We start from the raw sequence: 494,086 nt of genomic DNA on the forward strand, positions 1-494,086 counted from the left end.
ATGGTACCTTTCCACGGTTGTACCCTGCCTCATGCCATATCTGGCATAGGCTCCAGGCTACCCGTTACCCTGTACAGAATAAGAGGAATAAAAAAAAGGAATTAATGAATACGATTTAATGCCAGCACTATTGTCAAGTAAAAAAAAAAAACGTAACAGCATTGTGATATAAAACTACTATGATTTACAGTATGTTTTTAAGGAAGCCTTGGATGTTGTAATTATTGTACTGTGAAGTTTGGAGTGCCCATATGATTTAAGAGTTTAATCTGATGCAGTTCGACATGGAGTGGCCAGAGGAAGCAGAGGAGAAGGAAGTTTAAAGGAGTCATGTAACGCTTCTTATCAGGCATCAGTGCTTCATAAAGGCACCGTATGGGAATGAGAACATCCGGTGGAAGGGAAAAGAGTTGCAATTTGACTTTTCTATCGATGACCCTCCATCAGTGGAGGTGGGGGTGAACAGGATGCAGAGATGTTGGAGAAATCACACAGCACATACACACACCAATTGTAAATAACAACACATGATGAGTTCCATCTGAAAATAATCACTCGTCCAGGGTACGAAGAACTAAATCAACGCACGGCCACTTTCCCACCTAGCGAAAAGAAATCATTGTAACGTCGATATGAACATGTGTTTCAGGTTACTTCAGTCCTTTTCAGGCAAACTGTTATCATGAAGATATGAATTATGTTAAGATATAAAAAACTAGATTTTCTTTTTAGATTCAATGTGGAGTTTAAGACTATTGTTGAAAAGAAAATACAAAACATGTCAAACTAAATGTTCTAAGTATTTCTGTATTCAGGATAGAAAACACAAGTTATAAATTAGTAGCAGACAAAATAACATCTGTTTATAATTACTTATCTGTTCTGTGAAATGGGGGAGTGGGGGGGGGAGTTTGGACGTAGCATTTTTTTTTTCTTTAGCATCTGATTAGACACAACAAACAATAAAAGTCAAGCACTGGAGACTTAACATAAGACTTTCCAAAACTGTAATTTGTGTTGTTAAAATGTGTAGATGTAGGGGGAAATAATACAAATAATATGATTATTAAGAATTTGATTGAATGAAGCATTTTCAGAAAGATACTCCTTATGATGGAAGATTACTGTGACAAACATGATCTGATAAGATGTGCATAAGGTTTATATAAGCCAGTACAGACATTGCTAGGTACTGTAGTGTAATCATGGCTGGCTGTTATAAGAAAATAATCAATGATGGGATGGTGTAATTTTGTTTGATCACCTGCATGTCGGCTGATCCCGTTGAGGGGTCGTCACAGTGGGCCAACTGATCCGCACAACGACTTGGCACAGGTTTTTAAACCGGGTACCCTTCCTTCCTGATGCAATCCTTCCATTTTATCCAGCCTAGGGACTGGCACTGCATCTGCAGTGACTGGGGTTTGGGCACTGGCTGGGAATCGAACCCGGCTCTTCCGCATGGGCAAGAAACCTACCCCTAAGTTCCCAATGCCTCAGTTACTGTTATCACCATAATGTTGATTATTTTACAATAACGACTCATACCAAAATGATTTATTCCTGTTATACCATAACAGTTTGTCAACACTTACAAATGTTAATGTAAAAAGGTCTATTAACATCTGTCATGAAGACTTTCCTGTGCTGGCATTGACACTGGTGTACTTTCTGCAGAATTGAGTTTGTGTAAAAAAAAAATAAAAAAGAATAATAAAAAAGAAATCACAGTTATTATTGATCCTAGATTTTTTTATGTTGAATACAAAGGGGTATCAAAAAGTTGAGATTTGCGCGCCACAGATCCAGTCGCCTTAGCTGTATATCCTCCCTCAGACCCCTTAAAATCTTGCATTAGAATTTGCTATTGACAGTCTGGGCGCTGGGGACGAAATCTCAATGCCAATGCCTCGAATGCGAAAATGATGATGCGATTGGTTGAGCCACGGACCTATTTCGCCTTTTTCGGTCGTGGAGATGCGAGGTTTGCCTGGCTGTTCCATATGACACATGGACAACGGCAGCAGTGTTGTGGATTGTTCTCCAAAGATCATCATGGTTTCAACATTTTCGATGGTTGAGCTCGTTGAAGGTCTTCCTGATCTATTATCATCTTCTAGTGATGTTCTTCCCTTCTTAAAGAGTGCATGCCACTCAAAACACCTTGCATGACTCATTGCATCATCAATATAAACTTGCTAAATCATCTTAAACATCTCTGTGGCAGATTTGCCCTGTTTCAGACAGAATTTTACGTTCTGTTCATGATACACAGGACATGTCTTTTGGCACACTGACTTGCTCCCTGTAACTGTGCGTGCAGCCCTGTGCTGCCATCTGCTGGCGCATTACAAAAACTAGTCTCGAAACTTTTTGATACCACCTCATACCAACAATACTCTTATTGCAGAGCAAGCATATTAATATAAACAAATGACATAAATCACAGCTGGCATTACTGTACATGCTGTGCTGTTATAGGAAGCAAAATAGCAGATTAGTATAAATTAATCTAAACATACTTCTACTGATAAAATGAAATCCTGACTTCACCTTTAGGTGTTCAGATGAAACCCTAGCCAGCTGTTTTAAACATGTGTGGATGATAGCACATTCCAGTTCTCAAATCGTTTACTTTCACTATAATCAGCTTACTATTATTCTATGATTAAAGGGAACAACTTTCAAACATATCCATCTGACAGCTGTGAATGTTAGGAAATGAGTACACAGAGCCATCAGTTCTGCTCTATTTGTAGAATAAAAAAAATCACGTTAGTATATTTATGATTAACGAAGAACAAGAAGACAGTTAATTAATCATAGTAAGGAGGCAGTAATAACAGGGTAGATTCAGTGAAAGAATTGATGTGCCACTGTGCCAAACAACTGCCACAATAGTTTTCATGTGTTCCATGTCTTATGTGTTCGGAGAATTTGGGTTGAAGTCGATGTTGATTTTCTCCCCTGGCCTCTTATCACATCGGTTTAGTTATTGGCTATTTGCTCTGTACAGCAGATCTTAACTGATTTTACACTGGGTTGAATAGAATTATTGTTATTTCTGGGGGGATGGTGGTGGCTAAAATCTGTGCCACTCCTGATTATGATTTATGGTTTCCTCTGCAACATTCATCAGTCTTTCTGCAAAGCATAGCTTACAAATGAGACATTTATGACTATTAGAAACTGAATCTTGGTATCTGCAAAAAGAAAGTTGATTGGCTTAAACTTAAGGACATGGGAAACTATTGGGCAGCATCCCCTTTTCAAGCATTTCTTTAAATACTACAGTATACTACTACAACTACATTTACATTTATGCAATTTTGCTCTTATCCAAAGCGATTTACATTTGTATTTCATTATACATGTAAGCAGTGTAGGGGTAAGGGCCTTGCTCAAGGGCCCAACGGGGACAACTTGTCAGTCATGGGATTTTAACCTGCGACCTTCCGAACCATAGTCCAATATGGCTAAATGCCTTAGCTATTCCGGACACTATTACTACAACTACTACTACTACTACTTCTAATAATAATAATAATAATAATATAGTTGCAAGCAACGATAAGCAGGCCCAAGCATCCTGCGCCATCGCCACCCGCGCGCACCTCACAACCTGTGTGTCTTATGAGCGTGTTAAGACTTACAAAAAGCCATCGCCACCCGGGTGCATTGCACAACTTGCACACAATATAGCGTAATATGGCTGGGGCCCTAAATATTTGTCATGTCAACTGTGCGTGTGCGTGTGCTGGGTTTTATCCATGCTCTTCCTTTTGGATCTTTTCTTTTATTATATCTTGAGTACATTGTGATTCTTTATAGTCACGAGTCTTTATAAATTAATAAGACATTCATCAATTTTCAGTAAACACCTTATCCTGGTTAGGGTCACAGTGTATCTGAAGCTTATATCAGTATATTGGGCAATCCCAAAACCTAGTCGCATATTTTTTTTGTAGGTTGTAGGAAACTATTACTCACTCTCTTATCGTCTGTACTGCTTTATCCAGTTTTCAGGGTCGTGGGGGGCCTGGAGCCTATACCAGGAGACTTAGGGCACGAGGCGTGGTACACCATGAACAGGGTGCCAGTCCATCACAGGGCAATAAAACTAGTAAAATAACACTATTTCCTTTTAATTCATATTCATCTGTCTTGTTTATAGACAAAGGGGTAGTAGTTTAGAAAATTCCTTAGAAACAACATCTGTTCCTTCTGTGAAAATGAAAACAAAAAAACATTTAAAAAAAAAAAAAAAAAAAAGGTTGTACATGCACCAATGGGTCATGTGCAGGTCTGGGGATCTTGTCACGCTTTCACTAATTCTCTAACATCTGCTTTTCCTTGTTTCTCTTTGTACGCACGCACACAAACAAACACAAACACAATTCACACACACCCAGCTTTATTAAAGTTCCTAAGTGACAAAAAATCAATATAGGATCACTGGCTCACTATATCACTAAGGTGGTAAGGTATTCAATATATTCATCTCTACAGACACACAAGCCATCACATACTGTAATAGTACGAGAAGATTTTTTAAAAATATTTTTGTGCAATAATTTTAAAAATCAGGGAAAGAAGTGAAAAGTCCTGGCAGATTTTCATTGCAAAGTTTTGGGGCCATGGCATTTTAAACGATCTGCTCCAAACAGTGGTGATCTGATGGCATGGGACATAAAAAATAAATTGTACAAGTTTATATTTGATATTTTGCGTATTAGGTCACTTGTGTTACTGTTTGAGTACAGGTGTAATGTGTGCAACTGGAATGTTTAGATTTTACCAGATGAATTTTGTTGAAAGCTGTTTAAGGATTTTTACCGTAAATTTAAATGAAGTTGAAATTGCAATGAACTACCTCAGCATGAACCAGGGTTTCATTAGCTTTTAAACTGCATAAGGGGGTAAAATCCAAACAATGATGTGAAGCTAATAAAGCATATATTGGTATATTTTGTTACTTGTTATGTTATGTTTAATTAATAAATGCAAGCACTGTCGCCTTGCACCTTCCAAGTCTGGGTTTGATTCCCACCTTGGGTATGTGCATAGAGTTTGTATAGTTTTCTCCATGCTTAGTACGATTCCTCCATGTACTCTGGTTTCCTCCCACAGTCCAAAGAATTACAGATTCGGCTAGTTAGCATTCCCAGATTGCCTGTAGTGTGTGAATGAGTGTGTGTGCCCTGCGATGGATTGGCACCCCGTCACAGGGTGTACCCCTATGTCCCCTGGGATAGGCTCCAGGCCCCCACGTGACTCTGTACACAGGCTAAAGCAGGGTAGAGGATGAGTGAGTGTGTGAGTGATGAACTGCAAAGTCTGTCTGGCAGGATTTTCTCTCTCTCCTTTTTTAAAACATTTTTTTTTACTTAAGTGTGTCTCTTTATTTTAGGCATCACACCCAAACAATATCATCAAAAGATATCAATAAATATAGTACAGTTCATCAAAATAGCTCGGAAGTAGCCTGCAGGATTCACGACGCATGACGACGACAGTAACAGTACGTACAATACAAGTGGACATTCATTAGCCAGAGGATACACCCAAGTGCGCATGCGCGTCAGTGCAATCTGTGCACGCGGTCGCTGGGACGGAGCCGTATTCGTGCGCGCGCGCGTAAACAAACACGGTGCGGCGGCGCTCCGAGCTCGTTGTGTGTGTGGAGGCGTAACGGCTTTTCCGAACGGGTACTGTAGCGCTCCTTTAAAAGAACAATGAGGAAAACAAGGAGAGGGGAGAAGTAATATTTTTTTCGTATTGTTGTCTGCTTTTCCTTTGTTTGTTATTTATTTGTTTTTTGTATTGAGACATGATAAGGGAGCTGGTGTGCGGCGCTGTGGCTCTGTTACTGTACGTGAACACGCTCGACGCTGATTTCTGCTACGATGACAGGTGAGCTCGCGCGCTCTCTCTCTTACTCTTTCTCTGTCCCTCTCTCTCTCTTCCTTTGGTTTTCTTCTTGTTGTTTGTGCATTTGATACAGTTTTCTCTATATCTCTTCTGCATCTCTCCACACTGTTTCACTTTGTTGATATGTAATCCACAACAGTTGAGGTTTTCATATAAACGTTACTTTGGTTACAAGCGCGCGCCGTGTGGAAACCGTTGATACAGGATAGTTTAAAAGCAGATCAAAGCGAATTTGATATTTTAACCTTTTAAAAACGCTGCCTATTTGCGGTTATTTGGCACGAGCTCGATATGCGGAGCATACCAATCCCAGAGAGTCTACACACACCATATGGACAAAAGTATTTTGCCAAACCTGTAAAGACATTGTGTCCGAATACATATACCTCAATAAGGACTTTGGTCTCCCTTTTGCAGCTATAACAGCTTCGACTCTTGTTGGAAGGCTGTCCACATTTTGGGATGTTTCTGTTGGAGCTTCTGGAAGTGTTCTCATTAATTCTGTAGTGTTTATGAGGTCATTCACTGAGGTTAGATGAGACGCCCTGGCTCTTGCAATCTTCATTCCAGTTCATCCCAGATGTGCTCGATGGGGTTGAGGTCAGGGCTCTGTGTTAGGGCCAAACAGCTTCTTTCACACCAAACTCATCAAACCATGTCTTTGTGCACTGGGGCACAGTCATGTTGGAATAGAAAACGGCTGTCCCCAAATTGTTGCCACAGAGTTTTAAGGGTAGCATTGTCCAAGTCTTGGTATGTTGAAGCATTAAGATTGTCCTTAAATGGGGCTAAGGGGCCTGATTGATTAAAACACCCAAATTGGCTAATTAACAATTTGGTTGGGCCAAATACTTTTGTCTATGTACTGTAGTATATGTGACCTACACAGTATATAAAATTAAGGATTTACCGCTTCTTAAATGTGTCAAAAAACTTAATGGTTGGTATCCCTCCAGGATTAAGGGTTTGATTCCCATCTTGTGGTTTTTGTGGATGGACTTTACATGTTCTTCCTGTGCTTTCTTCCTCCCGCACGCCAACAACATTTAGATTTAGCTAGTTGGTGTTCCTATTTGCAGCTGCCTGCAACCTGAAAAGTGACAATTAATGTATTAATTTAATTATAGCATCATTCTTTAGCAATTACAAAATGATTATCTTTTTAGGAAAGAAAATGATCAATATTTTGGGTCAGCTGCATAACAACACCCATCCAATAACAGCACATCATGAAGTGTTTTATTCCTGTAATGCACCATGGCTTTTAAACTAGGTATAATTCCCAGTTAAAAAAATAAATAAATAAAAGAAATGTTGTGGAAGTGTGATTTGTGAGAATTTGTGGCCCTTAAAATGGGGTCATCAGCCAAAAAAACATTATGTCAAAGTTGATTGGATTTAAATAAGCAATTGCTTAAGAGCAGTTAATTGGATAATTACTACAGGGATTAATATGTTTCAGCTGGCAGCAGTTCTTTAAACCCTAATTATTACAGCAAGTAACTTCTCATTTCTTAAAACATGGAAGATGAATCCTGTGGTCATTGAAAAAGATGTTACTGTTTTCAGAAGGGTCAGATTATTGGCCATCGAGCAAAGAAAACAGCTAAGGAGATTGCTGAAATTACTGGAACTGGAGTCAAGTGGCTTTATGATTCCAGTATCAATTTCTTAGGCTCTTGTCCATAATAATTTATGGGCATTATTTATTTTTAATAAATGAGAGTGTAAACCTACAGTATGTATAGCCATTTGGGTGCATGGCTTTAAAATACATTCAGAGGATTTTTTGAGGATATTTGCTCTGGAAGGTACAGGCTGTATTTTGTGAAATAAAAGGTAATGTTAGATATGGAAAATGGGATTTCAAATAAGGCAGTCGATGGTAAGTAATAAGAGCTCTACACACCACACACACATTTTAAATGTACACAGTTGGGCACTACACATGATCTGGCAGTGTAAATAACTCTGGCATCAGAATCACATTGCAATGCCTACATATGTCCAGCTGTTTGAAAAAATACTATGAAAGGTACTTAAATGCAGGCCCTGTACAATTTTTGTTTTTAGGAATATTTTTGGCTGCTTGGCATTTTTGTGTCTTTGTTTAGAAACAATAGTCTCTCATCCAACACCCTGACTGAACCGAGTCAGCAATTCTTTTAACCCTAAGTATTACTGTGAGTAGCTTCTCATTTATTAAAATATGTGGAAGATGTGTTGAATCCTGTGGTCATGGTAAAAGAAGTTCTCAAAAGGGGCAGGCTATTCACAATCATGAAAAGAAAACAACTAAAGACTGTGCTGAAATTACTGGGGTTAAGAACTGTCCAAGGCTTTATTAAAACCTGGAAGGATAGTGCTGAACCATCAGCTTCGCAAAAATAATTTAGTAAAAAAAATCACTTAAATGTAAAACTGCATAATAAAAAAACAGAAGCAATAGAAATCACAGCGGTGTTTAATGGTAAAAGTAAGAGTATTTTCACATACACAATGTAACAAGAACTTGCAGGATTCTAAACAGCTGTGTGCCAAAAGAAAACCACTTATTAGTGAGTCTAAATGCTCCCATCAAGGACTAACCAGAAAAACGACTCCAATTTGCTAGGGAGCGCAAAGATTGGAAAGGTCATGTGTCCCGATGAGTCCAGATTGACTCTATTTTAGAGTGATGGCTAAGAAGGAATGCACATAAAGCGGTGCACCCATCATGCATAGTGGCCACTGTATAAGCCTCTGGAGACAGGATTATGATCTAGGGTTGCTTCAGTTGGACAGGTCTAGTCTCAGCAACTTTATGTGCTTATAAAGGCTGCTTCTTTTGAAACAATGCCACATGAAGGTAGTCCAATGAAATCAGTGTGTGGGACTTAAAGAACGTTTAAGAAATAAAAGTAAGGTTATAGCTGTTGGTATTGTGCTAAAAAAAACCCACACAAATCACATCCATCAAGAATCATTCATCTTTTATAACCACTGGTCAGGGTCATGATGGATCCATAGCGGCTATCTCGAGAACTTTTACAACCAAGAGTTACCCTTCACTTAAGCAAGTAACTTCTCATTTAAGGTAAATTCACCCTATTCACATACTCATTTAGGCCAAATTAAAAGGCCAATCTGCCTACTGTACTTGTTTTTGGGAAGTAGGAGGAAACTGGAGAGCCCAGTGGAAACATATGCAAACCTTGAGCAAAGTCTTGAAACACTGCACAGATTGTAACCTGAGTTTAAGGTCAATCCCTGGACTGTGGAGCTGTGAGTTGGTAATGAAAATAATCCTGTAGCCACTGAATCTCTCAGTAATCCCACTAAACTCCTGTGACACATCCCGAGTCATTAAGTAGCAAAACCTCATCCCACCAGTCAAATAAGGATTATTAAGAATAAAAGCTTGGATCATACTAGTAATGCACATGCTGGAAATTGTCGATACTGAATATAATACTGATGCAGACAGACAGACAATTCAACATTTTTATTTACCGTCCATGTGTCTGTGATCTACTGTATAACTGACTTTTACTCTTTGAGAAAAAAAGACCCAGCTTTCAAACTGATCCTGTGATTGCCAACAATATATTATTGATTGTACACAGCATGCAGTATGTCAGACATGTATGTGTTCATTGAATAGTATAAGAGTCAAGCTCAGTCATGTACTGCACTTAGACTTGAACTTTTGCTCACATACTAAAGCGGCTCATTTTGACTATGGTGTAGTTAAAATTTGAGTGGAGTGGCTTTATGATTCCAATATTAATTTCTAAATCTTTTGTCAGTTTAGGTTTAATAAATGGGTGTGTAGACATTTGTAATGTCTTACTTCCCATTTGGGTAAATGTCTTTAAAATACTTTCAGGATTTTAGGGGGATATTTGCTCTGGAAGGTATAAGTCTATATTTGTTCAAATTAAAGGTAATGTTAGATATGATGAATAGTGTTTCACATAAGACAGACAGACAGTTATAAGAGCCACACACACACACATTTTAATGTGCATGGCACTACACATGACCTGGCAGTGTAAATAACTCTGGTACCAAATGTGTCAACAAAAGTGTACATGACAATGCCTACTGTATATGTTCATTTGTTTGACAAAATACCATAAAAGCTACTTAAATGGATTCCCTGTACAAATTTTGTATTTAGAATTATTTTTGGCTGTTTGGCATTTTTGTGTCGTTGTTAAGAAATGATAATCTCTCATCCAGCACCCTGATTAAACCAAGACCATGACTTTATGGTTTGAAGCTCCTTAAGAACTTCTAAGGGAGTTTTTGAGTTGCTAAGTTTTCGAATCCCAAATAAATCCCTTTACTGTCAACAGTCCTGTCATCACAGCAAAATAGCCTGCTGCTGTATTTATGAGCTAATTCAACGTACGGAAAGAGAAAAGGAGCAGTCAGTTAAGCTCATTCATTAAAAGATGAAGCTGTAAATACAGGATGAGGAAAACATGTTTAATCAAAATATCAGCCACTTTTCTGGAAGAGTGAAGCAGGAAGACGAAGCTGCATTGTTCAGTTCACTGATGAAAGCTCAGATGCATGTGCTTTAGCTGAGATAATCTGAGGTGATGTGTAGGTGTGATGTTTCACAACTTGAAGTGTACATTTCAGATATAAATACTTTTTAATTATGATATTTAATATCTGATAAACTTTTAGGATTTTCATTCCTGTTGAATTGTTTTAGTGATATTTTGGTTATGGATTTAGTAAAGATATGACAGAACTATAAGTAAAATGTGTAACCTTGCATACATTTTATTTTGCTGAAAAGCAAGAACCATAATTCAATTCTCCTGTCTGCTTCTGGTCTAGTACAAGAGAACCATCACACCATTTTACTTTTCAATATATTATCAGGCTCCATCTAAAAGCATGGAAGCATACTATTAAGTGTACATCTGGTCTCCTCCATTCAGACACTAATGCAGTAAAAGAAGGACAAGCCTAATTTTCTCAGACTGTGCTCTGCCTTAACAGCTGAACTCGTATGTCCGGTCTGGGTATTCATCTCCTGGGTATTTATCTACATTTTCCACTGATCTCTCATTTAACTAGTTATCAGTCCGTTTCCATTACTGGCTGAAAAAAAAAAAACTCTGCTAAGTAATTATGGAAAAATATGTAGTATATCAAAAGAAAGAATGTTCTCAAAAGGGTCAATGAGTCACAGAACTGCACAAATTTGCATAATGTATTATCATTCAAGGAGAAAGTCAATAGAGTTATAAGATGTTAATATTTTTCTCAGTTATGTTTTACCATTAACTCTTTTTGGGGGGGGGGGGGGGGGGGGGGTTCAAGCATAATATTAGTGAAATTATGCCATGATAGTTATAACTGCTCATTTACACTCTACAGTTAAGGTGATAAATGATCAGACTATTGACTAAATGACTATTTGAAATGTTATAATAGCTTTATAAGCCCTAGTGGACATTGAATAAAATTTTTTGATTAGATTTTAATAGTCAATTGATCGAGTCAGACTTTTTAAATTAACATACATTAAATGGCCTGGAACATTCCAAAATATATATATAAATCGGCTTTTGCTAAAAATAAATAAATAAAATATAATAATAGACCACTTCCATTCTCTGCAAATTTTTCTGTTTTGCAAAATGATCATGGGCAGTTGTTGCAATACCACCACCTACTGGACTGGAGCAGAAGACTGTCATGGAGGAAAAAAACTTTGTATGAGTCATGATGTTTAAACATTACTGTTTATTTAAGAGGTTACTTTTAGTTTTTAATACTTCATAGCATGTAAGACATCAAGCTGCCTGAGACAGATTAAACAAACATTAGTGCTGAATTCGACTGAAAAAAACACAATGCTCAAAATTTAATCAAACTCAATTGGAAGGCTATGTATGTATTAGGCTCAGTTATGTTTTACCATTAACTCTTTTTGGGGGGGGGGGGGGGGGGGGGGGTTCAAGCATAATATTAGTGAAATTATGCCATGATAGTTATAACTGCTCATTTACACTCTACAGTTAAGGTGATAAATGATCAGACTATTGACTAAATGACTATTTGAAATGTTATAATAGCTTTATAAGCCCTAGTGGACATTGAATAAAATTTTTTGATTAGATTTTAATAGTCAATTGATCGAGTCAGACTTTTTAAATTAACATACATTAAATGGCCTGGAACATTCCAAAATATATATATAAATCGGCTTTTGCTAAAAATAAATAAATAAAATATAATAATAGACCACTTCCATTCTCTGCAAATTTTTCTGTTTTGCAAAATGATCATGGGCAGTTGTTGCAATACCACCACCTACTGGACTGGAGCAGAAGACTGTCATGGAGGAAAAAAACTTTGTATGAGTCATGATGTTTAAACATTACTGTTTATTTAAGAGGTTACTTTTAGTTTTTAATACTTCATAGCATGTAAGACATCAAGCTGCCTGAGACAGATTAAACAAACATTAGTGCTGAATTCGACTGAAAAAAACACAATGCTCAAAATTTAATCAAACTCAATTGGAAGGCTATCTATAATCCACAGCACTGATCATAACTCATGAGGTGACAATAATTCTAAAGCATGATTTTGTTAGAAAGCAGTTGACAGATTTGTCAAAATAAAGACTAAAAATATAAATGATATAACACAGTGACATGCCTCACCATTTTTCAGAGTTTTCTAGTCCATGTTTTAGGTGCTTGTGTAACTTGTGTGTTGAAGTGTATGAAAGTAACCTCTTGGCATCGGGCACTGCCCTTTTTAGAATTATTTTGCATTCCAGCCTAAAGCCAATAATGATGGTACCATGTGTTTTTGTTTTCTTTTCTGCAGACACGCCAAATACTCTTTCTAGTACTACTGTAATATGAGTGTATAAAAATTTTACTCGTTTTATTCTTTGCTTTGGTATTTAATGTCACAGTCTTTTTCCTCTCCTATCCACAGCCCCTGCAGATGCACTTATCATGGCTCTTAAACCAGGCTTACAACATTATTTGCCTTGTAAGCACATATTGATTCGGGTATCAGTTTTCAGAAAAGGTAGCCCTGAGACAAGCATTTGTATTGAAAGGGAAGATAAGTTTTGTGATTAGTCAGTAGTAAACTTACCTGCCCTGTTTCCTTTGTTCACTGATGTCACAGCTTTCCAAGTCAATATTGTGTAGAAAATTGATGGGCTGATACTATTGAACATACAGTACTAGAGTGTTGGGCTCGGCCATGCTGACACACAAAAAAAAGGCAGTGGCCGGTAGTGTTTTTAATCAGCTCATGAACTGCTTTTGCAATTCAGTATTTCAGACAGCTTTGTAGAATAAAGTGGAGCTGATGAAGTTCTGCTTTATTGTCATGTCTCATATTCTCTGTCTGTCATTGAAAGCTCAGGATACTCTTCACGACATTCTCATATATACATACAGTATATAACGATCAACTATAACAGAACGAGCATCGACAGGTGACATGAATAACAATATAATATAATTAATATTTGAAGAGAATTTTAGTTTTCTGCTATTGGGTCAAATTATTGGGCTGCATCAAGCAGAGAAAACAACGACGATTTAAAATGACTGGAACTGGGTTAAGAGCCAAATCAACACATTATCAACATCTGTAAGGATAGTGCTTAACTTTGTGGAAGTAATGTGAAGAACAGTCATGAAGAACGGATATCACTTTAACAATTGGTGAATTTGCATGGTAAAAAATAAAAACCAGAGGTATAAACAGTAAATTGGGACTAAACAGCCGTGTGGCCATAAGAAAACAACATGTTAGTTAGACTAATCAGAAAAAAAGACTTCAATTTGCTAGAGAGCATAAATATTGGACTTTGGAGCAACAGGAAAAAAGGTCATGTGGTCTGACTAGAGCGAGTAAGAAGGGAAGCACATAAAGCGATGCACCCATCATGCATAGTGCCCACTCTGGAGGCAGTGTAATGACCTGGTGTCGCTTCAGTTGGTCAGGTCTAGGTTTAGCAACATTATGTGGAAATAAAATGAAGTCAGCTCTTGATATGAATGTACTGAATGACCACAGTATCACATCTAAGGAGTTTTTCTTCCTTGATGTCATATGGATATTCCAGGGCCACATTGTGTACTATAATTAAAGCCAAAATTGACTGAATTAAATGTTATTGTATGTGACTTTGTTTGGCAATACAGTGTACATTTAATTAAAGTCAACCTATGACATTATAATCCTAACTATCCAGCTCGGTGGATGCCTATGTTATGACTGCGCTCAACTTACCAGAGTTCATTCCTGAAATAAAGGGGTTATATATTTGCTGAAATATTAGGCTCCAGTCTGTCCCTGTTAGTTTTCTTATTCTGAGTAAGCAACCTTCGTAAACACTTGCAAAGTTTATAAATATTTTAGCTGTGATGAGAAGCACTTGGGTGAATGATGCACTCTCACGTATGGAGATCTTTTTAATGTCATGACATTTTTAGCTTCTTTTTTTTCTACCTTTACCTCTTTTAGATTAAGGACAAAAGTTGAAACATCAGGAAAGTAAATGAATGGAGTAGTCATGGAAACATGCCTAACTGAATTTGATTACTGCAGTGTCGATGTGTCAATGTATATTTTTGTCTAGTGTGGGAGGTTACTATTACATTTATATATTACACTTTAGTGCCAAATGTTACTGACACTTGAGATTTGAACATCCTGTTCCAAAACCATGGCATTAATGATGCTTTTTCTGTGTGATACAAGGGCAAAACAACACATCTTGCACTTAAAACACTGACCCGTGATTCCTGTTAGGAATGCAAAAATCTTCTTTCATCTGTATTAACGGCCCTAACCTCAGTTAGGTCTCTTGAAATTGGAATTTTTGGTTACATTTAATAGTCACAATCAATTGATAATAATCAATACAATACAATTAAAGCTATATAATTAATAATTGTTTAAAAAAATTGAATTAATATGTAGGGAGAGATCATGAAGGTTGTACAACAGTGATAATGTATAACTAAATTATAAATGCACAGAAAAACTGTAGAGTTATTCTCTCTCTGTGTCTGGCATGTAAAAACCCTAAATCTCACAAACACCCCGTGTTTTAGGTCTGCTGTAAAAGCAGCCAGCAGTCCAGATTTCCTCATCCTCAGCATTTCTTGGCCGGACACGTATCTCGTACGTTCATTAATATTGTTCTGGGACCAAATAATCTTTTATCATTCCACACTCCCACATTAGGAAAAACAAACAAACGAAAGCAAGCTGTTCAGAAAGAAAAGAATAACACTACTCAATGCCCTTATGTTTCACATAAACTAAAAGAAATGACTGAGGAAAATAAAACATCAATCTATCAGAGCCGTGCAGTTTTCATGAGCTGGGAGAATGTGCATAGTATTTACAGTGGTGGTGTTTAATGCAGGAAGCCATATTTTCATCACTGTTTCACAACACTTTTGTTTTCTACTGTTTGTGGGTTATGCATGAAGAGTGATGACTGTTTCAGTCTGCTCTTATGAAAGAGGGAAATATTTTGGAAAATGTCTCTACGAATTTTAATATCCAGCCAGGTACCAATGACATTTAAAATACACAAGATGTGGGCAGAGTACACAAATTCTGTACATAAGTAAAAAGTAGACTCCTCAGGGCAAATATTACTCAAGTAAAAGTACTCACCTTAAAAAAATTCAAGAGTATCAAAAGTACAGGGCTTGTATTAACCCACAGTAGCCTTTTTGATAGTAAATGTCTCTCTCTCACTCTTTGTGAATCATGATTTTTCTCCATGGGCACTGAGATCTTAATTCTCTTAAAAAAAGTTTCTATATAGAGTATAACTTTGGATTGCGAGCATAAATTGTTCTGATTGTATATCAAAGCACTCGTATATCAAAGCAAACTTTCCCCATATGAAATAATGAAAACCCAGATGATTCGTTCCACCAACCAAGAATATTTAAATAAAAATAATTGATACAAAATAAAACATATTAACCTGCACTTTACCTTTAATAAGAATCGTGGCTGAAGTTGTGATCATGTGACACTCGGCCTCACTCGTTTAAATAAAGTTAAAATTTATTTTTAAAAATTAGCTCATCTTGCAAAATGCTTGCAGACCAAGTTACTTGCAATCCAAGGTTCCACATATGTGTATATATGTGGTGTCTATTAATAATATTTTGTCAGAATAAGGTTAATGTCAAGGTTTCTTAGGTAGTTTGTAATTAAATACATAGATTACAGTGTAGAATTTATTGTTGCCAAACATTGTATAGCTCAATGTTTAAATTACAGTTTGAGAACAATGCGAATTTGAATCTGGCGGTCAAGATGTAAAAAAAAAAAAGGAAGTTAATAGCCGTAATATTGAAATAAGATCACATGTATGTGTGAATCGAAAAAAGTACATGTTCTCTAATAAAACTACTCAAGTAAAGAATAGACAGGTGGAATATGTACTTAATTACCGTAATTAAGTAAATGTACTGTTACCTCCTACCTCTGCAATACATTGAGGAAGGCAAAATGTGACATCATTTATCGCAACATTAGTATTGTACTCCAACAGCATGCTTCCCAGCCTCGGTTTGTATAATCTGAAACTGGATGAATATTTTCATATTGAAAGTTAAATAGATATGAGAGAATTGCAAGACATACAATACTGGAGAAAAGCATTGCTTACCAAATATATATATAAACTGACTGTGAGTTTTAATATCTAGCCTGCCTATTCAAACGATGCAAAACGTGAAAAAGTAAAAAAAAAAAAAAAGAAATATATTTTTTCATGTTTTTTTGTTTGTTCTTACACACTGGAGACCCATCTGAATTTTTAAAAAATGACAAAACTTGTTGCTTTTGCATAAAGATGCCCTTTAAGCAGTAAACTAAAGGACAGGAAATAGAAGTGGAAGTTGAACATTATAATGAAAAGGTCATCAGTAATTTTAACAACAAGCAACAAGCATTTCATTACTCTAAAATGCTTTTTTACACTAAACCTATAAAAGTCTAAAATGACTGCACTGAAAAAAACTAAATTTTCCATCTTTCTATCTTTTTCCATGTTAAGTAATGTTATTTCTGTAGAAGTTTTATAAGCCAGCACTAAAAGATGCATTATATATGGATTAAACAGCATTGTAAACACAGAAAATAACACGAGGTCCACTAAAGGTTTACAATCCATATTCTGCCAAGTGTTTCCCCTCTTGTATGTCACATTAAACTTGAGACTGTTTATTCAAAACAGCATTAGTTTATAGGGATAAATATCGCAGTGTGTGGCATGACATGTTAAGCAGGAACGTCAAGTCAATGTAAAAAAGTTTAGTATTTTGAAAAGACTCAAGTGCTGGGTGTCACAACAGGATGTTGATTAATGCTCCAGCTTCCAAGTTGTTCTCTGGGTCACTTGAGGAGGACACATGGTCACTACTAGGAATTTACGAAGAACAACATGCAGAGTCTCTGAAAGCGTCTGCATGTATTTGCCCTTTATTAAGCAACATAAGTAACAATAGCTACAAGTACATGAACCAATTTTTTTTAGTCATTGTGAGATTTAAACTCTTTACTTGCATGCTGAGCTGTGAAGATGTGCGTCTCATGGTCAAAGCATTTAATACGAATTTAACATGAAGTGTTTAATCTGCTGGAAACATAACAGTTTTGAGCTTAGATTAGGCTTCCTATCTTTTCCAATAAATCCCACCTTTTGTGTTACGATTGAATACAAGGATATACAGTCTTATTTATTATTATTGGTTACATGCTTTATTTCATAGCAAATCACAAGCCAGTCCCTTCTTCTGGGCTGAAGAACCAGTGGATGAAAGAGAATACTGATGGTGGCAGAGATTTGTTCTCCCAGACTTTTTGATCAGGAACTGAAGCAAAATTTCCCTACGGGAAATTTGTCACATCCACTAATGTTTCCTTCACTTGGAGCCAATGTGCAGAGAGAATATATTTATTTTGCCAGTAGAAAGGACTGGATCAAAATATCAGATTATCGAGGGTTTACACCGTCACCCTTATTCCAAGTGAAGACTCTTCAGATTGAGATTATGATGCATTTATAATTATAATAAGCTCATGGGCAAAATAGGGTTATTTCATATTCTTCCAAGAATGATTAAATTTTTATACTTGCACACTTGTTTCTCCCACAAAATAGTATTGTAAAGGTTCAATATATGCGAAAGAACCTCTGTGTGTGTCTGAGTAATATCTGTTCTGTGTATTATGGGCTGGTACACTGATGTGGGACCGTAGTGTGAGGGCAAGTACAGGCCTCTTGCTTTCCCAGCATTGTGTTTCAAGCCTTTTAAAAACAAAACATGCCATTCTCCGGCTGAGTGTCTACTCTCCTGAGATATGTAAGCGAGATTGAGTGTGTCAGGCAAAACTACTCCACTTCTGTGCCATGCCACTCCCTTAGAAGTACATAAGGTTAAATACACTGTACTGGGTCTGTTCCTTCGCTGGCACAATGTCATGTTAAGCAATTTTGAATTTTTATGCTATGCAGAGATTTTGCCAGCTTTAAACCGCTGTCCTGAATTTTTTTCTTGGCCTAGTTCATTCCGTGACTACATTTCTTAGCTGTATTAAACTGCATTAGTGCTTGTTTCATCCCCTTTTATTCTGTCTATTTCTGATGAGGTCTGTAGACCAACGCACAAGTCGTTTATTAATATTTGATCAGATTGAATGCTCTGAGGAAATGACGTCATCCTTTGAGTTGCATGTCGGCCACAACAGCTGTTAGAGTGCAGTGTTAGGAGTACATTGTGTTACATCGAACATACTGTATGTTGTTTCTTACCCAAATATTAACACAAGCATACAGTAGGTTGAAACAAGAAATGTGTCAAAGCTTGGCTTTGGCCAGGGCAAAGTAGTACAAGTCAAAAATATAGTGCATGTGTGTATTCTGAGTCTAGATTGTACAATACAGAATACATTGCTGTGTCAAAGTTCCAAAGCAAAACAGTCTTTTCCATAAAATATCTGACTGACTGTGTGAGCCTGGTAAACGAGGTTTTTTTCTCTTTTCCTTTTTTTCATTTTTTTACATTACTCTTTTTATACCTAATTGCATGCCTTCCTAACAAAAATAGGCTACTTGATTCAGGGTATAAGGCCCTCTATTCCTTTATTATTATGCTAGACCATGCATTATCATGTAATGAGGGACATTATCAGTACTTCAGTGGGAAGATGCCTCTATATATGATCTCTTCTTTTTTTTTTTTTGGCTTAATGTGCAGCGCTAAAGTTTTTCCCCTCTCTTTTTGTGATTTAATTTTTGTTCCTGTCTGCATTAGCCGCGCTATCAAAACCAACCCAGACCTCCTGCCAGAGACACCTTGGACCAACATACTATACGACGACTTCTGGGGCACTCTGCTCACTCACAGTGGCAGCCACAAGTCCTTCCGGCCACTCTGCACTCTCTCCTTCCGCCTCAACTATGCTCTGGGTGGCCTGGAACCACGTGGCTACCACTTATTCAATGTGGGCCTGCACTGCTGCGTCACCGTCCTCTTCACTGCACTTTGTGGCCTCCTGCTAGCCGGAGGACCCTGGAGTCTGCTGGCTGGACTCCTCTTCGCCTCGCACCCGGTGCATACGGAGGCCGTAGCAGGACTAGTAGGACGTGCAGATATGGGCGCTGCCCTGTGCTTTCTGCTTTCTCTGCTCTGCTACAGGTGCCACTGCAGGCTCCGGCCAAATGCCGGAAATTCATGGTGCACGAGGTGGAGAGTGCAGGCATGGCTGGCCGGTAGCCTGGTTGCTGCAGCAGCGGCCATGTTTTGGAAAGAGCAGGGGGTGACCGTCCTGGCCGTGTCAGCTGTCTATGACATCTTTGTGGTCCACCGCATGCACTTGCATAATGTTCTAGCAGTCCTTCTTAAGGTGAGTATAAATATTATGCACTTTTTTAATGAATCATGGCCCTGCAAAAGAAGATTGATGGCAAAGGAAGGCAAAACAGACAGTGTGTGTGTGTCAGTATGAAGTATTCATATTGTAAATATGAATATACAATATATCCTTACTACTTTATTAAACAGAATAACACTTTAATTCCCCAAGCAATATATATATATATATATATATATATATATATATATATATATATATATATATTTTTTTTTTTTATTTTTTATTTTTTTTTGCAGTAAAATAGAAATTTAAAGTTTAATCCATTTTAGTTAATGAAAAGTTCTTGTTGTCTCATAGTAATAATCAATATCCAGTTAAAGACAAGAGCTGCTGTAGCATTGCTGTAGCCATGCTATTGTCTTGCATAGTCTTCTTGGACTTTGTGAAAAAGTGGTATCATTGTATGTTTATCTTGTATTTACTTTAAATCACTATCCAAGATTTGATCCCACTTTTTTGTTTAGGTTTATTTCTGCTTGGCTTTGGCCACCCTAGTCAGAATATCCAAGTGAGAAGTTAAAAATATAGTGCATGTGTGTATTCTGAGTCTAGATTGTACAATACAGAATACATTACTGCGTTTTTTTTTTTTTGTTTTCTTTTTACACACATTGCACATGGCTACCACACCTTAGTCTGGACATGCCAGCCATGTGTCGGGTGCCACTGCATCTGGAGTTTTTATCATGTCTACTGTACCAGTCTGTCTGGATACATGTACTTTTAAGGTCCACCTCATAGATAATAACCCAGGCTATTGTGAGATTACAGCCAGGAGAGTATGGGAACACAAACACATTGTGAAAGCGAGAGAGAGAAAGAGTGAGAGAGGTGATGTGAGGGTATACTGTAAGTGGGAAAAGAAAGTCTTCCTTTACTTCCTTTCTACCCTTATCTCATTTTATTCCCTAGCTCGTCTGGTTTCTTAGAGGTTCTAGGATCCTGTTTGCAAAGTAAATATTTTTTTTTCTAAATATTTCTGTTCAGTTTCCCAGCTTTTTTCAATAATGGTTCAACATAGTTTGTATGTTGCATGCAGTTTATCTCCATCACACCCTCACGAAAGCTATAAGGCACCCAAAGACAAGACACTTTCACCAAATCAAAATTTGAAAAAACAGACTTGCACTTCAACATTGTCAGGTTTGATTTCATTCACCTAGGTTGATGTCAAAGGATAAGACATGGATGCAGATTTGACTGATTTTCAAAAGGTGTAGTGGTGGCTTATGTGGTTAAGACTCTGGGTAACTGACAGAATGGGTTCATCATAGCTGACACTGTGATCTAAACCAAACTTCCGAACAAGCTGAGACATGTAAAGAAAAAAAATATACATGAAAAAAAGCTCCTTCTCTTCCATATTTTGCAGAGGAAAAATGCACCTCTGCTGGTAAGCCTGGCTTGGTTGGCTGGCTGGGGTGCAGTTCTACTGGCAGCTCGACTGTACTGGATGGGCTGCAAACCGCCACACTTCTCCAACTCAGACAATCCGGCAGCTGATTCAGCTCAACTCCTCACCAGAACACTTACCTTTCTCTACCTGCCGCCTGCCAATGCCTGGCTCCTTCTTTGTCCACACACCCTTAGCTTTGATTGGTCTATGGATGCCATACCCTTACTTACAAACATTTTTGATTGTAGGAACTTGTGTTCACTGACATTTTACTTAGGCTTTGTGGTGCTTGCTTGGTTCGGCTTAAGAAGCAACAATTCTGCAACTTCCCAAACAACCAACGGAAAATCCCATGTGATAAATGGAAAAGCTCTGGCTAATGGACACAGCATGCATTTTCCTGATACCAGTGATACACACGACATCATCTACCACCACAATGGCTTAAACACATCAGATTTTGTTGCCAGCACCCAGAATGGATATGCAGAACACCTTCATGCAGCTACTCAAACATCTCATTCATCTAAAGAGAACATGGTGGTCTTCTCACTTGGTCTGCTCGCTCTGCCTTTTCTCCCTGCCACCAATCTGTTTTTCTACGTGGGCTTTGTGATGGCAGAGAGGGTTCTCTACATTCCTAGCATGGGCTTCTGTCTACTCGTGACACTTGGCATAAGGGCCATGTTTGTAAAAATGAGGCGAAGAAGCACCAGAGCAATGCTTTTTGCCTGTGCTGCTGGACTTGTGCTGCTTTACAGCCTCAGAACAGTGTGCAGGAACCAAGACTGGCAGAATGAAGAGATGCTCTACAGGTCCGGTATAACTGTTAACCCTGCCAAAGGTAAGACTGAAAATTATGCTCCATCTACTACTTTAATCTCTTGAAAGTCATGAAGAATTTCAAATTCTAATGGTATTAATTAAAAAGCTTGTTTACATAAAAGAACTGTTTGAGATAAGCACTCAAGCAATTAATAACTTATATTTTGTCTCTTAGCTTGGGGTAACCTTGGCAATGTCTTAAAGAACCAGGGTAAGATGACCGAAGCAGAGGAGGCATACAGAAATGCTCTATACTACCGTGGCAACATGGCTGACATGCTCTACAACCTGTGAGTCGTCTGTCTGCCATGGAAACTCATTACCTTTGACCTTCACTACAAGATGTGATGAGCAAGCTGAATGAAAGGATACATTTATAGTTTAGTTAATTATCCAATGTTTAGTTAATTTTTTGTGTAAATGCTATTTGTAAGCAATATTATAGGCTAAAAATGGAAGCTTAAATGTTAATTTACACTCAGTGTCTGATTGGAGTTAAAAAAAAAAGGGCAGAACTTTTAAATTCCTTCAAATTCTGAAATTGTTGCCACGTCTCATCTTAGCATAATGTTTTAGCTTGGACTCTGCTGACATCGTAATTTTTTTAAATTTTTTTTGGGCTTGAACCACTGGCAAAGAGAGGAGAAAAAAAAACCACAGAGAATAATAAGGGTTGAATTCTTACTAATTGATCATAGATATATCGTCAGCTATTGATACCTGATACATTTTTAAACTTTGGTAACATAAATCATTAACCACTGATAAATGTTTAACCATTGATCAAAATGATTTATCTATAACCACTCATAAGTCCTTCAGCTCTTTAACCATTGAGCCACTACTGCCTCATTCATGCCTGATGTTATAATGCCAAATATATATTTGAGCAAAAAAATATAAAAAAATACCCAAGACATTTGATTCATCTTGATTAGCAGCTTACTTGCTTTCCATTGCATAAAAAGGTGCCAAGACACACTGTTCAAAGTAGGAAAATTAATAAAAAAAAATACAGTTATATACAACATACAGGGTTTTTTTTCAATAGGCATGTCCTTCTTGAAAACTCGCCATCATTTATGAATAGTTAAACTGCAGATAATAAACGTCCTAACATTTAAATGTTTGCACTTTCTTTTTGCTAGGGTCTAAATGTTGCCCTTATTTCTTTTTCTTTTTGTCTTCTTTCACTCAGAGGTTTGTTGCTACAAGAAAGTGAACGTTTCTCTGAGGCTCTGCATTATTATAAACTGGCTATCCAAAGCAGACCGACTCTGGCATGTAAGCTCAATCTTTTCCTGTTATCATATAAAAAGAGACATTTTGTTAAAAAAAAAAAAAATCGTAATAGGCAAGTATCATTCGCTATCTACATCTTAAGTACATAAATCAAAACGAGCGATAACTTTTTATGTCCGTCAGTAATTTTACAAACTCTGGACTGCGTTTAATTCTAGTTGTCTGTATGATTGCCAATTTGCAATGATGTTTATGTGTTATGTGTCCTCAACAGCTGCTTATTTGAACACTGGGATTATAATGGAGTCTGAGGGAAACATTGAGGAGGCCAAGCGCACATTTCAGAAGTGTGCCAGCATCCCAGATGAAAACCTGAAGGACCCCCACGCTCACAGAAGTGCAGTCACTAGCTGCTTATACAATCTTGGAAAGCTGCTGCATGAACAGGGTCAGCAAGAGGTAGCCACAGCACATTGCTTTGGATACAGCAAAAATTAAGTAATAAAATTTAAAGTAATCTTTAAAGCAAAGCACTCAAAAGTCATTAAAATTTTAGCTGTCGGTTTGGAAGTGGTAAAGATGAAGGTCTCACTCTGAAAAGTAAAAAAATATACTGTATATATATTAGTAAATATTACTCTCACCTCTAAACTGCTTACCTCTAAAGCAGCATTTATGAGGGGACGGTCATAAAATTGTTATTATTGCTAAGAAAAAAAATTACGTAATGAAAACAAACGGTCGTGAGCGTAGTCCTTCTCCATCTAAGGTGACACACGTCTCCAAATGATGGATGAGCTGGAGGAGATCACCTTTAAAGAACCTTTCTTTTTGGCTCTTGAGGAAAAGTTTCACCTCGATAATCAACTTGTTGTCATCTTTGAAACACCAAGTGGTGGAAGAGGAAGCAGTCAGTGGGGGGGAGTTCGGGGGAATAGGGGGGGATGAGGCAAAATTTTGTACCCCAGTTTGTTGCAATCTTCTTTGCACTGATTTCCTTCAAATGCAAGAACTAAATAAAAGCACATTCTTAATTTTTTTCTCAACCAGGTGCGTCATTTTGGTTTAGACCCTCTAGCGGCATTGTGTGGAACTATAGCGCAGGTTTTTTAAACGAGGAGAAATGTTCATGAAGAACTCATTTCCCAGAGACATAATTTGGGCAAATATTATGTTTTTCATACCATAATACATATTTTATGACCACCCTCGTATAAATGTAGTTTAGTATTTATTACGCACCCTACTGTTTTCAACCTTTCTTTTCGCTTTACTATGTGCCCATGTTCTGGATTCCACAGGAAGCCCTGTCTGTTTATAAAGAGGCTGTGAAGAAGATGCCTCATCAGTTTGCACCTCAGAGTCTTTACAATATGATGGGTGAGTAGAGAGTAGGATTGTTTTTCCACTAAATTTTCTCACTACCACATTGCTGGGGTACTAATATTTTAAAAGAAATATTCTATTGGGAAACTAAGCTGGATTTTCATTGGTGCTGTTTCTCATACCTGTACCTGGTAGTCTTGATTCAGGTAGTGGGAAGAATGGTCAAGTCCTGCCTATTACTGTGTGTTCATTCCATTACAAAGAAAGCAGAACAGAATTTAATAAATAATGATTGTTTAGTCAATGTATTATTTGAATAAGATTAAAATTACTGCACTTTTTTAAAATTATATAGTCCTAGATCTACATAGTTAATTTTTTGAATGTAAGAATGGATTACAAGAGCCTTACACTGCCTGCATCAAGAAAGAAAACAACAAGGGGATTTAACATTACTCGAACTGGGTTAAGAACTGTCCAAAACATTATTAAAACGTGAAAGGATAGTGCTGAACCATCAACTTTGTGGCAGAAATATGGTTGGAAAAAAAATAACGAGCGGAGATCACTTAAACACTTGAAGCTGCATCATACAAAAATCAACAAAAGAAACCACTGCTATGTTTAATAGTGAAAGTAGGAGTATTTCATATTTTCAAATACAATGCAATAAGAACTTACAGGACTGAGATTTAAACAGCTGTGTGATGATAAGAAAACCATTTGTTAGTGAGGCTGTGGAATATAAAGGCAACATGAAGATTGGACTTGGATAATGGACAAGGGTCATGTGGTCTGACAAGTCCAGATTGACCCTTTTTTTTTTGCAGATCGGCTGGCCATGTCAGTGTAAAAAGGAAAGTACATGAAGTGATGACCAATCATACATAGTGCCCACCGTACAAGCCTCTGGAGGCCGTGTTATGATCTGGGGTTACTTCAGTTGATCAGGTCCAGACTCATCAATGTTAGGTGGCAATAAAATAAAAAGTCAGCTGATGATCTGAATGTACTGAATAAACAGACCTTTTTTTTTCTTCTCTTATGGCTTGGGCACATTTAAATTGCTAATGTTTATAGGAGCATGAGGAACGATTTTTACACAGAAATTGGCCACCACTTGGGCACAATAATCCAAGCTAAAAGGCTTTAAACTGTTTTTTTTTTTTTTTTTGACCTAGTACTGGTGGACAAAAAACGAATTCACCAAGATAGTTTCCTATTTTAACATTAGTGGTTTTGAGTTCCCCCCCCCCCGATGTGCCTGTTAGTATTTTTTTTTCCTATTACTGTTCACTGGTGCCTTGAACATAATAGAGTACATGTTCGCTATTCTTTGCCATTTCAAATCTATTTGGGCTACGAAGGTCTGACTTTCTTTGTTGTCCTGACAGCAAAGCATATTTTGCTACCCATAGATCTACGGCTTTAAAAAAAAAAAAAAGTGATCTCAAAATTGTTTTAATTAATATGTGAATACTATCTTTTATTGATTTTAAGTAGTTTAAATTAAACTCAGTATTTTGATCTTAAAATTGTAATAGTTAATTGTAGATGATTGACACTTAGAGTACAACTCTAATATATATTATGTTTGTTGGTTTGTCTTTAACGTTTCTTTATAACTTCCCTCAGGTGAGGCCTATATGAAACTAAATAAGCTTGAGGATGCAAAGCACTGGTACAGAGAGTCACTTAAGGCCAAACCAGACCATGTTCCTGCCCACCTGACGTATGGCAAGTTGCTATCTATTATGGTAAGTCATCATGGCAATCTTTTAGTGCTCATTTTGAAGATGTACTTCTCAATGTCAACTAACCACAAATATTTTCCTGAGGAGATTTATTTTATGGAACAAATGTAAATAAATTTACTGTGTTGTTAATGTATCATCCTAATAGGGGAAATCAGAAAGTTACCTTCTGTTTATAATGAGTTTAGAATTTTACAATGATTTATAGTAATAAAAAGAAGATCTAGCATCTGACACTGGCAAAACAATCAGCATTTTTATTTGGCTTTGGTCTTGTTTTTACAATGTGTATTTTATACATGTGTGAATGTTTTGATTTGATCTCATTTCCAGGGCCATAAAAATGAAGCAGAGCATTACTTCCAGAAGGCAACAGAGTTGGAGCCCATGAAGGGGACGTGTTATATGCACTATGGTAGGAGTGTAGTTAGGGAGCTCTGCTTTAAATTTATAACATACGTTCATTCCAAGATTCACCCTTCACCTTTTTTAACGGACCACTGATATGTTTCATCATCATAGGGACTGTGTCATGGTAATTGCTTTTAAAGCACAACACTAATTTGGATGTAATTAGGATTATATGTCATAAATATTTCAGTTCCATGTGTTTAACTGCATAAGTGGAAAGGTTCACGGGGAGGTGAATATTATGCAATGTACTCCATGTGGTTTGAATGTTATTTTGAGATTTGCTTCTTCGAACTCAGTTATTCATTCTTGTCATATCTGTACTTGGTCCCATAAATCTATTCTCAGGATATCTTTTTCTCTCTGTCTCAGGTCAGTTTTTGGTGGAACAGTCCCGATTAGGAGAAGCTGCTGTGATGGCTGAGAGAGCTGCTGAACTTGACAGCACAGATTTCGATGTAGTTTTCAGTGCTGCTCATATACTCAGGTGTGTGCATGTGAGAGATGATGCTCAGTTGTTTGCCACTGGAGGCTGTGAGATGCAATGGTTCGGTGTTATTGGTCACTTTGTTCTATGCATATTTGCACACACAGCACAGTATATTTCAATTTGTACAGTAGATTTCTATTTTTGCACATCATATTTCTATTTTTATTTTTAGTTCTATTTTTTTCCTAGCACATTTCTATTTTTATTTTTAGTTCTATGTTTCCTAGTTTAATTTAATTTTTTATTTAATTTCTATCGTATTTCTTTTATTCATATTTATTTCTTATTTGTAAACTTTAATTCTCTTCTAGGGTCAATGGCAGCCGTATAATGCATTTCACTACATTTCGTACTGTGTATGTTTGTGTATGTGACAAATAAAATTTGAATTTGAATTAATGAAAAACTGGGTCAAAATCCCATCAGCATATACAATCAGGCTAAAGGATTCCTAAAGTAACCAGATCTTTATGGCCTTATAAGGTCTGCTTTGTATTTGTCAGTGGTTTTATTGTAAGGTTTTTTTTTTTTTTTTTTTCATATCTTTCTGGATCCAATTGCCTAACCTTGTATTTGAGCAATAGGCTTAAATACTGTATTCCTTTTGGAACATAGGCACTAATTGATCATGGTTTTTTGTCTGTCTTTGCTTTTACTCTCCAGACAGGCGAGTCTAAACGAGGCAGCTGAAAGGTATTATGGGAAGGCTGCAGACATAAGACCAGATGTAAGCATGCTTACAATTCATCATATGAAGGATTTCAGAGTCTACAACCAGTCTAGATATTGCATTATTTATTCTAGTAATTTAAAGCAAAATATCTGTTTTGTTTTATCACGCTTCACACACACTACATTATAAAAAAAGAATGTATCAACTGTAAGAAATAATTCTATACAAAATATTTGTTATTTAGATGCAAAAAAATGTAAAAGCTCTTTCTCTCTTTCTTAGTATGCTGCTGCTCTGATGAACCTCGGAGCCATCCTCCATCTCAATGGAAAGCTTGTGGAGGCAGAGGCCAACTACTTGCGTGCGCTGCAGCTCAAACCCGATGATCTAATCACGCAGTCCAATTTGCGCAAACTCTGGAACGTCATGCATAAAAGAGGCCTGAAGATCACGGGGTCATGACCGTACTTTAGCACAAGCTTTGTAAAACTGATACATCTTACAGTGAGGATTTGATGCTCCGAGCCTTCCGTGTTTAGTGATCTGATTCAGCATCACAGCTCTGGTTAAGAGCAGAAGGAGCTTGCATGGACTCCTGTGGGAGCACTGATGAGGCACTGGGAACAACTTGGTCCATGATCAGAGAACATCCTTGCCTTTATGAATGGGCAGAACGAGTGACTACCATAAAGAAAATCTACCAGAATGAAAGAGAAATTACTTGGAAGTGTCTTATTTTATAAAGCAAATTGTAAAAAGTTAATTTATTAAAGCATTCTGATTACTTTTCAGTTGTTCACAAAATCTGTGTGACTTATTTAAGAATCTATTTATTATTTATTTAATAATTTCTATTATTAGGTATTATTTATTTATTATGCTGCTTAATCTTATACATTTTGTAATTCTTATTTTATTATTGTTAGTGTGGTACAGTAAGTGTGGCTTATATGGCCTCTTGCTAATTTTGGAACATGGCTCTGAGGATTTGTCTAGTACGTATTTCTGAAAATGTAGCCATACAGTAAGAAATTATTCATTAACGTTCATTAGTGAGGTTATTACTGATGCTAGGCAATAAGGCTTGAATCAAAGCCACTCTTTTACTTTACTTTACAGGGTTTGTAGTTTGTCTAATACTTTTATATGTGCATATCACTTGGTGCACATCTCCAGGGTCCGGGTTCGATTCACGGCCAGGTTTGATTCCTATCTCAGTGTGCATGAAGTTTTTATGTTCTACCCATGCTTGGTGGGTTTCTCTGAGTGTTCTGGTTTCCTCCCACAGTCCAAAGACCTGCAGATTTTAATGGCCATTCCCAATTTGCCTGTATTGTGTGAATAAGTGTGGGTATGTGTGTGTCCATTGCGATAGATTGGAACCCCGTCCAGGGTGTACCCTGCTTCGTGCCTCAAGTCTCTTGGGATAGGCTCCAGGCCCCCCGCGACTCTGAATACAGGATAAAGCGATAAAGACGATGAGATTTTTGACTTAGTGCATAGTGGAAATTGTCATTCTGGAATTGGAAAAGGACTTTTCTAAACTGCTGCTAGAAAGATGGAAGTGCATAGTTCTCTAGAATATATAATATTCAGTAACTAGGATTTTTTATTCTAGTTAAGGGTCCTGTTCAAGCTCAAGCACAAGCTGACTAATTTTACAGCTTGTGCTTTACATTTAAACATTCACTCGTTTGCATTGGTATTGGTTGCTGATATATCTGAACACACTACTTAAGAGTATTTTATACTTGATTCTTTAGACTTTTGGCCATAGTAAAAGTAGTAGTTTGAACCAAAAGGCAATAAAGTACATTGATTTGTTTACACTTCTCTCTTTTTTTTTCTTTTTTTTTTTTTTGCTCACACACATTCCTCTAAACAACTAATGTGAGATTTGTCATTAGTAATAATCAAAAAACATTGTGCTTTTGAACCATTTGTAGTTACATTTAGTGTTGTTGAATGCGTGCAAGACAAGTTCCTATTATCACTCATGTTATGACAGGCTACAGTCATCAAAACATGAAACTCATCACAATACTGGATTTTCAATGGTTTGTTTGAAATGGTCTTTTCCTGGGACAGAACTGCTGTACAGAATAACACTTTTTATAACCCAGTAATTTGGATCACAAGGGGTAATTTAATTGGGGTTTCAACAAAGGTTTAAAATGATATGTACAGGATCAAAAATATACATCACACCTAATACAGTATGTATCCTTTGCAGTTTTTAATAAACATATTGTAGCGTTTTTACCGCTAAGCAGGAACTTGGAGAGACAAGTGAGCTTCCTGGCTGCCCAATGCAATGGCTGGGAGTATTTTTAATTGGTTCAGAATGCAACCACGGGGGGGCGCAAATGCAACCACGGGGGGGCGCAATCCAGTGTCTTCTTGTGCCAGTCCCAAGTCTGGATAAATGCAGAGGGTTGTGTCAGGAAGGGCATCCGACGTAAAACATTTGCCAAATCAATGATGCGAGTCAAGAATATAATTCCCATACCGGATCGGTCGTGGCCCGGGTTAACAACGACCGCCACTGGTGCTGTTGACCTACAGGGTGCTGGTGGAAATTGGGCTACTGTTGGTCGAAGAAGGAGAGGAGGAAGGCGTGTTCGTAAGCAGAGAGAGAAGAGGAAAGGCAAGAGTTTAGGAGTGATAGTAGGGACTTTGAATGTTGGGACCATGACAGGGAAGGGAAGAGAGTTAGTTGATATGATGCAGAGAAGAAAGGTGGATATACTGTGTGTACAGGAGACCAGGTGGAAAGGTAGCAAGGCTAGAAGCTTAGGATCAGGGTTCAAATTGTTTTACCATGGTGTGGATAGGAAAAGAAATGGAGTAGGAGTTATCCTAAAAGAGGAGTTTGTAAGGAATGTTCTAGAGGTGAAGAGAGTATCAGATAGGGTGATGAGTCTGAAGCTGGAAATTGAAGGGATAATGTTCAATGTTGTTAGTGGTTATGCCCCACAGGTAGGATGTGAGTTAAAAGAGAAGGAGAAATTCTGGAGTGAGGTAGATGAAGTGATGCAGAGCATCCCCAGAGGTGAAAGAGTGGTGATTGGTGCAGACTTCAATGGACATGTTGGGGAAGGGAACAGAGGTGATGAAAATGTGATGGGCAGGTTTGGTCTTCAGGACAGGAATGTAGAAGGACAGATGGTGGTGGACTTTGCAAAGAGGATGGAAATGGCAGTAGTAAATACTTTCTTCCAGAAGAGGCAGGAACATAGGGTGACATATAAGAGTGGAGGCAGAAGCACTCAGGTCGACTACATCTTGTGTCGACGTTGTAACCTGAAAGAGATCAGGGACTGCAAAGTGTTGGTAGGGGAGAGTGTAGCCAGACAACACAGAATGGTTGTGTGTAAAATAACCCTGGTGGTGAGGAAGGCAAAGAGGACAAAGGCAGAGCAGAGGACAAAGTGGTGGAAGCTGAGAAAGGAAGAATGTTGTGAAGTCTTTAGGGAGGAGTTGAGACAGGCTATGGGTGGTCAGGAGGTGCTTTCAGTTGACTGGACAACTACAGCCAATGTGATCAGGGAGACAGGTAGGAGGGTACTTGGTGTATCATCAGGTAAGGGGAAAGTGGACAAGGAGACTTGGTGGTGGAATGAGGAAGTCCAGGAGTGTATACAGGGAAAGAGGCTAGCTAAGAAGAAGTGGGACAATGAGAGGACTGAAGAGAGTAGACAGGAGTACAGGGAGATGCAGAGTAAGGTGAAGGTAGAGGTGGCAAAGGCCAAACAAAGAGCATATGAGGACTTGTATGCTAGGCTAGACAGTAAGGAGGGAGAGGGGGATCTGTACAGGTTGGCAAGGCAGAGAGATAGAGATGGGAAGGATGTGCAGCAGGTTAGAGTGATTAAAGATAGAGATGGAAATGTACTAACAGATGCCAGGAGGGTGATGGGAAGATGGAAGGAGTACTTTAAGGAGTTGATGAATGAGGAAAATGAAAGAGAACAAAGAGTAGAAGAGGTGACTGTTGTGGAACAGGAAGTAGCAAATATTGGTAGAAGTGAGGTGAGAAGGGCGTTGAAGAGGATGAAGAGTGGAAAGGCTGTTGGTCCTGATGACATACCTGTGGAGGTATGGAAGTGCTTAGGAGAGGTGGCAGTAGAGTTTCTGACAAGTTTGTTTAACAAGATCTTGGAGAGTGAGAAGATTCCAGAGGAATGGAGGAGAAGTGTATTGGTGCCAATTTTTAAGAACAAGGGAGATGTGCAAAGCTGTGGCAATTATAGAGGTATAAAGCTTATGAGCCAGACAATGAAGCTGTGGGAAAGAGTAGTGGAAGCTAGGTTAAGGGCAGAGGTGAGCATTTGTGAGCAGCAATATGGTTTTATGCCTAGAAAGAGTACATCAGATGCAGTATTTGCTTTGAGGATGCTGGCGGAGAAGTACAGAGAAGGTAACAGGGAGTTGCATTGTGTCTTTTTAGATTTAGAGAAAGCGTATGACAGGGTGCCAAGAGAGGAGCTGTGGTATTGTATGAGGAAGTCTGGAGTGGCAGAGAAGTATGTTAGAGTGGTGCAGGACATGTATGAGAGCTGTAAGACAGTGGTAAGATGTGCTGTAGGTGTGACAGAAGAGTTTAAGGTGGAGGTGGGTCTGCATCAAGGATCGGCTCTAAGCCCCTTTTTGTTTGCTCTGGTGATGGACAGGATGACAGATAAGGTAAGACAGGAGTCCCCATGGACGATGATGTTTGCAGATGACATTGTGCTCTGTAGCGAGAGCAGGGAACAGGTGGAGGAAAATTTGGAGAGGTGGAGGTATGCTCTGGAAAGCAGAGGAATGAAGGTTAGCCGCAGCAAGACGGAATACATGTGTGTAAATGAGAGGGACCCAGGAGGATTGGTGAGGCTACAGGGAGCAGAGGTAAAGAAGGTGCAGGATTTTAAGTACTTGGGGTCAACGGTCCAGAGCAACGGAGAGTGTGGAAAGGAGGTGAAGAGGCGGGTACAGGCAGGTTGGAATGGGTGGAGAAAAGTGTCAGGTGTGTTGTGCGATAAAAGAGTATCAGCGAGAATGAAAGGAAAGGTGTACAGGACAGTGGTGAGACCAGCGATGCTTTACGGCTTAGAGACAGTGGCGCTGAAGAAAAGACAGGAAGCAGAGTTGGAGGTAGCAGAGCTGAAGATGTTGAGGTTCTCCTTGGGAGTGACAAGGATGGATAGGATTAAGAATGAGTTTATCAGAGGGACAACCCACGTTAGATGTTTTGGAAATAAAGTCAGAGAGGCCAGATTGAGGTGGTTTGGACATGTTCAGAGGAGAGATTGTGAATATATTGGTAGAAGGATGCTAAGGTTGGAACTGCCAGGCAGGAGGTCTAGAGGAAGACCAAAGAGGAGATTTATGGATGCAGTGAGAGAGGACATGAAGTTAGTTGGTGTGAGAGAAGAGGATGCAGAGGATAGGGTTAGATGGAGGCAGATGATTCGCTGTGGCGACCCCTGAAAGGGAACAGCCGAAAGACAAAGAAGAGAACACAACGGCACATTCACAATAACAGTCACAAACATAAGACACACTTCTAGCCCTCACACACACAACCTGGCCGAACCCACTAACCCAAACACCTTTCCCCAACAGGGTGACAACATAACAACCCCTCCCGCAAAGCATGATGGTTCCCAACCGAAACTCCGCCCACGCCACATTGCCCCCACCCGAGCTGTAACCGTCCCCGGTCACCATGGCGAACTCAGTCCAGCAGGCGTGAAGGTGGTCGGCGCTGGCGTTGGGAACGCCGGAGTCTTTTTGCGGGGGAAGGAGGGGCGCAGCCCTCCTCCTGAGGCGGACCGGCCTCCCCAGAGTTCGAGGTTCCGCTGGCGTGGGGCTGGTAGGGAGCGAGCCGGTCCCGGTGGAGCACAACCAATCGCGACCGCCCCGTCAACCGCACCCGGTAAACTACGTCGGAGAGCTGAGCAACGACCGTGCAGGGGCCCACCCAGTGCGACATCAGCTTAGGCGAGAGGCCCCTTTTTCTTCCGGGGGAATACACCCAAACCTGCTCCCCAGCAGCAAAGTCTCGCCCCCGGCTGTGAGTATCATACAAGCGACCCTGCTTTACCCCGGCGTTCGCCGAATGCCTACGCGCCAGCTCGTGGACACGGAACAGTTTGTCTTTTAAGGAACAAAAGTAATCCATCCCCGGCTTCGCGGGTAAATCCACTTGTGGGGGAGGCCCGAACACAAGGTCCACGGGTGTGCGCAACTCGCGACCGAACATCAACGCAGCTGGCGTCAGCTGTGAGGACTCCTGTACCGCTGTGCGATAAACCCAAAGCACGAGAGGCAAATGTTCGTCCCAATCCCTTTGCCGGTCGCTGGTAAGCACGGCGAGTTGGGTGGTGAGTGTCTGATTAAAGCGTTCCACGAGGCCGTCACTTTGCGGATGAGGGGGCGTAGTACGAGTCTTTTTCACCCCGAGGCGCTCGCACACCGCCGCGAATACCTCCGCCTCGAAGTTACGCCCCTGATCGCTGTGCAACTGCTCCGGGGCGCCGAATCGACTGAATACCTCATCCACCAACACTTGAGCTGTGGTGGAAGCGCTCTGGTCAGGAACAGCAAACGCCTCCGGCCACTTAGTGAAATAATCCATGGCTACCAGCACATACCGGTTCCCGCGATCGGAGATGGGAAAAGGCCCAAGAATGTCCACGCCCATACGCTCCATGGGTGCCCCCACCCGGAAGTCCTGCAAAGGCGCTCACGAGCGCTGGGCAGGGCCCTTCTTTGCCGTGCAGACGTCGCATCTGTGAACAAGGAGTGCACTATCAGTGTGACAGCCCGGCCAGTAGAAGCGGGCGCGCAACCGCTGTAGCGTTTTAGTGACCCCGAAGTGCCCCGCACCCGCATGCCCGTGAACCATTCCCAACACTCGTGCCCGCAGAGTCCGCGGCACCAGCAGCTGAAACGACTTGCCAGCGCCACACGGCCGTTCCCAGTGGCGATAGAGTAAACCCTCCCGCAACGCTAGTCGATCAAACTGCGAGTGGAGAGCTTTTTCCTCTTGTCCCAGGTGAGCAACCGCGGCATAATCCGGTCTCTGGCCCGCGTTAACCCAACCCAGTACCCGCTGCAGCGCCGGATCCCTCTCCTGCTCAGCAATGAGCTGATCCCGGTCCATCTGTGGCACAGGTGGAACGACTACAGGCGAGGCTTTAGGCGACGCAGTAACTCGGCTGCACGCCGCCTCGGACGGCGGATTACTGACGAAGACTCCGGAGGACTGCGCAGGGAGGATGTTCTCAACTGTTCGCTAACTGCCCCTTGGGCTCTTTAAAACTGAGCAGCCACACCAGCAATTTTGGCCGGATCGGTGGCAATCCCTCTAGCACTAATTACATGTCCTAGGAAACCGGTCTCTCGCCGCAACAGCTGACACTTTTTGGGGTTGAGTCGCAGATTCGCCCGCCGGATAGCCAAAAATACCTCCCGTAGGTTAGCTAGAGCGACCTCAAACTCCCTGCCGTGCACCAGTAAATCGTCCAGGTAGATGACACAACGGTTGCGAGGAATATCGGCTAACACCTTCTCCATCAGCCGTTCGAACGTAGGCCGAACGGCATGCGCCGGAATTGCCATAGCCCTTGCCCGATCGAGAACGCGGTTTTAGGTCGCGCTTCCGGGGCGAGCTCTACTTGCCAGTACCCGCTTCGCAGATCTAGCGAGCTAAACCACGCCGAGCCCGCAATGTGTTCCAGCGCGTCATCTATTCGCGGCAAAGGATAGGAATCTTTGCGCGTCACCTCGTTTAGCCGCCGGTAATCGACACAAAACCGCCACGATTCGTCCTTTTTGCTCACCAACACAACCGGTGAAGACCACAGTCCGGACGCTGGCTCTATGACGCCCGCGTCGGCCATCTCATGTAGCTTTTGTTCAGCGATAGCTCGTTTAGCTAAGGGCAGACGTCTCGGATGTAGCCGAACTGGAGCTGCGTTACCCGTATTAATCGTGTGCTGCACCAAATCGGTATGTGTGCACTCGCGCTCATCAACCGCGAAAATGTCCGTGAATTTGTATAACAGGGATTTCAAGGTGTCGGCCTGTGTCTGACTTAGCCCTACGCTGCTACGCTGCAAAAGCTCGGCCATGATTCTCGTTCAGTCTGCTACCGGATGTTTACATGGTGCGCCTACCGGAAGTTCCGCCCCCCTGGTGCGCTCCACTAACATGTCCGGCCAAAATATCCAACCCCAAGATACAATCATCCTCAATGTCGGCCACAAAGAATGGATGAAAAAGAATGATTGCACCTACTTGTATTCGCACTGTGCGACAGGCCCGTATCTCCAGATAGCTCCCCGAAACGGTGCGAATGTTCACGGCTGGAGCCGGCAGCATACGACCGCGATCACCTTGTGCTAGCACTCCCCAGCGCAGCAGCAAAACGGTAGAGCCGGTGTCCACGAGCGCTCGTAGCGAAACGTTGTCCAGGCCACAGTTAACGTAGACCCCCGCGCGATTTCCTACACGTCCTGACCGGAGGTTGAGACCGGCATTTGGGGAAACAAGGAAAGCTGTGGGAGGCGGCTTCCCCTCGGCCCCCGAAGCTAGTTTAACGGCTGGTTCACCTACCGAGCGGCCCCGAGCAACGGGAGGTCGCTCAGCTCTTTCGCCGTAGCGTTCTGCCAAGATGGGCTTGGCGCGCTCAGCCTCGCGCAGCGCCTCAGCCAGGGAAGCCGGTGCCGCTAACCGGATGTGCTTACGAAGCCGCCACGGCCGGATTCCCCGCAGGAACGCACGGCGCGCTAGCTCCTCCTGCTGGGCGGGCCCAAACTCCGGGTTACGGTCCCCTGCGCCGAAGCGGAAGCAGAGCGACTGCTGCAGCTTCAACCAATCCTCCCGCTCATCATCCCGGAGATCTTGCAACGCCCGCAGCGCGTCACCCTCCAACGAGAGGGCCACCCGGACGGCTGTTTCTGCCGGGGACCAGCCCGCGAATTTGGCGGCTAGCTCTACTTGGGCGATGAACGCGTGGGGATTGCCGGCGCCGTTGTAGGCCGGCAGGCGCAGCTGCAGGTCGCTTCGCTGGCGGACGGGGCACGGAGCTGTAGCTTGCTCCGGTGCCGGCGCCGCGTCACTGGAGGAATCCTCTCCGAGGTCCAATGCCGGAACCTGAAACGCGCCGCTCCGCTCCGGTCGCCGCTCTTTGCCCGCGCTGGCCCCATCAGGGAGGGTCTTCTTCCTCCTCAGCTGCTCTGCTACTCGGCGGCCTATTTGGATCCTCCGGATTTCCTCCGGGGTGCGCTCTAACTCGCGACTCTCCATCCCACTTCTGACACCAATTGTAGCGTTTTTACCGCTAAGCAGGAACTTGGAGAGACAAGTGAGCTTCCTGGCTGCCCAATGCAATGGCTAGGAGTATTTTTAATTGGTTCAGAACACAACGGCACATTCACAATAACAGTCACAAACATAAGACACACTTCTAGCCCTCACACACACAAACCTGGCCGAACCAACTAACCCAAACACCTTTCCCCAACAGGGTGACAACATAACAACCCCTCCCGCAAAGCATGATGGTTCCCAACCGAAACCCCGCCCACGCCACAATATATAGGTCTCAGAATTGCTCATTTTTTAAGCACAACCTAAACAAAATGATGAACTATACAACAACTATGAGCAAAATATAATTTAAAAATGGGTCACATAGGCAAAACAATATCACAGATACACAAGACTACATGTTTTTATGGGTGCTTTTGTTTTTTTATACGACCCAAATAAACAATATCCACTTTTTTAAATTCTTATTCCCATATTTCTTAAGTGGCTAAATTTGCAAGTGAAAGTAATGATAACTCGTGCAAGAATCGTGTAAGTCCAAGGAGCTCAGTGCAGATTCGAGAAAGGATGGTAGATTTACACAAGTCACACGTCTTTTGTAGGCAACTAAACAACTACAGATTCCGAGATCAGTTCAAACTGTGGAATGCAGGTTTGGAAGAAGACCCAAACTATCATGTCCAGGTGAGAGGAAACTTGGATCCAATGGATAAGAACCACCAAGCTACAGGCATGCCATGAACTGGAAGCTGCTGGGACACCAGTAATAACAATCTAGCATGGCTCAGTCTCAAATATTCTTCCTGCGATCACATTTGTGTCTCACTTGATTGGATTATAATAGTGCATCGTTATGTGTGTGTGTGTGTGTGTGTGTGTGTGTGATGGAGAGAGAGGGCAATTTCTATTTGAGGATTTTTGTGATGGTGCGTGTGTGTGTGTGTGAGAGAGAGAGAAAAAGATTATGCATGTCCTTGACAATTTGACACTAACCAGTCACAGACAGAATAGTGATCACCTTCATTAAACATAATCTGCATGTCTCTGCTAGACTCGGTATGTGTGGGTGTGTGTGAGAGAGAAAGAAAGAGAGATGTGCAAAGTGTGTATATACTGCAGAGAATTTTACTCTCACAGTAATCACATGCACATCCACTTCAATCAGGGTTGTAATGTCCTTTTATTTTATGTGAAAGCTACCGATCAGGTAAATAATGATTGTTTATACATACATGCATCGACTTTGCTGGAAATTTTCAACCTTCCCATCATTATGCAGCCTGACATACACATAGCCATCTAAATCTCTCTTTCCCACCCACTTCCAGGCACCATTATAATGAGATATTGTAACTGTAGCTACTGTGACAAGAGGCAAATTGTACCTTGCAAATTGAAAACCGTTCAACCGGTGACAGTGTCATGGGTGGCTACAGCTCACTTATGTACAGTATGTGGAGAGTGGAGGCTGGCTGTGGTGCTCAAACTGCTGAAAAGGTCAATGCTGGTTCACATAGGAAAGTGTCAGACCAGATAGTGCACGGCTGTTTTGATGGTAAAAGGCGGGACTTACTCAAAGTGCTTATAAACGTTCTGGCTGATCGGTTTATGCTTCACTTTTTACTTTTGATTGGTTAAAAATGTTTTAATCAACTTACTGTAAAGCACGGTAATATTACACATCTAATATCATGATGTTTAGAAGAATTTTCCAAGAATAACTTCATTTACTGTACCCTTTATGGAAGTCACCAGTGGCAGCATTAACTGTAATGGTAGGGTTTTCCACTGGACCTTTTATAGGACAAAAGCTTTCCAGGTTACTGTGTAACATAAATTCTGCCATTTGGATTATTATTTTTATTTTCATGAAAGTGACAAAAAGGCAGGCTGGTAAGGAAAGAATTGTTTATAGGTCATAAAACCTAAGCAGTAACTTGTTTCTCGAACCTTTCACAATGTTGAAGGTAAAAATACATAGATAAAAAAGTATGACATTGTTCATTAACAAAAACTCTGTGAAACTCTTCTGATTATTTTCTCATACATTAATTCCCCCAAGTATTTACAAAATCACAATCACATATTTTAGTATAAACTACCAGTCAAAAGTTAAGCCACGACTTCTAATTCCATGCTTTTTCCAAGAATCCATTTGGATTTTTTTCTACAGAATATATATATATCATATACATTTACATATACACACACACACAGGTCCTTCTCAAAAAATTAGCATATTGTAATAAAGTTCATTATTTTCTGTAATGTACTGATAAACATTAGACTTTCATATATTTTAGATTCATTACACACAACTGAAGTAGTTCAAGCCTTTTATTGTTTTAATATTGATGATTTTGGCATATACCACATGAAAACCCAAAATTCCTATCTCAAAAAATTAGCATATCATGAAAAGGTTCTCTAAACGAGCTATTAACCTAATCATCTAAATCAACTAATTAACTCTAAACACCTGCAAAAGATTCCTGAGGCTTTTAAAAAACTCCCAGCCTGGTTCATTACTCAAAACCGCCATCATGGGTAAGACTGCCGACCTGACTGCTGTCCAGAAGGCCATCATTGACACCCTCAAGCAAGAGGGTAAGACACAGAAAGAAATTTCTGAACGAATAGGCTGTTCCCAGAGTGCTGTATCAAGGCACCTCAGTCGGAAGTCTGTGGGAAGAAAAAATGTGGCAGAAAACGCTGCACAACGAGAAGAGGTGACCGGACCCTGAGGAAGACTGTGGAGAAGACTGTGCAGATCTTTATTGTAAAGGGTTTAAACAATGTTTTCCATGCATGTTCAATTAACCATAATCAATTAATTAACATGCACCTGTGGAATGGTCGTTAAGACCTTAACTGCTTACAGAAAGTAGGCATTTAAGGTCACAGTTCTAAAAACACAGGACACTAAAGAGACTTGTCTACCGACTGTGAAAAACACCCAAAGGAAGATGCCCAGGGTCCCTGCTCATCTGCGTGAACGTGGATTAGGCATGCTGCAGGGAGGCATGAGGACTGCTGATGTGGCTAGGGCAATAAATCGCCATGTCCACACCGTGAGACGCCTAAGACAGCGCTACAGGGAGACAGGAAGGACAGCTGATCATCCTCGCAGTGGAAGACCACGTGTAACAACACCTGCACAGGATCGGTACATCCGAATATCACACCTGCGTGACGGGTACAGGATGGCCACAACAACTGCCCCAGTCACACCAGGAACACACAATCCCTCCATCAGTGCTCAGACTGTCCGCAATAGGCAGTCCATGAGGAGGAGATGCACTGCAGTACTTCAAGCAGCTGGTGGCCACACCAGATACTGACTGGTACTTTTGATTTTGAGCCTCCCTTCATTCAGGGACACATTGTGAAACATTTTTAGTTTATGTCTTATGGTGTTGACTCTTTTAGTGTTCATACAAATATTTACACATTAAGTTTACAGAAAGTAAAAACAGTTGGTCAGAGGACGTTTCTTTTTTGCTGAATATATATATATATATGAGTATATATATATATATATATATATATATATATATATATATATATATATATATATATATATATATATATATATATATATATAGAGAGAGAGAGAGAGAGAGAGAAATTAAAAATGGCTCTTCTGAACATTCCCTGTTATTTTTCTAAAAAGTAACAGTAAATATGATTGGCGTCTCTCTCTCCTAGGTAACAGAGTGAAGAAGGCATGTCAAGCGCTGAGCAAGATGGATATTTGTCTGACTCTTTTATTTTTCTGTCATCTATGATCATACTCATGGAAACTGGCAAGTAAACACTATCGAAAGTGTACATAATAACTGATAAGTGTCTGCTTTAAAATTGGCAGAAATTATGCATAATAACTTATTACGTTTATTTTGGAAAAGAACGAGAGTTGATTTTTTCTCCTTAAAATGTTTATCATCATCATCATCATCATCATCATCATCATCATCATTTAAATATTTACTAATATTATTACAATATTATTTTTATTGTTAATATAATATTATTTTAATGATCTTTACTTCTCTCTCTCTTTCTGCTGTACATGATAATGAGGAAAAAGAGTTTCCATCTTTTCCCCCATGCTTGGTAAGTTTCCTCCAGGTTCTCCGGTTTTCTCCACAGTACAGAGACATGCAGAGTAGGCCAACTGGTGTTCGTAAATTGCACATAGTGTCTACAGTACGTGTGTGCGTGTGCCCTGTGATGGATTGGCACCCCATTGAGAGTGTACCCGGCCTGGGATAGGCTTCACACTTCCTATAATCCTGTACAGAATAAGCACTATAGAGGATTAAATTAGTGAGTGAATTCTAGAGTCTTAATTTTTATTTCCTTATTTTGGCCCCTACTTTTTGTAATTTCTGAATTTCTCAAACACAACTTTTTTTTCAACCAAAAGCGATGTGGCTCTGGTGTGTGCTGGTAAATACATTAACTTATGTATTTTATCATAAATATCTTAGTTATCATATTTATCAGGCAATATTATTTTTATAACTTCTCTTATATGATTATTTTTGCATGATATGTCTGACCATTATTCATTCCTGCTTATGTACGTATATCTACTTCCTGCACAGACAGGGTGAGGCTGGTGAATGGTAGCACTCGTTGTGCTGGTAGAGTCGAAGTTCTTCACAGAGGCCAGTGAGGAACAGTGTGTGATGATAACTGGAATATTAAAGCTGTTGCGGTTGTGTGTAGAGAGCTTGGTTGTGGAGAAGCCATAGATGCGCTGCATCATTCTTACGTTGGATCAGGATCAGAACTAATCTGGATGGATGATGCAAGATGTAAGAGATCAGAGTTTACCCTGAAGAACTGTGGATCAGCAGGGTTTGTTGTACATGATTGTGATCATAAGAAAGATGCTGGAATCATCTGCTCAGGTATGTGAACATTAATCTTAAACTCAAATGTTGAAAGTGCACTGATTCATTTAAATTCTATATTCATCCAGTTCATCAAGTTAGTAAAAAGTGATTCATGGTCTCATTCCTCGCATGTTAATATCTTAGAAGTCAGGTTGATTGGTGGTTCTTGCTGCTCTGGGAGAGTAGAGGTGCTTTATGGGATGACTTCGGTTAGAGTGTGTGATGCGGACTTTACCCAGCAGGATACACAGGTTGTGTGTCGGGATCTGGGCTGTGGGCTTCCTGTGAAGCTGCTGAAAGCTGATACCATTAGCAAAGACGAGAAGCAGGAGTGGACAAAAGAATTTCAGTGCGGAGGCAGTGAATCTCAGATCCATTTTTGTTCATCATCCGCCCTCACACCAAACTGCTCCCTTTCTAATTATGTGGCACTGGTGTGTACTGGTAAGAGCATAACATTATATTATTTAAGACTATAATATCAAGTCAGGTATTAAGTCACACTTAAATTCACACTTCATTAATTAAAAAAATTATTTTGCGCTATGGCCAATGCGTTAGGTGATATTTTGAAGATTTTGGCAATGATCAGTTGATAAATACTTTGCCTTTTTGATTCTTCAACTTTTAATCATGAACATTGTTTTAACATACTTCAATGGACACTACCCAAGCTTGTTACTCCTGTTGTAATAAAAAAAAAACATGAAGTGTTTTCTTTTAAAAATATTTTTTAGGGGTAGCAGGGAAATTCTGATGTCAAAATGAGGCTTCCCTCTCTTTTACTATGTCACAGAATCCCCATTAAAATATTCTAAAAATAGGATTTCAATGCTTTTTACTGTATGCATAACTCAAAATCATCCAAAATCCAACTTAATACACATTTATATTTTGGTTAATTGACAGTATTGCTAGAAGTTATGCTGATGTTTAACCGTCATTTAAGGATTTCCACTTTAATCACTAACTAATGGGCTCAAGAATGTTTCAGCAAGATAATGCCCCTAAGCACATAAAGTGCATTAAGTTATTTTTCAAGGCTGGTGTGGAAGAACTTACGTGGTCTGCAGAAAGCTGTGACCTCAACCCACTTAACAAATAAAAACTGACTCCACACCAGACCTCCTTACGCAACAGTGCCTGACCTCAATATACCTCTTGTAACTGAATGAATTATTACTGATAACTGACTTTTGGTGGACAGCTGCCTCTTCTGTGTGGAGAAAAAAGGGAACTGACTGCAACACTGTTACTTTATATTTCATTTGAAAAAATATTTATTTAAAATTAATATCGATGATAATCAGGCAAAAAAACTTCACTACATACAGTATATTTGCAACAAACAGCAATAAAAACAATTATGGTATTATTTATATACTGTATATATAATGAATACAATTTTTCTCCATCCTATCCAGAGGGTGTGAAACTGGTGCAAGGTGGAAGTCAGTGTGCTGGTAGAGTAGAGGTTTTTTATAGAGAACAGTGGGGAACAGTGTGTGATGATAACTGGAATAAGAAAGCTGCTACAGTGGTGTGTAAGGAGCTGGGCTTTAATGAGGCCATAGATGCACTAGGGGGATGCACACTTTGGACCAGCATCTGGACCAGTCTGGAGTGTTGTTGAAGACTGTAGTGAGGCTACACTAAAGAATTGTCTATCAGCAAAATAGAGTGATGAATACTGTAGGCACAGTGAAGATGCTGGGGTGGTCTGCTCAGGTAAACTCTGCTTTATTAAACCTTTAATAATTTAATGACTTTAGACATTAAACAAACACTAACCCCTAATTTCATCACTGTTATTGTATAATTTAAAATTCAATTATGCTGTCTTTTCATCCACTGTCTAATTTCTCCCATGGTTAAATTTCAGGAGTCAGACTTATGGTTAATTCTCGTTGCTCTGGGATAGTAGAAGTGCTTTATGAGACAATCTGGGCCACAGTGTGTGGTGCTGATTTTGGCCAGCATGAAGCAGAGGTTGTGAACTGGGAGCTTGCCTGTAGGTCTCCAGTAGAGGTGCTGGGAGCAAATGCTTTAGGTAGCAGTGAGGGCCAGGTGTGGGAAAAGACGCTTCAATGCAAAAGCACAGAGTTGCAGAATCATTTTGTCCAACATCTTCTCAGTCAGACTGGTGGGTGCTGGTATGTGCTGCATCACAAATTATTTTGACTTGTATATTCATTAGGTAGGGAACAGTATGCATCACTATGCATCTTCATTGTTCTTTGTCTATTTGTCTTTCTGGAACAGGTGGATGGTGGCAAATCGGTGTGCAGGAAGAATGGAAGTCAGGTACAAAGGAATCTGGGGAACAGTGTGTAATGATAACTGGAATGTAATAGCTGCTACAGTAGTATGTAAAGAATAAGGCTGTGGAGACGCTGTAGACACAATTGTTGATGGCCAATTTGGCCCAGGTTTAGGACCAATCTGGATGAATGTATTGCACAGGATCAAGCTTGAAGGAGTCTAGCCTGAAGGATTGTTCGTCAAGTACTGCAGGTGGGGAAGGAATACATCTGTTCAGGTGAGCAACATCACAATATCATATAATATAATAGTTTTATTTTAATTTTCTATGGAGTGCTTCATGAAAACACGTGGGCAACAGTGTGTGATACTGAATTTGACTATCAGGATGCAGAGGTTGTATGTCGGGAATTAGGCTGTGGAATTCCTGTGAAGGTGTTGGGGACATACTGTATGTTTTCGGCAAAGGGAACAACCAGGTGTGGACAAAGGAGCTTCAGTGCAAAGGCAATGAATCACAGATTTATTTCTGTCGAGGACCATGGTGTTAGTTGGGCAGGTGTTAATATTTCAGGAACTGCTGACCTCATGGGATTTTCATCCACATTTACAAATTAAAAAGAAAAAACACCCAGTCTTTTCCCAATCTTCATCTGTCTGGTTCCAGTGATCCGGTGCCCACTTGTAGAATTATATTCCTGTTTTTAACTGTCAGGGTGGAACCCGACATGGTCTTCTGCTGTTTTAAACTACCTGCAATTAGGATTGGCATACTGTGTATCCTAAGATGCTTCTTTGCTTACCACAGTGGTAAAGAGAAGTTATTTAGGTTCCTGTAGACATCCTGTCAAGCAAATGCCAGTCTGGCTATTTTCCCTTAATCTAACTCAGCAACACTGCATAAATTTGCTCAATGTTTTAGTAGGTTTTTGTACACCACTTCATGCAGAAGCATAAGCTTTGGGTGTGAAAGTTTCTGAAATACTTAAACCAGCACAAAACCGCCAACACATTTCAGTGTTTGATATAAACTGGAACAGGGAGACCCTTCTAATAAATAGAATTGGCTAGAGAAGCCAAATAAAACACCAGGACATATCCATGGAATTTGTTAGAAACTGCTGCTTAAAAGCTGCAAACCAAGTTGTCTTAAGCCCAGACACGGAGTGAATGCCAAACAATCCTTAAATAACCTCTGGTACAGGTGCAGCTGATTGCCACTGATCACGTTTAAGACCTTCTTCTCTACTGATGGCGCATGGCCAAGCTATACCCTCATGGTAAACATTAATTACTGTAAAACTTTTATCTTGTGTCTGTGTGGTTTTAGGCATTTCACTTCAGCAATATAACTATCTGACTAGATAATTACCGTACATTAATTAACAACAATATTGTGTTTCTAATACAGTGTTTGGACAGTGCTAATCATGTTCAAGTTTTCACTGTCAATTATATAGATACATTATAAGGTAACTTGCTTTCTCATCAAAAACACATGGCTAATACTAAGTGCTTCCACAGGATTTAAGAGGATAAGTTCTAATCATCAGCTTTTGCCTAATTAACCATAAGCAGATGTTCAGACCTCTATAAAAGCAGAGGTTTTGCAAGTTTGTTGGTCTGGAGGATTCAGATGTGTGTTAACAAATGCCAAGAGATAAGCAATGGTTAAAGAGAAGAAATTGTTGCTGCACATCAATCTGCAAAGTTTTATAACACCATGTCCATACAACTTGAAGTTCAAAATTTTACAGCATGAAAGATTATTCATCACAAGTAAAAAAAAACATTCATAACAGCTGCCTAGAAGTGAACGTTCCAGCACATTCACCCCACAGTCAGACAGTGCAATGCTCAGAGAAATGCAGTGAAACCTCAGATTTCGAGTAACGGTGTTTGTGAGTGCTCCGGAGGACAAGCAAAGATTTTTAATAAATATTGACTTGGAAAACAAACAAGTCTTGGTTTACGAGTACCGAGTAATGCACATGTATCACGTGTGCATTTCTTGTTTTGACGCTGAGCGTCACATGATCCAATAGTTTTTCCCTCTCTTACGCTGCGGAATTGTGGGTCATCGTCTCCCCTGCACACACAGACCCCTCCTACTGTACTTTCGACATCACAGACACACTTTCACTCTGCCTTACACAGAAACACTACTTTGTCGTGATTCTTTTCAAAGGTGAAGTGCAGGTTATTTTGTTTTACTTCTACTTGACAGAAGTGAGTTCGTTAGTGTGTCACTCAATCGAGTGTCAGTAGAGAGATTTCTTGAATGGTAAAGTACATGACTGAACAATTAGAAGAAGACTGAACATGTGGAGTTTGCTTGAGAAAGAAAGCCTCTTCTGTCTATATTGCAGATATATTTTCTATATATCCTTCATCTATATACCAGAATATTTTAGAGGCAAATGTGAGGCCATCTGTCCGACAGCTAAAACATGTGTCATGCAAAAGACAATGATTTGGTGCACAGCAGTAAATCTACATCAAAATGGCTAAAGGTTTTGGAATGGCCTAGCCAAAGTCCAGACCACAACTTAATTGAATTGCTGTAGCAGGACCCCAAGAGAGCTGTGCATTAGCCAATCCCCCAAATTCTCACTGAACTGCAGCAATGTTGTAAAGAAGAATGGGCCAACTTTCTCCAGAATGATGTGAAAGACTGCTAAAAGTGAATCATGAGAGTTAGCTATTATTGCCCACATTTTTTTCTTAGCTTCATTGTTTATAAATAAATAATGTTGTGGTGAAGAAAGTTATATGTTGTTGTTTGTCTGAGGTTGTATTTGCCACCTTATAACTGAGATCTACCACAATCAGATGATTTTTTTGCACAAAAATGCATAGAATTAAATGGGTAGTAACTTTTGCACATAACTTTAAATCTTGTAAATGTTTATTTATTTTCATTTAGGTGATTTTAACTAAGTTCACAACTATCAGACTGGTTTGAAGGCTCATGGGGGACAGTGCAAAACGACTTTTGGGATATTAAGGATTCGCAGGTGGTGTGCAGACAGCTGCAGTGTGGCATAAAACTAAGTGATCACGCCCTGTCCTGGTTCGGTCCTGGAACTGAACCCATATGGCTAAATCAGGTTGTGTGCTCAGGGACAGTGTTACTAACTGTTAATTTTTTTCCCTCATGCTTATTTATATTTAGTCTGGACACTTGTTAAATTTATATGGAGAGAACATAATGTAAAACATCATGAAGAATTGACTGATAATCTAAGTTGTGACCATGGAAATATGCATATTGTACACCAGTTCAAGATGTTAACCTTCTCTTATCAGAGTTCAAAGAGATCAGACTCACAGAAGGCTCTAAGGGGAATCTGAAGTTTTTCTTTTTTTGTTTTGTTTTTTTATAATGAAACCTGGGGTAATGTTTGTGAAAATGCAATTGATAAAGAAAAAGCAAGTTTAATCTGCCAAGAGCTAAACCGTGGAGAAACCGGCATAGAGTACTTGTCCAAAGCCAGACTGAAATCTGCTCCAAACTGGCTGGATGATATAAAATGTAAAAAGCATGATGCCACTTTGTGGCACTGTCCATCTTCTCCATGGGAAGATTACAAGTGTGATCACGTGGCTCATACATGCACAGGTTAGGATTTTCTTTTCATTCTTCTCTTCAGTTTGCTTGGTTAAAATAAATAAAAAAACAGCTATGATGTATGTTAAAAAATGTGGAATAGCTGACCTTAAAATAATAATAATAATACTACTAATAATACTAATAATAATACTAATAATAATAAAAGACATTTTTTTTTTTTTTATTTGTTATAAGGCCTTTTCCAAAAGCAGATTAACTGAGTCACGGCTAAGAAAAGATAGAACTCACCCCTCAAAGTATAAATCAGGCAGTGTATAACAATAACATGTACAATTTACCTTGTTAGCAAAGCATTACCAAAAAACACCTGGTCAATCAGATTCTTAATTATGGAGAAATATGCATACACAGAATCCAGAGCAATCTTTTTTTTTTTTTTTTTTTTTTTAAATATCTGTGTTTGACAGTCATCTGCTGTGGGTCTCTTACAAAAACAAGAGACTCAGAGTATTGACAGGACCACTTAAGAACGCTTTGGTCTATAAACTGGGACAAATTTGTTGTTTATATTCAAAACAACAGTAAAAAAAAGTGGTATAATTCTATGCGTTTTTATGCTAAAACATAATAAAAATCATCTGATTGTGGTAGATCTCAGTTATAAGGTGGCAAATACAACCTCAGACAAACAACAACATATAACTTTGTTCACCACGACATTATTTATTTATCAACAATAAGCCTAAGAAAAAATGTGAGCAATAATATCTAACTCCCATGATACACTTTTAGCAGTCTTTCACATTATTCTGGAGAAAGTTGGCCCATTCTTCTTTACAACATTGCTGTAGTTCAGTGAGAATTTTGGGCAAGGTGTGCTTATATGTTTTGATGAGAGGGGTATTTAGGGAAGATGGACATATCAAGAAGTAACAGTTACTGTTCCATGCACACAGATGTAGAAAAACACCATCCTCGTCAACACCATCTGAGAAGCATTTCCTCTGCCATTGCTCAAGTAAAAACTCTTTTAATCATATACAATTAAGGTTTGTGTTTAACAACTGTATCAATCAAGTAAGTTAAAAGTTTCACTCTTTTCTGTCAAAATGGTCACAGCAGCTGTGTCTAATCATGCAGCATGTGTGTAATTTGTGCAGGGAATCTGCCTCTCAGATTGCAGGGAGGAGAGGGAGGCTGCTCTGGAAGGCTCGAGCTGTATTATAATGCTACACTTTGACACAAATATACTGTACAATGTAAAGCATACCAATCCACTGGACTAAATCTCCTTACCCAACAGTGCCATCATGTGGCCAAAAACTGTAACCGCACCTAAGGAAATGAATCTCACAGTGAAATGTTGTCTCTGCGCCTTTAAATCACGAGGGGAATTCCGGACGCCATTTTGTCTCAGAATGAATTTCCCCATAGAAAATAACGAAAACTTCAACGATATGTTCCGCAACCCAAAAATGTTTAAATAAAAATAATTAATATATAATATAAAAAAAAACTAATGCACTTTACCTTTGAAAAGAATCAACCCTGACAGGAGGGGTATTGTGTAGGGTGACTTCCACACACACACACACACACACACGTGCATGGTTGTTGACTTTACTTAGACTGCAAACTAAGAGGGCAAAGGGGAATCCTGGACACCATTCTGTCAAAGTTTTCCACTTTTTTGGTCTGTGAACTGTTTTGTTGAGGACAGCCATTATCTATCATCTGCTCCCGGACTAATCCAGTGAAACCAGTGTGGCCAACTCATTTCCCCAAACGCACAATATACCAGACTTTTAGACATTCACATTCACACACTGAAAATATTGTGTATATAATTGTAAATATTGATATCTGGATCACTGCAGGGTCTATTTCTGTACAATACACGTGATGCAGTGCCGGTCCCAAGCCAGGTAAAATGGGAGGGTTGCAGGGAATGGAAGGACATCCGGCATAAAACCTGTGACGACCCTTTAACGCGAGCGGCTGAAAGACTAACATGACTACGGCACGTGAGCTACTTCAACGATTTGTTTTACATCTACGAATGTTGGATGCGAACCGTGGTCTGTTCGTATCTGCGGAAAATCTTAACTCGAATGTTTGTTAGTTGTATGTCCGTATGTAATATCTTCTGAGTGGTCTAAATATGTTCTAATGTGTTTTTTCTGTAGTATGGCTAGAGATTCTAGTTTTAATAATAATAATTTTTAAAAAAAACGTCCCTTTTTCAGGACTGTATTTTAACAATAATGTTGTAAAAATCCAAATAACTTTACAGATCTTCATTCTAAAGGGTTTAAACAATGTTTTCCATGCATGTTCGATTAACCATAATCAATTAATTAACATGCACCTGTGGAATGGTCGTTAAGACCTTAACAGCTTACAGAAAGTAGGCATTTAAGGTCACAGTTCTAAAAACGCAGGACACTAAAGAGACTTGTCTACCGACTGTGAAAAACACCCAAAGAAAGATGCCCAGAGTCCCTGCTCATCTGCGTGAACGTGCATTAGGCATGCTGCAGGGAGGCATGAGGACTGCTGATGTGGCTAGGGCGATAAATTGCCATGTCCACACTCTGAGACGCCTAAGACAGCGCTACAGAGAGACAGGAAGGACAGCTTATCATCCTCGCAGTGGAAGACCACGTGTAACAACACCTGCACAGGATCGGTACATCCGAATATCACACCTGCGTGACAGGTACAGGATGGCCACAACAACTGCCCGAGTCACACCAAGAACACACAATCCCTCCATCAGTGCTCAGACTGTCCGCAATAGGCAGTCCATGAGGAGGAGATGCACTGCAGTACTTCAAGCAGCTGGTGGCCACACCAGATACTGACTGGTACTTTTGATTTTGAGCCTCCCTTCATTCAGGGACACATTGTGAAACATTTTTAGTTTATGTCTTATGGTGTTGACTATTTTAGTGTTCATACAAATATTTACATATTACCTTTACTGAAAGTAAAAACAGTTGAAAGTCAGAGGACGTTTCTTTTTTTGCTGAGTGTATATATATATATATATATGTATATCTCCTTGGAAGGAATGAAATGCTTCTGGCAATAAAATGCTATTACAGAAAAGCAATCTGCTTCAAGTCTGTAACAATAACTCAGCTTTACAGCGGGGCACATCACCACCTGGTGGTTGATCATATTCCAATTACATCATGTTCCATTCTTTTTAAATCCTTAAATAAGTAAGATAAACAGAAATATAAATGTATTCCCAGGATTGGACCATACCATCTGCATGCCCCAATATCTGTCCAGCAGGCGTCATAGTATCATCATACTGTACATAATCGCCCCTTGCTTCATGATCTAAATACAGTACAACACAAACAGTATGTCTATACAAACTGAAAATCAGAATTTTTACATTTTAATGTAAAATAATGGCAATAAAATAATGTGAACACACAGTGGTGAACCAAAGATGCAAATTCCCCCACTTTTGAAATGCTGCATTTTCTGCATGCAACTTTTTTTCCCTCCAAAATATTATTTATAAATTATTCATTTCAATTTACATTATAAATATTTTTGCCCTTTTACCTGAGTGCAGTTCTTCATATACATGCTCATACCCAGAATGCTCTGCTTCAGTAATGTGACTTCCTGATAATGCAAAGCAGAAAATGAGATGTTCAGGTCATGAACAGTACAGTAACTAGGCAGCAATGTGTGTGTTACAGACCCACGTGATGTCACCATCCGCATCTTTTTACGAACTGCTTGCTCACGCACCATTGGGGAAAGCGTGACACTCAGAGTACAGCGCTATCCGCTCATTCTGCTTGCGTGAGCTCACAGACTGGCTTTAGAGCCGTTATTAATGTAGAGCCTGAAGTACCTCTCATCCCTCCCCTGCAAGAGAGCGCGGCCAATGTGCTCTCTCTAGGCCTCTGGCTGTGAGAGGTTATAGCATCACCTGGGGATCGAACTCGCGATCCCCGGATGATAGGGCGAGCACTTTACCACTGCACCACTCGGAGGCCGTACAAGAGTTACTTTTAACAAAGGAATATGATTGGACGAGAGGCGACAATAGATGGGAATAGCACTGGGACACCATGTAACAGGTATTTCACAGATGTTAAGTACACTAACTGTCAGTCTCCATTATGGGTGAAAGCAGGTCGGTACGGTCTGCAGTACTGAGAGGAGAATAGCTACCCACCAAAACCCACATTTAAAACCAGTCACCATAGCACTTTCAGCAAGAAACCACATCTGATAGTTATGCCAGCTTAAACGATACTTCCTTCCCATAGTAACTACTTTGAAGTCATTCTGAATTGCCTCTGAACTGTAATGAGAATTACCATTATTCGCCTCACCTTTTGGCTACATAGTACTGGTAAGAATCATTCAAACTTCAAAAAGTCAAAAATTATCTCCAAACAAAATCCGGACCAATGGTCTAAACAAGGTGAAAGTTTCTTGAAGAGGATCATTACTGATGACGAGACATGGTTTCATCATTATGAGCCAGAGAGTGGAACGGAAACATCCTCAATCACTGACCAAGTAAAAGGTGAAGTCAACCATCAGCTGGAAGATCGATGCTTACAGTTTTCTGGGATTCCCAAGGGCCAGTACTGGAACAGTATCAGAATAAAGGTTAAACAATCAACAGTGCTCCACAGTCTATTTTCCAAAAAAAAAGCTTTTTTGTCCCTGATTAGCCTCACTGATGAGTGGTTTTCTTAAGGCTAAACAACTGTTTATCCAAAATCCCTCGAGTTCCCTTGTATTAGTGTATGTGTGTGGTTGTGCGTGCGTGCGTGTGTGTGTGTGTGTGTGTGTGGAAATGCTCTTACTTTCACTATTAATCACTGCTGTGAGTTCTACTGTTGTTTTTTTAGATTTGATTTCACAAAGCCTTTAAGTAATCTCCCATCACGCTCATTCAGGACATCTTTCCAACCACATTTCTTCCTCATCGATGATGGTTCAACACTATCCTTCAGTGTTTCATCTTCAGTGTTTCGTCTATCCTTCATTTTTTTTCTTGATGCAGGACAATGATTTGACCCTTCTAAAACAGAAGAACCTCTTTTCCACGATATTTTGCACACACAAGGTTTTGACAATGTTATTTCAGAACTGTGGAGTTACTCAATGCACCAGTTAGGGTAGGTTAGGGTGCCGCATGCAGCTAGAAGCATGATTTTAGATCACACTAGTACAACAGTGAAAGACCTCGGTGTGGTTATAGATTCCAGCCTTTCATTTGAAGCTCATGTAGATAATATTACCAGGATAGCATTCTTTAACCTCAGAAATATTGCCAAGATAAGAAATATATTGTCACTAAATTATGCAGAAAAACTAGTTCATGCTTTAACAGTATCACATAGGTTGGACTATTGTAATGCCTTACTGTCTGGCTGTTCAACTAGGTGCATCAACAAGCTTCAGTTAGTCCAGAATGCAGCAGCAAGAGTCCTCACTAGAACCAGAAGATACGAGCACATCACTCCTATCTTATCCACACTTCCTGTGAAATTTTGCATCAATTTTAAAATACTACTATTGACGTATAAAGCATTAAATGGTCTCGCGCCGCAGTGCTAGTGTCTTACGATCCGCCGCGTCTACTTCGATCAAAGGATGCAGGCTGCTTGTCAGTACCGCGTATTACAAAAACTACAGCTGGGGCAGAGCTTTTTCTTACAAAGTTATGGAATAGTCTTCACAGTTTTAGTAGTTAAGTCCAGGATAAAAATCTATTTGTTTAATCAAGCATTTTTGTAAATAGATTTGCCTTAGGTAAAGGAGCAGATCTGGGGGATTTATGAATGTGGAGTATTATGGTGAACTGGTATGTTTGGATGCTGTCTTCCTCACTCTCATTGATCACTCAGGTTTGCTGACGGTGAGGTGATTGGTTTCTTTACATGTCAGGAAGCCCTCATGTCTGTGTTTCCTTTTGGCTCTCCCCTTTTAGTTATGCTGTTATATTTAGTCCTGCCGGAGCCTCTGCTTGCACTCTACACTAAATATACATTCACCCTATACATTATGTGACTGTGACCATACCTAACTGTTATCTCTCCTCTCTTGTTCTTTCTCCCCCTCTTTCTCTCTTCCATCTCTCTCTCTCCCTCTCTCTCTTTCCCTCTCTCCGTCGAGCTGCCAGTGATCCAGACTCCCACTGCCCTCTGAACCTGTCCAACTCATCCTGGTGCCCCGCTTCTGGTTGGAGATCTTGCCACATGGATGTGTCTCTTTGGGATGCGTCTGGTGTCTGGAACGGTTTCACTCTACCATGAAGACGGTTCTGGCCTTGACTTATGTTGACAGCTGTTTCTATGAGGACTTGACTTGGCTGCAGTTGTTCGATAGTTCAGGACTGGAATTTCCTACAAGTCTACCTGACCCTCCAATAACTAACTGGACTCCATATTAACATCAATTAACATTAACTGTTATAGCTGAACTGCCTGCCGCCTAACACACAGTATGAATGCAGATCAATTTTTGCTCTCTGTTTCACCCAGATGAGGATGGGTTCCCTGTTGAGTCTGGTTCCTCTCAAGGTTTCTTCCTATTACCATCTCAGGGAGTTTTTCCTTGCTACTGTCGTCCTCGGCTGCTCACCAGGGACAAACTGACCATTTTGATTTATATACATTCAAATTCCATACAAACTTAAATAATTCCTTTGATTGTGTAAAGCTGCTTTGCGACAATGACAATTGGTAAAAGCGCTATACAAATAAAATTGAACTGAATTGAATTAGGGTAAAAGAACTTGCCAGCTGAACCATATTAAATCACTGCAGTAATTATCCATTGGAAGGCTCTTAACTATTTGATTTATTAAATCCAGATGGTGACTTTTTTGGCCAGGCTGTGTTTCTCCTTCTACTTCAGTGGAACGTTTAAAATATTAAAAAAAAATTTTTAAATAAATAAATAAATAAATAGTTTTTTTTTATTATATTAAATAGTTTTGCTAATTTTTAAAACAGTGTCAATAATTATAAAGTTGCAAACACAGAAAAGACACTGTAAAATACATATACAAGACATTTACAAAACAAAAGTTTGGTTGTGACAGTGGTTTCTGTTTTAAAAGTATCAGAAGAAGGCATGGATATGTTCATTCTTATAAAAAGTAGCTTAATAACAACTGCAGTCTATAAAAATGCAGTCATTGTGCATCATTAATAATCTTTTAAACTGGGTATAAATTCTTTTAAATGGCTTCTTGAGAATGGCAAAGCATTCTCGATAGTTTAAAAAAAACAAACTTTCCATAACATTGATTTTCTTTGTGCACACATGCATATGTTAACCACCAGGGTACTGTAACCTAAAGAGCCACAAATTAAAAAGAAAAACGCTGACTGCACAGTGAAAGAGTACCTGCTGTGGGTGGTGTGTGCTAAATCTTTTAGAAGTGGACCTCACCACTGCAGCATGAGAACTATAAAGACACATTAATTTCTTTTTTCTGTCATTTCTGTCATAAGGTGTCAATACTTTTGTCCTAATAAAATGGCCTTTTTTGAAATTCATATAAATTTATGAATTTCCTTATGATTGCAACCTTTTGCAAAAGATTCAGAAATATAGGTAGTCCCCAAGCAACAACAAAAAAGTAAATTATGTGATTGTAATGAGTTCCACACAATGTGTAATTAGATTTGTTTATACATTTAAACAGATAAGGCAGAGGACTATGATGATGCTATTCCCAATAGAGTAATCCAAAATACTAAAATAGGTAGCTTGGTCTTAAAGTATGGTATGAAATTTAAACTACATAGCACGGCAATGTCAGTTTTTAATTTTGTTGCTTATTTATATAATGTCTCTTTTTCAATGTCACTTAAGTAGACTGAAAATGTCATTGAAACAGGACAAGAAGTAGAAGATGCAGAAGGTTAGTGACTTATTATGTACACTGCAAGAAGAAGAAAAAGACTTAGGACTAAAATAAGACTAAAATATATTTTTTTAATAAAACATAATAAAATGGTATACCTACTGTAAGATTTATGTAAATGGATAAATTTAAAACAATATTCATCATCATGAAAGATAATGTTTTCTTATTTAAAGATACAGTGGCATAATGATCACATATGAGAAAAATACAAAAGATTTTTTGTATAGGAGTGTTCAAGTCAAACTGGGACTTTTGATTGTGCACAATAACAGAACACAGTTATGAGAGGGGGGAAAAAAAAACTACTTTTATTTTTGGCCCAACCATGTGGAAATGACTCCCAGCTGAGTTACTGTAATATGCAAGTCGTATTTGTGACCGATTATTTACGATTCTCACAGACGGATGCATTTCTTCTGCAAGTTGGCATTAGGATATGTGATGGTTTTCAAGGATCAGGTGTTCTTCTCCTTAAAGGGTTAAATAACTTTTATGCCAGCTGGACCATATTAATCACTGCAGGAAAAGTTGGACACTTAACTGCAGTGGGCTCTGATCCACCCTAGTCAGGATCAGCATTCACATATGATCGACCCTTTTTTAAATTTAAATTTAGGCATTTGGCCAACGTCCTTACCCAGAGTGACTTCTTTAAGGGCTTCTTTAAGAGTTAAGGGCTTAAGGGCCCAACAGTGGCAACTTGGTGGTTGTGGGGTTGGAACCTGGGACCTTTCGAAACGTTGTACTTTTCACATGTTTTAATGCAATGTCTCATAACCATACTGTGCTTAACGTAATTTGTAATTGACAATTAGTTTTGTCTTCATTCAAGAGAAATTTCTTCACAACTCCCAGTTTGATCTGAACATCCCTCATATATAAAAGGGCAGGTGCATATATTATATAAATATATATTTAAATATTCACATGTTTGACTACACTAACCATTACAAAAATAGAATTAAATTAATCATTAAAAACTAAAATCATTTAGTTTGTACACAAATTTGAAATGGCAAATTTGTTCATTTTTCCAGATTATGATGACATAGAGGAGCTTCAGAAAGACTGAGAAACACCATCAAATATATTTGCTTAGGAAATTATCTTGAAAAATATTGAACTTAATTTTTTTCTGCCTTTGCTATCTTGGAATATGCCCGTGCCATCAGGGAAGATGAAAAAAAAAACATTGATGGGAAAAATCTTGGTATTGGATATATATTCAAATGATTTTATATATATTCAAGCCTTCCCCTACAGGCTTGTACTGTAGCCTTCGCCTCTCTTCTTACTCTGACGAACCCATTACTCTTTTCCATAGTACGTACATTGTTCATGCTTGCTAGCAAACTGAAGCCTTTTCCCCTCAGAGATAAAGAGTTTCTCAAGTCTACACAGCTGTTTATTCTAAATCCCTCGTTCTTTTCGCATCGTGTGTGTGGAAATGCTCTTACTTTCACTACTAATCATTGCTGTTAGCAACTAATCATTGCTGTATAATTTTTTTCTTTATTTTTAACAATTTGATTTCACAACATTTCTTTCTCGAAGGTGATGGTTCAGCACTATCCTTTCAGGTTTTACTAATGTGTTTTTTTTTTTATTCCTAACTTAATCTCAGTAGTTTCAGCAATTTCCTTAGTTGTTTTCTTTGCTTGATGCGGTAATTTGACCTTCTGAACCAAAGTAACATCTTTGCCATGACCACAGGATGTGACATGGTTCTTTAAGAAATGAGAAGCTACTCAGTGCATTAGTTAAGGGTTAAATAACTTTTATGCCAGCTGGACCATATTAATCACTGCAGTAATTATCCAAAGTAGGACAATTTAAATCCAGATGGTGACTTTTTATAATGTACTGTATATGGCAAATCTGCATAAAATGTCTTTTAATGTTTATTGAAATGTGACTGACTTTAATTATTATATTTTTAATAAAACTTTAGGTTTATTAAATTCACTTGTTAGAAATCTTAATGTGAATGCATTAAATAATTGTATTTATTGGTATTAATAGGAAAAATGTATACAGAAAGCTTATTGCAACCTGCCTTTGTGTTTTAATAATGGTTGCTCTAGATAGATCACACCTAAATCTTTCATGGGTGTTTGTTTCTGTTAAGTGTGAGGGCCATAATATATAATTTGCATCATTTACAAATAAAAAGTCTGCATCATGTTCCTTTTTATCTGTAACACAATCACATTTTAACACTAGATGGAGCTGTACAACCTCTTATGTGTAGCTCTATTTATCTGATCAAGTTTTTTTTTTTTATGTACCTGTTACAGGTCTGATATTGACTAGATGTATTTTCTTCTATCTAAGTTCTAGATGTATGTCTGTGGTCAGCATCACAACATCAATTAGCATGTGTAAAAAGTGTGTTTTACTGTATTGTACAACCCTAAAGTATCCCCATAGGTTTTAATTGATATGGCTGACAAGGCTTTCTTTAAATAAACAGTTTGGCCAAAAGTGATATATATATATATATATGAGAGAGAGAGAGAGAGAGAGAGAGAGAGAGAGAGTTATAGAACTTGGATTTAATTTATGGATTTAAAATTTACTATTAATCTGAAAATAATTCTGCCATTAAGAAATGCAGTTATGAAAAAAAAAAATATTTTTACCAACACTGATGTAAAAGCAGACATATCTTTGTTGATAAACTACATTTGCGATTTGGAGGGTAAAACATTTTTGACTGACCTGTTTCTTTACAAAAAGCCTTTGTATAATAGATATGCTCTGCTTTTGCTTGACCACCAGTTGGTCTATGTACTGACCCTGATTTCAGCCTTTCACTCAGTTGCCCATAACACTGATAACTATCACACATTTAACATTTTCTTTCTTTTTAAATTAAATCTCAGACTGCTGAGAATGCCCAAGCATATTAAGATCAGGAACCCTAGCCAAGCTTATTATCTGTAGTGTTGCTTCAGTCTGCTGTTGCAATCAAGGAATCACAGCGGTGATTGATGCTGGTGTTTTCCTGCCGTCTGGTCGCTGTGGGAACGAACATGCACCTATTATATGTTTTCAGAGACGGCTGCTGCTGATGGGTGTTTCCATAGAGACTGCAGGAGTCCAAGGACACCATAAGCAACCACCGTAACTCTTCACATTACCACAAGTGTTTTTTTTTTTTCTCTTCTTTTTCTATTTTTTATTGTTTTGTCTTATGGTTCAAGTTAAAGAATTTTCTAATTATTAGAATATTATAATATAAAATATATATTAGAATATTAATGTAAACCATATGCATATCCATGTCATCAGAATGACATAATTAGGCTGGTTCTGTATTGACTTTTGAAGATTTATTTTAAATTGTCTTCATAAATGGTGTTCTTTACTTCTATATGATTCTCTTATAGCATCCATACTTTCTGTTATAATAAAGCTCTGTTTAATTCTCCAATCTGACTGGTCAGTAGGTGGTAAATAACTTTCAACAGTAGCAGCCTTGACAGTTGTTTAGACAGCATGGCAGATTTGCGTTAATGCTCTCTTTCTAATGTGTTATAGTTTTTATTAAAACAACTTACTTTACATGATCTAAGTGTAAAGATAAACAAGTTTTAAAAAATGTTTTATCTAAACAATATAAAAAAATTTATAATTGGTAATAACATTATGACCACGCACCTAGTATTAAGGAGGTCCCCCGTTTTGCCACCTTTCTATGGGATCCAGCATTAACCTTTTTCCTCAATTTGAGCTACAGTACACTAGCTCTTCTACAGGCCCAAACTACACGGGCCAGCCTTCACTTCCTACATGCATCAGAGAGTCTTGGCCGCTCATGAACCTGTTGCCAGTTCACTGATTTTCCTTTTTTGGATATAAATTCTTTACTTTTTACACTGTTAAAATGGCAAATTTGTTCATTTTTCCAGATGATGATGACATAGAGGAGTTTAAAAAAGACTGAAAAACACCAACAAATGTATTTGTTTAGAAAATTACCATGAGAAATTAAACTTATTTTTTCCAGCTATGTCATCTTTTGGAATATATTCGTGCCATCAGGACTACAAAAAAAGACTACAAAAACCTGGTCATTCAATATATTCAGGTTGTCAACTTACCTCATTTTTTTGAGAACACATAACATTGCTGAAACTACAATAGACATGGCCAACTGAAGCAACCCAAGATCATAACACTGCTCCTGCAAGCTTGTACTGTTAGCCTTTTTTTCTCCCACCTTATTCAGGTGGCATAGTGGTTAGCACTGTGGCCTCACACCTCAAGGATCGATGCAGTACTGCCTTTGGGTCTGTGTGTGGAGTTTCCCTGTGCAAACACATGCATTGCAGACTAATTGGCATTTCCAAATTGTCCAAAGTGTGTAAGTGTGTGCTTGTGTGCCCTGTGATGGATTGGTACCCCATCCAGGGTGTACCCTGCTTATTGTCCTAGGTCTCCCTCACCCTCTACAGGATAAGTGACATAGAAAATAAGAGAATGAGTGAGAAAATCATACATGCTAGCCTTTATACAGGACCTCTTTTTGAGATTTGTACACACTCACAGAGCGTATCAACGGTCCAAATTCCCTCCACTCCAAGATGAATTGGTTGGCTCTGACCACAGCGCTAGTGGGCTTAACTCCACTGCTTACCAAATTGAGCAGGGACCTTCACAAAAACAAGGGTATAAAGAAACGTAAGCCTCAACAATAGGGCATCAATCTAGCAAAATCCACCATCATGCTCCAATTCCGACTTTTCTAGCCATAGGCTGACCTCAAATACAGTGCAAAATCACCATGTTCAGTAGGGGGCATCTACAGGTGTATGTTGCTACAGTAGACACTACTAAGACATAAGCTAGTAGGGAGTACCACTATTTGATATTTCGTCGGTTAAATATTGGAATACGTGTGTATGTTTGTCTGGACATGAGTCGCTTTTTTCCGATGTAAATGAAAACTGCACTGAGATTATATAGCGTGACATAAACACACATTACTTTGCAACAGTCGGTTCCTGGCTGCAGTCTCCTGCTGACTTGGAGCACACACATCTTCAGTCAGTGACTCACTCGTGGAGAGTGGGCGTTCAACAGTCCATTCATAGAAACACTCTTTCAGTCTGTAAGAACTCTGATTAATAGGGAAACTAAGGACTGTCACATACAAATCTATTAAGTTGCACTTAGTAAAATCAACAACTGCAGTTCATCTGCTTTTATTATTATTATTACAACTAGTACTACTACACTTCACCGACAAAAAAGAAAGTCAGACACTTAACTGTAACTTTGATTAAAGCATTTAGTGGCCAATTCATGTTTGCAAATGATTCCTCATCTTCCAAAAACCACTTTACCCTTTACAATTTGAGTTTGGGAATATTGTATGCCCATGTCACCATGAAAGGAAAAGAAGTCCTTTTGATAAACAGCTGAAGTAAGTGACCAACTGAAGCAACCCTCGATCATAACACTGTCTCCAGCGGCTTGAACAGTTGGCACTATGCATGATGGGTTCACCTACCTTCTTACCCTGTGCAAGCCAATCTCAACTCATAAGACCACATGACCTTTTTTTATTGCTCTAAAGTCCAATCTTTATGCTCCTTATTTAAATGAAGCCTTTTACTTTAACCACCTTTTACTTTAACTGTGGCGACACAGCCGTTTTATTTTCAATCCTCTCCAGCAGATTACTGTATGTGCTTTGCATAAGTATTGGAATACTTGGTTGTAAAAATTATAGCTACATCTCATCTGGGATATGTCTCCATCAGCTTCACACACCACTGTCCGCGTAGTTTGTCGAGTCAAATTGTATAAAGCCCTATGGTGATCAGTGATGTTTCTTGCCATTGATTTTAGTGTTTAAAAGGAGGTGGTTAGGTTATTCACTTACCCAAAGTAAAGATATCAAGCTACAAGGCAGACAAGACAGGTTCACAGTATTTAGTGAGTGCTGTGGCTATTTCCTGTGCAATACCAAGGTTAGTCTCACTTTCAAAACTCTGATCAAAGGGGCAATAAGATCAAAGCTCAGCATCTCGGTCACTGCCAGATTTTACAGTCTAAATCTTGTTTCATCGCATGCCATGTGCAGAATTTAGTGATTTTTATTCCCAGTAGCGTGCAATATCAGCTTCTTGAGCAAGTCTTATTCTCAGCTGAGGACAGTGTTATATTTTTGAATGATGTTCATCATGTCAGTATGTGTACAGTATATGTGAGTGTTGTCATTTAGTGTTTTTGCTCAGGTGCTATTGGCACATGTTACAAATATTTTTGATATGCTGTCTCCATTAATCTCTGTTATTATAGATTGTATAGAGGTACTGTACAAGCTTCTATGGCATCTGTAGTATTAGAAGTAAAACAAAAGATTTTCAGACACCATAGGCATTATGGCTGATAAGAATGACAAAAGTGAACCACAGTGAGAGCTAATATCAACAAATGGAGAAATCTTGGAATAGTGGTGAACCTTCCAAGGAGTGGCTCGCGTACCAAAATTACTCCAAGAGCACAACGACGACTCATCCAGGAACAACATCTAAAGAACTTTAGGCCTCACTTGCCTTAGTTCAGGTCAGAGTTCAACAATAAGAAAGCAACTGGGCAAAATGGCATTCCAAGGCAAAAGTCACTGCTGACCAAAAAGAACACCAAAGGCTCGTTTCACTTTCGCCAAAAATATTGTGATTATCTCCAAGACTTCTGGGCAATTAGCCAGGTGTGTGACCTGTTACATCTGGCAGAAAAATTAACATTTTTTTTTTTTTTTTTAAAAAGATCACACCAACCATAGCGTGATGGTCCTTGGCTGCTTCAAAACCTGAATGACTTGCCACAATTGATGGAACCATGACATTCTACGATCTACTAGAAAATCCTGAAGGAGAATGTCAGGGCTTCAAGTCCACTTGGGTTATGCAGCAGGACAAAGATCCGAAACACATCAACAACTGTATGGCCCCAAAAAAAAAAATTAAGGTTTTGGACTGGCATAGTCAAAGTCCGGACCTAAATTTTCCTAATATTGCACATTCAAACTAATTGCAATTTGTTTTTATAAATATATTCCGTATACACTGGTTATTTTTGTGTGATATGAAAATTGGATTAATGTTCTGAATAATTAATTGTGACAAATATGTAAAAAAAAAAAAAAAAAACATACAAGAACAAAGTTACTCCAAAAAAAAGTACAGAGACATGGTGACAGTTTATAGATTTTGGTTTCACTTTAAACAGCTATTAAATACCAGGTGTGTCAGCTAACTGCTCAGGCAGTTCAATTAGGCTGATGAGGCATGAACCTTCACAGACTTCAACAACACAAACTCAGACATTGCTCACAGTGTTATCCAAACGACTTCACTGGCCATATGAATGAAAAAAATAATAATAATTATAAAATATATAAATTCAATCAATCTATCTATCTATCTATCTATCTATCTATCTATCTATCTATCATTTTAAAAAAGTTTATCCCAGTTTAAATAAGCATTATTCATGAAGCATTTAAACTGTAAAAGAACACCTATGGTGAAAAACTGTTAGGGGTAATGACTTTTAAGAGGCAGTTTCTTAAGCAGAGAAGAAAATGGCAGCGAGATGAAGACGGATTACTGTTTCCATGTTTGCTACATACACTTAAATGGACCCTCCAGGAATCACAGTCATTGAAAAGAGCAGAAACATTTTTCTCCTGTAACGTTTAAATAGATTAAGTACCAAAATCAGTATGGTTAATAAACTGAAAAAAATGCAAATACATGTATCTGTGTTTTAGGGTAAAATAAGAAAAAAAACCTGTAATTTAAAAGTGAAGGCCTATAATGTATCATAATTAAGAGTTCTTTGTAATAATAAGCAGGTCAGGCATTTTTCATCCCGCAGTCGCACCTGATAATTTCCCCATTATAGAGTTTCCCAAGTGGCACATTAGTAAATAATGACGCAACATCATAGTATACAAATCTGGATCATTCCTCATAAAGCTGCATGGGCGTTTCCTCTATGCAATTAAATGTCCTGTAAAGTATATTCATTTATTGATAGAAAGAATGAAAAATTTTTTGACACAGTGTAATGAGCTGTTCTAGTAGTGTCTATACTGCTTGCTCATCAGGGGCAATCTTATCATTTTGATTCGTGCACATTCAAATAAAAAAAAAAATAATTCTTTTAATTGCGTAAAGCTGCTTTGCGACAATGTTTTTTGTTAAAAGCACTATACAAATTACAGTAGAACCTTAAATTGCGAGCACAATTCGTTCCATAAGCGGGTTCGAATTTCGAAACACTCGTAAATCAAAGCAAATTTCCCCATAAGATATAATTGAAACTCAAATTATTTGTTTTACAGCCCCCAAAAAGATAAATACATAAAAATAATGAATACAAAATATAAAGTTACAAGTAAAAAAGTAAAAATATATCCCAACAGGTAATTGTTTCCCTTTATGCGTGCAGACGCTGTGTGTGTGTGTGTGTGTGTGTGTGTGTGTGTGTGTGTGCGCGCGCGCGTGTGTGTGTGTGTGTGTTAATACACATTAACGGAAAGACTGTTTATCGGAAAAATTTGCAAGGAACATCATTACTAACTCTCGCGTGAGCGCACGCTAATGGTATCACTGCTGTAAGTAGAAGTAAAAAACTATTTAACCTGCACTCTACCATTGAAAAGAATTGCGACAGAGCGCTGTTTCTGGTTAGAGCGGAGTTTGTGTGTTAGTGTAAGAAGGCGCGAGGAGGAGGGGGTAAGGATATTTGTGAAGGCGAGAGGTGTGTGTATGTGTGTGAAGGCGAGAGGGTGTGTGTGTGTGTGTGTGTGTGTGTGTGAAGGCGTGAGGAGGGGTGTGTGTGTGAAGGGGCACAGTGTCAAATTACACGGGTGCACACATAACAGCATGCTGACCCAGGAAGAGAAAGAAAATGGATCTTTAACCTCTCTAATGAGACTTTTTTTTCCTTTACACGTGCACGTGCACACGTGTGTTATAATAAACAGTACATGCGCGCTGTGAGAGACGTGCACTAAGACCCAGCAGAGGGGACAAAGATTACCCACAATTCCGCAGCACAAGAGAAAGAAAAACCGTTGTGATTACGTGACGCTAGGTGTCAAGACAAGAAGTGCATGCGTGATACATTATACTTGGTACTCAGAAACCAAGACTTTTTCAAGTCAAAATAAAAAAAAAATCTTTGCTTTTTTTTTTTGAAACATTCGCAAACCGCGGTACTCGCAAACAAACTAATTGCAGTGGGATTCACATTTTTGTAACATTATATGATTTTCATTCTGAAAGCACGTTCATGAATCAGATTTGTTCGTAAGTCAGACCAAATAAGTTAGATACGTTTGACACAAATATACAATGTAAAACATAAAACACACACACACACAGATTAGGTGTTTTGATTCCACATTATATTCTCACGAAACTATACCTCTAAACCTTGAGAGGAATTCTAGAGATGCAGTGGGGACAGCTAAACTTGGTTAAAGAGAACATTGGGAGGGGGAGGATGACGCTACATGGTGGGTTACGAAGCGCTTGACTGACACTATTTTGACTCATTGGCCAGCAAACTTTGCCAACACAAACCCCGTAGAGAATCTCTATGTGTCTAACCTTTAAGGTCGAGGGTTTGAGTACTGACTTTGGGTCTGTGTGAGGGTTTGCTTGTTGTTTCTGGGCTTGGGGAGTTTTCTGAAGGTACCCTGGTTTCCTCCAACAGTTCAAAGACATGCGGATTAGCCTAAGGAGTGTCACTCCGTCCAGGGTGTGCCATACCTAGTGCCCTGACAGAATGAGTGAGTGAGGGAGAGGGAGTGTATAACATGAACAGTTCAACAACAGTTTGACATGAAATATGAAAATGTTTCAGACACTGTAAACGGCCTTGTATACAGGAATAATTACACTTTCAAAGTCTACACAGGTTACAATTTACACTTCCACAACTCCACCGAGAGTTCTAACAGACGGCACTGGTATGAGAAACATTATTTACTTTTTTGTGTCAAGATGCCTCATGTTCCCTAGTCTGTTCTGTTCTGCGAATATCACCACTGCAATTTCACTATCACGCTCCACTGTTTGCTCTGATGATTCACTGCGTATGTCAGTCCACCTTTCTTGGTCTCATGTACAATAATATCACAGCAAGGACTTACCACTCAGATCTCTGCTGGAATAAAACTGAGTTGTACTTTGTGTCTATGAGCTCATATTATATGTAAAGTAAATGTTTCAATGTATCTATATAGCTGTTGTTGGTTATACTTTGCATTGACGCTTGGCAAATTATGCACTTACTGTATTTATGACCAATATCTACTGTAACACTCTGTGTGATTTGAGGCTATGTGTAGTTGTGATTATTTCTCCAGCATTTTTACTCTAATGTTATCATCAGAACATAATTCCTACTCCAATCATGACAACCTTGCTGTTCTTTCTGTCATTATTTAAAGGACATATTATTGTGATCTGTGTGTGTGTAAAAGAGAGAAATTGTAAGTGATTGGCAGAAAGTGAGAAAGCATGTGTCATATGCAATCAGCCAAGAGAGCCCTAATGATGTTTTTTTTGTTTTTAGTCTAATCCGAGGGGCAAAATGCCTATTCCTGGCCACTCATATCAATATGTTTTAACCAGCGGCACTTCTGTTGGACGCTTTGGTGAACACACACTGTGACCTTTCATCTTTGAAAGACTTTTTAACATCCGAATCAAAATCTATGCTTTCTTTGACGAGATGCAGAAAAATCAAATAAAGCTTTTGTGCTTTAAGGCTTTCCAGGAAGGTTAATGCAGAGGATGTGACTATAGAGTGATGATAATTGGAATCAACATGTATAGTTAAGGGATAGAATACTTTCCGAAGTCCACCTCTACCCCAAAATGGCTCAAACCAGGAAGTTCTTAAAGTTAATTGCAAACTACTATGGCAAATTTGTACATAATCATCAGGAAGCAATCAAACATGATCTCCAGGAAGCAATCAAGTCCACCAAATGATCAAGTGCCACCAGAGTACTGCAGACATCTTTTTTTTACTCTATGTCCAGCTGGATCCTGCAGGTTTGGAAGAATGAAGAACTTTATACTAAATAATGATTGTTGGAATCATTGGAAAAAATCACCAATTATTCTTATTATCTTGGTTGTTGTTATTTTAGATATTTGCTAATCTAATAAAAAGAGCAATACATTTTACTTTTGGTCATCACTGTATATTAATGCATTTATTCTAACATCTTATTATTATGGCAGTTAAAGGTTCCTGTGAGGAGGCAGAAGCTTTTAAAAAAGGAGTCTCCAGCGTCAATCCTTTTGAAACATTTGAAGGTAAAGCTTATATTTCTTTTCACAGTAGTGCATACAAACGACCCGCCCTGACTGGACTCCCACTCACAATTGCTACCTTTTTTACCTGGTAATTTTCACCTCCTATGGCTTGCTGTTAAGACATGAACGGCCAATCATTTTCTGAAATTAAATGTTATTTTCTGAGGTGCCTTGTCAAGAAAAGCTTTCATATGTTTGTCAATTCTGTCTTAAAGCAAGCCTGTTAAATTCTGCTATCCAATGTGTTTTTACAGAGGGCAGTAAAGCTTTGATGATGGAAATATGGGGAGTCTGGATACAGTATGTGGCCTATAACATCTTCAAACACCTGGCAAAATCCCCTATTTGTGTCTTTGTTTGTTTCAATTGTGTATTCCTCTTGCAATCATGACTCTCTATTCTTTTCGTAATGATAAAGAAAATTCACCTTGAACTCATTCATTCTTGACGAGCACTTATATGAGCACTTTTTAAAAAAAATCTCAAAATCATACTTTGCTCTAAACTCCATTATTAGATCCATTATGGCATAGATCCATTATATATCTCCTCTAAAACATGCTTTTAGCCTGCTTGAATCCTGACCTACTTGTGCTTACCATGAGGATATATTTTTTATAACCCTTTGGGGGGAAAATGTCTCCCAGATGCTTTAAATCCGAATGTTATCCTGACATGTTGACTCTGAGCCTACACATTAGTTAAAATTCAGCGTGAGTAACCACAGGAAAATGCTCAGGCTATAAGATCCTTGCTTTTTTTGTTCTGAGTGACAGTTTTGCAATTATAGTGACATGATGAACACAATGACATGTCTTGGCATTGCAGGCGCCACCCCTCAGGATATCAAAAGCCCACCAACAACTGGTGTAGCCCCTCCAGTTTTAATTAGCAAGGCCAGATGCAGACTTAGATGCTATTTATTTTTTTTTAAATGATATTAATGCATTCTAACAGTCTTTTTTTTTTCTATGGGAATTGCTCTTTCAAAGGGATGGGTATGGCAGGTAAACAAATAAAACGGATTATTAGTGATTGTTGTTGTTACTACAAGGCAAGTGACAAAAAAGCTGTAGTTATAAGTAGCTAAAATGTTTAAATTTTTTATAAATTCAAAATTCTCATATTGCTGTGGGAATAAGGAATTTGGCAATTTTGCTCTCTTCATGCTCTCTTATTACCTTACTTATAATTAAACCACTGCTTTATCCTGGTCAAGGTCACTGTAGGTCTGAATCCTATCCTGAAAACATTGGACATGACGTGGGAATACTTCCTGCATGGATTACTAGTCAATTACAGGTTTCCATATACACTAATTATACACCTTTGGGTAATTTATCCTAGTCAACCTAAATTCAGTTTGGCACAGTTTTGGCAGTAGGAGGAAACTTGAGGACCTATGGAAACCACACGATCCTTAATATTTATTCCGTAAAATAACACACTTACAGGTAAATTTCCTGCGTTCTGAGTTTAGCCTGTTCTTATTGTTGATGTTTTTTTTCTTTTCTTGTTTTCTTTTTTTTTTTTGAAGATGACTTGCTGCATTTGTGTAAATTATCACAACCCACTAGTATCCTGTTGCCTGCCAGCTGTTAATTTTTGTATACATGAGCTCACAGATGCCTAAGAGCTATTGTTGCTTTTAATCTACATGAGAGAGACTGCATAGTGTCTGTAACTGTTAAAGTTACCCTGATATGCACATAATTAACTATGAAGAATGGTGCATAAATGAACCTTTATGGGACAATCACAGTTCACGTTCAGATGTTTGAGTAATATCAGATCTCTCTCACCACCACACACAAATTAGAGGCTTAGTGGTTAGCACTGTCGCCCTGCTTCTCTAGGGTCCGGGGGTTTGTGCCCTGTGATGGATTGGCCTTAAGCCTTTAGTCTCCTGGGATATGCTCCAGGCCCCCCACGACCCTGAATACAGGATAAATCAATAAAGATGATGAGTGTGTGAGTGTGTTATAACAATAATAATTAGCGATGAATTTACCATGCTATGTACATATATTTAATCTGAAAAATTGAACTACTGTACATGCCATATATGTAAAACAAATAGTTTTTATGTAAAATTACTATCTCACTTATTCTCACTCGTCGTCTATACTGCTTTATCCTGTATTCAGGGTCGCGGGGGACCTGGAGCCTATCCTAAGAGACTAATGGCATGAGGCGGGGTACACCCTAGACAGAGTGCCAATCCATTTCAGGGCACACACATACACGCACTCATTCACACACACTACGGGCAATTTGGGAAGACCAATTAACTGAATCTGCATGTCTTTGGAAAATCTAAAACTACACAGTAATTAATAAAGTTGCGAAAAAGAGTGCACTGCTTAGGTGAGTGTTGATGCTATAGAGCTGAGCCATTTCCAGTTATTTTGGCTGTAAACCAAAATTTTTAAAGGTTACGATGAACTGTTGTATATAGAAAAGTGAAATATATTGACTTTTTATTTCGCCTGCTATTTAATATTTTGTTAGATAATCAACAGGGCAATAGCGAGCAATTGTACAACGGGAAGATGTGGGCTGGTCCTGGGCATGAAAATCCATCCCACTCCGGCCATGTTGGTGTGTTTCCTCCAGGCTCTCTGGTTTTTCCAAAGTCGTACAGAGTAGTCTAACTGCTTTTTCCAATTGCCCATAGTACCCATAGTGTGTGTGCAGCAGACTGCCACTCCATGCAGAGTGTACCTATTTGGTGTATAACTGTAATCCACAGCACCTCTAATAAGTCATTTCTGGGACACCAGGCCATCAGAGCTGCAGATCATAGCCTTTTGACTGCTATGAATGAAGCTGTCAGTCCTATGTCTCAGCCTCAGAAGGTTATTTTGATATCCTCCTACAAAGACAACCTGATCAAGGCCATCCCATGGGCACAGTATCTTTTAAAGCCTTCCTTTGTAGTCTTTAACACAATTCTTTCAGTAGACCTTTTTCTTCATAAACTAACACGTCTTGAGGAAAATGCATGAATTTCAATGAATATCTGTGGTACCACCTTCTCTTTGGGGTGGCAAAAGCTCTAGAAACAGTACACACTACTAAATTAACAAGACTATGGCTTCAGGCAGAGTAAAAAAAGAAATAAATAAAATGGGCTTGGGGGAAAATGTCTGAAATTGTCTCCTACCGCTTGTATGATTACTCTGTCTGGAGTTAATTCGCCAGAGAATTATATTCTCCAGTAGCAGTTTACAATCGTTAGAAAACAAATTAGCTATTACAAGCATTTTGGAGCTTTTGGGCAATTAACCTGAGTAATGCAGGCTACATGGTTTTTATAAGCTAATGTACCATAAGTCAATAGGCATCTGTAGACAATGTAAGAAATATGCAACATCATCCACCATATGAGTTTATGTTGCTTCTTTTTTTTTTTTTTTATCTCCAGCCTGGGTGCAGACCAAGCGGATTTAATTTTTTTAAATTCATGGTTGACAATCAGGCAGGTAGTACGTACTGTATGTTTTAAACATTTTCCCTTCCACATCATGCAATACACCTGAATGTTGTTAAGCACCTGCTTTACAAAGTTGGTCAGGTTTTCTGGGTGGGGGGATTGCATTACTGGCTCTTTACTGGATCTACTGTCCATGACAATAGCAATATCCATTTGCAGACGTGTAAATTTGTCTAAAAAAATAGAGGATGCCTTTGCGTGTTTGGGAGGAAGCACTTGATAGCACCACCCACCCTGATTGATAGTTGTTATCAATGGGCTAGCTAATGGGTGGTAACTGGCTAGAAAATATTGGGTGTGTATTTTGGGGTTAACAAAAAAAAGGAAATAAAGACTTGGGTACAGTAATATATTTACTTGTAATATGAGGAGTGAGCACTGCACTTTATAGCTAAACCATTCAGCAATGAGTTTGTAACTGTTTTGAGAATATACAACACAAGATGCTACATCAGCAACTTTATCAGGGGAAGACATGGAGTGCACACTAATATCCATATAGTTATAGGCCACTTTTGTTAAAAAAGTGTCCACTTGCCTGTATCGCTGCATAATGACTTAATACTTCCATCAAGGAAAAGGCATGACTTGCAGTTTGACAAACAGCATTTATTTAGTTAAAGTACATAAGAAACAGATACGGTAAATTACAATATTCAGTATTAACTGAATAGTTACAAAAGTTCTCACAAAACTGTACATTTCATGACAACAGGTAGTGAACACTTCTTCATTACCAGAAACAAGTAAGACAAAAAGCACTGCATTGTAACAAGTAACTATTCAATGGTTTAAAGAATAGCACTTTTAGCATGTTTAACTTTTCACAATAGATTTAAATCATATAAAGTTAAATAAGATCATATAGGGTAAAGTTATAAGTATAAGTTTATATTTATATAAGATAAAATTATGTAACCTTATCATATAAATTATCACCAAACAATCCATATAAATGCACTTTTACATAATCAAGAAACTCAAGTATTTATGCTCAAGTATTTATGCACGTTGGCACTGAAACGGTGGATATGTGCAAATACAAAGACAACTCCAAAATTCAGGAATCCATATGTAAAGGTTCTAGTATCATCAAGGAGATAGAGAGACAGGTGTCAACATGCTACAAGAATCTATCACTTATGATTTACTGGGGCAAAAACATAGTCTTTCTGTGCAAAGTAAAGATAACAGTACACAGCCTTTAGATATTTGCCATGTTCATAGGATTACTTCTTCAAAGCACTTTCAGTAGCCAATTGCGCGAGATGATTTCAAAGTCTACACGTCATTAATTGACACTACTAATGTTACATTGCTATGGTAACATTATATCACTCGTAAAATGGGAACAGAAAATTATAATATAAATTCTGCATTACACCTTTGGTCCAAGGCTGTGCATATAAATTTAATTAATGAGACTAATTTGCATAATCACAAGGTGTTCTAGTTTTAATGATGCATCAGCTGTTTTTGAGCAACCCACTGGGAAAAACTAAATTTCTAAGCATCTGATTTTTTCCATATGCCTGTTTTGTTATTCAATTAAAAACAAGTTATAAAATAAAAATTATAATAAAAAAAAAAACTTAAGTCAATCTGAGCTACATTTTGCTATTAACTCCATATACCATAATTTATGGAGCTCAATTTACCTTTTTTAAATACATATGAATGTTTTTTTTACTACTTTATTTTAAATAAAATAATTCCCTGGGATGCACCACTTCATCGTATGTAAACATCTTAAAATGAGCTCATTATCAAGAATGTTGATTTTATTATTTCACTATTAAAATGGAACATATTTATTTTTTGTGTTTAAAAATACATTATTGCTGATACAAATTTGTGTATGAAACTTAACCGTTTGTCACTGCTGACAAAACTGTTTTTAATTCTACCACATTTTGATTTGATTAGTTAAAAATCATGTAATAACTAAGAACACACCTTAGTAATGGGCCTTTAAACACTTCTATGGATGCAAAAAGCATTCTCTGCATTATGCTTATGTGCATCAATGCATATTCATTGATATACAGGAGACTGAATGAAAAAGATTGTTAAAAAGGAATTTCTTTTTTTTTTTTGGTAAATAGAACTTTTTGATAATTTACTATGTTGTGCATTTGATGACTTACCAAAATAAATCCTTAAGCTACATTATCTGCTACTGTGAATTCCACATTTGCAAAATCTGTACTGCAATGAATACATCATGAGGTTGACAGATCACCATTCCTCCATGCTGCAAACTGTTTCCTAAAATGCTCGTTAATTTCCCTAAACTAAAGAAAGATCTCTCTTCTCACATTTTTTTGCAGGTTCTAATCGGACATATGGCTTGCTGGGTTCTCTGATTCTTGTCAGATTGTAGAAGCACCACTACCCTGAATTGCTTTCGTAAGCCTGAGGTCTTTCCCAAATTCAAGAAATTGCTGATCAAAATTAATTATTTATATATTTTTCTATATTTGTTGGATAAAATGGTCTGTGCATCTTCAAAATTTAAGACAAACTTCAGAATTGAAGAATGCAATGTTTCTAAAGCACTAAAATGACCAATTTTTTTGTTAATTATATGCTATACAGTATTTTGAAAACAAGCATTAATATCCAGTGTAATTTCAACATGTGATTACTAATTATACTAAATGGAAAGTTGAAAAACATAACTAAAATTATTATTCACTTTACAAGAGTAATAAATACTGTGTATATGTTACAATAAAGCCAGAGTATTAAACATTTGCATACATTTTTACCATATGTGTTGACATCTACATCAGTCGGGTGACTATTCAGGGCTCAACACTGCTGCTCACAACTTCCAATCACACACAGAATAAGGTTAGATTTAAAATGTGCATGGTACCACTATGGGTCATTTAAAAAAATAAATATTTAAAACATCAAATATTTTTATCAGTTTTTTATATTATGCAAAAGACAAAATTTTAAAAGCTTTTAAATGATATGTCACTAATGTACTATCATTATGTACTGTCAATCATCACATTCCATCTCTTAAGCAATCAACAAACTTGTTGCATTACCCATTGCTTTTAACCCGCATGCTTTCAGCACAAGTTCTGGAGGTAATAGAGTCACATTAGTTGTGTGTACATGGACTATTTGCACTGCATTTTATCGTTAGGGAAAATAAAGTCATTTTACAAGCTACAACAAAAGAGAGAAAAAAAAAAGAAGAGATAACTGGCAAACCAAAAACATGGCCACTAAGTAGAAACAATTTTGGACATTCGGGATCTCGTTGACGTCGAGGTTATGGAGTCTGTGGAGCTTTTGGGGACGGGCAAGAACCCTGGCTTTCAAAACTGGATCCTCTTCCTGGCCACTGTAGAAAATATGAAGATACCAGATCAGACTTTTCTGTAGGAAGATTATATTTAAAATCAACTCGAACGAAAATGATGGGAAGAGAAGAATAGTGAAAAAGAATGAAAGGGCTCATGAACCAAAGCACACCACATCATCTAACATGGTGCCAATGGAACCTGGTCACTGGTGGTTATTGATGAGGTGGATGCTGACTGAAGTAGCAAAATGAATTATTAAGTGTATAGACATATACTGGACAAAAGTGATGGGTAATGAGCCGACCATGAGACCAAATGAGTTGAGGTCAGCTAAATCAGTAATTTAACCTTAATTACTGAAGATAAAAATGAAATCAGAAAGACCTACAAACAAACAAAAAAACAGCAGCTAAAGGAGGCTAAAGTAAAGGCAAGACAATGCAACTCAAGGGAGGATAGAACCACAATTTAAGCCTGCTAAAACTTGCCATTTCAATCCTTGAACATGTCTGTGCCATCAGGGAGGAAAAGTCCATAGATGTGATAAACCTGGTCACTCAGTACATTCAGGTCACCAGTTGACTTTATTTCATTGCCACATTCCTAAGCCTAGACCTGAGCAACTGAAGCTCATACAACTGCCTCCAGAGGCTCAAACAGTGGGCATTATGCATGATGGGTGCATCGTTTCATGCGCTTTCCTTCTTACCCTGGTATTTAAAATACATCTAATCTTCTCCAGATCCGGTATATGTGAAAATGCACATTTCTGTTGTCATTTTATGGTTCACTAGTAACCTTCAAGGTTTTAATAATGTGTTGTACAGTTGTGTTGTAACCCAAGTCCCAACAAAATGACTTTTACTCACTCACTCATCTTTTATACCGCTTTATCCTGTATTCAGGGTTGCGGGGAAGGCTTAGGGGACCAGGCAGGGTACACCCTGGACAGGGTGCCAATTCATCACAAGGCACACACACATACACACACACTACGGGAAATTTGAGAACGCCAATTAGCCTAACCTGCATGTCTTTGGACTCTGGGGAGAAACCAGAGTACCGAGAGGAAACCCACCAAACACGGGGAGAACATGCAAACTCCATGCACACAGAGACGGGAATCGAGCCTGGCTGGGAATTAAAACCAGACCCTTGAGGTGCAAGGCGACAGTGCTAACCACTACACCACCATGCCGCCAAATTGACTTTTAATGACATATAATTAGATTTTTCTCCATTTTTGGTATGGTAGCCCTGTCAGACCCTGAAAAGATGGTACAGTACAAGTAAGTTGATGAAAAGATGCTATCCTCTCCCTACCTCACACAGGGCATGCCAGTGGGTGATGGGCTTGCGTGGGTAGGCCAACATCTCGTTCCAGTGGTCTCGACCCAGACCCTCAGCATCAGGGCCTGTCCGACACACCCCGATCACCTCATTGTGTCCAACTCTGGTGAGAAAAATAGCACTGCTGACTTACTATTGATACTTGATGCAGAGTATACAGCTTCACAGCTACACTCTATCAATAATTTTGATAAAGGTTGGCAATAAATCTGTCATAGATCACTTCCAATTATTCTCACTAGCTATGGCATTGCAACTTGTTGAAAACTGATACATGGTTGAAATGATTCATAAGAAGACACCACTTACCGGTCATAATCCATCACCATAATCGACAGGCTGACCTGCTCCACGTTCTCCGGAGGGATGTCAAAGATGATGGCCTCATTGTACACAGGGTTGAGTGTGCTCTTTTTAGTGGTGGTTTTCCGTTTCTTTAGCCTTCTACCATCACAGATCAGTGACACTTTAACATACGGGTCTGAGGAAGCAAATACTCGGGTCAGAATTCAAACTTTACACAACATTTTAGCAGACAACATCTAGGTTTTGTTCACCCTAACTTGTATGTATGTAAAAATGTTATTTATTCCAGGTGTGCATAAATCTGCACTCACCAGAGGAGCCAGTGATGTCCATGGCTTTCAAATTTCGGCACTTGATGACGGTCAGAGTCATGCGGCCAGCCGTGGGAAGGTAGCAGAGGGAGTACATAATTTCCCCTAAATCCACACTCTCCTACAGAAAAGCATACACATTACACATTACTGAGGTTCACAATAGGCTTTATAGTTCATAAACACACAACTAAATTAAAAAAAAAAGCTAATTTCTAAACATTTACTTTGCATATTATCACATATTAAATATACAATGAATATAAACCACTGATTGACACTTCAAATAATTGCATTTATTTAATCAATAAAGACAGACTAACGAAAAATAATAATCATTTAGAGAGTCTATTTAGGTCCTCTTTTGAGAAAATTGCTATTTCTAAAGTACTTACTAGAGTATATTTCTTGTATCTGTATTACAAAAAATCACATCTTGATTCTTTAATAAATGTACTGTATATTTACTTTAAATTATTTTAAACTTAAGCACTGCCGTGATAGATCATTACCTACACATGATTAAAATTATGCTCAAACATTTTGTTAACATTGTGTCATTAGGTCACGTTCCATTAATGAGAACATTAAATGCTGGTGTATGTTTAATAAGCAATAAAACCATAGTAAGTACGTAACATTTTCCTTGAACCATTTTGATAGCATATTTAAGGTTTACTTAATTAGTTTTTAATTATCTCAACGAAAGAATAGGGAATTAAGAAAACATTACCATGTTCAGCCTGAATACTTATCCACTCTGATAGTAAAAATATAATGACTTGAAACACTTGAGCTACTGTATCAGTCTATTTTCTTTTTGTGTTTGTTGCACTAATTTAAATGACAGAATTAACTGAAACTGCGCCATTATTGATTGTGTTGTATGAATAATCAATGTGTTTACTCATAATCCAACAGTAATACAGAAACAGTGGTCACTGCTTGCTGATTGTATGTACTGTACTCTCTGAATCTCTGACTCATCCTCATGGAAAGTCTTTCCTGTTTGGGTTATTTCCAGTACCCATGTGGTACATGTTTAATACTCAAATCAATACTGAAGTTTTTAAATGTTTGATCGATTTTTTTTGGAAATATTTTGAATGCTGTGCTGCCACTGTTTCAGATGGATGGTTTTAAATGATCTACTGTAGAAACACTAAAAATGCTGAAACTACGCAGTTGTCCTGCTCCAACATGACATTTTGTAAATGGTCATTGACTACAGCGCTCTACATAATCCTTGCCAAGATTGTCAAACTGTCCTTGTTACAGGTAAGGGTATTACAGAATGACAGGAGTGGCGCAAAATGTCCTTGCATGTAATTGTTTACATGGTCCAATAGGTTCTTAGAAACTACAGTCCACTGTGTTCCACTTGTACACTGAGTATTACTTGACCTGAATGCTCCATTAAACCATACTATTATTAGAATTGCAGCAGCATTACGGTTATTAAACTTGCAGTCAGTCTGAATTATTATTTGAAATTATGTTTTTAAATCTTTTTTGTGCTATTTATCAGAAATCTTTTTTATTTTAAATGCCTATATAATAATTCATGTTTCACATCTGCTCATGATGATCACTTATCTTCATAATCAATGTTTATTATAACAAGGAGTAACTCTTGACTTCTTCAATTCTTTACCCTAATTAACTATGGGCCTGCTAATTGCTGCTGTAATCCAAGGTTTATCCCACGATCCATTCACTTACACTTGAAAGGACATCCTTTCAATGCAATTAGCATCGTTGGCCTTTCTAGTATAGTATTCTAGATAAATAATGATTTATTATTCCATTATCTGGTGTCAAATAGAAGAGCATGGGTTGTTTTTGAATCTGATTTCTTAAGATTTCATCATGTTAGGTTTTTATTAGTGTCTCCTTACTTTTTCCCTAGACCTTCCTTAAATGTCCCAGGCTTCTCTTTAAAAGGTTCTTTTGTTCTTTGATGTACTGTCTGAGATACATGTTTGTTCAGGGCATTTGGCTCCACACTTAAAATACCTTACACACATTTTTTTATATATACTACACTCAGTCAGCATCATGTGCTTGCGTACACAGCATGTGTACTGTATATCTCCCCCAGTCGGCTATTGTGTGACAAATCAAATGCTTCTTCCCCTCATTTTTAGGAGTTATACTTTTTGTCTGAAGGAAATGTTTTTTCTTGCCAGAAATAATCCTAGCTTGTTCATTATGGGTATAAAATCTGACTTTGTGGCAGTGTCTATTGTTAAAAGCATTATACAAATAAAACTGACTTTACTGAAGGACTATTACTGTAAGCCGTTACCCCTTTTATGTAATGTTAGCCATCATTCTACTGTCTGATGCGTGTGCAGCGACATGCGGTACCCGAATTAAACCAATGGCGTCAACCAGGGATGAAATGAAGGGTTAGAATGTGATGTGGAAGTGTGACTGCTCAAGGGTGCAATCAATGGCAGGGTCTATTCTGGGGGATCCAAGTAACCAGAATGTCTCCACAAGCTCTGAGAGCATTAGCATTGTCTCTGGAGCATCACAAAAGCTTTCTTTTTTTACAAAACTGGATACTGACTTATATTACAGTAAAGATGATAGTTGATGTATTACAATGTTCAGATCTTGCATGAGCTATACCTTATAATAGACAATAAAAAAGATCCAAATTGCAATCTTACACTTGAGTTTTTGCTTGTACTGATGCAATATGTAACCATAATGAAAAATACAATATAAAGTCTACAATATAAGATTGAGCTGTCCTAGAGACCTTCACCACCACATCACAGCCTGGAAAGACTTTATCATTCTTTTAAATTATTTGGGATATTAATGCTTTTTATGACTAGAGTTTAAAAAAAAAAACTGGCAAAAAATGTAATAGAGAAATTCACAGAAATAACACATCAACCCATCAAAACATGACAATAATTCACAGCAATGTCAAGAAAATTATACACAGACTGACATACTGGAAGGCATTTAAGCAACACTGAGGAGATGAAATGAAATGTGCGGACACAACAATCAGCATTTATCAATCCTGCGGCGACTGATGTGTCAAACTTTCCAGAGTGGAGATTATGGCTCAGTGTGTGTGTGTGTGTGTGTGTGTGTGTGAGTCACCACAGAGAGTCAGATCTTTCAGCAGGAAAGCAAAAAAAAGCCAAAAAAAAAAAGGAAGCAAGATGATTTGATACACACACACACACACACACACACACATGATATATATATATATATATATATATATATATATATATATATATATATATATATATATATATATATCAATATTTTTTTGATTTTTTGCTGAAAGATGTGACACACACTGAGCCATAATCTCCACTATATCTATATCTATCTATCTATGTCTTTATTAACTCCTAAGGAAATTAATCTGACACAGATGTAACAGTGTTTTTTGTATGCAACAGACGCTGCTTTGTCTCGGAGCTGTTTTCCATTGTACAGGACTTTGAACTCCATTTTTTTACCATCATTCCATTTTATATCATCATGCTCCCGGACTGATTCATTGAGTCTGTTGAGGCCGACTCATTTCTCCCACACCCTCACACGCGCCCACACACATACATACAATATACCAGACTCTTACACACTGAAAATATTGTATAACAATGTAAATATCGGTATCTGGTCCATTGCAGTGTCTATTCTTGTACAATACATGTGAGCTACTTCCATGATTAAACCTGAAGTGAAACCACGGTCTGTTCATATCTGAAGAAATTCGTTACTTGAATGTTTGTAGGTTGGGGTCTACCTGTACTGTATATCCCTTTATATCCACTTGAGCTTTGCAGCAGCGTGAATGGACACACTCAAGACATTTGTTTCCCATAGCATTAATTGTGACAGGATCCTGTCACCCTTATATTAGTTGCATTTGTGTTGATATTTTATGAATATTTTATAATGTGCATTTTTTTTCTAGTTCAGTTTATTTTATTATTCTATAACATGCGTCTTCTTTTTGATTTCAGTACCAGACTGTAAACAAGCACACTGTTGTTGACAGACAGGGGTATAAAGATCTTTTTGAGATCACTTGCATTCAAAAGCCTATTCAGGAAAACAAAAGAATAAGCTATTCACTGGCTAATGCCTTTGTTGACAAGCATATTCCCTCTTATTTGTATAGAAGTAAGGATACAAGTAAAGGATGCAGGTTTTATTTCTGAAAGTCTCAGGGTAGTGTAATGTATGGATCAAGAAGATGATTCTGCAATATCAGGCCAATCCTGAATGCTATTTTGTATTTACTTGGGGAAAAAAAGACACCTCATACTTTTAAACTTTGACAGCTACATTTTATTACTAATTACTAATGTTTTTAAATTCTATTTATACATCACATTACCCAGTGTCTACTGACTATATGTAAAATATACAATGTGCATTTACATCTACAAATCTGTTCTTGTGTTAATATCTCCATTGCTGCTGGATATCAGGAACTAATAATGTAGATCTATCCATCTATCCATCCATTTATCTATATTTTAACGAATCGATCGTTGTGGACCATACATAAATTTCCTTACAGAAATCTTAACCTCATCAATTATTAGATACTTTTTAAATCTATTTATTATAAGCCTTATTCCTTAATGATTACTTTAGAAAATATTATTTTTGTATTATATTATTATTGTAAATCCCTGAACTGAAGTACATCTGGTACTATTGTCAGTGCTGAAAATAAATCAACACTTTCTGACCAATCAGATTTGAGATTTCAGCAAAGCTGTGGCCAAATTCTGGAAAAGGAGTCACTCCAAGATGAGAACACTTCACAGCATGGAAGACTTCAGTGTGAAAAAAAGAACTACATTTGTCAAGGAAACTTGTCTGTGACTCTGCATGACTGAAGTTGTTATATAAACTGAGAGATCTGCTGAAACGTCATTTTGAGTGGGATGAAGAAGCCAAACAGACAATAGAACAAATCCAAAGGCTGACATGGAAGGAAAACAAGTCATGGCTGCCTTCTACTTTTCTTGAAGCATGTCTCGAGTGCTGTGGGATGCTAGGACATGGCCAATTCAAAAATCAGCAGCGTTAGTCATGTATGATGTCTGTAGTTTCCCAGGGCATAGCAGGGAGCTAATTTCATCTCTCTTTGGATTAAGTGTGTGGGTGTCCGGAAAGGTGAGTCAGTTTTGAGCTGAGCCCTCTTTCTCACCTGGCTTTGCATAACAGACCAATTCACTTAAATGAAATACCCTGTTCTCCTCTTCCTGCTGTACATTGGTGCATGTGAAATGACCGTAGCTTTCCAGGAAATTGAATGATCTGAATCATGGATTAAATTCATCATTCTTTAGTCTTAATTTAAAAATACAATCAGGATTGATTTTGGTTTAAACTTATACTCACTGTGGTGGATGCGAGAATGTCCTTCCAGACCACAGCCTCACGTGACAGGTCTGAGAGCTCAAACAAGTTGTCCACAACTACCTCGCCAATCATGTCATGACTTGTGAAACGGTCAAAATCGTAGACGCTGAAGTGCAACTTGCGGTTACACAGCTGATCGTACTCCACCGGGAAACAGAACACCTCGTCAAAGGTGGGGTTCAGTGTCTTTCGATGAACCCGTGTCTGGAACTTCTTTTTACGCTCAGGGAGCAAGTAGATCTTTACGTAGGGGTCAGAGGTACCGGTGAAGTCTTTGGCCGGCAGGTCCAGGGCTTTAAGGATACGCACAACTAAAGCCTGCTCCTCGTAGTTGTATTTCAGTGCAAAGCTAAGCTTGCCACATGTCTCCACCGGCTCCTTGTTCCCTTCCTCTGAGTCCACCGACTTCTGCTTGTAGAGTTCTGGCTTTATGCGCCCAATGCTTACTGCTGAGGACTGTCTCACTGGTAGAGTGTCCATGGGGAAGTCCACACTGGTGACATTCATCTGCCGTCGGAGATGGCGACGGAAGGAATTGTGTCTAGCGAAAAAGGAGATGTATTATTGCAGAGAAAATAAAGAACTCACATGTCAAAGCAAATGAAAGCTGAAACATTTTCAGAACTAGACCATTTAGATTATGGCAAACTCTCCATTAGGGGTTCTGAAATTTTTCCTGCAGTGGGTGGTGGTTATTTTCCTCTGCATTTTAAATACCAATTTCATGCACAATTATTTAATTCCCAGCCCCCCCAAAAATTGCCACTTTAATTCAATAATAGGAGAAAATTTAAGAGCCTTAAATTGGGTAATTACTGCAGTGATTAATATGTTTGAGCTGGCAACAATTCCTTTAACCCCAACTGATGCAGTAAGTAGCTTTTAACTTCTTAAACAACAATGTCAGAAGACAACCCCATGGTTGTGGAAAAAGAATGATGGTCAGATTATTGCCCAGCATAAAGCATTAAACAACTAAAGCAAAGAAAACAACTTATGCTATTGTTTAAATGAGATTGTTAATAAAAACTGGGTTAAGAACTGTCCAATGCATTATAGAAACCTGCTAGGATAAAGCTGAAACATCAACTTCACAAAAGAAATGTGATTGAAAAAAACGTATGACCGATAATAACCATGATCAGAGAGCACTTTAATGTTTGGTGAAGTTGCATTATAAAAACTCAACACTAGAAATAACAGTTCTGTTTAATAAAAAAAAGTAAGGACGTTTCCACACACACACACACACACACACACACACACACACACACACACACACACATATGCACAGAGAAGTTTGACTAAACAGCTGTGTGGTCATTAGAAAACAACTTGTTAGCAAGGATGATGTGGTGAAAAAAAAAACTCAGATATTCTAGGGAGCATGAAGATTGGATTTTGGAGCAATGGAAACATCTATGAGCACTTTAGGGTACAAATGGATGCCTATGAAGTGATGCTCCCATTGTGCATGAGGCCCACTGTAGTATAATCCCCTTTGGTGTTATAATCTGGGCAAAAAAAAGGCAGCTGACTTTTTTTTCTTCACTGAAGGCATATTCCAGGACAACAATGAGGAATCATTTTAACACTTGAACTGTCCACCACACGTCATGTCCTTAACTTGAATGATACAGTAGTCTTTGGGATGTATCAGAGATTTTATGAAGTGGTTCGTCTCCCCTATCATGAAAGCAAGATCTATGCCATAGACTAATGCAACCCTAGATAAAATTAACGTTGTGACATTGCTTAAGGTTGCTGAAACACTGTGATGTTGAATGTAGTTTACTACATACTGTAATCAAAGCTGAAAAATGTCCAAAGAAATATGAGTGTGCAACATTTTTTGGCAGGATGTGTAGAAACAAACATGCACAGGCAGAGTGGGAGAAAAGAAAAGAAAAACGAAAGAAAAGCTGTGCTAGTAAACAACAAATAATCAATCAACTTTTTTATTTATAAATTGGTTGCTGCTGATTGTGATGATAGGAAGAGCACGAATGAAAAGCAGTGCTCAATTACATGGCTCAGAAAGCAAACTAAGGCCTACTAGCTTGTTTATCATTTGTAGAATTCCACTGCTTTTGTCTTTTTATCGATCATAAAATGCACAAACCTACTGCCTGGTGAGGGATGACTAGCTAAAGGTTATGAATTAGTGCCTGAAGTGATGGTCTTTTTGTACTGCAGTGAAAACCGAATATTATCTGCCTAGTTTATATTTCTAAGTGTTGAAACTTTGACATAGTGGCACATATACTGCAGAGAGCGAGAGCATATTGTGCTGATATATAACACTTAAGTGTCTGCTTTACAATGTTTCAATGTTTAGTCTTCTAGCATTTTTCAATGAAAGAGCTAGGGTACAGAAATGATTACCACACAATTCAGTCAATGCTTAATTGTATATGCACTGCTGTACAAAAGTCTTGAGCCACGCCTTATTTCCTCAAATTACTGTAGGTTAAATAAAATGATGCAGAATAAATGAACAAATTAGGAACAGATGTTTTACTATGACAGGCTGCAAAGTGTCTAAAAATAATATTTAAAAATTTGTCGTTTATGTACGTTGTTTAAACTCATTTCCCCTCTCTTCTGTTTGGACCACTTAGCATTCGGCATCACCAAATCACCAGCCTGATCATCTCAAAACTTGCCAAAAAAGAGCCAAAAAGATAACTATTTCTTGTAAAAAAATTTTAATAATAATAATAAAAAATACAAGAAAGTTAAGTTTATTGAAATCGAAATATGAAGAAATGAGGGGTGGCTTCAGAGATTTTGCACTATACTATATTTAAGTGTACATAAATGGCCTTCATCTTTTAACATAACGATCATTTGATTGCTTCTGTAAAACCATTTGATACCTACATTAATACAGATGAATCAAATAGAGATGTACTACAGGCTCCAGCAGGGGGAAAACTATGCAATAGTGTCACCATCAGGTCGTAAAAATTGATAAGGCATTTTTGCATTTTCTTTTGGACAAAAGATGTATAAGGCCATGGGAACAAATTCTGGGGCTATTGTTTTGGTCCCATCCACTCCCTTCTCATTTATCTAAATAATTTCACAAAATGCCAGATACTTGCTTCATCTCAATCTTAGCTTTTGTTGCAAGAAGAGGTTGCAGATTTGACAACCACTCAGATTTTTAAGTGTTTAACTGGTAAACTATCAAACAATCCCATTTCAATAATGGATCTTCCGGCCATTTCCTCACAGCTTTTTACTTCGTCCTTGTGTCGCCTAGCAACTGGTACATTACAAAATAGAAATTTTTCATCTAACTATTTATCATCTAACTTTTGCACTCAGTTGCAGCTGCATGTGATTGCGTCCCACAATAGATATGCCTGAAAGTGCTTAAAAGTTCCATGTACACTTAGTCAGTTACCATATATACTGTATATGCGCTTTTACTACTCATCTGTAAAAATAATAATAATAATAATAATTTTAATATTAGCAAATGAGTAAGTTTACAAAATATATAACTCTAAGGATTAATTTAAGTATTTGAATAGTTGATGTTTCCTCCAATTAGTCATTTGAGTAGAAACGTGAGAGTCTATAATCTACAAACAATCCATGTGAATTCAGGAGGTAATTTGAAAAAGTGTGACATAATCCATTATAGGGGTTTTCAGCTCTGTCCAATAACACTCACATAACCAGAGGGGAATAAAAATATCCCCTCCATGCCATCTGACGCATGACTCTTCCTAATAAGAAATCCAATATGTCATATTTTTTTCATTCTCTTTTGTTTTTTTTTCTGGTTTCTTCAAATCTCATGTGCACGGTCTTCTGTTAGAGGCATAAAAACAAGATGATTCCAGCCAGTTTAACTGTTCCATAAGGGATAATGCTAATATAATTTGTCTAGGTTTACTATTTTATATCTTTCCTCAAGATGAATAAAAGAAAATCGTTACATTAACCCTCTCAGCTCTTTATTCAGCTCTCCTTGGCTGGTGATTAGCTGCCCAACATGCCCAGACCCAGCTGAGCCTGACTCAAGAATAATGTGTTCAGGGTAGCGACCAGATGGCCAGAAAGTGGCAATTTCTAAGCCATTATCTTCTCAAAGACTGAACTCATATTATAAACTTAGCTTTCATGTTACAAATTAACCTTTTAACTTAACATTTTCATTCTAAGTGGTGCTCTAAAGTATTTATGCAAACCACTGTTTGTTTCTCTGTCATTTGTTTTCTCTAAAATGCAGTTAGAGGAGATTGTAGTAGATCTCTGTTGTTGCATGGAGGAGAAAAAGCTACCACAGAGGACAAAAGCTACACACTTCACACATTAAGCAGCTTGCTTAATTTTTTTTTTTTTTTTTCAGGCTGTCAAGCACACAGCCCTCTTGGCATGTGTGTACTTTAACATAGCTGCTCCACTGTGCCATGTGACTATGCAGACGTGCCTACAGGGGCAAACTGGGGAAAAACAGCTCAGTGTCCTATATGCTATAGGGTGATTATAACTAGCAAGAATTTGTACAGAATTAATTATTGTAGCTTATTGTCCTTCACGTGGAAAAATAACAACTGACGGTATACAATAACAGTATGCGACACAGTGTTTAATGTTTAATAAGGTGTGACCACAAATGAATACATTAAAGCCTACAGTCGAGTTGCTGTAGGTTGTGAAACATTATACCTACTGTAACCCATGTTCTCTACTTAATTATTTATGTGGCTATGTCAGTGACTCCGGTATGCTTTTATTCATCATTTTAATAAAAGCTACATAAAGTTTAATTGTTAGTCATCTCAGTGCTTATGCTCCTGTGATGAGAATAGTCTAATTCAGTTAATATTTCTGTACTTCCAATATTTGAAAATGCACCAGTTGCTACTGTATGTATTAGCAACTATATTGGCCTCGGTATTATAGTATAACCTCAATGTTACAAGTCACAGTCACATCTTTTTAAATAATAACCACCTCAGCAGCTCTAAATGAATGTGACTGGATAAAATATTACAATAGCAGAAATAAAACAAACAACAGGTCACACAGTAAAAAGTAATGTAGGCGACACGACATTATTAAACAGACAGTGTCTAAATGAATGAACCAGGAGACAAAAGATCCCTGTCCCATTTTTTACAACTGACCTTTAAGCTCCCTCATTTGCCCTTTCTCGGTATCCTATCAACATGTAATTTGGGCGATACATAGTTTATTAGGCTGCATCAGGGTTTTAATGGCAGCTCTGTGGGAACTCAATAATGGCCACCATCAGTAAAGGAGTGCAGCTGTTCGCTACATCCCCAGCAGCACAAGCTCTTACAGTATGTCGGTTCTATTGCATGGCAATACTAATTACAACCCCTTTCACTTTAAATGTAGTGTCAAGAACCAAACAAAGAGGAGAACAGCTGATTGTTTAATTGCCGTTGTCATGGCAGCATGACTCGGGTGCTCAGGCTGGAAGGCTGTAGTGATTACAGGGCTAGTGAAGGAAGGTAGGGGCCTCGTTGCAGCCCTGTCAGTTGTGGAGTGAGAATAGCAAATGCAGCCTTCACAAGCTTTTAAATTTGATATAAACATTATTAATTAGTTCTAATGCTAAAAACTATTCTCTGTGCACTGATTTCTTTCTTAATTGCAATAACCTTAATAACTAATGAGGCAGCAAAGACTGAAAGTCTGCTGTTCTTTTTAAATGGAGTTTTTTATTTGACATTTGCAAATACAAAATTACTCAGATCAATGCTTTATTCATTTTGTTATATAAATCTGGGATAAATTTGGTTAATGGATAAACTGCTTACATTTTTATACACAGTATTACAATTCTGCATTTTAAGCACCAAATGTGTGCACATTTTTCACACTTTTTGGACTCTACTGTGCTTGACTCCTTTTATTCTTTACCACACATAGTGGTAATATAGAGTATAATGAACTCTGTATTTCAATCTGTATTTAATTTACCGATTTAAAAAAGTCCACTTTATAATATGGTTAATATTTGATTATGTAAATGTGGTCAGCTTATAATGATGCTGTGGGTTACTGTACTAGATTTAATGAATGAAGTAATGTTTATCCTTACCCATCCTGCACTGGACAATACTGTTCTTGCAAGAACTGTTCCAGAACAGCTGACCTTAATGTCTTAAAATAACAACTGACTGTCGGTGTTGTTGATGATCTTGTTACTTAATTAACTAAAGCCATATCTGTTATTTCATAGTTTTTAAAAGAAAAATCCAGTATTGTTCTAGAATTGTTGTGTTAAACCGTTTGACTGTGACCAGTATGTATATGCACAGGTGTTCAAAAAAGATAGAGGGAATGCCACAGAGATAGAACTTATCTTCTTTATACTGTATAAATAATTCATGCCTGCTTTTTTCTTCAGTAAGGGCACTATCATCCTCAGGTAAATTAGATTTGTCACCTACAGTACTATTTGCCCACCCTCTGCCATGATGTTGGACAGTATAATTTTTTTTTTTTTAATCACATAGACCTGACAGGAAACCCCACAGTAACCCAAACTCAAGATTTTATTAATGACCCTGAACTGGGAAGTGGTACAGCATCCTATGCCACAATCGTCGTAATAATAATAATAATAATAATAATAATAATAAACCTTTCATGACCATTTTAGAGTTTCATGAAAATTAAATGCATTATTACAGACCTGCTGTGTCCATCAGCCATTAAATAAAGAGGGGCAAAAGTGCTACTTAAGGTGGGAGGAGCTGAGAGAAACTGGTCAGAGATTTAAATGGTTGGAAGAATTAAGACAATTAAGACAAAAGTCCTGAAATAAAAAAAAATCTCATATGAGTTTACCTTATTTAGCGAAGTAGTTTCAAGATGTCTATTAGACCTGCAAAGTTATATAGAATAAATAAAACCTCATGAAAGAGGCTGGAAGGAGCTGAATACCTGGAGAAGGAGGTGGGTTCAGTACTCTGCTTCTGAATCTTGGCCTTCTTACTGAGACGATCGCGAATTGTCTGTTGCACCTCAGCTGGGATGTCTGGAGATGTCTGACTGATCTTCATGGCTGCTTCTAGTGACCTCACTGAACTATGACCGTTTACCTTCACCTCAGGCACCTTTCTTCTCTGCTCCTCCTCCTCCACTTTCTTCTCCTGCTTCTCAACCTGTGAGACCTGCCGCTCCGGAAGAGATGGTCGGACATGATGTGCAGGTGCTGGTGCCTCGGGCAACACCCCTTGGGAAACTGTCTCGCTGTGTGAGGAGAGCGCCTTGCTTCTCCAGATGGGCCAGCACAGCTTCCAAAACACAAAGAGAGAGACTACCAACAAGGCGAGTCCACAGAAACCCACGAGCACAGCTAGGAGACTTACAGAGATGTCTACAGGCAATGAGACATGGTTTAGAGGAGGAAAGTTTAGAGAGTAGAGTGAGAGATTGGAAGTAAATAGAGGAGAGGTTAAGAAATAAGCAAAGAAGTAAGAGATGATGGGGCAAAGTGATGGATTAAAAGGACAGACGAGACAAACAGAAACGGCCAACAGCAATGGACGTGTAGGACACACAAGAAAGAGAGTAATAAAGAGGAAAAAAGAAGGAAATGCATAAGAAAGGGAAGAAGACTTAAAGTCCTGCATTTTAAAGAAAGGAAAAATTATATGCAATCAAACTTTTAACAGAAAAAGCCACGGTTGTCATTCATGTTTAACAAGTTTGACATGGGTTTTTATTAGAGAGTTCCTAAGCCATATCTGCATGTCCTTCTCCTAGTTTTAAAGGTCTACAACCAATAAAGAAAGAACACATTCTTAAAATCAACATTATACACTCGAAACAAACAAGTAAAACATTTATTTTATACAAACTACAGGAGGGAGTTGTGTACATGTGGGAATGTGTGCTCATGTCTCTTTGCATATATGTGTGTGTGTGTGTGTCTGAGAGAGAGTGTGTGTATGTGTGTGTGAGTGGGGTCCTGCGTTGTATCTAGAGGTAATGCAATGTGAAATACACGTTTCTAAGACACAGGTGTCACCATAGCAGCAGACTGGTCTTCATGGTCCTGGTACTCAAAGGAATAATTCATGCTTCAAAAAACATTTGCCTTTTTTGTCAGGAACATGTCTTTCAACATTTAGAATCCTGCAAATATATACATTTTGTTTGAATTAGCACATGTGCATGCATGTCACCTGTAACTGCACAAACATATATGATTATATAATGAATGAAATTAATGTAAAGAATCAATGTGTTTGAAAATATGCTTTGTTTCTTCGTTTTATTAAAGGTTGGCTGCTAATTAAAAATAAGGTAAATATGTTAAACTTGCACATATGGCATAGAATGCCACGAAAGTTTATTTTGTGTCAAATAAGCAGTGTATTGGGTATAGTATATTTCCACAGTGCTGACACATAGTACAAAATCTATGCAATATTTTTCATGCAAGGTCGCTCCTCGTTTTTTTTTTTTGTTTTTTTTTAATCTGTCCTAACAATCAGCATTCAAACAAACCGAATAGATTGCATGAACAACTTTGGATTTCCTCAAAATAATGCGTCAGGCGTCTCCGGAAAGGAGATGCGGCTACCTGTTGCGCACCAGCTGCAGGTCTGGTAAGGACATTGCAATACATTTCAGGGAAATAAAAATTATGATAAAAAAATAAGTGTTTGAAAGCATCTCTTTAGTATTCCTGTAGTATTTTGGAAACTTAATATGACGAGAGGAACTTTTCGACGCAATTAAATTATAACGACAAGTCAGAAAAGGTCGACTTTAGTCACATTTACCTGAACTCCTTTTACCTGGTATGTTGCTCTCGGTCGGAAAGATGTCGGCGCATTTCTCCCGGTCGACGTGGCCGGCGAGGCACAGCTCGGTGATGATCTGAAGCGCCCGCTGGCACAGGCTCACCCCGTCCTCCGTGCGCGCGCTCATGTCTTTCCTGTTAATCCATTGTACGTTGGAGGAGCCGCGCGCGCGAGGGTTCATTGGGACGCCGCGTGCGCTGCTGACCGCGAGGAAGAAGGGAAGCGCGCGAGCGTCCACGTGCGTTTCATTCATTGGCACCCGCAGCTCGCGGCGCTCGTGGACGCTTTGGAGAGAGCGGACGCGCTGCAGCCTGCATCGTCACGAGCCAATAGGAAAAGAGGGCACAGAGTGTTCTTACACGCCACGCTGTCTGCTGAACACAGACAAGCCATCCAAGTCATATTTACATAAATAGTTACACTACGTAAATATGCATACGTAAAAAAAAAAAATTAACATCTGTTGCATTAAAATAATAAAGTCATATCAATTAAAAGTTTGAATCTTCTTTTCACAAATTGATCCAAAAGCTGGCATAACTACAATACTGTATATGCATTTTCCTACGCATGTGCTTCATGATTTAAGAAACAGTAAGCATTATATTCTCAGTAATATGAAAGTAAAATGACTGTCATAAATGATTCCTCAGACCAGTTCCATGGCTTGCATGGTCCATCGTTCATTCTTTACCATTTGTAATTAATCACACATGTAAACTTGTAACTGGTTTTATATACACTAATCTACCATTAAACACTTCACATTGAAACATTAACAATTGTGATGATGTAATTGTTAATGAAACATTTACATTTAGGCATTTGGCAGACGCTCTTATCCAGAGCGACTTACATTTTTATCTCATTACACATCTGAGCAGTTGAGGGTTAAGGGCCTTGCTCAAGGGCCCAACAGTGGCGACTTAGTGGTTGTGGGGTTTGAACCTGGGATCTTCCGAACCGTAGTCCAATGCCTTAACCACTGAGCTACCCCTGGCCCCATGTGATGGATAAAAATCCTTGGTCTAATGGTGAGAGAGAGAGTCATGGGGGTCAAAGGCTCATTAACGCAGACGGAAAGTAGCAGCTAGCATGCTTGGGCCAGTCCCACAGAAAAGCTACTGTGGCACAATTTTCTGAAAAAGTTACTTCCGTCTATGATAAGAAGGTGTCAGAACTCATAGTGCATCACGGCTTGCTGTGTGGATGCGTAGCCAGAGGCTGGTGATGGTGCCCATGCTGACCCCTGTCCACTGCTGAAAGTGTCTACAATCGGCACATGAACATCAGACCCAGACAATGCATTAGTGGACAAAGGTGGCTTGATTTGATGCATCACATTTTCTTTTGCATCATGTGGTTGTCTGGGTGCATGTGTGTTGTTTACCTGGGCAATAAATGGCTCCAGGATGCACTATGGGAAGAAGGCCAGCTGGCAAAAAAAAAACAATGTGATGCTCTGGGTAATGTTCTGCTGAAACACCATGGGTCCTGGCATTCAGGTGGATGTTTGACACATAACACCTCCCAAAATTGCTGCAGACCAAGTATTCCCTGATGGCAGTGGCCTCTTTCAGAAAGATATTATACACTGAAAAACCATTTAGGAATGCTTTGAGGAGCATGACAAAGAGTTCAAGGTGTTGGCTTGGCCTTGAAATTCCCCAGAACTTAGTGATCTGTGGAATGTGCTGGACTAAAGTCTGATCAATGCCCCACCTTGTCACTTACAGGACGTGTAAATGATCTACTGTTACACCTTGGTGTCAGATACTATAGTACAGGATTTTTTATTCCCTGTAATGACTTAATACCTTACAAACTTTAACTAAAAGAAAAATCTTACAGATGTAGAGTACCAGCTGTCCTGTTTGTACCTTACGCTAGGCTTCATATACCTTATCTGTCTTCAAACTTGTTTGTATGAGTCATTTGCACTCAGAGCCACCATTTTCCCCAACTTATTTGTTGAAGCGCTAGGCCTAGATTCTGTTATTCCTAGATGTAATCTCACACACACACACACACACACACACACACACACTATCACATCAGGTTTGGAGTCGTAGAGGTTTATGACAAAACTTCACTTTTTTATGTGTTTAAGTCTTGTCGCAGCTACTCCCAGATTTAATTTTTTATCTTCATAGAAGTCTGTTGTTGTTGTTTTTTTTGTATGTGTATGTGTGAACGATATGAACTACTGCACCCACTCTCATACACATGACTTTAAAATATTCTTAATACATTGGAAAGAGCACCATGGACTAGATTAATTAATGGACAAAAGTCTAGCAAACTTTGCATCTTCAGTAGCCATTTTTTCCTGGTTAGTTTCAGATTAAGTTACCCATCGTACTAATATGTGGGTCTTCAACAAACTGTTGCTTAAATCCTAAGCTTTACTTTAAGTGGCTGTATGGGTCCAGCATGACCGTGTGCATGTGCACAAAGTGAGGGTCATGAAGACATGGTTTGCCAAGGTTGGTGCAGAAGAACTAGACTTTAGGAATGAAATGAAACACCAATGTGCCAAATCCTGAAAGCTATACTCAAAAAATCTAGCAGAAAGTCTTTTCAGAACAGCACAAAGGAACTAAATCTGAAATTAGATGTTTAGAAAGCAAACATGGGTGTGATGCCCAGGTGTCCACATATTTTTGGCTATACAGCCTCTATTCTGCCAGAGAGCAGGACTGGAGAGCATGTGAAAGTGCATGCCAACCAGTATAATGTTATACTATTTACATTATACTATTTCTACTCTACAATATCCTCTGTGGGCTCTGCATAATGAGACAGAGCGATTCCATTACCAAACCATAAAACAGGCTGCTCAGGATGCCGTCTATGAGCCCTGTACCAATCTCAGCAGTACTCCGCTCAAAAAACACATCAGATCCGGAGTAAAAGCACATGCAGACTTTTTATTTGTGCCTGTCTCTTTTGAAAGATAGTAAGACAGTAATGTAAAACCTTTTTGCAAGATAAATAATAAAAATTTTGTTTTAATTAAATAATAACACTATTATCTGTTTTATTTTATTTTTTTGAATGTACCTTGTTATGTGGCACAGAAACCATCTCCTTAACACTCACTCTGACTTGTTTTTATGAACAAGCTAAAAAGGACATCAATAAATGATAATTAAAATTTATCAGGCCTGTAACCAGAAATCAGACGGCTAAAACAAAATTTTAGTGGACACCACGCCACCCTGTAAAAAACAGGAAATTGGTTTGACCCAATGACAGATACTATAGAAACATTAACAGTCGTGTTGCTCCCAATCACAATCCTTTCACCTAAATAAAAGAATACAAGGAGAGATGTGAATTTCTGTCAAGTCTGACAATGTGGAGCCCTACAGCTGACTCCTGCGTGATGTTTCTGCCATCATCTCTCAGCACGCCTGCCATGTCTTTCATTAGGTCCTGCTGAAATTTGTCCCTGTTTGCGGTTTCCTGGAACCAACTGGAGCTACTGATGGTATACCATCTCAAGGCAACCATGGCACAGTCTTTAAAGCATCATATGAGGTGGGCTTCAGACATGCTTTCCACTGGACAGCTTATCAAATATCAATTCTGGATATCATTCTGGAATATCTCCAGCCTGTGGGATGTGAATATAAATCATCACTCACTGCCATGTGGTGCTGTAGATGGGTAAGATCTAGCATCCAGAACAATTCCATCATCCAAAGGTCAGTAATTTATACGCTGCAACAGCACAAGAGATCCTTGTGCTGATTTGAGCAATCGTCCGTCACTATGTTACCCAGAGAGGTGAACTTGAACACAAGGGGTTTGATGCAGTTTTTCAGCTGATGCTGAATCCCAAATTATTGTACGCATGTTTTAGAGATGAAATAGCATTCTGTAGCTGGTCTGCCTTAATATCTACACAGGCATAATGAAGGCGTCCAATAAAGCCAGCCTGCATTGACTTGCTCTTGACGTCTGCTGTCATAGTGATTATAGCATATCTTTCCTCTAAAGTAAGGCATGTCCTTGAAGGCATGATGGTGACGAACAACTTAAATACTGTGGGCAATTGAATGCTACACTGTTGTAGTCCAACTGCCGTTAAATAAGATCTGTGTTTATACGCCATTATGGAAACTAAAAATGATGTCCACAACTTGTTCAAATTTTGAGCAGGATACCCCAATCCAGCAAATAGGACGTGGAGATCTTGTTGATGTTCTCCGCTCTTCTTAAGGAGTTGCCAGAAGGCAAACGTCATGTTGTTTGTTTAGCGGCCATCTTGGCAAGCAACCATCTGCGTAGTCATGAGGTCTGCTTTATTTCTTCCCAGATGGCAATTTAGAGGTTATGAAGCTCCCTCAAGAGAGGTTCACCATGAGGATGCAGTCAGGCTCAGGTGCATTGTCTGTGCCAAGCTGATTTAAGACCATTAACAGTTCTATGAACGCTGTAATGTACTGCAAAGCAGTGACAATGTCTTTCTGAGGAACATTATCCAGGCTTCACTGGCTTGGTTTTGCAAGAAGCTAAAGTGCTTTAAAGTGTCACAATTTATTGTCCATGCTGCAGGACTCTAGCTGGTATATGTTTCTTGCTTGTTGATTTTCTCTGACAGGCCTGTGGAGTCTCTTCCCTTAGATGCATTTTAAAAGTGATGCATTTTTCTTCAAGTAGGGATTGGATGGGCACTCTTTTTTTTTTTTTTTTTTTTTTATTAAAACACTCTTGATGCTGTCTTCACTTTTGGGTGGCAAGGGTGTTATTTGCAGTCATATAAATGGCTTTTGAGAAACTTCTTTGACCATATCCAGGTAGGATGATTGGTCTTGATAGAACAGGAAAGCAGTCATGTGTTAGATATATTGTGCTTCCATTTGTCCTTATGTACTATACAGTATACTGCCAAGACAAAACAAAGTCAAGAGCCCTCCACTGGATGAATACTGATTAAAATCACTGCATATGTTTCAGCTAGGGGAAAAAAAAATTGTTCAACCCTAAGGGCCGCAGTGAGTAGCCTCTCATATCTTAAACAACCATGGCGGAAGACATATCCTGTGATTGTGGCAGAGATATTACTCTGTTTCAGAAGGATTAAATTATTAGCTTGCATCAAGCAAAAGACAACTACCAGATTGATAAAACTACTAAAACTGGGTTAAAAGTAACAGCATTTTCACACACACAATGTAAAGAGAACTCAAGGGATAGGGACTAAACAAAGGTGTAGCCTTAGGAAAACCACTTGTTAGTAAGGCTAATCAGAAAGAAGCCTTTAATTTGCTAGGAAGCATAAAGATTAGACTTTGGATCAATAGATAAAGATCATGTGGTCTGATGAGTCTAGATTTACCCTGTTCCAGAGTAATGGGCACATCAGGGTAAGAAGAAAGAAATGGATAAAGTGATGCACCCATCATGCCTAGTGCCTACCAGACAAGCCTGAGGGGTCAGTGTTATGATCTGCTATGATATTTTGTTGGTCACGACTAGATTCATCAACTTTGTGTCAACTTATGTCAGACTTCCCCATCATCATCAATACAAGATCTTGGTGAGGAATTAATCTGATTCTGGACTGAAATAAATAGGCCAAAAAATGTATATGTAATGTATAATGACACAGGGTGGCATTGACACCTGAATGCCACAAAATTTCACAACAGTTCCTCATGCTTCCAGAACCACTATTTCCAAATTTTATTCCTGAAATTTGTCTAATCTACTGTAAGTCTAATCTTTATGCTGCCATGCAAACTGCATTTTTCAAGGCTCACTAAAAAGTGGTTTTCTTATAGCAACACATTTGTGTTTAGTCCCAAACCTGTGACTTCTCCTAATATCGTGCATTTTGTAGAGTCTGGCCTATCATGCTAAAAGGAGGCTAAACATTTGAACTAGCTGCTTAATGTTTACTTAAAAAGGTTAGCTAGATAAACCTACAGTATGCTTATCAGAAATAAACAGAACATGTTGAGATGTTTTCTTCATGCAAAATACAGCAACTGTTCCCCTTCCATTCATCTCCTCAGATCACATTAAAGAATCTTTTAAAATGACAGTGTTATTCCACATAATATATTTCTTTATATCATATATTAGGTAAAAGGGTGAATTATTTAGACAAGTACAGAAACATGATTTGTCCACTTTAAATTTCAAACTTTGGCCAGTGCATAGTTATTGTTATAGTCACATTTTCCTGTATCTATTGTTCTATTCCTTGTTTTTATTCCATATCAAAGCTTTGTTCCTGCCTATATTTTCCTCTGCTTAATTATGTTTCTGACCGACATCATCTTGTTTAAAAGTCACAAGAATCAAACAAGGACAAGTAATTTCATTAAATGTCATGGTAATTTATGCATAAGCCATTCCTAATAATTTCCTAGAAATTATAAACATTAAATCCATGTTGTATGCATTCCCTAGCTGCATACAATACTATTTAAAAGTTTCCTAAGTAAGTAAGTTCGGACACACCTTCAAATTCATTATTTTTTCTTTCAGTGATTTATTTTCTATATCCCAGAAGAATACTGGAGATTTAAAAACTAGGATATAGCACATATGGTAATATAAGTAATTAGGTAACAACTACAACGACGATAGTCGGTAGTAGTCAAAAGGTCAGCTGTTTTGGAATAGTCCTTGCAAGAACAGTTCTGCAAGTGCATTTGCAAAACCCATCAAGCACCAGGATGAAACTGTCTCTCGTGAAGACTATCCCAGGAAAGCAAGACCAAAACTTATCTCTGCTGCAGAGGAGAAGTTTATCTTTAGCTACCACCCTCAGAAATCACTAATTAACAACCAGCACCTCAGATTAGAGCCGTTATGAAGGATTTACAGAATACATATGTGTTAGATGCATCTCATTATTATTATTAACTGTTTATATATATATATATATATATATATATATATATATATATATATATATATATATATATATAAATATAATAGGCCTGTATAAACAGTAATACCTGTATACCTGTAAATCAGAACATACTTAGAATCTGCTACGGTTAAACTCACTTACTGTAGCAAATAGATTTAAGGCACTAAATTTTTTAGTGCATATACATTTGTATCTAGAAAAAAAAACCAAACCATTATCAATTTAAAAGTAGTTGTAGAGATTTTCTTCTCCTCCAGACAAGCAACAGAGGCCATGAGACTAATGGCACAACTCTGAGAAGTGACCTTCACTCCAAGCAAACCCTTTTAGAGCTTTTCAATTAATGTGTTTATAAAAAAAAAAGGCTGCAGTACTGCAGTGTGCCTATAAGTTCAATAGCAAGGTTGCCTTGTTTTTTGTTAAACAGCATAATTACATTTTAACTCCCAAGATGCACCACTGCTAAAAGCCCCAAAGGCAGATTGAAGGTTCTCTTTACAGAGGGTTCCAAATGGCTCTTGTATGAAATATTTCTATATTTACAGAGAGAATGTGGTTTTCCAGCAGAGACACAACAAGGCATTATTGCTTGATTTGTGCAGTCCGATTATTTTAAAAGCCTACACATCACGATGGGGATTGCACTGGCAAGTCTTTACAATGCTGTGCCTCATATAATGGGAATTATTATGCTGAGAAACACATTTGCAAATGTACAACAGAATAATTTTTCTCACTTATTTTTCTGTGTTCCTGTTATTCTTTATCATAAACACATGTTATGTGGGTGCTAATGTTTTAGAGCAGGAAAAGCAAACAAATACTAAAAATAAAAGGGTACATAATAGTCGATATATTACTAGAAATAAAGTTTGAAGTAGTGGTGGACATTCAAGAGAAATAATTATGCATAAATAAAAGAAAGAGAAAGCAAGTGTCATTTTTCAAAGCTAAAAAGTTTAATGCCTTCCTTGGAATATTTATCATATTTCCAAACTAACCTTATTATTATTATTATTATTATTATTATTACTATATGGGCACCATAGTGGTGTAGCAGTTAGAATTAAAAGGCAAGTGTTCTCAGGTTCTCTGGACATACAGTGGAACCTTGGATTACGTTCCGGAAGTGGGCTCGTATTTCAAAACACTCGTAAAACAAACCGAATTTCTCCATAAGAAATGATGGAAACTCAACTTATTTGCTCCACAGCCCCAAAAAAAATAAATACAGTGAAACCTCGGATTGTGAGTAACGCGGTTTTCGAGTGTTCCGCAAGACGAGCAAAGATTTCAAATAAATTTCGACTTGGAAAACGAACAAGTCTTGGTTTACGAGTACAGAGTATCATGTATCACGCAGCGCTTCTTGTTTTGACGCCGAGCGTCACATGAGCACAACTGAGCCAACGGTTTTTCTCTCTCTTGTACTGCAGAATGTGGATAACCGTCTTCCCTGCTGGGTCTTAGTGCGCGTCTCTTACTGGTATAATCAACATCCGTGCACGCGTGTTGATTTACAAGTGTTTTGAAATATGAGTCCGCTTCCGGGAACAAATTATGTTCGTAATCCAAGATTCCACTGTATATATTTTTTCCAATAATAACTGATTCACTAGGTGATTGTATTATTTTCTTTTTCTTTTTTGTTAAACAGTTTTAAACTGTTAAATTTACATGTTCTTCTTTAAAGTTCCTTACTTAATTTTTCTTTAGTGTAAACTATTTAAAGATATCAGTGTAAACAACTTTACATGTACATTTACTTGTAAATGTAAAAAAAAATGCTGTCATTTACAAAAAAATAAGTTGAAAGCAGCCTTTTTCTATTGACTTATTATGTATATGTTGCTTTTAATATTTGTCTTCTGTGTGATTGGTTTATTATACCACAGGAAAAAAAACATCCTATGCCATGTCTTTGTAGCACCTCAAGGTGTAACTAGAGACTCAGAACAACTCAGGTGATAATCACTGCTTGTATAAAAGGGAAAAACGCAGCACACGCGATGTAACAATAGCACTGCTTATTTAGTTTTTATTAAGTCACCAGTTTCTACTGTAGGTAGATAATTATTCATCACCAATCGCACTGCTCTACCACTTTCAGAGATGCATTACTGATCAAATTATTACCAGTGTGGAAGTGGCTTTCAACACTGTGTCTGCATATGAGCAAGGGACATGGCACTGTTTAGACTTGTGGTCTGTAGACCCATTGTCACAAGAGTAGGTAATGATTTCACAGTAAACATATTTTTATAATCAGTTACTGGACATGCCACAGGTCTACCTTTTAGTCCGTGTTTTTTCTTTTCACGGTGTGAAATTGGGCTAAAGTATAATGTTTGCACTTAGCCCATAGTTTAATGTTGGCACTCATCCATGTGCCATGCATTTCATCATCTAGGCTCCAGCATGATAGTAAAGTAGTCTAGGGAAAGAACAGAACTCCACTGGTCAGTGGACAGGACTCATCTGGTCTGAAGTTTAAACAGGTGGTTATTTTTGTGAGCAGATAACATTTATAATAAAAAATTATTACTTTTTTTATTATCTTTTTTATGATAAGTATATTATCAAATTTAATACAATAACATATAACATTCATATAAAAGTATAAATTTGAGAAATGTAATAAGGTTTCTTGTACTGAAAAAAAATCTGACCAAATACAGTAACATTATTTCAATACAGATATGTATTTTTTTAAGTATTTAAACAACATATGGCATGTTCTTCCGATGCACAAAACAGGTGATTTTACAAATTAGTTTTAATCTATTTGAATGAAGAGTTGTGCTAATTAACTGAAAACGTAGTAAAAAACTGTCTGTGTGTCAAAAGGTATTTAACTTCTGGAGGCACGGCCGGGGTCATCTCATCTCTAGACCCAAACCCAGTTAAAAAACTGATGGATGATGGTGAAAAAGGCAGTAGCTGTCAAAAATTCATCTTCTGTGCATAATCTTTAAGAAACAATTAAACAGGCATGGATTGAGCAAGTGACACCGGAGTACTGCAGATGTCTTTTTGATTCCATGCCCAGCCAGATCAAGGACACTTTGAGACATAAACTGCATACCAAATGTCCATTGTTGTATAACGAATTTATTGCACTGGGCACTGTGGCCTCGTACCTCCTGGATCGAGGGTTCGATCCCCACCTCAAATTGCTCGTAATGTTTAAACGAGTGTGCGCATGTGCCCTATCATGGATTGGCACCCAAGTCTCCTGGGATTGGCTACAGGTTTCCAGCAACTCTTTAACTGTTTAGGATAAGCCTTATAGAAAAATGAATGAATAAATGAATAAATGTATAACAAATTACTCTTATTATCTAGATTTTTTTTTATTTTAGTCAATTTGAGAATGTCATTAAAACATTGAATCTCAATTTTGTCTTAATACTTTTGGTCATCACTATACTGTATTGTTTTTGTATTACATAATTTGTAAATTACGCAAAGAAATAAGATTTTTTTCTCTAACATTAACAGTTGTGTTTAGGTTAATATGTTACAATATGATAAAATAGTTTTCTTTTTACTGCCTTAACCTTCACTATCTCTTCAAATTCCTTTCAGTTTTCCTCTTTCCTCATATGGCAATATTCCCTGTGATTTACCACGGCGCGTACAGTATGTAGACCATGCGAATGGCCCATGCTTGATGACGTAGGGGTGCATGCACACTTCATGCACCCCACATGTAGCTTGAATGATGGTCAGTGATAGAACTCCTATTTACTTTGTGTTTACTTAGGAAATTGGCTTATGACCTAGATTTTTTTTTTTTTTTTATCTGAAAAAAGCGGAGCGGTTTTGACACCCTTACTCTGTCTGTGTGTGTGTGTATGTGTGTGTGTGTGTGTGTGTGTGTGTCTCTCTCTTCTGATATCAGCATGTGTGTCGAACCACAGTGGACAGGTCTAATGATTTATTAATCAGGTTTTAAACTTAACAATAAATAAATCAATTATTGTTGTAAATTGAACATGCCTTTATTGTTTTACCATGTATAACTTATTGATACATCATGATATATTCTACAGCACTTTCCTGCTATTTAGCAGTGACAATAAATACATGTAAAAATACAGTTTTTATATTACTTGTCCTTTATATGCATAGTATAATAATATTAATAATAGAACATTTAATGGTTGCATAATGTATAATAGCTTTTCACAGTTTTTTTTTTTTACAGTGTTCTTAGTGTACATTATTGTTTATGGACTAAACATTGTAACAGTTACAATTGCAGTAGTATAAGAGAAGTATTGCATGCCAGGATGTTGTTTATTAGCTAACACACAGCAAATTACTATTTTTTTTTATCTAGTCAAAATTATTTCTAATTTTTTAATGTAAGATTACAATAAAGCAACCATATGATTATTGAATACATTTTAATACATAGTAGACAAAGCCTGAATAGATACAAATGGGTTTTTCACATTGCACACCCTGTCATGTTTTATTCCTTACACGGTTTATCATATCAAAAATGGCTTTCAACTGTGTCAGGTTCGCACAAAAAAAGTGGAACTTTGGCAAAGATATATTATATGCAGACTGCTTCCCAATGCACCAGTTTGTGGGTGACCCAACCTAAACAGACGTTAGATATATACAGCAAATGGAAACAACAATCAACTACACAGAAAAAAAATGGAATGAGTGCAGCATGGATAAAAAAATAAAGGACACCCAAGAGAGGGTTTAAAATATGCCGGTGGTCGTGTGTAGTAACTCAGCAGCATAGACTGCATGAAAGAAGATGGATAAGACAGGATATGGCTTTAGCATAACAATTGAAGTGAATTATTCCCTGTGCACAGAACGAGCGGTGAAAGAGCAAACAGAAGGGTAGATGATGAAGTGAGGCACAAATCAGCATGAACTGAAAATAGCACATGTTACGGGTCTAGTTTAAACCTTGTCATTGAATTATAGAAAATGTTGAGTGAAGAGATTGAATGAGGTGGATGCAGTGTTCAAGGTTTTTGTTGTTTTTTTTCAAATGATTTCAAATCATCACAACTTCTGTTAATAGGTGGCATTGTGTTATCCCTTGCAGGTAACGCGGCTGCCTACCAGCTTAATAATCCATCGTTAAATCTTGCACACCTGTCAGTGTGGGTTTCCCCCATGTTCTCCAGTGTTCTACCACTGCCCCTACACACACACACGAAAATGCAGCTACGTAGGTAGGTGGATTGACTGCTTAATTGCCCCTAGGTGTGAATGAATGTGTTACTGTGCTACTTGATGGACTGTCATTCCTCAACCATGCCAAGGCTCACAAATTGAACCCACAGCTCCATCTCAGATGCTGCTTCCTCCATCTCGAAGCCTACAAATTTCCGTTTCCATTCAGAACATTTTCAGTGATGCTTGGCTTGTCTCCTTTATTTCTAGTATACCGATTTCAAAAAGAACTAGTATATTGTTGGTTATTTATAACCCCTTTATTATGTTTCGTAAAAAACATAGAGTTCCAGACTGTCGGCTAAAAATAAAAATAACTTCTGATTTGAAGTGGGTGGCATGAAGGCACAGCAGGTATAGTTATTACTGTCAACACTATCCACAGGTACTGTTTGTGCTGAGTCTCCTGTTTTCTCAGTGTTCACTTGGGTTTCCTCTGGGTTCTCTGTTTTTTTTCCCCATCTCCCAAAACTCCCATGTTAATGAAGTTAATGTACAGTATAAATGAATTAAAAACAAATCAATGGGGTGTCTATTTTCAATTCTACATAATGTTAATAAACATCCAAAAAGACATACAGAAGTACCGCAAACGTGGCATTGAAAACAACCTATCAATGTGCTGCACTGTATAATTCGGTCACATGATCACACATTTTTAAGCAGACTGATTGAGTGAACATTTTCTTTTATTTATTCCACTTTGTGTAACAGATCTCTTTGTGAGGTTAATGTGACCACCATTACAGGGCTAAACATAGTAAATGTAGACTCCATGCACAAACTCGAACTGCTTTGATCAAATCAGAGTTACTCTAAACACATAATCCTTAATGCTAATGTGCGTTTCTATATTTCACACCATCGCTCCATGTGTCAGTTAAATACCTGCAAATATTGACTACTGAAAAATACAAAAAGGTCAATAAACGGGTCGACCGATTTATTTTTATGTGTTTGTACACAATGTGTGTGTGTGTGTGTGTGTTTGTGTGTGTGTGTGTGTGTGTGTGTGTGTGTGTGTGTGTGTGTGTGTGTGACAGTGATAAGCACTCACCATTCATCAACCATGCTGCTTGATTGCCCTGTTACCACAGCAACCCTGTTACTAGTCGATAGTGGTGGGTTGCGGGGGGAGGGGTGGGGAGTTTAAGGGTGTTGGTTGTATTCCTTCCACTTCACACAGATGTAATTAAACCCCAATTAGAGCTGGTGTCCATCACAGACCTCCGTTACAACCACCGGTGAGATGAGTGAGTAGCAGTCATGCGGAAAGACGAATAGCTTCGCAGGAAATACATTTGAGAGGATAATGGATGGTGATGTACTACAGGGTACTGTTGCAGATGTTTTAAAGATGAAGAACAATATGCACTTGAATTTCTTTATTGAATTTCTGGTACTCACACCATATAACACACAAACACACAACATATTACCAGTATTTCATTATATATATATGACTTAGATTAGCTGTGATAACAGACTATTAAAATTTTAAAACCAGATCTCAATATATTGTGTAATATTGCCAAATATTTTTGTTTTAAGGAAAAAAAAATATTTAGAAATATTGTCTGTTTGGTTGACTGGAACATTTGAATCACTGTGCCTAAGGTTTATTTTATACATTTACCCGAATGACTGCAGCTCTGTCTAAAACCCACTAAATGGCCTTTTTTTCACATGCTTGGAATCCATTTAAAGTGCATTTCCAGCCTAGTTACCATAGCCCCTGTCTTGTTTTCTTTAATATTCGGTCCCTTGAATTTCTCCTGCTCTTATTATTGCTTTCTTTTGATGTTACCATCTCTCTGCATTTACATTTCTGTCACCAGTGCTGTCTGCATATCTATCATAAGTGTGATTGGTTGGTCTCCGGGGCTTTTTTTTTTTTGCACCTTCTAGCTGCACCTTTGTTCTTGATTGATGTAATACACCCCTTATTTCACTAATTTTGTGCTAAATGCTTGTACTTTTTATTCCATTTTTCTACCTCTGTTATTTGTCAGGGTGTATTCCACAGAAAGGCTTAACCTGCTGCAGTTCTATCTTGTTCCATATTATCCACACACCAGATGATTCGAGGCACTTCCTGAGTATCTCACCTCTGGGTACAATTTTTGATTGTACTGGTGGATGTTATCTCTGATCCAAGACATTGAATTTGACACCCTCCCTTTTCAGTCTGGGTTCTGCGAAAAGTGGTACATGACAAGTTTCTGGGTCTTGATAGCGGCAGCTAATGGTTCCTTAGGTGTCCAACATATTCTGTATCTGATAGCTGACAGGGTATACACAATAATTTACCTTATATTTCTTCTTCCTTTGATTGTGTAACTCTAAAGACTCCATTACATTTTCTATATGTATTTCACTGTCTCTGTCTTTTTATACTGTATATGTACTGCATTGTCTGTTTTTTCTGTCTTGTGGTTCCCATGTGATTAAAGAATCCCTATAATTGAATATTGATAGTAAGTAATCTGGATCTAGACAATATATATTTCAGTGTCATTCATGGAAGTGACTGATGGGTTCCCTATCTGTATTCATACTCTCTATTATTAGTGAATTGGTTAATGCCGGTGTTAAACAACAGTGTGAATTGGACATTTCCTTGGTATGTTCCATGCATTATGGTAACACAAGCAGCTGTGTTTTAATGGTATCTTGTGTTGCCCTCTAGTGTGTGCAAGCAAAGCTCAGGTTGGTCTATCTGATCCTGGTGAAAGAATGGCTATGGCTGATAATGCTGATGGTGCTTTAAATCTTCAGGGTTATTTGTAACGTGGCTTTACATGTGGCTTTATGTGAGAGTTTCTCTCGCAGATTACCAAATGGCTACAAGACAGATGAAGCATTCCCAAGCTGCTATTGTTAGGTCTTTGATCAAGGCTATTAATCTTAAATTCCTCGAATGTAACTCATTGTAAAAGTTGGACAGTTCTAGTCTCTTGTTAAGGGTTCTTATGACGTGTACTACCCATTCCAGTCAGACTGAGAGCCTATCAGTTTGGTTTTAAAGTGCAAGGTGGTCACAGAGAGTTTATAATTACTTTGTCCTTACGTACTGCATCAACTCAGTTCCAGGTGCTGCTTAGTACTTTGGGTTTTTGATATGTTAATAGATTTCCACTATTGTGATGCTAATTGACCATGGGAGATAGTGGTGTTCTCTTTTTATATCTGAGGACTGCTGTTATGTAATATATTTTTTTCCTTTCAAGTGCTGTTTTAGTGCTGTTCAGTTTCAGGTCATTTGGGGGAAATATCACCATATTGGGCAAACATACAGTAATACAAACAGCCCTTATTTAACTGCTCACCCATTTTTCTTTTTTATACTTTGTTTAGCAAGACCCTGCTTGAACCATCCATTATGTTTCACTGATGGATTCATGCTAGTCTCCCATCTCCTCCTGCCTTTTAAATATCTATACAGAGGACAGGATCAATAAAGGCACATTATCGTGAGGACTAAATATTTTTCCTAGACTGCAATCTTATCCACCCGGCAAGTATAGTCTACTGGCACAGGTTTTCTTGCCAGGGTCTGAGGTCAGAACCCCAATCATCTCCCTTTAAAATTGCCTTGTGGAAAATGGTAAGGGTCTATTAAGTTAATGTACAAGTGTCATAGTGATGCTGAGTAAAATAACAATGCTCCATCCTTTCCTCAATGATTGTTATGCAACCAGGTACATCATGTTATATAGTAGGAGAATCCTTATGTAAGATTTCCGAGATAAAGCAAGGCAAATAAAGATTTACAGATATACTGTGCCACTGGATAAAAGTGCATACTGTAAGTTGCAATCTTTCTGCTTTTTTGACATGATCCACCATGAGTATTAAATCTCTCCAACTATCTCTCTCTCTTTCTCCCTCTTTGAGGCCGTATTGATCAGATTTCGCCATTTGCCAGCTGATGGAAGCAGGAATCAGATGCAATTGCACATCATCTTCATCGACTTTAAATCCGTGTTCGACTGTGTTCTCTGGCCTGCTTTATGGAAGGCTTCAGAAACTGAGCATGTCCCACATAAGATCATTTAACTGCTCCAAGATTTCTACAAAGGATCAAGTCTCTCCCTTATATTTAAACACTGACACCATCATGAGGAAAGCATTTGACCACAAGCATAGAGTTCAATATGACAAGAACAGCTCTATAACAGACTGATGTTTGCAGATGATAATGCTGTCTGCCAACCCTGGAGGTGTAGCTACCCATATCCTTTACAAGATCTCCCACACAGGGAATAATTCACCTCGATGAAATCGAGACTAAGCAGGTTGAAGAAGTTAAGTACTTGGGTCCATGGTGCTGGAGAGGAAGATAGCTTGCAGCACTAAAATCAACAGCGGCATTAGCGGCATTTGCTTTGCTCAAATGGTGCCTCTGGAAAAAGGCCAACATAAGCATCGAGACAAAAATTCACCTCTTGCAGTCATTGATCCTGTCAATACTGCTGTATGGCTCAGAAGCGAGGATTGTGCTGAAACCTAACCTGGACAAACAAGATACAATGTTCCAAATTAAATGCCGGCCCCAGATCCAGGGCATCTCCATCCATGATCACCTTTGGAATTAAATAATGTATACATCTACAGAATGAACACCACCAGATGCCACACAAACTCCCTTGGCAGGTCCAATCATCTGACTCGAAGATTGAAAGAGCCCCACACAAGAAAAACCTTTGACAAGCTTTTAGTGTGTGGTAAGAATTTAATAATGAAATTACATGATTTCTTCGTCTTCATCACAAAATAAGAGACATTCTGTACAAGCCCAAATAAACCCAATAGGATCCTAAATGTGCTACAGGATTTTATTTCTGATTTATTATGAGGGACATTCAAGTCAAACCAGGACTTTTGATTGTGCAGAATAACAGAACAAAGTTATGAGAGTAAAGAAAATACCTTTATTTCTCTGTTTAATCCTCTGCTACACTAATGAACTTATCCAGTGTTTCACTAGTGCTTGATGGTAGAAAGTCTTCTCAGTATGCCAGAGCCATGATCAAGCTGTCTGCTTTATGCCTGAAACGCTACTCCTCAAGTAGCGTTCCAAATGGTTTGGAGTGAGGTGTGAGGTCAGGATTGTATGGGGGATGTGGCAGTAACTCGCAGTTAAGTTCCTGTAATGTGCAAGTGGTGTTGGTGAATGTGTGTACAGTTCCCACAGACAGATGCTTATTTCCACAAGTTCTCTGTTGATTTTCAAGTACCAGGCGTTCCACTCACTTTAAACTGTGCCTAAAGTCTTCTGTAAATGTGAACCGGAGCCTGGGATAGCACAGTGGTGAAGGCATTGGACTACAGTTTGGAAGGTCCCAGGTTCAGACCCCACCAAGTTGCCACTGTTGGGCCCTTGAGCAAGGCCCTTAACCCCTTAACTGCTCAGATTCATAACGAAATAAAAATGTAAGTTGTAAGGCGTCTGCTAAATGTCAATTGGTTTTACTCCTTCATCCACATTTTATCAGTGTTATCATCTCATCTCTTCCACCTGCGGCACTGCACTTAACAATGAGTAACAGTCGAAGGCATGGTGTTTTAGCACTGCGGTTAAAAGATGCAGCAATTTGGGAGTTTAACTTTATCTGATTTCTCACTCTCAAACTGAGATGGGTTTTTTTAGAAAACAGCAATGAGCAAGGCAGTTTCTGACTGCTTTAAAGCTCTCATTTACTTCCTGCTAATTTTTGTGAATATAAAACACTATCTAGACCTAAAAAATTTAAAACCTATTTACTCTTGCGTATACTGTACGTGGTACTGTACATATAAAAGTAGACAGGTAGATTGGAAATTGCAAAAATGCATCTATGATATTATGCTTTATGACATTGTGCTTTGTAGCAAGAGCAGGGAACAGGTGGAGAAAATCTAGAGAGGTCGAGGTATGCTTTGGAAAGAAGATAAATGAAGGTTAGGACAGTGGCGAGACAAGCGATGCTCTACGGCTTAGAGACAGTGGCACTGAAGAAAAGACAGGAGACAGAGCTACTGGGAGCAGAGATGCAGATGTTGAGGTTCCCTTTGGGAGTGACAAGGATGGATGGGATCACAAATGAGTCCATCAGAGGGACAACTCATGTAAGATGTTTTGGAGCCAAAGTCAGAGAGGCCAGATTGAGGTGGTGTGGACATGTTCAGAGGAGAGATTGTGAGCATATCGGTAGAAGGATGCTGAGGTTGGAACTGCCAGGCAGGAGGTCTAGAGGAAGACTAAAGAGGAGATTTATGGATGCAGTGAGAGAGGACATGAAGTTAGTTGGGGTGAGAGGACAGGTTAGATGGGCGCAGATGATTCGCTTTGGTGAGCCCTAAAAGGGAATAGCAGAAAGACAAAGAAGAAGATAGAACATAGATTTATATTTGTTGTTCAAGTAAACATAGAAGAATGGATCGTTGCAGCTGATTTGCATGTGGCAATTCATAGAGCAGCTCAGTGTCTTCTCAGTACACATGTAGGCAGGATGTGATAGAATGCACCACAAATCAGATATTGATCTTACAGCCTGTCCCTGTATTTCAAAGCAAAGGGACATTCTGTGCACATCTTAGACATACATTCACACAGAGCTGAAGACCTACAGCAGCTGGAGATAAATGAATTAGGTTCTCACTGACAGCAGTAAGGACAAAGCATGTGGGACAGCCTGAGCTTCTTTGCACCTTTCTCTTTTTGTCACCATTCATGTGGAATTGAGCAGCATGGCTGCCGAATGTCACCCCCGCGGTGTATCAGGTTCATTATCAGCTGAAACAGCATGCCGGTAGCTAAAGGCTGAGATTCAAACCACAGAAGGAGCAGACAGAGAGGGGACCTTCATTTTTCTTAAGCCTCCAGTTTCCTGGCAAGCTCTTATGTATGTAAAAGTCAATTTGAAGCCTGTTATAATGGTATTCAATTCTACTCTGGTACAAAAATAAATCTGTTGTAGTGATCTATGGGGAAGAAAGAAAATAGGGTGTAAAAAAGTTTGGGTTGCACTAGCATTGTGGGTTCTAATGAGCAAGGGATTGAAAGGAAGTAAGAGGGGTGTAAAGCAATCCTGTCCTGCGGAATATTGGTTGTGTTGTTGGAAGATTGGCATGGCTTTGGCCGATTGTAGCTTGGTTCAATAAACTATTTATGTGAGAAAGTTTCTTCCGTATCACTGTGTGGAAGAACACTACACTATTTTGAAAACATATCAAATGCCACTGTGGTTAAAATGTAGCTATTAAAAAACACTAAAACATCATAGACAAACATGATACTGTAGTTGCCATGATTGCATATTAAATTAAATAAACAAAATTGCAACTAAATAGCAGTTGCTTTTAGGCAATGAATGTGTTTCTGCTTACGATGCCTTAATTTAAGTGATAACCTTTATACTGTGAAAAAAGTCACCATATAAAAGGTCTACCATATAAAGCGTCCATATGGATCCAATCATATATCTATGCAAACATTACCAGGTCACAATGTCATGGTCAAAAAATCATAGTTATTTATCTGATACAACAATTACACTAATACAGTCACTCGCTTACTCACTCATTCATCGTACAGTATATACCACTTTATCCTGTATACAGGTTCACGAGGGCCCTGAAGCCTATTACAGGAAACTTAGGGCACAAGTGGGGGGGGGGGACCCTGGATAGGGTGCCAATACATCGCTGGGCGCACACACACACAGTTATTTTCACACTATGGACAATTTGTGAACTTTATTTAGCCTAATCTGCATGTCTTTGAAATGTGGGGGGAAACCAGAGTACCCGAAGGAAACTCTCCAAGCACAGGGGGAACAACTCCAATGCACATAGACCCGAGGCTCGAATCAAACTTGGACGCTATGGAGGTGCAAGGCGACAATTGTGAGCACTAAGCCACCGTGCTGTCCACACACAGTTAACAATCAAGTTAAAGCAAGTTTAAGTTAATCGCCTGTTTTGTGTTACAGTTTTGTGGTAAGGACAGTTTTCATAATCTTACAGTATATGACACCAAAGTGAGTTCTTCCTGCCAAATGTATAAAACTATATAAACCTTTCAAAGCCGATTCTAACAGTTTTTTCAGTTAATAATGTCAGGTTGACACAGCTCCTGATTCATGTTTCATTATCATAACTATATTTACAAAATAGAAAAAAGAATTCATTAATTAATTGATAGTAGAAAATATGAATTATGTATTACCGTATCATTATAATACAATACTGATTAAGAGCGACTATTTAATAATGTAATAAAGCAGATTTCCATTTCGATATTGGGAATTAGTTTAAATCGATAGATCTTTATAAATATGTGTCTTCGGCATACTCTACCATAGGCTGTGATTCTTTATTCATGTTGAGCAACTGCTTCATACACTAGACCATAAACAATTTAGAACCTACGTAGAAGTCACTATTGTACCACTTCTCTGAAAAATATAAAAATTAATTATTTCACACAGCTCAGAAAAGTGCAGCACTAAATAATAGGTTTTCATGACCAAATCAGCATGTGCTTGGCACATTCCCCTGCTGTGTAGATCCTAGCATGAATAAATTAAATAGTTTTCAGGAAAAGAAGGGTTTCTTGAATTTGGATTTTCCAACATGAAAGAACAGAAAAGGTGTTCGGGTATCCTAACGAGGTTTAAGTGGCTCCTTCATTATGGAGGAGGAGGATTCAAGTGCCGAACCATTCTCCGCAGATACAAAAACTGATTATGAGCCCTCTGAGTATGGAAATTAATGATAATTAATAGACAAATTATATTGATAAGTGAAAACAGCTGTCTGAATAGATTTGCTCTTAGGCATTGTGAATAGCGGGGAGTACCCACATTGGATTTCATCTTCCTGTTGGGAGATGTTATTTATAATTCACTCTAGTTGAATTGATGTTGATATCATTTCATAAGAGCTGTTTAAAGCAGCATCGATTGTGAGTCATGCAGTATTGAGTGGTGCTCTGAGTCAGTGTATCATTAAACATCCTCCCTTACAGAGCCTGATCTTCTTTTTTGAGCATGGTGCAGGAATATTCACAGTATTGCTCATATGAGAAGAGCTCAGGTGGGTTCATGATGGAACGCTTTGTTACAGGAACATGATAGATGAAGTTATATTTAGGCGTATCGTTGTCTCTTGCTTCAAGGATATCTCTCAATTAATATATCACATGTAATATGTATCAATGCATGCTTATATCAATGCATGTAAAATGTCAATGCATGCTTATGGGAAATAAAAAATCCTAAAATCTCAGTTTGAGGAACTCTCTCTGTGTGGTGAGTCTACCTTACCTTCCCATATGTGAATAGTTTGATTAGCAAAACATGATATCCACTGTACCTTTGCGGACATGACTCAGGACACGATGCTCCCATCACGTCTTCCAACTAATTATACCAGTGCGCAAGTTAAGGCATAGGCAGTAATTTAAATAATAATCCGAGGAATAAAATTAAAAACAGATGTTCTATAATGAGTTGATAAGAGCTGACTAATGTTAAGTTTTCCACTACTTATATTTAAATATCAAAGTTTTTCAGGGTTTTTAACTGATGATAGAGCTTTATAACTCTGCCAGAGGGGGGTGGTTGATCATTATCTGCAGATGGAGAGGAGGCAGGTTGAACCGACTGATAACACAAGATTTTTTACCTGTGTGTGTGTGTGTGTGTGTGTGTGTGTGTTTTATTTTACAAGTGATTTGTTTGTCCTTTCAATGAATATCATAAATCAGAGAAAAAAGAGGGGGAGAATACAAAACACACTAATGGAGCATGAACTTGGAAACTTTAACAAAGTGAAAATCTTGACATATCAAGGTTTTTTTTTTTTTTTTGCATATTCAGTTAATCTGTTAAATGCATGCTTGTGGGAAATAAAAAATCCTTAAATTTCTCAGTTTGAGAAACTCTCTCTGTGTGGTGAGTCTATCTTACCTTCCCATACTGTATGTGAACAGTTTAATTAGCAAAACATGATATACACTATTTAAAAAAAAAAAAAAATTATATATTATATATGCTTAATTTAGAAGCCTTGATCATCCATGTTTTAGGCAAACCAAGATATGTAGGGGCTCTTTACACAGCAAAAAACTAAATGTATCACTTTTTCTGTCTCCTGATCAATAAAGCAAAAGTACTTGTTAAGCAAAAAAGCAGCTCCCATGAGTGAACTTAATGTGTTCAGAGGATTTTTGGAGAACGATGAAGCCAAGGATGTTCTGTTGCTTCCATTGTAGTCACCCCAGCATTAATATATTACAGGTATGTATCACTTAATGTCCATGGTACATTCTGTGAAAAAGGACATTATACGATTTGCATGTTGTCTGAACAACATATACACTAAGTAGAGCTATGTGTGATGGTGAATAGTGAATTGTAATAGAAATGCAGGACAGGTGTTGTGTCTGGGATGCTGGTTCTATTTTCCTTTTCCTTGTTCTCCAATGTTCTCCAATTTTCCCCCAATTATAACCATATGGAACTACTTTGGACAGCATGGAAAACTTCATTTCAGTCTACCATGTATCTATGAATTAAGTCATTGTGTGCTAAAAGATCAATGGAGTGTTTTGCAGAGGGGACTGTTATAAGTTTAGGAAGATAAGATTAGAGTTAGACTGTTTTTGTACACCAAATGTGGCGTTAATTGGGCAAAAAGAATAAATTAAATGCTAATGCTACATTTAATCTGTTGATCTTAAAACATTACATTTTAAAATAAATGTACTTAAAATTGAGCCTAAATTGATGCTGCAGGCGTGTGGACAAGTGCCAGATGTAAATGGGAAAAGGAATGGCAGCGAATAAGCAGGTAATAAATGAAAGCAGACACAATGTCCATTAACAATTGTTTATTTAAAACACACACTATATTGTGTGTCTCCCACTGAGCAGCTGAAAAGCTGGAAAGAGAGAGCCGGTGCTAAGCTGCTGACAGCTTTCTCTGACAATGTCCTACTGAGCCTGTATGTGTGTGTGTGTGTGTGTCTGTGTGCTATTAAGTTGCTGGTGGTTTCTCTTTATCATGTGAGTGCTGTGCTAAAAAGCATGCAGAGAAAAACCTGAATAAAGACAGTACCTCACTTTGTCACATCCCCTCCAGGGTGCCATTTCCCTCACACCCATCAGGGGATCACCTACATTTTTTAGCAAATTACAGTAATTTTTTTTTCACAACAGCAGTTTTTTTTTTCAATAGACTAATAGACTGCAACATAATAGCATACAATGTAATAATTACAGTTATTTAATGGTTATCGGATTGGTAGGGTGTACAGGGTATACCCCGCCTTGTACTTTAAGTCCCCTGGAAAAGGCTTCAGGCTCCGGTGACACACAGGATAAAGTGATATGAAAGATTTCAATTTGGGAATGGCAATTAGCCTAATCTGCATATTTTTGGACTGTGGGAGGAAACTGGAGATCCCGGAGGAAACCCACCAAATACAGGGAGGACATGCACACTCCATGCACACAAACCCAGAACGTAGTCCAGGCGTGACAGTGCTAACCACTAAGATATTTTACTGTGTGTGTGTGTGTATGTATATATATATAATATATTTACATACTCTTACAATATTATAGAAATTAAACTTGTATATTCCGTATTTTAGTGTAGTCAATGTGCAGCTTGTATAACAGTATGGATTTGCTGTCCTGTGAAAATAACTCAACATTCAGCCAGTATTGGCAAGAAAAGTAAGTACACCCTAAGTGATAACAGCTGTACAACTTTAAGTCACGTGACCTATTCATCATGTTCATGTGTTTGTCAGTGGCCAATAACTGTATGTCTCCCGCTTCTGCGAGGACAGGCAAAAAAAAAAAAGAAACGTTAAATTTTTCATGTGGAAAGATGGGAACGTACTTACAGCGCCAAAACTCGAGGTGAATCATGATGAATCATACCTACGGTCAGTGCGCGAAACCGCGTAGCTGCACATTGACTACTCCTGACTACTAGTATTGTCCTTTAAGAACATATAATAAATTGGTTGCTGAAATGTGAGGGTAATCTCTAATCTGACCCTATGTGTTATATAGTATATTAGTGACACTAATTTGCTGTAATTAACGCTGAATTTTTCATCCATGTTTGTGTGAATTTTTACAGTTTACAGCGAATTTTACATTATGCCTCTTAAAGCGCTTAGAGCATTGATGTCCAGACATTAAACATTATGAACATGTGAAGGGGGGGGGATTAGGTAGAGAGAGAGGGAGAGAGATCGAGAGAGAGAGAGAGAGCGATGGGACACAGGGCTAACCTTTTCATTCACGTCTACTGCACACTATTTGCTGTTGCCTATATCTCCCAGTCTAAAGGTTAATTAATTTCTCCCTTCACTGGCAGAATACACTGGATCACTGGTATGAATAATGCAAAGGGAGCTGGAATGTGTTCAGGTACAAGCTGCAGGGTGTTCACGGAGACTCGACAGCACACAGCTTGTTTCAAACACCCTCCTCCACTCATGTGTATAAAATGGTTTTTGATATTCACAAACACACACACACACACACACGCACACACTTGATTTTCTGACCCGTTAAAGACATTCAATCTAGTAGACTGATTTAGAAAAATGTATTAGCTAATGTTTAATTTTATTCTTTTCATGACACTTTTATTACTTTTTACTCTTAGAACAAGGCAAACTTATGAACTCAAAAATAAGCATGTTGAAAGTAGGGCAACAGCGGATGCAATCACTGTCACTTTTAAAAGATGAAAATCGTGCCCTTTGTGCCATGATTAAAAGGTCAGCACAGCCAGTACTACTCCTGTAGCAGGGTGGGAAAATGTCACAAACAAGAGTTACAAACACTGGACTCATGGTGTTATAGTCCTGTGCCTGATTCCTGACTTTGAGCTATTAATCCAGAATCGAGAATCGAGCTGCAGGTGATCCAGCTAAATCAATTGCCACCATTTTTTGCTAATGGTACCCAGTTTCAAACTGAATAGAAAATATTCAGCTTTTACATTTGACTGCAAAGGCTGCAAAGACAGATGCAGTGCCCCAAAAGAAAAGGCAGGGTACAGATAAAAAGATGTGTGAAAAGCATTGAGCCTTGACCAGACAGAGAAAAGCTGAGAATAAAGAAAGCAGAGTGACAAACACCAAGCAAATTGATTTCCTGACTCACAACACCTGCAGAATGATGGCGCATCGTGGGTCACATAAATATCTCAATGCCAAGAACTACAACAGTGGGGGGAAAAATGCTCTCGTAAGTGGCTTCCATTAAGCTAACTAAACATAGTATACCGAAATTTAGAAAAATGACAGCAGACCAAGGGAAAAGGTAACCATCTGGAAAATGTCTGGAGCAATAATGTGGAATAATGTTTAAATTTGAAATAATAAAATTTAAAAAACAGTGGTTTAGTGGTTATCACTGTTATCTTGCACCTCCATGGGTTCGTGTTTAATTCCTACCCTGGTTCAATTACTGACTCTGTGTGCATGGAGTCTCCATGTTCTCCCTATGCTTGGTGGGTTTCCTTCGGGGACTCTGGTTTCCGCCCACAGTCCAAAGACGTGCAGATTAGGGCTAATTGGCGTTCCCAAATTACCCGTAGTGTGTGAATACGTATGTGAGTGTGTGTGTGTGCGCGCTGCGATGGATTGGCACCCTGCCCAAGGTGTACACCACCTTGTGCCCTAAGTCTCCTGGGATAGGCTCCAGGCCCCCTGAGATCCTGTATCCAGGATTAAGTGGGACTGACGATGAGTAAGTAAGTAAAATTAAAACACATGTTAATTAGTGTAAAACCAAGCATCTATTTTTATGTACAGTACAGTAATACCAGCCAAGAAAAACAGTTGCTCAACTGCTTACAGAATATATGCGTAACATCCTGGTCATGCACTGTATAAGCTCATAGTTTGCTTTGGTACATCCTTTTAATCTCCTGTTGTATATAATCGTGACTCATGTGTACCCTGAATGCCTTATTTCTGTGAATCTTTCATTATTCTTAGTACACTCAGTTCTCCTAGACTATTTTGAAGACGTATGCCTGACTATGATTGACCTTTTGCCTCCCTTTTGAGATTTAGACTCACACTTTTGGAAATATATACATACTGTATACAGATTTGGGGTAAAAAAAAATATCTGGAGGACTGCAAATTATTCTTAAATCAGCATCTGTATACAGGTATGGCAGCCATTCCATTCTGCTTTATAAGCTACCGATTAGGTGATAACGTCAATCAAATCCTATTTAATAAGGAAAGGTATAAAAATAAAAAACACCTGTGTGGTCATCACTCTCCTTCCGCACTGTGACCAGCTGGATGGCAAGAATAGTGATAGTAATACCTCAAAGGTAATTGGATTTTTAAAAATAACCATCGATCATACCCCAAGAGTTAAAAAGAACAAGGAAAAAAAGGGTTCAGTCCTGACTTTACTGACACAGGTATACAGCATCCATCAGTTTGCTTCTATTCTAAAAATTTCAAAGACAATTGTACTCTACATAAGAACAAGGTCAAGTAGCAGACACTCGAGGACAACAAAGCTACAGACTGGCAATTTGCAACTGAGAGGGATGACCGGAAACTTATTCTAATGTCCCTCAACAACCAAATGAGGTCATCAAGTGACTTTCAAATACTGAATCTGGGATGAGTAAACAGGAAGAACAGTTCTAACAGGGTTCTACAGGCGGGGCGTTAGTCATGCAAAAAAAGTTGTGCATCAACGAATAGCAAATATGAGCCGAGCTGAGTTTGCAAAAGACTACAGGAATTAGGCCATAGAGAACTGGAAGGAAGGTCTTATTTTGTGATGAATTTTCAGCTTTGGCCCAACACCTCATTCAGAGAGCTGGAGAGACCTACAAGCCCCAGTGTCTCACACCAACTGTAAAATGTGAAAGAAGATTGTGATGGTGATGATCTAAAGTTGGAATCAGGTATATTTGTCTTTGTGAAGGACGAATGAATCAAGCCGCAGGATCATTGTGGAAGAACATTCGCTTTGCCCTGCTCTGGCTATGTTCCCCAACTCTTTTCTCTACATAAATGCCCTAAATAACAATAATTTATGTTTATATGTGTATGCCTGTGATGGATTGGCACCCTGTAAAGGGTGTACCCCGCCCCGTGCCCTAAGTCTCCTGGGATAGGCTCCAGGCCCCCTGAATACAGATAAAGTGGTATAGACAATAAGTGAGAGTGTTCATTTTACCAAAAAACACACCTATAAAAAGGAAAACATCATTTTGGATGTTTTTTGGAGTGGTCTATACCTATATAGAATAGGGTTTAAAATAATTAATAGGATTTTCATTTTAAAATAGAAATAAACAGAATGCTTTAGAATTTTGGTAAGTCTACAAAATAGTAAAAGGTGCAACATCTTGATTATTCAGTATTTAAGGTGCATAATTTCTAGCTCATTAAAAAAAATTAACTTAAGCAAATGTGTGGTATTGACAAGTATGTTAACTCCTTTGTACAAGAGGTTGGACTTTTATCGTGTCTAATCTATTCTATTTCACAAGTACTCTCAGACTGTCAGACATAATTCTGTATTTAAAAATATATTTTTAATAGGTACAATGATTCAGTTATAAAAGATCCAACCACTTAAATTCTGTTCACAGAGTTCAGTACAATTCATTTAGATTTTCTTTTATTTTTTCTACTTTTCGCAGCCCAAATTAGGGGTCACTAAATTATGGGGTCATCTGCATAATTGATAGCGAACAGGTTTCATGCCAGATGCCCTTCCTGATGCAACCCTCACCTTATTTTATCAAGGCTTAGTAGCGCAGTGAGAATGCACTGACTTTTTATTTGGCGAAGTATTTCGGGAAATGGCATTTGCGATACAGAAGGACCTAACGTGGCACAGAATACATCTTTTAAATGAATGTTCATGCTGTTTATTAATAATCAGACTAAAAGTGCAGTATGACCCTAAGAAATCCACCGCTTTACTGTCAAATATAAAATGTCAGCACTGTTCCAATTCCAACCTTACCAGGACCTCTGGATGGTGGTAAACCCCAGAGAAATTGAAAGCAAACTGCCAGACATTAGCAGAGGGAAAATAAGCTATCTTTTAATGACAGGCATGACATGGAAGGCTGAGCCCGTGTTCCCGGCATCCGTGGGCTGTTTGGGTGAAAAGCCTCTGGACGATGGCAATCAGATTTTGACGTTCAGCTTGACAGACACCTGGCAAAGAAGAATGTCAGGATCTCTCAATGGCTATCTATCTGTCTAATGTGGAGTGGCACTAAAATACAGCTTTCTGTAAGTGCGGGCCACACTCTGAGTTAAGAAGGATTCAATCTGTGCTCCTACTCACAACATATTTACTAAAACCCTGGAGGTATATTACTTAAGGTTTCATTTTGCCAATTATCGTAACCTGCATGGCTGCATGAAATGTGGGAGGAAACCGGAGGACCCTAAGAAAACCCACTAAGCCTTGGGAGAACATGCAAACTCTGCAGGAATGAAATCCTGGCCCTGGAGGTGCAAGGCGACAGTGCAAACCATTAAGTCTGGGTGCCGCCGATTCCACAGTTGGTCCACAGCAAAGAAATTAGTAGCATGAAAACATTTTGAAGGACTAAAAATATGACTAAGGATAATATACAAGCTGGAGTAGGAGGTTAAAAAATCTAAGCCATTTTTACAGAGCAACAGTGTAAATGTAATTTGGCTACTATCTTTATTATGCATACAGTAACATGATAATATTTCATAATAATAGTAATTTAATAGCATAAGTAAAGAATAGGAAATTACATGAAGTAAAGTAGCAAAAGTAAAGATAATGCAATTTGACAAACCATCTCTTTACCATATCAATGATTTCACTCTATCTTATAGCATTGCACATTTACCATGATACTATGGTGACCAGCCTGTATGATAGAAATGCTACTGTATGACAATACATACATTAATGTAACCTGTCATAATATTATCTATTGTTTCTAAATCAGATAAACTAGTGATCCTGACACACATGCTAGACATTTTTTTTTCAATAAAGTAATATTCTTCAAGTAATCATTAATGCATGTACTGTTATTTATTGTCCTGTACAAACATAACTAATGAACATAGACACCAAATCACATACCCTAACTATTCAACAGGTTAACACCATCTAACAGGAGAGGTGATATCTCAGGCCATCATTGACTGTTAGGAAAGATGCAAACTGCATAAGCATTGTAGACAATCATAGATCATGTAATGTAAACATTTACCTTTGCTGCCATTATGTTGAGAAGAACATCAGCACAATTACAGAACACACACAGACATGAACAAAGAGCGCTGTGGAACTTCACATGCTTTCACTCTCTGTTAATTAACCGTCCATCTCCCCTGAAATCTATCCATCCTCCAGGGGAAAAAAAATCTATGGATAACCTGTCGATGCAGCAAGTGGTCACATGATTGACTGCCTCACGCTTTCTTGGTGATAGATGCCTCTGCAAACACTAATGAAGGCAGCTATCATGGCAGCACTGCTACTTCGCACTGATGGGATAATGGAGCATGTTTTCAGTATAATGGAGCAAAAGCTTTGAAAGACTTTTGACCGCACTACCATAAACTATCCTCACAAGAATCCTCTAGGTGCTATAATGAGATGCCATAAACTTTCAGGATTAGAGTCCTAAAATTTACCTAATGTGAATCCATTTTACCTTCTATTGTCCATTTACTGTAGCTGTTCTGTAGCACTCCTGAGTAGATTGGGATCAGAGTTTAATTATAGGGTAGCTGTCAAAAGCCTGGGGACTGCCACCGATTCCCATTATTCCAGCTATAATCTAGATTAAACCAGGACATAATGAGGATAAACTTCAACACAGAAAAGAAATCATGCTTACAGACGCTAAGCCTACTGACTATGTCACAACCGGGGGCGGCCGCCACTAATGCTGTCACATTGGGTGAGAGATGCTATTGCCCTAGCCTACAAGGCGCGTGGTCACACTTCGCCTCTAGGAATCAGGGCTCATTCGACCAGGGGGATTGCCTCATCAATTGCTCTGGCAAGAGGTGTCCCCTTGTGATGCGGCTAGTTGGTCTTCTCCACACACCTGAGCCAGATTTTATAGTTTGGATGTCCATGCTACTTCGGGCTTGTGGGTCCTTGGGTCAGCAGTCAGCAGCAGCTTCTTTGGCTATTGTGTGCACATGCAACACAACTCTGGGGGTGCAGACACTTGCAGTGTGGTGGCGTTGGTATTCTCGTTCCCATAGCATTTTCATGCAGCATCGAGTGTAGCTTTTGAAAGGGAACGTCTTGGGTTACTTTGCTGTAACCCTGTTACCCGAAAAAGTGGGGAACAAGATGCTGCACTGCTGGCGTGACTGGACGTCCTTTAAGGCAAAAAATTGACCTGAGGATGTTCCCAGTTCACACCTATTTATAACCTGCAGGTGCACCTCATCAGATGATGTCACCTGACCAAGGTTATATAAGCTAAAATTTGGCGCGTTTGATACATAAATGCTTCACAACCGTTTGAACAAAGAGATGTTCCCATAGCGCTTTCACGCAGGATATTGTTCCCGCTTTTTCAGGGAACAGGGTTACAGCAAAGTAACCCGAAACGTTCCCATGCAAAGGCTTTTGGTGAACTCCTTTATTTACAACCTCCTTTACTAGCATCCCTTTGAAAAACTCAGGATAACAAGAGTTGTGCAAGATTTAAATTTTGTTTAAAATGGTAAGCTAAACCCAAACCAGGTTGCATTTAAAAACAGTCATTATATAAACATATAGGCTGTTAAAGAAAGTAGCACAGGGCAAGAGACTATAAGAAGGCAGGTCTTGTTGTCTTAGGTTTGGGAAGTTGTTTGCGTGAAATATAGTTGGTGCGTGGAAAATTTAGCAATTAAGGAGAATGCATCCATCTAGGAACCTCTGCTGTCCAGCTAAGGTCTTAGCTAGAGCTAGAGGTTAATGGTGACCATTGGATTTATTCCTATTGTTTTGGACTGTGTAAGGACATCTGGTCAACATTCACACACACTTATTCACACACTATGGGCAATTTGGAAACCCAATTGCATGTTTTTGGACTGTGGGAGGAAACCAGAGTACCTGGAGAAAATGCACGGGGAGAACATGCAAATTCGATGCACACAGACCAGAGGTGGGAATCGACCTGGACCCTGGAGCTGCAAGGCGACAGTATTAATCCACTAAGCCACCAATTAAGGAGATTAAATGGGGATAATCCCAAACAATCTATGCGACTAGTGAAAAGTAGTCAATGAGCAGATGTTTTAAAATGTGGTGGTTGGCTTCATGTGTTATGTGCTAACCTTCACTTTCATCAGTTAGTAGGTTCACAGATTTAAAATTCATCAGAATAAACCAGCCTTCAGAATTTCTTTTTCAACTGAGAAATGCTGAGAAAGCATGAGGGTTTGCATGAGCCAAAGTACAATTTCCATGCATGCAAGGTTGAGACAGAGTTTAAGTGAGCGAAAATAATATTTTGTGTGCCTGAAAAGCTTTTTAGACAAAAATGATAGACAAATTTAAGGATATACTTGGCAGAGCTTGTGAGCGTGCATGCATATGCCCCCCCACACACACACTGATATTAAAGCATTTAACTTATGCTATATTCTCCTTCAATTGTCTTCCCTTTTAATATTCAAAGCCAGATAATTTAGATCTTATAGACATGATTATGATGATGCATTGCTTACTTAATCTAATGTTGGTATCACTTACCTAGACAATCACCGGCTCATGAGAGCTGGGGGCAGGAGCCTGAAGTAGGAGACGGCTGCAGGTGCAGCATGATTGGCATATTCACCAGAAAATTATTGTGTTTACAAAATTAAGAGTCTAATGTTTTTGGTTAAACTGTGATGTTTTCATTTCAGTGCCACCCTAGGCAGTTCCCCTATATGGACGCGCTGATGCTGGGTATTACCCCCACTGCCCATGCTTACAACCGGCCTCGAGACAAGAATGGAAAACATGACGATTATATTTAAGACTCAGAACAACAAGGCTTTATTGCAACTCTAACTCCAATTCCCTGGGCATCAAGTCAGCTACCATGTTACAGTACATGCCTGAAAATCACATCAGCAAGCAAACAATAATCATAGATCTAGACTTTTGATTACTCATCTATTTCTAACAAACATAAATCCTTAAATAATCCAGTCTCTCATTTGTCTTTGCACTAACTGGTTTATATTATCCTTTATTTATTTGCCCTGTTTTGTTAGCACAAATGAACAAAATAGTATATTGGAATAGGACCTTTTTTGTAGAGTAATAATCTAATACTAACTCTTGAGATTAGTAGGTAGACATTGTAGTAAGTTGCTAATGGTAGTGGTAAGTGTAGGGAGTTAAATAGATTCTAATATGATAAAGAATGAACATGGAATTGATTATATTATGTAATAAGTTGGATTGTTATTTATAGGAAAATAAAACCTCCAGTTGGGACATAAGTCCACTACATGTCAACATGCAAACATAAAGTAATTTATATGCAAGCACAATGTAGCATAAACAAATTGCCTATGCAAATCAAATTGTTTAGAATATTGTTAATTGGAACTTTGCTGCCAATTGACTTGGTTCGGAAAAAAATCAATGTTGCTTTATGTGTGCTTATATTAGAGGGCTATAAAAAATGTAAGAAAAAGGAAAAACAACTATTTACATGACTTGCTAGAAAAAGATAAAAGTTCATTGATGGGAATAAATTACATGTTTCAAGAGAAAATAAAATGTCTGTTGTAAGCTAAAATTACATTATATTAACTATGCTGAGTGATTTCATGACTGTAGTTTTATAAGGTCAAATTTAGGTAGAGTTTTATGGTCAGTACATTTATATAGTATGAGATAAAAAAAAAGTTTCTCCTGGACTCACGTTGCAAATATTTATATGGCATGCACAATGCTGGCAGGAAATAAGTTTGACAGGAATAAGATACATGCAGTAGGAAAGTATTTGAAATGGTGGGGTGTATACGAAGACAGGTAGAAGAGCATAAAGAGCCTATTTTAATCTTAAAACATAACATTTAGCATTCATGGTTTTCGGATTTTATAATACTAGGGTCATAATTTAATACTAAAAAAAAAAAGTCTCATATTTTTGTAGATCACTTAACTACACTGCCTGTCCAAAAGAAATAAATAACATCATACACACTTAGATTTCATTCAACTATGAAATTCCATTTAGTTATAACATTTTTAGCTTTGCCAACAACACACAATGTGGTGGCCAGTTCATGTAAGAAAATGACTCCTCTTTCTCCCAGAACCACTGTTTCGCAGTTTGAGTCCCTAACTAATTTAAGTAAACAAAATAATTTATTGTATTTTCTAAAGAAAGCAATAAGATTAAATTTTACCCTAGTAAAGAAGAATACAGGTTGGAATTTTGTCGTCGACAGAACCTACACATACAGTACTGTGCAAAAGTCTTGAGTCACCCCTCATTTCTTAATTCCATACATATACTGTAATAAAACTGTAGAGTTGGCATGTCTGTACATTGAAGATATTTGTGGGGGATATAAGATAAGTAATAGATTTTTTTGGTCTGTCTGTCTTTTTGTGCACCCATCATAAAAACACTACTGAACAAATTTATATGGAGTGTATTTGGCCAAGCTTGTGGTAACAAAGACCTTGTTTCACCGCAATCGGCCAACAAGAAGAGAAAATATGATAATTTAAAATTTACATGAAAAAATCTCCTTATATTGTAAACAAATATAAATTATTTTATAAAGTCATTTTTTTATTTAATAATTTAACAGATTTAAAAATATCCCTAAAATTCGTAAGAAAGAGGGTTTATAAGTTTAATTAGACAAATGCCAAAACATGTAATTTGTTGATTTTCAAAAAAAATAAAAAATTACAATAAGTCACTGTTTTTAAGTTTTTTGTCTAGCAGGAGAACAAGAGTATGCCATTATTTTTTCTTACAAAGAATAATAACAGTCATGTGTAAAAGTTGGTGCCCCCTCTTAATTTTATGTTTGTGTGTGTGTGTCTAAAAAATATTTTAAAATCATCTGATCATAGTGAGTCTATTGGGTCTATTGCCCAAATACAACCCGAGACAAACATCATAACTTTTTTACCGTTCCAATATTTATTTTGAAAAGAAAGAAAATAATTCAGGCAATACAAACTACCCCTAATTTAAAAGCTTTAAAAAGCTTGTCAATCACCTTATACTGTAGCAGCAATAACTTGAAAGTGTATAACAATATTAGTGACTTACATCATTTTGGCCCATTCCTCTTTATAAAATCGCATTAGTTCATTGGCATTTTTTCTGGAAATTTGCTAATGCACAGCTTCTGTAACGTCCCAGCAGTTCACAATGGGCGACTTTACAAGGCCATTACAAAACCTTCATTCTTTTATTTTTCAGCCACTCTGCTGAGGATTGCATGATCGCATTTCGAGGAAAATTTAACTGTCAAACAGATGGCCTCACAATTGCTTCACATTGGTATACAGAGGAGTTTGTGGTCAACTCAATGACTGCAAAAACAAGCCCTCAACCCCCCACCTCCATGCTTGACAGTGGGTATGAGACGTTTATGCTAAAATGCTGTTTGTTTTTTACCAAAGGTGGCACTAGGCGTTTAGGGCAATCGACTCCACTTTGGTCTCACCTGTCTATAGAACATTGTTCCAGAAGATTTGTGGTTTGTTCAGATGCAGTTTTGCAAACCTTAGTCATGTTTTCGTGTTCTTTTTAGACAGAAGTAGTTTCTTCTGACATCTTTTCCGAACAAACCAAACTTGTTTAGTATTCTTTCAATTGTGCACAGCCTGATGCTGGGGTGAATGTGCTGGGAGGTCCACTCCTGAGAATATTGGCAATGGTCTTGACTGCATTTAACTTGTGAATAATCTTACTTCTTGCAAATTGTTGAACTTTAAATTTTTGAAAATTGGTTTAGAACCCTCTCCAGATTGATGCATAGCCACAACTGCCTCTCTTAGACCATAGTTTGTCAATCCCTCGTGGCATTGTGGAATGACAAACTATGGTCTAAGAGAGGCAGTTGTTGAACTTTGGCTTTTATAGATGTTTGCACACATGCTGATGATCAATTAATCAAAGGCTAATGATTAGCAGCATCTGGCTGCATCTTACCCTCTTAAGTCCTGTGGGAGCAGTAAGGGGTACTTAGTAAGGGCTTAATTTTTGTTAAATAACTGATGGCACTGTAAAAAATGTTACATGTTGTTGTTCGTCTGAGGTTGTATTTTCCTAATACTAAGACCATGATTATAATAAATAATATTCTTTCTGTCCGATTATTTACTCATAACATAATTTGCATACATTTTCTCATTATTGAGATGTAGGAAATATTATTTGATCTTTAACTGGTAAAAACTGGCTTTTCCTAAATGTTATAATTGCTCTTTGAATGAATTTATCAGGAAACTCCACTAAACATGCATTGCAATCCAAAAATAAACCAGATTGCAAGTTGTCTTGGAAAAAAAATATATGGCTAGGTGTGTTGTTCAAGTTGATAGTTCTGCAAGCCAAACTCATAATTTAACAAGTTTACACTTTGCAGCAATCAGGTCAACATATGAGTCGATTGTATTTATTGCAGAACTATTTACTTTGACACCCTGTTGACTCATTGAGCTCATAGATGTTTGCAAGCCAAACTTTTAAAAAGGGAAAGTTGCACTGGCTCCTCATGTTCAGGTTTCCTGATTCCCAGGTCTCAATCTAGAGAACGTGTCCTACAGTAATTTGGCTCAGTCTGCTGTTCCATCAAGAGTCTATAGTGTCTAAATTCCCTGCATATAAGTGCACTTTTTCTAAACTAAATGAATATTGCAACATCCCACAATGCTGTTACAAGCTTCTCCCCCAGATGAAAAATACAAACTGATGGTCCCGGTGATGCCACAGCATTTGGCAAGTGCTACCTTCCTGCCTCGGGCTCTATTCAACCAAATCTACCTTGAAACATGCTCAAGTTTTCACCTTCCCCAGACAGCTGTGATAGCTTTTTAAATAGTTTTTCCCCAAAGAAATTATCTGGTGCTCAAATCAGATGAGGCAAATATCCTACCAAATCAGTCCTTAATCCTAGAGATGCTGGTAGAACAACCGCTGAACAAGAGGGATTTGTTCAGCTTCAGATCAACAAAACAATCATCTAGCAGAGCTGCGAGCTAAAGTCACAAAGCTGATAGTCACCATGACATGGTCAGAATGCACACAACTCTAAATGTTTCAGTCTGACAAATGAATTTAAATTTTAGTCTGACAATTAAATTAAAAAGAAGAGAATGTTTATTGTTTAAGCACGAGTTTGGCACTAAATTGGCTTTTTTACTTTGAGACGTACATCGCTATTCAGATTACTATTGGATGCCTAACGGGCATAAGAAGTGTAGTACATGGGGCAGATTAAAAACTTTTTTTAAGTCGCTCTGGATAAGAGCGTCTGCCAAATGCCTAAATGTAAATGTAAATGTAAAAAAAAACTTAATTTTTCATATCTGTCAGACTCCATTTTCTGACATTTAGCTTAAGGTTACAAATTTCTCAAGCTCACAAGGTCATCTTTAATAAAAACCTGTAAAAAATCATGACATATCCTTTCTTTGACAAGCTTTGATCGTACACATTTTTGGACAAACGAACCAATAAATGACCACATTTATTTGCTATTTTTTATAAAAGTAATCATTGCTTCTTTCTGTCAAATAAATGAAGCATGCTTACCACCTTGGCAAAAGGCATGTAATACCCGCCAACAGCCCACAAATATAATAAACCACAAACATAATACAAATCTGCAGCTTTTAATGTAATTCATAAATTCCCCCCAAAAATCTATAGGAAAATCTGCAGATTCATATTGCATTTTAAGTTTATTATGTTTGTAGGCTGTTATTACTTTGGTGTAACAGCGGTTGCCATGAATATACTAAATACATTTAATCGAATGTTTAAGAATGTTAAACAGTCTTTATAATTTAGAATTTGTGTGTTCAGTAAAAATTTATTTTTTTTCCTTGTTCTAGTTTTGTACCAGTGGCTCACTAGAAAAACAGAAAGCATTAGTTTGCTATATTTTTATCAAAACTACACCAACATAATATCAATACCAAATTGCATTTACTTGGCTGGTTATTTATTTTGTGTGTGTGTGTGTGTGTGTGTGTGTAAGTATATTTAAGTTAGATTTGGAATATGGAATATTTGGTGCTATGGCAATTTACTTCACAACATGAAATGCTGACCTTTCCTATAAACAGGTTTTTGATATCGTCCATTTTTAATCTTTAACACATAGCACCCAACAGCCCCTGCTTTACCACACCAATGTGCAGAAATGTATCCCTAATGGATAGAATACACACCCCCTAACAAGGCTTTATGTGCTTTGACAAATAACAACAAGCTCCTTGCAAGTCCAAGAATAGACACCTGCTGAATTATAGATGCCCTCATGCCTCGCTTACAAATCCACTCAATTACAATCCACCAGCTTCCCCTCCAGGCAGGGTCAATGATCATTCTGCCAGGAGCACATCTTCCACCTGGGTCCAACATGTCTCTAAATGTGTTGTTTTACCAGCTCTTCCTTTTCCTACATATTAACTAAATGTAGCACTCAATTGTCCTAGTGTTGGATCTTCCTCTTTCTCCAGAACCATATTTCCTCACTTGAAATATTAACCCTCATGCTGTGTTTCAGTCAAATTTACATGTTTCCAGTAAATTTTTAGTAAAGTCCTCATTTTTCATGAGGTTTAATAACTTTGTTCACACATGCCATTTAAACACATAAAATAAATTATTAATATTTTTATAAAAATGTCTGTTTTTTATGGAACGCCTATACACTCATGTTCCTGGTCAAAAATCACCAGCCATTGGAAATTAATAGGTAAGACTACAATTTGTGTAAAAAACAGAGTTCTAGCACATTTCTACACTCCTCTTACACACATAAACATACGAACACACACACATACGAACACACCCTTCATATGTCCCTTTTGGGCTTTCATGGCAACCTGCACGAGAACCTTTTGACACCATACTTTTTACTTGTTAAAAAGCAAAACTGCAACATTGTTTCAATCATCTAACTTTTCTGCAGTTTGGTATATACAGCTTTTTGAGGCCTTACTCACAGTTCAGTCTTTAGCAGCAAGCTGGCCAAGAGATTGGAAGCTGTGAAATTATATTTGACACTGACTGTGATCAGGAGCAGAGAAGCCAGGTTGACAGTGAGGAGAGTTTAGAGGAAGAAGAGTCAGAGGTTGACGATGACAGAGTCCAACCATTGGGGGAAGACTCTGACACTGATGAGGGAGAAGTTGTGAAGCTGAAGATGTGGTCTCCTTTCGGTCCAAAAATGAAACCACTAACCCTAAATGGAAACTCTTACCCTAACCCAATATGCCATATGCCGAGGGGATGATATGAACATGACAAACCTGGAGGGGAGAAGGGTTTATGAAAACACCTAGAAAAGAGTAGACCCAGTGAATATTGAAGCCTATTTGGGTGTGAAGTTTTGGTGTGGTGTCTACAGATCCTGCAACAAATCTATGTCCAGCTTATGGGATGCAATTGTAAATATGGTTAAACAGTGTATAGGTCAAGCATTATATTTGTAATATAGTTTTCCCTGTGTATATTTTGACTTTTGTTTTCAATATAGCATACCAGTCAGTTTTGACCTGGAACACAAAAGTTGTTATTTAGTGCCACAATTAAACAAATTCAAATTCAAGCAAACTCCATGCACGCAGAGACGGGAATTGAACATGGCCGGGAATCGAACCCGGACCATGGAGGTGCAAGGGGACAGTGCTAACCATAGCATAAAATAGAATAGAATACACATAGAGAAACTTGTGCTTAAAAGTTTTCAAAATTTTTAAAGAACAGCACAGACTTTGGTAACCAAAAACATTAACAACTGTTCCAAAAAAATAACTATATGAGAACTAAATAACAACATTACAGAAAATATTGTTTGTAGAGAAATCTTGCATACACATGCAAATTGTAAGAACTTGCAATGCAGTAAAAGACTGTTGAAAAATCATTTATTGCTGTCACCCATTATGTTTGTTTCCCCTGTTCCTTAAAATCTGTCTGTGTCCTTCATGGCTCCTTGGCCAAATTCACCTCTTTATTTGTGGCTACTTTGGCAAAGAATCTTGGATGGCAAACATATCCAGCTCATGTACTGCTCATTTCTTCTGACCTTGTATCCGTCTATCCAGTTTTAAAGCCCTTGCCATGAATAATAAAACAATAGTCAAAATGCAGCTGTGTTTAATCACATCTTTATGTATGGCCTTCCTAGTCATTAATCTTGACTTGTTTATTTCCAATTATTCTGTTACAGCTTCATCTGGCACACATCAAATCAATCCTAAATGGACTATATCAGTAAAAACCATTGATCTCAGTCGATCCTATAAGCAATCAGACAATTTCGTCCATGACAGAAATACGACATTAAATAGCAAGACAGGTATTTATTTATTTGGGAGAATAACTAAGCTTGATTTTATGTTTACTTGAATTAGATAGAATTTGCATAGTTTACACAATATATTTTCATGTGACCTTTACTCGGAGCAATGATATTGCAAAGCTCATGCATCTATTTGGATGCATGAGTTTTATAACATTTTAATATTCAAAGCAATTTCCAATACCGCTTTGCATTACAATCCATTTGCACATTTACATCTGCCCACTCGGAGCAGCTTCCTTATACTGTACTTTACAGTGCTTCTAGGCTTTGAATAAAATAAAGCTATTCCAAATTCATAGAATTCAGCCATTCATGTTTTTTTTTTTATTGATCCAAATGGACCAGTATTTCAGCATCACATGCTAAATAACCTGTAAAAAGATAGTTAAAAGGAAGGTACTTCTCAGGGTGGCCATTTGTGAAGATGATGGAGAACGTTAATGTGCTGCTGCCCTTTTTTGTGGCACAGGTGATTATTCCCAAATGAGTGTACTTGTTCCCAGAAATGTGAGAGATCTGACCTCATTGACCAAAATCACTTTCGCTCATTAACATTCTTTTCATCTTGTCAAATGTTGACATTTCAAGGGTCTAAAAAGCCAAAGCTTTTTAAAGTATAATAAAATGTTCCATAACCCAGTGAAAATATATAATACAAATTGTCATATATGAGCCGCAAGCAAGATCCTGTTAGGAAGAGTGAGTGACCACCACAGACGTTGATCTCTGAATGTATGGTCATTAATGTTTAATTGAAGTTCCAGGCAGGTATAGCAGGCAGCATTCAATTTTCTTAAAGTTCAGTGGGGAAATATAAGAAATGGACTAGAGGTCCAAAAGGCTTTGGTGTCAACTGATATTTCATTTGAAGAGCGATTGCACATACTGGACTTTCACTCTGTCATCAAAGCAAAATCTTCCACCAAACATTAAGATGAGAGGTTTTATGTGGGCAGTTTTACAGATTAAAACTAAAAGATGAAAGGATTTTACACTGTGGCGTTTAATATCACCACATCTGGGCATGTTTTATACCCTTAATGCAACATCAAATTGGCAATTTATATAAATGTATGACATACAGTATGTTAAATGTAGTTGTTTTCTTTTCGGCATTTACTTTTCCCTTGTGTTCTGGTAAAGAGACAAAAATACATTTTAAAATGTTACAGAGAACCTGAGAAGCAAACTTCTCTGCCCTGAGGTCTCCATGCTGAGACTGGAGACTTATTTAATAAATGTTAAATAAATGGCTCCATACAGAAAACTTCACCAGATCAATGAATTATGTCTACACTGATTTTGACAAACCTCAATTACAACACAAACACAGTCACAGAGGACTAGAACTTACAGCTATTACTGTTTTGCTCATGTTCGTATTTACCTGATTTACCATCACAGGCACCTGCACTAAATCACACAGCTACAGTATTGAAGGACTCTCTGCAAAGTACACTTGTGTTAGTAATTACCAAGTTTTTTAATTACCGATGGACTTGCATGCCCTACTTCACATTATTTGACAATAACCTGATCCTTGCCTGCACCTTGACATTGAGTCACATACAGTATTTGGCCTGTTTGCTAGCGTGAAATAAAACCTTATATAGCCTTATATAGCTGCAAAAATTACACTGCTTTAAAAAAAAAAGTTTCCATTTCAGAAGGAACAAATTATTCATTCAAAAGGACATAAAGGAGCTGTGAAATTAATGGAACTAGATTGAGAAGCCTTTAACACATTATTAAAGCCTGGTAGGATAGTGCTGAGCCATCAACGTTGTGTAAGAAATGTGGTCAGAAAATTTTTTTAAATAAAAAGATCACTTAGGAACTTGCATCACCAGAGCTGTGTTTAGTAGTAAAAGTAAAAGCATTTCCTTACACACAATGTGATGACAACTCAAAGGATTGAGACTAAACAATTGCGTGGCCATAGGAAAACCAATTGTTAGTGCGACTATTCAGAAAAAAAGGCTTCAATTGGCTTCAATGCATAAATATTGGACTTTGAAACTATGGAAAGAGGTTACGTAGTCTGATGAGTCCAGGTTGATGCTATACCAAATTTTGTGCTGCAATCACATCTAAAAGTCATTGAATGAAAGCTTTTGACTATTCAGATCTCAGACTTCAGTAATACTGTGTCAGACTGTTATACAGTAGCATAGTTAGTGTACAGCATAGGTGATTTGTAGTATACATGTATAGGAAATAAACGGCATATTATTAATAAATATTAATGGCCTGGTTTAAGGGCTCAACAGTGGTTTAAGCAATGTGTTTGTTTAGTGTAATTAAGTCTTTCTGCTAAGGTACAAAACTTAATCTGACTTGATTCAGGCCTCCGAGCATCTGTCACACAGGCTTTAGACAAAAAAGATGCAGTTTTTTTTTTTTTTAAGTGCCTTGAATAATGACTACCCAGCTGTGGAGTAAGCCTTTCAGTTATTCTTTAGGACTGAATCAGTTAGAATGTTTTGGTCGTGACTGAAAACCTCTTTGTTTAATCAGGCATTGTGCAAAAAGACAGATCTCACAGAGACAGGGGATGTCCCTGACACTCACATACAGTACAAATCACTTATGTTTGTTGATGGTGCCCCATCTGATCCCCGCGTCACCCTTCAGCTCTGCATTTCAGTTATGCTCTCATACCTTCCAGAGTCCCTGTTTGCACCATAATCTTAGTATTCACCCTTTTAAGACATTGTGGAGTAAAAGTACACCTAATAATTTGTTTTCGCTCTCTCTCTCTCTCTCTCTCTCTCTCTCTCACACACACACACACACACACTGTCAAGCTGTAAGTGCCACCTGCTGCCTGATGTGCAGATTGTGCCAAATCCTTGCCTGTACTGCTGTGTCTTCTTTTGCCCTCCAAACATGCCTGATTCATCCTGATGCTCAACGTCAACTCACAGCTTCTGCATGCTGGATAGACCCAAGTTTTAACCTTGCTGTAGTTGATAATCTTACCTGAATACAGCAGTTTGTGGCGTAGGTACTGCTAATAAAATGATCGAGTCATCCCAGGTCTCTTATTCAGAATGCATTCATAATGAACATCCTTCAGTGGTGCGCTGTGTTGACTGTAAAGATCAGATTCATTTATTCAGTAACTCCTTCTAATGTTATGTCTCTGTATTTGAATTTGCTTTTGATAATATTACAGTAGCATGAGCCATGGCTCCCAAACACAACAACAAAAGCAGTGTGATTTAACACTTTCTGAGATCATTTCTGTCCGATTAGACGTATAAAGACACTGTAGGATGTTAATTCAAAACTGGAGATTTTGTTGCCAAGTAAATTAAAGGTCCAGATATAATCATATACTGATTATAATGAAAAAGTATTATAAAGAATATGCTTTCCTATTAAAGAAGTACGAAATCTCAATGATTGAAATGAATGAATCATAGCAGTTAAAATAGCCTTTCAGTCTTGATGACCAATATGTTGAAGCTTGGACAAAAAATTTTGTCACTGAGAAACAGATGGACTAATTTTGACACACAATTCACGAATGCTATCATTCAAACCCATAGGAATTCTTTCATAAAATGTCTTAAAGTTAGCCAAAAAACATCCTAATTGGAATTATTCATAACTCCCTATAATGTTAAATCACCCACTTACTCACTCACTCATCATCCCTACCGCTTTATCCTGTATACAGGATCACGGGGGCGGGGGGGGGGGGATGGGGTTGGGGGTTAAATAAAATAAGCATTTAATTCTCAGGCCGTTTAAGTGAATGCCAGACAGAGTTATATCAACTATGATGACATGAATTGTAACATAAAAGACTATTTAAGGCACAATCTTCATCTTACCTAAACCATTAGGCAGGTTCTGCTTCTCTGGCAGATTCTTTAAGTATTATGTCAGTTATGTTTTTATATCATAACATTGTTTGTGATCTCGGTGTCAAAGTCAAATATTCAGTGACAACCTTAGCTTTTATATCTTTTCCCCTTTGAATTATTGCGTCTGATGTCTCTGCAAAATTACTTTGTGATGTGGTAAAAATCATTAGCGCTGGCAAGAAACAGAATCTGAGCAGGTGGTCTAATCTGCACTTGAAACAAACATGATTATATTTATAATGTGCTCACATAAGCTTGAATACCTGCTGCTGGATGATAATGTAATCTAGGTTACTGTGCCCTGTTCAGACTTAATGAAGTTACAGTGGTGGACAAAAGTATTGAGACAAAATATGTCTTGTATTGTAGTTCTCCCGATGCACAAAACAGATGATTTCACAAATTAGTTTGTGCTGATTAACTGAAAAACTGTCTGTGTCAAAGATATTCAGGTTCTGAAGCCACGGCCGGGATCGTCTCATCTCCAGGAGTAAACTCAGTTAAAAACTAATGGAGAATAGTGAGAAAGGCAGTAGCAGTCAGGAAATCATTTTCTGTGCATGATCTTCAGGAAGCGATAAAGGAAGAGGTGCATAAGAAGCAGAGGTGTATAAAAAAACAGAGGTGTATAAAGAAACAGGGGTGTATAAGAAACATAATCCCAGGCTTGAGAGGATTGTGAAATAAAGCTCATTCAAGAATTTGGGGAAGATTTACAATGAGTGGACTGCAGCTGGAGTCAGTGGCGTGTCTAGGTGTGTGTGTACAGTATATATATATATTGTGTTTGTTGTTTGTAAGCGTGTGTGTACTGTGCGCGTGTACTGTTTCTCATAACACACATGTGTAAAATAAAAAAGCAAGTCTCGTTAGAGACGTTAAAAATCCATTTTCTCTCTCTGTGTCAGCATGGCATTATTTGTGTGTGCGTCATTGGACACCGTGCCCCTTCACACACACCCCTCTTCCTCTCACCTTTACACACACACACACACACACCTACACACCCATCCCCTCCTCCTCTTGCCTTCACACACACATACACAATTTCTTTCTGCTCTACACAAAAACACTGCTCTGTCGCGATTCTTTTCAAAAGTAAAGTTTTTACTTTACAGCAGTGATTCTGTTAGTATGCTAGTATGTTAGAGAGTAAATAGCAATGTCCCTTGCTATTTTTTTCAAAAAAACAGTCTTTCCATTAGTGTGTGTGTGTTTGTGTGTGAGAGAGAGAAACTCAAATACGAAAGGAGGAATGTTTACTGTGTAAGATGAGAACAGGGGAGGCTCTGATTCCTCCTTTCTCCTTACTCTAGCTTCACACATATACACAAACACCCACATACACATGCCAATGCACATAACTAAAAACACTTATCTGTCAGGATTTATTTTTACTTTTTTTAAAGGTTAATTTGTTTTATTTTTACTTTATTTTTGTATTAATTATTTTTATGTAGTTATTTTTTCCGGCTGTGAAACGAATAATTTGAGTTTCCATTATTACTCTTTGTTATATTGCAGCCATTTGCTAAAATCATTCTGTCTCTGAGCTCTTCAGGCAGTTCCTTTAACCTCATGATTCTCATTTGCTCTAACATGCATTGTGAGCTGTAAGGTCTTATATAGACAGGTGTGTGGCTTTCCTAATCAAGTCCAATCAGTATAATCAAACACAGCTGGACTCAAATGAAGGTGTAGAACCATCTCAAAGATGATCAGAAGAAATGAATAACACCTTTAAAATATATGTGGGTTAAATATATATATATATATATATATATATATATATATATATATATATTTTTTTTTTTTTTTTTTTTTTAATTTTTTTTTTTTAACCCACATATATTTTAAAGGTGTTATATATATATGTGTGTGTGTGTGTGTAGGCTCTTAGAATACTTATGTAATATAAATTTTTCTTTTTTTTAATAAATCTGCAAAAATGTTAAAAATTCTGTGTTTTTCTGTCAATATGAGGTGCTGTGTGTACATTAATGAGGAAAAAAAATGAACTTATATGTTTTAGCAAACGGCTGCAATATAACAAAGAGTAAAAAATTTAAGGGGGTCTGAATACTTTCCGTACCCACTATATATATATATATATATATATATATATATATATATATATATATATATATATATATATATATACACACACACACAATTATAAGAATAAAGGATTGCATACCAATTGTCAATTGTTGTATAGCAATTTTATTGCATTAAATAAATTAGGTAGGGCATTAGTTTGCCCTATTTGTGGTGAGACCAGCGATGCTCTATGGCTTAGAGACAGTGGCACTGAAGAAAAGACAGGAGGCAGAGTTGGAGGTAGCAGAGCTGAAGATGTTGAGGTTCTCTTTGGGAGTGACAAGGATGGATAGGATTGAGAATAGGTTTATCAGAGGGACAACCCATGTTAGATGTTTTGGAGATAAAGTCAGAGAGGCCAGATTGAGGTGGTTTGGACATGTTCAGAGGAGAGATTGTAGAAGAATGCTAAGGTTTGAACTGCTAGTCAGGAGGTCTAGAGGAATGAAGTTAGTTGAGGTGAGAGAAGAGGATGCAGAGGATAGGGTTAGATGGAGGCAGATGATTCGCTGTGGCGACCCCTGAAAGGGAACAGCCGAAAGACAAAGAAAAAGATTAGTTAGTTTAATTTGGTAATTTACGAAGGAAAAATAAAAATATTTCTTCACAACTATATGGACCTTACTGTATTATGGTGTAAGCAGTGCAGGGTGTATCAGTGCTGAGAGAAGTGTGGCAGAGAGCCCAATACAGTGAAACCTTGGATTATGAGCATAATGGTCGTAAACCAAATAGAATTTTCCTTTAAGAAATAATAGAAACTTAAATTATTCATTCCACAAGCCTAAAAATAAATACATAAAAAATAATTAACACAAAATATAAAGTAAAAATAAAACAAATTAACCTGCGCTTTACCTTTTAAAAAAAAGTAAAAATAAATCCAGACAGATAAGTGTTCCCATTTGTGCGCTGTCTGTGTGTGTGTGTGTGTGTGTGTGTGTGTGTGTGTGTGTGTGTGTGTGAATCTACAGTAAGCTTCCCTTTCCCTCTTCTTGTCTTACACAGTTACCCTTCCTTCACTCTTTTCACAACAGAGACACTGTTTTATCAGAAAAATAAACAAGAAATCTCTCTATTGACACTCGATTGAGAGACACACTAACAGAATCACTGCTGTAAAGTAAAAATATAACATATTAACCTGCATTTACCTTTGAAGAGAATCACGACAGAGCAGTGTTTCTGTGTAGAGCAGAGAGAAAGAGTGTGTGTGTGTGTGTGTGAAGGCAAAAGCTGAGCAGAGAGAGAAAATGGATTTTTAACATCTCTAATGAGACTTGCTTTTGCTTTACTTGTGTGTTGTACACACAGATACACGCACACACGAAATAAAATATGTTTTTATCACGCTTACACACGTGGTAGCAATGTTATGGTAAACAATACACGTGTGCACAGATGATGATTATACCAGTAAGGGACGCGCACTAAGACCCAGCAGGGGAGACGATTACCCACAATTCTGCAGCACAAGAGAGAGAAAAAGCATTGTCTCTATTGTGATCATGTGACGCTCGGCATCAAAACAAGAAGCGCACGCGTGCTACGTGATACTTGGTACTCGTAAACCAAGATTTTTTATTAAAAAATCTTTGTTCGTCCTGAGGAACACTCGCAAACCGTGTTACGCGCATTTCGAGGTTTCACTGTACAGGGAACCTGTGAGGGTTTAATGCTGTTTGCGGGAGCATAATAGAACATGAACTTACAACATCAGTCAAAAAAATTCCAAACATATAGTAAACAGTGGGCTGTAAATTAGCCTTGTGCTATATGCCCCATGTACACGGCATCAGTTGCCTGTGTGCAACAATGATTAGTGTGTGGTCCCTAATTGAATAAACAAACAAGTATATAAATAAATACAAACATTAAATATAAGCTGTTCCATCTTTTTTACACAACTCTTTGTTTTTCATCTTCCTTTCTTTAACACATATTTTCTCTTTTTTTCAACACTTTTTTTTTTACTTTTTTCCACTTTTCTACACTTTTCCCTCTTTCTTTTTTTTTTTTTCTTCTTCTACACTGGAGCAACATGGACCTGGTCTCATACCAGGTGTCAAACTAATGTCCGCATGCCAAATGCAGTGCCTGAAAGACTTAAGTACTGTAGAGGTGTGCCCAGGTGCTACGTGTTTTGCCTGATTGCTTCTAAGATGGCGTTGCCAGAGTTGCCTGCAGATCTGCCTGCCTGGATATCTGTGGACAGTAAATGCATGTAACAATTACATATGATGGTTTCCCTGAAAAATGCACAATTTTCAGACTTCAGACAATATGGCAAATTATTTTATAACAATAAACCAAAAAAATCACTCAAACACATTTCTGTCACTTCATCAGTGAAGCAAAACTACCAGCTGTACAAAACAGTGGCTGCCATGAGTGAACAAAATGCATTTAGTAGACTTTTTGAAGTGAAGTGAAAATTAAACTGTTAGAGGCTGATGGTGCACTGTAAACCTTTTTTTGTATTGTTTTAATATTTCTTGTAATTTTCAACAAATTTTGTAATTAATAACATTTTGTGAGCAACAAAATACTAAACTTGTCATCTTGTTATATTTTGCTGACAGTATGCCAAAATCAAAGCATGGGAGTGCCAGTATATTTTTTTGCCACAAATACAAACACAGGCTATATTATTTTGTAAAATGACCCAAATATCACACTGATAGGAACAAACAATTTTTGATATAGAATATTGGTATTTGTGACTTTTTACACCCGTGTGAATCCACATAAAGGTTTTTTTTTTATCTTTGTCAAAACCTCATTTTTCTCAAAACTTAAAAAATGAATTTATCTAGCTTTGCAGTGGAACCCAGATGTGCATTTGTACAATTTGCAAAATTTATACAAATTTTCTGTTCTGCCATTGACACGTGAGGGCATACTGTAATTGTTATGCAGCAACTCAATTGCAGATTCAAATAAAAAACTTTCAAAGATCCTTCATCAACATTTTATTTGAAAGTCACCTGCATAGTACACTTAGAACACACATAAAATATTCCTAAATACTACTTCTTTAATTTTGGGGCATAATAATAAATAAAAGATTTCTAGGATGCTCTCGAAGGCAATTTTTATGAAGTATTACTAATTTATGTTACTGTGAAAATGAAAGATTAGCACAATTTATGGTTCATTGTGTTTAAAAAAATCAGAGGGTATTATAGCAGCAATGCGACTATGCGATCTGTCCCCACTTCTCTCAAAGACACCCAAGTCCATCTTAGTGCTGCACTCATTATCCAGTGCATCTAAGTGTATCTCCTTACTATTCTATCCTGCCATGCTTGGGCTTCCTCTTTACCCACTGCCAGTTACTAGACATAATTAAAAGATGTCCTGTGGCCATGCGTGACATGAACCTTTTTTGTGGTGCCTGCAATGTTTCCACTGAAGTGGCTTTCAGAAGCTCCACTTTTCTTAGAAGCATTATGGAGAAATTGTTCCCAGAATTTAAAAAAAGACCTAGCCATTAAGAATTTCACCTCCTCCCTTCAATCCGACAAAATAAAGACTCAGGAAATGTAGTTACCATTTAAGTTCTTGTTTTGCTTCCTAAGGCATACTAGCTGCTAACAAACAGCAAAGATAAAATTCATTCTCATATACTGTGCTTACTACAACTTTTTTTTAATAATATCATATTGCTAGTTACCTAGTCAGTAAAATACAAAAAAAAAATCTATTTGTTAAAATTACAGCACACATTCTCTGTGGCATCATGTGCAATGCCAACATTTTTTTTTCTTGTATTGATGACAGGATTGTCGAACAACTGTATAAAGTATTCCCCCAAAGATTCTCAATAAGGTTAACGTCTGGACTGCGTGGTGGCCAATCCATGTGTGAAAATGATAACTCATGCTCCCTGAACCCCTTTTTTATAGTTTCTGGCATTATCATCTTGGAATACGCCTGTGTCTTTTATTTAATTTTATTAGCATCACTGATAATCAAATGTTTAGTCCAAATCCCTTGATGTTTCCCAGTATGTTAAAATGCTCTGACGTTCACTATTAAATATAGCCGTGAGGTTGTTTTATATGATTCGATTTGACCAAACAACCTTTCATCTATTTATAATGCGTTGGAGAGTTCTTAACTCTTTTCATTTTTTTTATACTATCAGCCATCTCCTTAGATGTTTTCTTTACTTGATGCAGGACAATGATTTGACAGAGTAGCATGTTTGCCACAACCATAGTCTAGGCATTCTGATTTAAAAAATATAATCATACTACTACAACTACTACTACTACTACTACTAATAATAATAATAAAGATTTTTTTTCCCTGGAAAATTAAATTCAGATCTGAAGTCAGTAGTATAGACTGTTTGCTAAATCAAACATTTATGGACATTTATGCATTTAATTGATTAACATTCATTACCATTACTTGTGAGCTAATCTGAAATCTAGCCTGTAAACGTTGTATCCTATACAGTAGGTAAATATGCGGATAGACAGGAAATAGTTATTATTTAGAAATGTATGCATTCTTTCAGTGATAAGTTGTTAAGTTTTTATCCTTTTATAACGAGTTCATAATTTACAAATAAAACCTCCATTGACGGGCTAGTAAATGTTCATTACAGTGAACCTAGTGTTTTGTTGGTATTCAATGCAGCCAATTATTAAAATTTTATATTTCTTTGATAATTCTCTCTTTCTCTCCCTCTGATCATCTCTTGCGGCCTTCTACAATGTTTCTGCTTGTAATGTTCAAATTAGTTCGTCCCTCATTTCTCTTTTCATATTAGAATACTTCTTATACACCAGCTGCACATGACTCACTTCTGCATTGAAAAGTGATCAATACCACGCTTGTTTTTTGTTTGGTTTTCCCTCTTAGCTCTATTCAGACTAACCTAGACTTTTGTTGTAGATCTACAATTATAAATCATCTCAGTTACAATGTCAAGCATTCTCAGTATTCTTAAACAACATCAAAATGACTAAAATTAAATAACTAATTGCATAAAAGACTTTTTTGCCAAAGAATTTGTAAGAATTAAGAAATGAATTCAAAAACTTTGAACTCACCCAAATATACTCACCACTAAATACTACTAACATTCAACTGTTAGTTGTATTAAACAAAGTAAAGATGATTGGCAATGTCATGTTAAGTTAAAGTAACAATAAATCAGTAATACATATTATAACTTTGAGATGCATAGTGCACAGAGATCACCAATTTTCTGCAGAGTTAATAGCTACAGAACTCCAAACTTCACGCGGCCTTTAGATTAGCTCAAGAACAGTCCATAGAGAGCTTTATGGAATAGGTTTTCATAGTCGAGCAGCTGCATTCAAGCCTGCATACTGCCATTCAAGTTCAATGCAAAGCATCAGATGCAGTGGTGAAAAGCACGCCACCACTGGACTCTAGAGCACATGTTCTCTGGAGTGACAAATCACGGTTCTTTGTCTGGCAATCCGATAGACAAGTCTGTGTTTAGTGGTTGCCAGGAGAATGATACTTGACTCTGACTTCATTGTGCCAAGTGAAAAGTTTGGTGGAGGAGGGATTATGATGTAGGTTTTTTTTTTTTTAGGAGTTGGCTCGCTCCCTTTGTTCCAGTGAAAGGAACTCGTAATGCTTCACCATACCAAGATATTTTTTGGGAACAGTTTGGGAATGGCCCCTTTCTGTTCCATCATGACTGTGCACCAGTGCACAAAGCAAGGTCCATAAAGGTCCATGGTTTGGTGTGGATGAACTTGACTGGCCTGCACAGAGTCCTGACCTCAACCCGATAGAGTCATGCATGTGAAGGCAGGCGAGCACTACTTTTGGCAATATTGATTGATTGATTGATTGATTGATTGATTAATTGATTGATTGATTGTCTTATACTTTACTTAGTATTTATTTATACCTTATACTTAGATTCCTGTTTACATCCATGTTTTCTTAAGTTGGGGCCATTTTAACGGTAAAATTGATTTCACAGATCACTTTTATACATGTGTACATAACTGAAACGTGTACACCAATACTATGACTTTATTTAACATTCTATGACTTTTTGTTCCCAATCTTTCTAGGAACTGAATATATTATATTATAAAGCATGCTGATAATAATGAGAGGTTAACCTCGTTCAATTCACTGAACAATGAATTTGGTTAACAAGTAATACAAGTAATAATAGATCAGTAATACATATTATAACTTTGAGAATAGTCCATTATGGTTTCTACCTCTGCAATTATTCTTTTATTCAAGGGCCCTACTTGGAGAACAGCTGGTTTAATGAATGAGGGACCATGTCTCTTTGCGCCTCAGACTTTTAGATTTATATACACGTTGCTTCCTTTGACTCATTCATAAGCTATTCTTGCTTAGGCTGTCTGTGTATATGCCACGTAATTGACACACAGCGAGAACAACCTCATTACGGAGCATGTTCTTGATCAGTCTATACTGCCAGACCCAGCTGAAATAAATACTCAGACCTTATTATTGCATGTCATTCCAAAGATCATAATTCTTTCGGGATTCTCAGCCATAAAACACATCTCATCACGGCCCAAATCCATAGCCTTATTTTGTTTCTCAAATGCTGGCTCAGACGGTTGTTTATTAACCTGCTCTTAGCTTTAAATAGTAACAGAAACTGTTAGAAACAGAGATCTGTAGAACAGATGTACCAGAAGAGAAAATAATGACTTGAAAAGTATGTGGTCTAAACCAAGGAGAGCTTGGTCTAATGATGGGTTCAGTGCCGTCTCGAAATTAGATGCAGTGAGTCACGATATCAGTCACCTGGTGTGGGGTAAAAAATATAATAAACTTTGCACACCAACTTCTCAAACCCATATAAGTTGGAGTCGTATTTAGTAAGAACATTTAAACAGTATTTCTAGTTCCATTTAATACCTGGGTAGGACGAAAGGGAAGGAAGGTCAATTGTTTCTGAAAATCGAATGGTTAAAGCCACACTCTAACTCCACTTCTCTGATGTATCTGCTCAGAACATTTACCTTTGAGCTACTTCTTCAATACCAGTTGACCACTGAAGGCTGGTCAATGCCATTTAATATATAATGAGCACTTTCCAGATGTGACATCTCACCAGCTCCTGCTGTGTGCAGCTCAACTATTTCCACCTCTCACTCTCTCAGTTAGATGTTCTGATCCAGCCAGGTCACAATTTCTGATTGTTTTACAATAAAAAAGGTAGTGTATGTCCCAGGTTTCCAGGTAGTCTCTTTTCATTTTGAGAGCTGTACAGATCTCAGACATGGTGACATTTTAATCCATAATTACAATCTGGTATTATTTAGGGTTACAGATAATGGCATGAGAACAGTATTGACATTACAAAGGCAGACCAAAATGTCATCTGTACAAGTCAAGTCTGCGTGCGTCAAAGCAAACAGCTATTCTGATATGTTTAAAAAAAAAATTAAACCAATCCATCTTTATATGACTCAAGCAGACACATGAGTATTTGCTTGTCCTACTTGAAAGATGAAGATGAGAAGAAATAGAAGGAGGAGAAGAAGAAAAAAGGAAGGAAGCAGACAAGAAATAAGAGGGAAAATATTTGCTTTAAATGACTTTGTACCTTTAGTGACATTTAATGACAGGACAACAGTTCCACAAGGATGGTTGTTCCTCTTGGGCTTGATTGCAAAACAGAAATTGTGTTTGTCTTCCATCTAGTGCATAAATGTGATAGCACACCTTAGCTAGAAGTCTGCCAGAAGGGGTAAATTTCCTGTTTGATGAACTATACACCCGAAAGTATGCATATCACACCCATGTGTGCTTGTTGACATCTTATTCAAAAACCATGAGCATTAATGTAATTAATCAGTTTCATCACTGACCTATTCTGACCTAACATTATTTTTGTTGTTCAAGTGTTCAGGGAATCACAGTTTAAAATGTGATTTTTCATAAATCAGAAAAGTACCTAGTATTTTTGATTATCTGATCACCTGAAAACTGTGGTGGCCAGGGGTGAGTTTTAAATTCAAATTAGTTTTAAATTCATGCCAGCACGACTACAACCTTCACCACCTTCATGATGTTCATGCTTTATGCATCCTTGAAAAGAATTTCAATATTGTAATACCTTTATGCTGGAATGGTGATCAGCACTGTGGCCTTGCACCTCCAGGGTCAGGGTTGGAGTCCCGCCTGAGGTTTGTGTGTTCGCCATGTTCTTGGTGGGAACAGTCAAAAGACATGCTGATCACATGCCCAAATCACAAGATTAAGTGAGTGAGGATGTGAGTGTTTTAATGGTTAAGGCAGCACATTGGTGTAGTAGTTAGTACTGTGGCCTTACACCTCCAGTCGAGGTTTGACGTGTGTGATCTAGATGGTTTTCCTCCAGGCACTCTGTTTTTATCCGACAGTCCAAACATATTCAGGGTAGGCTAATTGGCATTTTCAAATTGCCCAGTCCGTGTGAGTGTGTGCATGCTTGTGCCCTGACTGGCACCTCATAAAAAGGTGATGTATCACATGATGTATGTGCGAGAGTGAGTTTAGTTCCAACCTTTAACAGGCTTATGTAAAACTCACTTCTGAACAAATTAACAAGTGTCTGTCTTTGGACTTTCAGACATTCTGTACATAAGTATCATATGCAGAAATAGATGATAATGAGTAAAATATTGCAAATTGTTTCATGTAATGTCTTTTTTTTATACCCTCTGCCCACTGCTTGGATGACATAAGCAGAGTCAGTGACGGGACACTTGCCAATTCTAAACTGTTCTCCCTTAAATTCCATCACTTCCTCTGCTCAGCTTTTTTCAACTCCATGTTGTCCTCACCATGTACTAAGGTTTTTGATGCCCTGGACATACAATGTCATGATTTGATGAGCCTTTAGGAGTGTGATCTTTCTGTTTTAAATATTTTCTGTGCAAGAAACTTCAGGAAAGTAACAGGCACAACTTGACAGCAAATTTGGCCCTCCCTATGCTGTCCCTTGTTTCATCCTCTTATGCCTCTCGGAAATGTTGTGTAAAGGATATATAAGAATGCCAAATTTCAGTGACTGCATGATGAAGTAAAAATTCACTTCTACTTCAGCACTGTATAATCCCAATAAAAATATTCAGTTGCGCTTTTCTAATTAATATCTATTGGTGCATGTGTTTGTTTACATTGAGCAAGTAGCTTATTAGAAAGTAGATTATTAAATATGGCACATAACTGTTCATAATGTCACTTTTACTTAACATTTTGATTTCACTTATGGTTAAGGTTAAACTAAAGGCGAATATCTAAGAACTGCAAACGCTTCATTAAATTCTGTCCAGCCAGTTTTGCGTGATAAAATTATATTGTAATAGATATTTTTATAGTGGATATGTAGGCATGTAGGCGGGTGGGGGGCAATCTCATAGTGGGGCTTCCCATTACTGCTTGTTATTAGCACCATTGTTTTAAATTATATAAGACAAACTGGTTTTGAACTTTCCTTGTGAATATTTATACAATATAATATTGTATAAATATTGTATATAAATACAATATTTATGTATTAATTTATTTATGCGCAGTGTTAAAAGCTGGACATGCCTTGAGTTACCACATCTTTCTGGTTAGCAATATTGATGCCACAGAATGCCATGTGACCAAGATCCTTCACATTTTACTACCAAAAGTATTGTAAGTAAGTAGCAAAATATTTGTTTGTAATAATTTGAAATAAATCTAGCTACAAGGTGTGCATTCCAGATTGGAGTATACTTTACTTGTGGCGTGTACGTGTGGATCTCCTACACGACCACAAGAGGGCGCCATTTGCTTGGAAATATCCTATTAAAAGAGAAATTAAGTAGACGCCCTGTGTCGCTAAGCTGTATATCTGGACAAAAGCATTTTATTCAGACCATGACCAAAAAAATAAAACAGTAAAGAGTCCACTTTCGCGAAAGTCAAACTCCGCTTGACAAATATGCGCATGCGCAGTTGTCAATTAAGAACTTTGGGAAAGTTTTCCCGATTTGCTGCTTTGGCGCATGCGCGGAACGGTGCTCAGAAACTCTCAAAGGTCGGCTGCTTTTTCCAAGTTGCGAAAAGAAATAAATGACTATGAAGGAACTAGAGGGCGACTGGAGGAGAGCTGAAGAGACAAACGGATAAAACGTGGGAAGACATTTATACCATATGTATATATAAATCTCAGACGAGTTGCGTGTGCCGGTTCAAAAGGAAAAGGTGGGTCATTTCCTATGATTAAAGTTGTAAAGTTTTAATTGACTTTTGTTCTGTTTAGGACTTTTAATCAGCCTTATTAATATATATTTTTTTGTTATATTGGTGTAAATATTCCAATGTGTTTTATAGTTAGACACACACACACACACCGGTCAGGTTATATCTTATTTAGAGAAGCACGAGACATTTGTTTGATTTAATCGCGCGCGCGACGTAGTTCTGGTGTAACTATAGACAGCTGTGTTCCATCCAATAATAATCAGATAATCACCAGGCTTTATAAAGCGTTGCATAGTTTTTCTCCACAACTTTAACATGTAGAGTGGGCAAGCCATCGTTGGTTTAAGAGTAAAACTTGTATAGAGTCAGTGTGTAACGGTACAGTTACCTGTAAGTGCTCTGATGTTTTGTGTGAATGAAACACAGGATTAAATAACGCTAACGCAGCAACTAACGTCCTGACTTGTGTTTCCTCACTATCTCTCCTTAGAGTTTGTCTTTAAACAATACTCCAGGTTGAACGCGTTCCTGTGAGCGACAGTCAGCACCTTACAGACTGAACAATGCACATTGTTATTGCCCTTTTCCCCTCCAGATTATTTATAAACCAAAGAGCATCTTGTCTCATCTCATTTGTCCTGGAGGTGTTTTAAATTCAGTTCTATTTTAAATAGCACTTTAAACAATGCAGGAAGTAGTTTTGTGAATAATATAGGACCCAGTTACAAATGTCTTCCTTAATCCACAGGCAGTGGTGGCAAATAAAAACCTCCTTAGACAACTTACTCATCGTCTATACCGCTTTTATACTGTATACAGGGTTGTTGGGGGGCTTGCAGCCTATCCCAGGAGATGGGGTACACCCTGGACGGGGTGCCAATCCATTACAGGACACTCATTCTTACACCACAGGCAATAAGCCCGTCTTTGTGGGAGTAAACCCACCAACTACAGGGAGAACATGCAAACTTCATGCACATAGATCCCGGGGCGGGAATCGAACCCGTACCCTGGAAGTGCAAGGAGATAGTGCCAACTACTACGCCTCTTCCAACATGAGGAAGAAAGTTTTTACATGCACATGCTTCAGGCACAACAATACAGATTTGCATTAAATAAACCAGGTTTGGGTGTAATGATTGTAATGTTAATAGCCTAATACCCACGCCTGAGCATACTACAATATTAATCAGCTATTTAAAGAGCACAAAATAAATGACTGTTAAAAAAAAAAAAAAGATCCCTTTGCACATCTTTGTACAGCAGATGAAATCAAATACATCATATTCAGAAAAATGTGTGGCAATTCATGTTTAACGACACTGACTCCAAAGTTTTTAAATACTTTTTCAATTTATACATGTTTGCATTTTAGGTGCTAAAATATTGCTGTTCCACTATAATACTACTGGTGGTCCACTCTAAACTATTCACACTATTGACCATCAGCACAGAATCTTGTGTGGTAGGAGCGCATTATGTGCTATGTCTGTTTGGAATTGTGACAAAATATTATCAAATTAAATCTGGATGTTTAACAGAATCACAATACAGATGCAGAGGAACGAAATCAGAGGCAACAGAAAGTATTTACAACGTAGCAGATTTACAGCCAAAAGACTTAAATACAGTCTGCATCCCTTGGAGGAGAAAAGGAGGTTGCTGTAATATGATTTAGGATAAATCTACAGGGATAGGAAAGGATTTTTTTTTAATTCAGGCTAAATTTTTTGGGGGACATGAAAGTGATGTAAACCACTGTATTTGATGGAAATAGCTGGAACTTGTTTATTTTGAAACAAAGTGTTGAGGTAAATATCTAGTCATACACAATAACCAGCGAAATCGCGGTTAAGGAAGAGCCGGATAAACAATGCCACGTGATCAAGGTAAGGCAGACCATGACATACTGGAGGGGGAAAAAAAGGTTGAAGTTAATTGTTAAATAACAGCATGAAAGAAATAAACATGTTCAAGTCCATAAAATTTATTAATCACAGTTAAGAGTATTAAATAGTGAAAGATGGTATGAAATTTTAATATCAACCATCATTCAAAGAACTGAATGATCTATTATGCATTACAGTGAGGAAAATATTTTAAATATTTTAGAAACTGTGGAATGCATCACAACCTGGCAGGGCCTATGATTATATAAATGGATATTTTAAAACATTCCTTTTTCTTTTTTTCACAATTTGTGTTCAAGGTCTTTTGCCGGAATTGGCAGGACGAGGCTTGCCATTTAACTGATTGACTGGCGAACACGATGAATAATGTGATTGAGCGATCTGATTAAACAACACAGTAGAGAAGACTCTGCAGTCTGATCTGATTGTGTAAAGAATGTTTACATGGATTTAACCATAACTCCATCCCTGACAGTAACGTATGTATGTTTGTACTGTATGTCACTGACACTTGCAACAGCACTAATACAGGCCAGTATTTAACCATTTTATCAGAATATGTTTGGATTGAGGGTTATTTTTTACTTGGATTGTCTCCCTAATTTGGTTGTATTTAGTTCTTAGTACCCCACTCCCAGCTAGCAACCAGGGTGAGCATAAGGCTAATGTGTGTGAATCCGCTGACCACATCTTTTCGAACTGCTGCTCACACTGAAAGAAAAGAGTTATCATCTTATGTGAGCCACTTGGGAGCTATGTGCTTTTTCATAAAAGTGTTTTCCTGCTGGTTTGAACTAAACTTCAAGAACATGTGAGGTGTTGTGCAGGGATATGCCAGGCGTGGTTCAGGAGGTTTGGAGTCTTTCTGAGGGATGTAGAAAAACACAACAGGATGCGGTGTTGGAGGAAAATAATCAGTAATGGCAGGTTGTGATGTGGCCTGACCACCCCAAAAGCATTTTTTTGTTGTTATTTATTTATGTATTTTTTGTTTGTTTGTTTTTTTGGTCCCCTCCCCCTCTCTCCTGGTAGGATGTCCAGTGTTTTACAGCACCTCCAAATATTTTTTCTTTCTCCAAAGAGTGTCCTTCTTTTCTCTCTTGCATAACTTAGAGTATGTTTGCAGGGTATAATCTTGCTCAAATCGTATAGTAAGCATGCTTCTTTTAAAGTTTGTTAACACATCATTGTTTTGTCGTAACCTGATCGCAGAAGTGTACAGGGATTCTGCGTAGTATTTGACAGGCAATTTATTAACTATTGAATATCTATCTGTAAAAAAAAAAAAAAAAAAGAGAACCGAGTTCTAGGTTAAATCACAAACCAACAAACCTCCAAATTATAGGTTCCAAATGTATTTCAATCTCCAGCCTCTGCACAGACCTTACATGAGTCTGAGAAGGAGAAGACCAGCATGGTGCTGGTCCACATGTTGACTAATAAGTACAAAAGTTATTTTGTATATCTAAATGTCCAAGGATTTATATTATTTCTATGTACAACAGGTAATTTCTAAGCACCACATTTAAACCTCTTAATATTTTAACTTTTCAAATTATAATCTGGACCAGATCTGCTCCATTTCATCCCACTGCTCTGTGGATTTTTTTTTTTCTCTCTCTCTCTCTCCCAGCTAGTGCCACTTGAGCTGAGACAGCAATATTCATGTCACGATCACTTCCTTTTCCTGGTATATTTAGGGCTCAGTGAATATTTTAGATGCTTATGCTGCAAATTGCAAAGTCCCACATACTTTCATGTTTTTTTTATTTTTATTCTACGATCAACAGCAGCTTGTTGCACTTGCCACATATTGCTTTGAGCTGAGCTCTACAGCGCCATTACACGAGGGCGGAGGATTAGATTATAAGGTTCATACACACCTACATGAATTACACACTGGGTTTCTCAGTACCAACTAAAGTCTATAATAAAAATATTTAGTTTTTTAGGAAACAGTTTACTTAAAATTCGGATGTTTTGCTTTGTTTTAATTCCATCAGCAAGAGTTTGTGTGTCTGGCTTTTTTTTTTTTTTTTTTTTTACATTTACGTTGGAGATGTGAATCGGCTTGTACATCTCCGGCCTTACTAGACTAATGGAAGACCGCTTGTTAGATAATTTTACATTAGCTGCTCTCGGTCCACTTTAGAACTAAAAAACAAATCACTATCTGTGCGTTTAGGTGTAGCAGTAGTGCTTTATCCATGTTGGATATACGCTAGATTTATGGTGCATTATTGGGTACCAATATATTAGAATATTCAGGGAGTGTGGAAAATTGTTAAATCATTTACTAGATGGGAAATGTGCAACAGAATCAGACACAAGGTTAGTTGATTGCTGTGTTACTGTGCACCACAGCATAGCCATAATAGGCAATACAGACACGCAGACAGAGAATAAATGCGTCATTTGGCCAGGCTCTTCCTGTTTGACCTCAGCTTCTGTTTGGGATTGTGTGTTATGATGTTCCTTTGTTCTTTTCTTTTGTTCTGTTTAATGGCATTTACACTTTTCTTAAACAAGAATTGGCTTTATCTTGGAACAGCAAAATTATCACAGAGCAAAGCATTTTAACTAGCCATTTAAATAAATTGTTCTTGATTGATTTACCTTTTAACTGCATTTCTGTTTAAAGGATCTTCCACTATAATGTGCAGTGAGCGTGTTTAGGGGTTTTCCTGTGGTCTTGAACTTTTTTCCCCTAACGAGCCAATTTGTCGCTAATTCTTAACAGTTCCTGGTTGCTCGGCTCTGTGGCATCAAAAGCCTTAATCATTCATGGATTGGCTACACATTAGCAATAAAAGGGTATGATATACTTATGATTATGATGTATTTACCTACGATTCTTCTACAAACTGTGCCTGGCATACAGTTATACCCTGAATACACTACTTTACGGAACTAGCACTATTTACCTGCGAAGTACCACATGCAACTTACTGTCATGTGAATTGTCCAGACTTGTCCAGAACTGTTACGATTTCTTGCCTCGTAACAGCGACTGTGTTTTGTAGATCTATGACTGCAGGAGCTATACACCCGTCACTCAATTTCATATTGACATTAAATGTCACCATATGCAGTGAGTCATCAGAGCGAATATTTAGTACGTAAGTGTACAGGGATGGTTTTTGGCCATTTTATTGGAATTTAGGCTGTTTAGGTCAAGACTAAACACGAGATTCAGCATTTGTGGCTTCACGAATTATTCTGTAGGGGAGTAAACTGCTTACAAAGTCTGTGATGCACCATTTAAATGATGTAAAAATTGCTGTAATGGTGTTTTTAGTCAGTGGGTACATTAAGCATGGTTGACAGTAGGGCTGCACAATTTGGTGAAAAATAACCGCGTTATTATTTTGATATGTGATTTAAACTGATATTTAACTACTAAGTGCACCAAATGTATTTATTCATCCAGGCTAACAGCAAATAATTGGATAAATTATAAGAACTCATTAGAAGGGTGTTTAATATACATTTAGTGACTTATAAAAAAAAAAATAATAATAAAAAGTAAATACTTTAAAATTTAAATACAGTGGAGCATAATTTGTTCCGGAACTGTTTTTCAAAACGCTCGTTAATTAAAGCAAATTTTTCCTCAAGAAATAATGGAAACTCAAAATATTAGTTCCATAGTCAAAAAAAAAAAAAAAAAAAAAAAAATTAATACAGAACATAAAAGGTAAAAAAAATAAATAACCTGCACTAAAATTATTTTTTTAAAGTAAAAATAAATCCCAACAGATAAAAATACCCCCACAGCATGTTCAAATGTCTCATCTGTAACACTGTATCTCCAAAAACAACTACATTTATTTCCCATCCATACTCCAGACAACAAAAATTAAGACCTGACGTAACCTTTTACTTGATGCATTATGATGTGTATTCTATAACACATGGTTAGCTAAAATGCAAGGCTCAAGTATAAGCCTTTTTTATGCTTCAGGTCACATCTGTACCACATCTGCAGTTTTTGTTTAACATATAGCTCAGCATGTACGTGTGGATGTCTGTGACATGGAGCAGCTTAGAAATGGCAGAGCGAGTGGAGTGTTTTTCTTTTAAACTATCCTCTTTTTTTTTTGCCTATCAACACATCTGGCCAATGTCAAACTATGTAAATAAACCAGCAGTAGATCTACCTTTGTACTGTTTGGTCACCACATGTTCTGAGCCAAATAGGGGTGTCTGATTATATTTTAAGTCAGATGATTTCTTAGAGAAGAAAAGGACTACCATTATTCTGCTTCTGTTGCATTAAAAATGCTGCATATCTGTAAGGGTTGTGCACTATCTGTGTTTACATTTGAGGTGGGGGGGGCATTATGTGGAGTGTGTGATTTGTTAGGTATGTGAGCAAGAGCACATCTGGAGGAGTTTTTCAGGAATCCTGATGGGAGAGGGGGGAGGTCTCAGTCTTAGGACTGCAGGTCGTATGAGTCCTGGAGAAACAGGAGCATGGTACTGAGCTCAGTCATTCCCTAATCTGTGAGAGACTCCAGATTCAGCTTCTTCGAAGTGGGAAGGCTGCAGCGTTCTTTTAAATTTGGGGGAAAAGATGCTTGTATTATGTTCCTTAATAATATCAAAGTTATTACTGGAAAGTGCTGTTTCAATCCAGAGCTCGCTCGGCATACTTGAGATGGCTTTCTTTCATTTGAATAATTTTTCCATTGCACACTTTCTCTGAGAGCCAAAAGTTTTTTATTTATTTATTTTATTTTATTTTATGGCATGTGCTCACCGTTTAGCAAACCTTCCAGCGTGAGTGACTTTCTTAGTTCCACTTTAGTTTAAGGCAAACCAGTCTTTCCCAGAAGTATGCAAGTCTCTGGTTCCTTTTTAATTTAATTTGACATTATCAAAACAGCCAAAAGCTATTCTATTTAAAAAAAAATGTCTATGTAGTTGTTGGGGAGGGGTGTGTGGGGGAGGTGCAGTACCAAGTTTAAAAGTTTCCTGCAGTACAAGGGTTTCATTGTGAAAGCTAACCCAAAAAAGTGAAATGAAGTATGAAAATTGACAAAACACCTTGAATGAAATGGCTGAAGGAAGCCACAGTGCTTGGGTGAGGCAGAGCTGACCTCCAACCAAAAGTCCAGTCTGGATATTGAATGTTTGAGATCATATGTTGTTCATTAATAGCAGCCCTTAAGCTCCTAACTTTTACCTGTTTTGAAGCTTATTTTCATGTTTTCAGCTTGTCCTGCATCTAAAGATCATGTTACATAGTATGTGTACTAAATGTGCATTGACTTGTGAGAAAAAATATGCTTTTACTTGTTTCATGGCTGAGCTAAGGAGTTTATCATTCATCCACTTGTTTGAGTTATCTACTCTTGTAATCTGGGCAATATGATATTGTGACATCATTATGTTTTAACTTCCCCATATCATTATACTCATGTGTCAGAGCTTTTGTCCTTTAGTCATTCGATGTTAAATGTAATCACTTTTTAAATCAATTTTGATTTATTTTTTTTCTGTTTTTCTTTGCGAACTACTTACTTTTATTTGTTCAGGTTTGAGAATTGCTGCAAAGAAATATCTAAACTTTGGGTTCACCAAACTGATGTAATTACTTCACATCTGTTGAAGATGTAACCCAGCCGCAGGAACCTGTTTGTGTGTTTTAATAATTTGCTTTGAACCAAAGTTAAAGGCCAATATGTGTGTTATTTTATTCTAGACTACATTGATTGATTTGCTTTGCATGTTTTGGTCTACACGCTGTATTTTTCATCTTGCGTCATAAAACTGGTGTAGCCGATTTTCAAATAATAATTACAGGATGTTTGGATATGTGATCCACCAGGATAAGATGGGAAGTAACCACACTTCCGTGAACTATTAATCCCAGGGCGTCAGGAAGCCAGGAACTCCACCACCATGATAAATTTTAAAGAATGGAATTCTGATGGTGATTATTACAGTAGAGCAAACAGAGGGGTTGGGTGTTGGGAGGAACTTACAGTATCATCCAAGTCCATTTTTTTTCGGATTCAGGATAAAGCAGCTGAAAAAAGCCAACAGGTTCTGCCCATTTATTCAGATATATAAAGATAAATAAAGGTCACACACGGGAATTTGTTTTTCAATTTTATACATTTCAGTTTCCAAAAGTTCTTCTACTGTAATGTACTTAAATTTTTTTTTTCCTAATGGCTTTAGCATTTGCTGTGCAGATTTTCAAAATGATGTCAGACGCCAGTGAGATGTTGGCAGCAGCCTTGGAGCAGATGGATGGAATCATTGCAGGTATTCTATTGTAAAGTTGCAGCAATTAAGTGTGCAAAAATTATTTTAACAGCATGCAGTCTTGATTAGTATTTACCCCCTCGAATCTTTTATCCTTTTGTATTATTACAAATTGGAACTGAGATCGACAGATCGTATGTCATAAATCTACGTATACAAAATGGGCTTATAATTTAAATGGGAGATAATCATTGTACTGTATTTGTCAAAGTTTGTGTGACAGATGTGATTGTACAAGATCATACCAACGGTATCAGAATTCACATAATTATCAGATAATAGTTATCAAAAGTCACATATTTAGTTAGAACTTGAGTTGTCCTGTTCATAGACGATATTGCATGTAAACAAACAATGTCATAAAGACCAAGCAGATCTGGGACAAAGGTTTGGAAATCAGTCAGTGTTTGATTTTTAAAAGAAGATTCGAACATCCCAGGGAACACTATTAAATCTGTTGTTAAAAAATGGAAAGAATATGACAGCTTTGACCTTTTTTAGAGGACTGGTTGTCTACATTCACTATAAATCAACCACGTCTGTTTCAGTTCCATGTTGAGACGTATACAGATATAATATGGGGTAAATACTTGTGCAAAGCGCTGTAGATTCATGCATCAATGACCTCAGTATTACCTCCAATGATGTGCACAATTTTGAGTTAATGACCCATTAGTTATTAAGCCACCGAGGCAACGCAGTTGCACTTTTAGTGGTCTGGCGCTAAAACCTCCTGTCCAAGGGTTTAATGGCTGACTCTGGGACACGATGTAGGTTTTTCCACTGGCTGAGCACTGAGGAAATATATTAGTTATTCTCTTTCTGTCTGCGCAGTATAGTCCATCCCTGGAAACAGCAAGGCAGCAGCAAGAATTAACATCTTTACTGTTTTTAAATTAGAGCTTTGCTGTGCCTCTGCTCTCCTAAAGCTGCAGAGTGTAAAGTTTAAATCATTTTGGTTTAATGGCCAGAGTTTGGTTTGCCCTATTTACCTGGTCAGACTTGTCTTATTTTACCATGTTTGGTTTAAAATAATATGCCTTGCTCTAAAGCAAATTTTACCTGTATAATCTTGTACCTGCAAGACTACCAATGCTTTTGAATTGTATGAAGAAAATTCTCTCTCAGAATAAAGTTATTGTGATAGTTATTTTGACTTTGATGATGATCTTTCTTGGCCTTCTCAGGCTCCAAGGCCATGAACTTTACCAACGGTATGTTCGACTGCCAGTCTCCCAGCTCGCCCATGATAGGCAGCCTTCGTGCAGTGCACCTCCTTGAGGACCTGCGGGGGGTGCTGGAGCTGATGGATGCAGACGAAAGGGAGAATCTGCGTAGCCAAGTGCCCGATAACACTGCTGAGGGCCTGGTGGAGTGGTTGCAGGCCCGAATGGTGAGTAAGAGTGGGATCGTCTTGTCACAGCCTCTTGCAGGATTCTGAAAGAGGGTTTAATGAAAGGTCTCGGATCACTTAGGATATTTCGTTTTGGGTTTTTTTTGTTTTTTTAAATGGCTTTTCCATTGGAAAAATAATACAGCATGCATACTGTCCCTGCGTTCCTTTCTCAAGCAACTGCCAAAATAGACAGCAGTTTTGCAGATTTATTTGGTATTTTGGCCACATTTCAAAGCTTTGCATTAATCATTTTTGGACAAATGCAATTTTAAATATTTATATGTAAACCCACCCACATTGCTATAACAAAAAGCAATGTCATTAATACAAAAGGGCCAGTTTGAAGAAGCATCAGTGTCGTGGCTGTGGCATGTTTTATAATTGTAAAATTTATAACACATTTTGCTTTATATCAATTGATCCTGTAATGACTAAATATGTCCCGGTCACTATTTTAGATAAGTTACAATCTCCATTTTGACTTTTTAATCATAAATTTATTACACTTTAGTAGCTGCTTAACTAGGTTGGGATCTAAATTTAGTGTACATGGTTTTAGAAAGTGGAACTAAACATGAAAACCCAAAGGAGAGAGATTTTATTTTATTTTATTTATTTTGTTGTTGTTTTTTATTAAAGCTGTCAACTTAAGCACTTTACTGAGCTCGTCTGTCTCCTAATTCAGGTTTGTTTTGTTTATTTCTTTATAACTAGTAATATAATAAAACTATAAAATTTTACAACATAAAAAAATTAGATGAGAATACCCCTTTGGAAAGCTGTGTTATGGTCCAGAATGCAGTACATGGCTGTCCTATCAGCTGTATTACAGACAAAATTCAAACTAATTCTGTAGCTTATCATTCATATAAGCTCCAAATTAAAAATAAAAAGAACAAACTGTCCACTGTAACTATTTAAAATACTTCGTTATAATGTGTTTGAAGGTAACATCATCATAATACTTGGTAAGCTTGGCTCTAGTTAGTATTCTAACGTTTTCGGTGTTGATGGCGGGGAAAGTGTAGATGGGCTCAATCTTTTTCTGTACTGCTTGAGTCCTAACCTTGACAATTTTGTAAAATCCTATCTCATATACATTACCGCTTAAATGTTTGGGATCACTTGCAAATTTCTTTGTTTTAGTTTAGTGATTTTTTTTTTTTTTTTTTCTACATTCTACAACAATACAGGGGATTTCCAAAATAAGAAATAACACACATGGAATTAGGTAACTATTTAACAACAACAGTCAGTTGTTATTTTAAGACACAGAGGTCAGCCTTTTCTGGAATAATTCTTGCAAGAACAGTATTGTCAAATGCATCTGCAAAACCCATCGAGAACCATGATGAAACTGGCTCTTATGAAGACCTTTCCTGGAAAGCATGATTAGAGCCATTTATATATATATATATTTATTTATTATTATTATTATTATTATTATTATTATTATTTTTTTTTTATATATATATATCTATATTAGAATTTTTAAGTTTTTTTTTTTATCACTGTAGTATGTCACTGCTGTCTAATGCTCTGCTTGGACCTGTGAAATCTCTTGTATTTGCTCGGAGAACAGTTTTAGCACTGGAGTCAGAAATACTTTACAGCTGTCTGACCTGCACATGACCTGCTTGTGACCAATGCTAATGCAGATTAACCATTTTAAATGCTTTCGAGTAGATCTTTACTGGTTTAGGGCTGGTATTATACCTTTTAATGGTATAATTCGATAGTTGCTGTTTGTCTTAATGGTGTGGGAAATGACATGACATGTAGAAGTCTTGAATGGAAAAATCATCCGAAGTCTCACATGTTGCTCATATTGCACTTTTCAACACCATGAATGCCTGTAATTCTGCACAAATAAAGACGATTTTAAACCTTCTCTTGTGAAGAAAGCAGGGGGAAGTATGTAGTGTTCATAATAGTGGAAATTTGGCAGATTTGTATATTTTTCATATACATGTATTAATATTTTTCATCATGCATTAATCACACTGCAATACAAATTGTTAATAATATAATCATCTTGTGTTGCTATTTAAGGTATCTGTGGTTTAATTTGTGCTTGTGTTCGTAGACTAATGGTCATGGATCTACAGCAAGGGATTTGGCATATCAAGAGCGACTGTCGCGGCTGGAGAGTGACAAGGAATGTCTGGTGCTGCAGGTATGTAAAATTTAAAAGAAAAACATATAAATACTGTACATTTTAAGTTATGCAATCATTTATTGGATTTAGTTTATTTGTTTTGAAATGTCTCTTGTCAGGTGAGTGTTTTGACCGACCAGGTGGAGGTGCAGGGAGAAAAAATAAGGGACCTAGAGATGTGCCTTGAGGAACATCAGATGAAACTCACTGCCACAGAAGAATTACTACAGCAGGTGTGTTGAGCGCCTTTTACCAAACACAGCAGAACTATTCTGCCTGGAGGAAAAAAAATTGCAATTGCTCACATTCTTTTGACCACCTTTAGCTTTGATCATGGCATGCAGTGGGGTTGCTGATTTGTGTGTGAAAATGATTCCTCATGCTTCCAGAAACACAATTACAATTCATGTCATTATGGAATTAAACCATCGATAGGATAGCCTGGTCAATCAATACATTCAGGTCATCAGCTGACTTTTATTGCCACATAACTTTGCTGAGCCTAGACCTGACCGCCTGAAGCAACCCAAGATAATAACACTGCCTTCACAGGCTTGTAAAGTGGGCAGTATGCATGATGGGTTGATTGCTCCCTTTCTTACTCTGATTCACTGGGATAGGGCCAGTCTGAGCTTCTCAGACCGCGTGACCTATGACCGTGACTATGTATTGCTCCAAAATCCAATCTTTGTGATCCCTTGCAAACTGAAGCCTTTTACTGTTAAGTCTCACTATGGCCACACAGCTGTTTAGTCAAAGTCCTGTGAGTTCTCCTCATATTTTGTATTTGTGTAAATGCTCTTGCTATCATTATTAAACATATGTGATTTTTACCGCTTTTTTTGTTTGTTTGTTTGTTTGTTTGCTAACTAATGCAGCTTTACCAAGTGTTTTAAATATTCTCCAATCAATCTAATTTGTATTTCTGACCACATTTATTTTGTGAAGTTGACAGTTTAGCACTATGCTTCCACGTTTTATAATGTGTTAGTGTTTGTAACCCAGTTCCAGGTATTTTAATGTTTTCTTGGCTTAAGTCAACAATTTGCCCTTTTTAAATGCTGCTTTTTGTTTTTAGTTTTTTTGGCCAGGAAGGAATTTCAAGAGCGTACAATACTTTTTAGTGTCCATTATGAATTGAACAACCAACACTGTTTTCCTTTATTAAAAAGTCCCTTTTTAAAGTCCATTGTAGTCGTTTTCCATGACCTTTCCAATCACTTTACCCCTCTTACTAAATTTTTACCCATACCTAAATGTCATGTTGTACTTTATCCTTAACTAATTTTTCTAACTTAGTATCTTCTATCTAGACTGTAAGTAAGTCCATTTGGATTTATTTAAACCCATCCCCTTCTCAGTGACTCTTTCTGATTTCATTACAGTTAACTCTGTCTTGTCAATTTGAGGTTAATGACTGTTTGGTGCTTGAAACGTAAGAGTAAAGTCAGCACTGTGGTTTGAAGTCTAAATAAGGTTAAACTGATTTTAAGAAGGTGCACACATTTGATCAACATATTAACTGCTTTATTAATTCATCCTGCATTGTGGTGTTTAGGAATTGCTGAGCAGGAGCATGTTAGAGACCCAGAAACTGGAGCTGTTGACTGAGGTCTCCAGCCTGAAATTGAAGCTTTCAACTGCAGATCATGAGAACAGTGAATGTGAGGTAACAGACGTGCAGTCGCCACATCATTAGAAATGCTTAAAAAAAATGATCATTAGCCATAAGGTTTTTTTGTTTTTCTGCATTAAGACTAAATTTGATAAACAATGATTTGTACTGTATGTCACACACTTTTTTTACTAATGTCACCATTTGGTCTTTTTATTCAGAATACAACTAAATTAGAGATTAAAATTTAATGATGCTGTTAAGTAGTCATTTAACAAGCAACATTAACTAAAGTTTACGACTAAACTTTAATGCTTCATTAAAAGCTTACCATGCTCACATTTCACCAAAACCTTAAGGCTAAATACAGTATTAGATCTGGCTATTATGCTGCTGTTTCTATACAGCCATGTGTAACCACTTAAACTCTGTCCAGCCATTTAGCTCTTGAGCCATTTCCTGCCATAAAGCTCAAATCTCTGGCCACACTACGTCTATTCAACTGGTTTGAGACGTACAGGAGTTAAAATCAAATTGTGTACATAAATTGTAAACTAGAGACAGGACTGGTGGTCTAAATACTAGACACAGGAAATGTTTTTTAAAGAGGTGTAATTTATAATTTTTAACGGCAGATTTAAATCTTATTAGACAGGAATATGGTTTAATTAAAGGTCCTTCATTCTGGATGTCCCCTTTCCTCTCAAATAGCTTTCATTGTTGTACATTTTCATCCCACAACTCTGATTGTGTGCATTCTTGACCTTTTACCTCCCTGATAAACTTCTCTTCCTCCAGGGCCTTTATCAGGAGCTGAGACAAATGCAGCTCAGAGCAGCTACTGCAGAGACGGAAAAAGCGCAGCAGGAAAGAAGCCTGAAATCAACCAGAGTACGGCCATGACGTGGTTCATTTCTTTTTCCTAATTGTGAAAATGATATATATACACACATTATTTTGCTCCCCATTTTTATTTTTTTATATTTGTAATTGTTCTGGTTTATGTTCAATATGTCTTTAAACGTACACTCTTGTCAGTTGTTTAATACAGAGCATTGATATTTCTACACCATCAGGACTTATTTACACTGCCTGGCCACAAAAAAAAAAAAGAAGTTGCACATTCTAAGATTTCAGTCAGTCACCTTTACCTATGATTGCAACGCACAAACACAATTTTTTAACCATGCACCTTCTACAAAGGTTTAAGTAATCTCTCTAATTTTTTTCAGTCGCTTTTCTTCCATTGAGTTGATGGTTCAGCACTATCCTTCCAGGTTTTGATAATGTGTTAAAGGCTACTTCACCTATTTGGAGTAATTTTAAATATTCTTTGTTGATTTCTTTGCTTATTTCAGCCCAATAATTTGACCCTTTTGTGTGGTGCTGTGACTTTTTCTTTTTTCTTCTTCCAGGCAGTGTGTATGACTATTATTGCTCTTCTCCTGATTATAGCTCTTTTTTATATCTTATTTTGGAAGGTTAACGTTTCAGGAAGCCTCAATCAACAGTCAGGACAAAATTAGCCAAAAGTCCATGTGCATGACTGGCAGTAATTTGTGTTGGTTACAGTTGGGCATTGTGTTACATGTGGTTCTTATTTGTCAGGACGAATTGGTGGCACTGCAGAAGCAGCTTGAGGAGCGGGAGCAGGAGCTGCGGAGACTTAAGGAGCAAGGCGGAGCTGAGGTCTTGACCTTGGAGGGAAGCCAGAGCAGAGAGAGAGGTCTGTGCTACAGCAATTTATTAGACCAAAATAGTCTCATCTGCGGGAAAATTCTCCACATATTATGCACTTTTTTTTTTTTTTTTTTTTTTTTTTACTACTTTGGATAATTAAGGGTTCTTATTTTCCCAGGGGTGAATACGGAAGCACTCAGGGTTTCATATAGTAGAAAAACTTAAAGGAAATATTCATCCTGAATGAGTCATAGAGTAATGTTAAGCATTAACAATCATTTTTAAAGCTGTGCAAGATTTCTCTTATAAAGAAATCATGAGGATTTCTTTTTGACCACCTTCTGCTAACAATGCAGTCAGATTAAGCCCTCACTGTATCTCTGGATTACTATCAGAGGTTATGGTAATTATTTAGTCATGATCATTGTAACCCTAGGAAACTGGTCACTTGTAATTAAACAATGTATAATATCTAACGTGACTACTAAACAAAAAGTTTAAACCATGCTGTTTTATTACACTGAGACAGTGCTTATATACTAGCTGGCTTCGGAGTGGCACAATGAAATTGTTCTAATCATCTGAACTTAAATTCGAAATCCCAGTGGTTTCATGTCCATGCCTATTTAGGAGGGTGGGCAAGGGAACCAAATCAGCCATGCTCTCTGGGTGAAGGTTATCCAAACCTTCTCTTCCCCATCAATAGCAGCCGCAGTAGATAACATTAGGCAAATCTGATCTCACTTATGTGCGTTATCCTCTGACCGTGTTGTCATAAGAGTGTGGTCGGCTGCCATCTCAAAAGATTGGAATGTTCAGAAATTAAATTTACCTTGTTGTTCTTGGTATTGAATCTGTTCTGTGAACATTAGGGGGTCTGTGGGAATTAGTTTACTCTGGAAGAGGCTCCTGCACACAAACATATTGTGTGACTCCCTGCTTTCGATGTGCTGTATAAAATCATACAACAGAGGTTTCCCAGTTAAGAGGGTTTTAAAAACCTTTAGAAAGCTTGAAGTGCCAACCTTCTACACATTCTTTGATAAACTCTCCTTTCTGAAGCATTTATCAGTGGGTTCATCCCCTACATGTCCAGACAAGACTACAAAACTGGAGAGAGTGTTGCACCACTGACAAAAACATCCTGCATTCTTAAGTAATGTAGTAAGCATGTTTATATAGCACGTATTTATGGTTGGGTACATATGTAAATATGCAGATTATGTAAGACCTGAATCAACTTGCTAGATTTTGATCTTACTCAATCACACTATAATTCCACACTGAGCCATAAAGTGCTTGGGGTTATTCTCTTAGTAGAATGTCTATAGGATATTCTTTCTGATTATCATATTTTGGCTCACAGTCATTTTTTTTTTTTTTTTTTTTTTTTTTAATAGATATGGAAGTGCAGCGAATGAAGCAGGCTGTCGAGACCCTAATGGCATCTAACGATGAAAAGGTAAATTCTAACTATCAACTTGTATTGCATTTGCTCTAAGTTTGTTGTAATTATGATTAAGCGCTATGGTAAAATTTATTACAAATCCTGATAAAGGAAAATATATATTTATATGATATTTTAGAATGAGCTTTTATCTGAGAGTCAAAAGAAAAGAATAAGAAAGAAAATGAATGAATGAATAAATGGAAAAAGTATTTAATTTAAATAAGGTCAACATATTGACTAAAATAGTTTTTAAGAAATAAAATAAGATTGAAACATCTGCCTTGAAGGTTGACACAATGGATGAATATTCAATTAACTTGGTGTTGGCTAGAACCATGTAGAAAAATGATGGGAGAAACGTAACCTTCATGTACAACTTATAAAAAGTGAATGTATTTAATGAGGGGGAATTCATTGGTACAGAGATGTCCAGTTGTTATGGTCAGTAACAGCTGCTGATAGCTTTCATTTCTTTATTTCTTCATTATACATTTTTTTTTACAAATCTTTCAGCTAAAATACAGTAGAAAAATAAAAGTTACCTTTTCAACTATTTTCCAGTTTGCAGACATCAAACATTCCCTCACTTTCTCATGGCAGAAAACTTTCTGATTTATTACACAGCAAAACAACTCCAAAAAGGTTCCAAAAATGTTGAACAACTTACAACAAACTTCATTATAATATTGAAATATTACCCAGCCTACTACCTTCTCTTCCTGGTTGATCAGGGCAGAACTCATGTATTTGGTATTTTCCACAGGATCGTAGGATTGAAGAGTTGCAACAGTCCCTGATGCGCTGTAGGGAAGTCAAGGATTTGGCCGTGTCAGTACAGGAAAGTAAAGGTAAGAGATTATAGTCTAGAGATAATCCTTGATAATAGACTGCAGATTAAAAACTATTTTTTATTTTTATTATTATTATTTTTTTTAAATTTAGGTTTAAATGCTTTTCAAGTCACAATTTCCAGTAACTTTGTTGTGACTTGTTCCTGCATATCTGTGATTTAAGATGTAACTTGGATTTAATTTTTAACTAAAACATCCTAAATATCACCACATAAAGGGCTTTATGCCCAAAAGTCAGTTGGTCTGTCAAAGTTTGAAAGTCCATCTTATTTTAAAATGAAAAAGAATAAAGAGAGAACCTAAACAGTATCTTTTAGCCAGTTCTTCTTCTATGCTGAATATTGATTTAGCATTTCTATAATGAGAGTGCCTTTGTGTATCATGTTGTTTTTTTCTAAAATAGCTGCTTAAATAGAAGATATACAGCCTTACTTTTATCTCTAATGTTCATTCAAAGCCTTTGACATGAAGCTTTTCTTTATATGCGCATACCAGCACAAGCCTCTTTGTAGATTATCCTCTCTAAATGTTGAACAGACTCCCTCATTTTCAGGATTGTCACATTTTGTGGTTCAGTGGAACAGATAAATATTTAAATAAAAGCACATAAATTTGTGCTTAAAAGGAAACCTAGGAAATGAAAGCTTCAGAACCAGTTACCCGTCTGTTCAGGCAACATGACTGAAGTCTGCTTATGTAATCACAAAACTAAATGTACTACATCTGTAACGTGTTTAAAAACCAGACTGTGCGCTCTCAGACAGAGTTGATGAAGAGGACACCGGGATGGGACAGTGTGAGGGTTCAGACAAATCCCCAACCACTACAGCTACTGAGCCTACAGGCACAGAGGAGACCGATGAGGTAGGGCTTGTAATATCTCAAATCCACACACACACTCGCACTGCTGTGTACACAGGATGTCCCCCAGGCTTCCTCTATAACATTTATGTCCAAGCCCTTTGTCTTCCTGGGAGTTTTTCTCCTCACTGTGAACCAGCATGGAGGTTATGTGAGGTTGTTTTTTTCCCCCTCAGTCCCAATACACATCACTAAGACTTGTATAGATATTGTGTTTGGAATATTTCATGATTTTTTTTTTTTTTTATTATTTTGCAGACTGTATATTTATCTTTCTTTCTGTCTGCCCCACAGCCTCAAGTGATTCCATGCACCGAGTTTCTCACGGAGTCTGAACCCAAATCAGCACCTGGTGCCGATCCGTGCCTTCTTAAAAACAGGTGTTGATCTCTTCCTAAAGCTCCTCATCTGAATTCCACTAGAGAGACATCACATAGATCAGGCAGAAGTCATTTTAATGGTGGATTTACAGTGTGCAACAATGCAATCAGAATCATTATATACAGATCTGTGTGTGTGTGTGTGTGTGTATGATTACTGTAGCATTTCTGAGTCCTAATCAATACATCATCGACATTTGGCTGCATCTTTTGGTTAAATCGTGTAAACTCTGACATTTTATTTATTTTATTTTTAAAGCAAATTATATTTGGCTAAATGCCTTTGGGATGAAGTAGGTTATTTCTATTTTACCTCATGCATCTGTGTAATGTGTTTTTGTTTGTGTTCTTACTTTATTTTTTGGCAATCACAGTTCCCCTCAAGGGCTTGGATCTGAAAATTCATCTAGCAGAGAAGAGGTAATGTTTCCTTTTAATGTGTCTGTGTGTATCTATGTGTCTCTACTTCTATTTGTGTGTGATACTGAAAGATGATGCACACCAATAGAGTTTCACAGTATTTTCTGATCATGGGGAATTTTAAGTCTTCAGCGCCCCCTGCTGTTGAAGTAGCTACAAGCAAAAGCTTGACTGTATGTCACTCAAGAATAGCTGCACTGCAAAACAATATTTGTGTATGAATGATTGGCAGCTGTGTAAATAAGTTGGATTTGAGTGTGCCAAGTTAAACAAATGAGTTTTTAATCTCAAGCTCTTGACTTGCATTACATGCCAGAGTCCTCAATGTTAACTATATGAAAAAAAAAGAATACTAATAATTTTTACATAACTCTAATCCTGACAGCAATCTCTTATCTTTAAGGCTGAGCCTGGTGAAAAAGCAGATAAAAAAAGCAGCTCACCCGTAGTGTCCCCCACTCACTCAAGCCCAGGCGGAAATGAAAGTTTTGGTACCAAAAAAATACGCTCTTCATTCGGACGAGGTTTCTTCAAGATTCGAGGAGGAAAGAGAACAGCTAGTTCTCCTGATCTAGGTATGCTCTGAGTTGTAGTTGAAAACGGTCATGGCTCATTAAATAGGGTGCAAATGTTTGTCCCTGTCTCCACTTTTCTTCGTGATATGATGGGAACACTATAACGCAAATACCATCCACAACCTGCCTGCCGAATAGTCGTCCTAAAGTAACCACTGTTTTGCTGTCAGTAACCTGTAGTTTGCACTGGAGGACTGGAAGCACTTCCTCCTGTCTTCCACTACTACCTGTCAAGTAATTGTTTTTAATTAAGAGAGTATGAGGTATCTTCAGAACGAGCACCCATTCCATACAAGAAATAGTTCTGACTGTATTTGGGACTCATTTGCTTTGCATACACAGTTATAGAAGCTGTGGTCCTGTTTGTGGTTTTGTCTCAGTGAAAAGATAATCTTTTAATCCCATGTTGCTTATCGGGTATGTCTCAGCAGTTGAGGCAGAGAGGAAGAGGACTGAGCACTTGGATCTCGCAGGAGCTCCATCTCCCAGACCGAAAGAGCATGTGGTCTCACCTGACGGCAAAAAGAAGGCCAAGGGAATCCGAAAGTTCTTTGGAATGTGAGTTGAATTAACATATTCTGCAAAATCATGCAAATATACTGTAAGTGCATCAATATTTATATTTTAGGATGAGGAGGAGCCAGTCCACTTCCTTTAACCTAGACGATGCGCCTGAACCCGAGTTCAGGAGAGGTGGCCTAAGAGCCACAGCCGGCCCAAGACTTGGTTGGTCACGTGACTCACAACGCAGCAATAACAAGTAAGTTTCCATTTCAAATAATAGCACATGTTAAGGTTATTGTACACTGAGCTCCAGAATTATTAACCCCTTAATAAACAGAAAAATAGTTTTGGCAGCTTTGTTTTTGTTTGTTTATTTTATTTAAAGTGTTATCATTTATTATATTTATATTGGTATTTATTATATCAATATTCTGCCATCAGTAGGCCGTATCTTCTAACCATCATTACAGACAATGATTATGCTATTGAAGGTCCCATATTTTACTGTTTATTTAACAAGTTAACATGGGTCTCTGAGCTCCACAAAAAATGTCTCCTTAAACATTCCAGATGTTCATAACTCCAGCCTCCTTTTACCGAATGTCAATCCTTTACTGAATGTACTGTTTCAGTCTTTATGCAAATGGGTTAGTGCTGTGCCATAACCCGCCAGAGAACTGCAGAGTTGAGCAACAAGCTGGGGTTTTTCTCATATGAGATCACAATAGGGGAAATTGCCTGAAACATGGGGAAAAAACACAAAGTATGGTTGTTTTTCTCATATTTGTTTGTGCATATACACTCAATGTCAAAAAGTTCAGTTTTGCGCAATGGGTTTCACTGAATAGATTTAGTCGTGATTTTCAGTAGGAGAAATATTTTGTCTAGGGGAAGAGATAAACATTTTTTTCTTTTTTTTTTAGCCATGATGGTTACAGTCTTTTTTGTGGATGGTGCCAACAATTTTGGATAAGAGTACATATTTTTCTAATTTTTCTCTCTTTATGTCTTTCTTTTAAGTGAGCTAGAGACTCCATTTGCATCATGGGGAACAGAGCAGGTGTGCGAGTGGCTGCACGAGAAGGGTTTAGGCTTGTATGCGACTCAGGGAGAGCAGTGGATCCGTTCGGGGCAAACGCTACTAAATGCCTCACAAAATGATCTTGAAAAGGTCCGAAAATTTAAGAGTTTTTTTTTCAATCTATAAGTAAAATGATGGAGGTAGTGTAATTAATTCTTGTTTATTGTGCATGTTGTAGGAGTTGGGCATCAGGCATCCTCTCCACAGAAAGAAACTTCAGCTGGCGCTTCAGGCTATGGGCTCAGAGGAGGAGGACGCTAAAAGCAAACTGGACTTTAACTGGGTTACTCGTAAGTCAGCGCAATGTAAAGCAACGATCACTATGAGACAGTAATCCCTACTAATGCTAGACGCAGTTCAAAATTGCGCAAAGCTAAAAGAGCAAAAGGTTTTTTTGGTGATAATTACTGATGGCTGATTGTTTCTGTCTGGTTAAGGATGGCTGGATGACATCGGCTTGCCTCAATACAAAGCCCAGTTTGACGAGGGCCGGGTGGATGCACGCATGCTTCACTACATGACTGTGGTATGTAACGTAGCCTTGATTTACAAAAATTTGGCTTGGATGCCAAACACAAGTAAACAAATAAATAATATGATTGCCAAAATAATTGAAGTCTGTAATAAGTTGTACTGCATGCTTTTAATGAATGAATCAAATATTTTGGTTAAAACCTTCTTCTGTGTGTTTTATGGCTTTCATGTAACTCTTGATTTCGTAAGTCTGCTTATTGGTGCAATTTTGTGTTTTTTTTTTTTTTGGGTGGTAAAGAACAATTTCATAAACATAGCATCAGATATTAATATATAAATAGTTATACTAATTACAACAAACTACTAATTGAATTTCAAATCATATTAGCATGCATATTTTGTGAGACCTCTTGGTCTTATTTTCTCCCTTATTAAGTAGAATTTTTTTACACAGGTGATACTGTTTATTAAAACAAGTTTTACCTCTTGGGGAATTTTCATGGCCTGTACTAAATATGATTTAAAATAGCACATATACTCAGCAAAAAAAGAAACGTCCTCTGACTTTCAACTGTTTTTACTTTAACTTTACTGAATATGTAAATATTTGTATGAACACTAAAAGAGTCAACACCATAAGACATAAACTAAAAATGTTTCACAATGTGTCCCTGAATGAAGGGAGGCTCAAAATCAAAAGTACCAGTCAGTATCTGGTGTGGCCACCAGCTGCTTGAAGTACTGCAGTGCATCTCCTCCTCATGGACTGCCTATTGCGGACAGTCTGAGCACTGATGAAGGGATTGTGTGTTCCTGGTGTGACTCGGGCAGTTGTTGTGGCCATCCTGTACATGTCACGCAGGTGTGATATTCGGATGTACCGATCCTGTGCAGGTGTTGTTACACGTGGTCTTCCACTGCGAGGATGATCAGCAGTCCTTCCTGTCTCCCTGTAGCGCCGTCTTAGGCGTCTCACGGTGTGGACATGGCAATTTATTGCCCTAGCCACATCAGCAGTCCTCATGCCTCCCTGCAGCATGCCTAATGCACGTTCACGCAGATAAGCAGGGACCCTGGGCATCTTTCTTTGGGTGTTTTTCACAGTCGGTAGACAAGTCTCTTTAGTGTCCTGCGTTTTTAGAACTGTGACCTTAAATGCCTACTTTCTGTAAGCTGTTAAGGTCTTAACGACCATTCCACAGGTGCATGTTAATTAATTGATTATTGTTAATTGAACATGCATGGAAAACATTTTTATCTGTAAAGTTATTTGGATTTTTACATTATTGTTGAAATACACAGTCCTAAAAAAGGGACTTTTCTTTTTTTGCTGAGTATATATACTCATAATGGCTTTGACTCTATATATGTATACTTGAGGGTTTTTTTCTTCCTTTATTTACTCTGTGTTAGGATGATTTGCTGGGCCTGAAGGTGGGCAGCGTGCTCCACCATCTCAGTATCAAGAGGGCAATCCAGGTGCTGCGCATCAACAACTATGAGTCCAACTGCCTCAGACGGAGACCATCTGACGAGGTTCTAATCATCCCTCCAAATCTGTAGCTCCGTTTAGGTAGCAAAATGTTTCAGGATGTGTCTCTAAATACTGACGTTCTGTGCTTAGAATAACATTACACCAGCAGAGGTGTGCCAGTGGACCAATCACAGGGTGATGGAATGGCTGCGCTCGGTAGACCTGGCAGAGTACGCACCCAACCTCAGAGGGAGCGGCGTGCATGGAGGACTGATGGTATAGAAAGAAGACGACGGAGCCGAAATGAGCTTTACATGGAAAAGATGTATAGCAGAAATGTAATTTTTTTTGTGTGTGTTACGTCATCTCAGGTTCTGGAGCCTCGGTTCAACGTTGAGACAATGGCCATCCTCCTGAACATCCCGCCTAATAAGACTCTCCTGAGGCGTCACCTGGCCACTCACTTTCACCTCCTGATTGGTGCAGAAGCAGAGAGACTCAAGCAGGAGTGTCTAGAGCACCCTGACTACACGCTGCTCACCGCCACAGCCAAAGTGAAGGTGAACAAAAGCTTCATAAGCTTAAGCGATCACACCATTTTTTATTTATTTTTATTTTTTGTGTGTGCATTGCCTTAACTTTTAGCCCTTTTTGACAAATTGATACTGCTCAAACATTGGTATGTGTGTTCAGATCCCATGTGGTCTCTAACCTGTCTCTTTATTATTGTGGGTTTTCATCCTTCTTTTCCCCCAAACCCTCATTGAAATGAATACTTAAACATTTGCCAGTTGTGACATTACTTGTACTTGACTGCTGTACAGCATCTCTTCAGCTGCAATCACGTCTTTGTAAAACTCCATCTCTAGTTATATTTATATATTAAATATTCACCACCATACACGCTGTTCTTTTAAGGATACAAATAACTCAAACAAAGTTGCTTGTATTCATATTATTCAAGACTAGCTGTGCCTGTGACTTCGTTCACATGGTATTTTGCAATTGTATATTTTAACCGTCCAGTACATTTTAAAACACGATTGCACACTCAAAAGTGAATATTGAAAATTAGGGGGACTGTCATTAACAAAAGTAAAAATTGACCTGATGTAATCTCTCGTCTGTCCTGTCCAGCCGAGACGCCTGTCCTTTGGCGGTTTTGGAACATTAAGGCGGAAGCGACACGAGGAGAATGAAGAGTTTCTGTGCCCACTGGACATACAGATGCCCCAGAATAACAGCTTGCAAAGGGAAGAGCAGATCAGCGAGGACAACCTGGACCAGCTAGAGCAGGTGCTCAATCATATGTATTTATATGTTGTACAGTTTGGTGATTGTTTTAGTGTACCTTATTTGTAAAAATGTTTTTGTGCTGTAGATGGAGGACTCAGAAGGCACCGTGAAACAGATCGGAGCCTTTTCACAGGGGATCAACAACCTTACTGTAAGATTTCCAGTTCAGACACGCATTAACAGGCTAGAGTGCTGATAATAAATGATCAGGGTGGTTGAGTCCAAAAGTTTGCATACCCTTTGCATAAACGACTGACAAAGAAATTCATGAAAGAATTCAAGTAGTCATTTTGCACCTTTATTATCAAAAGTATAGCAAAAATATAGTGTTAATAGAATATATTAGTTAAATTTTGTTTTGCAATTTAACTATCTTGCAAATACTTTCATATTTTTTAACAGTGTCTGCTTTAAATACAGCACATGTTGGTTTTACGGTTTTGTCCTGTGAATATCACGCAAACCCGCACATTCCACTTTTAAGTTTGTAAAATTCTTTCGTCTGTAGATAAATTGTCGATTAGACATATGTTTTAGGTCGCATATAAGAATCATCTAATAATTTCCGCGGGATTTCTTTCCTGTGTTGTGTATCTAGAGCATGCTGAAAGAAGACGAGCTCTTCAGGGAGATACCGTCTCACTCTCCTGATGCCGTGTTCACTGACTCCAGCACATGAGACACAAGCCTGTGTTAGCAGAGAACCCTGGAGAACCAAACGGCTCTTAACTATACTGTGATTTTTACCACGAAATGGCTTCCCACAGCACCACCTGTGACGATTATTTACACATTTCTAGCTTCGGAGGATGGTATAACTAATGAGGTTATTGTGTTTGAGTCAGGCAATCCACCACAGGGGAATGTTTTATTTATTCTTTTTACTGTCTGAAAGATTAATAGTGTTTCAGTGTTGATGAGAGAGCACACCAAAGACTGCAATTGACCAAAAAAAAATGTTGGTTTAGGTAGATTACATCCTTATACTTACCCGCATATAATCGTATTGAATCTAGACTTCGTGCCAGACAGGTACATTGGGAGTATTGAATAGGAAATATAATTATTTAAAGCATTTAGTCTGCACGTCACTGGATAGAAATTCCTTAAGCAATAAAGTCCATGTGTTGTGTGTATTTTTTTTTTTTTTTTTTTTGAAAGTCAATAAAATTCTCAATCCTTTTAATGTTATATACACTAATTCTGTATTTTTTAAGACCCATAGATACCTGATGCATGTATTTATGCTTATTTCAGTGGCATTATTTTTTAGCAAAATAAACATCGTCTCAAAATGTTAATCAAGACATTTTGTATTTCTATGGTTTAACAAGTAGATTAACTTTTGGAACTTCAGCTTAAACCCTTATTATTGACCAGCAATTGAAGCATTTCAATATCGGCAGCTTCTTAATCTCTAATAGAAAATCATTTATAAAAAAAAGGATTAAGTGTTAAGAACTGAAAACACATGGTTTTACTATTAATATTTTCCTATACATAAGCTGAACGTGTTTTTAAAGTAATGGTTAGCACTATGGCCTGGAGTCAAGGGTTTGATTCCTGCCTCGGGTCTGTGTACGTAGTTTGTAGTTCTTGGTGGGTTTTCTCCAGGTATTTCAGTTTTCTCACACAGTCCAAAGGCTAATTAGCAATTCCAAATTCCCTGTAGTATGTGTGATGAATTAGCACTCCGTCCAGTGTGTACCTTGAATCGTGCCCTGTATGGGATAGGCTCCAAGCCTCCCGCAATCCTGTATATACTGTAGGAGAAGTGGTATGAAGAACAGGTGAAGAGATTAGCATAGTTCCTCTGTTGCTGCTATATGCAAACCCTTGTACTGATCCTGAAGAATCTAAAATAAAAAATGTTTTGTAGAGTCAGTCTAATGTAAAGCACTTTGCAGATAAACGTTGCTACTTCATCCTTTCACGTAGACTCTCAAACAGATCCAGAAAGACAAAAAGAAAACTCCTGAGTTAATGCAATCATTTATTTGTCCAGCTCAAGGCAGTGTAATATGATATATAATGTATAGAACATGAGCTTGCTTACTATAGGTGACGTCTAAACATTTTTGCGCCAAGCTGGATTAATGTGTAGATTGCTGCAAAGTACTCAAATTACTGATGGTTGAAAGCTTAAACGATACAGGTGCAGCGTTTGTGAAAGTGTGCTACTGAATATTGACTTGGTTAAAGCTAGTAATACTTTCTTTTATCTTGACATTCCAAGCCCCTTTAAGCATTTTAATATCCCACCATTGAACACATTAAAGCCAATTTACTGTATAGTTTTCCAAAGTAAGGTGATTGGTACTAAGGCACTTTACCAAAAAAAAGAATCCGAATATCACACATTAAATGACAAAGTAAAAAACTTTCTCCTAAAATGCTGCATTTTGATTGCCATATTTAACAAATATGTTCTCATTCAACAAATATGTTTTTACATAATATCTTTCAAAATAACTCAAAAATCCCTCAACATTTAAGAATATATTAAAAGTGACATACCAGCACATGACTCAAAGTCTACTTAAGTGCAAATAACAAAATGAGCACAATTGCAAGGGCTAATACGTTGCATATCAAAACAAACGTGTACTTTGAGACACTGATGACGATGGACTTTGTTTCAGCACCGGAGCCGTTTGGCTAGGTGTCGGGATTAGTGTGTTTATTAGAAGACGAAACGCCTGCTATTAGAATGGCCAACTTTGTCCAGGTTGGGATTGCAGGCAAACTGGATCATGGGTGGAGGACCGCACATGAGGATAAGTGTGTCATCGCCAGGGGGAGGAAGCTGGTTGCGCACCATCTGCTCGCTGATGAAGCCCTGGCTGTACTCCCAGCCTGTCACATGAACAAAAAAAATTAAGTGGTTGATGATTCATCCAGTCGAATTACCTGTTTATTCCACAGCGCTGTTGTATTCTTGATTCTGATTAGTTACTTAAAAAGGGTTTTTTTTTTTAATTAACATCCTCTTTTTTACAATTTTATCATTCAATAGTATCAGTCACTCATGGATTTACAAAACAGATATTCCACAAAGAAAACCTTAACATACTCCGAGAGCCTCAGAACAAAAGACTATGAGTTCTGGTTTCTTGGTAACATAACAGGCTGAATGTTTGGAATTGTTTAGTCTTATTGACTAAAGCATGTGTCCTGGAATACAACCTGTCCTGCACATTGTAGTGTTTCCCCTGCTCTAACAATTCCACTTCAAATCAGGCAGGGCTGGTAATTAAGTAAACAGAGCAGGGAAAACATTTACCATATGTAGGACAGGTTGTGTAAAGGGGGGAGGGGGGGTATCCTGGTGAAGTACAATGCGGTGCAAAAGTCTTGAGCCACCATTCATTTCTTTAAATTAAATTTTGTAGATTAAAGAAATGGGAACAATTGTTTTATTTGTGACAGGCTGCAAAGTGCATACATCAACAACCGATTTTTTGGTTTTAATAACCTCGGCAGCAACCTCATTTCCCCTCTCATCTGTTACAACCTCTCAGCATTCAGCATCACCATCATCAGTGGTGGGCTAAGTACACAAATCCTTTAATCAAATTAAAGTAGAGATGACTCAGGTAAAATATTCCTCAGGTACAAGCAGAAGTCCTATATTTACATTTCTATTTGAGGAAAAAATAGTAGAAAATATTTACCTTTAAATATACTTAAGTTTCAAAAGTACTGAAACAAACACCTGCTTCATGATTAAGCGTTTCACAGTGGGAAGACAACTCATGCAGCAGTGAACAGGTGGGGATATTACCGCTTCAAATGCTAAACACCCCTCTAGTAATTTATTGCGATGAATGTAGTAAAGTAAAAAAAACATTTTGTAGGATATAGTGGACTAAAAGATAAAGTAAGTACATATAAGTGAAAACTGTACTTATGTACAGTAAGAAAGTAAATGTAATTAGTTCTATTCCACCTCTGACATGTATACTAATCACTGGCCTGAACATGTGTTATCTTCTGCACCTGTTTCTCACTGATTCATGCCTTAAGTTGGATGTTTTTTAATGCTTCAATGATTCACATGTCACAGTGTGGCTTAAAAAACAAAAAAACATTCTCCTGAAACTGCTCGGGACAGGGACTGGACAAAAAAATGAGAGTCAAAAAATGTTCTTCAGGAAGCCTGGAGAGCTACTCCTCAAGGGAGGCATAAAAAAATAAAAGCTAGTCTGACCTTTTGGAAGCAAAATATGAAGAAATAAGAAATGACTCATGACTTGCCTAATACTGCATCTGAGAGCTGAAACCAACTTGTGAACATTCCGCAGCAATAAAAGAAACTTTAAAATGGATTTTTTAAAAAGTGACATGGCGTTCTTTAAAATAGTAAAAATAAAAGATCAATAAAACACTTTGGATGTGTTACAAGAGAGTAATCTTCGAGGGGGTAAACGCATCCCCACACCTCCCCGTTGCTGACTTTCTCCCTGTAGCAGCCTCAACAGCATCTGTCACTTTTTACTCCCTTTTATAAATATCTAACTAATGAGTCACAAAACATTCCAACAACATTCTATTCTATGCTGGTATGTGCAGTTTTATAACCACATACGCTAAGCAAACCAGGGTCTCCTTACCGTCTGGGACTTTGTCAAGGGTGTACCAGAGGTTGAAGCGGTCGGGGTAATTGGCCTGGATTTCCTCCAGGTCTGTACGCAGTAAGATGTCTTTTTCTGTCTGTTTGACCAGGAAACAAATTGTTTAGGCATCAATTACAGTCTGTTGATTAATAGGAAATTGTAATTTGTAATTGTTCTGTCAAAAACTGGCAGAGTTTTACCTGATTAGCAAATAGCAAAGAGCAAACGGTCTTGTCTTTTGGATCCTTCATTATTGCCCGAATGATCTGCAGCATGGGAGTGATACCTGTATAGATACAAGCATAATCCAATTACAAAACCAATCATGAATGTAAAATTTGCATAAGAAATTCTTCATTCGTTCATTTTATATTGTATATACGTTTTTATTAAATGTATTCATTTCTAACATGTTATTTGTATGCTGAACGCTGCACATAATCTAGGACAGATGAATAGATTTTAAAAATGTCATAATAATATATAGTGAAGCTTTCAGTAAAGAGATATTTATATAAAATGTACAGAGGAGTCCACAGGACAAATAAGTTTGCACGCCAAGCTGTGCATTTCTATAACTGTCCATGAAACTTTTCAGGGAGCTACCTGTTGACTTTAATTAACTTGTTTCACAGGCACTTAATATAACTACAAATGGGTTAAAAGATTTTGACAGCCTATTCTGTATTAATAAAAATTTGAATGAAAAGCGTACCTGTTCCTCCAGCGATCATTCCCAGGTTTTTCACGGTCAGGGTGTCTGCAGGTGCTTTCTTCTCAGGTTTGATTTCAAACACTCCTAAAGTGTGAATCATTTAGTAATCATTTACCAGCGGATACACACCTGGTAAAATTGTATATTTAACAACGATCTAATCCTTATTCTATAATACACATCGTACTAGTTTAGAGCTAGGACTGCGCTGCTGAGATTAACTGCACACCTTGGCCTTTGTAAATCAGCAGACCGCTCGGCCCCCTGAAGTCGATCACATCACCGATGCGAAGGCTGTCCAGGTACTGAGACATCTTTCCACCTTCAGGAAACTTTGGATTAGTATTTTTGTAGTATATCTAAAAAATAAATAAAAAAAAGTCTTTATTTCAACTGCAAATGTGACTGCGTCTTCGTGGCCATATGAAAGGACCTCCTATTTGCACAACTTTTTAGTTGCTTATTTCTGTATTGTCCACAAGATTCCAAACGTGATATACTTCTGTAGTCTCACCAGATGCTCTTTTAGGCATGCTTTTTTTTCTTCTTTTTCTTTTAAATAAACCATCATCATATACACTGATCAGTGATAACATTAACACTGATTATGATTATATACTAGGAAACTGGTAACAAGATCATGTGTACAAACACACAAGGCTCATTTATGCCAGTGGGGACCAAAGACCAACCTGCCAGGTCTGATACCACAGAAAAGCCAATGTAGCACAAAATACTGAAAAAAAGTTAATGCTGTTAGCTGCGATAGAAAGGCTTGCTGGCACAAGCTTGCTGGCAAAGAGTTCAAGGTTTTTGATCTGGCCTTTAAATTGCTAGATCTCAATTTGATCAAGAATCCATTGGATGTGTTGGACTAACAAGTCTGATCCCCACCTTACAACTTGCAGCAATTAAAGAATCCGATGCTAATGTCTTGGTGCCAGACACTACAGCACACCTTCAGTGGTTTTGCAGAGTCATGCCTCGAGGGGTAAGGGCTGTTTTGGTGGCACAAAGGAAACCTTCACAATATTGGGATTAATGTGTTTTAATGTTATGGCTGATCAGTGTAAAAATCATATATTACTATACAGTCAGCCCTTGAAATTCACAGGGGTTACGTTCTTAAAGCACACATGAAATGTGAAAAAACATGAATTTTGGATGTGGTCAAAAATGCCTATAACTGCCTATTTTTATAGTTTAAACTATATAAATAAGATTTTATTAAATTTAATTAAATACACTCCCAAAACACTTTAACTTCATTTTAAACTTAGCTTAATACCTTACCCTTAAAATAAATAAATAAATAGAATGTAAACAGATGTTACCCCTAAATTTACAGTAATTTATACAAGCGCGTTTTCTTTGGTAAGTGCTGTCGTCTTTTTTGGTACAACTACTGTTGGATAAATACAGTAATAATTCACCATCTCAAGCCATATTTTCCTCTGCAGTTGCTTTGTGTTCTCTCTTCAGTACTAAAAACAATTATACAGCATTATATTTTATATGGACATTCAGCTGAATTTACATTACGATATATGTTACAATATTTGTAAATTATATTGTTTTAGTAATATTTTAGTGTTAAAATATATGAAAAATTATATATCGCCATGAAAAAAAGCTATAAAACAGTACAGAGGATATCTGCGGTTCCTACAAACAATTATTAGTTAGGTTCTATGGAAAAATCGGGGGAATATAAATAGGGGGAGCCTATATAAAAATAAAAAAAAATCACATTTTAGTCAAACACACCTTGACCACTAGGTCCACAAAACCTTTATCGTCATCACTTGACACCGGAGTGTAGGGTCTCACCACCAGGTTGCCATCTATTCTAGCAGACAGGTATATGTGTTGACCTGCAAATATAAAAGGAGTCAAACAGTATTAGATAAGGATTACTTCTCTCATATGATCACTTGAGGTATTTAATCCCATGAATTAGTTATTCAGACTGAAACTAGACAGATCTTGGATCACCCAGGTATGGACACCTTAAAAGATTGTATTTCTCGAACATGGCCAGGAAATCTCATTCATTGGGTAGATATTTAAACCTGGACACGTAAATCTACATCTGGATTAATGCAAGGTAATATTGTGATAATATCTAGCCTTAAAAGTGTTATTATTAAAAGTATTAAACAGAAGTTTACCAAGTTAGCTTCGTTACTAAGATACGAACACGTTGAGATCACTCATTTATCGTCTATATCGCTTTATCCTGTATACAGGGTCATGGGGTGGGGGGGAGACTTGGGGCATGAGGGTGGGTACAACCTGTATGTGGTGCCAATCCATTGTGGGGCACACAAACACTCACATGCTCATTGATGTATGACGGGCAATTTGGGAATGCCAAACAGTCGCATGTTTTTAGAGAGTGGGAGGAAACCAGAGTACCCAGGGGAAACCAACCACGCATGTGGGAAACCGTGCACACAGACTCGAAGTGGGAATCGAACCCAGACTCTAAAGGTGCTGCGACCGTGCTAATTTCATAAATAATATTAATGAAATATATTAAACTTACCAACAGGAAGTCCCAAAACATGATCTGGAGTCTTCAGGGCAAAACGAAACTTTCTGGTGTCATGACTTATAATCTAAAAATAAAACAAGAGTCAGTTGTTCTTACAGATATCCCACACTGCTTAACAACAGGACTTAATACTGACCTCTTTATCTATGAGGCGCAAGGGATATTTCTCATTGGGGTCCTCCAGGGTTATGGCAGGTCTTCTCTTGAAACCCAGCATTCTCATGATCAGTTCAAAGAGGCTATCAAAGCCGCCACGGATGAGCTGTGGATATGAATTTAGGCAGAGTTAAGTGCTGCAAAACAGCTGCACTAAGGCCTGCAATCCTAATCCAGCTGTCTGCATGATCCCAGAGCAATGCGCGCGAGAGCAAGGCTGCAAACAGCAAACTCATCAACATGGCCCCCAACTTTCTGCACATCACACTGCTTACAGTCTACATAAACTTTACACACTGTGCGGTAAACAATCCATCCAATCCATGTCTGTTGTTTAATTACATAGTGAAAAAGGTCATTTTACCAGAAATAACATAATTTACATAAGCGCATGCATAATGTTTACAACAAGCGAAGTAAAAAAAAAAAAAGGCTAACAAGCTATCCAAGCTAACAAACGTTAAATCAAGTAAGATAATACATACACCAATAATGTAAGACAGCATCTTGTCTTCTTGTCGATATGTAGGATACTGATATTAACGTTAAAATAACACTTCAGACTGACTAATGAACTATTACAATGCAACTAGCAAGTCAGACAGCCGTCTCCTACTCCACCCTCAACTGTATTTCCGGCTTCCTCTGATAAGCCACGCCTACCACGGCTTGGTCGAGATTTAGAGCCAATCATGTATTACCAACGCCTTACATGGGCGGGCATATCTTATTTTCTTAACTGCGATTGGGCATTTTGTACAGTCGATTAAAAGTTATGCATAGGGGGAGGGGAGAATAGAAAACTGCAGTTTAAACATATGCATAATATAAATACAGTTGAATACTAATAAAAACAGTTATATAATGGTAAAGGTATGATAATGTATACATATTATTATTATTATTATTATTATTATTATTATACAACTGTTACATATAATAATAATAAGAAGAAGAAGAAGATTTAGAATATAAAAAACTATGCAGTATTTACTGTTTTTTAAGTAATTTTTACTTTATTTTATTTACACCTCCCCTCTTAATAATTTATTACTCTTTTAAAACAAGGGTAAGCAACTGTAACCGAGTCAAAGTACTTTCCCTCTGGGATTAATAAAGTTTTTGAATTATTATTAGTAGTAGTAGTAGTATTATTTAACATTTTTGTTAAGAAGTGGAGTCTTTGAAGTGGAACTAAAATGTCTTTATGCAGTAAAAAATAAGAAATTTAGAAATGCAGCATGACAAGCTACAACATGACATTTTGTTCTCATTGATTTAGGCACTGCAACTTGAGTCCCACCATCAGGTCTGCATGGCTGCAATAGTTTGCATGTTCTCCCGGTGCTTGGTGGGTTTTCTCCAGGTACAGTACTCTGGTTTTCTTCCACAGTACAAAGACATGCTGAGGTTAATGAGATTTTCCAAAATTTCTACCCTGTCACCCTGTCCAGGGTCAAGGCTCCAGGCCTCCCATGACTCTGTACAGAGTATGAGTGAGTGATTAGGGCAAGTTAAAAAAGGGGAGCTTGGAGAGGGGAAAATGTTAAAGATGTAAAATTGCAAGTTAAAACATGAACATGTTTTGCAGGCATTTCCCGGAATTACCTTCAGCTGGAAATAAACAGAACATACATGTAATCCTTTATCACATGAAATTATTAGGGCTGGCAAATTACTGCCAGGATATACTTTTATTAGTATAGTCACAAGTATTCACAAGGAAATCAATAAACCACAAATCCTATATCAAGAGTTTAAAAACACCATTTGCTTAACAAAAAGTATGCTCCTATAGAGTATTTTATATACATAATTAAAATTCATTCATGTTGTATATCAGGAGCTTTCAGCCATCCTAAAGGAGTTGTAAAAGCTGGATGTTACCTGCATGAAGCCAGTAAAAGACTACACTATCAATCTGCAGGTGCGAGTTAGGTTAAAAACAGTATGGAATATCTAGATGTGTAAACCTCCTCATACTACCACCTCATGTACACTTAATTGCTAAAGGTAGCACCTTTTATGTATTTTCTAATTATAATTTGCTTAGAAATGATTACAAAATATTTCAATTATATTCAAAAAGGGTTTACAAGCTTTTTAAATATATTTTTTACTACTATGACCTTACCGTACACTTGACCTTTTCACTACTTGTACTAATTAACTCAACCATATTAAATGTTTGCTGAGTTTATTGAGAAATGTGTTATTCTGTATTTTCTCATGGTGAGGCTGATTTTGTGGCATGTGGTTGAAACATTGGCAAAAACAAAGTCAATTCTCCTCTATTCCTTTATGTCAATGAAGATAAATTCAGGGGTAGCTCAGAGGTTAAGGCACTCAAGTCGCCACTGTGGGACCCTTGAGCAAGGCCTCTATCCCTTAACTGCTCTGATGTGTACAGAGATAAAAAAAAAAAAGTAAGTCACTTTAGATAAGTCTGCCAAGTGCTGTAAATGTAAAAGCATTGCGACTTATGCTAGTAAGTACTGCAGCACTATTGCTTACATAATTGCTGTGTTGAACATTACACGGTGTTTTAAATGTTTTAATTTATCATTATTGGTGCTTTTATAAGGCAGTTGATTCTATTTAACAGAACTGAGAGCTGACGACCACCGTATTAACTAGTAATAATAAATATTTAGTGATGGAGCTCAGTAGTGTTGCAGAAAAACCCAACTGTTCAACTATGTGTCAAATTTCTGATAGGATTCCGTATGTTGTAGGAGTATGTCTTTAAGAATTGTTTAAAAGCAGTTCCTAAGTTTAGAATGCCAGAAACATCTTTTTAATTACTTTTATATATTTATTTTGAGATCCTATCTGGGCAAACAAGGTTTTGTTACATTAGCTGTGTAACATGTATCTGTATCTTCATCAATGTATGTTTTCTGTCATTAATTTCTGGACAGGGTGACAATCCATTGCTGGACACACACCCCCTATGCGCAATTTGTGAATGCCTATGTATTTGGACTGTGGGAGGAAATTAACCAAGCACAGGGAGAACACATAACCTTCAGGAACAGGGACACAAGGCAGGACTTGAACCCCGTCCTTGGAGGTGCAAGGCGACCATGCTGCCTCGACAATGTATCTGTTGGTATAAAGTTTTTTTTATTGCTCTCATTAAAATGCAAACAAAACAGAGAGGTCTGATCTTTTGTAGGTTTAATACTGATGCCATTGCTTCAACAACAATTTCTGGCGCCTGTGTTTGCACGATTTCACTCTAGAAATAAAAATCACAAAACATAAAATAAAAATGTTTTAAAGTATGTCTTTCGGTATTGTGATATCAGTGCAATGTTACTCGTTATTCCTAGTGAACACTGCTGAGGACTGTAGACGCTCGTGCAGCGCGCGCGCGCTCTGCACCTGCATGCTGCGCTTTTCACCGGCCTGTCGAGAAATTAATAACATAACACAATATCATGCCTCCTACTCGCCGTCGTTGATATCAGTATTAACATCGGGTTAAATTCTCGAAACTATAATGTTTCGAACTGCATTCTCGTCTATTTTTTCGGGTTGGTTGGATAAGCCACACCTATTACATCGTTCTTTTTTTTTTTAGACTCACAGCCAATCGTGTGTTACCAACGGCAAATATGGGCGGGAAAGTCTTTTTTTATTTATTTCCTATTGGCCAGATTTTGTAGTTAGTAAAATTGATGGACAGGTCGACTAACTTCCTGAATAAAGTCAGTGTGGTGGGGAAAAAATAACGCACCCGTCGACAATAATGGCCAAACGGTAAGATTGATAATAAATTTATTTGTTTAAATAAATTATTATATAACACTTTCATGTGGTAGGTTGAAACACATAACAGATAGGCATATCAATTCTAATAGTTTTGTTTGTTTTATTTAAAAAGTATAATTAAATGTAATTAAAGTAAATCCATACCAGGTGCAAATACAAGCTGTATTTTCATGAAAAAAAAAATTAAATCAATAAACGGGTGCTTTTATATGAAATACAACAGTGTGTATTTAGTTCGACTGTGCTTTTTGTTTAAAATTAAGTTTAACAAAGTTAAAATCGCGGTAGAAAACATGTCGGAACAGGTGATTTAAGGGAATAAAACATTTAGCTAAAGCTATCAAAAGATGTATTAACTGATTTAATGCTTAATGGTGAATCAGTGGGTTTTATTTACGTTATTGTAAGAGTTTTGGAACGAACATCCGGGAGATGAGCTTGCAGGGTTGTTTGTATTTTTGTCTTGAAACTGTGGGTTGTCGCGTGACAAGCACTGAGCGAGTAAAAAAAGTCCTAAAGCTACGTTTATTTTAACTTTAAATTATTATTTTTTTTTTTAGAAAAGTATGACGAATAACTGTTCTGTGTATTTGGAAATATTTTGACACACACTTGTTAGACTAGTTTCAAAAGTAGACAGACTGACTAATTGTGCCTCAAGGTAATATTTAGCAGGTGCCTGAAATGAAAGCGAAGTGTCGCAAAATTGGGGCTGGGCACAAACATGTCTATCGAATGAGGGGAAACCTTAAAGCACTTTCTGTAAGGCGCTCTGGATAACAGCATCATTCACCAAATGCCTTAAAGTAAATGTCTTTGGGGAAAAGGTATTTGGCCAAACCTGTAATGACCTTGTATCCAAATACATATACCTTAGTATGGAGTTGGAGTTGGTCACTCTTTTGTAGCTACTGTATAACAGCTTTCACTATTCTTGGAAGGCTGTCCACAAGATATTGGAGTGTTTCTGTGGGAATTCTTGCCCATTAATTTTGTAGAGCATTTATGTGGTCCGTCAGTGATGTTGGACGATAAGGCATGGCCCACAATCTCTGTTCCAGTTCATCCCAAAGGTGCTCTATGGGGTTGAGGTCAGGGATCTGTGTTAGGGCCAGTCAAGTTCTTTCACACAGAACTTATTAAACAATCAACAGTGATAACCACTGAGCCACTGTGCTAGGCCAGTATCTAGACCTATTTGTATTTTTGTTCTGGTGGTGGTGGTGATGGATATGAAGGGGGAATAGCAAAAAAAAGTAAATCAATTCTATTTCAAATGGTCATATTTGACCCGAACAGAGCATATATAGACATACACATCACAAACTGTTTTAAATAATAAGCTGATGCTCAGTCACCATGGTACTGTACGATATTATGAGCTGATTCAATTTGTACTGCTATTCTCTTAGTATTAGAATTTTATAAATATCAGATCTGATACAGGTTTGGTTACAATATCAAACAAATTTGGCAAATAATTCACTCCTACCACATGTGTGAATACCAATTAGTGAATGAGTTGGAATGTGCATCCTGTAGGATTATAGAATAACAGCAACATTTTACCAACTCAAATGCAAACATAAATGAAAAAATTAATGTTGACATTACATGAATCGTCACATTTTTAGGCTGCTAAGATTAGGGTTTTTGTATTCAGCCAATACAGAGACCCGATCACTAATCTTGAGTGTGTGTTGGTTATTGGGATCTGCTGTTTGAAATGTTTTATTTATTGTGTAGCATTGTGTATTTATTTACAATTTATAGCATTAGAAATAACTATACTAAGCAGTGTACAGCAGTGCACAAATTTAATTAATATCTGAGAATGTGTCATAAATTTAAAACTTTTATTTACTGGAAGGCAAAATATGCCACAAATCCCATTGCCTTATTATTTCATGTAGGTTATAAAGGTACAAAACCAATAGAATAGCTTATATTCTACTAAAGAGCAAAAATTTTCCATTCCTTGACTAGTATCAGGGGGGTCTCACAAATGAAGAGGTGATGAATGCTTATGTAAAAGGTTTTTAAATGAACGCAGACATCAGTAACTTTATATTTGGTGAGCCAATTATGGCTATCAGACTTGTAGACCTAAATGCCTTGTTATATTTTAAAAGTTGTATTTAAAAGATTTTTTTTAGTAGCAGCCTACACAATGGTGTAATCTACAAATGCTAAAGATGTGTTGGGAAACACTTAAACTGTTATTCAAAGAGCAACTAGGGTGGAGTCTATGTACACTTTGAGAACCACCCCAGAAACTACTGTACTAGCATAAAACATCAAGATTACTTAACTACATTAAAATGTAGCTTAGACAATATTAGTGCTGTTATTAGAAAAATATTATCATTGGGTTGGTAATATCTTTGCATGACAATCCCCATTGTTGGTTGTTTTCCCAGAACACACCATGTTTTGCATGTGTAAGAACACTGGACAAACTGGAAAAGCAGCACTTTATGGTCATGTTTTCTAGAATGTAAATCCTGATACAGGAATTGTGCTATTCAGTTACTGTTCTGGTGAAGTGCTGTGTTCATTTATCTTTTATTCTTCAGTTAATTAAAGAGAGACCATGAAACTGTAAAAGATTACACACCCTAGGTCAGGGCTCTTCAAACCCAGTCATGGAGAGGTCATGTCCAACAGAATTTGGTAATTCTTCTGCTCAAACACAGCTAATTCAACTAATCTGTTAATTACTAGATTCACTTGGTGTGTTTGTGTTGGTGAATGACAAACTGTGGAAGACACTAGCCCTTCCGGATTGGATTTAAAGAGCCCTGCCTGGAACAGTGCCTGTGATGAATAACATTACTTGTTTAAATATTCAGTAGAGTAGATGCATAGGTAAAATACTAGTTCAGGTTTGTATCTTTTTGATTGGTTGCAGTCCTGCTGTAGATGAAGAACTTTCAGCCATCCTGAATGAGTTGTGGAAGTTAGATGTGAACCGCATGAAGCCTGGGAAAGACTACACCATCAATCTGCAGGTGAATCTTGGGTTTAAAACAGTATGATCTTGATGAGGGAAACCTCCTCCTCTTACTACTGCTACTACCAAAAATCTTGACTAAGTGTCCTTTACATGCAATAGTCGCACAAGAAACACATCTGTTTTATAGTTCAGTTAAAGCATAATCGTGACAGAATACCTTAAACATTTGATTTATTTTTTATATCTATAATTACAATCTTAGCATATACTATTTGGCCAGTTTAGTAATTTGTACTTATGAAAGCTTAACACAAGCTATAAATAAAATTTTAACATTTTTTACTTACTGTAGCTGTATGTAAACACATATTTACATTTTTAAATAAATCAGTTTGCACACGTTTCCGATTATGAATTTGAATGTAAAGTTAATTGTTTACTGAGACCTGTTTTTCTTTTCCTTGTTTTTTTTTTTTTTTTAGGGAAAGGCTGATTACGTGGCTCAGGGCAGTAACAATGCTAGAGACAAAGCCAGCGCTCATCTGTTCACATATGTCAACGAGGATAAACTCAACAGCATCGCCACATATGCTAGTAAGTATGGCATTAGTAGTTTATAACTGTAGTGTTACACAGTCCTTTCCATTGGTGTTTCCATACCTTACATTTACTTACGCAGATGCTTTTATCAGGGCAGTAAACTAAAATAGCTCCATGCTCAATATATATGCTCATTACATTTTATATATAAAAATGTATTAGATCAGATAATTGGGATTAAGCCTTATAAAAGCTTGTCTTGAACAATATCAGTTACGCATACAAAACGTGTGTTGTTTATTATATGTAAATATTTCTCCATACAAAAGTTATGAAACCACATCGCTAAGTTGTTTGTCATAATGGAAGAATTTTAAAATAGATCAAAAGATAGAGCACAATTGTTTAAAGTGGTGATTTTGATGAGTGGTGAGAAAAGAATAGTTTTAAACAACTGTCTAATTTTTTCTCTTCAGGTTTCATAAAACTCCTGGACAACTATGAGATGTCCACAGGTGTGGCAGAGAAGGTGACTAGCGAGGAGTTGAAGGAGAACGATGTCTTCCTCAATGCCATCCTACAGACCCAGGTCATGAAGGTACATATCCAGCAGTTTAAACACAATTTATTGACATGAGCTACTTTTGTACTCTGAAGAAGCCTGTTTTTGTCATAGTGACTGATTTGAGCTGTTTATCTTTCAGCATGCACATAAATATTTAGTCAGTAAAGGACAGGCCCCATCTGACATAGCTCAGTTTAAAAAGCAGCTCTTCGACATCTGGTTCAAGCTCTATAACAGAGACAAAAGTGGAGGGTGAGTACAAAAAAAAACAGTTCTATTATACAAAGTATTCGCATTATCAATGTAGCCCCAATTTATTTGCCTTATACCACTTATTTGCAACATCTATGACCATTAGGAGTCCCTTAAGTTATTGAGTTGAGCATCCACTAGATGGCAGAATATACTACAAGTCACAGCCACGAGCGAGCATGTCATGCATACAAATAATTTTGCAAATAAATTTATAACAGTTGTGAAAACACAGGTTTACTACTGTAAACTACTATGTTTATGTGATGTGGAAATTGCTAGAACTTTATTTATAAATCTCCTTATTGGACCCTCTCTAACTAAACTTAATACAGCGTTTAACTTCTCTGCCACTAGGTGGTGGCAGCATTGTGTGTTTTTTTTTTTAAGATTTTCCTATACAATATTTCCATTAAAGCAATAATCAAAGATTGAGAGGTTAAATATTTTTAGGATTTATATAAAATCTTATAAAACCAATAGATTAACTAATTTGATTTTGAAAATGTTCCAAACAAGGTCAATGTCACAGCAAGACCAATGTTTCAATTCCTTTGAAATGCAGGCCAGGTTCTAGTTCATGGCTTAAGGCTAAAACTTTCACTACTTTAATAAATATGTAACTCTGTTTAAAATTTGTTATATGTCAAGGAGGTCAAAAGTGTCTTTGTCCCCAATACAGTGCAGACTCGTGTGGATTTGAACACGTGTTTGTGGGTGAGACCAAGTATGGAAAAGAGATCATGGGCCTCCATAACTGGGTTCAGTTTTACCTGCAGGAGAAGCTGAACTTTGTAGACTACAAGGGATATAAAGCCAGGGATAAAGACATGGTATGTTGGACACTAACATAGTCTTCTAATTGTGCAATCACACATAGCAGTTTTGGTTTAAAGCAGCAGTGACAAACCTGACAAACTACTAAATGGATTTAAGATCCGTTCTCTACAATCTTGACTGTAACTGATTTGGAAAAATTAAAACACTAAGCTAGTCTTTGTAAGGCTACTGAGGGAACAAATAGGGCAATAAATTAAAAACCCATAAACTTGGTTCTAATGTTATTATTTATTAGCAAGCTGGTCAAGCCATTTTCAGACTTTTTAAGATTTTAGATGTTAATGCTTGTTAGTACATTGAAATTTTATTCTGGCCAACTTGACTTTGAACTAAATGTCAGGTAACTGTATACCTAAAATGAAATTTAGACTGCATACAAGTTCTTTTTAGGTAATGATTTAAAAAATATATAATATAAATAATATATGCATTTCATGGGTAAAAATCATGTTTTTAAGACAGTTTATAGATTAAAATGATCAAGAATTTTAATTGTAATGTACCTGTAAAATGTAGCAGTATGTGACTATGCAACTATTCAAGTTAGACACCTCATTAAAGCTATCCATAATATTCAGTTTTATTCAGTGTCTCATCTGTTTAGGTCTCACATGTTTTATTCTCGCAGCCGGATGCCAACGATCACGTCGTTAACCTGCAGTTCAGCTGGAAAGGCCTGGTGAAGCCAATGGGCAGCTCATTTATTGGCGCCAGCCCTGAATTTGAAGTGGCGCTCTTCACCATTGTGTTCCTGAAGAGTAACGAACGTGTCACTAACGCTGTGGTCAAAGTGGATGAGTATGTGTTGGAGGTTGTGGTTTGTCGACACGGACGTGCTATCGGAACGTCCTACCCCAAACTACTGAGCAGCAACAACAGGGATCTGTAGTTTTTCTACTGATCATGCTGTAAGGATTTTAGTTTCTTTCTTACAGTATGGCCTCATAATCGGCACCAATATAATTAGCAATAGGTCCTATATTCAGAAATAACATTGAGTCCTTACATTACAGCTGGAATTGTTTACACAATAAACTGTTACTGACATGTACTTTTTACAAGCTCAAGTGCCTTTACCGACATTTCTTGCATCTGAAGAACAAAAACTCTCATTTGTATGTGACACTGCATATTACACACAAATCTTAATGTCAACTGCAGTCCAGTGTTGCTACAGTTGGCTAATTTGGTTTAAAGTTTTATTAATATTAAACTTAATTTAGATTATGACCTCTTGTGTTTATTGCAGCTACTTTTTCTGTTTTGTTTTTTTTAAGACAGAGAAATATATTAAGTTAAAGTCATGAATATTAATGATCTATTAGCATGGTACTTGGTATTTTGAGAATGTCTTGAGGTCCAGAAGTAATTGTCGCTGGATCAACACATTATTTTAGTAGGAAGTTAAATATGTTTGTTTTCACAATCCATATTTTAAAATAAATAAACTGAATGTGCGTCAATTAAAGCATTTGTTTCATTTGTTTGTTTTGGGAGGGTCCAACAATCTCAAGAAAGGGTCCACAAAATCACATCAGTTAAAATTAAAACTAATGTAAAATCTAAATATTTAAACTTTTTTTTTCAGATGTAGTCTGAAGAAAAGTAATGGTAATGGAAAATGTCTGTTAATCATAAAATATAAGGAGAAATGGGAAAAATTCAGTATTTTTGATACCTCACCCTGTTTAAAGTTAATGATAATAACATGAAATGGTATGCAATGTTTAACTAATCAAACTGTGAAATGAGTACATAATTAGATGACAATTTTAAACGTTTCTCAATAATTTTGACTAACATTATTGCAAAGATCTTCAAGGAGCAATCTCAACACCCGTCTTACTGCTGAAGCACATATACAGAGGGTAAATTGTCATGTGTCAAGTTAAATGTTATTTAATTTTATAATAAACCTTACTCTATAAGGTTTATAAGGTATTTTTATGTGCCTTGTTTCTGTTTTATTAACTTTTAACGGTATGTATATATCTGGGAGGTATCATGGTTTTTTTTAAGGGCTTTTTTTTCCTCCAGGATATAGAAGAGGGTGTCTGACCTAAAAAGAAAAAAAAGTTAGCAGTGCATTGCGATGTGGGTAATTGTGTAATTTGTAGTGACGTCAGTAAAGACAAAGGATATACTGTATTTACTGCCAGATGCCAAAAGTAGGTTAAATATTTTGTTTAGTTGACAAGGAAGTTTGTTTAATTGTTTATTTGGTCCAGGAGTGAAAGAATACTGACTTTTAGTCTTACTCATCTTATTTCTAGATTATAAAATTGTAACTTACTAAAATTATAATTGCCTAGAAACACATTATACAGTTTTACGGTTATGGTTATGTTTCTTTTTTTGAACTCCCAACCTGACTGGATCTCATTAGAAGAAGGGCAGAAGTTTAAAAGACTGGATTTCTCTCCCACTACTTTGTTAGTGTAGTGCTGCTGTCATATCTTGTCATCTTTTGTCGCACTTTACTAAAGGTTATGCATTTGTTTTAGCTTTTTATGAAAGTAAATAAGAAATATAAGATTTAAAAAAAAAAATTTACATAGCAAGTTTAACAATGGTCAAAGCAGTTGTTTAAAAATAATGGAAACATATATAAATTATAATTAACAGTTTGTCCCTGAATTAAAAGTCAGTCCTAGCTAACTTACCATAGATTCCAATTCTAAAGAAAAAAAACATTATTCATTTAAAGTTATAGGAGAATCATTCACGTGTTCTGAATAAAAAGGCAAACATTTGAATTAAAAGTGAATAAAATGTTTATTAAATGTTGCTAAAATCATATCTGATAGTGGTCCTCGATTGTCTGTTTTAACATTCAGTTTGATATGTGCTGTCGAGTTTGAGATAACACCACGTCCACGCAGGCCCATACCTTCCATTTCACCATGAGATAAAGAAAACAGTCGATGATAACATAAAAATAGCACCTTACAATGGTTACTTACTTTTAAAATAAACAAACCAAAACAGAATTTTTTTTTCCCCTCAAAAAAAAAAACAGCCTTTTATATGGTGGAATGCAAAGGTTTGTATACCCTTAGGACAAATGAATAAGACAGGAGAAAAATGTCATTTATTGCAATAAGACACTAGGTGTGTCTGACTTATCAAATTCCTTGTTACATGTAAGAACTTTTCACCAAGAAAAAGATGCAATTATTGAACTATTTGTGTCTACTTTTGTTATATATGATTTTATTTTTCTCTAATAATGTCTCAGCTCATGCTTTATAAGCCTCTTCCAACTTTATACATTTCCTTTGAACAGCTCTTCCCCCGACAGCCCACCCACACATTCTTCTAGAGACATCTGTTTTGGGTCAGTCAGACGTTTGTCAAATCTTCACCCATTCTTCTTGATAAAATTATTTTCTTGTTGGTTGTAACGTGATATACCCACATTTCACATATGTTAATTAGATGTATTAATTAATTAATTAATCTATTGATTGATTGATTTATTAGAGATACATTTCCTAATAGTTCAGCATTTTCCTTCTGTTCCTCAAATACACCACAGCTGAATACAAACCTTTGCCCTCTGTTGTATAAGTGGTACAGAGTAAAACTGTAAGACAGAACTGTAATCTTTAAGTCTGGATTGAGCATGGTGTGGCAACCAACATGACCTTGACTGATCTTTTTTTTTTTTTAAACCCAAATAATGCACTGTAAATCAGAGATAAAATAAAGTTAAATCAATAAAAGTAAGCTGTGATGTGACCAAGAGTCTATTCCACCTCATCATATGTTCCCTAATCCACATTATCTACTTCCAGGACTTCCTGGATGTCTTGGTTGTCTTGCTGTACCTCTGATGGTCATTGACGCGGTTGCGCAGCACATTGATGTCATACTTTTGCCTCTTCAGCTGCTCACCCAGGTCAAACTTCTCAGCGTGGAGCTGCTGCAGCCACTGCCAGAGCTCTCGGGCCTTGTCAGCCAGTTTCTCCTGGTTAAGGTGGTCGATGTTGAGTGGCTTACGGCGCTCCATGAGCACCTTTGTCTTCTTCTCACGTTCTGTCAATTTCTTGCCCCTCTTCTGTTCCACCTTTTGAAGGTAGCCACCATAGCCCTTATTGGCGAGGAGTTTCTTCTTCTTGGCGTCCTCCTCAGCCCGGAGTTTAGCTGCCTCCTCCTCGCGCCGTGCCCTCTCCTCAGCCAAACGAGCCTGTCTCTCACGCTCCTTCTCAGTTCGAATGCGCTGCTGCTCTGCACGATCCGCACGTCTCCGCTCGATGCGGGTCTTCAGGGCTACCAGTTCATCTTCCTCTTTTTGCCTGTTGCTAAAGTGTGCCTCGATAAGGCTCTGAAGTTCATTGAAGTCCTTCTCGACACGTTTACGATGGAGGTCATCAAAGTCTACCTTCTCACCATCAGGAAGCTTGGGAGGGACAATGGCAGGGACAAACAACTTAGGTTTAGGCTTGGAGTCTTCTTCCTCTTCTTCTTCCTCCTCTTCCTCTACCTCATTTTCCTTCTCTGCTTCATTTTCCTCATCTATTTGAGGGGCCACCTCTTCATTCTCCTCTTCCTCAACCTCTTCCTCTGCTTCCTCCTCCTCCTCCACTTCTTCTTCCTCCTCCTCGTACTCCTCCACAATCTCTTCAGTGTCAGACATTGTAGCTATGCTGTACCCTGACTTTAGGAGAACAGAAGGTTGAGGAACAGCCTTAGCTCGCCAGTTGCACCAGCTGGAGACAAGAAGACTGAAGGGAGTGAGCATTTGTGCATGGACAACATGCTCATTTATAGAGTCCTCTTGGATCATGTGACCTCTACTGAGTGAAACCCCTCAAGCCTTGGATTGTGAAGGGAGTTTTTTAGACAGATGTACCAAGAGCTATTTTCTTCTCTAGACCTTTTTCAGTGTCTCTAGGACCCATACCCAGACCCTGACCTCTGGTATGCGCTTCCTATCAAGTCTTTTTTCAGTCACAAAGCATTTAGACATTTGTGTCTCATAATGGGTTCTCTTGAGAAGTTGCAAGTTTATCTCTGGCCATAAGTAGTTCTTCAAGTATTAATAGGATTTGCCACAACAAATTAAAAAACATACAAATCAGATTAATAGTCGTCTCATGAGAACCTTTACTGTGAAAATGTTAATGGAAAAAATAGTAACAGTAGAACCTAAAGACATTGTCATTTACTAATATGCCATTTTGAATTCATTAAAACTTCTAGCAACTTCAAAGAACAAGACATTCCTCGCTTAATAATAACGCCATAGACTTTCTTTCAGTTTCATGATGCATATTGTTTACTTACATAACACCTTACACAACATGGAATATGCAACATTCCTGCCAGCTGAGACAGCAGTCTAAAAAAGGACAGACTACAAGAATAATTGCATACCTTAAGGATTTTTTGTACTTCAGTCAATGACATCAGGAGCACATAGATTTTCCATTTGTTCATTTATTCAACCCCAGGATATTCTCGGGTAGTTGAAGGTTGGATGCCTTGTTTAAGGGGTAAATTTTAAGCAATCCAAAAACGTGGGCAGGAAAAACTCAAGAACCAAAAGGAGCTAATGACTGGGATGGGGACAAACAGGTCTGTTACTGTAATTGGGAGCTGGTTTTCTACTAAAGTTTCTCTCAGACGTGGTCTTCTTTATAATCAGATTACCATGCCCCCGTGGAAATACAACCTTGACATATATAAAATAAAAATAAAAAACGGTAAATTTCCCCCAGTTTGTTCTAAGATAATGGCTTCATGACGTGCAAAATAGTTGTGTATGGAGTGCGAAGAGTTCGAAAGTTGCCGTAGAAATGCGTTTGTGTCATGTTGGCTCTTGTTTAATGAACTGTATCACAGTTATATGGTCTTGATATTTGGTCAATGATGTTTATATTCTTATACAGTTGACCATTTCATTCATAGAGACACTTTATAGGTGTACATTTGCTGACTATAGACCATCTGTTGTTATTCACAAATTCTTAGCCTGACCTTTGTCACGTCAATCAATGGATCGGGACCACCCTAGGATCAAATATTACTGGTGTATCATTCTCAGCCGAGCAGTAATACTGACATGGCAGTGGCTTAGTAGCGAGTATCCAGAGAAGCAGCAGCTTTGTTACAATAAAATGGCCACTGCGACTATACAATAGCTTTATAGCGCTCCACAAATAGCTTCCTGTTATCATGAGAAATCCCATCAGACTCACGCCATGCCTGTGTGTCATTTCCAAGTAGCAGGTGGTAGGTGCTTTTAAATCCAGCCTCTGTTAGGGCACAAGCACTGAGGGACAGCTGTGGCTATCAATAGAAGCACTTGTGATAACAGATAAGCGCCAAAATTAGCCAGTCCCCAGTTCCAGTGTTCCTACTTGACACTTCATTATCATGTACCTTAACTAAAAGGCATTTCCAAAGAACAGTGTAACGGAATAATACGCCAGCATTTACAGGTGGGGGTTTTAATACTAATAAATGATCTATTAATAGGACAGACATGGCTTTCTTCTGCTACATCATGCTTTGTGGTGTTAAAGTAAAAATTTTTTTAAAGTTCTTTATTTGTATGTTAGTGTAATTCACAATGTGAATTGCGCATGAGTATTCTGATAGATAATTTTATTACAAGAAGACTAAAGTTGGACTGTGAAAAAACTGACATGAAATTGTTCAGCAACGTAATTATAAACTTAACTTGTGATGTCATAATTTTAATATAATAAAGTACCAAACCCCTCTAGAATTAAAAGAATAAAATACTGTTACAAGAAAATAATTGGCTTTTAACAGATCACTCCACTTCGTTATTGATACTTGTCATAATGCTGAGCACTCGGTCAATTTTATTCCTTGTATACTACATTTTTGTAAAGGAAAGGTGACTAAAAGGAATCCCGAAACCCAGACTTGTGTTCTGAACAAAAGGAGACCACTGGTTTTTACATTGTGTTTATTAAACAAGAGCACAGGTAAAGAATTAGCACAACGTGATGAATAACAACCTGTTTGAATTACAATAATGACAGCTACATGAGAAGACGCAGCTTACAAAGGTTTATTGAGAGAAGGAAAAGAGGAAAGACGAGATGTAAGCCAACAGCAGTAATGTGAAACAGGTCAAGGAGAACGTGGAAGAGAGAGAGACCGAGAGGTACCTCATCGTGTACAGTAAATGCAATCTACAAAAGTTTTTTTAAACAGTTATACTTTAAAAAAAAAAAAAAAAAAGGAATACAGCTGATCCACAATGATAATTTATATCAAAAATATTTTAGGGTCTAAGACTGAATGAAAGAAAAAGCACATACAATAACAAATATACAGTCTGTATTAAACAAAATTTTTATGTACAGCAAAGCTTTGTGCCAAGAGAAGTCCTAACACTCGGTAAGATTAGAACATTGTCAGGGAGAATAGTTTCCCCTCCCCTCCTAAAGTTGGCTGGAGCGCCAGCGTCAGTTTGGATGAAGTCCAAGTGATAATATGAGGGAGTGCTTAATTAAAAGGGTTACACACTCCTGACAAAAAAAAACAAACAACAACAACAAAAAAAAAACACCATGATCCCCATTAATTAGATTTATACATGTGTGTGTGTGTGTATATATATATATATATATATATATATATATATATATATATTTATTTATTTATTTATACATGTACATATGATATAAATGTGTAATTACTTATTTTAACACACACTAATCAGTGTGTGTGTGTGTGCAGTTTTTTTTTTTTCCAGGACATGATGGTCACATGTGAGAACCTGTTAAAACACACAGATATATAATTACTTTATGAAACATTTTTTTGTTTGTGAAGAGTTGCAGGAATTGAGACATGCATATAATAGTAATTATAACTATAATAATAATAATAATAATAACCATCATCATCACCATCCAAATAAGTGCTTTTCATTTGTTTAATGACAAAATGGAAGGGGGAAAAATCACTGGTAATAATCTTAAGAACAACAAAGTCTTAACCTTTAAGGAGGTGTTAAGATTTTAACTATTAACCTATTAAGACCTTTACAAACAAACTTATGAAAGTCAAATTTAACACCTGATCCAGGATCAGCTTGAACCTATTCACTTAAATCTACTTAAAGTCTTGTATTTTGAACTCATGTGGTCTGCTGAGTTCAGGTAATAAGAGATGTGGGGGGGTGCTTTAGTTGGTCAGGTCTAGGCTCAGCAACTAAATGACCTGGCTGTATTAAATGACCATTGTACCACATCTATGGAGTTTTTCTTCCCGGACAGAGACATATTCCAGAGGGACCATGAGAAATCACTTTTTTCACATGAACTGACCACCACATTGTGTGCTGTAATCAAAGCTAAAGGTGACAATGAACTCTCAGTGTGTGTTTTTGGTTTGTGTGTGTGTCACGTTTTTCAGTCAGGCAGTGAAGATAATAATAATAAAAAAAATCCAACCTATTTGAGGACTGTGCTGTCTCTGGACCTTTGTGCCTGCGGTATGACCGGAGTCCTCACTGTGACGTTTCCCAGAGGTCTGTACACTGCTAGAGTGATGTCCCCGACCTGAGGACGACACACAGACATTTTGGTTGCGTCCTCAGATAACAAGCGATCCAGGCTACAGCTTTTATGTAAACAAAACTAGTATACAATATAGTAACTAAATTCTTTACTTCACATAACAAATAGTAGAAAGATAAATTAAAACAGCTAAACTAAAAGTACTGGCTGGAAGTCATTACCTTGCTGTAGCACAGGACCAGGAGTCTGTTTCGCTTCCTCTCTGTAGCACGCCATCCCATTACTGCTGCCTGAATAACCTACAGATATTAAGCATCCGAATTTTAAAAATGCTGCACAGTGTGGTGACCTCCAAACTCCCACACTGACCAAGTTTGTTAGAGCCAGTGTTGGGGGATGTTACTTTTTAAAGTAACTAATTACATTACAAACTTACTGTGATTAAATAGTAATCAGTTACATTACAGCGTTAAGTTAAAAGATAAAAGTAACTAGTTAGAATATTTTTCCATTGCAGAAAATGAAAACTCCTTTGTGATTTATGATGCATGTTGTTTTTGTCAAGACCTTTAATATTAGTCTACCATCATCACTCAGCGAAGTTTGGCCCATAATTTGTTAACCATGAGTTTTGCCCCTGTGATTAGGTTTCCATCTTTCCGCGCGTCAGTCCTCACATAGTCAACCCGCATTGGTGAGATAGGAGTAACAGCAGGAATAACAGAGGGGACGGGTTATTGGGGGCGGGGCTTGTTGGACGACTTTCACTCACACACACACACACAATAAGGTATTGGGAATGACTGCTGTCTGGCTCACCGATTGCATAAATTGTCTGAATAAAGGATTATATTTTTAAAAAAGTAACGAAATAACTGAGTACTTAAATGGCCGACCTAACGTGTTAGATTACTCGTTAAATCAAAAAAGTAATCCAAGTACTTTAACGCGGTACTTTGTAACGTGTTATACCCAACACTGGTTAGAGCTGGTAAAAAATGTCATTGCCAGAATTACAAAATTTTCCACCTAATTTAAATTACAACAATATTGTCTATACCTTATTAACAGCTTTGTCATGTTTGCAATAGGTCTAGCCCGACTGACTTTCAGACATTTATCCTGGCAGCCATGTCACACTTCACAGCAGCACAATGCATGAAAACATGCAGATACAGGTCAACATCTTTTCAAAACAATGATTGTTTCATTTTTTGTTAGTGAGACATGAGCTGGTTTGAATATTTCAGAACTGGCTGATCTCTTCGCATTCTCACACACAACAGTCTAATGAGTTTAGATAAAAAAGACAACCATCCAGTGAGTAGCAGTTCTGTCTTATTAATAAGAGAACACACAGAAGAATGAGTAGTAAAAGACCACAACAGGAGGCCAAAAACAGGAATCTAAGGCTACACTGGGCATCGGCTCACTCAGACCTACAGTTATTGCTCTGTCATTTTCCTTCAAGTATGCTTGCATTAAGGTGGAAAGTTTTCTCAGTGTGCCGGAGCCATTATTAGACTGCCTGCTTCAGCTAAGAAACACTGGCCTCCTGAGGCTTCAATGGCCACAACAAGTGCAAATGGCTTGGAGTGTGGATGTGCCAATAACTCCCAGGCATGTTCCTGTAACGTGCATGTGGTGTTTGTGAATGATTGTGTGTAGAGTTCCCACAGATGGATGCATAACTTGGCGACAAGTTATCTGTCGATTTTAAGGATTAGGCATTTTACTCGCTGAATGTTCATATGTGCGCTCTGAGCCACCTCACCCGGGATCGTCGTTCACGGAGGTCAGGCCTTCTTTAAAACGTTTGCCCAATTCAAATGTTCAGAATCTCATCACCGTACCGTGCTTGAAGTCTTATGTAAATGTCAGGCTGTTTTACGCTGGTGTCACGAGCGTTTATCACAAGTCCCAGTTTGACTTAAACCTGAACAGTGCAGGATAAAAGGAGCCAGCAGTGGCACCTTAGTGTGTGGGGTATGAATGCCTGACCTCCCGGTCAGATTATCTTAACCAATGAGCTACGACTGTACGTGTCTGTGAATACGTGTGAATGTCTGTACCTTGTTGTTGTGCGTCTCCTTGAGAATACACCATCATGCCACTGGGCCACTCGCCCTGAGAGTTGGCATGCATTTGATAACCTAAAATAAAGGAAAGCCAAGAACTGGTTTGAGACACAGATACGTGTGTATTGAAAATAAAAAGTTCCAATCATTTTTGAATTTTTTTTTTTTTTTTACCAAAAAAAATTTATCAAAAACAGATAATTTGCTGAGATCACTTCTTCCGACATTATCATTTCTATAGTAAGAGCTCACTATATTGAGGGCACTTTGTAATGTAAGACTAATAATATACAGTTAAAAGTATTGTTAACTTTAAGTAAACATTTATTGTTCCTTAAAAATCAGTGCACTTTTTTAAGAAATGCTACATAAGCGGGAGAAGCAACAGCAGCTTTACGAGTACTGAAGGCATTAATTAAGATCACACTGCAAGGAAGGAAATTCTGTTAAAGTAAAAATACGTGATGGACATCACTAAATAATATCCATGTACAATATTAAGATTAAAAAGTAATCATGGCTTTAGGTCTTGTATAATGGCAATGTGCAGAAGGACTGTAAATAAGCCTCAGATTATAAACTCTACCAGAGGATGCAGCAGTGTCCTGGGCAGCATCAGCACCGGGAATTCCCATCATGCTTGTGGAGTTTTCCCCGTTCCCGTTAGGGTTGGACGGCACCATCGCCAGCAGTCCTAAAACAGTCAGGACTTGATTAGGTCATAGTCTAGCAATGTTGCATCATCTCTTCTTGAAAATATCTTACTGTAAAATGGGTCAAGCAGAACTCAAAGCTTATACAAGAAAGAAACCTATGCAGTTTAACAAATTTTATCCCTCTGCCTAAAAAAAACATTTTTTATTAATTTGTTACAACATGCAGAATAAATATAAGAATAATTCAGAGTTAGCAAAGTATGTCAGCAGCTTTATTAGCTAGCATGGAAGTTTGCATCCCTGTTGACAATCTGTACATAATTAAGGTATCCAAGTAACTTAAAAAAAAAGAAAAAGGGTTAAATTCTTAAAGCAGCTCATTTTTTTGTAAGCAGTCACACTGAAAGTCAACAGAAAAAGGGGAACTGTGATTTCATAACCAGCAACAGTAGATATAAAAAATTTCAGAAAGAAACATATATACCAGACTTACATTTTACTTTATTCACTTACACACTGAAGATATTGTTTATAATTGTAAATATTGATATTTGGTGCACTGCAGTGTCTATTTCTTGTACAATACACATGGGCTAGTTTGTATCTAACTCGAACGTTCGGAATTCTGGAACTACCTCTATACACACTTCAGGAAATGAAAAACTTTTATATTTTAATGCTAAACTTATTGCTATACATTACATATTAATGGAATATTAATAAATATGATAATATTATGATGATTATAATAATAATAATAATAATCATCATATGACTAATAATATGACAATATTGTTAATATTATATTAATATGATATACATCTTTCTATTTTTCTTTTCCCAAAGCATGTACATTTTTTGTCTGACTCTGTATATAACTGCATGCAAAGCTGCACAGGCTACACAGGTGAGACTTACCCAGGCCGCGGTAACAGGACAGCTGCTGGTAGATCTGTTTCATGCGCTCTATGTTGAGACGACTGGCTTCTGCATGGTGCACCATGGGCTTCGGGTAGTGCACACCGATCACACACTTAGCCGACTTTTGCACACTTTCTGGGGCGTTCCAAGGGTCATAGATGTACTTGGCAGGAAATCCTCTCAGGACTGGTAAATATCGTCTATATGACAAAATGATTATATGAGCCCTATTGTCAATACATAAAATATACTTAAAAATATATCTTAATGGAGGCTACAACATTATGAACATACATATTTTATCCAACCCACCGTATGTAGTCCCCGTTGGGATCGGTGCGGCGGCCGAAACCCACTGGGCAGTAGCAGTGGAAGAACTGCTGGAAGAAGGAGCTGCAGGAAAGCCACATCCAGCTGCCCGCGTTCACACTCCAGTCTGCATCCAGCAACAGCTCCTCAAACACCTGCCGACATACAAGTGTTGTATTGCAGCAATGCAGAGACATCTACTGTGTAGAGCATGCAACTGCACTGCAGAATTTTGCATATGCCTAGTCATTTATGTTTGGTATTTTTCTTTCTTTTTTTTTTTTCAAATCAATGATAGATTCAATGTTTTTCTTTCTAATCTAAGAAAATAAAGCTTGAAGTGGACTACAATTGTGTTTTTGAATTGTTTGGCTCCGACTCTCAAAAATGAGCACAAGATGCAAGGTTTTCTCATTTACTGCTCAAATATGTCAGCTTAAGACAATGGAAATGAAAATAAAAGGAGAAAGTGGTAAAGTAATAAGCATTGACTGAGATTTCCCATTAGGAAGCTGTATATACTATTTATTATTTAATATTTCAATATTAATTCTAATTTGGGAAAATATCCATTTAAGTTTGTTTATTATAATTGTTATTATTATTGCTATTATCATTATTTTTATTATGTATTTACATACATAGCAACTGGCTAATCCTAACATATACATTTTGATAGGCTTCATATCGTATAATTAGCGCCTCAATTCATGGATTACATTGTAAGGTTTAAAACAAGTATTTATTTCACAACAGACTAGAAAATCCTAAATTTTCTAAAACTCTAAAAAGTTGTTTGATATTAATTACCTAAAATATATAAAAAACACAGATGATACGTGTGTTAAAGTTAGCTAAATGTACTGGTGAGTGTGTGGTTGTGTGTGTGTGTTACAATTTTAATTCATTGCTTCGTTGAACTACAGTACAACAGAGGTTCTAATCAAGCGTCTCAAGTGTAATACGATACACAGAGTGACTAATTTTTACTATTTTTAATTACTATATATTTTTTATGGCTGTTTAATTAAGCTGTAAATAGATGTCAAATAATAAACTGCCAGAAGAGCAACATCCTTAATCAGCTTTTGCTTTAAATATCTAATCTGGCTACAGAAGGGCAAGTCTAAAATCTGAATGTCGTAACAAATAGTTTGTTCAATATCTAACCATATAATTTATATATAATAATAATAATAATAATAATAAGATAGACAGTGGTAAATTCATACAGCGTTGGAGATCATCGTCTATCATTTTAAATAGTGGAAGTGAAGTTTAGTCCAAACAGCTCTGACAGCATAGGGGAAATATTGATGCCTAAATAAGTAATGTGACTGGAGCATAAAGTGATTGATGGTGTATGAGCTGTCACATCCCAGCTGTTTGAGTGTGATGGAAGAATAGAAAACTTATTCCAGTTGACTGAGTATTCGGAAATATTAGAGAATGAGATAATTGTTTCTTGTAATGAGGATGAAAGGGTCTTGTAGATACAGTAATATATCATGTGCGTAAAGGCTGAGTTTATGTTGTGTTTGAATTCATTTAATGTTGGCGAATGTATGGTGCTAACGGTTCGAAGAAAATAGTGAATAGTGAGAGGGGGAGGTGGGCATCCTCGCCTAGTGCCCCATTGTCGTATGAAGTTACATGATGTTAGTCTGTTGGTGATGACGGTTGTTAAAGGGAATATAATGAGAAATAAAAGCAGTTAAATAGTTTTATTGATCTAACTGGATTAAAAGACTGTGAAAAGCTAGTCTAAATTATTCCACTAAAAAGCAAAATGTAGCGATATACTCGGCTAACTAAAAAACTGATTATGTAGTTCTTTACTAAAAACTAAAAGGTTTTTGTAGACGTTGTAACTACGGCTCTTTACAAAAGAGCTATTACTTACAATAATCATAATTAATAAAAGTTATGAATGCATTATTATTATTAATAAAAACAGTAGTTTAGTTTACATTCATGACATATAATCAGATTTGTGTCTCAGTGAGACATCCACAGAGAGACAGTACGCAGAAGATAAGTGTTAAGGGCACAGTACCTTCATGCCTTCCTCCCAGCTGACCCACAAGTCTCCACGTGTGAGAAAGCAGGCCACAGCGTGGCGCGCCAGGTGGTGGATCCAGCCCTCCTGCCTCAGTTGGGTCATGATGGCGTCGATCCAGGGAAAGCCTGTCCTGCCCTCGGCCCACTTGGCCAGTGCTTCTGGATTGCGGTCCCATGGGATCTGTACACATATGGGGTTGCCCTCCATTTTGTCAAAGCGTGGGTTGTTGGTGGCGGCGGTGTAGAAGAACTCGCGCCACAGCAGCTGTCCGTAGAGTGAGAGGGGTGGCGAGCTATTTTTCTTTACCTGAGGGATGCAGGCAGGAGGTGAAGAGCACCAGGATTAGTGTGACTTCAGAAATGACTTGAGACTCAAGTGTCAAATTCGGTTTTATCGCTGAGCGGTGTAAATACAAGTTTTTACCTTTCTGTACAAGTCAGTGAGTTTGAAGTAGAAGAGTCGACATGAGAGGCAGCCGAACCTCAAGTAAGGACTGAGACCAGTGGGACTAGCCAAGAGTGAGTTGGCGTTCATTCTGGGACGCTCAAAATTGGCCACCCATGCCTGAAAGCATAGTTTTGGATTAAAGACAGTTAGTAAAATTATGCCAGAATGCGTAATTGACATTGTTTTCTATTCTATATTGCATGTGCCTGGATATGGAAATGTACTGTATGTGTATAGCACTTAAAGCTCAGAGCATTTAAATAGGGCTCAAGATTGTGCTGTATAGAGTGTGCCTTTTTAAGCACAAAACATGCAATGATTACCTGAATTTTTGTTAATTTTAACCAACTTACCAAACACGTAGGCAAAAAAATAGAAACTATGTCACATATTCAAAGAAATGGCACAATACAGTACATACACATGATAATGGGTTTTTATGGTTGTTTTAATTTGTTTCTATGACAGAAAAGTAAAAATAATAGGCTTATTTTTAGTTCCACATTTTTGCAATGTCATTCTCATATTCTGATAATGGTACAATTTACCCTTTATATGGGTAATGATAACTTTTGTTCCAAAAAACCCTCCCTGTTAACACACACCAGCAAGATTTCTATATAAACATTTTTTTATTTATTTTTTTAATGCATCTGTGCCATCCTGTGTATTTTAAGGGTTAACTTTAAAGGTCTGACCTTTCTCTCCAGATGCCTCTCAAGTCGTGTAAGGGCCTCAGTCTCTCCTCCGGGCCACACAGCTGAGGATAACCCCTCTGTGTCGAAACCTGTACACACCAATCAATCCGAGCCATTGACATTTACATTTTTTTGTCATGATATATAGCATAGGACCCCAGTTTAGAACTCCCTGACCGATTCAGTAAAACTAATGCATCAAAAAATCTGTCCTTTTTCTGCCACCCTTAAAAATATATTGCTCCTACTAGAAATCTCCATTAATAATTATTTTTTTATTATTGCTTTGGCAAGGTTTTGCAAATTCTTGTATGCCAGACATAGAGCTACCCAAAAAATACACTTCTGCTGCTCTAACCTGGGAGCGACTCAAACACAAACGGCAGGTGATTTATCATTGAACGCACTCACCAAGCTCCTCCAGGGAAGGAACCCCAAACTTTTCATCGTGATCATCAGAAAGAGGAGTGCTGCAGGAGCCCATGACTTCTGCTGTAATGGCCTCGGCCGGAGTCTCCACTGCCTCCATCCTGCTGATGAGGGTTTGGAAGCGCTTGTAGGTGAGTGGAGACTGGCCCCCATTGAGCTCTATGATCCTGAGAGCGTGAAAAAGAGAAAGAAGGAAAAAAGAATGAAAGAAAAAAAAAGATGGAACGCAGGAAAATCATCAATCGCTTTCTTTTAATACAGCAGAGTGAGAACAGTTGGTTAGCGGATTGTACAGACCTGTCTAGATCATAGAGCGTGTGGGAGATCCGTACCGTCACCTCCACTCCGGCCTCGCTGGCCAGCTTTTTAATGGCTGCATCTCGCTCCTTCCCGAACGGCTCTGAGTCATACTCATAAGACAGCCGGGTGATGTTCCACTCCTAAGCGTGAATCATGAAGAACATTGTAAGCATTAACAAGACAAACAATGCTATACGTGTAGAGAACAGACAGCAAATGTTCAGTAAAACTATATTTGCTACTTGTAATAAAACTGGCAGATTATGTTAAACTTCATGTGAGTTTTAAAATAAACTTATATAACTTTTACACTAAAATATAATATCTATAGATCATCTATTGGTATAGTTTCAACAGTTAAAAGGAAATGCACTGTACTGGACATCTAGTTAGTCTAGGTTGTTCAGCCGAAAGCACTACAGACTGAATGGACTAATCATTAGATACAGTGGTGTGCAAAACATGAGAACATCAGAATAACAAAAATAGTCAAACAATCTAAGTCGATATAGTAGGAATAGTTTAAAATCTTTGGCAATTCTTGGCATCAAGGTTATCTTTGCCAATACAAAACTGCAAATATGTTAACCGAGATGTTGTTTGAAGTGAATCATTATCTGGTTTATTAGATTATAATCGATTATATTTGTAAGAGGCTGGTTCCTTTTGAGATTTTCTTACTCATGTCGTCTCAGGGAGCTTTTCCTTGCCATCTGGCTTGTATGTTAGGGAAAAATAATTAAGTTAAAAAAAGAAAATTTACCCACCAGTTTTTAAATATCAAAATTTTTTATTCATGTAAAGCTGCCTTGTGACAATGTTCATTGTTCAAAGCTCTATATAAATAAAATAAAATTAAACGAAGGTTACATGACGTATTTATACTGAAAGTCAGTTTCTTCACGTTAATTAACACAATAAGGAAATCACACTTCATGACCATGAAGACGGTCTTGGACTTGGCTTACTTTTTTTTCCGTGACAGTATTTCCGAGATGGCTTATGACTGCTGTTACTCAATAGTTTAGGTCTGAAATTGCCACGAACAGTTTTGCACCGGAGCATCTATCAGTGAATGTAGACTTTATATTAACATTGTTAATATATATTGTTAATATATATTATATATTGTTATATATTGTTAATTGTTATGTTGAACTATTTCAGCGACTGATTTATGGTCGGACTATCTGATATCACCCAAATGAGGATGGGCTCTCTGAATGTTTCTTTCTTTTGTCATCTCATGGTTTTTTAATTGCCACTGTTGCCCTGCTTGCTCATGCTTGGGTCGAATGGATCTTTTCTTGCTTATAACCGTTTTGGATTTTTATAAAGATGCTTTGTGATAATGTCCTTTTCTAAAAGCGCTATACAAATAAAATATATCTTAAATTAAATTGAATTCAAGCATTACTACCGTACTTATTTAAAAACAATTTGCATTAAAACCTTGCTTTTTATTTTTTTTTTGAACTGTTTGAGCAGTGTATGGATTTCAGAGTTATAACTGCATATTCATTCTGATGTATCAGTTTCAGCCCTGCCAGATTGCTTGACCAGTCTTGGCAGATTCGACTTACTACATCCGTCATAAATCAAGACTGAAAAACGAATATTAAATAAAATACTTTTAAAATAATTTTTGATATGAATATTATAAGTATTTATTTATTTATGTATGTGGTATTTAGGCTGTTCCTTTTGGACTGCTGTTGTGTTGCAGTAGCATGGCTAATACATTGTTCAAAAAGCATGAGGAATGCTAAATTTTGCATTCACTTGCACACTAACCCTGGCATAATTTAAAGATAGATGCGCATTGTTGTGGTACCTTAAAGAGCCTTGGGAAGACATCAGTGGGCTGGCCCCGGATTACAAACAATCGGGAATTGAGTTTGCGGAGGCTGGCGTCCAAGTCTTCCAGACACTGTAGTAAAAATCTGCAAAATTGAAAAAAAAAAAATATATATATTTATATCGTAGTTATATGATGAAACATTGAAACTAACAAGTTTAAGAGACTGATTCAAGATATTACAGTGAGAAATCCTACATCTGTCTGGTGTCTGTAACATCATTACTCTTAATCACGCAACCATCTTGAACTGCAGAGATGCAAGAAAACTGTTATGTAAAAACATCACTCTTATATAAGGTCAGTGGCGTTTGCTAGAAATGAGTCCTCCTGCTTACACTGGCTCAGACATTAATAAAAAGAGTACTGCATCAGGAGTACATATTAAATGAGGAAAGGTGTTTCCTTTTGTCAGTACATTAAATGATATTTATTTAAATTGCCCTAATTTACTTAGATTTTCTTTCCTTTTTTTTTAAATAAAAGAACTGCTGGACCTGTGCAGCATTTTGCGCACTTATTTGTTTGGCGTGACACAGCACGCTTCTACATGCAAGCCGCCAGTAAACACAGATAAAGAAGAAGCGCTTACGTCACCCACAAAGCGGAAGGAGACGCGAACAGTTAGCTGTGTATGGATTTGAGGGAGCGTTCTGTTGTGGGCTGCAAAATAGAAGGAAGCGATAAAATTATAATAAAATTTATCTTCAATGTGTGCCTTAGTTTTTTTTTTAAACTTAGTCATTTAAAATACCTTTTTTTCAGTTTCTGCATCTAAGAAAAGGCTTTAAAATGAGAATGTATGGCACTGTAATGCACTTAATTCATCTCAGTAAACTTTAAGCTATTCCTTGTATTGTAAATAATTACAATGTTTATTTTTGATAAAATACTGTATGCATTTAAAAAATTTGTTGCTTTTTCTAAAAAGAAAATCAATTAATCTTTGTTTCTCTTACATATTTTACATTGCTGTTTAATTAAGCAAAAGTACATTTTATCCAATTACTCAATTCTTTTTTAAAATATAATATTTATATATATATAATATATATATATAATAAAATATATTTTTTATAAAATATTTGATAGCTACAGCCCTGGTTTGTACCATTTTCCTGAGTCTTTATTAGCATTTATAAAACACACTATTCATTAAGTAGCTTTCATATAGTAGGCTTGTTAAAGCTGTACCAATTACATACACACAACATTTAAATTCCCCACGTTTCCCTATCATTTTAAGCTAGCTTTAGCCTTAAATCTACAATTATTTAAAATATTGACATATTATTCTACAGTAATCTTATACTGAGAAAAAAAAATACTGAAAAAGAATCTTTTACAATATTGCAATGACAATCCTACATAAAGTAAAATGATTTCCTCATAATAAGCCACACAGACAGACAATTAAACTGTTGGCTATACAAGCACTTAGAAGCAGCAGGCTAGACAGTTTAAGAAACGTTTTCTCATCACCAAGCTCCGTAACATTAACCTTAACCAAAGCTAAGGTTAGTTGCTGCAGGTCATGTCCCATAATGGCTTCTGACCAACTGTTGATTAATCTAACATAATAATCAGCTGATTACCCTCACATAATCAGCAGTGGTTCAAAAGCCATGAAGTCAACATTTAATTATATTAGTTGCTGCAAGATTGCACTTTGGTATCATAATTGTAGTGATCATCTTACAGGAAACAACCTTCCTGTGTTACGTTGTTCAAATTAATCCATACTACAGATAAAGAGACGTTTTTAGAGGGAGTCTCCAGTGTCAGTGCTTTGTAATGGACAGAGGTAAAGCTGCACATTCAAAAGTAAAAAACAAAAAAAAAGAAAAACAGAAGAAAAGAGGGCTTTATGGTTTCTTATTAACATTGCCTGATGATTTTATTTTACGTCCTCATTTATTATTATTATTATTGTTATGCCGTATTAACTTATGAACATTCTGAATATGTCATAAGTAAGTTATTTAACAGGATTATAAATGCCATTTGCATTTAAAAAAAACATCTGTTTTGTCAAAACAAACATTTTAATATACTTAATATTAGTGAAAGCTAAATGACCCTCGGCATACAAATTGTTGAAAATGATTGTCTTGTTTTAAAGTATAATCAAAATCACTATATCAATGACACTTTACAATCCGTATAGCATTCCTTTCTTGTAAAAAGAAACCAGCCGGGACTTTCGTGGGCGTGGCTTTTACATGTATGTTTAGCATTAACAACACCAAAAGCAGAGACGAGCATCCTCAAGCCTTTTCATGTGCTTACCTTTGTGGGTAAATCTCAACATGGCAATTAACAAACTATACTAATTTTGTAAAAGTAACACAAGAGTAACGCGTTACTTCAGGCAGGCACTAGTAACAGTAATATATTACTATTATTAGAAAGTAACACAATACTTGTCAGTACTGTCTTTGTTTCAGGCTCATATTTACATTTTTTCCCAGTCTTAAATTTAACTCTGTTCCCAGTCAGCAATTAGACCTTTCCCTTTTTAATTCAGGTAGGCAGTTAAAGACTCAACTGCTCATTTCATAATAAACATTTTGTAACTTGGGCTAGAATTGTGGCCAAAAAAAGCGCTATTTAGTATAATGTACTGTAGTGTGGGCTATGTAATTTGACATTTTTTAAATTTCTTTTTTGACTTCAATTATGCTCAAATTACATAATTTTATACCATGATGTCTGTTCTATATCAAATCTGATTGGTCAGAAAATAACAGAGCTCAGACATGAGATTGGCTTATGAAATAAATTCTCGGTTTATATCAAGGTACTGGTTATACTTGTTATACTGTCTTTGTCTTCATCAACAGCTTATTTAAAGGTACAATACTTCGCCCAGAGAACTGCTGCTAGATATTTTCTCGTTTTTTAGACCATTCTCTGTAAACCCTAGAAATCGGTTGTATGTGAAAATCCCAGTAGATCAGCAGTTGCAGAAATACTCACACCAGCCCGTCTGGAACCAACAACAATGGCATGTTTAACATCAATTAGGGCGCTTTTACACTAGGCATAATCTTACACTAGGCATGATTGCCTGGAAACGATTGCTCCACTCCCCTGGTGGCTAACATTATTATTATTTTTATTATTTATTATTCGTACTCAGGTACCACATATTGTCACTCTCTGATACAACATGTGGCAGTAAACACCTAGTTGGTTTGCGATCAGACCTTACACACAAAGAGGAGAATAAGGAGTCAATCTTAGCGCTATATCAAATATTTTTGATATTTCTGAATGGAATTTCTGATGAAGGAATTTTAATGCTGCTTTATGGTTTTGGTTTAATAAAATCATGCATAGGCAAACATATACATACACACACACATATCCAATATACATACAAGGACTAGGGCTGATCATTGTGTTAGAACTCTTGTTGCCCACATTAACCAGAGAGTATTTTCTAACCGCGTGACACCCACAGACACAAGTCAGAGACATGTATTATGGCTGTTGCCAGGTAACAAGCTCAGTAGTGGCCTGTATTATCCTGGTAATAACTGGGCACACCGGCAGTTTGAAAACATGGTGGGTGTGCATAAACCAGAGAACAGGAAAAGGACTTATTTGAACATATACCTTGCTTTTTCTATCCAATTTTGAAGCACAGCAGTAAAATGTCAATGTTAAGAATGTGCCACAACTTTTTGCCATTCATTAACTCGAAGGCACAACATTCCCTAGCTGGTTGGTAGCTGTTGTAAGAGAGGTCAGACCTGCCTGAATTTCTCTCCTTCACATAACGGCTACCATCTGAAGAGAGTGAAGGCTAACAAGTGCTTCCTCTGACAAAGGTGAGGTAAGCACACTAGATCTTCTCAACCCGTTGGATCACAAAGTGGACACACACTGAGGCAACGCGATCTGTCCATTTCACAAATGGATGTGACATTGTCAGGTCTTTCACCTGAGCAGAGGCAACCAAGTGTACTGTGCTCAATAAGCTGGTATGCCTTTTTCTGAGAGAAATGTCAACTTTTCTGTTTTTTATTACAGTTTTAATAGAGTGTTAATGGACATTTGTGTCCACAATTAGTCCAAAAGCCAAAAGAATTTCCTATTCATAGAAAGATTTGTGTTGATTTTTGAGGGTGGGAAATTGGTGCGATTAGTTTCATATACACTACCAGTCAAAAGTTTGGACACACCTTCTAATTCCATGCTCTTTCCTGATTTTTATTTTCTTTTACTTTATAAAACAATGCTGACAGCGTTCAAAACATGCAATAATCCCCTTCGAACAGTTGATATTGTGATGTGTCTGCTACTTACACTCTGTAAAGACTTCATAATGGCTTAAATCTGAGGTGCTGTTTGTTAATTAGTAATTTGTTACTGAGCCTGGTGACTCTAAATGAACTCCCCCTCTGCAGCAGAAGTAAGTTTTGGTTTTGCTTTCTGGGATGGCCTTCATGAGAGACTGTTTCATCATTGGTTTTGCAAACACATTTGACAATACTGTTCATGCAAGAACTGTTTTAGAACAGCTGGCCTTCAATTCTTATAATAATGACTGGCTGTTAATTAATTATATACATGCATGCATGTGATAATTCATAGTTGTGTAAAGAATCCAGTATTGTCTTAACAGAAGCAGCAGAAAGAAGTTGTTGTTGTTATAGAATGTAGAAAGTAAATCCAAACCTCTGTCCAAACTTTTGACTGGCACTGTGAGTGTGTATATTTTATATTGTGGCGTTAATTCTGCTTGCCTGCTGAGAAATTTGACTCAATTGCACACATACACATTATGTTTAATATCAGATAAAGTGACAATAAGAGAGTCATGAAAGAATACAGTGTTACCTAGTCTAACACTTACGAATGCGCATACACACTTGTGACTTAATGCAAAACAGTCGAGCAAGTCTGATCTTATGATCATTGTGGATTCAGAGCTCATACATGTTTTGCCTTATTATGATGAAGATTAGGAAGAGATCACTAACTCATACTACTACTACCACCACTACTAACAAGAAAAATAATTCCTAGTACTAATTTTAGGACCGAAAAGGTATGAATAAAACTGTTATGTGAGGTACTCCTCCCTATGGATACAATGTTACAATCCTGCTCCCTGTCTTGTTCAAAAAGGTAGGATTGGTCAGAGAATGCTAAAGAAGAAAAAGGTCAACAGGGGATTTAATCACTGGAAAGCCATGCCCAGCTGATATTACCCCATCATGTCACACTGACCCACTTCTGCATCTTTTACAACAGACACACACAAGGGCACAAGGTGACACGTAGCCACCAAACATGACGTTATATCATCAGGATACATAACAAGAGTCACGAACCACACCCACGCTCACATGTGACCAAACAAATTCTCTGGAAGATTCTGGATAAAGCCAGCTTTAAAACACAGACAACTGATTTCTTTTAGACAGTGGTAACTGAAACAAATGAAGCACTGTTAAAAAAAATTTATTTTAATCTTTATGTGGCTCCTAATGTGATTTTGCTGAAACATCATTTCAAAAAAATTCTCAATTATCACACTATAAAATTCAGCCAGATGTTTTACTGCCGTTTTAGTGACTTTGTTCTCAGACTTTTCTTTGAGAATGTATTTTAATAACATGGCTAAACACAAACAACAACTTTCTGAGCGTCCCGCAGTCGATATGATTCTGCAGGTTACGGCACAGCTACTACGAGTTAAGTGATCACGTTCTGTGACTCAATACCAGTTGTGTAAAACCTGACCAAGGTGTGCTTGTGGGAGCTGCTGTTTCAATACCCAACCAATGATCACAAATGCTTGCCAATAACCAATAAATGATCACCATAGCGTAGCAACTAACTGCTGATTCGCATTTCTGTCTGCAACTAATCACTGATTGCTACAGTTTTCTAACAACCATCACTGATCTCCATTGTTCCCAATGACTGATAACTGATCATTGTTTGTTCATCCTTTTCACTTTAAGCAATTTAAAGACTTATTTAATTTTATTTTATTCTTAAGGAATTAAATAGTTTGCTTGCTGTCCCTTCCTTTCTCAGTGGATTAAAGATTTATTACTATTTCTTAAGTTTAAATACATAGCTTAGATTAAATAAACCCCAAGAGGTTCGACCGGAATGTTCATTTACAAATGGCAACTGGTTATTTATTTATTATTATTATTTTTATTTTATTTTTTTACAAATTTACAGGTATTGCTTGATTGAATATTCGAACTTGCTCATGTGTCGGAATGTATGTACGAACTGTTAGATACACACACATCTGTCTGAGCTGGAGTGTGTAATATGTGTGTTTTTGGTTGCGTCATTGGGCTGTTTCATTTTTTTCTGCTGTTGTATGACAATATTATCCTTCCTTTATTTTCCTGATATTTGCATACACAATGATTATTTTTATTGAACAATTTACAAAAATAATAATAATATTTGCAGTGTCATGACTAAAAAAATCCTTGTTTTATAAGACAAAATAGTAGATTATAATACTATAGTTTTATCCAATTTTATTGTTGTTGGTCTTATTGTTATTAGAGTTAGTCTTTCGACTGCTCCTGTCGAGGGGTCGCCACATCACAACTTTGGCACAGGTTTTACATGGGACGCTCTTCCTGACACAACCCTCCTATTTTATCCAGACTTGGGACCGGCACTGCATCCAGTGGCTGGGGTTTGGGCACTGGCTGGGAACTGAACCCGGGCCTTCCTCATGGCAGACGAGAACCCTACCACTGAGCCCAAGAATTTATTCTATATTAGGTCTGGAAAATCTACATTTCACATGTTTTGATACATAAATGATCATGGTGATTCAACAAATATGCAACTTAATTTTATGATATCTGATGACATGAGAAACTTTTGAGCATACCTTAACCCTTAAAAAAAGTTAAAAAATAAATAAAAAATCAAGGCTGAAGACAGCTACATCTCATACACTTATCTTGCACACTGAGAAACTTCCTAAATCCCCAGAAGTCGGAGGGTATCTCTCTCATACCTCCACCTGTTGATTCCAACGTTGGACGATCCGGCAAACCAGGGGTCGAGGATGTAGACACAGCGCACAGTATCCGCTCCCAGGATCGACTCTTGAAGGGAAGGATTGTCGTGCAGCCGCAAGCCCTTCCTGAACCAGTGGATTGTATTTACCACCATTACTTCACCTGGCAAACCCTTTTAAATTCAGACTTCTCACTAATCTCCTTCCAGAAATTTGTGTAGTCCCAATAAAAATGCAATGCAATTTTTTTTTTAAGTTTCTTGAGTTAAAGTTCATCCAATTTAAAATTAGTTTAACTGAATGAAATTATCCTTGCTCTAACAAAACGCTTTCCATAGTGTCAGAGAATGTTTACACGTCCCACAGCTGAAACATTTGGCTTTAAGTGCGAACGAGGCGCGCAGATCTGGTCCTATACAGGGCGGGCTTTAGGACCGCGCTGTGCACTGTACCCCCTGTTGTATAACTTGTTTTTTTTCTGAATCACAAAAAACACGAAAATGTCAATAAATGCGATAACAAATGATCAAATAATCCCACTTTCTTAATAATCTATTCTAAACAAAATAATGTAATGTATATTTAGTTAAACGAAATACTCGTGTTCTCTCTTCGGTGGCACGCGCTACAAAACGGTAACGGTTATGTAAAGATAAAAATTCGCGGAAAAAACTCAGTACTGACGGTCAAATGCGACACACACACGTTAATCAGATCTCTAACACACCCCACACAAAATACACATCCATCTGACTAATTTCAGCGTTTATTCCTATATCGAGTCCGGTAATAAAGCGTTTATTTCTCTCCGTCTCTCGTAGAAGCTCGAGCGCACTTTTGCCCGAGTAACTCCCTCACTCCGCCCAGACTACTACGCACGTGGCCTCAATCGCTTGTGATTGGTTACTACCGGGTCTGACGTCTTTCATCCCAAAGTCACGTTCTTCTAGTGTGATTGTCTGGGCTGTTGTATTTATCCCTGTTAAATAATGAATAAACACTTATACAAGCAACTAATCAAATATATATATTCATTTATATATAAATTAATGCACATTACTGAAAATATTACAATATATACAAAAAGTGTCTATATTTTTATACTCTGTTAACAACTGCGACGTAAATAATGGCGCTCGCACTCGCGCCGCTGATAGGCTGTAGCCAAAGTTCCCGGATGAGCACATGACATTGGGCATGAACGAAGACGGAACCAGGATGGTGCGCGTGCACTCGGGCACCGTTTACGGTTTCCGATGCGCAGCTAAAGTTAGAGTGTATTTAACACCTTTGCTAAAATAAGCACCGTTTTACCTTTCGTGAGGTGAAAGTCCTGTCATACTGACATCGAGTTAAAGTTGACGACTTTGTGTAACTTTTCTGAGTATCCTGTTTCATCACAGAGCATAATTATATCCTCCTGTTGTCATGAAACACTGTAATTCAATACACAGCACCATACTTGCCCTAAAACAAGCAACAAAACCACAAAATCACTGACACTCTCAATCATTCACTCATTCTCTACAGCTTTATCCCGTATTCAGGGTCACAGGTGACCCGGAGCCTATCCCAGGAGACATAGGGCACAAGGCGGGGTACACCCTGTACTGTAGGAGGAAACTGGAGTACCCGGAAAAACCCCACCAAGAATAGGAGAGAGCATACAAACTCCTTGCACACATAGACAGAAATCGAACCCAGACCACCCGATAATAGACCAACGTGCCACCCTGAATATGTACAATTATAATGTAAGACGCAACTGTAATTGTATATACTGTGCCAATAAATGTAACTAAAATCTGATGTCAGTTCTAGTTTAATGAATAGATAGATAGATAGATAGATAGATAGATAGATAGATAGATAGATAGATAGATAGGTTATTAGGTTATATAAGTGGAATGTTCTAAAATTAAACACTCTTGATTCAATAAATAGAGAAAATATTAATGTACACTTAGATTTGTTCATGAGTTTGATTAGTTTGTGTAGAAGAGTAAAGAGTAAAGTAGTAACAAGCCTAAGGGTGCCAGTTATATTTTGTAAGAAGTTGAAGGGGTTCATGACTATAAAACAGTGAGAGAAATCCTGCACTAGGATTTAGTTTGTGGTCAGTAAATTAGGCCTATGTATTTGATGGATTGTGCGTGTGTGTGTGTGTGTGTGTGTGTGTGTGTGTGTGTGTGTGTGTGTGTGTGTGTGTGTGTGTTGAAGGTATTGTTTGATTATGGAAAAAGTCATGACTGAATAACTTTTTTGATTAATTTCTTGTATATATGATGGATGAAAGGAATGTGATACAGTGCCTATAAAGTTCCAAAGCTGTGATTTTTTTATCTTCTTATTATCTTAAGTTATTATTTTATGTGAACACAGCTCTTTATTATTATGACTCTTCATAACTATAACTATTCAAATATACTTCAGTAATCAACAACAAAATGTTAATATAATTTACTCTTGCAGTTTTTGTGGGAAAGAAAAATTACTTTTTACAGAAGATGATACATCGTGCACTTAATATAAATAAAATCTTAATAAAAAAATGACATTACAATATAGGCTGTGTAATATAATGTAGTTGATGTTTTGGAAAGTATTTGGGTTTGGGTGAACACATTGCATGCACTACTGCTGTTGGCCGCTAGTGGGAAGCAAATGTATATTAAATGTGTATTACTTCCTGACTCCATATACAGTACTGTACTGGATGCAGTAGCAGAGTTTAATGGTATGCTTCCTGGACATTATCCATCCTCAGTCCAGAGATAAAAATGTTTAGAATAGGACAGGATTTGTGTTGAAACTTGAGATCTGGATTGGATTAGTCAACAGCCCAAAAACAACTTAGAAATATCTAGACTATTTCAGACATAAGCAAATCTGGGTCAGTATATGTAGATTTTCTGTACGTGCATAGGTAAGGAATAATATTGAACATAATAGGAGTGCAGTTAGAGGAAAATAATTAGTATCACTGATTTACACCTTAACAAGTGAGTTACTGCTACCACGCAAAAGTGGAACATTTTCCTTTAACAGTAGGTAGAAAACATTTTAAAACTTAAAAAAAGGATATTTATAATTGAATGTTACATTGTGGAATGTTTATGAAACAAGAAAGTTTATGTTGTTACATATGGCAGCTATATACTGAAATATTTTTTTTTGTAAATAAATACTGAAATTAAAATTATTATTATTATTATTATTATTATTATTATTATTAAATAATAATTCTGTATTTTCTTTGCTTATTACCGACAGAAAATTCTAAAATAAATAGTTTTAAAATATAGCAGTTAAACATCATGCAATGAGCAAGTGTTCAATCTAATTATGTGCTGACATTTCTATATTTGACCGACAAATTCATCATCTACAGTAAGATGAGACACAGTCCAAACATACAGGTGGGCAGTTAAGGGTTAAGCGCCTTGCAAGATCCCCATGACTGCTCACCCAGACGTTCCCTCTCATTGCATCATTATGCAACCCTCTTGAAATGTTCTCTTTTTTTACTTCATAATGAGTGGAATGTTAATTAGAAGTCTAGGTGTACCATTGCATTAGCATAATAATACTTTGTAATTTGTGTAATTTAAGGGTTAAAACAAACAAACAAACAAAAAAAAAAACAGTATGTGTCTCACATCCTTGACTACATGCCATAAGACATTTTAATGTTTCCAGGCAACCAGAAGTCATGGAAAAACATGCAGCAGTAACTCAATTAAAAGGCAGGATGTCTGGAGCTCAGCTAGATACTGCTTTCTGCAGACATTACACGTACTCCGTAAATCACACATTAAATGGTAGGCAATTGAGCACTCAATTGAAATATTTACTCAGTGGAGCCAGCATGGTGTTTGCTAATTAGCACATTCAGTCAACTCAAGAAATTGGCTATAAGACCAATATACCGTATGTCACACCTGCAAATATCGATAACAACAACAACGAAAAAACACACACACATTGCTAACAAATTGGCAATATTATTAAGGAGACAAACATATATGAAGTAATTGAATGAAATTAATGACATAAAGAGTAACAATATTGACTCATTTCCTGACTCCCTTTAATATTAGAGTGATACCAAAAAGACGTTAACTAAAAACTAATTTAAGCTTAATTACGAAAGATATCAGGTACATTTATTAACTAAAACAGCATCATACATCATTATAATATGGAAATTTGTATGGAATGTCTGTGTTTTTATAAAAAGAAATTGTACTTATTAAAAAATTTAATTTAAAGTACAGTATCTTATTCAATGAGAGGTAACATGTAAGATCTACCATGTGTAAGAAAATGGTCAGTGGCATCATAAGTACATAAGGCAGGTGTTCTTTCATTATGCACATGAAAAGTCTCTCTTACCCATGTGACTCTCCCTCTCAGCTGGATGTATATACATGCACATGCAAAATGCACTTGCTATGCATCTGACATTTACTAAAGCTCATCTCGTTGAATACACTATTGTTTAAAAGCCAGTGTGAAGTGGTGTAAATGGTCACTCATTGACATGTCGAAAAGCTTGAGAATATTATTAATATGAATTAATATGATGAATATTATTATATATACTGTATATCAAATAAATATTTAAGTGTTGAAAAAACATAAATGTTAGGGAGGTGTATTAACAATTTTAGTAGTAATTGGGTTTCATTAAAAGACGTCTTTGTACAGAATAAGCAATGTACAGTACAATATAAACGGGTAAATTAAAACTGATGTGAGGGATGTGATGTTTATAGATGTGAAGGAAACTGATGTATGTGTTCCTGAATAATCCACTGTGAAGAAAGTCGCTGCATGTATAAGATAGTTCTTCAGTCATTCTTTCACCAAGGTAAAATGGCTTTGTATTATTTTCAAAAATGAAGAGGAATTTGCGCAGTCAGTTCAAAAGCAGCTCGATTATGTCAGAAACTATGCACGCTGCCAATTAAGCACAGAGCAACATGCAAGGACAAGGGAGTTTTGATCATACTAAATATGTTGGTGGTTGCACTTTCCAAATTTTTTTCCACAGTCAGCACACTTCTTGCAAGGTTGTGTTTAATGTATGCTAGTAAAAGTCACAGGTCCACATGAATTAAAAGGTTTGTGGGGCCTAAATAATGTTAAATTTGTACTTAATATACAGTGACTTTTAAAGATACCAACTTGATTTAACTCAGTGGGACTGCAGAAGCATCATATGAGTCTCAGCTGAACTTTGAAGTACTTATGAAGTGCCCCGATTACTTACTTACTTCCGTGAATGTGCCTATATTCTATTACTGAGGGAAGACTTTTAGACACTTAGTCCTATTCAACCAGGGTAACCAAAAACTCAAGAACCCACCAATGAATGTGGTATTCCAGTCTAATGTTTTCCGATGAACTGGTAGCTGAGTGAACCTGTTTCTGTTATGTTATGAATATACAACAATGAATATACAGTACAAACGCAAAAAAAAAACAATCCTATATACCACTGGCTAGTACTGTATAATAGTTTGCTTCAAATTATCTATGCTAATAAGTTACTGTAGCTTATGACAAAAACAAAAATACACATATAATCACATTTTACACACATTTATTACAAATGCACTATGGCTTATCGCTTTGATCAATATACTGGAATAGGAATGCTTTTTAATATTTGGTGTTTTTCAGCTACCTGGAACTTGAAAAAGTTTACGTATATAATTTGGTACCCTCTGGAGGTCTTATAATACGTTTAATTTATTAAATTAATTAAATTAAATCTAATAACATTCAGGAACTATTTTAAATATGAAAGAGATTATGAAATAAACAATCTTATAATGATATCGTTACCTTCTTTGTTTGTCTTTAGAACAACATTAGAGTTGTTCATCATTAACACCTGCTTTGTTCCAGGCACTGGCATAAAAAGGTATTCCAGAAATCCCTGGATGATACACAAGTCCATTATAGGGCCTCATTATCACACATATGAGTACTCGTTCACACTTAAGGGCACTTTAGCATAGCCAGTCCACCTACCAGCATATTTTTTGGGAGTTTTGTGAAAACCAGAGAATCTGCAGGAAACCCAAACAGACATGGGGAGAATATTAAAAACTGTAGACAGACAGTAACCTGAGCTCAGGACTGAGAGAGGAATTTTGGAGCTGTGAGGAAGGAACACACCTACTGAGCTACCATGCTGCCTATTTACAACCTTGCACTTATAAATGTAGGTGTAGTAAAAGTGCAGCTGATGCACCATGGCACTATTAGAGTATTATGCTTATGTACATTTATGCCTGATCTCTCATTTACCATCATTACAGCCTCTAAACATCCTCGCAGGGAGGCACAGAAAAAGTGAACGTATTCATTTAGCACCCTGGAAGCTTAGTGAACTTAATTAAGACTCCAATCCCCAGTCCACGGCTGCCACTTGATGAGGTCTTGAAAATGAAATTGGACCGGGCCATTTATGAGACAATTACAAATTATATTATATTAATCAGGCAAATCTTTAATTACTTGATTACTGTATACCAAACAGCTTTCCCTTAATGCTCTGCGTGGTGTCATAACATTTGCTGATTACATAAACAGTTAGGGCTCTTTTTTAAATAGTATTTTATATAATTAGTATACAGTAGTATTTGTTTGTACACACAATCCCTGATGGTAAACTGATGTTGGGACTAATGACAGACCCTCCTCTCATTTGTCAACAAAAAAATATGAGAATGGTGCACACCTGGGTAGTGAATAATTAATATCCAATGATTACTAAGATGCTGTGAGGATGATTAAGCAGTGACAGTGATAAGAGTATTTACTTACCTATGGCATTATTATTATTTACAAGGGATGCCAAACAATGTTTATTCATCAAAGTCTGTAATTTAAAGGGGTTTAGAAAAGAATAAAAAAAAAGCAAAACATAAAATAATAATAATAATTCATTTATTTATTCATTTATTCTCTACCATTTGTCCTGTATACAGAGTCATGGGGGGCCTGGAGTCTATAATTCTCCTCCTTCTTCTTTATTATTATTGTTATTATACATAAAACATCTAAGATTGACGATCCTGTGCATGTTCTCACTGTATGGGTTCCCTCAGCGTTTCAAGGTTTCCTCCAACTTTCCCCAAACTGACCATAACCGGATCAAACAGTAAACTTGAATTGAATGAATGAGTGAACAATGATCAGCTGTATTTAGGCTAATTTCCCATGGGGAATAATAGATTTTAATAGTATACACTTTTGATTTTATACTACAGTATAAACACAGGTATATACATTACGCACTTTCAACATTTATTCATTCAGTTTTAATTATTAACATGGTTCCCTATATGTATCCTGGGATTGTTCTTACATAATGATGATGATGATGACGATGATGATGATGATGATGTAGTGATGTAGTAGTCCCCAGGTATGTCAAGCCATTTCCTGTTATGTGATCCATATACTAACAGTTGTACGTTTGTAATAATAGAGTTAATTGTTAATATTTTATATGTGTATGGATGATGCAGATTGTGTGGGTGTGTTACAGAAGTATCTTTTTCCACAGCATCTTCAGCGTGAACAGCCTCTGCAGGCAGTGTGTGTGTGTGTGTGTGTGTGATGATGAGCCATGATGAGTGCAGGATGATGCAGAACGGATCAGCTGTTATACCGCAGTAAGTGACAGTTCTGCCTGGAACATGTTGCTTAAAAACTATTACATTTTCTTGCCTCATTAGCCGTTTTTCAACAACTGTGCACAATCCAGCACGTCTTCAGACCCCACGGCTGATTTTTATTCTCCTACACGGATTTTTTTTTTTGTTCCCTCTTACCGATTTCTTCACCATCGACACCTCACCGGATAAGCGCAGTGATCGGAATCTCGGGTTAATTCCGAACCGGGCTGTCAGTCCATCCTGCGCGAGGATGCTGATTGGGCAAATCTGAAGACATATTTGCATGTCCCCGCCCACCGAGCGGCTCTGCAGTGGTTGGAGAAGGTTTCAGGGAGCGAGCTCTCAAATTGCGCGCACTAACTTGGAGAGGCTGAGAGTGTGGAGGAGGATTCGCCTGTTGACTGTCGACGGAGTGGAAGGGAACTGCTGCATTACACCTGTGCGCAAAACCCTTTCTCTTTAAAAACAAACAAACAAACAAACAAACAATCTGCGGGACTTTCTTCGACTGCGTGAATGTAGCCAGATTTTGGTTTATTCCCTTTAAACGCAAGGCACAGCCCACAATTATGAAGTGCAGCCATGGCAGGCAAGGGTAAGGCAGCCGCGAGGACGCTGGAGGATTTGACGCTCGATTCCGGTTATGGTGGAGCGGCGGACTCGTTTAGGTCGTCCAGCGTGTCGCTCTGCTGTTCCGACACGCACCCGTCGTTCCCGCATGGGGGAAACTGCTGGCATCTGACCGAATCCATGCACAGCAGGCACAACAGTCTGGACACGGTGAACACCGTGTTGGCGGAGGACACGGAGATCCTCGAATGCTCGGGCCAATGTGCCAAGCTTCCCGAGCTCGAGGAGGTGCCGTGGAGCGTGGCCGAGGTGGAGGGCGCGCTGCGGAAGGACGACGATGTGGCGCGCGCGGCCGGCGCGTCCCGCGACATCGTGGCCAAGCTGTCGGCGCTGCTGAGCCGCGCGCTCGTCCGGGTCGCCCGCGAGGCGCAGCGCCTGAGCCTGCGCTACGCCAAGTGCACCAAGCACGAGGTGCAGAGCGCCATCAAGGTGGTGCTGTCGTGGACCATCTCCGCCAACTGCGTGACTGCGGCGCTCGGCGCGCTCTCGCTCTACAACATGAGCACGGCCGATCGGTTCAGCCGCGGCAAGTCCGCGCGCTGCGGTCTCGTCTTCTCCGTAGGGAAGTTTTTCCGGTGGATGGTGGACAGTCGCGTGGCTTTGAGGATTCACGAGCACGCCGCCATCTACCTGACCGCCTGCATGGAGACCCTGTTTCGCGAGGTGTTCGCGCGCGTCCTGCGGAGCGCGCTCGTGGAGAAGGAAAACGGAGTTCCCAAGCTCACGGTCGAGTCCCTGGAGCAAGCGATCAACAACGACTCAGAGCTTTGGGGTCTGCTGCAACCCTACCAGCATCTCATCTGTGGCAAGAACGCGAGCGGTAAGCACCTGATCGTGAACTTTATACTCTCATTCTGATCACCTGCGCATTCAGGTCATTAACGCACGCGTCACCACAGTTATTTAGCTTGGGTGTCAGTAGTTTTGAGTGGCACATGACAGCTTTGCTACTCCATTACCCAAATGCTTCTGTTGGTTGCCCACTCTTCAGTGGGAAGTTGGATACACGGTGAAAAGGTGGTGATTCATTGCTAGTAAAGGCTGTCATAACCGCACTGCTGCACAGCTGGTGTTCAGGAACTCTGTGGAATGTGATGCATAAAGCTTTCTCCACTAACACAAGTTACCAAGGTGATCCTCATCGGGAAACCCTGCTTTATTCATAGTCTGAGTATTAGCTGGTACTTGATGAAGTCTCTGATGTGAACCCTCACGACTGATTAATTTGTGCCCTCTGTTCAGTACATGCCATCAAAGTCAGATGTATGTTAGTCTTCGTAAATGAATCAGCAGCTCAGATCTGATCCAGTGTTCCTAATACCAATGGGCAGTTTTGAATTAGTCTCTTACATAACACAGATTGTGGTTATAGTTTTAAAAAAATCTGGCACTTTACATTTACATCTAAGCACTAAAGCCTCAACCACCCCTATAAGAAGTGCCTAGTTTCTCTTATAATACAGCAGTCTGCCAGTGACGCATCATACTTTTTATCTCTTTTTTGTTGCATGCAAAGTTATTGGCTGTTAACACTTATGTAATAATAAACTATACATTCCTGCACCTCACCAGCATTACTTTTTCTCTGTGTTAAAGTTATTAAGAAACCTTTTTTTTTTTTTTTTTTTTTAAATGCAGTTTTCCTGTTACAGAGAAACTGAAGAGCTGTCATTTTTTATGACATTCATCTGTAGTTGGAGCTTTTTAACTGTTAAAAAAACACAATGGAAGTCTGTTTATTTTGATTGCCTCTCATACAAGTCCATATGTAAGATGTTACCGTAGAAACAAGGACGTTTGAGGACGAGGGTGCTAATATAAACCTCATCGCTGGAACTATTGTTGAGCTGTTACAAGCAATCTTTCAACAGCTTTGTGCCAATCAGAGTCGAGCATACAGAGGTATAAAGGTATAAGAGCATTTATTAATGTATCCATATTGAATCCTGCTTATGCAGAGTACAGAGTTGTAAGGGCCCTGGAGCCTACCCCAGGAGACTTGGGGCACAAGGCCGGGTACAACCTGAACAATCCATTTCAGACACACACACACGATTTTTTTGAGACTGGCAATCAACCTAATCCTTTGGACTGTGGGAGGAAACCGGAGCACCTGGAGAAAACTCCTCACACACAGAACCAAGGCAGGAATCGAACCCTTGACCTCGGAGATCCACGCCCACAGTGCTAACCACTACATCACAATGCTACCCGATCTATGATATTTAGTCTCTAACAGTAGTTAAAAGATGATCACTTGGACCAGATCTTAACCATCTTTCACCTGCTTGTATCTAAAGCTTTATCTCAGATCAACATTATTTTACTGGATTTTAATAAAACAAGAGCTTACTCTTAAGAGTTATTTTGGTGCTATGTAACGCTGCAGGTTCTTATCAAGCATGATGAATATAAATTCTACATTGCAGCAGTTATTTCATAGTATAAAACTAGAGAGCCTTTCAATGTAAGCCATACAGATTTATGTGCTCCCCTTAGCTGGTAGCATCACTATAACTTTTTCTTGAAGGACATAAAGTATTGCTTTGTTGGAGCGAGAAACATTCTCAGCAGGCCTTTTGTTTCCAGGCTTGTTATTTATTTGGACAGTAGAACAGGTGCAAGCTTGCTACTTGTTCTGCTGCATGGAGTGCTGCACAACTGCTTCCTACACCTGTTGGACCAGCCGTGTTTCTAGTTCATGCAATGATGGGAATGTGTTTTCGACATCACGCGTTATGGTGTTGGAAGTCGCTGTATAGTTCTTGCATTGTTCATGCTTAGTGTTACGTCAGTGATTGCAAAAATGTGACAAGGATTGAGAAGACTCTTACTCTACCAAGAAGTAAAATTTCATCATTTCAGATACTAATTTATAAAGTGAGCACAAAATAAACCAAACCAAAAAAACAAACATTAAATATTACTGAATCTCGCATCTCTCTCTCTTTTTTTTTTTTTAGCAGGGATGAATTTCAATTATTCAGTAATTCAGTAGTTCAGTAGGGACTGGTACTTGGACATGTTTCAAATAAACAACCAGCTGCGTAGGCATTGCCTACATCAGTGATTTCTGCTAACCTTCTGATAGTGATTCAATTACATGTATAAACAGTAGTAATATCTGCTTCACTGGGTAGACAAAAGATAGCAGTAGCAACACCAAAAGTATTTTATGTAAAGTATCTCAAGTCACCTATCATAAACTGCATTTATGTAATAAGTATTTGGTCAAATCTGTTAATTATTGAATTCAAGTGTTTAGATCAGGCCCCTTATCCCCTTATCCTTCAGAATACCAAGACATCTTGGACAATGCTATGCTTCCAACTTTGTGGCAAATGTTTGGGGAAGGCCCTTTTAGTCATTCCACCATGACTGAGCCCCTGTGCACAAAGCAAGGACTATAAAGACATGGTTTAATGAGTTCAGTGTGGAAGAACTTGATTGGCCCTAACACAGAGCCCTGACTTTACCCCATAGAACCCCTTCTCGTCCAACATCAGTATAAACGACCTTTTAAACGCTCTACAAAAGAATGGGCAAGAATTCCGCAAAAACACTCCAAAATCTTGCGGACAGCCTTTTAAGAACCGTGGAAGCTGTTATAGCTGCAAAAAGAGGGACAAACTCCATATTGAAGTACTGTATATGTATTTGGATACAATGTCAGTGCAGGGTATAGGGGCCACTCTAAATACTTTTATCCCATATAGTATATTAACTAAAGTTACAAAAAAAAAAGGAAAAAAAAAAAACTCAAAAAAAAACGAGAAATTTTAAGATAAAAAAAAACTTTTATAATTTTTTTTTTTACAATGAATGACTTTTGTATACAAAATAACAAAAACACAATCATGAATGATGAATCATAATGCTGAGAGCTTGATATATTTTAAATTTGCACAGTTCGTGATTTTGGAGAATGTTTGTTGATGTACGCCTTTTGTCAAATTCAGTCAATTTCTCCTCATGTTTTGCCAGCTGTCCGTCTGTGTGTGGGTTGAAAAAAAAAAAAAACCACGCTTGTACATGGCCTCTGGCTCAGTAAAAGTGAAATAAATAAAGTGGCACGGACCGGGCCATGCGACATTGTTCCAGCCTATCAGCAACAGCCAATTTTCCTATCTTTATCTCTTAAGATATATTTTTCTTGCCTTAACCACTAGGAACATTCAGCAGCACAGGACACTCAGGGCTGACATTTAGGGTTATCTTTCATGTTCAGTGTCTCCTTTAAAAGCCACTGGTTTAATGCTGTCGAAGTGTGTTCTGTGCCACAGGCTTACTCATCAATTTTGAAATTGAAAAACAGATAACTCTGCCTTAAACGGACATTTTAGTCAGGTTTTAGGGGAACTTTTCCCCTAGATCATTAATAACTTCTTTAGCTGCTAACAGGGAAAGTATGCAGTGCAGCTTTAATATTACATCCAGGCCAGTGGCGTGATATTATTAAGTAAAAATGCAGCTGTATGGTTACAAACTGTCTCTTCCACATACTGTGAGCTTCAGCAATATTTAGGAAGAAAAAAAAAATGATGTGTATGAAATAAATTGTATTACAGCAACGGTAAGGATTCTGAGTAATTGACTTCAGCACCTCTTGAGTGGGCGGGAAGACAGTATCGCTCCCACTCTGGAGACCTTGCACCTGTAAATCCACCTGCTTTCTTTATCCTGTGTGTTATCTAAGAGAGGGGATTTATAGATGGATCGTTCTGGAACTTTCTTGCCGTTATTTCCTTTGCCGCTCTTGCCCCCTGAAGAACTCACAGATGACTCGACAGATTGCCATCTTTACAGAGTTAAGATGCAAAGCACTCTTTTTTCTTTTTTCTTTTTCTGCTGCCAAGCTGGATTTGATGCATTTTTTATTGCACTGTGACTTTGGTGCGAACGAGGTGAACATTCTGAAGCCATTTCGTGTGAAGAAAAAAAAAACACAGCAGAATGTCCCTGTTCGGTGATGAGTAATTCTTACTCTTCGCAGGTGTAGAGCGCATCTTTCCCTCATTTCTAAAACGTGTAAAAGTGTTGAAGGTCCCTCCCATGTGGTTTGGGTGCTTGTATAAGGCATAGTGAAGCTTCTTTTCCTTTTTAGCCCCTGTGTGATCTGACTCTTCCTTTTTTATGTCCCTACACAAGAAATGCCTCATTACTGTCTGGAATAATTTAGGTGTGTGTGTGTGTGCGCGCATGTATGTGTGTAAAAACAAAGATAAAGGACAGAATGTCGAAGAGTTGGATGAAGTGAGATAATTATTTGGCTCAGATAAAGCCAGAGGAGCTTAAGAGGTAGGAAAATGGAGAACAGACGGAGTAGGACATTAAAAGAAGCTTAAGATTGCGAAACAAAGCTGGTTCCCTCCTTCAGTCCTAATTGGCTGTGTTTTACAGGCTATATCTGAATTTATGATGCCTGCTTAAAACAGTTTAAATTCAGTACATGGTTAGTGTTTGACTGCTCCCGTCGAGGGGTCGCCACGGCGGACCATACGACCTCCACACACAACTTGGCACAGGTTTTTACGCCGGATGCCCTTTCTTACACAACCATCCTGGGCTTGGGACCTGCACTGCATCCAGTGGGTGTGGTTTGGGCTTTGGTTGGGAATCGAACCCAAGCCTTACGCATGGAAGGTGAGAAACATACAGTGAAGCATAATTTTGATGTTTTTTCACTTAATAATAACTCACTCACTCACAGACTCATCGTTTATACCTCTTGATCCTGTATTAAGTGTCGCGGGGACACATACTGTATCAGAGACAAATACTGGCATGTATCCCAGGAGACTTAGGGCATGAGGCAGGGTACACCCTGGGCAGGGTGCCAATCCAGCGCAGGGCACACACACATACACACTCATTCATTCACTTAATACATCTTTAAATGTAATTATCTAATAGTGAATATCTATTAACAGGTATAGTCCTGAGCTCTTTATGCGGTGCCATGTTCTCCCTGAGTTTCCTTTGGGTCCTCTGTGCAAATACATGACAGTATTTGTCTTTGAGATGTGTCTGCAAGTGTGTATTGTTCGACGTGATGGTCTCCCGTCCTTTGTGGGGTGAGTTCTCCCACCTTGCACCCAGTGATTTTGGAACAGCCCTTATATCCACCGTACCCACAGTGAGGTTAATTAAGATGAATAAAATAATGAATCATTTACTATTCTGAGGATTACTAAATATTTACTTACATAGAGACTTCATGGTGAATCTGCTGACACCTCTCAGAGCTTGCTGTGTGCTGTGTGATAGAGCTAGGGAAGGGTGTGTTGAAAATAAAATGCGTCTTACCTTGTTTTGACATCTACTTGATTAAAATGTGATCTTATGAGCTATTGTTTCAGACAAAGATGTGATCAATATAGAGCATCTGGAGAAAAAGAAAATCCACCCACATATCCATAAACTGATTCTTACATTCCAGTTTGCATAATAACTAAAGAGCAGACACGTCATTCTATACTGTCTAAATTAATCTCCACCTAAGCATTAAGTGCTTTAATCCCAGTGTCACCCATTTTGATATATCCCTATATATAATGCTGTCTCTATGATATATCCCATCAAATATAAATCTATTATTATTATTTTTTGTGTATGTGTGTGTGGTATAGCGGTTTGCACAGTAGTCAGAGTTGACCTCTCACAGCTCCACGGTCCCAGATTCAATCCTGAGCTCTATGTACTGTGTGTGTAGAGTGTGTAATGGGACATTTCCTGGTGTTCCTGGTGTTTGTGTGGGTTTCCTCAAGATTTCCTCTCAGCGACAGATAGATTGGCTCCATCAAATTCCCCCTAGGTGTGAGTGAGTGGGTGAATGTGTGTGTTTCTCCCTAGCGTTCAATCCAGGGTGTTTTCCCACCTCATGTTCCTGGAATTGGGTCGAGATCAACTGCAGACCTGCTGTGTAAGTCTCTCTCTGAGGGGAAAAAAAAAGTGTTTCTTGGCTACATTTATTGACATAGTGTCGTGGACTCTGTAGTAAATGATAGCTGGCTTCTGACGACTGCTTTAATTCAAAATGATACTTAAGATAATGTTCTTTCTCCCTGATTGTCTATTTGCAGGAATGAAGTCTAATCGATACTGTTACGTGATTGGCTGTTCGGTTTGATTCTGCTTTAGAGTTTTCTCCTAATGGAACGAATTTTTTTATAACAAAGTGGATGATTGTTGATTAAATGATGATGCATGTATTTTTTTTCATCAAACAGTTATCTTAAATCTTTAGTAATTGTATGGATTGTATAATACTTCATTTTCATCTGGATTTTGTTCCTTTCTGCCAAAGAACTGTGACTGTAATCATAAAGACATCCTTGTGCTTATCTCAGGATTGTCATATACAATTTGCTCATCCTTTTGCTGCACTTACTATTGTTTAACATCGTAATATATGACAACGACAGTGTACACAGATCAGGATTTGGGTTCTCCTTGTGGCACCTGGATGGCTCTGGCATCTCATGGTGTGGCTCCACAGGTCCTCTGTGGTGTGCTGTGGGGTCTAGCACCAGGAATTTGGCAGTGGATCCTTTGGGTGCTATGGATTGCGAGGTGGGGCTTCTATGGATTGGACTATTTTGTCCACTACATCCCATGGATGTGGGATCAGATTGAGATCTGGGGAGTTTAAAGGACGGTCAGCGAGCTGTTGTGCACTAGGTTTTTTTGGTGCCTTTCTACTGTGGTATTGAGCATTGCATAACTTTTTTTTTTTTGTGCTGCATTGGCTTTTTGTGGGATTGGACTATACAGGCTGGCTCCTTACGAACATAAATGAGCCTTGGGTGCTTATGATCCTGTCACCAGTTAACATGATGTCATACTGTGTTAATATTATGGCTGATTGGTATATATAATAATCCCACTATTCTCATAACAGGATGGGTTCCCCTTTGAGTTACAATTCCCCGACATCATCACTGTCATCACTGCTGACTTGCTCATATTCTTACTCATATTGTTGACCTTACAATTTGTCAGATAAGTGTTCCACTCACTGTTGCATTATATAAGTGCTGAATGAGTGACTGAGAGTACACCCTCAGACAGAGCAGGAACCCAAACCATCTTATATTTATAGTATAGATATAGTAATTCGAGGGAGTTTTTAGTATACCTGTATCTTTATCCTACAGGAGTTCCTACATGTGAGCATGCCATAGTGTTGATGCAAGACCAAGATGAAGCTAGCACTACATATAGATGAGTCCATGTCAAGACTGAGACCAGTGTTCATAACTAGGTTTTTTTTTTTTAAATTGTGCAGAATAACAGAACACTGTCGAGTGTAAAAACTCCCTTTATTTCTCTATATAATCCCCTGCTACACTAACACACTTCTCCCAGCGCTTCATTAGTGCTCGAATATCATTAAGATAAGGCCATGTCCACACGTAGCTGGGTATTTTTAAAAACTGAGATTTTTCTCTGCGGTTTTGGCCTTTCGTCCACATGCAAACGCAGTTCTGGTATTTTAAACTGAGCTTTTAGAAAACTTCGTCCTAAGTGAAGATTTTCCAAAACTCAGGTTTCAGTGGTGTTGTGTGGACGGGGGAAACAGAGATTTTGGCTTGTTGTAGCGTCACCTGTGCCGGTGATGTCTGAAACACTGGCCTCAACATGTGGCAATACTGTAGCTCATGTTTGTGTCCTCTGTTTCTACATTGACAACTTAGCTATTGATTTTTCAAAGGGTCAGGCGTTCCACTTGCTGAATGTTCACAGGAAGACTGTCATCATAGACTGGCATCTTTCACTCTTTAAAAAGTAACTGTCAATCAGTTTCACATCCTGATTCAGGAAAAATGCCAACAAAAGTCCCGGTTTGACTCGAACGCCCCTCTTTTTATTATTTTGTACAGTTACATAAGGCAGACTACGATATGCTAAGTATAGCCTGTTTTTCTACCAAGTGCTGCAGTCTAATCCTTTTTATGTCATTGCAGTGCGGGCTAGGATAAATAAATGACACAGAGTTTGATAACTGTGGAAAAGATACTTTTCTTTTAAAGAAATGCAAGAGTACAATAAATGTGAGGCTTAGCGAATCAGAGGACATTAACTTTGATTTAAACACACAGGTGGTTAATAAAATCCATTAAAGGCTAGAATTTTCTTTTGGGGTTGTACTACTTCGTATGATCAAATAAAGCGACAGTATACATTGCGAGTACTTGTGATATTATTTAGAACAAAAGAAGGTGAAGCATTTCGAAGCAGAGACTGACATTTGCATTTTGTTTTGTAATGAGAACATTACTAAGTACTTGTGTATGGAAATGATGTTATGGTTGGCGTCAACACTATTTCAAGTATTTTTTAGGCCGAGTAAAATTTCACTGGACATCCTGGCAAGACCATTGAGTTGCAGTCTTATAATCTACAATCTACTGTAGAGTCTCAGGTATCACATCACTATGCAGTAGGTAAAACAATTGTTTGCGTTCATCAAAGTATCGGTGGAATTACCAGAAGCCAAAACCTGTAAAGGGAAAATCCTCTGAGGCATCTTTTGGTCCAGATTCAAGGATGTTTGTTAATAAGTATGGTCCTACATGGTCCTCCATTGTAGTGCTTTTTCTGCTCTATCACACTCCCGTCAATTAATGAAAGGCTGTTAATTAGCTGATTAGTAACATCGGGTGTCCTGGGAAAACACTAAAATGTCCAAGGCAGGTAGTCGCCCATGACTGAGCCGAGTTGGGACACTTACAGTATCCTGCAATCCTGCATAGTCCCAGGGACCTCATGGTACAAAGCAGGGGACACCCTTGCATGTCATCGCAGGGCACAAGCACACACAGTCACACACCCAATTTGAGCAATTCGGAAACACCGTACAGTGCATGTACAGTATTTGGGATAAAAAACTAAGTGTAATGATGCAGTGTTTAAATCGAACTAATTCAAGGCTTACTGTTAAGCAGCAACATCAGATCAATCCATTAATCCGTTACCATGGACATATGACTGACGTCTGAACTCCATATGCTATACCGCTTGTAAGCTCAGTGGTGTAACGTAGTTCTTCAGGCAGTGAAACCTATTGGATGGAGCTCAGGAAAGGCAGAAACGGAAAGTATTTTCCAACTGAGATTAGCCAGAACATGTAAAATAACTGACAGAATTTTGCAACCTCAACAAGCAAGAATGTCTAGTTAACTAGTAGTGATTAACTAGTAACTAAAATGACCATCTGATATAATATTATTACGATTCTTACAGTAGGTGCAGATTTTATTTGTATTGTGATTATAATTCTTAACAAACCTAGCAGATAGTTTGCTTCTACCATGTAGGACGCTGTGTTGCCTGCCAGGGTGTGAACAGTGAACAGTAGGAGGAATTGCCTTGGCACAGTGGCGTAGTGGTTAGCACTGGGGCCTTACACCTCCATGGTCAAGTTCAATTCTCGCCTCGGGTCTGTGTGTGTAGAGTTGGTGTGTTCTCCATGTGCGTGGTAGGTTTTCATCTCCCCGGTCCAAAGACATGCAGATTAGGTTCATTGGCGTTCCCAAATTTCCCGTAGTGTGTGTGTGTGTATGTGTGTATGCCCTGCGATGGATTGCCACTTTGTCCAGGGTGTACCCCGCCACACGCCCAAGGTCTCCTGGGATATAAGCACCCGCAACCCTTATCAGTTTTTTGGTGTTAAAATGATTTGCTTTGAAAAGGTCAAATAACAGACTGGCTTTAATAACCTTATAAATAGCATTGACTTGGTCTGAGACAGTAGACTATGTTTTAATTCTGTGCCAATTTTTGGCCCATTTTTTGTGTGTCATTGATCCAAGCACCATATTGTGGCAGCTAAAACCAATATCAGATGATGGAAGGTAATATATTTATGCCAAAAGTCCACCTATAACCCGTCAGTCCTCCCTTTCACTAAGAGAAACAGCTTTGGTGTCCGCAGCATGAGTGATTGTGCTCTGTGGAAAGGGATGCAGCAATGTAAAATGCGTCTCCAGAAGGCGCCTGATGACTGTGCAGCGAGCCCACGCTGGGCCCCTGGTGAGCACTGAGCTCAAGGCCCACGGCACGCACAAACACGCACACACACACACACACAGGTCCCAGGCATGACGCAGCTCTTCATAGCACTCGGCTGCACGTGGATCCATAGAGAGGACAGCTCACTGCTCTAACATGCCAACATCTAGCTCCCACTCCTCTCATCTTTGCTCTGTGAAGCTGCTCAAATGCTAATTCAAAGTAGGTTAACACTGTAAATCATTTATAGACCCACAGCTTGCTAATTTATAATTTAATGTTCTGAATTATACAAAGATCAACCGTTTTAGGCACGTATCCCTATGATCATGATATAAAATTCGACAATCATAGTGATGTTTTGGCTTTTTTTTTTTCTCTGTGTACTTTTTGTTGTAAAGCATTTTGAACGTGTGTCTGCCTTTTATTTATTTTGATGGTTCTATGAAGATTACATTTTTTATATTGGCTTTAATGTTCGTGCCATGTTTCAGAGGCTGTTTGCAGCACTGCAGTGCAGTTACTGATTATAAATCATTGCCACAAGATCATTTCCCCACACTCTATCTAAGACAGTAGATCCCCACATATTCACATCTGTAGGCTTCGTATGTTCTTGTTATGTAATTCAGTAGGTGAGAATAAACATCTTTTTTCATTTTATTAATTCTCATTACAATATGCTTTCAGGTGTCTGTTTTTCAACCTTATGTTGTGACTCATATTGGAGTCGGGTGAACCATCTTTTTTTTTTTTAATCTGATGCCAATATGAGTCACGGATAAGGTTGAAGGACAGCCACCTGAATACATAGTGGAAAATATTAAACATAGCCTTTGTGCGACAGTATATTCCACTCCTGTCAAAAAGACTGTGTGTAATTTACCTTGATATTCAGTGACAAGTGTCACTGCTGTAGTATCTCTGTCTGAAAATTATTTTACTCACTCACTATACTGCTTTATCCTCTGTATAAAGTCGCAGGGGGTTTGGAGCCTATCCCATCAGACTTGGGGCACACCCTGGACATCAGTCCTTCGCAGCGCACACACACGAAGGGCAGTTTGGAAACGCCAATTAGCATGGACATATGACTGTAGGATGAAACTCGCCAAGCACAGGGAAAACATGCAAACTTTGCATCATTCACACAAACCCCGATGCGGGAATCGAACCCAGACCCTTGAGGTGCAAGGCGACAGTGCTAACCACTAAGCCACTAATCGTGCCACCAATTGCCGTTAGAGCAACTAGAGCAACTCTTGCTTTTTTTTTTCTATTTTTCCCAGATTTTCTCCTTAATTTAGTCGTGTCCAATTCCTTCCCGCCACTAGGGGGCTCCCACATTAAGGCTACTACTACCACTTAGTTGGGAGGACCGAAGACCATCACGTGTTTCCTCCGGACCATGTGACACCAGTCGACCGCATCTTTTTTGAACTGCTCGCTCACCCACCGTTAGGGGCGGAGTAACACACTCGGAGGACAGCGCTATCCGCTCCCCCGCCCGTGTGAGCTCACAGACGCCCCTGATTGGCTGTAGAGCTGTGATTAATGTGGGAGCGCTAAATACCTCTCATCCCTCCCCTCTGAGAGAGCTCGTCCAATCAGCTCTCTCCAGGGCTCCGGCTGCGAGAGGTTACAGCATTAGTAGCACTAATCATTGGCCAAGCTGATAGTCTGGTAAATGTGAACATTCTGATAGCACCATGGTGCTTTTAGTTTTAATTTATTTTTAAATGAAACCCAGGTTTAAATGGGTGAGAGTAATACAGCATGGCATTCTGGCACCTTCAATTAGATTTGAATTTCTATATTGACTTGCCTATCTTCTAATTAATTTCCACTGGCAGCCTTTCTAGTCCAATTTCATGCTAAATCCCCACTGTAGAGAGCTACAGGCTTGCAAGAGTTTCCAAGGTCACCTTTACTGCTTAATGACACTGATCAGGTTCAGTAGTTATCAGGTGCAAAGGGAAAAGGAGTCCCACGGCACACAGTGTTAGCGTTTGTTATCTCAGGAGGTTAACACAGGTGAAGGAAGGAAAAGGTAGGTATAGTTAGCGAATGAAATGCTTACCACTGATTGGACGAGACATCTGTTACTCAAGATATACAGGAAGTAGGAACTTGTTTTTTCATCTTTGTTTCTTGTGTGTTCTGCTTCACTTTAAACTATGATGACCGTGAAGTGCAAAAAAAGTAACAAAACTGACTTCAGGGCCACCGTAAGTTCGCCATATTTGAAACCACAATAATGTTTGCACATTCATACACACGCAAATCTACCGCTACTACAGTACTTCCTGTATATCTTGAGTGACAGATGTCTCGTCCAATCAGCATTTCATTCGCAATCTATACTGTACCTACCTTTTCCGGTTTGTATCGGACTAACTAAATTAACAAATTAACTAAACGGAAAACAAATTAACAAATTCAAAACCAGCCTCCGAGTGGCGCAGTGGTAAAGTGCTCGCCCTATCATCCGGAGATCGCTGGTTCGAACCCCGGGTGATGCTGTTTTCCTCTCACAGCCGGAGGCACAGAGAGAGCTGATTGGCCAAGCTCTCTCAGGGGGGAGGGATGAGAGGTACTTGTGCTCCCAAATTAACCACGGCTCTACAGCCAATCAGGGGCGTCTGTGAGCTCGCGCACACGAAAGGAGCGGCTAGCGCTTTCCTCCGAGTGTGTTACTCCGCCCCTAACGGTGCGCGAGCGAGCAGTTCGAAAAGATGCGGTCGGCTCGCGTCACGTTGTTCGGAGGAAACACGGGATAGCTTTCGTCCTCCGGACTGAGTGGTGGTAGTAGCCTTAATGTGGGAGCCTCCTAGTGACAGGGAGTAATTGGCCACGACTAGATTGGGGAGAAAAATCGGGGGAAAAAAAACAAATTCAAAACCAAATTAACAAATCTGAAAACAAAATAACAAAACCAAAAACAAAACAACAAAACTCCCCCCCTCCAAAAAAATAGTTTGGGATTTGTTATTTGGTTTTTCCGGTTTGTTAGTTTGTATTGCACTTCTCGGCCAGTCAAATATTAGTTATTTTGTTTTCCGTTTTGTTAATTTGGTTTTGAATTTGTTATTTTGTTTTGGGTTTTGTTAATTTGTTTTGCACTTCAGGGCCACCGTACATTCCACTATGTTAAAAGTACTCAGAAATTGATAAATTCTTTAATACTAAAAAAATAAATTTTGATTTTTTTTTTTTGTCAAGGAAAATACTGTTACGTTTGGTTATTTTGAATGGATGAGAAAATTCTTTTTTTTTTCATGTCACATCAAGGACACATTACGTCTTTTACAGTGTCGCCTTGTCATGTAACACCAGAAAAAACCCTGATGAAATAAAAGGCTTAAAAATAATATACCACAGTGACACACTCAGAATAGATATGTAATTTGAATTTAAAACGAGGGACAGAGAGCGGGTCTAGATGACCGATGTGTATATATATAAAAAATAAATGCCTCTCTTCTGGGATCCACAATGGTGCAACTACTAACATCTTTAAAGGAAGCATTATACTACACATTGCTGCCATAAATCAGTTTGTGGTTTGACAAAGGGCATAGATAACAACTGCTCAGGTGTGTATACTTTTTTTGGCTGACCCTGTAAATATATAGTAGGGTTGTTTAATCAGTCATAGTGATTAATCATGATATTAAAATACTCAGATTTATTGTAAAATAAAAAATTGAAATTGAAAAAGAATATATGCAATAATGCAAAAAAAAAAAAAAGTGTTTGTTTGTGTGTAATTATGTTGTGTTTTTTAATTTCAGAGTCCATACAGCTTATCACAGCATGGATTTAATTGCAGTTGAGTTCCAGAATTTTTCTGTCTGATTGACATGAGAGTTAAAATAAACTCTCTTTATATTAAGAGTTTTAAAGATTTTTCCACTGCACTGGCCTTAACATCAGAATGACACTGATTACTAGAAAGCATTTCCATCACACAGTTCTGCTGGAAAACCAATTTGCTTGGAAACATTATTTTTTAAAGGAGTGCTTCTGTCCTGTCAGTGAAAACAGCATAAATATTTATTTTGTTATGTTTTGTCTTTTGAGTTTTCTAACATAACACAGGATGGAAATGATAAAGATTATATCAGGTTTAATACGCCTTGAAACACACAACACACAAAAAAATAGAATGCTATATAATGCTTTCTGTATATATCTCTTTATTATATTTTATATACAATAAAATTACAACACATTATACAGTAAATGAATAAAAAGGTTTTTTATGAGAATCAATTGCAATGTTCAAAACCAGTCAATTTTAACTTACAAAATCACATACTCATGGTCAGGAATTCAAGTAGAGTTTGCTAAAAATGTAAGTGTATATAATTTTGAGGTGATAAATAAATATTGCCAATCATCCTCTTAATGAAATAATTTGTCAGTTTATTTGCTGTTAGCCCAGATAAATATTATTCAATACAAAATGGTACATTTAATCCTATGATCAAATAAATTTTACCATGATTCAATATGTTTTAGAAAAATAGCAATGTGATTTATTTATTTATTGATTTATTGATTGATTTATTATTACTTTTTAATCAAATGATGCAACTCTACAACCATCTCACTAGAACCCTTCACATGCATGGTATTATATGTGCCCTGTGGTTTCAATGCATTATATTACATTATGACCAGACTGCAAGCAATTCAGGTATCAAACAATACATCATCTAAAGGTTTACACAAATGACAAATAAGCTACTTGGTAAACAGATGCAAGTAGGAAAAGGCAAATCAATCATTTGATTCACTTCATCAGATTAAAAGCACTTGCCGTCCCTCTTACAAAGAGTAAGAGCTGGGCAATTAAAAAGAATTAGTGAAGCTTGTTGCAGTTCTACCGGCCATCTACTGCATTAATTCTAGCAAGATGACCGGACGATTCATCTCTATCCACGTTTCCATCATCTGCATAGAGCTGAATTATGCATTGCTTCAGCGGGCAATTTAATTTTTGCCATAATGCAGTGCAGCACAGGCTGAAAGCAATATCCACTATTCCAGCAAGACGTTTCTTCCATGCTTATTTACACATATAGACTATTACATTCTCTGTTCCCTATTTTCAGTTATATTTCTGTTGCACTTTTAAGACTATAAAGCATCTTTGAAATTTTGATCTCTAATGAGCAGGCCACAGGCGAGAGAGGCAATTATGAGAACAAAACCTGAAGAGGAACCAGGCTCAAAAGGCAACCCATTGTAGAGCTTACAGGTGTAAAGTCAAAATGTGTGAAGTGTGCTGAATAGATGAGCAGTTCACATGAGCAGAATGTCAATAATACGAGCACAGGACAGTCCTTAAGATTATAGTAGCATTTCTTTTTTTTTTTTTTTTACAGTGTGCAGTGTTCACACTCTTGAATTATTCATGGACGAGACGTTAGATGGAGAATAAGGAATAAGGCATTGATGTGCTTTGGGAATAAAAAGTTTTTTATCTTTCACTCAGACATTTTCATCTTCATGTGATCGCACAAGCAAACACACTACTGTTCTAAGTTTTATCTTTATCTATATTTTCATTCCACCTGTTTTTGCACCACTTCAGCTTGTAGCGCTTTTGACATGTAGTCACTGCTCCATCTCTGGTTTGTTCGTTTGGATCCTGCGGCGTGCTGTTGAACAAAAAAAAAAAAAAAAAGATTGCAGTGCCTACTGTCATTTATATGTTTTTTTTGTTGTTGTTTTTTTTTTTGCCTTTTTGATCCCGTTTTTTTCCCATTGAAAAGAATGGGCGAGTGTTTGCCAATTGTGATGTTACTAGCTCTGACAGCTGTATAACGTCCTGTGCTGCTGTGGAGAAATGTTTCTATATATTTTCTTACAGAAATGCACCTCTTGTTTTATTTGGGAGCCTCAGAAACTCTACATCTGGTTCATAGTAGACCCGTGGTAGCCCGCTCTTCAAGTGGTAATTAGCAGTTTTCAAAAGGCCCTGCTATGCTATTCTGGGAGCGCTGATAATTACTGTTTTGCTACCAACCTCGAGAGAGAGAGGTGTAGGGCCTAAAGCAAGCAACAAATTGAAATATGTTTTTTTTTTCACTTGACAGGTGCTGGAGAGAAGTGGGAATAGTGTTTTTAGTAACATAGGTTATAGAGATTAAGGTTTACTTAGAGGTTATGATTAGCTAGATGAGAAATTTACCTGGAAGAATCAGGGCTTTTTAAACAGGGGTTTTTTGATGATTCCATCGCACTGACTGTACATAAGGGTTGTGGCCATTAGCCTACATGACACCTGTATAAGCCATCATGTCAACTGACATATTGTGGACATAATGACATTTTTATCCATTATTATTTTCCCCGGTACTGGCATTGTGGTGTAGTGGGTAGCACTGTCTCCTTGCACCTCCAGGGTCCGGGTTCGATTTCTCAGGTCTGTGTGTATGGAGTTAACATGTTCTCCCCATGCTTGATTGGTTTCCTCCTGGCACTCCAGTTTCCTCCCACAGTCCGAAGACATGCAGATTAGGCTGATTGGCATTCCCAAATTTCCTGTAGTGTGTGAGTTAGTGTGTGTGCCCTGCGATGGATTGGCATCCTGCCCAGAGTGTACCCCGTCTCATTAGTGTTAGGATCACGGCTGGATCACATCATCACAATAACTCAACTCTGAAGTACACTCAGATACAAATTAATTTGTCATGACAGTTATCATTAATTTCCCCTCTCAACCCTGCTTTTTGCTTGTTTAGGTTCACATACTATTCTTTGGATTTTTCCACATGCCTGAGCCTTGGTTTTGCTTATGTCTCAATACTGTACCTGGTCTTTAAACAAATGTATCTCCCTGTTCTGTGTTAGTCTGGACGTTCATGTCAACTGGACTTCCTTCTTGTTAGGTAGATACATCTAAGTACAATTGAGTTAAGTTCCTCATATTTGAGTCCTTCAAGGTCAAAGGATCCTCCGCTGTCTAAAAAGCCTTGTTATGTGAACTCAAATATGAGGAACTTACCAACTTTCCTCAGACTGAAGAAGCTACTTGGGTGTGTAGTGAAACGTTTCTACCCAAAAAGAAAGAGGTCACGTTGACATGACTCAACTTATATACAGATAACCTCACCTGGATGACTGACATATTGTTCTGTGTTTAGTTTGTCTTTTGGATCCTCTGTGTGATTTTGTTCTTAGTGAAGTTTTATTGCGTTTCTGAGCATTGTGTTTTCTATTTTTCCGTTTCATGATCTGAGTCATGACTGTGTTACTTGGTATTTTTAGTTTGTTACTGCACGCCTGTCTCCCGATCCCAACTTTATTTTTTTTATGACGATTTCTGTATCTTTATCACTTTCCCTGCTTTTTGTTGTATTGCCCTAGGGCTTAAACAAGGCAATTTGATTTTCACCCCTAATGTGACATCATAAAAAAAGATACCGTTCTCTGGCTTGTCGTTCAGCTTTGCAGTTCTCTGGAGGTGCATTGATGATGTACATGAAATGGTGCATTCAGAGAATGAGTTAAATAAAGGGGGTTTGAATGAACAAGGGCATTTTGTGAGGGGCATTTCTGCTAGAGCATTACCAGACACTCTGATACCTGTGTTAACTTGTTAAAGGATTTTAAAAATATGGGATCTATATCTATCTTTATAATAAAAAACTCTAATTCGTGCATGTTGCATTCTAGGTTCTAAGAACATTTCATAACACAATATTATGGCCATGGTCTGTCACTAAATTTAACTCAACATGAAAATGCATACATGCTTTATTAACTAATGTGTGCTGGAATAATATTTTGAATGTTTATTTATGGTACCTGTGCATGAATTTTTCAGTATCTTGTACTCCCATGAAAACTAAGCAACCCTGAATTTTTCAAGCCTAACATACTTGAACACCTGTATTTTAATGTATGATTAAACAGTAATCTCTTAATTTAATATCTCCTGTAAATTTTATGCAACCTGTATCATATTCCTATCTACTAAATAGGTTTAGATAGATCGACTTAAACTTGATTGTGGATAACAATTGTCATGAAGTGGCAACCAACACTCATATTGCCCTTTGGGTATTGGTTCTAGACTTGTATTGATGTCTGATTTGAGTAACTGGAAGTACATAGGAATTTATTCCAAGTCACTAAACTAAACTCATATCATGTGACTGGACTCATGACAATCTCCTGTTTTTTGTGCTGAGTGTTATGTCGTTCTATTTGGTCGCCGCAAAAAAGGCTTGATCATCACTCCTTTATTAATAACGGCCATGCTTTTACTCCTTGGGGTAAGTCTTACACCCTCACAGTAACCTAAAGCTCCCTGGTCCTTTTAATTTCCTCCTTCTTAATTTCCCGGAGGCTAGGCGGAGTGACCTACAAAAGCCTTCATTTCTCAGAGCGCTCATAAATGTGTTATCAGTAGGGAATTGTCAAGGGCATGTTTTCAATCCATTGCTTTGGCTGACCGTTAGTTTGAGAGGATTGTTAAAATCGAATTACGTCTACCACAGACATGTACCTGCCTTCAATTTGTAGGAATGGGTATGAATGGTTGCTCACAAAACTAACGTATGAGGAATTTATATGCAAACACTTAGATATACGTTTGTGGCATTACATCCAGTCTCTCCAGGAGTCCAGTTCTATCGATTCTTTCCTCTCCACTGCAAACGTTTCTATTCATATGATAGTGTACCTCTTTTTCTATTACTTAATTTATTTGTGTTATTTGCAGTACTTTTGAAAGCTGTAATAATGTTACTAATTCAGAAAAAGGTTAGGATTAAAACATAATGTGATGGTATGATGCCATAATAATAATAATAATAATAATAATAATAAAAGAATGACTTGGAGTAAGTTTTATTCCTTTGAGTTGGATTTATTGTGGCACATCCAGGAGACATGTTATTTGTATAGATTAATGTTTAATTGCACTGTGCTTCTTTATATTCATTTTATATTTTATTTATGTTATATGTAACTTTATCGTATGATTTATATTTTGGCAGCTTTAAACATTTATTTCTTGAACAGTAATGTAACAGAGAATCTGCAAAACACACCATACAGAAGGTTCTCATGTGTCTTTTCAAATTCAAAGATCAAAGAGAGAGGAAAGTGACAAAAGAGCATCCCCTAACTTGGGTGTGAGAGAAATTTTACAATAATGCAGCTGAACCAGTCCATAAATCCTGTACTTGAAAAGTAAAAGTAAAGATACCCTAGGTAAAATATTATTTAAGTAAAAGCAAAATTTCCATTTCTACTTAATAAAAAGTCCAAAAGTTATCTTCAAATTTGCTTAGGTATCACCTTACAGTACATACTTTCAAATGCACTTAAGTATCAACACTACAGGTAGTCCACGACGTACGAACATTTGAGTTACTGATTTCCGCAGATACGAATGAACGGCAATTCTACGAACATTCGTAGATGTGAACAGATCACTGCGTGTGTATGTGTGTGTGTGTGTGTGTGCGTGTTTTTGTGTCTGCTCCTTCTGAAAGAGGTAAAGTGCAGGTTCATTTGTTTTATTTTTATACTTTATATTTTCTATTAATCATTTTTATCTGAATATTTTTGGGTTGTGGAACTAATGATCTGAGTTTCCATTATTTCTTATGAGGAAATTCGCTCTGAAACAAAATGTCGTCCGGGATGTTGGCCACATGATGGCAATATGGGGAAATGGGACAGATTTAGTTAAGCGGATTGGTGGATGCTTCATATTATATATCTGTGTCAAAGGCGTGTAAGACTTACTTTGTTGGACTTGGGGACAAATCCGACTTACGGACAAATCTGACTTACGAATGTGCTCTCGGAAGAGAACTTGTTTGGAAGTAGGGGACTACCTGTACTGAGTGCTCTCTCTCTCTCATCTGATTTTAACCACCTGCTACATGACTGGTGTTTTATAAAGGGAAAGTAAATCACATAGTATTATACATAATAGGTGATATTACAGCTTTAAATACTACACATACACGTGTGGTTATGCAACACAATGTGCTGTGCAGCTGTAGTGCAGTGGAAAGATATGCAGATATTAGTTGTAGGATGTAGTAAAGAAAAAGTAAAACTATATATTATACAGATAGATAGATAGATAGATTGTGTGTGTGTGTGTGGAAACTGTACAGTAACAAAGTAAATGTACTTAGTTACCGCCCACATCTGCCAACATCTCACTACTAAGGCTGGACACACTGGATCCAACTTCTGTAGATGCTAAGTAAATGTCTCTTTAAAGAAAACTTCACCATAGCCACCATGTATTGATGAAAACTTTGCACTTAAAATTAATCAGCACCTTCTGACCAGACAGAATGAAGAATTTAACATCTCTAGGCTCTGTGAATTGAACAACTCTTGCTCATGTTGTTGCATCCTCTTGCCATTCTTGCCTAAAGTTAGGAAACATACCTAGGTATATTTCAGCATTGTTTGGCCGAGTCAGTGCTGAAAACGACAGCACAAAAGATCTGGATTTACTGCCAACTGCAGCATGAGGTGACGGACAGCATCTCTCTCTCTCTCTCTCTCTCTCTCTGCCTCTCTCTCTCTCGTCTTGGCTTCACTTATATACCCAGTCACTAGGATTTTAATGACTCTCCACATAAAAATACCCTTCACTTCACACTCTCTTCACAAACAAGAAATAAAATCACAACCGTGTACATTTATTTTTATTAGTTCAAAGATTTACTCAGATTGTACAGTGACACTAAAGAGGAATAAAGCCTTGAGGAGGAGTGGGTGAGCTCCAAAAGAGACTGTCAAAAGGGAGCATCAGATGACAGTACTGCAGAAACGTTCATCGTGCCTCACGCTTCCTCGCTCTCCCACTTTCCCTCGGTGTGGGAAAGGCGGTCCAGCTGTTCAGCCCCCTCATTTTCTCTAATTCCTTATGTGAATAACTAAAGAGTTTTAAAGACCCCACAGCTAATATTATTATTATTAGCAAAATATAATTTTTTTGTCCCATAAATAGTCACACTTTTCTAAATCTTCTAATAATGTAGTTCAGGCACTTTATTGGCTACCATAAAAGCATATACTTTTCCTTTTCCTTTATTTTTTTAAATATAGTATCTTTTTTTTTTATATCCCAATTAAGTGAAGAGATTTGTTTGGCTTTATCAAGGGATTTTAATTGCGTTCTTGGGTGACACGGTGACTTACTTGTTAGCACTGTCGAGTCGCCCCTCCAGGATTGGGGGTTGAATCTCGCCTCGGGTTTTTGTGGCTTTTCTCCAGGTACTCTGGTCTCCTCCCACAGTTCAAAGACATGCGGTCTGGGTTGACTCGGGATTCTAAATTGGCTGTATTGTGTGACTGGATGTGAAAATGTGTGTGTGTGTGTGTGTGCTTCGCACTCCCTTTTAGGGTATACCTCGCCTTTTGACCTGAGTAGTACAGATAATAGATGGATTGTTCCTTTTCATGTCATTAATGTACATTTGTTTAAATGCATGTATGTAATTAAGATAACTAAGTTATGTTGATTTGTTTGTATATTAGATTGTGGTAACTCGTATGAAACTGGATATCTGAAACTGATCAGTTACAATAAACAGTAATTGGTTTTAGGGGGAAATAGCTACAAGTATGTTTAACCCTTTGCTTGATGTCTATACTGTATATAGATAGATAGATAGATAATATCGATAGTGTATCTATCTGGCTGTTCATGCCTGTCTATCCATGTAGAGGGAATTTAAAGACTGAAGGCTCTGGAATTTATACGCATGACCTTCTCAAAACAAGACAGGGCAAGCCTAATTGTACCGGACTGCCTTTGACCGCACAGCAGTTATCATGTCCAGGGTACAAGATCCCAGACAGGATGTCAGGATTAGATTGTTAATTTGTATCTTACTGCTGGGAAAAATGTCTAAAAGACTAGATGTGCAAGACACTGTGTTTTATTTTTAAAGGTCTCGTCTGCCAAGCGCTTTTCACAAAGTATTTGTGTATTTCACAAAGCCTAATAATTGTTTTTTTAATTAATTTTTTATTTATTTCATTGAAATATGTCCGCCACGTTGCTTAAAAGATTGGTATTAATTACTAATTAGATCACATAAAGGCACTCATTTTGATATGCAGGTTTAGAACCAACGTTGGTAGGGGCACTAAACTACACAGTGAAGCGAAATAAAGATGGCGTGTGGTTTACAGTATAATACTTTAATGGGAATAAAGCAGTATATTTGTATTGAAGCATTGTTCACTAAAGAATTAGTGTAATACTTTTGTGTAATATTTGTGTGGCAATTCATATATTCATATAAGTTAAAATTAATTTTATTTACAAAAAATTGTCTTTTTTATACACAAAATATTTTTTTTATATATAATGTATATATAAACAATAGCACAGTATAAATTAAATTGCCACCTAGGCATCGTGATAAAATTGTATCAGGTGGTTTCCCCATCCCTACTGTGCCCTCAGAGCTTATAGACATATGACTAAGACAAAACACATGACTGAAATGGACCCTATAACTGGCTATACCTCACATTTTCACCACTTACGTTGACACTGCAATTACCATCCAGTTGAATATGGTCTTTTTTCTTAACCCGACCTCCTTCTGATAAATCACATTCATCATAAACCAAATCTTTTGTTTCTATGCCACTACATAAACTAGATAGATGGATGTTATATTAACAATTTGAGCCGATGTATTAGCAACCAAATTAGCCTGTCCCAGCTGAGACCTTCATTCCTCTTTCCTCTCCTCTTCTCTCTGTGGCCCTGAGGATGTTTTATGTACAGGGTGAGAAATGTTCCTCACTTAACAACTTCTGCTCATTTGGCAGCAGCAGGTGCTGCTCTGTGGGTCGCATCCGAGTGTCAGCTCAAAAATATGGCATGTTGCTTCAAGGTTGTTTAGTGGAGCTCTGAATCAGCACTCGTGTTGACATGGTGAATTGTATCACACTCGCATATATTTTGCAAAACTTTGCATTTCTTCAGTTCACTTCTTCTTGTGCCTCCTTCCTTCCCACTCCAGCTGCTTATAATTCACTTCAGACCCATGCAGCCTTTTTTAATCTCGCCATCCAGACATGATGAAATATGCAATTTTCTTTGTAGCACATCTTCAGAGCATTAAATGATACAAGGTTGAATTGTTTGCAGAGTCTTTGTTGAGGGTGATTTACAGAAAGTCAAATGATGAAGTGTTATATTTTTGCTTAACAATTGAAACAGGCATATTCATACCTTTTATAGACATACAGATTAATACCGAGCTTAACGTACTCTCTGTGTGGAGTTTCACCTCATTTAATGTTCAGTGTCCATGTGCGATTTCCCTATTGTCCCTATTTTCCCTATTTTCTCTTTTCTAAGAACTATAATTGACAAAGTGCACAGACAGTTTTGCAATTTTTTGGACTATTAAATAAAGATGGCAGAAATTGATTCAGTTACTCATCATGATTCTTTGATCATTTACATGATTTCTGTATCATTTACATTTCAGCATTCGAGAGAAGCCCTTATGCAGAGCAACTTACATTTTTATCTCATTATGCAATCGGAGCAGTTGCAGGTTAAGGGCCTTGCTCAAGGGACAACAGGGACAAGTTGGTGGTTGTGGGATTTGCAATTTGCAAACTTCATGCACACAGACAGGAGGCGGGAATTAAAGCCGGACTCTGGAGCTGCAAGGCGACAGTGCTAACCCACTCTGATTACAAAATCGATTTTTAAAACATTTTTAACTAATGTAGGTTTGTATTTAAGTAGTGAAAGATTGCTGTTCCTTTATAATCCTATAGGTGGTGCGCCCTAAACTATTTACACATTGGGAGGCAGCATAGCATCCTGTCTAGTAGGAAAAAAAAAAAAAAAAATAAATATATATATATGTATATATATATATATATATATATATTCTACATTTTTATAGAATTGTTACAAAATCTAAAAAAAACATTTGGGTAGGGATATTTATAAAATCGTGACGCTAACAGAATTACAACTGAGTCGGCACAGAGGGATCATGATAATATTGTAAAACCCTTACATTTTCTCCAAAACTGTACAAGATCACAGGGCTTTCTCAAGATTGCTTGTCAGAGTTTTTTTTTTTTTTTTTGTACAAATAAAATCCAACAAAAAAGAAATTTCAACAGGTAGGGTGAAGCTGTCACATGCGTTCTTTATGGCACAAGTTTCTTTAACTGCATACGTGCACCGTTCGGGGGTGGGAATAAAGCACGGACGCACACCACTAGTGCCACTATGATTGCTGTCAAAGTGCACCTCTACTCTAAGAGCACCTGGCTACAAATGACTGGAACGGGATTCAAACTTACAATGGCTGGATGACGGGGCAAATGCATTTCTGCTGTGCTCTGGGACATGTGTGTGTGATTGGCACAGAATCGCTTATATCCCTTACTGTATATCCCGCTTATAATATATACATTGCAACTGAAAAATTTGTAATTAGAAGTCACTCCAATCACACAGCATTACTGTACAGTACATTCCTGTGTATCTGACCATGATGGAAATATGCATACAGTATGCGTTTTGGGTACTTTCTTTAGTTTCCAATTCAGGCTTTAAGAATAACCAGGAAAGCATGACTACAAAGGTTTATGTCCAACTCAACAACAAAAAGAAAAAATGTCCAACCTGATTAAATAACATGTAATTAATAACACGTAATTATGTTTACTTGGAGGTGTTTCTACGTTGAGAAAATACAGGGTGCTGCAAAACGTATTCCAGGAATGAGGATTACACGCACAATTAAACATTTAAATTTGTGGAAACTTTTTTTACCATAAAAAAAGCAAAATTTAGTTCCTTTATTTAGGAGGACGTTTCTCTAATTATGAAAACCTAAATAGAAATAGCTAATATCACAAATATATATTTTTTTGGAGATTTCGGATATTCAGAATTCATTGATTGATAAAACTTTGATTATGGTGAGGTATGATTTCCATCACTGTAACTAAAAACAAACCCCTTGGCTGTGACTCGCTGACCCGCCACTTTAATGGTGTGTTCAAATTTAAAATGTTTGGTTTGATTCAAATGATGCTGTTATTCCGTTAGTGTGGTTCACTTGAACTGTGTGAACATGAAATGGGAACGCTGCCATCCGAACCTCGGTGTGCATCAAGTAAAACCTGAGACCTTAGCATTTGATAGCATTATCTGATGATGGTAACTAAACCTGAGAACTTTCACTGTTCGACTGTGACATCCAATGTCGAGGCAGCTTTAGGACAGACAGGGACAAGTTTCAAAAGATTAAAAAAGGAAAACAAATGAAATATCTAACTACGTGAATGAATTTAACACTGCCAGGTTAAATGTCAAATTTAACGAGCATCCATGGACATTCACTATGGAAAGTGAAGGAAATTGCAGGAGTGCATGTAATATCACAGCAGGGCTGCATTCAGTAACAATAGCGCCTGTGAAACGTTCACAAACCTATGACAGTTGAACCGTCTAATGAAATGTCATGTGTTTTTGAGAGTTCTTGTTATTGAACGCTGTACTATCATGCTTTATCCTTTGCTCTCATACCAGGCAGGCAGACACAGAGTGGAGAGAGTCAAACAAAGGATTAAAGATCGATGCTTACTTTTTATTTCAATTTTTTAATTTTTTTATTTTTACATTTTTAGTGAGGGACGTTCCCATCTGGAAACTGTCTGGATGAAAGCTAGTCACAAAATAAAAACATGAGGAGCACTAGCGACCATTTTATTCTCTATCTGGAGCCATGCTTCTGTTGTTCTCAATGTGTAATGTTCAGCTTTATAAATTCTTAATGAGCTTTCGGCTGGTAAAGATACCACCACATATAAAATCCACATGCCATCTGTTGTTTCCTTTGGTCTGATTTTGAAAATGCCAGTGTGAACACTAAGCAAACCAAGACTTTACACTAGTGAACCAAAACAAATATTTATGCTTTGCTCTGAGCCAAGATATATACGAACTACAGTTAGTCCCCTACATACGAACATTCGAGTTATGAACTTTTAAAGATATAAACATGCATTCGCACATTTTTAATTGTGGAAGTTAGATCACATATCCGGTGTTAATCGTCGCATGCACGCAGCATGCATCCCAGGAGGTCTGGAAGCAGGCGTAAAAGCAGTGGTGATAAAGCTGGCTCTGCTAAGAAGTGACAAGCAATAACAATGGAGACAAAAGTGAAAATAATTAAGAGAATGAAGCGAGGTGAAATGATGGCAGACATTGCTCGTTCTTTTAACATGGATAGTTCAACCATCTGTAACACTGTAATATTATATAATGTGTTAGTATCTTAGTACCTAGACAATATTCGTTGGACTTATAAACAAATCAGACTGGAACTCGTTCGTATGTAGAAGACTTATTGTACAAGTGTGAACACACCATTTTATCCACTGTTATATCTTTTCAATCGCGTGTACATCTTGGGCATATTCTGTTATCTTGTGCTCATACTATTTTGTGACCATGTCCTGGCTATTGAGAACAAATAGTAATTTACTGTCATTTGATACAATCGACACATTTTTGTATTATCGGAAACACTCGCGCTAACTGCACAAGGCAATTGAGCACATTATAAAAGCACATTTGGGACCTTTTATTTGAGGTCTCATTAAATCAGATCACATTTGGACCAAAGAAATGTGGCAAATCTTAGAAATAATAAACCAAATCAGCAAGAAGAGTTCGGAATACAATAGGTGTGAATCAGTGATGGCTGATTGCGATATTTGTGTGATATTAGGTATCGGTTGATGGCTTTACATAAAACTATTTCAGTTGAGCACTGTCAGACTGATGGCATAATAAGTATGTTGGAGGGAAATTACCCATGTGCTTCTTTAAAAAGATACACTTTTTCTAAGTGCCTGTGGTAAACGTTTTAACCATTTCATTTTAATTAAAAAAAAAAAATACTTACTGTTTAGTTTTGTTTCCCGGTGTGTAATTTGTACTTAAATTGTGTTCTCCCTCTATCGACTTTTGCTTTGTTATTTTATGGCACTTAAAAAATAGACAATTCCCCTTGTTCATTCCGATCACACCTATTACACATGTTCCTTTATAGTCAAAGCAGTGGTTGTGTTTTACAAATGTAAGCATTGCTTGTTCCGCTCGCTGTGTGTATCACCTGACATGACTGTCACTGAGTGAGTATATGAATTAATTGTTTAGGATTGATAAAAATCAGTCTCAGCTTCAGTTCTTCATAATGGTCTCTGTATACTGTATGTCCTAGGTTCAAATCCCACGACTGCCAAGTTGTCCCTGTTGGGCCTCTGAGCAAGGCCCTTAACTGTCAACTGCTTACATATACAGTATAATGAAATACAAATGTAAATCACTCTGGATAAGGCTGTCTGCCAAATACATAAATGTAAATATGTTTTAGGACTCGTAATAAATTATCGTGAACGAAGGCGTAAAAACTGAAGAAGATTTAAGCACAGTAAGGTGATGAGACTCTTACTTGCAGTAAAATGTTTTGAAAAAGTCTATATGTCTGTGAAAGGTGATCCCAGCTTTCCCACTGCAGACTTTCTCGTAAAAATCTCCGAAGTAATCTGCCTGATCCTTGAAAATTGATGGATAACTTGTTACCAGCTTGCAGAAGAGACACATCTGTCTGTAAAAACTGATCATTCATACAATCATTCACAAACACCTCTTCCATATTACAGGAATTTGGCTTGAAGTGATCCCGCTCATGATCATGATCCAAGCCATTTGTACATGTTTGGGCCATTATAGGAGTTCCTGGAAGGGCAGTGTAGTCCTTGCAGTCTGATCATCGTTCTGGCGTACTGAGAAAACTTTCTACCTCTAAGGTATCCAAGCACTAGCGAAACACCGGGATAAGTGCATTAGTGCAGCAGGGGATTATATAGAGAGACATAAAGGTAGTACATAGTCTAACGTGTACAGACTGCTTAAAATGAAACCTTATATTGATGCTTTATTATTCCCTAAAATAAATTTGGCATCTATTAGCATATTTAGACCAGTCCGCCTCCACTGGAACAAATGTAGAATTTTACCCCTAAATAGAAACCCAATTCCTGGTTGACTTACCCAAATTTAAGGTTTAAACAGCTCCCAGCAACTGAGCATGCACAGTTGGGTTGTGTCATTGATGGATGTAGCTTGCTCCTGGTCTTATTCTGTTGGGTTGCCAGTCCTACTTTAGCCATTTGTTTTGCCATTGGGGTTGAAAGTAGGCCAGACTGCGTCTGAAACCAGACATGCCAAATGATTCAGCAAGTTTACATCTTACAGCGGATCCTCCAGGGTTTCTCACAACTGGACCTCCGTTAAAGAGGTTCTCTTTATTACCCTCTTTAAGTATCTCTTTACTCCTCCACTGTATGTCTATGTGGAAGGTGAGATTCTGCATGTAACAGAGTTGTTGCTAGCTTGTTATTTTTAGGTGGTATGATGTAAATCTGATGGTTGCAAGATCACATCCCAAAGTAGGTCTTGCAGACTCATACAGTACCTACATACTCATACACAAGCTTTAGTTAAAAACACGCATGCTATCTTAAATTTCCTCAACAATAAGTTTTAAAGGTGCTTTGTGTGTGTGTGTGGGGGGGGATACACAGATGCACTGTTGAGGAAGAGGAGTCAGAGAAGAAGAGAGCACTGAACCAGGCTAATCAGAGCGGGGAAATGAGGCGAGTCCCGTGCGGCACAGCTCCGCCTGTAGGCCAACATGTCCTTGACAGCTCTGATGGATAGAGCTATCGTATCTCCAGGAAAAAAAGACAAAAATGCAGAGAAAGTGGCAGACACACTGCAGGTGTGTCTCTGTGGGGTTCATCCTCTGCATTATTTGCTGGATTGCACCACCCGAGATGGAAGATGTGAAGAAGACACCTGGAGGAAAAGAAGATGGAAGACGTCTCACTTGCCCCTTCTTCTTATGACCCTTAGAAAGACTTTTCATCCTTCAGTTTGTAAACTCCCAGGGCTTTACATTTCTCACTCTTATAACTACAAACCGTTGTTATTTGTTTCACTGTGCTCACTAAATAATTCATAGTGGATGTTAGAAATTTAGAAACTTAGTTGGGAAAGTTAAGGTGTTCGAAGTTTGCTACATTGTAAATCCAGTGCACCACATAAACCTAATGGCACCCGTAACCGTAGCACAGTTTCCCGGCTGTATGAGATAATGGCACGTTTAACGCAGATTATAAGACGACTGAGAAGACTCGAGCAGCCTTCAAGGGGAACCATTTTTACAGGTATACGTTACCTGTAAGATGTGGGAGTGGTGGCTCAGGCAGCTGAAGGTCTAGATTGTTAATTTTTGGATCTGAGGATTCAGGTTCAAGCACTACAGTTCCGGTCTCATTTGAGAGATTTTGAATTGAACATTTGTTAAATGTTAGGGTTTGAGATATTATAAAACTGCATACTCTGTTTCCTGTAACCAGTTTGTTTCTTTATTCCAACATTGCACATTTATAATACAACCAAATCTGGGTATTTAAAATTTTTTGATTAATCGCTATAGACTATAACTGTATTCTATATTCAAAGTCTTAAACTGAAGAAAGTGATTAAGTAAACTGATCAGATTTTACTTCATGTTTGTTATATAAAACTTTGAGCAGTGGAAATATCCACAAAGGATTTTTAACAAAACTCCAGATACAGATTTATATTTATACCCCTAATTAACAAGCCTTATGCAAGTGTAACAAGAAGAAACTCACTGAGACGACATGAGAAAAAACTTTAAGAGAAATCAGTTTCAAAAAGAGAAGCCACTTCCTCTACTGACTGTGTGATTTTTTTTTTCTGTGTGACGCTTATACAGTAGTCTATTACAAAGTGAAATAAATTGAGATGCTCAGCTTGTCATCAATCATAGTTTTTATTTACGGAAGAAGTCTACACCATCCAGAGGAGATAATCCCCTGGTTTTGTAAAGTGTAACTCTTTAGGGTATCCATATGGGACCATCCACAGAGACCGAATATCACAAGTTCACAAGTTCAGAAAGCTCCAAGCAGAAATACTATAGAGCGTCAGAAGAAGTCTGGAAGATCGGAGAAAGGGAGAAGACCCAGCCCGTAGATGTGTGAGGATCAGACAATGACATCATAGTAGCAGCAGGGGGACACAGGAGCACCGCTAGACAGAGAATGTGAGCGGATTATTGGGTATGGTTTTATCCTACAGTGGATATAGAAATCAATAGAACCCTTATAGCTAAATCCTTTTTTATCTAAGATAGCAAAGTAGCACCAACACCAATTGATTCTTCAGCAATTCTTAACATCTCTTATCTGTGCTACGTCGTAATCATTTGAATCGGGAAAATCCTAGAGATGCAATGAGGTGAAATCCTCTGGCATGAGCTTATTCTTTTTCTGTCACATGCAACAAATCAGATTTGCTTTACTCAATTTCACTCTAAGATCTGAATGTTTTTTGGAGCTTCTCTATGGCTGAAGTCAATATTAAGGAAAGTTTTAAGTTTACTGCATCACCATATAAGAGACTTTAGATACAGCTACAAACTCTGTGGGTAGAAAACAATGTGCTTAGGTTATACATGATAGAAGGGGAATATATATACTACTGTATAATAAATTGAAAACACATGAGGCAGCATGGTGGCTTAGTGGTTAGCACTGTCGCCTTGCACCTCCGGGGTCCGGGATCGATTTCCGTCTGTGTGCTCATTTAGGTTGCATGCATGCATCTATATTAGGCTAATTGGCGTTCCCAATACCCCCCCCCCCCCCTCCCACACATATTTTACTATTTGTTTAACAGGTTAACACGGGTCTCAGGCTCTCCCAGGGTGTGTCTATAAATTCTTCAGCTGAAATAACCTTCAGATAATGCATTTTTTTATTCTTCCCTTTATGTCACTCCTCCTCACAACGAGCTGTTTCAGTGTCTAAAAACAGCCGGGAATTTTTTTTTTATTCAGGTTTTTTATTTTTTATTTTGTATTTTTTATACATGCAAACTGGAGAACCATCTGAATATTTAAAAGGACTAAAAGATGTTGACGGGATGATCATCAATTATAGTCGATTATCAGTCTAATTTTTGTACATTTCACCTGATTGAAATGTAAAAAATGCAATCAATTTTAATCAGAAAGAAAAAAACAACAACAAAAACCCACCATGTTACATTGTACAACTGTGCATGCTCATGCTTACAGTTGTGTCTTACTACCCAGAACCTGCCATAACGGGGAAAGAAAATGTATACTAAATGCATAGTAACTGATTTAGCTGGACTGTAGAAGCTTCATATGAGTCTCAGTTTAACTTTGCAATGTATTTTTGCATGTAACGAAGGTTTTGGATTTGGACTCCAGAAAATTTATAATCACCAAGATTTATGGTATTAATCTATACCTTATTATGTATTAATATGCATCTCCGTTTTAAATGGGTTTTGATGAATAGACTTAAAAAGACACGAACTGTCAAAGAAGCATTGTACTGTACACTTAAACTAATTTCTAATTGATTCATTTGTTTTACTCAAACTGATGATCGAATATGAAAAGATTACTGTCTCCTGTCACTACTAAAAAGGAAACAATGGACACCCTTTAAAGAACAATGCCGCATACTTGTATCAATTTATTAGTTCATGTATTGTTTATGCTACAATATGATCAGTCATTGTTGCATATCCTCCACCTGGGGAAAGTCTTCAGAAGAAATGACTTCCTGCTTTGCAGTACGGTGAGTAAATTATCTGTCCTGAAGTCCTCCCTGTGAGGGAAAACCTAAGGTCATAGCCTTAGCTCTGACTGACACTAGAGACTCCTTTCAAAAAATGGTAAATGTTAAAGCCTTCTCACAAAAACCTACACTATATTAACTATTATATTTCTTTAAAATAAAAAAACACACATTTGGCAATCCATTTCATATTCGACTTGGATTATGAATGAGTCCAGTACAGAGCGTTTGCAAGTGGTTACCATAGAAACAACAAGGAAGAGCATTTAATATAAACATACCTAAACAGATCTAACATTGCTGTGGTATATAATATTCATGTATAGTACAGTATATACACTGTAGTACTGTACTGTACTTACTTTGGAACAAATTAGGACAAATATGTATCACATGTTCACAAGTTCCACTATGAGTCATTAACAGCCTATATTCCAAAATGAAACCTCAAGTTTGTACCATTATACTCATAAATAAAAATTTGGGTAATATCAGTGTACTAGAAGTGGGGTTAGTGAACAGTCTAGCTGAATCATTCTAGGTCGAGGTTTTTTCCAGCACAGCTAGAAGTTTGCCCTTCACCAACCCATTGTCGTGTTCAGTGTCAATAGTTTAATACTCTAATGATGGCCATAGCTGAAAAGAGATTCACACCGAGTGTGACATTTTCCTGCTGTAGGATTGGCCTCGGTCCTCGTCCCTCACCTCCGTCTCACCCGCTGAGTACACGGGCAGGAAGGAATCAGCTCAGTATGAAGACTTTTCATCTCGATGTCCTTTTATTCTGCACAGACCTTTTTGTATCTATGAACTGGAGCAGCCTGCAGGATGTGGTTGCTATTAAGCAAATGACAGACACTTCTATGGTTTGTTGCCAAGAGAAACAAACGTGCCCATAAACATGCACTAGAGGATTCATAGAAGTTGTTACAGTATTGCTGTGTTTGCATAGTTGTGGGGGAAAATATTTAGCTACATGTAATCAGAGCATCTTAGTGTTGGGAGCAAATTACTGTCATGGGTGTCTCATCAGACAGAGAGGGAGGCGAGTTTGAGTTTGCGTATATATGCAGGCATGTGTGGGGGAGAATCAAGTTAATCAGCTTATTAAAGGGAAGCAAACAGGATTGTGTGGCTTTGAAGATGGAACAATTGTCAGTTTCACTGGAGCATTAAAGGAAGTATTTTTCTTTCTTTTTCTTTACATAAGGTTTTACTAGATTTAATAAAGCACCCAAGGTCGCGCTGTTGTGCTGAATATTAGCACAGCTGTGATAAAGTGGTAGGCATGAGGCCGCAGTATTCAGTACAACAGCGCAACCTGATACTGCTTTTATACACCAGTGTAACATTTATTCTACTTGATTGTCAACAGAATGTTTTTTCAAAACTAGTTTCGAGCTGACAGTTAGCGCCCAACAGGTAGGTAATTAACTTTCAAATCTAACCAGTATTACGTAGCCAAAAGATTAGAAGAATAAACCATGGAAGTGGCTGACAGCCCTGAGAAACTTACAAGATTTACTTTACATTTCCACTTATTCCACTTCCAAATCAGCTACATATTTGGGTTCCAGGGTTAAATTCCAAATAACATAAAATAGAAAACTAGTCCACATATATAGGATGTGCAGTGCTTTGTTCCACATACTAAGTAGTCTCTTTAATCAGCAGTTAAGCTACATTTACACTGTCAGTTAAATGTGACCCAGTTTTGTTTTTTTGCTCATATGTGACACATCGGATATGTTTTATGTCCATGTAAACAGGAATAAAACGTATGCATTCCGATATTTCGATATCGGTTTCAGGCCTCCTTCATATGTGGAAATAAATCAGATATAAATCAGATATGTGCTAATGTGATTGTCGTGTAAACAGACAGATCGGATTTCTTGAGTCATTGTGTATTTAATATATCATATATATTAATATATATATTTAATATAAATATATCATTATGTTATTCTCCGGTGGAAGCGCATGGGGAATTAAAACATCGCAGGTGACATGAAAGAGGAAAAAGCCTGCCGCCTCCTGTTAATGCTTATTTAGGCTAAATAACATTAAGAAATCAGTACTTGGTAAATGAAGCATGTGCACAGGTTGCAATTATAGCTTCCGTTTCAAAACGATGGTGATGTTTCGCGAATTTTGCATATACCGCAGAGCTAGCATCAAGCATATTTCACCTTTGTCCATCTTGGCTAGTGTGTAGCGCAGGAACCTCCCTTTAAGTATGCGTCATGTTTCAGAGGCTACGTTTACACTGCAGGTCTCGATGCCCAACGGCATAATTGCAGCCTGTGCATATGCTTTATTCACCAAATACTGAATTCTTAATTTAGTTTAGCCCTAACAAGCATTAAGAAAAGGGGGGTGGGGGGCTGGGTGCTTTTCCTTTTCCATGTTACCTGCGATGTTTTAATTCCACACACGCTTTCACCGGAGAATAACATTACGTCATTAAACCGCGAAGAAGTCGCAGTTTTAATGACGTACAAAACACAATGACTCAGGAAATCCGATCTGTCTGTTTACACGACAATCACATTAGCACATATCTGATTTATATCTGATTTATTTCCACATATGAAGGAGGCCTGAAACCGATATCGAAATATCGGAATGCATACGTTTTATTCCTGTTTACATGGACATAAAACATATCCGATGTGTCACATATGAGTGAAAAATCGGAATTGGGTCACATTTACCTGACAGTGTAAACGTAGCCAGATAGTATGGCAAGTGTAAACACTTGAATCGGATATGGGTCATAGTTGAAAGAACGTGTAAACAGACGGTCAAAAAAATCTAATATAGGCAACAAATCAGAATTGGGCAGCGAGACCTGCAGTGTAAACAGGGCTTTAGAGAGCAATTTGGGATTCAACCTTGTTTCAGAAGCTAGTTAGCTTTGAAGCTTGCGCTAACTGTAAACAAAACAACACAGACAGTCTAGAGGCAATTCAGAGTGACTTAGAAGCAACTACTAATGAAACAAAGTGTTATTTAAGATGACTTCCTGCTTATTGGATGTGGATTTTGGCAGGTAGCTGCTCTCCCCTCTTTCCAGTACCACAAAATAGGCAAACTGACCTTTTTTTGTCACATACAAGCACCCGACAATAACTGTAATAAACTATTGTTAACACCTGTGACGCAGATAATTAAACATCTAACATTATGCTCATTATCAGCCCTTGTGTTACCCCTCCTATTCAAATAAATTACTCGGCGTGACGTTTGCCAGAGAGAGCCCGGTCAAGGTGAACTTTGTAAAAGGAAAAAAAACAGGGACAGCTTTCAAATAAAATTTTTATGTTTTTGTCGGTACCACATACATACAGAGAAGGCACATGCAAGGGAACACATACTCCCTCCGGCAGCGGCACTAATACAAAACGAAATGACATGAAGAGAAAAATGAGAAGGACATCTCTCTACATGCACACTTTCCCACGCACATGTGTTTGCTCCACACACACACACACACACACACAAACACACACACACACAGGGTGCAATGCATTAGGTTGCACCACGTATGAGATCGAGTTGCTCTGGTAATAGGGCAAAGACAAAGATCAAGATTCAGATCAAGGAAAGACAAACTTCAAGAAAAAGGAAAGACAAAGTCCACGAAAGTGAAATGAGTATTAAAAAGTAAAAGTGAAGACGGCAATGCTGAAGATAAAGCGTGTCCAAACAGAAAAGTGAAAAGATAAAGAAAAGCGAAAACTGAAAGAGATAAGAAAAGTGAAAAGTTAAATAAAAGAGAAAACTGACAAACCGGATAACCTTGTCTAGAGCAGACGGGGGAGTTTTGTATTTAATTATGTTGCAAAGATACTGGGTCCCCAGTAAACTCACGTTATCTCAGATCGGGAAGGGCTTTCCCGCAAGCTCACAGTACACTCTTCCCCTCTGAAGCCCTGCAAAGGCGCTCTTATATTCACAACATCTTGCAGCGCGACTGTTAAGCATGCACCATGTAACAGATAGTCAACGGAAGATGGTCAGAGGTTTGTGGCACTAGGTGAGCTTGCAGAATATCTCTTTTCTACACCATTGGCAAAAATACGGATCCCCCATTGTAGCTTTAATAACCTCCACTGGATTTTGGATTGGGGCTGGGCAAGACGCTTAGGTTACAAAGTCAGTAAACTATAAAGGTAACTGATTATTCTACAATTCTTCAGGTCCACACATAGGAGCGATGTTCAGGTGTCCGTGCTATATATGGCCAGAAGTATGTGGACACCTGAACATGGGTATCACTACCAGTTTATGATAAACTGTGATATAAACACAAAAGAGAGAAAAGCTAGGAATACACATACAGTGAAACCACAGTGTCCGTTCACACAAGCTACGTTTACACTGTCAGTTAAATGTGACCCAATTCCAAGAAATCAGTATTTGCTGAATGAAGCTGATGTTTCAGATGGTATGTAAACACTTGAATCGGATATGGGTCATAGTTGAAAGAACGTGTAAACAGACAGTCACAAAAATCAGATATACAGTAGGCAACAAATCAGAATTGGGCCAGAATTGTGTGTGTGTATGTTTGTGAACCAGCACAGTGTCAAATTACGCACGCGCACACATAAACGGAAACACTTATCTGTCAGGATCTATTTGTACTTTTTTTCATTACAAGGTGAAAAATCCATTTTCTCCCTCAGCCTGTCGTTATGTGTGTGCGCAGGCCTTTAGTGTGTGTGTGTGTGTGTTTGTGAACCGGCAAGGTGTCAAATTACGCGCGCGCATACACATAACGACGGACCCAAACATACACACACACACAGCGCCTGCAAGCAAAACGGAATCACTTATCTGTCGGGATTTATTTTTCCTTTTTTTAAGTGCAGGTTAATTTGTTTTATTTGTACTTTATATTTTGTATAAATAATTTTCATGTATTTATTTTTTCAGGCTATGGAACGAATAATTTAAGTTTTCATTATTTCTTATGGGAAAATTAAATTTGGTTTCTGAGTGTTTTGGAATACGAGTCCACTTCCCGAATGAATTATGCTCGTAATCCAAGGTTGCACTGTACATAAATTAAGAGATATAAAGTTTCTTATTTAAACACTGTTGGTATAAGAGAAACATACAAAAATGTAAATCTTACATATAAATACATTCAGGATATTAAGGAAGGCTTTTTATTTACGTTTAGTAATTTCCTTATTATTATTATTGTAGAAAAATATTTAGTACCTGCTCTTTATTTTCAAAGCAAAAACAAAAGCTTACATGTAGTAAACAGTGCAGGTGATGAGTTAGGGTGCATCTAACACAGAGATTTTTTAGTAATTTATGTTCTATTACTTAGGCGCAACATCTAATTATATACAAAAGAAAAATGTGTGACATCAAAAAGTGCCACATACTGAATAATGGAGGAAGAGACACGGAATCTGATGTGACTGTTCAATCTGAATCACACATTTAAGGCTACATTCAAATTACCAGCCTGGTGTGACAAATCTGATGTTTTTTTTTTGTTGGATTTAAGTGACTTTAGTGTGATGTCCTAGATCGAATGTACTGTAAATCCGGATATTTACGCGGCTACGCGACTTGAATGAGAAGGGTAAAATTGGAAATCATGCCAGCGCACGCTTTTTGCCTCTGTGTATGAATAGGGCACATCATCAGTCAGCATCGGCAGCATGGGTATTTCATAGCAGTGCTAGCAATAGCTGCTAAAACAGATTAAGTGAGGCACCTGGCTTCCTTTCTTCTTCTGGACTTCAACAAATACAGTAAGTCGCTCTGGATACAAATGTAAGTCATCTGCCAAATGCTGTAAAAGATCCAGCTGAGTAACTGCTTGCCATCTTCCACAGCAAAATTCCAAGCAGTAGCTTTTTCCTACAATCACATCCATTGTTTGAAATGAATGAGTGGCACGAATATGATGCATTTTAACCCAGATGGCACAAGCAAAGTGGTATCGATGTGCACATTGTATACCGTTGCAGAGAACAGAGGCGTCCACAGGTTCACTTCATTATGAACGTGAACGGTCATAACATGCAAATCTGATCTGACCAAATAAATGGAATTGAACAATGTGGTTTAAATTGTAAAAGTACTCTTAATGTTTAGAAAAGTTGCATTTCGGGCAGACAATACAGCATCAATTCATCTTGGGAATGACAGATACAAGTCCTGCACAGTGGCCAGAGGGATTTTAAGCCATTCTTCTTGCATCACTTTGTGATGCTGGTGGAGAAAAACGTTTCCTGACTCGCTCCTCCAAAACACCCCAAAGTGGTTTAATAATACAGTATATAGATCTAGTGACTGTGCAGGCCATGGGAGATGTTCAACTTCACTTTCATGCCTGTGAGCTCGCGCTCCTCCGAGTGGTGTCTGAGTGAGCAGTTCGAAAAGATGCAGTCGGCTGGCGTCACGTGGTCTGGTAGTAGTAGCTTAATGTGGGAGCCCCCTAGTGACGGGGAGGAATTGGACACGACTGACTTAGGGAGAAAACCCGGGAAAAAGCCCCCAAAAAAGTTGCATTTTGGTTTATTATAAGATTTCATTAAAGAATTTCAATATGATTCAAAAGTATCCTTAGGTGAATATAATTAAAGAAACTCTAAAGTTCTCGTAGCTTAAGGTTTTATAGAAAACATTCTTTTGGATATTTGAGAATTATTGGTGCTGCAATGTCCAGGGTGTCCAGGATTATACCCCGCCTTTTGTCCTAAGTCTCCTGGGATAGGCTCCAGGCCCCAGGCACACCGTATACAGCATATATGAGTATAGACGATGAGTGAAAAAAGGGAGATAATTATAGGTGTAGACAAAGATTTGTTCTTCTCCTGTCTATGCTAATCTATGGAGCATCCTCTCATTGCCAGCAGGACCGAGTGGGTAATGAGCATGTGTTGAATCACTTTATTCTTATCACAACACAGAATAAAAGGCATGCAGGAAACAGAGTTTTGTGTGAAAACCCTGTCCACGACCCAACCTACTGCTGTTGAGTGATTTGTGTAAAGCACTGAAGGAGAAAGTACTTTTTTTTTTTTTTTTGCATTTATAAATACAGTTTCTTTCCTGAGGCAATCAAGCTCCTCAACACCCTGCTGAACTCTAGAATACTGAGCTGAACAGAACCAAACTAATTCCCACCTCCACCATCAACAATGTACGCATTTACTTTAAGAAATCATAAATATGTTTCACCAAAACAACACAGACTCCATGTATACCTTCCTGCCAGATTAATAATTGCAGTGGGAAAAACAGTCAGTCTGTGTGGAGATGTCTGAAACCTCGCTAGCTATGTGCGAGTTTCTCACATAATGAATGTTAAGCTTTGACCAAGTTGCTAAGTAGCTATGTGCCATAGTGGAATGGACATGAGGCTAATCATTTCAATTTATAATCAGATCCTGGCTTTTAAAAAACATCGGTTTTGCTCCCGGGCGAGTGCCATACTGGAAATGTTTTTGAATGCACTTTTCTTATTTTTTGGCTAACCAGGAATAAATGAAAGAATTTGTGGTTGCGATACATACAGCTGAGACTTATATTTCAATGTTGGAAACTGTATTTAGTAGCTAATGTCAAAATTGTTTATATGTCCTGTCCCTATTGTATATATAGTGAACTAGTGTGTAATTCATTAGTTCTATCTATTTCTTTATTTTGTAAGAGAATACTAACCACAGATTATGATTATTATAACTGATGTCTTTGTAAACAGCATAAACTTACCCTGATGTTTTAATGCCTAATTATTTAATGGCTAATTATTTATTTTTCCACATTTTGCACTTTAGTTGCCATCTTTTGGTGGACTGTGTATATATACAGGGGGTTGGACAATGAAACTGAAATGCCCGGTTTTGGACCACAATAATTCATTAGTATGGTGTAGGGCTTTCTTTTGCAGCCAATACAGCATCAATTTATCTTGGGAATGACAGATACAAGTCCTGCACAGTGGCCAGAGGGATTTTGAGCCATTCTTCTTGCATCACTACGTGATGCTGGTGGAGAAAAACGTTTCCTGACTCTCTCCTCCAAAACCCACCAAAGTGGTTTAATAATATATAGATCTGGTGACTGTGCAGGCCATGGCAAACTTCACTTTCATGTTTACCACTCTGTCACCAGTCTTGCTGTGTGTATTGGAGCATTATCATCCTGATGCAGTACACGGCACCGCCTCCAGGATACAATGTTTGTACCCTTGGGTGCACATGGTCCTCCAGAAAGGTTCGGTAGTCCTTGGCAGTGACATGCGAGCCCATCTACACAACTACATAAGTAACACAAGTATTAGGCCTAGGGAATGCCATGATATTGCAGTCCAAATCATCACTGATCCACCCCCATGCCTCACTCTGGGCATGCAACAGTCTGCTAGTACGCTTCTATGGGGCTTCTCCACACCGTAACTCTCCCGGATGTGGGAAAGACAGTGAAGGTGGACTCATCAGAGAACAAGACATGCCTCACATTATCCACAGCCCAAGATTTTCGCTGCTGGCACCCATGAAACCGACGTTTGGCATTGGCACGAGTGACCAAAGGTTTGGTTATAGTAGCCCGACCATGTACTGTACATTGACCCTGTGGAGCTCCCGACGAACAGTTTTGGTGGAAACATGAGAGTTAACGTGCACATATAATTTTGCAGTGACTTGGGCAGCTGTGGTTATGTTTTTTAGGTACAATCCGGGTCAGCACTCGGACATCTCTTTCACACAGCTTTATCTTAACGTCCAAAATTACTCCTGTTGGTTATGGTTCATCCCTCTTGATACATCACAAAGACTTGCTGTCTTGGTCACAGATGTGCCAGCGAGACGCACACCAACCAATTTGTCCTCTTTTGAATAAAAAATTGAAAGTGGGATCTAATCAAAGCAGACAAGTAAAAAAATAATAATAATCTTGGTGGATGAAGTGGCTTGATGCTTGATGTACAGATGATGTAATCCCCTGCTACACTAATGCACTTATCTCAGCGTTTCTTGGATACCACCAAGATAGTATGTTCTCTCAGGATGTCAGAGCCATGATTGGACTAAAACACTGGCCTCCCAGGAGCTCCTTTAACAGCCCAAACATGTAGAAATGGCTTGGAGCAAGGTCAGGACTGTACAGTGGATATGGCGAATAACTCTCAGCCGAGTTTTTGTACTGTAATGTGCAAGTGGTACAGTGGACAGTATGATCATGCATATCGCTGTATATTTTATACACCATGTACTGTACGGAAAGGGCCGTAACGAGTATTTGTGAAGTGTCTCCCGTGTTACAGTAAGGGTTCAAAATTGTCGATGACGATATGAATGACTAAACCCATAATTGTTGCCACCTTTGGGGCAGTTTATCATATAGTGAGCTGCGTTCAACAGATGGGATAGAGTCACTCACACTCAACTCAGTTTCTATTAGGAAGTTGATGAGAAAGCCCAGCTGCACTCTAAAATGTAATTAGCTAACTTGATTCGAAACACACAGAAAGTCATTGCTTTGGAAAAATTGAAGTGAGGGAAGCAGGATCAAGATGTTGTGCCAGATAATGAGTTCGAAAGTGGTTTGAACTGGTTTTCTCTATTCACTTTAGAAAAAAAGCAGCATGGTATCTAATTTCATTCCATTTTATCTGCGGGAGATAAGCAGAAATCTTTAAAGTCTGTACCATACCAACAGTCTTGTGTTGTAAAACACAGAGAACCTCCGTACAAAACTACGGAATACTTCACAGTGCCAAGAGCTGATAAGGATAGAGGGAAAATGCTAGAATGGTTACATGGGCACTGGCTAGCAGCTCGCTGGAGAGGTTATCTAAAGTTTGTGCAGTTTCCCTGCCATTGCCTGAAGGTTTATTTTAATTCAGGTGAACACACAAAGAGGAATACTTGAGGCTTGTGTTTGGTGTCCAGCCCTGATGTACACAAAGCAGCAACTACTTAAGGATGATTCCATGATTACTGGTGGCTCTTATCAACATGCTCTTAAAAATTAAACGTTGAAATATTTAGCTCATCTCTTCTCAACAATGATTCTAAGAAAACCGGGCTTAAACATGGGTTAACCTAGTGGTTCCCAACTATTTCTCCTTGTTGCTATTCCATTGTTTCCTTGTTCTACCCCAGCCCAGCCCTGACAACCTGATGTACACATACCAAAAGCATAACTCGGTGGCTTAGTGGTTAGCACTGTTGCCTTGCACCTCCAAGGTCAGGGATTCAAGTCCCCCCTTGGGTCTGTGTGCATGGAGTTTGCATGTTCTCCTCGTGCTTGGTGGGTTTCTTTTGGATACAGTCCAAAGACATGCAGATTAGGCTAATTGGCATTCCTAAATTGCCCATAGTGTGTAAATGAGCTTGTGTGTGTGCCCTGCAATAGATTGGCACCCAAACAGGTTGTACCCCGCCTCATGTCCTGTCTCCTGGAATAGACTCCAGGCCCCCTGCGATGTTGTATACAGGATAAAGGGGTACAGACGATGAGTGAGTGAGGCTTCATTGGTTGATTGGTCACAGAGGTGTCTCCTGCTAAGCATCTTAACTATCTCCAAGTGAGAACCAAAAAAACCTTTTAAAATAGATTTTCTATGCAGACTTTTATTTATATTGTAAGTTATACCATAATTATGATCTTATTTAACATGTGCAAATTTAATTCCAACAGCCTCAGAACAGGCCAAGTCTCAAGCACCCCCTTTAATCTTGACCCAGGTTGGGAACCATGGGCTAAACCCTTCCCAGGCTAAACAGTGACCAGGTTGTTAAAAGTCAAAGGGTTGAGCATGGAATTAGCAAATATGCAATGTGGGATTAACCAGCACCCCTTTTAATGTCACATGGACATCAGTCTGTTTTTTTTTTTTTTATAAAAGCAGTGAGTGTGTTCAGGTATACAGTTAAGATTTATTTATACTGTGTGTGTGTGTGTGTGTGTGTGTGTTAAATTTCTATAAAGAACAGAACGAGGTCATAAATATTGAAAGAAATAAGTGTGTATAAAAACAATGACATTCTTAGTGCAGGAATGTGAAAGCGCTCATTTCCAGACCTAACAGAATATGAAAATTCAAATGAAATTGGATTTGTGGTTTGAGATTAGAAAAAGGAGCACCATCATTCATCATCTCAGTTTAAGTGGTGAATTGAGGACGCTTCCCTGTAAATACGGGCCCGCGCTGAACATTGACGCTAGCTGATAACTGGAGATATCACGTTAGCTCTCTAGCACATACTGTAGCCGCTGTAGCTCAAAGCAGAGAAATAACTAGGAGATCACCCTGTACACCGGTACACACTCTCCCATTAGCAGAATTTAAATAACATTATCCTGAGTGTTTACATGCCTGGAATAGTAGATTATGCTTGAAAAGATCTGAAGTAGACCTCACCTCTTGAAAAAAAAAAAGTTACAATTTTTTTAAAACTGTAAAATACCTGAGCAGCGTTGGACCTCGCAAATAGTTTGTGAACCGTAAAAGAAACAGAAGCATAAGACATGGCCCCATGTTATCCTTATTATGTTGCCTTGTACAGTACTCTGTTGATTCTGTGGGGGCGTTCAAGTCATACTGGGACTTTTGATTGTGCAGAATGACAGAACACAGTTATTAGAGTAAATTCAATTTATTTCTCTATATAATCCCCTGCTACACTAATGCATGTATCTACTAGAGCTTGGATCCCAGTGTTTCACTAGGGCTTTTAAAGACATGTCAATGTCAATTGGATATTTTGCCTTTATTCCCAAGTCCCGGTTTGACTCGAACGCCCCTCATAATTTGTAAACCACAAAAACAGGGAGTGTATATGATATATGATTTGATATGATATATGATATAATACAATATAATACAATATATTATTATATTAAATGCATCATTCACCCTATTGGTTTGTTTTTATAGGATAGGAAGTTTGACCTCATCACGCAGGGCCTCAATATAGCAGCTTGCCAAGTTATGTTAGCTATCAAATGTCGTAATGAACAAATGACACTGTAAAACTCACCTCAACATGTCTTTTTATCCTTTAAACCCACCATGGGCAACAGGAAAATCTGTTGCAAACAGTATAGCTGGAAATTTGACCATTATTTATATATCCTCTGCTATTACAGGGAGGTGAACACTTTACTGTACTCAGGTGCGTTTTGTATTTTTCCTTCTTTCTTTGACAACTGATAGAGAGAGATGAATGTAAATCCCTGACCGCTAAGACGATGGGTTGGCTCAGCACAAAGAGAGACGAATCAGTATGCATGGGCTCTCTCTCACATGCTTGCTCTCAAAGAAATCGATTTCCAGGGTATTGTATATAATTTGTGGCCATCAGAGAATTGCTATGAATATGCGGGAAGCTCCCAGAACTTCCAGGAGAGTGGGATGCTGGGATACATACTGTACCAATGTAAAGGTAGATGGAAGTGAAAACATGGAAAGGAGATGATGTAATCAATTTATTTTTCCCGGGTACAGGTAATTTATTAAGAAAGGTAAAAATGGATAGACATACATAATTACCATCAAACATTTTTTAATAGATTTTTCATGGTTACTCTAAACATGAGACAAACACAAAAAGAAGTGACTAGAGGAACATTAAACATGACTTAAGTTAGTACTTGTGGGCTCAAAATCAGTTAAAACCAGCACATAATTGTAAAAAAAAAAAAAAAAAAAAAAGTGTTTAAGGTATTGAAAAGGCCTCTAATCAATCTTTCCTCAAAGCTCCATAATCCTGCACCAGGTACGATCCATGAGCAGGTCAGGATTGGAAAAAAAAATTCAAAGACTCTGAAATGGAAAGGGTGCTAAAATTAATGAAAGTGCTGGAAAGGAGGAGAGTTACCATTAAAGGAAAGGGATTAGGGTTGATTGATTTTATTGAGTGGCCCTGCAGCAGGCAGCACATTTGTTGAGGTCATTCAAATGATAATGCATGGAGTGCACACACAAAGCTAGAAATTGATAAAATGCTATATTTATTCTTCTAATCTTTTATCAATGCCTTGTCACGATCGCGAGTTATGGAGGAATGTGTCATAATTAGTACATCATGATAATATCTCGCAGTATTTCAGTGTCTCATACATCGGGAGACTATACTGTAATATACACCAACCAGACAGCCCGTTACCTTTCATCTCTGCAAACTTAAAATCATGGATGCTGTAAAGGTGATGAAACATCTGTGTGTATCTATACTAGGATTGAACCTGAAGTGGCTGTGGCACGGACCCAAGCATTCTTCTTCTTCTTCTTCTAATTATAATAATAATAATAATAATATGAACCCTATCACTATACTCCAGTATAGTGATATAATTTGGCCTTTTGTTTGTGTCACAACAAAAAATTTTGCCTGTTTACTCAAATCCGAATAAAGAAACAAAACTTGTAGTCACTTTGTTATATACCACAGATTCCCAGCCCTAGTGCACACCTCTAGTTTTGTGATGTTTTAAAGCTTTCTTTAAAAAAAATTTTTTTTAATTAATTTTACATTTGAAAACAATTTGGTTGAAATATAAACTGTGTTATTATTTTTTTTCTTGATTTTATTTTTAATTGCAACTCATTAAACGAGATATTATTTTGGGAGCAGTTATACTATTTAAAAATATTTTTTCTTCCTAATTTAATCGCAGTCAATTCCTACCCAGCTCTCTGTTAGGACACTCTCCCATCAGTGTGACAACTACCAACAGGGAGGGCGAAGACTATCACATGCTTCCCCGAGACACCAGATGACTGCATCTTTTCAAACTGCTACTCATTGCAACTTGTGTGCGGCATAACACGCTGCGGGGAAAGCGCTATCCGCCCCTTCCGTTTGCGTGACACTTCTGTGATTGGCTGGTGTCACTATGATGGATGTGAGAGTCTGGGTATGCCACCCCTGCTCCCTGAGCGAGCACGGCCAATCTGATCTCTAGATTCTCGGCTGCAGATGGCTGCAGCATCACCTGGTCGAATTTGCGATCTCTGGGTGATAATGGTGAACGAATACTTTTTCTGCTGGGCTGCTCGAGAGCCAACAAATGTATTTAAACGTACAGGGTAAACATTAATGTTTTCTTAGCTGAAATGAAGGTGCAGGCAGAAGGTGTGTGTGTGTGTGTGAGAGAGAGAGAGAGAGAGATGCTGAGCATGGCTAACCGCCTGTGGCGGAACCCTGCAGTTTCGCATAAACGATCCTGTCATGGAAAACCGTTTGACTTCTTAATAAACCAATGAAGAGGATAGTCTAATAGACCATAGTGTGATTTATTTGCATTTGTCTGTTCCAATCTTTCTTTAATTAAAACATTAATATCATTGTTGGATATCGTCTAAAAAAAAATTAGAGCATTTTGTTTCAGTCTTTCAATAGAAATTAATGGGAAGATGGTACATTATTTATGTACGATTGTTAATTACAATAGTTGCTGTCTAAAAATTAATGTAGTTACTTAAATGGTGTCAACTGGAAATGAATTCCTTCATTTTGTCCTTCATTTCTTAACAATCCTTTAAATGCTGGATGACCACTGTGATGTGAAATATTTAAGTTTTGGTGAATATAAGCAGAAAAAGCCTTTAACCGTCACCTACTGTATGCTTTACAGCACAGGGAAATTCTTTACCTCAAATATCCCTGCTTGGAGTCAGAGTACAGGGTCAGTCATGATAGATCGCCCCTGGAGCAGAGAGGGTTAAGGGCCTTGCTCAAAGGCCCAACAGTGGCAGCATGTCAGTGCAGAGAATCGAAACCCTGACCTTTGGATAAGTTGGTATCCCAAAGCCTTAACCTAAACTTTGAGCCAACACTGCCCTTACTGAGGCACCTCACAGTTCCAGGTCTCCTGGTTCGATCCTGATCCCAGTATCTCTGTGGACGTTCTCGCCCCTGTCCATGTGGCTTCTCTGCAGGTTTTCAACTTTTCTCACATCTTGCAAAATCATGTCAGTATGTGAACCTGCTACGGTAAAATTGCCCATACATGTGAATAAATGTGTGAATGTGCAGCCGCATGGTGCCCTGCAAGGAACTGGAATCCCATCTAATGCTCCGTGTACTTGGTATGGGCTACAGGTCCATGACTAAAGATAAAGCAATTACTGAAGATAGACAAATAAGGGAATAATAACATTTTACTTTGTTAAATTACCTTTCAGGGTGCACAAAAATACAGAAACATCACAAATAATAAAAAGCATGAAATAATAACAGCTGCAAAATTTTACTAAAAGAATAAAAATGATATTGAGATACTTACAGTAAAGTTAATGGAAACTAAGTGTTAATGAAAATGTTACGATGTCATTGCAAATACGACATGGAAACGATTTTAACTGTTCATTGTTCACATAATATAGAGAGTCTGTTAAAAATAACTGTTTTTAAAAGTATGGATGTACATTAGCAAGTTTCCTGTTTAAACTGTATACACTGCATAAACTGCCCATAAAGCTTGCTGGATGTCTCCGTGGCTGTGGGGCTCACCGACACCTGCCTTCATTTTTTTCCCACCAAGCTCTGATGACTTTTATCTCCGCTCCACGAGTGACTCCATCCATCAAAGCAGATTTTTATCTCCCATAACGATCCCTCGTCTCTAAGCCTGTCTGGGATCTAATGGGGGGGAACGCAGATGGATTGGAGGTGGGAGACTGACGACAGCTCTGGGGCAAAACCATTCACAATCTTCCGTCTTGTTTGTGAAAATTGGTAGCTGCTTGGCCACAGTTAAACTTACTTGATGTTGTTATCGTTTGGTCTTTTGTCAGTGATCACTGTCGCATGTGTCAGTTTTTTGTGCAAATTTGGTCTATTATCTTCCGTGATTATGTCAAAGTATCTCATTTACCTACCGTAGGTAAGTTGTGCCGTTTGACTTGCTTTTGTTTTGTTTTTTTCAGACTCCTGGAAATTATCGCTGTGATATTCCAGTTTTATTGTTGGTCAAATTGTATGATGCGACAGTTGGTTTTTACAAAGTTCGCATCTACAGACCATTTTTAAAATCTATTCATTTTTTTACAAGCAAATTTGATTTGTATGAAAATGAAATAATTGTATAATCATGTATGTTGTTAATGTTTTCAGAAAAAGTTAACCCCACTAATTAGGGAAATTACATCCTCCTGAAATTGTTTCATATTGTTGTGGGTGTATTTTGGGTGTTCGAAACATGTGAATGTGAATATATCCTCATGCTAGCACAAATAGGTCAGGGTCTTGGAATACTATTGATCTCTTTGAGTGCTCATTTATGGACTTGGTGGAACGGTGGTAGGGCTTCAGTCTTTATTCTTTAGACAGCCAGTGACTTAACCCTTCCAGATTCAGTGTGTTCCATGGATCTTGATGAATGGTGGGATGATTCGAGCCCTGCTAGAGACCAGACACATGGATGCGTTAGGACTAAAATGATGCTGTGATAGAGACAGATTACTATACAGTGAAGTAAATGTTCTGTTTTCATGTTCTTGTCTTTAAAAGTTTTCACAATTAATGACACAAGTGCAGAGAATAGTGCACAGCAATCATCGTCTGCAAAAATTAAACATAGAATCTGTGAGAGATATCTACTGAAGCACATTCTAAAAAAAAATTATGGAACATCCCCACTTGCACAATAAAAATGATTATTATTGGGTTCATGAAAGCAAGAATGGCCATGACATCATCCAGTTGTGAGCATCTTTGAGGCAAGTCATTTAGATTTTGCGCTTTTCAGCAGATGCTCCTATTAAGAGGAGCTTATAGAAGTACTTTTTAGTCTCTATTAAAAACATATCCTCGTGCTACTTTCCTAGGTCTAGACCTTATAATACCATGAAGTACCACCCTGTTTAATAGGGTTCGTCAGAAAAAAATAAAGGAGTAAAAAATTTATTAAAAGAATTCTAATCAACGTAAGTGTTTGGTCATGTATTCAGCTGCTCTTTGATGTAGCATAAGAAGAGATGGTGACTTCCTGGATCTCAGAGCTAGCCTTCACTAATAAAAATTGGCTGTTGTCATATTATAGGACAAACCAGGTAGTGAGTGTGTATTTTTTTTTAAATGTTCATGTGTGCGATTTGGTTTAGTCTGCAGTAAATAGATGCTGCAATAAATATAGGAATTCATAAAAAGTTCATGCCTGTAGACACAAATTAGTTATAAATACTGCAACAGTGTTGCTGATATAATGTTATATCCGCCTGCCTGTGTATGAAGATCAAACACCTTTGCTTGTTTTGATCTTCCTTACATCTCAGTCCTGATTATCTTCCGATGTTAAAAGCGTGAGGAAATTTCAGACTTTAAATCTGTCTTTAAAACACCACCTAGTGAATGCTTTGCTTAGAGGAACAGTAGGAGGCTATCCTTCATCACACACACTGTGCTGGACTGATTAGCTGAGATTTTGGGGTGACCTTGAATAAACAAATTATTGTATAGATGTATAAGAAGACTTAGCAAGATGTTTCAAAGTTTTTTAAAAGGCAGTGTTCAGGGTCTTCTGGATGTTTGGGCACACCAATGGGTATTGCATTGTAAATGCATTTTTTTTATTACTTTTTTGCTGGAAACTAAGGCGTTAAATATGAGATGATAGTTTAGTATTTCAGGTTTCATTTATATTTACATTTAGATATGTTAAACAACTTAAGGGCCTTTAATAGGTGAACGAAAATGTAGATTAAAATACTCTTGGTTTAGGCATGCGTTTGTATATTGTTACGCCCCAGTTAGGTAGTGATACTCTAATATGCAGTCACCTTCACCCACCTGCTGACATGCAAAAAAAAAAAATTCTGTAACTGTGACGTCTAAAAGGCAAACCTTCCCGAATCTCTCCAACACCTTACTTTTCTGGCTAATTTTCTTGTAACATTCGCCTTGCTGCTTTTAAACTTTCATTCTAATATATGTTCTCTACTGCATATAACGTAATGTAAACCAGACCTATGGATACCATTTAGGGGAAAGAGTGAGCCTCTAATAATAATAATAATCTGCCTGTGTGTGTGTGTGTGTGTGTGTGTGTGTGTGTGTGTGTGATTCCAGAGAGAGTGACGAAAGAGGGAAAAGAAAGTGGAAAGTGATTATTTTTTTCTGTACGTTGATCAATAATTAAGGCCGAATACTCCGTCAGTCATGTTGCTGCCACCGGCAAGCCGCAATATTTTCTTCAAAGGTCGCGTGACTCGATGGGTTGACTCGCACATTATTACAGTCTAAGGCTGAGACACATAGCTCGAGTAAAGCATCGGGGTTATGCATGAGATGGTGGAGAATGTGTGTTTGGTGCCGTAGGTGTAATAGGAATGAGACGCAGACAGAAGATTCAAGCCCGAAAAAATGTGATATTGAGTAAACAAAATCTATACACAAGTGAATCTTGTTTCTAAAAAAAAAACACCAGGAGATGATTTCAGGGTGGGTCCAGGCCAAAACAACAAGCAGAACACAGGTTTAAGAAACTAAATTACCTACTGAAGAAAAAACAAATGGAAACACGTGTATCGTACATATCTTTCTAGCCAAAACAGAGGTCAAACCCACACGCAAAGAAAATGGCAAAGTTATATTTACAAAAAATAATACATTAAAACAATAGAATTGTTCTTGCCATGCCAGTGCTTTTTGAAGGAGACTGTATATTCTGCTCACGTCTCTCTTCTAATCAGACCCAGATTGTTTCCGAAATAAATTTATTAGTTGCATTTCTAAATCCATATCTCCTAACACGTGAACAAGAACAGCAAATCTGTTCTAAGCCTTTCACTTTGCTCGCTGTACACAGCCTAATTGACCTGGCTGCATTGATATATCCCTCAAACGTATAAAGCTGCCCAGCTCGCCAATTGTGCCACAGCAAGTAATCAATGATGGCTTGGCTGGATATTAACATCCCCTCACAGGACATTAAAATGGATTTCTAATTAACCAAAGCTTTTATTCTGGAAAGCCATTAAACATGTGGCACAAAAGCACGGGGAAATTCTTACAGTAGCAATTTCCCCAGTAGATAAAAGATCATCAGGCAGCCCTGGTGACTGAACTAATTACGAGGTTTCCTGCAGCTGAAAGCAGGAGCACATTAAGAGGAGCCATGAAGAGTCTTTTCTGTTTTTTCGTGATTTAATCATTCTCGTTTAATAAATCACATTTTACAATGAAGCTATGACTGATTTAGATTTATGAAAAAAATTTGGTTTGCTTTAGTTGCTAAATATTAATTCACTTAGTATCATTTTGGTTCGATGAATTTGATGAGACTCGAGACAGGGAGCCATTATTTCTTCCATCTGTGATTTTTTTTATTTTTTTTTTACTGCCCTTATTTTTTTCCCCTACCAGCTTCTGCACAACCACTGCTGGTTTTATTATTTTTTTAATAGGCTTTTAACTGAAATGCAGGCTGGTGATATAGCTGCGACTGTGGAGAAGGCCACTGTCCTGTAGGTTTGTGGAATGTGTACTGTATGACGGCAAGCCTCATGTCTCTGAGCTCTGAGGATAGCCAGAGGTCAGCGCCACTGCAAAAACATGTCAAAAAAAAAAAAAAAACAGCCTGCCCGAACAGGACTAATTTAAGCTTTTATTTTTACTTCCTTACACATGCCAAAATATTTGCAGTGCCAGATGTAATTATTCAATATAGCTGTTTGTTATTATAAGACTGTACACTGGCTCTGTGCACATTTCCTCACTCATCATCTATACCGCTTTATCACAGGGGGTCTGGAGCCCATCCCAGGAGACTTGGTGGGGTACACCCTGGAAGGGGTGCCAATCCATTGCAGTGCACATTTTCTATTTCTAATGTTGGTCAGCATACAGTTTTAAAGTATATTTTTCTTACATATACTTTAAATCTGTATGCTGTAATTTAGTTTTTTGCCCAAAAAAGAAAAGAAAAGCATGAGAGCAAATAGAAGGATTTCTATGATACCGATGTAGCTTCAAATTCTGTTTGTAACTGTGGATTTTAGATTTTCCAGTGTGTTTACCACCTCAGGGTGGCCTACAGTGTGTGATGCAACACTCAGACTGTTTCATTAGAGTTTAACAGAAATATTTATCTCATAGGGTTATTTAAAAAACTCATTTTACTCTACCCGTAGGATCTTATTTTATCTTATTATTATTATTATTATTATTATTATTTTTGATAAAATGGCAATTTAAGGTACAGCTACAGTATAATCTATCCCACCTGGCCAAAAATAGTAAGTCGCAATTTAGTGGACCGCTTTTAGCGTTAATCGGGCGATCATTTCCCATGGTGTCGTTTCAACCATAAAACATCCATTTCTGGCTGAGATCTTGTATTGACGATGAGAGAGACGAACCACTTCATGTAGTCTTCTTCAGGACACCCCAAAGTCTTTCAGTGTTGATTAATTCATGTTTTAAATGATTCCCATAATGACTCTTTTGCAGTTTGAGTTCTAGAATATGCCTGTGCCATCAGAGACAAAAACAATTGATGTGTTAACCTGATCAGTCACTACATTCGGGTCGTCAGCTGACTTCATTTTATTGCCACATAATGTTGTTAAGCCTAGACCTGACCAACTGAAGCAACCCCAGATCATAACACTTCCTCCAGAGGCTTGTACAGTGGCCACTATGACTGAGGGGTGCATCGCTTTATGTGCTTCCTCTCTTATCCTGCTGTGCCCATTGCTCTGAAATAGGGTCATCGCATGTTAAGTGGTATCAGATTACAGATTATAATATATTATTATTATTATTATTATATAGTATATTATTATTATGTAGTATATATATATATATATATATATATATATATATATATTTTTTTTTTTTCCCCAAACAAGCTGATGGTTCAGCACTATCCTTTGAGGTATCAGTACTAAGTTGTACAGTTCTTAAAACAATTCCAGAGTAAAATTCTCAGCCATCTCCTTAGTCTTTTTCTTGGCTTAATTCAGGCCAATAATTTGACACCTCTAAAACACAGTAATGTCTTTTCCATAAGCACAGGATTTGTCCTCCAGCATGGTTGTTTAGGAAGCTAGGCAACATCAGTTTAGGTTAAAAAGATTTCAAGTTCAAGTTCAAGTAGGCTTTATTGTCACTTTAACCATATACAGTTAGTACACAGTGAAACGAAACAACGTTCCTCCAGGACCAAGGTGCTACATGTAACATAAACTTACAACATAAATTAACAGAGAAGCTAAACTAGCTAGCTAGGAGGCCTAGTTAGCTGGCTAGCAGAGACAAGACAGATATTCCTAACATAAATTACAACATAAATTAACAAAAAAACTAACTAAAGACTAACTAACTAAAAGACTATCTACAGGTTTTTTTTCACACTGAAACACATCAATCGCTGGAGTAATTTTCCAATTAAAGTCTCTTTAGTAATTGCTAATTTAAACCCAAATGGTGACTTTTATTCGCCCGAGTAGTGTATTTAAAAAGCCTGTGGCTTTAAGAGAATTTAGCCTCTGTGTATATTTGTGTTGACAGTCTTATACTGCGAAGCATGAGAAAATGATAGGACACATGGGACCAAGTCGTTCTCAGAAATATATCTGATAAACATGAACAAGAATCACAAAATTCCCAGGAAACGGTTAATATTTCAGTATGACGCATCATAAGTCATTTGTCTATACATGGACTGAGTCACGTAATGCTTTTGGGAATCAAGCTTTCCAGTATTAAATGATTCAGTATGTAAAAGAGTTAGTATAAAAGTATAAAAATGAATAATTCATTTTAATAACTTGGCATTTACTTTTGAACATACTGTGAAACTGTAAAAGTTACAGCCATTGGCCTAGGTCTTGAAATAAATTTATCACATGGCAACTCCGCACCAATTGGCCTTTCTATAAAATGATGAAAGAAAATTACGCAATATCATATTTATACATGTGCTTATGTTTGTCAATTTTTGGGCCACAATAGCTTAAATAATCCCGTTGAACATATTCAGTTTTGTAAGCAGCTCCCTTCAGCTATTAGGGAGAAATCTGCATTTATCAGAGTTAGCATGTGTATATTCTCTAACATACTCAGGTTAGCTCCTGTTCCCCTCTGTGCCCACTCTCAGTGCCGTTTGCATGCCCACACGCTGGCTGTCGATGCCTGTCCACCCACAGTCAATATAACACCAGAGTGATATTGTAAAGCTGGGTAGAGAAACACGTGTCAGTAATAGCAGGACTTTCCAAATGCACTGTCAACACAGATGTGCATGCTTTAAGCCAATAAGACTTGGCACATTGTCAAAATGACCCCTGGCTGTCCCGTTTTAGCTCTGCGGTCAATTGATGGTGTGGGGGAAATTGCATCACCGTGACCTGTGGCAGCTGTGTGCCATTTGGCAAATGTTTACTTCATTAGGTGCAGGTAAATCAATGGGAAACTAGACTGTAATAAAATGTCTATTGATTTTCTTTGCTGCCCACTGAAGAGCTGTTTGTATTAGGAAAGCAGATTTAAATTTATCTCTGTCTCCATAAAATATAACTACAGAACTGGCAGTGGAAGCAGTGGAAGTGCAGAAGGGGCAACTCATACTGCATGGAGTCTAACTCAGCTGTGTGGATACAACTTTTTTTTATCTAAAAGGTTGTCAGTAGTGTTTGGAAAGCCTCATGGGTTGTGAGCAAGGTTAAAGGGTTTAGTGGTCACTTAAGGCAAAACATACTGGCAGAAAAGATTTTGTCGTGTTCAGTCTTCCATAAATCTCGATGGTTTTCTGATGAAACGAAACTATTTTTTTGTTTGTTTGTTTTTTAATTTTTAGAATTTGGTTTGGTTTTATATTTTAGAACAGGGGTGGACAAAACACAGATTTCATGCCTGTGGTGTCAAGTCCATCCTTCATACTGGGCTACCAATAGGAAAAGATACGTTCCCTATAGTAATTAATATAGTGTACTGTAGTAAACTGTGAAATTTATTATAATAATTGTTACGTGCTGTAGGAAACTGTAGTACTCACTGTACTAAAACTTGCTATAGTAAATTAATACTTGCTGAAGTAAACTGTAGTATTTATTTAGTATTGACTACATGCTGTAATAAACTGTAATATTTTTTAGAGTATTTTACTACATGTAATGTAACTGCATAGAATCCATTCTAGCCACCCCAAATAATGTGGCCAATATGACCAATTTTCAACACTATAATTATATTTTTGCATAAAAAGACAATCAAAACATTTATTTAATGTAAATTAAGAAACATATTAATAAGTAAAATAAAATAATGTAAATTACATATAATATAAAATAAATGGACATTACACCTCACTTAACCTTATTTTATGATTCCTCTTGGCATCGTCTGCATTAAAAACAAAACTGTATGTGGTTCCCTTTTCTTCTTGTTACCGTGCTTGATAACATTCTTGGGACCCATAGTGCTATGTCTTCACTAAATCTTGTACAAAATGCAAAAAAAAAATAAAAAATGCCCCCAAGTTTTGATCGGCTACCAGATGACCACACAACTAAAAGTACATGAGACCAGCTCGATCTTGATCATATGCCAGAAATGCTTCGCATACGAAGTTCTTAAGGCAAAAACTTGCAAGGTAGGGTGTTTGTATGTCGAGGTACCACTGTAGTTTACTACTGTATAGTCATTTTATAACAGTAGGGTTCAAAACTTTATAGTATTTACCATGGTATATTTCTTACTGGTAAACACTTTAGTTGAGTCACAATCTGCCTCTAAGTTGAACCGTTTTTAACGAGGCAGTTACTCAAGTACTTGTTACTCAAGTACTGCATAAATGGCAGACGATAATATCAGAATCATGAACATGTGCAGGGCCATCATATAACATTCTTGCTAGCACAACAGGTGGACATATTTAGATAAAATTAAAAACACAAGTCAGTCTCAAAGCTCATAGTCTGAGTACAGAAGCATGATGCACTACATTACTGCATTATACTGTATACTGTATTTATCTGTTTTCCTCAGATGCTAACTATCTTGCTGGCTTTTTATATCACATTAGTTAGCATTTTGATTTTTTTGTCCCACCCTTAGTGTACTTCCCTAGAATCCTTCAGCAGATTCTTCTTTACAATCCTGCTCCTTTCACTACTTTCCTCCTTTGAAGTTCGTAGGGAACCAGAGGTGAAAGGCATTAACTCTCTTGGCTTGGACTGAATTTATAGACCAAGAGCGAGAGCAGAGACATGTGGGCTAACATATTGTACCTCAGGAATTCGGGAAATACAGTGCAGCTCGATCGTAGCCACATGACATGACAGGAACAAATCTTATTTTCTGACTATTTTCCGCTCACAGCTGTAGGCTAAATATAGCAACATGGATTCCTGTGCTGTTTTTTTCCTTCTGCCTAGTTAAGCTGCAGTATGTCCCAGATGGCTCTGTTCACGAAAAGTTATATGATGTGTTTTTGGCATTCCATTTTTTTTTGACAAGGCATTGGCATATTTCACTCACGATATTTGCACCTTTTTTCTTATGTTCAATGCATACTGTATTTTTGTGCTCTGTAAGCATATGAACTCCCAAATTCCCAGAACCTTTCAAAATCTGTTTGTAATTAGCTAGTCCCATCTGTAAAGCAGGTGTTAAAAGCACTTTAACTCAATTTGAGCAAGCGTGTGATGTAGTGGGATTTTGTTCAAGTCTATGCAAATTTACCAAGTCACAAGAAAAGTTACCGTTCCTCTAACCCCTTTATAGTCCCCTATGTGTCAGGTTTTAACTGTGTGAAACAAATTCCTATATGATCTAATTATATTAGATTTTTAAAATAATGGTAAGCACCCAAACAGAACAAATTACACTGAAATTTCCAGCCAGGTTCTGTGTCTTAAAGACCTTTTGTTCCTAAAAAACTCTGTCTACTGTAGCTCTTTGTTTGTTCTGAAAATCGTTAAAGTTTGTAAAAGTTTCTACAGACTCATTTTTAGCTACAGGAACTTTAATTGCACTAAACTAGAAATTGCATTTAACATTTATGATTTTGTCATCATTTTAATAACTCTGTATTGTTTCAGCAAGTGCCTTTTTTTAATTATCATGGCAGACACATTATTTCTGAATTATAGCACTGCACTGTTGAATTCTCGATTTTGATTGAAGGCATTTTAAAACAATATGACGAATCACAGATTTGTTCTGTACATTGCACGGGCAAAAAAAGTTTGACTTTGATAAAAAACTATGATTGAATAATTACAGTCATGATTAATATGATTAAACCGCCAACAATTTCTTTAACTCTAATTGTTTCAGTAGCTTTTCATTTCTCAAACAACTAAGATGCATCCTGTGTCTCCTGTGGCCGTATCACCCGGAGATTGCAAGTCGATTCCCGTGTGATGCTGTAGCCTCCTGCAGCCTGCGAGCCTCGGGAGCGCTGATTGGCCGAGCTCTCGGGGGAAGGGATGGGTGACACCATAGGGCTCTCGCATCAATCGTGATGCTAGGCAATCATGGGTGTCTGTGAGTTCACGCCAGCAGTAGGAGCGGGTGGCACTTTCCCCAGAGTGTGTTATGCTGCTCCCTACGGTGCGTGAGCAAGCAGTTCAAAAAGATGAGGTTGGTTGGTGTCACATGTTTGGAAGAAAGGCTTCCATTCCTCTTTGATGGTTGTAGCTTTGATAATGGGTGCCCTAATAATGGGTGGGATACACCTAAATACAGGGGGAAAAAATCTGGAAAAAAACAATTCTGAAAAAGGAAAGTCTAATTATTGGCCAACAACTAAGGAAACTTTTTTTGTCTTATTTTAATTTTGTCTTATTACCTTGGGACATGGACAACCACACACTGCTGACACACACATCATTCCATACTACATGTTTTAATCATACTGCTGCTGTCATACCAAAACACCATACTTTTACACTTCTATACTATATTTTTACTGTACTGTATAATTCACAGTTAATTTATATCTCTATCTTAATTCTATTTTAATTTTGAACCTAATGTTTTGTTTATTGCAAAGTCTGTCTTCAGGATATTTTCACTAAATATCATACTGTGTATGAACTATAAATTGATACAATATATGCCGTAAGAAGGTATTCTTTAATAAATAAAAAAAATTAATTGGTAAATTGTTGTGCTACAAGAAAAACAAAACACCTCCTTAAAATCATCTTTTTAAAATTATTTTCACAAAGCACATTTGTATACATTGTAACACGTTAATCATGTGACATAACTGATAAATAATAATCACCTCTATTTGTACAGTAGTTATCCTAGTGGCCTGAGTGCATGTACGCATACCCACTGTTGCCATATCAGCTTTCTGTTTACACACATATTCATTACAGCCCTGTTTGAAATAATTGATCTGAGTAATCCACCCATTCGTACATTCAGATCTCTTCACATCCATCAGCTAGCCTGTGTGACTAATGACATAAAGTATAAGATGCTAAAATGCCCTTCACTCACCCGAGTAAATAATAAAAAGACAGTGATAGAGCTTGTATCCGCACAGTACATGGAGGAGTAAATGTTTGTGTACTGTACTTCCTGTTCTCCTAAGTTCTGTCTGTTTTGTGACTTCCTTCTTAGGCAGAAGTATCTCGAGTTTTACTTTTTTACCCCTGTCTAAAAGTTTGTCTCAGCAGATTATAACCTGGAGTTTACGATTGAAGATTGTATAGTTTGCCCTCCTTTGACACCTCAAGGTTGCTAAGAGGAGATTTGGCTTGAGGATGAGGACGTTTCGCATGACAGCTGCTTGCTCTGTCACATTATATCAGGGCTGAAATGCTGACAGTGGTTCTGCCACAAAGTGTCCTAACCTTATAAAATAAACTGTATTTTATTTATCTTTACTGTGCGTTTAAGTGCATTTCACATTTATCTTTGGTACAGTAAGTATTGTTCCTGAAAGTGTGTAACTTACACTGCGACCCAGCTTTTGGCCATGTAAAATTGCAGTATTTTATATAAATCAGAGTTTAAATTATGCATTATATCATGATGACCGAGTAACCATTGGTGGCGCCAATGGAGGAAAGTCAGTCATATCAATTAACAAATTGTTCAGGTCTGATATTATATATTAAAACACACATTTAATGATTTACTTACTTATAGTATAGGTGTGAACAACCCACAGTTAATCTTGGGCATGCATTGTGATTTGTGATTTAAAAGTGCAGGAAGGGCCCATCCCCAAACTGTTCCCACAAAGTTGCTGAAGCGTTAAGAGTTCCTTTCACTGGAAGTATGGGGCCGAGGCCGACTCCTGAGCAATCACACACCAGTTTCAATATGACTGCGCACCAGAGCACAATGCAAGGTCCATAAAGACATGGATGAGCGAGTTTGGTTTTGAATTCACACCTTTGGTATGAATTAGAGCGGAGACTGTGAGCCAGGCCTTCTCGTCCAACATCTGTGTCTGACCTCACGAATGCGCTTTCTGAAAGAATGATCACAAATTCCAATAATGCACTCCTCACCAAGGTTAAGCCAACATCATATTAAACTCTATGGATTAAGAATTGGCTTGAAGCATTGGACTCTATGGATTAAGAATTGAATATTACTGAAGTTCATATGCATGAAGGAAGGCGAGCAAATATATATATATATATATATATATATATATATATATATATTACCAAAGTATTCGCTCGGTTGCCTTCACATGCATATGAACTTAATCCATGGGGTTTACTATATATATTGTCAAAAAATATTCGCTTGCCTGCCTCCACATGCATATGAACTTCAGTAATATCCAATTCTTAATCCATAGGGTTTAATATATATACATATATATATATATATATATATATATATATATATATATATATATATATATTATATTATATATATATATATATATATATATATATATTGCCAGAAGTAAATTATTCGCTCGTCTGGCTTCACATGCATATGAACTTATTCCATAGGGTTTAATATCAAAAGTATTCGCTTGCTTGAACTTTAGTAATATCCAATTCTTAATCCATAGGGTATAGACTGTAAACACGCTCACTGGCCACTTTAATAGAACCTCCTGTATACATGGTCATTCATGTACTCATTTAATTAGCCAATCATGAGGTGACAGCAGCACATTGCATAAAATTTTGCAGATGCCAGTCAAGCGTCTCAGTTAGTGTTCACATGAAACATCACAATAACTTAATTTAAAAACGTTTTGAGCAGACAGGAATCTCATCAAACTTTGATAAACTACAACAAAAGATGCTCATAGCAAATTCTACCCCTGTCGGGCAACAGGAATCTGAGGCTAGACCAGACTTATTAACCATAGCCTTCCTGTCAGCTCTAACAAATTCGACATTTCTCCTCTGCCCTCCCTTATCTGCTGCTGACTGGGTGTTTTTCACACCATTCTGTCTGAACTCCATATATTGCTCTATATGAAAATCCCAGGAGATCAGCAGCTCTTGAAACACTTCAACAACTCGTCTTTCACCAACCACCGTACGTAGCAGTTAGTCACTGATATCACTCTTTTTTTTTGCCATTCTGGCGTTGATATAAACATTAACTGATGCTCTTAACCTGATGCATGATTTTATGCAAAACTTACAAAAATAACATGGCACAATGGTTAATGTTCTTGGGCGTTAAATATATTTAGAAACCAAATTTAACATAATTGGTTAATTAATACGAAAAACAGGAAAAGTTTTACAGGGTCTCATTACTGTACGCACCCAACACAAAAATAAAGTAGGACAACAGTAGAAAGGTATTAAATCTTAATAAAGTGGAGTAACTGTTACGGTAAAGGTCAACTGTTTTTGCTCAACTGGACAGCAGTTTTTTTTTTTTTAAATATGACCATTAGCCATGTAATCAAGACACATGCATGCACTCTTGTAACTCGATTTCTGTCTCCCTTGCTCGTTGTGATAAAATCAACTAGGATGCATCTAAGTGAATAGGGTGTATTCTGTTGGATTGACTTATCCTGATTTACAATTTATTAAAAAATTTTAAAGTTTAAAAGTCTTAAATGTGACATTTTGTATGTATATATGTGCACTTTTAGACATGCTCAATAAAACTGATGATTTTTCGTATGAAATGCAATCATAATAGTAAGTTATTTTGATTTGTGAGGGTTTAAAATGTTAATGAGGTTCAGTCATGAGTTCAACCACAAATAATAACAGAGATAAAACTTGCGTATGTAAAAAAAGTGCTTATGTAGAGTTGTGTATGTCATTAAAGTGTTTGAAGATAAATAAACAGGTTGTTCCTCATGAAAATATTTCTACCCAGTGTTTGGACATCACCGTACCAACACCTGTTTGAAACGAATTATAGTGAGATGGTCTTATTGTGGTGTGTTTTCTGCATACTAGTTGTATTTCTGATATTTATTTGAACCTGACCCAATAAGTGCAAAAATGTACAGTAACTAACTAATAATATTTCATCTCTCTTTTCCATGACTTGACATGTTTGCTGTTCCCGTGGTACTCTCTTCCAGGTAAGCTTGTCAAGTTTTTTATTAAGACATGTTGCCTCTTGTGCTTAAATAAGAGGCAGTTTAAGGAATTTTACATGGTTAAGGCATAAAAAGCATTTTTAAAAAGCCAAATAATATTGAATGTTTATGGGCTACTTTGATCTGGTGAAAAGTATTTTAAAACATCAAATGGTTCATGACCCGTAGTTACATACATCTTTACTGTTCTGCGTCTTTTATGGAGGGTTTTTACATTTACTACTTGACTTTCTAGGCCAATGTGGCCAACGTGGGTCACATTAGAAGCAGGGAACGGGATTCTTGTTACCCTGCAGTGATTGGTGCAGAGTCGTGTAGTAAATATCAGTGAAACACAGGTGATAGTTAGAGCCGGGATCAAAGCTGACCTGTGACCGAGTCATGATTACTGAAACGCAAAGCAGCTGGCAGCTGTTCGTCACTCTGCCGAGTTTTCCCTCAACATCTGCATCAGGAAGGAACCTCTTGACTTGACTAGAGCGAACAGTTGGGGAAGAGTTTTATCAGTCTATCAGCTTTGGCGAGAGAACAGACGTGAGAGAAAGTAGAAAGCCGCATTTAGCAGTGTACAGTCAGCTATTCTGTAGAGCTAAAACTCTTTTTAAACTCTGCATTTCTTTCTCTACCCGAGACAGTGCTGATGTATCAATTAGCCTGTACATTACATTAAAATGCTGAGGCACTGCATGATAAGAAATGATGGTTTTATAATTAAATCCTTCTTTAGGGCTACAATCACATTATAGGTCACATTGTTTAATTTAGATTTTTTGGTCAGATCAGATTTGCATGTCATGATAGTTCATGAGACATTCACAATTACAATTGATTCTATCTAGCACTAACAGAGATGTCAGTCCTCTGAAACGTACATCAATTTGTCTTTGGCTTGCTCTACCGGCATTAAAATACATACATATATGTGCTACCTCTCATTTATTTCAAACAATGGATGCGATTTTAGCAAAAACATGCTTGAGATTTGGTTTTGGAGGACAGCAAGCAGTTAATCAGCTGTAATTAAAGTGCTAAAGAAGGAAGAAAGCACTTTCATTTCACTTATGGTGCAGGATAAACTTCAAGCAGATATCCAAGTACTGCAAAAGTGTCATAAAATTTTGTCCAGACAGTTTTGCGTGATGCTGTGACAAAATCTGTCCTGACAGACATACAGGACAGAGACATACAGGACAGAGACATACAGATGAAAAATTTTCTCAGAGTGGTTTTCGATCCTCTAATATACAAAACGTAAAGATATAATTGAAAGAGTGAGTTCTGACCAATGTACAGTACAGCTAATAAATCAGTGCCTTCTGATATTTACAGATGTTAGGCTTGTTGTCATTTCCATCCGTTTATACCTACATCTAATGCTGTAGAATGGCTGCACAAGTTATTTGCTGCTGGCTTTCTCTCTTTTTAGTTTTAAGAGAAATAGTACTGTATATTAGTTTAAAAGATGAATAAATAAGGCATCACGGTGGTGTAGTGGTTAGAATTGTCGCCTTGCACCTCCAGGGTCAGGGTTCGATTTCCATCTCGGGGTTTGTGTGCATGGGGTTTGCATGTCCTCCCTGTGCTTGGTGGGTTTACTCCAGGTACTCCGGTTTCCTCCCTTTCCAAAGACATGCAGATTAGGCTAATTCTTAAATTGCCCATATTGTGTGAATAAGTGTGTGAGTGTATGTACATTATGTGTGTGCCTTGCAATGGATTGGCACCCTGTCCAGGGTGTACCCTGCCTCGTGTCTTAAATCTTTTGGGATAGGCTCCAGGCTTCCGGCGACCCTAAATACAGGATAAGGTGGTACAGACACAGAGTGAATGAGAAATAAATAAATAATCTGCTTTTATATTAAATAACTATAGCAAATTTGTAATTTTATCATTAAGCTATTTTACAGAGTTTACCGTACAAGTCCCTCTAAATGAGTTATACACAATAATAGTGAATGAGCTTTAATCTAAACTAATGATTTTATTACAGCGATCAGAGCTGCTCTTATAGACAATTAATCACGTTCTGGTCAGTCAGTATTGAGTTTTCAACAGAGCTCTGGTAAATGTCTGAAATAATAGAATTTGAAAGTCTTAGCATGGTAGTCTTGTTAAGGGGCTATAGGGACATTATTATATTAGAGTGTGTACAGCCATATATTTTCTTTAAAGTGTGTATCGGAATTATGAGTTCATCAAAGCTTTGATGAAAATAATCTCTGGTAAATTATATTAAACAGATACAAGTACAAATATTATTAGGAAATACAGATATTAAATTAATATTTAAACCTGGCCTGCAATGTCCACATGGCATCTACAGTAGTTTAGACCAGGGATTGGAACCTTAAGGGACATAACAAGAACGTTGTGTGAACAGGAGTTTTGCAGGTCATGAACAACAAGAACAAACAAAGGCCAAGTTGCGGCAATGAGTTTTTAGCATTTCTGGCATTTCTACCTCTGAGTTTTTCTCTGTGCTTTCCGGGGGCACTGTGCAAACAAACATACATATTGTACATACATAGAAAATCAGCTTTAGGTCACACTCAGGGTTTAAATCTGAACACAAACCCAGATATGGATATTTGCAGCACTACATAGATATGGATCTCAAAATAGAAATAGATCTCGCCTTCAGTCTCTGTGCATGGATCTTGCATGTTCTTCCCCTGCCCTGTAGGCTGATTGGTGTTTCCAAATAGCCTGCAGTGTGTGAGTGGGTGTGCGCCTGTGCCCTGCCATCCGAGGTGATCTCAGCCTTGTGCCTGAGTTCCCTGGGTTAGACTTAAGGGGTATACACAGGATAAGTGGGACAGAAAATCAATTAATAAATCAAGATTTGAAAATAACTCGGAACTAAGTGCATCCAAAGAACCCAGACTGTTTTGCACTTTTTAATGTTGTTTTTAGGGACAGTTCTCCAGGCTTTTTGGAGGACTTTTTGTCTTTCATTCCCAGTCCAGTCCCTGTGCATGACTGGTTTCTGACGAATGTTCTTTGTTTGTCAAGCCAAACAGTCACCTATGAACCATTCAGGCATAGAAAGCCATCTAACTTAAGGCATGGATCGGTGAGAAACAGGTGCAGATAATCAGGTCGGTGATTAGTATACCGGTGATGCTGAATGCTGAGTGGTTGGAACAGACAAGAGGGGAAATGAGGTTGTCACTGAGGTTGTTACATAAACAACCAATTTTTTTGTTTGTTTCTTTAGGCGCTTTGCAGGCTGTCACGGTAAAGCATTTGTTCCCATTTTTTTAAATTTAATCCACATCATTTAAAATTATGATGGCTTAAGACTTTTGCACAGTACTATATACAGTATGTATACAGCAGCAACTCCCATGAAATGATCAAAGGCCATCCATAAAAAGTTGGTATTTTTATATTTTTCCATCACAGAAATAAATATGTTCAAGCTGACATTCTTTGTTTGTTTAAATCATCTTTTCGTTTCATCTTCAGTATACCGCGGTTCACACACAGCGCACCTTTTACTATACTGTAGATATACAGTAGTAATGAATGAGTGTACAGCTCCACCTCTGGGTTTTCTACCAGCTTTAATGTAATCAGTGATATTATTATTTCAGGTTAAAGCCCATGTACATGTCTGTCTGTCTCTCTGTCTTTCTGTACGGCAGAACTCTCTGCATAACTTATTAATACGAAGAAATGCTCGGTTGTACTTCTTTTGTTGCCAGCCAAACACCATTCATTTAACTGTAATCTTTGTCTTAATCATCTTTTAATGGCATGCAAATTGCTTTTCATGGATTCTGGGTTTTCTGAAGAGAGCATTTCTTTCTCCCTAAATGTCATACGAAACCTACCGATGCAATCTTTTCATTAGCTATAATGTTCATGTGACCTGCTTCTCAAAGGACAAGCAGTCCTGGAAAAAGGGATCGAGCAGCGAATTGGGTAATAGACAGAGGTACGTTAGATTTGTATGGGATTTTCTTACATGTTGGGTTCCGAATAACATGTTAATGGATAATTACCCCCTTCCTAATTTTATAGCTGTTTACGGTGTCATAGCTCGGATATACGTAGGCAGGCGGATAAGATGGACATGTACAGTGTGAGTCATGAGGGAACTACAAATGTATAAGTGTTCTCTTATTGAATAAATTAAAAGAAGAGGAGCAGGAATTACTATGGAGAGAAAACGCCTGTCTGTTTGCTACAGCATTTGATTTCGAAAGTTTTTCCTTTATACAGTCTATTACTTCACACAGCTCTGCAGGGAATTGGGAACTCACACACTGACAGGATGTTTTGTGGATCAGAAATAATCTACCATTCACGGAAAGAGCTATTTAGACACTTTGATGCAATCGTTTTCTATATAATGAAAATGACCCATTGCAGTTACTGCAGACTGAGCCGCACAGACAACCATTCTTGTTTTTAGTCAACGTGTTTAGAGTTGAGAGGATACTGTACACACGTCTCGTAAAGTTGCTACGGAGTCATCCCTTTCAATAGGAGCTGGTGTAAGACTTTTTTTCTTAGGCACTTGGAGGCCACAACAAAACCATTTTCATACAGATGATCCTCGGCTGGGCTCTGTAAACGCTGCGGGAATGTAGTTCTGCACTACATCCCTTTCTCCCCCCAACTGTGGCCCGAATGTGGTTCCTTACCCAAGCAGCCGCAACCAGAAACTTGCTAATGACTTATTCATAAAGTTCCATCTGCCCACTGCTAAAGAAATGCAATTCCTCCCAAGTTTAGAGGAATTACTCCTGACTCCACTGACTCTGCAAACACTGTTATATAACCAATACCTTACTTGCTCTGGACACCAGGGAGTTGTTGTTTTTTTTCTTTCTTAGAGTGATTCCTGAACTATATGGTTTCTCTGACCGCACATGTTTAATAATTTAATGCAAAACTCTACAGAGGGAGGTATGAACTTTTCTATACTTGCAGTTGTTCTTTTATTTTGTTTTGTTTGTTTGATAGTCTTCAAATGGTGTACTCGATACTTGAAAAAAGTCTGCCAGTAATAGTAATAGTGTTTTATTCGTGCTATACAACAGCAATTGATGATTAAATTATTTAATTTCTGATAATAATGAATAATAATGACAACCAGCCTTTTTCCCCCCTCTTTCAACCTTAACTAAAATAATCCACGCTGTACTTTCTAGGAAATTAACACACAAAAAATCTGTAGAATTTTTTAGATCGCATAAAGTAGATCGCATAAAGATTACGTTTGTCATAAAGATTGTTTTGTTTAAAAATGACTCCAACATGGTAACAATCAGGACTGTTATTACAGCCATGAAAATATTGATATATAATATATAATATTAACGATAATATATATATATATAGTAAAACCTTCAGATTTTCTTATTAATATCTATTGGTGCAGGCAAGTAGTTTATTAGTGGCTCATTTTAAAGTAGATTATTAAATCCGGCACATAACTGTTCATAACATTGCTTTTCCTCATTTTAATTTCACTTACTGTATGGTGCAGGTTAAACTCTAAGCAGATTTTAGCACATAACACTGGGCTTTCAGTTTCTGTATTTTATACAACCTTACCCCACAGACTACTGCAGATATGTTTGCCTAAACAACCCGTGTTTTATCACATAGTGGCGTTTCACATTACTGCTTGATGTTCGTGCCATGGTTTCAGAACATATAACAAACCGGTTTTAAACATCCCGGAGAAAGAATAAACATACATATTTGCATCTGTCTATTCATCTTTAAAGGTTCAGTTTTCATAGTCTACTTTCTTTTTTTTTTTAGGTAAGCCACGCTTTCGTTTCAGTTTTTTGAGGATTTTGGCAGCTTTTAGGTTGTCTTTTCTGTGTATTCCGCATACTCTATCTATACAGACATTGATTGGGTGAAGGGTATAGCACTAAAAGAAAGAAAGAAAAAAAGAGTTTTCTGAGACTGGTTTCTGGTCCTCCAGTGTACGAAGAATAAAGATATCACTGAAAGACCAAGTTCTGACCAATTTACAGAAAAATCTTTTATTTATACAGATGAAAACACACACACACACACACACACACACACACACGAGTCCCTTAGGGATGGTGTCAGAAGAATTCTTGAAACTCTCATTGTGAATTTAAGCTTTTCAAAGTGACACATGGGCTTTTATCTGTCTGTGATCAAGTCCTTGAGATTCTCTGAAGTGATCCCCCTTTGAAAATAATACTAATAATATTCCTTTACTGAGAACAATTAGCCTTTCTTAGTTTATTTCTTCCAGGTTTAGGAATTTTTGTGAAAATCCAATGTAATAAAGGGATAAAATAGAATAAGAGATAAATAATAATATATTACACATTGTATATACACTGTATATATTGTATATATACAAATCACAGGGATCTCCACATTCTACACACATACAGTACCTCGTACTTCATTTTTATACAACATTTTACCTTATAGCTGCATGTCAGTGTTGTGAAGTTACTTCAATGCCCATAACATGCATACAGTATGCACTTTACCTTTGCTAGGAATTCAATACATTGATTTAGTTTTGATTTTGGCAAGAAACAACAGGAAACAGCATTTCCTGGAGTGTGAAAAGCCAGCACAAATCCCTTGTTCCCCCAGGATATGATGGAATCTTGTCTGAAACATGTCACTTCACATAGAATACAGTGTATTTTGCCTGAGGTTATTTATACTGGTCAGTTTATGCTGCAAACTGCTGTATAATCTTTCCTGCCATGTGTGGTCAAAGTTTTTAAAACATGACCGACTTGATAATAGTTGCATTATCAGACCTACGCATGTAAAACTAATTCAGTCTAAAAAGGGCTTTAGATGGCTATTTTAGAGAATAACATTTAAACAATCCCTAACACTGTCAGCGTTTATTATGATGGCATTATACGATTCAAAAGAAAGTGACTGAAAGGAAAGGATGTGAGGAGAACAGACCTCAAATACAATGCATACTGATTATACCTGTATTCAATTCAATTCAATTTTATTTGTATAGCGCTTTTAACAATTGTCATTGTCGCAAAGCAGCTTTACACAATCAAAAGAATTATTTAAGTTTGTACGGAATGTGAGTGTGTATGAATCAAAATGGTCAGTTTGTCCCTGATGAGCAAGCCGAGGGCGACAGTGGCAAGGAAAAACTCCCTGAGATGGTAATAGGAAGAAACCTTGAGAGGAACCAGACTCAACAGGAAACCCATCCTCATTTGGGTGAAACAGAGAGCAGAAATTGATCTGCATTCATACTGTGTGTTAGGTGGCAGCCAGTTCAGCTATAACAGTTGATGTTAACTAATCTTAATATGAAGTCCAGGTTATTGAAAACTCAGGTAGACTTGTAGGAAATTCCAGTCCTGAACTATTGAGCAACTGCAGTCAAGTCCTCATAGAAACAGCTGTCAACATCAGTCGAGGCCAGAACTGTCTTCATGGTAGAGTGAAACCATCCCCAGACACCAGACGCATCCCAAAGAGACACACGGGGCATCCATGTGACGAGTTCTCCAACTAGAAGCGGGGCACCAGGATGGGTCAGACAGGTCCGAAAGGCAGTGGGAGTCTGGATCACTGGCAGCTCAGGAACGACATGTGGAGCTCGAATGTCCTATACTCATATACTCAGTATCATATACTTTGTCTAATTTTGAAAGCGAGACACTGTAACAACCCTGCTGTCCTTAAAGGACAGAATATGTCTTGACCACTACTTACGCAGGTTCATAATTGACTGGAACACGTACAGTGTAGTATGTTAATCTCTGGATCTACAGTAATACTGCATTGTGGGACATGTGGGTAAAATCAGGTTCAGATGCAAGTAGTTTACATTGGAACTTTGTAGAGAACACTACGGCACTATAAAATAGCTGGAAATGGTAATATTGCTTTGCTAAGTTTTCTGGAATGCTGTGAATAAGGGATTAGAGCTTTTCATGGAGATATGAAGTTTTGCTTGTTTTGTATCACATATTGTACACTGCTCAGCCACAACCTTAAAACCATTAACATTAAAACCACCTAGGTATTGGGTTCTCGGCTTGGGGTGTGGCTCCGTAGGTCTGTCCGTATGCTGTGGTGTCTGGCACTAGGACATTGGCAGCCGATCCTGTAGGTCTGTGGGTTGTGAGATGTGGCCTCTATGGATCTGACTTGTTTTTCCAGCACATCCCAATGTTGCTCAATCAGATTGAGATCTTGGGAGTTTGAAGCCCTTGGGCTCTTTGCATGCAAGACAGACTGTGGTACACTGGGTGTTCCGATGATGGTCATTGACTTTTGTTGACTTTTCTGTGTGATCGGACCAGACGGGCTGGCCTTTGGGTCCTGCGGTCATGGGTGAGCCTTGGGTGCGCATGATGGTGTTAACTGTTCAGTGGTATGAAGTTGATAATCAGTGTCATTCAGTTTACTTGGAGGTGATGTTAATGTTATGGCATGGCAGAGAACTTTCCTTTAAAATCATCAGGATAGTTTGGCTCTATTACTTCATCACAGTGTCCGATGTTGAAAGATGAGAAATTAAAGCTTTCGTTGCTTCATGCAGATTGATCCGCAGAATCGTTGCAGTCAATACCACTCTGCCGGAGTGCTCTTTGACAATAGACCCTTCAGTCAGACTTTTAAACTCTTGAAATTGTTTTTCCTCTGCAATCTCTTCATCACCCTCTATTGTTAAACCTTATCTTTTTTTTCCTTCTTTTTTCTCCCAGACAAGCGATGGACTATATAAGCACACACATTGTGGTTCCGATCAATCTCATCGCCTCAGTGCCCCAGGCTAGCCTCTTAAATCATGCCCGAGGTTTACTTATTGCACCTATTGCCTGTAATGGAGATAGAGTGTAAAGACGGCTGTCTGTTTTTATTACATTGAATAAAATCTTTCCTTGTGCGTGTGAAAAGTTCTCATTTGAGCAAGAGGAGATGAGAATAGAAAAACCAATGAAAAGTCGATGCCATTATAGCAACCCATATCAGATGGAGACCTATCCAACACTATGCATGCCTTATAATTAGATTTGTTTTCACATCCTTAAGAAGCAAGAACTCCTGGTGAAATTAAAGGAACTATGCTGTATAACTTGATAGAGTACAGTGTAGCATGGTGTACTTATGTCATGCAGAAAATCACTTTAAAGCTTTTGGACACCACAAGAGCACTCTCCAGATCAAAAAGGTATGTCAGCCCACATGATCTCTTACATTTACTGCAAGATATAAAGCAAGGATAAACTGCTTGTGGATACTCAGCTGTAACTCGCATCAGGACCTTGCTGTTAGGGTTTAACCTTATTGCACAGAGGCAAAACTGTTATGCGTGCACACACACACTTACTGATAAGATACAGTACATAGGCAATTTTCAGTTTACAGTTTAAGGTTAGTAGTTGTTTATGTCATTTTTCATATTAAGTGCATGATGTAGGTCCTGTAGAAGTATTTTGAAAAAAAAATTATAATAAAAACAAATAAAAAATATTTAGAAAGGGTTTCCAGTCAGGCAGCACAGTAGCTTAGTTGTTAGCACCATCGCCTTGTACCTCCAGGGTCCGGGTTCGATTCCCACCTCATCTGTGTGCATGGAGTTTGCATGTTCTCCCAGTGTCTGGTGGGTTCTCTGGGTGCTCTTGTGACCTCCAACAGTCCAAAATACATGCAGATTAGGTTAATTGGTGTTCCCACATTGGACCTGGGTGTATCCTACCTCGTGCATTAAGTGTCCTGTTATTGCCCCCCCCCGCGACCCTGTATACAGGATAAAGAGATATAGACGATGAGTGAGTGAAAGTGAGTTGTTCCAGTCTAAACTGAATCTAGGACGCATTTTGGCAAGTGAAAATTGCTTGAACGAAGACCAAAAAAATCCTGTTATAAAATGAATACATCAAATATGAAATTAAACATCAAATTTAATTTTATACTTGACTATATTCCAGGCATTTTCACTTTCAGCTTGGGCATAGTCCCATGTACTTTGTCTGGCCAAAAAAAAAAAAAAAAAGTTGCTGTTTCAGAAGATTGAAATGATTGGCCTGCGTCAAGCAAATAAAACATTAAAATGACTGCAATTCGGGTAAGAACTAGCCAACACTTTATAAAACGTGGAAGTATACTGCTGAGCAGTGAATTTTTGCAAAAAAAGTGTAGTCAAAAATCAAGAATGACTGTGATCAGGGATCATTTAAACTCTTGGGGAAGTTGCATTGTAGAAAAACTAAGAGCATAAATCACAGCTATGTTTAATGATGAAAGAAAGGCCCCTTCTACTCAGATTTGGGACTAAACAGCTGTGTCCATATAAAAATCGCTTATTATCGAGGCTATTCAGAAAGAAACGCTTTGGTTTGCTAGAGAGCATAAAGATTGGACTTTGGAGCAATAGAAAAAGGTCATGTGATCTGATGAGTTCAGCTTAACCCTATTCCAGAGCGCTGGGTGCATCAGGGTAAATGCATGGTGCCCACTGTACAAGGGGCAGCATTATGATCAGGGTTCGCTTCAGTTGGTCAGGTGTACACTCACCAAGGTTATACAGCAAAGAAATGAAGTCAGCTGATGACCTGAATGTACTTAATGCCCAAGCTATCACATCAATCGAGTTTTTTTCCCCTCATGGCAAAGGGATTTTCCGGGAGCATAATTTTCACACATGAACTGTCCACGTCTCGTGGCGTAATCAAAGCTGAAGGCTGGCAAACTAAATATTAGAGTGTGCAAGTCTTTTGTTCGGCCAGGTACTGTATACTATCTGACCCTTATAGATGCACGAGAAAGAAAAAGGTAATATAACACAGTGAAAGTGTTTATTCTTTATTCTAGAATGAAAATTATAACTAAATAAATTATAGAGCGTGATCACTGCCAGTTCTGCCCTTGAACTCATGGCGCAGCATTTTGTACTTGAGTCGAATTTCAGCCACAGGGTTGATTTCGTGAACCCAGGCATCAGCTTGACCTTTACAGTAAAGAGGCAGTTGTTCATAAAAAGGATCGGATGTGACGGCTGATGGGTTTATCACAGCCTTTCTCCAGTTCGAAGCAGTCAAGTGTGATATGTAGTGTGACAGGCTGATCCTCACTTTCTTTTTGTGAAAGTTGAGACCATAGACAGTATACAGGACTTAAGGTGGCACGCACCAACTGGAATGTAATTAGACTCAAAATGTTGTGTTTTAACACTGAATTTTATCCACCTTTCAGACAAACTACCTGAGTATTATTGGGTAGGTCTCACTTGAGGCATAGTGTTTATAAGACCTATGAAGATGTGCTGCGGTATCTGACACCATGACAATAGCAGCAGATCATTTAAGTGTTGATGTAAATAAACCTTATTACTAATTAGATCATATTAATTAGACCTTGTCTATGAAGAAAATTGAAAATGAATCACCGAATGTATCATAGAATTAGTGTGGATTTAAAAAAAAAAGGAATATGCCACTAACCAGTGCCTTTTACCTCCATGGACATAAACCAGTACACTGATTGTTCATGTGATTTTTCCAATTAAATATAAACAAATGTTTGAGGATTGGTCAGGACCGTGTTGGGTTTCTTTGTGTAGACTATAGCGACTCTGAGTTTAGCTGCTGCTGAGCAGGCTGATGGGAAATGGGATGGTAAGTGGTTCCCTGCTTGGTAACCAATTCACAGCTAACACTGGTACAGACATAAAACTAACAGCCCAACTAAAGATATTTTTTGGTATACACCTGTCACAATCCAATCAAAATTAAAACCTTAGGCTGAGTAAAAAAAGAAATACTAAGTGCCTACATTTATCTAAGATATGAACCACTATTGTGGAGAATGGCATCATGGATAAATTCAATACTGAACATGGGCATTTCCAAAACTGTTGAAATTAGTTTTTTTTTTTAAATCTTTGGTGAAATGAGTTACTTTACTGTATTAAATTTTTTGCATCTGAGTAGTTGTGGGTTAAGGGCCTTACTCAGGGGCCCAACATTGGTAATTTGGTGGTGCTTGGATTTGAACCCAGGACCTTCTGATCAGTAGTCCAATGCTTTACCCACTGAGCTCCCCCTGCCCTGTGCTTGGAGTTTATGAGAATTGTTTGTGCAGTATAGTAAATCCTAGGACTTTTTTTCCTAGGGAGAAATTGGACAAAGCTACAAAATGGTGCACTACGTGTTGAATATGGAAAGAAGTCAGACACGGCACGAGCTCAGGAGACTGCTAGCAGATCAATAAACTCGGATGGATGGGGAGCAAGGGCTTTGCTGCAAGAGCACCTCGATTAAGTCCAACAGAGACTGAGCTGGCTTTCCACCTGTCAGAAAAATGCAGCCTTTTCTAGAAGAGCTTAGTGGCTCTGATACTCTCCTGGGACACAACAGCATTATAACCCATCAATATAAATTATAGCAAAGTCTAGGTGAGCCTCCACCAGGTCTTTCAGTCTTCCCTTACAACAGTATGCAGGGTGTGATATGGTGAATACGTCATTTACAATGACTAAATCCTTTCAATGTCTTGGGAACTGTAGCGTGATCATCTCAACGCACCAGACTGGAAGACATTGCAGTAATATTTCACATTTATGGAATCCAAAAATCGATTTTTTAATTGATTTTTTACAGAATTATCCCACACACGTTAGGTTCAGAAAAGGCCATAATTTTAACGCTTAATTTAACCTTCATTCTTTAAGAACAAAAATATATCACATATTTCGGCATATACAGTATTCTCCAAGACATAGTTATAAAAACTAAAGACTTTGTTTAACAGAGAAATTTCTTCTTTGAACATAAAGTTCTAGCAATTTGAAATTCACTCAAAAATTATGAAAACAAAACTTTAGAGACTTACATTTAAAGATTACATCACTATTTGACAGTCTCTATCTGATTATAAACTGAACTGATCGTGCTCATGTCCATTTGTCTATCAAACCCTGACATTCACTGTCTACATCCTACATTCCTACATCATTTTGATGAAATATACTTTTGCTATATGTTATAGGCAGAAATTAATACGGTTTAACTTTTAGCAAACATGTAGAATATGATATTTTGACTTGAACACTATAATTGGAAAAATGTATGTATCATGTCTACAGAAAATTAGATTAACACTGACAGTATTAGGAAGATGCCCTTATCTAGAGCAATTTACAAATGAACATTTTACATTTATTTAATTTATACAGTTGAGGATGAAGTGCCTTGTTCAAGCACCCAGCAGTAAAGCTGGACAGTGATGAACTTTGCCATTTTAGCTGTAATTATTTTTTCAATAAAAGCTTAATTGCCCAAGCTGACAAATTCTATTATAAAACTTACCACAAATGATGACCAGTTGTAAAGTCTAATATTATAATAAATCAGGATAAAATCTATTTCTTTGACCTTTCACAATTCGAATGAAAATAAAGTGAAAATTTCATAACTAACAGTTTTAAATTTATCAGAGCACGATTATACTCAGTCTAAGTTAAGAATTATTATTATTTTTATTTACTTCACGTTGAGATGAAATTTAACATAATTTTACAACAGTAATGTTGTTGGAACTGTAAAAACAAGGGGCGTTCAAGTCAAATCAGGACTTTTAATTGTACAGAACACAGTTGAGAGGGTAAAAAAATCCCTTTATCACTCTTGAATTATGGATGTTTGATTATATCAAGCTAGAAAGTTTTCTTTGTACTCTGAGGACAGGCATCATGTCTGAAACGCTGACCTCCCAGAAACTCATGACATATATTGAAATGGCTTGGTGTGAGGTACAGGGGATGTGACAATAACTTCCAACCAACTTCCAGTAATATGCAAGTGGTGTTTGTAAATGATTGTGTGTGCAGTTCCCACAGACAGATGCGTCTCTTTGTCAAGTTGGTGACAAGTTATCCATTGGTTTTTCATATCGCTTAATGTCGCTCCTGAGCTGCCAGTGATGCAGACCCCCTCTGCCCTCTGGACTTATCTGACTCATCCTGGTGTCCCGGTTCTGGTTGGAGATCTGGCATGGATGCCCCATGTTGTCTGCTTGGGATGCGTGTAGTGACTGGGGACGCTTCCACTTTTCCACGTAGATGGGCCTAACCTCAGCTGATGCTGACAGCTGTTCTCTGAGGACTTATGACTGCACAATTTACATTTCATACAAACGTAAATAATTCTTTAATGGTGTAAAGCTGCGACAATGGCAATTGTTAAAAGGTCTTTTCAAATAAAATTGAATTGAATTGTTTTTCAAGGATCAGGTGTTCCGCAGGAACGTCTGCAGTGGGATCTAAGCCACCTCTTGGATCATAACTTTTTTTTAATGTTCTGTAAACATTTTTATATACTATTATAAACATCACTGCATCACTGAAGTGCGGGCATTTCTTGTTTAACTGGACATTTCTACAGCAGATGATTAAAACATTTTAGGAATGTTTTCTTTCTAAGAACATTTCAGCCCAACCGTAAAACATTTCTTTTACCCCTTCTTCTACTGCTTAAAGTCAGAGTTTAGATATATCTGAGGTGCTCTTGGATGGAATGAACGTACATCCAGACTCTACAAAGCAAAGCTGCTCTCAGAGTGGTGTGCTGGCTTCCTGTCTCTTTCTGTCAGCTCAGCTGCTGAGATTTTGTCCTGTGGGATGCAGCCACAGTGGCTCAGAGAAATGCTCTAATCTCACTGGTTTATGAGAAGCTGAGGGCAGCGTGGGCAAGGCAGAGGTGTAGAAATGTTCTGTAAAGAAACAATATATGGGCTTAGTGCCCCTTGGATGATACCAAATCTTTTTTAATGGGGTATTTTGAAGGAGCAGTTTGATGTCATTACACCACAATGGCACTGTTATGCTGTAGCTCCTGGTATAGAAGCTGCTTCATGGTGTTATGCAGGATTTTCTAAATAGAGCAGGGTAATACTAGTGAGATCTAGGAATGTAAGCAGTTGGTGGATTTCAAAAGTATTTTTTCTACTAAAAATTGATGAATTATTAGTATTCACAGAAGGGGAGAACATGTATGGAGATAATTAGCCAAGGGAGGGTTAATTAGACTTGGTAAATTAAGTATGGTCTAGTTAAGCCTGTAATTATTTTTCCAATGAAAGTTTAATTGCCCAAGCTGACAAATTCTATTAAGAAACTTGGCACAAAATAATTACTAGTTGGACTAGAGTCTCGTCTCAAAATAAATCTTTTTTTTTTTTTGATCATTGGAATTATAATCTAAAAATTCGGGTTATCCTGAGGTCATTATAGGTGCTCATTGCTATATTACAGCCAGTCATGGGTTCTGACTCCTTGTGGTTAAAATTTTCAGCAGTTGAAGGTCAAAACTCTTAATGCCAAGCTTGAAAATGTCAAAACAATTACTGACTGAATAATAGACTATGCATCTGAATTTTGAAGGTTGTGTGTGTGTGTGTGTGTGTGTGTGTGTGTGTGTGTGTATTTCGTAAAAAATTTCTATTTCAGCATAAAACATTAGTTAGGTAGAAATTGATACTGTCACTCATTAGCAAATTAGGTTGTCATTATTCAAATATATTTTGAACTTCGACTACCCAAAACTGGTACAGTATGCATAACGGGAACAAGTAAGTGACTCTTTGTGGATGTGTTTTGACAGGACCATTTCTCATAAGCTCAATAGCGGTATGGCTCTAAAAATAAAAGACCATAAATTATATTTATTCAAAAATGTATCTGACCCATACCTTTCATTGTCACAGCACTGGCACTCTCAAGGGTACATCTTATATACATTTTAACCTGGAAATAGGGACATAATGTAGCTTTAAAATGATTTAAAGTACATAATTAGACCTTAAGGTACAGTCCTGTGGCACTAGCTTTGGAGATAAATTACATTCCTCTACTCTGGTAAAAATGCTTGCTTAAGGTACTTTTGATGCGACGAGCAGAGTTTATTGCCTTTTTCTCTTTTGGTACCATACTGTATAGTACCCTGAGTAAAGGGTAAATCTTACTTTGCTGAAATTTATCTAAATTTATCTCTATTGAAGAGGTTTATTGCACTTGGCAGCTTAGTTAGCATTATATAAAGCATCCTTAAACTTCCAGAGTAAGCATATAACCCAGCATCCCAGAGCCTCTTGGCAATTGAACCAAATACAGTCCAGTAAAAGCAAATATAGCAAAAATCATTACCGCACAGCTGAACAGTTGAATTAATGACATATTTAAACATCTCTCATCATCCCTGCAAAGCTGTTCAAACCTCATGGCATGCCCAAAACAAGAGGATGAAAAAGAGATGATGACACATTGTCAGTTCATGAATAAAATCCTCCATGCTAAAATTGCCACCATCATGGTACAGGTCAGGGGTTCTCAAACTTTTTACAGACAGAGATGTATTTGGATGGGGAAAATTAGTAAATAAATAAAAAAAATTTTAGTGGAAAATTAAGAAATAAATTTAATTTAAAATTCACTTTTTGTTTATTTGAACACATATTGCGTTTTAAACTATACTATCATTTACACGATAGATAGATAGATAGATAGATAGATAGATACTGTAGATAGATAGATAGATAGACGTACTTTATTGATTCCGTGAAAGGAAATTATTGTTATAGCAGCAGCAAACAGTGGTAAGGTGGGGGGAATAAAGCCATCTATAAATTAATACACTATTGAAACTATTTCAATTAACCATTTAGTATCCAAATTTATTAATATTGACTAAAAGCTAATAATGACAATAGAAGTAGTAACTTATAATTCCTGTCTCATGTTTTTTAGGTTCTAAAATCGCCACTGTGTCCTTTGCTAAATAACATAAGTCATTCTTCTGTCTCTATTCTTCGTCATAATGCCTGCAAGTGCTTCATATTAGTTACAGTAAAACCTCGGATTGTGAGTAACGCAGTTTGCGAGTGTTCTACAAGAAGAGCAAAAATTTGTCATAAATTTTGACTTGGAAAACGAACAAGTCTTGGTTTACGAGTACCAAGTATCATGTATCACGCATGCGCTTCTTGTTTTGACGCTGAGCGTCAATTCAATTTAGTTCAATTTTATTTATATAGCGCTTTTAACAATGGTCATTATCTCAAAGCAGCTTCACAAAAAAGAAAGAAATTCATAAAAATATTATAATAATAAAAGATAAATAATAATAATAATAATAATAATAATAAATTGTGTATGTGTGAAAAAAATGTGTCTAGAAAATAATGAGATGAATGCAGTAGGTGCAGAGGGCAGATGGGGTCTGGATCGCTGGAAGCACAGGAGCAACATGTGTAGGTCCAACCATCATAAAGCAGAATCCAGCTGGAGCTGGTCCTTTTCTGGATGCCTCAGGATCCTTGCAGGGTTGGCCTTTGTCTACTGAAGCTACAATCTGTCTACAATCTCCAGATGCCTCGGGATGGGTAGAAAAATACAGAACAGATGGAAAGAATTAGCGTAGTTGCCATTCAGGATAGATGTACTGAAGTATGAAGTTATGGGATGAGTTACGCGTATGCCAGATAAAAGAGATGCTTCTTGAGTCTACTTTTAAACTGGGAAATTGTGTCTGAGCCCCGAACACTGTCTGGAAGGCTATTCCAAAGCTTTGGAGCTAAATATGAAAATGCCCTACCCCCTTTTGTAGATTTTGAAGATTTTGTAGAGTTTTATGATCTTAAGGAGCGTGGTGGATTATAGCGTATCAGAAGACTGGTTGGGTATGTGGGAGCTAAACCATTTAAAGCCTTGTATGTAAGTAATACTATTTTGTATTTAATTCTAAACTGAACAGGTAGCCAGTGCGGGGATGATAATATTGGGGTTATATGATCATATTTTCTGGATCTAGTGAGAACCCTGGCGGCTGCATTTTGGACTAACTAATGCTTGTTTATTGAGGATGCAGAACAACCACCTAGTAATGCATTACAATAGTCCAGTCTGGAGGTCATGAATGCATGAACTAGCTTCTCTGCATCAGATACGGATAAGATGCTTCTAAGTTTGGCAATATTTCTAAGATGGAAAAAGGCTGTTTTTGTGATATTGAAAATATGATTTTCAAAGGGCAAGTTACTGTTTAATATTACGCCCAGGTCTTTTACTGTTGAGCTAGTAGTAACAGTGCATCCTTCTTAACACAGGCTGAATTGTGAAAGCTGTTGTGTGCTCGTTTTTGGGCCGATGAGTAATATGTCTTGTCTGAGTTTAGTAAAAGAAAGTTATTGGTCATCCAATCTTTTATGTCCTGGACACACTTGGTTAATCTTGACAACTTAAGTATTTCGTCTGGTTTTGTTAAGATATATAATTGGGTATCATCAGCATAACAATGGAAACTAATCCCATGTCTTCTAATGATGTTACCCAAGGTAAGCATTTATATTGAGAACAGCAGAGGTCCTAAAACTGACCCTTGTGGGACCCCATATTTCACTGGCATTACACCAGACAGATCTCCATTTAGATCTACAAAATGGTATCGATCAGACAGGTATGATCTAAACCATTTTAATGCCTGTCCCTAAATACCTATGTGATTTTGTAAGTGATCTATGAGAATATTATGATCTATAGTTCTCGAATGCAGCACTAAGATCAAGCAAGACTAATATTGCGTCACATGATCACAACTGAGCCAATGGTTTTTCTCTCTCTTGCGCTGTGGAATTCTCGGTAATCGTCTCCTATGCTGGGTCTCAGTCCGCGTCTCTTACTGGTCTAATCAACATCCATGCGAGTGTGTACAGTTTACTATAACACACGTGTGTGCGCGCGTGTAAAGCAAAAGAAAGTCCATTTAAAAAAAAGTCCAAATTAAAAATCCATTTTCTCCCTCTCTGTAATGTGTGTGCGCACCGTGCCGGTTGGCTCTCTCTCTCTCTCTCTCTCTCTCTCTCTATCTCTATCTCTCGCCTTTAGTGTTTACACACACATACACACACACACACACACTAAAGGCGAGAGAAAGAGAGAGTGTGGGTGTAAACCGGCATGATGTCGAATTATGCGTGCGCACACACACACACACACACACACACGGCGCCTGCGCGAATAAATGGAAACACTTACCTGTCGAATTAATTTTTACATTTTCTTAAAGGTAAAGTGTAGACTAATTTGTTTTATTTTTACTTTATATTTTGTGTTCATTATTTTTTTATGTATTTATTTTTTGGGCTGTGGAACAAATAATTTTAATTTCCATTATTTCCTATGGGAAAATTTGCTTTGGTTACAAGTGTTTTGGAATACGAGCCTGCTTCCGGAACAAATTATGCTTGTAATCCAAGGTTCTACTGTATTTAGATTAATATTTAAAACCCATCAAATTAGCCTTGCCTTAAAACCAAAACCAGATGCACAAAATACTACAGTAGTTTAAAACAAGCACTGCACTGATGAATGAGTCTATTGATAATAGAGTTTGAGTCCAGAGGACATGTTCAGAAGACTTCAGTCAAAACTCCACTATGCACCAGGAAATTCAAGTGACGAGTCAAACAAGTTAATATCTACAGTACATGAATTCTGTAATAAATACTGTTTTGGCAATTCTGGGTTTTCAGTGACCACCATTTACATTTTTTTTTGTAATGTTCCAAAGACCCCTGAGGGTCTTGAGATGCCACTTTGAGACCTTATGCTTTGTTGTGTCATCATTCACCATGACCTTTACTAATATGCGATATCTTTTATATTTTGGTCCCGTGTTGTGGCTGTGCCTTAAATGCTGATTTGTGTCAGCTCAGTTGAGGTGGCCTGAGTGATGGCATGCTTGAGTATGAGTGACAGCTCATTGAGGGGTATGTCAGGCTCCATCATGTCAGAAAGCATTAGCAAGCGGGTAGTGGGCAGCTCAAGGGTAATTTCATTAAACACAAACACCAGACTGAGGATGGAGGATTATTTAAGCCTGATTATTGTACCTGGATCGACCAGGTGCTTTGTCTGGAGAGAGCATACAAAAAATAGGTATATCATTAATTCTGTGGCACAGGGTTTTTTTTCAAACATGTTTTAAAATACTAGAAATTACTCTCAAGGGAAGGGTTTTCTGTAGCTGAACGTTATGAGATAGTGGTGTAAAGGAACCTAACCCGTTCAGGCCATGTTTATGTAAGCAATTCATAACTCACTCTGCAGGCTCCAGTTGGCCTGTAGGGGCCCACACCTTTGTTATTAGACACAGTATGTAATGTGCCACACTCACACACACACACACACACACACACACACAGATCTGTTTACTACTAGAGGCTTAAAGTCATCCAAAAAAGCATGGAGCACTGCAGTTATCATCCATATAGTTCAATATCTTTAAAGTCCCCTTAATTTGATTGAGAGCCTCGATTCGATTCTGTATGTCAGTGTATATTGAGTGACGGCATGTTGAAGTGCTTGACTGATTTACACAACAGCTAGTCGCAATCAAGATGCCCCACACCCGCCGAGTCTAAACCAACTTGACAATAACTGTAGGTGCATGTTATTCACAAGTTCTGACGCGTGTCTTTAGTTACACAGTGTCACTGACGACATCAGACGTTTCGTTGATTTCTTTGTCTCTTGTTTATTTTCAACATCAAAAACAACGGTTGTTACAGTTTCTTGCATAGATCCACTGTAGTCACGACAAGTCGCTTGCTGTGTTCTGTAGCTTCGATAGATTACAGTTACAACAACTTATTTTACTGTATTCCTTTTAGCTTACTGTCTCACGGTCAAAAGCTTGTGTGCTCCACACCTTTCTGTATCCTTCCGTGTCTTAACAACAACTACAACTAACGTACGTGATAGACATGGAATTGCATAACTGTGGGATGATGTCACAGAACAACCCATGAAATGATGTCACAATACAAATTATATGTATGATACTTAATGCTTAATGCTTAACTAATAAACTGAAATAAGATAAACATAACAACAAATCACAAGAATGAAATATGGCCCTTACATTTCCAGCCCCTAATTGACAGGCAGGAAGACTGACAATTACACACTTTTTGTTTTGTTGTTTTTTTTCCTTTTTTTTTACAATTGGGCCACAACATTTACTATTGGATTAAAATTTGAATTAACTTTCTTAACACTTTAGAATTAACTTTCTTAACACTTTAGAATTTTTTAACGGTTTAACTTAAGGTATTCATATTGCTGCGTACCAAACGAAAGGAACATGACTACTTTATAAGGTAATTAACAGTCCATTTCACATATCAGGCACAGCTTGTCGATGGGTCTTTCCAGGGTACTGGTTTTAGTTTTGACCAGTACACGCCTCACAAGTCCTTTTTTATCAGGGAACACTTTCGTGATCCGTCCGACGACCCATGAATTTCTTGGAGAAGACTCATCAATTATTAGAACTACGTCTCCAATCGAGAGGTTTTTTCTCACCTGAGACCATTTTTGGCGCTCCTGAAGCAAGGGCAAGTATTCACGCACCCATCGCTTCCAGAATAGGTCGGCAAGGTACTGAATTTGCTTCCACTTGCGACGTGCGTAAATGTCCTCTTTTTTAAAAAGTCCAGGAGGCACGTTTGGCTGTTTTTTCATCAGCAGCAGGTGGTTAGGTGTCAGGGGCTCCAGGTCTGTGGGATCGTCTGTAGCGGTGGTAAGGGGACGGTCATTCATTATAGCTTCCACCTCACACAGGAATGTGTGCAAGCTCTCATCGTTTATTGTTTGTTCTTTTAGTACAGACCTCAAGATTTTTTTAACTGACCTTATCTGCCTTTCCCATATTCCACCGAAGTGAGACCCAGCAGGAGGATTAAATATCCATTGTATCCCCTTTTGCATGAGGACGCCTTCAATTTTTGACTGATTCCACTGTTGGATAGCTTTACGCAATTCAGTCTCAGCGCCTATGAAGTTTGTTCCATTATCACTTCTCATAACTGACACCTGGCCTCTTCTGCACATGAAGCGTCGAATAGCATTTAAGCAGGAGTCTGTATCTAATGACTGCGCGACTTCAATGTGCACGGCTCTTGTTGTCAGACAAGTAAACAATACGCCATATCTTTTAACATTACTTCTACCCCGTTTGACCTCGAAGGGTCCAAAATAGTCTACCCCTACGTTAGTGAACGGTGGGTGATCCGGTGTTATTCTATCGGGTGGCAGTTCTGACATTTTTTGTTCACTATTTTTCGCTCTGATCTTTCTGCATGTCACACAACTGGACAGAAACTTTCTCACAAGGGAATTTGCTGTCGGAATCCAGTATTTCTGCCGCAATTTTGAAAGCATATAATTCCTTCCACAATGTCCGACCTGTTCGTGAGTGTTTCTTAAGATTAGGGTTGTAATGTGTGAGTCTTTGGGTATAATGACAGGGTGTTTTGCATGCTCAGGCATCGCAGACCTACCAAGACGTCCTCCTACTCTTAGCACTCCATCCTGCAGTACTGGATCTAGTTTGGAGAGACAACTGTTTCTTTTTACGGAAGCATTACCCTTTTGTAACATGGAAATTTCGTCTTTGAATTTTTGGTTTTGAACGAACTTGATGACTTCGTTTTCTGCCCTTGTTAAGTCCTTAATTGTTAGAGACTTATGGTTTTCTATTATTGAGTTGTTTGCCTGTCCCTTAATCCTTTTCGTTCTCTGTTTAAGCATGTCTTTAACGCAAAGAATCCAGGCAACAGATCTTTTCAACTTATACCAGTCGGAGTGATAGTTAATCAGTTTACTCACGGCATCTGTGCTCTCTGTAGTTTTTACGAGGTTCGCTGAGGCTGAGTGTTTAATCTCAATGTCATCCTCTTTCGTCGACAGATCGTGAATGTTTTCAGGCCATTTACTCTCTGGTGTTTTAAGAAAGGGCGGACCATGGATCCAATTGTTGTTTTTCATGAATTTTTCACAGGAAACTCCTCTGGAAGCAGCGTCGGCTGGGTTTTTTAAAGTGTTGACGTACCTCCACTGCTGTGGCTTGGTTGACTCTCGTATGATGGAGATTCTGTTAGCGACAAAGGTTTTAAAGCGAAGTTTTTCATTAACAATGTATCTCAAAACAGTTGTGCTGTCGGTCCAAAACACAGAGTCCAGCAGTTCTATTTCCAGTTGACCTTTCAGCATTTTGTCGTTGTTTACGGCGACCACTGCCGCTGTCAATTCCATTCGGGGGATAGTAGTTTGTTTCAAGGGCGCTACGCGAGAATTCCCCATCATGAATGCACAGTGTGTAAGTCCATCAGCATTTACTAACCTAATATATGAGACGACTCCATATCCCATTTCACTTGCATCTGAGAAGTGGTGAAGTTGTGCCGTATTTGTGACTCCAAAGTCAACTGGTTTTACGCATCTTGCTACACTAAACTCAGACAATTGATGCAACTCGTGTAGCCAGGCCCTCCATCTTTTTATAAATTGTTCGGGAATGTCATCGTCCCAAGCGAGTCTCTCTTTACATAACTGCTGCATTAAGATCTTAGCTGGCAGTATGACTGGTGCAAGGAAGCCTAAGGGGTCGTAAATTGAACTAGTGACTGACAAGATTCCTCTTCTAGTCACAGGCCGCTCTTTTAAGCTAATCTTGAACTTGAGCGTGTCTGAATTAATACACCACAGCACCCCTAGAGCCCTCTCAACAGGGAGTACGTCTTTACTCAAATCTAAGTCCCTCATGTCTTTAATTCTCTCACCCTCAGGGATGGAAGCTAGCAATGTACGACTATTACTTGCCCACTTGGTGAGGTGAAACCCTCCACTTGCGCACAGTTTGGTGAGATTACTATATAGCGCAACTGCTTGGCTATGACTAGAGACAGACTTCAAGCAGTCGTCTACATAAAAGTTTTTAAGTACTGTGTTGACTGCCTCGGCAGATGCATTGCTGCGGTTTTCTTCTGCTGTTTTCCTAAGGGCGAAGTTAGCTACACTTGGAGATGATTTTGCACCAAACAAATGAACAACCATTTTATACTCAACCAAGTCCTGACTCACGTCTCCGTTCGGCCACCACAGGAAACGCAACAAGTCTGTGTCCTTTTCCGGAACTCTGACCTGATAGTACATGGCTTCCACATCTGCCATCATGGCAACTTCTTCTTGTCTAAAGCGTGCGAGCACCCCAATGAGTGAGTTTGTCAGGTCGGGTCCCTGCAGAAGCTCGCTATTTAATGATATTCCCTGATAGCTAGCAGCACAGTCAAAGACTACCCTTAGCTTTTTCTTTTGAGGATGGTGCACACCATGGTGAGGTATGTACCACACCTGCCCGTCTTGTCGACTTAGGTGGGGTGTGGGGACCTTGACTGCATGACCCTTCTCAAACATGTCATTCATGAAGTTTAAATACTCTTTGTGAAAGGAGCGGTTATGCTTAAACTTCCGTTTGAGGTTCAGAGCGCGCTGCATGGCTGCGCTTCGGTTATTGGGCATTTGAATAGCTGCTTTCTTAAATGGGAGACCGATGTAGAAGTGATTATCGGTAAATTGCAGGGAGTTAGTTACAGAGTCTAAAAACTGATAGTCCTCTTGTGACAACTCAGCTTTGTCATCACAGTTCCGTTCAGGAAAATCATGGTTGTACTGTTGTATCAGCATTTGTTCTACACTTTCGATGGAGACTCTGTTGACTGCAACGCTCACTTGCTCATTGTCACATGTGCCTTCCTCGACCGACTCTCGAAGAGGTCCATTTATGGTCCATCCGAGAGCAGTCTTTACTGCATATGGCCCATTGTGCCTGCTGTTAATCACTCGCCATGGTTCTAGGAGCCTGTGCTCTTTGTTACCTATGAGAATTTCAACGCCAGCATTAATGTAAGGCAGTTTTACTTCGCTGAGGTATGGCCACTTATCGATGTCGTGCTGTTGTGGAATATTTTCCACTGAGACTGGGATACTCTTTTGTGTGAACACTTTGGGGAGTTCAACAAAGGTGTTTTCTTCCAGACTGCTAACCTCTAGATCAGTAAGCACGTAGCTTTTTACTTGTTTCTTCGCGTTCAGGGTGCTTAACATGATGTCAATTTTTTTACCTTGTACGTTTAATCGCCTTGCTAGTGACTCTGTACAAAATGTAGCAGAGCTACCTGGGTCCATAAAGGCGTATACTTTTACTGTCTTGTTGCCTTTTTTGGACTTTATTTTAACAGGTACTATGGAGAGAATACAGTCATCTCCAGCCCCGATACACGCACTCGTTTCGTGACTCGCTGCAACAGGCAATGTTTGAACTGGTTCGGTTTCGTCAGCCTTTGCGATCGCTTGAGCTGTGTCTTTTGCTGCAATGTGTAGCATGCGAGGATGTTTCTTTGAGCACAACTGGCAGGTAATTTTCTTCGTGCAGTCTTTGCTTAAATGTCCTTTTACTAAACAGCCAAAGCAGAATCCATTCTTTTTTAGAAAGTCCAATTTGACCTTATATGTCTCATTGTTAAACTGGTGGCATTCATCTAGGGTATGATCTTTCGCACAGGATGCACAAGGTTTAGTGAAGGCACTAATAACTAATGCACCACTACTCCTTACTGTAATTGAGTCTTTATGATTTTTACCAACCTGTTTCACGCCGCTCGCAAAGCTGCTACCTCTCTTTTCTTCCATTTTTTGCTTGAATCCTGGAGGGGATTTGTTGCTGTGTTTTTTACCACTAGTCGAAACGTTCAGGTCTCCAAAAAGTGGGTTGGACATTACCTTTGCTTCTCGTTCTACGAATTTCATCAGCTGCACGAACTTAGCTCTTTCCTGATTGCACTCCTCGTACTCGTATACGTGGCTTCTCCATTTTTCACGCAATTTGTAGGGCAGTTTTGAGGCAACACTCCTCAAGTTGGTAGCATTGTCCAGCTCATTCATGTAATCGATGCTTGACATGGTATTGTAACATTGTACTAGGAACAGGGAGAAAGTTGTTAGCGACTTTCCGTCCTCTGACTTTATTTCCGGCCAGTTGAGTGCCTTTTGCATCAGCGTTGTAGCGATTATTTGTCTATTTCCGAAATTGTCATGTAACAGTTTCATAGCCTCTGCGTAGCCACGATGTTCTGGCATGAGCAGGCAGCTTCTCACTAGGTTCTTAGGCTGTCCTTCAGTATACTGCTCGAGAAAGAACAGCCTATCATGATTGCTATCAGTGTTGGTTTCGATGGCGTGTTTAAAGGCTCTTACGAAGGACGTGAACTCAAGAGGGTCACCATAGAATGGAGGGACGTTGCGCGAGGGTAAGGAATGTTGCCTCTGACTCTTTGCAAACATTTCTGTAAGATCTGCCTGAAGTGGCATCCTACCCTGAGGCTCCACTATGTCAGTGTTGTAAAGTGAGTGTTCGTTACCTTGGGTGGGCCGTTCCATTAAGGTGCTTGACATTATGGGTTTGGCACTCACTGGGATGCTTAAGTGGGTTGCTCGGAGGCGTGATGGCAGCTCGAGGTATTCCGTTGCCGAACTGTGGTCGCAGTGGTCGTTTTGCTCTGGTTCCGAGGGGCGTGCACCACTCGTTTCGACGACCACGCTCCGTCTGGCAGGATGTTGTTTTTTGCGGTTCTGGTAGGAATTTAGTTCAGCATCGGCCATTGCAAGCGCCGTTTCCATTTCCAGCCTTTCCTTTTGTGCCTTTAATCGTGCTTCCTCCAGCTCCAGCGCCTGCCGATCTCTTAAAGTTGCTGCTTTAGCCAGCAAAGCTGCTCTGTTGGCTTCTGCCTTTTTTAGTCGAGCTTCGGATGCTGCTGACGTTAAGGACCTCTTGGATGCCGATGACGTTACGCTTCCTTGCCTTTGGGGGGCGGGCGTCTTACGCTCCGCCATTGACACACTGTCGTTTGGCGAAACTCCATCGTCAACTGTTTGAGACGGCTTAAAGCGGTTACTAGTGTCCGCGATCCACGACTCCACTCTTATCATGAATTCCGTGCAGCGCGTTAATCTAGGGTGATACCAGTGGTGCTGATCGGTTTCACGCTCTTCATCCTTTACGCACGATCGCACTGTTACATTACTTTCAATAAAGTCTTTTAGCAGCGCTTTGTATTGGCGGCTCTTGGCCTTAACGTCATGCAAATTACAAGCATTGTCCATAAGCGCCTCTAGTTCATTGTATAATACAGTCAACTGACTCCACTTGCCTTCTCTGGCGCTCTTCAGTTCGTCGAGCACTGTCACCTGCTCAGATTCGGCGATAGCGGCGTTGTCCTCGCCGTGTGACATGGTGAAGTTTAAGGCAGGCAAGTCCTCTTCTCGCTTTCGGTTTCGGTTGATGCGCGTTTTTGAAGTCGCACGCGCGCTCTTCACAATCTTAAGTCACTTATCTTCATTTCTGCGGCGGAGCAAAGCTTTTGACTTTAAATTGTAGGTGCATGTTATTCACAAGTTCTGACGCGTGTCTTTAGTTACACAGTGTCACTGACGACATCAGACGTTTCGTTGATTTCTTTGTCTCTTGTTTATTTTCAACATCAAAAACAACGGTTGTTACAGTTTCTTGCATAGATCCACTGTAGTCACGACAAGTCGCTTGCTGTGTTCTGTAGCTTCGATAGATTACAGTTACAACAACTTATTTTACTGTATTCCTTTTAGCTTACTGTCTCACGGTCAAAAGCTTGTGTGCTCCACACCTTTCTGTATCCTTCCGTGTCTTAACAACAACTACAACTAACGTACGTGATAGACATGGAATTGCATAACTGTGGGATGATGTCACAGAACAACCCATGAAATGATGTCACAATACAAATTATATGTATGATACTTAATGCTTAATGCTTAACTAATAAACTGAAATAAGATAAACATAACAACAAATCACAAGAATGAAATATGGCCCTTACAATAACTTAGCAAAATAGTTCAATGTGAAGAACAGCAAAGGGTTTAACAAGAGAGTGTTTCTTCAGCTGTGGAGGATTTCTCGCAGCCTACTCCTCCTACGCCTGTCGATTTTAACAAGGACAGTATTCTAGACGACAAGGTGCCATGTGTTTTTGGTTTCGTGCCATACTTGCTTAAACCAGGGCTGACTGTCAGTGGTGCTGATGGTGACAGCGAGCCACTGGGTCATCACCGGGGGGGATCTGATTCTGTATGTTTAAATGGCACAATAGAAAGAATAACACTACTTTCACATAATCAGCCTAAAGTAATTTTTTTTTTTACATAGATTAGATTTTTTTTTTTAATGGCTGCCTATACATATGTGGTCCTAAATCGGATACATATCCGATACACGGTCATGTGACCTGAATAAGAATGGCCAGATTGAAATTCATGGGACTTTTTGTCTATGCACAGGCGAAGGGTGCTCGCTGACATCTGTCAGCACCGGCAGTGCGGGGATTTCATTTCAGTGCTAAAACAGCTAAAGTGAGGCGCCTGGCTTTCTTTCTTCTTCTGGACTTCAGTAAAGACAGCCAGCTAACTGCTTGCCATCCTCCAGAACAAAATCTAAAACAGATTTGTTTTGCTAAAATCATATCTATTGTTTAAAAGAAACTAATGGTCGCACAAACTCATGACGCGTTTTGGCAGCAAGACATTTCTGCACTGAACAGTCCTCTGAAAAGTGGTTGTCACCAAACCACAAATTTCAACTTCCCTGAAAAAGAATAAATTTCACCATTTTCTCCACCAAAAATTCATGGAAATGGAAATAATATGTGGAACGACTCATGGAAACACATACACCATTAAACCATGTTTAGTGGTAAAGAAAAAAAAATGCTACTGTAAAGTAAGATAAGATTTGCCCTGCAAGGGGCAGGACATATATACTGTATGTTCATGTTAAAAGAAAGAGCAATGTCTGTCATCTTTTTACCTCGTTCCATTTTATCAATTATTTTCACTCTTGTCTCCACCGTTGTTGCTTGGCGCTTTTCAGCAGAACCAGCTTCATCGCTGCTGCTTTTACGGCTGCTTGTAACGGGCTTGTACTGTACTTGCAGAGGACGCACACTGTACGCATAATGTACACCGGACGTGTGATCTAACTTCCACGATTGAATGTGCACAAATGCATGTTTATATCTTCGAAAGTTTGTAACTTGAATGTTTGTATGTAGGGGACTTATCGTATATTGCTTTACCTTGCCCTATTCCTTATCGAACAGCATGTTTTCACACAGGTCAGTAGGACTTCAAACAAATCGCTAGCATTAAATAATGAATCAGCACATTTCTTTTCAGCAACAGGTAAAATAAAACGTTCCCATGTATGAATCTGCAAAAGGTTTTCCTTTATTGAGAAAGCTGTTAAAATCAGTGATTGGTTTTATGAATAGTAGAGACAAGTGGGGTGTGTTAGTAAAGTTGGACAGGCAGAAATAGGCACTCTACAAGAATGTATTCTAAATCTCTTGAGGTGTTTTAGACGTTCAAGAAATAATAGAAAGTAAAAATAAAAGACCTGTAAAGATGTGTGCTTTATTGATGTATGGCGAGTGATGATAATATACTGCAATAATTAAGCAATATCTTACAAGTGGGTGTGAGATATGAAGATATTACAGCTGTGCTAATATTTAGTACAACAGCATCACGTCGTGTGTGATACCGCAGTATATTATCATCAGTAGCCGTATATCAATAGGATATTTGGCTAATCAGCTACCTTCCATGTTTTAAATCCCAAATAGTTTTTAATGGAAGGCCAGTATGCTATGTAGGGCGTAGAATCACATTAAGTGGCGCTCTTGATGAGGGGTTGAATAGGAATTTGGGAACATAGAATGTTCTGAGGCGATTTGGAATGACTTACAAGCAATTACTAAGAAACTAAGTGTTTTTAAGATGACAAAATTCTTAGATGTGTTTTCTTGCTAAAAGTGCTTCCGCTTCTGTGATTGGTTTTGAATGTGGGTTTTGGCAGGCAGTTGCTCTCCAGCTGTTCTGGAATAGTTTCTGCAAGAACAGTATTGTCAAGGGCATTTGCAAAACCCATCAAGCTCCATGATGAAACTGGCTCTCATGAAAAGCATCTTCATGAGGTGCAGTGTTTTGATTTTAAAAAATGAGAATCATTAGAGAGGAATTTCAAATCACGTTTTAGCAAAAATTGTGCATTCCCAGTCCAAGTACAGATTTGATGTAGTAAATGAACATATCATGTCAATTAGATCTTGATTTTGAGATACTATATTCTGCATGTTCTGAAATCTAAAGGTGGTGTAGTGGTTAGCACTGTCGCCTTGTACCACCAGGGTCCGGGTTCGATTCCTGGCCAGGCTCGATTCCCGTCTGTGTGCATTGAGTTTGCATGTTCTACCTGTGGTATACTGTATTAGTGTAATTAAGTTTTCAATTCTGATTGTTTGATTGATAAACTAGAGTAGACCAAGCAAGGAGAGAACAGCTCTACACACAGCCTAGAGGTGAGATTCAAGCCCCCAACTTCAAAGGTTCAAGACAACTGTGCTAAATATAAATAATGCAAGTTCCTAATGGTAGTTTTGGCTTTCAGAAGCTTTTGGAATATGTATCTACTTAGTATGGTGTGGCTTTGTGTACTAAGATGTTTTAATATCTGACTCAATACTGATATTTATCAGTAATTACAGTATCATTGGTGGCACAGTGGCGCTGATATCTTGCACCTCCAGGGTCTGGGTTTAATTCCCACCTTGGGGTCTGTGTGCATGGAATGGGAATGTTTTCCCAATGCTTGGTGGGTATTCCGATTTTCCCAATGCTTTCCTTTGGGTATTTCGATTTTCTCCCACAGACATGCAGATTAGGCTAACTGACGTTCCCAAATAGCCCGTAGTGTGTGAATGCGTGTGGAATTGTTGACTGGAGGTCCTACCACAATCATTTGCCTCCACATTTTCTAGCTGGACCACAGAAGTTCTTTGATGGATAGAGGTTTATTTTTACAGGATGTGGAATATTTACAGGTAGCTCCTATTGTTGAAGTTTTCATATCGTTCAGACAGATTAATTCAAGTTGAAGTTTTTATATCATTCACTTACTCACTCATCATTTATACCACTTTATCCTGTATACAAGGTTATGGGAGGGCTGGAGCCTATCTCAGGAAACGTACGGCATGAGACGGGGTACACCCTGAACAGTGCCAATCCATCGCAGGGCACATACACACACACACTCACAATTTGGGAACACCAATAAGCCTCATCTGTGTGTATTTGGACTGTGGGAGGAAACCGGAGCACCCAGATAAAACCCACCAAGCACAGGGAAAACATGCAAACTTCATGCACACAGACCTGAGGCGGAAATCGAACCTGGTAGGGAATCGAACCTGGACCCTAGAGGTGCAAGGCGTCAAAGCCATCTTAGCTGCCTTCATAACATACTAATTCGAAACAATTATTATCTTTTAATACTTTATGATATTACTTTTTTTCCTTTGGTGTGTCAATTTAATTGCCTTTTTCTCTGGCTGCACTTTTTTATTTACCTTTTAACTCATCTACTTTTATGATTATTACTTGCAATAATGCTGAACTTGGTAAAATCATTTTGAGAAAATGCACTAACTGTAGATGAGATCTCTAAGTCATATGTAACCCTACAATATTTTGAATGATAAATATTTAAGGTATATCTAGTTGAAATTTTCAAAATTTTTGTTTTATAAAGTTGAGGCGCATTTTAGTGATACCCTGTAGATTATCTAAAGAGTAAAGCTGAAGTCTGCCACTGGAGACTGCATTATACAAACTTGTGATTTGCCTTGCAGCCAGGAATTATTGTCAGAAGTGCTGATATAAATGAATCAACCAGACATAATCAACAATTCAGCTACACTAATATTAAATAGCTAATCTATGTTTCTGGGTTTACAATATGGATAATATTATATCTCATGTACAAAATATCTAAGCAAGCATTTGCTGTGTGACTTTAAAAATCTAGGCATGCAGGGTTTTGATGCAAACTGTGTAAAAAGAATGCATTATTAAAGCTTCAGAAGAAAGGCATGTAGAAATGACACTGAGTATACTGTGCAGAGCCTCTCTCTTTGAGAGACGTGATATTTCTGTGATACGTGAATATCAAACAGCGCCTTTGTGTGTTCCCCCCCCAAAGCCAGTGCTTGTGCTATAGAAAGAACAGTAATGGAGTGGCTTTTGGAGGAAAGACTTATTTAACTTCCAGCGAAGATGAGGACGAACCTTGATGTGCGTAACGGGAAACTGGAAGGGTTTGATTTTTTATTTTATTTTATTTTTTGCCGCTTCACTGCATTGACCTAGCATACTGTGAGCCACTGTTTAAAAAAAAATCAAACATCGTGGTTCGAAATCTAGCAGAAAAGTGCACAGCTACAGACCAAGGCTCAGGAGAATAAGTGTTCTCTTAGGACAGTGAGGAAGCCCTATAAACCCTGTAGCTGTCCTGTCATTGTCGCAGTTTCAATGAAAACCACCACTAATGACTGGATTTAATAGTGTGCTCATTAGCTGCAAAAACCACCTGACTGAATGTGGGTGATTCAGGGAGCATGTTTTAAGAGACTCTTTTATGAAAATGTTGGTCATTTATTTGATGTCAAAATTTGAAGTATGCTACTGTAGTCATAATCAAGCAGCAATGAATCATACCCTGAGTGCGAGTAGTGACAGTGCTGAAACTCTGCTGGTCCAAATAGAAATAAACCCTTTGATTAATCATTTGAATAAGAGTGTCACTAAATAAAAATATGCAATTTAAGAGAACATTTACACATTAGGTTGCATTTCATAAAACCTTTCTTGCTTTATATTCCGATACGCCAGTTTTGTACTAGTCGCAAGTGGTTACTATTGGTGAATTCAAATTTTTGAACTATTGGTGGTGTCGCAATAAAGGCTTTTGTTTAAAATTGCACATTTTGCACAGATTTTTTACTTTTCTACTTTTATGCACAAAGTAAGAAAGAAGTAGTGGGTGTAAGGTTTTTTCTTTTTCTTTTAAAATTCAGAGACTAGAAAACTAACAGAATTTCAGAAGACTGAAAGTGTTTGATGCTGAAGAATACTCGAGTTGCATGAGATTCTGGTGCAGGCTGAGGCACAAGAAAAAAAGAAGAGGGCTGACTGAGAGGAGAATGGGCTCATAGTTCTGAATGTGACACATTTGCTGAGCTTGACTGCTGGAAAACTTTTTCGAGATTATCTGAGCCGTACTTGCTATCGAGGGACAGCCATCAGAATCCGAGACTCGGACAGATGCAGAGACAAAGCAGGAAGATTAACAGCATCAGAGGTCAAGGTTTAGCCAGTTAAACAGTAGGACAAAAGTTGTTGGTTGAACTACAGTAGGCTCGGTTAACTAGCATACAGTATGATGAGCTTGCAGTGATAAGTATCAAAAGGAAGGCTGTGGTTGGAAGGCTTATACAAAGAATACAGAATCAACAAGGCAAGGGTTAAAACAGAAATAGCAATAACAGAATATAGGGCTTAGAACGTTAATGTTGGCAATATTTCACGCTGACTGAATGTTTCAATTGATTTTATATGGTTGGCAAAAAGAAATGCGTGCTGGGTAATGCAGGAGGAGGGGAGAGAGATCTCCTCTGGCACGGAGAATGTGGTAGAACAAAGAAGTAGCCAAAGGTAGCAAGATGCAAATTTTTTTATATTATTTATTTATTACAGTATTTTATTCTGAATTACTTTTTTTTGTTTGCATTGCAGGTTAATTCTATGGTTGTGTTAGAAAACCTGTATTTAGAAATAAATAATCTCCTCTTTCTTTTTTCTATTTAATTAGTGTTCATGATGTCCAGTTTATCTCTCCACCACCATAGAACACCATTACCATTAAATTCGTCCCTTTTTCTTTTTTCAGAACTGAAATTCACAGCCTAAAATTTGATCCCAAGTAAAATGCACAAATGTGAATGTAAAAGCTTCTAAAATAGTGTAACGTACAGTACTGGTTTATCACTGGGGCTGAGACACTGCAGCACTGTTTAGCGACTGCATTAATTGGGCACAGCCATTACAGATTAATTCCTTTTCTTGCTCAGAAATGATTTGCCTTCCTTTTTTGTACATCTGGTGCTCTTACTGCACCTCCGCAGCATTTGGATATTCATGCGGCTATATTGTCTATCTGTATTATAGGCCTGTGGTTAGGCCCGGGTAATAGAATGATAGCAATACTGTGATGGACCCTTCCTCAATAACTATTCAATGGGATGGATGGGTAAATGCAATGCATTAGGAAACCATCAGTGTGTCTCAATTTGGGGGCCGCATCCTTCGAAGGACCCCATTGAAGGCTGATTACATCATAGTGTCACGACTAAGGCCGTCACATTTTGAAACCTTCTTAAAATGCGGCTTTCTTTCCCCTGAAAACGAAGGGTTCAACAGTGTGTTTGCTTCACAGGCCCTACCTATGACAAGATTCCTGCAAACAGAGACTGAAAAAGACTATTATACTGTATATGTATATCATAAAAATAGGATATATAATATATAAATAAAAATAAAACATTTTATAGTATGAAAATAATTAAAAACCAAGAAGATTTAGGTGAAATCCGCTTCATGCGAGTTTGGGTGTTCCAGTAGGTTAACCAATAGCATCTCAGCTCAATAAACCAGTGCGTCACACAACAAGAGAAGCAGTGTGGAACGTGAGGAAGAGGATAAGTGCAGAAAGTGAGGAAGAAATTATCAATAAAAAAGAACAGGTTAGCTCTACAGTATGACAGTTTTTTTTTTTCAGAGCGCAGTTGAGTGTAAATTGTGTGAAAGAACACAACCTGGAATGCAACTAAAAAATTCTACACTTCACTCATAATACCGTATTTACTAAATTACTGAGATATCTGATATTTAAGGCATCTTATTGCCGTTAGGTCAAAATACAGTACCAGTTGATTTTACTTTCTTTTTTTATTTAACATGACTCAAGGTTATCCTTATTTATTTTTATCAAGGATATGTACATGTGTACCTTGATAAAATATAGTCTGGCTTAATTATACTGTCGTTTTTTTAAATATTTAGCCTTGTAATAACTCATAAAAATTATCATTATTCATCTATTTTAATTGATATATTATTATTTTATAAATTATAAATAATTTATAAATTTCATATATTATCACAATAAATTTTTTTACCATACTGCCCAGACTTAACTGTGGATATGTGGGGACATTGTGTGCTTTAGTTAGTGTTTAATGGAACAAGACGAGTACTGTACCAAACATTTAATTGTATTTAGTGCTTTGTACTTATCAGAGAAACAAAAAATCATTTGCATTTGTAGCAGTTGTCTTTTTTATGTTTAACTTTTCTTTTTTTCTTTTTTTATCCTCACGGTTATCCAGTAGACTATAATCTCGGATGAGTATTTTTAGATCTGCTTAGATTTTGTTGTTGAAATACTGTATCTGCACAATCTCTGTTCTTGCACATCTACCTGATCCCTTTTTAAAAAGGTTGTTATCATTAAATCTTTTAATCACAAGCATGAACAATCGAGGTGGACTGGTGGGGCAATATTGCTTTATATTTTTACATTTCCTCCCTTAAATTTATCACAGATCTACAAATTTATTACACTTTTCTTCTACCACGTTCTAGAAATGTATGAAAAGCTTGCTATTTATCTTTTTTTTTTTCATGGACTTTACTTGGATTGGCTTCTGTTGTCTCTATTGCATGTTTATTTAGGATATACTCATTTTAACATTAGACATGTTAAATGCAAAAGGAACAAAAGAAAGAAAGAACAATGTAAATTCTATAAAGGACAAGCTGAACTTATTTTCTTCCACAAATGTCAGATAGGATAAGGCCAAAATTTTTCAATTTGCCTTTTTCTGTGTTAGTGCTGATGATTTACAGACCTAGAGATTGAGCTGACAGTCTCGGATCAAATGACAAAAGTTGTATTCATATAAGAATATAAGCTTTCATGAACTTATGAATTAAACATCAGTTGTAGCCTCTGCAAGCGGTTTAATAATACTTCCAAAATACCACCATAACCTTTTTACTGTCAGCATAACATGCTCATAAACAGGCCACTACATTCATTAGTAGTACTGAGTCCCTGCTCACAATCAAACCTGAGGAGTGGGTGACAGCGAAGAACAAGACACCTCTCGCCCTCCATTTAATCACTATCATCTGTCTTGTGAGTTTACCCCCTCTTCCTCTACTCTCAATCCTTTTCTCTCTGTCCACGGCTTGAGTGCCTTCTGACCTTAATCGATCAGCTCCCCTCAGCTATCAAGGACTTTTGCTCCATCCAGATTCGTCTGGTTCGACTCGTTTGATGATAATTTACAGCATTTCTGGATGCAGCATTTTTAACGTCAGTCAATGTAAAGGTGAAAATGTGACTTAGATGTGGTGAAACAAAGCAGAATATTTAAACAAGGTCGGTGTGAGAGCTCAGTCGTAAATGGGAGAGCAGGCTGAAGGTTGGGACCTTGTGGCGTTCTGGTCATTCTTTTTCAGTCTTGACTGGAAAATAAATGTGTCGGGCTTGTCCCTGGTGCGAATGGCCTTGCATGATAATACTGACAGGTGATGCAGTGCATCTGTACTACATGTGCAAAACTCGAACAGCTTTTATTATTCTTTGGATAATGAATTTGGACAACCTTGAAGAAACAAGGCTGATGCCGACAACAAATTTAAAACAGGCAGAAAGGCTAAAGTCTGCTCTAAACACAGACATACATTCTGTCCTGTCAGTTGTTCCAAATTAGGAGGATTCCCTTCACGGCACTAAACCTGTTCCAGCGTGCCAGTGGATGAGACAGTTTGTGGGTAAATGCGGACATTCCTACACCCGTGCCCCAAAATCTAGTGGAGTGCCTTTCCAGAAGAGTGGAGGTTATAATAACTGCAAAGGGAGAGGGGGGTTAATTCTAGAAAGGGATGTTCAATGAGCACATGGGTCAGGTGTCCACAACCATTTGGCCATATAGTGTATGCATCTATAAATATACGTATGATTTCTACTGCCATGCTATTATTACAGTATTATTAGTAGTAGTATTAATTATAATAATAATATTTGTAAAATTAGTTTGACCTTTTGATGTATTAGCATAAATGTCACCATTATGTTCTGTCTGAATGGCTATAGCCAGTTTTAACTAATACAGCTTAAACTTAACTATGAAATTGCCAAATTGGGTATTCCACATGATTTACAACTTTAACCATACCATTATAACATACTGAGCTTCTTCAATAAAACATTATGCAATATGTAGTATGAGGAGAACCTCAAACTGTTTCATTTTAAAGCAGAAGCCCCTCAGCTTTTCGGCGTAAATGTGGATCCCGATGTGCTACAGTATAGTACACGAACGCCATCTTTTCAGCTTCACATAGTGTTTCCACATGCTTGTAATCTTTCATTGGGAAAACTCCCACGGTTAGGACATTTTATGTGCTTCCTTCTTTGATTGCTCTCTTATTGCTACCATCATTCAAAGTACGATCTGCACAATATGCAATTTCTACTTTGGTTCAAGAGGTCTGCATCGGGACTGGCATCCTAATTATTATATAACTCCATATCTCTAGTCCCTAATGCTCGCCTAATCATCTTATATTCAGTAAATATGCCAAATCTCCTTATTACTGAATTAAATTTCAGCTGTCTAGACTTTTTGAGAGATGTTTCATCTTGTTGTTGTGTTTGGGTTGGTTTAATAGATGTGAGATGGGTAACACATGCCCACAGGACTGGAATTACCCTCATGGCTCCATGCAGTGCTTCATTAGCACAATCAATCACATAACAGCTCCAATCCTGTTCAGTTCACTTTAAACTACCGATATGCTGGGTATATAAAACTGCTCTTGTAAAATCACAGCTTTGTCGGCACTGCAAGCTATGTTCAAGGTTAAGCTGAAGAGAATGTACTCTCATAATTGAATTTATTATTACAGTAATTTTAAAAATCAGAAAGAATAATCCTCCTGATTACTCCAGAGCACTTTGGTCTTACACAGTAAAAGCTAAAGATAATAAAGATAATCGTAAGAGGTACTGTAATAGCAGTTCAACATCTGTACTGTGTCATGTGTGTTCATACGGAGTTGGCTGGAAATGTATGCATTACATACAGTAGAATACTATATAAAAAAAAACAGAGGTGTTTTTTTTTTTCTATTTGACTCAGAAGCTGCTGCATGATTTTCTTGACTGTCACACAGGTTGATATCCAGGTAGGTCATGTTTTGTCCTCTGTGTAGAACAGCTTTCCCAATTCTCCACCTGTATCACCGCCACCAGCTTTTCACATTGTGGACGTTTGCGTGTTGGCAGTGTGTGGCTGCGTGAAATGACCACATGGCCACATCCATACTTGTAACAGCCATGCTCTCATTCAAAAGCTCACATGGTATGCTAGTCAAGTCTCATGATAATGAGCTGAACAATCTGTGAAAGAGTTGGCTAGCTTTTTTCTGGTTGACATTTCGTGCTTCCACATGTAAAATTAGGAGCTTTGTCTAGATGGTCAGCTGCTGTCTGTACACCAGTCAATCCCACAGATGTGTGCGCATACACAGACCTTGGTGCTACAAGACACTCTAGACACACTTGGTGTGAACATCTTGGCCATTATGGAATGGTACTACTGTATATCACTCCATAGATCTGAAAGCCGATCTTCCATTGCACTTGTAATGTGGAGATATTTGTCTTTGCATGCAAAGGCATTTGTTTTAGGTTTGTTTAGACGTTTAGGTTTCTTAGATCCAGAAAAGGGGCACTTTGTGCATTCATTTTCTCAGGAAATGCCTTGAAGAGAAACCAGCCAACTGTTCTGAGCCATATATAGTGGTTATATAAAGTCTACACGCCCCTGACAAAATTACAGGTTTTTCTGATGTAAAAAAAAAAAATACATTTAAATAAATCATGCCAGATATACTCCATTGTAAATATAATGTACTGTAGCATTCAACAAGCTTTTATAGCTCTGATGCTGTTGGTGTGGGCCTCACAACTATTTGAGGCAAACCCCTGTGCTAGTTCTGTTTCAGAGTGAAACTATAAATGACACAGCACCAATGTGGCCTATATTGTTTGGGTCTATCGAGTGTCGAGTGTTTTTACCAGTCTCTGACAGTGCTGTTAGAGCCGGCCACACGTTCCTACAATAACTACACTGCCTGGCCAAAAAAACACCGCTTCAGAAGGGTCGAATTATTGGCTGACATCAAGCAAAGAAAGCAAGTAAGGAGATTGCTGGGATAAAAATGCTCCGGCACAGTGTTAACCTGAAAGGATAACGCTGAACCAGCAACTTCATGCAGGAAATGTTGGTGGGGAAAAAAATCATGAATGGAGATCACTTAAACGCCTGGTAAAGCATCCTAAAATTACACAGTAGAAATCACAGCTATACTTAATAGTGTAAGCAAGAACCTTCTTTCATGTTCGCAATGTGACGAGAACACTCAGGACTGGGATTAAACAGCTTTGTGCCCATAGGAATATAAGTTATTAGCCTCACTTTATGTTTGGATCTTGGACTTTTTTCTTCTCTAATGGCACAGGCTAATTCCAGGACTCTGTGAAACTGTGAAAGGATGGTTCTGGGAGTACGATGAAACATTTCAGCACAAACATTGGCCATTATTGTGTGCCTTTTTTATTTTTATTTAGCTAGGCAGTATATAATAATAATGGTTTCTACAAAGGAAACATTGATCCCAACCCTAATGCTTTATAGCAAGTATACATGTATTTTTCTTTTCGAATATGCATGAAATTTCATTAAAAAAAAAAACTTTTATACTTGATTGCTTGATGCAGAGTTACCTGCTGCTGTTGGACTGTACTTGTGCATTCACGCTGATGAAATGTAATCGGAATGAAAAGGAGTCAGGTTAGGTAGCTGTTCTAAACTCCCTCCAAACTCGTCTTTACAGTGATGTATTGCTGGTAACAGTTCTTGAATTTGGTTCATGCCCACTGCCAGTCACTATACTCTCCTCATAATAGGGGTAGAGCGATCAAGCCATTACCAGTTTCTGTTTCCGCCGCAGCATCACAGCCAAGGTGCTGATCACAACCATTAATCAACTCCATTGTGTCTGGGAGCTCGCTCTTCTGCACACAGAATGTAAGTGACTGCAAAGAGGGTTGTTTACAACCCTATTCATCTAAAGCCTTATAGCTAGACTTGTTGAGTGTATGAAGACTGTTATTCAAGCCCTTTTATAGCCTACAAAACATGAGGTCATGGTCACAAAGTGACAGCATTGTTTTTGTATTCAACAAGGTCATAAGGTCAGGATTATAAATCAGGGTGTTATATAAACAGGCATAAAGACCTGGTATCACTTATGGCTGTAGGACTCAAATCCAATCCAGATTTAAAACATTTTGTGGATCAAAGTTTGACAAGTTTGATAAGAAATAATATTACTTTTCTGTCCTTTGTCATATTCTTTATTATTTATCTACATTATATCTGAACAGTAGTTGCTTTTATGAGCATCACCATTTGTGAGGATGGGGCTATAATATATTAAATTGTTTATACTATATGTAATTTGTAGTTTATAGAGTTGGAATGATGTGGCTTGTTTGTGTAGAGCTTAGCGTTGTGGTCTCGCACCTCCAAAGTCAATGGCCAAACTGGTCTGTGTGTCTTTTTGTAGAGGTTGCATGTTCTCCCAGTGCTTGGTGTTTTTTTCTAGGTACTCCAGTACTGGCATTTCCTGTGTGTGATTGTGTGCCCTGTTATGGATTGGCACCTTGTCCAGGGTGTACCCCACTTAGTGCCCTGGAGTCCCCTGGAACAGGCTTCAGGGCTTTTGTGTCCCAGTACAGGATAAACGCTTTAGAGAGTGAGTGGGTATGTGTGAATGCTAAATATTTGGCCTATCGCCTACAATTTGCCTTTTTTTGAGACACTGCATGACCCTCCAATGATCGTGTATTTAGCCTACACTTTCCCAGAAGAACATAATCACTCTATTGTGGTGATAAAAGAGGATAGTTTTTGTTTCATTTCGGCCTGTACGGTTCCAGATGCTCAAATTCTTTAGTCAATAATTGACTTGCATGCATGTGTGTGTGCGTGTGTTTGTGTGGGCGTGTGTGTTGGGGGGTTTTCACCGGGTATTGAGAAATAAACACTGCCTTTTGAATATAGAGAACAAGAACATTGGAAGTGTGATGTTTCATGCAATAGTGAGAGGGGGGTGTTGCGACATTGAAAGCTTGCTTTTGAGAAAGAAAGTGCAGCCATATTAATAATATTAACAACCTCTGACACCCAGAAATCTTTCAGCACTTATCCTGGTGCCACAGTTTGCTCTGATAATGAAAAGATGACCAGAATCCAGTGAATTTCATTGGTTTAAGTAAATGTCCTCGTTCTTACAAAAAGGACATATCTTTCAGTGGAATGTACTAACACAAGGTGTATATATACAAAACCTGCAGATATAATTGGCCTACAGCTCAGGTGTTTAGCATAATAGCTTTTAATGTAATGATAGCTATTTATGATCATGTCTATGAAATTAAAGAGAGATAGAGAGAGAGAGAGAGATGTGACAGTTTTCAGCAGGCACATAAAATCATAGATAATTAATAATTGCTATATTCAACTCGGTTGGTCGCTGATGTCATGTCACAGGGCAGCATAACACACATGGACAAAAGCATGGCCTTACCTCTTGCATGTACTCACAGGCACCCATGACTGGCTCGTGTCACTGTGCCACCCACAGAACACTGGCTTCACTTGGTTTCCTCGACACCTGGCCTCGTCTGAATTGCTCCGGCTCATCAGGCTTCACACTTCAATCAGAGGACCACCTTTCTGTAAAGCCACTCGGGAGTCCATTAGTTGATATTTTGGGGTCTGTCCATATTTTTACCTGCCTGTTCACCATCTTCTTGAGTGCTGTTTTAGTGTACATCATACAGTATATTCTGACTCATCAGAATAGGAGTGCAACACAAGCACAAAGAGTTCCCTTTGCACTTTCTCTAGTGGGTCGGAGTGTTCTCAAAATACTCTGCTGGGGAAAAGATGTGGATTCCCACAGGGAGCTGGATGATACCTTGTGGTGCCTTTCTCAATAAATGCACTGCGTGGAGCTCGACCCTGTGAGTCAGCCTTCACTATGGGGAAGAAACAATAGGCAGTGAAGGAAAAGCCTGTAGGTGTCCAGAAAATTGCATGACGATTATTGACAGTGAGGGTGAGGAATAATTTTTTTTAATGATTTCACAGCTTCTGAAACTCAGTGCACTTTTACAAACAGCGATCTTTAAGGGTTTTTATAGACATGTGGTGGTTCTTCATGCCTCTGTTGTAGGAGCGAGCATCACAAAAGCTTAAATGTTTCTCTATAGGGACATCCTGAATACCTCTTTAGCGAGCTAGTTCTAATGCAGTCATTCATTGTTACAAGTTACGAATAGTTTGGTAAATATACAAAAAAATGTAAATTGTAATGTAAATGTAAATTTCTAAGGACATCTATAAGACATGTTTCAATGTTATATAAGGATCAAACCTTGACATGGATCATAAAAACACTGATACTGGCTGTTAACCTTCACTTTAACTTACTTAACTGTTAACCTTTTTGTAGGGTTCTACATAAAAAGTTTTATTTCTCTGTAGGACAAAGCGAATAAATTTTGATTAAACTTTATTTTTTCAGAAAAGATTACATTTCAGAAAACCCATATTTTCAACCATATTTACATCAAAAAAGTGGTTTCTTGAACTGGTTATAACTTTCTAAAGGGATCCACTTACAGTAGAACTCTTTTCTTTCATTGCTTTTCATTTCTACATAGAATCTCAAGAAGAACCAACCCATGTAACTCTTTCGGGTGTTAAAATTCATATAAATTAAAATATGAGTTAAAATAAATGTTCTTGTTTAAATTAAAATAAATCATTAGAAAAATAAAGGTTCTTCTGTGGCAACCCTTATATGATATACAGTATGCAGAACTCAACAATTTTACAGAATGTTCCTAACTAGATACTCACTCACTTACTCACTCACTTACTCATTCACTCACTCATCGTCTACTGTATACCGCTTTATCCTTTATACAGTGGTGCGAGGGGCCTAGAGCCTATGCCAGTAGACTTGGGGCATGAGGCAGGGTACAGCCTGGATGGAGTGCAACCTTAAACAAGTACAGTGGAACCTTGGATTATGAGCATAATTTGTTCTAGAAGTGGTCTTGTATTCAACACTCGTAAATCAAATCAAAATTTTCTATAAGAAATAAGTGTGATAACTGTGAAATAAGTGTTTCTGTTTGTGCACGCAGACACTGTGTGTGTGTGTGTGTGTGTGTTTGTGTGTAACTAAAGTAAGCTCCCTTCTCCCCCTTCTCGTCTTACAGTTAGCCTTCCTCCACTCTTTTCACACACGTGTGCACACAACGGAAACACTGTTTTATCGGGAAAATAAAGAAATAATGAATAAAGAAATCGCTCTAATGACACTCGATTGAGCGACACACTAACGGAATCACTGCTGTAAAGTAAAAATAAAACAAATTAACCTGAACTTTACCTTTGAAAAGAATCGCGACAGAGCAGTGTTTCTGTGTAGAGCAGAGAGAAAGTGTGTGTGTGTGTCTGTGAGTGTCTGTGAAGGCTAAAGTAGGAGGGGTCTGTGTGTATGTGTCACGGTGTCCAATGACGCACGCGCACACAGACACAAAGAGCAGCCTAAGCCTTGAGCAGAGAGAGAAAATGGATTTTCATCCTCTCTAATGAGACTTGCTTTTGCTTTACATGCACGCTGTACACACATGCATACAGACACAAAATAAAATATGTTTTACACACACACACATGGTCACAGATGTTGATTATACCAGTAAGAGCACTAAGACCCAGCAGGGGAGACGATTACCCACAATAATGCGGCGCAAGAGAGAGAAAAACCGTTGGCACAGTTGTGATCACATGATGCTCGGCAAGAAGCGCATGCGTGATGCATAATGCTCGGTGCTCATCAACCAAGACTTGTTCGTTTTCCAAGTCAAAATTTATTAAAAATCTTTGGTCGTCTTGTGGAACACTCGCAAACCGCGTTACTTACAATCTGAGGTTTTACTGTATTTAAATCTAATAATAAACAAATATTTAATATTATTTCAAATCCTTTTTGAAAAAAAAAAAACAATCCCCATCCTGGAAGAAGAGATCTATTTTTATAATTTTTTTCTAGGAGTACTGTATACATACAAAAAAATGCAATCCTGGAAAAAACTGTAAAAACAGTGAGGAGAAAGTGACAGAAAACAGTTAACATATTAATTCTTTAAAGTTCTCTAGTTAAAGTTCTGTTTGTTAAATCCATAAATCCTCAGAACCTTAACCTCCCCAAAGAACTGTAGGAAATTTAAGCGAATTGGCGGCACTGTTTAGTGCGACCAGTTAGCATATAAAATTACACACTGCTATGAAAAGGGTCCTATGAGGGTTTTTAGGGATCCTAGCTAACTGAAGGAGAAAGCTTTTTGAAAGTACGATACTTTATTATAGTATTATATACAGATACTCTGTGGGTTTCTCTGCAGAAGTGGCTAAATTTAAATGCAGGTTTTGAGCTTATTGCTTATTGCAGGACAGGCCAGATCATTTGCATTGAATAGCAAAATCAAACACCCGTATTTCAAAGATGGAAATGAAGGGGTAGTAACTTTTTACAATAATAAGAGAGGAGAGCGTTTGATGCTGTAAGTACTTTGAGTAGAGGGGACTTTTGTCTGAGTATTTTCAAAACTGCTGATCTACAGGGATTTTCACACGCAACTATCCCTAGAGTTTACAGAGGATGGTCTGAAAAACAGAAAATGAGCAGTGAGCAGTAGTTTTCTGTTTGAAAAATACCTTGTTGATGCCAGAGGTCAGAAGAGAATGGCCAGACTTGTTTGAGCTGATACACTAGAACCGCAAGTATATGTAACTCAAATCACATCTCGTTGCACCCGAGGTGTGCCGAAGAGGATCTCTGGATGCACAACACATGAAACTTTAAAGCAGCTGGGCTACAGCATCAGAAGACCACACCAGGTGGCACTCCTGTCAGCCAAAAACAGGGAACTAAAGTTGCATGGGCTCACCAAAATTGGACAATTGAAGTTATATTGCCTGGTCTGATGATTCTCGATTCCTGAGGGGTAAGGTCAGACCTTTCCATAAATTAAATAAAATCATCTATTTCGGCTTGTATATATGTTTCAAGCTGACGGTGGTGGTGAAATGGGGGGGGTGCAATTTTCATGGTGCAATTTTAGCACCTTAGAGCATCATTTGAATGCCACAGCATACTTGAATATTGTTGCTGCCCACATCCATCACGTCCACAATGTGCTATGTCATGAAGCTAAAACAACATCTCAAACTGGTTTCTTGAACATGACAATAAGTTGACTGCATTCTAATGGCCTCCACAGTCACCAGACCCCAAACTAATACAGCACCTACTCCATGGGATGTGGTGAAACAAAAGATTTACATTATGGATATGCAGCTGGCAAATCTGCAGCAACTTTTAATGATGTCATGTCAATATGAACCAACATCTGTAAGAAACGTTCCAGCAGCTTGTTAAGTCTATGCCATAAGGGATGAAGGCAGTTCTAAACATCCTCTAAAAGGAGGATTCGATATTTAAAGCATTATGCTCAAGGCAGCAGCTTTTTCCTTCATAGCCATCAAATGAACAATCCTGATCTCTGTTAGCATTTCTGGTACTAGTTGTTGCTATGGCAGCAATGCAGCATGCAAAGTCAACTAATGTACATTTCATTGTGGAGTGCAAAAATCCCTTCTCTTTTAAAGTAATACTGCAGAACACTAAACCAGCATGATGTGAGATTATGTGCCCGATCTTTTCTTTCTTCCTCTGTCCCTTCTCTGGGAGTTGTGCCGCAGTCCCACACACATACCCAGCTCAGGTAACCAGGCAACAGTGCTTTCCAGGTGTGCTAGCTAGTTCTAGTGGGGCATTTCCAGAAGCTGTATGGAAAATCTCAAGGTGTATGAATACAAAGATGCACCTAAGAATAATCCTTCTTGGCAGTGTGTTCATGACAGAATGCCAGTCCCTGGTGATCTGGAGGTTAGTACTTCCCTTCACAGCTTCATGTGTATCACCATATGGCCAAAGCTGTAGGTGGGCATGGTTCTATATTTGGAAACCTTGCCATGTGAGCATGATGACATACGAGCTTTAACAGGTTGTTAAATATATAAAGTCTTACAAGGATTAATTTGTGATTATATTACATCATTGTGTTTTTTTTCCCCTATAGTTGTAATCTGAGCTGTATTCAGTCAGGACTTTTTTCAGTTATAGAAAAATACTCAATATCAGTTATTTTTACCAACCCAACGTTGATTATTTTCCGATAAGAGCATGCCATGAAGTGTGTTACCAGACTGTTGTGTCTGGTTCCTCTCAAGGTTTCTTTCTATTACAATCTCAGGGAGTTATTCCTTGCCACTGTCACCGTCGTGCTCGGCCTGCTCACCAGGGACAATCTTATCATTTTAATTCATACACATTAACAATTTATACAAACTTAAATAATTCTTTCGATTGTGTAAAGCTGCTTTGCGACAATGTCAATTGTTAAAACGCTATACAAATAGAATTTAATTGAATTTTGTTACATTTTTTGAACAGCAATCTGTTCATTATTGATTTTTATTGTATAAAAAATAAATGTTATATATTATGTTATGTTGTGAAGAGCCACAAAACAAGTTAATACTTGATATCGCTTAAATTTGTCACATGACCTCCAGTCGAGTGTCGAATTGCTCTAGTCAGAATATATCGGAGTCTCACAAAATGGCCGACCTGGACTCCATTTCCCATCAGGCTTTTCCAGAGCCTTGTTACTTCTGATTATATACACCTGTTTCCCGTTACACTTACAACTTAAAAACCCAGACATGAGCTTCCGTAGCCTTTGGTCTCCTAAGTATAGGCATTTTTAGCAACTTTCTTACACAAGCCTACACTTTGCATCCACTGCTCCATGTCAGATATGGTTGTAACAGCTAAAAGCAGTTATTCTCAAATCAGTGGAAAAATATGTAGTCAGTACAGAAAAAAAATGCAGCTTGTCATGTTACTGAGAAATCTAAAAAGTAAATAAAATAAGTTTGTGTCCTGCGCAGACATTAAAGATTCTTTCTGAAAATGTTAAAACATTGAGTCATGGAATGATTACCATAGCAATGATTATACATTTTCAAAGTTTTTAAAGCAATTATTATTATAATTGGAATATGAGCTGTTTACCTATATCTGAATAATTAATGGCATTTTAAACTGTCAAAGTTAAGCAGATTCCACCCCCCCCAAATAAATAAATAAATAAAATAAAAAATAATAATAAAAAGTTTTTTTAGTCCACAAATAAAGCATAAAGAGCTAAATCAAGCATTCTCTTGTTTTATTTGCATGATACAGCAGTTTATGATTAATTTACCCATAATTTACCCAAAATCATAATTTAGAAGTAATTGTTCATTTTTGCATTGAACCTTTTTGAAAGTAATAAAGATCTCCTATCATCACTGAATCAATATCACTATAATGTGCCTTTGAATCATATTTAAAACAAAATCTTAGAATTTCTATTTAAACTCAGTATTTATTTATAAGTAGACCCTAGGTAGTTAAAAATGCGTGTTGGTTGAGCTCCAGCACTTTATATATATATTAACTGCATATGCGCAATATACAAGCAAATTGCTAAATAATGTCTACCCTATAATGGACAAAATTACAGTAGACTAAATACATTAGCCTCATATAGTTACATATATGTACATTTCCAAAAAGATTTATTGTTTTCTTCTCAAAATATATTGAAAGTAATATGAAAATTATATTATATGTAATATAATATTATATATGGAATGTATATTGATAAGGATAAACTGAATCTAAAATGTGGCAAAAACTATGCACGTGTGTCATATGTGGACATTTTTTGCTAAAGTTGGCATTTAATGAGCACATGGCAGACCCTCAGTTAGGAAAGTGATTCAGTGTATGGTGACTGTATGCTTGAAATCAACCTTCAAACCCGATATGATAAAAACAAGTAGAAAATATTACTGTAAATACTTAATTAATTTAGAGCAGTTGGTTCAATCTTAATTGAAGAAAGACAAAATGCTAGTGATGTCACTGATTACACTGGCCAGGGGAAAGGGGGGGGGGATTACCCCAAAATGACAGGGTTGACATCAATTTCAGGGACAGAAACGAATATATTTTTTCAAATGATTTGAACAAGCGAAATTACTTCTTTTATAAAAGAATAGTAAAAGTATAAAAATTTTGTGTAATGTACCACATATTGGATTCAGTTAAGTTAGTAGAGCATGTGGGACATGGCAAAATCACAAATCACAAATTGAAGAAACCGATATAAAATGAGAGTCTTTGTATTTGTACTTATATGTGCCTAAATGTATGGCAATTTATAATAAACCCTCTTAAAATTCCATTATCGTGCCATATGTTCATGATAGCTGGGTTATTTCTAATGATGAGAGCGAAGGCACTTTATAGTAATAATAACCCTACTGTTACTTGAGCCTGATGTACCAGAATTGTGTACTGAGTCATTTAATGAATTGTCGTAGGTCATAAGTCAGCTTATACAGTAGTCTTATTGTTGTAGTGGGTGCATATCTTGGTATTTGCTTCTGGACAAGAAAGGATTAATGGAGAATGAACAGATAATGAGCAAGTGGTTGCATTTGTGTATGATAGAAACCTAATTTATGCGAATTGATGGATGGATGCTTGTTTTCATGAGATCCTTTTATGTTTATGACTTCACCAGTGAGTTCTTTTTTTCTTATTATAATTTTTTATAATCAAAGACTTAGGGAAAGCTCAATAGAATAAAAGCAAGACTCCTGCATCAAGCATTCTCAATCACATCCCACTTGCCAACATGTTACACATACTGCATATCAACAAAGAAATTCACTTGATTTAGACATTCTATTCATCTGACATTGAATTTGAGGGATTTCTCGTTAGGTTCCAAAGAGAAAATGAGGCCTTATTATAAAATGCTTTTTCGTAAAGATCTTGATCTAGCAGATGATTTGACAAAATTCGATCACGGATGAAGCCTCTTCTTCTGTGATGTTTTATTTCCAGTGCTGTAGCTCAGAATGGCACTGAGACGTCTGTCACCATGTCTGACTGAATCAATGACCCATCTTGCACACCCCAAAACTCGATTTCTCACCAGCGAGGTCATTTTGTTCTTTCATGCAGTTTGCCTCTGACCTTGTGCCTGCAGCGGCTGTAAACAGCAATCCGGAGAGCTAAATTAAGTATTAATGATTATTTACTGCCAATGATTTTTGTTTTTATAATGGACTACAAAAAGCAAGATGCCTGGTACTCTGGTATGATTTTGTCAAATCATTTTATTTGACACAGCACACAAACTGAGGGGGTCAATTTGTTTCAATAAGCAAGCAAATCTTCCTGGAAATAATGGGAAGGGAAGTATTTTGGTTCAGTTTGTCACCCTAGTAACCTCTAAAGATTTAGAGTAGGAACATTAGAAGAGGGGAAAAACACTCACTTTCTTGTGCAAGTGTTATTAAATTTGCATGTACTGTACCAGGTTTAAATTGGTTGCATGCAATATTGCCATATATAGTAATAATAATGTTTGGTTATTTTTTTAAAAGGTTTTAGTTCTTCGCCTTAGGTATTTCTGCAAACCAAAAAATGCTTAAGGGTTCTAGATTTAAAGTTATATTTTTCTAAAACATTTACACCTACTGTAGTACGATGAAGCATTTTTATATTTTGCCATATTGAAAGAACTGAAAGAACCTTTAAAAGTTCTTTGTAAAATTATATTTTAAAAAAAGTTTCTCTTTTACCTTACACCTAAAAAAAAAAAAAAAAAAAAGAAAAACCTTTGCATGGAGGACCTTAACTGGTCTCATGTGGAACCGTTTAGCAGAGGGTCGCCCTCCCCGAAATGGTTGCAAGTAAAAACCCCTATAGAAAGTTACATGTACAACCTTAAGACTGTACACCTTAACATTTTAAATTAATGTCTGATTAAGTAGACTTGTGCTGTTGCCTTTGGATCGTTACTTCATTATCTTCTCTAAATTGCCCTTTGGTCTAAATAACTATGTGAATATACCATATGTACAAGGTGCCTTATGATTAACTGGCATTTTATCCAGGGTGTATTCCAGCTAAGTGTTTTCTATATAGACTCCGGATTCATGGCAACCTTGACCATGATAGAGGGAGTACTAAAGACGAATTAATGAATGTTGGATACCTGTATTATGTTTTTGATTTCATTTTTTTTTTCAGTTGCCTGGATGAAATGTCTCCAGTAATTCATTCACCCAAGTCATTTATCATCATCTATCTGAGTCACTTCTTCTGTGGACCTTGGAAATAAACCTACTGTAGGAAAAAAACTTAAAAAGACTTGGAAAAATTATAGACAAATTGAAGTGACCCTTGATATACTGTAGGTAACCTGTAATTTTTTTCAAATACATACAGTACAAAGGTCTGCTGTTGTAGTTTCACATAAGTTTCAGATTTTTATTATTTTCAATGTTAGGATCAGAATTTAATTGCTTGGATGTTTGATGAAACTTGGGGATGTTTAAAGATTAATCCATTATTCTGAACTCAATTAAACACTCCGTTGCTGCGAAATTTTATGGGAAAACACAACATTCCTTGTGTTTGTGTTTACTTACTGCATTGCCAGGAAATACTATCCTCCCAAATCCATCCTGCTGTCTTCCTCAGGTTTTCACAGCACTTCGCACAACCCAAATCTGTCATGTTTCTGGGTTACAGCGCTGAGAGTGCCGAGTCTCTGATTGGTACCCGCACTGCTGCCGTAGCTCCTGTTCACACCAGTGTAATTAAGATCTCCATGAAATAAGACCGCAGACAAGCTGTTTACACAATCTAGGTTGACACTGTATATAAGAGTCATGACATCATTCATCGCTTGGCACTATGTTTAGTATAAGGTGCCTAAAGGCGCTGGAATGGTGCCAGCTGCTGATTGGCAAGGTTAGGACTTGATGGGGATTGCACTTATGGGCTGGATGGCGTTTTCTATAAGCTATCTGCAGAGCCTTGCTGTGTGCCTTCTGTTTCTAGAACAGTATGTTTGTTCTGTTAGCAGTTAGGAACATGTATCCACTGCTGTTTCAGGTACATCAATCATACCAGACAGTGGAGGGAAAGTAGCCTAGCATGCACCACTGCTTCTAATGAATACAGTAACAGAATAAGGCACTGTGCAGGAAAATAATGGAGGATGTATGATTGTGTTTTTTGGGAAGAGTTTGTTTACTATGGAGTTGTTGACTGGATGCTCAAAAGGTTCCCGAGACAATATAATTTAGAGTATGTCATATTAGGTGCAGTGGTGGATTAGGTGGAAAGCCTCTGGTTTGCTGATCTGATGTCCTGGGGTTAACTCTGTGTCCATACAGACAGAAAAGGATGATCCGTGAGAATGGTGCAAAGCGAACAGTGAATGGTTGAATCGAGATCGGGATGCCTGGAAAGCTATTCATTCATGTCATGGCCTACCATCGCTTGATGTGGACAGCCTAACAAAAATAGATGGATGGATGGATGGATGGATGATTAGATCTTATAAGTAAACACTTTTTTTAAGGTTACTTGTGACAACTAGTTGAGGAAGGCCTCTGAGTTTCCTAAAAGAAATCTCTTCTTTCAAGTTTTCAATAAAACTGTACACGGGACACTGTTAAACTGAAAAACTCTCAATATTATTGAAACAGAGGGTGCATTGTGATTAATAGTCAGAACACTTTGCTAATCAGATGATCACCTAACATCTGTTAAATGTAATAATAAAATGTAGGTAGTTAAACTTTTCCAAGCTTTCTCATAATCTCCCCTTTAAGCCCTGGCAAACCCCGAGCTGACACTAAGCATCTCTCAGCAAAATGTCAGGCTGTTCTTGTGCCGTCTTGTGTGTCGTTTTTCAGCATTATACACAAGTAAGCGAGCATGAAAGAATATGCAAAATTCCAAGCCGGGGTTTTAACTACCTGTGCTAATCTTCTGGTTTAACACGGTCACACATTTAAATTTTATGAAAAATATTCTTCGTCATGTTTTCTTTGCAGGTTTCTCTTGAATATTTTCTGGTCATATCCTACAGATGACTGACATCAGTTTGATTACAACCTTTTAGATGGTTTTCTATGCCTGTAATTAGCCATACAATAGTTACCCGCTATTGTGTATAAATGGAATTCACTTTAAATGTCAGGAATCCTACAAGCAAACAATGAGTTTCAGACTCAGGTTGTGTAATTCACTTGAGAGAACTACATCATCCATTTTAATGTTTCAGTCAAGTTGTCTGAATAGTTCCTATAGAATGCTGCCTACTTTGAGTTTCCAGAGCATTAACTTATTTCAGGCTTGCTACAATTTTTGCATAACAGCCTAATCACAGTCTGGGCTGATTAGGTTCTTTTAAAATGAATGCATTTTATTTTAAAACCCCACAAACCAATTGTTTCTGTAGACAGATATACTGTCAGTAACAAACACACTGTTTTATTCTCAATTAGTCTCTTTATATGATCCATAAATCTGCATGTTTTTTGTAGTTTTTTGAATTACACATAATTACTACCGTACAACTACCAGAATGCCTTAACATACACATACAAATATATTTATTATATGATGTTGATTACTTACCTGTCACAGTATTTCTAGCAGTAGTTTAAATTACATGTTTATATTAATAACCAAAATTGGTTGACCAGAGTACGGTCCATATAATCAAATACTAATAAAAGGAATTGGTTCAAATGTAAAAAAAAATATATACAGTATATACACAGAAAGACATTGCTATAGTTTTCTGTATGAAGATGCTTTTACGTTTACAGAAGGAGTCACTAGTGTGATCACACTGAAAATGAACACTTGTTCTGTTTGTGCCATGGGAAAGTCTTTGAATATCCAGTTTTCTCCGTAATATATCATCTTATTTCTTTTGCCAGCTAACATGATTCTAAACAAGGTGGCAAAACTACATGCTGCTGTAACTACATAGCACCTTAAATGTGACCTGTTATTAAAAATTAAATTTTGATATACTATGTATGTATGTATGTATGTATGTATGTGTGTGTGTGTGTGTGTGTGTGTGTGTGTGTGTGTGTGTGTGTGTGTGTGTGTATATATATATATATATATATGTATGTGTGTGTGTGTGTTGCTGTACAAGCATAACTCCTAGCAGCAAAGCAACTTAAACTTTTTCTCTTGGGGTCGTGTGATTCTACAACAAGGTCAGCAGTGTTGGGTTCAATAAGCTAACAGAGCCACTAATGCATGAGCAATTACTGTATGTTATGTTCTAGTGTAATATTTGTAGTGTATACATGTACTGTACTACAGTTTGTATCTTGTGGCATGAAGCATGAGTTGATTTTTTAGCCAGATAATAACATCATGTAAAGCATCATTTTTCAGTGGTTGAACATATTTACAATGAAACAGCTGTGGTGTGAACAATGAGGGGTCCAATATGGCATCAGTGCTACTGTACAATGTCTAGAAAGAGATTCAAGTCACTTTTTAAGTCCACAAACATCAAAAGCCCATTTGTGACTAGTTCCCTTACTGTTTAAAATGACTGACTATGGTTCATTTAAATAGAACTAAATTTTAAAACACACTTATTAACTTTGGAATTTAGAGGACCATCTAGGGACCAGGGAGGCTGTTGGTGTCAATTGTATTTATTCACAATGGTAGGACCTCCGATACACATTCACACACTACAGGCAATTTGGGAACTCAAATTAGCCTTATCTTGAATGTCTTTGGACTGTGGGAGGAAACCGGAGAATCTGGAGGAACCCCACCGAGCACTGGGAGAACGTGCAAACTCCATGCACACAGAACCCGAGATAGGAATCTAACCTGGACCTTGGAGGTGCGAGGCAACAGCGCTAACCACTTAGTTGACAACTTAAGAATTGTTGAACTACAACTAATACTAGACCTCTTCTTTTCCATGTCCATGTCAGGACTTTTCACAGTAGACCAGGTCATCTATGTATGTGTGTGTGTGTGTATGTGTGTGTGTATATATAAATTTTTTCTTGTCAAAGAACCCTTTTAGTGTGTGGTTCTGTCAGAATGCACAGGAGTTGTCCTACTTGGACATGTCATGGGGAGGATATCAGTTTGCATTTCCTCAGAAACTCATACTAGTGACATACTGAAAAAAAAAAAAAAAGGGCTTCAAAGACTTTAGCTTAACAGACAAATTGAGCTAAATGTCAGGATAAAAATAATAATTCTGAGGACTGGTCTCATTTGCACTTGCAAGCTCACGCCTCTGTGGCGTTTTTCAGATGACTTTTGACATGACCTTCAAATCCCTTTTCCCCCCTCGCCTCTGATTTGGATGTTAGGACTTATGCAAAAGTCATAGTTTTTGTTTGGCTACGGATTTTTTCCCCTCGAAAAAATATAAAAGAACTACAGGTCAGTGGGGAGAGGGGGGATAAAAACTCTAAAGTCCAGGTTTAATCAGATTCAGAATACTTCGAAGGCCTAATTAGACTGGAGTTTAGTGGTTTCTCAATTCCAGCACAGCTGCTTCCTGCAATGGTAGCCGATTAGCTGCTGAGCTGAACCAGGTGTGTTAAATCATGGAAAACAAACAGCCGCAGAAGGACAGGGCTCAGTTCAGAACAGAATACTGATGCAGGCTCTTGTAGCTTCTGTACAAATTCTCTCACAGTGACATTTTAATCACACTTAAAATACAGAGAGCAAGATTATTAGGTAGAGGGTTAGACTGCGTTTAATCATGTTTACGGATGTTAGAACTAATGTATGCAATGGGATTTAATTAAAAGAGCTAAAATTTTACCATTTAAAGTTGAAACATTGAAATAAATATTATGGGATGCATTTAGTAGTGGGCCTCCGAGTGGCGCAGTGGTAAAGCGCTCGCCCTATCATCCGGAGATCGCTGGTTCGAACCCCGGGTGATGCTGTTTTCCTCTCACAGCCGGAGGCACAGAGAGAGCTGATTGGCCGAGCTCTCTCGGGGGGGGGGGGATGAGAGGTACTTGTGCTCCCACATTAGTCACGGCGCTACAGCCAATCGGGCGTCTGTGAGCTCGCGCACACAGAAGGAGCGGCTAGCGCTTTCCTCCGAGTGTGTTACTCCGCCCCTAACGGTGCGTGAGCGAGCAGTTCGAAAAGATGCGGTTGGCTCGCGTCACGTGGTTCGGAGGAAACACGGGATAGCTTTCGCCCTCCCGACTGAGTGGTGGTAGTAGCCTTGATGTGTGTGGGAGCCTCCTAGTGACAGGGAGTAATTGGCCACGACTAGATTGGGGAGAAAATCGGGGAAAAAAAGAATTGGACAGGACTAAATAAAAAATAAAAAAACCTGTTATGTGTTTTTATTTTTTTCATTCGCATCTCCTGCACTCATTGAAAAAGGGCCTGCTGAGAAAAAAAAAGCAGATTCCTGGTGGGGAGAGATGTTTATGAGAAACAGGTTTAAGATCCCAGCGGCACAGATCTGTGCCGGCAACACAGCATAGGTCGATGATGATTAAAACATATACTGTATATGTGCTTAAGTGGAAGTCTTCCCGATGTTTGTTAATGGGGAGGCTACAGAATTCAAACTGTGCATTTGGCTTTTCAGATATGTCGGGTAGAACGAAAGTTATCATTACTTTTATAACAGGTAAATTTTAGTACCACCGGAATTTGGGGATGACTTCGCAAAAGTGTAGAACTCCTCAAAATGAGTTTATTATTATTGTTATTATTATTATTATTATTATTTAATATACCAGAAAAACATGTGATCATGGGGATCTGTGCTTTTTTTTTTTTTTTTTTTTGCTCAGTCATGTTTGTATGATTGATTGAAAAAATTAAATTCATCACATTGCCTAGGTATTGCTCCCTGATATGTCACTTTATGCTGCCCAATCCTGACCTTATATATGTTGATTTTATGAAAACTCCAAAGAAAAAAAAATGGCTAAAATGCTCTGAGTTTTAATGGCTACGAACCAAACAAAACCCTGTACTTTTCACTATCTCACAAGACAAAAACTTTCCATTTAGTGTAACACATGCGTCTGTATCCCAGCACTACACAGATCTACCCAAGCCTAATTGGTGGAAGGGGGATTAATCAGCATGCATGGATGACAGTGTTTTCTCAACAGTTTTTTACTTCAGCCTTGCTAGTTCTTCATATGATCCACTATAAAACAAATGGGATGTAAAATGTCCCCATTTTCACTACTTGATGTATTATTTAGTAATCAGTTTACAATATGCTTTGTGATGGTATCGGAAATGCAGCATGTATTTTTCATTTGATTTCTATGCATCGTACAGTATGATAAATCGGTCGTAGTGTTAGATGCAGTAAAGAAAGCAAGATGTTCAGATGTCAACAAGCACTTCGTTTGGAGAACCTGTAATTAAAACTGTGCACACATCTGTGTAGGTGGCAGAGACGTCTTTCAAATAAGGAGGGGATATTGAATGTCTTGCAAGTGAGGAACATGAAAAGAACGAACTGTAGTAACATTTTATTACACCATTTATGTTTTATCTCACTTTGCCGGCTTGATGGTTAAATAATTCATTATTAACAAAAGTGATATAGTCCCTGTGTATACTTTGGTTATTTATCTGAAAGCAGGCTACTACTGTATCTGGGCGTAAAACTGCTGGTTACAAGCAGATTACATGTCTTGGGTTATTACTTTTTAATCATAGTCATCTAAAAGTCTTCTCACAGGTTTCCTTATTCATCGACCACCATCTTTTTTGGTGTTAACTTTCTCAAAGAATATACAAACATATATTTTAATATGGTACGAATTCCATCTCTAAGCATGCAGTGCATTTCCCAGCAGTACATGCACTGCTCGTGTCTTTTCTTCAAGCTCATTTGATTAGTTTTGACTTCTTATGTGCTTCTATTCTCATTGCTACCTGGTCGTGTCACCGGTATGATTGTGTCCACTTGTTCTTGATAAATTGCCTATTTCTACCCTGTTCAGTTTTTTTTTTTTTTTTTGTTTAATTAGGGAGCCCTGTAAACCATTAATGTGCATTTCTTTTGTCTCTTATGGATTTCTGACTCATGCCAGTGTCTCCTGTGTTCAGACTCCCACTAAAGATTGGATAGATTGTCCCAATCATTAATAGGCACTTCTGTCCTGGCTGTAACTTCACAATACATTAATGTGTTTCATGTGTCAATGTGGTCCTGTAACTACAGTGTACTCTCTACTTCTTTTTTAATTCCACTGATGATTTTGCACTACACAAATCTGCCAGGATGTTGAGAAGATCAGTGCGCTGATCGGAATTAGGAATAGATCGGTATGTTTAAAAAGTGGAGAAATTTAAGCGAATTAAGGTGCAGTGAAGAGCCATCATATAACTGTACTGTAAAGAAAATACATGTAACAGAGCTATAAATACTGTATCTGCACCATATATGGGAGAAAATCTATTGATGAATCATCTCTTATGTACAAGTAGATTATATATACTTGCTTGTACAGTATCTGCTACCTAGGTGTCTATCTCTGCATACATAAAGTTCCTACTGTATATTTGACTATTTCTTTAGGTTCACACAGGTCTTAGAGCTTTCTAAAACATGTATGTTAACTCTCTGAGCCATTTCTTTCACTCCTCCCCAAATGCACCATTTCAGTGTCTATGTAAATGAGTCGAGCCACACCCCCACTAGAGAACATTTATTTTTATTTTATTTTTAAAGTGTATTTTCCCCCCACTAGAAGATTTGTATAATATACAGAAGAAGTTTAAAGGGTTAATTGCTATTGGTGTAGTCTTTATATAATCTCCAGCATCTTTTTGCTTTCTGCAATAGAAAAGCAAGTAGCAAATACAAGCTTTTAGAACTGCACTGCTACACACATTACTTTTATTTGCTTTTCCAAGCTCTGTGTGAGTCCTCCTGTAATTTTGTCTTTGGTTGTCACTTCCGTAAGCTCCTGCTATCTTCTGTTCTGTCTCTCTTTTAGCTTGCTGGAAAGCAATAATGGCAATGGAGTCGTGACACAGGTCAAGCCAGTAAGTGCTTTTCAGTGGACAGCATGAGTTATTGAGGTGAGAAAAGGTGACTGATTTGGCCAGTGTAGACTACACCATGTCTTTGCCTTTGGTAGTTGTGTATTTTGGGTTATTATCCATCTGCAGTATGAAGCACATTCTTATCAGTCAACATTTGATTGAATCCGAGTAGAGGGTATAGTCCTATACACTTTAGAATTTATCCTGTTGCTTTTATCAACAGTCAGGTCATCAACGAACACCAGTGACCCAGTTCTATTCTCAGCCATATTAACGCCATAACGCTGCCTCTGCCGTGTTTGACAGATGATTCTTTAGATCATGAACTGTTCCATTCTTTTTTCATAGTATCTCTTTCCATTGTTATAATTTAAGTTTATTTTGACTTCATCAGTCCAAAGTTTTTTTTTGCAAAGTCTAATCTGGCCTTTCTGTTCTTTAGTCACCTAATCGTAAAACATCCATATTTTCTTTATAAAGCTGTCTCTGGACAAGGACACGCCTACCTCTTCAAGAGTGTTTTTGACTTGGCCAGATGTTTTGAAAGGATTCTTCTTCACCCTGGACAGAATTCTACAGTCATCTACTTTTAATTGTCTTCCGTGGTTTTAAATGGCCAGTGGTAGGTTAATTCCTCCCTTTTAGGAATGTTCCAAACCGTTGTTTTGGCTACTCCCAATGTTTTTGCTATCTCTCTTTTTACATCCTAACAATAACCCCCTTCACTTGCATAGAAACCTGTTTGGACTTCATGTTGACAGTTCAAGTGAACAGCTACCAAATGCTAATGTTACACTCAGGACCACGTCCATGCCTTTTATCTGCTTGATAAGTCATGGAGTAATGAGGAAACAGGCCACATCTGGCCATGAAACTGCTTGTCAGCCATTTGTTCCATAATTTATGACCCATCCACCCAAAATGGCTATAATTCCTGAATGGTTAATGCCACACCCCTTGAATTACTGTAAAGTCTTGACTTCATCAGATCTTCAGGCCAAATGACAAAAAACATAATTTCTTCCAAAATTCATGGACCTGACTGTACCAGGCACAGTCTACATAATATTAAAACCACTGACAGGTGACATAATTACCATTGACTTCCCTCTTACAGTATCATCCATCAAGATTTGGGATATATTTGGTAGCAAGTGCACAGTCTGTTATCTAATTTGATATCTTGGAAAGAGGTGAAATTGTAAGCTTAGGTATCTGAGTGACTTTGTTAGACAACTGGGGCAGAGCATCTACACAACAGCAGGTCTTGGAACGTATTTCTGGTATACAGTGGTTTGTGCCTAACAAAAATGACCCAAGGAAGGACAACCAATGAAGGCTTTCTTGCCTGGTGTGAATACAAAGTAAAGTAAACACAGTGCGTCACAGCTTGCTGCATATTCACACTGAACATGTGGACCTGTGTCCACCACCCAAAACTCCTGCTGCATCAGAACTGGACCATGAAACCATGGAAGAAAGTGGCTTGTTGTGGTGATGTGTTTTTGTTTACATCATGTGGATGGCCTGGTGTGAGGCAAGAGGCAGCATGCAGTATTCTGCTGGAAAACTTTAGGTCCAGGCATTGATATGGATGTTACTTTCTAATCGATTGTCTGTGGGGTTTAATGGACAAACAAGTCTGATCCTTGGAGGGTCCAGCCTACAACTTACAGAAAATAGTGTTCTGCTGCTAACATCTTGTTCCCAGATACCACAGCATATTGTTTGATGACATACAATATTAGGTAGGTGGAGTGTAAATATAGCAACACTAATAATTTAAGAGAGAATATGGCAGTCGAGTAAGAAGATGCAGGTGACTAATATATAAAAATATTGTAGTATAAATGGTTGTGCTGAGCAAACAGTGTACGAATAGTTCCTGACCACTTTTTCCTGACCAGTCAGTATGCTGTTTTTTTTTTTTAATGAGAGCATAATATGCCATATGGCCCAATGCACTGCTCAGTGAGATCTGAGAATCTGTTTCTATGCAACTAAGCAATACATTTATAAGCACCATCCAGAATGTGACATGTAGTGAAGGTACATAAAACATTTAAACTGATTTCAATTTCTTGGTGCTGATGATGTTGAGTCAGCATTTAGTTGATAAGGTAGTAAAATGTAAGTAATTTCCACAAGAGATTTTTTTTATTATAATGATTGCAACCCACAACACACTGATTGGTTGGATTTGCTTTCCTGTGGATTAACTAAGGAATAAAACACCAGAGTGCGCTTTTATATAATAGCAATTATTGATAGGCTGATATGATCCAGCCTGAAGAAAAGCAAGAACGATTTTTGTAACAGCATGTCTTCAGGTGTTTGCTTTATTGCTCATATACAGTACAGTAGAGTAGCAATTTACAATGGTTATACGTAACAATAATTAAAGAACAGCATGCTATGCTTTTTGCCTGTTTTATAGTTACATATTGTTGTAGAGTGCCTGAAAAACATGTTAATACAGTAGCTGTCATTACTTACATTATAGTAAATATAAACAGTCGCCCTGCCACCAGTCGTCTGTCTTTTTATTCCTTGTTCTATAGTTTATAGGACAAAAATCAAGACACTAGACATCAAAGTCTTTCCCCTGGTGTTAAACCTACTAATAGTTACAGTTACAAGTTCTGACACTGTTGATTTATTACAGTACCATAAATCAACATTTCCTTACAGAAAACATTTACAATATTAATGATCGTCTTTGCTAAATAAAATCAGAATTTGATCTGTATCCTATAGTTATAATTATGTACTGTAAGTAATCCACCTTACACATTCTTATGTAATTACTGTAGAAGTTTTAATATATTCTAATGAGCACATTATTATAGTATAAAGCTCTGATTTTAAATTACATCTAGAATATTGTAGCCCCCAGAGCTTCTGTTAGAGAAAATTAATCTTCTCTTTTTGACCAGTCAGAATAGTGCGTTTAACAGTACTGCAGTATGATCAAAAATAAATAACATATGAGGTTTTATTCTTAAAGAAACTAATGTTTGCAGTTAATTTGTTATGGTTTACAAGAAATTGCATCAGCTGGCATGAAGACATAATTTCACATTTTTATTACATTTTTGAGCACCTACAGCACTGCACGCACAATCATGTCAGATTTATGCAGATTTTCAGTAGCCCTTGAGCAAAGTCTGATTTCGTTCTATTTCTTTTGTTTTTATTAATATATTAGTGACATTTAACACTTTGTTTATATTTCCCTTTGTCCTAAGTTTAAAAAAAAAATATTCAGTTGACTAATTTTAATTTTTTTCAACATTATTTTTTAATGCCAATGGTACTTCTGTAATATATACTGTAAAATGACCCATTTATACAATTGTAATAATAGTTTATATGTATGCATGGTTACAATAATCCTGTAAACATCTCTCAGGTAATAAAATAATGAATCATCGCAAACAGTAACAGACCGATGAGATATAGTGGCAACAACATCAACGCTCAAATACTGTATGGAAGCATCGATACATTACATTCATTCTAATAGCACCAGACGTTCACTGAGCTACAAAGCCAGCTGTCAAAGCTTTCTTACTAAAATATCAGTCTAAGATTTTTCACATTTTAACCTGATATCAGCAGCAATTTGTCAGAATTCACAAAAGCTTTATTTGTTGGACAGGTTTTAATAAGAATCTTAGTCCATGCCAGGTGATATAAAAGGCCTATGTCAATGCAATTTCGTTTTAGGAACGTCATTCTTCTTCGTTCCCCTTTTGTCCTTGATGCATGAAGAGTGCTTCTGGGAGCTTGCTTTTTAATCAAATGAGAGGTGAAAATGCCTGTGTAGGAAGAATCACTAATCATTTTTCACAGATTTATAAAAGAAAATACTTTTCGAGATTTAGATCATCGCATTTGAATCAATTGTAAAAATCTGCCATATTTTGTTCTTCCGCAAGAATGTACAACTATAAACAAATACTGTAAATAATTTGTCACTATATACACATGTATACACAGACAAGGGGCATCAAACCGGGACTTTTTTCTGGTCAGTGAACGCATAAAACTGTTTGATATTTCAAGCACAGTACATTGACAAGACACTTAGCCGCAGTAAAACGCCAGCGTTTCAGACAAGAATCAGACAGTCTGATTATGGCTCCCAACTACTGAGAATTTTCTACCTTGTTGGTATCCAAACACCAGTGAAATGGAGTCACTCAATTACTTTAACTATAAATACAGAACACCTTCACTATAAAGTCACAAACGTGTATTTACACTATGTATGTATATATGTACAGTGGAACCTTGTAGAGTAACGTGTTGTGCAAGACGAGTAAAGATTTTTTCTCAATTTTGACCTAAAAAACGAGCAAGTCTTGGTTTACGAGTACCGAGTATTATGTAGCACGCATGGGCTTCTTTTTTTTGCCGCCGAGCATCACGTAATCACAACTGAGCCAATGGTTTTTCTTTCCCTGGCGCTACGGAATTGTGGGTAATGGTCTCCCCTGCTGGGTCTTAGTGCTCGTCTCTTACTGATTATAATTAAATTTTATTTGTATAGCGCATCCGTGCGCGCATGTACTGTTTACTATAACACTGTGACCACGTGTGTGCACAGAAAGCATGTAAAGCAAAAGAAAGTCTCATTAGAGCGATTACAGATCCATTTTCTCTCTTCCTTTCTGTATCAGCCTGCACTTGGTCTGTGCACGTCCTTATTTTTCAGATAAAACAGTCTTTCGGTTAACTGTGTGTGTGTGTGTGTGTGTGTGTAAGAGAGAGAAACTGAAATAAAAGAGGAGGAAGGGTTACTGTGTAAGACGAGAAGAGGGAGAGGGGAATGGCTAATTTCTCCTCTTACTTTAGCTTCACACACACACACACACACACACACACATGCATAACACCTGCGCGCACAAATAGAAACACTTATCTGTCACTATTTGAGTTTTCATTGTTTCCTATGGGGAAATCCTCTTTAGTTTACGAGTATTTTGGAATACGAGCCCGTAAGCTTTGGTTAACAAAATGTTTCTTTCGTAAACCAAAGGGAATTTTACATATATACATATAAATATATGTATGTGTGTGTGTGTGTATACAGTGTATATGTGTATATATTTCTGTTTGTGATTGTTTAGTGAAGGTGTTTTGTATTTATGGTTGACGCAGTTGAGTGACATTTTACTCTGGTGTCATGGTGTCCGTGTGAGACAGCGGTCCATTTTGTGTGTTCTTCTTGCTCGACTCTAGCTCCTGGTCATGCACTACAGACATATGGCCACCATCTGGTCCAATCTGGGCACGCTGAGGCAAGCAGGCGGGTCTCGAACAGAGGTCTTAGGACCACTTTAACCCTTCAGAGCCTTCATGAAATGAGTTAGGACAAACAGGTATCATATAACATAAAATAAGACATTTTTCCCTCAAATATCACTCAGGTCCACAGAGAATTATGGAAATTCTTTCATATTGGAAATAAATCCCACCATATATGCTCAGGAGGTAAACAGTGGTGGGTGTTGACAAACTGAAAAGTAGTAACAGAAAATTCAGGTTTGTTCATAAATGTGACTCATTTCACAACATTGTATTTAATCTTTATTTTTAAAGACATTTAGTTTTTCTATTCTTTTAGTTAAAAAAATTAACCCCTTTTTAAGATTTCTTCAGTTGGCTCTAACTAAGCCTTAATAGTCCTATAAGCCATTTTCGATTTTAAACCTTTTTAGAAAAGTAACAGCCCCTGAACAGCAGTTCTATTTTTAAACCTATTTTCTCTGATTTTGGGGACTGAACCTCAGGATCTCCTGGCGATAATGCTTAATGGTGATAAAGCGAATGCTTTTCTGCTGGCCGCTCAAGAGCCCAATATTTTCCCCCTAAAGGTTTACTTTTGTGCTGCTGTGGCAGCATTTCACAGCACTTGCAGTTATGTTGTTAGCTGGATTAGACTGAAGAAAAAGTCTGCTGTTTGTGGAGAATTAGAGGTTAGTTGTTGTGGAGATTTAAAGGTGAAAGCCAAAGATGGAAAAAAGTGATAAACAGCTTGCAGTGGAACAGAACATCTTGTTTTTTCTTATTGACTGACTGACTCATTTTAAACATTTGCTTCTGTTATTTTGTTTGCACTCAAATTTAGACCTTTTTTTTTTTTTTTTTTACAATTCATAAAAAAAATTTAACCTCCAGGGTCTGGGATCGATTCCCCTCTCCATGTGCATAGAGTTTGCATGTTCTTCCTGTGCTTGGTGGATTTTCTCCGGTTTCCTTCCACAATCCAAGGACATGCAGATTCGGCTAATTGGCGTTCCCAAAGTTGCCTGTAGTGTGTCTCATATAATAATAGATTTAATGTGCTTAGTTTTTTGTGTAACATATAATATGATGTGCTTGCATTTAAAAATGAGAATTTGTGATTTTTCCTATTTTATGTAAACATATTATTTAGTAGGAAGCATGTGTACATCTGTATGGTGTGAAGTCTTACAAAGCATTGCGCTGATTAGGCTCTGAGCATTGTTTAATGTTATCTGGTGTTGAGTGTTGAGCCACCCACTTTTCATCATATCATTTTAAATTAAATGAAACTAAATGATGTTGATTACATGAAACAAATGTGAGTAAATGTTCAACTGGAAAGGCTGTAAAGTGTCCACAAATTAAAAAATTGGATGTTTATTCAACAACCTCAGCAGCAACCTCATTCCCCTTCTCATCTGTTCCAACCATTCAGCATCACCGGTATACTAATCACCGGCCTGATCATCTGTCATCTTGCTGGTTCATGCCTTAAGTTTGATTTTTATTTTTTTATTTTTTTTATTTTTAGAATGATTTATAGACCACCGTGTAGCTTAACAAACAAAAACAAACCTCTAAAACTGCTCAGGTCCATGTAACAGACTGAAAATGAGAGCCAAAAAAGTCCTTCAGGATGCCTGGAGATTGATTCCTTAAGTCTTGCTCTTTGAAAGCGAAATATAAAGAAATGAGGGCTGGCTTAAGACTTCTGCATAGAACAGTCACTGTATTTTTCTGGTGTATTTTTGGCAAATGGTTCAAAGGAATAATCCATCAGATTTATGGTGTTTGCCGTTTCCTGTCTACTGGTATGATTTTTTGTATTGTTGGACTTTGTTTCCCAAATCAATTTTACCATCTTTTCTTTTGCAATCCCCCCTCCCCCCCCACCACCTCTCTCTCTCTCTCTCTCTCTCTCTCTCTCTCTCTCTCTCTGACATGATACAGTAGGACTCGAGTCTGGTCATGTTTTCTGTATTGACTTGACCCATGTTGAAATTATTGGCATTTGTACTCAGACTTGTTTCAGTCTTGGGCATTGATCTTGCTAAATATATTTCTGGCGTTGACATGGAGTTAAAAAAAAAGTTGAAAAATTTAAAATTGATAATCTGATCCAAGAAAATGTATCTGTTTTTTCTTTTTCTGGGGTATATATTTAGAGAGTGGAGAGAAAAAAATAATCCTTCTCAGCATTTACTGCGTGTTTGTTCCACTGACACCAGTTAGAGCTTGAACTTGGAAATGTCAGCTACCTCCCAACGGTGGCTGAGTGCTATAGGGATCTGGAGTCCAAAAAAACAAGTGAAAGCCAGCCTTATCTTTGTTCAAAGCACCCATACTGGTACTGTATACTGCTTCTCTACACTCTCTCTATATTATGTTCCAGTATATTTCTAAACTGGTTATACAGTAGATCTTAATCATTTGTGAGGCCTCGTGTTGCACAAGTGTAGGAATTCCACACAGTTCTGACTCACAGATTGAAGAGAATGCATACAATGTAGAGAATAAAAGTCATTTGTGTGACTGATCAGCTGCTGTATCGTTGCCCAGCCTGCCTGTAGAGTGTGTTGATAATGACTCATCCATCCTCCTCGAGCACAGATGGAGCGTGAGGCCGTGCAGCAGCAACATCATGGTTTGGTCTTTAACACTGTCCATAGTTTTATCTGTTACAAACATACAGCTGGGTTTCGTGAAATTCATGAACGTTTTTATTTAAATAGTGGTTTTAACAATGGCCAATCTCACAAAGCAGCCTTAAAGAAATGTATAAATTCCAGATAGAATTTTTTATAATGCATGTATAAATGTATTCCTAATGAGTGGACAGAGGTGACGCTGGCAAGGAAAGTGCCAGAGACAATAAGAGGAAGAAACTCGGAGACAAAATAGATTTAAAAGGGAACCTGTTCTCATCTGCGTGACGCCGGGTAGTGCGGGTAGTGCGGTTATTAACAGGTGCAGTTGTGTAACCAGGAAAATCACCATAGATTTAACACTACAGTAAGTCTATTTTGTTGAAGTTATAAACTCCTCAACGATTGGAAACTTGAGTGCAAAATAGTTCATAGCAATTGCAGTCATAAAGCTATTGTGGCGAAAGTGTTCGTACCAATTGCAGTCCAAAGTCATATTCATGATTTCTAAGTATATCTTTAGGCTGGCAATATGAAGCCATCCTCAGCACAGCAGCAGCGAGTGGTTTGCAGGTGATGGGTTACTGTGGTGTGAGTGACGTGACCGCGATTGCATAATTCAAAATAGTGGTAGCATAAGACCTCTGGTAGGATTTTTAAATAAGATTAATGATTCAGCAGGATGTGTAAATTGGTTTTCTGTTTAGTAAAGTGAGGATTTTATCAGGCTAGTACCTGTATTTATCCTGTATACAGGGCCGCGGCGGGTCCACGAGACTATCTCAGGAGGCTTAGGGCGCTAAGATACATGCTGGACAGGATGCCGATCCATTGCAGGACTTACACACACACACACTTTACAGTCAGGTTTCAGCTGATGTTTATGAGAAATGCGTCATTGTTCTATGGTATTCTATGGATTTCTGTGAATTGTTGCATATATTCTGGACTTAAATAATTCCGTGATTGGGTAAGTGTATTTACATGGTTGATGCATATGCATTACAGTGGTCCCTTACGCAAAGAAAATATATTTCTCTATATATTAATTTTCAATAAACAGTATTAAATGATTTAGTGTCTGATCTACTGGTGAATCGAAAAGATTTTATAATGTTAATATTCCTTGTTGCTACACTAACTGGTACTAACTAATAATTAACAAACAAAAAAAAGTAAAAAAATATATATATTTACAATATGCTAAATACAGTGGAACCTCGGATTACAAGCATAAGTCGTTCCAAAAGTGGGCTCATATTTCAAAACATTCGTAAATCAAATTTTATTTTCCCATAAGAAATAATGGAAACTTAAATTATTCGTTCTACAGACCAAAAAAATAAATACATAAAAATTATTAATACATAATATTTAGTAAAAATAAAACAAATTAACCTGCACTTTACCTTTCAAAAAAGTAAAAAATAAATCAAAAGTTTCCCTTTGTGCACGCAGGCGCTGTGTGTGTGTGTGTGTAAGGCTAGAGTAACTCTTGCTTTCAGCCCCTCCTGTCTCCCCCTCCTCATCTTCCACATTAAACCTTGTCCTCTCGTTTAAACACACTCACACACATTAACGGAAAGACTGTTGTTCTCCCCTAAATTATTAAAGCTTCTCTGCTTTTTTTATGTTGCTCGCGACAGCTTAACAGCTCGCTAATTCATGCTCCAGTAATGATGAGATGGTCGATACATGTTCTTTTATTTTCTGCATTGTTAGGTTATAGTACAAACTTTCGGTGGATCCTGCACTTAAATCCAACTAAAAAAACTACTGAAGAACAAAACTCAGGCTCTATATCCTAACTTACATTTCGCATTCGCGTTCACACACACCGGACAGCATTACCCACAATGCATCCCCCACACTGCACTACACTTCCATAAACAGCGATCATAAATCCGTGAGGTGACGCTTAGCGTCAAAACAAGAAGTGCATGCGTGAAACATGATACTCGTAAACCAAGACAGTGCTCGTAAAAATCTCAAATTTTTATTAAAAATCTTTCCTTGTCTTGCGGAACACTCGTAAACTGCGTTACTCGTAATCCGAGGTTCCACTGTATAATATATTGTATTAACATATTACAATAATTTTGAAAAATGCATAAGAAATTGGCATTTTGCATATATTGAAATATATTCAAATATATATCGTAATGTATGTAATTTTATATTCAATAATATACTTCAGAATATATTGAATTTGATTAAATATATCTATTTTTTTCTTTCTTTCTTTTTTTTTTACAATATGCTTACATGTTAATGTACATGTTAATATTCCAAATGGACTTTACCAACAAAGTAAACATGCATAATGTTTTATTAAAACTAATATAAAAATTATATTTTTTGTCTCTTATTGTAATATATATACACTACCGTTCAAAAGTTTGGGGTCACCTTCTAACTCCACAATTGTTTCTGATTTTTATTTCTTTCTAAATTGTAAAGGAATGCTGAAGGCGTCCAATAAATGCATTAATCTCCTTTGAACAGTTGATATTGAAATGTGTCTGGTACTTATGCTCTGTAAAGACTTCATAACGCCTCTAATCTTTGGTGCTATTAATTGGTCATTTTTCAGGCTGATAACTCTAAATGAACTTTCCGTCTGTGGCAGAGGTAGGTTTTGGTCTAGCTCTCCTGGGACAGCCTTCATGAGAGCCAGTTTCATTATGGTGCTTGATGGATTTTGCAAATGCACTTGCCAATACTGTTCTTGCAAGAACTATTACAGAAAGGCTGACCTCTGTGTCTTAAAATAACAACTAACTGTTGTTTTTCTTGTTGTTACGTAATTACCTAATTTCATGTGTTATTTTATAGTTTTGAAATCCCCAGTATTGTTGTAGAATGTAGAAAATTAATCACTAAACAAAAACAAAAAAATTTGCAAGTGTTTTAAAACTTTTGAACGGTAGTGTGTGTGTGTGTGTGTATATATATATATATATATATATATATTGTAGCGTTTTTCACCGCCACGCAGGAACTTGGAGAGACGAGTGAGCTTCTTTGCTGCCCAATGCAAATGGCTGGGAGTAGTTTATTTCTCTTCAGCACGTAAAAACCACCACAACCAACCTCCATAAAACACACATCTAACAATACACACACACCTCTGGCCAAAGCCACTAACTTAAACACCTTTTCCCAACAGGGTGAACACAAAACAATCCCTCCCGCAAAGCATGATGGTAGCCCATCAAACCCCGCCCACGCCACAATATATATATATATATATATATATATATATATATATATATAAATTGTGGCGTGGGCGGGGCACTAATTTTTTTTAAGCACTAATTTCCTATATATGGAAATATATTATTTAATTATTTATATAGGGGTGGCCAAAAGTATTAGGGCTAAAGTGTAATTTAGTGATTATTTACATTTTCATATTTTTTAAATAATGACAATCAAGATAATATGAACAAATTGTTATTTTATGTAATAAAATTGCACTAAAACAACTAATATATAATGAAGTCTTTTATTCTTTACAACATGCTGGATCCGGCTGGGCATAGATTCAAAAAGATGTCTGCAGTAGTCTGGTGTCACACGCTCAATCTATGCCTGCTTGATTTGCTTCCTGAAGATCATGCACAGTAATTTCTGCACAGACGTTCAAAATTTATTTAAAAATTACTTTTTTTGTGTGTTCAAAGGTTCAGAAGGGAAAAGTTCTGGCCTGTATTTGTTGCATCAATTAACTAAACCAGCTCATTCTAATTAGCACAACTCTTCAACCAGATAGAGGAGAACTGATTAGAGACATGACCTGTTTTGTGCACAGGCAGAACAATAATACTGTTGCATCTGTTGTCTTAATACCTTTGGCAATCGCTGTACGTATGCGTCCGTAATTTTCTATTAATGCATCACTGCATCTCGTGAAAGCCCTAAAAATATACCGAGAGTTCCCATGGTGAAATCCTTTTGAGCAAACAAAGGGTTTTAAAAGAAATCCTGTGAGAATTCGCCATAATGGAAGGAACGACCTCCAAACCGGATCACCATTATCAAAGGCGTGGATATATTTTTTAACATGAAAGGAGGATTTCCTTTTATTAGAGTCAATGCATTACCCGATTAACCTTCCTATGACTAAGATAAGAGACAGTTTCTCAGCCAAGCACTACAACGCTACAAAATAGGCTCTGCCCTAACACAAAAAAGCCTGCTCTAGGTTAATGTGGACATGAAATTGAAAACCTTCCCTGGAAAATGAAATGTCAGCCACTGATTCGTAGCAAGCGTCTCTGTATTGCAGCAATATAGCAGCTTTCTCCCTCAGAGCCATCTTGTTCATCAGGCACAAATGTTGAGCTGCTTTAAATGGAAATGGTGTATGGGTCACTGTCATCATGTCGTTCGAATAACCCAGACCGCCCTGTCAGTCACTCATGGTAGTGATAGTCAAAGATCAGAAATGTCTGTTTATTGACAAGGGAAGCTTTGGATCATGATGCAATCAAAGTTAAAAATAACATGGCCAACAAATAAAAAAATTTGCAAAAAAAAAAAAAAAAACACTGATTGAAAAAATTGATGAAGATTGAAACCGTAATGCATAATGTTTACTATATATAGAGTAATCATTCCCAAGTGACATTGTGGAATTGCTTCTTGCTTTCTTCAGTCATCTCCAAAGCACTTGGATGCGGAGCTGCATTAAATATTTCCTCTGTGGTCTTTTTTTTCTTCTCTGAAACAATGCATAATGGCAATACAGAGCCTGTTAATACTTGGATGTAGGAGCAGATGACCTTGTTGTCATGGTGAAGGAAATCTTGGGCAGTTTGAGATGTGATGTAATGATTGAACATGTTCACGCTGGAGGCGTAGACTGACTATTATGCTTGGACAGATTAAGTTTTGTGATTCTCAGTGTAATAAAGCAAATGGATATATTTTTTAAAATTGCATAAAAATGTTGCATGCTTGATTTATTTAATATAGTTCACCATTTTAAGGCCATTTTAAGTCACGCAGATTCGTTTTAAAAAAATAATAATACTAAAAAGAATCTGTGTAAATACAAAATAAAATTTAAGAAAATCGAGTGTTGGAATAATGAAAAATGAAATGAATCTCAAAAACAATACTTGTAAAAGTAAACATTGTATAAACATATCTGTACATAGATATAAACAGTGAAAATAGGTACAGCTTAATACCCGAAACAGAATGCAGAAGAAAGTAGGAGAAGGTGAAATAGATGATGCATATATTAATACGTTAAAATTAAAGTGAGATTGTGAGCATTAGTGTCCATGCGTCTATTTGAAGGAGTGTGAGTTGGGGGTGGACGAAGGGTTATAATGTGGGTTATAGTGTGGTGTGGAGAATGGTGGCCACTGAGTTGATGTTTGTTGTACAGGTAGTAAACTAGATTGAGCTTTACTTCCATGCCGGCGAAAACACAAATTTCTGATATGCTATTCTGGGTGGGTGCAAGTCATTTTTATCCCATTTGTCTGTTCCTAATGCTACATGCTAAACCCTGAGACTGGAGGAGAACCTGGAGAAAACCCACACACATATGTCGAGGAATCACACAGACTTTACACTTCATGAGTCGTGTGAAGGAGACCCTGGTGTTGTGAGGCAACAACGCTGCAGTACCCATTAGACCACCACGACACACTAATGATAGCATATTGCTATATTTGTATTCGTAAATGAACATGCTGTGCTAATATGAGTGGAGAGGAACAAAGGAGGGTGTGACAGTTAAAATCCATTAGCACAGTATGATTTATTTATTTTTTTCTCCCCAAAACCCATTTTGGTCCAAAAATATGCACACGTCACTGCCTCTCAAGAAAATTTTCTGGTTTAGACACTAAGATGAAGTCTTGTTTCATTTCTTACAACCACTATTTGTTACCCACATACTGATGCTAAAGGAAAGAAAGGAGAAAGCTGTATCTAGTGATGGGTGTTGTAACGTTCCATTATCGATCATACTGTAGGTTTGGGTAAATTCGATGTGTTTCCTGAAAATCAGTCCCACCATCATTTGCTATTAATACACTGCAAGTACATCTACACATAGCTACCTACATCAAGAATAACTTGCATAAGCATTGAATATATGACCATTACAAACACGACACAGCTGTCATAGGCCAACTATTATTTATTATTGTCCGCATACTCCTATTGGCAGATTTCATGTTAAGATTTTCCTTTGCTTGTGGTTTGCTTGTATCATTTTTCCTTAAACCAAAGTACAATCACATGGGAGCAGCCTTCTTTCCAGGAACATCATCCAGTATTTGACACAACCATGCTGGGAGCATGCACCGTTATTATTATAAGCATGTGCATTCCTAAGCACGCTACGTTCCTAAGCATCGAGCCGAATTCACTACCGACGTCTCCCGATTTTAAATCAGTTCCAAAGTCTGTACTATTTTGGGTAATTTTTCAAGTGTAGCGAGCGATTTAAGAAATTTAAAGAATTGATAATGAAACACTACTGCTGCTACCAACACGATTAGCAATTGCAATGATCCTCCTGACTATTACAAACTACCAAGGTGTTAACGGTATGATAATGACCTCATACTGTCCCGGTAATGGATACTCCTTAGATGTGATGTTTTTACATGATTTAAAATCTAGTGCAGCAGTACCGAACTGAAGTCAAATGTTTGCATACTAAAGACTTGACAGTGACCTTGAACATTGGCAGAAAGTCGTGGACTACATCGAGCTCTACTTCCATGTCAGCGCAAACACAAATTTCTGATCCTACTGACATGCTATTCTGGGTGTGTGCAAGTCATTTGTGCCCCATTTGTCTATTCCTATTAATACATGCTGAACCCTGAGAGAAAACCCACACATATGTCGAGGAATCACACAGACTTTACACTTCATGAGCTTGTTTGAAGGAGACCACAGTGTTGGGAGGCACCAATGCTGCAGTGCCCATTAGACCACCACCAACCTATAGACACTGGAGGAATGGGACATATGTCAGATGCCCAGCTATTTAATGACAGTGAGCTGAAGCAGTGCATAGAGGATGGTACCGTCAACTTGCCTCCACCAGAACACAAGACCAATGATGACAAGCCCATGCCTTATTTTATCCTCGCTGATGGCGCCTTCGCCTTGAGGGCTTTTTTTGATGAAGCCCTACAGTAGACGTGGACTTGCAGATGAAGAGCTTGTGACCAACTGCAGAACGCCTTTGACAGGTGACTGGACTTTTTTGTGACTAAGAATGTGTTTCTTATTAAATATAATGTAAATAGTACTTTAACATTACTTTGTGTATAAATATAAAAAATTCTAAAAGAAAAATTGCTAATTTTTCCCCCCAAAGTTTTGACTGAAATAAAATGACCAAATCTCACATATTTTAGGAATAAAAATGTATATGGTAAATTCGTCATCAGATTTTATTAGGAAAATTACAGAAATGATCAAACCACAGATATCTTAGTTTTTTTTTTCTTTAGCGTTTCTATTGTGCATAGACTTTAAACATGATTGAAAGATATATTACATGTTAATCATTACTATTTTCATTAAAATATCAGTTTATATCAACAAGGATTTTTGGCTGCAGAATATTGCCGAACAGATAAGGAGATGATAGCAATGCTTCAGAATCGATAACAACTTCATAATGGTGCTTCAGGATCGATAATGACTTGATAACAGATTAAGAACCAAGGTATTACTGAGGCGGTAATGAAAAAGTTAGTCTGGAATCTGTTAGTCTGATCGACACTAATCAACCAGAAATTTACACCAACCTTTACCAAGCTCTCCAAAATGCATTTGCATCGCTGTACATTTAATAGCAAATCCAGCTCAGTTGTCTGGGAATATTACGTGTGTTTATGCTACATGGCAGTTGCCCAGGTGCACAGGGAGGTGGGGGAAAAATCATAATCAGCTCAGTGGTTAAGGCATTGGACTACGGTTCGGAAGATCCCAGGTTCAAACCCCACAACCACCAAGTTGCCACTGTTGGGTCCTTGAGCAAGGCCCTTAACCCTCAACTGCTCAGATGTGTAATGAGATAATAATGTAAGTCGCTCTGGATAAGAGCGTCTGCCTAAATGTAATGTAAATGTACTTGTATTTTAGAGTAGAACGAGGCAGTCCCCTTCAATTATAAAAATATTTGTATACTTCCTTAGCTGTGCCGCTGCTTTGTTGGATAATGGAGCTTTTTGTAAAGTCTATCCAAAAAAAAAAATAAATAAATAAATACTGCCAGGACAGGGTTATTAAACCAATAAATTACTTAAGAGTTTGGATTATAGTGATAATACCAAAGGTAAGAGCATCATAAAACCCCTTCACCCATAAAAACAAATCATGGTAATACACTGTTGAGTGGCTTGGAGTTTTCAAATGTATACAAAAAAAATCTTTTTATTCAATAATTCATTCCCTAATGTTCAGAGGCTTAGATATGATGTTTTTACTGAGTTGAATGATACTGATGAGTTGAAATCTAGTGCAGATGTACAGAATTGAGTTATTGTCATGTCATGTCATGTCATGTTTGTGCATATTGAGGACTTTACAATGATCTTGTACATGGCCAAAATGGAAACTATGTGTAATTTATATACAGTCCAGACAGGTTATAATACATGCAGCTTTCCCACCTGCTATGCGGAGGGTCCGGGTTCGATTCCCAGCCAATAAAGCAGTGCCGGTCCCAAACCCAGATAAAATGGAGGATTTCTTCATATTTTTATTTTTTATTTGTTTTTTTATTTGTTTTTTTACATGTAATCCTTTAGGAGTAGATTTTCACTCTTATTTCGTAGCCGTTTTTTTGGTTCTCATTTACAATCCAGTCCCTTAGGGACCTTAGCAGGTTAAAAAAATGTTTGCATGTTAAGCCACATAGTAAACTATGAATCATTCAAGCATAAAACCAGTGAGAAACAGGTGCAGATGATGAGAGATGACCAGGCCGGTGGTTGGTATACTGGCGATGCTGAGTAGATGAGAGGGAAAATGAGGTTGCTGCTTAGGTTGTTATATAAACAACCAATTTTTAAATTGTGTCTCTGGGCAGCCTGTCACAGTAAAACAGTAAATTCAAAAATCGTAATTTATTATGAAGAAACAAGGGGTGATTTAAGACTTGTGTACACCCACAAACTGTATAATGGCGCTTCTACCTGGAAATCTTCCATCAATAGAACAAGAGAAATATGCTCTCCATTGTCATAATGAGGTTGGTTTTATAGCCTTATACACCAGTTATGTTGGTACCACGGTTGCTGTCTTTCCCTGGAGTGTACACACTTAGTTATGATAAACTACAGAAGCAAAAAGGCTTGGAAATCTTTCGCAATTGTAATAACAAACAGGAGAGCGAGAAACCACAAACACCAGGCAGCAGGACAGAATACCTATTGTGTTCTAGAAATTAACATGTCAGTTTGGTGACAGCCTGATGCTCTATAGTTTCAGAAGGAAAACATCTCTGTCTCTCTCTCTCACCAACAGAGAAGAAGCAATGCTCGAAAGGCAGATGTGATTTTTTTATTTAGGCAGCGAGAGGCTAAACAGGGGGCAGATATCTAAGTGTTGTCAAGCCAACTATGTTTTGTGTGGTATCATGCTAAATTTTAGGGAAAGAAAACAAATACCAGCACCTAAAATACTAAATAATTCCCTGTCGAGCAGAAGCAAAGCAAGCTAGCATTACTTCAGCTAAAATCACAGATTAAAGTTATTTGAACCATTAAAGTTTTACTACAGGTCTTTTCTCTGTAATATACAGTATTATTAAGGATTTTACTATACTGCTGTATGTGTGTGTGTGTGTGTGTATGTGTGTGTATGTGATCCCAGACAGAATTCTCCTGTAATTCCACTCTCTCTTTTTAGTCATACCACTCACTTACGTTTCACTGCTAACAACAGTATTTTTTAATTATACAAAAGCCCCCTCCAGCAACCACCAATTAACCACAGAATCTGTATGCACTGTATATACACCGAAGCAAGCGCCATATTTAGCTTTTCCAGTCCTAAAATCCAGTATGGTCAAGTCAGACTGAGAAAGAGTTACTATTTTATCTTGAGGGCTGCAGTGAATCCCATGGAATCTATCTTGTGAACACTGGGTGTGAAGAAAGACTATACATTCTGGATAGACTGTATATGAGCTTATCACAATGCACCATGAGCACACACTCATTCCACTATTAGGTCAGTCCATGCTGTGGTTTGGGTTGTTATGGTTTGCAATATTAATAGCTTCAATCAACCGTTTAAAACATGCAATTATAGTAAATTTTCACTGGAACTAAGCTGTCCTTAGGTGACCTCAATACTATTTGTGTGGCTGGATGTGTACAAAGTACTGTAGATCCAGAAGAGGGAGAAAATCTGCCTGGTATTCCGGGAATGTCTGGAAACCTGAAGATGAGAACTAAATTGGATTTGGGGTGTTTGACAAGCACATATAAGTATGTCAGATGTCCATAATCAGTCACCTCCATCCATTAATCCATTCATCTACTGTAGGAAACTAATAGTCCAACTAGGGACCATGAAGGCCAGTAGTGACCATTGTATTTATTTTTTATTGTATTATGTCAGTGTGATGAGCGAGGGAAAAAATAAATCCAAGACATCAGTGTGAAATGCTAGTTACTGTATAAGAAATATCGTCAGTTTTGTGCAAAGGTCTTAGGCTCATGCAGAAAATTCTGTTAAAAGTTTTGTGCATTTTATAAATAGTAACACTAAATGCTTCCACTGTATATTTAAAATACAATACGGTAAAAAAAGCGGTAAACAATGATAAATAATATTAATTTTAAAAAAAACAAAGCGTATTATTTAATGAGGCAGCCCTTCAAAAAAAGTCTTAGGTACAGTATGTGCAGTTTTATGAGGAAATCATCTGCTATGTTTTACTCAGCATCTTGGAGAATCTGCTACAGTTCTTCTGGAAACTCTGACACTTGAAGCAAAACCCAGCAGCCTTTACTATTTTTTTTTTTTTAAAGAGAGCTTTTACATAATATGTTGTTTTTTTTCCCCCTGACATTTATTGTAACTTTTTTTTTGTTGTTGTTGTTCTAAAAGTAACACTTGGAAATCTGAAATGTTTTTGTACTGACTTAACAATGCAGAAATCATTAAATAAACACTAGTATAAATTAATTAGTAATAAAGTTTGTACAAAAAACTTTTTTAAGCAATTCGTAGTTTAAAATATAATATTTTGTAATTTTGACAATTGTCGATCATACTTGGTTATTGCATCAGAACAGTAAAATTTTTAGGTGGGAAAATAAAGAACGCAAAGGAAACCCACATAAACATAAGATGAACATGTATAAACCACAGCGTTGCCTTATTATAATACAACAGGCCCTATTTGTCAAATGTAACATCATTGTATTAATATAATGATATTTAAATTGACGTAACAGAGATCAAGCTCTCTTTAGAATTTATTTGCATTACAAATTTTCAATTTACATGCATACACTGAGCAGCTTGTAACATCAAAATCCAAAACAACAAGCCCAACATTGTATGGGTTCCCATTGTACTGCATGGGCAGCTTCTGTATGGCACGGGGCTTTTGGGGGTTTACTGTGGTGTCTGGCACCAGGATGTTAGCAGAGGATCCTTTGAGTCCTGTGGGGTGTGGCCTCCGTGGATTGGGCTTGCTCGCCCAGCACGTTTTTTGGATGCGTGATCTGATTGAGATCTGTGGAGTTTGGAGGCCGGATCAATGCCTTGAGCTCTCTGCCACCCAAACCCCATACACAGCAAGCTGTGGTCTTCTGACCCCTTCTGTCATGGCCAGCATTGACTTTTTTTCAGAAATTTGTGCTTTGTTTGCTTTTCTGACCAGACAAGCAGGCCTTTGGTTTTCCTGTTGCCAGTTTACTGGTATATACAGTAATTCATAATCAAAGGTACTCAGTTCGCCCGGCGTTAGTGTAAGTGTTGTGGCTGATGATTGTATGTAAAACTTTCATGGGTCTTTTTAAGAGAGAAAAAGTATTCTTGGTTTACCTTTTTTTTTGCAATGCAGTTAATTTATTTTTTTTTTTAACAAGGCATTTATTTCTCTTTGCCCTCTGATCTATTATGACCCTGACTAGAATGAATGAAAATTATTATACTACAAACCAAATTTGCTGGCCCTGTAACTGGATCAGCAATGTGTGGACTCTGAGAAATGGCTGAGAAAATATCTTTTAAATAAAACAAAGTGGTTGAAACCGTTTTCCCCAGCCTTATTACAAAGACCTCAACACCACACACACACACCACACAATAGAACATGACCAGTTTCATTATGGGGTAGCAAGTAAATCGTATGTGGAATGTTTATAAAGGTTTTTAATTTCTGCTTTTCATTGCCTGCTCTACCACGAGGAACTGAGGAGGGACCCAAAACTTCTTCCATTTTCTTCTTTTCATGTAAATAGAAAAGAGTCCATGAAATGTCTTCTTTAGTTAGAGTGGCTTACACAGCAAAATGTATGAAGGCATGAAAATAGGACCATTATTTAGCTAAACAGTTTAGTTTGTCCAGCCTTTTTTGTGCCTTCAGGCATTTTTATTTTCAGCGTGCAGGGGTGTGATTGAAAATTGACTTTGCAAAGCTGGGAGCATTAAAAACTCCAACATACTGTAGAAATATATGCCACACTTTTTTTCTTTTTTTTTTTTGCCTTAATGTAACTAGGCAGCAGTATTCGTGTGCTCACAGGTTCATCGGTACTACTGTAAAAAGAACATGCCCATGTTTCTACTATCAGAGTTAACCAGACTGTTGAGACTCATGTTTGGGAATCACGAGGCAGAACATCACCTGTAGTTTTGGCAAAAAAACATAAAGAACTTTGAAAAAGACTAAAGGTGTGTAGAGTGACAGATTAACTTAAGTACTTGAATCTGCTTATGTAAGAAACTACAAAGCTGTACCTTTTGCCTTGCACATTCAAGATAAAGAGTTTCTCAACCTCACATTTCTAAGGGTGAGGAACAGTTATGAAAGCCATAATCAGCCATCAAATAATTTTGGCACCTCAGCTAGCTGAACATTTACATTAAGAGTTCAGTAGAGCCTCAAGTTCAAGAGTGATTTACATACTGTAGGTTTTATATCTAAAAAATATAAATAAAAAAAATGAAAACAGAACTATAAATATGTCCAAAATAAGCCCAGAGCAGTCAGGAAGACTTTTTTTTAGCATTTAGCACAAAGCTCTTAGAGTTGTTCTACCAAGCTGTGGTGCCCGTTATTCTTCACTAAAGCGGAGATGCCACACAATTAAACAAGCTGGTTAGAAGAGAGGAATCTACAGTATAGTTGGCTTTAAAATGGATTCGCTTAAGTTGGCGCTTGTGCTCGAAAGGAGGACTTTGAACAAAATGCTGTCCATGATGTCCAACACCAGTCACCCACTGATTGGAGCCTTTGCCAAGTAGAAGAGCATGTTCAGTGGCAGGCTTCTGTCTAGCAGGATTCTTGGTTGGGATGCTCTCTCAGCCACTACTCACTCTCAATTATACACGCAGCTCCCTTTATCACTGATCCACTGATAACAGTTATATTTATCTACTTATTAAATACCTGAATCTGCATTGACCTTCATTACCCCAGTCTTGCACCACTCACCTTCTGCTGTTCCTTTTAATCGTTTTTACTTATATTTATATATCTTTACAAAAATTTGCACTAGTCTACCCACTGAATATTAAATATGTAATATGCTCTTTTTTTATTTCCCCTGTCTCTGGATCTCATATATAGAAGCTCTAGTGTGCATGTGTATTTTCTATTTATTGTGTATTTTCTAATTATTTGTGTATTTTCTATTTATTTATTAATTTGACTGTATGCTCTACATGATTTAATGATTTTGTATAGTTAACCCAGTGTATGTACTGTATGTATCCAATAATGTAAACTTTAAAGCACTTTTTGTAAGTCGCTCTGGATAAGAGCGTCTGCCAAATGCCTAAATGTAAATTTTGTAGATGCATAAGCATTTTAAAATGTATGCAATAAAAATTATTTGAACAAAAACATTTTTAGAATGTAAAAGATCTACTGTTAAATATTAAGTTTAAACTTGTGAAATGTAGCTTATGATGACCATAGCAGGTTTCATAATTATTATTACAGTTAAAACAGTTCCAGAAGTGTGCTTGTATATCAAAACATTTGTATATCAAAGCGAATTTTCCCCCATAAGTAATAATGGACATCTTGATGATTCATTCCACAACCCAAAAATATTCATATAAAAATAATTAATATAAAATAAAACAAATAACTTTATAAATAAAATAAATCCACTTTACCTTTGATACGAATTGTGGCTAAGAGGAGAGGAGGGGGAGGGGGGCTACTGTGTAGGATGACTTTCTTACACACACACACTGTAAGGGTTAACCCCTAGAGGGCGCCAAAGCGCCCAAAGACTCTGTTTGTTTGTTGTTTTGTAGTTAGTTTGTGTGAAGAGGACTTCATTTCCCATAGGGCACCTGGGTCAGGTGATGGAAGCATGCACCTGATCCAGGTCAGTCATTAGTTAAGTTATAAATAGCCTGACTAAAGCTTAGTCAGGCGTGTAACATTTGTTATGGTTGTTTTGTGTTGGTTATTTTCAGTAAGACGTTCTATTAAAGATTCCTAAGTGCTTTTGGAAAAGAGCTTTTTGTTTTGTTTGAATATATAAATAAAAGAGTTTATCTGGAAGGTCTCGTCTCAGCCTCTGCAACTATGCCACAACACCGACACAGACAGCCTGCCCATGACAGAATGTTACACCATAAAAGTGGCATAGCAGAGGTGTCTCCCCTAAATGTTTTTTGGGGGGGAGCAATAACGATGGAGCCGGAGCGAGCGGACTGGCTGGGCGATATCGTGGAGCACAGAAAGGACCGAGAGCAAAGTGAGCAAAGGGCGCTGCAGAGCTGGGAAGGCTGCAGGCTTGCCATCCGGCGAACACCGTTTAAGAGCGACGCAGCTCGAGGTGACAGACTTCCCCGCACCGACCAGGAAGTACGAACCAAGAAGGTCAGGTACGGCGGTGGCGAGAGGGAAGAAGAACCTCAAACGGTGCGGCAATGGAAAGAGAGAGGAACAAGAAATCTCTGCATGTTTTGGGCGGAGCAGAATCAAGAGCGGATACTGAACCTGCGGGAGCAGGTAGAACAGCTCCAAAACCTGCTCGTCCAAATTCACGAGAGCCGCGGAACGGGCTCTGAATTTTACGGGAGCCACGCAGAGGGCTCCGATCTTCTTCCTCCTCCTTCGTCCGACAGTGAGGACGTCGCGCATCCTCCGCTGGACAGCGAGGACTTCGCGCTTCTTCCTCCTCCGCCGCCGCTCCTCGACAGTGAGGACGTCGCGCAGCCTCCGCTGGACAGCGAGGACTTCGCGCTTCTTCCTCCTCCGCCGCCGCTCCTCGACAATGAGGACGTCGCGCATCCTCCGCTGGACAGCGAGGACTTCACACTTCTTCTTCCTCCGCCGCCAGGCTTTGAGGACGTCATGCCCAAGCCTCAGTCCAGTGCAGCGGACGTCGCTCTAGCTCCTCAGCCGGCAAGCGCGCCGAGCGTCGCTCCAGCTCCTCAGCCGCCGGACGCAGCGAGCGTCGCTCCAGCTCCTCAGCCGCCGGACGCAGCGAGCGTCGCTCCAGCTCCTCAGCCGCCGGACGCAGCGAGCGTCGCTCCAGCTCCTCAGCCGGCAAGCGCGCTGAGCGTCGCTTCAGCTCCTCCGTCGCCGGACGCAGCGCACGTCGCTTCAGCTCCTTAGCCGCCGGACGCAGCGAGCGTCGCTCCAGCTCCTCAGCCGCCGGACGCAGCGAGCGTCGCTCCAGCTCCTCAGCCGGCAAGCGCGCTGAGCGTCGCTCCAGCTCCTCAGCCGGCAAGCGCGCTGAGCGTCGCTCCAGCTCCTCAGCCGCCGGACGCAGCGAGCGTCGCTCCAGCTCAGCAGCCGCCGAGTCTCACGTACGTCGCTTCAGCTCCACTGCCTCCAAGTGCCTCCAAGATCGGCATGCCCGCTTCGCAGCCCGGCTCTGGGAAACCTGTCCTGCTGGCAATGCAGTCCGGTCCAGGGGACAAGGGCTACAGCCTCCGGGTCGGAAGGTCAGACTTTGAACATTGGGGAGGGTGTCCCGGGCCTCCGTTAGCGCTCCGGAGGAGCGTTTTTGAGGGGGGGTACTGTAAGGGTTAACCCCTAGAGGGCGCCAAAGCGCCCAAAGACTCTGTTTGTTTGTTGTTTTGTAGTTAGTTTGTGTGAAGAGGACTTCATTTCCCATAGGGCACCTGGGTCAGGTGATGGAAGCATGCACCTGATCCAGGTCAGTCATTAGTTAAGTTATAAATAGCCTGACTAAAGCTTAGTCAGGCGTGTAACATTTGTTATGGTTGTTTTGTGTTGGTTATTTTCAGTAAGACGTTCTATTAAAGATTCCTAAGTGCTTTTGGAAAAGAGCTTTTTGTTTTGTTTGAATATATAAATAAAAGAGTTTATCTGGAAGGTCTCGTCTCAGCCTCTGCAACTATGCCACAACACCGACACAGACAGCCTGCCCATGACACACACACACACACACACACACACACACACACACACGCTTTAGTATGTTTTAATGCTAAGCTCAAGTTTTTGCTGTTGTAATAAATAATAATAATATTTTTATTTTTCTTCTTAATCTTCTTCTTCTTATTATTATACCTGCATTATCTATTGATTTAAATTCATTCTGTTTTGGAAATTCCTGGCTGCATCTATAGTCACTTGTGTTACTTTGTGACCTTGAGGTACATGGTTGCTGCCAGGTGCTTTACCGTTATGACTCCGTGTGCTGTTTGCTTCATGAAAAACTTTAGCAGATTAGCGACAGCCACAAACTGGTTTTCATGGGGAAAAAACAGCTCAACATTGCACCTTCCCACCATACACGGTACCTGTTCTCACCTCCTGATGCCATCTCTTCATTGCCATCCCCGGCACCTTCCACCAATCACACACCGCCTGGGCAGTTCTTCCCTGTTGCTATGGAAACCTTTTAATATTCCGAATGTGTTTCGCATTGACGAGAGTGCGGCTGTGCAACACAGAGAGAATGGAAAGGGACATTCCTCCAGAAAAAAAAAGCACAGCAGTGAAGGTTGTAGAAAGAAGCAAGTGGGGGAGTTAAAGAGGCGTGATAGCTTGCCCTGATTAAAAGGGCATTCAGTGGTGCGTTACTGCACTATTACTCAAAACAATATAACAGCACAGACAGTTGTCAATGTAAATGTTCGGTTGTGAAAATGCCATAAATGCAATCCAAAGTTTTAGTTAAACTGCTAAGCTTGATTTTAATGTCTTTAAAATCTAGGAATGCGTTCCAGGGGGATCTGTAACTCGGATATGTGCTGGCAGAAGTTCCCGTCTGCTCTGTTTTCTGAATTAGTTAGTAGCATTTCTCTATCTTTAAACTGTGATATTCATTATAATAAAAGACAATATACATTACAAAACAGACACTTGAGAGTAATGGATACATCAGGAAGACTTAAAGATAAAGATAATATTAGTTCCACTGTCTCTGGTGAAAGTTTTACTATACATCATATTCAAAATTTTTGTGAAATGTCCAATGCAAAATCTCTCAAAAATATTATAACTTGCTTTGTAATAGCCCAAATGACTTACAAACCTTTCTAATCTAATCATTTTCATATCTAGCAATTTAGATGCCATTTTATTCTAGAACATATGGCACATTTACATTGTAATGCCCATAAAACATTAATTAGCAACAATGATTGAGTAAATCACCAAATCTGTGAAACAGATGTATCATCAACTGAAAATGTCTTTAATGTCCATGTATATGTAGGTAAATTTTATCCTAGTGTGCACATGTTGAAAACTATGATTTATCTAATATGTGAGTTATGCTGGAAAAACCCTTTTCTTGATGGGATTGGGACATTCTTCTATATATAGCTCTAAAAACTGGTTTGATTCTTGTTTCCCTTGTGCATGTTTCTCAACCCCAAGAAGCATGTTAAGCAGATTTTAACAGCAAAAGGGCGTTTATTCCGACTGCTACACAGGAGCATCAAATATATTTTGACAGCTAAAATCTGATTATAACCTGAATAGATTAAATTAGGCTTATATCCATTTTGTTAATCCCACTTGACCAACAAGGTTAATTAAATAAAATAAAGTCGATTAAATAAAAATAAAATAGGGAACAAATATTTTACTGCAACAGGCTGCAAAGTGCTTAAAGATAGATTGTAAAAATAGGTTGTTTACTGTATGTAACAACCTCAGCGGCAACCTCATTTCCCCTCTTGTCTGTTCCAACCACTCAGCATTCAGCATCACCAGTACACTAATCTGCACCTGTTTCTCATCACCTTATTTAGATGGGTTTTATGCTTGAATAAATCATAAATCAATGTAAGGCTTAACAAACAAAATCATTCATCTGAAACTGCTCAGGTACAGGGAATAGACTGAAAATGAGAGCCAGAAACTTGCCAAAAATGAGAGCCAAAAAAGTCTGTCAGGAAACCTGGAGATCTATTCCTCAAATCTACATTAAAAATACAAGAACGTCCGGCATACTCTGTGGAAGCAAAATATGAAGACATGAGGGGTGGCGCAAGACTTTGTACAGTACTGTAGATGATATACTCTCTCTTCCATCAATCATGGTGACCCTATCCAATCAAAAGGACCCGTGAGCTCATGTATGTGGAAGACCGCTGTGGTTGGCTTTGTGTCTCAGAGGAAGCACATCAGACTCCTCCCTGTAGCTTTCGCAAACCAGCGGAGAGCTGGCGGGTGGGTGGGAAATGGCCAAGACTTACGGAGACAATGGCCAAGATGTTTGGGCTTTAAATGAGAAAAGAAAAATGGCTTTGGATATAAATTCTATTATAATTTTTTTTTAACCAGAAGACCTAACAAATTGTTATGTCTGGATGATGTCTTTTGAAGGATATGGACGCTGTCCCACTTCAAATACAAAAGTCCCTCTTTAAGAACACAAGGGCTTTTTTATCAAACAGATTGAAGATGCTTTCAAATTCACATAATAACTTATTTAACACAGGACGTATTGTTCCAGCTGGATCTCACTTCTAGACTGGCTTCTATTTTTCACTGGCGCGTGGAATGAGGTCACTCGGTATGTCTTCAAAAAACACGACTGACCTCTGAACCTCTCCACAAAGAAATCTGTGCAGCTGTTATGTTTGAAAGTCTCTTTCCGTCTTTCATGATCGGTCATGTCTGGCAGCTCTATTAGTATCTTCACTATGGCAAAGAATGCATGTATTATTCATTTCGAATAGCATGAGGAGGCGGCTCCTTCTTGAGTCTGCATGTTCCCCTGACCTAGTCTTGTGTCTGCAGGACGTGAAGCAACAAGGGGTTTTTCCACAGCAGTGCAGATATACTTTACAGTATATCCTTGTAATAATGTATAAAGTGCTTATGTATAGCCTTTTAGTTGAGCAAATTTATTCCTCAGAGGACATGTAAGAAGCATTTTAATAGACGCGATCCTTTACAGGTTGAGATAGGGCAAGGAAAACCTTACAACCTTGCTCGCAGAGCTTTATGAACTACTGTAACTCACTGTATCAAAACTTAATCCTTATTGGATTTTCACTGGAGCCAACCTCTCACTAAAGTCATTTAACTCTTCTACATCTTATATGGAACGCCTTCAGGTTGCTTATTGCGTTTCGCTTTTCGATTCCCCTGCTAGTTAAGGTCACTTTGTGATTTTCGCCTTCTAGGGAGTTTCCAGTCTCATTCTTCTTCGCAGACACACTCGCATCCGCTTCAAGTCAGCTGTAGCTTTAACACAGCAAAGCATTACAGGGAATTAAAACCACTGGGGTGCCAGAGTGTTGGAGCAAGATAAAATGTGAGGAAGGAGACAGCGGGAGACGACGAGGGGAGATGGGGGAAGGACACACCAACCATATTATGTTTCATAGTTTTATCTGATTGGATGAATAATGCAGCAAAGAAGCTTCTGTCGCATTAACAGATTCTTGGGTAGTGAAAGACAGGAGTTTCCAACAATTGGGCGGAGAATAAGACGAGGAACAAAACAATAGGAAATTTTTAAGTGGATATTTTGCGTCCGGTATAAGGGTCATGAGAAGATTTCTGTTTACGTGTATTCTGGGAATTAAAGGACAGCAGGCCAACAACTTGTGTTTTTTTCCCCCCTTTCTCTCAGTGTGTGAGCATGCATATGTTTATTTTTGGATTTCTCACAACAGATTTTGCAAGATTCGCAAACCTTGGCTGGATTTTCTCCTTCCAGGCTCAGAGAATCAATACTGTAGCTAATAACCACAAACCTCTGCATCGTATTCAAGAATGGAGAAACGTTCAGCTCATGTCATGTATTTAATACTGCACAGCATGTATTATTCATGTTACTTTTCTTACAAGAAAGTCTCACAGTCTAGATGCATATGACAGGCCATTTTAATCATACCTTTATGAAACTTTAATGAGTGTTCATATTGTCTTTGTCACAATGTTGGCTTGTGCTCTCGAACTCCTTTGAAAACATGACGGTATACAGGATATTATCCTACTTCCCACACAGTGTCAGTACTGCTCTCTCATTGGATAACGAGCGGGAGGATACTTGAATCTCATCTTTGCTTCTTTGCGTCCACGTGAGTTTATGCACGCCCATGTTCTTGCTCTCGAAATACGTCCACTGAGAGTGTTTGTGGTAATTAATGTATACACTCAGAAACATAAAATAGCGTTTTTTTTTTTGTTTTTTTTTTTAAAGGTGTCAGATGCTCAGTCACTCGGGCACTTGTGGCCCATCTTATTCTCCTGTGGCTAGATTCAATATCCCATCTGTCACAGCCGGTTCTTTCTGTCTAAACAAAGCCTGCAGATGTGACTCTGTGCTGTAATTTGATTAGGACTATTGAAGCAGCAGGGCTGGCTTGCAGCACGGGGTGAGTGCCACATCCAGGAAATATTGTCAGTGAACCCACCTGTGCAAGGTTTGATATTAGAAGAGAGAAACAGTCCAGCCACGACAGCTGTATTCATTAGTACCCTTTAAAGGGTTTGAAATCGGGATAGCTTATGTCTTTAGGGGAACTATATTTTTGGCATGCTCAGGAGAATTTAAATTCTATGTATGAACACTGCAAACTCCTAATCTGTAACAGTCAGGGATAAGGATTTGAGTCACAAAGTTCTTACCGCCTTAAATGACAGAATGAAACTCGACTCTGACTTCAAAGCCCATACCTTGTAACTCGGTCCTGAATTTAAGGCTAATAACTTGCAACTTGACTCTGACTTTGTCAGAAGATTGAACTGTAACTTGCAGTGTTACACCTATTTAAAGTTTATAACTTGCGACTTGACTCTCAAATCAAAGTTTATGTTTCAGCTACATTTAAAACCAGTGCTGTTAGTATACCTGAACATTACAATACATCAGATTAGATCATTCGCCACTCTACAAATACAGAGGAGGTGGTGGCGTCTCAGGGTGTTAAGGCTCTGAGTTACTGACCGGAAAGTTGTCGGTTCGAGCCCCAGCTCTGCCAAGTTGCTCCTGTTGGGCTCTTGAGCAAGGCTCTTAACTTGCAAGCAAGCCTTTTTGCCTGGAGTTGTGACCACTCCGCTCGCAGTGTATGGTTTGCTTGTTGACATCTCCAAAAGGTTTTATTCCAACAAGATATCTGAAGCCTTGAAGGCAATTCTTTGTGTAACAAAAAAAGGAAAAGTTTTATACAATTTTATCGTGTACATAGATAAAAGAAATGTGAGTTACTGATCAGAAGATTGATGGTTCAAGCCCCTCTTCCAGTTGCCAGTTTTAGACACTTGAGCAAGGTCCTTAACCCTGTCTGCTTCAGACGTGCTGTATCATGGCTAACCCTGCGCTCTGACCCCAGTTTTTTAAGCTGGGATATGCAAAGAAAAGAATGTCACTGTATTATTGTATATGTAACAAATAAAGCCATAAATAACATTAAAACTGAATTTAAAACTCCAAAATTGTTGGGAGGAAACAAAAAGTCTGGTCTGTCTTTTTTCCAGCAAGAGTTGGAGGTATGCGCACATGCATGTTGAGAAGGTGAGTTTATGCAGATCTGTGGAAAATTGGACCGTGGACTTGCTCATACTGCAAGCCAGTCGACCAAAATTTCTGACACGGCAGAAATCCATCAGACTGTCCGGGAGCCAAAATCGCTGGCCATCGGGCGATCGCTTGTGGACTAGGCCCCTGTTCAGACAGCACATCAAATGACAACTGTAATTCAGCGGATTATAAAATGAGTTTCGGCCCTAAAATTTAGTGTCTACCCGGACTAAAACAGAATCACTGTGAAATTGAAGTCATTTTATTGGCTCAAAATCCATTGTTTCACTTGATATCAGTGGAATGACAATAAAACCTTCCTCACTAGTGGGGGGTAATCTCACGCTTTCTCTCCATTTTAAACCCTACATTATAGCATTGATCAAAAGCTAATTTTCTATCTCCTACAAATTTCACACTTCTTTTGCACTCTCTTTTGCACCGTACAGATGTGGAAACTCTCTGGTTCAGGCTGTCCACCCATCTCAACCATTATAACTCTCTTTTTGTTGGAATTCCTGAAATCTGTTACAGCAGCAACCCGTTTCACTGTGCATCCAATTTAAAGCCCCACTGACCTATAAAGCTCAACATGGCTTAGGTTTGCCCTATTTAGCTGACCTTCTTTACTCATATTCCCCTGCCTGTATTCTCAGATCTGCTAGTACTGGACTCTTCGCCATCTGAAGATACAGACTGGTTACTGTCGGGGCAGATGTGTTAATGTCACAGCACTCAAACTTCTTACTGCAATCTCTTTTTTCCTTCTTCACTTTTATGGCCCAGCTTACAGTAAAACCTTTTCTAAACAATTTTATTCCCGTGTGTGTGTTTTCACAATTGCATATGATACAAAAGGTCATTAAGAGTTATTTTATAATCAGAAAGGTTACTTGGCTAGCTGTATGCGGTTCTACTACTTCTTAACAGAGAAGTTAAGTGGGAGGAGGTTACTCAGCATCTATAGGAGGATGGCCTTTTTTATTATGCTGGCATCTGTTTCTGCCTAATATACAGCTGTGCAATTCATTTAATATAGCATTTGAAAGACCAATGTATATTGCATATACTAGTGTATACTGTATCTGGGCTCAACTAATAAATGACTTCATATAACCTGACTCAGACTCGTAAAACCTCTCATAAACAAGTCTAACAATATTGTACTGCATGCTAATTTTTCATAAAGTTGCATACTGTATGTACTGTAGCTTTATCTCTCCCAAGTCTAACTTTCTGCTTTTTTTTTCATTATTTTTTGACTACAGGTGTGCTGAGCCTGCCGGACAGCCTGAATGTACACCGAGATCAGCATAGAGCAGGGAAGAATGCAGAAGGTCATGTCTTTACCCAAGCTGAACTGCGCACCATCGAACAGTCCCTCCTGGCCACCCGGGTGGGAAGCATCGCTGAGCTAAGTGAGTCTTTGTCCATATTTTTCTGTCTGTGTTTGAATGTGTGTTTTTGCATATGAGGGGCTGTAGTTGGATCATTCTTACCTTGATGCCTGTTTAGTAGAAACTCATTTAGCACTGCACCTTCAGGGTCTGGGTCTGATTTCTCACCTCGGGGTCTGTATAGATGGAGCTTGCATGTTCTCCCCGTGCTTGGTGGGTTTCCTCTGGGTACTCTGGTTTCCTCCCATAGTCCAAAGACATGCAGTTTAGGCTAATTAACATTTCCAAACTGTCCATAGTGTGTGAATGCGCATGTGAATGTTGACTAAAGATCCTACCATGGTTGTGAAAATGGGAATAAATACAGTGGTCACCATTGGCCTTCACGGTCCTTAGTTGGACTAAAGAGGTTCCTAGATGGATGGATGGATGGATGGATGGATGGAGAAGCCCATTAATAATGACTGTTGTTAGTAGCCATATGGGTTGTATTTGGGTTGTCCAGATTCTTCCAGCCTTTAGTATACACACCTGGCCATCACACCTGTTTGTGGATCTTTCCCAAATTGCCCCCCAAAGAAGAGATTGCACCACCTGATTATCTAAAATGTTTGTGTATGCTAAAGCATAAGGATTTCTCTTCAGTGGAACTAAGAGGTGCAAACCTTTCCAGAGTAGATGCAGAAATTGAGCTCCAATAAGGACATAGTTTGTCAGGGTTGGAGTAGAAGAACTCCTGTACAGTGCCCTGACTGCAACCCCACAGAATACCAATGGGCTGGTCTCGAACACCATCTACACTCTAGGCCCACCTTGCCTGACCTCAATAATGTTCTTGCAACCGAATGAACACAAATCTCCGCAGACAAAACTGTCCAAAATATAGTCCAAAGCCTTCCCAGAGGAGTTAAGGTTATTATACCAGCAAAAGGAAATAAATCTAAAGTGAAATGTTTAACAAGCATGTCAGCCAATCTGATTAATACCATGTGGATATGACTGGTCAGCTGTCTACACTCAGTGCTGCGTAAAAAATATTGAGCCACCCTTCAATTCTTTGCATTTTTGCTTCCAAAAGGCCCGACTTTCTTCTACTGTAATGTAGTCTTGATGAATAGTTCTCCAAGTTTCCTGAAAGACTTCTTTGGCTCTCATTTAGGCAAGTTTTATGTCCAGTTCAGAGGAATGTTTTTTGTTTGTTTCGACTGTAGGAGTCAAAACTTCATCTAATTTATGGCATGAACCAGTGAGAAACAGGTGCAGGTGATGACAGATGATCGGGTCGGTGATTAGTATACTGGTGATGCTGAATGCTGAGTGGTTGGAACAGACAAGAGTGGAAATGAGGTTGCTGCTGAGGTTGTTACATAAACAACCAATTTTTAAATTTGTACCTTTAGGCACTTTGCAGGGTGTCACACTAAAACATTTGTTTCCGGTTTTTTTTATTTAATTTACATAATTGAATTGAATTTGAAGAAACCAGTGGTGGCACCGTGGCTTATTGGTTAGCACTGTCGCCTTGCACCCTCTGGGTCCGGGTTTGATTTTTGGCCAGGTTTGATTCCCACCTTTGTGTGCATGGAGTTTGCATGCTCTCCACGTGCTTGGTGGGCTTCTTCTGTGCACTCCCGTTTTCTCCTACAGTCGAAAGAAATGCAGATTAAGCTAAATGGCGTTCCCAAATTCAGTGTGTGAATAAGCGACTCACAGGATAGACGATGAGTGAGTGAGGAATACGGAAATGGCTTAAGACTTTTGCACAGCACATTTGACCAAATAGTGTATTAGTATGAGATAGACCTGAGAGAACTGCTTAACAAAGCTGGTCTTTTGTATTCCAAAACTCAAGCATTTTAGGAACCAGAAGTGTTTTTTTTTTGGAAACGTAGGATTTCCCTAAGGTCTTTTGGTATCCATGTACCACTAGACTAAAACTTTTGACTTCTTATGCAACTGTGACACAACTCCTACCACATTCATCATGAAAAAAAACATCTTTGAACAGATTAATTATCACATTTAGGCTGATTTAAACTGAAATACCTGTATAAATACCCTACACAAGGAATTACCTTTTAAGCTATAAAAATAAATTTCCAGTAAATGGGGTTAACATTTCTTTTTCCTCTGTATAGGGGAAATCAAAATATTTACAAGTGTGGAAATCAGAGATTAGGGTAAAAGCTCTGGAACATTCCTGCATAGTAAATCAGAAAAGAGTTATATGGGTAAAACAGGAGCTCAGTATAGAATAATCGTAGACTAATCTTTTGCTATGGCAATTTAATTTTGGCAACTGGAACATACTGCATTGTCATTTATACCAGTCCACATGAAGAGAATTCTATGCAATATATTTGCAACCCAAGACATGAATACTACATACTGTAGTGTGTGTTAGTAGATATTAGTGTACTAGACATTCCTCTTTCAGTGTAACCTTAAGTAAACTGTCCTGAGCTATATGACATCTGGCCGATCTATTGAGGGTATTGGCTGTTTTTAGACTGCAGCGTGGGTGTAGGAGCCAGTGGTCAGCAGCTGGAAGGCCCCACCTTAATCAGATCTGGGTGTGCCTCTTTTTAGGCGAATTGTTTTCCAGCAAGATCACACAACAGATGAAAGGATTAAGCCCTAGTTGTGTATTTGTCTTGGTAGCATGTAAGAGTTGGTGTATAAACAGATTGTCTGTTTTTAATAAAAACCTGTCAGAAATCACTGTAAGAGCAGCCATGCATTCGGTCACACACTTAAGATGGGACCTATGCAGAAAAAAGTGATAAAATGGCCTTTCTATAGCTCATCTTTGTGTGTGTGTGTGTGTGTCCATTACACTTTTTCCACTCACCCACATAATAGCACATATGCTGGTCGGACAACAATCGTTCTGTTTATGAATGTTTACACACCAGCGAGACCCAGCTGTGTGTGAACACTTTGAGAATTCCTTGTCAGCAAATGTCTTAGTTGACTTGTCAAGGCTTAACTGCTATATATATATATATATATATTGTCCGGGTTAAATACCCACCCAATTTTTAAACCCCAGCCACTGGTGTATCCCAAGCCTGGATAAAATGGGAAGGTTGCATCTGGAAAGGCATCCGGCGTAAAAGAAGGCATCCGTCCTGTTCCAAGTTGTTTGCGGATCAGATGGTCCAAAAGCAGCCGAAAGATTGACAACAACATATAGTTACCCACCTTATATATAAAAAAAAATCAATCAATCAAGGAGTGCATACCTGCCTTGTGTTATATTCAATAGGGGAATGACAGAAGTAAGAAGGATGAGATACGAGTAGAAAAACAGTGTGCTATCAGGATGAAATGCAATCATGTGCTTTGAGTCAGAAGATGGATGCTTCTGCCAATTTTGTTGGATCTAGCCTGAAAATCAAGAACTAGTGTAATCTATGACTTACTGTAGGAGGATGGAGGGGTAAAGCAAAACAGAACAAAATCATAGATGGATAAAATGTCACTATGAAGTTCAATGATTTGCTTTTAGACAACATTGGACTTTTTTTTTTTTTTTACATGTTTATGATAATTAAAGATACGTTCTAATAATTAAGAATAGGACATAATAAATCAGATCATAATATGATAATTTATTTTCAGGTGGATGAAGATTAATTACAAAAATAATAAGCTTCTGTTTTCTGTATGGGAAGTTGATGATGGTAAGAGTTAAGAGAAGTGGCAGAGTATAGTGCACTCTCTGGAGCATCTATCCTATATGAGTAGGAGAAACTGCAATGTTTTGAAAGATCACTGTATACTGTAAACTACAATGTGTATGAGATGTGTTCTAATGTCATCATGTTGCTGCTGTTGTTGGCTGCTCCTGTCAAGGGGCTGCTACAGTGGACCATCCGATCCACATACTGTAGAACTTGGCACCGGATGCCTTTTCTGACGCAAACCTCCCATTTTATTTGGGTTTGGGATGAGGGTTTGGGCATGGCATTCAAGAAAGAGTGCCCTCTGATGTCATCATCATAAATCATATAAATCCAATTAGCATTATGGTGTTACCCTGGACACCTGGCAAACGCAACATTTTTACACTGCTTTATAAAATGTGTGACTTTGTGTTATAAATAATGCGTGGCAGCACAGTGGCTAATTGGTTAGCATTGTCGCTTTGCACCTCCATGGTCCGGGTCAATTCACACCTGTGTCTGTGTGCATGGGAGTTTGCATGTTATCCAAACATTTCCAAATTGCCTGTAGTGTGTGTGCGTATGTGGATTGCAGGGCACAGGTGTATACCACCTACACATTTAGTCACACACTATGGGCAGTTTAAAAACGCCAATAAGCCTACATCGCATATCTTTTAATTCATAAATTAATTAAGTAATGCTATTGGCACCTGGGTAACAATAGGAACAACCCCAAAAAGTTGCTGTCAGTACTCACCTCTTAGTGAGGTCATAGCTGGTCTTACATTTATGGGGACAAGAAACAAGTAGCTTATGTACTAGTTAGTAGTTTGTGCACTGTCCAGCGTAGTATCAGCTACTGTTTATGCAGCTTCTAAATCTATCCAACTAAAAAGAAAAATAATGCACAGATTAGTGTGGAAGTTGGGTAGCTATCAATCTATGTCCAAGCCCTATTATTCTTACCATTATATTTATACATATTTAATGATAAATGCAGTAGGATTGGTCTGGGGAATAATATGTATATACAGTGGAATCTTGGATTGCGAGCATAACTTGTTCTGAAAGTGTTTTGAAGTGGGGTATTTTAAAAGACTCATAAATCAAAGCAAATTTCCCCATAAAAAATAATGGAAACTTAAATTATTCGTTCCCCAGCCTCCCAAAAATAAATACATAAAAATAATTAATAAAAAGTAAAAATAATAAGTTTTTACCTGCACTTTTTTACCTTTAAAAAAAAAAGTAGAAATAAATCCCGACAGATAAGTGTTTCCATTTACGCGCGCAGGCACCGTGTGTGTGTGTGTGTGTGTAAAGCTAAAGTAAAGGAATAACAAATGTGTGTGCTCATGTCATAACAGGTTCCGCAATTTTAGCTTGAAAGATGTGAAAGAATGCTTTCTTATGACCCTCGTGACCTTCATATTACAGGGTGTGTTCTTGGTTAAGAATAGATGGTAACTGTATAATGCTAAGGTCACAACCTAATGAAACAGAATGTTTGCCAAGGACAAGAAGGAATAAAAAGGAAAGCAGTTAATATACGCCGTCGCGGATACTCACTTCAAATGTCAGAAAGATATATGTTTTTTTATTTTCAGTTTATCTTAAAAAACGGCGGTGTTCCTTGTGAAGCTGCGTAAAAAGATAACACCATTAGCACAGTGCATGTTGCTCACACACCTATTGTGCCAACAATTAATCATCATTAACAATTGGCCAAATTTTGTCTTTCTTTGAAGATCTAATTACAGCAAGCTTTTGTGCATCGATTTCAGATACTATATGGTCTGCAGAGTGTAACTGCAGATTAACTAATCCTACCTCATTTGCATACCCAGAATCCCAGCTTGTAAAATGGCATTAATTGCAATTAAATTTTTTAATGTTTCCTCACGTTGATAAAACCGAATGCTGATAGCACCTTAATTATGTTGACAGCATATTCTGTAATCTTACAGTAAAGGTTATGTGCCGGAATTTTTTTTTCATCTGTTCTTGGGGATTTCTCGTGCTCCCTCTGAGATTTTTTTGTCTGTACACATCGATAATATTCTGCAAAGAACTTGGTTGGTAATTGTAACAGCACCACTGTCATATAAACCAGCAATGGTGTCAAAAGTATTCACATTCATTACTTGAGTAGAAGTATAGATACAAGGGTTTAAAGAGACTTCTTTAGAAGTTGAAGTATCAACTCAAGGTTTTTATTTAAGTAAAAGTGTAAAAGTACTGGTTTCAAAACTACTTAAAGTATAAAAGTAAAAGTAACGAAAGGGGGAAAAAAGGATTAAGGATAAAAGCTTAGGCTGTGCCACGGGCCTATATACTGCACTAACACCTCATTAAAAAAAAAAAAAGAAAGAAAAATTGTGTTGTTTTTTTGTTGTATTTTTTAGCGGCCATAGTGATTTGGGATACTGTATATGGCAATTGAAAAATAATGCATTTTAGTACAATGCAAATACATTAAAGAACCATATATGTGTACTACATGTTTTATGGAGAAGAAGATATGATAACTAGTTGCCTATAAATATTTTAATGGTGCAAAAAGTTAAAACTTCAGAGGCATGTCATCGGTAACCTTTATTGGAATGTAAATGTACATCCAAGCTTAGCTGCAGGAACCTGTAAGGGAAAATTCAAGAAAATTAGTGTACCCAAGGCAGGCTTAGTAACAATTACCCTTGTATGGTTGTCTACAATAAACATTAGTGCTGTCAGAAAGAATGATTAATTCAAGTGATTTATAAAAAACAAACATTTATATATATATATATATATATATATATATATATATATATATATATATATATATATATATATACAGTGGTGTGAAAAACTATTTGCCCCTTCCTGATTTCTTATTCTTTTGCATGTTTGTCACACTTAAATGTTTCTGCTCATCAAAAACCGTTAACTATTAGTCAAAGATAACATAATTCAACACAAAATGCAGTTTTTAAATGAAGATTATGTTATTAAGGGAGAAAAAAAACTCCAAATCTACATGGCCCTGTGTGAAAAAGTAATTGCCCCCCCTTGTTAAAAAATAACTTAACTGTGGTTTATCACAGTTAAAAGTTCAATTTCTGTAGTCACCCCCAGGCCTGATTACTGCCACACCTGTTTCAATCAAAAAATCACTTAAATAGGAGCTACCTGACACAGAGAAGTAGACCAAAAGCACCTCAAAAGCTAGACATTATGCCAAGATCCAAAGAAATTCAGAAAAAAATGAGAACAAAAGTAATTGAGATCTATCAGTCTGGTAAAGGTTATAAAGACATTTCCAAAGCCTTGGGACTCCAGCGAACCACAGTGAGAGCCATCATCCACAAATGGCAAAAACATGGAACAGTGGTGAACCTTCCCAGGAGTGGCCAGCCGACCAAAATTACCCCAAGAGCACAGAGACAACTCATCCGAGAGGCCACAAAAGACCCCAGGACAACAACTAAAGAACTGCAGGCCTCATTTGCCTCAATTAAGATCAGTGTTCACGACTCCACCATAAGAAAGAGACTGGGCAAAAACGGCCTGCATGGCAGATTTCCAAGGCGCAAACCACTTAAGCAAAAAGAACATCAAGGCTCGTCTCAATTTTGCTAAAAAACATCTCAATGATTGCCAAGACTTTTGGGAAAATACCTTGTGGACCGACGAGACAAAAGTTGAACTTTTTAGAAGGTGCGTGTCCCGTTACATCTGGCGTAAAAGTAACACAGCATTTCAGAAAAAGAACATCATACCAACAGTAAAATATGGTGGTGGTAGTGTGATGGTCTGGGGTTGTTTTGCTGCTTCAGGACCTGGAAGGCTTGCTGTGATAGATGGAACCATGAATTCTACTGTCTACCAAAAAATCCTGAAGGAGAATGTCCGGCCATCTGTTCGTCAACTCAAGCTGAAGCGATCTTGGGTGCTGCAGCAGGACAATGACCCAAAACACACCAGCAAATCCACCTCTGAATGGCTGAAGAAAAACAAAATGAAGACTTTGGAGTGGCCCAGTCAAAGTCCTGACCTGAATCCTATTGAGATGTTGTGGCATGACCTTAAAAAGGCGGTTCATGCTAGAAAACTCTCAAATAAAGCTGAATTACAACAATTCTGCAAAGATGAGTGGGCCAAAATTCCTCCAGAGCGCTGTAAAAGACTCGTTGCAAGTTATCGCAAACACTTGATTGCAGTTATTGCTGCTAAGGGTGGCCCAATCAGTTATTAGGTTCAGGGGGCAATTACTTTTTCACACAGGGCCATGTAAGTTTGGATTTTTTTTCTCCCTAAATAATAAAAACCATCATTTAAAAACTGCATTTTTTGTTTACTTGTGTTATCTTTGACTAATAGTTAAATGTGTTTGATGATCAGAAACATTTAAGTGTGACAAACATGCAAAAGAATAAGAAATCAGGAAGGGGGCAAATAGTTTTTCACACCACTGTATATATTGTAGCGTTTTTCACAGCTACCAATGAGCGTGGAGAGACGAGTGAGCTTCCTTGCTGCCCAATGCAAATGGCTGGGAGTACTTTATTTTTCATAGCACGAAAGTCACACAACAATCAACAAGACACCTTCTCATTCACACACACACCCTGGCCGAAGCCACTACCCCAGACACATTTCCCCAACACGGTGAACACATAACAGTCCCTCCCGCAAAGCATGATGGTTATTACTCAAACCCCACCCACGCCACACTGCCCCCACCCGAGCCGCGACCGTCCCCGGTCACCATGGCGAAATCAGTCTAGCAGGCGTGACGGTAGTCGGCGCTGGCGTTGTGAACGCCGGAGTCTTTTTGCGGGGGAAGGCGGGGCGCAGCCCTCTTCCTGAGGCGGACTGGCTTCCACAGAGCTCGGTGTTTTGCTGACGTGGGGCTGGTAGGGAGCGAGCCGGTCCCGGTGGAGCACGACCACTCGCGACCGCCCCGTCAACCGCACCCGGTAGACTACGTCGGACAGCTGAGCAACGACCGTGCAGGGGCCCACCCAGTGCGACATAAGCTTAGGCGAGAGCCCCCTTTTTCTTCCGGGGGAATACACCCAAACCTGCTCCCCAGCAGCAAAGTCTCGCCCCCGGCTGTGAGTATCATACAAGCGGCGCTGCTTCACCCCGGCGTTCGCCAAGTGTCTACGCGCCAGCTCGTGGACACGAAACAGTTTGTCTTTTAAAGCACAAAAGTAATCCATCCCCGGCTTCGCGGGTAAATCCACTTGTGGAGGAGGCCCGAACACAAGGTCCACGGGCGTGCGCAACTCGCGACCGAACATTAACGCAGCTGGCGTGAGCTGTGAGGACTCCTGCACCGCTGTGCGATAAGCCCAAAGCACGAGAGGCAAATGTTCGTCCCAATCCTTTTGACGGTCGCTGGTAAGCACGGCGAGTTGGGTGGTGAGCGTGCGATTGAAGCGTTCCACGAGGCCGTCACTCTGCGGATGAAGGGGCGTGGTGCGGGTCTTTTCCACCCCGAGGCGCTCGCACACCGCCGCAAACACCTCCGCCTCGAAGTTACGCCCCTGATCGCTGTGCAACTGCTCCGGGGCGCCGAATCGGCAGAACACCTCATCCACCAGCACTCGAGCCGTGGTGGAAGCGCTCTGGTCAGGGACAGCAAACGCCTCCGGCCACTTGGTGAAATAATCCATGGCCACCAGCACATACCGGTTCCCGCGATCGGAGATAGGAAACGGCCCAAGAATGTCCACGCCCATACGCTCCATGGGTGCCCCCACCCGAAAGTCTTGCAGGGGTGCCCGCGAGCGCTGGGTAGGTCCCTTCTTTGCCGTGCAGATGTCGCATCTGTGCACAAAGAGTTCACTATCCGTGTGGCAGCCCGGCCAGTAGAAGCGAGCGCGCAACCGCCGCAGCGTTTTAGTGACTCCGAAGTGTCCCGCACCCGCATGCCCGTGTACCATTCCCAACACTCGTGACCGCAGATTCCGCGGCACCAGCAGCTGAAAAGATTCTCCAGCGCCGCACGGTTGTTCCCAGTGACGGTAGAGTAAACCTCCCCGCAACACTAGTCGGTTGAACTGCGAGTGGAGAGCTTTTTCCTCGGGCCCCAGGTGAGCAACCGCGGCATAATCCGGTCTCCGGCCCGCGTTAACCCACCCCAGCACCCGCTGCAGCGCCGGATCCTTCTCCTGCTCGGCAGTTAGCTGATCACAGTCAATCTGGAGCACAGGCGGAACGACTACAGGCGATGCTTTAGGCGACGCGGTAACTCGGCTGAACGCTGGCTCGGACGGCGGATTACCGACGGAGACTCCGAAATACTGCGCAGGGAGAATGTTCCGATTCACGGGTGTCGGGGAGTGTTCGATGTCGCGACCACGCACGCGCTCTTCAACCCGCTCGCAGTGCCGACAATGCTCTTTGCTACACGGCCGGCGGGATAAAGCGTCCGCGTTACCATGCAGTTTTCCAGCTCGGTGCTAGACGGTAAAATCGTAGTCCTGCAACCGCTCTAACCAGCGCGCCAACTGCCCCTCGGGCTCTTTAAAACTAAGTAGCCACACCAGCGAAGCGTGATCGGTCCGCAGCGAGAAGGATTGCCCGTATAAATACGGCCTAAAATGTTTTAGGGCCGCGACGACCGCTAACAGCTCGCGCCGCGTGACGCAGTAATTTTTCTCAGGTCCAGACAATGCGCGGCTGAAGTAGGCGATAACACGCTCTTTACCCTCGGACACCTGAGACAGGACAGCCCCCAGCCCTACATCGCTCGCGTCCGTGTCAAGGATAAACATACGAGACGCGTCAGGGTATCCGAGAACGGGCGACGTGACCAGAGCTTCCCGTAACCGAGTGAAAGCATGCGCGTGCGCCCTGTCCCAGCGGAACGGCTGATTCTTTTTCGTGAGGCCGTGCAGCGGACTGGCGATCGTGGCAAAATCCTTCACGAACCGGCGATAGTAAGAGGCTAACCCGAGGAAGGTGCGCAGTTGTGACACATTTAGCGGTTCAGGCCAATTCTGCACTGCCGCAATTTTTGCTGGATCGGTGGCAATACCTCTAGCACTAATTACGTGCCCTAGAAAACCCGTCTCCCGCCGCAACAGCTGGCACTTTTTGGGGTTGAGCCGCAAATTTGCCCGCCGGATAGCCGAAAATACTTCACGCAAGTTAGCTAGCGCGAGCTCAAACTCCTTGCCGTGCACCAATAAATCGTCCAGGTAAACGACGCAACGGTTGCGAGGAATATCCGTCAACACTTTCTCCATCAACCGTTCGAACGTCGCTGGCGCGTTACAGAGGCCGAACGGCATGCGCCGGAATTGCCATAGCCCTTGGCCGATCGAGAACGCGGTTTTTGGTCGTGCTTCCGGGGCGAGCTCTACTTGCCAATACCCGCTACGCAAATCCAACGAGCTAAACCACGCCGAGCCCGCAACGTGCTCCAGCGCGTCATCTATCCGCGGTAACGGATAAGAATCTTTACGCGTTACCTCGTTTAACCGCCGGTAGTCCACACAAAACCGCCACGATTCGTCCTTTTTACGCACGAGCACAACGGGTGAAGACCACGGTCCGGACGCTGGCTCTATGACGCCCGAGTCGGCCATCTCGCGCAGCTTCTGCTCGGCGATAGCTCGTTTAGCTAATGGGAGGCGTCTGCGTTACCCGTATCAATCGTGTGCTGCACCAAGTTGGTATGTGTGCACTCGCTCTCATCAACCGCGAAAATGTCTGCGAACTCGTGTAGCAGGGATTTCACGGTGTCGGCCTGTGTCTGACTGAGCCCTACGCTGCTACGCTGCATAAGCTCGGCCATTATTCTCGTTCGGTCTGCTACCGGATGTTTACATGGCGCGCCCGCCGGAAGTTCCGCCCCCCTGGTGTGCTCCACTAACATGTCCGGCTGCACTTTGGGCACTAGCAACCTGGCTAACCCGAAGCTACCACGCAACGTTCCGTCAACGAGATTAAGTACTGCACCCCACCTTTCCAAAATATCCAACCCCAAGATACAATCATCCTCAATGTCGGCCACCAAGAATGGATGAAAAAGAATGATTGCACCTACTTGTATGCGCACTGTGCGACAGGCCCGTATCTCTAGATAGCTCCCCGACACGGTGCGAATGCTCACGGCTGGGGCCGGCAGCATACAACCGCGATCGCCTTGTCCTAGTACTCCCCAGCGCAGCAGCGAAACTGTGGAGCCAGTGTCCACGAGCGCCCGCAGCGAAACGTTGTCCAGGCCACAGTTAACGTAGACCCCCGAGCGATTTCCTGCACGTCCTGACCGGAGGTTGAACCCGGTAGTTGGGGAAACAAAGAAGGCTGTGGGAGCCGGCTTCACCTCGGCGCCCCCCGAAGCTAGTTTTAACGGCTGCTGGGGTACGTTGTCCTCAGGCCTGAGAACACTGCAGCGGTAATCCGGCGGTCCCTGGCCTCGGCGACGTCGCGGAATCTCGGAAGCTGGGTCGGGGCCTAGCCGCGACGGGTTGCCCTGTCCCCGGCTAGGTTCACCTACCGAGCGGCCCTGAGTCACGGGAGGTCGCTCGGCTCTTTCGCCGTGGCGTTCTGCCATGATGGGTTCGGCGCGCTCAGCCTCGCGCAGCGCCTCAGCCAAGGAAGCCGATGCCGCTAACCGGATGTGCTCGCGCAGCCGCCACGGCCGGATTCCCCGCAGGAACGCACGGCGCGCTAGCTCCTCCTGCTGGACGGACCCGAACTCCGGGTAGCCTCTGCGCGCGAGAGACCTCAGGTCCATGGCGAACGCCCCCAGTGGCTCGGAGGCACTCCGCACGCGGGTTGACAGCTCCTCGCACGCGGCCTCCTTAAGGAAGCGGAGCGACTCCCGTAGCTTCGCCCAGTCCTTCCGCTCATCAGCCCGGAGGTCTTCCAACGCCCGCAGCGCGTCACCCTCCAACGAAAGGGCCACCCGGACGGCTGTTTCCGCCGAGGACCAGCCCGCGAAGTCGGCGGCTAGCTCTACCTGGGCGAGGAACGCGTGGGGATCGACGGCGCCGTTGTAGGCCGGCAGGCGCAGCTGCAGGTCGCTTCGCTGGCGGACGGGGCACGGAGCTGTAGCTTGCTCCGGTGCTGCGTCACTGGAGGAATTCCCCCCAAGGTCCCGTGCCGGAACCTGGAACGTGCAGCTCCGCTCTGGTCGCCGCTCTAACCCGCTACTCTCCATCCCACTTCTGACACCAAATGTAGCGTTTTTACGCCGGGAAGAATGCTGGAGAGACGAGTGAGCTTATTTGCTACCCAATGCAATAGCTGGGAGTACTTTATTAAGCACACAGCATGAAAGGCATGAGCAGCACCTTCACTCAGGAGCCTACATCCAATTCAGCACTAGCTTGAACTGGAGCACATTTCACACATCACACACCCCTCACACAAACAGGGCCGAAGCCACCAACCCAAACACCTTTCCCCAACATGGTGAACACACACCGACATCCCCGCAAGGCATGCTGGTCGTCAGCCGCCGCCCCGCCCACGCCACAATATATATATATATAGATGGATATATATATATATATATATATATATATATATATATATATTTACACAGTGAAACCTCGGATTGCGAGTAACGCTGTTTGTGAGTGTTCTGCAAGACGGGCAAAGATTTTTTTATACATTTTGACTTGAAAACCGAGCAAGTCTTGGTTTACGAGCTCCGAGTATCATGTATCATGCATGCGCTTCTTGTTTTGACACAGAGCGTCATGTGAACTGAGCCAACATTTTTTCTCTCTTGTGCACTGTGGGTAAATCATCTCCCCTGCTGGGTTTTAGTGCGCGTCTCTTACTGGTATAATCAACATCTGTGCACGCGTGTACTGTTTACAATAACACTGTGACCACGTGTGTGTGTGTGTGTGTGTGTGTGTGTAAAACATATTTTATTTTGTTTTTGTAAGCATGTGTGTACAGCGCGGGTGTACTGTTTCTTATAACACAAGTGTGTGTGTGCCTGTAAAGCAAAAGAAAGTCTCATTAGAAGGTTAAAAATCCATTTTCTCTCTTTCTGTTTCAGCCTGTTATGTGTGTGCGTGCATAATTTGACACAATGCCGGGTCACACACCCTCTCTCCCTCTCTCTTACACAGAAACACTGCTCTGTAACAATTCTTTTTAAAGTTACAGTCCAGGTTAATTTGTTTGTTTAACTTTAGGGCAGTGATTCCGTTATTAAGCGCTCACACAAGTGTCCTTAATGATGTTTCTTGCTCATTTTTCAGACAAAACAGTCTTTTCATTAATGTGTGTTTATTTAAAAATCCAAATAAGAAAGGATAAAGGTTTACTGTGTAAGAAAGTCTCATTAGAAGGTTAAAAAATCCATTTTCTCCCTCAGCCTCTCTTATGTGTGTGCACGCGTAATTTGACACCATGCCGGTTTACACACTCCCTCTCAGGACGGGAGAAGCTTCACACACACACACACACGCACACAGTGTGAAACACCTAAACGGAAACACTTTGCTGTCGGGATTTATTTTTACTTTCTTTAAAGGTAAAGTGCAGGTTATTATTCTTTTTTACTTTATATTTTGTGTTAATTATTTTTATGTATTAATTATTTTGGGCTATGGAATGTATAATTTAAGTTATTTATTATTTCTTATGAGAAAATTAAAATTTGGTTTACGAGTGTTGTGGAGCCCGCTTCCGGAACGAATTATGCTCGTAATCCAAGGTTCCTCTGTATATATAAAGATATCATTTCTGTTACCCTCCTGGTGCTGTTACCTTCCTCGCTGGTGCTTGGTTGTGACATTTGGCTCGAATCTTGAGTCTCTATCACGGACATCTTCGTCTACTTATCACAACCTTATCAACTGAAAATGCTATTTTATTCAAACGTCCAAGCTGAAATAAAATAGGAGTAACGAGGCTATTTTTAAAATGTAAGGAGTCGAAAGTACAGATAATTGCATGAAAATGTAAGGAGTAGAAGTAAAAAGTCAGCTGAAAAATAAATACTCCAGTAAAGTATAGATACCAAAAATTTCTACTTAAGTAAGGTAACGAAGTATTTGTACTTTGTTACTTGACACCTCTGTAAAGAAGATGGTTAAGTCACAGTCCTCTGTGTTATGTTATCTGTGCTTATCAACCTCTCCCTTTTAAAACCATGCACACTAAACTAGGAATCAGGATGCACACCTTCTGATACTAAAATATGGAATTTTGTGCAGCAACACAGAGGCGTAATGGTCAACAATGTGTCCTCCCACCTACAGGGTCAAGGGTTCCCACATCGGGTCTGTGTGCTTGGTGGGTTGCCTCCGGTTTCCTTGCACAGTCCAAAGACACGCAGATTGGGCTAATTGGCGTTTCCAAATTTGCCTGTGGTCTGTGATGGATTGGCACCCCGTCCAGGATGTACTCCTGCCCCAAGTTGCCTGGGATAGGCTCCAGGCCTCCTGCCACCCTGTACAGGATAGTGAGTTTTAATTAGAGTCCATTGTGTTTTTACTTTAGTGACAAGCATGTCAACAAGCATGGGGAAATTAAGTTCTTGGTAGGTTTTAATGCTTGTTTCCAAACAAGATTCCACTTTGGTGGCCTTATAATTTTCCAATCTTTAGACTTTAATTTACAAACATAATGCTGGCTTTCAGTTTTGTTCTTATCTGTATTTATCATATTGGCCTGAAGTAACGATCTGATTGTACATCATAGTTTGATGATGATGATGATGATGACGATCCCTTATTATTATTATTATTATTATCGTTGTTGTTGTTGCTTTATCATGCCGTGCTTGCCTGGCCTGTCTGAAGCTCTTCACTAATGAGAGTTTATCCATCTAATCGTGGCACTGATCCTCCTTAGAGGTTTCTGCGGTCAAAGACATATGCTACATAATAAGACCAGGAAATGTAATCCAGTGTGAAGCTCTTTCCAACAGGCACAATCTGTCCCATACCCTATTATGGTTAAGTAATACTATTATTTGTTCTACAATTATCCCCTTTTTTTACTATTAACAACAAAAACAACAAAATTATATTATACTCGGTAAGCATTTTAAATACTGTATTTCATGTACTAGCAGAATTCTGTTGCTATAGTGATAGTTTTTCTATCTATCTTTTTGATTTCTTTTTTTATTTCTTTTTTTTTTTCCCCTCATGGTTGAGGATACATCCCTGTGTGTCGTGTGTGTGTGTGTGAGTGGGTGGGTGGGTGTCTGCATAACTGCATGTAGTAAATTTGTGTCTAGGGATCAGAGACAACTACATTTTATTCCCTGTGGTACAAATGTGCCTTAAATTATCAGTTTCTTTCCCCTTTTATTTATTAAGAGGATTCACATTATTGTGTGTGCCTTCAAGAGCTTTTTCATCAAAGTGGTTTCTCAATTCACGAAAACTGCTTGGCTAAAAGCCCTTCTTAGTCACAAGATGGCAACGATGTCTTCCAAGCATCCTCATGTGGTCATGCATACAGATTGAATTGATTTATAAATCTGGCCAGGAAATCTGGTCTCATATGGACTTTGTTAATTAAGAGCTGACTGGATTTAACATGCATTTTAGCAAACTAACAATAGAACGATGCTCCTGTGTTTTCCATGAGCTCGTCAAATTAACCATGCAATACCTAAGCTTACAGTACTTGATAGACCATCTGGCTATGCCTCAAATGCTGGCCAATATATAATGAATAAAAGATCCAGTGTCGTGAATTTATAGGGAAATCACAATCTAAAACATGACCTACTTTACTGTACAGTCCATCAATCTAGGAAAATCTGTAGACTAGTAAACCTAATCTTCATGTCTTTGTACTGTGGGAGGAAAACCATCAAGCACGAGGAGAACATGTAAACTACATGCACACAGACTCTGAGGCGGGAATCGAACCCGGACCCTGGTGGTGCGAGGCGACGGTGCTAACCAACAATCCATCTCAGGGCATACAATTGTATATAATTGTATATGTAATATATGTTGATTTGCTTATGCTCTGGAACAACAAGACAAAAGACAAAAGGAAAGTCATTTTCTTTTCAATTACAGTCAGAGGTGGGTAGGGGAGCCAAAACTTTTGCTCAAGTAAGAGTAGCTGTACTTCAAAATAATATTACTTAAGTAGAAATAAAAAGTAGTCTCCCAAAATAATACTTAAGTAAGATTAAAAATGTATTTGGTAAAAAGACTACTAAAGTACTGAGTAACTGTTTCAATCATAATTTTTTTATTTATTTATTTATTTTATTATTTTATTATAATAATTATATATATATATATATATATATATATATTAGTGTGTGTGTGTGTGTTCTTTTGCAAGCGAAACATGCTTTGTTAGGATGCATACAAATGATTCATTCTGTACTGTAATATACTTACATATTCATAGACTGTTAAAGTAACATTATATGTACATTATATGTATATAGTTAACATATAATTACACAAACATGAAAAAAGCATTCTACACTCACCGCAAGATTGTACACAGACCACAAGATCCCACTAGTAGCAGAATGGATTTATGGGCGTTCCGTAAAAGTAGAGAAAGATCTGGGAACTTTTGTTTGTGCATGCGCAGTGAGCGTATGTACAGTAGGACGGATTCACAGGTAGTATAAATTTATAGAACACCGACTAAAGACCTGATTGGTCAAACGAAGTCATGTGATCATTTTTGCTGCATGTGTAGAATAAATGGTTAGAAAAGTAACGAGTTGAGTGTAGCCAAATGTAGCGGAGTAAGAGTAGCGTTTCACCTTCACAAATCTAATCAAGTGGAAGTAAAAAGTATGGTGCAGTAAAACTACTCATAGGAGGGTTTTTTTTTTTTTTTTTTAAAGTTACTCAAGTAGATGTAACAAAGTAAATGTAACTTGTTTGTACCCACCTCTGATTTCAGTGTATGGGCTAAATGAGCTGATGGTTAAATTTTACATTAGTAGACCTAAAAACAGCAGTACAGTATACATTATTATGGTCATTAATCACAAATAACTATAATGGCAGCAATAAAAAAATTAATGTACTTATTTATTTATTGGCTCCCTGAACAGCTCTAATAGCACACAGTTATAGCAGATAAGCTGAGTCATGCAACTTATTAATTCAACTTTACCCTGGATTGAACAACATTTCTGATTTAAATTGGGCAAAACTAAAGCCTTTTAGACTGAAAAGAGTTCAAGTTCTCACAAACACACCTATACAGTATACAAATCTGGGTCCCAATTCTGTTAAAGATATGAATATTTTATTCTAAGTTACAGGTATAAATATTTTATTCTTAGTCTTATTTTGTTTAGGCCTAATCGGTATCAGTTTGCTATGCTGTCTAACGTTGGCAAGCCATATGAAATCACTAAATATTCATTCTTTCTCCATGAGCCATAGTGAGAAAAAGGTCACTTACAAGCAGAGGCACACAAATATTGTGTGCTACATATTAAATTAGAGCCCATTCTTTGACTTAAAATGATTAATAATAACCTATAAATACAAAATCCAAAACAGTGATTTTTTCCCCTCCTTCCGAGCTCGAGATGGCTATGTCAGAAAATGGGAGAAAAAAACAAACAAACAAAGTCATCACATGATTTCATGAAATAGGAATCCCGCCTCGGGTCTGTGTGTGTGGAATTTGCATGGTCTCCCCCGGGCTTGGTGGGTTTCCTTCGGGTACTCGACTCCTCCCACAGTCCAGTGACATACCCATTAGATTCACTGGCGTTCCCAAATTGCCCGTAGTGTGTGTGTGCGCGTGTGCACTCCCAGCAATTGATTGATTGTTTAATTATTTAATTGATTAATTGATATTGATTAATTTATTAAAAATCTGCAAGTTTAAGGTTCTACTGCTAATGATTAAGCAGTTAGAACGGTACTATGGCTTAACGTATAAAACAGGAAATGCACGGCATAGTGGGATATCTGACATTATTATGCAAAAAGTAGTGCAGAAATGATTCTCGTCTTACCATCTGAAAATTTATTAATTTTGTGCCATTAATTTTTGTAACTGTTTTAGTTGAATGCAAAATCTCTATAATGTAATTTTATATAGTAATAAAAACTTTAGTAAAGCAGAAAAAATCATCTTTTTGTGTGAGTTAATCGAACGTAAAGGTGATTAAATCAGTGAAGAGGAGCTGAACAAAGTTGTGGCTCACTGGTTATGTCTTAGAGTTACAGATAAGGAGGTTGTTAGGTCAAATCCCACTAAGCTGTCATGGTTGGGTTCTTGTGCAAGACCCTATCAACTTTCAACTGATCTGTTGCATGCTTTCTGAAACCTTTCTGTACGCTTTCTGGTTTCTCTACCCCGCCTCATGCCCCAAGTCTCCTGGGATAGGCTCCAGTACCTTGTAGATAAAGCAGTATAGACAATGAGTACGTGAGTTATATGGTGTTTGTCTATGAATAAAAATATAGCAATTCTGAATGTTGCCTTAATGTTTTGATACAAGTTTCATGGGGGGGTGTGCAACATTTAAGGAAAATTTAGATACATTTTAGAATTAAACAAGAATTGGACAAACTTTTTTTTTTTTCAAACTGTCAATGCAATTTCTTAAAAAAAGTAATAACATCCCATTTCTGATGGTCCCTGTGGCTGCTTTGTGGCCCAGTCCCTTCATCTGTACAACTTGCATTTTTGGCCAACGTTTTCAGGTTAAAAAAAAAAAACAAAGTGCTCAAATTACAAACAATACAAAACATGCAGATAACAATGCATCATCAGCACATCGTAGTGATGGGTTGTTCATGAACGATTCATTTTTTGTACACGAGTCTTTAACGTGACTCACAAGAACGAGTCGTCTCAGAGAGTGATTAGTTCACACGCGCAAAGCATTGCAAAAACTCTGTAGGTTATGTACAGAAAACAGAAATAAGTAGTTACCTTTGAGTCTTTTGGTCTGAATCGTTCCTTCTTTCGTCACATGACTCCCATAGATGCTATACAGTGCAATAGATTCAAAAGAAGGACAGACTCTGCATTGTAATATTTTTATTACTGGAACTATAGCCAAAATGTGTGTATGTAGATGTGTTGGGGGTCTGTTTATTAAAAAGGTAACATTTCCGAAAAAAAGAACGAAATGAATAAAATGACTAAAAAAATATTCAGTTGTTCACTGAGTCACTAAAATCATTCTAACTTCCCATCACTAGCTCCTCTACCACTTCGGTAGTTGACAACAGTGCCATGTCATAGTAGACCATTCGTGTCTTATTTCTGAGCTTTAAAATTCTTCAGATGTCCACTAAATACATTTAGTTTACTTATAGCAGCCACCGTTTTGCCCAACTGGTAGTTTAACACTCACTCTCACTCACTCATCTTCTATACGGCTTTATCCTGTATTCAGGGAGGACCTGGAGCCTATACCAAAAGACTTAGGGCATGAGGCAGGGTACACTCTGAACAGGGTGCCAATCCATCGCAGGGCACACACTCACAAACTCATTCACACACTACGGGCAATTTGGGAACGCCAGTTAACCTAACCTGCATATCTTTGAACTGTGGGAGGAAACCAGAGTACCCAGAGGAAACCCACCAAACACGGGGAGAACATGCAAACTTCATGCACATGGAATCGAGTCTGGCCAAGAATCGAACCTGGACCCTGAAGGTTCAAGGCGACAGTGCTAACCACTACGCCACTACGCCACTGTGCCGAAAAGAAGTGAAAGAAGAAAGAAGTGATGTGATGAGTGTTTTTGAATATGTTTAGATGTTTCCTACTAAATCTATTTATTGTGGAATTTTGTAAAGAATGTGTAAGTTCACTGGTTCTATAAGCTTATATAGCGATTTGCAAAAAATTAAAATAAATACATTATAGACAACTTCACTCCAAACAATCCAATCCAAGAAAATGTCTCAAGACTTGAGTCCTACATTGTCCCGGACTGCAGCTTTTTCAGTAATTAGGGTTAATTAGGCAAAACATATGGCTTTTTTACATTTTACAGTACTTGGCATTGATAATTTCATCGTGAGTGTAGCCTCTCTGCATTATTCTCATTCCTTTCTCTATTTCACTAATTACACAGAATACATTAAGCATCTAACATCACAAGCAAGACTGTTAATATGTTATGGCTGTGCTTGTAATTTTAATTAGGACCAGTTTGCAATATGTTATCAGGCTTTATGTATCTGCATTATTTGTGGTAGTATTGTTCATTTCTTATTTTAGTTCCTTATGTTCCTTAAAGCCACACCTGTCCTTCTCAGTAGTCCTGTATCCTCTGACAATTTCAGGTCAAAGTAATGCAGTGGACTTACGGTGTGTGTGTGTGTGTGTGTGTGTGTGTGTGTGTGTGTTAGTGGGTGTGCACACAATCGAGATATTAGTTATTTGTAACTCATAATATTCAGCTCCAGTTTACAAAAAGTAATCAATGTTTTGTTGCCCTACGTGTACGCTGGCATGAAGTCAATCACCCCTCTGTTGTAAATGCGCCAGCAGGAGCTGCAAACAGGGCTCCTTTTTTTGGCTCTCCTCCCAGACGATGCACTCGCCTGCTTTGGTGACAGTTTACTCTACAGCGATACTCACACATATTCTGTTAATAATGAAATGTACACCATAAATGTGTTTAATGGTGACTCACCCAACAGGCTGAATTTTTTTGTGTTGTACAGTGCACGTTTTTTGTTAGTAGGCATACAGTAAGAAATACTGTTAAATGTAAACAAAAAAGTTAGAATCTAGGTATTTATTTTTTAAAAATGTATATATATTCATGGCCAAATTTTTTGAGAATTACATAAATATTGGAAATTGGAAAAGTTGCTGCTTAAGTTTTTTTATAATAGCAATTTGCATATACTCCAGAATGTTATGAAGAGTGATCAGATGAATTGCATAGTCCTTCTTTGCCATGAAAATTAACTTAACCCGAAAAAAAAACGTAATCGTCTTGTTAACTCAGGTGAGAATGTTGACGAGCACAAGGCTGGAGATCATTATGTCAGGCTGATTGGGTTAGAATGGCAGACTTGACATGTTAAAAGGAGGGTGATGCTTGAAATTATTGTTCTTCCATTGTTAACCATGGTGACCTGCAAAGAAACGCGTGCAGTCATCATTGCGTTGCATAAAAATGGCTTCACAGGCAAGGATATTGTGGCTACTAAGATTGCACCTAAATCAACAATTTATAGGATCATCAAGAACTTCAAGTTAAGAGGTTCAATTTTTGTTAAGAAGGCTTCAGGGCGTCCAAGAAAGTCCAGCAAGCGCCAGGATCGTCTCCTAAAGAGGATTCAGCTGTGGGATCGGAGTGCCACCAGTGCAGAACTTGCTCAGGAATGGCAGCAGGCAGGTGTGAGTGCATCTGCACGCACAGTGAGGCGAAGACTTTTGGAAGATGGCCTGGTGTCAAGAAGGGCAGCAAAGAAGCCACTTCTCTCCAAAAAAACATCAGGGACAGATTGATCTTCTGCAGAAAGTATGGTAAATGGACTGCTGAGGTCTGGGGCAAAGTCATATTCTCCGATGAAGCCTCTTTCCGATTGTTTGGGGCATCTGGAAAAAGGCCTGTCCAGAGAAGAAGAGTGGGAGTGGGCTCACTCACAATTTTGCCCGAAAACACAGCCATGAATAAAGAATGGTACAGAAACAACCTCCAACAGCAACTTCTTCCAACAATCCAACAACAGTTTGCTGAAGAACAATGCATTTTCCAACACGATGGAGCACCGTGCCACTTTGCAGCAAGATTACAGACCAAGAGAAATAAGACCCCTTTGATCTTCATACCTCATACGAAGAATTCAGTGCATGGCATCTGACAGAAAAACAGGCAAAAATATGTCAGTGGTGAATAGTTAACACTGACATTGCTGACATAGGTTGAAGACATTCAAAAGGCATTAAAAAAGAAGACATTCTAAAGGCATTTCTTGAAAAGGGTTTGCCTGTAAGCCTGTATAGGATTTTGATGCAAACTTTAATATCATAGCATAATTGATAGGCCCGTTTGTGGTCATTTACATTTATGGTATTTGGTAGAGGCAGCACGGTGGTGTAGTGGTTAGCACTATCACCTTGCACCTTCAAGTTCCAGATTTATTGAAACCGGTGAGGCCAACTCATTTCTCCCGTACTCCCATATACACACACATACAATATACCGGACATTTTATATATTTACTTACACACTAAAAATATTGTATATAATTGTAAACATTGGTATGTGGTGCACTGCAGTGTCTATTTTTTGTACAGTACACATGAGCTACTTCTGTGATTAAACCAGAAGTAAAACCGCGGTCTGTTGGTATTTGCGGAAATTCGTAATGTCCGTAAGTCGGGGACCACCTGTAAGTACATTATGATACTGGTTTATTTAGGCCATGGATTAAGAATACCATGAGTCTAAAAGCTTTCTATGTAACATTCTAAGAAAATGACACAACCTTTTTTGTGGGCATCAATAATAAGTTCATGCGAACACCTAGAAAAAGAGAGAAGAGAAATAAAGAGTATTGATGCATAGTCTTAGAAAAGAGTCTGGATACCCTGAGAGATGGTGGGAGCAGTCGAACCGTGCCAAAGGACCAAAGGGGGCGTGCTTGAGCATGAGGCGGGATAAGTGCTTTGAGATAAGTGGGTGCTTCTCTGTGTTTGGGTTTTGTAGGTAAGCGACAGCTACAGGGAGCCAGTATAGTAAGCATATAGAAGGGGTGGAGTGCGAGATCCTATGAAGGTTGGGGAAAAAAAATCATGCAGCTGCATACTGAATCAGCTGCGGCAGTTGAATAAACATTCAAAAGTAAACCTGCCAGGAGCGAGTTGCAGTAGTCCAATCTTAAAAGGGACTGAAAAAGAACCTGAGTGGCCTGTGTGGGTAGAAGTGGGAAAAAAGTGGTTTAGATGTTGTAAAGAAGAAAGTGACATGAGTGTGTCAGGTTAGCATTCTGAAAGGAAAAGGAGGGTTGGGTGTCCATGGTTACCCCAAGGTTGCGTGCAGAGACCGAAGGTGAGATCATAGATTTGTCCAGGAAGATCACAAAATCCTAATGTGCAGATGAATGGACTGGGATAAACAACATTACAGTTCAGTTTCAACTGATGTGCTGCCATTCATGTGAGTTGTCTGTCAGCCTTACAGAGATATGAGCAGAAACATGAGAAATGTAAACTCATGATTAGAACAAACCAGATGTCTTCGTTCATTCTATTGTTCATTCATTCCTTCACTGGCGGTAAAACCCTTGTGTGGGTTGCTGTGAATTTCCCAGGAACGCTTGGTAGAAGGAGGAGATAGATGGAACACCAGTCCATCACAGTAACACAATAATACCAGCATCTTTTTTTGGAGGTGTGAGGAAACTGAAAAGCCGTTAAAGATCACATGAAACTCCTTAGAGTGCATGAACCGAGCTCAGGATCGAACCAGAACCCTGGGAGCTTTGAGGCAGCAATAAATGAAATTACATTATTTTGTCCCAAGGATGTACAAACTGTGAATTCAGCAAAATTCAGTATTATGTTTTTTTTTCTTTATTCCTGTTTTTTTTTTCCCAACCTTTTTTATTGTAGCTAGAGTTAAATAGCTATGGTCAGATTTTTGATGGGGGAAAAAAAACCTCTAGTATGAGTCCGTTTAAAAAAAAAAAAAAAAGAATGACAAAACTGAATTGTCTCCAGCCCATGAATGATCCAAATGCAGCAAGTCGTGACGACTCAGTCCCTTAGCTTTAGGCTTTAGTGCAATTGACAAAGCGTCTCGGGGAGTTCACAGGAGCCTTGAACATTCTGTTCCTTTCTGTTATGTATGGGTTAAAGTCATGAATAAGTTCGGCAGTTGGTAGGGTTGTAGAGATTAGGTTTGTAGAGATGGGTTTGGTCTTTCCCTTTTTGTGGTATACTAATGTCTCCTCCAGGAAGTCTTGACCCTGTTCACAGCTATTCATTAGCTTCTGTAAAATTTGCCAGAGGGACAAACATAGCTGACAAAGAGCCCACTGGATAAATGAAAGCCTAATAGCGGGTGAATGGAGAAGAAGGGAAAGATGTGCTTTATATTCTTTCAATTTCAGCACTTTCTTTTTTTTCCGTCTTTTTGTCTCATAAATAGCTTTTTGAGGGTCTCATTTACTGGATTGGATTTGATGTGAATTTTGAATGGTCTACATAAAATAAAAAAAAGTTCATACGGTATCAACTAAGATCATCACTAATTAGTTTAGTTTTTTTTCTTCACTGAGAGTAGAGGTTGGCTATTACTAGGAGTTATTGTACAGAGTACAGTATGATGCAATCGTGTCTGCACCCTGATTTAAATCATTTTCTCTTTTTAATGTAGGTAAATTCTCAAAGAGGTAAAACACACAGCAGTTGCCATGGCAAAGTTTTAAGTATTGAGGTATACTGTACATGAATCAGTGCAATAGGAAATTAAATGACAGTGACTAAAATGGATCTATAGCAGAGTGCTGTTAAACGCCTGACTCTGATTGGTTAAAAGGTGTTGGTTTATTTACTTTAACAGCTGCTCTGGTAATAAAATATCTGACCCCTAGGTGACGGTTGACATTGCATTGGGGGTGGAGGGGGGGCACTTTTTAACTGATGCTGGTACACAGGCAAGCTACTGCGCGCCTATTATGCATATTTACAGTAACAGAAGACAATAGTGACAAATTTGCTATAATATACAACAAAGCACATTAAATCAGTTCCTGATCACTTTGTGCTATATGACACAGAGGCTTGTGCAAGGGATTTTTCTTTTATACATGAGCACAAGATGATAAAAAATAAAAATAAAAAATCACTTGAATATACAGTATATTATACTGTTACATGAACATGAATTGTTTTGTTATAGATTTTTTTACATTTATCATAATATACTGTTACATTTATAGCATTTGGCAGACGCCCTTTTAAAGGGAGATATTATATATATCTTGTAGGCGTAAACACTTTTATGTTTCATTCATTTTTGAATGAACTTTTTGGAACTCTCAGGTCATGTGACATGTCATGTGACTCCCAACATTCAGATGTCATATGATAAGTGCTCAAAAATAAATTTATCACGAATCCAAACATAACAGAGTTCAATGGAATTTATTTCTTCCAATAGTTTTATTTAATTGTATGAACATTTCATATTTTAGCTATAACTTGTCACATGAAGCTAATAATTATTACAAAAATATCACTTAAGCAAGTCCAAATTGACTTTCAGTGCTCTAACTGCTAACAATAGCATGTTATAAAGACTTAAGATTTTTAAAAACTTTTTTAAAAAGGACACAAAGCAGATAAATGAACATTCCAGACACAGAGGTGAGGCGGCGGTGGCTCAGTGTGTTAGGCTCTGAGTTTCTGATCAGAAGGTAAATGGTTCGAGCCCCAGCTCTGTCTGGTTGCCACTGTTGGGCTCTAAACCTTGTCTGTTCCAGGGATGCCATATAATGGCCGACCCTGTGCTCTGACCCCATTTTCCTTACAAAGCTGGGATATGCTAAGAATAAAGAATTTCACTGTGCAGTAATGTCTATGTGATGAATAAAAAGTGAACTTCAAATTCAAATCAAATTCAAATTTGTCATACACAGTACGATATGCAGTAAAATGCTTTTTCGATTACCAGTGACCTTAAAATAAAAACTTAAACATAAGAATAAATGAAAGAATAAAAGGTAATACGGTAGAAAATAAAGTTAATTGGTAAAATATACTGTACAAGTAAAAATAAAGACATATTGCAGTAAAAGAAATATTGCAGAAAAATGAAATTCACTAGTAAAAGTAAAAATATACTGTGCTACCTAAAATAAAATAAGAATAAAAATATACTGTACAAATAAGAACAAAATATATATAATATAGAAATATGAAATAGAAATGAAATTTCTAATGAAATAGAAATTTGTCCATAAGTAATGTAAAAAATGGCTGAGGTGTGCAAATATGCATAAAGTGACTGACTTCTTAAAGTGTCTTATTATTAAAGTGATTTGTGCAGTGGTCCATAATGAAAGTATAAGTATATAGTGCAAAAATTGTGCATGAATGTGTCCATACTGTCCATGAATGCCCACTGTTGGAACTTGCTTATTTTCTGACTTTTTAGTTTAAATAAATTTGTTTTTTCCAATACATTCTTATTTCTAGAATAACAACTTACTGTACAAAGTTGTTCATGGTGAAATCTTTTATTGTTAACTTTTGAACAACTTCTGACACTTTTGAAAGGAGTCTCTAGTGTCAGATTTGTAACCGAGTCGCAGAGGTAAAGCTATCCAGGACAGAAGGCTTGACAGTCTGTATTTTTTTTTATTTCAAGACAAAGTAATGGGTAATAATGCTTTGCTAAAATGTACATGAAAACAACTAACTTTTTTTGTAGATTCTTACAATACACACAATAGACGGTTAAAACTAGTAAAAATGCATTAATACAAATTGCAGGTTTTGAAAAAATGTTACACAATAGGAGGAATAATACCACTGAAACATGCAAATATTGGAAATTGTACTTGTGGTGATGGACCACACATCATCTCACTGTTGGTTATTTTTCTATACCAGGAAGCCCTATTATGTTTTATTTCTTACATAATAATTAAAGTTTAATTGGGAGCCTTTAAAAGAAGCAGGCTTTAGCTGGCAAAAGAGAAACTCTTCTCATTTTACACATCTCATAAAAATTCTATTTCATTATGCAGTAAAAATTTGTGTTTTCATCCTGGATTCTTTCCTTCCATTTTTCACGTTAAATGAAAGCTTCTTTGTTCATTTTCTGGCCCTGATTTCCATCGATATAGATTATTTTAAAGCACTTGCCCAATGATCTTCAGACGTCCTGAAGTAGCACTGAGGACTGATTTTACTGATAATTATTCACTGAAGTTTTGTGGGAACACCTCGGAATTTGCATGACCAATTCCAATTCCAAGAATGAAAAACAGAGCCTCTCCCTTCCTCTCTGGCAGTCTTGCTGACCATCGCAGGCAATTGAGTCTTCCTCTTTACTTCACAGCTTCCTCTTACATGCACAATTTCCCACAAATCGACCATGACAAATGTACTAGACAGAATCCAAATACTGAACCATCAGCCGAAAGCCTGCAATAACCTGCAGTCTTATGTCGAATGGGTTTTTAAATGGAGCTTCTTTGTTTGGAGAGGTAGATGTAGAAATATCTTCCCATGGTTGAGAGTGCTATGGTTTAGAAGTTTTATTTTTAAAAAATGTCGAAGAATGGTTACAGATTAACAATATAACAGCAACTGAACTCTGAACTTTGAACTCTGGACCCGTTCTCTTGGCATGCCTTCCCTGACAGCTTGTGTGTAATAGGGACATAACCAGATATGAATACATTATTACTGTTGAACAAAGTGCCTGCAGTGAGGTTCAAAAGTTTAAGACCACATTTTGTTTTCATAAAAATCAACACAAGTTTTAGAAATCTATATGAATAAAAGAAAGGTTATGTTTGTGCATTGGTCAGAACTCGCCCTTTCAGTGATATCTTTACGTTTCATGCACTGGAGGACCTGGAACCAGTCAAAAATTTCTGTACTGAAAGTTTGCATATCTGCCTGTATGTCTGTCTGTCTGTATGTCTGTCCAGCCGGATTTTTTTTATCATCACGCAAAACTGTCTGAACAGAATTTAATAAACATTTTTCAGTTCTTCTTCATTTGCCTAAAGTTAAACCAGCGCCGTAAATGAAATCAAAATGTTGAGTAGAAGGGTTATACTTTTTATAAACCGCAGATTATACCGTACAGATTATAAACCGCAAGTTTTGACACCTTAATGCGCATACGTCAACCTGTGGGTGCTTTTTAAATCGACCACTGGATAGAATTTAATAAAGCTTTGGCATTAGTTAATATTTTCACTGCTAAAAAATACAGCGAGGAAATGGTTTTAAGTCAAAACCTAATCTTTATTCAAATCTATTTTTTTGATTTCTTATCTATAACTTATTTTTAGCTTCAACCTTTTAACTATTTTTACAAAAACAGCACTAATTACAGTAAAAACAGTTTACACTGTTTTACTAAACACTAATTACTAAAAACAGCTAGAATAAAGTAAACTTAAAAAAATAATTAAACGTTCAATATCATTCATACTTAATATTGATTATTCTGCACTATTTCTTTCCCCCTATTTAAATGTAAGCAAATGTAGTGTATTAAGCGTGATGACTGCTTTGTATACAAGCCCAATGTGTCCTTATGTCTAATGTCTGTTCCTCGAGTTGTTGTCGATATTCTCATTTGAAATGAAAACTGTTTTCTTAAAGGGCACAAATTCTGCAGCATTTACTTCTAGGTCATTTTATGTAAAAACGGTTAGCAGCCTAACAAGAACAACAACCTTTGTGTGGATATGAGTGTAAATTTGTAGGGACATCTCTGATATTATACATCCATTTCATAGGTCCTAGGTTTTTTTAATGAACTAAAAACGAAACGTTAGCGTTGGTACCATGGTTACAACAGCAGCACTGGGGAACTGAACACAGACAGCACATCCACTTCGGAGCGTGGCGTGGCGTGGCGTGGCAGTAGCTCTTTTACATACAGTTGATGTTGAACTGGTGTCTTTCTGACTATTTGAGTGGTATGTTAGCTGGAGTATTAACACACACACTTTGAAGTGCTTCTATGACCTATTTTAACTTGTTAAGAGACAATATAATATGAGAGCTTTGTACTGCTAGATATTATCTCGCATGATCTGTGAACTCTAGCAGGCTGTTTTGTTCAATAATAAGAAACATTGCATTAAAAATGATTAGTCTAACAGGAGTATAGTGCGGTCTGTTTCAGAGAGGCTTGCAGTAGAAGACCCCAAATCTGCAGCTGATTACTATGCCAAAGCAAATGTGGGTGGAATCTGAAACAAATGACCATGACAAATGATGTTGCAGTTGCAGAATTGTAACTGGAGGCAATGGCTGAGCTGAAAAATTTAATTTAGGCTTCCATTGTTAGGAGGCCTTCACAGTATCTGCATTCTTTATGCAATGGAAAGGCTGCAGTTTCATATTTAAATGTTTATACACAGTTTAGCAGGTATGAAATGAGTTTCAAGTCTTTTCAAAACCCACCATGTAAATCAACTGCAGTACTTTGAGCTCAGAATTACAAGTACTATACTGTACATACTTAGCGGCAGTAAATTTATTGTAGTGTGTTACAATAATTTTAATATTAAAATTAATATTCCAATATAATATTAGTCTCCAATTAGTAATATATTACTGTATATTAGTAATAATATCCTGCAGTGGAAGATGGAAATCCTTTATCTGCAGAGCCATTTGGCTTTTTAGCACCTCGCTACAGGGGGATGGGAATGTGGATTAGCCTTGAGAGTTCTTCTGCTACACACAACCCTGTGCTACCTGCGTAACTCTCGCGTCTTTCAGCCTCAGGTGTCTGCTCACTCACACTCAGTTCTACGTGTTATGCTAATACGCATACACCCTGTTGCAAACTGCAAACTGTCACTTTTCCTGCTACGTTTTTGCACAAATTATTATTTACACTGTTGTTATTTTTTTCATTGCTACACTTAAACATCAGTGGTTGTACTGCCAGCTTTAAACTAGGTTAATTCTATTTATTTGCTTTATCTCATTTTTTCTTTTCATTATTATCTTTACCATATAATTACTGGTAATTTATACTTTCATTATATAGATGCACTGGATATCCATCCATCCATCCATCCATCCATCTAGGAACCTCTGTAGTCCAACTAGAGTCCATGGAGTCCAATGGTGATTACCTCCGGTCAACATTAACATGTGCATTCACACACTACGGGCAATTTAGAAACTCAAATTATCTCAATCTGCATGTTTTTGGAGAGAGGAGGAAACCAGAGTACACGATCAAGTAATTCCTTCAGGAATAATAAAGTATCTATTTATTCATCCATCCAATAATGAATGAGTTATAATGATATATACTGTATACAAGTATTTACTTAAAACAATCTCATTATCTCTTGACATTGGCTACTTTAATAAAATTCTTGAAAGCAAATAAGATCTAAAGGGGAATAATAAAAGACCAAATATGATGGGTACACGCCCACAAATATAACTCTTACCAAAGCATGCCATTTGGATTATATTTTTTAATAGACCTTAATGGATTTACTTCATGTAAAATATTGGCGATTCTCCAGCTCAAATTTCATGACTTACTCTCGCTACTGTGTGTGTGTGTGTGTGTGTGTGTGTGTGTGTGGTGTCCTGTATAACACTTTGTACAGTATGTTAAACATTTTTTTTCTATGTATTTGTTCTATAAAAAGCCCTTTAATTTGTTGTCTACAGAAAGTAATTATGTCATGACAAACAACCTTAACAACCCTGAGTGGGATATTCTGGCTGACTGAGGAAATTGCAACAATACACAGGCTGTCAGGATTTCCACACTAAAAGCTTTGGTCATTTTGCTTCATCATGCATGCTCCGTCTGTGGCCTCTTGTTATTACTGATGGATAATTCACAGTAGGGCATATATCCTGTCGCACATTCAGGAGTAAACAATAGTGTGCAATATTTCATTAGAAAGTAAGATTTAGAGAGTCTAAAGTAAGCAGAGCACAAATCACTGTCTGGCCTCACGTCTTGCAGCTGTACAGGGCTTCACTGTAGGAGATGTCACAGACTGGTATGAATAAAACATGAGCCGGGCTCAGACACCAGTACCCCTGGCTGCTCCAATCAGGGTTATGATATTGACAAGCTCTCTTAAATGTTTCTATTTGTAATCTGATACAGCCATCTGGTCCCTATCGTCTGTTTCCTAATTATGTCTAAACAATTGGAAACAAAACTGTGGAAATGTGTGCATTTTCGCACTAATTGGTGTGAGACTGTGCACCTTGGTGTGTGTTTCACAAGGTTTAGTGGAGAGCAATGATTTTGTGGCAAGCCTTCTTCTTCTTCTTCTTATTATTATTATTATAATTGACTTCATTTTCGCTTGGTCAAAAAAAAAAAAATCTAAATCTATAGAACAAGTGTCAGAAAACGGTTGATTACAGCATCATTGGTCTTCCAACACCTTGCACAGGACCATAGACTCTATAAGAACTGGACCATCTCTTCATGACGTGACCCATACATTTTCTGAAGAGCATTTTTCAATCTTATTTGAAGATAGTGATGACCAGAGCTCTTCAAAACTACTACTATCTTGGCGAGAACTGACTCTAAACCTGACTCTAAGCCTAAATCTGTTTATACTATAAATGGGCCAGTGGGTGGAACAAACTGAGCCTGGCTGTTGTTCAAACATGCTAGCTTAGCTTTAGCTTACATTGCTAAGATGGCTAACATTAACAGATATGCATTTGATTGAAACCCATCACACATGCTGTTTAAACACGATTTACATTTCTTGTGGTAAGTTAAACTGCAGCGGTTCCAGTTAACCGGTTATCTAAAGTTATACTACTAATGTAGAAGAGGGTGGATTGCGTTTTCCTCTTAGTGTGCTATGCTGCCTATGATTTACTGTAGCATGATGTAGGTGGATAGTCTGGTTTCCCCTGCGGGTGTGAAGTGGCTTGTTATGTACTGATGTATTTACTTGGATGGCAGGCTTCATGTGTGTCAGAGGAAGCATGTGATATTTCACCTTCCCTGGTTTGGTAGATGCTGTACAGTGTGATAAAGGAAATCTGATTAGTGGGTGGGAAATGACAAGTGAGCAAATTGTGGTGATAACACAAGTAAAACTGTCCATACAGCATGCAGAATCTTTGTCCAAAACAGGCAGAGGTCAATTTACCAGACAAACAGAGCAACGCAGGAAAACAGGATAAAAAACACGAGAAAGCTGAAAGGTCAGAGCAATCGGGAAATAACGCTCAGGCTTGATAACTGACACGACGGCAAAAAAAAAAAAAAAAAAATGGAATGATTGATTGTTAAAAAACTCAGTCAATCAAAAATAAACAGGAACCAGCTGTGATAGTGTTCAGGTGAGTGTAAGCGTTGTGCCAGATGTGCATTGGAACCAGATGTTACAGCACTAGAGATGCTGCAAGTGTTAACAGCTTAACAAAGTGAGTAATACAGCAATGACAAGATGGATTATAAGTGAAAGATGAAAAAAAAAACATGTGTATTAGTACTTTTTCAGTGAATGCAACATTTGCAGAAGTGCAGGTGAAAATGTTGGAAAAGTCTAGATAGAGGATTATGAGTGCGAATTGATAAAGTACAGAGTGATAAAGTATAGTCTGTGCAAACGTTGCTGCAGTTCGAACTGAAAGACCCAGGGCTTTACTGTAGCCTCTGAAGGATAGGAGGAAAGAAACTTTCTGAAGCAGCTTGTTTCAGTTATCAAGGAACTGTGTGTTGTGCCAAAGGGAAGTGGAAAACCTCTTACCTGGATGTATTCGATGTACAAGGATTGCACTGATGAGAGGCAAGATCTTGCGCGCAATCCGGTCAAGTTTCCTCTTAAACAGATTAAGTGGAATGAAGTACAAGTTGCCAGTTGTTTACAGGTAAACCGTTTGGATGATTATGCAGAGATGGTGATCAGTGAGCACAGAGCTGCATATGTAGTGACAAAAATCTTGAGTCTCAATATGGCAGCCTGTAAATTACACACCCACATACGTAAAGGCGCTCACCTATTTTAACGACTCATTTACCGACTAGTGAGGCATAACCGGTGAATCACCTTCTGCGGATTCCTGGTATAGTTCCAGAGCGGTTACTAATCATGGCTGCTGTCCTCCAGTTACAATTAATATTACACTGTGAATTCTAAATGAATACACATATACGCCATGCCATCCATGGGTTCTCATTCAAGTCTGGTTCCTCTCAAGGTATCTTCTTTAAATGGTCTCAGGGATATAATTTCAGCTGTTGCTTTGGGCTACAGGAAGCATTTACTTTGCATCTGTATTTCTATAAAGTTGTCTTGTTAAAAAACTATTATATAATTACATCAATTTATTTATATACCAATAAAAGTACATTAAAAAAAAAAAAAATAGTTCTGAAATGCCAGATCAGTGTCACATTAAACTTCACATCATTTCTGATCCTTGCCATGGGTTCCATGCATTACATAAAATAGACACTAAATAGATTTTGGACAGAGTCACGAAGGGCAGTATAATGCACATAGAGAAAAGCACTATCCACCCGCTTCTACATAATACAAGAAAACATACAGCATCCATGATTGACTAGTGTTGCTGTGATTGACAGCGGAGAGGAAGTGTATTCATCCTATCTACCTTCACCGTACATCCAGTTTTGCTTTCTAGGCCTCATGGGCACAGATAACTATAAATCAATAGGATTTATACCTGTGATCTCATGATGATTTTTTTTGTTGTGCTACTCCAAAGCAATACCCTGATTCTTTTGATACATACTTTTTTAAAAATATATTTTAAAAATGTAAACAAATACAGTTGTCCCTAATAGTTTAACATTGTAGTTTATTTAGAAAAAGCCATCCAGGAAAAAAAAAAGAACGGTTATCCACAAATGTGCAGACAAGGTCTGTCTGGAAAAAGTCCAGCCATTGTTAATATAACAAAAATGAGACATCGATGTAGCCTGGCAGCCATGGAGAGTGGACCAGAATGTGCTTGCATGAACAATGACAACTTCACTATACTAGTCAGTGGGGCGGTAGACGCCGTTGAGTGAGCATGTGCACTGTGTGGCCGTCTCATTCAAAATGAATGAACGAGAAGCGCAATGAGTCTGCAACGGAAAATTTTGCTTTAAGCTTAAAAATTCCTCTGTTCGAAAGATTCAAAAGGCTTTCGGGTATGGTGCAGTGAAAAAAGTGTGGCACGAATGCTTTAAAGATGGTTGGGAATCTGTTGAAAGTGATATGCAAGGCCTGCACCAAGCGGACCACATGAGAATGTCGAACGTGTAACGGCTGCAGTCAACAAAGATCTAGAAAGAAATGTAAGCGTGCATGGCTGAATACTTTTCCGGACAGAGCTTGTATCGAACATTGGAAAGTCCTGTACGTTAACCACAATTATTTATAACACACACTTTCCTTGCATGCAGCAAACAACCTAATAAGGTTCCCAGTGTATCGCTTTCAAATGGTCTTTTAAGAAGTTTTTTTTTGGTGGAAAACATCAGGGAACACATTAATGCACTGAGCCGAGTTTCTTCAGTAGTAGTTTTATTACGCTACTTGAAGTGCATTAGGTTACTAAGTAAGGGATAAGACATGACAAGCTGTTCTATTATAGGAAAGGAAATCATGCTGAGATGCTAACGTGGCCTGATGCAAGATGTTTCACATGAAGAAAAGCTTACTGAAACATGAGACTCAAATGAGACTAAAATATTTTATTTATTTATGAGAAGACTCCACAATTGTCTGCTGCGTTCAATTCTATGATTTTTATTTGATCATGTGACATAACCAGTATTCCCCATAAATGATGTGTACTATAGAATAATAATATAATAGAATTATAATGCATTCAGTATTACAGTGATATAAAAATATTAACCGGTCATTTATGATATTATATTTCACAACAATCTACAAGAATTTACATTGTGCATACTTAAGTACTTACATTTTTTTACATAGGTAATTGTTTTTTAAAACACTCATATCATAATTTCTTATGTAATAAATTTTTATTAGTTCATTATCGATATAGCTTTATGGCTGTTTGATCAACAAGTTTGTTATATGGTGTATATAGCTACACTGATTAATATAAAACCTGATTGCGAAGCATCAGTCTTACCATCCCAGTCAGATTTTATGTGTAGTCCTCATCCTTCATGCAATAACGTTATGTTTAAAAATGTCAGACATAATATTTCTAAGCTAGCCAGGCAGCAAATCTATCAGCCACAGACTGAATGCTATTAAGCACCCCCTGGGAATGGAACTCATCTTAAAGCACATCATCCTATGCCTGATGTTTCTCATAACTTTTCAACAGAAGCTTACTGCGAGTTATTAAAAGGGTAAGAGTTTTACCATTTTAATAACTGTACAGATCGATATCATATATTAGCTAATACTCTGAGCTCTAACTGATTTGGAGGATCCTGCGGTTGCGTAATGTTCGTCACAGGAGACCTCAGAGACCAACCTTCAAAGAGTCCATGCCTGCCGTCACACCAGTGAGCCGGCTAAAGGCCAGTGAGGAAGGAAAGGCTGCTTTGACTTTGTCTTTTTTGGCTTCTTTGAAGCTCCAGGCTATGAAGGATCACACGATAAGACGGGTCTGGTTTCAGATTTACTACAGTCTCTTTGTTGACAGTACAGCTGGGTGCCAAGAGTAATGAAACATGCTTTTCCAATTCCGAACAAGGTCAATCCCCTTATTTATTCATTCATTCATTCATTATATATAGGAAAATATACAATTATGGGAGCATTCATAAAGATAAGTAAAATGATTATGGTAATATATAGTAACTAATAGTATAGTAGGTATTGTTTCTTACAGATGTCATAAACGTGTATTAGATTTAAGGTACTGTACAGGGTGATTCACTCGAAAGAGGTCCTGAATGTTCTGTCATAACTCTCGCTACGATGAACCAATCTGAACCAAAGTTATTACAATGTGCTCCTCCATACTGTACTGTAGCTGGAGCTTTGAACACTCTGGGATGCCCCTGAGTCGGACCGATATGGTAGGCGCCAGACAGCCATTGCGCCGTTTAACGCTATACCCTTTCTCACAGCCACTTCAGGAACATGGAGCGCCATGTCGAAATGTGTCTGGCAGAAAACAGAGATTACTTCCAGCATCGCATGTAATGCAATCGATTACACAAACGTCAAAGTATTAAGCAATTATTTTTTTTGGTGCATGATGCTTCATCATAGCGAGAGTTACAGTAATACAGAATATTCGGGGCCTCTTTCAAATGAATCACCCTGTAGCAGCTTGTAGCAGAAGGTGATTTACCTTTTTTTTTTTTTTAAAATTATTATTATTATTAAAAAATATATATATAATGTAGTGTTTCACAAGTTTGTATCGCACATATTGTGCCTATTTCATTTAATCAACCCTTGCTTGTTTGTTATTTATAAATTGCTCTACAAAGGTACTCTATTATTGCCTATATATGATTCTTTTGGGTGTAAATATGAGTTTGCACACATTTACAGTAAGTAGCACCACAACAAACACTGACTTTGCCATTAAAAAAAAGAAAGGCAGATGGTTGCTGACATGTATAAGCCAGCAAGTAATGGATACAAAAAGACATAAGCAGTTAAAACAGAATTACCCACTGTAAAAGGCATAATAAAAAAATTTTTTCCAAATCTGAAACAGTTGAAAATGTATCTGAAAATGGACATATTGCCTGAAGAAGGGGGGCTAGGGACGGGGGAATGGTAGTCTGCTAATGGATAGTAAGTAAAATGGTGCAGAAAGCAGAAATATGCCTCAGAGATCACAGTTTTAAAATGGTGCAGTTTAGGTCATTCATTGTTTTTTTATGTTCTATCTATTCAATACCAACTTTATAACTGTGTGATGTTGAGAAAGCTCTTGTGAGAGAGAGAAAGAGAGAGAGAGCAAGAGAGAGAGCGAGAGCACGAAATAAAGCTCCTGTTCTACATCAACAGTAGCAATTAAAGAAGCTACAATTTGGAGCTGTGTGTTGTGGTCAGGCGAGAATACAATCCAGTTCTGGCCGTGAACACCATCAGCATGTTTGGCAATACCAGTATACTGCATACATAAGAAAAAACACCTGGTACACAATAAAATATGGTGAGAAGTCGGTCATGAGAAGGTCTGGAGCCTATCCCAGGGGACTCAGGCACTACAGTAGCTGGGATACACCCTGGATGGTGTGTCAGACCATCATAGGGCACACACTCACACGCTCACTCACACCTGACAGGCAATTTGAAAATGTCAATTAGTCTAATCTGTATTTCTTTGGACTGTGGGAGGAAAGCGGCATACCTGGAGGAAATCCACTAAGCAAAAGCAGAGCATGCAAACGCCACGCCCACAGAGCAGCAAACCCTCAACCGAGGAGGTGCAATGCCACAGTGCTACCTGAACAGTTCACTCAAAACCATACTCAAACCAGCTGTCATTCACCAACAACCAAACCACAGTTTAAGTGACTGTTTCTCTTCATTCTGTTTTATGTGATCATTAACAAAGTCCTTGACTTGTATTCGCATGTTTTTACGCACTCTGTTGCCGCTACATAATCGGCGGATTGGATAATTGCAAGCATGAATAGATGTCCCTTATGAACTGATTGGTGAGTGGTTAAGTAGATGGATGGATGGATAGACAGACCGACAGACGGACAGACCTTTTTCCAAATGGTAATAATGTCATACATGTAGTACTGAAGCAGTTGAACATATGGCGTGTTTTTTCGAAAGGTTTTGTAGGTGATGTGTGATGAAATGCATTGGCCTACACTCACTCAAATGTTTTCTTCTTTAATTTTCCTCTGCAGTGTTGTTTCTTCCCCACACTTTTCTTCTTTAATTTACTACTGCAGTGTTGTTTCTTCCCCACACTGCAGACTTCGCTGCCTGAGCTCAATGCACCAAATAAAATTACACTGCCTAATGTTAGTGCTCAGGATTTCTGGACCTGATTGATTCACTGGTACAAATACATAAAAGCTTGTTTGCTTATGCAATGATATGGAGGAGGGGGAAGAATATTCCTCAGTGCGTGGGTAAATCAAGATGTATGCTTTTATTTTATTTGACAATTCTTTGATTTTAAGATATTTAGCCACAAAGGAAGATTGTCATGAAAAATGTCCAAGTCATAGGCATACTGATTATTATTATTATTATTATTATTATTATTATTATTATTATTGGTATTGACTCCATATTTATTTTCAGACATTAGGATTTCAAAATTCTATGTCACAGAAATATATTTGTATGTCAAAAGAAGTGGCATATTATGTGGGAGACAACAACAACAACAAAAAAGACAGAAAACTGCATAAAGTTTTTTTTTTTTTGCATGAAGAAAAAAAAGCAAGACAGTCAAAGTCCTCAGAATAATTGTGACTGGTTCTACAGGATGCTCAGGAAAACTTAATAGCTACTCTACTGTGCACAGGTCTTAGGCGCATGCAAATAACTGCTGTAGGATGCCTTCAGAATAATGAAATAATAAAATGATTTTTACATTAAATATTTTATTATAATATATAATATTAATGTTATGGATTTAAGATTTAATGATCAATTTTCAGAAAGCAAAGTCAATATCTCTGTAAATAAAATTAGTCTTAGGAACAAGTTGTGCAGTTTTATTATGATATTACCATGTACACTTTAAGTTTTTGTACTAAAATACACAGTGGACCTAAAGTCTGATATACACTTAGAGTTAAAACATGCATTTATGTAGTCAACTGGCAGCATCATAAGCATATTTGTTTCCATATTTGCCTATATACCATCAGTCCTGTGTCAGAAAAGCACCCTGAGACCATTCTCAGCCAACTGTGTGGGCTCACTCACAATTTTGCCTAAGGACACAGCCATGATTAATGATGGAGCACCTTGCCAAAAGTGATAACTAACTGTCTTGGGGTACAAAACAGAAATTTTGCCTCCAAAGCCAGGAAACTCCCCAGACCCAAATCAAATTAAGAACTTGTGGTCAATCCTCAACAGACAGGTGGACAAACAAAACCCCACAACTCAAGAATGGTCGACTCAAATATTAACTTTATTGCAAATATTGACTTTTTGCATAAACTTAATGTGATTGCCAATAAAATCCTTCGACACTTATGAAATGCTTGTAATTATACTTCAGTATACGAAAAAAAAAAAACACTGAAGCAGCAGACTTTATGAAAATGTATATTTGTATAATTCTCAAAACTTTTGGGCTATGGCTGTACTACGCATGTTACCAGAGGATTCCAGTAGGGGGCACTTTCGAGAATTTATTCAAACTGGTTTGCATGAAGTAAACAAACTTGGTGACTATTTCCAGCTCAATATTTCGCATAGTATTGTACAATTGCACCATTAGCAGATGGAAATCCCAGAATCCCAGATTTTTTTTTTTACATTTCATTTTACTTGAAATTTATCTAAATACCAACATAATGTATAATGGCTTTAAGAAGTGAAAAAAAAAAACCAGATGATCTATGTCTTCCTTATGCATTTTCTTAAGTTTCTCTTTATCATGTAGAAATATACAGTGGAGAGTGAATTTCAGGGCTCCTGGATCTCACGCAGCCGAACAAATTTGGCTCACGGGGATCGCCCTTATGGTGTCATATTCGACGGGGGTGTGATCCGTTCCCCTTAATTACACCAACTATTATTGCATCTTGCACGAGAGGGAAGAGGGAAGGGGATCCACCGAGCTGTTCCTTGTGATTAATGTAGGTATGCAGTGAGAGGGCACTAGGGAACGTCTGGTGCATAATTATTGCAGTGTGTCAAGCAGTGCGAATCCTCTCCACCACCCGAATCGCTACCCCACCAACCGCGCTCGCAAACAACACAAACCACAAAAATGATTAAACACGGAAAAATTATTAAACTAAGAAAAGGTCATATTGTGAATCTATCATTTAGCGCAGCTGCTGTGAGGGAGATAGCAGTAGGGAGGTAGATTTGTGAAGAATGAAGCGTGGCCTGTGTGCATGGAGAAAAGAGCTTTGAAATTTTTGTCAAAAAGGGCAAACTTTTTTGTTTTCAATGTATAAAATTATGTAATTCTCATATACAGTACAGTATAGTCACATTTAGAGCAGAAAGTATGTGTGTTGCATTGCTGTAATAGTTCAGAAACCTAATAAATAAAATAAATAAATAAAAGCATAATCTTTTATTATACTTTTATTAAACTAATAAGACGCTCTAGTCCAAATGTGACTGTCTCTGTGGATTTCTTCAACACTATGTGCAAAATTGCTCTAGGAATAATAGTTCTGCTGATATGAGGGTGCTGAACAAATTCTAATAATTAAAATGCCTATAAAAATATTAACTCATGTTAAAATGTGCAGCCTTTAAGCCTTTAATCAGCAGCAGTCATTATTAACATTAAACATCTGCTAAATCCTAATATTGACACACAAGAATTTTTTTTAATTAATACAGATATATTGTATATTTATAAAATAGATACATAGAAATATTGTAGAAAAAAGCTTCACTATGAAACATGTTCAATATGTTAACATCAAAATATTCATCATTTGTTTAATAGCGTGTCTTGTATAAAATGTTGTATATATGTGAAGCTAGAGTCAACTCAAGAGGCAAGAGGACCCTGATGTACAGTAACATGAGTACAAGGCTGTTGAACAGGAGAAAACAAAAGTGATACTAGTCAGATTATTCTATTAAACACTGACCACCCATAACACTAACACTGCCTCCAGCTGAATTGAAAATTGTTGATTATAAAATGTATTCCAGTAAACTGGCGACAGGATCGAGGGCACCCAAGGCTCATCTGTTCCTGTGAGGAGCTGAGGCCAGCCCGACCAATCTGATCCAACAGAAAAGCCTATGTAGCACAAAAAAAGTCAATGCTGGCGATGATAGATAACATGATAAGAGCTTTTAGAGCATCACACCCTGCCACCTATGGGGCTCAACAGGCAATAAGTTCAAGATCAAATTTCCCAGATCGGAATGGGCCGGAGAAACAAATCTGATCCGTGGAGGCCGCACCTTGCAGGCTACAGCACCCAAAAGATCCTCTGCTATTATCCCGTGCCACCCAGACATCTTTTGAAGCCATGCCCCAAGGAGGGTCCAGAGGCTGCTCGGTATATATGTTTGGCCAGGATTATCTCTAGTACATGTGCTACAAATCGATGAGGTGCCAATCGTATGAGGTGCCAACCCATCGCAGGGCACAACCATACAGTATAAACCCAACAATATGATCTGGAAACGCCAATCAATCAATCAATCAATCAACATTGCATGTCTTTGGACTGTGTGAGGAAACTGGAGAACCACGAGAAGAACATGCAAACTCTACGCACACAGAACCAAAGACAAGCTTCAAACCCCCAACCCTGGAGATGCACGGCAGCAGTGGTAACCACTAGGCTAGCATGCCACCCTTACTTACACTAGCTAGTTCTGAGTGTTGCTGAAGTTGTGTATTCTTAATGAGAAAGACCTAGTAAATATGACACTTGAAGGTCATTTGGAGTCAGTGGACTAGACCGTATGATTATATTATTGATCAAGTTAAGCTATTACTGTCCCTTGTGTTGTACAAGTCAATAGGTAATATTTTTCTGCCCTTCTCTGTAATAGTAATAGATATTTTAGCTTGTTTGGCAGGTTCAATGGCTTGTTTCCAAGGTTACACTTTTGGTTCCCTTGGAAGGTGACTGTTTTTTAGCTGAACCCTGCTGGAGTAATGAGATCAGGGCTTTCTTCTCTACTGAGCCTGCAGGTCTTGACGCCCACTTGTGTGCAAGCTGTTCTGCTAGACTGCAACTACATTTCAGTCAAATATGCTGTAAGTGCAGCTCAGGGGCCATATACTTCATTACCCAAGCCGTACATGTAGTGTGGTGTTTGAGTAATAAACTGGGTTAAGATTTACAAGCAGTTAGTTGTCAGGCCAGGGCTTTGAATGAGTCACTAAATAGCACTTTTCCACCTGATTTGCAGCTCAGCTCAACTTACTCTAACTCGGCAAATTACAAGCAAGCCGGGATTTCGACAATGTTTCCACGCATCGCTTGTTTGATCCTACTGTACCTAAACAACTCTGCTTAATTTAGATATCGTTCTTATCCACATTTGATATTAGCCAGTAGCAGAGTATGGGTGGAGGTACAAATAGTGCAGATCATTGTTCGATCACAGATCACAGTTTCCTTCCAACTCCCCATAGCATTGGACAACACTGACCATTATCATTTGTTTCTAGCCGTGAATAAGTGTGCGATGCTGCTGTGTAATGAAGTAGCGTCACATTCAGAATGTATTCCCGTGTCTCTCCGAGAATCTCCAGATCCAATAACGCAAATAATGCAACTTCTTAGCTGTAAATCAAGCTGTTCTATGAGCCGCCAACCACAAATATTGTATTTTTATTCCTGATATTTCACCTTGCAAGGCACATAATACACACATTTTACCATGTAATTATCTATATACATGCTTTTCAGGATTTTCAATCTTACTGCCAGGCATCCTCCAGAGAACTCTTATATGTACTGTTTTTGAGCAGATGCCAACACAATTCATCAGGCAGCGTGTGGATAATTCTGACTCAAGGCTGCCTGCTACTCCTCACACTGTTCTTTCACTCTCCCTACCTTCTTCATGTAGCTTAGAATCAATGATATTTAACCTTAGCGCAGTGGACTGACTGACTAGCCCATCCAGCTTTCAGAAAACATAATAACATAAGTGTGACTCTTTCCATCAGGTCATAGATACTGTATATAGAATACAATATGTTTGTTTTTATTTCTATAATTTACACGACTAAAGATGACACGGATTTTAGGGTCCTGTGATGCTTGTAAGTCTTGATTATTAATGGTGGTAATTTTTTTTTTTCCCTTAAAACATTAAACTGAGTTTTCAGTGTAATTTGTTTTTAACTCAAATACATATAGTAAAGTACGTTAGGCCAGAGATTCCCTAACAGCTAGTGACTAGTGGTACAGTAAAGTATTATTTTTCTCGGTTACTACAAAAGACTTTAGGTTTTTTATTTTTTTTTTACTCTTCAAATTGACACACTAGTAAGATCATACTGTGAAGAATTTAGTCTGGGTCTGGATGCGTGCGTGCTTGTGTGTACAGAGGGTGAATAAATATCTATTTGGCACAAATTCTGATATACCTCCCATATTTGACATCTTACTCTGGTCTCCACAAAGGACATCAAGTCTTTTAAAAGAAATAACTACAGACGATTGAAAACTGAGAGACAGTTTTCTTTTGCTAATTACAATTATATAAAATAGTATAAATGAATATAAAGATCACTGCTCTCTAGGTCCTCCTTAAGCATTAAAAACATTGTTTACATGGTTCTCTAGGCTTCATACTGATACAATGCCTGTTTTTCTTTTCATAGCTCATTGACTTTAGAAGATTTCCCAAAGAGATCATTTTAATTTCCACCCTTAGCTTAATAAAGTTGATTGCAAACCACACGCTTCAGACCTTTAAATCTGACCTAACATGTCACCCCCTGCAGGTGATCTGGTGTCTCGCGCTATGCACCAACTCCAGCCCCTCCACATCAAGAGCCCAAGCAATGGCACACCGGTGCAACAGAACAACGGAGGACCCATACACTGGGAACCGGAGGCTCTGTACACTCTCTGCTACTTCATGCACTGTCCCCAGATAGAGTGGGAGAACCCCAATGTGGAGCCCTCCAAAGTCACCCTGCACACAGAAAGGTAGGAGCAACCACAAAGCACAAAGCAGAAAACTACATATAGATATTTTATAATATGTGTTGTGTGTGTGCATGTACAGTATGTGTATGTATGTACTGTATGTATGTATGTATGTATGTATGTATGTATCTGATATATATATATATATATATATATATATATATATATATATATATATATATATGAAAATGTATACACACTTCAATATGACAAATATATGCCTCTTCTGATGATCAGATGATAGCATCTGACATCTTGAGAGGAAACATACAGTAATACTACACATTGCTGCCATAATTCAATTCAAGTTGAAGTGGGTCTACATTGTTGGGCACCTACAGTGAAGGAAATGACTACTGTGTCCTGGATTTCTGCAAAACTGGACAAAAGTGGTAAATAAACAGTTAATCATAAATCAGTCCCGATGACAGACGCTTAAATCACATTACTAATGCTTCCTGATTCAATTTGAAGGCAATTCTGCAAGTTAAAGTTACAGGCAAAGAAAGAGAGGGAGGGAGAGATCATTAAGGGTTTTAATTGTTATGTTATACAGTGAAATGAGCTTCAGGCCTGCTGGTAAGTGGCTGATGGAGATGGGAATGCTAATGGAAAGTTTGGCGAGGTGTTCACTGTTCACAATGTGCTTTGCAGTTTGACACACCCGCTGGGACGTTTCTGGATTGATGAGTTTCTCTGATTAAAAAATCCTTTTGAGGACTCCAAGAGAGGCCCGTGTGCTGCCGGAGAGTAAGAGCTCAAGAATGAGTTACCAGATTCTCTAGAGAACAGCTGCTCTTGTTCTCCTCAGGGCTCATTTCAGCTGTGGATAACTGTTCCATAGAGAGAACAAAAGAAGGGAGGGAAATAGAAGCGAAAGTAAGAGGTTAAGAAGAGATGTATCGCTGAGAGAAAAAAGGAGAGTGAAGATTGAAGGGATGTGGACGGCTGGTGGGCTGCTGATCAAGAAGAGGTTGAATTGATGCTGCTGTCGCATCCATGAAGGGACAGAATTGGAAAAAAAATAAGACGTGTTGAGAGACTTAAACCCTGTGTGTTTTCTTTAAAGAATAAAACCATGTAATGATATAAATTTTTGATTGCTCGATATATTGAATTTTAAACATCTGTGAATCATGAATTCGGATTTTGTTTTTGTAACTGCATGTATGCTAAATCTGATCCTCTTCCTGTGATTCAGGTGGATCATGTCCAATGTTCTCACTTTTCTTTACGCGATTCGGCGCTGGCGTCATTAGTTTAAATTCGCTTGTTTCGTGATTCTTTTCTTTCACTCATGACCAACATTCGCTCCTCTCTTACAAGGAGTCATTGTTTAAGTATGAGTAATGAGTAATGAGTGATTCCTTTTGGTCAGTCAATAACTCAAGCTACTGAAAAAAATGAAAAAGAAAGAACAGAAACTGTTTTGCTGCCAATCTTCACCTCTGCCTTTGTGTGCTTTCTCTCACTCCATCAGAAATGCCTGCCTTCTGCTGTTTAGTGTTTTTTACTGAGTCAGAAAGGTTGGTAAAAGTTTCTGAAAGGATTTAGATTACAGTGTTTGATTGATTTATTTTTTTTTTTAAACTTTGTCCTTAAAACTTGACGCTTATATCCAACTCTTATATCTGCGAAACTACGCTGAATGAATCAGACCTTGAGAATCTCAAATTCTTCATTGTGATTTGAACAATTTAAACAAACCACAATGAACAATGAATATGTATATATATAATGATTTTGTGCGCTAATAATTAAGAACTTATTATTAACAAGCCCTTGGTGGTCAATTTGTAACTGATGCAAAATAGTGTAATTATGTTATAATTTTACATTTATATCCACTCTAGATATTTTACCTAGGTTGGACTGCTTTTTATAGCTGTTTTTTTAAGTTGTGTTTACAGTAATTTGCCTTTACTTAAGCTTGCCACTAAATCATTGATTCTATTGTAAACTGATCAGCCACAAAACTAACATTACTGCCAAGTGAAATAAACATTGATTATCAATTATATACCAGTAAACTGATGACAGGATCATTTGTACCCAAGTCTCATTTATGCCTTTGGGGAGCAAAGTCCAGCCCATCTAGTCCAATCCCACAGAAAAGCTAAGGTAGGCCAAATTGCTGAAAAAAACGTTAATGCTGGTCACGATAGAAAGGTATTAGAACACTCAGTGCATCATGGGGCTTATCGCAGAAAGTATTTAAGGGTGTTCATCTGCCTTCCAGATTTCCCAGATGTCAGTCCAACCAAGCAAGACGAACAAGTCTGATTTATGGAGACCCAATCCTGCAGCCCAATCCTGCTAACATCCTGGTGCTAAACACCAGAGCACACCACTAAATGTCTTGTTGTGCTGCCCCTGTGGCAGAGCCCACACAATACTGGGCATAATGATTTGTATTTTAAGCTTATGGCCAACCTGTTTATAACGGCCTTTACACATGATTTGGGCACAATAAGAGATTCAACTTTAACTGGAAAAAATCCAAGAAATTTCTTCTTCCTCTACACTTGTGCTTACACTAGGCTCACACTATGTCAGATATTCAATTACGAAATTTTGCAGACGCACTAATCCACAGCTACTTAGATTCATCTGATTCATAAAACTGAGCTGAAGGGTTCAGCAATAGCGGCTTGGAAATCAAAAATCGAAATTGGGAGCTTCTGATTAGAAGTCCAACATCTTAACCACTGAGCTACTACTGTATTTCCAAAATGCTGCTTTGGGCAGAATTTCAATGCTGAGAGCAATAATGTTGTGGTGTACAAGTTAGAGGTGTGTGTTGGGGCAGAAAGAAACAGACTATAGGCCGGCATGTACAGTATGTAGCTTGTGGAGGAAAAAAAGAAAATACATTTCCAGTACCCTGTCAAATAGATTCTGCCCAAAACAATACACCTACTGTAAAGGTCACTGGCAGGATTATATTTCGTAGTATGTTCAAGAACCACATTCCCACGTGTATGCTACCTTTAACGTCTAGGTGAAACACACGCATATACAGCTACTCATTGTGTGAGAGAGCAAGAAGGAGTGAGAGAGATTGATTCCTGTTTTTTTTTTTTTTTTTTGCAATTTATCCACCATAAAACACTGATTATCATAGCAAATGCATTTCAAGTGCCGGAAGCAATGCTCTTGCTGCTCTCAGCCCAGCCTTCACTGCATACAACAGGTCGCTTTCTGATTTCAAAAGCTTGAAAAAATTTACTTATTTGCCTGATTACACACAAGATAAGCTAAATCAGGCTACTACTAATCACCAACTGCATGATTAAGTACCAGAAATGTGCATCAACATTTAAACCAACCAAAACCAATAAAAAAGTGCATAGAGGATTATGCCTGCCAATGCCCCTGCCACAGGAGAATTCTAAAAACTGGCAAATAGCAATTTCCTATTGCTACCATTATTAATGAGATGGTTATGATGTTAGCAAGAATGTTAGCAAAATGCTACCTAGAGAGTGAATAGTGAATCTTCAGAGACATTAGAATATCTTGTCCATATTTACAGATTGGATTGCAGGTTTGCTGTTGGAATTGTACTTTTACATTATTTTTATAAATGAGAAAAAAAACTGCCAAAACTTCTGAGCAAAGCATTGTGCTATGTGGCTTATCAAGAAGATTATGTTAAGATACATACATTCATACTTCAGCATGGTGAAATATACCTCCTGGCCAAAACCACACAATATACAGTATTAATCAAGTGGTCAGTTCCTCATACTCCCATAATCACTCTTTTAAAATTCGAGTCCTGCAGTGTGCCTTTGTCATCAGAAAGAAAAAAATCCAAAGATGTGAAAACCTGGTACATTCAGGTCTTTGGCTGACTTTAGATTATTGTCAAATAATGTGTGGGCGTCTCTGTCCGAACATCATTTCCTTGCTATTCCTAACCATTTAGGACACCTCTGGAGCTCTCCTACATTTTGGTGGAGATGTGAGTGATTTTCCTATTTTAAGAATGTTGATAAATTGCTCTTACTCCTACTCCTAAAAATAAGACCAAATTTGCCTCACTTTGAGAATTTTTGGACAAGTACGAGTGATTTCCCTCTCTGTGACACTTAGTAATTATGTGCCCTGGGTTTTTACTGATGATTTTTTTACCATGTAATTTCATCAAGTGTTTTCCTGAAAAACTTTCATTCCACAAAGTTCCAATTAGTTCACGGTTCAGCACTATCCTTACAGGTTTTGATAATGTATTAACGGGTTCTTACAACTCAGTTCCAGTAATTTAAAATCTTGATTTCTTTGCTTGATGCAGCCTAATATTTTTGACAGTTTTGAAATGTTGAGCTTTTTTGTCCAAGTAGTATATTTTGCCAAAATACTTAGTATTTGATACTGTTTAAGCTAAATTTGTTGAATTCCTGATGGTTTTTTTTTTTCCCCTACTTTTAGGACCTACTCCCTTCCTCTTTGTTCTGTTCTTGAGTTTTAATTCCAAAACTGAATCAGAAGAGAACTATGCATGTGGATTCTACAGTGTGGTCTATGTGCGTGCATTGCTCTTTAGGGTGGAGAGGCGAGTACTGTAAGTGGACACGTGTTAGATGGTCCTGAAGCAGGCTGGAAGGCATTTGGTTTGTTTTGGCAAAGATTCCTGGCAGGCTCTCTAGAGGTGGGTAGGTGTCTGGAGGGAATGGCTGTCGATTGAGGAAATCTAGCTGTAAAATAAACCAGGTCATGGAAAACACATTAAAATAATAAAAAAAAGTGACATTTGTGTTGTGACAATTTATGTTTTTAGAAATAATATGTTAAATATTTTATAGTTTTTGCTATCAGAGTTATATTACAGGGCTGTAAAGTTCAAACTTTCCATTATATCTGAATTGAGCAAGGATTTATATAGCACAAATACTTTTTGTCCCACTTATAGCTGGTGTGTAACAGCCAGTGGGCATGTGCAGAATGTGAAACACAAAAGATCAACATTTTCACAGCGTTTTCTGGGCAGCGTGTGGGCGAATAGATACTGCAAAGCTGTTGTGCTGAGGTAATGAACAAATAGCATGGGCCATTTTAGAGCACACTGTTGTGTGTGTGTGTGTGTTTTTTTTTTTTAGCTGAAGCTCACTGAAGCTGTGATTATCATGATAAGGAGCATGGCTTGGTTGATACATAAACTTCTTGTTTAAGCAATTTTTCTCTGGGATTAATAAAGTTCTTTTAATCTTGAATCGAAATACAACAAGGCATGCTTTTATAGAAAAATAATGAATAACTTGATAGTGTGAAATTGATTATTGTCTAATAACAGCAATTTACAAAGTGTTTTATTTCTCATATATAATGGAAATTCACTGATGATTGCATTTTTAACTATTAACTATTATAGTTGCATTTAATGGTGAGGAATATCTGACAAACCAAGCAATCACTTAAGTTACAGCAGGTATAAATTAAAAATCAAATAAACAACTTGGCACAGGTTTAATGCCAGATGCCCTTCCTGACACAACCTTCCCATTTTATCCAGGCCTGGTACCGTTACTGCATCCAGTGGCTGGGATTTGGTCCTTTAGGGGAATGAAACCCGGGCCTTATGCATTTCAGACGAGAAACTTACCACTAAGCCATTTTCTCCCTGGTTTTATTATTGTAATTATTATTACTTCTGATTGATATTCTGATATTATACTTTTGACTGTTACATAGTTCTCAGACTGGTGACTCCTTTTAAAAAATGTTAAATGCTCATGGAAATCTCTCAACATTAACAACTGCAATTTGTGGAGCATAAGAGCTACTGTAGAAACAATAAAACACAACTGCAGGATCATGAGCCTTTCATCTGGGGCTACTGCCAGAGCTGCTGTTGTAGAAAACAATCCATTGCCTTCTGAGTAATCTGATTGAGAATCCAAATGTGATGTGGTATAAAAATCTTTTATTGGATTATGCAAAGTAATTATTCACAAACTAATTCCCCTATTTATTGTACACCAATTAACCATATCATTAACACCACTGACAGGTAAATTGATTAACAGTGATGATAAATTATATATCAGTAAATGGGTCACATGATCACGGGCACCTAAAAGCTCATCTATATCTGCAGGGACCGAAAGCCAGCCTGATCCTGCAGAATCTGCAGAAAAAAGTCAGCGCTGGCCAAGACAGAAAGGTATCAAAAAACCCAGTGCATCACAACCCACCGCACACAGTGCTTAGCAGGCAAATAGTTCAAAGTTGTTGGGACAGCCTCCAAACTCCCCAGACATTAATCCAATCAAGCACCATGACAAACAAGTCCAAACACAGAGGCCCCACCCCGCATAAAAAAAAAATAAAAAAAAGATCTTTGAACATTGATGGATAACTTTGCATCTGTCTGTGGGAATAATATGCACAAACATTCACAAACATCACTTGCACATTTCAGGAAGTCGGCTGGGAGTTATTGCCCCATCCCGGTCCTGGACTCACCCCAAGCTGTTTCAACATGTTTGGCCATTAAAGGAGTTCCTGGGAGACCAGCATTTCAGATGTGAAGCAGACAGTCTGATCATGGCTCCAGTGAACTGAGAGAACTTTGTTATAGCACTAGTGAAATGCTGCGTTAAGTGCATTAGTGTAGCAGGGGATTATATAGAGAAAGAAAGTGAGTTTTTAACTCCTATTGCTAGTGTTCTGTTATTCTTGACAATCAAAAGTGTTAGGTATTAAAAAAAATATATATATATATATTTAGTTTCTTCGTCTGGACTGAAAGCCTCTTATAAAGAAATTAAAATCAGCACACATTCAGCACTTTTTTTTATATTCATGTCCAGATTCTGAGCTGTTCTAATTTGATGCAGCTTAGTGTCTGTAATTATTAGCACATAAAAGAAATGTGAATATCTCCTCTTTTTTCATGATTGTCACGTACCTGACCTGTCAGAATATAATGCCCACACTTTGATTAAATAATTACTTGTTTTAAATCAGAAACTGTTGTATTATCTCTTTAGTATGCTGAACCTTGGTTTGTTAATTATTTTTCTCACCACAGTTGGAACACTTAGATAAGATGCCTATTTCAGCATGTATCCCCTCTGGCTGTTCATTCTCTTCCAGGCCGTTCATCGTTCTGCCTCCACTAATGGAGTGGATCCGGGTGGCTGTAGCACACACTGAGCACCGGCTGAGCGTTTCTGTAGACAGTGATGATGTGAGACAGGCCGCCAGACTGCTCCTGCCTGGAGTGGACTGCGAGCCGCGGCAGCTGAAGTAAGTTGCAGCTCGGCACCATAAAAGATACTCTTGTATGTATGTATGGTTAAATCGAAATATACCCACAGATCATACATATCTACTTTATGTGTGGTTAGGCCTCCTGCTCTAAGAATGATAATGTAACTAAATGTGGGAAAAAGCAAACACAGCACTGAGACAGTGGAAAGTTAGCGGTGAAGTGTCAGAACGCTTTAATGTTAAGAATCAGGAAGTCTGCAGATTTTTTTTATGTCTAATCTCAAGCGTGCATGAATTTGAGTTATACAATAAGATAAAAATCTCAAGCTCCCTCTGGTTTATTGGCCAGCGTGAGTTCAAATGAGCAGACTTTGAATCAGTATTTTTTTATTTTAGTCTGGATGAAATAATGCTGGACGCACATGCAGGTGTTTTCATGAGATTTTCTATTTGGTTGGGTCTAAACCTGAGTCTTGGAGCTGAATATAGTTTTGGCAAAGTTTTAAGGAGTCCATGTTTCAGAAAAACAGTGATGTTGCATAACTTATCAAGTAGAAAAAGCTTTAGAATTTAAATCTAAAAGATTTTCTACCTTCCCACCAACTTTTTCTTTTTTTTTTCTTTTTTTTTTTTTTAATCAAACACAGATTCTGTGTCATTATTAAGTTAAACCTCAACTATTCTGGCATGATAAATAATTTGGAATTATTCACACAGTCGGTGTTCACAGTAAAAAGCTCTCCCCGCAGGCAAATTCAATAAAGGAGTAAAAGAATGAATGTAAGTATGGAATTCAAATGTCACGAACACAAGGGGTTGTTGGATATATTTAAGTTTATCTTACCTTGTGCTTTCAGATTAGAATATTTTTTAGAAAATATCATTTTCTTACCTGTAATATCCTGTGGGTTATAATTACAAGGAGCAAATAATGTAGATTCCAAAGATTATGATTTGCTACTACTTTTTCTCCTGTCATCATGATGGTGAAAGGACAGTTTTAGTAATGATAGATCTTTCAAACGTACACTTTTATTTTAGCTGTGACAGATGAGATTGTAACCCTCAAGACGTATTTTAAAGGAACTGCTTTGAATAGGAAATGTTTGCCTGACTCTGCTGATGGGTTCTGTGGGGTTTAAAGGTTTAATCGCTGCTAATTCATTACTGTCAGCAGTATATCGATGAGGTGAAAACCAGACATGCATAACATAATCAGGGAATTAATCAATGACAAGACAAGTGTGGATACCAAAAGCAGAAGCCAAAGCAAAGAAAATCGCTGATGATTGGAGATGAAATGGAGTACAATGAATTTGTGAGAGTTACGGATTTTAACCCTCAGAGGTTTGTGCTTTACATACTGTACTGTACTGTACGACGTCTGCTTATCCGGGGAATAAATAAAACTACAAAACCTTCATGAAGAGCTGGTTAATAATACATGGTTTATGAAGTGAAATTGCAATTTAAAGAAAAATCACTGTCTTTATTAATAACTAAATACCCTATATCTTTTATTAGTTACTGTATAAAAATAAATGTTTTTATCAAAATGAAATTTGCAAGAATGTAGGGTTAATAAATCCTTACGGATACTACGAGGCAATGTTCAAGTCAAGCCAGGACTTGTAATGAAATGACTTGTGATGGAGATGTAACCGATTATCATTTGCTACGTAAGCCTTAGTAAAAGATTTTCATAGCGCAAATGTTTTAAAGAAGCCTGTGCGTCCGTGAATGACGATCCTGGCCACAGAGCCCACTGCAGTCGTTCCCATGAACATTCAATGAGTAGAACACCTGATCCTTAAAAATTGATAGACAACTTGTCACCAAAAGTTAGAAGAGACAGATCTGTCTACAGGAACTATACACACAATCATTTACCAACACCACTTATACTTTGCAGGAAGTCAGCTGGGAGTTATTGCCACTCCCCCGTCACTCGCTCCTAGCCATTTTCACATGGTTTGGCCATTAAATGAGTTTCCTGGGAGGCCAGGGCTTCAGACATGAAGAAAGAAAGCTTTGGCATATAAAGAAAACTTGTTCCTCATGGGTTTTCAAGCATTAGTAAAACACTGGGATTAGGGTAGCAGGGGATTATATAGAGAAGTAAAATGTTTTTTTTTTTTTTTTGTAAACATAAACATAAATTTGCTTTTATAAAAAAAAGTATTTAAAAAACTTTTTGTATAATTTTTGTTAATAATGTTTGTGTCTATGCTACATCACAGTGAGGTGACAACAAGTGTGTAAATGTTACCTTTGAGTTTATATTTCTGCCTCATTCCCATTGTTCACGAAATAGGTTCCAGACCATTTTTATGATAGGCACTTATCATACGATGTGTACGATGAATGAATGAGAACCAGATACCTTAGTATACTGACACAGTGGCAGACTTTGAAGTGCTATGTAAATGACTAATGCAGCTTTCGCTTAAGAGATGTTTGACAAATGTTCTAATCCTGCCAAATAAACAAAGCATGGCTTTAGGGCTGTTCTTACCCTGGCACTAGTTTGTTGAAATAAAACTTCACTTGAAATCAGTAAGTGCCAGGCTTCCTGTTCAGCACTCAGCGGTTTTAATGTTGGGGTTATTAGAGTGCACACAGGCCATTAACTGCACAGCAGAGAAACATAAATGCTGCTGTTTTCTGGTAAACAGGCCTATAGAAAAGCAAAAAAATTAAGGTATCTGTATTAATATTAAACTGAATTTGGAAGTACCACTTCATTGATACCCATATTTATTTCCAAATTAAGTACATGTTGGATGCATACAATACTTCTTCTTTGTCTTTCGGCTGTTCCCTTTCAGGGGTCGCCACAGCGAATCATCTGCCTCCATCTAACCCTATCCTCTGCATCCTCTTCTCTCACACCAACTAACTTCATGTCCTCTCTCACTGCATCCATAAATCTCCTCTTTGGTCTTCCTCTAGACCTCCTGCCTGACAGTTCCAACCTCAGCATTCTTCTACCGATATATTCACAATCTCTCCTCTGAACATGCCCAAACCACCTCAATCTGGCCTCTCTGACTTTATCTCCAAAACATCTAACGTGGGTTGTCCCTCTGATAAACTCATTCTTAATCCTATCCATCCTTGTCACTCCCAAAGAGAACCTTAACATTTTCAGCTCTGCTACCTCCAACTCTGCCTCCTGTCCTTTCTTCAGCGCCACTGTCTCTAAGCCGTAGAGCATCGCTGGTCTTACCACTGTCCTGTACACCTTTCCTTTCATTCTCGCTGATACTCTTTTATCGCACAACACACCTGACACTTTTCTCCACCCATTTCAACCTGCCTGTACCCGCCTCTTCACCTCCTTTCCACACTCTCCGTTGCTCTGGACCGTTGACCCTAAGTACTTAAAATCCTGCACCTTCTTTACCTCTGCTCCCTGTAGCCTCACCGATCCTCCTGGGTCCCTCTCATTCACACACATGTATTCCGTCTTGCTGCGGCTAACCTTCATTCCTCTGCTTTCCAGAGCATACCTCCACCTCTCCAAATTTTCCTCCACCTGTTCCCTGCTCTCGCTACAGAGCACAATGTCATCTGCAAACATCATAGTCCATGGGGACTCCTGTCTTACCTCATCTGTCATCCTGTCCATCACCAGAGCAAACAAAAAGGGGCTTAGAGCCGATCCTTGATGCAGACCCACCTCCACCTTAAACTCTTCTGTCACACCTACAGCACATCTTACCACTGTCTTACAGCTCTCATACATGTCCTGCACCACTCTAACATACTTCTCTGCCACTCCAGACTTCCTCATACAATACCACAGCTCCTCTCTTGGCACCCTGTCATACGCTTTCTCTAAATCTAAAAAGACACAATGCAACTCCCTGTTACCTTCTCTGTACTTCTCCGCCAGCATCCTCAAAGCAAATACTGCATCTGATGTACTCTTTCTAGGCATAAAACCATATTGCTGCTCACAAATGCTCACCTCTGCCCTTAACCTAGCTTCCACTACTCTTTCCCACAGCTTCATTGTCTGGCTCATTAGCTTTATACCTCTATAATTGCCACAGCTTTGCACATCTCCCTTGTTTTTAAAAATTGGCACCAATACACTTCTCCTCCATTCCTCTGGAATCCTCTCACTCTCCAAGATCTTGTTAAACAAACTTGTCAAAAACTCTACTGCCACCTCTCCTAAGCACTTCCATACCTCCACAGGTATGTCATCAGGACCAACAGCCTTTCCACTCTTCATCCTCTTCAATGCCCTTCTCACCTCACTTCTACCAATATTTGCTACTTCCTGCTCGACAACAGTCACCTCTTCTACTCTTTGTTCTCTTTCGTTTTCCTCATTCATCAACTCCTTAAAATACTCCTTCCATCTTCCCATCACCCTCCTGGCATCTGTCAGTACATTTCCATCTCTATCTTTAATCACTCTAACCTGCTGCACATCCTTCCCATTTCTATCTCTCTGCCTTGCCAACCTGTACAGATCCCCCTCTCCCTCCTTACTGTCTAGCCTAGCATACAAGTCCTCATATGCTCTTTGTTTGGCCTTTGCCACCTCTACCTTCACCTTACTCTGCATCTCCCTGTACTCCTGTCTACTCTCTTCAGTCCTCTCAGTGTCCCACTTCTTCTTAGCTAGCCTCTTTCCCTGTATACACTCCTGGACTTCCTCATTCCACCACCAAGTCTCCTTGTCCACTTTCCCCTTACCTGATGATACACCAAGTACCCTCCTACCTGTCTCCCTGATCACATTGGCTGTAGTTGTCCAGTCAACTGAAAGCACCTCCTGACCACCTATAGCCTGTCTCAACTCCTCCCTAAAGACTTCACAACATTCTTCCTTTCTCAGCTTCCACCACTTTGTCCTCTGCTCTGCTTTTGTCCTCTTCGCCTTCCTCACCACCAGGGTTATTTTACACACCACCATTCTGTGTTGTCTGGCTACACTCTCCCCTACCAACACTTTGCAGTCACTGATCTCTTTCAGGTTACAACGTCGACACAAGATGTAGTCGACCTGAGTGCTTCTGCCTCCACTCTTATATGTCACCCTATGTTCCTGCCTCTTCTGGAAGAAAGTATTTACTACTGCCATTTCCATCCTCTTTGCAAAGTCCACCACCATCTGTCCTTCTACATTCCTGTCCTGAAGACCAAACCTTCCCATCACATTTTCATCACCTCTGTTCCCTTCCCCAACATGTCCATTGAAGTCTGCACCAATCACCACTCTCTCACCTCTGGGGATGCTCTGCATCACTTTATTTAACTCACTCCAGAATTTCTCCTTCTCTTTTAACTCACATCCTACCTGTGGGGCATAACCACTAACAACATTGAACATTATCCCTTCAATTTCCAGCTTCAGACTCATCACCCTATCTGATACTCTCTTCACCTCTAGAACATTCCTTACAAACTCCTCTTTTAGGATAACTCCTACTCCATTTCTTTTCCTATCCACACCATGGTAAAACAATTTGAACCCTGATCCTAAGCTTCTAGCCTTGCTACCTTTCCACCTGGTCTCCTGTACACACAGTATATCCACCTTTCTTCTCTGCATCATATCAACTAACTCTCTTACCTTCCCTGTCATGGTCCCAACATTCAAAGTCCCTACTATCACTCCTAAACTCTTGCCTTTCCTCTTCTCTCTCTGCTTACGCACACGCCTTCCTCCTCTTCTTCTTCGACCAACAGTAGCCCAATTTCCACCAGCACCCTGTAGGTCAACAGCACCAGTGGCGGTCGTTGTTAACCCGGGCCACGACCGATCCGGTATGAAAATTATATTCTTGATTCGCATCATTGATTTGGCAAATGTTTTACGTCGGATGCCCTTCCTGACACAACCCTCTGCATTTATCCAGACTTGGGACTGGCACAAGAAGACACTGGATTGCGCCCCCCCCCCGTGGTTGCATTATGCATACAGTACATATTAGTATATTTATTTTAGAATATATATTATTTTATTCATCCTTAGTACCTTGCTTATCCTATTCAAAGTCATATTAAATACATATTCTTCCTCAGAAACACTATTTTTGAGAGGTAAAAAGACTGTAGAGAACCCAGAGAAAATCCATAGACCCATGGATAACAGTAAATAAAGCTCAGGATTGAATTAGTGACCCTGGATGTGTGAGATCACAACATGACCCAGTGTTAATTGTGTTATTATGATGTAAAATTGTATAAAATGGAATCATATTTCTTTACTCGGAAAATCATGAAAATCAGTTGGAATAGATAGGCCTATTTGTGAAGAACAACCAATCACTGATAGATATTGTTTCCAAAAACCCTTAATGTTCCCCTAATGTTCCAAGCAACCAATCACAGCTCATCATTGTTCCTGTCGACTATTCACTTATCATCTCTGATTGAACAAAAAACCCACTGATCTCCATTGTTCTTAACAACCAATAACTTATTGCTAATTTTTCCAACAACTAATCATTGACTGCAGTTGTTCCTGTCAATCACTGAGCTCACCATTGCTCCCAACAGTCAATAATTGATCATTCTTGTTTTCAACAACCTATCACTGAGCACTATTGTCGCCATCAACCATTTGTTGGTGGCCAATCTCTATTGTTCCCAACAACAAATACAACAAATCCCTGATTATCATTGTTCCTAACAGCAAATCAATGATCACCGTTATTTGCAATGACATTTCACTGATCACTTAACACCCCCCACCCCCCGCTCCCCCACAATATAACACACTATGATAAGCATATTATTATACAAGGTATGAATAGGTAAATAATAAGTTTGACACCAGCTGGTTATTTCTTGAAAGCCTTTTTGAGCTACTTTACCCCGAAAAAACTAACAACAGAATTGACAGTGTTAGACAGCAAATTCTAAACTGAAAATGGCAAGTCTCAGCAGTTTCTCTTAAACATATGTACTATTTCTGCTGCAAATAATATAATTGCCCAAAGACAACAATCTCCATAACCAGCGAGTAAAGTTTGTTTTTAGGTCATTTTCCAACTACTTTCCCACTTTGTATCTTCACAGCACAGCACATTTCTCTCAAGACAGCACTAAAAACAAATGGCAGGATGATTTCTAGCTATTGATTTAACTTTGAGTTTCATTACATTAAATAATGAATCAGCATATTTCTGCTCAGTTTAGAAAAAAAGCACAAAGCAATCATTTTAAAGAAGATTCATACCTGTATTGACATGGACTATGTATCTGGTTGTTAATCTCATAAGCATTTAGCTAGCTGATTTACTAGTGTATGTTAGCATCATCTTGGTGACTAAGTTGTCCTTAAATTAAAGCCAGCAATTTGTGATAAACTAAGATTTAAACTCCTTGCCTTTTTCACAGCTAAGTATTTTGTACCTATTTTTTTTTTCAACACAGTAGATGTATTTCAAAATATATTTATAAATATTAATGAATGTGGTTGGCTGTTTATGAATATTGATGACTTGCAAGCAGTCCAGCAGATTTCACCTAGCAAAGGTGAAGAGATACTTTGAAAAAACAATTCATAAAAATTGATGTGCAAGAGTAGGAGTTAATATATAGGAAATTCTTTCATAAATACCAGCAGGTCTTGATTGAACTACTGTAAAAGCCAGATGTATGTATATATGGGGAAAATATATACTGTATACAGTGGTGTGAAAAACTATTTGCCCCCTTCCTGATTTCTTATTCTTTTGCATGTTTGTCACACTTAAATGTTTCTGCTCATCAAAAACCGTTAACTATTAGTCAAAGATAACATAATTGAACACAAAATGCAGTTTTTAAATGAAGATTATGTTATTAAGGGAGAAAAAAAACTCCAAATCTACATGGCCCTGTGTGAAAAAGTAATTGCCCCCCCTTGTTAAAAAATAACTTAACTGTGGTTTATCACAGTTAAAAGTTCAATTTCTGTAGTCACCCCCAGACCTGATTACTGCCACACCTGTTTCAATCAAAAAATCACTTAAATAGGAGCTACCTGACACAGAGAAGTAGACCAAAAGCACCTCAAAAGCTAGACATTATGCCAAGATCCAAAGAAATTCAGAAAAAAATGAGAACAAAAGTAATTGAGATCTATCAGACTGGTAAAGGTTATAAAGCCATTTCCAAAGCCTTGGGACTCCAGCGAACCACAGTGAGAGCCATTATCCACAAATGGCAAAAACATGGAACAGTGGTGAACCTTCCCAGGAGTGGCCAGCCGACCAAAATTACCCCAAGAGCGCAGAGACAACTCATCCGAGAGGCCACAAAAGACCCCAGGACAACATCTAAAGAACTGCAGGCCTCACTTGCCTCAATTAAGGTCAGTGTTCACGACTCCACCAAAAGAAAGAGACTGGGCAAAAACGGCCTGCATGGCAGATTTCCAAGGCGCAAACCACTTAAGCAAAAAGAACATCAAGGCTCGTCTCAATTTTGCTAAAAAACATCTCAATGATTGCCAAGACTTTTGGGAAAATACCTTGTGGACCGACGAGACAAAAGTTGAACTTTTTGGAAGGTGCGTGTCCCGTTACATCTGGCGTAAAAGTAACACAGCATTTCAGAAAAAGAACACCATACCAACAGTAAAATATGGTGGTGGTAGTGTGATGGTCTGGGGTTGTTTTGCTGCTTCAGGACCTGGATGGCTTGCTGTGATAGATGGAACCATGAATTCTACTGTCTACCAAAAGATCCTGAAGGAGAATGTCCGGCCATCTGTTCGTCAACTCAAGCTGAAGAGATCTTGGGTGCTGCAGCAGGACAATGACCCAAAACACACCAGCAAATCCACCTTTGAATGGCTGAAGAAAAACAAAATGAAGACTTTGGAGTGGCCCAGTCAAAGTCCTGACCTGAATCCTATTGAGATGTTGTGGCATGACCTTAAAAAGGCGGTTCATGCTAGAAAACTCTCAAATAAAGCTGAATTACAACAATTCTGCAAAGATGAGTGGGCCAAAATTCCTCCAGAGCACTGTAAAAGACTCGTTGCAAGTTATCGCAAACACTTGATTGCAGTTATTGCTGCTAAGGGTGGCCCAACCAGTTATTAGGTTCAGGGGGCAATTACTTTTTCACACAGGGCCATGTAGGTTTGGATTTTTTTTCTCCCTAAATAATAAAAACCATCATTTAAAAACTGCATTTTGTGTTTACTTGTGTTATCTTTGACTAATAGTTAAATGTGTTTGATGATCAGAAACATTTAAGTGTGACAAACATGCAAAAGAATAAGAAATCAGGAAGGGGGCAAATAGTTTTTCACACCACTGTATGTATAAAATATCTTCACATTCACCCATTTTCTTTGTTAATTTGTGGATGCAGTTAGCAGGCTAAATCTTTACTCTTATACTGTATGCATGTATCTGTATACAGTAGCTAGCTTGCTAAATTGTGCCTTTTTAATCATCATCTTTTTGATAAAAAAAATTAAGCACTATACCTAAATGAACAATCAAACCGACTATTTATGTGTTCTAGAACTACAGTGCAAAGATAATTGTGATTTAGCTAGCAAGTGTTAACCATTTCATTTAGCTAACTAGCAACAAGATTGCAAATTTATTTACAGCCAAAAGTCATAAAACTCAAATCAGAAATCAAATGCATTTAGTATAGCTTGCAGCTGTTAGTCTTTCTGTGTCATTTGTAATGTTGAATAGTTATATTGAAAAAAATTAGGCTTAGAGTTCAGCTCCAATCCATTGTTTTCAAAATGGAACCAGTGGCCTCCTGTGAAGGAGAGCCAGGAAATGTTGGGTTTTCTAATTTTATTATAGTAATGTAATTATTATTATTAAAGTAACACAATTATCAAAGCTATTATGCTTTTAATCAAATAAAATAAACTTTAAGCTAATGATATTTCAATGATAAAATTAGGTTATTTGGAGATTAACACCTCTGTTTTCAATAAATATGATTACACTTGTGTACCAATGTGGGCAATATTTTTATTTTTTATTTTAAATAGATTTTATCATACAACTTTATTCAGTGGATACAATAGATTTATTTTTTTTGGTATATTTACCTAAAGTAATGACATAAACCACAACTCTACTTCTTTGTGTTTCTTCTCTCTTAATGTTACACTGGTCATTACAATTATACTTGTCTTTTGTAGAGCAGACGACTGCTTCTGTGCCACACGAAAGCTAGATGCAGCCTCCACTGAGGCTAAGTTTCTGCAGGACCTCGGTTTTCGGATGCTTAACTGCGGTCGCACTGACCTCGTTAAGCAAGCAGTCAATCTTCTGGGACCTGATGGCCTAAACAGCATGAGCGAACAGGTCAGATCTGCTGATGCACACACAAACACAGTTTTGACGTGCCTGTAATGACAAGAACCGCAAATGTTTAGTGCTGTCTTTTGCTTATTTGTAATATTTTCACAACACATATTCATATGATATGACAGGTATCGCCAGTTTTATTGCTGTAGTACATCAACTGAAAATCCTGCATGGAAGCAGCAGTATAGAACTTTTAGAATTTTTATAAATAATGTAGACAATGTTTCCTCATTTTTGTGGATGCTCTGTGGTTTTAATTTTCTTCTACACTATAAAACAATGCTGAAGACATTGTACATACATTCATACATACACTCTTAATCAATTTACAGAAATTATAGAACAATCTCTGCTGTGATGAAAACCTACTGTGGGTCTTATCTATTTAGAAAAACCTCCTTGTTGACTGTTTGAAGGTCTTGATGGTGCAGTGACAGATTTATATGCAGCCCTTCTGAAGTTGTGTCAGGAATGCTCGAATCTCTTCAGAAAAGCACACTGATATCCCTCATTCTAAGATTCTTCCAAGCCACTGTTTGAGTTGGAGTTTATTACCACCTGTGGGCCAAATGGATACCAGCAGTTTATGTCTTGACTCTGGCAGGATCTTTTCCCATTCCTTTCAGTACACTGGGGAGAAATTAGAGATACTCACATAATTCTTTTTTTTTCTTCTTTTTTTAGCTTAAAGATGTTTAGCTTGAGGTAAAAAATAAATGAAATAAAAAATCCACACTAAATGACTATCAATATATACAGTAATGTGCAGAATTCCTACGCCAGCCCTCTCGTCTTCATATTTTGCTTTCAAAGAGCCAGACTTTTTTTTTGTATTTTTAATGTATTACTGAGAAAGAGTTCTCCAGGCTTCCTGCTGTTGATGGCCCAATATTGCCATCATTTTAGTTATCATATCGCTTGTTTAATAACCAAGCTAAATCTTTAGCATAACTCAGAGTAACTGAGCTGTTTAGCTGCTCTTTTGTTTAAGAGGATAAAAATAAAACCTGTATTGTTTTATATATGCATATTTGAGATTGATGAATTTCTTTTGTCCTATTAAACAGCATCATTGTTCAGTGAGAACCATTACCTTTTACAGAAATAACAAGAATATTGCATTAGTATACCATAGTGTCATGAAACACATTTGAAACATTTCATTATAAGCATATTTTTGATGTGTTACTCGTGGAATTTTCTTTTAATAGTACAATACAAATATTAATATTAATATAAAAAAAATGGCCATGTGTAGCTTTTATATATTTATATACATTTTACTAAAACAAATTAATGTGAATTTACTGTACTTAATTTTATTACATTTGTTTTTTGGGTTTTTATATCTTTTACTAGAGCGAAAATTCTGCCCTGAATTTATATGTCAGTTTATGAATAATTTCTTTCAGTGTGGTAAAGATATATTGCGAAAATAAATAACAAGGCCGATGATGGATTTAAATGATGTCAGGGGATAGATATGTGCAAAAATATAACTGAGCTGAAAAAAAAACTCAAATTACAGTGTAATTAAAATATAACCATCTGCACACATGAAGATTCTTTTATTGAAAAAAAAAAATATTTTTTTAACCACTTGAAACTACTTTATGAAGTCTTTACAGGACTGTGCATTACACTAGAAGTTGACCTATTGAACATGAAGCTGAAGCAAGGAGCTCTACTACGAGTTATAGTCTAACTGAAGCCTGGGAGAAAGCCTGAAGCCTCTCATTAACTTCCTTTAAATTCCCATCTGTTTCTTTTTCTACTAATGATGGTTTCTGCACCCACCACCTTCTTATCCTTTTCTTTCTATATCACAACTCCTACCCAAGAAGGTTTTGTGGTGATCCTGGCTTTTAAACACAAAGCAGGAGCCTCCAAGAACTTTAGCCCAAGTTCTTTCACTTGTACAGTCCACGGTCAGCGTTTGTCATGACATTTACTTGATGCACCGCTAGATTGCATTTGGATAATTATACCTTTTTGTACCAAATTTTTATAAACATTTTAGACTGTCAAACCAACTCATTTTCTTCTGTAAGTATTGAAACTGAGATGCAATACCTCAGATAGATGTAGTTCTAACCGGCTTACCAAATTGTGTTACAAATTTTGTAATATTCCTAATTCTCTCATGGAAAATAAATAGTCTTGTAAAACATTTTTATTATTTTAATGCATATTGGGCATGGTGTGATAGTCAGGTTGGGAAAAATTTAAACCATAGTTGGATATTTCTCATTTGTCTCATTTTTTTTTTTCTCATTCTAAAAATCTTAAAATATTTATTTGTATCCCTACTGTGATTGTGGGTGGCACGGTGGCTTAGTGGTTAGCGCTGTCGCCTTTCGATCCTCCTGGGTCACCGTTCAGGTTGAAATCCCCAATTCTCTGTGTGCATGGAGTTTGCATGTTCTCCCTGTGGTTGGTGGGTTTCCTACTGGAGTACTCTACTTTTTTCCAAAATACCTATTTTTAGTAGATTGCAAGTTCAATGACAATAGCTGGGAATTCTATCTTGGAGGAAGCATGTGTTAGGCTTCAGAACTGGCTTATAGATTTGAATTGGCATGTAAACAATTTGGGTAGACTATGGAAAGCCCCAAGAAACAGAAAGTTGCTAATCTTGGTAGAGAAGTCTCACCTTTTCTGAGGCAACATAATGTGTAAATCTGAAGCATATATTACTTTGGAAAAGTGATAACAGTGATAACCTATATCAGTTTTACCCCAAAGAAGATGGTCTAGGTAGATTATTTTTCTTTTTTATTTACTCGGGAGAACATTTTATTGCTTTCTGTCATAAATCGTGCCTGGGTTGCAGTTATAGGAACAAGAAGATATGCAGTTGCTTATATTTTACCGGATATAGCCTACTTAAGAAGGATGAAAAATATGCAAAGTGTATTAAATGAATTCATTTGTGTCTCAGGTTATTCTTTCCTCTAGTTTTAGCTGACAGTCCAGCTGTTGAGCCTTGACACGAGTGATTGAAACACTGCAGATACTGCACATACTTGAGGTTCAGGTGGTTGTTATAATGGTGTGTATTGTTGGAGTCCAGCTGTGACTAATTTGAGTAGGAACGAGCCGACTCAGAGTGTTATTCTGAATGTCTGATAAATTTCATCTGTCTAGAGTGGACAAATTACCTATTTTAGCTCTTAGACCATAGTTTATTTTTGGTCATTTTCATTTCCTTTACTACTAAGCTTCCTACATTGATATCACTGCAGGAGTTTTCACTCTAGCACTTTATACCTAATGTGCATAATATGAAAAGCATATTTTTGCAAGCAGGGGTTGCTGGGTGGTTAAGGTGTTGGACTACTGAACAGAAGGTCCCCGGTTCAAACCCCAGCACTACCAGGTTTTCTGAGCAAGGCTCTTCACCCTCAACTGCTTAGATGTATAATACTAAGTGTAAATCGCTCTGTATAAGCACATCTTCTAAATGTCATAATTATAAATGCAAGCTAGTTGTAGGATTTTAGGTGTACCTTTACAAATTTGGTATCAAAATACTTTCAAGTCTCTAAAGTTTAGTAATTATTAAAAACATGGTGAGCTTTTTAAATATGCCTGCTACATGCCATTCAGTACACCTGAACATATGTAACTCGAGGCTGATTAGATAAAATCAGATAAAATTTGAACGGTCTGTTTATAACTAAACTGCGTCTAAAGCAGTTAGATTAAAATTTTGCATTTTCTTATAAAACAAGTTGAAGTGTGTAATTTTAGACTGTTATGTATGTGAATCTGTAGGGGCAGTGGTGGATCAGTGGGTTGCTGATTAGAGGGTTAGGGCTTCTACCATTTTATCTCTCCTTTGGATGACCTTTAAATAATAAACAACATAAATAACTAGGATTGTCATCTGAAGTCTTGTACATAATAAAATACCCAGTGTTGATTTAACTTTAACTGACTCATAAACACTGCTGGGAGTTGATTCATCTTTTTAAGTGTTAATTGCTGGGTAATTTGCTGTATACACTATAAAACTGCTAAAGTGTCTGAGTGCATATTGTCCAGCTGCATTTGCAAATAAATAAGGAAAGTGGAAATAAAGTTATGTGTTTTTAGAGACAAGTGGATAAACCTAATTAGAGGACATTTTTGAGAATCCTGTAACACTAATGATGTCTATACATTTTCTCACAGACCGACAGAAAACATGCAAATGAGGTCTGTGAACCAAAATTTTCTTTTCATTGTAAATGAAAACTAAGAGATGCTGTATTATCAAGTGCAATGAGTGCATGCTGTGCATGATTGTATTTCCATAACTGGATTACTTATTGATACTTTATCACGGAATTGCAATTGTAAAAAACAATTTCTTCTGTTGATAATGATTTGTGTTGTATGCTGAGTGAAAAATTGTTCTTGAGAAATTGGGTTTATTATATTTTAATGGTTGTCAAAAGGTTAATTGGCCCACTGTCTTCATATTGGGTAAAGCGTTAATTATAAAATAGCAATAATTATAATTTAAACTGTTATCTGGTGTTTCCTTACGTCCTAAAATCAGTATTTCATAGCCATTTTAAGTCTCATATATTAAAAATATATTTATTGAAGCAGACTACTGTCAATGCAAACTACAGTATCTTTGGTATAATCAGTAATCATTGTGCTTTCATTCCAGTTCATCAGCTTTGTTTTGTCAGTGACACATACAACACTAGACTGCATTTCAATGAGTCATTTTTTATATTGTTTTTTTGCTTTTAATCACCTCCATCCCTTCTCATACATATCTATTTGCATATGCTTTTGTGCAGGGAATGACCCCGCTCATGTACGCGTGTGTCCGTGGTGACGAAGCCATGGTTCAGATGTTGCTGGACGCCGGGGCTGATATAAATAGCGAGGTCAGTATACATCAGAGGATCCTACAAATGTAATCCAGAGTGTCTTTGTAGATGTAAAATGTTCTGTATCAGTATTTTATGTCTGTCCCTGTTCTTCTCTTGCTGTCAGCATGCCATGTAGTAAGTGTCAGTGAATAGTGCTGTATTTAACCCTATCAGCTCTCAGGAACCACCACAGATCTGTAATTATATTTCTCAATCTTTTAACTACACAATTTCCATATTAGCGTCACCGTACTTACTGTATTATGCGCAGAACTCAATAATGTGCTTTGATATGAGTATCTGAGCGATAATCAGTGAGCATGAGTTCAAAATGTGTCTGCTTAAACCTTAAAAACAGACAATTTACTGATGCATGCAATGACAAGAGATGTAAATATAAATTCATTTTTAATTTCATTTAATCACAGAGTACACACATTTAGCCGATTGTGTCCAATTCAAGCCAAAAGCATCCAGTATTCCATTTAGATTAAACTGATATAGCCCAAACTTTATTAAAGCTGACTTGGCAATAGAAAAAGCTTTATGGATTTGCCTGTATTTTGATCTGTTTGTGGTTTCTTATAGAGGGAGTGACTCTTGAGCAAAATGCCAAGTGCCTATTCAGTTATAAGTGTTATTGTTTCATAATGCACAAAAATATCGCATTTAGAATATGGCATCTGTGAACTGAAGGCTATATTTTTGGCAGCCTGGGAAAACTCTTCAGTTGGGGAAATGTTGGCATTTTCTAATATTTACTGTATAATTCTGTAAAGTACAGATATACTCCAGCTGAAATGTGTCTTTTTTGCATGTAAAGTTGTAGCATTCTAAATTCTACTTACCTCCACTTACCTAAATGTGAAGATGGAGAAAATTGTACTAACCAAGTACAGTTACCAACTACATGCATTTTAACTCTCTTTTGGTGATATCTATGAGGGGTGTTCAAGGCAAACTGGAACTATTGATTTTTCAGAATAACAGAACATAATATGAGACTAAAAACTAGCTTAATTTCTCTATATAATCCCCTGCTACACTAATGTGCTTATCCTAGTGTTTCACTAATGCTTACTGTACATACTTGTATGGTAGAAAGTTTTCTCAGTACGCTGAAGCTATGGTTTGACTGCCTTTACGTCTGAAAAGCTGGCCCCCCAGGATTTCCAAACATCTGGAAATGGCTTGGAGGGATAGCGGATGTGGCAAGACCTCCCAGCCAAGTTCCTGTAATGTGCAAGTGGTGTTTGTGAATGATCATATGTACAGATCCCACACACAGTGTCTTGTCTGCGAGTTGACATAAAGGTCAATCACCAGATTGTGTTTGAAGTCTTCTGTAAATTTCAATCAGTTTTATTCTTTCACTCACAATAAATTCCATCACAAGTCCCCGTTTGACTTGAACACCCAATATATTTATGACTTCAAAGGGGTCAAAGTATGTATAGGCCAAAAGAAGAGCAAAACCTAATTTTTGATGTATTTTCCCCCAGACTGCCATATACAGTACGCAATATTTGAATGCAGTCAATGTCAGTATTTATAACTCAAGATAGCTGCTTTATGTAACAGTACATGATTAATAAAAAGATTTTTGCCAGATATAAAGCACAGCCTAAAAGGGGGATGTTTAAGTTAATTCCGCTGCTTTTGGTACTTGCTTATGAGTCACTCCTGAGCGTGTCCTCCAGCATTTGCGCTCTCTGCCAATTATCTGTCCTCCAGTCTATCTGTCAATACCTTTAAAACTTGCAAAGAACCTTGCAGATTATGGCCAGGTCTCTGGCTAAAGCACTGAGATATGTGTGAGTTATTATATGGAGAGTGAGGAAAGGGAAGGCTAGTTGTCAGCATGGAGTGGATTTATATTATTAAAAAATCTCATAAGTCTATTCTCAACTGTCTGAGGTGAGCGTAGGGGCAGGTGGGGGGAAAAGCTGCCTCCAACTTTCCTGCTTAAAAAAATCCTCTCAGTCATTCCTTTACATTTTTTTCTTGCTTCTCTTTTTTCTTCCACGTCCAACTTAACTCCAGTGTTTAATGGCTGAATGCAATTTCTCTCCCTGAACCTCCCCTATATGACTTCCCAGGTTCCCAGCTCAATACACAGACACCCCTCAGTTTATCCTGACACCAGGCAGGGGACACCACTCACTTTCGCCGTGTTGCACGGACACGTCCCTGTCGTGCAGGTAGTAATGATGCAACAAAAAAAAAATGCAATCCCTTCCATATCTGCACTCTCCTTACTACTACTACTACTACTACTTATTATTATTATTATTATTATAATTATTATTATTATTATGCACCATCATAATAATAATGGCAAAAAATGCTGCTGTGGACTGGACGTACCTCTTGAGGTTGGATTTAATGAGTCAGTAAACAGCATAGCAGGACATGTTTTCTACTAAAATCGCATGAACTTCATCAGAACGCATACAGTCTGGAGTGTTTGATCTCTTAAGAACGCAAAAGCTTTATCACTGAAGCAAAATCCACCTGCTTTTTTTTTTAATTTTACTTTTGAGTTTCCCTACAAATGAAAGCATTTTCTTAAGAAAAAGATTTTTTTTTTTTTTTGCTTGATTGCTGGGCTCTTGCCGCCCTTGGTTCCTTCTCATTTAAGCATTGAGATTGGCATTGAGCAAGTCAGATTAGCGGTAGACTGTGGAAATGCATGGGCTAAATCACCAACACATCATTTAGGTGATCAGTAAGATCTACAGTAAAGTTTAGAATTGGTGAATTAATTCATTTTGTCTCATTTTATAAGTGTCTTATACAGTAGCAGTGTCATTATGCATTAACTATTTGCTTATTTCAATCAATCAATGAATCTGTTGATCTATTAATTGATCAGTTAGTTTGACTATTTTAAAAAGACACATGAGCGATAATTTAATTATAAACAAGATTAAATAAAAACATTCCTTTTCAGCATTTCCGGAAAGTAATACTACCACAGAGCTCTGGTTATTAATTGCAGTAAAATATATAATATATGCTCATGTCCATTTTTTATACAACCAAACAAACTGTCATGGTATACCTTAACTTTTTTGCTTTCCGCACACTTTGTTTTGCAACTAGAAATTGAAGTGTAACCAATGGACCCTTGGCTCAATCACTACAAGAGTCTTATTAGCATTTTTCATGCAATTCAAACAAATCAAAATAAAAGTAAAAGCCAAGTAACAACACTTGGATGATAAGTTAGTTTTGCTTTACATATTTGTGCAAGACAAATAATTTCTGGTCTGCAGAAGCTTTGTGGTTGACTCCCAGCATAGTTGATGTGAACTGAAAGCAGGACAGTAATTAGATATACTGATGACAAACATACAGTACAATGCAAAACTCTTGTCATGCCACATTTGTGTCCAAAGAGCCAGACTTTCTTGTATTTTTAATGTAGTATCGAAGAATAGTGCCCGAAGCCTAAATGTCTTTTTTGAGGTTAATTTTTGGCAAGTTTTTGGCAATCCAGTCTCTGTACCTGACCAGTTTTAGAGGAATTGTTTTTGATCGTTAAGCCTCACAGTGACCTGTGAATTATTCAAGAATAAATGAAACCTATCTTAAAGCATGAATCAGTGAAAAACAGGTGCATCTACTGACAGATGATCTGGCCGGTGATTAGTATACTGGTGATGCTGAATGCTGAGTGAATGGAACAGATGAGAGGGGAAATGAGGTCGCTGCTGAGGTTGTTACATAAACAACTATGGAAGATGAAATAAGGAGTAACGTATATAATGTATATATATGTTGTACACTGTATACAGTATTATGTGTATCTTTGTTAAAACAACTGGGTTATAAAATAGCCATAAGGTAATTAAGTCAACTAGCTTTGCTGCTTGTGGTGTGAGGTAGTGTATGCGCTTAAATTTGTGGCTGCTTTTATTTTATTTCTTTATTGTTTTATTTTTTCAGAATTTTATCGATTTTGACATTTTAAATGTTGCAGCCCTGAATGTAACTACTGGGTGTATTCTGTATATATATATACAGTGGTGTGAAAAACTATTTGCCCCCTTCCTGATTTCTTATTCTTTTGCATGTTTGTCACACTTAAATGTTTCTGCTCATCAAAAACCGTTAACTATTAGTCAAAGATAACATAATTGAACACAAAATGCAGTTTTTAAATGAAGATTATGTTATTAAGGGAGAAAAAAAACTCCAAATCTACATGGCCCTGTGTGAAAAAGTAATTGCCCCCCCTTGTTAAAAAATAACTTAACTGTGGTTTATCACAGTTAAAAGTTCAATTTCTGTAGTCACCCCCAGGCCTGATTACTGCCACACCTGTTTCAATCAAAAAATCACTTAAATAGGAGCTACCTGACACAGAGAAGTAGACCAAAAGCACCTCAAAAGCTAGACATTATGCCAAGATCCAAAGAAATTCAGAGAAAAATGAGAACAAAAGTAATTGAGATCTATCAGTCTGGTAAAGGTTATAAAGCCATTTCTAAAGCTTTGGGACTCCAGCGAACCACAGTGAGAGCCATTATCCACAAATGGCAAAAACATGGAACAGTGGTGAACCTTCCCAGGAGTGGCCGGCCGACCAAAATTACCCCAAGAGCGCAGAGACAACTCATCCGAGAGGCCACAAAAGACCCCAGGACAACATCTAAAGAACTGCAGGACTCACTTGCCTTAATTAAGGTCAGTGTTCACGACTCCAACATAAGAAAGAGACTGGGCAAAAAAACGGCCTGCATGGCAGATTTCCAAGGCAAACCACTTTTAAGCAAAAAGAACATTAAGGCTCGTCTCAATTTTGCTTAAAAAAATCTCAATGATTGCCAAGACTTTTGGGAAAATACCTTGTGGACCGACGAGACAAAAGGTGAACTTTTTGGAAGGTGCGTGTCCCGTTACATCTGGCGTAAAAGTAACACAGCATTTCAGAAAAAGAACACCATACCAACAGTAAAATATGGTGGTGGTAGTGTGATGGTCTGGGGTTGTTTTGCTGCTTCAGGACCTGGAAGGCTTGCTGTGATAGATGGAACCATGAATTCTACTGTCTACCAAAAAATCCTGAAGGAGAATGTCCGGCCATCTGTTCGGCAACTCAAGCTGAAGCGATCTTGGGTGCTGCAGCAGGACAATGACCCAAAACACACCAGCAAATCCACCTCTGAATGGTTGAAGAAAAACAAAATGAAGACTTTGGAGTGGCCTAGTCAAAGTCCTGACCTGAATCCTATTGAGATGTTGTGGCATGACCTTAAAAAGGCGGTTCATGCAAGAAAACCCCCAAATAAAGCTGAATTACAACAATTCTGCAAAGATGAGTGGGCCAAAATTCCTCCAGAGCACTGTAAAAGACTCGTTGCAAGTTATCGCAAACACTTGATTGCAGTTATTGCTGCTAAGGGTGGCCCAATCAGTTATTAGGTTCAGGGGGCAATTACTTTTTCACACAGGGCCATGTAAGTTTGGATTTTTTTTCTTCCTAAATAATAAAAACCATCATTTAAAAACTGCATTTTGTGTTTACTTGTGTTATCTTTGACTAATAGTTAAATGTGTTTGATGATCAGAAACATTTAAGTGTGACAAACATGCAAAAGAATAAGAAATCAGGAAGGGGACAAATAGTTTTTCACACCACTGTATATATATATATATATATATATATATATATATATATATATATTCTAGTGTATATATATTCTTTCAGATGTAACAGGACATTGTCTTTCAGGTAATTACAAATCTGATGAGGGTGAAGGTAATTGCACTTAAACTATGAACTGCTGGCTTTTCTTAGTGCCTTGTCTTTTTTTATTCACTTAATCAACCATAAAATATATGTAGCATGTTATAGGAACATATGTATACAAATTGTATGCTCACCCAGTTACACATCTGTAATTACGCAAGACGGAAAGTCATGTTACATCTGTCAAGATGCATGTGTCTGTACACTTTCTATTCTTACGTTCATACAGTTGTGTTTATACGCTACAGTAATTTAATGCAGTATTTTAATTTTATGCAGTAGTGTAGTGCACACTACAGTTGCATATGTAAAAAAAAAAAAAAAAAAATCTTAGAAACACACAGTGAGTGAAGTGGAACACTTTGAAAATGAAAATGATGCATTTTGTCTCTTATGACCTGATCATGCTAGCTGCTACTGGATGCTCGAGCCAACGTGGAGGGGGCGTTGCAGGATGGAGCCGAGAACTATGCTGAAACACCGCTCCAGCTGGCCTCTGCTGCAGGTGACTAAGCAATCCTCAGCAACATGTCATTCAGAGAGGTTTTCCGCAGTGTGAGATACCTGGGGATCTCAGTGTTAGTGTTTACGGCAAGCTGACCACGGAGAGGCATTCCCTATTGTGTTTGGTTCTGTTTATGGTTTCTTCCTCAGCGAGTTTTTTCTTGCTGTCATCACCTCCAGTTTGCTTATTACAGATAAATTTAAATTTTATATTCAGATTTTAGTAAAACTGCTTTGTGACCACGCCCGTAGTTATCTTAAATTCTCTATGTAATAAAATGAAATTGTTCTGCTAATACATTAACTTTCATATTCCATTTTATTTTCTCATAGTTACTCACTATTAACTCTGACGGACAGTCAACAAATATTAATTTTGATGAACATTCTGTAAAACCCTAGTCTCCCAGAAAAAAAAAAAAATAATAATTTTTGGCATACAATCTATTTGTATCACCTTGAATATCATCCTTCTGTTACAAGCAGACATGCATATCAACTTATTAAATATTCACTCTGCATATCACATTCGGAATCATTCCATAATTTGGGGGACATTTCATGAAGATAAGTATTTTTATTCCTAATATTTTTATCATCTAAATTTTTTTTCTTCCGAAGTATTATATTTTACCTAGTTAAGTGTTTCATGTTATAATGTCATATTGTTACCAACTTGCTTTTGCAGTTGTGCAATTCTTGGTTTCAAAATAATGACTAAGAACCATTGGGATTACCAACAACTATTTCTTTAATTTATTTCAAAAGTCGAAATACTATATTTTAATGCTTTTCTCTTTTAAATGATTTTAATATATCAATGCATTAACCCTTAATCAGACAAAGAAACATGATTGAAAACTTCCGTGGGATTTCTCTGTTTTTTTTTTTTTTGCATTTTTGTATTTTTTCAAGATGGCATGATGGCTTAGTGGTTAGCACTGTGGCCTTGCACCTTCAGGGTTGAGGGTTCGATTCCTGTCTCCAGTCTGTGTGCATGGAGTTTGCATGTTCATGCTTGGTGGATCTTCATCAGATACTCTTTTTTTTCCTCCCACAGTCCAAAGACATGCAGATTTGGCTAATTGGTGTTTCCAAATTGTAGTGTGTGAATACGTTTGGTATGTGTGTGCCTTTTAATGGATTGGCACTTTGTCCAGGGTGTACCCTGACTTGTGCCCTAAGTCTCCTGGGATAGGCCCCCCGCGACCCTGTATACAGGATAAAACGGTATAGACAATGTTTGTGTGTATGTATGTTAACTTACTTCATTAAATTGATTCAGATATTTAAAAGTAAACATCTGATATTATTAATTAATACAATTAGTAATGTTGCTAAGCATATTTAAAAAATATGATACTACTAATCCAGACAAAAACATGGGCACAATTTTCTTTTCTTCTACAACACAAAAACCCAAAAGAGTCCATGAATATGAATGAGACCAAAAGAATATAAATGAGGCCATTTATTATATTTACCTAAACAGTTTCTTGCATGATTTTAAAAATCACTTAACTAGTCCACTTAGCCTAAAGGTCCTCAGTCAGGAGGCATTCGAAGCTTACTGGATTAGGTGCTCAGGTCTAGTAAATGCCTCCATCATCTTGTATTTTTCTAGCTAAAGGATATCAAGGCTGAGCAGAAGATCTGCACACTGCAAAAGTGCTTTAATGTGGCTGTAAAGGAAAGTGCGATGTTAAGGGGTTGTTTGAGGCTCATCACATCCAAAACTCATCAACCCTCATTCCTTGCGCTCCATTTGACATTCAGCTGGTCAATTACCCCAGCACTTGTATCTGCAAGGTTTTTTTCTTTAATGCCAAGACATTTTCACTTCACTATCCTGTACAGATGTGCAAAGGACAAGACAGTAATTTCCATTCTGTGAAAACTGGCCATTGGTCATTTTTTTAGACTGATTGCGGCATTTGTACGTCCTGAACTGTAATGTTCAAAACAGAGATTTAACTAAGACTTTCTTTTTTTGATGTGTAATGTAGTGTATTGTAATACGACACCAGATTTCATGTGTGTGTAGAAAAATAAACCCATATTGTAGAAAAATGGTCAATACTTGTTCAGATGGCTTGTAAGCGAATAAACATCTGCTGTTGGAGCAAGTCACTGAATGTTGGCCATATGTCAACTGTGCACAAATTTTCATCCATCTCTGTAAATCTGTGTAGAAATGTACTGAGCAAATCAGATTTACACTATAAAAAGGAAAAAAATGGCATGAAATGTTTTTTGTGACAACAAACTGGGGGACATTGACAATGTTAAAGGTTTTGTTTGCACTGTTAAGAGTTTTTTGGTAAAAAAATTATACGTTTATTTTTACAGTACTATATATATATATATATATTTATTTATTTATTTTTGATTTCCAAACATTAGTATTCCAGCAAAAAGTTTAATATCACAGAAAAATATCTGTAGGCCATATTACGTAAAATACCACTTTGCAGACGAGAAAAAAAAAAAAGAGAGAGAAAGTTGCTTGGATTTGCATAAATGAAAAAGAAGCAGGTGCAACAAAGTCCTCAGGATGTGATTTAAGACGCGCCCATAGTTGGACACATGCGCAGTACGCTGTCAAAAGGTGCTGTTTCCAATCTGGCACAAAACTGCTCATAACTTCACTTCTACTAAACATTTTAATTTCATTTATTGTGCAGGTTTAACTTCAGGCAAGTTTTATTAAATGCTGTCCAGCCAGTTTTGCATGATGCAAGTGCCTAATGCCAGTTTTGCATGCAGTGCCAGCCCCAAGCACGGTAAAAAAATGGGACGGTTGCGTCAGCTATGTGTGGATCGGATGGTCTGCTGTGGCGACTCCTTGATAGGAGCAGCCGAAAAAAAGTCTAGATAAAATACTAATACAAATTGATGGGGAGCTAACCACATTGATGTAGTCAAAATACATTTTTTAGACTGCTTTATTACTATATTACTATATATTACCACTAAAATGGGTATTTAAGTTAACAATCTACAAATCCTGGGCTCCAGAGTGGTGAAAGACCATCACCATCCAAAGAGTTGGAAAGTGATGATGTCACATTCTCCAGGAGTCTTAGGGAGCAAAATTGGATGTGCTCTCAGACAAGAGGGGTACTTGCAGTTCTACATCAACTGTAGCTAAACATGGGTGTCTATGGGTTCACACAAGCAGATTGGGGGTGGCATTTTCCTTTTAGTGTCTTATGCCCCCCCCTTCCCCCAAATGGTGCATAAACAGCAGTACAAAAAAAAATTCAGGGATGCAAACGATAGCCTTTGCAACATTTATTTATTTATTTATTCATTTATTTATTTTTAACCAGATTCATATTTCTAAAATAAAGTGTATTTTTTCCTGTTTGTTTATTTTTTTTAAATCTGACATAGAGATTACCTCTAAATGATCTCTCTCTCTCTTTTCCTATTGAAGATGATCTTAAGATTATGGTACTTTAGAGAAACTGGACCTACAGTATATTATTTGTACTTACTACTTATTTCTCAGAAACCTAAAAAAATCCACACAACTCATCTTTTAAAAGGAAAACCTAAAGTCCTTTTAGTGCCTCTAATGCAGATGCAGCACATTTCCATGTTACTCATTATTCTCATTTAATTGAGTGGGTTTTTTTTCTTTTCTTTTTTTTTTTGTTCAGGTGTATTTACCCGAAAAATGCTTCGGGCGAAAGAACGGCTTTTATCTCGAATGTAATTCATCAAGCACAGTCAGGCAGATCATAAATAACTCGTTTCCAGTGTAATCATTTAGCACAGTGTCTTCCAATACTGGTCCTCAAATAACCCTTCTCTGCATACATAAGTAGAGCCCCTACTCATACAGGCAGGAGTCAACACATCGGCTCATTAACAAGCACTTCGTGAATACGTCTGTTGATGATAGGAGGTTTTCTGTGCAGCATTCCTGCAGGCTGATTGTGAAACACAGGTGTAACCCATTTTATGTTAATTTGTTAATGAGAACGTGAGTTTAATCAGGTGTGTTGACAGCAGAGAAAATACTACAGTGGGAAAAGTATGCGGTGCAGGCTCGTTTGAATGAAACGATAAGCTTTAAACAGCCCTGATTATATTTAATTGGATTAGTTAACATGTACGTGTTTAAAAGAAGAGTTGTAATTAAAATAATTACATTTTATCGGACACAGGTCTTTTTACAATAGATATTCCCACAAAGCAGATTTGCGGAAATCTGGATGTAGATTTTGAAAAGATGACATGAGGAAGAAACCATAAAAGGAACCAGACCAGAAAAGAAGGAAATTCTTCATTTTTTAAAAATCCTTCCTTTTTTCTTTTTTACATTCTAAATGTACTTTAAAAAGACAAACAGTACAGAGTGTGATAAAATGATGTTCAGTATGGATAATAATGTGCTATAATAATGTAACAGATTAATAATATATATATTTTATATACTTCCTCTTTGCTTCACTTACAGGCAATTTTGAGTTGGTCAGTCTGCTTTTGGAGAGGGGAGCAGACCCCTTAATTGGAACCACATACCGCAATGGCATTACTTCGACTCCTCTAGGGGATATGAACTCATACAGCCTTGCTGCAGCACATGGGCACAGGTAAGACACACTAATGCGGCATAAAAAATCAGGAGTCGATTCAGTCCCACTTTATGTATCAACAACGGCGTTTAAGTCAAACCGAGACTTGTAGTCCCATGTTGTTCCATGATGTTTGAGGATTTCAAGCACAGTCCATTGATGAGACTCTTAACAGCAGTAAAATATTTGAATGGTTGAAGAATTTTAAAGAAGGCCATACAGCCATTGCAGTCGTCCCCCTGAACATTCAGCAAGTGGAACACCTGATCCTTAAAAGTTGATTGTTGGCAACTTGAGGAGGAGACCCACTTCTCTGTGGGAACTATAAACACAATCATTCACGAGCATTTCTAAAAGGTGAGTGCACATCGCGGGCCTGGAGAGCCCTCTGCCTCTGACCAGTGCAGAAGATTGCTAATCTGCACTGGGTGAATGAAACATTTCGACACATACAATCCAGGCAGTCTGATCATGGCTCCAGCACACTGAGAAACCTTTCTACAATGATGGTATCCAAGCACTAGTGAAACACTGGGATTAGTGCATTCGTGTTGAAGGGGATTCATTAGAGAAATAAAGATGGATTTTATTTCCATGACTGTGTGCTGTTATTCTACACAATACAGTATAGTTTACAAGTCCTAGTTTGGCTTGAACGCCCTTTTGTTTAGTCCTTACAATATTCATATCTGTCAAATTAAACCAAAAGAATCTGTACCAGAAGTGTTTTTTTGTTTCTCTTTTGTTTTCTTATGTCACCTTACTACTGTACATTGGAAACACTGGCACAACCGGAAATTAAGCTTTTTATTTACATATAATACAAAACATGGTATATCATAATACCATTTGATCAGATTTACTTTAGTTTTAAGGTTTGTTACATTCCAGAGAAAATTGTAAATGTCACTGGGCTTGCTGTAGTCTGTCTACTATAAAGCTGTGATGTAGGTTAAATAGTGTCATTTAAGCAGCATTATAATAATCATTATAATAAAGAACTTTTTTTATAGTTTAACAACAGCCAAAAACATACACAATGATCCACTGTGTTTGTTTTTTAATGTATTGGCATGGTGGATTAGTACAGACTGTAGTAGTTAGTCAACTCGCACCTCCAGAGTTGGGGGTTTGAGTCTCTAATCCGTGTATGTGTGTGTGTGTGTGGAATTTTCATGTTCTCCCTGTGTTTGATAAATAGTCCAAAGGTGTACAGTACATAGAAGGTTGATTTGCACTTGGTGTTTTTATGCAACAGCCATCATCTCTGTCTCTCACACACACACACACGCGCACATTAATCTGAGCAACTTATTATAAGGCATATAAATATGTAGTGGTGGTGTAGAATGAGTGTTACATTTATTTCTTCTTAGGGGAAAGAATGAGTTCCAAGTTCTTGTCATTGAATTGCAAATAGGACAAAGAAAAAATGTGTGTGCACTACTGGTAATTTTTTTTTCAAGAAAAAAACAAAACAGGAAAAAGAAGATTTTTTTTTTGTTCTTTTTTGATGCAATGCTTTGGCCGCTAGTTTCAAATCTGTTTGTGTGTTTCCTGTGTTATAACTGTGCCCTGGCATCTTGCTGTTACTTGGACTCCTGACTTGTACAACACTTCAGACAAGCATATGAAAGTACTGTATGCTTTCACGCGTTCCTATGAAAGTAAAAAGTTTTCTTTGATGCCCTGCATGATCTCATCTGAATTTTGTCTGGCACCGCTTGCTAAAAATAAAAAATTGGTCTTTCTCTTTTTTTTATTTGAACTTATTTAAAACATGTTATTTGTTCAGTCAGATTAAGGGTGCTGTAAAGTGTGAGTGAGTATGGACCAACCCAATAATGCCCAAAATATTAGGGTTTTAAGGAGCCCAAAATCTCCAGCAGAACCCCTGGTCAGAATATTTGCATTTTCTATAGTAATTTCATATAGTAAATGTGTTTATACTGTATACACATCCTGTATTTACTTTATATTACACACTAACCCTACCCATTTAACTGATATTGTTTTTTCTACATCTGGGTATTTATTTTTTTTCTTAACATTACTGAGTAAAATACATCTCCAGAAGCGTCGTTCCCTAATGCGCAGGAACTGTAAAGTGCGTGAATGTGGACACCCACTCTTTCACTCGCACCCCGGCTCAGCGCTGCATAATGTAGGCTTATTGAAATTCACCGTAACAATTCTAACTGAGACTCCGATGCATTTGACATCCGGCTTTTTCATCGCAATCTTAAGGCAATCAGTAAGACCCATCTGGATTGGAGCTATATTGCAGCCCGAGCCAAGCTTTAAGAGACCTGCTTCATTGTGCATCAAGCCCCTGAGACATCTGAGACAACGAGACTTATGTTGATTTGTTGCTTTGCGTGAATCGAACCAGGCATTCTCAGAGTCAGCGTGTACTTTAACTGAGTTATAATAATGCCCCAGAGCAGACGGCGGTAAAATGTGCAAAAGATTATTTTCATTTCTTGATAAATGAGTCATAAATATTAATGGACTCAGCATCTTTTGAAGATGCACATTATATTTTAAAGTTTTTTTTGTTTGTTTTTTTACCACCAGTTCTTCTTTCTGTTGGTAAAAACACAGTGTCAGTCCTGTGTTCATCATTTGGAGCTGAATAGATAGATAAGCGAAACGGATGTGGATATGGAATATTATGATGGGTACAGGTAATGGTGCATCACAGTCACGGCACTCGCATTAACCAAATGTTCTTAGAAGTTAATGTTGGTACGTTAATAATTTCCCCTCTCCGAGCAATTGCATTTTGGCATAATGTAGCTTTTATTATTGTACATTTACCCCTGTATGACTGATTAGGAGCATCAGAAGAGGCTAAGTAAATGTGTGTTTGCGCAGGAACGTTTTCCGGAAGCTTATGTCCCAGTCAGAGAAGGACAAAGGTGACATGATGTCTCTAGAGGAGATCCTGGCCGAGGGCTCGGAGGCTGTCGGGGAGAAACGTACAAGCCACTCGGAGGGCACACTGCGCACAGGCAAGGCGAAACTGAGGGCCCTTCGAGAGGCCATGTACCACAGCGCCGAACACGGCCATGTGGACATTACCATAGACATCCGCAGCTTGGGTTAGTAACCACACTGCACGACTGCCATCACATCCTCAGCCTGATAGCACTCATTTATTTTGGTTATGGCATGCCTCCACTGCCTCATTTCCCACCACAGACACATACTGCATGAGTTATTACTGATACTATATAGTACAGTAGTAGGCAGAGAGATAAATAACTACTTCTAGGGGTGGCACTAATTTCTGAGCTGCATAGATACCATGAAGTAACAGATGAGTGTTGGTCGTGTACGTAGGTGTGCCGTGGACTCTGCACACGTGGATGGAGTCTCTGAAGACGTGCTTTCTGCAACAGCGGCGGCCGCTGATCCAGGGCCTGCTTAAAGACTTTAGCTGCATCCAGGAGGACGAGTACACTGAAGAGCTCATCACACATGGCCTCCCGCTTATGTTCCAGATCCTCCGAGCCAGCAAGGTTCACCCTTACTTCTTAGAGTGCATCATTTCACATGATATATTTTCACTGAAACTCATTGCATGCATGTGCGCTGAATTATCAGGTTTAAGAGCACTCGCATTGAGACAGCTAAGACAGCAGCTTAGGTACAAAAGACATGCCAGTAAATACTCAGGGGATGTAATACATACTCGTGGCACACAGGGGCTCAGCTGTTTTTTTTTATGTGCAGAATGTTGACATTGTTGTAATGACCTACTCGTCTGAGAAACTTTGCACGTGCAACACAGGGAGGAAGTCTGGGGAGTGCCCCTGACAGAGCAGATAAATATATTTCAAGATTCAAGCATGCAAGGGCAGTTATTCCTGTTCAAGAACATAAAAAAACATTAAAAGGAACATTTATATCATTATTAGCTAAGGCATTGTGTGGATAATGAATTTTGCAATTTAATGAGGTTCAGTGGGAATAGGGGGGCACAGGGATTTTCATAAAATTATTATTAACAAATGTTTTAAGCAGTTGACAAAAACTAAGGCGACTAGAAAAATATATACTTTTAGAAATGTTGTTTAAATGTAAATTAATGTGAATTTCTTCTTTAAGTAGAACTAACAACTTTTTTACTATTAATATTTTTTTTCTAACAATTATGTCACAGAACTGCCAAGAGCTAAAGGTGCATGTTAGAAAGTGCATGCACAATCATAAGAATTAGTGCCTCATAATCACACCCATTTGTTTTTATTATAAAAAAAGTAACTTTTATCAATGCATTTGTCCAAAAGAAAAATATTAGCGGGGTCACCTGAACTTGTAAATAGAACAAAACACTAATCCCCAGAAAATAATTTGTGGAGCTCTAACATCATATATTTGATAGATTCCCATAATCACTATTGTGGGATTTGGCAGGGTTAAAGTGAGTAATAAATCATAACTTAACATGTTGGAAATACTGTATATTTAGGTTAATTTTTATAAACAGGCATATCCATGATAATTGCATTTGTTTGCCATTTATGCTAATAAAGTTTAGAATTCAGGGCCGGTATTCACAAAGTTTCTTAGAATTCTCTCAGAGAACTTCTATCTTAGCTATCTTAGCCGAGAGTCCTAGACTAAAAGTGATTTAGATATTAGAGGTGTAGTTGACCCCTTTTCTAGGAATGACGCAGCAATTCAAGGACTGTGATTGGTTGATAAAAAATGTGTAAAGGTCTTAAAATGTGCTTTGTGAAAAATAGAATATATGATAATAAAATAGACAATAAAATCATAAAGTTTTATTAAAAGTTTTTTGTTATAGGCTATATATCTTAAGGTTAATCAAATGTTGAAAATGTGTCAACTTTTAAAGCAACCGATTTCCACACAGTAGTTACTATATGTTCTTATATAAGTTCTTACATTTATTTACAATACTGATTTCATTACTTGTAATCCATTTTCAAATGGCTAAGCTTTTACCAGTTTACATGATTGAAGGACAGTCTATTTACTATGTAAGATGCATCTTTTGGATGGTATGTAGCCAACAATCCAAGAGAGATGGAAGCAAATAAAAGGACAAGAAAACCAAATTAGACAGAAAAGCAGGGTTTACTGTTCCGTTCAGTGTTTGGAGAATATTTATTTTTTCCGCCATTTTGTCCTCTGCAATAGAAATTCTTAAGACTCTTAAAAGTCCTCCTCTCTACTTTTAACAATTTTTACCTTAGGAGCTGTTTTTAGATCTAAGATGTTTTGTGAATTATTTTTTATCTTTACTAAGACTTAGTCCTAAATTAAAGGGGAAATTCAAAGAAAATGTCATAATTCTAAGAATTTTCTTAGAATTTTGTCACTAGGAGCAACTTTTAGGCTTAAGATGCTTTGTGAAAAGGGCCCTGGAATCTACCCACATTAATTGATTGCTAGATTGAAAAATAGCGCTTTGATAACGCTGTAGTGTACCGCAGGTTTTACAATGAGTCCAGGTTTTACGTTTATGTACAATATAGTGTCACCGATACTGTTATCGTTTTTATTTGCTTAGGATTTTTTTTTTCTCACATGTTCTGTTAAAGGTAAGAAAAAACAAAATGCCTGCCATTGGAAGTTGCAGCTTAAGTGTGGATGGTTCATGAAGTTATTTATTTTATAGTTTCACATTTTAAGATTTAATTCTCCCCCTAAATGGCTACCCATTCTTCGTTCCAAAAAAATACATTTTAATCAGACATACAGACAATCACACCAAAATTAATACACCTTTTCACCAGAGTCGATATAGTGCAAAAAAAAAAAAAAAAAAGCATTCATAAGAATTTTGAACATCTGAGATTGAGATGTTTTTAGCCAGCTCTTAAACATTCACGTCAGTCCATTTAGTATTAAGTATGTAAAATTCACAATATCTGAGTGTAATTTTGTGTCTTTAACTTACTTTTACACTTGTTGAAGTCATAATTACAATTTGGGACAATTACAAAAGATCCGATGTCATACAAACAAACAAATACGGAAAACCTTGATTTCCACGGTTAAACCAGGCGTAAAATAAGAGGATGCAAGTCTGTTAGTCTTTAAATCCAAAGTTTACAACTGCAACTTTCCCTAACTTTTCTTAACTGGTCATTAGACAACCTGTGCCGTGCACCTTTCTAGTGCATTAATTAAAAAAAGGAAAATTCTCTTTAAGTAACCAAGTTTTTTCTATTTAAAAATTTTTAGCTAGAATTTGCCTAACCCAGTCCTACTAAAGTTAAATACTGGAGTCAATGCTTGTCTAATGTGAAATTAGAAAAAATACCAGACTAGTTTAGTTATACTGTATATAACTGTTAAACACAGCAAAACTTGCCTGAGAATGCCTTTGCAAATGAGATGGAGTCCATGGCCTTTAGCAAGGCAAAGCAAATGCCTCATTTTAAGTCTTTGCTTACTTCTGTTGAAGGAGAAGGTCACGGTCACTGCAGATGACAAATTAGCATGATTTTTAGTATTTCCTCTACACTTACTACCTTAATCAGATATTTAATTGAGCCCACTTATTTGCTATGTAACTTGAGAGAAACCCTTGGAGATTTATGCAACTTACTAAGTCTAAAATAAAAATTTAAGAAGTAAAAAGTACATTTTCATACTTTCACAAAATGTAATTTATGAAAAGTATTTTTTTAATATTATACTTATATATATATATATATATATATATATATATATATTTTTTTTTTTTTTTTTTTTTTTTTTTTAGGATATATTATTGTGTAATCCAAATAAATATGCATTAAACATATACTAAATACCCCAAAATTATATTTAAAAATTATATTACATTGCTGGCAGGAGGGAAAGTCGTATAGTTCAGCATTCTATCTCTGTTAAGGTTCTGTGTGTGTTTCTATAGAAACAACTCATTTTTGCATCTGAGAGGAATCTCCAATACATTATCTTGTAATTTCACTATTTCTGACATGGCCAACGTGAATGTACTATATAGTCTCACTAGCATTTTACTAACATTTTTTTATTATTCACTGTGACTAATAATTGTAGACAGGATACAAAGAGGTACTGCTCAAGCTTAACAATGCTATAATTTAAACTAATACAGTATAGGATTTGATCACCTTACATTATTAGCCAAGTTTTAACCTGTCAGCCTCTAACATTAACATTCATATACGTACATGTACCTGAATGCTGGATGTAGCCCAATATCTTAGGCGTTACTTAAAAATATCTGTTTTTAATATGGACTTGTGAATGTTTTAATAATGTATAATTTAAGTGACTCTCTGTGTGTTTGCCTGTAATTTACAGAACGAAGTAATAAGCCAGCAGTTAGCTGTAATCTTCACTCAATGCTACGGGCCATTTCCAATCCCCAAGCTGACAGAGATCAAAAAGAAACAAACCTCACGACTGGGTAAGTAACGCACCGGTGACCTACTTAAAATCTCACTCAAATATAGTTTTGCTCCGTCTGTCTTCGGTTACAAAATCTGCCTGTGCTTTTCCTCACTTTTCTGTGTGGATTTCACCTAGATGCAGATACCAGTGAACTTGTTTTATTGAATAGTGATTATAGGGAAGAGCAGTCTGCTCCAGCATTATTAGGACCTTTGGTAAAAGGAATATCACAATTTTCTTTGAGATTCCTAGCATTGCCTACATAGAGGTGATGTGGTGTCTTCCTTTGTCATAATGTGCTTCTGTTTATGTTTTGAAATATGTCTATTTTGGCTTTGGTTGTGGATATATCTCCAACCCTCTTATATAAAATGTAATACATGGATATGAATTTTTTATATATTGTACTTAATATATTAACATATATGGTGCATATATGAAATCGTTCCTTTTCATGTATGGGATATATCTGTAGTAAGTATACTGTAATGCTAGTGTGTGGTATGTTGGCTAATGTGGTAATTGACAAAATACAGTACATAAGTTACCATGGAACCACATGGTTAAAGATCATTTCTTCATATGTAAGCAATATACTGTGCTTCTCTATGTATGTATGGGTAACAAATCATTTTAACATTTAGTGAACAGACATACATCACGATATAGTGACATTGACATTGACTATTGGATTGAGATCTGGTGGACTGTGAAGACCATTTAAGTACAGTGAACTCATTGTCATGGATAAAAAAAACAAGTTTAAGATGACCTGTGACATGTGCGTTACTCTGTAGTTATATAGAGATAGACATGATCAGCACTCAGGTCAAGTATTTAATTTAAATGCTGCTTAATTGAACTTAAGGGTGTATGACAAGAGAATATCTGTTGTTTTGTTGTTGCCATCCGAATTACATGACAGAAATCAAGACTTATCAGACCAGAAAACGATTTTTCCAAACTTGTATTGCCTGATTTTGGTGAGCCCATGCCAATTGTAGCCCAAGTTTCCTGTTCTTAGTTGACAGGAACTACACCTGGTGTGGTCTTAGGTAATCTGCTTTAAGGTTTGACGTGTTGTGCATTAAAAGATGTTCTTCAGCATACCCCGATTGTAACGAGATGTTATCTGAGTTGTTGCCGTTCTGTCAGCTCAAACCAGTCTGACCATTTCCCTCTGACTTCTTGCATTTTCAAATCAACCAGGCTTTTTCTCTGTAAACACTAGATATGGTGTGAAAATCCCAGTAAGTCAGAAGCTTCAGCTTTAGACCAGTTAGTCTGGCACCAACCATGCCAAGTTCAAAGTCACTTAAATCACCCTTCTTCCCCATCCTTATGCTCAAGTTTGAACTTCAGCAATTTGTCTTGTACATACTACTGTACTATATGTATACATACCTAAATGAATTACCTTACTGTCATATAATTGGCTAATTACATATTTGGAGTGATGAGAAGTTGAACAGGTATACCTAATGATGTGGCAGGTGAGTGGTTAGGACTTTGGATGTAACGTTTATGAAAAACTTTCTGATATATGGAAATATATTACATTTCCTTATGCGAGCTATCATGTAGACAGGTCTACTCATCATGTTCCTGTTCTATCTTTGTTCCATGTGAAGTCCTGTTAAGTGTCATCACCTTATATATTTTTGCACCTTATGGTCCTCTCTGGCTGTCTATTATTGTTTGGATCCACTCTAATTAATAATATTATGCTGAATATTACCAGTATACATGTTACAGGAAATGTCTCTGTTGTTAATTATGCCAGTCTCACATTAGATGTATGAGTCTATTAAAGTTTTTAAGAATTGCCCATGTCGCAATTCTGCTTTTAGTACTTCGTTCAAAATAAATGTGTGAGGCCATTGATCCCAATTAGGTTCTCAGTGATGTTGGAGTTAACAACAGTCACTTAAAATGACCAGTAGGGATTTGGTTCTATATTAGCACACTCTTTTTACACCAAACCTTGTTTGTCAAAAACTATTTAAGTCTCGTTGGAATACAAAACCTGGATCCAAGCAGTATAGCATCTAGCGAGCTCCATGTGCTTGGGTTTGGAAAACAGCAGACTTTTTTTGTGGCATGCCTTCCAAACAGTGTGTTAGCTTGGAGGCGGCATCTAATTGTAGATTTGGAGAATTGGTGGCCCAGAGAAAGCACCAAAAATTTCCAGCTGTGAGTGAAGAAATTGATGCCTCTTCCAACATTCTTCTCACTGAATGGGGGCAAAATATTGAGAGCCCACTTGCATACATTTGTGCATTTGGTGATGCCTTTATCCAGAGCAACTATCATTTTTATCTCATTGTACTACTGAGCAGTCAAGGGTTGGTGCAGGTAGGTGGGGTTAACCTGGGACCTTCTGGACCATAATACAACGGGGTAACCACTGAGCTACCCCTGCCCCCACTTGATGTGTACAAGCTTTGCTAAGTAATGTGCTGATCAGATGGTCCGCTGTAGAGCCCCCTTGACGGGAGAAGCCAAAGGCCAACAATTATTGCACTAACAATAAGAATTTGGCCATTGTGAGCCATGTACATATTTTTATCCGTTTTCATGTCTTTGTTCCGTAACTCACCTTATACTGATGAACAGTTTCTGATTTGATTAAGGGAACATACTCCAGTACAACAGAAAGTTTAAGTTTTTGTTAGTTTTTTTTTTTTTTTTTAAACTACATTATGAACCTGACAGTTTAAGGGAGCCATTCGAGTTTTTCAGAGCACAGAAATGTTGCAAAATACAGTAGTTCCCCAACACTAAGTGAGTGGGTGGACAAGAGTTATTTTTTTTTTTTCTCCAGGTTTGGAGGAACACTACTGCCATCTAGGCAACACATAAAGAATTACAAGACATCAGCATTGCAAACACTCACTCATACTCACTTATCGTCTATACTGCTTTATCCTGTATTCGGGGTCGCAGGGGGGCCTGGAGTCTATCCCAGGAGGCTTAGGGCACAAGGCGAGGTACACCCTGGACAGGGTACCAATCCATCGCAATGCACACACATACACACACTCATTTACACACTACGAGAAATTTGGGAACGCCAATTAGCCTAACCTACAGGTCTTTGGACTGTGGGAGGAAACCGGTAGTGCAAACAGTTCTTGTTTATTAACATGTATGGTACACTGTTCTGTAATAGTCTGAATTTGAAAAGGCCTTTGTTTAAGTTGGATTAAACCTCTTATCCCCGGTGCTTCCTCAGATCCACACTTCCTGAATAATAAAGAGATGTCAGATGTGACATTCCTGGTGGAGGGAAAACCATTTTATGCCCACAAGGTGTTGCTTTTCACAGCATCAGCAAGGTAAACACCCATGAAAAAGTAACTTATCATAAATACTGTCGGTAAAGCTTTTTTTATAAAAAAAATAAATACTTGTTCTTGCTTTTTCCCCGTCTATTTAGGTTTAAGTCTCTGCTTTCTAATAGACCTGCTGCGGAGAACACGTGCATCGAAATTAGTCACGTCAAGTACAACATTTTTCAGGTTGGACCGCTATTGCCGTAAAATGTTAAACTTGTAGATTGCCTTGGTATATCATGTGCACTTAATGTTTTGTGCGTGTGTGTTGCAGTTGGTGATGCAGTACCTGTACTGTGGTGGCACTGAGTCGCTGCACATTAGAAATACTGAAGTCATGGAGGTATCGTAGAAGCATTTCTGTTTGTCTCTTTATCACTTTGCATATTATTCATCTCCTCATCCATCCTCTGCCTCTCATTTGTCTCCTTTATTCAATAGGATGTGCCATAAAAAAAGAGAGATAGCTCTCATGATTTCCAGCTCATGCTTGCCAAACCATTGAATCATCTTTATTTGTCATGAAAAATAATTACTTTTAAATATCCTGAAAGTATACCCATAACCATAACAGGGGGCAAAATGTACTTTACCTAATTGCCTCCATCAGTCAGATTGAACTCAACATATCAGGGCCATTGCTGTAATTGTTCCCTCGCTGTTAATTCTACAAACCTCCATATGAATCGCTTTTACTGTCCATTGCTTTATATGAGCCTGTAACCTGATCATTAAGTCTTCTCGCTGTCTGTTTTGCAGCTCCTCTCTGCAGCCAAGTTCTTCCAGCTTGAGGCCCTCCAGCGACACTGTGAGATCATCTGCTCCAAGAACATCACCATAGAAACCTGTGTGGACATTTACAAGCATGCCAAGGTGAGAAAGCATATTTTGAAATCCTTCACAAGAAAAGCTTTGTGCTTTTTCAAATGTTATCTCCGAAAAAAATGAACCTAGTGAACATTTTGTCTAAAGAGTTTTGACAGCATGTATCTTATAACAAACTGACTCAATCAGGCTGATGTCCATCTTGGTGTAGCATGCAACTGTGCTAATGAGGAATTCACAAGGTTTTGGACATCTTTTCAGTCTTGTCAATAGATTTTTTTTTTAACTGAAAAAATATATATAAAAGCCGTAAACCTGTTTTTGTGCGAAATGTGTTTCTTAGTTCCTGGGGGCCACAGAGCTGTCAACCTTCATCGAAGGCTACTTTCTGAAGAACATGGTGCTTCTGATTGAGCTGGAGACCTTTAAGCAGCTCTTGTACGAGGGACCCACTGAGAACCCGGGGCCAGGCCCTTCCTACGATGTGCTCCAGGATCTGGAACAAACCCTGGCCACTCGCATCCACTCCATCCATCTCTCCTCTTCCAAGGGCTCTGTTGTCTGATCCCTCTCGTCCGAATCCAGTGGAAGATTTCACTCATTTTGGCCTGCTGTATGACTTTCTGTATCTGCCGCAGGCTCCTTTTGGTGTCTTTCGCTAATTTCTAGGATGAATGTTTGTGAGCAGTTATGAAATTCCACTGATCTGTACCAGGAGGTTGCAGATTCTTTTTTTTTTTTTTTTTTTTTTTTAATAAATCTCAAAGATGAACATGCTATTTCACAGGATATATTATCTGTCATGCTAACACTTAGCCAGCATTCTGAAATGTAATCGCTGGGCAAAAACAAACATTTTTACCGTTAAAGATGTCATCTTCACTCAGCTTAAGCTCTTGTGGACGCTGCAGATATTCAGTAAGCGAAGAACCATCAACTTGGGGTTTAGTCACTGCGTTGTTCCTCACATTGTCTTTTCCCGATCACGTGTCGAGCATCAGATAAGACAATATTACCTTTTTCCTTCCACCATTCACATTCAAGATGATGAATGTGTGAATCAGAAATGCTCTAATTACAGACTTAACAGTGAAACCACTGAACCAATATGCTAAATCTAATTACAGTAAATCTTTGATATTAATGTGCCATTCGCGAATCATATAGCTATTTATTTATTCAATGCCTTTTGTTTGAGTTTACATTATTTGTAGCAGTAAATAAGGATTAGTCTGGAGCAGTGGACAAATTATTTGCAAACAGTGTAAAAAAAATTCTAATTTTTTTTTGTACAGCAAGATTTTGTCTGATGTTATTTAATGATAGACTTGGTCTGTAGTTAGGAAGCAGTCTGTCATACTGCCCTCGCTAATTGCATTCTCCTAGGAAACGCATTATTGTCCTGGCTGTAGGATGTCCTATGCTACATGTCCCAGGTTTTATTTAGATTTTTTTGTTAGTTTGTTTCCCGCTCAGTTTAAATGATCTATGAAACCACCACTGTGCTTAGTACACTGAAAACTGAGCAGCTCATCCTTGCCTTGAGGTCGTGAGAAAAAATAAATATTCTATTTCAATAAACTGCATTGGCCCTTTGCAGCCTTTACGTTTTTTAATAAAAAGAAAACATAAAGGGAATAAAAAAAAAAAACACAGTGCCATTGAACTCCATCAGAACGTCGTTAAAAGGACGAGTCTTCTTAAATTCCAAACTGTGGACGCAAAGTGTGTGGGACACCCTGCTGTGCGATAAGAGACAGCCATTTTCGTGGACTTTCGAATCGAAAAACCTTTACAGGAAGATGCCAACACACTGGTCAGTACCACTATGACTCTATGAAGTGTACATACTGCAAATCCACATCGGCACCTCTGCTTTGGTTATACTGAACGTGATGCCAAGCGCAAGTGTTACTGTTTTAATCGTGAAATCCCGTCATTGCCAAAATGCATGTCTTGTGTTCGTTTTTTTTTTCCCCCGTTTCGTTCGTTTCTCATTTCGATTAATTTGTGTGCATCCTTCCGTGTCGGTGTTAAACTGTCCTAGGACTGTAATACCAGCATGTATGTGCGTGTGAGCACGTGTGTGCGTGCGCACGTGCGTGTGTTTCCACACACTTAACCCAAAGTAACTAATGTATAGGAAAAATAATAAGGCACTTCATCCAAAGAACATCTGAAGTAACTGCTAGCATCAGAAGAGATGTGATGGTCTGTTTGTCCATTTTAGTCGATGTTAATTATTATTTGCACCCATAATAGCAAACCCAGTATATCATGTATTATATACATCGAGCACATACAATATAGAGTGTTGGTATGCAACATTTAAGAATGATAAAAGGAGAAAGATTTAATGATGGACTGAATGTTTTGTAATTAACATTTTATGTATCAGGAGCTGTACAGGACAGACTGGAATGTTTAAATGGATAAGAAGGTTGGTTAATCTTCCTGTTTCCGATGTGTAATAAGAGATTTAAGAGATTTAAGAGAGTTACGAGTTTATTCATATGTAGCTAACAAAGGGATAATATCGTGATGCAAATAATTCTAAACTGTGAAGATTATTTTATTTGAAATCATAGTAGCTTTATTTTCTTACTGTATATGTCATATTGTTACACTCCTTTCAGCTGTTTTGTTGTAGCTAAGACAATCGTATATTTTGTTTTCCTCTTGAACATCCTCGATTTTCAGTCAAATGTCAAGTGTGTGTGTTTTTTTTTCCTTTTTTTGTTCGTTTTCTCATGTATACTGTATGTGCCAAAATGTATTGCAACAGGTTCAACAAAAACAAACCCATGGACATGCAGTGAATTACAAACGGATTTGTTTAAGGAGTCCATGTTTTTACTTTTTATATCTTTTGATGGCTTTTTCGTTCATTTCGCTCCTGCTAGAACTGAAGTTGTGAAAGCAATATTGCACATGTAATTAATTCTTAAGAAAGATATGATCTTTGTCATTGTTGCATACGATGGACACTGGGAACAATTGTCTTTCTAGGTCTTTATTGATTAGTGGAATAGTCCTGTAGTTCAGTACTACACTAATTACTTATTCCTTAAGGACCAGTACAACTAGAGACCATTGTGGTTGTTAGTGGACCCTTAAAAAAAAAAAAAAAAAAAAAAAAGCTTCTTCAGACAAAATAACAACTTGCTCATTGTGTCTTGGCTTTGACTTTTATCTGCTTTGGCTGCTATTAAGACATGCTTACAGACAGCGCGGCTCTGCGCCGTGGTTTCCTTTGATGTCTCTATTACACAAAACTTGCATGCTTTGACTGAATCTGAATCCGAGGGACTTAGTTTGCTATCCTTATTTCACTTGATTGCAAAATTGTACATTGTACAAAGAATACATATATAGAAATATATCTATCAAACTTAGTGTAAATATAAGGGATGTGGTTGAATTTATCATTGAAAAAAAATGTCACTTCTGCTACAGTGCAATTGTTCAATGACATGCGTTTGTGTACAGCCAATAAAATAATCATAATTTAACCCCTCTCTACACGCTCAAGCTTTTTTCCTGATTCAATTGGAAAGCCATGTACTGTACTTTCTATGGCGGTTTCTCTCTTTATCAACTTTAAAAGTCAAAAAACAGCACCATAACAAGCCAGCCCGGACACACCCTGGCAACTGGTACCATTTAGTAATAGAGAGAGAGAGAGAGATTTTGGAATGGATGGATTTTTGAAAAATAATAATAGCACCATCTACAGGAAATAGTGCAAACAATGTTTTTTTCTTAATAAGAGGTGATATTTAAGGGGTATTAAACATCATTTAAACATGATTGATGGAACTGTTATAAATTTTGTACAGCTTTTTTTAACAAAGTAGATCAGGAGCAGTTTTTTTGTAACATGAACAGACATACAGAGTTAGCAATACTTAGGGAAAACAAAAACGTGTATAATTATTTTAATACTAAATGTATTGGTTTAAGTTATATATTCATATATGTGATTATATATATGATTATATATATACATATACAGTATATATATATATATATAATAGTTTTAAAACACTTCAAAAGTTTTATAACACTTTCTAACTCCATGATGGTTCCTGATTTTTATTTCTTTCTACATTGTAAAGGAATGCTGAAGGCATCAAAATAATGCATTAATCTCCTTTGAACAGTTAATGGTGAGAGGTATCAGTTACTTCTGCTCTGTAAAGACTTCATAACGCCTCTAATCTTTGGTGCTGTTAATTGGTCATTTTTCAGGCTGATAACTCTAAATGAACTTCTGGTCTGTGGCAGAGGTAGGTTTTGGTCTCGCCCTCCTGGGACGGTCTTCATGAGAGCCAGTTTCATTATGGTGCGTGACGGATTTTGCAAATGCACTTGACACAATACTGTTCTTGCAAGAACTATTACAGAAAGGCTGACCTCTGTGTCTTATAATAACAACTAACTGTTGTTTTCCTTGTTGTTACGTAATTACCTAATCCCATATGTGTTATTTTATATTGTATAATAATTTTTAAATCCCCAGTATTGTTGTAGAACGTATAAAATAAATCACCAAAACAAAAACAAAGAAATTTGCAAGTGACCCCAAACTTTTGAACGGTAGTGTGTAGAAATATATATATATATATATATATATATATATATATATATATATATATATAAAGAAAATCACATATAGTGACAGCGTTCATTAGTCTCTGTGAGCCAATTACATTTATTGTAAATTTGACGAAGTAGAAGATGATTATCAAGAGGAGAGGTGGAGACGGAGATGTATCTATTGTATTCACTAGAGTTGTGCCTTGCTTATGGCTCGGTTAGCTTTTAGTCTACTGTATTTCCTTGACCTACAAAAAGCAGCATGCATACAAAAAGTGTACAAAAATGCTTTCTGTTACGTGGTTTGCAACTCTCCAAAAAGAGTTTTCTCAAGTGATTGAGTATGCATTGTAACATTGTGTAAATGTCTGAGATGGAGCAACCTACAGTAGATTAATATAAAATTTTACTAGACATGACGTGGAAAAAAGTAACCTAAATGACTAAAAAGTAAAATGTCGCTTGTGGTTATCAGGTACCCCACTGACATGTCTAAATTTCAGAATGCTTGTTAATGTTCTACACACTACACAAAGGGCAAATATCTAAGGGATTTATTCATGGTGGAGAGCTTCTTTTGTTCCACAAAACTCGGCATGCGATATGTACTCTCTCCAGAACAGGCATCCAGCGGGTGGCTATACATGGTCCAGAGTGCTGGGGTAAACCGGCGCAGGTGGACATCTGCCAGCCTGAGCCGTAGGTTACAGCTGGAGCACACTATGTGATTTGGGCAACATGACTGCATGGGCAGCTGTTCGCGTAGGCGAAGAGGACCGAGACGAATGCAGGAAGTGCCAGATGAGGTCAGAGCATGTTGTATCGATTGTCTGTGACTTCTCAGGCGGTCTAAGGTCCTTGTCAGCTCCAGCTGTGCCCAGCGGACTCTAGCCAATTCCCTCTGCTGCTGAAGGCCAAGAATCCGCAGCCTCCGGTGCAACTGAACACTCTCATGTCGCAGAGCGTTGGCCACCCAGCGTTCTGAGGTGTAGAGAAAATTTATTTGAAAGTTTATTGTGATAACTAAGATGCACTGGGAGAACACTAGCCTAGTTCATAGTAGACTCTTGGACTAAAGGATGCATGTATATTTAGTTTCTCTAGTGGGGTTCTTTCTTAGCATTACCACGAAGGAAAATTAAATACCCTTAAAAAAAGAAAAACCTCCAAAGGAAGCACATTCTCTAAGTGTTTGGTAATGCACTCTTCTCTTAAAGGCTTTCTCTGGTTTCCTAGAATTTTTTACTAGTTTCTCTGTTAAATTTCTCTTTTTTTTTTTTTCATAGACCCTTTAACAGTAAACCCTAAGGACAAGCCAAAGACATATTTTTAGAGCGAAAATAAAGGTTGTACATGCTATGTTAGGTGAACCATTTCTATTACATTGCATCTGCTTCGAGTCTTGTTGGCATATAGACCCAAACAATCATTTCCTTCCTTTAAATGATAATAATAATACTGATAATAATACTAATAATGAACTTATTACAAATTCAAACTTCAAAAGTCAACATTTTGTTGTGAGACAAAGAAAACAGTTCTTTTAGGGGTAAAAACATATGACATCACTGTACAGCATGTTTATGTTTAGTGTACATTGTACTTCAAACAATAAACAACAATAAAAAAAACTCCACTACTTGTATGAAACAACTTTTAAAATATTCAACTTTAAAGACTGTGCTGGACAAAGTACCTCTCTCAGTATGTCTCCTGGTCCCTGTAAAGTCAGACATGCTTGGTCCAGATGATCCACGATAAATGTCTGCAAAATCAAGCTGGTTAGTAATCTACAGTAAATGATGTAAATACTAATAAAAATGCAGTTAGCAAGAATTATTGTACAATACTTAATATGTATAAGGGGCGAATCATTAATTCACAATAATAAGTTATTCAAAGCAAACATCGAAAATTAGAATGAAATTTTATAAAATTACATTTAGAGACCATTGTTTCAATAGAAGCCTTCACTTACTGCTGTTAAATGATACTGTAAAAGAATGCAGTTTATGCATTTTTTATGACTTACCTTTAAAAATACAAATATGCCAGCTACATACAAATACTGTATGATATTTTGTGTATTTACTAACTTGCAGTTTTTGAGAGTCCTGTAGAGACTACAGACTTTCTCTTGTCCACCTCACAAAAGAACTCTAAAGTTTTTTGTGAGAGTTCACAGAAAAGTGGGAGTCACCACCGACAGGGAATTTTTACTTTAACAGAAACCGTAACCTCTGACAACCGTTGACTGGGGGGGGATGAGAGTAAAAATACACAGCTGTAACTGAATAAAATGAGAGAGAGAGAGAGAGAGAGAGAGAGAGAGTCTGGGGGGCATTGAATTTGATTACACTTACACATACTTCCCTAGTAATAATGTTATTAAATAGTCATACTATGAAAAATATATTAAATTCATTTGTAATGTGTAATTAAAAATATTAAATCCAAATGGTATAATAAATGGAATTTAATCATAAGGTGTCAAAACTTCTTAGGGTTCTCCATTTTATATGTTCTTGAATCCTAAACTTTAAGGTTTCCCTTTTTTGTAGCCCCATAGAACCCCCAAAGACCCATCTTTTTACAGGTGTACTGTGGATAAAGGGCAGAAGTTAAGTCAGAAAATTAATTCTTTAGGTATTATTAATATATACAAAGAAGTAAATCACTTTCTTGCCCCAGGACAGATGTAAGGTTAGTCAGGACAGTATTGGGTGTGTAGTGTATTGTGACTGTGTTTAGCTGCTGCTGAGCAGGGTGATGATAAATAGGTGAGGTCTGACACCCCCTGCCCCGCTTGGCAAACAATTCCCACCTCATCACAATAACACTGGTACAGACACGAAAGCTTTTATAATAGAAAACACTGTATTCAACTGCCATGATAAAGTTATACAAATAAAAAAAAATACTCTTAAAAAACTCACAAGACTCTAAGAATCTACTTTGATATGAGCCATTAACCAATACTATTAAGTTTATAATACATACATCATACTGATGGCAATGCTTTAAAAGTCTTCTTGTCAACATTTGCAAATGCAGGCAGCAAAAATTGTACAGTATGTGAAAGCTTTGGTCTTAGATCTATTTTCATTTTTAATAAGGGCAATTAAAAAGCCATGGTTCAGTCAGGAATAGTAATAAGTAATAACAAAATCGTTCAATGAAATGATATAATGAATAAATATCTTAATAAAAAATATATATGGACTACACTTTTTGTTGGTAGTATTTGATATTACAAAATAATATTTCATACTAGCATACAACATCATTGGCAATTACAGTATTTGTAGAAATAGTTAAAAGGTTATATTAATAAATATATTGTATTACTGTTAGCTATTAGGAGCAGAGTGATGGTGAAAAGAAAAAGTAGTCTCCACAGCAATTTATATACAACAATGAATACAATACAGTAATGAATAAAATTAAATCTTGGCTATGATTTTTATATATATATATATATATATATATATATATATATATATATATATATATATTGTAGCGTTTTTACGCCGAGAAGAATGCTGGAGAGACGAGTGAGCTTATTTGCTGCCCAATGCAATGGCTGGGAGTACTTTATTACGCACACAGCATGAAAGGCACGAGCAGCACCTTCACTCAGGAGCCTACATCCAATTCAGCACTAGCATGAACTGGAGCACATTTCACACGTCACACACCCCTCACACAAACAGGGCCGAAGCCACCAACCCAAACACCTTTCCCCAACATGGTGAACACACACCGACATCCCCGCAAGGCATGCTGGTCGTCAGCCGCCGCCCCGCCCACGCCACAATATATATATATATATATATATATATATATATATATATATATATATATATATATATATAAAGTTTTATTCTTAAAACAATTGATCTTCCAAGTGGAACATATATATATATATATATATTTAGGATCTGATAAAAACTTAGATATTGTACTGTCAAAATGTATATAGCATGTATTACAGTGTGATATACTCTACTGTACTGTAAAACTAGCTTCTGATAGGAATAAGAGGCAAACAAAAGGAAACTCAACATTTTTTTAAATTACCAGCTCTTCAACAACTCCAACACAACACAGTCCAAAATAGTTAACTCTGCTTTTAAACCTACCTCTGTTTCTCTTCCATAGTGTTCTGAATTTTATATGCATGAATGTAAGTGGTTGTAAGTGTATGTATAAATGTAAAAGTAGTTAAGATAAGAATAGTAAATTACTTCATCCCGTTTAGAGTAGTACACCAAGTTCCTACCAATTTTCACCACCTGCATAAATCTACGTTAAAAAAATGATCTATTGAAAAAAACAAAATGAATCCCAGGTTTTCACTTTTTTTGATACATCAGTTTTTTATATTCACAACAAATACATTAAGCTCTTTCTCCTTTTATATTATACAGTCTTAAATATTTTTTACACTGATTTTTTTTCTCATTCTCATAGAATCTGGAACTTTCCCAGATCTGTGGGAACCTAAAACTAGCTTTACATTCTAAAAAAACGCTTGAATGTTTAATGGTGTAGTACTACAGCTCTTAGCCTCTTAGAAAAGTTAAGCCAAACCACTGAGGTTACACAGGTTCCTTTTAGAACCGGCAACAGTGAAAATCGTAGAAATTATAAACCAGAACGGTCAAATGGACCGACTCCACGGCACCCTATAATAACCACAGCCTGAACTTCCAGAGGTGGGCTGTCAGCCTGCAGTTACTGCAAATTCCAAATACCACAGAAAGAATCACATCATCTCAAAAGCCTCTAGTTGAATGGAGGCTCAAGGTTATTTTCTTGAGTGTGTTAAATCAGAGAGACATAAGGAGAGAGGTCTTCTATCTGAAAGTAAGTACCTCTTACCGGTTCGGAGGCACCATAACATTCTGGATGTTTTTTTTAACCTTGTGCAAAAGCTCATCTTCTTATGCAAGCTCTTAACATGACGACACAAATGTGCAGCACATGCAGTGTTAACACTAAAGATATCTGCACCACCACCGTGAACCGTGTGGTGCCCAACAGTTCTACTGGGATTGATATGTGGCGATTCCATCCTCCACCATTAAACAGGCATAATCCTAATGGCCTGAACACTTGGCCCCTACTACTCTACAAGAAGTCTCTCCTTATGGCTTCAGGAAGTCCAGAAAGTAGCCTCATTTTCCAGTTCTTAGCTGACAGGAAAGGCACCCAGCATTACCTTCTGCTGCTGTAGCTCATCTTCTCCAAGGCTTGACATGGTGTGCGTCCAGAGATGCTCTTCAGCATACCTTGGTTATAACAAGATGCCATTTGAGTTACTGTTGCCTTTCTGTCAGCTCAAACCAGTCTGGCTATTTTCCTCTGACCCCCGGCATCACCAAAGCTTTTTTTTTTTTTGTCCAGTGAACTGCCTCTCACGAAAATCCCATTAGATGAATAAGAGTTTCGGAAATACTTACACCAACAACCAAGCAACGTTCGAAGTCACTTAAATCCCCTCTTTCTTACCAATTCTGATGCTCGGTTTGTACTTCAGCATAACATCCTGACTATGTCTACAGGTCTGAATATATTGAGTTGCTGTCAAGTGATTGGCTGATTAGAGATTAGAGTTAAGCAGTTGGACTTAAAGTGGTTGTAAGTGTATGTATAAATGTAAAAGTAGATAAAATAAGAATAGTAAATTACTTCATCCCGTTTAGAATAGTACACCAAGTTCCTACCAATTTTCACCACCTGCATAAATCTACTTAAAAAATGATCTATTGGAAAAAGCAAACAAATCCCAGGTTTTCATGCACTTCTTTAATATATCAGTTTTTCATATTCACAACAAATACATTAAGCTCTTTCTCCTTTTATATTATACAGTCTTAAATATTTTTACACAGATTTTTTTTCTTCAGAATTTCATCTATCAAAATCTCTTTTTCTTAACCTTTATTTCTTCATTGGAAACATTGTATAACTCATTTTTGTTGTTTAACTCCATGCCTCCTAGCAAACAGACAGTATTTTCTTTGTACAGCTATTTACAAGTGAAAAGAGTCTCCCAAAAGCTTCTACGATGGTTCTCGGTTGAATTGGTTTATACTACGGCTTTAAGGTGCAGGCAAGGCAAAGGAAGGAAATGAGATACGAGGAAGTCAAACTAAGAAACGAACCAGGATGGGGAAGGAGAGATGTGGGAGGAGGAATTCAGTTTTAGCAGGCCCTAAACAGGGGGGGGGGGGAAAGTTCCAAGTGTGCCACAATGAAAGCAATCATGTGAAAGAAAAGCCGTTTTGTAACATTCTCGTATAAAACAAGGAACTCCCGAAAATAAATACAGCACTCTTAAAAACTTGCCGCTTTTTGTATGCCGAGTAAAATGAGGACTGACCACGGTCCACGGCATGTGGGCAAGAATAAGTCCGTTTAAACATCTGAAAACGTATCAGGTCATATCCAACAGAACCTAAACATCATCGTGGATGCTTTCGGCTTAATGACTTTACAGAGTACAAGGCAAAGAAAAAAGAAAAAGTGAAATAAAAAGAAAGATCGAAAGAAAAAACAAACAAACATACAATACAATCCTTCAAAATAGAAATAGGCCATTAGGTACAAGTCCTTATATGCATCTTCATTGTAACAGATTGCAAGGGTAACTGTAGCCTTCAAACACTCAGTGTGACGATCACTGAACTGGAGCTGGAGCTTTAACTGAGACACAAGTAGTCTCGTGCATCACTAGGGCAGGCCGTCAAAAATTATTTTTTTTATTTATCAATTTTTTTATTTAGCTTTACCCCTTTGGCCATATCTCAATGTGTAGCAAATTTTAAATCTTGTTGTGATTGTGGCTTTTTTTTTCTTTTTCTTTTTTTTTTTTTTAAAGTCATGCTTTAAACACTCTGACAAAATGTTCTGTCCATAGAAAGGCAAATTGCTTGTTTGCATCAATCTGCTTTAGAAAAGTGCAAAGGACACACAGCTTATCATCCATTTACGCAATCACAGAAAACAAACACTTAAAAATAACCCTCTCAGCGGGGTGAAGAGAAAAAAAAAAATCTCTCTCTCTCACACACAAACACACAATAAAATTAAAGCTACATAAATAAATCTACATCTGCAGGCCTGCCTGTCCATGGAAACGAACGAAACGACATAAAAAATAACCGTTTTTAACAACAAACACACTGGAATGAAGACGTATCAAATTTCACATGTTTAGTCTCCAAGGATGGCCTGTCTCCATCGAAGTCTGAAGTCAAAGCCGGGAAGAAAAGACGAAGCGTACGTAGGTTTCGCCCGGGGACGTCTGCGAGTGCAACATTTCACACGGCCACCTCACAGTGAGTGTAGCAGCAGCAAAGACATACGCTTCAGACACGACGCGAAAGATCTACAGTGTGCAACTAAACATGCTGATGGAGAATCAGCAACCGCTATCCGTAAACTGATCCTAGATCAACAGTCTTCTTCATACAGGTCCCTTAATTCCCCGAAAAAAAAAGTGAGACAGCTCTTTAAGTAAATGTTCCAGGTTCTGATGAGGCCGAGTTCCTTTCTATTAGCTCGCACAAACCGGGTATGAACGGGGGTGTGGGGGTGGGGTAAGCTTTATTATTAAATATGCTTCATTTATCTAAAATAAGCTTGTCGTATTAAACAGAATATTTGTTTGGACTACATCTGATCATTCTGAAGAGAGTCAGAAGAAGTGTCTGTCCTTTGACAAATTAACTTGAGGGAATGTCCTGGATGTCTCTAAACTGAACACCATTCATGTCGTCTGGCTTCAACTTGGACCCTTCATCATGTCTCCCAGTGAACAGTGAGCAAGGCGGTGCAGGTCGGGGCGGGGCACTCTCTTATACAGAATCACACCTAAGGTCAAAGTGTTTGTCCTGCACTTTGATTGGCCAGTGCCAATTTGTAAGAAAGTGAGGGGTGGACGGGGCGTCATTAAGGTCCCTGCTTTCATAGCAAGACTTCAATCAAATTCCTTCATTTGTCTTTTTTTTTTATTTATTTATTTTTTTTTTTATCCAGTGGTCATCCTCATGTTTCTGCAAATCCGTGTCGTTTGGATTTTTAAGTTGTGGTGATTATTATTATTTTTTATTCAGCCATGATGCTCAGCTGAGGCTTTTTCATTGTTTTATTGTTTTTTTTATTTTTTTACTCGTTTTTAAAATAGTGATTCCGTCAATACCATTGCTTTCGGGTTAAGAGGAAGGAAAAACAGCACATTCTTCAAAATTAGATGTTTTCAGTTTTAAAGATGAACCCACTGTAGGAATACAAGACATCTGAAAAAGTGACCAGGGATGCGTGTTTACGTCTGCAGCAGCACTACTTAAAGGCTGAAAACTCCCCTAAAAGAAGAAAAGAAAAAAGCTTTAGTGGAGAAAAAAAAAGACAGATTAAGATATTACTGCTAATACAGTTCAGAGGTGTGTGTCTGCATGTGTGTGGTTACCATAGCCTCCAGCCTGAATAGGTGTTTTTGGCGAGGCACAGGCGTAGAGACTGAAGTCTTCTGTCTGGAAGCCAGCTCGGTTGAGGGACGGTTCTGAGGCGCTGCGGTGGATTTTGGGTAGTGAGCGTGCCAACAACTCAATAGAGGCTAGGATCTGAGATGAAATAAAATAAACAAAAATGATCACATACAGTATGTGTGTGCGTGCGTATAGAGACACATATTGCCATAGAACCACGTGTGTTAAACGTTTTTCAGTTGTTCTCGCCTCACATACCATCATAATTTGCCAATAAAATTCTGACTAATTTAACTTTATACATTAAATATTCATTTAATCTTTATACAGTATCGCAAATGTCTATGTGACCTATGAATAATTTAAGCATAAAAAAAAAAAAAAACCCAATGAGAAACAGGTGCAGATGATGACAGATGATCAGGCCGGTGATTAGTATACTGGTGGTGCTGAATGCTGAGTGGTTGGAACAGACGAGAGGGGAAAGAAGGTTGCCACTGTGGTTGTTACATAAACAACCAATTTTTTAAATATGTCTTCAGGCATTTAAATGGTGGAAAACCTGAAGATTGTTTTAAAGTGCTAACATTGGAGATGTCTTCCATAAAACCTAAAATAAAACTCTCCTTCTAGAGAGTTACAAACCTATTCATACTGTTAAAACCCAGTCTAGGTTTATCTGCTACAGGGGGAAATAAAATAACCCTATATGGAAAAGCAGGGTTTTGGCAACGCAGCCTGGTGGGAGTGATTTGTTACTCTGCCTCCATCTTGTGGTAGCCACTAAAGATGACGCTACACCAACTGCTCTGAGGAGGTCCCTGTTGGACTCCAATTTACCTTATTAATCCAACAACAGACTGGATTATTATGTCTTGGCCTTCAAGAACAGGAGCTGAGGAAAAATAAACCGGTGGGTTTTCTTGAACTCGTACTGACCACGAGCCACCAGCTTTTGACAAGCTCATACGCCTTCTCATCCAATTTCATGCACAAACAGAAAAAAAAAGAAAAAAAACCCTTTGATGTTACCTGAGGGAACAGAGGTCGCTCCTCTCGCTTCTTTTTTAAGCAGTCAGCCATGAGTCTCTTCATGGCCTTGGGGCAGTTGCTGCGCACTTTACTCAGATCAGGGGAGAGATAACCTCGGCCCACCATGAAGATGATCTGCAGCAGGAGGAACATATTTAAAAGCAGCACTCAGGTGCACGTACAGTACATATTGCACATGCTGGTGCAACAAAGGGATAAAAAGTTTAGATTTGCTATGGATTCACTCACCTGGTCTCTGTTGTTAATGTTGGAGTAAGGCAACGCCCCTGACATCAGCTCATACAGGACGATACCGAAAGCGTAGACGTCTGACTGAAAGCTGTACGGGTTCTTGTCCTGTAGTCGAATTACTTCAGGAGCCTGATGGAGAAGAACTTCATTAACTAAATAAAACAATTATATGGCTCTTCATGCTGAGCTAAAGCGTTAATTTAAAATAAAACTCAGGGTTAACAATATGCACAACTCTATAAGTGGTGTGTATAAAAGAAGGTTGTTTTTAAAATCACAAAATATCTTCTACTGCATGTTGTCTGCATGCATTCTGGTCATTAAGTCTGGTTTCCCCGACAGTGCAAAGACATGTCTGTTTGATTGGTATTTCCAAATTGCCGTGATGTGTCTGTGGGCTTGTGCCCTGCTACGGGTTGGCACCGCATCTAGGGTGCACACTTCCTTGTGCCCTGAGCTCTCTGGAAAAATATAGAGGTCCCCTGCATAACTCGAAACAGGATAAGGGAGAGAAAAACAAATATGTGATATACTGTACTCATTTCTGTAAACCAGTACCGGCGTAGCCTCTGTGCCAACCATTCTTAATATGGAGGTGTGGCTATCTGTGAACATCAGTCTTAATAAAGGACTTTGCATTTGTTCCGGTCCATCTTAATAAAGGACGAGCGTCATGTGAGCCTGCCATTCTTGATAAAACTGGCATGGCCTCTCTGCCTGGCAATCTCAATAAAAGAGCTATAGCATCCGAACCTTCCACTTACCATCCACAGGATTGAGCCTGACAGCTGCTCAAACTGGTGCGATCCACTCCAGCGTGATTTCACTGTAGCCAGACCGAAATCACCAATCTTAACCGTCAGATCTTCATGCAAGAAGATATCTGGTAAGACGCGAGGTTAAGATTTATCTTCATGAATTTCAAAACATACATGGCTTTACCAGTTTCCTCCTGATAAAACAAATATTTATCACATACAGTGCATGGTCCAAAAAAAGTCACACACTAATATTTCATAAGGTCACCTTTAGCCGTGCCCGTGCGCATTATGGAATTATTTTTAATAACCTTATGCAACGTCAAAATAATTTCCTATTGGAGCAGAATTATTTTCTTGTATTCTTGTAGTGAAAATGACTCCAGAGGCTTGTACAGTGGCCACTATGCATGATGGGTGGCCTTCATATGGTCACACAGCTGTTTAGTTCCAATCCTGAGATTGTGTGTGGGGAAGCCCCCGTCAGATCTGCTGCTGCAGGTTATAAAAGAATGATCAACCAGAATCAAAAAGTTAACACTGCTTTAAGTGTAAATAGTTTCAGGCCTGCTCTTCGGCAAGGATACTGTTGCTCTTTAGGTCTCTGTGAATGATGGACTTGGCATGTAGATAGCTGGGGGGGAAAACACAACAACAATATAACGGTAATCACTGTACAAAATTCACTAATACAAGTTCTCTATAGTGGATCTCAATATACTTTGACATTTAGCACATAAACCCATTCTAACAACTCACTCCATGCCCTGGGCCGTCTGGCGGGCGATGTCGATTAGTTTGATCATCTCAAACTTGGTCTCGATTATGTGCAAGTGGTGGTAGAGGCTGGAGCCTTCGCACCACTGAGTCACAATAGCCAGCTGTGGCTTGGTGGTGTAGCCCATGAAGAGAAGAATATTGACATGTCGAGTTTTCCTGAAAGCAAATTAGACAAAAAAAAAAATTAATAAATAAGACTCCAGAGGATTTCCACAGAACAAAGGAAGTCTAAAATAGAGACACTGATATATTGGTTTCATAAATGTAAAAATGTAAAATTTTGCAGAACCTGGTCCCTGCATAACGCGTTAACGTTTTGGCAAGTGGTCAGAGTCTTAATGGAGCACGTAAATAAAAACATATTTATCTAGCTATTTGTTTTCTGTAAGGAAAATTTAATAAATTATATAATTTTAAATTTACAAGATCAGCCATACCATTTAAACATTAAAACCACCTAGGTTTTGGGTTCCCCTTTCACCACCTGGGTAGCTCAGGCCCCTCATGGCCCTGCAGGGTCTCTGGAGGTGTTCTGTGGTGTGTGACACCAGGATGTTGGCAGTGGGTGCTTTTGGGTGCTGTGGGTCTCATGGATGCTCATTCAAATTAGGATCTGGGGAATTTGGGGGCCGTGTCATCGGACTTGGGCCCTTTGCTTGCTGTACCGCATTTCTGTGGAACTGTATTGTCTGGGCAGGCCTTCAGCACACTGGTGACAGGATCGTGACAGCTCATGATTAATTGGAGTATAGCTGCTGATCGAACTGGGACATACATCATCAGGGAGCTTACAATATAATATTGTTATGATACATAGGTTTTTGAATGGATTTTTATCCCGATTCTATAAGCATCACAAATTAATACCCGATTTATATATATATATATATATATATATTTTTTTTTTTTTTTATTACAATTGTAAACAAAATAGCGAAGAATTTGCTCCTCCCACACATAATGCTTTTCTGTGTGAATAGTTTAGCATGCACCACCTGCAGCATTATAGAGATATGTAATATATTAATATATAAAAAAAATATATATATATTTTTAATACATTTAATTAAGAGGCTTTAAAGAATTTTGATAAATAACTGAATGGATTCCATCTTTACTGTTCATTATTATTCAGCTCACCTGTTGGTGATGTTAATATTATGGCTGATCGGTATACCATAACATCAACACTCACAAATACACTTTATTTAATATAACCTTATGGTAATTAATATTAAAACGGCATTCAACTGTTAAACAATGTTTGTAAAGGATTTTTTTGCAGTTAAATTTTTAATGTAAAATTCTACACTGCATGTTACCATTGAATAATAAAAAAAGGCAAATATCCTTGTTGCGCAATTGAGCAGGGTTGTGTTGCAGATGTTTCAGAACGTGTATAACGTGCATCAACCTTATTTGTGCTCAATCAGCATCTCTGATAAAACCGTACAGAGATGGTGGTACTGATGGGGGGGGGAAAGAGACCAGCTCTGGATAATGGGTTTAAGCAAAAGCCTACAATATTCTCCCACACCCACCCATTGGAATTTTTAGCAATATATCAGAACAATTAGAATATTGAATATACCTTGCACCCTCAGTTAAGGTTAAAACTGCACCCTTCCTGTGACGGCAAAGATCTGTATCTGCATCTATATACGTCACATCAACACATGGTTTGTAGGATACAAGAACTACTTGACATTTCTGAGATACTTGTAGGCTGCCACGAACACTGTTTAATGTCACGTAAACCTAAATAGTGTAGATGGAAATCCGTAAAAATCAACACAATGTTTAAAATATGTTTAACCACCAGAATATATACCACCATCAACCTTACAACATTGGAATCATAAAAAGCATGAGTCACAGGGGAATAATTAATTAATTAGCAAAGAGAGTTAGGATATTTGTGAAATACTGCTGTAATAATATACTAAGGACAGCAAAGGCTCTGTGTTTAGGTCTCATCATGACAGGGCTGCCAGAAAGTCACTACCGGGTCTGTGAGCAAAACCCGAAAACCTCACCTGCTCTGCTGCAAGGCTGCACAATTTTTTGATAAAAAAAAAAAAAAAAAAAAGTGATGATTTTGACACGCAATGTGATTACAATTTCAACTGCGATATGCAACTATTAAATAAACCATGCAGTATCCTAAAATGTATCTGGGCCAACGACGAATATTGGCACAAATTATCTCATTAAAAGGACAATACGTTTTGGACATGTCCAAGACTTTACATGTTCTGGACCAATATTTTGAAGACCTTCTCTGGACTATTTGGAGAGGTAGTATAGCCCTCTCCATTTATTGTATTGTTTGGCCCCGGTAAACACTAGTTTTAGCAAAAGGAAAATGAAAATATTGTTCTCTTTTGGCTAGGAGACTGATACTGACTAAATGGAAAGACCCTACTCCACTGACATTTAGCCACTGGATAAGGGAAGTGATGGACCATCGTAAGCTGGAGGTATAATTAGGAAATGAACGCAGAAAAGAAAGGCTGTGGGGAATATTATTTATGCTATTATTATTTTCTTTTCTACAGGCATCTGATTGGTATAGTATCCTTATATTCATGTCTGGTGTTGGGGAATGGACAGTTTGGATTTGTGTTTTCTTTGCTTTTTAAAAACAGTAATAAATTGCAGTTTTTAGCGATTGGATAACATTGGTCCAGGTAGCAATTTTTGGAATTGTGCAGCACTACTCAGCATAAGTTGAGTCTTAAAAACAGTCTTCTACAAATCAGCATGAGAGCACAGCGTGGCCTTACCTGAGGACCCCTACTTCATTCTTAAATGCCTGCAGTTGTTGAGGAGTGGGAGCAGTGACATTCAACATCTTGACTGCCACGTCACCTGTGGGCAAATATAAAGTTTAAAACTAAAGAAGAGGAAAGTGTGTACATACGGTTCCATGTTTTCTGTGACATAAAAGTATAAATAAAAAATAAAATCTCTGCTTTACTTGAATATTTAAGAAGGGAAAAAGAATTAGAAAAACAAACATTATAATGGAGGTCATGAAGTGCTCTATCATGATTAAGGTATCAGTTGAAGTCAATCCATCCACCAACATGTTTTACAGAGGTGGGAGGACATCTGTGCTGACATGAGGAGGAGACACACAACAGTCTCTTAACCTTGGAATTGAACTGGGGATGCTAAAGGGGTTCGGTAGGAACACCACCTACTACACCACTGTAATATAACTATCTCTTATGTATTTGTAGTGCAAATGCAGAATGTTTGACACACACCATGCCACTTTCCCTTGTAGACAGTTCCAAAAGATCCCGATCCTATCCTCTGGCCCAGCGTGATCTGCCCCTCTGGAATCTCCCAGTCATCACTGGAGTCCCGTCGGCCCAGTGTTTTCTATCACACAACACCACAACCCAAGAAATGAATGACAAAGACAGTCTAAACTAAAGAATGGTATTAAAATATTTACATTGAAGAAATATTGTCTGAACAACTAAATTGCATGACATAAGCAGGGTAAAAGGTACATTTGAGCTGAAGACATTAGGGATAAAGTCTACACAAGCGGCCAAGATCAGAATGATCCAGACGTGTGATAACAGTGGCGTCTCCTCACCATTTTATTGCGGTCCTCAGACGAGGATGACGACTTGCGTTCCCGCTGTTGGCACGGCGACTTCTGTGGCACCTTCACATTAGTCAGGGAACCGGGTAGGGAGGCAGGGGGTGTGGCCGAGAGTCCAGTGGTGGAGCCTGAAATGTGGTTATGATAATAAAAAGACAACAAAGACTGAGAGGGGAACCCAGACAGAATTTGAGTGTCAGAGACATACAGGTAAGCATCTAACTGTGTGTAAAGCGCACTTTTTGTTTTATAAGGGGTACCCAGTAGCTTCTAGCCTACTCAGCAAAACTATGAAAAAAGGATATTGTGCGCATCCTGTGTTCTTACTTGAACTATCTAAAGCGAATGGTGCAGAGATGGAACAAAGATAAAAGATGAGTTAAAACTGTTCAGTGTGTATGTGGGTGTGTGGATGTGTGTACGCGTGTGGGTGTTGTGAAACTCATACCTCCATCCGACCTCTGTAAACCTTGATCACGAATCAAGTCCTAAAACAGGAAGTGAAAATTAACTCAAATTTCGGACTCACAAACAGTTTTTTTTTTTTTTTTTTTTTAAATAGGTGGTTTACTGACATCAATGTTGACTGGCTCGATCGTGTTGATATGGACGTTGGGGGCTGAGGAAGAGCGGTCTCTCTGGCCAAACTGATTGCGGTGGTCTTCCTCCCCTGGCCGGAAACTTTGAGGGATGGGGATGGATTTGGACGGGGACACGGTCGGATGGCACAGCGACCTGGACGAAACGGACACAATGCGATTGAGGACAGCAATTACATAATTATGGCATTTGATTTGTGACACCTCGTGCAAAACGACTGGTCTTACCCCATGGAGTCAGATGGTGGGATAGATGGACACACCTCTGACACAGGGGTGGTGCCCTCTGAAGACACCTCCTCCTGGGTCATGGGGTGGTGTATCAGAAACTTGGAGGTCAATAATAAACTATGGAGAGAAGGAACAAAACCTGTCAGATGAACACTGCACACTTTCGAAACTTGATCATCAGATTGCACTGAAAGACTGACAAGCTTTAGTCGCGTTAAGCTTCCCATGAGCACTCACTCAAGCTGGTCGTAGTTGACACACATGAGGGGCACCTCAGTGCTGCAGCGCTGGTGGAATTTGTAGCCACATGTCTGGCAGCGGAAGCCCTGGAAAAGCAGCTTCCGGCAGAAATCGCAGAAGGCCAACGTGAAGAAGGTCTTCCTTACCTGTTAACAGCAGTGTAAAGTTAGTTGTGCATTATCTTTCCTTTCGGACAACGTTTCTAGCCTGTCTATTCTCTGGTCCGATAAACTGCCTTCGCCAAATAATTTACATGAATTATGTAAATTTACATAGACGCCACACTGGTTGATGCCTAAAAAACTAGACTAGAGTCGCAGAAGTGTGGCTTGAGTTTTATTTGCATTTGATAATTAGGTCTGCGATAGTAGAGAGCTTGGTTCAGGCACCTGAGTACTTTTGGTTTAAAAAATATACACATCAGTTAAATAGAAAGTAGGTATTTACTTATCCGATTTTAAATATCCGAAAAATTTCACAAATACATGATGCGGTTTACAGTAAATACAATTTTTTTATTTTATCGTGCCTAATATTCTGACCAAGCTTACAAACTGAGACTGCAGATTCTGTTACGCCAAGAAAACATCTCACCAAATAAGCAAAACCTATCACAACCAGGATCTTTCAACAATGGTAACATACGCGTGCATTTTTTCCAAGATGAACATTGCTAATATTCAGCATTATTAAAATATTACATTCAACTGCTTTAACCAACAGCTCAGATGTTTTAAAAGATATACAAAAGGTTATGTGCTACAGTAAAAGTATTACTTCATGTCACAAACCACTACCACGGTCACTGTGAGCTGCACAGACAACCCACAGTCTACTAAGGAAAAACCTTTATAGCAAATGAATACAAAAATTAGAAAGACAAACCGAATGGTTCTCATTTTGCACTCTACTCCTGCTTAAATATTATAATTACTTCAATGTAACATTAGAATAATTTTATGATACTTACAAAATTATGGGTTGTCAGGGGAACATTCTCTAAAACCTCTACGTGAAGCTCTTCCCCGGTTAACCAAGAAATGTCTGTATCCCAGCCAATGGGCCTCTTCTCTCTGATGAGGGCAATGAAAAGTTATGGTTACTCTGTGCCATGCTGGCAGAAGTGATGAAAATTTATCATTTTCCTAAAGACAGTGTTAAATATTAGCACCCCACCCTGTTACAAGTCATGCAATGTTTTATATATTTATGATTGTACGGAATTACAAGACCAATACATTTTGTCTGTTTGTCAATAAGCTTTTGTATTCGCTCATTAAAAAACAATTTTTAGGCTGCACAAACGCACTGCGGTCTTCACTTTTTCATCAGAAGTGAATCTTCATTCTCATTGGGCTGCTTTCAGGGGACCAAACAGGTAAAAGATCAGGATTATAGGGCAGAGGCTTTAACACCTTAAAGTTTTTGCAGAGCGTCGACAGTGTAGGCAGAAGTGTGCGGGCGTGCATTGTTGTGCAAGATCACAACACTCTTGGATAGCAGTCCCCTGCGTTTAATTCGAAATTTAGGCTTCTGGTTTTCAATAAGCATCTTACCGTAACGAGCGGTTGATTGTTAAACTTATTCCTGATGATGTTCCAATACTGGCCGTAGGGAAGCCCAGAAAACTGTAAGCATCAATTCATAGCCGTGGTTGACTTTTGAACTTTTTCTCGGTCTGCAACTGAGAATGTTTCCGTCCTATAAACTGCCGTTTACTCTCGGCTCGTAGTGATGAATCCGTGTCTCATCACCAGTAATGATTCTCTTTAGGAAACTTTCACTTTCCATAAAGTCTCAGTCCAAATTTTGTTTGCAGATATCCAAACGCTTCCTTTTGTGCTCCACCTTAAGTTGTTTAGGCACCAGGTGCACCCTCCCTCAGACCACAAATAACTAACTTACGCTGCTCAAATTTAAGCGTCAAATTGGGGCATCCATTTTTGCTCAGACTGCAGTTACAAATTAACTGATGTACGTTAATATACTCACACCTGACAGGAGCCTTATACAATAAGTGCTGTTAAAACAATGTGGCCAACAAAAGTTTTAATATAACCAGAGTGCTGATATATTTTTTTATTATTTATTATTATATATAATGCTCAATAACATATGACTCGACCACTGCTTCTCTGTTCGCCCAGCCATGGACCACACTTGGTAGGTACCACCTAGTGTAATACTGCTATTCACTTGGTTTATAGGCAGTTTTAATATTATGGTTAATCCGCGCACCCTCAAGACTTGCATTAGTATGCATGTAGTAACGCTCTGTGCATTTACCCATCTTGAATCCTGTAGACAGCGCAGCATTCTGGAATCAAACCTCGCATCATCAGAGCCTTCTTTAATGAGTCCCTTACAGTCATCCCACAACGTGCTGGAACCTAAAGACAGGAAGAAATCACAAGTGCAGAAATTTTCCCAAAACCTTTTTAAGACTCACTTACTCTGCTTTAACCCGAAAGAGCCATACCGAGAAGCTCCTTCAAATAAAATAGGTCACCTACATTTGCTAAGTGACTGTGGACTCACACATCTTTACAATCTGGCAGAAGAAAATTAATCTACAATGCTTTTATCTCTTAATTCTTGGAGAAAAAAAACCTATTGCCACACATATTAATGTACCTAATAAAATAATTCGGCCATTTAAATAGTGCACCTCTGAAAATGTGTGTAGGGCAGCAGGTGGTCAGATTTAGAAGCATGGGCTATGGTTACAGCATCAACGTTTGTAAAGTGCATTACTTAAAACACAGTAAGCATATATACCAAATGAACATATTGTTTTTGTGAGATGATTCTTTTCTTTATCTGGTTGCTGAACCCAATTGCTTAAATGCAATAAAATTGAATTAAAAAAATAAATTAAATTAAAAAAAATCATGAAATTAGTAATTGAGCAACTAAAAACTCACCACCGTCCTCTGTTTATTAGGCAGAAAGACTCTGACAATGGGTTTCTGGGGTGACCGTGGGTTAGCGCGGGTGGCATCAGTTGGGGCCTGCAACACTGCCAAGGTGTTGGGGGCAGCAGCAGCGCTCTGGGTCACACCCAACCTGACCTCCAGTGGTGCTGGAGTGGGGGAGGAGCAGAACTCTGTGCCATTCCCTATGGCCTCCAGCAGCTGCTGTTCCCTCTGCTGTAAAGCGTCAAGTTTACTGGTGTACTCTTCATAAGCCTTAAAAGACAAAAAAACACAACAGTACCATGAACATCCCGTGCTATAACATAAGCTCTCTTTCACCACATTTATGTTCTTATCCATTTAATTTACCTCCAGGTATATGGATGGAGGGTTGTGTTCACCACCAAACTTGTCCAGAAGTGCTTCTATGTGCTCTTGAGTCAGCTTAATCATCTGTTTGATATTCCATATCTGCAAATAATAATCAAAAATGAGAGAAATCAAGTTTTTAAACATTCTAATGAGCTTGTTTGTGTCATATTCCAACATTCCAACCTCAAATTTAACTCAAATGCTGTCCCTGCACAGTGGAAACATTGCGCCAGGTATTAGTTCAGCACTACGAGAATCCCTGGCTAAGTAGAAGTTGAGCTCTGAAACTTGGAAGCAGGTCTGCAATGGGGACATTACAGGCTAAGAGGCAGGACCAGACAGTCATGAGCAGTTAGCATGCTAACTCATGCCCTAATCAAATTGTTTGTTGTATACAATCATAGATTCTTTTGTGTGATAATGAAAATTCTACAGATACAAATTTAAATACAAACCAATAAACAATAAATAATATAACTGACAAAGCTTTACATCATCAACAACTTTATATGAATAAAATTTCAAATAAAAAAAATCGCCATGTGAAATGCTCAGGTTCAATTCCCACTCAAACCCAACCACTAGATGCAGTGCTGGTCCCAAGCCTGGGTAAAATGAGAGGATTGTGATTGTGTCAGGAAGGGTATTCGGCATAAAACCTGTGCCAAGTTCTTATGCAGGTCAGATGGCCCGCTGTAGCAACCCCTAGCCGAAAGACCAACAACAACATTTAGGATGATACAAGGGTCCTGTCTCTAGGAAACAAAAACCCTCTGGGGCAGAGTGCCAACTTGTATAAATTTTTTTTTTTTTTTTTTTAAACTATGGTGCATTTTTTTTATTGATTTGATTTAATTTAATGATTTAATTAATGTCCTTACCAGCACGAAATACTGCTTTAATTCAATTGTGCATTCATCACACACCCACTAAATGACTCTTTATATGTTGAGGCAACAATCACAGGACAAAAACTTTAGCCATAAGTAAAAGCTAAATATCAGCTCGGAGGATGATGTCTTAAACCATGACAGTGCTTTACAAGTCAAACAACAAAAGCTGATCCAAATAAACTGGAAGCCACTGTAGACTCAGCCGAACTTTGTTTATTTAACATGTAATACTTTTGGCTGAAAGTGAGTTTCATCTCACATTCTAACTGTTGTTATCTTCAAGTCAGTACTTGACCACAATCTCTCTAGATGAACAGGCTTGGTGAAGTCATAAATATAAATAGCTGCCTTGTTTCTTTTAAGGAAATCTTAAACCGGACTGTAATGGTCACCTTTATTTACACGGCATTATATGACGATAAAAAGAAGGTTTTTTTTTGTTTTTTTTTTTTTACAGCAGGCCACACAAGCTGAGCAAATACCAAATCTATTTGCAATATCTGCAAACACAAAAAAGGCCTAGCATCAAGCAAATCCCAGGTGAACTGGGCCATAAAAACAGGCAACAAAAGCATGTAATAAATTAAGTACTGGTGTATTTCCATACAAGCTAATTAGATTATTAAGACTATTTTGTGACAAAACAGTATTATAATTGACAGCTATGAAAAAAAAAAAAAGGGAAAAGCTTACAACAAATACTAAAATATTGGACACTGCTATTATAGGTCACTAAGAAATGCAATATTACATATGGCCCTTGTTTTATCAAATCAGCCATCATCTTAACCCTAAATCCCTTCTTAAAGATAAAGATTAGTTTTGCATGTGATTAACAGTATCCAAGATTTTGTTCCTCTTTAATTAAAATTCTAAAACTTTTTCGTACGTTACCAATAATGCTGTTTCTCTCCTTACTCCTACTGTAGTTTTGCTGTAGAGTTTAGCCGTTGATAGGTCGCTACATAAAGACTGCGATGCATCAGCTCAAATTCTGCTCAAAAAGACAAGCTTCAACTTTCATGCCAATACTAATAAGGTCTGTGTTGCAATTTTAGTAATCAACTGGTCCAATCATTTCTAACTGGAAATAGTTTTTCAAACAAAGATCTTCAGGTTAAACTAAACACCCTCAGCACGAACTCCTCAGATGTCAACAGGAAAATAAGAGCCATTGGTGTCACCCAATGACGTCACAACGTGAGTTTGATTAAATCAAATGTCATATTTTTTTTCAAATGTAGTGCTTATAAAACAGTATATAGCAAAAGAAGTACCAATGTTCACATGGGTTGTTAATAATAATAAGGCATACATTTTTAACTTCTATTATACAATACTTCCAACCAAGTAATCTGATTGGACGAGAGGCATTCCATGAGTGGTAATAATAGACAGTAACAGCACTGGGACGTTTAACTATATGTATTACTGCATCACGGGTTGTTATAACAATCATTAATTTTTATAACCGTCACTCGCCAGCATGAGTGAACCATAGGCTGAGATGGTCTGAACTACTGGAAAGAGAAAGCAGCTGTTTGGCAAAATCCACATTCAAAACCAGTCATGGAGGACTTTCAGCAAGACAACACAGCTTACAATGTTATGTTCTCTTAAACGTCATTAGCTTTGTAGCTCGACTTGGGGCTAAATAAAACAGCATGGATGGTTCAGAGGCAATTTGAAACAACTTAGAAGCAGTTACTAAAGAAACTAAACAGATTCTAACACAAGCCTGAATTCCAAATCCCTCTCGACCCCCTTGTCAGGATCCCCTGGTCCACACACACACTACTTAGTGTGTTTAATAAGGTATTGTACACCCTGGTGCACCAGCTTTCGGTTTAACAATATTTGGGATTTAACAATGGAACCTGGAAGTTAACATAGTTGATATTCTAAAGCAAAATAAGTAGAAATACATATTACGTATACACACATATATAAAAAAAAACCTTATGAGATTTACAAGTCTGTCCACCACCTCTATGGTTTATTCTTCTCACCTTTTGGCTATACAACTGTCACACTAACTGTTGGTTGCAAGCTCGGCCAGTCACAGTTCATTAGTTGCAGGTGCAAATTCATGCACAATGGCACTCCCGTTCATGTGACATTGTTTAATTTAAAGCTCCAGTGATTTGCTCGTCCACCAAATTTCTCATTATGCTGGTCATTACTTACTTACTCACTCATTGTCAATACAGCTTTATCCTGTGTACAGGGTTACAAAGGGCCTGAAGCCTAGCTCACGAGACTTGGGGGATAAGGCAGGGTATACCCTGAAAGCAGTGCCAATCCATCGCAGGCCCCACACACACACGCATGCAGCAGGCAATTTGGGAACGCCAATTAGCCTAACCTGCATGTCTATGGACTATGAGAGGAAACCCACCAAGCACTGGGAGAACATGTACACAGACAAGAAGCGGAAATCGGACCCGGATTCTGAAGATGCAGGGCAGCTAACCATAAAGCCACGGTGACACACTGGTCAAAATTTGGTACAATAAGAACTAAATTTGGACCAGGGCAAGATCTTAACATTATTTCAACGTTTGCTGTCTCCAATGCATTTTCCACTAATAAGACATATGGAAAACGATAAATGAGAAAGGCAGCTCTTGCTGTGTTGTTTTTAAAAGGTAATCATGATCGAAACCATGACCGTTATCACTCCTCATGTTTGAGACTAGGGAATTTATTGTTCCCTATTAAACAGCACTGCATTTGCTTTAGCAGTGTCCCCCATGACGACACAACACCATGATCTTCTCACAGGAATAACAATAAGAAATACACCACGTCAACCAACACCAGAACTGATAAACACACCATAAATTATTTCACAGAAACATATTTAATGTGTCAGAGTGGCTTTTAATGAGGCTAGCAACAGTAGCATGTGTGTTGTAGCAGCAGATAGATTTCAAAACAGGCACCTGTAAAGATGTAACGCGCGCGCGCACACACACACACACACCAACCAACTGAAGGCCAGCACGAGCTACAAATGATTACACTGCCTGAACGAGCACTAGCTATATATTGAGGGTGTATAATATACAATATAGACATGCTTCAGATAGTCGTGCAATAACAAGGCGAGTTTTATGGAAGCTAGACGAATCAGGAATTGAGGAAATAGATTCAGAGTTCATATTGAGGACAGGCTGCAGGGTTTGAACAATGCACTGCGCGAGCTGCTGCCTCAGATGTCGGTGTAACCGAGAGAGCGTATTTCGGTGTAGCTCGCGCGCTAGCACGGATGCTAACAAGCATAGCTACAGCTGCAGTGAGCTCGCGGAGAAAATACAGCTCGTGAAACACGAGCAGGGCCCTGGCCGGGAGAACTGCAGCGGAAAACATGGAAGAACCCGCTGTGTGTATCTGACACGGCTGTAATGATGCACCTGGCCAGCTACAAATACAGTATACACACACACACATATACATACAAACACACTACACATATACACACACAATAACCCGTGCTCGTGCGACAACAAATTTGTTTTTGTGTGAATATATATATATAAGTGCATCATGTATCCCCCCCTTCCCGTGCAAACGCATCCCCCGCGATCCATATTAGAGCCGGTGTTTCCTGAAGGTCTCCTCCATCCAGGCAGATCTCTCTCTCCCCCCCTCCCTCTCCTCAGAGCTGGCGTACCTCCTCGGGAATGTCGTGGCGATGCTCGGCCTCGGCGGACGCGGAACACGCCGTGCACAACCCCGGGCTGAACCCCGCGCTCAGCGCCTCCAGCCCCGACCCTGGCTCCCGCTCCGCGTCGTGCGCCATCGGCTCTCCGTTAAAGACGGCCGGTGGGGACTCGGCGCTGCTCAACGCCGCCATTTTAAACTACGAGACACCGAGTGGGGAGAGGTGAGAGAGAGAGAGAGAGGAGGCGAAGGAGAGAGAGAGAGAGACGGGAGGGGGAGACAGTGTGAAGAAAAGCGAAGTGACGCTGGAAAACGGGACGTTTCACCTCTTTAATACGGACCCAAACAACATCTATACAGCACTGCAATAACGAATAGAGGAAGTTATTTTTAGATCCTTCTACGAGACCTGATAAAACGAGTAAACTCTTTCTACAGGAACGTTTCCGGAAGTTTGTACTTGTACATAAAAGAAAGGCTTTTGTAATCGTTCCTTGTGTCACAGAGCCATAAGAGAAGTTTGTGTTGTAACAAACTTCCCAACAGGGTCTTAGGGACACTGAGCTTCATTTGTTAAGCCATTTGATCTTTCACACAGTGTTGTACCTAAAAATATATATTTTTAAAAAATAATAATAAAAAGAAGGATCACAAGAGTGGTGAGCATTTTGTTGTTTCCATTATAGAAGATTTGCAGAAGACTGTAAAATAGATTTAAATAAAATGAAAATCCTCCTAATTTTGCACATAATAGTACAAAATGACAAAGTAAAAATGGGTAGTATTTGTGATTTCTTTTTTATTTATTTAAATATCACATTGACAAGTATTCAAGCACTGCCGCCTTGCACCTCCATGATCCAGGGTCGACTTCCGCCTCAGGTTGTGTGTGTAGACATAGAGTTTATTATAATCTCCCCGTGTTTGGTGGGTTTCCCCCAACAATCCAAAGACAAGAAGATTGTGCTATTTATTTTTGTCTTTCGGTTGCTCCCATCAAGAGGTCAGCATAGCGTACCATCTGGTCCTGCAACAACTTGGCAAAGGTTTTATGTCAGATGCCCTTCTTGACACAACGCTTGTGGTTGGGTAGTGTGGGGTGAGTGTACGGTCAATGGTCTTCTGCAGATTAGGCTAACTGGCATTTCCAAATTGATCTTAATGTGTGAATGAGTGTATATGTGGGTACCCTGCGATGGACTGGCACCCAGTCCAGGGTGTACCCCGCCTCGTGCCCTAAGTCTTTTGGAATAGGCTCCAGGCCATCACCACCCATATACGGGATAAAGCAAGATAGACAATGAGAGAGAGAGAAAGAGAGATAAGTATTCAGACCCATCACTTAGTACTATAGTCGAAGCACCTCTGGCAGCTTAGACAGTCTCAAATCTACAATGGGGAAGATGCTACAAGTTTAGCACATCTTCCTTTTGGAAGTTTCTTTCATTCTTCTTGGAAGAATCGTTCGAGCTCAATCAAAAAGATCCCCACAGCACGGTGTTACCACTATCGCGTCCGACTGCAGCAATGGCTTTAATAAGGTGATGTGCAGTGCCTGATCTCCAGATTCCAAGTAGTTCAATCTCCATGTCATCAGACAAGAGGATTGTGCTTCTCATGGTCTGAGAATTCTTCTGCAGTTTTTTGGCAAATTCCTAATGGGCCTTCATGTACTTTTTAGTGAGGAATGGCTTCTATCTGTCCACTCTATTATACAGACCTCACTGGTGGAGTGCTGCTCCGATGGCTGTCCTTCTGTAAGTCTCTCCCATCTCAACATGGGCAACTCAGGATATCATTTATAGTAACCCATGGTTTATGGTTACCTCTCTGACCAAAGCCATTTATCACCAACTACTCAGGACACTTTCAATGCTGCAGAACTTCTTGTTTTCATCCCCAGATCAGTGTCTTAACACAATCCTCTCTCATGGGTCTAGGCGCATATTTTCTTGACTACATGGCTCTGATTTCACTCTTCACTCTATGCCTTTTTAATTCTGTCCAATGAATTAAATTAATCACAGATGGACTCCAGTGAAGTTGTAGAAGCATCTCAAGGACCATTGATGCTGTAGGAGTAGGATGCACCAGAGCTCTTAAGTATCACAAGAACAGGTCTGCATGCTTATGTAAATGGAATATCTCAGGATTTTTTTTTCTTTTTCCTTACATAGACACACACACTCTACCAGTCAATGTTTGGACACATCTTCCATTTTTTTCTTTATTTTATTATTTTCAACATTGTACCTTAGTATCAAAGACTATGAAATAAAACATATGGGACTATGTCATGGACAAAAAATTGTTAAAACAAACCAGAATATGTTTTATATTTTCGATTGTCCAAAGTAGCTACATTCAGCTTTGAGAACATCTTGGTACACCATGGTAACTCTCATCAGGTTCATGAGGTAGCCAGCTGGAATGTTTTTCAATTCAAAGGTGTGCCTTGTTAATTTGTGACAGTTCATGCCTTCTTAATCTGCTTTAGACAATCTGTTGTATTGTGCAGAAGAAGGGTAAGTACAAAGTCAATAGCCATATAAGTGCTACTACAACTACTGTACAAACTGTACTGTACAGTTTTAAAAAAGGAAAAGGCAGACCATCTCTATGATTTGAAGCTAGGGTCAATCAAAAAAAAAATCTCAAGAACTTTAAAGTTTCTGTACGTGCAGTTTCTAAAACCATCAAATGATGATGCTGTGATGAAACCTTGTCCAAGAAAAGGAAGACCAAGTGCTACCGCTGCTAAAGAGGACAAGTTTATTACAATGACCAGCCTCTGCTTCTCTGAGTTCAAGTGGCAGACACACTGTATACAACATCCACTGTTCAGATGAGACTGCACAAGTCAGGTCTTCATTGTTTAATTGTGGAAAACAATTAGATCACTGAAAAACTGTCCTTTCTAACCACCATGTCTTTGTTAGATGTAGAGAGGGTGAACAGACAGTTCATGAATGGGTGATTCCCAATGTGAAGCATGGAGCAGGAGGTGTGATGGTGTGGCGTGCTTTGCTGGTGACACTGTTGGTGACTTAGTGAAAATTCAGGGCACAATTAACCAGCATAGCAACCACAGCATTTTGTAGCAACATACTATCTCATCTGTTTTGCACTTAGTGGGACCATAATTTGGTTTCCCAAAAAACAATGTCCCCAAACCCAGGTTTATATAAGAGCTACAGTCATGGCCAAAATTGTTGGCACTCCTGAATTTTTTCCAGAAAATCAAGTATTTCTCACAGAAAAGTATTGCATTAACACATGTTTCGCTATACACATGTTTATTCCCTTTGTGTGTATTGGAACGAAACAAAAAAATGAAGGAGAAAAAGCTAATTTGACATGATGTCACACAAAACTCGCTGGACAAAATTATTGGTACCCTTTCAAAAGCATGTGATGCTCCTTTAAGATAAAAAGAAGAGAAGCCACACTAAGCATGGACAACAGAAAGAGGAAAAGAGACCTGTGTGAGGACTTGAGAACCAAAATTGTGAAAAAATATCAACAATCTCATGGTTACAGGTCCATCTCCA

At 38.1% G+C, this 494,086-nt stretch overlaps 9 protein-coding genes across 15 annotated transcripts; 4 read left to right on the forward strand and 5 right to left on the reverse strand.

The window, feature by feature from the left end:
- The first annotated feature begins 5,455 nt into the window (after nucleotides 1–5,455).
- tmtc2a (transmembrane O-mannosyltransferase targeting cadherins 2a) lies at nucleotides 5,456–28,778 on the forward strand. The gene is made up of 12 exons (XM_053509106.1): nucleotides 5,456–5,913; nucleotides 19,272–19,863; nucleotides 21,266–22,133; nucleotides 22,290–22,404; nucleotides 23,313–23,398; nucleotides 23,631–23,815; nucleotides 24,658–24,736; nucleotides 26,318–26,439; nucleotides 26,770–26,851; nucleotides 27,220–27,334; nucleotides 28,001–28,064; nucleotides 28,293–28,778. Exons 1-12 carry the CDS (start codon nucleotides 5,831–5,833, stop codon nucleotides 28,470–28,472), a joined length of 2,571 nt encoding a protein of 856 aa, XP_053365081.1. The 5' UTR covers nucleotides 5,456–5,830; the 3' UTR covers nucleotides 28,473–28,778.
- Nucleotides 28,779–71,784: 43,006 nt separating this feature from the next.
- syt10 (synaptotagmin X) lies at nucleotides 71,785–90,589 on the reverse strand. Its single transcript, XM_053508647.1, has 7 exons — nucleotides 90,382–90,589; nucleotides 88,517–88,952; nucleotides 81,557–82,118; nucleotides 76,154–76,274; nucleotides 75,846–76,017; nucleotides 75,510–75,639; nucleotides 71,785–74,224 (listed from the first exon to the last, which is right to left on the reverse strand). Exons 1-7 carry the CDS (start codon nucleotides 90,566–90,568, stop codon nucleotides 74,153–74,155), a joined length of 1,680 nt encoding a protein of 559 aa, XP_053364622.1. The 5' UTR covers nucleotides 90,569–90,589; the 3' UTR covers nucleotides 71,785–74,152.
- A 55,520-nt stretch (nucleotides 90,590–146,109) lies between these two features.
- ppfibp1a (PPFIA binding protein 1a) lies at nucleotides 146,110–172,062 on the forward strand. Of its 5 annotated transcripts, none has more exons than XM_053508365.1 (25): nucleotides 146,110–146,287; nucleotides 154,387–154,473; nucleotides 155,661–155,866; nucleotides 157,956–158,045; nucleotides 158,147–158,260; nucleotides 159,586–159,696; nucleotides 160,441–160,533; nucleotides 161,251–161,368; nucleotides 162,723–162,784; nucleotides 163,536–163,620; nucleotides 164,369–164,487; nucleotides 164,779–164,864; nucleotides 165,239–165,284; nucleotides 165,688–165,859; nucleotides 166,288–166,417; nucleotides 166,488–166,619; nucleotides 167,384–167,534; nucleotides 167,623–167,734; nucleotides 167,882–167,970; nucleotides 169,332–169,454; nucleotides 169,543–169,668; nucleotides 169,764–169,952; nucleotides 170,530–170,688; nucleotides 170,774–170,839; nucleotides 171,287–172,062. In XM_053508365.1, the coding sequence occupies exons 2-25, from the start codon at nucleotides 154,410–154,412 to the stop codon at nucleotides 171,365–171,367; spliced, it is 2,724 nt and encodes a 907-aa protein (XP_053364340.1). In that variant the 5' UTR covers nucleotides 146,110–146,287; nucleotides 154,387–154,409; the 3' UTR covers nucleotides 171,368–172,062. The 5 variants fall into 5 exon arrangements, with proteins under 5 accessions (XP_053364340.1, XP_053364339.1, XP_053364341.1 ...); XM_053508364.1 differs by having other exon boundaries at nucleotides 154,401–154,473; XM_053508366.1 differs by having other exon boundaries at nucleotides 154,401–154,473; nucleotides 166,291–166,417; nucleotides 171,287–172,061.
- Nucleotides 172,063–172,668: 606 nt separating this feature from the next.
- On the reverse strand, nucleotides 172,669–179,370 carry LOC128534076 (NADH-cytochrome b5 reductase 3). The gene is made up of 9 exons (XM_053508369.1): nucleotides 179,218–179,370; nucleotides 178,713–178,838; nucleotides 178,568–178,640; nucleotides 177,787–177,893; nucleotides 176,249–176,378; nucleotides 176,020–176,103; nucleotides 175,505–175,590; nucleotides 175,302–175,401; nucleotides 172,669–173,544 (listed from the first exon to the last, which is right to left on the reverse strand). Exons 1-9 carry the CDS (start codon nucleotides 179,236–179,238, stop codon nucleotides 173,372–173,374), a joined length of 900 nt encoding a protein of 299 aa, XP_053364344.1. The 5' UTR covers nucleotides 179,239–179,370; the 3' UTR covers nucleotides 172,669–173,371.
- Nucleotides 179,371–182,416: 3,046 nt separating this feature from the next.
- On the forward strand, nucleotides 182,417–189,124 carry si:dkey-222f8.3 (Poly(U)-specific endoribonuclease-C-like). Its single transcript, XM_053508237.1, has 7 exons — nucleotides 182,417–182,497; nucleotides 185,421–185,520; nucleotides 185,948–186,059; nucleotides 186,482–186,603; nucleotides 186,710–186,822; nucleotides 187,505–187,655; nucleotides 188,291–189,124. Exons 1-7 carry the CDS (start codon nucleotides 182,487–182,489, stop codon nucleotides 188,549–188,551), a joined length of 870 nt encoding a protein of 289 aa, XP_053364212.1. The 5' UTR covers nucleotides 182,417–182,486; the 3' UTR covers nucleotides 188,552–189,124.
- Nucleotides 189,125–190,418: 1,294 nt separating this feature from the next.
- On the reverse strand, nucleotides 190,419–192,412 carry tnnt2c (troponin T2c, cardiac). Its single transcript, XM_053508123.1, has one exon. It carries the CDS (start codon nucleotides 192,404–192,406, stop codon nucleotides 191,450–191,452), a length of 957 nt encoding a protein of 318 aa, XP_053364098.1. The 5' UTR covers nucleotides 192,407–192,412; the 3' UTR covers nucleotides 190,419–191,449.
- A 2,176-nt stretch (nucleotides 192,413–194,588) lies between these two features.
- cry1a (cryptochrome circadian regulator 1a) lies at nucleotides 194,589–213,806 on the reverse strand. Its single transcript, XM_053508377.1, has 15 exons — nucleotides 212,946–213,806; nucleotides 205,904–206,012; nucleotides 204,067–204,209; nucleotides 203,752–203,936; nucleotides 203,341–203,429; nucleotides 202,619–202,759; nucleotides 202,190–202,501; nucleotides 200,137–200,288; nucleotides 199,822–200,024; nucleotides 198,834–198,941; nucleotides 198,242–198,322; nucleotides 196,391–196,468; nucleotides 196,104–196,211; nucleotides 195,345–195,424; nucleotides 194,589–195,173 (listed from the first exon to the last, which is right to left on the reverse strand). Exons 1-14 carry the CDS (start codon nucleotides 213,101–213,103, stop codon nucleotides 195,411–195,413), a joined length of 1,881 nt encoding a protein of 626 aa, XP_053364352.1. The 5' UTR covers nucleotides 213,104–213,806; the 3' UTR covers nucleotides 194,589–195,173; nucleotides 195,345–195,410.
- A 7,237-nt stretch (nucleotides 213,807–221,043) lies between these two features.
- btbd11a (BTB (POZ) domain containing 11a) lies at nucleotides 221,044–462,813 on the forward strand. 2 transcript variants are annotated; one of them, XM_053508588.1, is made up of 17 exons: nucleotides 221,044–222,095; nucleotides 373,059–373,208; nucleotides 417,066–417,273; nucleotides 424,375–424,527; nucleotides 434,627–434,792; nucleotides 439,595–439,684; nucleotides 441,769–441,870; nucleotides 445,839–445,932; nucleotides 450,400–450,535; nucleotides 453,395–453,621; nucleotides 453,863–454,041; nucleotides 457,832–457,937; nucleotides 461,157–461,259; nucleotides 461,361–461,442; nucleotides 461,531–461,599; nucleotides 462,016–462,129; nucleotides 462,425–462,813. In XM_053508588.1, the coding sequence occupies exons 1-17, from the start codon at nucleotides 221,228–221,230 to the stop codon at nucleotides 462,644–462,646; spliced, it is 3,069 nt and encodes a 1,022-aa protein (XP_053364563.1). In that variant the 5' UTR covers nucleotides 221,044–221,227; the 3' UTR covers nucleotides 462,647–462,813. The 2 variants fall into 2 exon arrangements, with proteins under 2 accessions (XP_053364563.1, XP_053364564.1); XM_053508589.1 differs by lacking the exon at nucleotides 441,769–441,870.
- Nucleotides 462,814–472,476: 9,663 nt separating this feature from the next.
- Nucleotides 472,477–490,789, reverse strand: braf (B-Raf proto-oncogene, serine/threonine kinase). Of its 2 annotated transcripts, none has more exons than XM_053508371.1 (19): nucleotides 490,546–490,789; nucleotides 485,974–486,075; nucleotides 485,614–485,877; nucleotides 484,976–485,079; nucleotides 483,660–483,762; nucleotides 482,687–482,835; nucleotides 482,447–482,566; nucleotides 482,195–482,354; nucleotides 482,068–482,107; nucleotides 481,611–481,747; nucleotides 481,270–481,387; nucleotides 480,784–480,868; nucleotides 477,977–478,153; nucleotides 477,805–477,851; nucleotides 477,224–477,342; nucleotides 476,457–476,588; nucleotides 476,208–476,342; nucleotides 475,157–475,310; nucleotides 472,477–475,052 (listed from the first exon to the last, which is right to left on the reverse strand). In XM_053508371.1, the coding sequence occupies exons 1-19, from the start codon at nucleotides 490,726–490,728 to the stop codon at nucleotides 475,030–475,032; spliced, it is 2,352 nt and encodes a 783-aa protein (XP_053364346.1). In that variant the 5' UTR covers nucleotides 490,729–490,789; the 3' UTR covers nucleotides 472,477–475,029. The 2 variants fall into 2 exon arrangements, with proteins under 2 accessions (XP_053364346.1, XP_053364347.1); XM_053508372.1 differs by lacking the exon at nucleotides 490,546–490,789 and adding an exon at nucleotides 488,879–490,498.
- Between the last annotated feature and the right edge of the window lie 3,297 nt (nucleotides 490,790–494,086).

This window comes from Clarias gariepinus, chromosome 12, assembly GCF_024256425.1.
Source record: "Clarias gariepinus isolate MV-2021 ecotype Netherlands chromosome 12, CGAR_prim_01v2, whole genome shotgun sequence".
NCBI lineage: Eukaryota > Metazoa > Chordata > Actinopteri > Siluriformes > Clariidae > Clarias > Clarias gariepinus.

Excerpts from the sequence above, each read along its gene's own strand:
- cry1a (XM_053508377.1), bottom strand. The coding sequence starts at position 213,103 with ATGGTGGTAAATACAATCCACTGGTTCAGGAAGGGCTTGCGGCTGCAC. Across the intron at positions 202,760-203,340 it reads AGAGGCATCTGGAGAGAAAG|GCATGGGTGGCCAATTTTGA; the intron begins GTCAGACCTTTA and ends CTATGCTTTCAG. Across the intron at positions 202,502-202,618 it reads TCACTGACTTGTACAGAAAG|GTAAAGAAAAATAGCTCGCC; the intron begins GTAAAAACTTGT and ends TGCATCCCTCAG.
- braf (XM_053508371.1), bottom strand. The coding sequence starts at position 490,728 with ATGGCGGCGTTGAGCAGCGCCGAGTCCCCACCGGCCGTCTTTAACGGA. Across the intron at positions 485,080-485,613 it reads CTAATAAACAGAGGACGGTG|GTTCCAGCACGTTGTGGGAT; the intron begins GTGAGTTTTTAG and ends TCCTGTCTTTAG. Across the intron at positions 475,311-476,207 it reads AGCGACCTCTGTTCCCTCAG|ATCCTAGCCTCTATTGAGTT; the intron begins GTAACATCAAAG and ends ATTTCATCTCAG.
- si:dkey-222f8.3 (XM_053508237.1), top strand. Across the intron at positions 186,060-186,481 it reads CAGCATCGCCACATATGCTA|GTTTCATAAAACTCCTGGAC; the intron begins GTAAGTATGGCA and ends TTTTCTCTTCAG. Across the intron at positions 186,823-187,504 it reads AACAGAGACAAAAGTGGAGG|TGCAGACTCGTGTGGATTTG; the intron begins GTGAGTACAAAA and ends TCCCCAATACAG.
- LOC128534076 (XM_053508369.1), bottom strand. The coding sequence starts at position 179,238 with ATGCTGTCTTACATTATTGGT. Across the intron at positions 176,379-177,786 it reads TTGTGGACCTAGTGGTCAAG|ATATACTACAAAAATACTAA; the intron begins GTGTGTTTGACT and ends TTTATTTTTTAG. Across the intron at positions 176,104-176,248 it reads GCTGATTTACAAAGGCCAAG|GAGTGTTTGAAATCAAACCT; the intron begins GTGTGCAGTTAA and ends TTCACACTTTAG.
- tmtc2a (XM_053509106.1), top strand. The coding sequence starts at position 5,831 with ATGATAAGGGAGCTGGTGTGCGGCGCTGTGGCTCTGTTACTGTACGTG. Across the intron at positions 23,399-23,630 it reads AAGCAGACCGACTCTGGCAT|CTGCTTATTTGAACACTGGG; the intron begins GTAAGCTCAATC and ends TGTCCTCAACAG. Across the intron at positions 26,852-27,219 it reads GACGTGTTATATGCACTATG|GTCAGTTTTTGGTGGAACAG; the intron begins GTAGGAGTGTAG and ends TCTCTGTCTCAG.
- syt10 (XM_053508647.1), bottom strand. The coding sequence starts at position 90,568 with ATGAACCCTCGCGCGCGCGGCTCCTCCAACGTACAATGGATTAACAGG. Across the intron at positions 88,953-90,381 it reads GACCGAGAGCAACATACCAG|ACATCTCTGTAAGTCTCCTA; the intron begins GTAAAAGGAGTT and ends CATTGCCTGTAG. Across the intron at positions 75,640-75,845 it reads ATGGTGATGGATTATGACCG|AGTTGGACACAATGAGGTGA; the intron begins GTAAGTGGTGTC and ends TTTTCTCACCAG.
- btbd11a (XM_053508588.1), top strand. The coding sequence starts at position 221,228 with ATGGCAGGCAAGGGTAAGGCAGCCGCGAGGACGCTGGAGGATTTGACG. Across the intron at positions 454,042-457,831 it reads AGATCCTCCGAGCCAGCAAG|AACGAAGTAATAAGCCAGCA; the intron begins GTTCACCCTTAC and ends TGTAATTTACAG. Across the intron at positions 462,130-462,424 it reads ACATTTACAAGCATGCCAAG|TTCCTGGGGGCCACAGAGCT; the intron begins GTGAGAAAGCAT and ends TGTGTTTCTTAG.
- ppfibp1a (XM_053508365.1), top strand. The coding sequence starts at position 154,410 with ATGATGTCAGACGCCAGTGAGATGTTGGCAGCAGCCTTGGAGCAGATG. Across the intron at positions 164,488-164,778 it reads GCACAGAGGAGACCGATGAG|CCTCAAGTGATTCCATGCAC; the intron begins GTAGGGCTTGTA and ends TCTGCCCCACAG. Across the intron at positions 166,620-167,383 it reads TCACAACGCAGCAATAACAA|TGAGCTAGAGACTCCATTTG; the intron begins GTAAGTTTCCAT and ends CTTTCTTTTAAG.
- tnnt2c (XM_053508123.1), bottom strand. The coding sequence starts at position 192,406 with ATGCTCACTCCCTTCAGTCTTCTTGTCTCCAGCTGGTGCAACTGGCGA.